The 576,716-nt window shown below is 38.7% G+C and overlaps 5 protein-coding genes and 1 long non-coding RNA gene across 8 annotated transcripts in view; 3 read left to right on the top strand and 3 right to left on the bottom strand.

The window, feature by feature from the left end:
* The window catches only part of fab1 (1-phosphatidylinositol 3-phosphate 5-kinase fab1), a 106,341-nt gene extending 67,790 nt beyond the window's left edge, over positions 1 to 38,551 (bottom strand). Inside the window, exons 1-8 of the mRNA XM_083113235.1 lie at positions 38,409 to 38,551; positions 27,507 to 27,666; positions 13,747 to 13,895; positions 7,897 to 8,031; positions 7,342 to 7,531; positions 4,810 to 5,047; positions 3,457 to 3,672; positions 31 to 275 (exon numbers count right to left, since the gene is read on the bottom strand). Coding sequence (XP_082969361.1) covers positions 31 to 275; positions 3,457 to 3,672; positions 4,810 to 5,047; positions 7,342 to 7,531; positions 7,897 to 8,031; positions 13,747 to 13,895; positions 27,507 to 27,621 — 1,288 coding nt within the window. The 5' untranslated portion in view covers positions 27,622 to 27,666; positions 38,409 to 38,551. The remainder of the gene's footprint in view (positions 1 to 30; positions 276 to 3,456; positions 3,673 to 4,809; positions 5,048 to 7,341; positions 7,532 to 7,896; positions 8,032 to 13,746; positions 13,896 to 27,506; positions 27,667 to 38,408) is intronic.
* An 18,535-nt stretch (positions 38,552 to 57,086) lies between these two features.
* Positions 57,087 to 113,511, top strand: Nsun2 (tRNA (cytosine(34)-C(5))-methyltransferase Nsun2). Of its 2 annotated transcripts, none has more exons than XM_083113499.1 (15): positions 57,087 to 57,330; positions 63,191 to 63,280; positions 66,681 to 66,883; positions 68,439 to 68,616; positions 73,266 to 73,347; positions 73,772 to 73,912; positions 74,381 to 74,510; positions 76,917 to 77,047; positions 79,578 to 79,779; positions 82,490 to 82,750; positions 84,506 to 84,641; positions 91,579 to 91,656; positions 98,311 to 98,452; positions 106,177 to 106,350; positions 112,921 to 113,511. In XM_083113499.1, the coding sequence occupies exons 1-15, from the start codon at positions 57,268 to 57,270 to the stop codon at positions 113,118 to 113,120; spliced, it is 2,211 nt and encodes a 736-aa protein (XP_082969625.1). In that variant the 5' UTR covers positions 57,087 to 57,267; the 3' UTR covers positions 113,121 to 113,511. The 2 variants fall into 2 exon arrangements, with proteins under 2 accessions (XP_082969625.1, XP_082969624.1); XM_083113498.1 differs by lacking the exon at positions 98,311 to 98,452 and adding an exon at positions 98,136 to 98,286.
* Positions 113,512 to 120,280: 6,769 nt separating this feature from the next.
* On the bottom strand, positions 120,281 to 395,202 carry LOC145980403 (centrosomal protein of 104 kDa). 2 transcript variants are annotated; one of them, XM_083113475.1, is made up of 18 exons: positions 394,853 to 395,202; positions 321,145 to 321,273; positions 258,992 to 259,156; positions 206,668 to 206,888; positions 200,238 to 200,454; positions 172,226 to 172,437; positions 170,678 to 170,937; positions 168,962 to 169,079; positions 162,827 to 163,065; positions 157,830 to 157,967; positions 154,184 to 154,222; positions 144,832 to 144,963; positions 138,641 to 138,854; positions 137,314 to 137,489; positions 136,382 to 136,527; positions 134,904 to 135,005; positions 132,136 to 132,273; positions 120,281 to 121,390 (listed from the first exon to the last, which is right to left on the bottom strand). In XM_083113475.1, exons 2-18 carry the CDS (start codon positions 321,182 to 321,184, stop codon positions 121,299 to 121,301), a joined length of 2,649 nt encoding a protein of 882 aa, XP_082969601.1. In that variant the 5' UTR covers positions 321,185 to 321,273; positions 394,853 to 395,202; the 3' UTR covers positions 120,281 to 121,298. The 2 variants fall into 2 exon arrangements, with proteins under 2 accessions (XP_082969601.1, XP_082969602.1); XM_083113476.1 differs by lacking the exon at positions 154,184 to 154,222.
* Positions 395,203 to 426,105: 30,903 nt separating this feature from the next.
* Positions 426,106 to 444,699, top strand: kappaB-Ras (NFKB inhibitor interacting Ras like 1). The gene is made up of 4 exons (XM_083113523.1): positions 426,106 to 426,246; positions 432,696 to 432,836; positions 434,741 to 434,980; positions 444,096 to 444,699. Exons 2-4 carry the CDS (start codon positions 432,738 to 432,740, stop codon positions 444,330 to 444,332), a joined length of 576 nt encoding a protein of 191 aa, XP_082969649.1. The 5' UTR covers positions 426,106 to 426,246; positions 432,696 to 432,737; the 3' UTR covers positions 444,333 to 444,699.
* Positions 444,700 to 463,880: 19,181 nt separating this feature from the next.
* LOC145980209 (uncharacterized) lies at positions 463,881 to 469,935 on the bottom strand. The gene is made up of 2 exons (XM_083113234.1): positions 468,811 to 469,935; positions 463,881 to 463,901 (listed from the first exon to the last, which is right to left on the bottom strand). The coding sequence occupies exons 1-2, from the start codon at positions 469,933 to 469,935 to the stop codon at positions 463,881 to 463,883; spliced, it is 1,146 nt and encodes a 381-aa protein (XP_082969360.1).
* Positions 469,936 to 524,380: 54,445 nt separating this feature from the next.
* LOC145980109 (uncharacterized) lies at positions 524,381 to 541,078 on the top strand. Its single transcript, XR_014440827.1, has 3 exons — positions 524,381 to 524,526; positions 525,650 to 525,719; positions 540,990 to 541,078. It is a non-coding gene; the product is annotated as an uncharacterized LOC145980109 (long non-coding RNA).
* Positions 541,079 to 576,716: the final 35,638 nt, after the last annotated feature.

Raw genomic sequence — 576,716 nt, 5'->3', positions numbered from 1 at the left:
ATCAAATTTCAACATAACACTGGCCCTCACCAGTTGCTGCAGAGTCCTGATGGCCAATCTGCTTCACCCACAAAGGTTCCTGGGTGTCCTGGCTACTGCTCCGTTTCATCAATTGAGGGGAATGTTCTGTGCTGGGAGGAGCACTTCCATCCAGCGGGGAGATCTGGCGAGGTCTGTAGAGAACGTATCCATCCTGGAAGAGCTGTTCTTGACTGGATATGCACTCTACGTACCCTCCTTCGATAAGTGCTTGGCCAATGGCTATTGCTTGTGACCTGAAATAAGTATGAACAATTAGACAAGTGATCACAAATTAGTAGAGGCACAAATTTTTGGTAAATAAAAAAGTAAAATTTCGGTACAGAAACAGTCAATTTCCGGTTCAAAAGCAGTAACTAAAATTAAATTTCGGTGTTATAGCGGTGAAAAATCGTATCAAAAGCAATATGTAAAAGTGAGATTTTGGTTTCAAAATTGTCAATATGATCCTAAATTTGATTTAAAAACTGCACTTGTTACACACAATAAACACATCTCTTCTAATAGTACATTTATGTAGTTATCAGAGTATTAAGTTTATTCTTGTATAAAGGGTCCATTTTTTCTTCTCAAATATTTATAGCAAAATTACTCAATTTTCCGTGAATTGCACAACTTGCAGGATAATCCAAACTTCAGAAAGTGTTGCGTCTGTAAATAAACACTAAATTTCATTTTTAAGAGAGTATTTTGCATTTTTCTGTTCATTTCGCATCATTTCGTGAGAAAACAGGGTAGGAAGCACTTAACACATTTCTAAAACATGAAAAATTAATTTCACAATGTGTTATTTCATATTTCGTGTTTTCGTCAAAAACTAAATATGCATGCCTCTACACTTTTGGCTAATCGTAAAGATGAGGATGAGTGATGATATGATGAAATTAATGAAGAGACACTCACAAAGAGCAGCAATATCCAGGTCAGGGGTTGAACCCAGGAGAGTTGGCATCATGACATGCTGTGCTAACCTATCTGCCACAGAGGGTGATCATTAACAGATCTAAAATCAGTACTATCACCAAATAGATTTACTATTACAAACACATAAAAGGCAGGAAAAAAAATCTCTAAAGAAGTACATTATATTTTTGTACAAACCGATTTGCCCACATAAGGATTATTTCTCTTGTAGTCTGTGGTTGTTAGTTACAAGCACAAAAACACAGTTTTTGTTGTGATGTTTCAGAACATACGCTTCCTTCGTCAGATATTCATTTTTAGTTTGATAGTTTATAGCAATTATGATGTCATAACTGTATGTTTAATCAACCTAAAATAAATGTCTGATGAAGGGAGCGTGTGCTCTCCTGAAACGTCACAACAAAAACTGTGTTTTTATGCTTGTAACAACTGTAAACTACAAGAGAAATAATTCTACAATGCAAGCAATGCATACATACAAGAAAGACAAAAATATATACATGGATGTTAAACTTTTATCAGTCAATTGAATATATAGAAAACATGAATTGATGTTAATAAACTGATAGTACAAGGTGATACCAAAAAGTAATTGATTAAATTTTTTTACAGCCAAACGGAAATGTATTCACAAATACTGAAATATACATTTTGAACGTTGAACATTACTCTACTTTTCCACATAACATCCATTCATATTTATAAGTCTCTCCCACGGTGACACCAATTTTTCGATGCCTATGCAGTAGAAATTGTTCGGCTGGATGCATAAACCAACGACGCATGGCTGTCACAACTTCCGTATCGCAGCTGAAGTGTTTGCCGGCAAGGTGTTCCTTCAGTCGGCCGAACAGGTGAAAATCTGACAGAGCCAGGTGTGGACTGTATGCTGGATGCTTGAGAATTTCCCAGTGCCAGGAACTGACTTTTTGAGTCACTGATGCAGCCACATGGGGACAAGCATTGTCATGGAGAATGATGATCTCCTCCAGAGACTTTGTTGGACGTTTACGGCAAAGAGCAGTTCGTAGATGATCCAGTGTGGCACAATATATAGCAGCATTTACAGTTGCTCCTTTTACCCCAAAATCAGCAAGAATAACACCCTGGGTGTCCCAGAAAACGGTAAGCAAAACCTTTCCTGCAGATAAGGTTGTCCTGAATTTTTTGGGTGGGGGCGAGTATATATGATTCCATACCATACTCTGTCACCTTTGTTCAGGGGTGTAATGAAAAACCCACAATTTGTCCCCAGTAAAAATGCACTATGCACACTATGGTACTGGAGCAAATGCTCAAGACTGAATCCCATATGGTCCTCCATATGCTGGAGTGTGAGGTGTCTGGGGACCCATCTCGCTGGCACATTGCGATAGCCAAGTTCTTCATGGATGATGGTGTATGCACTGCCATATGAAATGCCCACTGATTGTTGACCGCCAGTCCTCCTGAATCAATGCCTCCACAGCATCAACATTGCTGTGTGTGGGATGCGCGAGGCCGTCCAGAACGGGGTTCATCGAAGACATTTACATGCCCTGCATTGAACCAGTTACAGACATTTGTGAATGTCATGCACATGTCACCATACACTGCACACAACTCACGATAGATTTCAGGTGATTTCTGTCCCTTTGACCACAGAAACCGAATCACACTCCTCAGCTCAACGTGTGTCGAACGTCTCAGGCGTAGCTGCCATTTTTAAACAATTGTCTCTCAGTGTGCACGAGGTGCACACACCTGCCATCTTGTGGAAAGGTTGCGAAATACACATACTTCCAAATGTATATTTCACTTTTTGTGAATACATTTCCGTTTGGCTGTAAAAAATTTACTCAATTACTTCTTGATATCCCCTCATAAATTGAAGTATGTAATGGAAGTAAATCTTAGTGATGAACTCACGTTAAATTTTTGCCAATACAATAAACAACAGTGGTAACCAATATAAATGTGTATATCTGCAGTTTCTATTTCAAATGCAAAAAACCATTGCAGTAGGGATGGGCAGATTAATCGGTACTGGCCGATACAGGAATATCTATGTATTGGTAAAATTACTAATATTTTTACTCATCCAACATATCTACAAATATCTTATAATTTAGAGCATTATTAATAATAACCTGTGGTGCAACAGCTCTTGAGGGTCATGGCCTACCTACAGACTGCTGACTTCACTCCAACATGCTTCAGTAGAAGTGGGCCATCATCCAACTAGTTACAGGATGACATGTAGTCAGTACGACAAACCCCCAGTCATCATTGTAGGTTTTTATGATTGGGTTACCTTACTCATTCGTAGATTCTCAATTTCTTTATGATGATGGATTTCCACTGGTCCCATACACTGGTGAAATTCAGGAGAAAAGTTGTTGTGATTCCCTCCAGAAGACTCGAACCTAACATCGATATTGGCAGAAATTGCATTTTGTTCCATCCCAATGTAATTAGTGGAGTTTGACATGAGGCCACAATACAATAACTTACCTTGTTGCTGCTTTATTTTGTGACAAGAGCCAATCGACAAGTTCACTTCCAACGAAGCACCCAGGGAAACTTCTCAATCTATATCTGTGGGCCTGCAAGACAACACCTGTTGCAGGGTTGCAAACTTCATCGAACAATGTTCTCAACGAGGCTGACCCTTGAAGAGCTTTCCATTTCTCCTCTAAACTCAGATGGGAGTCCTCCGAACGCCCACCTCTATAATGTAAAGAAGAAAGTTCATGATAATTGAACTTCAATAATATGTGAATTTTAAAACAAATTATGATAAAGAGATCAGAAAATATAAAAGGGTTGCATTTGTTGAAACTAATAAGTTTAGGCCTAAGAGCTATGTGAAAATAAAACTGGATCTGTATCTTGCTATCACTTTTGTGCCTCTTTTATGTTCATGGCAATGATGAATGTGACTGATAAACAAAATAGACAAAAAATATAAACTAGGACTACTTTCAACCATACTGATGCCTGCATTCTTACCGATACTCACCAATACCGATGCATAGAGGCACATAATTTTGGTAAATAAAAAAGCAAAATTTCGGGTTCAAAACCGGTAAATAAAATAAAATTTTGTTGTTATAGTGGTGAAAAATCGGATCAAAAGCGGTATACAAAATGATATTTTGGTTTTAAAACTGTGACTATAATCCTAAATTTGATTTAAAAACCAAACTTATTACACAAAATAAACATATCCCTTCTAATAACACATTTATGCAGTTACCAGAGTAATAAGTTTTGTCCTGTATAAAAGGGTCCATTTTTGCTTCTCAAAGATTTACAGCAGAATTAATCAATTTACAGTGAATTGCATAACTCACAGGATAATTCAAACTTCAGATAGTGTCGCATCGGTAAATAAACTCTACATTTTGTGTTTAGGAGTCAATTTTGCAGTTCATTTCACATCATTTCATGAATAAACAGGGTAGGAAAATGCACCTCACAGTTTTCAGAAACATGAAAAATTAACATTACAATGTGTTATTTCACATTTCATGTTTTCGTCAAAAACAAAATTACCAATTGTTTTACCAATTAGATATTTCTATCCACACATAACTCATTGGGCCACCAAGACAATATCAAGAAATTGGTTTCAATTTCATCTCGAGCATAGCAGCTGATGCCATTCTGAAATATTAATCTCTTATAGAACATTCAAAAATCCACATTAATTATATTGACTGATTTAACAGAAAGATTGTATGCTAAAAACACACAACTCCATCTGATTGAAAAATATTACAATTATAGTTCATTCTTAATGATCATGCTCTGAAAGATTTTCAGATTTGATAAATCAATGCTGTACTTTAAAATAATATGTACCTTCCCAATGCAAATCTCTCTTCTTGATAACCAACAGACATTTTCCTTCGCACTGAACCTCTGCTAACAGAATTTTTAATTTCTGTGGTGCTGTTCCTAATCTCGGTTCCACTGCCAAATTTTGTCTGTAGATCTTCTTGGACAGCTCTCAAATCAGCCGAGAGATCTGCTCCCATATCTGCAGACTGTAGATATGACAATACCACTCGGCAACAATATGTACAAACCCGAAGATCACCTGAAAGAATTAAGACATGCATTATTATCAAATGTACATTCACATGTTCTTCAAGGCTGATCTAATACCAATACAAAACTAGTAACATTAGTTGCTACCAGTGGTAATAGTATGAGTTACTATGGAATGCATGAGTTAAAATGTAATGACTAATACTGGAAAAACACTAAGTTGCTGAAATATGGAAACAAGGCTTAATTATATTACTAATACTGGATTATATTGTTATGGAGTCTTTAATATCACATGCAGAACGTAAAATGCCAACAGACACTTTCATCGAGTATGATATCCTGGGAATTATGCACAATGCATAGCATTTATTAAAAGTGCACTAAAAGTATTTTCATAACTGAAACTACGAATTTCATTAAGTAATAACTGCAATAGATTGATATGGTATAGTTGCAATGCAGTATTTTTTTTATTTATTTGAGTATCCTGTGCACTTTATTATTTCTAAACATGTGTAGAAAATGAGTATGCACTGCTGAGGAATTTAAGCCATGCACCTTAATTTTCTATATACGAGGCGTGTCAGGACAGTAAAAATACAACATATATATCTTAGGGAAAATGTGTAGGGTATAAGTTGACAACACTGAGAGTAACCTTGATTCTTACTCCTTCCAGTAGCGTTCATTCACAGTGCTCCACTGATTCTTGTGTGAGTCACACGTACTGCAAATGGCTGCGGCGATAAAGAATCCCGCCAAATGCAAAGTGCAGGATGTGATACGGTTTCTCCAGGAAAAAGGTAAATAACCATTCACCATAACCAACCACTGCTTGTGAATGAACGCAACTGGAAAGAGTAAGGATCAAGGTTACTCTCAGTGTTGTCAACTTATGCCCTACACATTTTCCCTAAGATATATATCCGTTGTATCTTTACTTTCCTGACATACTTCGTATATGCTCTCTCTCTCTCTGTCTCTCATTCTCTTTGTCTCCTTCTTCCACTAAGAGAGAGAGAGAGGGGGATAGAAAGAGAGATAGGAGAGAGAGGAGGGGAGAAAGAGAGAGTTGTAGAACAAAGAGAAAAAGGGAGAGGGAGAAAGAAAGAGACAAAAAGATTAGTCAAAACTTTAAACAAAATGGTTCCAAATTTTACAGCCTTCTTCATTGCATTGTCAGACTGAAGGACGCTCATCAGGAGGTCAAATCCATTCTTTGGTAACTGGAAGGTTGCAACTTTCTATAAATATTTTGTTGCAATTTAGCTCATTCCTTCACCTTGTTTAATTCTTGTCACATTAGACTGTGTCTTTCATTAATGTTATTTCCCGAAGTTTCAAAATGTAGGTTCTATGACATGCATTTCAAGATATATACACATAACAGTTGGGCTGAAAAGTTCGTAGGCTAACATAGTAAAAAAATTTTTTTGACAAAATTCGATTTTATTATTCAATATAGTTGCCTTTGAGGGCGATACAACGATTATAGCGGTCATACAATTTTTCGATGCCATTTTTATAGTACGATTTCTCTTTAGCCTCAAAATAGGCCTCAGTTTCGGCGATTACCTCTTCATCAGTGCTAAATTTCTTTCCAGCGAGCATTCTTTTAAGGTCTGCAAACAGGAAAAAGTCACTGCGGGCCAGATCTGGAGAATATGGTGGATGGGGAAGCAATTCGTAGTCTAATTCATATAATTTTGCCATCGTTTTCATTGATTTGTGACACGGTGCATTGTCTTGATGAAACAGCACTTTTTTCTTCTTCAAATGGGGCCGTTTTTTCGTGATTTCATCCTTTAAACGCTCCAACAACGCTATGTAATAATCTCAGCTATCTCGATCAACTTCACTTTACAATCATTTAAAATTATTTTGTGGACTTTTTTTATGTTTTCGTCGGTAACAGCCTCTTTGGGGCGTCCACTGCGTGCATCGTGTTCGATGCTCATTTCGCCTCGTTTAAATTTAGCAAACCACTTCTCAACGGTTGATTTTCCTCGTGCAGAGTCGGAATAATGTTTATCAAGCCAAGCCTTGGCTTCAACAGTATTTTTTTTTCGCCAAAATTCAATGCTTTATTAACACACGAAATTCTTTTTTTATCCATTTTTTCACAATAACAAAAGCTGCTTCACTCACAATGCTATATCTCACGAACTAATTATCCGGCAGCTGTGAAATTTATACACGTATCTTTTGAAGGTTAGTACTAAGTAAAAATCACATGGATTTAATTCTAGTAACGCCATCTATGAGTCAGCCTACGAACTTTTCAGCCCAACTGTTAATATTCTTCTAATTATTTTAGAAGTTCTAATATTACCAGATTACCTGTACACCCCATAATTTTCCCTGGAATTTCTTGATTACAGCATCTCGAGCAAAATATTTGACCACATACACGGCAGTGGTGCCTTCTTCGGAATGTTGTGAACTTTTCTCCACACTCGTAGCATTCTTTGCTCACAGAATCAGGCATCCAATACTGTTTGAAATCAGTGTCCTTGTATGCCTGCAGACCCTACAAAGGACAATGAAAAGGAAATGTGATGCACTGCAGAAAAATGCAATTGATAAAAAATTGATATAATGCTCAATAATAATGTGCTAAACATCTTCACTATGAGCAGCAGTTGCCATAACTGCCATAGAAAAATATTCACATAGAAAAATCAAGTGGCTTAATAGTAGTCACAAGCACTTCTGTGTTGTAATGACAGAGGTATTGATTGTATGGCTCCTTGAATATTTTGGTTTAATCTTGGAACCACTTATCAGATCAAAAACATCACCATAAAATTCAAATTTAAAACAAAACAAACACATACAATATACCTGAAGTATGAATATACCAGTACTACTTGAGTCTGAAGCAATGAAACTTACCGAGCTCTTCATTGCAAGAAGGCTGCTTATTCTCTTCAACACATTGGGAAGACTTCGGCCATCACCTACTTCCCTGTAACCTGGAAACAGCACACTGTGATGCTGGCTACTTTGAGACTTGCCACTGCATTTATCCTGAAAAGGAAAATACACATAGGTTTAAAAGCTTCAAATTATTACTGCTTGTGCGGGTATTTTTCAATGTAAAAATTGTGAGTGAAAGGTTCACTTTTGCATGGAACGGTGTCCAGGATGCAAGGCCGAGAAGGGCGGGTAGATGAATGCACAACACATCCATAATCGAGCTTCGAATTAATAATAATAATAATCTTTATTCATCCATTGACCCATTTTGCATGGGTATGGATTTCGTCAGATACATGAAAATATAATATAAGCTATGGTTTACAAGATATTACAGTATAGGAACAAAAATTTTTACATGCTGCATATGTATGATAATGAAGTTTACATAAATTTTACATTAATTCACAATGTTAAAAACAATGATAAACATATATACTTGTAGAATATATATATATATATATATATATATATATATATACACACACACACACATAAATGAATGGTACAGGCGGAGTAGTGCCATCCGATCAGCACCACAAGATGTATGAGTTAAAACGAGTAGAAGGTTGAGAACTTGGAGACAAGAGAACTTTAGCTGGCGAAGTTCAGGTAGTCAGGTTAGTTTCTTATCGAAAATGGGGCTGAGAAATTGAACCTCATTCACAAAATGCAAGGGCAATCATCCAAGTATAGGTCAGGGTCAAGATGGAAGATACGTTGACGACAAAAATAAACACACACGGATTTCTCGGATGAAAAGATGAAACCAGTTTTGGAGGATCAGCTCCAACTGGAAAGTACATATACACTAGATAAAATGTACATGTGTCACGTGCCAGTTCCGACAACACAATGAGAAATGCAAAGAAGAAATGTTTCCCGAGAGTGACGATAGATGGCAGCGTGCCATATAAAGAAGAGCAGAGTTCATTGTAGAAACTAGGAGCAGAGAAGAGCGATGATATATATTATAGTAAATGCAAAATACATAAAGGAAGAGTATAAAAATTATAGAAGGAGTGAATACAATGTTGTAAATAGCCAATTAAGATAATTAAGAATATGCTCATATATGAAACAATTAGGAAAGTTAATAAGTGAGCAAATGAATTAAAAAATGTATCTCCTTTTTGATCCTAGTGATCAAAATTTGATTTAATACCTCTTACGAGGAGAAAATCTTCAGCTTTTGTGACTGTCCGTCCCTCGGTGGTGCTGTGTCCAAATTAGAAGCCCTGAAGCACTTACGGTTGCTCTCCTTATTAGATGCACTGGGCCATAGGCAGCGCTTGCTGTTAGCGATCCTGGGCTATTCCCCTTTTGGTCGTTACATAGGAGGTGGCGCTACTGTCAGGTTAGATGCCCCTAATCTTTCTATAAGTACAGCTTGTGTTGTTGTATAATGCCAAAGAAGCGGGGAAAGCGAGCACATACAGGGTGACAATTAATGAACTATATGAAATAAAACGGAAATTAGTGACAAACCACGTAGTACACAAACTGTATTGCACATGTAAACTGCACTACAGACATTCGGATTTAGGTTATGACATGTTCGATATGTCTGCCATCTCTGGCGATGACGTGGCGTAGACGAACAGCAAAATTCTGCATGACCCGCTAAAGTGTCGAAACATCGATGCTGTCGATGACCCCTGAATGGCAGTTTTCAGCTCGGCAATGGTTTTGGGGTTATTTCTGTACACCTTGTTCTTAACACAGCCCCACAATAATGAGTCACATGTGTTCAGATCCGGGGAATATGGCAGCCAAGCGAGTCCCCTTCCAGTGGCCTCTGGGTATCCCAGAGTCAGAATGTGGTCCCCAAAATACTCCTCCAGGACGTCAAACACTCTCATGGTCCGATGAGGTCGAGCTCTGTCTTGCATGAACCACATCTTGTCGAAATCAGGGTCACTTTGGATAATGGGTATGAAATCATTTTCCAAAACCGTCACGTATCTTGCAGTAGTCACCGTGCCGTCAAGGAATATCGCACCGATTATTCCATGACTGGACATTGCACACCACACCGTCACCCGTTGAGGGTGGAGAGACTTCTCGATTGCAAAATGCGGATTCTCAGTCCCCAAATGTGCCAATTTTGCTTGCAAATGGCCGACATCAACACGTTGCGTGCACATGCGCATACAAATTCCCATCATGCCCTGTGGCCAGCCACGCAGTTTGGACATCATCACGCGAACCGTTCAGAAATTATGACGGTTTTCTTTCATATAGTTCATTAATTGTCACCCTGTATATGTAATAAATAAGATTACACTTTAAAAAGGAAAGAAAATAAATTATAAGAAAGAAAAGAAGGAGAAGCCTTTTCACTAATCAACGATAGAAAGGAAGAAGAAGCCTTTTCCCATATCAAAGATAGGAAGGAAGAAGAAGCCTTCTCAAAAATCAAAGATAGGAAGGAAGAAGAAGCCTTTTCCCAACATAGAAGGAAGAAAAGAAGAAGAAGCCTTTTCCCGAATCAAAGAGAGGAAGGTAGAAGAAGCCTTTTCCCAAATCAAAGATAGGAAGGAAGAAGAAGCCTTTTCCCAAAATAGAAGGAAGAAAAGAAGCCTTTTCACAAATCAACGATAGGAAAGAAGAAGAAGCCTTTTCCCAAATCAAAGATAGAAAGGAGGAAGAAGCCTTTTCCCAAAATAGAAGGAAGAAAAGAAAAAGAAGCCTTTTCCCGAATCAAAGAGAGGAAGGTAGAAGAAGCCTTTTCCCAAATCAAGGATAGGAAAGAAGAAGAAGCCTTTTCCCAAATCAAAGATAGAAAGGAGGAAGAAAAGAAGAAGAAGTCTTTTCCCGAATCAAAGAGAGGAAGGTAGAAGAAGCCTTTTCACAAATCAACGATAGGAAAGAAGAAGAAGCCTTTTCCCAAATCAAAGATAGAAAGGAGGAAGAAGCCTTTTCCCAAAATAGAAGGAAGAAAAGAAGAAGAAGCCTTTTCCCGAATCAAAGATAGGAAGGAAGAAGAAGCCTTCTCCCAAATCAAAGATAGAAAGGAAGAAGAAGCCTTTTCCCAAAATAGAACGAAGAAAGAAGAAGAAGCCTTTTCCCGAATCAAAGAGAGGAAGGTAGAAGAAGCCTTTTCCCAAATCAAAGATAGGAAGGAAGAAGAAGCCTTTTCCCAAAATAGAAGGAAGAAAAGAAGCCTTTTCACAAATCAACGATAGGAAAGAAGAAGAAGCCTTTTCCCAAATCAAAGATAGAAAGGAGGAAGAAGATTTTTCCAAAATAGAAAGAGGAAAAGAAGAAGCCTTTTCACTAATCAACGATAGAAAAGAAGAAGAAGCCTTTTCCCAAATCAAAGAGAGGAAGGTAGAAGAAGCCTTTTCCCAAATCAAAGATAAGAAGGAAGAAGAAGCCTTTTCCCAAAAAAGAAGGAAGAAAAGAAGATAAGCCTTTTCCCAAATCAAAGATAGAAAAGAAGAAGAAGCCTTTTCCCAAATCAAAGAGAGGAAGGAAGAAGAAGCCTTTTCCCAAATAAAAGATAGGAAGGAAGAAGAAGCCTTTTCCCAAAATAGAAGGAAGAAAAGAAGAAGAAGCCTTTTCACAAATCAAAGATAGAAAAGAAGAAGAAACCTTTTCACAAATCAAAGAGAGGAAGGTAGAAGAAGCCTTTTTCCAAAATAGAAGGAAGAAAAGAAGAAGAAGCCTTTTCACAAATCAAAGAGAGGAAGGGAGAAGAAGCCTTTTCCCAAATCAAAGATAGGAAGGAAGAAGAAGCCTTTTCCCAAAATTAGGAGAAGAAAAGAAGAAGAAGTTTTTCTTATTGGGAAGGATAATCCATTTCTATTTGAAGAAGATGAAGAAGAAGATTTCCTTTCAATGATCCATATATATATATATATATATATATATATATATATATATATATATATATAAATAAGAATATAACCGATGTAATTTTTCAAATCAACATATATATTTCATTGTACATACAAGCTTCGCCATATATTTTTCTCTGTATTGTGTACAGTTTTCAGAATATAGATCCGCATTTAACTATATCCTCTTGGCTATAAAATGCTTTCTTATTTGGAATTCTCGAATAAAGAACCTATCCCCTGAGATTAAGATATTTCTATAGCCGTGGTAAATAATATTAAAGTACCATACCCTAAGGGGGGTATGACACATGTTTCAGTAAAAACCTGAATATAAGTGAAATATTAATTTGCAATAAATGTTATGTAGGCAAAGAGATGAAATCCAATATAACCAATTTTTAGGTGAGAAAACTCGTTCCTTAAAGGCATTCCCTTCCCCTCCCAACAGCAATTTCTGGTTCCACCCTTGAGCACAGAAGGTTTCATTTATTTCCCTTCTTCACTACTTCCTTTTGCATACGTTATTTGTTTTTCTATCATTTTCCATTGCCTTATTTCCCTTTCGGTTAATGAACGTGTTCCCTGCTACAGTTTACAACAGATGTGGTTGGTAGAATGTCATTTTTCGCAGAATATGTGTGTTCCTTGAAACACTGGCACATGTAGTTTCACAACAGGAAGAGATGTCATAGATGTGATGAAATGTTATGTTGGGTTGCTAGCATGCAGATGGGAAAATGGGCTCCTCTGAACATTCATAGTACCAAAAAGACGCACCAACAACACATCTGTTAATTAGAACCGATGTTTGTTTTTATCTCCTCTATACATTCAGGTGCCATTTTAATGACACCTTGTGCATAAAAAAAAAAAGAAATATTGTGACAACAGAGATAAATAATTTGTATAGGCATAACACATGCATTTTAATTGTACTCGTACTGAAATTTAAAGTAAAACAAGCCCTTTCTTAAATGAAGATTTGGAATGTCTTCTCAGCCTTTAAAGCTTTAAATGTAAATAAGATACAATTTATAGATCAAATAAAACCAATTACCATAAAACCTCATTAATCCAGACTAATGGGGGGATAAGTTGACCAGTTTAACGAAAGTCCGGATTAAGTGAAATAACCAAAAAGAACAACTCTGTTTATAGCAACAAAACACATTTATTATTGTGTATTTAAAGGGCATAGACATAAATACACTATACAGTACAATACAAAGTCTGCAGGAAACAGAATTTCATGAGTGGTTGACTGCCTTTTCTTTGGGAAATTCTCTTGTTGACATCTAGCCACATTTAAAACCTTGCATTCTGCTTCTTTTTTTTTTTTTTTTTTTTTGCAACTTTTGTCTGTCCGGATTAAGCAAAGTCCAGCTTATTGGGGTCCGAATTAATGAGGTTTTATTGTATATTGGAACAAACTCTTGATAATATTTTTAAAAAATGATCGCAGTAATATTTCTATCCATTAATTAATATTAAATTTCAATTAAGGTACTCACGTTTTCCGCGAAGCTGTTTTACATTATTTTCTATTAATTTCGGTAACCAATGCCACTGGAATTCCAAGGAGGATCGTGGCAGTGGCTACCGAAATTAATAGAAAATAATGTAAAACAACTTTGCGGAAAACGTGAGTACCTTAATTATCTATTACCGCGTCTCTCATGCCCATAGTATGAATTAAATTTCAAGATAGAACATTTGAAACACAAGCACAGTAAGTGTAATGTTAGTGTAATGACTGTTGCTACTTACCTTAAAAAATAACAATGAAAGAAACACAGAATTTTAATTAAAAGGATAGACACAGCTCATAGATTCTTTGAGCTCTATTCACAATTCTATCTCAACACAACACACACACATACTGTAGAAATCCTACAAGTCAATTCTAAAGTCGAAGGCTTACCATATCAGATATCTCATCTTGCTGCCAATCTGAGGACACATCTATGTTTCGTGGTTGTTCCAAAGGAGAAACATCCCTGCTCACAAATGGTGCACTTTGGACAGAGATGCTATCAGTGCTTGCCTGGGAAGGACTTAGATCCCTTGAACCTTCAAAATAAACAGCACAATCAACACGCTGTTTGCAGTTCAGATATGAACCACATTGACAAAACTGTTCTAGTAGGTAACTGGGCCATGGGCAAAAGCTTGCCAAAAGGAAACATCTGATCAAACAACAGTGTTCTGGTAATATATGAATGTAAATACTGCAGTCAAGCATTATTAAAACTTAAGAACAGTGTGTGCTTTAGAACTATTACACATGATACTTTTCATATTTGAGAATACTGCAATTAAATATACCATACACATTATCAACGTTAACATAATTAAATGGAAATGTTATTAACATTAACTGCATGAACATACATGAATTTCCAAATATCAAATTTCTTTTTTTTTTTAACTTGAAGGCTTTAAGTTGTATCATAAATTGTCATAAATAGAGTGACCATTCTGACCCCAAAAGGAGGTCAGTTTACCCCCTCCTGCCCAATTAAAAAAATATTCTTATCATTAACAAGGGGTGGGCAAAGTAGACAACCACCCTGGGCCTCGCGTTCCATGGGTTTGACACGAAAAATATAATAAATAGAAGTGATAAAAAAATATGGAAAAATCTGATTTTTGTGGGCAATAAAATTAGAACATTATGTTTTTATTTGGTTTTAAATTCTAGTTAGTTTATAATTTGAATATGTGAAATCAGAGGCGTAACATACAGACAGGCCTAAGGGGGGTCGAAAAAAGTAAAAATTATAGTTATATTTCTTATGTGAAACGTTTACGCAAAAATTCATGATAACTTGCTTGGATATTTTTACCCATTTATTTTTTCTTGAATTAAAAGCACTTTGTCTTGCATTTTGTTCCTTCTATTGACCTTGCACTCCAGATTTTTAATAAGTTATCAATAAAGCACTCCAACTGCCACAAAGCAAGTGTGAGACATTTAAATGTTTCAGCAGGCTAATACCCAGGATTTTCTTAAAATGATGGTGGGGGGATCCGACAAAGGAATGATCCGAAATGCTGTTGGATTGATTGAGTTAGGTCATTTTACGTCAATTTTGTGACACTTTTGGCTAATCGCGACAATGAGGATTAGCGAGGATATGGTTACGTTGATAAGGGAACACAAAGAATGCCCATGCCCAGCCCGGGATTCAAACCCAGGAGCCATGGCATCGTAACGCACTGTGCTAACCACTCAGTCACAGTGCTCTGCGAAATACTGCTGGAGTATTAGATGTGACCACCAACGTTATGGTGGTGGTGCACCTAGTGCTAAGTGTACACCCAACGGCAAAAGTAAAAAGTCCATTACCATTTTCGTCTGTTTTCTACAGTGTGATGATAAAGGGTTGAAATCAGTGGCGTGGCGAGACTTTTTCAAAAGTGTTACCAGCCATCAGACGTTATCATCTCCACCCTACCCCCCCCCCAAAAAAAAAAATATGCCTTCGATCTAGATTTTTGTTCATTTCGTTCTTTTCTTACAATCAGCTCAGTGATTTAGCCACAATCACTCCTAGAAAGAACTACCAATCATGAGAGAGTTACCGCAAAAATCCAGTGAATAGTGGTCGAGCCTTGTCAATTCTTCATCTCTGTTTCTTTGCAAAGAGGTGGAAAGGGGAAGAAGAACAACACATTTCTCAGGTCAGTTTGACGTTTCCGTGGTGAGCAGATGACAGAATTTCGATCCTCCAGCGGTTTGAAGGGAAGTCCAGCTGTATGTACTACTGTTGCAAACTTAGTTTTTTTGGAGCAAGGTTTGTCCAAATCACGAATCGCACCAAGTACAAGGGTGAATCAAATATAAACGGGAATTTATTTCTTACTTGCAGGGAAAGTGTGGTGGAGTCCTGGCCTTGAGGTGATGATAGTGGGTGTATCTGGAGTCTGTTCCTTCCCTGGAGTCCTTGTCAATTTTTAACATTAGTCAGTAGCACGATGAGTGAGCAGGAGGTACACCCGTCCATTGCGCAATGCATCATTATCAAATTTCTTACAAACGAAGGGGTAAAAACCAAGTGAAATTTTGACCAGACTTTGAGCACAGTATGGTTAGTCCACCCTTTCAAAGACCCGTGTGCATGAATGGCACAACATGTTTTTGGGAGGATGGGAAACTGTGGAAAATGAAAGACATCAACGGCGGCCAAGGAAAAGCATCACTCAAGAAAACATTCAGGCTGTTCAGGACTTGATTGAAGGTGACCGTCGGTTGGGCAGTCAGTGAAATTTCATCTGCAGTGGGCATAAGTTATGGTAGTGCTCACACCTTCATTCATGAGAACTTGGGCTACAGAAAAATCGCTTCGAGGTGGGTCCCACGCCTCCTCACTGAGGAGCAGAAAAAGGTTTGACTGGAAATCTCTCAAAGGCTCCTGGTTCGTTATGAGAGAGAAGGGGGTGAATTTTTGCACCGTCTTGTGACCTGTGATGAAAACTTGGGTCCACCACTACACACCAGAGTCAAAACAGGCCAGAAAGGAGTGGCGGAAAAAAGAAGAGGCTGGGCCAGTCAAGGCCAAAAGCCACGCATTAGCTGGGAAGATTCTTGCCACAGTTTTTTGGGATTTCAGAGGTGTCATTTTTATTGATTATCTTCATGAAAGAACAGTAAATGCTGCTTACTATTGTCAACTCCTGGAAAGTGTTAAGACTGCTTATCGGAACAAACGACATGGTACACCCATCAGAAGTGTTCTGCTGCTTCATGATAACGCCAGACCTCACACAGCTGGTGCAACACGTGACAAACTGGACGAAATTCATTGGACACCACTTGAACATCCTCCATAGAGTCCAGACTTATCCCCTTGTGATTATCGCTTGTTTGGACCCCTGAAAGAAGCACTCGGAGGTAAGCATTTTCAGGATGACGCAGAAGTGGAAGAGTTCGTGTGCAACTAGCTGCACACACGAACGAGAACTTTCTGGGACAAAGGGATTGCCAAACTCCCTATCCGCTGGCAAAAGTGCATTTCAGTTCAAGGGAGCTATGTAGAAAAGTAATTACTTTGTTTTGTATTTGTATTTTGTTTCAATAATATGAAACATAAATTCCTGTTTATATTTGATTCACCCTAGTACTTATATTTTCATTTATTACCTAACTGGTCTCAGTTGCAATCTACCCCTAGTTGCTTCACAGCAATGGTATCCCCGTTTTAGGCAGATTTAGCTCTTTTCTGTCAATCCAATGTGACAACACTGGCCTGTGTCCAGCAGGCCTGACCGGTAACTGGGCCCCAAAACAGGCATATGAATAACCCCATAGCACTTGCCCCAAAGTCTTTCTCTGCTCTTCCCTTGCATTGGTGCCCTTTCCTCTTGAGGGTAGCGGAACAGCCTCCCTCTTCGCTTTTGTCAGCTGCAGAAAAAATGTCCTCTGCAATATACACTCAACTGCAATGCTGTCGGTTAGCATATTTAATGAAGAACTTTAAAAAGATCTAAGATCAATTACTTACGTGTGTGAGTAAGATTTGTCAATCCAATCAACATTTCAGAGGTCAAGACTGCCTCCTACTTCAGGTTAATGTATATTCTTAGGCACCAAACATGGTGTCACGTTAAGAAAGTGTTAGTTGAGGATACAGGTTAAAGGTTATGGTAAAAAACACTTATTGAAGAACCCACATTATAGCTATAAAAACTGTCATTCTGTACACACACAAATCTAAAACTGCGCATATCACAATCTAAAACCTCATAAAAGAAACGTCCAAAGTGGCTGGTAGAAGCCACCGGGCCAGTGCTTTGGAGAAGCGAATGTGCAGCGTATGCTCAACATGGAGAAGGAAGCAAACTTCCCTTCCTTAGTTTTCCCCTCATGAAACCCATGCGTCACCAGTACAAGGAGAACTCAATTTCCGCCTCAGCGGCCCTCCTGACCTTGGACGTAACATGGAAACCCAACTTGGCGTCATTATTCACAGCTTTATCCCATTTTTTTAAAAATGCAATCCTTCCAAATTGCTGTCGTCTCTATAAAGTTTATTCCAATTATCCGTGCATATATAGTCTGTTTCATAAACATTCCTATCCAATTTGTTGTTCACTTTCCTGATAGCTTCCCTTGTTGCGATCTTATGCTTGCTACCTAATATGTGCTCTGATAGTACTGTTTTGGGTATCCCCTCCTTTATATCCTTGTCGTGTTCACCTCACCTGATGCAAATGCTCCTTCCCACGTATTCCTTCCCACATTCGCATATAATCCTATAAACTCCCTTTTGCCCTTCCAGGTTATCTTGCAGATTCCCCCCCCCCCCTGTTTATATCCGGTGAAATGGGGCCTCCCCCATGGTGCAGTGGTAGCGTCATTGCCTTGTAATCAAGGGGTCCCAGTTTCAATACCCGGTGGAGGCACAGCTTGGTAATTATTGTTTAAATTCTCAGAAGCACTCGAATAGTACTGTGTTCTGCAAACGCGAGTTGAAAGAAATAAAAGAGATATCATTAAAATTGAAACTTGGAACATACTTACGATGCTGAAACCAGGTAAAATGCAAGAAATTGCTGAAGAAATATTGAAATCTACACTCCAAATAGTAGCCATTCAAGAAATTAGATGGAAATGCTATGGACACATAAAGAAAAAAGACTATTCTTTATACTATAGCTGCAATAGCGAAAAAACAGTTCACCTAGGAACCGGATTTATGGTACGAAAGGAAATCAGGAAAAATGTATTAAGCTTCACCCCTCACAACGACAGGATATTTAAACTTAGAATGAAGGGCAAATTTCATAATCTTTCTTTAATATGTGTTCACGCCCCTACGGAAGACTCATCTGATGAAGATAAAAGTTAATTCTATGAAAATTTACAGTTGATACAAGATCAGATACCCAGACACGATATAACAATAATACTAGGAGATATGAACGCAAAAGTAGGATGTGAAAATGCATACTTGTCAATAACAGGCAACCACTCTCTACACAATGAATGTAATAAGAATGGTGAGTTATTATGTGAATATGCAGCTAGTAATAGCATGATGATAATGAGCACAAAATTTCAACATAAAAATATCCATAAAGGAACCTGGATCTCACCCGATACAAAGACTTTAAACCAGATAGATCATGTGTTTGTTAATTCAACTAAGAGTAGTACGTTCCAAGACGTTAAGACTAGACGTGGATTTAATTGTAATTCGAACCACTTTTTGGTCCAACTGGAAATAAAACAAAAACTAATAGCAATTAAACACCAACAGATTCAACTACAAAAATGGAACAAGAACAATCTAAGTGACTCTAAAATGCAAACCTATATAGACAGTGTTTGCAAAGAAAACTAAAAGGAAAGGATGAGTCATAGGATACTAACATAGAATGGCAAAACATTAAGGAATCAATACTTGAAGCAGCTAATGAAATATTCTAACCCCAGAAAAAGAGAACATTCAATGAATGGTGGGATGAAGAACGTAGATTATCTATAGACGAGAAGAATAAAGCAAGAATGAAATGCTTAAACAGAAGAACAAGAGCAAACCAAGAAGACTACATACAAAAAAGGAAAAATACCACAAAGATCTGTAAAAGAAAAAATAAAGAATGGATAAATAATAAAATTAAAGAAATCGAAGAACCAAGTAGGAAAAATGAAACTAGGAAATTCTATAAAGAAATGAAATTTTTTAACAAAGAAATAATTTCAACGATTCCACTATGTAAAGATAAACAAGGAAAATTAATTTCAGAAAAGAAACTTGTATTGGAAAGATGGAAACAATATTTCAGCGATATTTTAAACAATGAAGAAACACATGACAATACGTACCTAAGAAATGTAAATCAGATAAATTATGAAGAGATCGATGTCCCAACATATACTGAAATAAATACCATCATAAATAAGCTTAAGAATAACAAAACTACAGGCCCAGACAATATCTCAGCAGAATTAATTAAAATGAGTGGACGAACCTTAAAGAAAAATATTTACGACCTTATACTTAAAGTATGGAATAGTGAGCAGATCCCAGATGACTGGTTGGAAAGAATAATTTGCCCTGTATTTAAGAAAGGTGATCATAAAGACTAAGAATTATAGACCAATAACTTTGTTAAATGTAATCTATAAAACATATGCTATCTTATTGTACAACAGACTAAATGAGTTTGTAGAACATCAAATTGGTGAATACCAAATGGGCTTCAGATCTAACCGATCAACCATAGACAATATTTACATGATGCGACAGATATATGAAAAATGTCATGAATTTAATATTGAGCTACATAATGTGTTCATAGATTATACCCATGCCTTTGATTCTATTTAAAGATCATTAGTTCCTGAATGCCTATTACACTTTAATGTTCCAGTAAAACTAGTAAACCTGATCCAAATTACACTCCAGAATACTAGGGCCAAAGTGAAAATTAATAATGATCTTACTGATCAGTTTGAAGTAAAATCTGGAGTGAAACAAGGTGACCCTTTGTCAGCACTTCTATTCAGTATCATAATGGATGTGATAATATCCAAACTTGAAATAAGAGGTAATATCTCTACAAGATTAAAACAGCTATCTGCCTATGCTGATGATATATTAATAATGGCAACAACAAAGCAAGCCATGCTAGACACATTCATAATGTTGAAAAATGAGGCAATAAAATATGGTCTAATAGTAAATGAAAGTAAAACAAAATATATGAAATGTGGGAGGAAATCAAATAAAGAGAATAAACTAATAATAGACGCAATGAGTATTGATAATGTTGAATCTTTTAAATACTTAGGCTCAATTGTGAATACCAATAATTCAATAGAAGAAGAAATAAGAGAGAGGATTATAACAGAAAACAAAGCTTTTCATGCAAATAAAAAATTATTACAAAATAATCTATTCTCAAAAAAATCAAAACTTAACTTATATTGGACAATCATTAGACCAGTGACAACATATGCCTGTGAAACATGGGTCCTGAAAGATAGCTTAATACAAAAATTACTAATATTTGAAAGGAGAATATTAAGAAAAATTTTTGGCGCCTCCAAATTGAGCGATGGCTCTTGGAGAATAAAAAGAAATGACGAGTTAGACCAGTTGATTAAGCATAAGAATATAATTCGATTCATAAAAGCCCAAAGATTAAGCTAGTTAGGTCATATCGAATGATTGTCTAATGAGAGAACACTCAAAAAGATATATAAATGGAAACCATTTGTTAAGAGGCCAGTAGGTAGACATAGAGTTAGATGGGAAGATGATGTTAGAAATGATATTAGAATAATGAAGATCTCAAATTGGAAGAAGGATGCCCAGGATAGAATTAAATGGAAGAAAATTGTTGAGCAGGCTAAAACTCATAAAGAGTTGTAGCGCCAAATAATAAGAAGAAATATGATAAACTGCCGACATATCCCTGAAGACTTTGCATTTATTCACATTGGGATTTAGCCGGGCCCCGTGGCAAAGTGGTTAGCACATAGCGTTACGATGCCATAGCTCCTGGGTTCGAATCACAGGCTGGACATGGGTGTTCTTTGTGTTCCTTTATCAATTTAATCATATCATCACTCATCCTCATTGTCGCAATTAGCCAAAAGAGTCACAAAATCAACTTAAATAAAGCAAATCAATCACATCGAGATTTCAAATTTAAAGAACGGATGGGGGCCTCGCATTCTAATCTCGCCCAGGGCCTTGCGATATGTTGCTACGCCACTGAACATATTATTATTATTTATTAAAGTATGGAGCGCACAAATTATACATCATAAACAATAAGTGAAATATGATCTATCTCCCATTGTTAAAAGTAATTAATTATTATAATCTCGGTATGACTTACAGTGTTCTGGTCCCTTAACCTTTGACGTTAATCCTACAATCAAGCTGAGAAATGCCAGAAGTATTTATCAGAAGAACCAATCTTCTTGACAACAACTTTATTCTTCCTCAACCTTTGAGTTTCTGTGAAGATGCAGGAATTTAAATTCTTGTTACATGTCTATATTGAAATTATATGTATGCAATGCCTGTACTTTACAGAGTATGTGGATACCTGTTCGTGGCATTTTTTCTGCAGGACAAAAATCCCACAGATTTTGCATGAGATTCAAATCTGTGTAAATAGCAAGCCACTCAAGATGCAAGTGTGTTGCAGAATGTTGGTCATGCCACTAAGAGACAATGCAAGTTCACTGCACATGACAATTGTCATCCTGGAAGACAGGAGTATACATGTGGTGTACATTGCAGAAATCCTGGCTAAAAGCTTCCTCTTTCCCTGGGGATTCCACTCCAATTCAGCCATATTTTATTTTCCTGATCTCCTCCAGAGATAAGCATTTTATATTCTCTCTAGGCATGGGTCATTTTAATGTTTCTTAGGCATTTACAAGAGCTGATCAACAATGAGTGAGACTGATTTTTTTGCACAGCATCCTGTATCATTACATGTTTGTAATGTGCATATTGGACAAGAGTGGGGTTTCATACATAATACCCAGAGATGGCAGCACCATCAGACCCTTTGTTTTCCAGCAATGCTCTTTGTCCTATGCACTTCGTGCATTTCGCATAACACACAATGGAGGTGATGCAGAATGAGCAGTATGCAACAATCAACCTCTGCTGTCGTTTAAAGCTGTGATGGTGAAAAGGTGATGCTTTTCTGGAATCAGTTATCACCAGTGATGATGGGGAAAAAGCCAGCACAATATGGATATCTGCAGGGTATCCAACCCCGGAAAAGGCAAAAGTTGTTCCATCTGTAGGTCAGGTGATGGCAATCACTTTATTTGACTGTAAGGGAATGGTGTACCTGCATGAAGTTTCCCTGCACACTATCATTACAGCCCAATACTACATGTCAATGTTGGTGACACAGAGGAGGCACACTGCAAAGAAACTATCACAACCTCATCGGAATCAGTGATGACTTCATCATGACAATGCACGACCTCATGTGGCAAATCACCCCATGGCATATTTGGCAAAACTCAACATCACCTGTGTACCACATCCCCCTTACAGCTCCAACCTAGCCCTCTATGACTTTTTTTTATGTTCCCTGCACTCAAGTCAAAGCTACAGGGCTATAGTTTTGCAGACTCTTAAGCTATGCTGAAGAACTGTGAAGCGATTCTCAATGATCTCACAAAGAATGGCTTTGATCAGCCCTCGTATTAATGAGTGTTTCCAGCTGTTCCTGTGTTGCTTGATTTAGCAAGTTTGACTTCCATGCAGTAAAACCGATGTTACCTTACCATTCGAATATCCTTAGTTATTTCTTCCCAGCTACTGTGATGGCCACATAAAGGACTGAGTCTAACATTTCACATATTTCCAGTCTCGGTATTCCTTATTTTTATCTTCATATCAGTCAGTCTCTCCTTGGGTCATTCCATGCCAAATCATACAGCCACTTAACCATCTCAGATTTTCTTCAATTTTGCTACATTTGTTTGTCACATGATTCTTACAAAAAATGCAGGCGTTTAATATTCTGAAACATTTGATTTAGAAGATACACATATTTCCATCAGCTTTGCTCTCTTTACATCTTTCGCTATCTGTACTAATAACAATGTCCTACGGTGCTTAACTTTTGAATGGCCCTGTATATTTGTTTTAATTTTTTATTTCCTCCCCGATGACGCAATGCTAGCATTGCTGTCTTGTAAACAAGGGGTCCCAGGTTCGATACCTGGTGGAGGCACATAGTTTTTCGGATCCCACTTTAAACTGTCCAGTCCCAATTAGCCTTATTGTGCACAAAGTAGACCTAAACCACCAAATCAATCAATTTTGTCAACTAACATCATTCATTATAAACAAAACAAGTAAAATATTGCAACAAAAGTAAGTCAAACAAGAGTACAAACAAAAAATTTGGTGCCACATTAGAAGCTGAGTGTTCTTTTTTCACTTGCCATGGGGAAAGTGGAGTTAACAAAGTGTAGTCTTCTTTCTCCACTATGGATTTTGGCCTTGTTAATATACACATATTAAGCTATAACTGTAGCAATTATCATCCATTTTCATATTGGGGCTCGTGGTGAAAAAAAAAGCCTGAAATTTTTGAATATTTTGTCTCCAGCCCTAAAGAGAATTTCTGGGTGTTAAAAAATTCATAAAACTGTGTTTCCAAGCAAGTTTGATTATTTACTAGCTGATTTACTGGCATTGCCCAGGTATTTATTTATCCCAATCTTATATTAGACAGGAAAATAATGAATTCTAACTATAGTGTAAAATGTAACTAATTTTAAACGTGATCATGAATGTCACAAATTAGCTTAGCGACTCCAAAAACTATGGATTTCACACTAATCTAGGTCATTTGTGGCATTTTATTTTTCACCCCTTCTCACCCCCATGCACATAGGTGATGATCTTGGAGTTGAATCGCATTGGGAGTGTCATGAAAACTATGGATTCCATTCGCAACACAGCCTGAATGTTAGACAACCTGAGAAACACTATCGTTGTGCAGATTGCAGAGTCACGGATGTCTGTTTGTGCGGAATTTAATATCGGTGGTTCTCTATTATTTTTACATGTCATCCCTTCCCACCCCACCCCTAGGGGTGCCAGGGGTGTCTTACCCCCACAGTATTTATTTCTAGGTTGCAAGTGATACGTGTACCAGGTTTGGTTGAAATCGCTCCAGGCATTCGAGAGTTATTGCTGAACAAACATACATACATACATATATATAGAGAGATTAAGACAAATGGAAATTTTCGACATATTCTAACAACCAACTGAGCACCAATGAGGTTTTGAAATAATACAGGGTGGCGTATATTGTATCTAGCAACTTCAAATGACAACGGAAAGACGGTGAGTGCTTGTAGTAACTATGGTTATGAAATAAAAACACAGGCATTTAATACAGTGTACAATATGGACAATACAGACATCAGTGCACCTTGAAAATAACGTCCCCTAAAAGCCCTCCTCCTGCTTGGAAGCACTGTTCGAGGCGATGCGGGAAGGCTTTCATAATGTGCATTTCAACATGTGCTGTGGAATAGCATGTATTTCACGGCGACTGATGGTTCACAACGTTACCTGTAGCTCTCCACGGTCTAACTCACATCAGATTGCTGTGTCTTTCTGAAACAGGTGTGATCTTCATTGTTCCGCTGCAGTGCCTGGTGCCTGTTTGAATGAAGGCTTCCACAGCCACCATCCGCGTCTGCACCAGCCAATGCTCCATGCTTACTAATTGCCTGACTCAACTTTCCACAGGTGTAGGTATGCCACACATGCGCATGTGCATTCTGGCAGGGTTGGCAACTCAAACTGGTAGATACAATATGTGTCACCCTGCAAGTGCATGATTCCATTTTTTGTCAAATGAGTGTTTCCTTACACGTGTAAGTGCAAACCTTACACCCCTGAAAACCAAATGTCCAAGAATATTAAAAAATTGCATTTTGTGTAAGGACCACATGAAGAACAAATACAGCAAATTTAAGGGTATCCGAGATTGTGGGCTGCATTTTTAACTTTTCTGTATGATTAAATATGGAATGACCTCTGCCTTAAAACTATCCAGTGAAGATATTGAGTGGATTTTTTTTTAATTTTGCAAATTTGGGTCTTCCTGATTTTTGTCATTAATTCTCATTTACTTAATTCCATTTATCTTGTGGGTCTTGTGGCATTCTTCTTTTACTTCTATTGGATATCTGTTGCAAGACATCAGTGACATCTGTGTTTTCTTCTATGCCTATTTCACTGCGTGCCTTTATTCCGTCCTGTTGCTTTCCTCACAACTCTATCCAATACCATCAACTTTGCCTTACTTTTACTAATGTCGTCACTTTAAATGGTTTGGCAACACTGAAGCACCCATTCTTATGACTAAGCTTAGCAAGGCAAATAATGGCTGCTGGTTGTTTTCAGTTACCTGTCGAGCCTCCCAGAGGGCAAATCGGTAACATCATCGTATTGTAATAAAGGGGTCCTGGTTTGATACCTCACGGAGACACATAGTAGTTCATACCCCACTTTAAACTGTAGATCAAGTCATGATTAGCCAATCTGTGCATTAAGTTCACAATAGAGTGCTGCATGGAGGCTATTTTGCTCGATCGTCTCACAGTTTGCATGGATGATGCTGGATGGCTTACGGAATAGACTGTTTCTTCGCTCAAGCAAATAACACTCGAACAGGCAAACTATTGGTATACGCTCAAAGCGTATATATAAGAACTGCAGAGCTGCAGAACCACCATATTTTTTATCAAAATAATTTACTTAGGAAATTAGTTATTTTGTATTTCACGAAGCAAGAGATTTTCCTCCTTAGATATTCGATCATTGGTTGTACGCACCAGGCTACCTACCCAGCTGCCTCTCTTGCTTTGTTTTCGTCTTTGAGTGCTGGAAACGCCGGGTCGCTTTCCTCTCCGTGTATATGAGGGTTTCCCGCACTTTAGCCTGTTCCCATTGCTTTGCATAGAGTGGCGTTGAGCTGCATGGCTTGCAGAACGAAGAATGGTTGCCAACCACTGGGAAAGCAAAATTTATATTTTAGGTGCGAAATAAAATAATTTCTCCCACCTACTTTTACTATCCACATTCATCGTCGTGATCAACTCAATAGGTAGAAAAGCAAGGTAAATTTACGAAACTAGAAACTAGACGTACTGCCGATTTGTTTATTTTATTCGGTCATTGTTCAGGCGACGCAATACTAATTCCAGAAAGAACGATATTGTTCTGGGGTTGGCACTGCTGATTCGAAAGCCATGACAAACAACCCTCTGTCCGAGCCTCTCCCCTCCTGCTGAGTAGGTCATTCATTTGTGAAAAATGGAAACTTTTTTCGTTTACGAGAGCAGAGTATTCGAGTCCAAAGCCGAGGGTAGTGAGACGCGTTTATGAATTTTGTGTCTTTTCTGTGCGAATATTTGGATATAAATGCGTGTGCATGTATTGTTTGAATGTTTTGTGTATGTGGATTTGTAAATAGTGTGTGTTGTGATCCGTCGAATGGAGTTCATTTACAAACGATAAGGTATGTTTGTATGATACTTTTTTAAAAAAATTAATTTCTCTTAATCAAAATGGCTTCTTTCTTCCTCTGACTGCATGATCACGTACTTCTGATGTGCATATACCTTACAACCAAAATTCGTACTTTAAGTTGTTTTTTGTGCAGAACCACTAAATACTTTTCTCACGAGCCGCCACTGGCTCAAAGCCCAGTCGTTCACGTACATTCGTAATTTGTCTGTGGTAGTGAGCCTTCAAATATGCTTTGGTAAGTAAAAGACACAGTGAAATTGAAACTGAAATGAACACAGTAATCATCTCCATGTTAAAATATAGTTTAGTCTTTCTTACCACTACATAGCAATATATGAAAATGAATAGATGATTATGGGCTGAAACTACCAGCACGAACTTTACACATATTTGTACGATTATTGTCACATTGAAATGATATTTGATATTCTATATATTCGAGCGAATCAAGCTCGAGCGTGGGAGTTCGAGTTTGAACGAGCAAAAGTGGTCCAATGCAGTACTCTAGTTCAAAACTTCAAACTTCAGTTGCTTGTCAGTACTAGCAGTCGCTCGCTGAAACTCAATTGAGGTGATTTGAAAGAGGACAAAGAAATATTAAAGCTAAATTTTAAGTTAATTTACTCACCTTTTTTAATTTTAAAGAATCTAGAGAATATAAAGCCAACTCCAGGCTGTTTCACTTCTGGACTCAGTGGTGCAAACTCTGTTAGTTTGGTTGGAGATTCCAGATTTCTGCTCATCTTTTATTTTTTCCGCTTTCTGCAGTTTTTGACACATTAACCAAACTAAAAACAAGAAAAAATTGACAATCACCAGTTATTTTATTTGCAAAAGAAACTATATTTTTTTCAATGTTACAGTGGTAACAATGTAATTTTTGTCGAGCAACCCACAAAGGGTTAAGGAACATGCTCCATTCATGACCTGTCTCCGACAATATTTTTTTGTGCTCCAGTAAATTTTCAAAACTAGAATCGAATCATAAATGTTTAGGGATAAAATGAAACAAGAAAACAAAGAAGATGGCAGTAGACAATATAAAGCAGAAGTTGTCCAATAGTTTGACACAGCTTAATGGTAAAATTTCAGGTAATATTAATGATCAAATATTCATTAGTCTGGATCTTAATTCACAATACCTTCTCTTTTATTTTACTTACACCGTGTGCTATTTTAAATGAATTTCTAAATGTGAGGTTTCTTTCTAGACAGCCCATTAGCGTAATTTACTAAGCATACATTGGTTGCAGTGGTAGCTTAACAACCTTATCACATGGGATTATATAGCTGTTGCCAAAAAAAAAAAAAGTTTATTGCCAATTTTAGATGTTATCTCCAGAGCTGAAAAGAAATTCAATTTTAAACATCAATGGGGTGGATAGCTATTTACTATGTTAATTGGTGATTTGTTGTTAGACATTTGAGGGGGGGGGATTGGCAAATGTTTAGACCTCGACAGGCGATATCTCAATTTTTAGGTACCAAAGAGAGAAAGGAAGGGGGCTATTAGCTTTTACTCTTCATCAACAAAGATAACTTCTATTAACTATAGGAATAACGGTACTATTATCGTATGAGGGAAACACCTACGAATCATATATTTCGGACTTCTTTACATTGCTAACGTGTTATTTTCGAATGTGGAACATTTCCTAAATTGAAATAATGTATATCAATGTCTATTTCTTAGATTTATTCACCTTAAAATATCTACTTTCATGTCCAGATTTGAAATTATGCTAATACGTCGCAAACCATTGACGTTAGCCCCACAAACCATTGGCGTTAGCCCTACAAACCATTGATGTTAGCCCCAAAAACCATTCACGTTAGCCCCAAAAAACATTTTCCGTAAGGTTAGGTTAGGTTAGGTTAGGCAAGCATAGTTAAAAAAAAATTAAAAATACTCGATACGTCATGTTCTAGTGAAAACACGGCGAGGCTGAAACACTGGCTACGGGGTTGCATCATCTTAACACATGGAACATTGCACTCTCGTGCAGAAAGCAAATGGCGAGAGCAGAAACAGCATGTCGGACAGAGATTTTCGCAGACAACAACACACATTCACATTAAAATGGATCAAATCTACATTCAGGAACTTCCACAACGCTAAAGAAAATGATTTCCATAAGTACTTTCTCCTGTAAATTTGAAGGAATCCGTTTCCCTCATACGATAATGTTACCGGAATAACTTCTGGTTAATTGATTTTTTTTTGTTTGTTTGTTTGTTTAGCCGGCCTCCATGGTGGAGTGGTCCGTCTATCTCACTATGAAGCTTGGTCAGACATGTATGTATGATATTATGATGTGGATAATATTATGACATGGATGTATGATATAAAAATACCAACCTTGATGTATCATTGTGTTCATCGCATCACCAATATCATCCTCATTGTTGAAATTAACCGAAGAGGTAGAAAAGTGTCATAAAATTATCAAAATAGAAAGCAATAGATTTATTGTTAGTTGTATGAACATTTAGACAGGTGATCATTAGCAAAATATGCCACAAAAACTTAAAATAGGCACTAAATTTAGGCAAAAAAATTACAGCCATTACAAAAGCAATTCTTAATACTATCCAACTGACAACGAAGAAACACAAAGAAAACACAATGCATAAAGTTATCAATTCTTACTGGACTATTATGTCAAAAATAACAATAATTCATGTTCTAAAGTATTAACAATACCACTACCATTATTTTCTACGGATCAAGTTCCTTTTGTTTTATTGCGATTTCATCATGCTACAAATGAAATTTTTACATGGTTCAATTTTGATGTACGTTTGTTCACACATACTGCGGAGTTTTAGCGATTACTGAAGGTTTTGTTCAATATATGCTTTTGTGGTTAGGTTAGGCAGGTTAGGTTTGGTTCCCTTAGCATTAAAATAAAGTCCCTAAATGCATTCTACTAAAGTTCCGATTTACTTCTACATTCATTCCCATGCTTCTACAATATTTACTGTCGCTTGTCGATGGAGAATATCTTGTCCATGAGAAGTGCGTAAGGTAATTTTCAAGGTTTCTTTTTCAACATAAATGACTTTTTTCGAGTCCAAACAGTGCTCATTACTTTAAGGAAGGTTCAAATTTCATGTGACAATGATTTCCAAAATTCTACGATAATTAGTCTTTGTGCTAGGAGAAATCATAAAAGAATCGGAACCGTTACCGATGAACTAGTGAAATGGTGATGGACAAACAAAATGATCCATGAGGACTACGGTTTGTACCTAGAACCTCTTCTTTCATAACACATCACACTGCTTTCTCTGTCATGGATGCTGGCTTGGATTTTCATCAACTTAAATGTAACCTACACAAAATGTTACCCTCACAAATTAAAATATTTATGAATATACATGGATTTATCACAAGGTGGTGATTTATCTATTTTACCAAATTTTAAATTGTGCATGTTTATGATTAAACAAAATTGAAAATTAACAAAATTGAAACAAACGGCAAAAGTAAAAATAAAAATATCAGAGATTTATATAAAGGTGTAAATTAATTTAGAAAGGGGTGGCAACCTAAAGTAAACTTGATAAAAGATAAAGACGGTGATTTTCTAGCTGACCCAAGCGATATTCTAAATAGATGGAAGAACTACTTTAATGAACTTTTAAATGTCCATGTAGGAGATAAATCAGAAGTAAATGAAGTACACACAGCAGAACCTTTAGTTCCAGAACCTAACTTGACTGAAGTTAAAGATGCTATTAAAAGGCTAAAGAATAACAAAGCACCTGGCATTGATTTAATACCAGCTGAGTTAATTAAATATGGTGGAAATTGGTTAATATGTCAAATTCATAAATTAATTTGTTTAATATGGAATAAAGAAGAAATCCCTCAACAGTGGAAAGAATCCATAATTGTTCCTGTGTTTAAAAAAGGTGATAAAATGAACTGCAGTAATTACCGTGGAATTTCTCTACTCTCAATAACATACAAAATATTGTCTAACATTCTGTTAACAAGACTAACACCATATGCTAATGAAATTATAGTTGATTATCAATGTGGATTTCAACGTAACAGAGCAACTACAGATCAAATTTTTCACATCAGACAGACACTTGAAAAAAGTGGGAATATAATCAAAATGTCCATCAGCTATTCATTGATTTCAAAAAAGCTTATGATTCGGTCAAAAGTAGGGTGACCAGACACTCTTTTTAAGAATATTATACTATTTTAGAGGTACATATACTCTATATTCTTTTCAATTTGCAAAAATCCCCAAATATACTCTTTTCCTTGCTATTTAATTTCATTCATTATTTTACGCGTAAAAATGCCGTAAAATCCACAGAACGGAAAACGTCAAGATGTCAACAAACTGAAGTATTTACTCCTTGACTCAAGAATTTCCTATGAACATTTTCAAGTGTCATTTTCGTATTCCATCAATAAGCAAAACATATTTCAAATTCATTGGAATTTAATGATAATGATTAGGTCTGAGCCGATACCACTTTGAACCGACACCGATACTTGAAAATTGCAATAATTAAAATTTGTTCAAAATATTGATCAATATTGGTGTGTAAATATTCTCCTCCAATCATATGCATCAACATACCAAGAAATTTGCTTTAGAATATTCAAGAATTGCATCAGAATATTAGAATAGATATAATGTAGTCACAAAATATAGTTTTTTTGTGCAAAATTAGTGTAAAATAAAAAGGAAGTTTTAATTTTGCATAATTTCCAGGATAATTAGACTGTCAAGAAGTCGCGCGGGATTTTTGCGCACCTTCAACCTATAGACTATACTCTTTTTGGTCAACAGATATCTGGTCACCCTAGTCAAAAGAGATAAATTATATAATATATTAGTAGAGTTTCGAATACCTAAGAAGCTTGATAGTATGATAAAAGTAAGCACCAGTGAAACAGAAAGTAAAATTCGTATGGGTATTAATATGTCTGACAAATTTACAATTCATGATGGGTTAAAACAAGATGATGCATTATCTCCATTGCTATTTAATTTTGCCTTAGAATATGCTGTAAGGAAGGTAAAAGAAACTAAACAAGGACTAAAATTAAATGGTGTGACTCAGTTGTTAGCATATGCAGATGATGTAGACTTACTGGGGGATGATGTGAATACAATTAAGAATAATGCTAAAATATTTTTCAAAACTGCTAAAGAGATAGGTTTGGAAGTTAACAAAGAGAAAACTAAATATATGCTTACAGGCCAAAACCAAGAGTTAGGTAATAATCAAAATCTAATTATTGATAACAACTCGATTGAACCAGTTTCCGAATTCAAATACTTAGGAGTAATATTAACAAATGAAAATGATATTAAAGAGGAAATAAAAAGTAGGCTTAATTCAGGAAATGCATGTTACTTTTCTCTTCATAAACTTTTGTCTTCTCGTTTAATATCTAAGAAACTAAAAGTTAAAATATACAAAACAGTAATTTTGCCTGTAGTATTATATGGATGTGAAACTTGGTCCCTTACATTGAAAGAAGAACATAAATTGAGAGTATTTGAAAATAAGATAATTAGGAAAATATTTGGACCTAAAAGGGATGAGGAGACAGGTGAGTGGAAAAGGTTACATAATTTAGAACTACATAATTTATATTCATGTCCAGATATTATTAGAATAATTAAATCAAGAAGACTTAGGTGGGCAGACCATATGGCACGAATGGGCGAGGAAAGAGGAGTTTACAGGATTCTTGTTGGGAAACCTGATGGTAAGAAACCTGTAGGAAGGCCAAGACAAAGATGGAGGGACAACGTTGAGATGGACCTAAAGGAAATCGGTAGGGATGGAAAAGAGTATATAGATCTTGCTCAAGATAGGGACAGATGGAAGGCCTGTGTTGCTGCAGCCATGAACCTTCGGGTTTAAGAAGGCTAGAGAGTTAGTTAGTTTAGTTAGTATGTTTATGATCTACAAAGGTACCCTTGACCCTCTGTACCCCTTCAAGAAAGTGAAATATTTTGCATCGATTATGAAGATTTTGTAATGTTGTCAGTAATATTTAGGTCTCGGAAATATGTCATTGTGAAGTAAAGTACATCTGTTATCTTAGCATGTTACCTTACCATGAACAAAAACAGGCCGAAGGCTTTGCGCAAGTGAATGTAGCATCCAACATGACATTACACAACAGTTCATATAATTTTATATCATTAGGTATGGGAGTTCCTTCGAGTGTGCATGCAAACTGTTTTTACTAATAAAAAGGGGCGAAAGTAATGGCAGGTTTTTACTTATGTGGGCCATACTTTGGGATCAAATCTACATTATTTGTGTTTCTCGCATGCTGGAACCAATTTTATGTTATGTAAAACACCAAAATCTGTTGATTAAAAGAAAATCAACATAAATCTCGAGGGGGGTACAGTGGGTCAACAGCTCCTCTACAACCTGGCCTGACCTGCTACACCAATCTGTGCATTCTTTAGTTACGTCGGTGTGCATTTATTTTCGTGTAGGCGACAAATACTTTTTTCTGCACACTGTGGAGTTAGAAAAATATCGCAAAGTGCTGATGCTTGTAATATGTCACATGGCATAGGTGTGAAGGGGTGTTAAGTTTCTAAATGCTGTCATTGTTAGGTTAGGCCAGCTGGACACTGGATCCAACACGACACAATGCGGCAAGTCATTTTGTTGCAAACCGACTCGAAGAAGGTTTGACATGAGGCTGTTATGAGCAGCCGCACACTGGATGAAACATTTGACTCGAGTCATGTTGTGACAAAACACTGAATGTCTGGGGAATTTGGTATCGCAAGGAGCAGCTTGCGACAAAACTATCTGTGCACGTGCGAATCCATTCAATTCAGCCACCGACATCTAATTACAGGCCAAAATTTCCAAACTGGGGAACAGCATCATGGCGGCAATATTGTTATTTATTTGCAAATTAAACATGATTATATTCGGACACATGAGACCATGAAACAGAAAATCTGGATGACCAAAATGCAAAAGTCACATCTTTAACATCTTATTTACATCTAGCCACAGTAGAGAATATTCACTTCTTCATGCTATGTTCCGGTATACAAGAAGTATGTGCTTGATGATATACATTACGTGAAACAAATATAATGTACATCAATAGAATTTTACGACTTTGTTCACATCATGTAAAATGATACATTGGTAAAAATGTACTATCCTTCGGACACCTCTAATTTTTTCGTTTCGTCAATTTTTGACATTCGTACTTAAGTATCTGCTTCGCGGAACATTCCTGAAGGTGTATCAACGTTGTTTTGATTAAATTTGAACTGTTTCCTAACCTAACCACGCGGCAATGGTTCACGGGGCTAGCGCCAATGGTTTGCAATTATTTCCAATTTTTAGATCCTGATACTAACACGACACCAAATTTTAACTATGTTTCCTAACCTAACATAACTAACCTATCCACGAGCCAATGGTTCGTGGGGCTAGCTATTCTCCGTCGGAGAATTAATTTTCAACGAACAACATGAATTTCAGCTATGAAACATTCCCACATCACACAAAACACCTTCCCGATGTTAGAAAATGGTACAGGAACTTATTACGGTAAGTAGTTTCTTCTGTAAAAATAAATAAATGTGTCCAAAGGATAGTAAACAAGTACCAATACATTAATTCTACAAATAATCATACAGTGATGCATTGATTCTATGTATCGTTAACCTGCTTCCCAAATTATAAAAGACAGACCTAGACCTATTATATACATGGACGAAATCTGCCATCACATTTTAGCTAACACAATGATTCATGGTGTCGCTTTGTGAATCGTCATGTCACTTTATGACTCACGTGTCGCTTTGTGGTTTGTCGTGTCATGGCGGATCCAGTGTGCAGCTGGCCTTCGTATTAAAGTTACTTCTGTATATACTTCCCATCACCTAATCACATAATTTCTAGTTTTCAACACTTTCTGCAATTCTCACTACCTGGTGACAGTAGTAATTTAACTGGCAAGAATTTACAATACTGGACCTCTTCAGCAACATTGCCAATGAATATAATCAATTTTGATAAAATACAACATTATGGTACGATTTAGGTAATTGCTTTCGCTGATGTTATTCTCAGCACCTGGTGGAAATAGCCCTATATGCTATTATCACCATCTGGTGAAAATAGTCGCAGCCTAAATGTAATTACAAAACTCACAAACAACTGTTACTTTATATAAAGATACTGTCATATCTGAATGGGTAAGTGTCCACTGGGAATTTAACCTACATCCCTCGATTATAAAGTAATACCATTGGTCATTGAGCTTTAATGATTCTTGTATAATTTTTATTAATTAATTAATAAAGGGTTTATGAGTCGTAGTCTCAGTAATAATTGGTACAAATCTGTGATTTGAGCCACAAATTTCTGAACATTGTCCAAAAACTGAACCACTCTTATGCTAGGGAGTTTGTTTTGTTGCAGGCTTCTTTACCCTCTTCACCATCGCTTTTCAATTCCTGAAAATACTGCTAATCGTTTCATGTTAATTTACCGGTATCAGTTCATTATATCGGAGACACTTTAAAATCGGATATTTTGTGTTTCGTATGGTTCGTACTTAGCAATTGTGTATTGCGGAACATATTTGAAGGTGCCATTAAGGTTTTCATATGATTAGAAACATTTTTTGGTATAATTTAACAATACAGGGAATTTCTCCAATTTGTTTGAAATTTCGGATACTTACTAATTTGGGTCTCCTAATCACGAATCTGCACTTAAAATTTGGCGCTCCCGTATAGAAATTCCTGAATTATGGCTAGCCCCATGGACCATTGGTGCTAGCCCCACGAACCATTGGCGCGTGGTTAGGTTAGGTTAGGAAACATAGTTAAATTTTAGGGTCGTAGTAATATCAGGAATATACACTACCGACAAAAAGTTTAAGACCACCATGAAAAATGGCCAAAAAATCAGTATGGAGTGTTGTATGGAACCAACGGTTCCTGTCCAAGGAAGACTTGACGATGATACACATGGAAAATGCAATGTAGTCTAGTTTGAACCTCGCAAGATGCGAAGCCAATGTTTTGCCGAATGTGTAGCACGTGGTTGGCAAAATGGAAAGTGACAAAAACGTTGCTGAAGCTGACAACATTGCAGCTGTGTGCGTGAAACCGGTCAGTACGGTAGCCATCCTCATACGCATCCTTATCAGTGGCCCAGGGTCAGTTGCTGTTCATGCAGGCGACATTGCGAGCCCATTATTGTGTGTGAGGTGTGCAAGGTAAGTGGAGCTGTGTGAAATGGCCCGTCATCGTGGGGAACAGGCGATTTCGGTTGAAAAGCATGCTGTGATATGTGCACTGAAAAGTTAAGGTTATTCGGAACGCGAAATAGCAAGAAAACTGAATATTTCCAAGACTGGTGTTCATTGTGCATTGGACAGACACCGTAAAACCAACAGTAGTGGAAGAGCTCGTGTAACGTCTGCAGCTGACGATAGACATATTACAGTAACTAGCAAACGGAACAGGTGCCTAACAGCACCAGTCATTGCTGCTTTTCTGAATAACAGCAGAGTGACGCTTGTGTCTGTGTCAATGGTGAAGAATAGGTTGCGTGAAGAAGGGCTGCATGGCAGAGTAGCTGCTAGAGGTTAAGACATGTGAACAAGACGAAACGATTGGCCTTGGCTAAAATGCACCAAGGATGGACTGTGGATAACTGGAAACGGGTACTCTGGACCGACGAATCCAAATATGAATTATTTGGCAGCAATAGGCGAACCTTTGTGCGTCGAAAGTCGGCGAGAGAATGAAAGAAGAGTGTCTTGTTCCCACAGTGAAACATGGGGGTGGAAGTGTAATGGTGAGGATGTTTTGCCGGAAAAGAGATGTGGGACCTTCATGAAATTCAGGGAACATTGGTAAAAGAAGGGTATCATCAGATATTGGTGCACCATGCCATCCCCTCTGGTCGTCGTCTTGTTGCTAATGGGTTTATTTTTCAACAAGATAATGATCCCAAACATACATCCAAATTGTGTACGCAGTATTTGGAACACAAGGCAACAGAAGGGGCATTAGTTCTCATGACGTGGCCACCACAGTCTGCTGATCTTTCACCAATTGAACTGCTATGGGACCAAATCGATAGGGACATCTGGAAGAAGTTACCCAGCAACACTCAACAGCTACGGGAATTCATCAACGAAGCCTGGCGTAACATTCAACCATCCTATCTGGAAAAACTATTGGAGCGCATGCAACATGTTTCCACTGCTGTCATTAAGGCCCATGGCGGACATATTGATGAAAGCAAAATATGAGGTGACATTAGTATGTATAGTGGATGTACCTATGTTTGTACATTGCCAAGCAGATTCTTACATCTGTTTCTTGTACATTAATTACGAAATACATTCATTTCTACTGATTTTTGGCACTTTTTCCTGGTGGTCTTAAACTTTTTGTCGGTAGTGTATATATATTTCGTTCTTTAAGTATTCGAAACGGAAAATCGGGGTGTAAGGGGTGACCTTCCACGTAGGCGCCCAAAAGTCAACCTCACTTCCACGTAGTGCACCCTGGACTAAAGACTAACGAGGCTCTGGCGACTGGCACTATGGCCAGTATAATTTTGTGTGTGTTGTCCTGTTTGTTGTCCTTGTGTGTGCTGAGTGCCCGTTTACGGCCTCAGCTTTTAACAGAAGTCAGAACATTTTAACATTTTTAATTATGCAACGCTAGAGTTGTTATTTGTAACGATAAGGGGCTGGACCCCGTATAATGCGACGGGTGCAAAATAGCCTTAGTGCTGACGCACCCACAATTTTAAATTCTAATTCAAATTCAAATTCAAACGGAAAATCTTGCGATAAATAATGATCAATTGTGCATTGTCGGTTGCGATGGCTGAACCTCTTATTTTGCAAGTTTGACACGTGAGCGCCAAATTTTAACTTCTGATTCGTGATTAGGAGCCCTAATTTAGTGAGTATGCCGAATTTCAAACAAAATGGAGAGATATCCGGTATTGTAAAATCGCTCCCATTTTTTACACTAAAATAAGCAATTTACGGAACGCACGTCATGGTGCGAGCCCCACAAACCATTCACGGATAGCCCCAAAAACCATTTGGGATCGTATAACCATACACGAATAGCCCCATGGACCATTCACAGAAGGTTAGGTTAGGCAAACAGTTCAAAAACGGCGTGGTTACGTTTTCGCTAAAATTGAAGCAACGGGAATTGATTTCCGGCTGAAATAGATTGAAAGATGAAAGAAAATACCTCGAAGAACTTCGACAATGCTACAGAAACTGATTTGCGTAAGTAGTTTCTCCTGTAAATTTGAATAAAAGTGTCTCCGATATAACGAACTGTTACCAATTAACCTAACGTAAAAGGTTTACACTGCTTTTTACTTTAATTATTTGAACATAAAAATATGAACTGAAAATCTACAGCATACATTAAACAGGAGTGCATTGGCATGTAAATGCTGTCAGAAAGCAGGTGAAAAAATAATAGGCCTAAATTATTACCTTACATAAACAGGCTTCAAGATGCTTTTAAGCTTTCAGCTATTTTACAATCTAACTTTAAACAATTTGAAAATAATATATTTTCATTCTGGACAGCGAAGTTTTTATACATAACATATGAACGTCCTCCCACAGAGCACAGACCTGACCTGTGGCACAGACGATCTGCTCTGCTGCCGAAGTCACGTGACTCATCAGCTGTAAATACATAAACATTGTTCTTTTTCTTCTTTTCTGTATGGGATGATAATGTACTTTAATTTTATATTTAAACATTGCTATTAAAATTCCAACACAAAATAATCATGTTTCAGTGGATCATATTATTCTGATAAAATTACCATCTTATCATTCTCCAGTGGCGTACTCCAGGAGGGTTAGTGAGGGTCATTCATAACCCTTAACCCCGTTTGGACCAGTATTCATACAAAAAAAACATCAATGGCAGAGAAAGATGGCAAAATGAGAACTGGCTACTATAAAAGCCCATGTAGTCATCCTCTTTCGAAAATCCTGGGCACGCCACTGTACCCGGGGACGGCGCTACAGGGGGCTAAAAGAGCTGAATCCCTCATAATTGAGCTCAGCCCCTCTCTAGCCCTTCCCCAGATTTTTATAGTTTCGCAGAAACACTTGGACCGAAAGCAAGAAAAACTAGTAGTTTTCTTACGCAATATTTTCCAGCCTCCCCGATGGCTCAGCGCCCAGCGGTAGCGTCGTCCAGGCGCGTCGTCTGATAATGTTCGCATGAACATGTGAACACTCATGTATATGTATTAAATTACGTACATATTAAATACACACACATATATGTATTCGAACAAATACTTTGTTTGATGTACGAGTCTTTTCTAGATAGTTGGAAACACCGGTAACACTGACTCCCACAGTGTTCCACGGAGGGCGTTGAACACAATGGACATTTCCATTACTTTTTTTTAAAAATATTTTTGAAATCTACAAATAACCCCTGCAATTTCCCACGTTCATGTGGGTTCGTTTTTAGGTAAAAAATCGAGTTTCTAATTTTCGAGTCGAGCGTTGCGCGCAAAACACACCTGCGCCATGTTGTGACGTCGTCGTTCGGCTCGTTCTGTCGTCTGCACTTCACGTTGATGAATGATAAGCTACAAGAACAATGACATCAGTCTGTGAAAGCTATGTAAAAGTGCAAGTTCCTAAAAATACTGTTCTATTTGATTACATTGAAGTGCATTACCATGGGCGTAGCCAGAAATTTTTGTACGGATGTGGGGTTCAGGATCTGATAAAAGTTAAGACATTAAAATTATAATAATGGTTATGATTGTTATTGCACATCAATAACTATTATAAACTAATAAAATTAAAAGTTTTTATTTCTATAATAATTTTATTACATCCTTCCTTGGGCAGGCTGTTCTATTCGGTCCACCAGATGAGCGAATATGTAGCGCAACTATTTATTTATTTATTATTATTTTTTTACATGTCAAATACAGTTAGTGTACGGATTGCAAAGTACTGTATTTTGTTATTTACATTCACACGCCTTGTTCAAGAAAAAAATAAGTTAGGAGTAAATTTTGGTCATATAGTGCGACCTCTCACATAAGAAATCTCATTTTTGGAATTTTGAAAAGTTGAACCACCTATTCCTTGGATTAAATAATAAAAATATGGATCCTGCATTTTTCACTAAACTTTTCGATCTCGCGCATTTCTTTACTTTGATTATTCTGTTGGAATCATGGGCGTCGAAAGGAGGGGAGTCAGACCCCCCCCCCCCTTTGGAAATTGGCATCGTTCATTTCAAGTAGAAAAGAGAAGAAAGCTTGTTATTTTTATTGTTAATAGGAGAAATAAAGATCATTTAGTTAGTATTTGAATAGAATATAGCGACAGTAGAAAGTGTGTTAGATCAAAAAAATTAAAGGAAAATATAAGAGCAGGTTGTATCTCCATGTTCTACCATTTAATCCAAGAAATAAATAGTTCCACAGTTTTCAATATTCCAAAAAAATATAGTTTTATGGGAGAGGTCACGACATAAACCTTATGAGTAAAATTTTCTCATACCTTTTACAGCCTTTTCGCGATTGATGTATGCAAAAGTTAATAACAAATGCAATAACTGTGAATTTTAGTACACTGAGTGAAATGTGAACAAAAATGTATGAAATAACTTTGTAGTAGATACTTACTTATCTGTTTATTTTTATTAGTATATAATATTTATCACTGTAAAATAACAATTTTATTCTACATTCAAGTTTCATCATTTCCCGAGCTCCAGTCAAAAATTCTAGCAACGCCCATGGTTGGAATAATATCTAACTGAAATTTATTTCTGTTATTATTATTTACAATAAAAATAATATACCTTCTGTTTTTTGTAACTTGAAATGAACGATGCCAACTTCTAAGAGCTGGCCAACGCACCGGTTCGAACCCCCGCCCTTCCCAACGCTCATTTGCAATACATACATTCATTTTCAGCTATGCAACAAAAAAGAAAAAAGCCGCTGGTTTATACCGTCGTGCAAAAATACACTGACATTTTTCTTCAGATAAACTTATTGCACTGCAGTAATACCAGTACTACTAATAATAACTGAAAATTAGGAATGATTGCTACTGAGAAAAATCTTTCAACAGAATAATATTAAATGATCGTGAATAAGCTGTCGATGAAAGTAAACACCATGTCAAATTTCCCTCGCAAAACTTAACTCGCTGCTTTCGCTCCTCTTACCTCTGGTCCATCCAATATCAGTTGTGCAAAATATGAAACTACCGTGAATGCATCTGCACATGTTAGATTGCCGGAATTGGCTTTTGTAATTACATCTCTCGCATGTCATAGAGTGCACCACTCCACACATATCTTTGCCGTTGCGCACATAACAATTTTCGTTTCGTCTCCCTCTCTCTCTTAAGCCCGCATCACACGGAACTGGATTTCCAGTAGGTATGCCCTAGTTGGCGCAAGACTGGCTACCAATTTGCTAGTTTTTGCCTCACACGATACTTATCAGCGTACTTGTCGATAGACTTTTGTTCCCATACGAGGGAAGTTGTAATGGCGGCCGCGTGAGAAGTAAACAATTTATCACTACACATTTTTAAAAGCCGATAACTATTCAACCGAGAGGAATAACGTTTCGTATAAAACGTTATTAGGTAAAAAAAACAATGGGGCTGCTTAAATACATACTTTGCAACGTTTACTGTACACGTATGGAAGAATATTTTAATTGTTTCAAATGTAAACACCATGCACTCGGCATAGATGATGTAACTCAACGCGCCTTTCATGCTTTATACGTTATACATTGCTGAAGTAACACTCGGAAACCACAGACAAAAGCGCTCCTTTGCACACTAACAGATCAACTGGGGGAAGCAGACGGCTTTTCGGGTAACTGGGGCGACACTAGAACTGCCGTGGCAGGCGGACAAAACTCGAATTCCAGGATTTGCGAGAATCTCTGAATTTGCGTGAATATCGGGAATTATGAATTATGATGTACCTGTTCAGTGTGCCCTGTATTGGCAAAAAGGGAAATATGGCAACTCTTACCATGGTGTATGTGGAAGTATTTTTTCGTGTAGAATGTTTCTCGTGCTATTTGTTTTTGCCTTAAAATGTAGCTACTTTAGGAACTCATTGAAAACAAAATATTATTCTTATTACTTTTCACGACATTCTAATTAGTTAATAAAAATTAATTCATTAGTGCAAAATATAAAATATTGGCGTATTTCTTTGAACGAAACGAAAAAGGAAGCTCAAAGCAGACGAACGGTGGTTCCCAGATTGCTGTGCGTTGTCATGGTAACGGCATGACGAAAGCATGTGACGTCACGGTCCCGGCGCTACTAGCGCTGCAGCGACGGGCGGAAGAAGCACGCTAGCAGACGACAAATGATTTCCACGGGAGGTATAGGAACATTCCCATCTGTAAAACCTATATCTAATCTGTGAGCTAGTGTTCAGCTTCCGTGGTGCCGTGGGGATCGTTTATTTTCGCGCGTGGTCGGAAATACTCGGCTTCAGACAGTAGAGGGCATGATACTAAGAGACCATGGTAGAGCATGGGGTGGGAACCATGATGCGTTGGGGGTAGGTGACGTCAACAAACGTCCAGCCACGGTGAAAGAATTTCTTCAGTGTTACTTTTGGAAACGTTGATTTCGGGAGAAAGAAGTGTTCTTATTATGTTAATATAAATAACACTGATTAACAAAAAAAAAAAAATCGGCGGATATCTTGGTATCCAACATGCGTTCTAAGACAATTGAAACATGCTGATTCAAAATATGCAAACCATTTGTCTGTAACACCCACCATTCTTGAGATATACGACATCAACCATTTATATGTGTTTAACATTGTATCAAGGCAAACAACTCACAGACGTAGGTTTCACCAGAGCACTTATTGCTACATGGAGTACTAGTGAACATGGCATTAGCTAAGAAAATAGTGCAAATGCATCACACGACACATATTCTATATAGTAACATCTAGTTGTAGGTATAATACACATATAAAATACATAGATATAGAATATACTTCCTTAATTTGAGGTGTGTTTGGTTTGAATTTCTTGGCTGTAGAGTTGCGTTTATGCTGAGCATTTGGCATGTCGCGCTGAAGCATCCAACAGTAATCCGCCAACATTGCTGCACTCCATCGACCCTGATAGCGTGACTCCATCACCAAGATATCCTGATGAAAACGTTCACCATGTTTGTCGCTGACTGAACCTAGGTTCTCGGGGAAGAAGTCAAGATGTGTGTCAAGGAGATGTATTTTGAGGGACTTGTTGCAAGCCAGCTGTCTGTACGCACTAGTGCACTTCTGCACAACATTCACATAGTCAGCAGATTTATAATTTCCAAGGAAATTGGCTACGACTGACTTGAATGCCACCCATGCGTCTCTTTCAGTGCCACCCAGTAAGTCCTGGAAGTGACTGTCAGCAATGACCTTCCTTATTTGTGGACCTATGAAAACGCCTTCTTTCACTTTCGCATAACTCAACTCCGGAAACTTGTTGCACAGGTACCGAAAAGCATCTGAGTCGTTGTCTAGTGTCTTCATAAAATTCTTCATGAGCCCCAGCTTCAAATGAAGCGGTGGCATGATAACTTTTTCACGCTCAACCAACGGCACACGAAGGACGTTTTTACTTCATGACTGCATTCTATCTCTGATCAGCCAATTCTTGTTTATGTAGTGGTGCTTTCTATCTCTGCTATCCCACTCGCAGATGAAGCAGCATCACTTCTTCGCCTTCCTTATCCAACCGCGCAAGTTGCATGCACATAAAAAACAGATGAACTGTGGTGACCACGACTTACCACTATCCACCTTCAAATCAAAGTATACGAGTTTCATATGCTTTCTTCAGAAACGGTGTAAAAAAAACTTCCGATGGGATTTGTCTGTTAGATAGCCGCACACGTAGCAAAACAGATCTGGTGAATTTATGCAACCTCTGGACGCCATAATCCACTGTCACTCAAAATAAAAAAGAATCAAATGAAAGTATAGTAATGCGATCTTGTAAATATTTCGAAGTATTACATTAAGTATAACTGTTTTCACAAACGACGAAAAAAAGTTTCGGTGTTGCATGAAAAATAACGAAAAACGACGAAACATGTTTCGACGAACGGTATTCCATGAAAAATATATTTTTTTCGATATCTTCAAAACCTGACGTGATAGAGCAAAACGGTTTTTAGATTTGAAATCAGCATGAAAAACTGCATTAGAAAACATAAACATCATGTCAGATATCTACGGCTTGTTTATCAGTGTAATTTAAATAGCCCAAAAGCGCAGTAAGTAGGAGGGAACAGCCTGTTCCATGAAGGGAACGCCACTGAATTCCTCCCATTGTCACGCTAAACTGTCAGATACGAGAAGTAAAAATAATGCAATGTTCGAAAGAAAACGAGGCAACCCGGTGTGGCGAACGGTGCGCCAATGGCCGCCGCTATTGCATTACCCATTATTGCTACTCACATCTGTCGTTAGTATGAGAACTCTTATACACTCAGGGCTTGCTGGGTGAAAATATGGGAAACTCGATTATGAAACATTGCATAACTATTTATTTAAATAAAGGCTCGTTGAACATACTTTAGTCAAAACTTGCTTACTATTGTCATAATTTACAAAGTCCAATTTACAATAAAAGTTCCTTTGCATAAATCTACACTCGTTTACAATGGCATAATGAGAAATTTTGCATAAACCAAAATTAATACAATTCTTAAAGAATTTAGTATTATTAAAATTTGCCCTTTATTAATTCTAAAGTTTCCCTACTTTGGCGCTACTAACCTTTAATCAGGTGCCAATGACATTGATACTAACATTTACTTATCCTGATTATAGTCATGGCCCTCGTTAAACACTTTTTCTCTCTCAGAGCGAGGAGTAGGGGTGTATATATATATATAAACCAAAAGTGAAACGTTCTGGCACTTTTACACTCAGTATATACATACTGGTACGAACATACGTTCGGGTGCCTTCCCACGGTACGCGGGGATCGAACCAGTCGGTATGACAGAGTACCTCCTCACAGCACGAAGCCGGGATCGAAACTGGTTCGTTTACCTACCGCTGAGTTATAGACTTGGGGACGAGCCAACTGAGGCTGGGGTCGAACCAATTTTCGGATACCTCTCCTCAGTCTTAACCGGGTTCAGACCAGGCTGTTAGTGCTGGAGGTGGATCTCTCAACCTAAGCTGAGGAGCCAGCCCTCGATGTGCTCCAGTCAGTGTCCACAAACCAACTGATACTAGGACCACACTTTTTTTTTTTTTTTTTTGGATTTGACGTCAGGATTTGTGTATCCCATCATATTGTTTATTTAACATTAACTGGAATCGACAATAATTTACAATACTGTTACAATAATTACTTTTCTTTACATCAATATTTTACAAAAACTAACGCAACTGTCGCGTTTGTACAATTTACAATGTTCCCAGAAAATCCCCAAAATCTACTCACTACTACATATATATGGACATTCACAATCACAATCATTTCATTAACTTGATTGTCATTTCATTTATCTGGTTTATATAAACAGTCATGGACGGGGAAGTGAAACCCTCTCTACTCTGGGTTTTATTTGACCTATAGCTTGCACTAATGGGTTTGGATGCATCGTAATCCGCCTCCACAGGTTATCCCGGGCAATATGTAGTAAATCTTCAATCCTGGGCTGGTCCATGTCTTCGTGGAGTTGTTGTATACGTGTCGCTAACAGGTATTGTCCAATGTATCTGAGTGCTCTGTTTTGTACATATTGCAATTTCTGTAAATGTGTTTTAGCGGCCTGTAACCATGTAGGGCCGGCATATAATAATATAGGTCTAATCATCATTTGATACAGATGGAGTCTTGTTTCAATTGACAACGCTGGTAATCTTAGTAGAGGCATGAGGTATCCTGTTCTTTGTTTTGCCCTTCTTGCCACCTCATCTAGATGTGGGCCAAAAGTCAGTCTTGTATCAAGGCTTATTCCTAGGTACTTTATCTTATTGACCGTAGGGACTGGCGTCTGGAATATTTGGAGTTTGATTTACTCCCTAGCTCCACTCGATGCAAAAACTATGGTGTTGCTTTTTGTTGGATTTATTTTTATTTTCCATTTCAGAGTCCATTTTATTAATTCTGGCACATACTTGTTAATTCGTTTTTCGCAAGTGGACAGTAATTTTGCATGTACTAATAATGCAGTATCATCTGCATATGTTGCTAGTAATCCTTCTTTCGGATATGGAATATCTGCCGTATATAATGAGTATAACGTAGGGGAAAGGACAGAGCCTTGAGGCACCCCTGCTTCAATAGATCTGGAAGTAGATTTCTGCCCTTGCACTGTTACTATAAACTTTCTGTTTTGCAGATAATTCATCATAACTTTTAAGTAGCACTGAGGTAGCGGAAGTTGTTGTAATTTGAGCATTAGTCCACCGTGCCATACTCTATCAAATGCTTGCTGCACGTCCAGAAATAGACCAGCGACACGATGCGTTCTGTTGTTATGAACACCAATATAGTCAACGACTCTGACAAGTTGTTCGGTAGTACCGTGATTTTTCCGAAAGCCAAATTGGTGGTTTGGTATTAGCTGATGTTCGTCTATAATAACTGTGAGACGCTGGCACAACACCCTTTCGAAAAGCTTACTAACATGAGATAATAGACTTATAGGCCTATACTTTGTCTTCTCGTGCGGATTCTTTCCCATTTTTGGAAGAGCTATGATCTTTGCCATTTTCCATTGTGTTGGAAAATAGCCCAGTCGTATAATGTTAGTAAAAAGTTTGACAAGATACACAAACCCCTTTCTTGTGAGATTTTGAAGTGCCGCAGGTGGAATACCATCTAGACCAGGTGCTGCTTTCGGTTTTAGCTTTTTTGTCAGCCTTTGGACTTCACGAGGTGTTACATGTGGAGCATCAAGAATCGATGGAAGTTGTAGAAGTTGGTCGGATATATTTTGAACCTCTTGCTCTGTTTCTTGATCATTAAGTTCTGCATTAAGTGTGAAATGCGTTTGGAATTGGTCTGCAAGAGTTTCCGCTATTTCCTGAGGATTCACTATAGGTCCTTCTGGAGAATTTAAGGAATTCAACGTTGGCTTATCTCTTGCATTGAGAGTGCGCGCTAACTTCCAAAATTGCCTATCTTGTGGTTCCAGTTTTCGTAGACGTTCATCCCATTGGGAGGTCCGCTCTCTTACTAGGAAATTATGTAATTCTTTGGCAAGCAACCTCCATTCGTAAAGATGGTGGGGTGATTGAGTTCTATACCAGCGACGTCGGGCCCATCGTGTCAAACAAAGTAAAATTTCCAGTACTGGAGAAGTGTTTGGCGTAGGTAAAGTAGACATGGTAATCGTTGTTCGGCTCCAAGATGTTTTAATAACCTCTGTAAAGTTGTTTACTGCTTCATCGATCTCCTCAGCCGTATTCATTGATTGACGGAGGTTCAGTCTCATATGTGATTGCCGGCGAAAAGCATTCCAATCTGTTTTGGGTTCCTGTAGTGCCTGGAACCTATGATAGTAGATGCCCTGGGCAATAGCTGCGATAACAGGGAGATGATCAGAGGTAAGAGCGTCTTCAACATGTGGTGCAGTACTAATGCCTACTCCTTTGTTCAAAAGTACGTCTAAGACATCAGGTGTTCCTCTACCCCTAGGGTAGAATAGGACCACACCACACTCAGGCTTCTTTTATAGCATTGGGAGCCCTGATCGTAGCGCAAGCATGTGGCGATTCTAGGAACTACTTAGATTTACTATGGTTGCGCTGACCAGCTGCGCACAGTAATAACTACTACCGAGGCGCCTCTAGTGGCATACATATGAACTCGGTGCTTAAGGTATATTGAATACAGCCAAAGTTACCAACTTAGGGTATTAATTAACATACAGATCAGAAGTGCCATTACAAAATCAACTAATGAAAATACAACCTTAATAATTTATAAACTTACAAACCAGGCTGATAGCCGGGGACGTTACAAGAATAAACAAAGAAATAAAAACGCATTCTCTGCAGTGGTCTCATGTCCGATTCCTTTTTAAATTTTAACGCATCTTGTAGACTCGTACTGATCCAAATTTAAGCTGTAGGTCCAGTTCCGATTAGCCTATCATGAGCATCCAAAGGACTTCTCGAGCCTGTTAAACGTGGTGATAAAATTACAGAACTAATGAGATTATTAGGCATAATAATATATCCAAACCATGGCAGTTGGGGGGGACGATCGCCCCTATCGCCTTCCCCGTGGATCCGCGTATGAGGGGGACTCGAAAAGGTATGTGCTACATACAGTAACCTAACCTAACCTAACCTAACCTAACCGAGAATTTGGTAAACCTAGCGGAATTTAAGCAAATGAAAGCGCGTGTCTACTGTGTGTTCTTGAGCCACTTATTCGGGCAAATCAGCAAGTAGTCTTGTTCGCAATAGATACATTTAAAACTAAAAGTATATAAATATATGATCTAAAAGAGAATTGTTAAAGTTAATCTCGAGAGATTTGTTTCGTGCAATGTATAGATAAGATCAAGGATTGTAAGCATGTTCATGACGACGATGAATAGATGTTAGTTAGTATACGCTTTAAATCAGTGGTTCCCAAAGTGTGTGCCGCGGCGCACTGTGGCACCGTGGCTGGGTTACAGCGGGCGCCGCGAAATGTTCCAATATTTTCACTGAATTGTTAGTCAATGATATAAATGTTTCAAATATGTGCTTATTTAGTACTTTTTACATAAAAAATGTTTCTGAATTTGAAATATGAGTTTATGTATTAACTAAAGGTAAGAAACCTTACAAGTAACTGAGCGATGCACGTGTTAGATAGGCCTACATTCTGATTTGGGCGCCCCGGGAAAATCTTGAAACACGGGAACCCCTTCCTTGAAGGGTCAAAAATCAATCTCTCTGAACCATGACCAGTGATGTGCGTCTATGCGTAAACAACGATTGTGTACATTCTACGTTTAGACAATGTAGATGACGTAAACTATGTAATCTACCTCGATGACGTAATAAATGTAGACAACATGGCGCTAGGCGTTCTTCGTGCAAGGGAGGCGCATCGTTCTACGTAGAAGCAGTAACCAGCATCAGCATGTGGAAATAGAAAGCGTGGAGCATTCCACTGTTCAACAAATTCGAGGTTCATGTAAACGGAAGGCGTCAAGTGCATTACATGAACAACCCTCAAGCATTGTGTACGCGGCGCTGAACGAAGAAAGGCTTACAAGTATCAATCAGCTACATTTCACAGATAAGAAACTTTTGCGAGAGGCTGTGTATAGAACACGGCGAAATATGCTCCCTCCATTGCCGAAATCAGTGAGCGATGTTCATGAAGCAGTCGAAAACCAGACCATAAGGACTGTTCGTGGTGAGAATTTCGTACTAATTAATGACAGCGTAAAGAACATAATAGTATTCGATTGTGAATCAAATCTAAAATATCTTTGCGATGCTGATTGTCTTTATATGGATGGGACCTTCAGCTACTGTACAAAACATTTCACTCAGTTGTTCACGATTCATATTCTGGAAAAAGGCCATTATGTGCCCCTGTTATTCTGCGTATTAAAGGACAAATTAAAAAGTACGTATACTTCGTTGTTCAATGCTGTGAAATTAAAGTGTGAGCAAGTTTGCGGCAGTAGTCTTGAACCGAAAAGAATATGCGTTGACTTTGAACAAGGGATTCAAAGTGCCATTAATGAAGTATGGTGTGGGAGATGTGTTATAGTAGGATGTAGGTTTCACCTATGCCAAGCCTGGTGGCGAAAAATGAAAAACCTAGGTCTTTCGAAAATCTACAAGGAAAGAGGTCCCGAAGGTAAATGGCTCAATTATATTTTTGGTTTGTCTTACTTACCTCCCCATGATGTCTCTGATTGCTTCGCAATTGACATGTTCGAAGATAAACCATCAGATGAGAAATTTACAAAGTTCTGTGATTATTTGGTAGAAAACTATATTGCAGAAGATTCTACGTACCCTCCACACATATGGGCAGATTTTTCTGCCTCGGCCTATCGCACAACAAATGCATGTGAAGCTTTTCACAGTAAACTGAATGCCATGTTTTACACCAACCATCCTGATATTTTCAAATTTGTACATGCATTGATTAACCTCCAGACCGACACTTACCTTAAAATAAATGGCCTCGAAAAACCCGCTCGTAAGAGGAGCGTTTTAAGAGAAAAATAGCTCAAAATTGAATCTAACATTGATCAATATAATCGCAAAGCAATTTCACGCATGCATTACGTGAAATTGATCTCACATGCCACAAAGGTTCCATTGTAAGAGACTGCAGTTTGACAAGTGCAATTTTGTATACTTATGGTTGGTGGTGCATAATTTTTAACCACGCCATCTCGGTGACAGTCCGCAGCCTGTTTAAGTGGGACGGAAAATCATGCTTGCCAACCTAAGTCATTGAATTACGATTTTCTGTAGTGGCGCAAAACCATGTACGGAAAGATAAGGATCCGGTAATTATTGGCGCAAAACCAAACCATTTTGCAGAGTGATTGGCGCAAAGCCGTGCACCCCAGGTAGGGTCCTGGGAGTAAAGTTAGAAGTTCAGTAAGGGTGGATAAAGGGATGGTCTGCGAAAAGTGGTGGGGAGGAATATAAAGGGATAGGAGTGTGAATAAGTGTTGATGAAATTGAATGCGAACAGCAACAATTTCTACGTTATAATGTTGAAGCAAAGGAAGAGAAGGGGAGAGAGAAAGGAGAGAATGTGGAATATTTTCATGTACATAGATATCAACATCTCGTTGTGTGGGGGGGGGGAAAGGTGAACCGTAAGAGATAAAATGTGGTAATCGGTAGTTCTCATATCCTGTGCCTTTCACCTCTTGTAAACTAAGAATATGGGGTTTATAATCCGCCGTAAGTCGCTGTAATTCACATTTTCTGGCCGAAAAATTGCGGACGTTCCATTGAATAATGACAGGAAATAACATGGAGGAGGAGGAAAAAAATGGAAAAAACACACGAAGGCGGACTATACCGGGACAAGCTAGCGACCCGATATAATAGAAAGTAAATGTGACGTGAGATCTTGAATTTTGCGAAGTAAGTGTTCTTGTTCTTTGAAGTCGTGAATTTTAATAGCCAAATTCCAGAGGTGTGGGATAAGGTCCAGGAGAGAATAATAAAGAATTTGGTGATCGCTAGATAATGTCTGATGATCAGAACGGGTTGGATGGATGTCTTGGGACGGGAGACTTGTTTCTGGCATAGGGTTGTTAATAGGAAGCTGAGGGTTCCGAGGCCTTGGAGATACTGGGGGAACTGCCCCGTTTTCCTACGGGCAAAGAAGGACAAATTTCATCCTCCGAAGTGGGGCTACTGTATGATGATAAACAAGATTGATCACCCCGTGGTTGAGAATTTTTTGTTTTCTGTCGTCGATGAGAGATATGTTCCCGGCGTTCCGAGGTCGTTTGGGGAACAGGTATATGAGAATTGTTGTGTGGAGGACAGACCGGTTCCACAGGTCTTCGATTAGCACGATTTCCTGGAGCGGATTGCAAAGTTTCTAGCTGATTACAGGAACTTAATGGATGAAAGGGATTATCCCAGACACTATGAGAAACACCAAGCTGGTTTACCTGTATAGAATTACGATGAGTCAATGTGGGGAAGTCCCGTTTGTTGAAATGAGGATTGAGAATATCGTCCCTCGTGAAGGGAGGGGTATAGGTTCCAGCAATTTTATCTTTAGCCTCATGATAAGAAATATTCTCCTCCTTCATTCTAGTTTGGGTGTTTTGTTCTCTTTGCCAAATGGCACAGGTTCGGTCAAGTGCCCCATGTGGGCCCTTACAATTTATACATAAAGGAGTGTTAGAACAACCTTCCCCATGAAGTTCCTGCCCACAAGTTGGACACAGGGGTTTTGACCTGCATTGGACGTGCGAATGACTATAACGGAAACAAGATTTGCACTGAAGTACAGCCCGCACACGCGGTTTCACCGTGAATAGTTAACTATTAACAAGCACTTTGTCCGGTAAAAATTTGGCATGAAAGGTCAAACAAACCAGTTTAGTGTCGACTAAGGTGGAGGAACCATCTCCTTTCCAGATTTTTTTTTCAATCGTTTGGCACATATGACACGAAATGGAGAATCAATACCATCTAAAATATCCTGTTCGGAGACGTCAAATTCAATTCTATAGACCAAGCCCTCCCTTTCAATTTGACTTTGTAGGATTTTAGCTCTGACACCTAGTGAGTCTAAGAAGGTAGTATTTCGGATGAGATTATTTGCGTGGTCAGCTGTTTGTAACGTAACCCGTACCCGATTCCGTCCACATTGTTCTACTAAACTTATGGGAATTTCAGCCTTTCGAAACTTATTGCCAATGCTGCCTCCAGACAGTTTGCCAATGTTTTGGTTAATTGAGTCCAAAAGGACTACATAGGGTCCTGGTATCTCTGACGAATACCTTAAAGTTGGTTGGCGTCTTTCAGGTTGTGAGGGGCGGAACATTTTGTCTTGAACATTGTCCTCAGTACTCACCTCGTCCAGAGTCCTTTTACCTTTCCTTTTGTCTATATCAGCCATGGATATATCATCGTCTTGAAGTTGGGTATTTAACTCAGTTGTCGCTAAATTTACCTATCCTTCTGCCGCTGTTCGTTCCCGTTCTTCGAACATGTCGACGTTGTTGGAGTGGTCCGGCGTGCCGCCGGTGGCCACTGTGGTCGAATGGGGTTTGCTCCAAATGAACGATATCAGAAAAAAATAAAAATAAGTAAACGAAGCACTGCACACGAGTAGTAACGGTAGAGAAATTATGTGTAACAAGAAATAGTTAATCTTATCACTCGCGGCAAACTTCTCCTGAGGCTAGCACGATCACTGTCCCTGTTGATCCTATCGCCTGTAGAGCTCGATCGCGAATCACTGACCATGGCAAAATGATGATAGGAGAAAAAATACGAAACACGAGGGAAGAAGGAATATGAGCAATGTCACAATGACTGATATGATACTACAATCATAAGAATCGCAACCGAGTTATGTGGGCAGGGTGCATTCTGTATAATACCCTTAAAGTATAGAAGGTATAGAGAGAGCGTGTGTGACGTCAACTGAAGCATAAATAGCTTGTGGCGGGCACCATGTTGGGGTGTGCCACCCGGCTGTTACGTTCATTTGTTAACATTCAGCGAGAGGGACACCATCACATCACTAGTTAAGAGGACAAATGTCCGTAAAAACATGTGTGCCTGCTTTCGTAACGGAGGTGCCCACTTTGAGCAAGACTTTAATTGTATTGTTCATTGATTCCATTCACATGAAGATGAATAAAGTATTATTTCTTGTACACAAATGTGAATGTTAGCAACATTTGTACCTTGTTGGATAGCTGATGACACAAGCAAGTAATTTAAGTAATTTGTACGCTTCGTGTTATACCATTTTTGTTATTAATACGTTGCCAAGTAAACTGAGAGTGCATTTTTTTATCATCACTTGTAAGTTTAGACCCACCCGTTACTTACATGTGATTGTTATTTGGGACAAACCTTTTCCAACCAACCACTTATTTGTTAGTTATCAGAAAACGCTGAAATATGTGCCATAAATTGAGCTGTTTTTTCTCAATTCGTATTTTTATGTGGAAAATTGTGATTTAAAAAAAAACAAAAGAAATTCGATTATCTCGAAAACTACTAATTTTCGGACGGGATATCATATGGTCAAATTTATTGAAAATTACCTCTACTTTAACCCCTTTCAGGGAATACATCTAATTACAGGTCACCCTGTATAATGAACGTAAATGTGTTGTAAGTATGTTTATCTGGGGATCTCTCAATTCTATCTTTTTTTTAAAAAAATCATTACTTGCCACTTCTGTTGTTGCATCCGAATGCTGCCCACAGAGGCATAGTTTCTTATTTATTATCTACTCGCAGTATCGCTGAAATGTACAGATAGTATGCACTATAAACGAACATTCCACGCTCAAATCCCTACTCTGTGGCACAACCCAAGATGGCGGTTTTACCTCACCCCCTTCCCCTCACGGCTTCATTCCCCTCGCCAAGAAAACACACTTGCGCTCTCTCTATTCCTTCTATACTCTAAGATAATACCCAAACATCAGTAGAGGAAATATACGGTTTCACCCGGAAATAATTGCAACACAAATGTTTTTTGTGCCAGTTTGTGCGGAATGGTATAGTGAATAATAGATATATTAAAAATCCGCCATCCAAATGTTTGGAGAAAATCCGTCATCTTGAAAAATGGCGGCAAAAATTCAACTTAAAAATTTAAAAAAATTATATCTCGAAAACGGTGCATTGTACAGAAAACGTGAGGATAACCAAAATCAAAGAACAGAAAATTTGCTAAATTATAGTTTTTGTTTGATAGAGCTACCATAAATCTTAATTCAATTATAAAGATTCAAATATTTTCCTTAATTTTTAGAATTAAAGCCCCTATCACACGGAACTGGATTTCTAGTTGGAATGCTCTACTTGACGCTGGACTGGCTACCCATTTGCTAGTTTTCTCCTCACACGGTACTTGTTATACCGTACTTGTCGATAGTCTTTCGTTCCCATAATGGCGGCCGCGCGAGATGTAAACAACGTATCACTTCACACTTTTAAAATACGATAACTATCCAACCGAGAGGAATATCGCATCGCATTAAATGGTTTTACGTAGATAAGAACGGCGCTGATAAAATACATACTTTACAACGTTTACTATACACGTATGGAAGAATATTTTAGCTTTTTCAATTGTAAACATGCCTTTCGTGTTGTATGCACTCGGAAGCCACAAACAAAAAAAAGGCTACTTTCCAAACTCACAGAATATCTTCACATGGCCAAACTTTGCTCTGATTGGCTGTTCCACAGAATCTAGTGGAAGAAGTTAGTAGCAATTAGAACATGTCCTATTCCTCAAAACCAGTCAAGCAGTCAGCCAGGCGGCCATGATTACTACCCAGAAAGTCAGTTCATCGCCAACTAGGGCATTTCAACTAGAAATCCAGTTCCGTGTGATAGGGGCTTAAGCTGTTCCACAGAATCTAGTCGAAGAAGTTAGTAGCAATTAAGCCCGCATCACACGGAACTGGATTTCTAGTTGGAATGCCCTAGTTGGCGATGAACTGACTTTCTAGGTAGAAATTATGGCCGCCTGACTGACTGCTTGACTGGTTTGGAGAAAGCCCCTATCACACGGAACTGGCTTGACTGGTTTGGAGAAAGCCCCTATCACACGGAACTGGATTTCTAGAAGGAATGCCCTAGTTGGCGCTGAACTGACTTTCTAGGTAGCAATCATGGCCGCCTGGCTGACTGCTTGACTGGTTTGGAGGAATAGGACATGTTCTATTTGCTACTTGCTTTCCTCGACGAGATTCTGTGGAACAGCCAAGCAGAGCAAACTTTCGCCATGTGAAGATAATCTGTGAGTGTGCAAAGGAGCGCTTTCGTCTGTGCTTTCCGAGTGTTACTCCAGCAATGCATATCGTATACAGCATGAAAGGCGCGTTGAGTTACACCATCTATGCTGAGTGCACGGTGTTTACATTTGAAACAACTAAAATATTCTTCCATACGTGTACAGTAAACGTTGTAAAGTATGTATTTAAGCAGCGCCATTGTTATGTACCTAATAACGTTTTATACGAAACGTTATTACCCTCCGTTGAATAGTTATCGGCTCTTAAAAATGTGAAGTGATACATTGTTTACATCTCATGCGGCCGCTATTACAACTTCCCTCGTATGGGAACAAAAGTCTATCGACAAGTACGCTGATAAGTATCGTGTGAGGCAAAAACTAGCAAATTGGTAGCCAGTCCAGTGCCAACTAGGGCATACCTACTGGAAATCCAGTTCCGTCTGATGCGGGCTTAAGTGCTACTAACTTCTTCGACTAGATTCTGTGGAACAGCCAATCAGAGCAAAGTTTGGCCATGTGAAGATAATCTGTGAGTTTGCAAAGTAGCCTTTTTTGTCTATGGATTCCGAGTGCATACAGTAAACGTTGTAAAGTATGTATTTTATCAGCGCCGTTCTTCTCTACCTAAAACCATTTAATACGAATCGATATTCCTCTCGGTTGAATAGTTATCGTATTTTAAAAATGTAAAGTGATACGTTGTTTACATCTCGCGCGGCCTCCATTATGGTAACGAAAGACTATCGACAAGTACGGTATAACAAGTACCGTGTGAGGCGAAAACTAGCAAATGGGTAGCCAGTCCAGCGTCAACTAGAGCGTTCCTACTAGAAATCCAGTTCCGTGTGATAGGGGCTTTAGTGTAAAAGTTGATTTCTCACACAAAGAACAGCAAACATATAAGAATCTATGTAATTTATGTCCTAAAGTCACTGAACCAAATTCATAGATTATGATTTCCTCTAGAAATTGTTTTTTGTTTCATGCCTTTAGAGTCAGGGGTTGCGGAGATATTTAGTTTAATGCACAGTCATGTGTTTCCCTAAAGGTACGTGTTCCATTTCCTATGATATTGGTTGATTGATTGATTGATTTGCTTTGCTTTACTTCACTTCACTTTTGTGCCAGTTTTGGATAATTTGCGAAGATGGGAGTGAGTGACGATATGATGAAATTGATGAATGGACACTCACAAACATCCATGCTCAGGCCGGGAATCGAATCAGAAACCCCTGGCGTTCGGACCTCCGCCTCCGAAATCTCACCTTTACATTGATGTACGATACGCATCATAATTTTGTTTCATAACTGCTGTCGCAATAGGAAGAAAACACGTTCTCTCGTTGTGAAGACTCAGTTCAACTCGTCCGACGGTCGTCTGCATGTGACGTCACACTATTGAGGGCGATAAGTGTTCGAAAAAGGCATCGTGGGTGTCCAGAAACTTCACTTTGAAATTATTTTTAATTCAAGAAAATACGCCCATACAGTCTACTATATAGATTTTTTTTAAATACTTTGACAAGACGTAAGCTTACGTAAAAACCCAACACGTAGGATTCAAGAAAAATTAAAGGAATTTTAAAAGTAGTCATGGCTCGTGGACAATTTGCCAGGCAATGATTTTGAATTTCCATTGCATCCAATCCATATAGTGAATCCCATAATCTGTGGAAAATACCTGTCTGTCGTGCTTGCCTAGCGTTCTTGTTTTACACTTATTATTTCAACGATACCAACTTGCATGAAGTGAAAGATGAATGAAAATAAGTTGGTGCTTGTTTCTGGGAACTAAAGTGTCCCTGATCAATAGTGCAAAACTGTGAAGAGAAATGGGTAAGCGCAAGAGATACAGAAATAAAGACCACAATTTCGCCGAGAAAAGAAGAAACAAGGTATGTTATGTTGAAGTGATTAATTTTTAATGTACACGAAATACACTTGAATTTTTATAAAGATCATAGTTACATCCACGTTCTTACTGAGGATATCTTTGCAGTTTCCTAAACACAAAATTTACACTGCTTGTATATGCACGTGGCCCTACCAGTTCACGTTTAGTACGTATTACTTGATTTTCCCTACTATATTTTAAGGCAAACGCATGAACACAGGTACTGTGTTTCCCACAAACTATAGTTTGTACATAATTTGAGATATTAAGGCTAACTCGCTACTTTTTTGAGTTGGAGCATCTTAATTCCCGACCGGTTATTCTGGGGTTGTTAACCCACTGTACCTCCTCGAGAATTATGGCAATTTTATTTTTAATCCAAAGATTTCGATTTTTTATGTAATATAAAATTGGTTCTAGGTCGCGGTAAACTCAAATAATGGAGATATTTGATCCCAAAGTGTGACGCGCGTAAGTAAATAGTACCCTCTCGGAATACTTTCGCTGCTTTTTATTAGTAGAAACGGTGGTAATAGTTTACTATCCACAAACACATTTCTTCATTTTTACAGAAGAGTTAAATTTCTCCGGAAAACGGCTGAAAATTGCTAGTTTATTAAATTTCAATATTCGTACTAACGTATTCTGCATTGAGAAACATTGTGGAAGGTGGCATTTCGCTTATTTTACGGAAATAAGGGTAAATTTCTCGTAAGGGTCAGACGGATTTCTTCAAATTTACGGGAGAAATTACTTACCGAATGCAGTTTCTTTGTACTTGTGGAAGTTTGGGGAAGTGTTTGGTAAACTTCTCGTATCGGACAAACAGATTTCTTCAAATTTACAGGAGAAAGTACTTACCGAATGCAGTTTCTTTATACTTGTGGAAGTTCGGGGAAGTGTTTTCACGCATCGTTCATTGAATTTTGCCGGTTAATCATCTTTTTTCGATATAAATGTGTGACCGTTGCACGAGAGCTCTTGCATCGTTGCACGAGAGCTCTTGCATCCATTTACTTCCAGGTGGATGTAGCCTGTGCGTGATGACGTAATCCGGGCCAGTGTTTCCAAACATGCGTTTATGTAACTGGTCACACGTTTAAATTTGAACGTGATCAACGTGTTGAAAATGACGTGTGCAGGATGCGTGGTACAATTGAAAGGGGTTGAAGATGTTGTGGATTTTGTACTACAGCATGGTATTGTGAAAGGAGAAATGGACTGTCAGAAATGTGGTAGCACATGCAAGCTGCACATTTTACGTACAGGTAAATGGAAATTTATCTGTACGAAGCGAGTGGCAGGACGTGGCAGAATGACGCGGAAAAGAGTTCCCTGTGGTTTTACTTGTTCTGCAAGATTAGGAACTTTTGTAGGACAAACTAAACTAAGTGTTGAGAAAATCGTACAATTTTGTGTACTGTGGCTCCTTTTGCCAAACCCAAGGCTAGCTCTCGTTCAATTTGAACTTAAAATTTCTAATCAGGCGTTTGTGGACTGGTCAAACCACTGTAGGCAAGTTTGTGAAGACTGGGTGATCGAAAATTCAAGACCAATCGGAGGACATGGAACTATTGTCGAAATTGATGAAGCTAAGTTCGGCAAGACAAAGAAATGCGTTATAGGAGAGGACGTCCAATTGAAGGACAATGGGTCTTTGGAGGAATAGAAAGGGGTAACCATCAACGCTTCTTCATGGTTCCTGTAGAAAACCGAAACGAAGAAACTTTGCTAAATATAATACGACAATTCATACTTCCCGGAACAACTATCATGTCAGATTGTTGGAGAGCATACATAAACTTACAGGGAGCAGGCTACAGACATCTAAGAGTTAACCATAGCGTGGAATTTGTCGACACACCAGCAAGCGGACGTGTTCATCAAGAAAACTTGCAAAGAATGCAGGGTGATGAAGTTCCAGTACACTCTCAAAACATAGAACGCATATGGCGCAATGTCCGTCGGTCCATGTCAACTTTTGGACGAAGGAAATATTTGTTCTCCGGCTATTTATCGGAGTACATCTTCAAGACCAACTTCGGACTAGACAGTCGAGTGCACGAATTTTTTATGCAAGCAGGTGCTATCAATTACATATAGCTCAAAAGTTTTTATTCCCTTACTTATTGTTCATATCAAGTGTTTTCATATAAGACAGTTGATGTACATGTAGTTCAAAAGTGTTTTTTCCATTTTTAGTGTTAATATTAAGTGTTTCAACAGAAGAAAGTTGGAAATGGTAATTTGTATTTCACTAACCTGTTATCATATTAGCTAACAATTACATGTAGTTCAAAATAGAATATACGTTACGGTAACATGGATTACTTTTTTTCCTTTACATGGATTACTTTTTTCCCTTTATACGCGCTATTATGGAGTGCTAATGGAACCTAACCTAACAGGCCTAACCTAACCTAGTAGGCATACCTCGTCCCCGCGATGGTCCGTGGGACTATCGTGAATTTTTGGCCCAAATTCACGATAGTCCCACGGACCATCACGGGGACGAGGTATGCCTACTAGGTTAGGTTAGGCCTGTTAGGTTAGGTTCCGTTAGCACTTCTTTCGTTCAATTTAGCATATACAAAATAATGTATATTTCTTACATTAACATGGATTACTTTTTTCCTTTATACGCGCTATTATGGAGTGCTAATGGAACCTAACCTAACAGGCCTAACCTAACCTAGTACGCATACCTCGTCCCCGCGATGGTCCGTGGGACTATCGTGAATTTTTGGCCCAAAATTTCACGATAGCCCCACGGACCATCACGGGGACGAGGTATGCCTACTAGGTTAGGTTAGGCCTGTTAGGTTAGGTTCCATTAGCACTTCTTTCGTTCAATTTAGCATATACAAAATAATGTATATTTCTTACATTAACGAGTACTTACTGTTGATCCTTATTTCTCACAAACCATCCACGGATAGAACAAAAAACCATTGACGTTAGCCCAAAATTTCACGATAGCCCCACGGACCATCGCGGGGACGAGGTAAGCCTACTAGGTTAGGTTAGGCCTGTTAGGTTAGGTTCCATTAGCACTTCTTTCGTTCAATTTAGCATATACGGACAAGATTGGCTTCTAGCAGTAGCAATCGCGTGTATTGTGCTCCCGTGCAGGAAGCAAATGGCGCCAGCTGCAATAGCTCCTCGGAAATAGATTTTCGTAGAAAAAAACATGCATTCGCATTAAAATGGATCAAAACTTCATTCCCGAACACGTTTCCGACATTCGGACAACATCGGCTTCTAGCAGCAGCAATAGAGTGTATTGTGCTCTCCTGCAGAAAGCAAATGGCGGCAGCAGCAATAGCTCGTCGGAAATAGATTTTAGTAGAAAACAACATGCATTCGCATTAAAATGGATCAAAACTACATTCCCGAACACGTTTCCGACTTTCCTCCTCACCGGTAAATAATGAGCAATTGTGCCGATCTTGCACTTTCTACGCTAGGTGGGGTGGAAACATTGCATATGGACTATGGTGGTGAAACTGTGACGGCCATTTCCCGTGTTACGGAAGGGAAGAAGCAAGAAGGAGCAAGCAAGAAAAATTACTCTATATGTCGCAAATATAGCTATTTTCGGTGAAATAAGCGAAATGTCACCTTCAGCAATGTTCGTCAATGCAGAATACGTAAGTACGAATATCGAAATAAAGAAAATTAGGAAATTTCAGCTGTTTGTCCGATACGAGAAATTTACCAAGTGTTTTCTCGCATCGTTCATTGAATTTTGCTGGTAAATCATATATTTTTCGATATAAATGTGTGACCGATGCACGAAAACTCTTGCATCCATTTACTTCCAGGTGATGTAGCCTGTGTGTGATGACGTAATCCTGGTCAGTGTTTCCAAACACGTGTTTTTGTACCTGAAGAAGGTACGTTTCCGCAAATGGTTTGTGGGGCTGTGTCAATATTTCGTGGGGCTATGCGAGAATGGTGTGTAGGGCTACGCATATTTTTTTCAAAACCAATTCTTAACTATTGTAACCTATACGTGACCCTACCTAACCTAACCAGAAATGGTCCGTCTGGCTATACGTCAATGGTTTGTTGGGCTACGTAGGTATTTTTGGGTGCAGTTGAGTGGAAACACTGCATGCCAAGTACAGTAGTGAAACTGTGATCACCATTTTGTGTGTTACCGAAGGCAAATGAAACGAAGAAAACTTACTCGATATGTCGCAAATAGAGCTTATTTCCGTGAAATAAACAAAATGCCACCTTCAGCAATGTTTCTCAATGCAGAATATGTAAGTACAAATATTCAAATTAAATGAACTAGCAAATTTCAGCCGTCTGTCCCATACATGAAATTTACCGAAATGAGCTCTATTTGCGACATATCGAGTAAGTTTTCTTCGTTTCTTTTGGCTTTGGTAACATGCAAAATGGCGGTCAGTTTCACTACCATACTCGACATGCAGTGTTTCCACCCCACTCCACCCAAAAATACCTATGTAGCCCCACAAACCATTTGCGGAAACGTACCTTCTTCAGTTACAAAAACACGAGTTTGGAAACACTGACCGGCATTGACTGTGATTATGTCATCACATACAAGCAACATTCAGCTGGAAGGAAATGGATGTAACAGCTTTCGTGCATCGGTCACAAATTTATATCGAAAAATAGATGATTTACCAGCAAAATTCAATGAACGATGCGAGAAAACACTTCCCCGAACTTCCACAACTATAAAGAAACTGCATTCGGTAAGTAATTTCTCCTGTAAATTTGAAGAAATCCATTTTCCGGATATAAGAAATTTACCTATTATTTTTGTTGAAAATTAATTCTCCGACACACAATAGCCTTTCCTACGTACGTACACCTTCTTAGATCATGGCACGTTGTGATTGTGGTTTGTCTCTGGTCATTGGGTATGCAGTGTTTCCAACTTTCTGTTTTTGCAACCAAAAATACAAACATAGTTAAAATCCGTTGCACCATTCACAAAAGCCCCAAGAAACATTATGTAAGGTTAGGTTCAGTTAGGTTAGGCAAACATAAACAAATTTTAAATGTTTGCCTATCGTAACTAAACCTAACCTAACTAGTTACACTTATTTTAACTGTTTGCCTAACCTAACTAAACCTAACCTAACCTTACTTAATGTGTCTTGGGGCTATCGTCAATGGTTCAAAGCATTTTAACTATGTTTGTATTTTTTTGGTTAAGAAACGTTGGAAACACTGCATGCTCAATGAAAATCAACATGCTTCCATGATCGTAGAATGCCTTGCCTTTCGGGAGGAGACATTGTTGTATAAGGTATTTTTAAAGTATTTTTTTCAACACTAACAAATACTTTTCCTAAATCTAAACACTGGTAAATACTTTAGGAAAGGTTCAAATTTCGTGTGACAATGATTGCCAAAGTCCTACGATAGTTAGTGTTTGTGCTACGAGATTTTGAAAAAGGGCATAACACAATCGGAACCATTACCCTCCTAACCTAGGGACGTAAAATTATAACTGCTGTTATGGAATGTCGTGTTGTGTGATATATTCACTTCCCCAAATCCTTCAGGCTGTCATGCTTCACAAGTTAACAAACATACTTTATTTCACAATAAGAAATCTCTGTGGGCTAATAATAATGGAAAACATTCACAAACGATGCAAAGTATTTGACTTTCTCTAGGGGATACAGTGTGTCAAGGGTACCTTTTTCTTTATCTGGTAAGACTAAGATAATATGCTTTATTTTTCTCAGCTTGTCAGCATGCTTATCAATCGGCTACTAATTGCTATAAATAGATTAGTTTGTTTAGTCTGGTTTTATTATTTATATTTACAATGTGCTTGATACTGCTGAATTTTGCTTTCTTCATTCCAGAATAAACAGCAAGGAAAAAGGGCAGATGCACCTCGTGTCTCTTATGAAGACATAGTAAAAGAAAATGCAGACTTTGAGAAGTATTATAAGGTAAGTTGTATCGTCAACCACTATTTTGCCAATGTGCATTATGTGGAAGAACACACACACAGACATTGATAAGAACAAAATTAGATTCATTTGCCTTAGATGTAGGCAACTGCTCCAAATGATTTTCACATTTTTAAAAGGAGCATTAGAAACTCATGTAGAATATTGGAATTGATTGTGGATGTAAGTTTGAAATTTCAATGCAGTTAGGTTCCTGGTTTCAAGGTTAAATAATACATTAACTATTTCCATAGCTTTTTATAATAATAAAATTCTAATCTTTATGTTTCCATGTTATTCTTTATGGTTAGTGTGAGTGATTTAACTTACAAAATATTGGCAATGTGTGAAATATAAAAACATTAATTCCTAGTAAAATAAACTATTTATAGTAGCTCAACCTGCCAGTGTTGCCACCTAGTGACAGTAATTGGACTTTGCCCCACACATGCATGTATGTTAAGTGGGTCATGTTTTATATATTTATATATAATGTGATTCACCTAACCTAACTATGAAAGCCTGCATCTTTTCCATATATATCCAAAACCTGTAGCCTAAACATTTTTATGATGTAATAATAATCAACAGCACGCAACATCCTTAGGCCCTTGTCCTATCTCCCAACTTCCCAGTCTCCCTCCACAATCCTACCTAGATGTGTGGAGTTCTTCAGCCGGTAATGGGGTGACGTGGGGTCAGCACATCGAAACCCCAGCCGTTGTAGGAGATTTTCGAAACCGGATTACGCTACTCACTCGTAGCTCCCCAAATTCCTCACGATGGTGGGTTGCCACAGGCAGAAAATTCCCGTAGACTGAACCCGGGATTGAACCCATACCATCCCGCAGCTGCCATCCAAAGCAAGGTGCCTTGGACCGCACGGCCACGGAGGTGGTATTTATGATATAATATGGAAACTAAATAGCTCAAAATGCAGTTATGATATAATATGGAAACTAAATAGCTCAAAATGCAGTAACAGGTCATAAGCAGAAAACCCTTTTAAGGTCCATGAAGATAGCATCAGCAATCTGTATCCAAGATGACAGTGAACAAAAGGCTGCTCACAAAGTTGTTCCTATATTATAACAAATGAGAAAAAACAACACAATTCTCCGTAAAATATGCAGTAAGTAATCACTATGACAATACAGGCATGAATAGAGATCAAACTATGTTAAAACTGCATGTGTTCAATCATTGCTTCTGAATATTTTGTGGCCTAAGTTTCGATTGTTTAATTCCGAAGGGTGCACAGACATTTTTTTACATGGTTAAATTTCTAATTATGTCTCTTAGTGAGTGTTAGTCGGATTGATTAATTTGTTGTTTTAAGTCCAGTTTATGCACAGAAAAGCTAATCGGGACTGGACCTACAGTTTAAAGTGGAATCCGAACCACTACGTGCCTCCATCGGGTATCAAACCTGGGACCCCTTGATTACAAGGCAACAACACTACCACTGTGCCAATTAGGAGGCTGAGTGTTAGTCTGAGTCTTAGTGATTATTTACTTCACATTTTTTGGGGAATGATTTCTGCCTTCCCAGACCGAGTGGTTAGCACATCATGCTGTGACACCAGAGATCCCGGGTTTGAATCCTGTCATGGGTATGGATGTTCTTTGTAGTGTCCAGTCATAGAGGTCTGCACGGGCCTAAATTGTAAGGCCCGAGTCCGGCCCGGCCCGAGGAAATGAAACCCGAACCCGACCCGAGTCCGATAATAAGTAAACATGAGCCCGGCCCGAGCCCGAAAACATTCAACTTTCCAATTCAGCATTTGAAAAAAAAAATGGGCACTGTTGTACTTCGTGCTCCTATTCTCATTCTCGAAGTAAACCATAATTTCAATAATTAAAAATTATTTTTCGATGACAATATTCGCTAACAAAATAGCCACGAGGCCCGGGCCCGACCCGAGCCCGAGAAGTTCTGGTTATTTTTGGCCCGAGTCCAGCCCGCGGGCCGGGCCGGGCCTAGGCCCGAGGGCCTGGCCCGAGCCCGTGCAGACCTCTATCCAGTCATCAATTTCATTATATCATCACTTATCTTCATCTTCATGATTAGCCTAAAGTGGCAGAGAAGCGAAGTAAATTAAACCACGTCAGTCAACCAAACTTTGATATCCATTCATTTACTGTCATCGTGGACAAGGAAGGCTGCTTTCATTGGTAAGCTAGGAAGGTTTGGTTTATTGGCGGATTAGAAATTATTAATACTCAAGTTCGAACTTCAATTAAATATTAACCAGTAAACCTACATCAAAATTTAGCTCATTCAGTTCTATGTTAATCTCTGCTAACCAATTTTTTTTTCCAGTATGCCTTCTATTTTTTGTCGTGAGAACAAAAAAGTGCCGGTTTTTTCGCACTTTTGATGATGACAACTCTCTTTGAAATTCTATAAATAAAAAGCATGTGCTCAGATCGTCATAACATTTTAATATGGTGCAGGCAGAAAGGATTTAAGCCCAATTCTTAATTTTCAGGTTTTTAAAATTAGTCGAAAAACTGTTCTTATCAATTTTGTGAAAAAAACTTTTTCTCAGTATTGGGTAATCCTACATTTACAATATGGGACTTGTTTTGAAACTCTTTGCATCTGTTTAAATCCATCAATCAGGATGACTACTCACCGGGAATTCCAGAAATTATGCATGCATTCTGCGTGAATTTTTCTCAGTAGACATGTTGCAATTTTGTTAATCCAAATCCCATTGAATTTAAAGGTATTTCACAGTTTAGCTTTTATTTTTATCGAAGAAGGAAAACAAAGTTGAGTGGAATGTAAAACCGAATTCTCTCCTATTTATTTTTTGCAGAACAAATTTTGTTAGTGTCTTTTGCAGAACAAATTATCAGACCAACGGAAGATTATTGCAAGATATCTTGAAGTTGATTAAATAAATTTGAGTTTGAAATTCTTGTACAATTAACAATTTTTCGTACATTATTGTAGCCCGTAACATTTGTGGCCTGCATTGGTAGATGTGTTTCAAGTATGAGTGATAGCAAATGTAAGCTCTATGCCTTAAATTAATTTTAAATGTATATACCATTGAATTAAGAATATTTGGATACATTGGAATCTCACAGTCACAAATTATTGCTAATATATTTTTTGTGTGTATGTGTATGGGAGGTGGGGGGGGGGGGGGGGTAATACATAACGTTGAAATAGAGAAAACATCTGCTTCTACCCTTGAATTTTTGGAAAGTTCAACATGAATTATATACTTGAATTTTATTATGGTCCTAGAGTGGCCACCCAGTCATTCTCAATTCACATTCCGAAACCGATTTTATACAGATTTTTAATTAACGGAGTGAAAATGTTCGTGGAACGTGGCAAAACTGCAACTCTGTATTTGTAACATTTTCGTCATTTTATTTTTAGGCACAGAAGATCTGCCCAGAGGCAGAGTGGCCACAATTCATGGATTTCCTCAGGACAAGCCTTCCAACAGCCTTTCGGATAACATGTTACAAGTCTCAGGCCAAGACCATGTTGAAAATCGTAGAAGGACAGTATTTCAAGGAGATATTATCTGGGGATGGGGCAAGTGAAGATGAGAAGCTCAAACCAGTTTCTTTGCCTTGGTAAGTGAATTTTTAACTTTTCTTTTTCAGTCTAAGAGTTGATAAAAACTCTTGGTGTGAGGAGACAAAACAGTAACATGTCACTGTAATCAAGGGTTCATGTCTTCGACATTCAGTGGGGACACATTTCTGTGATTCTGATTCTACTCTGTTAATCCATACCCACTATTGACTTGCATGAATTAAGTGTAGTTAAACTTCATTGGTTTATTTACACCACATCAGAGTATATTCTCAATGCTATTCCTTTATAAAGGGTCATCGAGAATGATTGCCGGGATTTTAAACTGTTATTATAAAAGAAGTATTTAATGGATATACACGTGTGGCATCTTAAAATGTTCAGCAAAGTTTAAAGTTTTAGACTCACCTTAGTACACTTCAATACGGGCACCATTTGTAGCTCTGGTGATGTCTAGACGGTATTCAATCCTCTGCCACGTCTTCTGAATTGTGTCCAGAGTTAGTTGCAGTTGGTGCAGCAACCCTATCTTTAAGGTGCTCCCGTGCATGCACTGTTTTAAGCCTCAAGGTCACACTAAACTTTAAACTTTTCTGAACATTTTAAGACTTCACACGTGTATATCCATTAAATAGTTATTTTATAATAACAGTTTAAAATTCCGGCAATCATTCTCGATGACCCTGTACAACAACGAGAGCATGCATTTAACTTGGCATTGAAAGCTACAGCACAACTGAAATCTAGATTGAGTTGTTTAAGAGAAACATAAAAAGTTGTGCAGTAAGTACAAGAGACTAAGAATTAGCTGGATATAATTTTTGACAACTTTTTTTGGGGGGTAACTTTAAATTGGGTGGGGGCTAGAAAATTTCGGGTTCTTAGCAATAACAAACATTTCAATGTAAGGTGAAGAGTGACGGTTTCGCACCAGGTGTCCATTTCTTTCAATATCATCGGAATGGACATTGCTATTGGGAAGAAGAAAAAAAAGGTGAGAGAGAGTATGAGTATGTTGCAAGTGGAAGCATTTTTTAAAGTTGATTATTAATTTAGTTATAATGTTTGAAAAATATGATGAATAATAATTTTCAGAATCTCGTGTATTCCTTATTGAGAGGAAAAAAAAATACAACTTCAACTTCAAGTTACGGATAATCAATTGGAAGTCTTGACTTCTCCACCTGCCAATCAAATCCTTAACCAGTCCTCTTTCTGTTCATGTGTTTTTCTGTGTCATCTGAAGTTTGATACTCTCAAGAAAACAAGTAAAATAATACTCCAATAAGTGTACTGCTAAGTTTTCTTCTCCTACGACCTTCCAGCGCACTCTCCCTCTCCCCAGCTCACCACGGGAAAAGGTCTTTGGGAAAGGAACAGTTTAGGGTCCTCGCGTCTGGCTGGACATAACCTATTCCCCCTGCCTTTAAACTAGCATATCTTTTGCAAAATACAAAAAAATCATTTTGTTTTACAGTGAATTAAAATTTGCTAAAATTTGACATTTGCTAAGTAAATGTGTTTTCTTGTTAACACATCTTTGTAGCATTAATGATTGATATATTTTGCATCATTCGTTGAAATCCATTGCAGGTACCCTGATAAACTGGCATGGCAATTACAGCTAACTAGGAAGGATATTCGTCGATCGGAGGCCTATTTTAGGCTTCATAATTTCCTTGTGTCAGAGACTGAATGTGGAAATATAAGCCGCCAGGAGGCTGTAAGCATGATTCCTCCCTTGGTGCTGGATGTGAAGCCTCATCACAAGGTAATTATTAATTTTTTCTATTCATGTTTTTTTTTTGTGCTCTTACTTTATCAAATCATTATCACATGATGAAACTAAGCTATTCTACAGTCGTGAGAAAATTACGGTTGTCATAGTTATCAAAGTCACGCCGTACAGTCTAAGGTGTAATGCTTGGGACTCCAGCTACCGGACATGATGTGCAGGTTCGAGTCTCCTGGGGAAAGCGCAACAACTCCTAAGATTTCGGCCTGTGTATGGCACCAGTAGCCACCCATCATCATGAAGAAATTGGGAACTATGAATCAGTAGCATAACACGATCATGAAAATCTACGACGATGACTGGGGATTCATCATGCTGACCACACGTCACCCCGTAACTGGTTGAGTGATTCCCACCTCTGCTGAAACATGTGGGAGTGAGACCGTGAGTCTGTAGGCAGATAGGCAGGTCCTGGACCTCATGGGCTGTTGCACCATAGGTAGGGGCATGCATATTTTGTTTTTAATGAAAAAAAGAAATTTTAAAAAAAAAACATTGTAGTGTTAATTTTTCATGTTTTTGAAAGGTGTGAGATGCATTTTGTGACCATATTTTGTTACGAAATAATGTGAAATGAACTGCAAAAAGCGAAATTAACTCTTAAACACGAAATTCAGGGTTTATTCACCGACGCGACACCTTCTGAGAGTTATGCAATTCCCTCAAAATTGATTAATTCTGCTGTTAATATTGGAGAAGCAAAAATGGACTCCTTTACACAGAAATAAACTTAATACTCTCCTAACTACATAAATGTGCTATTAGAAGTGAAATGTTAATTCTGTGGAATAAGTGTAGTTTTTAAATCAAATTTAGGATTATATTCACAATTTTAAAACCAATATGTCTTTTTATTAGGGATGGGACCGATTAATCGGTACTCTATCGGTATTGGCCGATATAAGCATATTGGTTTATCGGTAAAATTACCGATTATTTTACCGATCCGATATATCGATAATATCTGATAGTTTAGTGCAAAATTCTGCCATTTTTGTTGTAATTTTTATGGATAATCTCCATGCCCTACTTTTTTAAAAAGTAAATGTCTAAATATGCAATTTCTCTTGCACTGCAGTCACTTTGAAACACACATTTTTAAGGAGGTCAATGAACCTTTCAGGTTCTTCCAGGACCATTTCTAATTTTATATCGGATCGGTAGAATATCGGTTATCGGTATCGGTAAATTTTATATCGGTACTTTATCGGTATCGGCCAAAATTTCATATCGTCCCATCTCTACTTTTTATATACCACTTTTCATTCATTTTTTCGCCACTATAACACCGATATTTTATTTTATGTACCGCTTTTGAACCTGAAATTGACTCAGATTTTGTACAGAAATGTTGCTTTTTTATTTACCAAAAATATGTGCCTCTAACCATAGGGTATTATTACCTATTATAATTATCAAAGCATGCTCTAATATTCCTGTAAATTTATATTTGTCAGAAAAGTCATAATGGTAAGAATGAAGACATAGTACATGATGCGAGTTGGTTTCTCATGGATTTAGGGGTTTCGGCATGTTAGTCCTTAACAGCTGCAATTGTCTTGTGACGGTACCACATGCTGTGGTATATATGTACTAGGTGTGGAGTGATTTGAAATTTCTGCTGTTTTTAATAAAGTGCTAATATAAGCAGGGGTAGAAAAATAAAGGGTGGGCACTAAACATTTCACTCGGTGTCTGAGTTTTCAAATTTATTTCTAAAAAAATATATATTTTTTAATATTTTGAAGTCTATTATGGTAATTTCCATTACCCTTTTTTTAAAAAAATAATGAGAACATTTTTTATGTTTGTGTGTTTTCTGCATCACGTGTATTATTAAATCAGAATAATAAACAGTAAAAATACCATTATAAAGAAATTATAATAATAAATATGCCATTATAAATTTTTGCACTGTCGTTAGCTAAATTTTAAAATCTGTGCCCATATGGTAGTCAACCATATATTTGAATGTATACATTGTTACTGGTAGATCCTTCTTTGGGAAGGCCAGTCCAGCGCAATAATTAATTACTTTTAATCAAATCTTGTATTAATTAATAAATTGAGTGTTTTAAGATCAGATTTCATAATGTGTAGCTTTATGGCTTTCTTAGACCATCTTTAAAAAAGAAGTGGCTCTTGAGAAAAAGGGAATTATTTTGTTTTTTCTAACCCTGAGTATAAGATTTGGCAATATCAACAACTGACATTTTATAATCCGGTATAGAAATTGCAGATGTGCTACAAGAAACTGCAATGGTTGTCTGTCACCTCCATAATTAATATATGCAAACAGATGATTGCAGTAAGGCCGGCCCAAGTAGCAGAGTGGTTAGCACATCATGCTGCGATGCCAGGGGTCCCGGGTTCGAATTCTGGGCATGGATGTTTGTGAATGTATAGCCATCAATTTCATCATATCATAATTTATCACCGTCTTCGCAAATTAGCCAAAAGTGGCACAAAAGGCGAAGTAAAATAAAGGAAATCAATCAATGAATTGCAGTAGGCTCTGCTTTAAAAATGAAACTGCTAAGTGGACATTTACTAATTCTAACAAAGATAAGTAAAGGAAAATATAGGAGATATGAGCTATGACAGATTGTAGCTTGAGTTTGATGATCTGTTTAATGCATCTGAAATGCAATGAAAACTTGATTTTTTGTTACCAGATATCTACATGTTTCCATATACATATACATATTCTTGCATGTTCTTTTGCCACAATGTTCTTTAGAATGTATAATCAAGTTTGCACTGTATTGCAGAAAGAAAAAAAAACAACAAAAAATGTGTGTAATTGTATACATATATGCTTGTATGTAGATTGATAGAGGCATGCATATTTCATTTTTGACGAAAACACTAAATGTGAAATATCACATTGTAATGTTAATTTTTCATGTTTCTGAAAGGTCACGCTTTGTCACGAATGATACGAAATGAACTGCTAAATGCGAAATAGACTCTTAAACATGAAATTTACCATTTATGTACCAACGCGACATTTTCTGAAGTCTGAAGTATCCTGTGAGTTATGCAATTCACGGAAAATTGATTAATTCTGTTGCAAATATTTGAGAAGCAAAAATGGACCCCTTTGTACAGGAATAAACGTAATATTCTGGTAATGATTTAATGTGCTATTAGAAGGGATATTTTTATTTTGTGTAATAGTGCAGTTTTTAAATCAAATTTGGGATTGTATTCACATTTTTTAAACCAAAATGTTATTGTATATGCTGCTTTTACACTGCTATAACAGCGATATTTCATTTTATTTACTGCTTTTGAACCCGAAATTGACTCTGTTTTTGTACCGAAATTTTGCTTTTTCATTTACCAAAAATATGTGCCTCTATAGATTGATATATATGATGGAGATATTATTGTTTGGCATTGGTATGCATAGGAGCATGCATATCTTGTTATGGAATATGTTGTAGAAAATGGCATGCATAAAGCAAGGTTAAAGACTAATAAACTGTATAAATGGATGATATTCAACTAGATGTTATCACACAGTGTACTCTGGGAAGAAATCGGGCAAACAGATTTGCTTGTGTTAAGGAAAGCATATGATAAGCCTTCTTACAGTGAGAAAATTTGTGTTTCATCACTTTACACACTTTTCATGTCTTCTGCAGGGCTTCGGAAAATAAATGTACACATTCCTTATATGATGATGATAACCATACCATGAATCACGATACGCACAATCCTTACCTGGCATATTTTCAATGCAGGATTTGATCTCTGCCTAAAATATGGCACAATGAATTGTAGGGAAGTTATTCACTGAATATCATCCATTCCCTTCCTTTCACATAGACAAAAGAAAGTGAAGATTATGAATATGCCTCTAAAGATGGAAATCTTTGTATAATAAGTGTATAGCATTCATATCTAGTTTGAGATATTATTCACCATAATAACACCAAAAGGTAATTTTACACTGCCCTCCAGAAATTAAGCAACAACAAGAAAATGTGAGGTAAAAGGGAAAACAGTTGGAGAAAAGAGAAGAAGACTGGTGGACACGCTGAAAGAAAGCAACGAATGCGTTAGGGATCATATCCCTTATTAGTGTCAGACAACTGTCACTTTCGTTACAAATAAAATATGTACACCCTCTGGCCTTGTGTTTGATTCTATTGGATGATCACCATTTGTTGCTTAATTTATGGAGAGCAGTGTATATTCTGAATTTCCAAAATACAGTGAGTTATCCTGTTTTTTTTGTTTTTTTTACTATCAATATGTGTGCCTAAGCATGGTTTCCTCTATTTTAAGTTATCTTTCAATCCTTTTGCTGTTCATCTACCTTTTTTTGGTGATGAAAATTGAGTGGCTTTGGAGTAAATGTGTTCAAAGCTTAGTTAATATTGGATGCAGTTGCTGCACAACAGTGAATGAAGTTCCTTCAGGCCAGTGATAGAAATACATGGAAACATCTGTGTAACCCATAAACTGTTGTGTTGGGCAACTTTTGAATTTCTTCAATTCCATGCTTTTGTGGATTATCAAGTTTTACCCCCAAGCTGCTCAAATATTATTGAGATTTACATTAAATAATTACATCAAAATGATGCTATGTTTTCTTACACTCACTTTTCTTGTAGATATTAGACATGTGTGCTGCTCCAGGCTCCAAAACTGCCCAGTTAATAGAGCTCCTACATGAAGAGGAAGGAAAACTACCTGGTAACTAAGACAAAACACATTGCAGTTATCTTGTTAAGTACAGTGGAACCTTGATTTTACATTTTTCAGAGAACAATGATCGTAAAATGTGGGGAAATGTAAAATCTAGGAAAACTTATAACATTTTTTGCTATGTTGGGGTCATTAAAGTTGAATGCGTAATCAAGAAAAATGTGATATCCAGGAATATACATTTGAGGTTCCATTGTAAACACTTTAAAGTATACATATTCTTCATGGAACATGTGTAATTTTTTTTATTGAATCTGTAGAATATTGGATATCAGCAAACTTTATATTGGTACTTTATCAGTGTTGTCCAAAATTTCATATCAGTCCATCTATATTATTTTTATTAATAGTAGAAGTAGATTCCTGGTCTTGCTTTAGTTTTGCTTTTATTATTATTTTATAACTATTTCAGAAGGATTTGTGGTTGCCAATGATATTGACAACAAGAGGTGCTACATGCTGGTTCATCAAGCGAAGAGACTGCAGAGTCCTTGCATTGTGATAACAAATCATGATTCATCGGTGATGCCAAATTTCACAGTCACAAAAGATGGTAGGTACATATTGATATTTTCTTGACGCGTTATCAAATTGTGGAATTATACATTGTGGTTGATGGGGAAGGGAAAGGTGTGTGTCAGGGTATAGGTAGGCGAACATTCAGATCAACAACATATTTGTTAAAGCACTGAAAAACACACATGCTGTTTGTGTGTTTTTTTAGTGTTTTTAACAGTTATATTTATTGTAATCAGTTAGTCATTAGTCCTTATAGTTTCTTAGATGTGTTCTGATTGGAACCCATTGTTTCCTGTACTGTAATTTGTTATTAATTTCACATATTGTACAATTCATGGAATTTGTGATTGATTCTGGTGGTTTCTGATAAGAGTTATCAGCTTAGTACTATTAATAATATGATCAAGCTTGCTGTTCTCATAATTTCTACTTAAATTTATCGTAGTCTTTTAATTCATGTCTCGATGTGTTACTTCAGTCTTTTATTTTTATTTCCTTTCAGATGGTAACAAAGGAGTGTTGAAATTTGATCGAATTTTGTGTGATGTGCCTTGCTCAGGGGACGGAACCTTGAGGAAGAATCCTGACGTGTGGCAAAAGTGGAATGCAGCAAATGGAAATAATCTACATGGGTATGTTTTCCATGTTTATGCATTTGTGTATGTAAGCTGTATGCTACATATTAAGACATGGATAAAAGTGAAATGTATTCTACCTGGATAAGGCTTTAGAATTGGTAGTTTGACAGAAAAGAATTGGAAGTGAAACAAGTTGATGCAGGTCGAGTCTGGTGCAAGGCACACCCAGCTTGCGACAAATTCCAAAACTTAATGCTCAAGAGTTCAAAACCTGGCTCTCCTTAACCTAACCACATATGCATTATTAGACCTAAGTGGAATTATAGCTGGGTGTGCCCCGCACCATACCCGATACAGGTCATCATCTAGAAATAGCAACATCTGTCCATATAGTGCAATGTTTTTTTCCCCCAAGTTTTGTGCTATACGAGGATGTACCCAAAAAACAACAACTGAATTTTGTCACCTTGTTTTATTTTGACCGTACATGTACATGTAGGTACATTCAGGTAAGCATGTCTACTCTAGTCATCTTCAAAGTATTGCCCATGTGCTTTAATGCAATTGTCCGAACGTTTTTCCCACTGTTGAATACAGTTTCGAAACTCCTCTGGCACAATACTCTTCAAAGTTTTGTCCGTAATGTCTTTGACCTCATTGACGTCATGGAATCACTTCCCTTTCACATTCCTCTTCATCCGCGGGAACAAAAAAAAGTCACAGGGTGCTAAATCGGGTGAGTACGGGGGATGGGGCACAAGCACCATGTTGTTCTTTGCCAAGAACTGTCTCACTGACATGGCCATGTGGGCTGGGGCGTTGTCATGGTGCAGTAACCACATTCCACTTCTCCACAGTTCTGGACGATTCTGTCGCACACTTTCACGCAATCTTCTCAAGACATTCAGGTAAAATTGCTGGTTCACAGTTTGTCCTTGGGGAAGAAATTCCCTGTGGACAATCCCATTCACATCAAAGAAACAAATCAACATTGTTTTCACATTGTATCGAACTTGACGTGCTTTCTAGGGACATGGTAAATTTGGAATCTTCCATTGGCTGGATGCTTGTTTTGATTCAGGATCGTACCCATAGCACCAAGACTCATCCCCAGTCACAATTCGTTTGAGAAAATTTGGGTCCTTGTGCAGTTCCGCCTTCAAATCACGACAAACATTCACTCGATTCTTTCTCTGCTCCTCTGACAGCAAGCGAGGCACAAATTTAGCAGACACCCATCTCATCTTCATATCGTCAGTTAAAATGCACTGGCAGGTACTCCAGGACAACTCCACTTCTTCAGAAATTTGCTCGATGATCTTTTGACAATCTTCATTAATGGCATTTCGAACTTTTCCAATGTTTTCTTCATTTCTGCCTGTCGAAGGACGGCCAGGCCGTGGCAAGTCTTCAGTTGACATGTCACCATCTTTGAACCGGGAAAACCACTAGTAGACTTGTGTGTTTCCCAAAGCAGCTTCATTAAAAGCTTGGCGAAGCATAACAACGGTCAGCAGCCGTTGTTCCCAACAAGAAACAAAATTTAACACAGGTCCTTTGCTCCTTGTGGTCTGCCATCTCAACAATCACTCAAAAATCGCCAGATTCTTGCCGCAACACCACAAACAATGCAACACTACGAACGAACAGCTCAGCACAGAATAATACCAACTTGCAGATTGATGCAAGATATCCCATACTAATGACACCTAGCGGCACAAGTTGTAACTACATCGGTAATCCGTGCAACATTATGATTCCAGTTTTTTTTTTTTGGGTACCTCTTCGTATATCAATATTAATCATTATTAGAGGTGCATATTTTTGGTAAATAAAAAATAAAAATTTCGGTACAAAAACAGAATCCGTTTCGGGTTCAAAAGCAATAAACAATATAAAATTTCGATGTTATAGCAGTGAAAGATCGGATCAAAAGTGGTATATAAAATGACGTTTTGTTTTTAAAATTATGAATATAATCCTAAATTTGATTTAAAAACTGCACTTATTAAACAAAATAAACATAACTCTTCTAATAGAACATTTATGAGGTTACCAGAGTATTCCTGCAAAAGGGGTCCATTTTTTCCTTCTCTAATATTTACAGCAGAATTTATCAATTTTCCATAAATTGCATAACTTGCAGGGTAATTCAAACTTTGGTCAGTAAATAAACTCTAAATTTCGTGTTTGAGTCTATTTCACATTTTGCAGTTCATTTCACATCATTTCGTGACAAAGCAGGTTAGGAAAATGCACCTAACACCTTTCAGAAACATGAAAAATTAACATTACAATGTGTTATTTCACAACTTCCCTTCCCATTTCTCGACTTAACTTCCTCTTCTGACCTAAGTTCTTTATCTTCTTTTATCTGCTGGGTTTTGGAGTTTTTAGTTTGTGATTTTGCATTGCATGATGTTAGATTTTTCATCATTTTTTTTTAACTTTGAATTTTAGGATCCAATTTCGTATAGCAAAACGTGGTGCAGAGCTCCTTGCAGTTGGAGGGCGTCTGGTGTACTCCACATGTTCCTTGAATCCATTAGAAGATGAAGCTGTAATGCATAGGCTTATGGTTGAAACAGAAGGTTGGTTGATATAACTATAAGTAATAACTTATGAAGAGTAAATACCAGTGTTAATACATATAACTGTTGGACTGTGGCCGCGGTGGCTCAGTCGGTAACGCGTCTGACTACCATGCTAAAGGTCCCGGGTTCGATCCCCGGCCTGTTCAAATCCGGGAACTTTTCTAACGATGGAAGCGGTCCCGGTGCCCACCCAGCGTCGAATAACATGGGTACCTGGGGGAAACCCTGGGGGGTAAAGGCGGTCAGGGGCGTGATTCTGATCACATCACCCCCACTCACGACCGGATCAAGAAAGTGTTGGGCGTTACCCCCACGCCCCCTATATGCTTTCATGGCGTGGTGCTATGCACAGGGGAGCCCTTTACCTTTTTTTTTGTTGCATAGTTATAAATTGTATCCTGAAAATTTTTGTTACTTTTGAGGATAAAGGAAAAAAAATAAGCTGAGACTTTGTGAACATCAACCAATTAATCAATTCCATTCAAAATCAAAAGCAAGTTCCATTTTCATGAAACAGACCTGGCATTATTTTCAGTAGTATCACGACTGGAATTTAATTAATGACACCAGCCAAAAATTTCACGAGTTAGTTTAGCGTTATCTACTGGAAATCCTCTTCAAGAATAATTGCCCCAAAAAGAATGGAAAATATTTAATTTTTCATTATTCTTTTTCGAAAATTGTGTGTCAGTAAATTTTGTGATTCTGTGCATTAAATACATTACACATGTACAGGGTGAGCGAGTAGAATTTGCATGGACAATGTATGAAGGAAAAACATCTCTTAAAAGTTCTAATTTAAAACATTTATTGAACATTCCAGAAACAAGATCAAAGTAATGCTTTATAGATCGAGCTTATTCAATGAAGCCACCTTCATGTTCAATCACGGCCTCCAGATGACCTCCGGAAGCAAGAACAGGTGCATTTTACAACCTCAGGAGACAAATCTTGAAATAGCAGGCAGATTCTTTTACTCAGCTCACCTTTATTGTTGGAGGCAGTCTTATTAGTGATTCTTTCAACTGCGCCCCACACATAATAGTCAAGAGGATTGCAGTCAGGTGAATTTGGAGGCCACATATCAGGGGTAACATGGTAAAATAAAAGTTATCCTCGAGCCACTTGTAAGTTTTTCCTGGCCGTGTGTGTTGGTGCAGAGTCTTGTTGGAACACGTATGATCTTCCTGGGGCAACTTCTTCAATCCAAGGATTGACTAGTCAACAGAATGGCCCAGATATCGAGAAATCTCACGGACTGAGATGGAGGGGTTGTTGTCAATGAGTTGCTGCACATTTGAAATGAAAATGTTACTTCTCACCCTCTGTTCAGCTCGAGTTTGTGTCTTTCTGGCAACCACATCCTCCACATCAAAGTCTGAATCTACCAACTGCTTCCTTATTCTCTGAATTGTCCTCAATGGCAACTGCAACTTGTCTACGATGTTGTCGTTGGTCATCCTGGTGCAGATACAGTAGATTATCACCTTCCTTCTCCACTCTTCAGGCCACTCATAATCATCCAATCTGTTTGAGGTCTGCATTCTTACTGATAACTGATAATCTTGAATGAAAAGCATGGATCAAGAAAAATCTTGTGTTATCTGTTTAAATTCGTGCATATTCTACTCGTGCTCCCTGTATAATGTGCACTTGTTTCAAAAAATTGTGTGTGGAACAATTCTGACCGTTACATGATACCAAGTGAAATGGCTGTTTCACATTATTTTTCACCTTCTATTATAACATTTTGCACCACCAAGTAAAGCTGTGGAATTCTGGTGAAGATCGAGTGTGCACCTGCCATTGCATGGAGCTCAGAACATCAATATTTGTTGTGCAAGAAAAAAATTGCGACACCAAGTAAAGTTGTACAGTTTTGGTGGTGATCGAATAAATATGGTTGGGGGAGGTTAGCATGTATACTCACAGCGATGTTGTACATAGCAACATCTTTACATCATTTCTGTAACTTAAATTATGCTGCATGTTTGATATAATTATTTGCCACTTTCTCCTATCAAAACCCAAGTGCATTTGATGCACGGTAATTTGGATTCCACTTTAAACTGTAGGTCCAACCCCAATTAGCCTTTCTGTGTATGAAGTGGACTAAACAAACCAAAATCAGGATGCACGTGTTCCATGTTTAGATACGGCATTTGTATCGTAACATGTAACTGTTTTGAACAAAATTAAATTGCTAAAAAATATTAAAACATCAGTATCATAATTGGTATTACTATCAATATCAGTTCAGAGTGTAAATCTGAATGCTGCTTGTGAAATTTTGTTCTTTGTATATTGTCCATTGCAGGAATAATAATATGAATTGAGGTTATCATCCCCTAATGTTATCAAAGGATTATAGTGGAGTAGGTATGTTCTATTCAGCATGTGGCGTTAAAAGTTAGTTCAGAAATGACAATGTGAAACTTGTTTTAGGACATCATAATAAACTTGAAAGTCTCCCCTTACATTACTCAATGGTGCCAGTGCTTCATAACTCCACTTAATATTTTTGCAGGTGCTGTTGAGCTGGTGGAGTGTGCCAACCTCTTACCAGGCTTGAAGTATGCCAAAGGCCTTAACAGTTGGATCCTGATGTCTCGTGATATGGTGGAGTACCCATCTTTTGACGATGTTCCCGAAAAGTGGCACACTCAGATACGACCAACAATGTTCCCACCTAGCACAGAGGATGCTTCGAAATTCAACCTCGATCGCTGGTAAGAATTTCAGTTGTTATCATATTTTAGTAAATGTTCACAGTTTTGTGCTTGGTCTACTTTGGTTATTAGTATTGCCGGGGTCAATGTAACATCAGAAAGTACTGGTTTGAATTTAATTGCAAATACCAGCCAATGCTTTTCCAGAATCCAAGAATCTTGTGGGACCCTGAAAAATGCAGTGCAACTTTTTTGCAGTCTAAATATCCTGTAAATTAGGAAAAATGCATAATTTTCATTCATTTGGCAACAGCACTATGGGGAGAATTGATCTTGAATATTTTAAAGCAAAAAATGTGTACATTGATGTGGTTGTTCCAATTAAAAACTTAATTACAGAGAAATTTAGTACTCTCATTTTCCTTTTTAGTTTGTTTAGTTTGCCACTGCAATTAATAGAACAAACTAAAAACAGTTTTGTGGAAAATATGGGTTCTACGTTTCTCTCTAATTATTTACTACAGTCTCTCATTTCCCAAAATATGAATAAAAGCTTAAAATTGGTAAATATTCTGAAGTACTGTAAATTATTTCAATGTCCAAGTATGGTCATCAGCATCAGTGGAAATTGGTATCCAGTCTGTGGTGTTGGCTCAACCCTACTAATGAATACCTTCTTATTTATAAAAGATGAGAACAATTAATTGGCACTCTATCCTTATTGGTATGCTAGTAAGGCCACATATTTGTGGTAAATAAAAGTTCAAGATTTTGGTACCAAAACTGGGCACATTTTGGAATCAAAAATAATGTCATTTCTGTGTTAAAATGGAGAATAGAATCCCAAATTTGATTTGAAAACTCGTCTTATTACACAAAATAAACCTTTCATTTATACTAGTTATTCCTATGTAACGGAGTCCATGTTTACTTCTTAAATTTTTACGGCAGAATTAATCAATTTTTCCATGTTAGCATGCTCTAAATTTCATGTCAGTTTATTTCTCAATTTGCATCATTTCGTGACAAAACGTGCCTTTCAAAGACATGAAAAATGAATGTTACTGCGTGGTATTTTAAATTTTGTATTTCTGGCAAAATAAAAATATGCATGCCTCTACATATTGGTTTATTCCTATAAAATTTCAGATAATTTTTACTAGGGATGGGCCGATATGAAATTTTGGCCGATACCGATAAAGTACCGATATAAAATTTACCGATAACGATAACCGATATTCTACCGATCCGATATAAAATTAGAAATGGTCCTTGAAGAACCTGAAATATTCAATGATCTCCTTAATAAATGTGTGTTTCGAGGTGATTTCAATGCAAAAGAAGTTGAATATTTAGACATTACTTTTTCAGAAAGTAGGGCATGGAGATTAACCATAAAAATTACAACAAAATTGAAGAATTTTGCACTAAATTATAAGATATTTATCGATATATCGGATAGGTAAAATAATCGGTAATTTTACCGATACACCGATATGCCTATATCGGCCGATACCGATAGAGTACCGATTAATCGGTCCCATCCCTAATTTTTACTAAGTAATTGTTTCTATAACAAAAACTGGGTGCCCTATTTTGTTATCTGTATAAATACTGCAGCTGTCAAGAGTCGGTACCATACGTTAGAGAGAGAATGGCAGCATCTGTTTTTATCAAATTGATGATAACTGACATGCAATGAAACCCACCCAGATTTTATATTTTCTCCCATTGTCATTTAATTTTCATGGTTCCAAAAGAGCATGTTATAAATTTTTCCAATATTTTACATTCATCTTAGTCCTTAGATCTTCCTCTTCCACTTAAATCTCTCTCCCTTCCAATTTTGTGAGGTAAACTTAGTCCTCAGTACAAAAGCTCTATATTTGCTGCACTATATATTCTTGCCTGAGGCATTTCCAAGTATCAGTTGCCCCTTGGCAGAGTGGTTAGCACATCACACTTCGACACCAGGTGTCCCGGGTTCGAATGCCAGCCCGGGCATGGATGTTTGTGAGTGTCCATTCATCAATTTCATCATGTCATCACTCATCCCCATCTTCGCAAATTAGCCAAAAGTGGCACAAAAGCGAAGCAAAATAAAGCAAATCAATCAATTAATCCAAGTATCAGTATTGGAAGGGAATCAGTTTTAATTTCTGCCTAATTCCAGAAGAAAAATAGATTTATTATCTCATTAAAGTAAAGATGGAACCTTAAATATAATAGAAATTTAAAGTTTTCATATCTAGTTTGATGATTCAATTGCCATAAGGACACTAAGATATACGCGTAATTTTATGTACTGTATTTAAACTTGAAATTAAGTTTTGTACCAAGTTCAAAAATAAAAAATATATTGACAACAAATGTGTTTCTACAGATTGGTCCACTGTGCTTTATTGGTATTTGTAAATTTCATCAGTTTTAGTAAAAAAAAAATTCCAAAGTTGTATTTCCATAAAGTTGCTCATTTCAAGTGTATTAATTGTAACTGAACAAGTGATATTATTTGGAGTAGGGATGAACTGATATAGAATTCACTGATGCTAGGAATCTAAATTCTACCACATTTACTGTCCGAAACCAGGACATAATAAATTATGCTATATTCATAGTAATAAAAACACTATAACAGACTTTTTTCATTAAAGCAGATCCTATTTATTGATATATTAGATTGGTAAAGTAATCAGTAATATTGCTGATTAAACTGTCCCATCCCCAATTTAATAACTGTATAGTGTGATTATTTTCTTTAATTTTTCAGTATAAGGATCCTACCTCATCAACAGGACACAGGCGGTTTCTTCGTAGCAGTGTTGCAAAAGGTGAAACCATTACCCTGGGAAACTAGTGTCCAGAAGCAAGAGAGTGAGTCAGAGAATAAAGGAATTGAGAATGGAAAGGAGGTGCCATCTACAAAGGATTCCATCAAGCCTCCAGCACGGAAAAAGCGGAAAATATATGGCTACAAGGAGGACCCTTTCTTCTTTTTCAATGAAGATGAACCTATCTGGCCATCAATTAGGTGTGTATTAATTTTTGCACTAGATCAGGGAACAGCAAACTGTCAGTCTTGACTTGACAGCTTGCAAGATATTGTTAATGGTTTGGAAATTTTCAGCTTACACACTAATTGTACTGGCAGCAATCTTGAGGGAAAACTTTTGTAATGCTACGTCCTCCATATGTTGCAGACTTAAAAGTTGGTATTTCAAGAAGCAATAATAACAAAATAATGGATTTTACATTTTCTACATTATACATTCAATCTGGAATCATCAATCACGAATATCTCCCTTCAGGCTGCCAAAGATGTGAAAATCACATGGAAAATAATATATAGTTATTTTAAGTGGTTTTTTGTTTTATTTTCCAAGCGACGTTTAGTCCTGACTTCCCAGAAATTTCTCAAGCCAAGATAATCACACACAACATACAACTTCACTGAGGGAACGTCATATAAAGTTGTGTGTGCTTATCTTGGCTTTCTGGTAGTGATAGTGGGAAACCAGGATGAAACATGACATGAAAAATAAAATTAAAAAAACTTAAAATAACGAATATATAAAAAATGGGTTATGCAAACCTTTAAGAAATCACATGGGGAAAGATCTGGATGTAGCGAGGATGTTGAAATGTTTCCCAGCCAAATCCCTGTAGTGTATCGCTCACCAGATTGGAGTTGTGGAGGTGGACGTTATCATGGAGAAGGATGATGCTGTTCGATACCATTCCATAGCGTTTCCACTCTATCGCATCTCAATTTGTACAAAGTGCCTTCAACGTTCACTGTACACAACAGACATGCGGCTACGAACTTCTCCTCCAGCATCCTCATCAGTCAAAAAAGTAACCACATCTCTTTGCACTTTACTCGCCTCAATTCTGCTATTGGACGAATATCAATAACGTCACTTCCTGCGTAATAAACAAACAATTTGTGTGTACATGTGAGGTGTTGCTGTGCTTTCCTCCTTCCCCACAGATGGCAGTATCGTTTGTAAACAGCAGTGTTACCAGCTTTTGCACAACTTAAGTTCTATGTGTGGTAATTTGTTTTCATTTGAAGTGGGCCTCATACATAGAGGCATGCATATTAATTTTTTGACGAAAACGTGAAATGTAAAATAACACCTTGTAATGTTAATTTTTCATGTTTCTGAAAGGTATGAGGTGCATTTTCCTCCTTGTTTATTCACGAAATGATGCAAAATGAACTGCAAAATGTGAAATAGACTCTTAAACGTGAAATTAGAGTTTATTTACCGACCTGGCATTTTCTGAAGTTTGAATTATCCTGAAAGTTATGCAATTCACAGAAAATTGATTAATCCTGCTGTAAATATTTGAGAAGCAAAAATGGACCCCTTTATACAGGAATAAACTTATTACTCTGGTAACTGCATAAATGTGATATTAGAGGGATTGTTTATTTTGTGTAAAAAGTGCGGTTTTTAAATCAAATTTAGGATTATTTTCACAATTTTAAGACCAAAATGTCATTTTATAAACCACTTTTGTTCCGATTTTGCACCGCTATAACACCAAAATTTTATTTTATTTACCGCTTTTGAACCTGAAATTGATTGTTTTTGTACCGAATTTTTGCTTTTTTTTACCAAAAATATGTGCCTCTACTCATAAGTTTCATTTGATGACTTTTTTAATTTTTTTTATTTAAGTGAATGCTTTAACAATGTTCCTCTACTATAATTCTGAACATTACAAACATGATAGTGAAATTGACTATTCTTATTTTTGTTTATTTTGTATATTTCAGGGACTTCTATAAAATAGACCCTGAACTGAAGCCTACACTTCTGTTGACGAGGTGTAAGGAAGGTAAAAAAAAGAATGTATACTTCACATCACCAGCTGTTCGAGATATAGTTCTAAATAATGAAGAGAAAATAAAGGTAATTCATGGAAATATCTCTTCTCTCTCTCTCTCTCTTTCTCTCTCTTTCTATCTCTCTATCTGTCTCCCTCTCTCCCTCCCCCTCCACACCTTGAACTTCCAGAAGTTAGGTTTTCGTGCTACAGAAGGGAGGGAAGAGGCATGGTTCCCCGGAGGTGGGGGGAGGAGGTGCACAACTTGCATTTCTCATACCTCCAGGGAGAAAGGTGCCTCGTCGAGAAAGTGTTGGTTGAGAATTTAGGTCAAAAGGTATAGGAAAGAACACTTACTAAAAAGATGATGTAAAATGTAAAATTTACATATTTGAAACCGCGCAATACTCTATTAAAAGAATGTTCGAAACTGCAGAAGGCAAACTGCCGATTGGTGCTCGGGGTAGGCGAAGTAGGCAATTCGCACATTGTTAGTATGTAAGGAAATATGATTGGATCTAGTTCAATTATTTTTAATCTGAAATTTTTCAACGGACGCTATATCATTTGGTTATCAGAATGAAGCTGAAAATGCACGAGCGATGGGCAGAAAGGGTGATATTTTACTCACTAGCGGAAACATATTCGTGCCAAATCAGTTGTGTGTGGGGGGGGGGGGTGAAGTTGGGATAAATTATTCTTCTACATGAGGCAGAGAATGTTTTCTCCATGCATATTGCATAACTCGTATGTTGTAAAGTGATGGGGCCAGGAAAAATGAGAATAAACGAGGGGTGCAGCAATATTTTCTGAGAGTAGCCAAATTTAGTACACATCTAAATGCTATTAAAATGCGTATTTGGGCTAACAAGCATGGTGCTGATCACATCACCTTCATTGGCAAAAATCAAAGAATATGTGTTGTAAATGCGGCCAGAGCATGGTGCTGATCACACCATCTGTCACATCCCCATATATATACATATACAGGGTGTCGCAAAACCCTTTCAACAACGCTTGGGTGCTGGTAGATATCATAAAAACAAGTAACTTTTCCCTATAAAGTTTACCTCGAAAGTGCTTAGTTTCTGCGCTATAAGCGCTTAAAATCTATCCTGTACGTCTGCCACCTTTGGCTAATCGCGAAGATGAGGATGATATGATGAAATAACAAATGACACCAATGTCTAGACCAGGATTTAAACCCGAGACACCTGGCACCGTAGCGAGTTGTGCTTACCAGGGAGTGTTTCGTGTATCATGCAAAATCAACAATTCCAAGGGACACATGAGATAGGGGAAATCCACGAATGAACAAATGTAAACATGTAAGCATGATGTGTTTGTTGCCTCGTTTCGACCACGCAGACTGTAATGTTATTACAATTTATTTATTAGAAAATTGTGAACTATCGCTATTGCGAATCGAATTAGTTATAAAAAGTAGGTTGAAAAGAAACAAGAATCTCCGGCAGATGAATATTCTTGAGCCACTTGAGCCACTCGTACTTACTATTTGCCTGAAAGTGCAGAAAAATAACGTACAATGAGAAGAATAGAAATTCACAAGAATTATCCCGGAAATTCACCTAGATGTCAAAATTCCGCTCGTTTGCTACAAAACATTGTTTCCAGGGTGAACTAAAAGTTGACATTTTGGTGCCTTCCAAGAATGTTACTCTTACATTTCAATGTTGATATCAAGTTGCTACAATGAATGTACAATTTATGACGTACTCAATGGTTTCCTTTTGTTCATTTTTTTTCACGTTCAATGATCAGAATGCTAAGCAAAGACACAAAATGAGAAATTTTTTCCCATACATGAAAAGAGTGTAAATTACAAGGATTTCTCTTGATGTACAAATATCAAACAATATCGTGAAGTGCGGAACAAACTAGTACAGACAGTAGGCACCGAACTCACTGTAATTCCTTTCAATAAAATATTAATTTCTTCCTACAAATTCTTTAATAGAGCATTCAAGATGAACCAGTTTGAGTGAAGAGAAAGAGAGAAAGAGGGAGAGAGGGTGTTTTTAATTCGCATGTTCCTAGTATTGCAAATAATCGTTGGAATTTTTTTGAAACCCACTTTTAAAACACACAATTTTTCTTACATGCATATCAGTTGTCGCTAAAATGTATATGTTGCCAATGTTTTCTAAAATAAGCCAGGGGTCTTGGGTTAGAATCCCCGCTTGGGCATGCATGTTTGTGAGTGTCCATTCATCAATTTCATCATATCATCCATCACTCATCCCATCTTCGCAAATTAGACAAAAGTGGCACAAAAAGCGAAGTAAAATAAAGCAAATCGATGAATGAATGAATCAATCATTAAATTAAATTAGCCTTGCAATTATTTCCTCATGAGACAAACACGATTAGTAATAACGCTAGCACACATAGCAATAATTTTCAAATGAATTGGAATAACATTACAGTCTGCGTGGTCGAAACGAGGCAGCAAACACATCATGTTTACATTTGTTCGTTTGTGGATTTCCCCTATCTCATGTGTCCCTTGCAATTGTTGATATTACATGATACAAGAAACACTCCGTGGTGATGTGGTTAGCACAACTCGCTACGGCGCCAGGTGTCTCGGGTTTAAATCCTGGCCTAGACATTGGTGTCATTTGTTATTTCATCATATCATCCTCATCTTCGCGATTAGCCAAAGGTGGCAGAAAAGCAAATTAAAATAAAGCCAATCAATCAATCAATTATAGAGATATTTTAGAATGAATAATCTTTAATTTCAGTCTGCCCATTATTTGTCTTGGTAAGTTTATAAATACTGTCAATGCTTCTTACAACATCGCAAGTATCATTAATGTTTTGGATTTTGCTCAGGCAAGACTCCCAAGTTGTTGTTTTCAAGCCGTCTCTCTTAACGAGGAACGCTAGTGGCAACCCTGCCACGCGCCCCTGGTAGTTATGTCAGAGCAAGCATTTGTTGGGTTGGGTTGCATACGTACAGGATAGATTTTAAGCGCTTATAGCGCAGAAACTAAGCACTTTCGAGGTAAACTTTATAGGGAAAAGTTACTTGTTTTTATGATATCTACCAGCACCCAAGCGTTGTTGAAAGAGTTTTGCGACACCCTGTATATGTCATGGCATGGTGCAAATTGCATGTGAAACTACCTTCACCTTTTTCTCATGCCCACTATGATATCATCACTAATTTTGTAATTACTGAAAAGTGCCAAGTATTTCTGCCCCAATTTTCATGCTCGTGTGCAAGTGAGAGCCCCTTACACAAGACATCTTAACCAATTAATGTAATGGGGATAATCGATTTCCCATCTCTCTCCCTCTGACGTCTCAAATTATGTTGTTGTTTCTGAACCTGAATATGCACATTCAACAAGCATAGCGTATGGCCACTAAAAAGAAAGAAAATAGCCCATCTTCCCCCACAGGAACTTATTAATCTGCCACTGCACAGCTATGCAGTAATTGAAAGATTCAACCTTTTTCTCTTTCTTGAATGCTGGTCATCTGATATCTTGCTTATATGTGGGAAGTATTGACATGACAGCATGGGAGAGCATCTAATCAGTGATCCTTCTCCCTCCTTTCTTTCTGTAACTTGGCCGGGAATGAGCACACTTCTGATAAGACTTGTTCAACTGCATTGTCGCCGATCCACCACCTGTTTGTCTCCCCCTTCCACCATTACAAATGGGTCAGAGGTGAGTCTGCGAAGCAGGCAGCTGGCAACAGGGTTTTGTCTCGAGGCTCCAGAGCTATGACTCATCCACTCTGAAGGAAAGATAAACTGCATTGTTTTGAATCTTGCCTCCCAACGTTATTTTGCATTGACGATAGGAAGCAGGAGCACCAGATACAAAGCGAGGAGTTAAAGAAAAGAAGACAACCTGTTTTTTTTTCTTGTTCTTCCATCTGATAAACACCTTGAACAAACAGAGCAGTGCAGGAAGGAAATGCACATGATGCTAATAATAATATAATTGCTGCTTCTCGGAAGGATTCAGGTGCTGAAAAAATGAGAAACTAATGGTGGAAGGGGTGTTTACCCTCTGCAAGACTTCTAAATCCAATAATAAATCGTGGATTAACATGGATTTAAATAACAATCAGTGGGGTGCCCAAATGGGGTTGATGGGGGTCCTAAGCCCACCCTCCCTCTGGCCAATATTTCTAAAAAAGGAGGTAAAGAACGTCAAAGGCAGGAAAAGATGACAAAGTGAGGACTGACTACTTTAAAAAGTATACGTAACCCCATCCCCACTTTCGAAAATCTGTGCGCGTCACTGATAATTTATTGCTACATCTAGACATGCGTAAGTTTGACAAAGCTTGTTTTGTTCACTTCATGCTGTTGGGCTGATTGGTACTGAATACATATGCAGCTCAAAGTGGAGTCTGAACCATTCTGCGTGTCTTCAGGACACTTTGATTACAGTATATAAAGATTCTTCTAAGAATAGCAACTAATTACCAGTTTACATAGTAAACGGAGATCTCACAATCAGATGCATAAACTGAACCTAATAGGTGGCAGTTAGAAGCAGTCATCCACCATCCCTACCCTCAAAAGTGGGTCCCGTTAATCCGACATTGACTTTCACAGCATGACTTGCTTTTTTTGTTAGAAATTCGTTATCATACTTCTTTCCCGTTGTTAAATAATTTTTGATACAATATACCTCCTAAAAAGTTGATTGTGTAGTCCTTTGTTAATGACACTTGAGTTTCACCCCTTCTTTATGTTTTTCCCGCATTTTACTTTTTTTTATTTACAGGCCCCTGAAAAATGGAAAATCGGGGTTTAACTACCTTTTTCGTGACTAACGTAACATTTATACACACACATTCAGGACCCTCAAACTAGCAGTTAGCAGCACAAGATTTCTTCCATTAAGGCATTTACACACTCCATATATATATATATATATATATATATATATCATATTATTTGGCCAGTAATACATTTTAATTATTATTTTCTCTTTCCTTATCTATTCTTTCATCCAAAGTACCATAAAAATCAGAACATTCCTTCATTTTGTGATGAACTTATTTCAACCACATTGCACATAAATGTCGCCATCTTGAATGGAATACTGTTGTCATATTCAGAAACTGCAGAATTTAAGCTTTACAACGATATATAATAGGGATGGGACCGATTAATCGGTACTCTATCGGTTTCGGCCGATATAGGCATATCGGTGTATCGGTTTATCGGTAAAATTACCGATTATTTTACCGATTCGATATATCGATAAATATCTTATAATTTAGTGCAAAATTCTAACATTTTGTTGTAATTTTTATGGATAATCTCCATGCCCTTCTTTCTAAAAAGGTAAATGTCAAATATTCAACTTCTTTTCACTGCAGTCACCTTGAAACACGCATTTATTAAGGAGATCAATGATCATTTCAGGTTCTTCAAGGACGATTTCTAATTTTATATCGGATCGGTAGAATATCGGTTATCGGTAAATTTTATATCGGTACTTTATCGGTATCGGCCAAAATTTCATATCGGCCCATCCCTAATATATAACATGATAGGGTTCCGTAAACGTGAGAAATCAATGCAAGTGTCTCAAAATCATGGAATGACCTTGACCGTGCTTAATACGCACCACAGTTTTTGGAGGCAAGAATTTTGGAAAAAAGTGTTCATTATACGCGAGTTAATACGGTAGTTTGGCTTCGTATGAGTATATTTTACATTTGTGTGTATTATTCCAGATCACAGGGTTATGTGATATAAGTTCACCCTGTCATGAACTGCAGTGTTATGAAAAAAAGATCCTTCAACAATTAAGTCAGATTTGGCATGTTTGACCAATTTTAAAAATCTAAGACAACTAATTACGTACGTGAAATTCTGTATTTCCATATTGCACAATTTAATGGTTAAATCCTATTAATTTCAAAGACTCCCTGTCTTCATTCAGTAAGGGTATGGCATCTGGAGTGGGGACTAAACAACGGGTACACCGAACACCAGCTATCCATGTGATGTGCAGAAGCCCAGCTCAGACACCCACGAGACAGATAACCCGAACCAAATTTCCAAACTCAAATGGATCGCTTTCCCATACCACGCCACCATATCAGGCAAATTCGCCAAGGCCCTCAAACACTTAAAAATCCAACAGGCACACAAACCTATATCCCAAATCGGAAGAGCACTACCTAATTTCAAGACATACTACCTACCCAAACTTGCATCCCCAGGTGTCTACAAGGCCACATGCCAATGCCACAACAGGTACATCGGCATCCGCACTGTCCAAGAATGGATTGACGAACACGTAAAAGATGCCAAAAAAGGACGCACCAAAATCAGGCCTTCCTCAACACCTCCACTCCACAAACCACACCATCTCCTTCCACATCCATACTTCACCCAACTGGCTTGGTCATAGAAAACACTGTCAAAGAAACCCATTCCATCATCCAACAGAAACCAGCACTGAACCTGGACAATTGACAGACACACCCGACCTGGCACCCTGTCCTCAATAAGATCCCAGACCAGGAAAAGAAAAGATGCAGTGTGCATACTCGACCCCCTTCCAGCTACATGGGGAGCAGGAATTACACCGCACCGAGCAGAACGGCCCAGCCCCCCAACCACCACTCGGCAGCGCCACCTGACAACAGGAAACAAAAAGCACAGCAGACGACAAACCAGGATTCACACACCAGCTCTACCAAACGGGAGAAATTGCAACTACCGCTGCCCGGTCACAAACGAAGCAGTGACGAGGTACCATCCCCGCTCCAGACGCTGTACCCTTAGTGAATGAAATTAATAGGATTTAACCATTAAATTGTGCAACTCGGAAGGAATTTCAAAATTTCACGTAAGTAATTTTAAACTGTGTTTACCACATCCATCATGATAAGACAACTAAGATTGATGTAGATATTTAATTTCTGTTTTGTAATTTTATTAACTTTCATAATGTTGCTGAGTTTTGTAGTAATTGAGCTTTGATTCGAAACTTTCCTTCTCTTTTACAGCTGATCAACACTGGCGTAAGATGTTTTGTACGTTGTGATAACAAGGGAGTGACATGTGATTTTCGCTTAGCTCAAGAGGTGAGTTCATTATATAATCATGGCACTATGAGGTCTGTAAATAAGAAAGTAATGAGATTATCAACATTGCACACCTACAACCTTGGTGACAATGAAGTTCGACCAGAAAGGAATACGTGATTAAATGCACAGAGGCATAGGCGGTGGAATGGGTGACCCGCAGAAGTGACGCATGTGTGTAAGAGGAGGCGTGTGAGCAGGCAAGAATCGTGATCCCAGCATGTTGCACCCAAGGTCACGTAAAGAACGAAAACGGGGAACTATACGTGTGACATTGAACTTCGACCAGGCACCAGACCCATACGGTAAATTCCAGATAGTGGCGCATTCGACGGAAGCATGACGTCACGGACACGATAAGGGAGTCCGCCGTATATAAGAGCGTGCTGTGCACCGAGGAACCGCAGTGCATCATCACCATGGCCAGGGGCAAACCTATTGACAACACCGTGAGGAGAAGAGTGGTGGAGTTGCAACGGGATGGACTCAGTGAACGGGAAATAGGGCGCCAACTGAACTTACCCAAGTCAACCGTCCACTGCATCATCAAACACCACCAAAATACGGGTACTACAGAGCCAGGTAAGGCCCCCAGTCGAAAACGCCTGCTGAGCGTGCGTGACCTACGGATATTTAGGCACTATATCCAGACCAACAATCATGTTTCTGTGGCCGAATTACGACTGTGGACACGAGAACACTTTCACATTGAGGTGTCAACCAGAACCATTCGCCGTTACCTACAGCGATGCGGTTACAGAGTGTACAAGGCGAAACGTAAACCCTTCCTTTCCATGTTGAACAAAGGCAATCGACTACGGTGGGCACTAATGTACCGGGGATGGACATTTCGGCAGTGGAAAAGGGTTTTGTGGACGGACGAATCCATTTTCAATGTTGTGTAAGGGAAAATATGGAAAACAGTCACTTGTCGGAAGGAGGAACAGAATGAAGCAAAATGTTATGCACGTCGGGTACAGAAACCTGCGTCAGTGATGGTATGGGGATGCATGACGGCATCTGGGGTTAGCCCACTACACGTCTGTGAGGGCATTGTGAATGCACATGCCTATACACGCATACTGCAGCGGCATCTTCCCACAGTGCGAAGGCACCTGTTCCACAGGCGGCGTCTCATCTTTCAATACGACAATGCCAGGCCTCATACAGCGCGGCTGACAAGAGAATGGTTGACTTGTCATCACGTGCGAACTCTGCCATGGCCACCATCGAGTCCCGACCTCTCGCCCATTGAGAATGTGTGGCGTGTTCTTAAGCAACGTGTGCAACAGAGGGAACCCATGACAGTGGCTGCTCTTATCGCCTGCCTGCAGGAGGAATGGCACCGCATCAATGTGGAATACCTTGAACGACTCGTCCGCAGCATGCCCCGATGCATTGCCACAGTTATTCGCCGACGGGGTGGCGTCACACCATGGTAAACAGGATCCCCTCGAACAGTGGTCGAACTTCAATGTCACGTGTAGATGGACGAAAATGTTTTATTTTGTGTGGACACCATACATTGCTGCGTTGCAGCGGAAATTTATGTTTTCCTTTGTTCCATGTAGCCTGCTGAATAAAATATGTTCAGCATATGCATGTGTTCTCCTTCTTTCACAACACACTCATATATTTGTGACTGGTCGAACTTCATTGTCACTAAGGTTGTACTTGAATGCTGCAGGCTTATTGGTCAGGGAAAAGGCTACATAAACATCTCATCGACTGTTAGTACAAATTGCAAGTTGCGGGCAGCAATAGTTATTGCGGCATTTCATGAATTGGTTTATTTGTTGTGTGTCACAAAAGATAGAAGAGCTCAATTTTGATCAATGATGTGCGATAAAAGTTTTGTGTGAAGATCGGAGAAAATGCCACACAAATGTTTAAAAAATGCAGTTTCAGACTTCCAGTGCTGCTATAAGGACCAGGAAATAAAAGTTGCTTTGAAATTTGAACGTGAATGCAGAAGTATTGCCGAAATAATGTCATTACTTTATTTACAAGTTTTGTTTTCCTTTACACAGACTTTCCTGATAAAGCAAAAGTAGGATAAAAGCATAGCAGTATCTTTTATTGTGCTCCATTTTATGAAACTTTTAACTTCATCGATTTTATTTTGTAGTGGCATTAGAACAAGTGTTATTTCTTAAGTTTTTGTTGAAAGTTCAGTTCAAAATAGCTTAATATAACCAGTAAAGTGTTAGTAGTGTTTTTTTCCCCACTTGTTTAATTTTCTTTTACTTGTGAATAATAATGTTCATAATTATGAGGGATTATTCAGAAAGTAAGTTGGGGTGGCCTGTTCGAAGTAGCGATGTACAGTAAAACCTCGTTAATCCTGACCCCGATGAGCCGGACTTAACTTAATTCGAACAGGCAAAAGAAAAAAAAAGTGAAGGAATAAATTCTAAACTGTCCCAACAGAATATAGACATGTACTATGTATGTACAATGCAGAGCCAGGTCTGTCAGGCACATCATCATAGTATGGGTGTCGCGTATGTACAGTATTGCTTTATATTTTACTGTACTGTATAGTGTATTTAGGCCTATGCCCTTTAAATACACCATAATAAACTTGTTTTGTTGCTATAAACTGAGTTTTAATGCACTTTCTACTGTTCTTTCAGGTTATTTCAGTAAATCTGGACTTTCGTTAAACTGGTGAACTAATCCCCCTATTAGTCCGGATTAACGAGGTTTTACTGTATTTGTATCAAATTTATCCTTACAGCATAAACTATTTAGTTGTTAATACACTTTTCAGACTGAGACAGATTTTAGTTGACCCTTGTTGTAGAAATCAGCTATTTACATGCAGAGCAACTTCCATACTTTACTTTTGATTCCATCAGTAAAAGTAAAACCATCTCATAACCATACCATCACTCAGTCGCACGGTCCTATCATTCAGAAATCAGATTTATGAATTTGATTCCCCACTCCCTTTCGAATGTCTTGAATGTGTGTGGCTCTTGGAGCAAACATACACATACTGCCAGCACACAATCGATCTGTGACTAGGCCATACGTTATCCATAACTGTGCATGCTCAATGAACAAACAACAAAATGTAGGGTACAAGGAAACTTGTATGCATGACAAAGACTCGGAAGGTACATTTCTTTGATGAGGGTCTGCAAAATCTTATTTTCCGATATGGCAAATGCCTTAACAGTGATTGACAGTATGGAGAAATAGTTCTTTTCGTAAGGGTTCTGACCATGATATATGTGTGTCCTTTTTCTAACAGGCTATTAATTTTAGAATTGAACCAAATATTTATGGTGAATAAAAGATCAAGAAGTTTGATTTAAAAACTACACTTACTACACAAAATATAATTTCCATTCTAATAGCACATTTATGAAGTTACCAGAGTATTAACTTTATTGCTGCCTAAAGGAGTTAGTTAATTTTTCCTTCTCAGATTTTTACAACAAAATTAATCAATTTTCTGTGAATTTGCATTATTTGCGGGGTAATTAAGGCTTCAGGAAGTGTTGTGTCAGAAAATAAACTCTAAATTTTGTGTTTAAGAGTTTATTTTGTGGTTCCATTTTGCATTATTTCATGACAAGACATGGTAGGAAAACATACCTTGAACATTTCAGAAACATGAAAATGAACATTACAGTGTGTTATTACAGATTTCACTTTTGTCAAAAAAAGAAATATTCATGTCTCTTGTTAATTTGTCAATGTATAAATGTAAGAGGTATATCAGTTTCAGAATCATAATTCAAGTGTCGTCATTTTATGATCATGAAACTGCAGGACTTTGAAAATTTCTCTTGGCAAATTTTCTATTTTATTAATGTAGCATTAGCTTGAACTAGGGATGAGCTGATACAAAATATTTTGCAAATACCAATGAAGTGTTGATATAAAATTAAGGATATTGAAACCTATAATCTACCAATCCAGCAAAAAATTACAAATTAATTAACCTCTTTAATTAATGTCTATAACTAGGTAACTGCCATAATTTTTACCTTTGAAACAGAAATTGCAGGTTCAGATTCTTAATTTACAAAACCTGACCTTATGAATTATAAATCTACGAGGGTTATTTTTTAAGTAATTCAGTTTTGCAATAAAAACTAAATTTATTTTCTGAATTTACATACAGTTCTCTATTTTTCTACATAATTTTCTTGCCGGTTTAAACATTTATCGTAACGAACTATGAGTTTTTGGATACCCTCCTTATAGAACTCTTGCCACCTGTGATGATAGCCAGTAGCTCATGGTCGTTTAGAACTCTGCCACCTGTGATGATAGCCAGTTGTTCACGGTCGATTTCACTTCTTCATAAGTGTGTAACATTTTTGACCCTCTACAATGAGGAAGGTGATGAGTTTTTGAGTCAAATCGTTACAGAAGATGAGACATGGGTGTCCCACGTGACTCCTGAGTCTAAACAACAATCGATGGAGTGGCGACACATCATTGCCATTCAAAGCGCAAGATCATGGCAGCTGTGTTTTTGGACAGGCAGGGTGTTTTGTTAGTGGACCTTTTGCCGCAAGGAACAACAATTAACTCAGCTTCCTACTGTGAGACCCTAAGCAATCTTCGTCGAGCAATCCAGAACAAACGGTGTGGAATGCTGTCAGCCGGTGTCGTACTGATTCATGACATTGCAAGATCACATGCTGCAACTCAAACTCAAGATCTGATCGAATCTTTTGGCTGGGAGGTATTCGATCATCTGCTATACAGTCCAGACCTTGCATCTAGCAACTACCACCTCTTCCGCCATCTGAAGACCTTCCTGGGCAGCAAGCGTCTAGACACTGATGAAGTGAAAACGACCATGAGTAACTGGCTACCATCACAGGCGGCAGAGTTCTATGAGGAGGGTATCCAAAAACTTGTAGTTAGTTATGATAAATGTTTAAACTGGCAAGGAAATTATGTAGAAAAATGGAGAAGTGTATGTAAATTACTTCGTTTTTATTGCAAAACTGACTTTACTTAAAAAAATAACCCTCGTATATTCATCAAGAGTAGTAACAAAATGGCAAGAGTTTTACGCTAAATTACAATTTATTTGTTTGCCATATCAGATTGGTATTTTTATCAATACAATATACATATATCAACTGATACCAAATCTGTTCCAGCCCTATACAGGGTGAGATTAAAGTCGCTTTCCCCCAAAATGTACATTGCTAATTTCTTTGTGGAAAGCTACTTTTATTTCATCCTGTATTAATGACTAAAGAAGAGCACAAACATAATTCAGACTCGCATGTTATGCTGACTACCATATCACTGAGCTATTCTCTCAATAACTAATAATGATAACTGTGTTCTGATTTGATTTTTCTATTGTTATTAGAGCTAAGGCAGCATGGGTGCTGTAATATTTGTAGCAACTGTAAATTTAAGAATAGTTATAATTTAAATATTCCATTTGAACTGTACCAAATCAATCGCCCAGAGTTTTCCTTAAAACAAAACCAAGATACTGTATTAATTATGTATAAGCATGCTGAGAGAGACCATGTAGCCAATGATTAGTGCTGTTGCCGTTGGTGTTAGCTGTTCGTTTCTGGTGGAGCTGCAATGTTTTGATGTTAGTAGTTACTTGAAAGCATTAGTTGTGGACTATGATCTCGATATCCAGAAAATGGAAGTGATGAGACCACCCAGTGAAAAGGTGGCCAAGCATGTCTTGCCCCTCAATGTAGAGTAGCTCTCTATTATGCATAACCCTTGGACTATTTCTGCTGCAAAATTGCCTGTTAGCGTTGTGCATATAGTGTTCTCATGAAAAATATGAGTCTATATCCTTGAATACAATCAATTACTTTCTGGTACTAGTCCAGGGTGTCTGCCAGTCAAGAATGTCAAGAAAAAGTCTAGAAATCGCCAGATAGATCAAGAAAGTAAAAAAAAAAAAAAGTCAAGGATTTTTGCTCTTTGTTACAGTATAGTGAACTTTCATTGTTATATGCCTGTACTGGGATTTAATAAAATTGAATGTTTGGAAATCTGAAATTGAATTGAGTTGTGGTTAACATTTGTTCACTTTGTTTGTATGCTTAAAGTTTTGTAAAAAATTATTAAATAATGTGTCCATTCCCAATCTAGGATGAAGTCTGAAGCAATTAATTTTTACATGCATTAATAATTAAAGCAAGTCTAAATCTCTTGTTATAGTACAGCTTCAGTTTTGTGGTACGGGTTTTTCATTGAATAAAAATATTTATTTTCTTAATTTTGCAAGTATACCTAAGTTAAATAAATGTTAAGAGAAAAGGGGAGGGGAAGGTCAAGAGGAATGATAGAGAAGTCAAGAAAAGGTGAATTTTGGATGTTTTTTGGTAGACCCCCTGTAGCATCACCTCATCACCCCTACATTAAAAAAACCTTCAATTTTAGCCATTTTAATAAGTATTTCAAGTAGAAATTGAATTAATTGATTGGTTGTATATATTATCTACTCATATGTGTATTCGTAGGGAATTGGTAGCGTGCTTCCATTCGTGAAGAATCGATTGATTTGTGTGACAAAGCAGGATATTGTCACACTGCTTACAAATGACGACGATTGCCAACCCCCTGAGATTAACATGTTGGATATCAAGACCCAGGAACATCTGCAGGAAATAGGTAATTCTTTTGTTTTGGTTCCAGGGTTTATCTTGCATCTCCTCATACATTGGCTCTAGGTGGTTGGAAATGACCCGGCAAGATGTTATAACAGTTTGCAGATATTCAGAGCCGTACTTCTATCGTCTGACTCCAGATATGAGGCGTCGGTTTAATTCTATAGAAGGTAAAAAAAAATATATCTACATTCTAGAATTCATGCCAAAATGTAATGCACACTGTGAGTATTAAATTGTTGAAATGAAAATTGCAGTTAATCCATATTCACTGCAATAATAAAAAATATTCATGTTTAGGGAGGGAATGAGGGTGCAGTAGCCAAAATGGTTTGATTAAATCAGATGATTTTTTTATCACTTTATAGAAATAATTTATAGAATAATGTACATAAGAAATTTTGTAGATATCAAAATCAATTTTCGTGAAAGTATTAGGTTGATGCATAAGTTCGTAGCATTTGTGTTTAGTATGACAACACTGTGGTGTTAGGAGTTTATCCTTTAATGTTCATCAATTGGAGTGGCATTGTTGTGCTTGTGATTAATGTTCATCAATTGGTGTGGCATTGTTGTGCTTGTGAATATGCATTAAATTTTACAGATTTGAAGAAAGACTGTGTTATACATGGGCTAGAGAACAATAAGTGTCCAGTGGGGGGAAAAATACATTTCCGATATATTCTTCTGTAAGTTAACATAGGGGCAAAGGCAGCAGAGGTGGCTCGAAACATTTGTCCCTTGTACGGGGAGAATGCCAATGGGGAAAGCAGGGGAAAATATTGGCTTTGCCAATGGGGAAAGCAGGGGAAAATATTGGTTTTGTCATTACAAAGAGGGCATTTTTGACTTAAGCGTTTCTCCACGTTCAGGAAGACCATCGGGCTTTAATGAAGACAGTTTAAACGCTTTAATCCACGAGGATCCATATCAGTCGAATCGAGAATTAGCAAATGTGAAGAACTGCAACCATTACATTTACATTCCATGGGTAAGGTTCAGGATACCGCACACTTTCGGTTGGGAAGTTATTCCACATCTTCCTTACTCCCCCGGTCTTGCACCCTCAGATTTCCACATTTCAGCTCTCAATCAATCAGTCTTCAAGTAAACTTCTTTGGTGACGAAAATGCTCTTCATACTTGACTTGACAACGCCTTTAACCCCCAATTCAGCTGATTTCTACAGGCGTTGAATTGGAAAACTGCCTCAGCATTGGTTGGCAGTCATAGACAATGAAGGGAAATGTATTACTGATTAATTTATGTGTTTTGTTCATATCAAATTAGTATCAAATAAAAATACTTTTGTCGCGCTGAAAAAAACACTACGAACTTATGCATCAACCCATGACATTAATCTTGTAATCATTCAATGGTGTTTATTAGCTCTAAGACATAACATTTTGAAAGGAAAAGAAATTGAACAAAATACATGTACTGTTGACATGAAGCTCATATGACATGAATTGTAATATGTAAACTGAAAACACACTTACATCTTGATTTAAAATTCAATAACTTTTATAGGCAAAAATAGCAAAAAAATTGTGTATAATAATAATCAAAATACTAATCATGTTAAACTGCAAGTACTGTCATTATTCAGGGTGGCGACAGACCTGGAAAACCTGGAAAACCGGGAAAAGTCAGGGAATTTGAGGTGTCAAAAAAAGTCAGGGAAATGTCAGGGAATTTCGTCTTTTTTTTTTTTTAATATCGAACTCTGCACGGGAACAGGAAATCTCGTTCGTAAGTTTCAGCCTCAACTTTTAGGCCCCTTTTATGCACACCACGGCGCCAGAAACCAGTGATGGCAGGAGGAGAGAGAGAGAGAGAGAGAGAGAGAGAGAGAGAGAGAGAGAGAGAGAGAGAGAGAGAGAGAGAGAGAGAGAGAGAGAGAGATAGATAGATAGATAGATATTCTTTCGGCGGGAATTTTAAATTCGAACACTCTTTAAGGAAAATTGTTATAACTCGGGCACTATGGGAGCAAACTTCTTCGGATAACTTTTGTTTTGCAGCTAAAACATCAGAGCATGCAACCATGTACAATTCAGAACGCCGAACCGAGGAATGGGGGTTTGGGGGGCGCGACCCCAGAATTTCAATGAAAAAAAAAACATAAAAGTCTGGAGTTTCCTCCTCTTCTCCCACTATTTTGGGGAGAAGGCGCGAACTTTAGTATTCTTTTCAAAGAATGGAAATTTCTCAAGAGAGTGAAACATGTTTCATGTTCTTGGGTGGCATACAACTTGAATAATAAGCCAAAATGTGATTATTTTTTTTTACGAAAAATAGGTAATTTGCATTTTTGGAGGAAAATTGTTATGGGAGCAATCTACTTCGGATAAGTTTTGTTTTGCAGCTAAAACATCATAGCATGCAACCGTGTACAATTCAGAACGCCGGACCGAGGAAGCGGGCTTGGGGGCACGACCCCCGAATTTCAATGGATAAAACATAAAACTTTGGAGTTTGCCCCTTCTTCGTCCGCTATTTTGGGGAGAGGGCGCAAACTTTAGTATTCTTTTCAAAGAATGGACATTTCTAAAGAGAACGTAACATGTTTCACGTTCTTGGGTGCCATAAAAGTTGAATAATAAGCCAAAATGTGATTTTTTTGAACGAAAAATAGGTAATTTGCATTTTTGGAGGTAAATTGTTATAACTCGGGCACTATGGGAGCAATCTACTTCGGGTAAGTTTTGTTTTGCAGCTAAAACATCAGAGCATGCAACAGTACAATTCAGAACGCCGAACCGAAGAAGGGGGTTTGGGGGCCCGACCCCCGAATTTCAATGGAAAAACTATAAAATGGAAACATTTCATGGTCCTGGGTGCCATAAAAGTTGAATAATAAGCCAAAAATGTGAAACTCTGTTCGGAAATGTGGCATGGATATGTTAAGTAATTACTTAAATTACTTCCTTGTGACATCTGCTATCCAACAAGGTACAAATGTTGCTAACATTCACATTTGTGTACAAGAAATAATACTTCATTCATCTTCATGTTGATGGAATCAATGAACAATACAATTAAAGAACATTACACGTCTTGCTCAAAGTGGGCACCTCCATTACGAATGCAGGCACACAGTTTTTACGGACATTTGGTCACTTAACTCGTGATGTGATGGTGTCTTTGATGTGTTGACCAGCTGTTAAGATCCTCTCCCTGAGCTCTTTTTGGGAGTTTACCGGTGTCTTGTCATGTGGCTCCAAGTGTAAAAGTCGCAAGGCGTGTGAAATCGGGGGATCGAGCCGGCCAGGGAATCGGGCCGCCTCGGCCAATCCATTTCTTTGGATAATTTTCATTCAGCCACTGTCGCACGCCCAAGCAGAAGAAGTATGGATGGGCGTAACCAACAATCATCATTTGATCGAGCCATTTTTCCTGCCCCAAATCTTAAATGGCATCACTTATGAACATTTTTTGAGGAACGGGATGGCAATGTTGTTGGAGGATGTGCCTCTAGCTACAAGACGTGACATGATTTATCAGCATGATGACTGCCCAGCTCGATCCCGCGATCGATTTGATGCTTTGCGACTTTTACATTTGGAGCCACGTGACAAGACACCGGTAAACTCGCAAGAAGAGCTCAGGGAGAGTCTATCAGAAAATGCTGAAATAAGTGGCATACAATGAGCAGTTTTTTCTCAATTCATCTTTTTATGTGGAAAATTGTCATTAAAAAAAAAACAATTGAAATTCGATTATCTCGAAAACTACTAATTTTCGAACGGGGTATCATATGGTCAAATTTATTGCAAATTGTCTCTACTTTAACCCCTTTCAGGGAATACATCTAATTACCAGTCACGCTGTATATTGAATACTATCACGAAAAAGTGAAACATAAATCTGCATTGGTGAACATTATAAAAATTGGCAAGTGCATGCTCCCAATCTCAAATTTACTGCAACACTAGTATTGCAATGAAATTAACGCCACTCTCTGTCCTGTCTGTTAGTAGGGACATTGATTTTTCGAAAACGCCAAAACCGTGAAAAATGGTAATTGCTGTGAAGTTATGTTTACGAATGTGCAGTGATGTCTGGACACATTTTTCGCCCGATAGAAATATCGAAATAATGCGTATTTGGTATAAAATGCGAATTGTTGGCGTTTTTAGCGAATTTTTTTAAAGAAATGTCCTAAAACAATGAAAAATTTTGTGAAATCCAACATGCTTGTCTTTTCTAGGCCATGTTTGTGTACATAGAACATGCACTTTTGCCAACATTTTATTCAAGAGTAAACTATAGAGTTATACGTACATGGAATAATTCCAAAAACCACATTAAATCATGTAAAAGTGGCAGGGTTCTAACAGGAGATCGAGTGCTTATCTACCTTCACACGGGAGCAGCATCTTCAGTATTTGTCGCACGAGATATTTTTGAATTACCAAGCTAAGTGTGCACCATCGGCATTTGTCGAGCGAGTAATAATGGAGCTCAGTCGTTAGGGCGTCTGACTACTATGCGAGAGACCCGGGGTAGATCCCCTGCGGGGGAGAACCGGGATGTTTTCCACCTATTCAAACTCCTCCGGCACCACCCAGCATCATATGAAGCTGGTACCTTGAGGAAACTTTGAGGGATAAAGGTAGCCAGGAGCGTGGTGCTGATCACATCACCCCCACCTTCAGCCGTGATCAAGAAAGTGTGGGCCCCTAACTCCAAACCCCTATACACCTTCATGGAAAAGTGCAGGCGAGCTATTTACTTTTACTTCCTCAAAAATCTGTTCCAACATATCAAACTGTCTCGAAAATACTTAGACCATGTGACCTACAATTTAAATAATAGTTTAAAAGCACAATGGAGTATTAAGTTTCGGTATATTTGGCAGACAAATGTTCTAAAACAAAAACGCGAATTTTGGGAAACGTAACACTAACAAGTCAAAAAAATACAATGCCAATTTTTGGTGCCATAATAGATCGGTATTGATCACATGAGATTGATTGATTTTAATTTTTTGGGTGCCTCGCCACTTACGGTCATTATGCACCCTTCAGTATATACTGGAAATTTCCATTATCTAAAATCCATACCTTAAAATTAAAAAAAGGGGTATGGAAAATAACTTTCCCAAAATAACTTTCAAGATATCAAACTCTCACGAAGAGGCGTAAGCCATGTGACTTACAATTTGAAACAGTAGTTTTAAAACACCATGAAGGTATAATTTCAGATATTTGCCAGAAAATGCTCTAAAATGAAAATGTGAATTTTGGAAAAAATAACACGTTATAGTAAAAAAAAATACACCAATTTGAAAAAAGTAACAAAATATCAAGGTCCCTACCGATTAGGTATAAATAAAACAAGAATATCAGTTATAAGTTATTGCATTAGTAACAGTGATTCCTAACCTAATTTTCGGCATAATCACCACCGATGTTCTGGCATTTGTTGTAGCATGGCACTAAATTTTGTTTGCCCATGGTATATGTGCCTGACAGCAAAGTCTGGAACTATGTCTACCGCAGTGTAGCTGTAAAATCCTTGCCCTGCCAGAGACCTCTTCAGTTAGACAAAGAGATGAAAGTCTGTACATTCAAGGCCAGGGCTGTACAGAAAGTGGTATAAAATCTCTCACCTGAAGTGATGGAACACCCGCGTGTACTCAGCTGTATGGGGTTGTGCACATTCGATTGGCCTTCGTGAATTGTCTGCACCATCGTCTGACCATACTATCATTCACGATATCTGGTCTGCACACATCACACGATTGCTGGTGGCTCTGTGCCAAATTCTGAGCCTGCAAACATCTTATTACTACACGTAGGCAACATCGCAGTCGGTGGAGACTGTATGAGAGCTGAAATCTTTAACCTAGAACTTTCCTAAAACGGCTGCATTGCAACTGTACCAGATTACAGCTACATGCCACTTCTTCCTGCCTGCATGTGTGCGTGTCGCTCTCCGACCACTGGTGCTGCGTATAGGGACCATTTTTCAGGATGCCCCTCGCATATGAACTTTCAGAAGCTTTTATTATTAGTGTTTCAGTTTTAATGTGTGGTTAGCTAAGTCAGGTACCTATACAATGAAATTCTATAAATTGCTTGCGTTAAATTTCTAATACCTACATACCCTTTTCGTCTGCATTAATGGTATAACTGCATGTTGTCAGTTTTACAGTACTTCACTTGGATATACTGTACTGAAGCAGAAATCCCATTGATAATGTAAGGAAATATGACACTTTATTTTGTTCGATTCAATTGTTTCACTTATATGCAAGAGTTAAGTTGTTTGCTTTACAGAGAAGAGAAAAGTAGCGTTATGCATTGAAAAATGAGTCTGCACTCAGGGCTCTTGCAAGCAGAGGGTTCCAAACCTCAGGGAAATATCAACATATAATAACGAAAATGTATAAGGAGACTGATAAATCACAAATTGTATTTCTTAATCAATCACTCTTCACTCTAATCTCATTTAGTCGTAACTTTAAAAATAATCAAGTATTTTATTTTAAACTTACTGCGTATGACAACATTCCGTAATCCTTCCCTAGCTTGTGAATTGTAATAATTTTCCAAATTCACTATTTTGCAGTTTGAATTCAAATCATAGAGAATAGAGAAATTAAGTCAATTTCATAGAAGATAATATTGGTACTTAACAAAACTATACATGGATCTGTATGAGTTTATTATTTCCATTTGCAAAAACATCAATTTAGTTTAGTTTGTAATTGTCAGGGAAAAATTTAAATTTTGTCCTGGAAAACCTGGAAAAGTCAGGGAATTTCATTTCTGCTTGTTTGTAGCCACCCTGTTATTATTAAGCTGTAAATAAACATGGCAGCTGATATTTTGCAAACTATGATTTAAAAAATGCCAAAATTCAGCTACAAAAACTATAGAAAATATTTTAAGTTATGATTATATAGTACATCCAGAATGTTTCATTTTCACTGAAATTATTATAGTTTTTCTGTAGTAGGATCATATATACAGTATCGGAAGCAGAAGAAATGTATATTTCCATATATATTTTTATTTGCTTTAATCAAACTGTTCAAATGTTTTACATGGCTGTTTACCAGAAAAAAACACGTTCTATAAAAAGAAGATATATCTATGTGTACAGTGGCGAAAAATGTGCAAGCAATTTTAGGCATGTTTTTTAAAAAATAAATTTATTTAAATAAAAAGAATGAAAAATGATTTTTTTAAATTAAAATCATGATTTTTATCCATGCTGCCAGTAGCAAATTAGTATACTGATATACTGAAATGAAGTTCTCACTGATCTGAGAAACTAATTGTATGAAGTTCTATTCATTTCATTGGCTACAGTGGGAACTGTCATAATTGCAAATATTTATCTGATTCCCAGATTATAATTTTTAATAAACAAAGAATCTAGTATAGTTTCACAGGTGCAATTGGTTAAAGGACTTAACAATGTAATCTAAAATGTTTTAACATTTTTCTTTATCGGGACCAGAAATCAAAAATTCATAATGTGGTAAAAATGCAAAATCTAATAATGTAAAAAATCTAGATTCTATTGTTTTTATGTTGTTTTGGGTAATGAATCAAATAATTCAGTTCAGTTCTTTATTGAAGAGCAAAGTTCAGTATTACGCACGTGTGTAATATTTTTAGTAGTTTATAATGCCAGTAGGCTCCACTGTTCTTAAATTTTTGGACTTTCTCTTGTCAGTTGTGTTCACGTGAATCAGTGAGTTGATATAAACATCTTCTCATGTTTTAACTTATTATAATTCTCCTGAAATTTATTTTTCTGTAAGTTTTTATTAATATACATGAAATAGTGTTGAAAACATGAGAACCATTTTAATTTCTGTTGTATGGTGAACTTTGTTTTCTTAATGCCAAGTTGTTTCCCAATCTCTCCTATAGAGTCTGGCAGCTGTATACTGTTTTACAGGGAGAAAAGGTTTGGAATTCCAGAAAGTGAATGCCTGAAAATTGAACTGGTTGGTTGGAGGGGAAAGACCTCTGTCCGAGCATATGTTCCTAAAAACGAGAGGATACATTACTTGCGTTTGTGCGGTGGAGATATTTCAAAGTTTGGTAAGAAGACTATAATACAATCTATAATGTGATTGATATGAATTTAATATCAACATTTTTTGATAACTTTGCTGTACACATTTTTACTTTTCTTATGGATCCTGCACTCCTGAACATAAATGTGTCTTCTAATTTAGAGATTACCTCTTGTTTTCAAATTGAGCTCTTATCTTTGTCTTCCACCATGCATCAGAAGCACAAATAGTGTGCTTTTTCATTTGTTAAAGCACTCCTTGACGTGTTATTTCACTGCAGATGTAACAAGTTATTTCTTATAGAAGATCAGTGGTTGTTAAAAATATTATTACAGTATCAGAAGTTGTCCAGGTTGTTCTTACAATTATAAGGCACACTGAAGCAATATATCACGACAGGTTACCTAAAACACACATAATTGTGCAACAATGCCGATGCACTGGCCAACTAAAAATATGGCATTGCCAGCCCTCACCATTGTTGACATAATAATAACACTGACCTCCAGGTGAGTAATTTTATTTTTCCCAGCCAAAAGTCAAGATACTTTTTGAATAAATTTATGGGGGAATAAATACAGATCCTCACCTGGTGGTCTAGAACCCCATTCCCCTTCAGCATAGTCTCCGTGGGACTGCACACACTTCTCCCAAGGATCCTGTCATTGTTAGAAGTATTTCTGGAAAATCAATTTGGGAACAGGGTCCATCTGAGCCCTTGTGTTATGCATAATGCCTTCTAGTGACTTAAATCGCATCCCTTTCAGCTTGGAGGTATGTTGGGAAAGTAGTGTGTGTGACAAACCAGAGGAATGTTCATGATGGATGCGGTAAATGCAGTTTAGAATTATGTGAAATTTTTAAATTTTGGATTCCCACGTTGCACAATTTAATGGTTATATCCTATTAATTTCGAAGACTCTGTCTTCATTCACTAAGGGTATAGGGTCTGGAGCGGGGAACAGGAATTGCATCCCACCGAGCAGCAAGACCCTGCCCCCCCCAACCACCACCCGGCAGCGCCACCTGACAACAGAAAGCAGAAAGCACAGCAGACGATGCAAACCAGGATACACATGCCAGCTCCACCGAACGAGAGAAATTGCAACTACCGCTGCCTGGGAACAAACAAAGCAGTGATGCGGTACCATCTCCATTCCAGATGCCGTACCCTTAGTGAATGAAGACAGAGTCTCTTTGAAATTAATAGGATATAACCATTAAATTGTGCAACGTGGAAATACAAAATTTCACATAAGTAATAGAGGAATGTTGTGTTTGCCAAGAATGCCTGAATTAGATGAGAATGTGCAGGTGCATTGTCATTGTTTTTGCTGCCCACAAGTCAAGTCATTTTCTCCATACAGCATCACAAAGGCAACAGAGGACCTTCAGTACTCTTTGGTATTGTTTTTGCCTCTTGATGCACCACCCAATGGGAGTCAAAATAAAACTATCAATTTGACTGACTTTGCACCTGGTGTCCTTTGTTGGCCTTGATCGTGATGAATGTTATGAGATGACAGCACCTTGGTTTCCAAGTCATACCCATAAAACCACGACTGACCAGTGATCATGGTGTTCACGAAGTTGGGGTCACCTTCTGCATATTTCAGTATGTCATGGAATACTTCCAAATGTAGTTGCTTCTGCTCCATTATTAGCAGCTTTGGTACACATTTCACGGACACTGTCCACAGTTCTCACTCAAAATTAAATGTACTGAACCAATGCTTATCCTCACCTCGTCTGCAAGTTCTTGGACAGTGACAATCACCATGCCATTTTGGCATGTTGAGGGTCTGGTGGAACATTGTTCACTCTCCACAGACATGCATTTAATTTTGAAGTTGTTGTACCACTCCTTAATTTGTGAAATACGAATTGCATCTTCTCCAAAAACCTGCTAAATTTTCCAAGTGGTTTACTCTTGGGTGTCACCAAGAGTTTGGCAAAATGTAATGCAGCAATGTCACTCTAGATATGTCATTTGGCAGCAAATTTAAATCTGATGGGCATTCACTAAACTCACGCATGGAGCAACTGACCTCCCATGCTTCATTTGTTTCTGTGGGGAAAAAATACGGTCGGATAGTATTTGGAGAGACAATGTGCGTGATTCGTGTACATGTTTTAGATTTCCATGAAGTTCTCTGGTAATATGGTTATCAGTATATACCGTATTTACGCGTGTATAATGCGCGTGCGTGTATAATACGCACCCTCGTTTTTGATGGGGAAAAGCAACAAAAATATATATCTCTTATATAATGCGCAGTACAATTCAGGTTCCAGAAATGGCTTTCTTAGCGTCGGACTAACATTTACGTATTTCATTTAAAATTGATCAGTAGATCATAAAAACGATATTTTCCTTGCTTTCGTAGCTGGCATTCACCACGCGACCTTGAACTTCCAGATGTTGGGCTTTTCATAGGAGAGGAGGGAGCAAAGTTATCAACCACCCGTTCAAGGTCGCAGTGCGTGATGCTTACAATAGATGGATGACATCAAGGCAGCATGAACTCGCATCAAGCGGGAGGGTGAAACCTATGGGTGAAACGTGGGTCGCTGCCGATTGTTTGTGAATGGGTTCGTGAGGCATGGAACTCCATCTCCGTTGAAATGATGATCAAAAGTTTTAAGGTAACGGGAATATCGAACAAGATGGATGGAAGTGAGGACATTTCAGACTGCTTGTATTAGTAACTGGGAGTGAATGACGAAATTAAGTGTAAACGTTATTTATTTATTTACGTGAGTCAAGCCGCAATAGCGCAGTAAATATACAGTAATTATTTCTATTTGTAAGTGTTGACGTAATTATTTTACCTTCATATTTGTTACAGTCAACTCTCGATACAACGACCTTTCATAGTTCCCAGGAAAAAGGTAGTTATTTCGAAGGGGTTGTTATTGGAATTTGCACCAAAAACGATTATTTGGAGATAATCGGGCAGAATGAATGTTGGATTTAATACGGGTCTACTAGAGCATTGTCTGTTACAAGATGAACTGGTAAGATACGATATCTCGGAAGATCTCACCTTTCTAGGCACAAAAAAAAAGGGGCTGTAAATTTCGTTTTGGTTAGGCTGTGTAAAATACGTCGTAAAAATGTCACGTTTTCCTTCCTTCGACCAACTTCTAATTCACCCCCTCCCCCATTCCAGGGAGCAGTCCTTCCTCTTCCTCGACTTGTATTGTAAGCCAGCGTGAAAAATGAAACGGGCAACTTGCAATCTATTTGCACCCAATGCGTATTCTAAGACACATTGAACAGTGTCGCACTCGATAATCACTTTGGTTTGGAATTAGATTTCACTAAAGTGAAACTGTATATTTAGTCCCGATTAGCCTAAAAGCATAAAATGAACTCAAAACAAGCTTTATGAAACCTGCGCATTTTCAGATATCAAAATGGAAGATCTTTATTTACTCTCACGTTAATCGACGATAATCGGTGTCAGCTTATACATTGAGCATTTTTTTAAAAATCGTTCGCAGCTTACACATTGAGGTTCTGAAGATAAAGGTGCAGAACACGAAGTTGTTTTAACTCTTCTTTTTCTTTCTGAAGATCGAATTTCGTTATCGTCAAATCAAAACAGCTTTGCGAGATACAAAACAATGACTTGCCTTCGCGCTGGATGAGTCATTGCTGTTATCCACAAGCGACAACTTCGCAGACGCTAGACAAAACACTGGCGCCAGTTGCAGCGTAAAAACAAGGCGACCGGCTGGAAGTTCGAGCAACAGGTGGTCAGGGAAAATCCTCCGTATTTCACACAAAGATAACGCAACTGTCGAAGGCTGAACTTTTTATCAGCTATGTGAAGAAGAAAGAATAAACCCTTTCTTTATATTTTACCTTGCAACAGACAATAATACGGGCAATATTTCAATACAATAGCATTAAAAAAAGAAAAAAATAGGACCTGAATTCTGCAATTATTACATTGCCGTGCAGACCAGTGGCGGAGAAAGCTGGGTAGGGGGGCATTTTTTTTATACTTGTCCTATGGTTTTTGTTCGTTTTCAAGAATGCATCCAGAACTGGTTGACCATTTTAGAAGTCAAAGGAAAGAAAGAGCGGTCCACTTCCACCCTTGCCTGTAATCAGCCTGTGTGCACACACGAGCAAGAAGACAATCGGCATTGCCCCCCCCCCCTTAAACGTTTGCTGAGAAGAAAAGAGGGAGAAGTCACTCTGCCAACGGAACACTTTTGGCAAATATTAGGACATCGGCACAGTCATGAAAATGTAGAAAGTGGTAAACGGGAGTTATGATGCAAGTAAGATCGAAGTGAACTTTTGTGGAAACCTGGATGAAAATGCATTAAGAGTGTTAACGATCTTTAGGTGGCCTATGTGGCTTTGATTATCTATAACAGTTTCACTTCTTTAGGAAGTGTTACAGGGAACAAAGAATACGTTTTGAATGAAAGCGATTACCGGAAGTTGTACGCTACAAAGTCTATTTAAAATAACATCGAAGCATATTCGATCTCTTCTCATGTATCCAAGAGCAAACAAAATCACAATGGCAAAACAAGCCTGGCATGTTGGGTAGCAGCCGTCGGCTGCGGATAACATTGGTACGCTTGGGGGAGGGGAGGGCAGAGGTCAAGTGCTATTGGAAATAACTGAAGCGTGATCTGGTGTTTATTTTTAGATCAGACCCACTTGCGAGCGGTAGAGTGCTTCTGAAGGGAATGAGTGCAAAAAACGTATTTTTCGCCCGATCTCTGTTCATGACCATGTCTAAGGCGAAAACAATTTTTGTGGAAGTTATTTCTCCCGCGAAAAATACCGCTTGATACGTCTCCCGTGTGACGGGAGGTGCGTGCTTGAATGCTGCCAGAACGGGTGCTGCTTTTCTCGATGTCGCAAAACTTTCCATTACTAAGTGACAACTCATGGAAAACGGCCATTTCACATTAAAAAGTTATTTTTTTAAAATTATTATTGCTAAAGAAAGGCAATCTGTAGATATATACGTTATACGCAGTGACATAGTGAAAAAAAATGCGTGATTTAATTTTAGCTGTCCGAATTATTCCGTGTATAATACGCACCACAGTTTTGAAGGGCAAAAATTTTGGAAAAAAGTGCGCATTATACACGCGTAAATACGGTATGTGTTTTTTTTCTGCAGTGATCATTTTGGAAACAATACCATTTTACGGTCATTTAGTGTTTTTAATGTTCGGCAACATTTTTGATTTAAAATATAAATCAGTGAGACGTATATTTTCTCACTGATGCACAGTGATCCAGAATGCCAAAAAATATAGAAATTTTGACTTTTCGAAACAACTAAATGGGGCATGAAACTGCCAGAGGAATTTCTCTCTAAATCAATTATTTGTTCTTGTTTTCAGACCTCAAATTGGCGGTTTGTGAAAATTGAATTTTAGGACTATATTATGTACTTATTTTTAAGACTTGTTGTAGGAATATTTTTTCCGCCGGACAATAACATTGTGGTAGGTAGACTCACAACTTCTTAGTAATACACAGAAAAGGAACACATATTTGAATTAAAGTAAAATATAGTGTTTTTATTTTTTAATAGAAATTTCAAGAGCTATCATGAGTTAACATAGCTATTTCCTGCAATGATTTCTGAATCAAAAGATACTTTAAAGTATTGTGAAAACGATACAGGAGAAAAGTTTTGCTACTTTTTGCTATTTTTGACAAATTTAGCTTATTTGTGAACATGTGCTCCGTTGTTAATGTGTCAGCTGGCAATCCTAAATCAAACGTGATCACGTGTGCGCATGCTAGGGGAATAGGTGGTCTCCGATTTTGCTTTCAGCTGATGCTTAATACATATAGAAGAAGTGCAGTGTAACAGTGCTTAATTCAAATGCCCCCAATAACCCCTAACACCCCCCCAAGACTTTTTATGAACATCCTCCGTAAAATTTTCCCCGAAGACTCGGCTGTTTAAATATTACCCAGAAGCAAAGTTACTTCATTAGTCCAAATTATAATTATATTAAAGCATTTGATTAACAATACCTTTATTGGTTAAACTAATTGTATTAATTTTGAACATCTTTATTGTATTTCACAACTGATCAAAATGAGAAAAGAAGAACATGTTTAAATACCAAACTGAAACACAGGAGATCACGTATGGTGAAATTTACGTAGGCAGTGTTTCTACGGCGAGGGGAACTATGGAAGACTCATAGCTGATTGAAGGTCGAGATAAGAAGGGTTCACTGGAAATGTACTGAGAAGGGTCACCATAGGCACACATTGCAATAGATGAAAAAAAATTACAATCCCATGGGTCAATTCTGTGGACCCAAAGTGTCAATTATTCCTTAGAAATGCAAATCTTACACATTTGTATTGATTTAGGAGTCAAATAGCGAGCTCCTGGTTTTTGCTGATTTTTTTGGCATTCTGGATCACTGTGTGATGTACTGAATACTTTTGGTATTGTCACTAAAGAAGATTTTTCACCATTCATCCATGACAAAGAAAGACTGGTTTTCAGAAAAGATAACATTGAAAAAAAAAATCAAGTCCCCTATCTATGAATAGTGCATTTATGCCTTCTTTGCTCTTTTGCAGAAGTAAACAAGTTCAAAGAGAAGGCTGAAGATGTGAAATCTGAGGAGAAAGGAGATGGAGACGAGAGTGGTGAAGTTCACGATAACCTCAGGCATGATCTAAAAGAGGAGCCATTAGATGCATCCGTTCAAAAGACTGAAGGTGAAAACGGTGCTGCTGCTGCTTGTGAGAAACCTGCAGAGAGTGTCAAAGTGGAGTAAACGTCCAGTCTCTCTTTGTTTTCTATGTAGATTGTGCAGTGCTGCAACATGTAAACTGATTTATGCAACTTAGCTCCTCACGATCTACACATGGAACAAATCAGAAGACTGAAAAAAAAAAAAAACAACTGGTTACTATCAACATAGTTCACAGTAATGCACGTAAGTTGACGGAATATCGAAACTGCATTTTGTTTTTATAATGTGAATATGCGTTTATTTAGAGCATCCACATAATATTTTTTATGCCGAGGATATACAGTGTAAAATTGCTGCTATTTTTATTTTAACTTTAAAAGGCAAGCAAGGAGAGGATTTAAAATGTCTTGTGATACTTTTGTGAAGAAAGTAGAACTTATTGTATTGTGAACTTGGACCAATAAACATGAAGTATAAATGTAAATGAATTGAAAGTAAATTTCAGGTACAAGGACAATCTAAAGTGAGTGTGAGGTATGGAATGTCCACTTCTCTGTATAAAGTAACAACATTTCGGTGATGTGAACACACACATAAATCAGCAAAGGTGAACTTCTGTTGGCTACAGCACACAGTGGCATCCCACAGGTAAAGTACCAGGTGTGCTGGTTAATAATTCTTAATTGATCCGAAAGAAAACTAAGTGTATCTGGGGAGAAAGGTAACAAATGCTTTACCATCAAACTGTGGATACCCTTCCAGAAAAATCGTTCACATTTTAAGGTGATTCAGTCGGCAAGCCATTGTTCGTAATTGTTGAATTGTTGCTGGAAAAGTGAGTGAGACATCGATAAAAACAAGTGGTAGTCCGAAAGATCTAAGTCTGGTGAGTATGGCAGGTGGGGCAAGAATTCCCAGCCAAATGCAGACATAGTGTCTGACGCCTTTCGCTGTCGTGCTGCAAAATCACTTTTCTGTATCTTGTCCCCCAATCTGGGCATTTTTCGATCAATGCATGGTTCAAATTGACGAGTTGTTGACGGTAGTGAACAGCATTCACTGTTTCACCTGGTTTCAGAATCTCATGGTACACCACACCCTTCTGATCCCATCAAACGCTGCACCAAATGCACAGCATTGTCTTCCTTCCGAAGTGATTCGGTTTTGCGGTCGATGTTGAAGGTTGTCCTGGTCAACCCATGACTTTTTGCATTTTGGGTTCTCGAAGTAGATCCATTTTTCGTCCCCAGTCACTATCCGATGCAAGATACACTTTCTTTCATGCCGAGAAAGCAACACTTCACACACCGTTTTTCGCTTTTCCATTTGTTTGTCATTCAGATGATGTGTTACCCATTTTCCTGCCTTCTGGATCTTTCCCATGGTATGAAGACGATCAGATATGGTTTGGCGACCAACATTTAACTTCTCTGCCAGTTGTTGTTGCGTTTGCGTATCGTCTTCATCCAATTCCAATTCTGCATGTTAGAATTTTTTCGGCTGGCCCGTGCGATGTTTGTCTTTCAAGTCGAAATCACCAATTTTGAATCATCGAAACCAACGCACACATGCATCTTGTATTAGGACACAGTATGTTTCCACAAGGATACGATGGCTTTCATTCATTTTTCTTTTGATTGAAGAAGAAAAGCAGGAGTTTTACCTGTATCAAATTACAGTTAGAGACTTATGAGGATTTTGGGAAGATACAGGGTACCATATCTCATATTGAAGACACTTTGACAACCATGAGAAATGAATAGACAAATGTACAGGAAACTCTGGAATTCAAGTTGCCAAGCATAACCGAATCTTTAAAAGATGCACATGCTCCTTATTTGTTTTGAAGGTCAACATGTTTCCCACACACCCAATATCACGATCACTCGCACTCACACTCGGTTGCACACCTACGGCATTTTGACAGGTACTGTCCTGGCAACACACTGGCGTAACAGTTGAGACTGTGCACCAACTCTTGCTTCCAGTGCCATCCAGCGATGAAATTAAGAATTATTAACCGGCACACCTGGTATGTGGGGGCTCTTACTAAAAAAAATAATCAAGTATATACAAGTATTTGCATTGTTATTTTTCTTGGCATTTCTGCCAGTTGTAGCTAATTGTGGGAATGAGGTTTAATGATTGTAGGATGAAATTGATGATTTCCATACTAGGACTCACTCCCTAGATCCTTCATCTACAAAACATAGTCAGTTACTCAATGCAGTTGGCCATAGAATCATCCAGAATACAGTGAAACCCCAATTTTATGTTCCCGGATGTTACATTTTCCTTCATTATACAGGGTCTGGCAACTACCTGACTGTTTTTAAGTTTTTAATTACAAATAGAAACAAAATTCTTTCATGCAACGAAGTCAATTTAAATTTAATACATGCTAATTCAGGTACTCAACGTTTTCCGTGAAGCTGTTTTAAGCAATTTTCTTTGTATTAATTTCGGTAGAGGATGGTGGCAGTGGCTACCGAAATTAATAGAAAGAAAATGACTTAAAACAGCTTCGTGGAAAACGTGAGTACCTGAATTATCTATTACGGCGTCTCTCATTCCCATAGTATGAATTAATACATGTTGTACTACATCTCAAAGCATTTTAGGAAAATAACACGAGTGACAGTTTCACGCAGTATGTTGATAAGGATGGTTCATTTTTTGAATGACTCCTCAAAACAGAGATCAGAACTCGGTCGATGTTCTCGGGATTTTGAACCTTACGATATCTACCAGGTGTACTTTTCATTGATGATGCTGTCTCCTTCAAGTTCCTTACCCAGAGTAAAATTGTATTCTGACTGGGAACATGCAGATTACGGTGAATGTCGTTACCTCGAGCAACTTCCATTCAGCGTTGATTTAAAAAACCATTAGATTCAGTTGCCCCTCGCCTCACAGGTGTGCTTTTAGAAAAATGAATTGTTCTTGTCAAGAAACTGCTCCTAAAATGCTGTAGTACAGCATGTTAAATTGACATTGTTGTATGGAAGGGTTTTGTTTTTATTTGTAATTAAAAACCATCAGGTTTAGTTACCGGACCCTGTACATTCAATGTTGATGGTCCCAATGTAACAAAATGTTATAAAAAGTTTCTCAATTTTACATTTTCCCACATTTTACGTTTTTTCAGCTTTGTCCCCTGAAAAATGTGTAATTGAGGTTCCACTGTATACAAGTACAGATGATTCCAGAGATGGATGAACGCCTCCATAGTCAGCCAACCTAACTCCCTCCCCTCCAAAAGACAAGGAAATAATTTTGTAATTGTAGAACTCGTATGTCAAATATGTATTGTTGATGTGGCCAACTTGCAGCAACTTCTCTTCCAATTTGCCTTCCTACTTAGGAAATTATGCAGCATAATTCAAGAAACTCTCCCTATATACAAGGGGCAATCAATATATAACCAGAATTTTGCAATAAAATCTCCTGTAATAGGTCCACAATCACAAAACTTCATACGCTTGTTCTAGGAAGTACCCTTGTATTAACTACGGAAGCCCCGTAGCACGTGATGCAAAATCCCTGCGTTAACGGAGGAAGCCTCGTAGATATAATCATGGTGCCAGTCACACAGTGTACGAAAGCGGAGATGAGAGAGATCAGTGATACGTTTTCTGCATTTTGAGGGTGTAAACCCGGCTGAAATTTATCGACGAATGACTATAATTTATGGTGATAGCGTTTGGCTAAATGCTAAGTGTACGAGTGGGTGAATAAGTTCAAAAGCAGTGTGACAAGCAGTCACGGTTTCGATTGAATGCGTGCAGAACGCCGTTGAAGCAGTTATTCGTGAAGATCACCGTAGCTGAGATAGCAAGAGCAATAGAGATTAGTATTGGATCATTACACAAGATCATGCACGACAGTCTGGGATTCAGTAAAGTCTCCGCAAGATGGGTCCCACGTCATGTGATGCAAGATTTGAAAAACAGACGTTTGGATGCCTGTCAACACCTGGAACACTATAGAGCTGAGGGGGATGACTTCATTGGTCGGATAGTTACTGGGGATGAGTCTTGGATCCATTTCTTTTGCCCTGAAACAAAGAGAGCCAGCATGGAATATCGCCATCCATCCTCTCCTAGGCCCAAGAAAGCAAGATCGCAGCCGTCTGCTGGAAAAGTTATGTTGACTGTTTTTTGGGACAGGAATGGTGTCATTCTTGAAGATTACCTTACCAAAGGTACGACCAACAGTGAATCATATAGGGCTTTACTGCGGGATCGTTGGAAGCCAGCAATAAGACGAAAATGTCCTGTACTTGTCTCGAAAGGAATTTGCTTGCAACACGACAACGCCCACCCACATACTGCTGCTGCGACAGTTCACACCAGCGATTATTGGCTCTTTGGACCTCTCAAGGAGGCTCTTTCCAGGAAACACTTTGCATCTGATCCAAGAAGTTCAAAGGGGGACACATTCCTGGTTGACAGGTCAACCAAAATAATTTTTTACAAGGGCATTAACTTGCTGGCAGCCCATTGGCAGAAGTGCATTGATAGTGAAGGGGACTTCTTCGAAAAATAACATGAATGTAGCAACTCTGTTGAACGGTGAGTGACGCTATTACAAAATTCTGGTTATATATTAAATGCACCTTGTAATTGAAAGATCAAAGTGGAGGAATCATATTTCTCTTCAAGGAAAAGCTATTAACATACTATTTTAGTGTTGGGTGTTGAACCGTAGTATGTTCTGCATGTTTTAATACTTAGTGACTACCTTGTTTGTTCCTGACAATTCCACCTTGAAAACTGGAATTACACTTCAATTTTACCTCACCCTTGCTCAATAACTATGATTCAAGTTATTCAAAAGCAGCTGCTGGTGTACTACATAGACAAATGGTTAGTACTCTTGGCTTTGGTTTGAGCATCTCTGGATTCAATCCCTGGTGGAAGTTTTTTAAAAAAATTAGTGTTGTCATTCTTGACAACAGTTTTGGAGTTATTTAAAGAAAGAAACATGTATCTTGAAGCTTTCCTGGCTTCAAATGATGATGTTTTCTCAGGATAGCAACCAGCTGATTTCTAACAAGAGTTTTCGAGATCTAACATTACTCTCATCTTCAGGTATTGAAGTGCAGAGATGTGTTAGGGTAAGTTTTTATGTTTTTAGTGTGGGAGGAGTCCGGTGTAGGTGGCTTACCAATCAGGTGTCGTCTCTCTGATGTCTGCACTCCCAGTCAACTATTGCTAACCAAGCTGGTTACAGTTTGATTTGTCCAGGTTAACAATGGTGCGGTGGATGGTATCATGTATTTGCTCATGTGGGCTTGGCTGGTGGTGTCTGTCCCTTTCCAGTTCCCGGACAGAAGAAGATATTTCAAGGTGACTGGAGTAGGCTTTTGTCTATCGATGCAAGTTCACATCTTGTGAAATGTATTCTTTCTCTTACCAATGTGAAGCTGGTGTGTCGCAGTATCCCGTCCGTTGCTGTATTGTTGATTGGATATTTAAGTGTGCCGAAGTTGGTTATTATGTTCTCTTATCTCTGTAAGAAAGACAATGCTGACAACAGCTTTGTGTGTAGATTCTCTGATCTGAGCATCCGCTGAAGCATTTCCTACCCGTAGAGTCATGTGAAATAATTCTTGAAGCTTTTCTGGCAGCAAATAATGAAAAAGTTTTTCTCGGAATATCAACCAGAGGATTTCCGATAGGCTTAACCACCTTATTTATTCTCTAATAGTAGAAAGCGAGATGAAAATTACGTTGTGGATTTGAGTGCTCAGGAAGTTATTTTCTATTATTTCTCGCCCAACAAATACCGCTGATACATATCTTATGTGACGGGAGGTGCATGCTCGAATTCCGCCAGAATGGCATGGCTTCTCTTGGTGTGTCAGAACATTACATTACAAAGTGAAAAATAGTTGGAAATGGCTAAAGGCCATTATACGTGGTTTTGATCATTTCCTCTACTTTTTCTAAAAAAAACTTCAAAATATATACTTTTTCATGATATAAGAGGCACATTCAGGACCCTCAAACTAGCATTTAGCAGCACCGTTAAATAATTTTCACACTTCATATAGATCATATTATTTGGCCAGTAATACATTGCAATTATTATTTTCTTTTCCTTATCTTTTCTTTCATCCAAAGTACCATAAAAATCAGAACGTACCTTCATTTTGTGATGAGCTTATTTCAACCGCGATGCATATTAGTGTCGCCATCTTGAATGGAATACTGTTCCCATATTCAGAAACTGCAGAATTTAAGCTTCACAACGATATATAACTTGATAGGGTTCCGTAAACATGAAAAATCAGTCACAAAATCATGGAATGACCCTGTACAGTTTCATGTTGGCTGTCCGAATTATTCTGTGCATAATACGCACCACAGTTTTCGGAGGCAAAAATTTTGGAAAAAAGTGTGCATTATACATGAGTAAACATTAATTTTTTGTTATTGAGAACATTCACATACACATCAGTGCTCGAAACTGAAAACTGCCATTTCACAGGGTATTGTGACACTTGAATGTAACCCATGAAGTGACTGGAATCACTCTTCTTGCCAGAGAAATTTGACAATGGTGCGGTTGATGGTATCCTGTATTTGCTGCTTTGCTTGGCAAGCATACTGGTCACATTTCCAGCTGGGGGCTGAGAAAGAACAAATCAACGATCGGTTGTATTCTGTTTGGCTGATGTAGAGTATTTTCTTGTCATAAATCACCGAAAGTTTCTGGCAGGATGAAACAAATGAGCATCATATACAGAGCATGTTGCCAAACGATAGTAAACTGAGAGAGAGAGAGAGAGAGAGAGAGAGTGAGAGTGAGTGAGTGTGAGAGTGAGTGATAGATAGATAGATAGATCTGCCTTATGCGAGGACAAGACCAGAAAAATTCCAACCCTAGATCACCCACCCCACTGTGCTAAAACATCATAAGGCAGTACTTGATGAAATGAAGCCAAACCTAGAATAAACTGCAACTCAACTCAATTCTAGAGCGACCGCAAGGAAAATAACCTTGGGCGAAAAGTCTCCGTGCACCTTTCCCTTTTTCCATTCAACTTGGGCCATAAGGAAGCATGCTCTACTCTGCCCCTCCCCTTCACGCGGGAGTACGGTGCACAGGAGTCGCAGGTCTGCACAGGTTTTTTTCTTGTGGTTCCACTATAGTGTCAATGTTAACTGCAGCGGAAATGAAATGAGGATGATTAATAACAGCTATTTTATATTTAAATTTATTAAGAAGCTTTTTATCTACATACACATCAATGTCTTTCATTTCTTTTGAAAAATAAGTAATTGTATCAATATGCTTGTTTTTAGGCATTTTGCCCTGTTTGTAAAACAACAACATTAATAAGTTGTTAAACTTTTCCATCAATGTAAACATGAAAAAACTCTCTTCAATCTGGAACTCACATTTTTACCTTTGCCTGTCTTGAAAAAACTTATAGAAGGAGCTTCGGAACAGTGATCTATAAAAGATTTGATTTTTGAGAAAAGTTTTTTTTTAATAGATATCTAATAGAGAATGTTGGAATGTAGCAAAAGTACAAAATTTGGAGTAGGTAGATTCTTTTTGAGTTTTTAGAGATCGCATATGGTAGGATGATATTGCAAATTGTGATGAAATTTTGGGGTTAAATTATATTAAAAGTTAAACTAAATCCTATAAGATATTCAGATCACATTTTTTCGACCATATGGTCAGCACACTTTACAGTCTTCAATACTTTTTTTTTATAGTTCTAGACAAGAAAATATATTTTTATAAATATGTAACTTAATGTACACTTTGCGTGGCTGACATGTTTTAAAACATTTATATACTTTTACAACAAATATATTTAAAACACTTAACACAAATAAAATCAGTAACAATACTTCTATAAGCTCTGCGTATCACTGGATGTATTGCTACAAGAAAGTTGCGAAGTCCCAAAATTCACTGCATATTATCTTATTGCATTTGTGTTACGAAATGTTCAACGTCCCATTGAGTAGTCATATGTACGATGGTAGAAAATATCATAAGAGAGATTCTCAGTGTTTTTTTGGAGCTTCCCAACTTGTACGAAGTAAACTTCTGTAGCCGCAACTGCTGAAGTGCATCATAAAGGAAGGAATTTCCTCTTTATGTACTATTTAAGATAATTAAAAACTCTTATTCACAGTAATTTGTAAGGTATATGTCTTTTTTCTTAATATGTTACACTTAGAACTAGATTTGTTTATGGTATTCGATGTTGTGTCATTATTTTAGTGTCATTTAGTAGGCAGCTTGTAGTGATGTAGAATTCATTCCCGCCGAAGACACTGGTTTTGGCACTACTTCACTGCTTTCTGATTGACCTTTTGAGCCTGAAATAAAAACATTAACTTTATCAGATATACAAAATTTTCAAGATTGAAGTTACCCTTATGTTCATCAGATTTGTACAGACATGGTTTTAAATATGTTTTCTAAAGTTTCATAAAACCGAAAGGTATTGATTCTGAGATGGGTTTAGTAAAAATTCATATTTTGGATCATACAGAAATGCAGTTTTCTTATGTGATATTGAAGTATAGCTCACATGTATGCTTTTCAAAATTAATTGAAAATTACATGCCAATTCTATGCCACTGAACTACCAAACCAACTTTTGGCTCCACAATTTGGAACACTCTGTAGAAGCTTCTATCTACTCTAGGTATACTGCAGCTTCCCATTGTCAGTGAACCCCCTGATTGGAGAATGGTAATGTTTCCGAGTGCTAGGCTTGATTCCTACTAGGGACACAGTGGGATTTGGGCCCTATCATAAACTGTAGGTCCAGTCCTTATTAGCATACAGGGCATGGACGAAAATATGGAAACGCCATAACATCAGAACGGGTGATATCGATGCAGTTTTTCACTTGAAATCGGACGCGGTGTGACATTCTTTTGCTTTGGGCCGTGAGATAGGACCCTGTCGGACTGGTAGGAGTCGACAGTTGCAATGTACATAGCGTGCAGTGCAGTTGATACTGAATCATGTCGGAGCTGACAGTGTTTCAAAGATGGCAAATTCTTGGTGTCCGCCTTGCAGGGGCCTCTGTTGCCAAAGTAGCCGTTATTTGGCGTATCGAGAGGGACTCTATCCAAGATCATGATGACATAATAGTGTGTCCGGAAAGACATCGTCAGATAAACACCTGCGTGGACGAAAATGTACACTGTGTGATAGAGACAGACGGACACTGAGAAGGATTGTGACCCTGTTTTGCACGAAGAATGGTGCAAGATCCCATTATCCACCATCCAGGACTTGTATTTGTCCATTCCTCAGAGACTGCAGGCAGTTTTGGAAGCTAAAGGCTGTCCTGCACCTTATTAGCTACAGCATTCTGGCTTTTCTTCACAGGTGTTTCCATATTTTTGTCCATCCCCTGTATATGTGTGTTTGAACTGAATGCTAAACAAATTAATCTGTATAAATTAGGGCCGAGCAGATACCCACACCAATACCCAATAGTCATAAAATTATCACCAATACTGATACTTGAAGACTGTAACAATTAGAAGTTGTGTTCAATTGTCTATTTATAAATATTAGTATTAGGGCGGAGGTGATAATGCTGGAACTGATACCGATTTCCATCGATACTGAGGGCCTCCCAAATGGTAGTGTTGTAATCAAGGGGTCCTGTGTTCGATTCCTGGTGGAGGCACATAGTGGTTCGGATCCCACTTTAAACTGTAGGTCCAGTCCCGATTAGCCATACTGTGCATAAAGTGGACTTAATCCAATCCAATCCATCGATACTAATGCTTGAAAATTGTAACAATTAAAATTTATTCAAAATATAGATTTATATTAGTGAATGAGCATTCTATTCCAATTATAAGCATCAATTTATGTAGTTATGCTTTAAAATATATAAAAAAAATTATACCTGTTATGTAATCGCAAAATACAGTATTTTCACATAATATTGGTACAAAATAAAGACAAATTTTGAAAATTGCATTCCTTCCAGGATAATTAAATTCCACAAAAGTGTCGCACGATCAAAATGTTTGGAAGTATAGGTAAATAATTAATATGCAAGTATCTGATTGAGCCAACCTCCATGGCAGAGTGGTTAGCACAGAATGCTATGACACCAGGGGCCCGGCATGGGTGTTTGTGATCATCCCTTGATCAGTTTCATCATACCTAGCTTCCATCCTCATCTTTGCGATTAGCCAAAAGTGGTAGAAAAGTGAAGTAAATGTTGCAGTATACCTGGAATGTGTGTGAATTTACACATAGATGTAAATTTTTGAAATTGTGCGAAGGCCAAAGGTTGACTTGGTAGCTTAGTGGTAAAGCCTTGGCACAGTATGCCATGGATCTAGGTTTGATCCCTGTTTGAGGCACAATTTTGTTTTCTTTTCAGTACTGTAGTATTTCTAAATTCATAAAAAAATAGGTAAAATCATACTTTTTTTTTGCAAGCTGCAAAAATCTTTAATGAAAGCTACAACTATAGCTATTAATGATATAGTGCCAGATTAGCTACAGCTAAAACATAGTTGCCCTAACTACTGTCAATCAGCTCCTGCTTAAACGGTTACACAATACGTTGGCTGCTGCTAAAAGTATGACATGCACCAACACTAGTTACTACAGGTAGTTTGCTACTCTATGTATTGAGAAGATTATAATGCCTAAGTAGCGAAGCGATGTTAGCAATTTAATATCATTTCTAAGTAATGCATAATGAAATGTAAACGTACGTTTCTAGATTCTAAGTTTGTAGCTACAAGCCTCTAAAAATTACGTAACTAAGGTTCCACTCTACAAAATATCACCATACACTACTGATAAATTTTCACAGAACATGGAGGACATCAAAGCAGATAAGTTTCTTAATGGCATTTTGGGTTTAAAATAACCTGTGGCGCGACAGCTTGTGATGGCCAGGGCCTACCCACCGACTGCTGGCCTCACTCCCACCTGAGGTGTGAGATAATCTAACCAGTTATGGGGTGACGTGTGGTCAGCACGAGGAACCCCCAGTCGTTACTGTAGGTTTCCATGACTGGGTTTTGCTACTCATTTGTAGCTTCCCAATTTCCTAATGATGATGGGTGGCCACCAGTCCCATACACAGGCCAAAATCTCTCAGGATAAAATTTATGCTTCCCCCAGGAGACTCGAACCTGCAAGCGTCCCATAGCCGAAGCCCAAAGCATGATGTCTTAGATTACGTGGCCACGATGCAATTTTACTTTTCGGCCTATTTTTGGTTCCATGTCATTATCCTATATTTATACAACCATGTGATACAGATTCATGGTTGCCACTAACATAAATTTTATCTGTTATGCTTAGACTGTGTAATTCAACAAGATGTGTGAATACATTTGGAGTGACCTTATGAAGTCTTTGTTGAATACAAAAACATCAACTATAATAAGCAACATTTGTGTGCATGAATCGAGTCAAAGAGTTAAACTCGGTTGATGGTATCCTGGCTACTATGAACCTTTTCCCATAACATACTATTGCTTTTAGTAAATTTTCCAGCAAAGGAAAATGTCAGTGGCAACCATGAATCCTTGCCAAGTAATTGTACATGTACAGGATAAAAATGCAATTTTTATGGAATCGTAGCTTCAACACGTGAGACATTCTGAGAAATTGCTCACCTAATGTGCTCTACCCACCGTGAAAGTTTATTAGTACTATGGAGCAACACTCTATATACCCATAAAACCCATTCTCCTTACATGCTCATCAGAAGATATTCAGAAAGATTTTGTTGACCACTAATTGTCACCTACTATATTGGTATAGCTCAGGAATGTCCAAACTTTAATTCTATGCAGGGCCAGCAACTACTTGAACATTTCATAGCAGGTCAAATTACATTATATTTACATCAAAGATGATCTCAATATAAAATTAGAGGTTTTATAAGTAATAAGGTGGGCCATATAAAAAGCTGTTGCAGGCTCCAGTTTGGACATCCTTGGTGTAGCTGGTATTAAGAATTCATTACCAATGCACATCATTAATATACACAGTGTTTGCAACCTTGAAGCAGAAAGATGCAATGGATTGGTAAATTTGTCTGGTGTGACAACTTTTGTTTTGGAAAACATTTCAATTTAAATCAATGTTCATGCATAGATTGATGAACATGAAATAATAATAATAAAACCCTCCCCTGTTTCTCATACTTTAACTGCTTTAAAATATAAAACTTCCCAACTGAGAATAATAATGGATTAGCTGTGAAAGAAATAAAGAGGGAAAGTTTGTTGCAATAGCATTACTTATTCCCATGCAATAAGAATATCTCTTCCTGCGCAAATTAGTTATTTCTACAGAAATGCATGTTTGGTTGTGAATTGTTTATAACATTCTGATTGATTCATTGATTGAATTGATGTGTTAAGACCACTTTATGCACAGTAAGGCTAATTGGGACTGGACCTACAGTTTGAAGTGGGATCCGAAGCACTATGTGCCTCCACTGGGTATCGAACCCGGGACCCCTTGATTACAAGGCGACAGGAGGCCCTATAACATTCTGAACATTATTTCAGTAACATGTTCCTCTCATTTTTTAAGCCAATCTTTTACAAATTGTTAAATAAAATTTCACTCGTATGCAGCAGTATATTTGAAGATATGCAAGGGTCAGCTGGTAAGTATCCAAATGAAGAATGTAAACCCCAAGTTCTTAAGTTGAAATGTAGTCTTCATTTAGCTTAAAACTTTTTGATCATATTTATTGAGCTCTTCGATGGGGTGTATTGACTGCATTTTGCAAGCTAACAAGGCTCTTACACCTGAACCCACAGCCAGGCTAAGCCTCCGTGATGCTCATCTTGTGTTGTCTCTATGTGTTTGTACCTTTGTGATATAAAAAATCAATCAATCGAGCTCTTAAAAATTGCTGTTGATGATTTCATTTTTATTACAATTTATTTTCACAGAACCGTTTATGTTTTAGAAATAACTTGAAATCACGCAATGCCATATCTGGCAATAAGTGGAGCTATCTGAAACCTGGCCATGTTAAAGTGTGACAGGCTTGACGTTTACAAATATTAGTGAGGATGTCTACTTTGGTGAGCTATTATGCAAACAATATCAGAAATAGTGAACCTATATTTGTCATATGTTCTTGTGAAGAATGACATTTGTCAACAGCAGTATTTTGATAAACCATGCAGGTGTTGTTTCAATACTTATTAATTGACCCATATGTTTACAAATTTGCAGTAATTACTTTGCTTTTAAGATAACAATTAGTAACACACTGACATGCAATTACAATGTGATAACCTACAGCACATCTCCAAGCAATATTTACATTTATTAGCCATTTACATATAATTTTATTATAAAGCCAAATATGGTTGTGCAATTTATGTGATAATTATTCATAATTTGTCTTGGAAGCTATAAAATATTGATTGCTATCGCATGTGATTGACATTTAAGCATTCATTTTGTTATATAATTAAACTTGTACCTGAGTTAAGAAAAATTTGAATACTTTTTCCTGCACCTGTAGGCTTCTTCAAGAGTAATATGAAAAAGAAAATGCTTACTAAAATTGAGCAGTTGTTTAAAAAAAGGCAAGTATAAAAACTCAGACAAAAGAACAAAGCCAATATTAAAAATATTTCTGAGCTCAGGAACATACTGCTAAATATCGCTACCTCTATACATGATTTGTCTGTTTTCCCCCTATTTCTTGCGGATCAATTTACTCCTTGCATTTCTTTCTCTGTACAATTGCAGAAGAACTGGTGTATCAAATCTGGTGTTTTTCTTTTTGAAAATGTCATGGTTTGTGATTTGATATGTCTTAAAATGAAATTAGAACTTTTGTTCTAAGTTAGTCCTCCATCTTGTCCCTTAGGAACAAGACGAAGGGCTGAGTACACTGGCAGTGTCATTCTTTAATGAATGACTACAAAAGCTCATGTCATGGTAGGATAAGTGCCTGAATTTGGCTGGTGTAATGAAGTAATGTTATAATGGTTGCATTTCCAGCTGGCGGCTACGAAACAGCGAATCAGCGATCAATTTAATTTTCTTCGACAGACATTGGACATCTTCAAGGCACCGAACACTGTTAGTGAGATGAAACAAATGAGCGTCGGATACACTGCGTGTTGCCAAACGTACTGTAAAGTGAGAGAGTTCTCTGACAATGATATTGTCAGCACTTAATAGCACAACTGCACACGTGGTCTTGCACAATGAAGTTTCCAGAACGACCATCCACAGATTGTTATGCAACTGGCAAAAACAGCTTCATCAGTTACTTTGCAACTGAGTTTGTTGACACACATCGAGTCACACCCCTGAAGAGGTTTGAGGGACAGAAAGCCAGGAATATCCATGAATGTCAGCCACCAGCTGGAAATGCAACCAGTATAGTATGTAGGAAACTTTTGTATATGATACATTTTTCTTTCTTTTTTATCAGCCAATTCGAAGTTGATTCATGAATGGCCCACACATTAACTAAAGAGAACATTCATATCAGTTCACATTAATGTACACCTTAGGTACAAACTACTTGCTCGAACTTTACAAATACAACACTGAACCATATTACTTTGCAAGAACACTACTGTATCACAACAATACAAATTTTTACAAGAACAACAAAATCCACTAACTACCATGCGTTGTCACAACGAAGTATAGGGATAAACTATGGTGTTGTGATCCAGTACACATTTCGTAATCCTCACCTTACTTTTACTTTGCTGAACAAGAGATTGTCCAATCTTTTAAGTTATCAGTGCAAGTAACAATAGTCAGGAGTGGGGATGGGGATCACTGAAAGTTCTTGTATGACCAATCCCTGTAGTCAGCAGCTAGTGGAGAGATGACAGTGTTTTATAACAAAATGTGTGTTTCACCAATGTATTGTTTCAATGTTTGTTAATGTTTTTCTCTTCATCTTTGTTTTTCAACACAAATTTCCATTTTAATATTTTTCCCTGGCCATTTTGTTCATTAAACTTCAGTTTGAATTCTTGTTTTCAAAATTAATTTGTGGAAACTGCAGATCAACATTTCTATGAGTAAATTTTGTGCAACTTCTGTCCTTTGATTTTAGGGAATTCAATTGTGAGATGCATGAACAGAAGTTGTCTGCTTCTTTGGTGTTTTCATTTTAATTCTTGAACTTCACATTGCAAAATGCCAGGTGAATTAACATGGTGATTGATAATTTGCCTACCATTATCCTTGCCATTGGTTGATATAGTGTGATGTATTTAGGGTTTCATTTCCAAGTTACCCTATCCATAAAAGATGGTTGTGCAGTGTGCAATTATCCCCGTAATCTCATCGTAGTTGTACCTGGCATTCTGAATATAAGTGCAGTGAATTATTATTAAATAAGAATTTCAATTTCTTAGTTTTAGGACCTGATTTATAGTAAACAAATAATAAATATAAGTAATGTATAATAATTATTCTTAGAGTTAGAATATATATATAGTGGATGACTAGAACCCCCAATTTTGCCACTGGAATAAATAATACTTATCACCTTTACACACACTTAGAAAAATAGGAATGAAAATTAAGTTGGACCAAATATTGCTATTTAAAGGAAAGATACTGGGTACTGCACTATGTTATGAAAGCACATTCTTAAAGTTACTAAATCTATTTTATATATAGAGCTAAGACTAGGCTCTCACTACTAGATTTTATTGCAAAAATAACATCTAATGCCCTTGTAAAAAATATAGCCACATTTGTTATAAATTAACATTTTGTTCTTGCAATGTTAACTTTCAAGCTCCAGTTTTAGGGACTGTTAAGGAAAAAGAAAATTTATTCATACAAACATATACACCATGGGTTACAGTTTTGGGCAAATATATATTTGCACTAACTTATGTAACTTATTTTCAAAATCTACTTACTTTGCCTTGCTCTTGATCTTAGAAAATTAGATCAAACTATTTCAAATATCTTTCACTTCATAGTATTATTTTAGTACAACTTGAATGAAAGGATTCCAACTATAGAACCCTCTTAGCATGTTGTACTTCTTTAGATGAAAGCTGAAAATTGACCCTTACAGAACAGTCCATATCAACTACTGTGATATCAGGAACTAGAATAGGCAGAAAATTGAAACTTTGTGAGTATTTTATTATTTTTTTTACACTATTTTTTTCATTTCTAGATCAATGCTGTGTGGAATTTCCACACGTAGCTCTAATGCTTCTCTGATAATGGTAATTGTATTTTTTATGTGTTCAGTACATTGTTTATGGCCATGTACGATTTAAGTGTTATTTCCTGCCTTGCATTTCTTACCAGCAAGATTTTTTTCATTACGGGTCTTGATTTTTCACTTTCTGAACTCCCTTGCTTGTAGCTGTAAATTCAAGTTGTAATTATACTTCCTGTTTATGTGTGGCAGTTTTCGAAATTTCAAGTGTTTGAATGACAAGATTTTCTTTTGGTTCAACAATGTTGGCCCCCAATAGGGTGGAACTATACTTGTAAATAAAGAGACAAAGGGGAGGTTTTGATGTTCATCTGGTATCATAGTGTATCCTCCCTGAAACCTTTTGACAAGTTATATTATACATTAACATGATAAGATTACATACCCACTATCTTTAGGGACAAGCAGAGATAATAATCTAGAACCCAGCAGATACAATTCAAGTTGTGGATGCTGAGGAGAGCTAATCTGCAGGAATCACTGATCCAGCAGATATAATCTGAAGTTGGTTAGATGAGGAGCAGAGCTAATCTGCAGGAATTGGTAATCCAGCATAGATAATCTGCAGGTGGTTAGATGAGGAGCAGAGCTAATCTGCAGGAATCACCAATCCAGCAGAGATAATCTGCAGGAATCACAGATCCAGAAGAAATAATCTGCAGGAATCACAGATCCAGAAGAAATAATCTGCAGGAATCACAGATCCAGAAGAAATAATCTGCAGGAATCACAGATCCAGCAGAGATAATCTGCAGGAATCACTGATCCAGCAGAGATAATCTGCAGATGGTTAGTTGGAAAGCGGAGTTAATCTGGAAGCATCACTGATCAAGTTGAGTTAATCTTCAGGTTTTTTGACGAGCAGAGCTAATCTGCAGGAATCAGTGATTCAGCAGAGATAGTTTGCAAGTGGTTAGATGAAGAGCAGAGCTACTCTGCAGGAATCAGTAATTCAATAGAGATAATCTGTAAGTGGTTCGAAGAAGAGCAGAACTAACATATTGTGCAATTAAGCATGAGATGGAACATCCATTTTGGCTACTTCTTTATGTTGAATGTAGGGAACAGGATGTCCAATGTTAATAGAGCACTCTTGAGATAGATATAGTGTGTAGTGTATGTTTTCTGCCAAATTGTTTCAGATATTGTATGTACATATGTATTGCTTAATTCCTGAAGCATGGAATTGAAATATAGAAAAGAGAGAGAACATGTTAGTTTGTATTTTTTATGATAGACATGAAGACAAGGATACGATAAATACAGTGTATTCAGCCTAAAAGTATACTGCCAATTAAATTGTAATTATTAGTTTCAAGTGGTGGTAATTTGTACCATGTTGTTAATGGGAAGTGTCACCAAGTGGCAGGAGTTATTTTTGGTGATGTGTGAACTGGTTTCAACCGATTATTGCTGCTACAATATTTAAGTGTGCAGTGACTGTCATAAACAAGTGTCACATTAATTTCTTAGTCACAATTATGATGCTTTTATAGAAAGAACACTTTTTTTTTTAGGAAAATTTTTTCATGACTGTCTTGTGTGACACTTCTGGGTCATAGTAACCCATTGACTATTCCTTATAACATGATTACAACACATATTTGCTTATCGAAACCCATCTACACCCCCCTCCCAAAAAAGTAGGGCAAGTGTGCTGTGTGTCTAGGTGCAGGTGAATTGGATAGCTGTTCTTTTGAAGGCACTCTAGATGCAAATTCCTAACAACAATAACTCGTCAATTTTTTTTTATCCCTAGTTGAAGAGAAATAATGTAAAGGCTAGGTATTTTTTCCATTTTGATTCTGAATAACAGAAATACAAATACAAAATACAAATAGATTGATTTAGTTTATTTTACTTCGCGTTTTGTGCCTCTTGGTTAATTTGCAAAGATGGGGATGAGTGATGAAATGATGAAATTGATGAATGGACATTCACAAACAACCAAGCCCGAGCGGGATTCGAACCCGGGACCCTTGGCGTCGCAGTGTGATGTGCTAATCACTCGGCCACAGAGTCTGGCAAAATACTAATAGATTGTGGCCTTCTAGGTCTCCAGACCTAATAAGTCCAGACTTCTTCTTGTGGAGTTATCTTAATAACACACTACAAAACTAACTCCCACAACATTCACCACTGCAGGCCAGAATATAACTGGTCAAATCCCTCACAATATTGCCAGAAATATGATGAGATGTAACCGAATATGTGCAGAACGGATTGAAGATCACTTCAGCACTTTCTGTACTTTATAACATGCAGTATTTACATCCCAGTATATTTTTATACTGAACACACTGAGAGCCATAGACAAACAGGTGATTTTCTTCTAAACATCATGGAGATTGGTTAACTTGCAATCTTGCCACTGAAGTTGAATTGAGTCCTGGCCTGTGCATGGGTATTCTTTGTGCACCTCTTCAATAATTTCATCTATTTATCAACCATCCTCATTGTTGTGATTAGCCAAAAGTGGCAGAAGAGCGATGCTAAAAAGAGAAATTTAAAAAATGCATGAACTATTAAGAAATCAAAAACACTAGTAAATTATCAGGACCAATACTGAGAAAAATGAATTTTAGTATGTATATGAATGTTTTGATAATATATGAAGCCTTATTTTGACACTTTCTATGTTCTATCATCTTACAACTAACTCCGAAAAATGTGTATGGTTTTTGGTTATCCCAAATCCTACAACAATGCATAAAACTAATTATTGTTTAATGTGTGTATAAATAGAGGGAATAATTATTATATTAATCCAAACTCATTTGCAGTTAATGCATTATATCTGAACATTTACACTATAACCTTAAAAAATAATACTCAAAAAATAAAGCTGGATAAAAGAACACTCACTGCTTTTTAGGTGTTTCTTCCGTGGGTGACTGGCGCATGGTCGAGGACCCATCAAATGCTTCCTCCAACCTTCTTCCCAGGGTGGTACATTCTGATGACACAGGGGGCAGTGGTTGGCAGTTGATGAAGTCTCGGCAGCTAAAAGATAAAGATAAATTTGGAAATAAAGAATATTTTTGTGAGTTACGAGAAATTTTTTCCGTCTGCCGAGCCGGAATATCATCCAACCAGTTATGGGGTGATGTGTGGTCAGCACGATGAACCCCCACTTTTTCTTGTAGGTTTCCATGGCCATGTTATGCTATTCATTCATAGCTCCCTAATGTCCTCAGGATGGTGAGTGGCCACCAGTCCCATACACAGGGACCCGATGGCACAGTGGTAGTTTCGTCCCCTTGTAATCAAGGGGTCCTGGGTTCAATACCCAGTGGAAGCACATAGTGGTTCGGATCCCACTTTAAACTGTAGGTTTAGTCCTGATTAGCCTTTCTGTGCATAAAGTGGACTTAACAAATAAATCAATCAATCAACCATACAGAGGGCAAAATCTCAGGGGAAAAATTGTTATGTTTTCCCCAGGAGACTCGAACCTGTGCGCATCCCATAACTGGAGCCCAAAGCACAATGCATTAGACCACTTGGTCATGATGGAGGACTCTTATCTAACATATAAACTCTATATATATATGTTGCAAAATTGCATTGTTTCTGAAGAACATTTCCCTGCTTGTTTCATATCAACAGTCGAACGGAGACAGCTCAGAAGCATTATGGTTTTTGCGGATTCCCCCAATAAAAATTGAGTGTTATTTCCCCATTCTTCCCAAGGCAGAGAGAGATATGGCAGTTATGTTCACTCAAGCACATGACAGACATTAGTTATAACTTGAAATTAAAATTACCGCCACAAATTGGGGGGAAAAAAAGAACACAGCCATGTTTTATTTATTTCTGTACGGAGTACTTCAATTGGAAAATCTTAGCTTGGGAACTTTTGGTCAAACCTTGGGGTTAACATGGTGACAATGAGACAGCTGTGGAGATTGTATGTAAGACAATGTGTAAAAAATCTTGCTCAAACCTTTAATAATGATGATGGTTAAAATAACCTGATAGATAGATAGTAATTCTAGGTAGAAGGGCAAGTCCCTTCTCACCCAATTGCTTGAAATTACTTTTCAGTTCTACATTCACATCTAAACTACACTTCAGAAAATCTCACTGAAGATTAAGTATCCTGGGTAAATTCTTTGAGGAGATAATAAATATATTTTTTAAAAAATAAAATTGTCAAGTTGACCAGTTCCGTAATTCAAGTTTGAAGTAATAGTGGAAAAAACTTTATTTTTTCACTCCATAAATCATTTGATTGTGTTAGTAATTATACACTGCCTTCCAAAACTTAAGCACGCAATGCAAATTTTCGAAAGCGTATTTGAATTTGAGTGGCTGAAAATTGCTGCGGATGTAGATGTCAGTTTTTATGTGTAGAAGACAAATAACAGATAGTGAGCGCTGGAATGCTGTCGGACAGTCAATCAAAGATGTCGCTATTTTTTATGGCGTTGATCATTCGGTAATTTCTCGATTATGGAAACAATTCCAAACAAGTCAAACAGTTATCTGGAGACCTGTGCCCAGTCGTCCAAGGGTTACCGCCCCCTCTGATGATCGGTATATTGCTATAGTAGCCAAGCGGAATCGACGAACGACCTCCACAACTGTTACATCCATGGTTGCAGCGTCACTTGATAAGACAATATCTACCAGTACTACGCGCCGAAGGCTCCACATGAAGGGATTATACGCCCGAGTACCACGTGTTTGTGTTGCACTAACCATCCAAGCCAGAGGGGCAAGATTAAAGTGGTGTCGCCAACATGTCGATTGGACTGTCTCAGATTGGTACAACGTCCTGTTCACGGACGAGTCCAGATTTGCCCTGGAATCAGATGATAAGCATGTAAGGGTCTGGAGAGAACAAGACACACGCAATTAGGCCAAGAACATCATCGAACATCACGCATTCAGAGGTGGCAGCATCATGGTGTGGGCTTGAATTTCAATGGGATATCGCACCGAGCTGCACATCTTGAAAGGCGGTTCTGTGACGGCTGCGCAGTATAGGGATGAAGTCCTAGACCCCATTGTTAGAGACTACGCTGCATCAGTTGGTCCTGATTTTCTCCTTATGGACAATAATGCCCATCCCCATCGAGCCAACTTTGTTGACGAGTGCCTGGAAAGTGAGGGCATTTCTCGTATGGAGTGGCCGGCATATTCCCTTGACCTTAATCTCATTGAAAACCTTTGGGATGCCCTCGGGCATGCTGTCTCTGCACGTTTACCTCATCCAGCCAGTCTCAGAGAGTCGGAAACTGCCCTAATGGAGGAATGGCCATTGCTCGCATCTGCTATGGAGGATCACCTCGTTGAAAGCATGGAAAATCGCTGTAAAATTCGTGTGAAGGTCCGGGGTGGTCATATACCATATTAATGTAAGTTTTGTTTGGTTTGTTTTAACATCATTATGTTAATGACCCAAATGTGACATCATCATATAACTTACGAAAAGTAAATGTTTTTTTTTTATCTTTGTACACAATTCTTGTTTTCTTTAATGCATATACACATTTGCTACCTTCATGTGCAATTTTGTGTTAATCAAAGCTTTACTTTTTCATTTTTCTTGATTTTACCATCGCGTGCTTAACTTTTGGAAGCGTGTTTAGCTTAAGTAATACTATATTTGTAAAATATATACTTACGAACACATGCAAGTGATTTTAAATGATCATTGTAGGAGTCCAGTGACACAGCTTCCATACATTTTGAGCATTTGGTGTATTGGGACCTAGCATCACATTCAGCTGCAGAGAAATATAATTTATTACTTAAAATTTTGGTTAATGTGTTACATTATGATATTGCTTTTCTTCAATTTTCATGCTGTTTTCCATATCCATTAAGATATCTTAAGTAGTTCAAGCATAGTTTAAAAAATATACAGTCACAAGCAAAAATATTATTGTTATGTTGATTCATTTTGTGTTAATATTGTATGTGTTTTCAAATAATGAAATTGAATTGATATTGGTGCAAAGAAAAAGCATGAAATATAACCAAGGATATTCAATGTGACATAAATGCAATATTGATCACAGTGTATGTAGTAAACACTGCATATGTACATTAGGTCTGACCCTTGATATGCCCAATGTAAGATCCCTTTTACATAGTTATAACGAGGAGAATTAAATGATGCAGATCTACTAAAGTGTCATCTGTGTTTTTCTTAATTGAAATATATATTGTTTTTAATAAAATAATGTTACTGGTATTTTCTGCATTGCATTCCTATTGGGCAAGTCTAATCAATATATGTACGTGGTTGAAAGAAACATATTTTGTACATAAATATTAGAAATACTGATACCAATTTATAATCTTCTGCCACTATATTTGTAATTCTGCCCTTAAAGCAGTGGGGCTAGTGTCATATCTTAAGTACCAATCACCATGGTGGAGTGGTTAGCACAGCCTGGGCATGGATGTTCTCTATGAGTGTTACTTTATCAATTTCATCATATCACTTATCCTCATTGCTGCGATTAGCCAAAAGTAGCAAAAAAGTTATGCTAAATAACACAAATCAATTTAAATATTAAGCTGGTGGGAAAAACTGTAGTTTGCATATTTCCGAGGACACAGATATCTTGGCGCTAGTATAACTCAGGACTGCCTAATGGCATTGCAGTAATACTAACACCCTTGCAATCTAAGGGTGCTGGGTTCAATCTTGGGTGCAGGCACATTGCACGGTGGTTCAGATCCCCACTTTATACTAACTAACTAACTCTCTAGCCTTCTTAAACCCGAAGGTTCATGGCTGCAGCAACACAGGCCTTCCATCTTTTCCTATCTTGAGCAAATTCTATATACTCTTTTCCATCCCTACCGATTTCCCTTAGGTCCATCTCAACGTTGTCCCTCCATCTTCGTCTTGGCCTTCCTACAGGTCTCTTACCATCAGGTTTCCCAACAAGAATCCTGTAAACTTGTCTTTCCTCTCCCATTCGTGCCACATGGCCTGCCCACCTAAGTCTTCTTGATTTAATTATACTGTAGGACTAATTCCAACTAGCCTATTGGGCCATAATGTGTACTTATAACTATCGACCAATTTATAACTATAGTTTTAGAATGTCATGAAGAATTCAATGAATCCAAACACTAATATCCTTACCAAGTAAATGGTGGGTCAAACTGGCGACTTCAACAACCTGTTTGCAGTGAGTACAACGAGTTAGCATTGGACAAGATTTCCAGTAATGAACGTTAAGTCCTTCTTCAGTAAATGAACTATCCTTTGTGAGACAGAAGATGCACATTCTGTTTGGAGTAGAGAGAAAATCAACTTCAGTTATTTCAGATCGGCAATATTGAAAAGCAGAGATACAAGGATAACATGTTTGGAGTGTTGAAATGTGAACAAATTATCAAGGAAGCCACAAAATATATGTTCTATTTAAAATGAAAGACAAAAATTTAACGAAAAAGAAAAAAAAATACCATGGAGACTTTGGTAAGTATGTGCGGGAGAAGAATGAAAGGTTTATAGCATTCTTAGTGGTTAAGGCTTGACTGGACCTTTGGCAGCCTTAAGGGTGAATTTTTTAAAACTTTCCTCTTCATTCAAAAAACCTCTTTGATATTCCAAAATATGAAAAATTTCATACCCTTAGAATTCCTTCTAGACATTGACGTGATTTTTCATGTGCTTTACTTGCACTGTTATCTAGATATTATCAGTAGTTTAATAGACTTACGTGATTGTAAAACTTTTGAGAATGTCTAGATAACAGCGAAAGCAAACTACACGAAAATTCACGTCAATGCTCTAGAAGGAATTCTAAGCATATGTAATTTTTCATATTGGTGAATATCACAGCGGATTTTCGAATAAAGAGGAAAAATTTTGAAAATTCACCCTTATGGCTGCCAAAGATCCAGTCAAGCCTTAAGAAGGTTAAGACAAAGGTGTAACAACAATGTTGAAATGAACCCAAAGGAAATTAACAAAAATGTTCAAGATTGGATTGTTCTTATCCAGGACAACTACAGAGACTTAAGTCAATCTTGTTTCTTTCTCTAACACAAAAAAGCAGAATAACGTACTTATCCTCCAATCCATCTTGATTAGAGTTATCCCCTTGGTCACTTGGAGACGTGAGCACGCTGGTGGACGTTGAACTGCTTGTGGTATGAGCAGGTGATGGGGTTCCTCCTCCAGATTTACAGCTCCCGTGCTTCCTGTTGGCCAGTTTGTTTTTCTCGAGAATTTCCTTTTTCCTCTGCAAAAGAAAATCCGATATAACACAAACTAACTTAAACTCATGGTTCTACACTACTTTGAGGAATGGGGCCTATCAAGCCAGATAGACTGCATCATCATTATGATTCTGAAATAGGGCTTGAAGTAGGAGGGAAGGAAGCAAGGAAAATTTTCATAAAGTATCCCCCTTCCCTATTTATTAAACCTCACAAGCATCCATCAACTTACCCCAAGGATCAAGCAAACATTCGCATATCAACATAAAAAATATAATGATTTACTTTTTTTTATCAACATAAGAATTTTTTGAAAAAAGTAGTTTCAGATAACTTTATTTATCATAAAAAGAATTTCATTACTATATGATATCACTGAAATGATATGATTGTTCCAAATATGTGCTTATTTAGTACTTTTTACACAAAAAATGTTTCTGAATTTGAAATATGTGTTTATTTTTAAACTTAAGGCAAGCAACCTTACCACACTAACTGAATGGAAGTGTTGAGCTACATTCTGACTTGGGTGCCGTGGAAAATTCTTGAAATTCGCCATGAAACGAAAAAGTTTGGAAACCCCTGTGTATAGTAAAGACCAAAATATTGATTGATTGTTTGATTGTTTTGCTTTATTTTGCTTCGCTTGTTGTACCACTTTTGGCTAATTTGCGAAGATGGTGATGAATGATGACATGATGAAATTGATGAATGGACACTCACAAACATCCATGCCCAGGCCAGGATTCGAACCCAGGATCCCTGGTGTCGTAGCACAATGTGCTAACCACTCTGCCACGGGGGTCAGCTAAAGACCAAAAGGACAATATTAATAAAGATGGAATTGGAGAAAGAACCAATGCAGAAACTATGTAGAAACTGTACATTGTGACAAAATGACATGTTGATGAAACACAGGTTTTGAAATTAACAATGAAGTTAATATAATATATCAGAAAATTACTGTACATAATTCTTCAACCCAAATATATGTATTTTACTAAATTTTGTAGTAAAATCCTGAAGTCAGTCTTATTTATAAGCAACTTAATTTGAATGTTTGAGTTTGCACACAGATGTGTAATTTTAGAAAATCACATTTGAAATTGTGATAGAAATTTATTACATTAAATTATTTAAGTAAACATGGAGTTCATAAAATTATTTTACTTACTTTTATATCAAGCCTGTCGAACTCTTGGAACAAATGCCTGTAGAGTAGATTTCTCCTAGTTATGTCATCATCAGGGGGTAACTGTTTCCGTACAAGTCTTGGGTTCACCTTGTAAACCTCTACAAGGATCCTTTCAGAAACTTTGCGTACTGGCTCGGAAGGATGATGCAATCCAGAGGAACCGAATTCACCCAAAACACGGCATGTCATACCACTGAAACAATTGAACATCAGTTATTTCTTGTCTTGCTTATGGCAACAAATGTTAATATATTATAGCAGTACTGCATTAATGGGAGACCCAGGATTGATTCCCGGTGTGGGTGATCTATGGTTGGCATAAAGCAGCAGCTCTGGGTCTCACCCAGCCTCAAATCATGGGTACCTGGAGGTTAAAGGCAGCTGGAGCATGATGCTGATCACATCACCTCCAAAATGACCCTAAAATGAATTTTATCTTACCTGCTATATACAGTAGTTAGTTTTTATAACTAACGGAGTGATTCAGGAGTAATACTTGATAGCCAACACTCCATTTGAAATGCTATGTACAGTAGGTAAAGCCGGGGTGGTCTAGTCAGTAGGGTGTGTGACTGCCATGCGGGAGACCTAGGTTCGATTTCCAGTGTGGGTGATTTAAGGTTGGAATTTTTCCAGTTTTGATTGATTTTTTGATTGAGGATTAATTGCAACGATCATAAAAAAATACAAATATCCATGCCTTACCAAGAAGTTAAATACATTAAGGCGAGGAGGGACAATTTCCCCTAGGTCTTTCTCGCTGGGACAGCTGTCGATCACTGTTGCCAACTTCGCTCTTTTGGAGCCAGATCTGGCTCTTTCGTGCACTCGTTACTGTGAACTGTGGCACCCGCCCTCTACCCCACCATGTTGCCACCACTGGCTCCGGCCCATAAGGACCAACTAACCTTTGCCATGAGTGTACATTTTGCACGTGACGTGATATTCATATATAGGCTGCATCACCCACATCCCTCTTTGTTCCCCAGGTTTTTTATATATAGAGCTGTGGCTTAAGGTGAAGATGTCAATATTATTATCCGGGAATCCTTTATTTTCGATTTCATAATGAACATCATAAAATTATTGAGATGGGTAATGCCGCCAAATCTAGGCGGTGAAAACTAAGAATACATTTCCATCACTTTAAAGATAATGGTAATAGCAGTGCCCCCACCCCTCTGACACCTAAATTACCCTAGGAGACACTTTATGCATCCTTCATTAATCTAGATCCTTGAAAGTCATCTTTAGCTCTTTGTGAAATGTAGCTCTTTTTTGCACATCAGGTTTGGCAACACTGCCATGATGGCTGTAGGAGGCAACAAGAAATACATTACGCTTATAGGAGAATAATTTTATTTGTTTTCTTGGAGATATCAAACTTCCAATGGTGGAAAAAAATATATTATCGGGTAAAGGATCCATTGAAGATGATATTTGCACTAGAAATAGTCAAAACTCCCATTTGTTTAGCCGTAACTTCAATTTGAAGTTGTCTCTCCAAAGGAATCCATGGGATTCTGTAATTTCATCACATTTTTCAAACATGTGCTTAATAATCAACTTTAAAAACAGCTTCTACTTGCAACATGGGGAGAAATTCATACTCTCAAATTATGCGTGGATTTTCTTTAGTAGCAGTGCCAATTCCAAAGATATTTAAATAAATGCATGCCTGGTGCGAAATTGTCCCTCCTCACTTCAATATGTAAAAATAAATAAAGTCCATGACATGACATTGGCTCTACATGATCCACAATAGTAAACAAAGTTCATTCAGTTGCCAGTAATTGGTAGCAACATATGGATCCATCTGGGTAACCCGTAAGTGGATTTACTTTGAACGGTGTTTTCCTTGGCTCCATACTTATGTGGGTTATGAAGTTTTACTCCCAAGCTGCTCAATTATTAGTTTTCTTCTGGATTTTAAGTAATTGATTTTTTTTTTGATTGAGGATTAATTGCAATTATAGGAATTGGCATTGAAAATTACAAATATCCATGCCTTACCAAGAAATTAAATGCATTAATGTAAAAATAAATAAAGTGCATGACATGACAGCCCTTCAGCTTTTTAATTGAGTGACTCTTGTTCAGTTCATCGAGTCTCATCGCCACTGTTTTCTGGTTTTTGAGACAGTAGCCTACAAATTCTTCTTTTCAAGTAGCTCCCCATGCTAGGTCAACACTAAAACTTGGGAGCTCCCACCTGGGATGGCTCGTACTAAAGGCAAGAGTTCTAACCACATAACTATGCAGAAATCTCTAGAAAAAAAAAATAATTATATACGAGGGCTGGGGCATAAGTCATGGCAACTATATTTTTCCTCAAGAATGCAGGACTGGCACAAAAATTCAAAATATACAATTGGAAGAGGACACCTTTTTGAATTGAACAATTCATGAAAAAGGCAGGTCATGTGTTCCAGGGGTTGTTAGGGAAGTGCCAAAAAAAATCATTAAAGAAGTATTGTTCCACTGACTTTGGGAAATTTTTCCAATTCAGGCCCGAAAAAACTCCAAGTGTTTGAACAACAATTGAAAGTGCTTAACTGTATAATGAGTGGACCATAGGAGTATAATGCCAGGCTGGAGTACCACCTGCCAGGAGAGGGAACCAATACCTGAGGACCTGAATCCAATGTATGGCTACCAACATGTGCCTTCCAAGGGAATGACTGCTACTGGCCAGTCAACAGGACTGACAGTCCTGCTGCTTGGATCCAGCAAGTTTCAACATGTAGACCTCAAAATACTCATCAGGCCAAGTAGCCTGCTCTTATGTCAGCCTCCGCAGTGAAATGGTTAGCACATCGCACCACAACATTAAGGGTCCCAGGTTCGAATCCCAGCCTGGAGATGAGTGTTCTTTGTGAGTGTCCTTTCATCAATTTCATGACATCATCACTCATTCCCATCTTCGCGATTAGCTAAAAGTGGCAGTAAAGCGAAGTAAAATAAACCAAATATATCAAAAGCCTGCTTTTATTTAGATTTCTTACACTGTGCAGACCAGGCCTGTAGCCAGGCAGGGGCCTGGGGTGGCTCAGCCCCCCCCCCCCCCCCCCCCGGCTTCATCCTTAGCACCCAGTCATTAGGTAAAATTATTGTATAATTTGTTTGTAGTGACAAGAGAAAATGAAAATGTAGACAGTGGATATTATGTGCTCATAACTTGATGAAAGGACAAATTCACAAAAACAAGATCAGCTATCACATTCCTTCATCTTGTTTCTGAACTGAAGTCTAAGTAGCGGAAAGTACAGGGTGTCTACAAATGATTGATAACGGTTTTATGATGTTACTGTACATGTATTATTGAACGTATCACGAAGTAACTTTGCAGTTTTGTAGAGAAACTCACAAGTTTTGTGACACGTTAAAAGTTATGGGAGTTTTCTGTTCGCTGTGGTGCCGTTGAGCATATTCGTGACTTTCCAGAACTCAATGCTTTTTGTGCAATCTCAAAATTTAGAGTTTACAGCCCCTTCTTCTTCAGCGAACAACCATTACCGAATACGGGTATCTTGACATGTTAGAAAATTTGCTCATGTCACAGTTGTAGACAGGCATAGAGAACTTTATCCACCAGTTGGATGGTGCTCCGCCCCAGTTATATTACGATGTCCACAAAATCTTAACCACCAGAGTATCAAATCGATGAGTCAGTCGTTGTGGAAATGATGATCAACAACTGCTGTCATTGCCTCACGGTTACTTTTTTGTGTGTGTGGTTATGTGAAGGATCTAGTGTTTGTGCCTCCATTACCAAGTGATCTGGCAGAACTGCAGGCTCGTACCAACAGTGCTTTTGATCGAATTGATAGGTGCATGCTTCATCACCTTCGGGAAGAACTTGATTATAAAGTTTATGTCTGCAGAATCACGAAGAGGGGCCATATCGAACACTGACAAAACTTGTTGAGTTTCTCTGCGAAACTGTAAAGATACTTCACAATATGTTCAATAATACACGTACAGTAACATCGTGAAACTGCTTCAATCATTTGTAGACACCCTGAATTTAGTAGGTTGTATAGAGTTTAGAAAGTTCTTGCATAGCAGGGTCGTAGCCAGGCTGAGCTCCCCCTCGACAGTAGGTAAAATATTTTGTATAATTTGTTTGCAGTGAAGAGTGAAAATGTAGACAGCAGACATTATTTTGCTCACAGCTTGGCGAAGGATAATTTCACAGAACATAAACTTCATCTTGTTTATGAGCTGAAGTCGAAGTAGCGGCAAGTATTTAGAAGATTCTCTAGACTATAGAATGACCTTTCACAGAGGAGCTTCTTTATCCTTACCTTTGGTGCCCCTGTTGCGGTCTCCCGTTTAGACAGAAATCTATGACTTTGATCATCCACATTCCTACCATATAAATTTTATATTAACTTATATAAATTTTATATTAACTTAATTACCCCCCCCACACACACAAAATAATTTACTTCATTTAACACTGTTAAACTTTCGAAAAATGTACTTGGTTTACAAAGCCCCCCTGATAACTCGTGAGCCCCCCTGGAGATAAATTCTAGCTACGGGTCTGGTGCAGACCCTCTGCAATTAACAAAATATGTCATATGATACCGAGTACTTTCAGGGCTGTCTCATCTGATTGATTTCAGAAGAGCTTATCTTTTGTCTGCACTGGATATGATCCTCTGTCCTTAAAAGACAGTCTCATTTTATGGGCAATGAATCAGAGGTAGAGCAACTAAAATTATGAGCTTTACAAAAAGTTCTGTATATTGATATTGGGTTAAATTATTCAAATAATAAAGGCAGGCTATTTAACTTGATGTGTCCCTTGATGCTCCTGCTTGAATCCACCTTTTTGAGTCTACAAGTGAAACCTCGTCCATCTCATTGACTAGGCTGCAGATGTTGTTGGATAGTGAACCCTGGGTTGAATCCCATGACTCTTAATAGACCCTGCATGGAATCAGTTCATGGTGCTCATTATTCTATCCTACTATAATCCTGGTGTATTGTTCACCCATTATATAGCAAGTTGCTCTCAAGTACTGACCAATCACTTCAATTTGTTCGGACCTGTTCTTAAGGCTGGTAATGATTTGTTTAATGATGTTATTAAGAAGCCACACACTCTCTCTGTGTTGGGAAGTTGTATATTTTATAAAACCAGAAACTAGCTGGCCCTAGGTTTGAACTCGGAGTGAGGCAAGGATAGCCTATATCATTGTGTTTGTTCCATCATTTAGTTTTCATCAACCTCTCATGATACAAAATTACTGAAATAGAAGAAAAGAATACTGAATTTCACACAGTGGTAAAAGTTTATTAGTTTACGAAAAAACTTGAACACTGGTAAACCAACTTAACTCACATATATTTTTATACATTTAGCTGTAATATATGGGAACTCGTTAATTTATATTATGCAAACTAATACAAGAAGTTTCTAAAACCGAATGTAAGTAAATTATTTAAATAACTTAAAGCTTGGTTTATTTGAATTTGAATTTTTGTTTTAAGTTCTGTCTACACAGATGGGCTAATTGGGACTGAATATGCACTTCTGCAGTTTAAAGTGGGGGTGAAATCACTATGTGCCTCCTCCAAATGTCGAATCTAGGATCCCTTGATTACAAGGCGACAACACTACCATCAGGGAGACCCTAAAGATTGGATTATGTACGCCACTGATCTCCATCGCACCCATCTGACGAACCGAGTACGCGGGGAGGGCGAAGGAAAAGTGGACGGGTGGCTATTGAAAACCACGTGGCCAGTTCCACCGCTGGAAACAGCGTTGGCAGTAGAAAACTGCTTTCTGTGCCGCGCTTGGCAGAGATAGTTTTGCTACATGAAGGGAAATCCAGGGAAATGTCCAAATTGCCTGTTTTTGTTTTACTTGAATGCCTGCATTTATGTTTTATTTATATTATATCTAATTAATCCAGAGGGAGTGTTTAATAAATACAATACAATAAATAAGAATTGTTCCGGTAAACCATGGCAAATTTTCAGAACACGCCACTGCACGTGTCTCTTTGTTTTACGTAACGAAGGCTTAAAAAAATTGAAACAAAACTCCAAACAAGCTGCTGACAACTTCTGCACCAGCGCACGTAAGAATCCGTACTTTAAAAACCCGTAGTGTGCAAGGAAAAAAACCCAGTGAACATAGTCGTGGTCAATACCTCGGTTTTTCTGTGGATATGCCTTGCTTCATTATGAGCTGCTCCACCATTTCAACACGACTCAATGCAAGTCTTGGATGTGTTGTGTTCGTTAAGGGCTTTGTGATGCTGGAAGGTATCACATGAAGGTCTCTGAAAAGGAAATAAAACATTATGAATCTAAGAAATAAACATCACAATTATACTAAGAACATAGCTCATGCACATCATTCCTACGACTCCTGTAGGGATTACTTCGAACAGGTTGAAAATCGTCTTACAGCGACTATATCTTGAAATTTGTACCCCCTAAGATAACACCCCTCATTTAGCTCCAGTGCACACGAACAGAATTTTGACGCAACGAGTTCGATTGCGAACCCCTGCTCGTTCGGCGGCGCAGATCGTATGCGCAGTTGTCCGTGAATGCATGACGTCACCTTCGAAACACTCGGCACGGAAAAGGCTGGTTCCTTATGCAAATATTGAGAAATTTGACAACGAATATCTTCTAAAATATAGTAGCAAGAGAAAAGTTACAACTTTTACTGTTAAGATTCATCCTTTCTAATCAATTTATCACAAAGTTGATTCAAATGTGTAAAATGGTTTTCAAGAAATCGTGTTACGAAGGAACCCCTGTTTTGTTCTCCTCAGGCTTCCAATGTAAGGGAGTTTTAACTTAAGCGCGTTGGATTTCTTTTTGCTCTATGTTTTGAAATAAGATTATTTTGTTCTTGTCAACTGAAATCATGCCTAAATGCTATGGAAAGCTGTGAAAACTATTATCAGAAAACTAACGGAAGAAAACTAAAATATCACAGCTTGATTGATATAAAAAATGCGAGATTGCCCATTTTTGTGAAAAAGGCATTGTGCGAGATCTAAAAGCAGAACTTTATAATATTGTATGTAAATGTAAGGGTGTAATAAACGTGACTGCTTCCCAGGCACGTATCCAGGGGGGGCTTAGGGGGCTCAAGCCCCCCCGAAAGTTTTCGGTTTACACTAGATAAAATGAGATTTTTTGTTTCTTGTGGTGTCAAAGAAAATAATGTGACGTTAATTTAAGGAGAGAAATAATTATCGAGGCAAGACGGAGAATATTCTATAACCCTGTTATTGGTAACAGCTCGTATCCAAGGTGGGAATCAGGGGGCTGAAGCCCCCCTTCAGAAAATTTTCAGTTTATGCTAGATAAAATTAGGGTTTTGGCTTCTTGAATAATATGATGATAATTTGAGAGAGATAATTATCTAGGCAAGACGGAGAATGTTCTATAAGCCTGTTATTGTTAATAACGCGTATCCAAGGTAGGGATCAGGTGGTTCGAGGCCCCCCCCCCGCTCCCCAAGGAAATTTTTCAGTTTACACTGATAAAATTAGGTTTTTGACTTCTTGAATAATGTGACGATAATTTAAGGAGAGGAATAATTATCGAGACAAGACGGAGAATGTTCTACGGACCCTGTTATTGTTTATAGCGCGTATCCAAGGTGGGGATCGTAACTCGTGGACTCCCCCCACCAGGAAAGTTTTCATTTTACACTAGATAAAATTAGGTTTTTGTCTTCTTGAATAATGTGACGATAATTTTAGGAGAGAAATACTTATCAAGGCAAGACGGAGAATGTTCTATAACCCTGCTGTTGATAATATTGCACGTAAACTTTTCTTATGCTTTCGGTGTTGTCGTAGCGAACTTGAACACTATGTAGAAGAGACTTGTCAGCATTTGGAAGCTGCACAACAAAGGTAGCGCCGCAGGTAGGGCGATTCGGATTCATTGTATTTTTTTAATCTCTGGAAAGCGAGAGAGGGAACGTTCTTGAAAAAGAGAAGGAGTCGAACTACTGGCAATATTTACGAATCTTTTTATCTGCGAAACGTTCTAGAATATAATGAGGATATTAATACGCGGCTTCAATTTCCCGGTTGATCTGTACAACAGAATAGGTGGAGACTTCAGAGGTAAGTGTGACAATTCATACAGTCGATTAGTGATCAGTCAGTGTCCATTGGTTGCTTTATAAGATCTAGTGATTCGAAAATGAAATGGACTAAATACCGTAAAGTAACGAAGTCTACCACTAGTTCCAGTTCGGTCCCAAAGCTAAAAACATAGACGACAGCGGAACATCGAGTAGTGCTACGAGTAGTTCGGGTGGAAAGACGAAGAGATCGAAGGCACTACTGGCCTTAAACATACAATTGTGATACCCCTTTAAAAAATGGTGTTCAGCCGCCGCCCCGAAAGGAATTCCTGGATACGTGCCTACTGCTTCCCGTAAAATATCACTGCACTCTCCACGTTCTTCTTCTTCTGTCTTTTCTTTGGCGCCGTCAAAAGCTTCAACACGTTGTTTTTTTTATATATGTCACATATTTGTTTTAATTAGTATTCTGCTCGTTCCGCCACCTGAACGTAGCAGCTAGGGCTCAAAGGGCAGTGCAGTTACACCGGAAGAAGGCTCGGAAATGGCAGGCTTCAGAAGTTAACTCATCCAAATTAAATGTGCTCTCTCTAAATTTAAATCATAGTTTACAAATAATTTGATTAAAAGTTTTAAAAGTATCTGTTTTATTTAATAGTATATTAATTGGTGCATTCTTCTCCAGCATAGCTATAGGCAGTGACCACACTACAGGGGGGGCAGGAACGCCCCCCTATTCTCGTTCGACAATTTCTCTCTCTTTCTCTCTTATCTGCCCCCAGTAAAACGACAAAAAATAAATAAATGAATGAATGCTCTTTTAGCCAAAATATGCATTTTTGTGTCGTATGTAACGGAATAATAAACATGATTGCCCCGGGAAAATATGATTTACCCCTCCATCTTTACTATTGCGCCGTCACTAGCTACAGCACATTTTGATTTCCATTGTTCCCACATATTTATTTTAATTATTTATTGTGAATCATATTCCACTGTGTTACCTCACGTAGCCACCCCCCCCCCCCCAAACACACACGTACGACTTCAGTTGTAAGTTTTAGACTAAGCTTGTCAAATATCCACTTATATCTTTGTATTCTTGAGCCATTTAAAAAAAATCATTTCGCCCCTTCTTCTGGACTATTTCATAGGAATGTTTTCCCACTGGAAACCCCTTTGCAGATCGAGATCCGGGGCTATAGCCTTCCCAAGCCACCGTCCCCTCCAAATACTCTCTTGGCCTCATGAAAGACAAATATATGTATTTCTACGAAATATTAATTTAACTTGGCAGTTTCTCTTTTCGAACAGGAATAAGTTTTAAATTTTATAAGCTTATAAATTTACACTATCAATTTTGAGTAAAGGTTTTGCGTAACCCTAAAAGTACATTTAGAGACTGCAAGGTCAACTCTCGATATTTCAGATATATTAATAATTTTCATCACAACGTCTTGTAATAATTATTTGTTACTTCAATAACCTCCTCGCAAATGTTTCTCGCATATTAAAACAGATGCCATTTTCTGTTTATTTCCTTGTAATGCTGACCTCCGTGGCGAAGTGGTTAACACAACGCTTTACGATGCCAAGGAGCCCCAGGTTCGAATCCCCGCCCGGGCATGGGTCTACTTTCCTTTCTTCAATTTCATCATATCATCACGCATCCTCATCTTTGCTATTAGCCATATGTGGCAGATAAGCGAAGTAAAATAAACTAAGTCTATTAATCAATAATTTTTTTAAACTCTTTAATTCTTCTTTAGCATGCCACGTATTTGTTAAAATTATACTACGATTTGTAAAATGATGAAATTCTAAAGGAGAACACGCAACATTCTTTGTAGCGCATCGGTCAGAAAGTTTCAGGAATATGGATTTTCAAAATACATTTTTTCACATGTACTTTGCCCCCTTTTAAAAGTAGCGCGTTTTCAATTATGTTACTAATCATTAAAAGGATGCCTCAATACCATCTTGGAGGATGACAATTATTATTTTCCCCCTCCTAAAAATAATAATATACTTTCGCTCTCTGAATCTCCCATATAAATGCTAGGGGCCGTCTGCTTCAGCCGAGCTCACTGCTTCTCCGGTGACGTCACGCGTTCGTGCAAGATCGGCAATCTTCGGATGGCTTTACCTAATCTCTATATTCCTTGGACTTCACTGGGTCACCGTTCGTGTGCACCGGAGCTTAAGGTTTTCCCCAGTCACTCCGCACTAATGTTGGGAAGTAACTTTACGGAAGGTTGCAGACGCTTCCCCACTTTCTTATTCCTTTCCTTCCTTCGTTTTACCTCCCCATTGTATTTCAACTAAGGGTACAAATAAGCAACCTTAAATAGTTCAGCCAACGAGCCACAACTGTTTAGTTCTTGTTGAATTAGTTTCATAATTATACAATTACTTCGGATTGTGCATTCGATGGTAGTCCAAGAACTTTTATCACAAATTTCCTATCTAGCGTACGTAATCTGTTCGCATGAGACGTTGACTAGAGCCATCTACCGAAATGTTCTAAACCAACACACTGTTTTTACATAAGCTTAGTGCAAAAATAGTTACCATCAGTGCTTTTTATCTGGCCGTACGCAACGGTACGCCGTACGGGCACCTTTTTATAGGAGAGGATAAAGCTAATAACATTTTATTGTAAGGAAAAAATATGTGTGTAACTACATTATAATAATAGATGCGGCCGCGGTGGCTCAGTCAGTAACGCGTCTGACTACCACGCTAAAGGTCTCGGGTTCGATTCGAGAACTTTTCTAACGTTGGAAGCGGCCCCGGCGCCCAGACAGCGTCGAATGACGAGTACCTGGGGGAAACCCTCGGGGGTAAAGGTGGTCAGGGTCGTGATGTTGATCACGTCACCCCCACTCACCACCGGATCAAGAAAGTGTGGGGCGTTACCCCTATACGCCTTCATGGCGTGGTGCTAAACTTAGGGGAGCACTTTACTTTTTACTACATAGATGCATGGTCATTTACGAACATAGTACAATAATCTTGGTAAATCTTATGATAATAATGATATTTATTTAAGTGATGAGCACGATTTTACAACCACTATGTCAAAATTGGTTATACAAAATTACAGAATTGATGAGCACAGTAATAATAATAAACCAACTTGAAGAGTATCGGAACCTTTCTTTCCATAATTTTTTTTTTAAAAAAATGGTTTACAATAAATTTATAATTTTATACAGAAACTGACCAGTTATCTTTAAAGTCATTGCTCTAATATTACTCGTTCTACGACTAACCCGCCATCTGACGGAGAGTTCAAGCTTAAAGTTTTCATTCCATCGTAATCCATGTACAGAGCATAGTAGTGTTTTCGACGGTCGCAATAAGTAAAATCGCGGAGGTGTAAAGCAACATTGAGCATGTACGTTAGAGTTTCAGTGGGAACGTTAAGTGCGTGTATGTTTTTAATAATGTGTCAGTATTGTGTGTGTGAGAATATTTAGATGTGTTAAAAGGTTCTTGTTCAGCTAAGTTTACCTATAGATGGGAGTTGTCTTATTTTGGCCATTTAAACAACCAGGCACAGGCATATTAGATTTGACAGTTTGGAACAATCCATCCATTACATCACGGTTTGGCACACGTAAACACGTAAGTCGTTGCTGTTGGACTGGTTGTTTATTCGTGTTTGTTGTTCGTGAAAATGTGAAGAAGTTATTAACAGTTATGAGTTTGTAAGGCGGAACTTCATAAAATTGTAAGGTAAGTGCCTATCTTCTACCAATAATATGCAAGTGATCGTGGTGTGTATGCAGTAAGAGTAAGGCTATAGGGGTACCATTTTTTTTTAAGGGTGTGGATGCGAAAAAATGAGTCCGTGTCGCTTGCACCGAGGCTTCTTATCGGTTCATTACCGCCGCGACATAGTATGTCAAGACCTTCCTTGGTGGGTTTTCCCACAATCCGGAGTGTCATTACCGCCGCACATACGTGTGTTTATGACGTTGCCCAGCTGCAGCTGTGTTTATCTTTGATTGAAAATGAAGGTGATTAATAAATGAATGTAAGATGAAAGTATATATGAGGGATGTACAAGGAAAAGGATAACCCTAAATGTCTAGGTGTGTTAATCGTCAAAAATGGAAGAATTGTGCGCATCCCGGAACATACATGTGTGCCAGACCATGCTGGGCTTGAAATTAAGAAGAAACTCACGAATTGCAAGAAGAGAGTTCGTGAAGAAGTGTTAAAGCCTGTTTGGCAAATATTCCGACTAGACCGAGGTTTGGATATTGTAAGTAACGTTCCTGTTTACGACAGACAGAAGTGTACCTGAACAGAAAAAGGAGATCCATTTTAGGTGTTCCAAAAGATGCAACAGATGCAGATCATCTCACTTTACTAGAATTTTTGAAGTATTTTAATGACGGTTCTCCATTTCTTCACCTTGACTACACGGAAAATGGAAAGCGGTTGTTAATTTTTGCTAGTGTCAGATCCAAAGATGTTTTGGCAGCCTCAGAAACCGTATTTTTAGATGGCACATTTCGCGTCTGCTCCAAATAGTTTTATCAGCTGTATACCCTTCATATCGAAATCGGTAGTACGAATACTGCTACTAACGTAGCACCAGTAGTTTATGCTTTACTTCCGGACAAAACCGAAATAACTTATCAAAGATTTTATGTTTTAAGTCCACTTTATGCACTATGCACCATGTGACCATAAACACACGTGCGCGCGGCGGTGATGACATTCTGGATTGTGGGAAAACCAGCCAAGGAAGGTCTTGACATATGTCACGGCGGAAATGAACCGATAAGAAGCCTCGGCGCAAACGACACGACACCCGAAAAAATATCATTTAACGGATGCACTTGAGATCAGATTGTTGTTCATCGGAACTAAACTTCGAAAATTTATAACACAAGAACAAAAATTGGTACAAAATATTATGAGTTAATTTTTAAATGCATTAATTTATCCAGAGTTTTAAGTCAGGGCGATGTAAAATAAATTTAGGGCCAAAATGGGCAAAAACAAGGCCATTCTGAAGAATTTCAGTAAAAGAGAACGGGATATACGAAAAGTATTTTCTTCTCAGGACAAACTTCAGTGATGGTTGCCACTTCCGTTTCCTTCAATCTGTTCGAAAAGATAAAATCTTTAGTAGTACGTGTAATCAAATAAGGCAAGCCTCTTATCAGTAGCATGAATACCAATAAACAAAACTCAGGAAATCTGTTTTTTAATACAATGTAATGGGAGTTGACGGTTAAGAGTTTATGCCTTTCAACTTCACCCTGACGGTATATCTGCTGTCGTTTAAAGCATTATAGTATTATACCAGCCCAGAAATACCTCTTCCGATATAGTCCGAATCCGCTGCAGGTGGGACTGGAGGGGGAAGAGGGAGGCGCGGCAAGTGAATGCTTAAATTGGTTGAGGTCCTATGCTCGGCAGCTATTAGCAACTTTCACATTGTAGAGGCAACGTGTATTTAACAGACGATCTAAAAGTAACTGCTCCTTGGACATTTTATCAGTAACAGTGTATTTAAAAAAAAAATGTAAAAGAAGAAATCGCACGCTACATTGTCGAATTTGGTAGTAAATAGGTGGAGACCATTATGATATTTGGCTGGTCTTCTGCTTCCGTATTCTGCATCTGCACAAGGGATGGCCATTTTCGAAAAACAATGTTTTTCGTTTTTCGCTATTTTCGAGGGAAAAAAAACGTTTTCAACTTCTTTTTTTGTTTATAGAAAAGTTTTTTCTTTTTCTGTCTTTCGATTTTTAATTTTAGAAAAAAAATTGTTTTTCGGAAAACGTTATATGGATCCATGAACTTGTTTTCAAATTCTTAGTGTTAAAAGGTAATTTCTTTTGACAAATCCATTACTTTCTTGTCTTTCCATGTACTTTTCTAGAAAGGGAATTACATTATTAGTATTAGAGCAAATTTAAATCTCTGATCATTTTGCTTAACTGGCATCCATCTTTACATTTCAGTTTGCTCAAACACACTTGCTTATTTAGGTACTGTTAACTAAAAATGCGATTCTTTGACACTTATGTAGAAAATATCAATAACAAAAATATCTAAAACCAAAAGAAAGAATTAAAGAATTTAATCAATTAAAAATGTTTCAATGTAGACAGTTAGTAAAGATGATAAATCAATGCTCCCCAAAGTTCAGGTTCGTCCCCCACCCTATAGGAAAGGGAGCATTCTGAAAGAAACACTGATTATTTGTATTATTGCGTTTTATTATCTAACAAACTGACATATTTTGCTCCTACCGCTCGATTTCTATGCCGGCGTGCTCCACAGACTCCTGGCACGAAGTATAGTATGTGATTCAGTAGAAAAATAAATGTGGTAGCAAATCTGAATTTGTGGTGCGTGGTTGCATACAGATAGAATAGAATGCTCCTACCTTCGGAACTAGACCTCAACGACTAAAACAAAGTTGGGATGCATGTGACATAATAATTAGCTTATAATAATAACCATTGTAATAATATTGTTAGTTTTACTTGCACTTATTCGTATTTTCAAAAATATAGGAGCTTCCAGTCAAGAAATTGGTTCATTCGCTTAATCCTTCTTACATTTTCACTTCAGTCTCCACCTCGTATATTCTCGTGTACCAATTCGTAACTGTTAAGAATACAAACATTTCTCACAATTATTCAACCAGTCAAGTCAGGTTTCAGGATTCCAATTATATGATGGTTATTTTGTTTACATAGTCTGAGCTTTCTTTCTACGAATAGCTATGTAGATGTACGCATGGCTATTAATAAACATTCACATTTATTATACTTTCAAGTCACGTAAAAATATTTAATTATCAAATGTTTAATGCCTGTTTAGAGGAGGTTGCTCACACCCTTGTCTTCGTCATTAATTTAGACATTGCAAAATAGTCCAGTTAAATTCTACCCCGGATAGCTGAGAAGTCGAAGAAAGCTTAATTTTTGCAGAGATGTTCAGAATGTTACTCAGTATAACATACTTTGATTGATTGATTGATTTATCGATTTGCTTTATTTTACTTCGCTCTTTTGTACCACTTTTGGCTAATTTGCGAAGATGGGGATGAGTGATGATATGATGAAATTTATGATGGACACTCACAAACATCGAACCCGGGACCCCTGGCGTCGTAGCTCGATGTACTAACCACTCCGCCACTGGGCCGGCAGTATAACATACTAAAAGTCCCCAAAGACCCGAGTTGGGGTTTCCCCTCCATATTGGAAAATGGCGGCCAATTTCAGGTTTTTAGTTAACATTTTATTAGGAATTAGTGATACAAGTAAAAAGCTTCAAACTAAAAACATTATACTCAATGAAATGAAGATTTTCACGTTAGGACTCATTTTACGTCATCAATTTTGCGAAAAATCAAATTATACTGAACGTAGAATATATTACTGTATTTACTCACTAACCTGCAGTGAAGCGTGCGGCTGTATACATTACAAAACAATCTGAAAAACAATTGTGGCAAGTGTCAGAAAGGAGAAAGTTACAAATACATTTAACTGTTCTATAAGTTAACTATATTATAGTTACTGAAAAGGGAGGTTTTTCTTAGTGGAAAAATAAAAATTGTACATACATATTTTTAGAGTACAGTTACATAGCTATTAATACCAACTCCTTAAGAACACTCTCTGGTGGTGAAAAATTCAAGTTATGTTTCAATTGAATTTGTTGCAATTCGAGAGATGACATTCATGTTTCCTTCAGTATCCTCTGTCATCCTCTTTTATTGCATAAGCGCTCTTCTAAACAGCTGCAATACATTTCTGTGACGTTTACATTGAAAATGTTCCAGGCGGAACGGAGGAACTTCTGGGAGATTAATGATGACGTCAACAGAGCCAAAACTGCCTCACCAATTAGGCGTAGAACTGTGACTCTCAACCTTCGTGAAAGAGTAGCCCATTAAATTCTGTACTGAAACGTCGATGTCCTGATTCCAACAATTTTTCTCGTATACAAATTTCTATTTTTTTCTTTTTGCATTACTTAATATGTACCGTTCAAGTTAAATATCTATAAATACTAAAGAGTAGTTCGATTTTGTCTAGGCCTAAATTAATATAGTAGGCTAAGTGTTAATTTCCGTTGGCATGTTGCATTTTGATCACCAAAATTTTGCAATCAGAATATTTCTACTGCAAAATATTTGTTATGAAAGCTGCTGCGCCAACTACAGTGAGACATTTCAGAACCTGTCGCGGCCCGGTGGTTGAGAAACACTGACGTAGAAGAATGAATGTACTTTTCAGTCTCTTCAGGCTACTAATAAATTAGGTTTTACAAATGATAGGATTTAAATGAAGCTACAGCGGACTCGTAAACAAACGAAAAATGTGTGACCTTTTTTTGTACTAAATTTTGTATTACTTTCCGATTATGTTAACGAATCTGTTCGCACAGTGTGAGCATTGTTTCTGATCTGTACTCGTATGGTATTACAAGAAGAAGCGCAGCAAATACACGAAAGGAAAAGTTATCTTTTAAAACGATTAAAACAATTGAGATATGTTTTTCTGTGCATGATATGCTCACTTGAATTTGTAGATTATTTGGACACGAATCGTACAACAGAGTTCAAGGAGTGTTGAACGTCCCATTCAGAATAAGTTGAGCTGGTGTAATCGACAATTGTTGTAAATATCACGATGCCGATGGAAGTAAAATTGTTGGATACTTCGGTACATATGGCCATTTTGCATCCTTCAATGTATACGGGGAAATATCTTCTTATCTAAAATCCTTACCTAAGAGTTTAAGAAAAGGGGTGTAAAATGCCCTTGAGAAAGGGCAAGGTTGTAAACACAACACATTGAAAAGGTACGAATACACTAAGAACTTCCTCACACACAGTGGAAGAGATCAGTTCTTCTCAAGAAAACCTAAATACATTTGATAAAACACTGTCGTCATCTTCCAATAGGGATGATAAACAGTTCGGTCTGAAGAAAGAAAAATCGCACATTAAGTAAGAATATGCCGAACACTTAAAATGACATTTCACAAAAGCCACATTGGCGGTTTTGCCCTTGCAGTAAGTGACCATAGGCGAGACATCTGTGGCCAATTCGCAGTCGAGAATAACTTCTTGACGGAAGGGACGGTACAAGGAACGTCATGCACCAATGGTGGGCGTGATAGCGCGAAGCTTGTTCTCCGTTACTGCATCCCAATCTTCCTGTCAAGAAGCGAACAGCGAAACACATTCTGCGGGTCCATGGCCGGTAGAAGTTGGGCCAGAACATCACCGTCTGCGGCAGAAGGCCAGAAGGTTTATGCGATACAGTTCCCGCCACTGAGTAACCTGTCGTCAGCGATCATGTGAGTGCTCCCATCATCTGCCAATAGCGCTGGAGACACCACGTGCTTTGTTCTCTCCCAATCAGAGCTCGCAGTTCCTTCTGCGCGGGAAATTTGGCAGAGGTGTTCACTATCCGGATGTGGACCTCGTGAGGGCAGATCTCACACTCCGGAAGACTTGTGAGGGTGAATGTTTGGACGAGTCCTAAGGGTATAACTGAGCATATTTAAAGGCCTGACAGGCAAGACATTTTTGTGTGGGGGTAAGGCCATTTATAAAACTTGAATAATAAAAGTAATAACAATAGTAATTATTATTATCATGCTTATACTTGTTATTATAAAATAATAACTATTACAATGCTATAAAAATGAAGTTTATACTTTTCTGTATGTGAGTATAAAATTGATGAAGGGACACTCACGGAGAACATCCATATCCAGGCCTGGATTCGAACCCAGGACCCCAAGCGTCGTAGCTGTGCTAAACCACTCCGCCACGGAGGTCGGCAGGAAAGTGAAGAAAAATAAGAAAACAGAGAAGACTAAACATGTAAGAGATGGTGGAAGAAACATGTTGAAATGATAGTCAAATGGGAAGAGATATAAAAAATAAAGTAAAGTAAAAGTGCTGCCCTGCATGGGCGTCGGAAGGCGGGGGGTCGAACCGATCGGTTGACCCCTCCTGGAAATTGACATCGTTCATTTAAAGATACAAGAAAGCCGATAGTTTGTTACTCCTATTGTTAAGAAAAGAAACAAAGCTCATTTTGTTAGTATTCAAAGAGAATAATGAAAATAAAAATTCATTGGATCGAAAACATTGAGTGTAAAAAAATACACGAACAAGGTTATACTGTATTCTACCATTTCATCCAAAGAACAAATGGTTCCACAGTTTTCAAAATTCTAAAAGTTACAGCTGTAGGTGAGAGGTCACACAACAAAATTTATGAAGAAAAAAATCCCCATATATTTAAAGCCTTTTCTTGAACGAGACGTGTAAAAGTTAATATCAAAATGCATTTCAGATACTAAGTGCATAAAATGCAAAAGAAATAATGAAAAAGAGTTGTGCTGGTATTCACTCGTTTGGTGCATCGAGTCTCCCCATTTACATAATAATAATAATTAAAAATAATAATTATTATTTCGAATAATTTATAATATTTATTTTATTATTATATAATAACATTTATAACCGTGGTAGTAATACTTATTATTTTTCTGCTATTAATTTTTTAAATTTGTCCGAAACCACCTGCAAAAATTTCTGGCGACGCCCATGCTCCCCTGTGCTTTCCAGCACACCATGTAGGGGGTGTGGAGATAGGACCCCACACTTTCTTGTTCACATCCGATAGATAAAAATAAATATAAATAAGAAAGAGGAGAAAGACTAAGAAAAGGAGAGAAAATCAGGAAGATGAAGAAATAGTAGAAACAGAGTGAGACAACACAAACACGAGACGGGCAAGAAAGAATGAAGAAGAGACTGACAAGTAAAAAACAAATATGTCGAGAGAGAAAGAGAGAAAGCGAGATACAAATGTGGATTTGAAAAAAGGTTAAACGAAGTTTTCACACGATCACCTCCAAAAAATTTGTTTCTCCTCAACAACCCAATCTTTCAACGCCAAGCGTCTCGCCTGAACTAGAAAAGCAAGGACAAAAAAAAAACCGATCTGATTCGCAGGCGAGGAAAACGATAGGAAACGTTTCGTGGCGAAATCGAATCAAGAGACGCCTTACCTGACTTCCTGGCACTCTGCCATGCTGAGGATGGTTTGGACGGCCATGTTGTGGACGCGTGGCGTGTTGTCGCCTGACTTGGCTAGGAGCTCAGGAAGGAGTCGGTCCACGCAGCGAGAGACCTCGGCTGAGGACACACTGAAACGAAATAGATTATTAGGTTTCCGCCATTTTTCTCTCCTGGTCCTCGTGACTCGGCGAACAAGTGAAAGAGGAGAGAAAAAAGTTTACATTTATCAAGGAACGTTAAGTTATGGCTCGGCGGCCTTTAGAAAGAAATTACAAGGGAAGACGGAAAGAAGAGAAATGCCTTGCTCTGGCAATGTTTGCTTCTAGTTTTGAACTTAATGGTTCTATAATTCTTTCCCCTTGTGCTTTATAATTGTTCGGAGTTCTTTATATTCTGCGGTGGTTTCCTGAATACGACTGCGGTTGAAACGTTCCCGAGTGATCACTAGGGAAAGGAACTTTAGGTAAATAAATGTTTTTTCTGCGATAAGATACAGACCCTCATTTTTGCCAAAATTCTGATCATAGCCTTATATGTCAACACAGCAAATTTTATTTTACATAAAAACACATATTTTCCAGTTTTCCGTATGTAAATACATATTTTGCGTATTTTCATTTTAAATACATAAAATCGCTCATTCACTTCATCTACCTCGAAATCTTCGAAGGAAAAATGTTTATACTCTGCACCTCTTTCATATTGAGAGTGCTAGGTTTGTTTTGTCTTTGAACACCTTCGCTGCCAGACTTCTGGCACCTCGCCTACGATCCTATTGGGAGAAAATAGCTGTAAGTAGCTGGGGCTGGCTACACGTAACGATAGCAAGGCTTTTTAATGAAGCAATGCAGCTATTGTGGCCGGAAGGCATAAAATTTGACAATCTTCTTCTCCTCGTGACAGATGCTGCAGCTTACATGAAAAAAGCTGCAGTAGGCCTTGCCGTTAGCTACCCCAAAATGGTGCACGTTAAATGTGTGGCTCATGCGTTGCATAGAATATGTGAAAAGATAAGAGCTCTTTATCCCAATGTCGATAAACTGGTTTCAAATGGGAAGAAAGTTTTTATGAAGTCGCCTAGAAGAATAGACATTTTTAAACAAAAATGTTCTGAGGTTCCCCTTCCCCCTACACCTGTAGTTACGCGATGGGGCACTTGGTTGAATGCAGATGTTATGCCCAGAACTTTGAAAAAATTGCATCTGTTGTAAATGATCTCGACAAAGAAGAATTCTGCAAGAACTGTTGATGGAGCCCTCCTTAAAAGTCGAATTGGCATACATCTCAACAAAACCTGTCCATTCTCTCTAATTCCATATGAAAGCTTGAATCGTCCGCGAACACTTTGGCAGCTTCCATTGGTAAAGTCCGTATAGTAGAAACGAAACTGCAAGAACTCACTGGATCTAAATGTCTAAATGTACAGAATTTTTTGGGAAAAACCAAGGTTTTCAAACTTTGTGCCAAATTGCATGTGTTTTGGAAAGTGAAGTAGAGGAAGACGAAGCTTTGGAAAACTTAAGCGTTAGTGACATTTCGTGATTCAAATATGCAAGAATTGTTTCTTGTGACGTGGAGCGTTCTTTCTCACAATATAAGATGCTTTTTAGAGATAATCGTCACAGATTTACAATGGAGAATTTGGTAAAAACTATGGTGATCCACTGTAACTCTTCCAAAAAATAGCTCGCTAAGAGGTAATCATTTAGAAACTAATTTCAGGTGTTTAAAATGCATGTTATAGTTTCTTTTTGTAACAAATGTTTTTATTTTTGTCACATATTTTCCTGTTTTTATCACATATTTTCAACATTTATGACACATAAAAAATAAATATTTCTGAGTTTTTTAGCACATAAAGTTCCGTTCCCTAGTGATCACCATCTCTTGGCAAACATATTTACCTTCTTCGATTAGATACAATGCCGCTACAGCAAATGTCTCCTTTTCATTTGGGCATACCTTAGAATGCTTAGGTACATGTGAAAACGTGCATAGACACAATAAAATACATTTTGTACGTAAAACACTAACGATCTTTAATAACTTCAACATGTGTACAGCATGGCGCCTGAGGAATCTAAACTAACTCTATCGTGATCAACACAGACTATTGTACACATTTGTTCTTCTTCCTCGTAGCTACATGATTATAGCCTACATAATAAAATGCCCAATCACAACAGCGGTACAGCCAACAGCAAGGATAATAGACGACACTATTTTCATTATTTTTTATTCTCTATCCTGCGTTATTTTAAGAAATGAAATTCTGATGATGTGAAGAAAGTGTGTCTTCTTATTGATGATTTTGATTTGATTTAATTGTTGTATTTAACGTCGCTTTTCTGCCACTTTTGGCTAATCGCGACGATGAGGATGGGCTATGATATGACCAAATTGATGAAGGGACATAAAAAAGAATACTCATACTCAGGGCAGGAATTGAACCCGGAACCCCTTGACGTTTTTATTTCAATACTTAATCATCACATAGTGGAAAACACCGAAAAATAGTGATGGGCAATTCGCATACTATTAGAGGAAAAGGTCTAAATATGGGCCCCCTTTTTTGTTGCCATTTTCGGAGGAAAAAAATAATATATCAAGCACCTGCCTTTAAAATGCATATCTATGAGATATATACTTAAATGTAATAGCATGCTAAAGTATAGAAGGTCTCAATTTAAGACATTATAAAATCCCACATTTGTTTTATGTACCGCTAATATCATAACCTATACAATGCAGATGAGAATTCAGAAAACGCTGAGTAAAAACATACCTGCAAAAAGTTTTCGGAGGTCGTAATTCCATAACAGGGTCCAAGGCCGAAACTAACCACCACTTTCTCTTACGAATTGGCGCCGCAACCTTTGTCCTTGACAGATAACCAGTTCCCATAGCCTCTGCCAGGCTGCAGCACCCGGGAGCGCTCATAACTCCAAAACCCATATTTAAACCTTTCCCCCATATTTAGACCTTCTCCTCTACTTTTGCTGTTGGGTGTACATCGACGTCGGCAGGATGTTTTCCAGGAAGGGCTAAGCAAGTAATTTTTTTTCCAAGGGAGGGGTGCAACCGAGGCCTATTTCTCCATCTAATAACACTCTTATAATATCTAACAATATTACTGTGACTGAAATGAGTTTATATATGTGAAAGGTACTTTTAGGTTCTCATTTATTTTCCAGGGGGCCAGTCTCCGCTTACCCCCTTTTAGTACGCCCCTGGTGTAAAAGTTACGGAAGTAGGAAATTTGGTCAAAATTATGGACGCTTGTATTTTGCTTTGTTAACACATTGAGGTCTCAAGCATTGCATAGTGTTTCTGATCATTTAACGTCGCGTTTCTGTTTAGAAGAGTCGCAACGACGAGTGGTGATTAGTTGAAACTAATGAAACTGCCACGCCGTGATGGGGACTCGAACCCTGAAGCAAAAATGACAGAACAACCACATAGGTATGCCTAACCAGAATTAGAACCCAGGTTATTTTGATTTGCAGCTTCGGAAAGGATGCACAAAATAAATAACAGGCTATGCATTTGTGCGAAGGGTTTATAGATATACACTAAATGACGGAATAGGGTATGGAGACTTTGCAAGAGTAATCTAACTCTATAGGAGAATTGAAGAACTTGATACAGTGAGAATTTAACCCTTAAACACTGGATGTGACATTAGTGTAACTTTTTGATGAGGCCGCATATATGTCACATGAACCTTTGCGACCTTTGGAGTGCATTGTGACTCTGGTAATATTCGGACATACATGTTTTGAGTGCTATATGAGCCGTGAGGTATCTTATTAGTAATTAGTAAAGTTTAATTTGATTCTGGCTATATTTTCGAGGGGGAATTTTGAATTTAATTTTAATTTGATTTTAAACAAGTAGAGCTTTTACATTAGAAAATATTTTTTCTTTTAAAATATCAGCAGAAAGTGCGCACGAGAATTGAACACATATCGAGCAATATGAAGGTACAGTTTTGAACCTTCACATCTCGGCGTTGCCTACGCGGGGGTCCGACAATTTAAGAAGCCGTAAAACAATTAACTTTTTAAAATTTATTTTTCATCTTCTACTTGATGAAGGAAACTTAGATTTTCTCGTCCACAGACTAATAGTCTGGTCTGTACTGAACAAAACGAGCTAAAATATAACTCGAGCGTTTGTAATTTTCCAAATATAAATATTGAATTAAAACATTGCGTACTTTTAAATTTGCCGCTGAAAAACCGGGCTGGCGAACCGTTGCTTTAAAACAGGCTAAGGGTTTATGGAAGCTCTCGTGCTCTAGAAAAAATCTACTTTGAAGATTGGATTGTAAAACCCTCATTGAAGTCGCTAACCATAGACTTTACGGAAGTAACGACACTCTAGTAAAAATCTACATTGGAGACAGGAACGTAAAACCCTCATTGAAGGCGCTAACTAGAGACTTTACGGAAGTAATGAGACACTAGAAAAAATCTACATTGGAGACAGGATCGTAAAACCCTCATTGAAGGCGCTAACCATAGACTTTACGGGAGTAACGACACTCTAGAAAAATCTACATTGGAGACAGGATCGTAAAACTCTCTTGAAGGCGCTAACCATAGCCTTTACGGAAGTAACGACACTCTAGATAAAATCTACATTGGAGACAGAATCGTAAAACCCTCATTGAAGGCGCTAACCATAGACTTTACGGAAGTAATGAGACACTAGAAAAATCTACATTGGAGACAGGATCGTAAAACTCTCATTGAAGGCGCTAACTAGAGACTTTACGGAAGTAATGACACTCTAGAAAAAATGTACATTGGAGACAGGATCGTAATGAAGTCGCTAACTAGGGACTTTACCGGAGTAATGACACTCTAAGAAAAAGAGACGATACGTTAAATTTGTTGTTGGATGATGAATACTGCTTGAAAGCAGATAAGGCAGAAGAATTAGGGGCTTTATGGGAGTAACAGCAATATAGCCTTGTACTTACCCTCTGCTAGGGACGAACTCTGCGAAGAAGGCCCGTATCACTTCGGCAGCCAGGCTGTAGACGGCGAAGACTTTGTCTTTGAGCGTTCTGTGGAGGAGAAAGACCGTGGCCCTGGCAACCTTGTTTCCAGAATGCCTCTGGTGCTCTGGCTCCACTGACGGCATATTCTTCAGCTCCTCCGTCAGCATCTTCAGGCCGTCTTCCTTGTCTGCGTACTGCTTGGAGTAGAATTTCTCCACCTGCGGAACAAGGGGTAAATTTCCCAAAGTGTACATAAGCATTGATGGGGAGGGTAATATGAGCAAAAGGGAGAAAAAAAAGGAACAGGTTTCCAGAAACCAACATAAAGAGCTCTAAAAATGAGAAATAAGACACAACGATGCAGCTAGGCTATGTGTTCGGGAGGAAGCAAATTTTGTATAATAATAATAATAATAATAATAAATAGTGGCGCAACAGCCCGTGAGGGCCAGGGCCTACCTACCGACTGCCGGCTCACTCCCACATGCCTAGGTGGGAGATCATCCAACTATGGCTGTGTCCGAAAGGTACAGTCGCGGACACTGCCGGCTTGTAACGATTCCATTGAAAGTCAATGTATTCATTACAAGCCGGCAGTGTCCGTGACTGTACAAAGTACAGACTTGAAGTATGGTCTTGACGGAAGTGACGTCACCTAGTACGGTTCCAAAACGCCAAGTACACAAACCACCGAGACCACTTCTCGGAGCACGGATCGTTGCAGACTTGGGCCGTGTCCGGATTGGCAAGCGCTCCGTCCCGTTCTCTCCCGTTGCTCTCGTGTGCCGTCGAAGTCACGTCCAAGTCATCCGAATCTACATGTCCCCTCGTAGTAGGTGTCAGCCCGAACTTCACTCACCGCGCTCTGGGGCGCAGGCGCACAGAACGGAAGCAGAAGGCAGACGCCAAACAAAAATCACAATGCTTTCCACCTATTTACTACTCATATTAAAAATGTAACATGCTATTTCATAATTTACAATTTTTCTACATTCAGTATTATCGATAAAATGTTAAAGTATCACTGATCTTTACATCGTATATTCAGTAAATGTTGTCTGTACAAAGTGAAAGCTGGAATATGGCTGCCAAGCGCAGGGCCACAGCTAGTTCAAGCGTGCATCTGTCGCGCCTACGACTCCACGTCTGCCGCGAATTCGGACAACGGAGGTTGGCTGAGTCCCCGGATGGAACGGTGCTCTAGGTGACATCTGCTGCCGATTCGGACGCGGCCTTGGTCACGTGATTTCTGAACTCGTTTTGCATTTGTTTGAAATCACGGAGGTAGAAAGCAAGCAACACAGGTTCAATATACGTTATGGGCCAGCACGTTGTTGGTTGAAGTTCTTCTAATATGTAGAAATGACGTGTAAGAACATTTGAAACCAAGTGTTTAAAACGCGGGGAAAACAAAGCATCCTCAGTTTTATCTACTGACCGCTGCAGTCGAAGTGCAATTCGAAAGATTTTCACTTCTAGTCCACCCACGATTGGCATGTTTAAAACAAAAGTGTTTTAAACAACTTGTTTTAAACGTTTAAAACACATGGATTTGTTTTTTACAAATGTTTAAATCGTTTAAAACAAAGTGTTTTAAACATTTTTTTCAGACTTGTTTAAAACACATTTTGATACTTGATGTTTGATAGTTTGTGGTTATTTGCATGTTTTAACTATGCATTGTCATTCAATGCGTGTCATTCTGTTTATTGTGCATAGAAATCTCTTCAGTGGTTGAAAATGTATATTGAATTAACAAAGAAAGAAACATATCATGATGAATACTCCTGGGTCACGTTTAAAACACCTGGCTATGCTTTTTTAAGTTTTTTTTTTGCAGGTGTTAAAATATTTTTATGGATGAAGCCGTTTTGTTCTCACTTAATACAATGCAAAATGTGCACATTGTTGTTAATGTCAATATTTAATTGCATTCACGATAAAATATCGTATTAAAAAAAACAGAGTAGCTACCACATGGATTCAGTGGGGCCTGGCAACTGTGGATTAGTTGAAGTGGTTGAAGCTTCTCGAACAGCATACATGCGAGATTTAAGACTAACATAAATGTGAATTTTAAGAAGTTAGTCAAGCGTTTACTTTATAGTATGCACACATCAATCCTTGGATGATTAACAGATTCCTTATTAATTATTATTCTTAGAAATAAAGTCTTCTTGATATTATCTTTTAAACATTTTATTTGTTTAAAACATGCTTTTTTCGGTTCTTGTTTAAAACACTGTTTAAAGCATTAAAACATGTTTAACCCTTAACTTCCCAGGTCATGTCTTTGTCACACTATGTCCCAGGTCCGGTCTCACAGATCTCTTATTTTAAAATAAACATAAAAAATACTTAACAACTGCTGAATGCTATAGGAATGCTTATGTTGTTAGGTTAGGTGTGTTAGGTTTGGTTATCTTAGCATAAATACACTTTAAATGTATTATTTATGCTAAGAGATCTAAATCTTACAAGCCGAACCTAACTCCTTAGGCATTTAATCCTTAACTTCCCACGTGCGGTCTCACAGACCGCTAGCGTTTATTGTTATTCTGTTGTTTATGCGTAGGGGTGAGGTCTGATCCTACATCACTTCATAAAGGTTCCTCAAACCATTTTAAAATAGTATCCTGAAAATCAGGGTCTGTAACACGCACAGTAGACGAAGTGCCGGGTAATGAATCCATAACGCACAGGCTTAGGTCCGTTCTCGGAGACCGCTAAGCACGAAAAAAAGCTATAAATATCAGTCAAGATCACGTTCAAGTGGCTACTAACGACGTAAACCAATGCAGAGTTCGGGAAGGGACAACCAGACAGCGCTGCAATGTCCTACCCCACCCCTAAGCATAAACAACAGAATAACAATAAACGCTAGCGGTCTATGAGACCGCACGTGGGAAGTTAAGGGTTAAAACAAAAAAAACTGTTTTTTAAAAAAAAAATTAAAAAATTGCCAACCCTGAGTCCACGACTTCAAGACCGCACTGCAAAACCATACTCGGAGGATGCTAGCCTAACCTAACCTAACCTAACCTAACCTAACCTCTTCAAGTACGGTCTTGCACATTTCGGACACGGCCTAAAGCCTGTTCGGCGAAAGAACAAGCTTCAACATTCTATTTTTGTCTTTCCCGTCGAAAGCTTGGGCGAGGGGAAATTCTCGTGGTATTCTGCTTTGCCAATTTTTTCGTTTCGAGCCGTTTTCGGAACTGATGGCACCCTCAACAAGGTCAAGCATGGCAAAACCTAATGGTTGCCGCCGCGTAGCAAACGAATGGGTCTCCGATTCTGCCTCTCCCTGAAATGCGAGCGAAGGGTGCATGTTGACAGCAAAAGGTGTCATGTAGCAAGACCGCTTTCCTCCACCTTGAAACTCCCACAACTGGAGGCGAAAAGTCTGGGTTTCCTACAGTTTATTCTTTGGCCGGTTGGACTTTAGTCACGGACATTTTTGTGCTTATTCTCGCTTTCATTGCTATTTTGGCTTCTTCTGCAGTGCATTGCAGAAGGTAATCTCTTGTTTTCTTAGTGTCTTTTCGTTAATATCTAAAAACCATTCATCATCATCGTCGCGATTAGCCGGAACAGAAAATCAATGTAGAGACAAGAAAAATACAATACGAGTAGAAAACAAAAAAATCAAATCAATAACTTGCAAGTAACTAAGAAAATGAAAAAGAATTCATGTTTATGGCTATTTTGGTGCCCTTTTTATGTTATGTCTTAATCAGTGTGTATTTGCCTGACTCTTTTAAAATATTTTATTGCCTGTGAATCTGCACCATAGTTATTACCAGGGAGCTGGTTTATACGTGCTAAAACTGTTAGATATGTAAATATACAGGGTGATCCGTTTGAGATATCAGACAGGAAACCGTTATATACAGGAGGTTAATGTAAGTACATATCTCTGAGCAGTTTGTTGCAATGTAAGTTTCGAATGAGAAGAGGTTTACATACTTCAGCCGTGTGGCTAGACAAAGATGGTGTCCTCGCCGCTACAGCACATACAGTGTGTCGTATGGTATGCGAAATTTTTGAGTGTTACATGCACACTAGCGCCGTCATGTGGCTGAAGTCTGTAAACCTCCATTCATTCGAAACTTACATCCTTTCTGCTTACACTACAGCAAACTGCTCAGAGATACGGACATTAACCTCTTGTACATACATAACGGTTTATTTTTGTGACATCTCAAACGGATCACCCTGTATATTTAGTTATTTAAATCAATATATGGAACTAATTATGGAAAGTGGAAAATTTCATTTAGCAATCGGTTTCAACTCACCTAGCTAAATAAAATGCATTAGGCTTACATAGCATTAATTGTAATGTTAATTCAAATACAAAACTGCTTTATTTTCTGTTACCAAAACAATGGTAACTTTTTAAAAAATGCTGAAACGTGAGTCTTTTCCTGTTATCCCTACAGATATATTTATATTGACTGAAACTGTGTGCCATATCTCATGAAGTAATAGGAGCATATTTTAAATATGCAATGGATTTTCACACAGAAAGCTTGAGCTTGCATTATCTATTGTTGACAAGAATAGCAGATGCATTGTCTATTGTCAAGTTTTAAAATAAACAGTGCAAGACGAGGAGAATAGGGATGAACGGGAAACCTTAGTTATTTAACACAAGAGGGGAAAATATATGCACTTTATCCCGAGAATCTGTGGAGCAACGCGGCGCATAGCGGTATAGGAGGGGAGAAAGCGAGTGGGCGGAACAAAGCCGTACACGCTGCTGCAAAGGCTGGTAACTGCATTCGCTTCCCCGCTCCACGAAATCCCGTTCCCTCGCACGCATTCATTGGTCGAGTTCTCTGCAGTCACTACTTGCGCAGAGACTTGCTTTCGTTCGCTCGCTCCAGACAATCCCGGACAGAGTATAGCACGAATATGGGATATATGTCGTAAAATGTTTGAAATATCGATATCATAATGTACTTTTACTTTATTCTTCATAATTTCTAATCTTATCGTATAATATCTAAGAAACTAAAAGTTAAAATATACAAAACAGTAATTTTGCCTGTAGTATTATATGGATGCGAAACTTGGTCCCTTACATTGAAAGAGGAACATAAATTGAGAGTATTTGAATATAAAATCCTTAGGAAAATATTTGGACCTAAAAGGGATGAGGAGACAGGTGAGTGGAGAAGGTTACCTAATTTAGAAATACATTTGTATTCATGTCCAGATATTATTAGAATGATTAATCAAGAAGACTTAGATGGGCATTCCATGTTGTACGATGAAAGATGAGTTTACAGAATTCTCGTTGGGAAACTTGATGGTAAGAGACCAGTAGGAAGACCAAGACGAGGATGGAGGGATAACATTGAGGACCTACAGGAAATCGGTAAGGATGGAGAGATGGAAGGCCTATGTTGCTGCAACCATAAACCTTCGGGTTTAAGAAGGATAGAGAGTTAGCTAGTTTGTTAGATATTATATGTAAAAATAACTAAAATATATGTTCAAAACTAACAGAGTAACCCCCGAGTTACGTAAGTAATGCGTTCCGTAAACGTTTATGTAACTTGAATTTTACGTTATGTCGAATTTTGTAAATTGCTTAAGTGTAACTTCATACGAAACTGCAATATTTATTATTATTATTACATGTATGTGTATATATATGTATATTATTTACACAGTATTATTATATAAATGAAACATCATGCAGCAGTACTCGGATATAAACTATAAAAGTATGAAAAATATATAAAAGAATATAAAAACAAACTGAAATCACACTTTTCAAATAAAACAATGTCTTGTGACAGCTACGTACAGTTATTACGTAAGTCACGTATTACTGTATATGTAAACACATGGAAAATAAGAACAGCATGTTTCGAGCTTACATAATACAAAATAATATTGATTTTTAACATCATATGAAGGTTATATTTACATATAAATCCTTGTTATTACATTAGTTGTACTATGAATGTGACAAGACGGGCAAAATGCATAGATTTAAGTTAGTATACGCTGCGAAAATTCTGGCTGGTCCACAGCCTTAATACGGAAAAAGCGTATAACTCACAGCGCCTGGAGGGTAGTGAAAATTTCAGTACTCACAATTGCAGTCCCGAAGACAGCGATCGGGAGCGTCGCCTGCTTTTTCTCTCTCTCGCTCAGCCTGGAGCCTCCATCCTCCGCATCCTGGAAGTCCCTCAGGAGCTCGTCAGCGCGTTGGCTAAAACGGGAAGAAAGGAAACGATGCATAGGAGACAGCGATTCCCATATATCACTCTACGGATGCGTCGGGTTTCGAATGGGGTAAAGTGGACGTTTATTGTTGACGGAATTTTCCCAAGTTTTTTGTGCCAAGACATCTCTCTTTCGTTCCCGAAATAGACGGGAGGGTAGTACAGTAAGGGAAATAAAGGGTGAATACAGATATGCGCATTGTGAGGTGATAAATCGCTCAAAAATGAAACTGTAATAATTCAATCTTTTTTCATTTTTCTTTTTTATTACTTTCTCTGAATCTCTCTTTTAAAAGAGGGAGAAGAGAGTTTTCCCAATTCTTTTTTCTTATGTTCATATCAACATTCTTATATTTCCCTTTCCTCTCTTCGTTCCTGTCTCTACCTTGGTCATTTTAAATTTCTTTCTCTGTTTTCCCTGTCAGGGAGAATACAAGGAAAAAGATAAGAGGGACATAAGAGAGGAAAGAAAAATGAGAGAGAGAGAGAGAGAGAGAGAGAGAGAGAGGGGGGGCTAAACATAAGGGAAGAAGAAGAGAGAGGCTAAAAGAGAGAAATAGTGAGTGAGACAGAGAGAGAGAGAGGGGAGTGGCTAAAAGAGAAGAGGAAAGAAAAACAGAGCGAGAAAGAGAGAGAGAGAAAGTTTAAAACACAAGGGGGCTAAAAGAAGAGGAAAGAAAAACAGAGCGAGCGAGAGAAGAGAGAGAGAGAGAGAGAGAGAGAGAGAGAGAGGTTAGACCACAAGGGGTGCTAAAACAGAAGGGAAGAGAAAAAATACAGGTTAAAAGAATAGGGAAGATAAAAAAGAGAGGGAGAAAATTGAGGGTGGAGATACAGAAAGAAAAATAAAAAGGGGAAAGCTGTTTTAGAAGTATAATTATCGGTACTATGTGGGTCATTTTTAACTTGCTGTTTGAGATAACTTGTTTTCAGTTCTTGAACAACATATTAAGAAGAATATAATTAAGAAGTGGCAATAAGATGAACAGAGACATGCATGAACAGTGAACCAATCCTATGAAATGATTCAATAAAATGCATAAAATTGCGATTCAAGTACACAGAAGCACTCTAGAATACTTAATTTTCTCTTGATGCATAGATAATGCATCGGTTAAAAAAAAAACGAACAACGAAACAAGAAGACGACAATTAGGATACACATATGGTTTTATCAACTGATGTATTTAATATCAATAAATTAAACTTGATACTTTTTCCCCCCTGCCTGCACTTTCAAACATTTTTTTAAGTGTAGGACATAATTCCAACGATCAGAAAGTGCAATATGATAAAAAAATACCAAGATTAAATTATTTTATTTTGGCCTTTAGCAATTATATTTACTTATTAAAATTGCCGATGGCAACTGCATGCATACAGCACATCTTGTATGCTGAACACATAATGCACCGACCTCCGTAGCGGTCCGGGCTGGAATCCCGGCCTTGTCACACTTTGTGAGTGCATCTTCCTCAATTTCATCATCATATCACTCATCCTAATCGTCGCGATTAGCCAAAAGTGGAAGAAAAGCGACGCAAATGAACAAAAATCAAAATTGAAATCACAATGCAATACTCACTGTCTGAGGGCAGGAAGCATCCTTTCGTCATAAGCCTCGTAGCTGCTTTTCCCTTTCCGCTTCTTGCTGTGGTTAGGCCTGATGCCGTTCTGCTGCTGCTGCTGCTGCTGTTGTCCAGGGCTGCTGAGCGGGGAGACGTTGCTCGTGGCTACGGGAGGGGGCTGGGGGGAAGGGGATCGAGGCTTGGCTTTTATCCGCGGCGGGGGAGGAAGCTCTTTACGTTTGTTCACGTCCACCGACTCGTCGTTCTTCATCAGGGGCTGCAAGAGACAAAAGGCTTCAGTGGCGGCAAGTTGTATGGGCCAACGGGGCTCTTGCACACCCAATAATTTGCTACATTATTATTATTGATGAGTCAGCACAGTTGTTTGCTCGTTATTTTTCCGCTACCTTCGTTATTAACGCTTTACTCTTTCAGTACTTGAGCTCATAGTGATTGTAACGGTACTTTGTTACTTCACTTACGAATTTTTATATATTCTTGTGCTGTATTAATATTTTCCCGTTTAGAACGCATATTCCCCTTGTTTTCACTGAGCAATACAGATATATTGCTGGGACAAATATTCACTAAAAATTCGATAACTTTTATCTAATTGTGACAGGCCCATTACCTTATTTCTATTTAATCGTTTATCAAGACTTCCTTGTGTACTTTGTTCTTCACGACTGCAAGATTTCGCAAAAAAATCTTGTTGATTCTGGTTAAAGTGACCCAAGGTCAGCAGTACATACAGTAATCCTAAATAATAGTACAGCATTGAAGGACACGCTACGACTACGAAAAATGTAATTATATCATACTGCATATTATATATTGTTTACATATTTCAGTGATATATTTATGTACATATTTCGTAAGTTTTGGTTACATAAAATTACGTGCCTTGGTAGTGGACTAGTTTTTTTATGTCGAAATCTACTCTCAAGTCAAACCTTTCAATATATATTGTATTTAGATTTGTGGAATCTAATTATAAAGTACGTAATATATTATAGGTTATACATTTCGATGCCTATATAAACGTTCAACATGTGCCCCCTGTTAAATCCGACAATGGCCTTATGTATGTGTAAGATGTCATGTAGTATGTTGTAAGCGGACTCCATACTGATGTTCACCACCCTAATTACTGTGGATGAATAAAGTGTCTCTGTGTCGTCATAAATTATCTCTGTGTAGGGTAGGATAAAATATCTCTGCGTCGTTGGTGGATAAAGTATTTTGCATTTTGAATGTACGATTATGTACGATCTCTGAGTTTGCCAATATTGTAAGGCAACACCCTGTGTATGTACTGGGTGTCCCAGTTAAAAGTAGCCCGGCTGAAAGACATTTGTCTATTAGGCAAATGATAGCTATATTGCACCAGTAAAATGGAATAGTCCATTGTAACGTGAACCGTGGTAGGTACTCAAGGTCATCCGTACACACTTCATTTCTTTTCATGATCGTTGGCATGTAACTGTTGATCGGAGACAGGCTACTTTTAACTGGGACACCCTGTATAACCACATGCATATATGCACATATATGCCTATACTTACGCCTTTCAATTCCATCAAATCGGTAACTTCCAGAAACTGATAAACCTGGACTCGATACTCATCCATCTGCGCTTTCTTGAGCTTCGCCTTGTCGTAATCCTCCATCTCTATCGCTTGCCTCTTCTCCAGCTCGTATTTCCCCAGCCTCTCTCCTGCTTTCCTCAGATCCTCCATGGCCAGCTTCAGTTTGCGAGCGTACTCGAACCGTTCGCCTGCAAAACAACATATACGAGGGTCGTTCAAAAACTCACAACCACGATTCTTACAATAGCACAGGACGGCAACAAGGAAAATAGGCAGTGAACTAGCGGGGTGCTACGGCTATATTTAATGTGACTGCCTAGAAATCGCCAACAACAACAACCAACATGATAACTGTTGGCTAATAATAATAGTTACCAAGCTTAAAAATGTTATTTACAACTTCAGAACCACAATTTATTACAACCTAAACAAATAGAGCACAGATATAAAATTTATCTACATTTCAATATAGCAAACGTTTAATTAATCACTTGCAAGTTCATCTGAAAGTTAGGAATGGCACCACATGGCCATAATGAGCTCTTTTTATAGAGAATAAATAAAATTGAAAATTCACAAACATACATTATGTGATACAGCGAATAAAAACTGATCCATATTCTTGTGAAGAAACAATGATATTTACTGATTCCAATTGTCTGTCAACTATTATCTGAATAATTCAAATGCTCTTCCTATAAATTAGTAAAAGTTTAGCGAAATCAAAGTCAACTTTATGTAGAGACAGACAAATCGGGACTGAACCTATAGTGTAAGATAGGGCCCGAACCACTATGTGCCTCTACCAAGAATCGAACCTGCACTTTGATTGTTTGCTTGATTTAGTTTAATTAACGTCGCATTTCTGTCACTTTTGTATAATCGCGATGATAGTGATGAATGGGAACAAGATGAAATGGATGAAGGGACAATTACAAACATATATGGACAACGTAACATAAGCCACACAGAGGATTATACTAGCTGTGAGCAGTGATGTTCGTCTACGTGTAATCTACATTCCACACGTAGCCTAACTTATACACGTAGATGGATAATAAACTTTTTATCCATTATCCATCTACGTGTATAAGTTAGTCTACGTGTAGAATGTAGATTACGCGTAGACGAACATCACTTATGCACGTAGATGACGTAATCTATGCAAACAATATGGCAAAAGTTGATGACTTAGCAAAGGGAGTAGTGTAATCATGTACGTTCAAAGTAGTACTTGGTACGAGGCCTATTATTTTTATTAATTTAAGCACAATGGTAAACCTATTTTGATGATGTTTTTGTCGATTTTATACTATTGCAACTCTGTGATTTTTCATCTCGTATTCGTACGAATGTCATAATTTCTTTCGAGTTAAAGTACGTAACATGCACACCCACCCACACCCACACCCACGCACACCTACACTTACACCCACGCACACCCACGTACCCACCCACACCCACGCACACCCACGCACACCCACACAAATTTACTTCCGGTCTACTTGACAGACACGTGTGGGTTTTTCTAGTTTTTTATAAGTACATATATTTTGGCGGTTCAAACTAACTTGGTACGAGGCCTATTGTTTTTATTAATTTAACCACAATGGCAAACCTATTTTGATGATGTTTTTGTTGATTTTATACTATTGCAAATCTGTGTTTTTTCACCTCATACTTGGTACGAGTGTCATAATTTCTTTCGAGTTAAATTACGCAACATTACACAACATTGCGATGGCTCGTAAGGTAAACTATTGTGCAATGTTTACGCAGCAAGTTATTACGCAGACCCGTATCTAGCGTGTTGTTGGTTATGACGTAATGGGTGTCTTCTGATTGACTTACTGTTTCGGATGTTTTCATCCGCGCTTAGGTTACTTAAAGGGTTTTCGCATTACAGATCAGTCAGTATCGTGAGAGTGTTTGAAGAGTACGGATGTGTTGTTGCAGTGTTAAAAGTTAAGTATTTAATTTATTTTAAAGCTACATACTATTTATTATTTTAAGTTTAAAAAAGTGTATCAAGTGATTTTTTTTTCATAGTAATTTCGATCAGATTGAGTTTTGATGTGATCAGATGTTGCTTGTTATCTCCTGAAATTCTGTATAAATAACATAGCTGAAAATTTTATCGTATTAGCTACAATTATTTTATTTTGAAGGTGGTTCAAGTCGTTTTTTCACACAGATTGAATTTGTATGAATTTGTATTTGTATTGAATTTTGTATTTTTTCCCGAGAAAATTTATATATAAATACCAGAGCTGAAAAAAGAAAATTAGTATAATTATTGTTTTTTTTAGTTACATTCTATCAATTATCGTTAGTTTAAAAGTGTTTTTTTTTAGTAAATAGAATCTTATTGAATTTTGAGTTGATTGTGCGTCTTATTGTTATTTACTTATCGTAAAAATTCGATTACTTTTTCATCATCAAAATAGGTTTACCATTGTGCTTAAATTAATAAAAATAATAGGCCTCGTACCAAGTACTACTTTGAACGTACATGATTACACTACTAAAGGGGGCTGTATAAGTAAAACAAAATCATACTGTGCACTAGTTGGTAATGTGTGGAAAGAACCTTTCACACTTTTCCTTGCAAATTCGAACAATTTCTCACCTAGGATAAAAAAACCGAATGTAGAAAATATTCTAGTGTTTTATGGGAAAAACACTACTTTTTCCTCACCACTGCCATCTGTTTTCTTTTGCGTACGATTTATCTTCTTTCATAGTTGATAATCGACGAGAAGAGAAATATTGCTGTAAATAGGATTCAGGAATCATTCCTGTCAGTTTGTTAGGAACTAATTTAGTTGAAAGAGTCACTTTCGTTTCATGAAAGTCTTGAAAGTTAATTTTAATGTACTTTAGATTGTATGTATACGTTGTCTATGTAAACTACAACCCAATGTAATCTACGCGTGGATTACGTGTAGACAACGCATGTAGACGTAAACTTACTGGCTGTGAGTCTAGACGCCAAAGCCTCGCTAGTATACAAATGCAGTCCAACATGTACTACGTGGAAGAGAGTTTAGAATATGGGTGTCTTCACAAAGAGTCACTCCTTACACCGCACCTGCACTTTTATTTTAAGCTGTTAATATTAACGACTATATTATCAGTGTGCCTCAGAATTGAACCAGGGTCAGACGTCCTACAAGTGAACATATCGATATGATTTCTTCCTATTTCGGCTATTTTACGTCCCTTTTCTACCTCTTTGGTTAATCGCGACGATGAGGATGAATGATGAACTGACCAATGGGCAGTGGTCGGAAGTAGCGCGGTACTTGTAGCGACTCTATTGTAGCTAGCTTTTTAGCAGTAGCTGTAGCGAAGCTACAACATTCCTGTAATTGTAGCGAAAGTTTCGCTACAGCTACATTTATTCTTGGTGTTTTGAGGTAAATTTTATGTGCGGCAGCAGTGTAAAGAAAATTCGTCAATAACATTTACTTGTGTAGGAGGTTTAAAAAGACCACGTCTATTACTAGATAATGGCAATACGGATAATATAGATGATAAATGTCCTGATATCGCAAATGGTAGATATCCACGTAATTTATTTCATTGATATATAAATAATTCTGATATCCAGATAACCAAATTACATTCATCAATATAACCGGCCAAATATTATTTACCTTCAAGACAAATATATTAATATAAAAACATAAATAAAAATATGTTTATTGAAAAATGTCAAATTTGAGTAACACCCTAATTGTAATACTCAGACATTAAATTTGTACTAATTTTCCACTTATATACGCACGCATCATTCTCAAACACTGTAGTAAAAATAGGTTACTGCGGCAACACTGCTATCAAAATGATAGAATGATGGGTATCATAATAGTACATAACGGAATCTACTTTTTGTACAACTGCTAGGGGCTTCTTTTGAATACCCATATTTTTTTTTAATGAAAAGGTAGCGCAAAAGTAACGAAGTAGCGAGTAGCGAACAGGAGTAGCGTAGCGAGCTACTTTTTGCTAAGTGTAGCTGTGTCTGTAGCGAAGCTACTTTTAAAATGTAGCGTTCTGATCACTACTAATGGGTGACGAGATCAACCACGGCCAGTTCCATTACAGGCCGGAATCCTGAAATGTGGCAACGCTGTCTCGCCGGCCTAAACATCAAGCTACATAACATGGGCGCGAATAGCAAATCTGTGTCAAATGTTTTTCTTTTCCAAATCTGGACAGCAGATTGACATTACTATTGAAGTGGAAAACATACATTAACAATAGGAATAGAAATTGGTCGTTAAATAACTGGAAATAAGCAGAAAACGCAAGGTCAACTGTGCATTTCATATGCAGCATGGAACTCTCCAATAATGTGTAGTTTGCCCTTATTTTATTTGCTACATTTCGGAATGACATTCGAACCTCTTTAACAACTAAATATTTAAATGACCTAACACACTAGTCTTAAAGTTCTAAAAGTAATACGTACAAAGTAGTTGTGGATGTGATAAACATATACAGGTAATGGACAAAATAATATGAACACCAATGCAATTGCAGAAAACTTGTATTAGAAGGGAGTTGGGCCCCCCCTTGCCTGAATGACAACTTGTATCCTACGTGGGATAGACAAATAAAGGTTCTGTACAATGTGAACTGGAATACGTAGCCACTCCTCGCACAAAACAGTCTCAAGTTCCGAAAGTGTCATTGGAGGTGGAAACCGATTACGCACTTTGGCCTCCAAAATACCCCACAAAGGCTCAATGATGTTAAGATCGGGGAACTGTGGACACCAGATGAGATGTTCTACCTCATCACTGTGCTCATCAAACCATGCATCAACGCACCTAGCAGTGTGAATAGGGGCGTTATCATCTTGGAAGATGGGGCATGCATCGGGAAACAAAGTCTGAACCATGGGATGGAGGTGGTCACCCAGGATGGTGCAGTACTTCTCTGCGTTGATTCTCAAACGCAGGACGACAAGTGGGCCAACACCATTCCAAGATATAGCCCCCCAAAACATCACAGAACCCCCACCATGTTTCACGGTAGGCACTAAGCAGTCAATATCAAATGCTTCAGCAGGAGTTCTCCACACATAAACACGTCCTATGGTCTGAAATAATGTGAAAGACGATTCGTCTGACCATATCACATGTTCCCATTGGTGCTGTGTCCAATTCTTGTGCTCTTGGCACCACCTTCTTCGTGTCACTGCATTACGTGGAGTCACCAACGGTTTGGGGATGGCAACTCTGCCATGAATGTTCACAGAATGCAGCTCCCTTTGAATGGTTTTTGTTGATACAGGGTCCTGGAGGTGATTGTTCATCTCTGCGGTTATCTGGGACAGTGTTGTCTTGTGCTTTCGAGTCACTATTCGCTTCAACACACGTCGATCCCTGTTGGATATCTTTGTTTTTCGCCCACTATTCTCTTTTGCAGACGTTGTCTTTCCATGTTGTCTGTAGGCTGTCAGAACAGTTGAAACTGTACTCCGTGCTACACCAACAAGTGTAGTTGTTTTTGTCACAGATGCTCCAGCCAGGCGGGCTCCTATGATCATGCCTCTTTTGAAGTCTGAAAGGTCGGACATACCTGCATTTGACGGATAGCTGACTGCTCGCATGCAACTCTCACACCAGCTTCTGATAGACTGATATGTTTGCTTTCATCGCCACTAGATGGTTGAAATCTCTGCTGAGTGTTGTTCCTTTTCCACGACGGCGTATATAGACCTTTGCAAACCAAGGTGTTCATATTATTTTGTCCATTACCTGTAGATACCCATGCATGTACAAGGCTCAAATAATGCCGAGTGCTGGTGACTATGTACTCCCTGCGAGAAAGTGGATAATTTTGTTAAATATCCAATATTAATGACATCAATATTGGATATTTATTATATTTGATGATTCACCACATGTGAAACGAACGGAATACTCCGTAAAATGCTGGTATGAGGCTAAAAAAATGTAATGTATATTTTTAACAACTTAATAACATACTGCTTTACTTAGGAAAAATAACGTTGAATACACTAGCGAATACAATTTGAGTGAATGAAGTGATTACGGGATGAATAGGCTACATACAATTATTACTTTTTTACGTCTGTAAGTTCATTCTCTAATGTTTCTTCAGAGTAACATCGGCCGGCTGACGTCACGGTTTACATGGTTGCCAAATTGAAGGCTGTAATCTGGCCGTGGACCAACACAATCCGTGCTACAGGGTGTCCCACGAACGGCGCAACTGGGAATTAAGAGTGGCGTTACTTTCTAACCGAAACCTGTACATACATAAGTCATACACCAAATGTTAGCCCTGTCCAAGTAGATATTTTTAAACATAGAAACAACAAACGGGGTGCAGTGTTGTTCATGCAGTGTTGCCAAATGTAAGTGAAAGTGTAAATTTATTTTTCCACAAAGCATGGAAAATTGCATGTCAAACATTCGTAAGGAAATTTGGACGTCAATTTCCACCTTGGGTAGGTGGACTATTTCGCCATCTATTGTTCAGAGAAGAAAACCGATCGTTTTCGCGTATAGCCAATCCTGAAATGCCTCGTAAAGGCGTACCGGTCCAAATGGGTGTTTTAAAAAAAAAATGAGGTACAGTGGCAACACTGTTGATGTTCGAAGGCAACAAAAGGTGTGTTTAGTGATGGTCTATGACATGGAAATACTGGAAACAGGAAAAAAAGAAAATGAAAATTATGGTGAAAAAAGTGTTACTTACCTACTCCTGGCAACCATGCAATGCGCGTAACAGGCAGTGTAGCTTTACAAAAGATGTTGAAAATGACAACCATTTTCCCTGAGGCATTCATCAACACGTTTTATCATGTTGGAAGCAACTTTATGCAAGGTTGATTGGTTTATATTGTTAATGGTTTTGCAAATGTTTATTTTTAGATCATCAAGTGTTCTTGGGTTATTAATGTAAACTGTTTGTTTCAAATAACCCCACAGAAAAAAATCTGGAGACGTCAGATCCGGGGAGCGACTGGGCCATAAGTTTTTGCTTATAATGTGATCGCCAAAAAACTCTGCCAACATGTCTAAAGTTTCATTAGACGTGTGACATGTTGCGGAGTCTTGTTGAAACCAACAATCACGTTCATCACGTTCCAACAGAGAAATAAACTGTGATAAGGTCACGATAAACTATTCCGTCAACTGTTGTGTTGAAAAAGAATTGACCGATTATTTTTCTCCGCGAAATCGTGCACCACACACCAATCTTTTGTGGATGAAGTGATTGTTCATGTAACAAATGGGGATGTTACTTGACCAGTGTCGAGAATTTTGACTGTTGACATATCCATTTAAGTGGAACCATGCTTCATCCGTGAAAAAAACCTTATCCAAAATATTCACACAATTGTCTCTAATAAAATTACTAAAACACTGGCAGTATCTTACACGTGCACCTTTGTCTGCTTCCTTCAGTTCTTGCACAGTCTGTACCTTGTATGCACGTAGGTGCAATTGTTTTAACGCTCGGTGAGTTGTTGTTTTTGATACACCTGACTGTGCAGCAAGTTTACGAACCGATTTCCTGGGAGATTGTGATATTCTCTGCTCCACATCCTGCAGCACACCTTGTGTCAAAACTGGTGGTTGTCTGTGGTTGGGTTTGTCATTAACTGATCCTGTTTCACGAAATCTGGAAACAAGTCGATATATCGTCGAATTTTCTGGAACACTGTTATTCGGATATTTCTTGCGAAACACAGTTTTTACACTAGCGTACGATTTTGAACAAAAATAATGTTCCACAATGAACATCCTCTCTTCCAAAGAGTACTTCATTTCACAGAACAATTCTAATCTTCCCCTACGAACAATGCGAAATGCACGGCTCAAACAGTTCTGAGTACACAACTAACGGATTCTTTTGTTCTCGTTCGGTGGGCGCTCTTATCGCATTGCATGGTTGCCAGGAGTAGATAAGTAACACTTTTTTCACCATAATTTTCATTTTCTTTTTTTCCTGTTTCCAGTATTTCCATGTCGACCATCACTAAACACACCTTTTGTTGCCTTCAAACATCAACAGTGTTGCCACTGTACCTCATTTTTTTTAAAACACCCATTTGGACCGGTACGCCTTTACGAGGCATTTCAGGATTGGCTATACGCGAAAACGATCGGTTTTCTTCTCTGAACTATAGATGGCGAAATAGTCCACCTACCCAAGGTGGAAATTGACGTCCAAATTTCCTTACGAATGTTTGACATGCAATTTTCCATGCTTTGTGGAAAAATAAATTTACACTTTCACTTACATTTGGCAACACTGCATGAACAACACTGCACCCCGTTTGTTGTTTCTATGTTTAAAAATATCTACTTGGACAGGGCTAACATTTGGTGTATGACTTATGTATGTACAGGTTTCGGTTAGAAAGTAACGCCACTCTTAATTCCCAGTTGCGCCGTTCGTGGGACACCCTGTATAACCAGGGCTCGAACTAGGGACCTCTGTCTTTGGCAATTTAATGAATGACTCCTATGTTAATATTGATGAGAGGTTTGGAATCCTCTAAAAAAAAATAATCAAAATAACGTTGACAAATGTAACTTCCTATTTATGAGTGAGTTTCCTTTTAGTGTAATAAAGCACCTGAACTCTGCCAAACTTCAACCTAGAGGATTAAGACAATTGCACTATTTTCATTTTGGCAAAGCAATTTATTTTGCCCTGACTCATAAACCGCAATCAACCGTTCCATTTTGATCCTAAAGGCTTTCATTTCGTAAAACCTGTGAGAACGGCTGCCCTAATGGTCGAAATCCACATACCACACGTATAATGCTACGTAATGGGAAAAGCCTCTTGAATAATGAAATTTTCAACTCGAACGGGCACAGGAAACAGAGAACAATTCAATTTCGGCGCATCGAGATGCAAAGGAAAACTGTTTATCCTGCTAAAAGTATTCCATTAGTTCTCGTTGTCCAGGTATTCGAGTCATTTGGTCTCGACTAAATCACTTCGTTGTGGGAGATGGGAATAAACGTTGTATCACTGGTCTAATTACGGACAGCGGCCTTCATAGTACATTTGCCATACCGAAATATACAGCTTTGGTGGTGTTTGAGAAGAATACGTTACATGGCGTTTATTTCGGGGCTCAAACATCGTCACGAGGGGGTTAGGGTGCACTGGTCCTCCGAAAGTCTCCCATATAGGTAAAGTTCCCCCGTGCACTTTGCACCAGGCTATGAGACATGTGAGGGTAGGGCCTCACACATTCTATCGGCCTCGGCCATATAGGAGGTGATATGATCAGCACCACGCTCCGGACGCCTTTACCCCTCCCCCAGATACTCATTGATTTGAGGCTAGGTGAGCCCCAGAGCCGCGGAGACAAGGTCGTAAAAATTCCGATCTTACATCACCCACTCGAGGAATCGAGCATGGATCTCCCGTGTGGCAATAAGACTAGCGCTGCTCCGAAATTCTCCCCCTCCATACGCCATTAATAATAATGATTCTTATTTAACAAGAAAAATGTAATTCTGTTGGTAATAATTTATCTAAGAAGAAACATTCTCGAATACGTGATACCAAGGCAGATATATGCCAAAATATTAGCTCATGTTGCATACAGGAACAAATGACGGCCATATTGCAAAATCCTCCATACTGGACGCACGTCACCTCGTAGAGTGGTAGACATTTCGCCACTGTTTGCTCTAAACATTTGGCTATTAGATATGGTTCAAAGAAATTTCTTTGCAATTACTTCTAGGTTCAACCCTAAAATGCCTAAATTAAAGCTAGAGATTATGCTCTGAGCTAATTTGAAAGCTAATGAAAAAGTCAAATGAATCGATCCCCCATCTCTCTAGCTTCAAATTCTTCCGTGGTATACCATTACTTAAAAAAGAAAGAAAAATAGAAATTTGTAAATTGTGTATAATGTCTTAATGCTGGAAGCTTTCAAATGTCACAACTTCAAATAGAATCTGAGATTTCGTGTTCTGATTGCATGCAACTATGATAATAAACGTTCTGATGAATCCTACAGTGACGTTTCGGAGGTAGACACACAATTTGTAAACATCTACAAAGTTTTTCTCATTATTTTAAGAAAATTGTAAACAAAAATTGAACGTGGTTTTAGCAGTTGGAAGTTTGTTTATTTTTTTCTGAAACGTGGATTCAAGTAATTAAAATATCGATCATAGACAGCAGCGGCTTCTGTGAACAATTCGAGCAACTAAACACTCGAAAACCTACTAACCCTTTACTGGGTGATCTGCTAGGCGTGCCTGGAATGTCAGTGTGTTTTTCCCACCACTCTTTAGGTCAAGTTTTAAGGAGAAAAAAGTAAAGAAAGGCTTAAAGCATGGAAGAGAAGGGACAAGGAAGTTCTAGAAGGAAAAAATGCGTTTAGAGGGAAAAAATAGTTGAACTTTTCTAATCAGTAGTTGCTAGAGGCGCCGAAGCCAGGCAATAAATTCCAATTCCCTGGAACCAACAGACCGTGAAAGTTTCCTCCACCTTCCCTCTTATTTTGGGCCACCTCATCCCCTTCACCCCCAGAGCCGACAAGATAGGGAGAGAAAGAATTTGCTTTCGTGCCAATCGCAAGATCAGTTCGTCTTGACTGGGACTTTTCCCATGGTTTTCCTCAGTCATTCCAGGCGATTACTTGGTGAATGCTTCTATTGAAAGGCTTCTTCTTTCCCCTTTGCTTCCATTCCGCATGTTGACGTGGATAGCGTAAGAGTGGGCAACTCGCCCTATTTGTGGAGGAGCGCTCTCGTATGCACCCGCGAAACTCGGAGCGAGCAGGGTTATAGGAGGCGAAAAGGAAGCAGCAGCGTTGCCCGACACTTACTGCCCTTGTCGTTGAAGCATCAACATACTCATTGGACAAAGCCCACACGATCCAAGAACAAACCCATTTTTTCCCCAGATGTGTGAGTTTCGAAGTCGGTTCGTCTTCCCGTGGTTTTCTATAGTCATTCCAGGTGAGTACTAGGAGAGTGCCTTTATTGACAGACATCTTCCCTCTTTTATATCCATTCCGAGTGTCGACCTGGATAGGGTAACGATGGAGTGGGGTTAGCGAACACGTATACCAAGAGTGGGCAGGTAACTCGCCCTATTTGTGGAGGAGCGCTCTGGTATGCACAAGTTGAAGTCGGAGCTAGCAGGGTAACAGGAGCGCTGTAAGACAGGCGGAAAAGGGCAGCAGCGTTGCCACAGACTTGCTGTCTTTGTCATTGAAGTGTCAACACTGTCATTAGTAAAAACCAATTAATCAAAGAACAAAGTATGACTTTCTGTCTCCAGATGTGGGAGTTTCGAAGTAGAAAAAGCGGTGTTGCCATATGCCTGATTTTTGCTCAGTTGTAAATGACACCTTCTGCTGTCAACATGCACCTTTCGCTCGCAGTTCAGGAAGAGAGTGAGAATCAGGGATCCATTCATTTACTACCCTGTGGGGAACAACAAGCTCAGTCGCTCCTTGGCCTTGGGGTGCCTTTCCAAACTTTTGCTATCAGGCATACATTTGGCAACCCAGAACACCATATGAATTTTCCAATGTCATGGCAACCGGATCAAGCCGATTGGTTCAAGGCAGTATCGGTGATTGGACACTAAAACTGGGAGAAGGGGGGGGGGGGCAAGGACAGTTTACTCTTGGTAGACTTAACTTAGCATTAAGAGGCCATAGTGCGGTTGCAAAATTGGCAGAAAAAAAAGAGTGTAAGATACAGGAACCAGCTTTTGTTTTCATATTCTACCATTTAATAAGGAAAAAATGGTTCTAATGTTTTCAAAATTCCAAGATTATTTTGCGAGAGATCACACAATATAAACTTAAGAACTAAATTTTACTCCTAAGTTTTAGAGCCTTTTCTTTAACGATATGCATAAAATTTAATAACAAAATAGAATAATCATTTCAGTAAACTTACTATACGAAATGTAAAAAAACAAAAAAAAACAAACATGCATAACAGTTGTGCTGTATATACATCTGGTGATCGGGTAGAAAAGTCTCTCCAAGGATAATAACTAGACCTCGAAATTTTAGGTTCTAAAAAGTGTGCTTTTAGGCTCCTAAAGTAGGCTCTAAAATCCTAAAATAGGTCCTAAAGGTCTTAAATTAGGCTCGAATAATCCTGAAGTAGGTTCAAAAGATCTTAAAATAGTTCAAAATTCGTGAATAATAGTGTGAGAATGGGATACATATATCATAAAATACGCACTATCTTGCATAACGTTATGTGTGTTGCCTAACCCTACGGCGATGGCAGAACTTACCATTGGAAATTTGCTATTAAAATCCACTCTTCGCCGCATAGTTAGGTAACAATCGTTTTTCATGTTATCCACAGTCAAACTCCGCAATTTTGTCTGGGAGGATCATTGTATATGCTTAAAATAATCTTTCAACAAAAGCATAGTCAGTGGTGCAAACTTCAATGCTGAAATGTTAGTTTGCAAGGTGTGAATGCTACAAAGCACCGAAGTAACGCGAAATCGAGCAAGACCACGCGGATCAGAAGTTTGTACTTTGGACTGTAGAGGTAACAGTGGCACCAGATATTTCGTTTTGTTTAGAGCTTTGAAAAATCACCATGGACTTGGAGGAAGGGAAATCGACAGAGAGTACGTTTCAAAAACATTCGTCATTCAATGTTTTCAGGACCAAACAAAGCAAATGTCCCTGTGTGACATAAAAATCCTGTAAAACCTTTAAAAATATATTAAAACCTAAAAAAAGGCTTGATTCAGGCTCATAAACCTGAAATAGGTTCTAACAAGCAAAATAGTTTTTTTTAGCGTAGCATGTAGCGTTTTAGGCACTTCACCAGTTGTTGCATTTTTTAACAAAACACTGACATAACTTATTATTTCTTACATAACTGTAATGGAAAAAATGGGTTAAAAACCTAAAATGCGACGTCTAATATGATAGCTGTTATTGTATAATAATAATGATAACCATGATTATTATTATTTCTACTGTGCTCCCCTCTCCCCACAGACAGGCATTTTTGGCGACGTTCATATATCATGCGTGTTTATATGCTGTAAACAGTAAATTTTCACCAATTAACATTTTTCATCGTAGACTTTCTCCATTGGTGGCTTAGCGGTGTTAACATTCATTATCTTTTGATCCTCCATACGTAGGATATCCAATTCCTGTGATCAGCCCAGTCAATCCCCCACCCCCTTTTACCCAGACATGATTACGCAATGTGAACCATAAACTATTTGATGGGCACACCAACTAGGAAAAGATCGAATCACCGAGCGTGAAAACGCGCCATTATCTCATTTCCAAACGGCAGGATTCAACGAACATTTAGGTTCTTTACTGCGCCATCAAAGCACAGGCTATAAGAAAAATGAACATATACTGCGAAGTGGTCACCAACCCTTTTGCGTACAACTCGTCGGCCATATTGAAACTTCTGAACTGGGCTATTCTCATTGTTACCATTACTCTCATCAAGGCTTATTTGGTGTTTTGTGCACAGGAGGAGTACTTACTTCTGGTACAGGATAATTCGCCAGTTTCTCGCTGTGGGTATGTTATGCATTTTTTTCCTGTTTCCAATAACCTGATTTACGCCCGGGCAACATGGCGACTAATAGTTTACGATTGGACCATTTTTATTGTCTCTTATCGTATGTAACATGTCAATGTTTTCATTTCACACACAAGAAAAAGTAAATGCATCAGTTAAAAAAATGCATGAAGTCTGTAGCTTAAACCAAATGCACTGCAGACTAGCGAGGCATTGGCGTTTGAACTCCCGGCCAGCATAATCCTCCTGGAGCTCTCATTTTGAGGTATCCTTGTAAGTTTGTGATTCTCCTTTCATCCATTTTGTCACCATTCATCCTCACGATTAGCCAAAAGTGGCAGAAAAGCGAAGTCTTAAAGTACACTAAAGTATGTGGAGGCGCATAGTGGTTCGGATTCCACTTTAAACTGTAGGTTCAGTCCCAATTAACCTTACTGTGCATAAAGTGGACTTAAAACACAAACTCAACTCTAGCAACTTTTTCTCGCGACCCAAGCAACTCGGGCAACTTGTAGCAGGCAACCGATCGTAAGCTCTTGCCACGAAAACAGCCCAGTATATGTCGGAGCTTCCCCTTGTCCCCTCCACACCCCTGGCCATCCAGGTTTGCCACACTTCTAAGCTGCTCAGTCGACACTTCGCGCGTTGTACGTATACGGTTGATTTCGTCGGTTGAAATTGTTGCTCATCGGCAACACTGTAGGTGGATGGCGTGACCTTGACTGGAGTGGTTTTGTGGCAAAAGCTTTAGTTGCTCCGAATTGCCTTGACGTAACCGAAAGTCAACCACACATCCACGTAGTATACCCCGATAACTGCAATTTTGTAGCCCAAGGAGGCCCTGGCTTCTGGACATACGACCAGTATAATTCTCCGTGTGGCTGTGTTGTCCTGTGTTTTGTCATTGATTGATTGATTTGGTGTTTTAAGTCAACTTTATGCACAGTGAGGCTAATTTGAACTGGACCTACAGTTTAAAGTGGCATCCGAACCACTATGCGCCTCCAGCGGGTATCGAACTTGAGACCCCTTGATTACAAGACCTCTGATTTTAGGTGTTTAACCTATTTTTCCCTTTACATGTATGTAATAAGTTATGTACAGCGTTTTGTTAAAAATTCTCAACAACTGATGAAGTTTTATAGTACCTAAGAAATCTATTTTGCTTGTTAGAACCTATTTTAGGTTTATGTGCCTAAATCAAGTCTATTTTTAGGTTGTTATATATTTTTAAAGGTTTTACAGGATGTTTATGTCACACAGAGGAATTTGCTTTGTTTGGTCCTGAAAACATTGAATGACGAACGTGTTTGAAACGTACTCTCTGTCGATTTCCCTTCCTCCAAGTGCACAGTGATTTTTCAAAGCTCTAAACAAAGTAAAATGTCTGAGACCACTGTTACCTGTACAATCCAAAGTGGTCTGATCTGTGTGGTCTTGCTAACTTTCTCGTCACTTGGGTGCTTTGTGGCATTCACCCCTTCGAAACTAACATTTCAGCATTGAAGTTTGCACCACTAACTGTTTTTGTTGAAAGATTATTTTCAGCATATAAGATGATCGTCACAGACAAAATTGCGGAGTTTGACTGTGGATAACATGAAAAAAGACTGTTGCCTAACAGAATTTCCAATGGTAAGTTCTGCCATCGCCGTAGGGTTAGGCAACACACATAACGTTATGCAACATAGTGCGTATTTCAGGATATAGGTGTCCCATTTTCATTGCCGGTGACTATACCGTATCAGTCCATAAGATTATATTTTATTTAAAGCCTCTCTGATGCTTCATGTTGACCAGGGCATTTACTTGTTGTGCTATGCAAACTTCCTGATCTATTCAGGATATATTAAGATCCATCAGCCTATGGAGTCAGCTGTTTGCAATAGAGGCAGTAAAAATCACGAGTCGGCATGGAGGAATGTCTCCATGGCCTGGGTGATATAGAGGTGAGACAGACTGAGAGGGGACTGACTTTTATTTGGGTTTGAGGAGAGAGAAGAGCTTAGCGAAAGAATTGGAGCAAAAGTGAGGCGACGCGCTGGTCAACCTGCAACGAAGCCTACAGAGGACTTAGTTTATTTTATTCTTCGAAATTATCATCACACTTCAAATAGACAGGTAATTATCCTAACCCAGCCATGATTCAGGATCAAAGGTTCATAAAACCCAATGAGTGACCATTGTCTTTTCTAATTGTTAAGCTGTTTAGTTTTAGTTGTGCCTTTCGCACTGCCAAGCGTTTATCTTGTCATGTTAATGACGAGTGCTCTCATCATTGAGGATGAAGGATGAATAAGTTACATCACCTATCAATTAATCGTGGGAGTGACTGGTTCTGATCCCCATCATTCTGTAGAATGATACGTAGATGGAGATGCTTAGGGCTTTCATTCATTTTTTCGGAAATGAGATGGAAAATTATTAACTAGTTTTAAATTAACCCCACCCCAAAATTTTTGCTAACTTGTCTATTTTTTTTATTATTAGTATGTCATTGCAACAATTATTTTGAGAATACATAAGGTTTAAAGGTTTTACTTTTTAACATTAATGGGTGGAGAAAAGTTTTATATATGCCATGATAGATGTCGACGTTTCACCTTGCTGATGAACTCGGTGAAACATTGGATCAGTTGTTAGACATAGCGCGAGGGGCTGCGAGTTTTAATTTAGATGTTAGCGGTCCAACTGTAAGTTCAACCCCCAAGTTTAAACGTAGCCCAATTTTAACTAGATGCCTTCAGCGACAATTATTAGACAAACAGGAACATTCAAAGCAATTAGAGGAAAGACAATTAGAGCAATAATTTCAGGATTTTAGAGATTTAGGCCCAACACAGTTTGCAGCTATGGCTCAGTCTCAGTTTGTTCCCCCAACTATTCTAGAGGGTATCCCATTTCAAGGGATAGCCGGAGAAGACGTGTCAAAATTTTTAGATAAGGTAGACAGCTTTGTCATTTTAAATGGCTGGAACAATACCAAAAAGCAGGAAATGTTCCCAGCCCTTTTTGCAGGGCCAGATCAGCCCAGATCAATGCCTAATCAGCATTTGTCAGGAATTTTGAACTACAGGGAGGTTATTTCAGTCGTTCACCGCCAGCGTGACGGCCGTTCCGCGGACTCTTCATGCAACAGGTCCCGGCAAATTGCGTTCAGGAAGTCCGTAACAGAAACCGCTTGTTTTGTAATGTTTCCACTTTTCACAATTACAGTTACAATTACAATTGAAATAAGCACGTACCTTGTCGCACGGATGCAGGAAAAGGTGTCCTCCCAAATACAAATATTTCTGGCACCTTATTTCTGACATCTAATCTTAGATTAGTCATCGCTCCTTTATTCTCAGTTGTCGCGACAGCGCCTGCAGCTTATCGGGGGTTGGGTGAGTTGTCAGCCGCAAGAGGGCGCTTCATACTGCACGTGTCGGCAGTGATGCCAACCGTAGGGACATGTCCCTACGCATAGGGACTTTTCACTAAATTTCGCCCGCGTAGGAACGTAGGGACAGATTTTGCCAAATGAGGGAAAACGTAGGTACTTTTTTCAATCTTGGTAAATTACATTTTATGAATTATGAATTATGAATTAGTTTATCTGGATACTTTAGCGAGGAGGAGAAAAAAGAACTAACTAACAGATCTCCATCAGAATTTTGGAACATGTTATCGGTTACCAAAAACTTTCAAGGCAAGTTCCTTTTTGAAAACATTTCCACTCTCGCGAAAATAGTGCTAACATTGCCGCATTCTAACGCGGAAACGGAAAGAATATTTTCAATGTTAAGTGATACAAAAACAAAAAAGGGAAATAAAATGGGACCAAAATTGTTAAAGAATGCAGGAAATACAGCATCACCAACCAACATCTATCTCTTCACAGCAGCAGCATGTATGACTTCAAATAACATAATCAACAGTAAACGACTCAACGTTATTCATTAGGGGTGTGCTGGATTCTTTACTTTAAAAAGTCGTTAATTCTCGACGTTTTCTGCCTTGTAAGTTTCTGGAACTTATCGAAAGTTGTAAGTTTTTATTCTAGAAATGCAAAAACAATCACTTAAAGTGAAAATGACTTGTAAAATTCGAGATTTCCAGTGCTTCGGGAAATTTCGAACATTTCCCGTCCAGAAAATTTTCCGACTTGGTCGGGAAATTGCAAATTTTTCAGTCCCGAATGTCGGGATTTAAAAAAATTACCGTCCCGATCCCGTCCCGACCCAAAAAATTCTGTCCAGCACACCCCTATTATTCATTAAGGCAAGAATTTACAATACCGGACCCTTCTGTAATTTCTATGCTACGTCTTATACTCACGAAATAATTATTCGTGATTATTTATCTCAAGTTAACATGTTGGGGTGAGGGGGAAAAAATGTTCATTAACGTGTAGAAGTTGTAAAATAAGCTTTTCAATTCTCGCAATGATTCTCCGTATACAAGTATGGTAGCCATATTTGTTGATATGAACAAATTAAAATTAGTTACGCTGTCTACAGCGTTGCCACACTGTTGATTTCATACTTGGAGAGCATGGATCGTGTAAGAATGGCGGAAGAGAACAGTAAAAAAGTTGTTAATGTTGTACAGATTGTTAGGTGGAGTGTGCAGGAGGATGGCTGTGGGCTAATTAATAAACTTATGGATTTCAGTATATTGCCCAAAGAACGTGCTTACATGTGACAGCGACAATCACGATGTAGAAGAACTGATTTGATTACAGGTAAATTTGGCAACAGTACATCAATCATAAAATTGCAGGATACGAAAATGGCGTCTTCGATGATGAACGTTTGCCGTTAAAGTGCTACGAAAATAATATTTTTTATCGGTTCGTAATCACAATTACCGCAAAACCATTCAGGAATAGCCCCACTGACCATTCTCGGTAAGTTTAGGTTAAGTTAGGTTAGGCAAACATAGTTAAAATTTGGGCTCGAAAAAAACATGCACGGGTAACCCAACAAACCATTGACGGATAGCCCCACGAACCATTCAGGTACGGTTAGGTTAGGTTAGGATAGGCAAACATAGTTAAAATTTGGGGTCGTAGTAATATCAGGAATGTATATTTCGTTTTTTAAGTATTGGAAACACAAAATCTTCCGGTAAATAATAAGCAATCGTGCCGATCGCGGACCACTCAATGTCACTTATTTTGCAATTTCTACACGTGACCCCCCAAATTTTAACTTCAAATTCGTGATTAGGAGGCCTCAATTAGTGAGTATGCGAAATATTACAAAAAATCGGGGAGAGGTCCTGTATTGTAAATTCGCTCCTTCATTAATTGTGGAAGCACCGAGCAGAAAGATTTGGTAAGTAAATGTGTATATTTTATCTTCTGTTTGCATGCTCATGAGGTGTTTTTTTTTTAGTCACTTTACTTGGCGTAGGGACATTTGGTCAGTTGTAGGGACATTTTGACTACGTCTGTAGGGACATTGCCGAAAAATGGTTAGCAACACTGTCGGCTACCAGACGTCAGTGTACGTTCATGTTCACTTCTGTTCATTTATCAGTACGCGTGTTGCTTATACTGTGTTATTGTAATGTGCTTACTCGTGGCCAGTGCTTTATTGTGTGTTAATTGTTATTCATTCATTACTTATGTCGTTAAACAAATATAGTCTTGAACATAGAGTTTTTATGTACGATAATTACGTGAAAACGAATTCTTGCAGAAAAGTGGTCAGGGATTACGATAGACAGGATCTCTTGAACCTAAGAAACGTGTTGTATTGCTGTTGAAGGAAGTCATTTTCAACATCTCTTATAACACAGGAGGTTAGTGATCATCATTATTATTACTTGTAAATATCATTTTACGCTTTCGGTTTGCTTTATGCGCCGGGATGCTGTCTTCCCTTTCTGTCAACTGAGGATAAAGTAGCGATGTCTAATCTAAGATTAGATGTCAGAAATAAGGTGCCGGAAATATTTGTATTTGGGAGGACACCTTTTCCTGCATCCGTGCGACAAGGTACGTGCTTATTTCAATTGTAATTGTAACTGTAATTGTGAAAAGTGGAAACATTACAAAACAAGCGGTTTCTGTTACGGACTTCCTGAACGCAATTTGCCGGGACCTGTTGCATGAAGAGTCCGCGGAACGGCCGTCACGCTGGCGGTGAACGACTGAAATAACCTCCCTGTATTTTAAGTTCAGGATTCTTCGAGCCTAACTTTAGATTTTAAATTTTTAGGACCTATTTTAGGATTTTGGAACCTATTTTAGGATTTTTAGAGCCTATTTTAGGATTTTTAGGACCTATTTTACGATTTTAAAGCCTATTTTAGGATTTTTAGAACCTATTTTAGGATTTTTAGAGCCTATTTTAGGATTTTTAGGACCTATTTTAGGATTTTAAAGCCTATTTTAGGATTTTTAGAACCTATTTTAGGATTTTTAGAGCCTATTTTAGGATTTTTAGGACCTATTTTAGGATTTTAAAGCCTATTTTAGGATTTTTAGAACCTATTTTAGGATTTTTAGAGTCTATTTTAGGAACCTAAAGCACACTTTTTAGAACCTAAAAATCCAAGGTCTCGTCATTATATATGCTGCTTGACTCTTTACATTCCTAGCTTTTAATAGGTAATGATATTTTAGTACTCAGAGACATGAGCTTATATTAGTTATGGTAAGGGGCTGGACCCTGTATAATGCGACGGTTGCAAAATAGCCTACGTGCTGATGCACCCAAAATTTTCATTTCAACTCAATCAATTTCCTTGGCGTAAATCTGGCTTTACGTATTGTAGCAATGTGAATATATAGAGTTGAACAATGAGATCATCCATAATGTGTTGCATGTAAATTATCTCACTGACTTTCGTATAAAGGCCCACACGGGCTGTTATTGGGGATCAATTCTCAGGCTATGTGAGAACCTGCTTGCGAGAGGTACATTTTAGGCACAATGGGACTTGCCCCTGTGAAATAAGAAAAACACTATAACATTCGTTATTAACACTTCGGTTGACTGGTCTGGCAGGGTCGTGAGAATAATAGAAGGGGGAAAAAGGAACGTTCGTTTACATCTGGTGTCTTGTAGAGTCGATGGTCTCGTTGATTCAGTAGACAAAGCAAGGTCCAAAAATAAACTTCTTTCGGTAGCGCAAACTCCCGTGGTAACTCCTTACGTAACAATTGTAAATCGAAAGAAACGACTGTTTACGCGATAAATTTCTGAATACAACTGGGGACGAGAAATGTTCTCTCGAACGATTTATGTGAGATTCGAATTTCCGATCGTTGAAGCCGTTGGCGAGACCGCGTCTGCGGTTAACGGTGTTTCTAGCATGAAGCTGAGCTTCATTATTTTTCTGAACGATTTTCGGTAGAATCCATGTCAGCGAATTTTTCAACATCTGCTGAAGATTGCCTGTGTTATGTGCTTTCAACGCTCCGGACGGACCCCTTTGGCGAAGTGATTAATCTATTGTGCTATGATGCCAGGGGTGTCGGTTCTAGTCACGCCATCGGCATGATACGTTTTGGACAGATATAACTAATGACGTACTTTTATATCTGAACTCAAACATCACGCCATAATCCAAGTTTGTGCAGCATTGCTTTACCGCCATGTGGCAGTAGGCTGACTTGCAAAATACGAATGGATAGATTAGCCGTTGTGAAACAACTGCATGGCCAGCAAAGTCTCCTGACCTTACACCGTGTGTTTGTCTTCAGGTGATGATTTGTGAAAGCCCTCTACGTTCCTCTCCTATCATGGAGCATTGAAGAATTGATAACCAGAATAAAAAAAGGTAAAGCGCTCTCCTGTGCATAGCACCACGCCATGAAGGCGTACAGGGGGGTGTGGGGGTAACGCCCCACACTTTCTTGATCCGGTCGTGAGTGGGGGTGATGTGATCAGCATCACGCCCCTGACCGCCTTTACCCCCAGGGTTTCCCCCAGGTACCCATGTTATTCGACGCTGGGTGGGCGCCGGAGCCGCTTCCATCGTTAGAAAAGTTCCCGGATTTGAACCGGCCGGGGATCGAACCCGGGACCTTTAGCATGGTAGTCAAACGCGTTACAGACTGAGCCACCGCGGCCATATTTGATAACCAGAATTGCAGATGCAATTATACAGGTCTTAGGGGCATGTTAGCCAAGACCTGGAGTAAAATTGGCTACAGGTGCAATGTGTTCCATGTTGTCTCCGGAAGTCACATAGCACCTGTAGTGTTTTCTCCATGAAACTTGGACAGGTATTGAAACAGTTATTACAAGTTACACATCCATTAATGTACATATGTTACATATACAATTCATTAAAAAGTTGTAAAATCTTATAATGAAGGTTGTAATTTGTAAAGACTGTATGAATTGTGGTGTTAGCTTAATATCAATAACGACCACGTCACAGAATCCATTATAATAAGCACTACTATATCAGTTACACCTGTGCTGTGCTGCCTGCATCATATTCGTTGAGACGGTACGCTGCTAATTCGAATCCAGCACCTGTGACGTCTTAGCGCTATACGCTAGCCCAGACGTGGTTAGCCTCCGGAGGGCGACCCTCACCGTGAGGGTCAGGGTGTGTGACGGTGAGGGCGAGGTCGAGCCGTGAGGGTGAGGGAGGTTGAACGAAAATGACCACCTCTGCACTAGCCATGCCGCTATAGATGCAGGTATATACCGGTTCAAAGTAAAGTACTACTACTGCAGGCCACAACTTGTGTCAGTGCTACCATTTGTCACATTGCACGAGGCTATCAGTTGCAAGTGGAATATGCATTACGGTAAAATGAAGTAACACACTGGAGAACGTGACCGGTTTTCCTACAGGTTGATATAGAACAAGCATGCTTAGGATTCAGCAGCTGTAACGAGCTGGTTTAAACTTTTATGAAAGCATACTTCCTCTGGCGGCCGGATGGCAAGTTTAAACATGCTTCCTGCTTCCGTTTTCCGCTGGCTTTGAGAATTTATCAAGTTGAAGGTCCTTTCCTGTTCCGACTCTGGAGCCATTGCTTCGTGAAGTCTCCGTGATCTCCGTCACTAGCGTACGTAATATGGAGCTGATGGGGCTACATCCCCCTAATTTTGAGAAAATATAGATGTAAAATAAAAGCGGTAAAGAGTTAAGAAAAATAAAGAGAGTGGTAAATGCCTCTTAAAATGATCATCCGATTATCGTTTTAATTAACAACAACAAAAACAAATTTAACACTCCTCAATTTTGATTTTCTTTCAAAATGTTGGCCTAAGAACTAAGATTCACATTGTCTCCTGTTTCTCATCATAATCTCTTGGTACTTTTCTATTACCATTTCTAATTAATCTTTATGAATCTGTGATAATGCTCTTTACCTAAATGCGCTTCTGGACCCTTCAACAGAGCGTTTATTATGTTCATCACCCTTCACCCGACCATTTTGCGTGAGACTGTATGCAGAAGCTATTGAATCTATATAACCTTGGCTAGTTCACGTGAGTAACGATTCTGCTCAACATAAAATTTCCTCTATAGAGCATTTAAAATTCACATTTGAAATTATTATTACATTTGACTGACGTCAACAGTCTTCGGTTGCAGGAAAACCAACATTTATTCTTATAATAATTGACTATATATCTTTCTGGATATAGCATTTGTAATGAGGCTGTCAAACGAAATTGCTGACTCGAATCACCACCCACTGTCTATTACGCCCATTGTTATGAACATATGACTGACATAGTATGGTGATATAAAATGCAATTTATCAAGATTCAGTTATGTGGGTTAATAGGCACTATAAGACGTCAATTACATGAATCATAAATCATTTTTTTACAATGAATAAAAAGGAAAATAGCTTTTTATGCAAATGTCCGTAAAATACATTGCCTGTGTTTATTTCTGAAAGAACGCGGCTTCTAGGAATTTTCTTCTTTGTCCTCCCATTATTCTAATATTGTCTACAATTTAATTTTTACGTTCATTTAGTGTTGTTATGATTATTACATGGGTCGAAATGCTTCTCATATCAAGTAGGGGGGGGGGGGGGCGCCTTTTGACCTTCCTCGATTTCTTTTATTGATTTATTAGAATCACTTTATTTTTCTCCGTTTCTTGTGCCACTTTTGGCTAATTTGTGAAGATGAGTGATGATATGATGAAACTGATGAATGGACACTCACAAACATCCATGCTCAGACCAGGATTCGAACCCGAGACGCGGTGTGCTAACCACTCCGCCACGGGGACCGGCACTAATCTGTGTTATGAGAGTTGTTCAAAGTAATGTCCACCTACATTCGCGTCACTTACAGAAAACACACACACACTGCAATTACACAAAGAAGTAGCACAGCAAGTAACCATAAACCACACTCTTTCACACAGTACGAAATTAACACGCTCTTGGTTCAAGGTCTGTTCCTGACTCCATTCGCAGCTCTGTCCAGGGTACCTGTAGTCACGAAGGAAAGAACAACTCAAGCTCGGAGCTTTCAGATTGCAAACAATGCTCAAGAAAACCATTGACTTTTAACGGTTTAGTCTGCAATGTAATCTTGATACAGTGTTGCGCATTCGAAACCTCCAAATGATTTCGAGGGAAGCAAAACGCTTTCGAGGGTAAACTTAAGCGGGACGTTACTGGTCGAAAATGTCGGCATCTCCGCTAGCGCCTTTTCCACACTTCTCCCGATCTCTCGGCCTCACAAGGGCAGTAGAATTTTAGCCTCCGCCTGATAGGAGGCCGTGTATATATTCCTCATGTTAAGTAAGCTCTTCTCTCTAGGCACCTCTCGCCCTTAAAGCTATGGCATTTTGCGTGTCAAATAACTAAAACACGGCTTGATAAGAAACTAAGAAACTTTGCTTCATTTTAATGAGTTTTTCAACCAGTTACGCAAGCAAATTGGCTTTTTTGAAACTTTAATGGAGCGTTCAAAAGAAAAACTTCGGTTAAATATAACGTTAAGGTGCATGCAATTTTCGCCAACAGCGGGACTCCCATCAGCCACCGCCCTGCGTTCCGCTACGGAGTTGATATTCCGTCCCCACTTCGGTGGAAGATAACTTTGGACTGCATTTTCGCCCACCACTTGGAAAATTCAAGAACTTCTTCCGCCGTCGTCGCCTGCATAGATAGTGGAAGGGAGTGGAGGATCACCGAGGCCATCTTCCAACGGTTGCCATAGCAACGGGAGCCACTATGTCTTCCACGCAACTTCGTGTTGATCTCTTAACCGGAAAGTCTGCAGGCTGTGACAGGGATCATAAGCATGGCGGAGATATATCCAAGGAGCTAAACGGCGAGAGGAACCGGTAAATGTTAGATAACGGGGTGAATAACGAGGGATTTGCATTCTTTTTTCGGAGTTTCTTCTCTAGGAGCCAGACTCTCTTGCCTTTTATCGCTGAACGACCTGCTGTTTTTCTCTTCACGTGAAGCAGACTTCTGCTAATCAAGAATGACATCCTTCCAGGTGCTATGAGGGGAGAGAGATAAGGGTTAAGGTTTAAGTCGTTGTAGCGATTCGGAATTCTAGCGAGCTGGAGCTAGATGGGTTTATGGTTGAGGAGAGGTTATGTTGAGTCTACGCTACGAAGCTAAGGATTCTACACTCGAGGACACGAAATAAGGCGTTTGATATTTTGCTCCGTTGCCGTATCTTCTCACGACTGGATTTGATCGTAGGATTATGACGATGCAAATATGACAACATTGTTTGTTGGAAAGATTAAGATAGACAACAGTTTCTTTCCCATTGGAGAAAGGGTTTGGCGCTTGGACTAGGCAACGTTGCCACATTGTGTGTGGGAACCAGCGATTCTTGGCCTCGTTCTTTTGCCTTGCGCTCACGTGGCACCAGTGCATTCTGGTTGCTGGTATTGATTGGAATTCTGCAGGAGTTGTGGAAGTGAACGTGAAGGAGTGTTAGAGGATCCGTATGAGGGGTGTCTGAGAAGGAGTATGAGGGGTGTCGGAGGAGCCGTATAAGGAGAGTCGTATGAGGTGCGCCGAGGATCCGCATGAGGAGAGTCGTAGGAGTTTCATGAGGTGTAACAAGGAGCCGTATGAGAAATGTCGGAGCAGCCGTGTGAGAATCGTAGGATCCGTACGAAGGGTGTCGGTCGTATGAGGAGAATCGGAGGAGTCGTATGAGGAGAGTCGGAGGAGCCCTATGAGGAGAGTCGGAGGAGCCGTATGAGGAGAGTCGGAGGAGCCGGATTAGGAGAGTCGGAGGAGCCGTATGAGGAGAATCGGAGGAGCCCTATGGGGAGAGTCGGAGGAGCCCTATGAGGAGAGTCGGAGAAGCCCTATGAGGAGAGTCGGAGGAGCCCTATGAGGAGAGTCGGAGGAGCCGTATGAGGAGAGTCGTATGAGGAGAGTCGTATGAGGAGAGTCGGAGGAGCCGTATGAGGAGAGTCGGAGGAGTCCTATGAGGAGAGTCGGAGGAGCCGTATGAGGAGAGTCGGAGGAGCCCTATGAGGAGAGTCGTATGAGGAGAGTCGGAGGAGCCCTATGAGGAGAGTCGGAGGAGCCCTATGAGGAGAGTGGGAGGAGCCGTATGAGGAGAGTCGGAGGAGCCCTATGAGGAGAGTCGGAGGAGCTGTATGAGGAGAGTCGGAGGAGCTGTATGAGGAGAGTCGGAGGAGCATTATGAGGAGAGTCGGATGAGCCCTATGAGGAGAGTCGGAGGAGCCCTATGAGGAGAGTCGGAGGAGCCGTATGAGGAGAGTCGGAGGAGCCCTATGAGGAGAGTCGGAGGAGCCCTATGAGGAGAGTCGGAGGAGCCATATGAGGAGAGTCGTATGAGGAGAGTCGGAGGAGCCGTGTGAGGAGAGTCGGAGGAGGCCTATGAGGAGAGTCGGAGGAGCCATATGAGGAGAGTCGGAGGAGGCCTATGAGGAGAGTCGGAGGAGCCATATGAGGAGAGTCGGAGGAGCTCTATGAGGAGAGTCGGAGGAGCCGTATGAGGAGAGTCGGAGGAGCCCTATGAGGAGAGTCGGAGGAGTCGTATGAGGAGAGTCGGAGGAGCCCTATGAGGAGAGTCGGAGGAGCCGTATGAGGAGAGTCGGAGGAGCCCTATGAGGAGAGTCGGAGGAGCCCTATGAGGAGAGTCGGAGGAGCCCTATGAGGAGAGTCGGAGGAGCCGTATGAGGAGAGTCGGAGGAGGCCTATGAGGAGAGTCGGAGGAGCCATATGAGGAGAGTCGGAGGAGGCCTATGAGGAGAGTCGGAGGAGCCATATGAGGAGAGTCGGAGGAGCTCTATGAGGAGAGTCGGAGGAGCCATATGAGGAGAGTCGGAGGAGGCCTATGAGGAGAGTCGGAGGAGCCATATGAGGAGAGTCGGAGGAGCCCTATGAGGAGAGTAGGAGGAGCCCTATGAGGAGAGTCGGAGGAGCCCTATGAGGAGAGTCGTATGAGGAGAGTCGGAGGAGGCCTATGAGGAGAGTCGGAGGAGCCATATGAGGAGAGTCGGAGGAGCTCTATGAGGAGAGTCGGAGGAGCCGTATGAGGAGAGTCGGAGGAGCCCTATGAGGAGAGTTGTATGAGGAGAGTCGGAGGAGCCCTATGAGGAGAGTCGGAGGAGCCCTATGAGGAGAGTGGGAGGAGCCGTATGAGGAGAGTCGGAGGAGCCCTATGAGGAGAGTCGGAGGAGCTGTATGAGGAGAGTCGGAGGAGCTGTATGAGGAGAGTCGGAGGAGCATTATGAGGAGAGTCGGATGAGCCCTATGAGGAGAGTCGGAGGAGCCCTATGAGGAGAGTCGGAGGAGCCGTATGAGGAGAGTCGGAGGAGCCCTATGAGGAGAGTCGGAGGAGCCCTATGAGGAGAGTCGTATGAGGAGAGTCGGAGGAGCCGTATGAGGAGAGTCGGAGGAGGCCTATGAGGAGAGTCGGAGGAGCCATATGAGGAGAGTCGGAGGAGGCCTATGAGGAGAGTCGGAGGAGCCATATGAGGAGAGTCGGAGGAGCTCTATGAGGAGAGTCGGAGGAGCCGTATGAGGAGAGTCGGAGGAGCCCTATGAGGAGAGTCGGAGGAGTCGTATGAGGAGAGTCGGAGGAGCCCTATGAGGAGAGTCGGAGGAGCCGTATGAGGAGAGTCGTAGGTGCCTTATTAGGTGTGTCCAGGAGGCGTATAAGGTATGTCGGGGAGCTGTATGTGGTGCGTCGAGGAGCCGTATGAGGTGTGACGAGGAGCCGTATGAGGAGTGTTAGAGGAGGCGTATGAAGGGTGTGGGAGGAGTACTATATCGTTAAAGCCATTATAGTGAGTTGGAGTAAATTTCGCATAGAGTATTAAGTTTCTAGAAGCTAACAAAATCTCAGTTACACGCTATAAGATGAATTCAGCAAATAGCAAAACTTTCAAATTACATAGAAAAATTATATTGGCATTAAAAATAAGGGATGATTATTTTCGCGCAAATTATCATGCATGGATTTTCCACTACTTACCAATCACAGCCTCCTGCTTCTTCACTTCCATCTTGCGGATGATTTGAGCCACTTCTGGGTCTACGTACATCTCGAACGCCAAATCATCGTAAGGGGACGTATACTGTGGATTGCTTACCAATAGGGCCAAGTTATTGGAAGTAGCATTATCGTCATGGTCCGTGTTGTTGTTGTCCTCAACTTCCTGGCCAAGCAGGTTCAAAGCCACCAAGCCAACCTACGAAGAAAAAGATGATGGCTTAAGTCTCGCTTCGACGCTACGAACCCTAAAAGAACGGAATTTTAACCTCGCTATATATTGAAACCCTTTGCCCACAAATTGAGCTTGTACTACTGGGTGACGTTGTGCCAAACACTGATTGGTTGGCATGGTCGGAGCCTTGGAGAGGAGAGGATCATGCCGAGCCTTGAGGTATCGTCACGGGGTGTAACACACACTGAAACAACGACCCTCTCAACAACGTGAATGATGACTATGTCTGTAGGATTTGGTTTCCTTTAGTTTGTCATAGGCTCATTTTAATAATTAATTTGTCATCATGTAATACTTATGTGATTATTCCAAATTTATTAGTTCTATTGATCTTTTTACTATTCACTCCCTGAATCTCACTTGAAACTGTAGGCCCAGTGCCGATTAGCTGTCCATAAAGTTGACTTAAAACACAAACTCAATCAATCAGCTGTTCACTCACGCGATTGCGTACTGGTCCATTTAAAGTTATGAAAAATTGATTAATGTGTACATAATTAATTTGTTATATTTTCGTATTACTCATACCTTGATTCTTGATACTTGATTTATACGTAGTTAATTGTAAATGAGAGGATAATAGTTCAATTTGTTAATTGATTGAAGTTCTTGTTAATTGATTATATTATTAATTGCTTAATAAATGTTAAAGCAACTTATTTTTAAGACTTTATATCTGTAATGTGTAAGCCCCTGTAATACCTGTAATACTGCACGTTTCCACATGCGCTTTGATTTGGTACATCCTGTTTCTGTATGTATGTACAGATTAATATTGAACGTGTAATTACTCTGAATATTGGCCTTTAATGCAGCAGAGTTACAATATGAAGCCATGCAGTACAGGATCTCAATTGTCACTAAGGACTGATTTTGTTTGATTTGCTTTGCTCTATTTTACATCACTCTTCTTCCACTGATAGCTAATCGCGATGATGAGGACGACTGATGAAATTGATGAAGAGGCACTCACAAAGAACGCCCAGGTTGGGATTCGAACCAGGGACCCCTGGCGTCGTAGCGCGCTGTGCTAACCACTCCTCCACGGAGGCCATGACTTCTCTATAAATGATCAGGTAGATATGCAGTGGGTAAGTCTGAAGAAGTTTAGGCAATATTTTCACAATAAAATACCAAAGTCTCGGAATGGGATCGAGAATCTCGGACATTAAGTCTCGATCTTGTCTCGATTTTATAGAGATTTGCCTTGTCTCGTCTCGGTACAATCATGAAGCCACGTAGTGTTTAGGATGAACTTTAAACTGTAGCCCCAGTCCCCATGACCCTAACTGTGCATCAAGTGAACGTAAAACAAATTTTCTGCAGGCTCTCATAAGTTACATCTAAAGGAGGGAACCAATGGTGCCCCTGCACACGGTTGTAGATAAGCCATGCCCATCGATACAAAAGCAAGACCTGAATATAACCACCTACAAGGGATCAAGATCTCACCAGGTCGTTGGATACGAAGATAATCTTCTTTCCTTACACGGACGCCGGCTTTGTTCCGCGAGCATCATCCCATTTGGGATTCCAGCCACGTACCGAGATCATTGATCCGCATTCTTCAAAACCGTAGCAAACTCCTTCTCCACACGGTACTGGAGTCATCCACCCGAACAACAGGCGTTTTCTTGCAAGTTAAAGACACCATCTCTCAAACATTTGCGTCATTTTGTCGTGCTAATACGCCATTTTTCTTCCACACGATCAGTGCTACCTTTGACGAGTCAAGTGAAAATTATTATATATTTCTTGTTCTACATTTGTTAATCTACACAAAATTTTCCAAACTTGCAGTAGCGTGCCCATGACTTCAACGTGAAAACTTTAACTCTAAGGTGTTCTTTTTTGTGTCTATTGAAGCAAAATCATCACACCCCCTCAACGGAATGGACTGCACCTGTGACCTTGAGACACAACCACCAAGTAGGCCTTTGGCTCGCTGTAGGGTGCGTGCATGTGCCACAAACATGAACTCGGTTGAACAGCACTTGTTTATTGTTCGTGAATATTGGTGAACGAGGTTATTTAAACAATGTCAAAGGCCAAGCTACAAAACACCCGCTTACCCTTCAGGTATTACGTATGTACGTATTTTCTGTATTATCTATTTTTCACATTATGTTGACAAAAATATTCAACACAAGCTGACCACTCACCTTAAAGATAGGGCAGCGCGGTTTTTTTTACTACATGTTCCATTTCAGTGTGAACTAAATTTTCTGACAGAGATATCGTCTTGCACAAGATTTTTACACAAATTCGGGTTTTCATTTTATGGCCATTCTTTTTTCTCTCATCTTTCGTATTTTATATTTTCCGTGTCTAGCCTAACGGTATAAAATTGACTGGGCATTCTAAATCAAACTCACATCAAATGGTTCTCGCGACTTGCTTTTTATTTTCTTATACTAAGCTGAGCAGATACAGTATGCGCCAAAATATACAGTACTGAAATGAAAAGATGAACAAAAGTATAAGACATGTTACAATATAGTGACTGGTCTATATGCAACCCAAATAACAATCGTGCCTTTTGGGTTGCATAACTGTCAGGAAACCTAAAGTTAGGTTAGGTTAGGGCATGTGGAGTGGACGATTGTCATTTGGGTTGCATATAGACCAGTCACCTTTTTCAAACTCGGTCCACCTTCACGACCGCTTCCGTATGAGCGGAAATAATGCTCAACTATGAATACTTTTTCCTCCGTCGAGAGACCCATTTCCAACAACAACTGCACAACACAACTTCCTTTTCACTACTGCGAGCACGTGCAGCTGGAGCTATGCCCCGTCGACAAACGCAACCACGTGTTCAAGATGCGCGAGTTTCAGTACTGTATATTTTGGCGCATACATTATATTGTTGGCGTTCTGAAGAGCAACGCATGTTATGAACTGAAAAGGACTGGCAACAATATTACTCCTCGACTCCACTTGCATATGAAATTGACGAATAAGTGTCGCATATGATATCTGATCTCTCTCTCTGCTTAACTGAAGAGAGTTTAAGTGCGGTTTAACTGTCAATTGCCAATATCTTCATTTGTTTAAATTTTAAAAATGGGAAGTAAATTCCACTTATGCACGTTAAACTGGCTTGTTTAATGCATACGGACCTTGAAGTGAGCGCAGGTGAAGATTCACGCCTATTTATTTGGTATGAGGCAGCTATCGCCGCAACCGAATTTCGCACACTTTAGATCCAGAATTGCGCACAAATCTCACTGACCTGCTTTACGGACAGATTTTGATCCAACGTTGTCACTGAAAAAAAAAAACAGTTTTTTTCTTTAGATAAGATGAGAGAGAGAAATTAGATTAGGTTAGGTTAGATTAGGTTAAACAGAACAGAAGTGAGAACGGCTTGAGAACATTGTACATCTGACAACATCGCCCCATTTTTTTTGTGCGCAATCCTGTACATTGTGACAGCTTGCCAACAGTTTATCAGATACCACTGATAAAACCGGAAAAGTGTGCGCTATCCCGCTGTAGCCCGCAGCTATGCTATACGAATGTACAGATATAACACTGTTCCAGTTTATGAGAGTTTATTTACATAATGTGCAAGCACCTCAAGACTACATAAATCTAGTTTGTTATATAAACTCGCTGAAAGAAAAACATTGTCTCTTCACTTGGTCAGTTTGATGGATATTCTTTCAACCGAACTAATAGGTCTCCTGACTTTTTAAAATTAACCAAACAAATAAGGATTCAGTGTTAAATCACTTCACCACGTAGTATGGAAAAGAAAGTTCATGAATTAACTATAATTATGTGAGAGTGCAAGTTCGGAACTTAAAAACATTATGGAATGTACTTAGCCTTCTCCTCCATATCGTGGTTGCTCGGACACCTTAACGACGTGTCTACCTGGAGGAAATACCACTTTCTCTCCCTGTGTCAGAATCCAAAATGCGCTGCCTGAATGGCTGCGAGGTTGCACAGAAGCTTCGTTATGAAGTCATTGCGTAACTGATTTTATTTATCTCTGGTGGCATTAATAAACATGATCCCATCAAACTGCAAGAAATGAAAGCGAGGTAAACAAAATGACGCCTCCGTGCGCACAACGGTTCATACACTATAGATGGATTTCATGTGATGTCAGGATTCGCACCGTCGCCATGTTTGCGGCAAAGCTCTTTGTAGGTCTCCCTTATTGCACAACACTAGATCAACCTTGCGTTTCGACTTAACCGGGAATGATTTTATTGTTAGGTTAGGCTAGCTAGGTTTAGTTCTCTTAGCATAAATAATAAAGTTTCAATGTGTTTATGCTAATAGAACCAAATCTAACAACGTAGACATTCCTCGTCTGACGTCAGAACGCAAGGTTGCTCTAGTGTTGTGCGATAAAGGAGACCCGCTGTTTGTCTTCTGCAAGGAAATACCCACCACACAGCGTTCGTTACACCTGCGCCAAATGCACGTTTGTTGTTAGTCCTGTGTAAAATGTCGGTAACATTGCATAAAAATGCAACGAAAAGGTCAACTCTAGTTCACCTGTGTTTATTACTTGAACCAGCTACATCGAATCAGTTTGTTTTCATATTTATTAGTGGTTTTCCCGCTCGGGGTGGGAGAAAGTGGTCATCGACGACCGTGAGTTCAGATTTACTGAAAATTCCAAGACTCAGCCATTATCTTCCGTGTTTCCTTTTAACGTTTGTTCAAGCGCAGTAATTTCAAATGTTGAGTTGTTCAAAAACAGTAATTTCACTTCTTGCTTTAACAATTTGGAATATGCAAACTTCAGTGACGGAGTGGTTAGCACAACGCACTACGATGCTAGGGGTTCCGGACTCGAATCTCGGCCTTGGCATGACTGACCTTAACGACTAGCCAAATATAGCAGAAAGAGGAAGTAAAATAAACCAAATAAATCAATCAATTTGAGATACTTTGATATATCATTAACATGTTTTAACCAAGCAGTGCTTTTTTTCTGACAGTAGGCAAAACCTACTACCGGCACCTTTTCTCACTAATAGGATAACAATTAATAACAGTTTGTGTAATGAATGAAATATAAATAATCAAGTACAAGCGTGCAATTATCAAGATGAATTAAACATTGAATGTTATCATTTTTATCGTCAAACTTATCAACACCCTTCTACCAAATAAAACGATAAGAAGGAAACGCTATTTGCAAGTATGATAAAAAAAAAAAACACCAGTTCAATCCATTTGTACTAAAAGTCACAGATAAATGCGATATATGATCTTACCTGAAAAGAAATGTTCGCCCCACCGCTCTGTACTGTTTGTTTTGTTCATTAATGTTGGCACGATTTATTCTCGCCATTACGGCGTATTCTAATCAACAATCGGAAAATTCTGTGCCGTGAATTGCACCTTCTGATCTTTCCCGGAAAATTGTAGGATAAACGTGTATGCCTAAACAACCTAATATTGCACAAAGTATAACATTGTAAACAAGGGTCAAATCTCCTCTTCGCCCGCTTGAATTCCGAATGTTTACAAGAACCCGCCACAATCATGGCTGCTCGATCCCACAATGCAACAGGTTGTGACGTAGGTGAAACACACCTATAGGCTAGAAGGTTTAACCTGACACAGTCGGCGCCAAACCGTAGATTTTCTTCTGCTAGCAGACTTTCCCGGGCGTCACGTGGGTCATTTGATGCATTGGCATAAGCCTTGGGGAGAGGGCACGTGCTTTGTTCCCAGCCTACCAGGGATCGCCGTTTCCTTCGCGTTTGGAATCTTGAGTCCTTTGTTGCCAAATTGTCATAGACGTGAATGTTCTGCTGATGTAGAGATCTGTGCTTGCACTCCCAAATGACTGCTCGCAGCACGGCCTGTCGCTACGTTGGCTCGATTTTGTCGAAACCAATGGCAACAAGACCTGCAGACGAAGGAGAAGGTTTTGGCGGGAGCCGTGCCAGGTTAAACCTTCTGCCCTATAGACAAGTGTTTATATTTGATATTTATGTAAAATTTTAATATTAACTATTATTAATTGCTACAGCGCGTCATTTCACCAGTCGTTAATCACGTCACTGTAGTAGTCAGAGACAAAAAAAAAAAAAAAAAAAAAAAAAAATGAAACGAAAGTAAGGCGTTTCGTTTCGTGAAAATTACCATTTCGAGCTTTGATTACAAAGAATTAAATTATTGCACTTAGAGAAGACGACGTACCTGGTTGTTTGTGTTGAGGGCATTGGAGTGATTCTTATGGAGGACCAGCTTGAGGAAGCTGCCTGTGCAGGACACGGTGACCGACTTCAGCTCTCGGGCTTTGAACCCTGTGCTCTCGTTGTCCGACAGCCTGATGAATCCCAGATAAGAGAATTGGGCGTTGTTGTGGGAGATGTCTTCCCCTGGAGGGACGTTCCCCACGAAGAACTCTATCTTCTCAGCTGTGGAAGAGAAAAACGATCAAAATCAGCGACCAGTGAATTTAGGGGGTAAGCCGGAGGGGAAATCCCCCACCCCACCCGAAAATTTTGGTAACCTGTCAGAACATTCGCACAATAGCTAAGAAATTTGGCAACCATGTTTATTTTGACTATTTTCATGCACTTTAATGTAACATAAAAAGTATTTATTTCTGTTTTTTTCGTACTTATAAGCACTGATTCAGTCAAAATAATAAACGCATTTAAAATAACACGATATGCTTCAAGCTTGCGTGAAGGTGTCAACTGCTGAGAGGAACGAGAAACCCACGGTAAGTTTCATTCTTAAAATTGATTGATTGCTTTGGTATTTAAATGCACTTGATGCACAGTAAGGCTAATCGGAACTGGACCCACAGTTTATAGTAGGATCCGAACCACTATGTGCCTCCACCAGAAATCGAAATCGGAACCTCTTGATTACAAGGCGACGACGCTAGCCAGCACTGCGTCATCGAGGAGGTCCATTCTTAAAATGATAGTTGATCAGTGGCTACAATTGGATTCCAAAACGTGGGGGGCAAGGTGCCACAACTGAGGGAGTAAAGCCAGTTTTCTTTCCCTTAGGCAATAATCTTACAACTGATATGTCAGATTTTTTTTATAAAAGAAAAGACATCTTGGAATTGTAAATTATACTTGAGCTCAGGCCCGTAGCCAGAATTTTATCTCTTTTTTTGGGTGGGCTCATCCTTTATTAGCAACCGCCAACTGAAGGCGAGAAAGATTAATTTCTCAGTATGTTACAACTTATTATACAAAATGTTTAATCCTGTTAAGGAAGTAACATTTATTGAGACTTTACTCTATTTAAAGTAAATATTTGTAGGAACCCCTCCCCTGGCTACGTGCCTGCTTGGACTTATAAAAATGTAGGCTATTTTTTAAAAATGAAAATAGTCTGTGGATTATATAGCCTATGTACTTTAATAGTAAACTTTGTTGTTATTGTTATTTTAATGACACAACTTGAATTCACATATATTACGTGGTATTTTAAGTATTTGAATACTTGTCATTTTCGTCAGTTTCTGCCTCTTTTTGCTAACCGCAGCGACGAGGATTAGTGATGATTAGATGAAATTACGAAGGGACACTGATAAAGAACACCTAGGTCCAGGTCAGGACTCGAACCTGATAAGTCTAGTGGCGAGTCCGAAACTCGACCACCTGACGCACTTGGCTATCCAGCAGACGTATTATATTTTAAAAACACGAAATGAGTAATTTTTGAAGTTACTGCACTCTACATGCTATTCAATTAGAACACTACTGTGTCGTTGTATAATGTAAAATTGCAATGTACAGTGGAAGCGGTGCATTGCAAACATTAGATCAACCCTCTGCATCGTAATCATAAACATCTTGATAGATTTGCGACATGTTTTCGACATAAAAGTCAAACCTCAACAAGGTATTGGAAATCACACTGAACGATTCCACATAAAAGCACATGTTATCCTTGTCGATTCGATGACCCGGCAAACCGCAGCACCCATAATGGCCATCGATGAACCAGATGTGTGCATGCGCTAATTACACTGCGGTACGTACGTTTCTCTTGTCAAATCGGATTGAATTCAATATAATGAGACCAGACATTTGTGGTAATGTGTTGCATTAACATGTTTTAAATTTGAAACAAATGTGTGTTACTGTCCATACAATGACTTTCTGTTGTTTCCGATATGCGGATTTATTGGATTTAGCTGTTTTACCAGCTCTAAACCAAGTGTCCTAAATAAATAAGGGTACTTTAGTAGTACGGACTACCTCCAAATCGTATTCCGCCAAATACGATTCCCACTTATGGAACCTAACCTAACCTAACCTAACCTAACCGAATGACTCATGTTTGCGAGGGGATATATAATTTAATGTAGACAAATGAGGTAGTCCGTATACTACTAAAGTACCAAAATAAGTCAAACATGTAACATGATATTGTTACATCAAATTACAAATTTTGAAAGTACATAGGTTTTATATGTTTTATAAATCTAAAAATGATAAATACATTTGTTATACCTGGTTCCGATATTAAAGACGATAAAGAGTAGGGAGTGGTGTTCCTTTTTTTATTAGATTCTTAAATAAGACCTCCTTCTGATTGGTATGAAGTGGACATTGAAATACATGATAACACCATTAAGCCTTGTTTCCATGATATGAAAAACTCAATATGCTGACCAAGGCAGAATTTCTTTTATTATAAAACATAAACTAAACGTAACGTTTCAACCTTCTAGCAAGGTCTTCTTCAGACTCTGCACCAAGTACAAATGTAACAAGGTACAAAACAGGATGATATATACACAGAAATACTCCCCTCCAGACTATTAGAAAGTTGTTCTGGAACATTCTAGCAGGTGGCTTTCCCTTGACAACTTTACTTTCACCTGAAAGTGAATGTGGTTGGACTCATTATCTCACGCTCTATTTCCTTCATTCTTCTTCCTTCTTCTCTCCTCTTTCTCTCTTGTCCTTTCCACTCTTTCTAACACCATCTTCCATTTTTTGTTTATCATCAGTCCCCCATTCCAGTTCATTGTGTCTTCTTCATCTTTCTTCTCTATTTCCTTGGCCTCTTTCCATTTTCTCACTAGCATTCTCTTCTCCCTTCCTATCTGCTTAGCCTCATCCCACTCTATGTCATGTCATATTTCTCTCGTGTGTTTAAATATCGCATTTATCTCTCTCTTAAGTCGTACATCATCCCTATGTTGTTTCAACCTGTCTTTCAGTCTGTGTTTCCTTTCTCCTATGTACACACTCTGACATTCTTTACATTTCAATTTGTAGATAATCCCTTCCTCTTCCTCTTCTCTGTTTTCCTTTTTCTTGTTTGCATTCTTCGATATTCTTAAGATACTTCTCTCTCCCTTCCTGTAAGTTTTAATGCCCGCTTTTCTAAGCACTTTGCATATCTTTTCGATGGTCTTCCCCATACTCCTTATTCCAAACTTCCTCTCTTTCTCTTCCTCTTCCAATTCTCCCCTGCCACTTTTCTTCCTTCTTCTGTTTATGTCCAGTCTATCCTCCTTCTCATAGCCATTATTTTCCAGCTGTTTCCATAGGCTATTTATTTTGCCTTCTTTTTCACATTCTTTCGTGCATATTTTCTTGATTCTGTCCTCCATATTCTTTTTAAAATTTCTTTTTGTCACCTCACTTATATCACTTCTTTTGTGGCAGAATACCCCTGATGCACACTTCTTCTGATGCCAAGCGGTTTTCTTGTCTCTCTTCCTTTTCATCATTATATCTAGGAAGCTTATCTTGTATTTTTTTAAGTACATGATGAGCATCCTCCTGGTCTAGTTTTCATTTCCACATAGATGAATTAACTAAATTAATTTCATATAAATGGTGGTTTAATCTGATGTGACCTGATCTCAGTCTTGGTAAAAAAGTTAAAAACTTTCTGAGTATATTAAATGTATAAATCCATGGAGTCTTGCTTCTTAAATTTAGTACATTTTTGTATGAATGACCCATATATGTAAATTTTTGTTTGAAGCCATATCTCCCAATCCTCTTGAATTTTGTTTTTAACGCTTGGTAACAAATCTGTATATGTTAGTAACATATTTGTTCTGTGATCCATTATTCTCCGTCGTCGCCTTCTAGTCAAGGGGGGATCCCTTCGATACCCGGTGGAGGCACATAGTGGTTCTGTAGTTCCAGTCCCAATTAGCCTTAGTGTGTATAAAGTGGACTTAAAACATCAACTCAATCAAAGAATCAATTCCTCCCCCCCGTCCGGTTTTGGAACTCAATCACCGCCACTGCTCATTCTTCCATTTTGAAGTAAATTCTAAGTACCTTTTCGCCGACCTCTGTTGCGGAGTGGTTAACACAGCACGCTACGACGCCAGAAGTCCCGGATTCGAATTCCGACCTGGACATGGGTGTTCTTTGTGAGTGGCCCTCTATCAATTTCATCTTTATCATCACTCATCCTCATATTCGGGATTAACCAAAAGTTTCAGAAAAGCGAAGTAAAATAAACCAAATCAATAATCAAGGAAGTACCTTTTCACAAATGCAAATAAAATGTATCCAATAAAAATTTCGAAATGGAAAACGTAATTTTTAAGGAAGGCGAGTTTATGTTATGGATCTCGGCGTTTATGACCAGTGGTGTGCGTGCACAGGATTTTCGAAAGGGGGGGGGGAGGAATTGTTACTTATATTCTTTAGTAGTCTGCTCTCATTTTGCCATCTTTTCCTGCTTTTAACGTTCTTTTTTGGGAATACTGAGCCAAATAGAAGGGTGGAGGCAGTGGCGGTGATTGGTACCAAAACTTACGGGGGGGCAAATACAGTATATCTCCCTTTGTAGATAAGGTTTAGCATAGTGCGGGGACAAAAGTGGCGAAAAGTGTAGGGGGGCGACTGCCCCCTAATCGCCGCGACTGGGGGGAGGTATGACCCCTACGAACTCCCCCTTGGGTACGCCACTATTTATGATGTCCTATTAACATCCAATGACGTCACACTGTAACATCTGAAAATTCCACAAGTAACTTAATAGAATTTAACATTTTTATTGAACGTTACCCGATTGCTGAAAGGAATGAGATAAATAGAAGAAAGAAATATAATTCCAACCCTAACTGAATGAAACTTCTGCACATATTCCAAAGAAACTGTAGGCCTGGTAGCTGTAACGTTACGGCCATGTAATCAGCGGGTCCTGGTTTCGATCCTGTGGAGACACATTACACAGTGATTCGGATAATACTTACAACTGTAGACTCAGTCCCGATTAGCCTATCTGAGCATAAAATGGACTCAAACTCTGACAAAAAACTTTTTGTACAGTGGGATCCATGAGTATTGACGTGCAAATTGTCCATTACTATTTTCATTAATTTTTCTCTTACATTCTATGTGTTTTTAAGCGATGAATTTTTATGTATGCTGGTGTGGAAGCTTTCAACAGCTTGTTTTGAGTTTTCCTTTGATACTTGAAGCTCTTATTGGATCAAATAAAGTACACGAACATGGTGATGGACAATTTGCACGGTAATACTCATGGATCCCACTGTACAAGGAAACTAGGGTGCCTCTTTAGTGGTAGCGTTGTCGCCTTGTAATAAAGGAGTCCCGGTTGAGGCACATTGTTAAGTGATGCGCATCCCACTTTAGCCTTTCTGAGTGGACTTAAACATTGGAGTAAAACAGCTCCAATTGCAGAGAACATCATATTTCTAAGTTGGTTATTCTACGTCACTTTTTCCCACCTCTATAGGTTATTCGCAACGATGAGGATGGTTCACGAACTGATGAAATAGATTTTGGGGCAAGCACACATCCTTAAATTATCAGGATTCTAGCGTAGAACCTTTGGCTTCGTAGCGACATAAGCTAACCATTCCGCAACAGAGGTTGGCCAAAGAACATACCGAACATGCACGAAAATCGATGGAGGATTATGGCTCGTGATGATGATTGATCAAAATGTCTTGTGCTTGTGTCAGCGGTAATATGGGGGATTTGAGACCATCACTCAAAGGGTTAACACAAGAGTAGAAGCTGAAAGAAACAGATACGAAATACACGAGCCAGTTTCTAACGTTTTTATAATACCACAACCATATTTCATGTTGGTACCGTATCGTACCAAAGGCGCTGGGTAAAACTGACAAGTTTGTTGTTATCCTTTACCTAACAGGAAGCAGACAAGGGAATGCTTAAATACGAAAACGTTGGGTGTTGAAGGTAGATGTGGACGTGATAGGCGAGAGTCGAGGAGTGTTGGTGGTGTGGAAAAAGTGGGAGCTGCAAGAGAGTTTTTGAGACAGTGATGAGAGTGCGGAGTGAAATCTGAGAGGGAAGTCAGATATGTGACAAACGCCATTATTGAAAAGACAACCTGTGGGAATAATCATCATCCGAACGGTAGGCAAGTAAGATCCTTTTCTTAACAATGTTCATATCGATTCAGTCGTGGAGAGTATGAAACTCATTTCTGGTTCAAGTCAATACTTTTGCCATTCCTTGTAACGAGATCTCTTTCACATCTCACTTTCAGGCCAAGCGAGTAGTGGGAAATATGATAGGATAAGGACCACTTACAAGTGTAGGAAAGGCGAGGCTATTTGATTGAACAATCAGATTTGCTTATACTTGAAACAAAGCCAGGAGGGGCCTATACCCCAATTTTTTAGGTGTGATATGCTCTGATTTTTAAGAAATTCAGAATTTCTAGTGTAGGAAAGGCGAGGGCCCACAATCTGATTTGCTTGCACTTGAAACAAAGCCAAAAGGGGCCTATACCCTAATTTTTCAGGTGTGGAGGTTTGGGTTTAAGTCCTCATAAAATGTGAAGCCTCCTCTGAAGGCAAAATGATAATATTTTTGCCTTGTAAACAAAAGGCTCTCGGTTCGAGTCCTGATAGATTGAAATACATGTGGCAAAAATAAAATCTCCACAAGTGAGATTTTGAGAATAATTACTGCTACTTGATAGCCCCCAGATCTGAAACCCTTCTTTCTCCTCTCCTCAGACAGATTCGGCCATGTGTGTAAAAGCTATATCTGTGTGATTGTTGTTTATAAACTTGTCAAAAATATGGCTTTTTTGTATGAAAACATGCAATCCTGAATACAATTCTGGTTTTGTCTTGTTCTGTTAATATAAACACAAGTGAGACTTACAGAATATTTATTGCACAGTTCAAAATCCAATTTTGAATTGTATTTAGTTGATATAGAGATGAGGTTTTAAACCTGGTGAAGTGTGTTTTACATCAGCAAAACTATCACCAAAACCTATTTACTGCTGTTGTTTAGGTATAAAAGCACCAGCTTAGCCACTAACTGCTAAACCCAACTGATATTTTTATTAAGTATAAAATTTTGAATTGAAGCCCAGAAAATCTTATATAATAAACAACAAGAAAAAATGCCAAAACAAAAATATTGCAATCAGTGTAATAAAAATATATCTAGTTCTCATTGGGCTAGGCATTGCCGTATTTGTAAGCCTAGGAAATGCAGAAAGGCCATGAAAATGTGTCCAAGATGCCATAAAATATTAAGCAAGGCATATTACAAATGGCACAAGTGTAATTCTTATGTACAGTCATCAGCATTGCCCTCACAACCATCTACATCTGGTCTGAAAAGAAAGCACGAAGCACCTCTTAATGCTGGACCGGCAAAGCAGCCACGCTATGAACCCATCCATAGCAGTTTTAATGGCCAATTAAGAGATTATCGGTTTGTATCAGAGCCAAGATGTGGTATTGAGAATTTTTTGAACAGTAAAAAACCTGATCTGCAGGCAATTCTAAATGCACAAAATGGCTCTTATAAGCTGTCCCTCAAATTGTTTACAGAATATAAGAAGCCAAACGGCACAAAATTTACACAGCCCCACATAACAGAAACTGTACCTGTATATTCAAATGCAAATTCAGACACAATAATAAGCAGGTTGATAGATCAATTGAATATTAAACACTCTGAATTTGAGGCAAGAGAGTCTGGATGGAGCCTATGCGGCTCTTTACACAAGTTATATGTTAATATTTCTGAATTCAGCCCATTACAAGGTTCTACATATTTGCCATTACCTGCTAATATTAAAAACATAAAAGCTGTGGTTAATATTAAAAATAATGATGAGAAATGCTTTTTGTGGTGTATATTAGCTGCTTTGTTTCCAGTTGTAAGGCATCCTGAGAGAATAACTTATTACAAACACCATGAACATGATTTTGACGATGCAATGGAGGGTTTAGAATATCCAATGTCTGTACAGAATATTGATAAATTTGAAAAAAGAGCCAGGGATATAAACGGCAAACAATTATCTATTAATGTTTTTATTTGCTCCACTGGCCGTGATAATTGCTCAATAGAACCTCTCAGAATCAGTGCATTTGATGATGAATCTGCTATTCCGATTGATTTGCTCTTAATTGAAGGGGGTGGCAAATATCATTACACTCTGATACATAATCTTGAAGCTTTAGTGAGAACACAACTAGACAAATCTAATAGAATATTCAAGTTGTGCAGAAGATGTTTACGTGTATTTGATGGTCAAAAAACAACAAAAAAAGTTCCTGAATGTAATACAGAAATTGCCAAAAACAAGTTAATTGAGCATCTGAAATATTGTGGCAATCATAAACCTGTTCATATGGTGATGCCCAATCCAAGTGAAAATTGCAAATTCAAAAAGTTTGAAGCCTTGTTGGAACACCCAGCATATATTGTCTGTGATTTTGAATCAAATCTCAAATCTCTTGCATTTTGTAGCCCAGATCCTGAAGAATCCTCAATTACACCATACCAGCTACATGAGCCTTCCAGCTTTTGTTATGTGGTTGTACAGGATGGGGTTGTTACCAAAATAGATTTATACATGGGACCAGATGCCATCAAAGAATTTGCACATAGAATAGAAAATGAGTGCCGTGACATAGCATCTAACATCTTATTAAAATCAAAACCTATGTTGCCTTTAACAGAGGATCAGATTGAAGATTTCAACAATGCAGAAAAATGCCCACTATGTGATTCTGAATTTTCAGATACAAATATCAAGGTACATCACCATTCTCATACAGATGGTCGATATAAACAGGCCCTGTGTAATAGCTGTAATATTCAGATCAAGAGACCAAGATTTGTCCCCATATTTTGCCATGGAGCATCCAATTATGATTTCCATCATCTGATCAGGTACGAGGGGTTTGAGAAGCAGAATTTAAATATTTTAGCTGAAAATGATGAGAAATATATATCTATTAGCAAAATAATTAAAGTTAATGGATTTTCTATTCAAATAAGATTTCTTGATTCTTACAGATTTTTACCTGCTAGCGTGGATACACTGGCCTCTCAATTACCTGATGATGGATTCAAAATCACACGTGCAGTGTTTCCAAATCTGGACCAGAAATTAATTAGGCGAAAGGGTGTATATCCTTATGATTATGTTACAGATTTTTCTAAATTTGATGAGTGTTCCCTGCCTCCACAACATGAGTTTTACAGCAAAATCAGAGGATCTGGAATCAGTGATGAAGATTATCACCGTGCCCAATTGGCGTGGAACAATTTAGAATGCCAGACATTTGGTGATTATCACATGGCATATTTGAAACTTGATGTGACCATCTCAGCAGATATAATGCAGACATTCAGAAAATCCTCCATGCAAAATTATGGATTGGACCCAGTGTATTTTTACAGTGCCCCGGGCCTAGCATGGTCTGCAATGTTTTTGAACACTAAAATGCAATTGGATCTTATCCAAGATCAAGATATGTATCTGTTTGTGGAGCAAGGTATAAGAGGAGGCATGGTGCAATGCTCTCAGAGATATGCCAGAGCAAATAACAAATATATGCCTGATTATAATCCAGCACGGCCATCAAATTATATATTGTATGTGGATGCAAACAGCCTCTATGGTCACGCAATGATGCAAAAACTGCCATATGCAGGGCTTGAATGGGTCGAAGATTTTAATATTGAGGATCTTCAGAACTATGATGACAGAGAACATGGCCTGTTCTTAGAGGTTGATCTGATAATTCCAGATTATTTGCACAACAAATTTTCTGATCTGCCCCCAATTCCCGAGGTTAAGTGCTCACCTGGCTCTAAACAGAAGAAGCTCATGATGACTCTGGAGCCAAAACAGGGCTATGTCATATATTACAAAAACCTCCAGTTCCTGATGAAACATGGTGTCCAAGTAAGCAAACTTGGCAAAGTTTTGAGGTTCAGGCACTCAAGATGGTTGAAACCATACATTAATACAAATACAGAGCTTCGAACATCTGCAAAGAGCGAATTTGATAAGACCTTGTTTAAATTGATGGTAAATTCTGTATATGGCAAAACAATTGAAAATGTCAGAAAACATACCGATGTTAAAATAATTACTGACCCCGGCCTGAGCAAAAAATTGGTTGCAAAGCCTAATTTCAATTACAGAAGAATTTATGATGAGCATATGGCACTTTTCAACATGAAAAAAACAAGAATTAAGTTTGATAAACCTATTTATGTAGGGGCTGCAATATTGGAATTGTCCAAATTACATATGTTAACATTGTATTATGATGTCTTGAAACCTTTTTATGGTGATAATATAAAATTGATGTACATGGACACGGATAGTTTTATTCTTGATATTCAAACAGAAGATGTTTATCAAGATATGTCACAGCCTGAATTGTTTAAATATTTTGATACCAGTGAACATACAAAGATTCAACCCCACAACAAAAAAGTGCCCGGCAAGTTAAAAGATGAGACACTTGGTGATGTTATTGTGGAATTTGCTGGGTTAAGTGCCAAGATGTACAGTTTTAAAACATGTAGTGCTGTTGTCAAAAAGGCCAAGGGCATTGGCAGAGTAACTGTGGAAAAAGAGCTCCAATTTGAGGATTACAAAAATTGCCTCAAATCATGTAGCACAAAAAGAACATCAGAATCCAGAATTCAGAGTGTGGATCACTTATTGACTAGCAATATTGTAAGAAAAGTGGCTCTGGACCCACATGATGATAAGAGATGCATTTTATCATGTGGCATACATACTTTACCATGGGGTCATTGTGATTTGAAAAGTGGGAATCAATGCCCAATTACAGAGCATGATTTGAAATAAATAAACATGCCTATGAACTTATTTGGGTTCAAAAAACGGACTGTTATGGACCTGCCAACCCCACAACCCTCTCCTGATATAATATCTAAACTGAGTGGCTTGTTAATTATTCATCTAAACAGCATACTTACAGATGTTGATGATGAAACAGGCAAAACATTGTACATATTTAACAATAATTTAAATCATTACCAATTACCTGTAGGTGGGCAATTGCAATTTATTACAACCCCTGAGGGTGATGTTAAAATTTCAGTAGGGAGAAATATTTACAGAATTAAGCACTCAAACATGATTTCTGGCACTGTTTATACTGTTTCTGCTGGTGACTGCTTATATATTGAGGTCCCTGGATCTTATGACAAGCTTATACCCTTTTTTATAGAATTAAGAATCAGATACTCTATAATAAATAACTACTAAACAAAATGCCTAATGATATTTTTGGCCATACAAGACATGAAGATCACAGTGATGAGATTCTGATGCTTGATGTCAGAGTCAAGAAATTAAGAAGTGATTTACAAGCTTTACAAACCACACTCAATGCCAGTCTTCAATTAGAAATTACAAATTTACAATCACAATGCATGGACCCTCTTCTTAAAATTGATTCTGAACTTAAACTGCTGCTTCAGAAATATACTGACCTGGCGACATTGGATAATTTTCAAAGTTTGGAAGAGGCTGTAGCAGCTCTTCAAGCCAAATTTAAGACCCAGGCTAACAACTCTGAACAATTGAAACAACAATTGGAAGAGCAAATAAATAATGTCCAAACACAGCTCCAAACAATTGTCAAAAGCATAAAATCACAAGAAGATTTTGATCTAGTGATTTCCACTCTAAAAGAACAGATTCAGTCACTCCAAATACCTAATCTGGATCCTCTGAACAATGCCATAGCCGAGGTTAAAGAAAAAATTGAGACACTTGAAAATTTTATGAACAACTTGCCATCTTCTGATGCTTTGAATGCAATAACTCGGAGTGTGGCAAATATTAAGCTGCAACTTGAAACATATGAAGATTTTGGAAAAATTCAAAGTTCCATAACCCATCTTGAAGGTACAATAGCAGCAGTGCAAAGTGATTTGGCAAATGTACTAGAATCCAGATTGCCTGGGATTGTAGATACCCTTGTCAGTGTCCAGCACCAAATCACAAAGCTTGAAAACCTCAACACTGAATCTGAACTGTCTCATTTTCATCACTTGATAGATGATATCCAAACAAAACTTGAAATTTTACAACAATCCACACCCTCTCAGGCAGATATAGCTCTGCTCCAAAATGCAATGCAAAATGTGGCCGATGCTTCTGAATTACACAATGTAAAATTGGCACTTGAATTTTTACAAAATACAGTGTCAAATTTGCCTACATCACAGGAACTTAAAAATATTAAGAGGGCAGTAAATAGGATATTGAAATCAGAAGATATCAAGAATATCCAAGCAGAGATCAAACAACTCACTCAGACAGTGGCCACTCTACCAACAAATCAACATATTAATGAACTGCATGCCCTGTTTGAGGATATCAGAAGACAAGTCCATGATCTTACTGCTCAAAATTCGAAATTGGCAGTTGTTGAAAATTTGCAACAAATTGTAGCTAATATCAAGCAACAGCTAGGGACCATGGAATCCAATCAAGCAAATGCTCTGTCTGTTTTTGCCACCCAGCTACAAGAAATTGTGCAACAATACAAAAAACTTGCTGTTGACATAAGAATCAAGCCTGGGCACGATGAGATTGTTAGAACCATCAATGAGCACCTTGAATCTGTAACAAGCAGATTGCTTACAGCAGAAAAGGAAATAACAGGCATAATCGAGAATCCAAAACATTCAGTAATTCTTGAATTGTACAGCATCCCCAACAAAGAATATGATTCTCCATTTACACCTGGTGGCAAAATATATATGCTGTCCCCTGCACAATTTTATTACCAGTTTTTTGTTGGGGGCACATTGAGACCAATCAAGATCAAATATTGGCTTCAGCCACAGGCACACCACTACCCCACCTTATCAATAACAAATGCTAACAACAAAGTAAAAATCACCAGTGTAGAATTGGAGGATTTTACAGACCCCAATACATTGGAAACAGCCTATACTGAAGATGATGGCACTCTGGAATTTAAAATACAGATAGGGGACAAATTATATTTAGAAAATCCTGCAGTCTCAGCTGCTGAACACCCTATAGTTGCAATATTCTTGTTTACATATTATGTCTAGAAAAATTATTGTTGATGAATTACACAGACAAGCCCGACATAATTTTAAGAGACTCCCAGTAGTCACAAAGGGCATAGATGATTTATGGCAAAGCGACTTGATTGAAATGGCAAGTGGGCAGTTGAAAAACTTAGACAAAATCAACAAGGGCTACAAGTATCTACTCACTGTCATAGATACATTTTCGAAATTTGCCTGGGCTTTGCCACTCAAATCCAAGACTGGAACATGTGTTACAGAAGCTTTTAGAACAATTATCAATCAGAGTGGAAGATCACCGCGCTATTTGCAAACAGATAATGGCAAAGAATTTTATAATTCAGTGTTTCAACAATTTATTAAAAGCCAGGCAATAAAACATTATTCGAGTTACAGTGATCTCAAAGCCTCAATTGTAGAGAGATTCAACAGAACCTTAAAAAATCTTATGTATAAACAATTTACACTGCAGGGTAATTATAAATGGATTAATATTCTTCCAGAACTTCTACATAAATATAACAATTCTGTCCATTCCACAATCAACATGAAACCCTCTGAAGTAATAAGCTCATCTGATGAGCAAAAATTGATCAGCACTGTTTATTATCCTAGATACCAGCCAACAACAAGAAAGGCCAAATACAGGGTAGGGGATCAAGTAAGAATCAGTAAATATAAGCACTTATTCAAGAGAGGCTTTACAAGAAACTGGAGTACTGAATTATTTACAGTGGTTCAAGTTAAACCCGGGACCCTTAACACATATATAATAAAGGATCACCGAGGAGAAATTCTCAAAGGCAGGTTCTATGAACAAGAGCTCAGCAAAACTAAACAGCCTGACACATATCTCATAGAAAAAATCATCCGCAGAAAAGGCAACAAGTTACTTGTCAAATGGCTGGGTCATCCGGAAAACAGCTGGATCGATGCAAACAAAATAATAATATGAACACCTGGGATGTTATAAAAAGGCTGCCAGAACCTGAACAGCAGAATAAGAGAAATGGAAAATTGCTGCCTGATAATATTAGGTGTCTTATTGTTGGGCCATCTGCTTGTGGTAAAACTACACTAATAGTTGATAATTTTTTATTGGCACCCAACTGGTTAGACTGGAAAAACAGGCACTTGTATATCTTCTCTAAGAGCTTGGAACAATTAAAATATCAGCAGCTGATGAAGCTATATGATGGATTGGATATTGCCACTTTTGAACCAGATGTTAAGCCACTTCATGAATGTCTCGATAATTCTGTTGTTGTGTTTGATGACATTATATTGGATAATCAAAACAAGGTTAGAAACTTCTTCACACAGGGCCGACACAAAAACATTGATTGTTTCTACCTGGCACAGACTTTTTCAAAAATACCGAAGCAACTGATCCGGGACAACAGCAATTTTATATGTGTGTTTCATCAAGACCATACCAACCTCAAACACATACATGATGAATATGTAGGTGGGGACCTGAGCTACAATGATTTTTCCAAGTTTTGCAGCAAGTGCTGGAACCAGGACAGTTATGGGTTTGTCACAATTGATATGACAAGAACACCCAACAGTGGCAAATACAGAAATAAAATCAACAATTTTCTAGACGTTGAAACATTTTCTAGACGTACAGACGTATATAAATAACCATGAAAAGGCCAATCATTGATGATCTTAAGTTAAGAGATTATCTTGTAAAAAGATTTAAGGGATGGAAATCAGAGAACCGTGGAATTTATGAAAAACACAAACAAACAGAACAGCCTGTAATTGATGCTATTAATAATTTAGGTAAAAATATCAAAACTGTTACAGAGCAAAATCAAAACTTGATCACAGAGCTTGTACCTGTAGCTGCTAGGAACATATTAGATTATCCACTCACCCCACTTTCAAGTATTCATACACCTAGTCCTGTTGCTCCTAGAAGAATTGAAGCTAGTCAAGATCCTATTGAATTGGGTCTTCTTGCTCAAAAATATTTAACAACACCTAAAGACAATAAAGATGAGGTGTTTGGCTTATATGCTGACACAGAGCTTGATGGCAGCATTATTCATAGAATTGGCAATTTCAGAGTAACATTTATGGGAGATGATATAATTGTATATTCAGAATCTCGACTCGGAGAAAAAGGTGCTTTTGTTAAGTACACCGGTACACCTGGATTGTGGGAACTGATGACTAGGAAAAGGCCTGGCAGCTATACAGATCAAGATTATGAGGATTACAAAGAAATATTAATAAAATCAGATGCTCTATACCAGAACAATGATCCCACACAAAAAAGAGTCAAGTCGAGCAGTGGGGCAAAATACAATAATTTAATCAAGCCCATATGGTCACAGATCAAGACTGGCAGTGGAATCAAACAATACAACACCCTGCCTAAAGAATTTGTGTGGGTTGATGATGTCAGGAAACTTGTAGATAGGCTATTGGTGATAGCTGGGGAGGAAAATGCTGGGAACAACAATTTTTACAATGAAAAGGTTGGAATTATGGACATGATAAGCACAAAATTGTCAAATTTTATAGTGAATGACCCTAAGGGGATTGGATATCTTATAAAAATTATTAATACTCTACCACCTAAATTTTGGAATATTTCTGAGGGTCGGGGCCTTGTTAATGACATTATAAACAAGCTGCCATTTGAACTACATATTCCAGGCTATCAGTATTGTGGTCCAGGCACAAAACTGGATCATAGATTAAACAGAGGGGATCCTGGTGTTAATCCCTTAGATGCTGCTTGTAGAGACCATGATATTGCATACAACACACATTCTGATCTTGACAAGAGACATGTTGCAGACAAGAAATTAGAAGAGGCTGCATTTGGCAGATTTGTAAGCAAAGATGCTTCTTTGAGTGAAAAAATAGCAGCATTGGGAACCACCATAGCTATGAGCACCAAACAAAAACTGGGGTGGGGGTTGTGAATATGTATATAATAAACCTACAATGAAGGCCAAGGGTGTTATGTATCAGATACCTTATGCAGGTCTTAAATCTCTTAAAACTATTGACAGTCTTTTGACCAAAAAGCAGCGCAAGAAAAAAAATTCTTGTATTGCAAAAGGGCATGGTATGAAATTGTTGCTTAGTACCCCCCAATTAAAAAAATTACAGCACTCAAGAAAAAAATCACATGTGGGGGGATTTATATTTACCATCCCTGCCATCTTAGCTGCTCTCGGGGCTGTTGGGAGCTTGGCTGGGGGTTCAGCTGCAATAGCAAAAACAGTAATAGATGCCAAGAAAAATAGGGCAGAATTAGATGAGCAGAAGCGCCATAACCTGGCAATGGAGAAAAAAGGCAAAGGTGTTAAAAGAGCCATGAATAAGTTTAAAAAAAACAAGAGCCGCTTACAAACCAAGATATTGAAGCTTTAATCAAGCCATTGGGCATCAAACATTTTAGAGGTGTGTACATGTCTGATTCTTTGCCGGAACAACCACTCAACAAAGAGTGTGGCATTGTTAATTTGGATGAGTTCAAAAATCAGGGCACTCACTGGATTTGTTATCTTAAATATGTAAAAAATAAGGCATTTGTGTTTGATTCATTTGGAGGTGTTCCACCTGAAAATTTAATAAAATATCTAAAATCAGCTAATCTTTATTACAATAATGCCCGTGTTCAAAACTTCAAAGATGTTAATTGTGGACATTTGTGTTTATCTGTTCTTAGATATATGTCTCAAATAAATAAACCATCAATTGAAGATTTTCAAAAAGCCTTGTGGTATCTGAAACATCATGGGGGTATTCCATCTCACCAGCCAAAATTCAATATTGAAACTTAAATTGCATGATGACATAGTATATCCCAAAACAATAGCTCTCAGGGCATTTTATGGCATGTACCTAATCCCTAATATTACACACCACAACAATACAATTGCAGTAGGGGATGAAAAAATTGTCATCACTCCAGGGCAATATAATCTGTCCACTCTAAATGCTCAATTACCCAGAGGTGTAGTGTTAAGTCAAAATTCTGTCACTCACAGAGTAGAAATTGTATCTGCCGCAGAAACAGTGAATCTGGCTACTATAGGAGAGCTGTTAGGATTTGAGAACAACACAAAACTTGAGGCAGGCATCAAACACACTGCTATGAATATACCTAAATTCTTAGCCATAGAGACTCTGAATATTCACTGTAATGTGGCTGAGGGTATGATCACCAAATCAAATGGCATAGGCTCTCACAAACAAACAGGCATTATTGCAACATTCAAACCTAATTCTGAATTTATGGAGCCCATCATCTACAATCCATCCCCAACATTATATTTTCCTGTGTGTCATAACAGAATAGATAATATTGAATTGATGGTCACTAATGAAAAAGAAGAATTAGTTGATTTTGCTGGAGCCACAACAACTGCAATCATAGAGATTAACATTTAAATAAAAATACATACAATGGAAAATATTGAGAGTTATGAGCTACAATCATTCCCTCCAAACAGGAGGACATTTGCAAATTTAAATCAACCCAACACAGAGATAGAGGTTGATCTTGATGTAGGGGATGGATTTATACACCCCCACAGAGCAGATCTATACATCAGATTTGATGTTGTAAAGCTCGATGGAACAGCTTATCCGGCAAACTCAAATATAAGACTTGTAGACAATTTTGTGCCGCATCTGTTCTCTGAAATTGAGATCAGAAAGCATGGTGTTGTTATAAACAGAGTAGATTATCCCGGCATTACCTCCACAGCTTTGGCCACACTAAAATTATCCAAAACCGAGGCTTCATACTACAAAATAGGAGGATTCGAAGCTGGTGATAAGATATTATCTAAGAACCACACAGTGCTGTTCCCCATGCGCCTGTTGCCAGGATTCTTCTCAGATTTCAAAGATATTATGTGGAAGGGTGGGTTAAGAATTACATTTAGAAGAGCTGCAAATGATAACAATGCCTTGATGAGGTACAGCACAATAAACTCTACAGGGGAAGCTCTGCCTAATACCCTACCAGATGCAGGCAAATGCATTATTCAGACTATGGAGTTAAGAATCCCTGTTGTTGAATACGAGGCCAGCTATGGTCTTAAATACAAAGCAGATATAATAAAAAATCCACAGATTCCTCTGCAATTTTATACTTATCAATGCGTACAGAAGCCCGCATCTGGTACATATTATGAGTTTGATGCTACAAATTCATTCTCCAGTATTCAATTTGACATGCCTGATTTTGTGGTAGTATTGTTTCAGACTGGAAGACACAATAATCAGGAAAAAAATTCAAGTAAATTTGATAACTGCAACATCAAGAACATATATCTTAAAAATGGCAGAAATGAGGTATTTCCTAGAGAAAATTATAATTTAGACATGTCCAAGGACGATTTCCTTAAATTATATGAAGCATTTACATCCTTCAAACGTGTCACTACAGGCAATACTGACATGTACTACACACCTGATGAATTCAAAGCACAGAGACCCATGTTTGTAATTAACACTTCAAAAAGAAAACAAGTTGTGGTGAGTGACAGAACAAACATTAAAATTATCTGTGAATTTCATGAGGCATTACCTGATGACACCATATGTAGTGTTATTCTCATAGGAGAAAAATCATATGTTTATGATGTAAGAAATGAGAGAGTCACAGAGCAGTTCTAGAAGATATTTGCTCTATTATCCTGTTGTACAATACACAAACCTCAACTGTATATCAGCTAGCAGTGAATATCTTATGTGTGGGCAGTTGTATGTATTTCAATCTTATACAGGACTCGAACCCAAAGCCCCTGATTACAATGCCACAATATTAACACGTCTCCAAATGGAATATGCCCACATTTTACTGGGTTCTGAAGACCTTGATACAGACAAAATTGGATTTTGTTTCTGTTATAATATTCTCCAAGTCTTGCCTAGGTACATATTATCGGAATAGAATTGCTTTCAACATGAAGAGGGCCAGTTCATTGCCTCTATGTCTGAAAATGTGTATCTTTGTCTCAATTTTTATTACATTTTCCTTGTTATATTTTCCCCTGTTGCACGGAAAGATTAATAACCCCTTCAGTGAATTGCACAGAATAATCCATTAATATTCCGTTCTAGCGTGTAGATTTTATCTCTTGCGTGCCGGCAGGACATGCAGGCAAAACATTAGTCTTTTGATAGATTAATATCAATTCATGCATTTTTCCGAGCTATAATTGCTTACCCCAAGCAATAGAATTGTAGAGCATAGAAATATGGCCAAAAACAATATTAAAAAAGCCATATTTTTGACAAGTTTATAAACAACAATCACACAGATATAGCTTTTACACACATGGCCGAATCTGTCTGAGGAGAGGAGAAAGAAGGGTTTCAGATCTGGGGGCTATCAAGTAGCAGTAATTATTCTCAAAATCTCACTTGTGGAGATTTTATTTTTGCCACATGTATTTCAATCTATCAGGACTCGAACCGAGAGCCTTTTGTTTACAAGGCAAAAATATTATCATTTTGCCTTCAGAGGAGGCTTCACATTTTATGAGGACTTAAACCCAAACCTCCACACCTGAAAAATTAGGGTATAGGCCCCTTTTGGCTTTGTTTCAAGTGCAAGCAAATCAGATTGTGGGCCCTCGCCTTTCCTACACTAGAAATTCTGAATTTCTTAAAAATCAGAGCATATCACACCTAAAAAATTGGGGTATAGGCCCCTCCTGGCTTTGTTTCAAGTATAAGCAAATCTGATTGTTCAATCAAATAGCCTCGCCTTTCCTACACTTGTAAGTGGTCCTTATCCTATCATATTTCCCACTACTCAAGCGAGTAGTAACTCTGGGTCTCTGATTCGATCCCAACGTAGTATTAACACTACGTTACGGTACATCGTGGAATAGACACATTTACAATTACATGCAAAAAACTTTTGAATGTAGGAAAAATAACGCAAGATGCCATTGTTAATACATACTCAACATCTTGCTTTCATTAGCTAGACCGAATATCATCAAAAGCTAATTGTTTTTACCACAGTCCGGTTCACATGTTTCACGCACTCGATGTTAGCCCACACACTGGTAATTCGACAATTGTATCCTCAAAAATTCTTATGTAACTCAAGAAGAAAGATGCATTTCTTTTGTGCAGCTCAACCCCTATTTCCGTTTCCGCTACGTAAAATTTTCAATTTCTCTCTACATGGAAGTAAATGGAAAGCAGCTTGAGAGATTGCTTTTGAAAAGACTTCAGAAGTCATCGATCTTTCCATTTGAAGCCCTCTAAAAGCATTACCTGATGAAGGATATTGTTGCTTCTTGAGAAACGTCTGAGCTTTCTCATTTGGTGCATTCTTGTGAGAGAGCCATCTTCGGCCAACAAACTTTTATTGCTCTTGAAAGGATTCATTAAGCTATGCAACTTGTCAGAGCTCCCCACCCTTTCTCTCTTTCTCTGTACAGCGTTCCTACTCATTGATATGTTGTGGTGCTCCTATGAGTATGGGTCCTTGGTTCGATTTCTGGGCAAAGAATTACTGTTTTTTTTTGTTTTTTTTTTCCCTTGTCCGTTTCATTAAATCATCAGTCGTCTTCAACGTCGCGATTAACATACAGAAGTAAAGAAGCGAAGTAAAACAGCTCACATTCAGTTACTTGATTTCCAGGAGGCATTACCTTCTCTGAAAAACTCATAGTCGGATTTAAGGTAAATCTCCTCTATATCAACGCAAATGTATTATTATCAATGTGTGTGTGTGTGTTGTGAGTTTTGTTGTCAAGTCAATTTTTATGCACATATAGGCTAATTGAAACTGGACCTGCACCGAGTATCGAATCCGAGACCTCTTTATTACAAGGCGAACACGTTACCATCACACCATCGGGAAGGTTCCGAAGGCTATTGCGAGTGTGTGCTTATGTGCTGATTTATGGAAATGTACAGGGTGTTCATAAAGTTCCGGTACCATTACAAAAACAACATAGCTCGGAAACTACATGCAATAGAACAATGGAGGAATTCCAGTCAACCATAATTTTTCAACAAGATGGGGCAGCCCCCTCATTGGTCCAAGGATGTTCGAGGATTTCTGGATAGGCATTTCCCTGGCAGGTGTATAGGCCACCGCGCTCTCCTGATATACACCCTTGGATTTCTTCTTTTGAGGGTATGTCAAAGATTGTGATTATCGCACTCCTGTTCCAGATGTTGCTACTCTTCGTAGAAGAATAACGGAGAGTATCCTAACTTAACTGTTACTGGTATGGGGAGAAGTGGATTACCGCCTTGATGTTCTGAGAGCAACTAGAGGGGCGCACATTGAGGTGTATGGCATATAAGCGTGGAGAGTTGTAGCTCAGTTTGCAATCAGCAGCATTGTTCTATTGCATGTAGTTCCCGAGCTATGCTTCTTTGTAATGGTACCGGGACTTTATGAACACCCTGTACATATATGCACAAACTCTCTCCCTCTCTCTCTCTCTCTCCCTACCCCCTCTCTCTCTCACACACATAAACCGACCACCGATTCGGAGTGGTACGCCAGAGGTCCAGGGTGCGAATCCAGACCTGTGCATGGGTGTCCTTTGTGAGTGTCCCTTCTTCAATTTCATGATGTCAACGATCATCCTCATCTTCGCGATTAGCCAAAAGGAAACAGTGATATAACACGAATTCCGTGTACACAGAAATGAAATATGTATGCAGAAAATGGGCACGCGGCTGGTATACGTGAGCGTGTGCGTTCACAAAACACATATGTGAGGACCTGCACAGGCTGAGAAGAATACCACAACCTATAACTGGTATCATATGTCCATAGACATTCCAAATGACAACTATGCAAGACCAGAAATTATTACCATTATCCTAGGATGAGCGCCGCGCTCACATCAATGGAGGCACGTCACGATATACAGGGTGTATCATAAGTAATAGCGCAAACTGACACAGTTGAAAGTACACTATAATAAAAGCAAAAAAGTCACAGTAAACATAAGCCGTTTTTGAGATAATTGCGAATGTGTGGCTACAAGCCGCCACTGACTTCATTGTTTTTAAACGTCGTCCTAGTTGGTAAAATGCTAATAATGTGTGCGAATGTTGTTAGAAGCCGTCACTGATTGCATTTTGTAAACACCGAGTGCTTTACTCCTTGCGCGTTCCGAATTTTGCTCTTTGTTTACAAAACAGAAGATTTCCGAGAGGTGGCGTTTTAATCAAACAGGATGGATACAATCAGTACACAGTTAATCGTACTGTGGGAGTCACGTCAGTTGTGCTGTAACTGCGTAATGAAAATGGAACCTTACAGCAACAAAGAGTACATTTTACCAACTAGGACGACGTTTACAAACAATGAAGTCAGTGGCGGCTTGTAACCACACATTGGCAATTATCTCGAAAACTGCTCGTTTGCAGACCCATACTTTTTGGCTTCTATTATCGTGTATTTTCAACTGTGTCAGTTTGCGCTATTACTTATGATACACCCTGTATGTATACGTATGTATACGAACAGTCTCCTTTCGTTCTTGCCATAACTGGAGGAAGCCTTCCATGTAATTATTCGAGGAACTCCTAAGATGCAATGGAAGTCAAGGGGCGTATGCAGGATATGATTTATCTCTTTCACGCCACATTAACTCAGGAGGCGGCAACGGAACGAGGTCTGGAGTCCTCGCCTTTGAGAACAGTAATCACTACTTCTAGAAATTTCCGAACCTGCATCTTAGGAACGATACGTATTAGATTTACGTGTTCTTGGGTTCGTTTAAATGAGACGGAAAATGCACTGTTGGTTTTTTTCATCTCGAGAATGAAATTTCGAACATTATCCTTATCGACTTACTCTTAACATTTTTTTTCCTTGCAGTTTATTCTGTGCCAGGTTTAGTTGGGCAATCATTGAAAAATATCATTCCAGTCTTTTCAGCAAAGCAAGTGATTACTAGTGAGCGGATTTTTAGGTAAAAATATATTTTTTGTTGCTTCGGAAGTTGACCGTACTCTGCCGACCAAACGAATGCAAGGGTCTCCCCGATAGCGCAGTGGTAGCGTAATCAAGGGGTCCCGGGTTTGATACCCGGGGGAGGAACATAGTGGTTCGGATCCCACTTTAAACTGTAGGTCCTTGTAAATAATATGTAATAGTGTTATCTTGACTTATTATTGTTAATATTTTTGTGTTATTTTTAATTGTCTTCTTTTCATTGTTGCAAATTCAGATTAAAATGACCATTTGTGCTGTATCTGAAAATTTCTAGAAGTTCCACCGGTTGAAGAAAGTTATTTCGTTGTAAATGTTGTTAATGAATATATATATATATATATATATAAAATATAGTGCTTCTAAATTTAATTGAAATTAGGGCTTATTCAAAATGCTTTGCATACAAGACTCCTCACTGCCTTACATACAAGTAGAAGAACTTTTTGATTAGATTGATATGAGTGAGACATAACACCCTATCACGAGGAAGGATACCGAAAAATGTTATTGAATTACCAGCGACATCTTTCGCCTTTCAGCCATCGTATCTACCGCTTACCAACCAGCTATTGAGGAAATTATTCTTGATCTGTCAAAAAATCGTTCACCGCTCATCCTTTCCAATAAAATAGATCCTCTGACGCCTAAAAGCTCTTCCATCTGTCACGAAGAATGGCCTGGGTTCGAAGAGAGAAGATAAACGCACTCTTGAAATCCATCTGACACTTCAACATGGAACCATTTTCACTTTTCTCCCGTTCTGAGAATTGAATTCCAATTTTCAGCTTTCCCTTCCCCAAAATTCTCATGCCAGAGGTACTTTCCTTCAATAATATTTCTCTTTCTAATTTAATGACGGTTTGAGGTTAGTTTCTTGACGGATATGGGCGTATCCAGCGGGGGAGCAAGGGGGGTCTTCCTTCCGTGGAAAATAAGTAGTGAAAAATTACATTCCATTCATTGTGCTTTTTAAGTGGGTCGTTAAATAAATAGCATAACCTTTTCAAATAATTTGTTCTGGGAAAGTGTCGTTTGCCCTCCTGGTAAAAGTATTACCTGCCCTCCTGATTAAAGTTTTGTTTGTCCCCCTGGAAAGAAACTCTGGGTACGACCAAACTGATGGACACCTACAATATCTAGAAAGGGTACAATTGTATGCACTATATTTCCAAAATATATCATAAAACACGCATGCACCATAAGAAATCCACAAATAAATTAACAAGTAAGTCGGAAAATAATGATATTTTCAACGCATTGTTATACTGCCTAAGATTACCAATAGTTGCAATACAGTGGTTAACAGCTGCCATATTAAAGTTTTACATAATTCATTTATGTGTTAGCAGGATAATATTATTTACTTGCGATCATAATAATGATCATTATCGGAATGATTTTATTTATGCATTATCAGGATAAGCTCATTGTTGGAATGACTATGTTCATTGTTGTAATGATTTACAGGACAGTGGTTCCCAAAGTGTGCCCAGGGCGCCGTGCTGGGTTACAGGGGCGCCGAGAAATGTTTCAGTATTTTCACTGAAATGACACCTATTACAAATATGTTCTTATTTAGTACTTTTACATGCAAACTATTTCTGAATTGAAATGTGTGTTTATTTTTTAACTTAAGGCAAGCAACCTAACCACACTAACTGAGCGTTATAAGTGTTAAATAGGCCTACATTCTGACTTGAGCGCCGCGGGAAAATCTAGAAACACTAAGGCGCCGTGAAACAAAAACGTTTTGGAACCCCCGTCATAGGAGAATAATTCGTAACGAACCATAAAGTTCGTGGGATCTTACGAGTACCTAGAATGTTAACCAATTAATCAATGGGTGATGTATGTTACTCATCATTCATATTCTGATGAGAGCACTCGTCATTGGCATGACGAGTTAACGCTTGGCAATGCGAAAGGTACAAAATAAAACTAAGGAACTAAACTGCAGAAAAGACAATGGTCACTCGTTGGGTTTTGTGAACCTTTGAACCTGAATCATGACTGGGTGTTAGGATAATTACCTGTCTATCTGATGAATTAGGCTGAATAGAATATACGAAGTCCTCTGTTGGCTTCTCAATTTGTCGACCAGAGCGTCGTCCCACTTCTGCCCTACTGTCCTCCTAACCACTTCTCCCTTCTCAACTCCCATCCAAAAGTCAGTCTCCTCTCAGCTTGTCTCACCTCTATATCACTAGGCCATCGACCTCTTCCTCCATGCCGAATCGTGTTTTTAATTGCCACTATGCAAACCGCCGACTCCATAGGCAGAAGAAACTACCTGTTTCCTGAATGCTCAGGAGGTTTGCATAGCACAACACAGTGCATTGTTTACATGCCTCAGAGGCTGAGACAACTGAGAAAAACAAGTGAATGCCCTGGTCAACGTGAAGCATTCAGAGAGACTTAATAAAATAAACATATAATCTTAGGGATTGATACGAATTCTCATTGTTGGAATTATTTATTTGTGTATTTGAACGGCTTTACTCATTATCGTGATATGGGGCATTGCTTATGTATCGGGTGAGGCAGTGAAACGGGAAGATTAAAAAAAATCACAAAAATAGAGAAAGCTAATATTAGTTAATTTTTGAACATGAGTTGAAATTGCTAGTGTACCTGAAAATGTTAATTCATTTTTAATATGGTGTCAGGAAGATGGCGTCCTTGGTTTTGCACGCATTGGCGGAGTCTCAGAGTAAATCCGCCCATGACGTTATGCTGGCATATTGGTAACCTTTTTCCGGCCTGCCCTCGATGACTATGTCCCAGATGAAGAAGCACTCTTCCAGCAAGATGGTGCAACTAGCCAGAGTGTCTATGGATGTGCTTAGACTCGCATTTCATGGTCGTCTCATCAGCAGATTCGGCGATATTCCGTGGCCTGTCCGTTCACCCGATTCGACGGCTCTTGACTTTTTCCTTTTGGGTTACCTCAAATCCAAAGTATTCAAGGACAACCCTCCCAAGAATCAGGGATAATTTGAAGGAGCGAATTCGGCAAGAGATCCACAACATTCCGTCGGAGATGCTACGAAGCTTCATGGGCGGATTTACTCTGAGACTCCGACAACACCTAGGACGCCATCTTACTGACACCATATTAAAAAATGAACATTTTTCAGATACACTAGTAATTTCCAGTCATGTACAGTACATTCATGTTCAAAAAATAAATAATATTTGCTCTCTCTACTTTTTGTGAATATTTTAAATCTTCCCGTTTGACTTCATCACCCTTTATTAGGGACAATATTCATTGTTTGTATGTTTTTTTTATGTTATAAACTGTAAATGATGATAATAAGTTTTGGAAATTAGGGGTATGCTGGGGATGGTATCCCCAAGTTCCAAAATTTTCTCAAAGCATCCCCAAGCTGTCTCACTGTTACCATATTAAACCAAAGGAACATCCCCAGGGCTAGACCAAACACCCCCAAACTCACAATTTCCACTTCAAGCGCTGATGATAATAGTCATGGTTTATATGATCGTGTAAGCAAGATTATGCTCATTGTTAGGTTTAAAACTTAATGGGAGTATTTCTATACGCGTACTATAAGAATTTTATTTCAATTGATGAGAAATTAGTGTCCCTAAGAGGGTGTGGAAGAGAGTTACTGAACGTCTATCACCATTGGTTGACTACGCTTTTTCACATCTCTTTCTCCGTCGTTTCTACTGATCTGTCGTAGCACATTAAAAATCAACTCCCATTGATTCAAATTTTAGTAAAATATAGTTGAACCTGATCATCTGAAATTATCGTGTTCCGTGCCCTACTCAAAGCACTCTGGAGCCCTTTCGAAGCAACGGATTTCGCTGAAACTTGGTATAGAGGCTATGGGGAAGCGATTGCTGGTGTATAAGTTATAGTTCAAACTTTCACCGTCAGGTGTAAATGTGGTGCTTAAAATTAAATTCCACCTACTCGGAGCCTTCTGGAGCCCGTCCGAAGCAGCGGATTGCGCTGAAACTTGGTATGGGGTTATTCCTGAGTAAACAAAAAATAATCGATTATAGATGGCGGGGAAAGAACTTCCGGGTTTGGCAATTTTCCAATGTAAACAAGTGGAATATAGATTGTCACGGAGCTTATTTTCTTATAAAAGATCGGAAACAAGATGGATTGAAATTTTTAAGTGATATAGAGAAACAAAGGTACCTAGAAAAGATTGGCAATTTCCCAGATCCTTTGGATGAAGATTTACGGAAAAATTATCGTCTTTTCCAAGACAATGTTGGTTTTACACCAGCAGTTTCATGTTACGACTTCTGCAGGTTGAAATAAAGCTTACATAAATTATAAACATTGAAATACTTCAATTTTACAACAGTAAAATATATAATTTTTGACATTGTGTAATCAAACACAGCCCCTTTAATTTTAGATAATTTTATCATATGGCTTAGAGAGAGCGTCGTCAGAAATTTTTGTAGGGGCAAAGGCCAGTAATAAAAGTAGAGTAGTAGAAATAATAATAATAATTACAACTGTTATAAATGTTATACAATAAATAATTACTAAACTAATGAAATAAACAAATTTTATTCGAAATTTATTATTATTATTTATTTATTAATGCTATTCGAGTGAATATCCAGCACAACAGTTATAATACTGAAATGCACAGGTATTGTATTTTATTATTAACTCTTGCAAGCGTCGTTCAAGAAAATACTTTATTTTACTAATAAAATTTACATTGATTACATTAAATTAACTTAAAATTACTATAATTTTTTGAATTCTGGATGATTATAAACAGTTACAATTTTTAAATATAGTCAACACATGTGCGTTAGACAATTATAATTTTCGAAACACGTAAAATATTTTAATTTGATTTATTCTGGCGATGTACTCTCGACTATAGAGCCTATTCACTCGTGTTTGTGTCGAGTCTTTTCGCTTTATTGCCTGACTTCACTGAGTTTTCCGTATCGGATCTGTCTGAAAACTATGTATAGATACCCGAGAAAAAATATTTGTTCCCAATCTTGTGTTGTAACCACAAGCCACACAATGATCGTCGCCTTTTCTTAAGACACTGCCTTTGCACCTTTGAACTCCATGTTTTTCTAATGAAAACCGGAGGTAAAGTTCCCGCCCGCGCCAAGGAAGCACAGAAATGTATACATCCGGTGAATAGCCCCCCCATAGAGGCTATGCGGAAGCGATTGCTGGTGGATAAATTATAGTTCAAATTTTCAGTACCAGGTGTAAATGTGGCGCTTAAAATTAAATTTTCCCTACTCAGAGTCGTCTGGACTTTTGGCGTGGAAGTTCTCTAACGCTTTGGTAGATTCGAGACCACGATGGAAAAAACTTAAAGTGCAAGAGGAAGTAGAAAGTGCCTACGTCAAGTTGCATGTCCCAAACGCGCTCGGGCCCTGTCCTTCAGGAGTCTAGGGAAATGGAAAAAGCCCTGGGAAATGCCACAGAAGTTTTACTAAGTTGAGGAACAGGCTTCGAATATCGTCAGACGCGGAAAAGTCTCAGATGACTACTTCAGTACAGACAGAATTTATAATTACTGACACAGAAATGTACTTCTGACCATGGACCACTGGCATACGCAGGGGGCCTGATGGCGCTATAGCCCCCACCGAAATATTGAGAGAAGCAACATTTCCAAATAAAAGCAGCGAGAACTAGGGGAAAAAGCAGAGTGGTAAATTCAATCCCACTTTAAAATGACCTTCGATTGCCATTTTTGATAGTGGAATTTTATCAACCTCAAAATTCCAGCCCCCCGAAATAAAATCCTGCGTACGCCAGTGGCATGAACCACAGGAATTTCTTTTCAATTTGTTCGTAATTAGTGAAAGCATAAATTTAGAGCTGATTAAATATGAAAACCCGAGATTCGACTCTACAAGGTGTCACCAGTGGCGGTGGTAAGTTCTACGTAAACTCTGCAGTGTGCGGGGAAGGGGGGAGGGCTAAAAGGACCCCTACAAACGGTTGACTTCATACTGGAGTCGATAACGTAGTGTACCTCACATTCCTGAGCTACCCTGGCCTTCGTAGAATCCAGGATACACATAGAATGCGTTTACGACAGCAGTATACATTTTCAGTATCATGAGTTGTAAAAAGGAAGTAGGGGGGAGAAAAAGAGGGGGCAGAGTGAAGGTAGGAGATCAGAGGTGAGAGGAGAGGACACTCGGTGTTTGGCTTAGGAGGAGGAACATTGAGATGACGGGGCTGATCCAGTAGCGGTTTCTGCCTATTCGCACATTCGCACGTGCACACTCAAATAAATCTGAAATGCAATTAATTTTTTTATACTTATTCACTGGACACTATCTCCTTCAAAACATCAAACGTTCCGAAGCCCAATCGTCCCATCGGGTTCGCATTGCCGTGCCTGCCGCTGAGATACGTTTGCTCGGAACACAAGTCGTCCTGTGCTCGTTTGCCGCTGTTTGCAGCACGCAAGAAAAGAGATTCCCTCTTCTAGATCGCGGTATTATGGGCTTCACGCACACTGCTAGTGTTGTGTTCACGATACAGCAGTGTTGCAATCCCGTTCCATTTGAGATCGTGTAGCGGAGTGGAGGCAACCCACACATCGTCGTAAATCGAGGGATTCTTTTTTGGAAAAGGGAATTTCTATGGTATCTTCGCCCACACTGTTCCGAGCATGAAAGGGGCAAGAAAGAAGGGAAGACGGAACGGGGGGGGGGAGCAACTGAAAGCGAAACGCGTGCTTTAAACAATGTCTTGCATTGTCTTTGCTTAGTGCAGCTTGGTTAAAATAAACTGCCCTTGTGGAGCTGTAGTCGAATTATCATATCAACCCGGGCAGGGGAACCGTGGATCAGCCAGCTGTGTATGCTCGTGCGTTACAAAATTGTTGCAATGTCAAAAGCTCGTTCCTGTTTCAGTGGAAAGTGTTTGCTTTCATAATGAAAGGAAAAACTGTACATAGCGAAATCAGAGACGTAATATTTAACGTTGTTGAATTTTTGGAGGGAAGTTAGCTAAAAGGCGTGTAGCGACTGCAGTATTAATACGGATACGGTGGAAGAGAAAGGAAAAGTTTGAACTACGAAGAGGACAGTGTGGAGTGGACTGAGTGAGTACTGTCATTTTCCTTAATATTTATTATTCTCTTGATTTCGCTTGCTTCTGCCGGTCATTAGAAGTAAACAACTGCTAGATAGATTACAACTGATTTTCTGCATGTGGTCGTTGGATCTGCTACCTTGTTTGAAGGAGTGGCTGGAGATAAAATTTTCACCCGGGCGAGGTGGAATTCTGGCGCCCCCTACCTTCCTCCAATATAAATCATAACCATGTTATATATTTACGGCTTTAATGGCGAAAAATAATAGCCTTATTTTAAAAAATACTTTAATACTGTTCAAGAACACGTTTATTGTAGGTATATGTTTATTTAATACCTACAGATCGGTATTTCTATGTTTATAGTGATTTTGTCAGGTTATCGAATATTGAATTATCTATACCCAATAATATCGCTCTTCTCGTGATCGACGGAAAATTCACCGTAGTATTTCCAATTTATGTATATTAATATTTTTGATATTTTTCATGAAATAAAACTCTTTCATAGCCTCATTTTCAGTAAAAGGTGGTCATAACTTGGGTTGCCAATACATTTAGCATCATTATGTACGCAAAAACGGGTGCGAGTATTTGAGAGGGATTAAATAACACTTCCTCTGGACACTAGTCTGAAGTGCACACCCATAAAGTCAGACCACGAGCCGCCACTGGACTGATCAACTATTTTAGGACGAGACAGGTAATTCCCTTTCTCTAATTATGCGCCTGCCGGTTGAGTCTTAAAGATCATAAAATCCAATTTGTCTGTGTCGCCATTCATTTCATGAGTATCGACAGTTTACTACATGTTCAGGTACCTCTCCAGAGAGAAGGGGGGAGCTTAAGCCCAGGCGAGTAGCGATGAGCTAACGCCACCCAGATTCGATCCCCGCACCGTAGGAACCATTGTTATACTTTCGGTAAAATTTAAAAATGGAAATCATAAGTTGGTCGGACTCCTCCTACAAGAATATATAAAAAATGTTCGAAGTAGGCCTCCTTAGATAAAGCATGGGGGCCTATGCTTTCGAAGAGACCTTATATAGGACGGCGTCACTTTTAGAATTTGGACCGATTTTGATCCAACTTCCATACACAAGGCCCGAATAAAATTCCAACGCGGCAACCAAAATAACCGCTTTACTAAACTCCGTACCAGCTATCTGTAGACAAGGCGAACGAGAACAAGTCTCTGCGCAAGTAGTGATGCGAGATGGCTCCACCAATGAACAGTGAGAGAAACGGGATTGCGTAATGCGCGACGGGAGTTACCCGATTTCCTCCTTCTCTCTGTAATCAGCGTTGCAAACTTTTGAAAATGATAATACCGAACGCACAATGCAAACGGACCGTGCTTTTGTCTCAAGATCCGTACGATAGGTTTAAGAATTTCTTAGGGAAATATTAGGGATAAAATTGCAAGGGCAAATTTTGACAAGCCGTGCATTTAGCGTACAGACTAAGGTTTGGACGGTACGAAAGTACATGCCATGAAATTTCCGTACATGTACGGTCAGGACCGTAGGTTGGCAACGCTGCGCTTTCACCACTCGATTTTCCTCCGCCTCTGCCGATATGCCAGGCCCTGCTCTACAGTTAGCTGGAACAGGGTATACTTGCGCAGATACTTGCTTTCGTTCTCCTGCTCCAAAGATATTTGGGACAAAGTGTAGGTGCAGGTTAAGCGGTTCTTTTGCGGACGCGCTTTTATTCCCTTAAAAAAAAAAGACTGTGCGCAAGCCGTTACTGAGCATAATGAGATTCCATGAGATTGCATTCTTGATGGTACTGCACAAAGCAGAAAGGTCGAAGCGACACTTAACAACACGAGAGTCCACAACAAGCTAAGCTCATCGAGCTAAAAGCTAACATGATTTTATCAAGGCGAGAAAGAGAGAGAGAGAAAGCTTCCATGGAGCATACAAGAGTGCTGCATAGCGACACGATGCAATGCAATGCTCTTGGCACAGGCCTTTGAGGCAATTCTTGCTTTTTTAAAATGAACATCTTTTTACCAGCACGCTGGTAAAAAACTTTTAGACATTTTAGTTCTAGTTTACTACACTTATTTTTCTAAAATGTTGTATGTCATTTTGAAGCGATTTGTGGGAAAACAAACAAAAACTATTTAAAAACCAAAATGCAGGGTGAGTCAGAAACCCCTTAACACCCGCTTTAAAATATAAAGAGTTATGCTGGGTAAAATTTATCATGATAGAAACAGCCCAGGGAAATTTATAGTTGTGTATGGCAAACTGAGGTCCTCCATATTGTTGGCTGCCATGTTGAATTCAACTCCACAATTTTAAATGTATTTCAAATCAGCTATAATTTCACGAGAAATGCAGTACTGAAGGTTTTTTTGACGTACAAAAAGGAATCAGGAAATAAGTGATGCATCGCAGTTGGAGAAGTCACTATAACGGGATATGGGCTGAAATGTGAAACTTCAGCGCGTACCGTCGTCCATAGGAATGACAAGTAAGTGCAACGTCACAGTGGCGTACGAGATTCAAATATGACTCTCGTATTGCTAGTCACATGACAATCCTGGCCCTGCGTTTGATTGATTTGCTTTAATTTACTTCGCTTTTTGTGTCAATTTTGGCTAATTTGCGAAGATGGGGATGATATGATAAATGGACACTAACAAACATCCATGCACAGGCCTGAATTCTAACCCGGGACCCCTGGCGTCGTAGCGCGATGTGCTAACCACTTGATATATCCTCAGGCGAAAAAAATCAGTGGATTCAGGTCGAGTGACCTCGCAGGCCAGAGAATAGGACCTCCCTGCCCAATCCAGCGAGCAGGAAAGGTAACATCCAGATGGTTGCGGACATCCACACTGAAGTTAGACGGTGTTCCGTTTCTCGACACGCTGGCTTCTCCGACCCTAGTTAGAGTTTCCCTATTTCAAATTGGTCATTGGGGTGTAAGGGGTGTAAGGGGTACCTTCCACATAGGCGCCCAAAAGTCAACCTCACTTCCACGTAGTGCACCCTGGACTAAAGACTAACGAGGCTCTGGCGACTGGCACTATGGCCAGTATAATTTTGTGTGTGATGTCCTGTTTTTTGTCCTTGTGTGTGCTGAGTGCCCGTTTACAGCCTCAGCTTTTAACAGAAGTCAGAACATTTTAAGATTTTTAGTTCCGCAACGTTAGAGTTGTTATTTGTAATGATAAGGGGCTGGCCCCCGTATAATGTGACGGGAGCAAAATAGCCTAAGTGCTGACGCTCCCAAAATTTTAAATTCAAATCAAATCAAATCAAATTGGTCATTGTTGAATCACCAATTTTCTATTTCTCTTGCACGCTTTCACTGAATCACCCTGTATATAAAGAGTACTGGAGATATAGAGTAAGAGAGAGAGAGAGAGAGAGAGAGAGAGAGAGAGAGAGAGAGAGAGAGAGAGAGAGAGAGAGAGAGAGAGAGAAACAAAGATTGCTCCCCTGCATGACAAAACGAAGAGGAGATAAAAAACGAAAGATACTTGCACTTTCTGAGACCTAGGTATTTAGGAAATCTAGATGTGCTTAATGTCAGTCATTTATCGAGCAAAGCGAGAGAATACGCAACGAACCTTTTCGTAAACGACCTTAGTACTTAGAGGTTAACGACTGAAATTGCAATGAAACGAACACTGTTCGCATGCAGCACCGTTAACCCATCCCCTGAGACCCTCAGCAGCCATTTGACGTAGTGGAATAAGAGCCAGATCTGAACATCGAAACGGTTGAACTTTTGTGAGTTGGCCAATCGCCGCAGCAGCACAGTCGTTCCCAGTTGACCTGCTTTTCCTATTTCTGCTTGAAGAGTTCTCATTTGCACTTGAAGGTGGCTTGGGATCCAGAGAGCGCGTTATGATTGTTATCTCGTTTTATTTAAAGGATTATTTTGTGCAAAGGCGCTCGCGCACGTAAAAAGCCTTCAAATGGTTCTCTGTTTGTTTCGTTGTAATTGATTGATTGAGTTTGTTTTATGTGTGTGTTTATGCACAAGTAGGGTAATCGGGACTGAATCCACAGTTTAAAGTGGAATCTGTGCAACAAGACCGCGCATAACGGTAGAGAAGAGGAGAAAGCGAGTGTGCGGAGTAAAGCAGTGCACATTGTTGCAAACGTTTTGTAGCTGCAACCAAGTTTTCCCCTCCATGCAATCACTTTCCCTTTCAAGCCCTCTCGAGCCACTGCTTGCGCAGACACTTATTTTCTTTGGCTTGCTCCAAAGGCAACGAAAATTTCAAATTGTCTGTGCTAGTTTCAAGCTAGAAAGCTTGTAAGTTCTGCATTACCACTTTTCTTAAATTGATAAATTATTAATTATTTGTGTGAACTGTGGAATCTGTTGCTATGCATGCTTCTGTAGTTTCCAAGATCGGACCTGGTTGAAGAACGTGACGTGATTTGTCCTTACGGACGTGTGATTCCTACACGTCACAAGAGCCGCACGGAACAACCAATCAGACGAGTATGTCCTTCAAATTTACCCGCGTGTTATACTATTGGTGGTAGGAAATAACACCGGCCGAAATATAGAAATCTATAGTCAGCAGTGGTAGCATGACCCGAAAAGGGGGGTGGGGTTGTCTTATCCACCTTTGAAAGACAAGAATGCAGGAAAAGATTAAAACAAACTTGTACTTTCTACCAAAAGATGAACGAATAACCTCCCATAGTAACAATTAACCCTCTTCTTAGTAAATACCTAGACATGCCAATTACCACCAAGGTTAACTATCGCATTATTCTTGAGTCACGAGGAGAAAAATAAACAAATACACATTATGCAGCTAAGAGTTAAATATTTGGAAGCATTTCTTTTTTTCTGAAAAGTTTTTCTTTAAGTCTAATTTTATGTATTTCATTCCAAGTTCACTCTTTTTATTACTTCGGATAGCATAGACTAATACTGAAGATAAGTTTAAAGTGAACGCCGAATCACCATGAATTGTTCTTCCACAAGAGATCGAACATGGGGCCCTTTGATTACAAGGTAACTCTGCTTTCGTTCTTTATATCTTCCCTTTTTATTTCTCTGCATCTTACGTTCTCGTTCTTTCTCAATCTCATGTTTTTCTTAAACTTTTTTCGTTCTCTATTTTCTTTTTCACTCTGACTCACCCTTTTTTTTATTTCTCTCTCTGTAATGGGACTTGCTTTGATTTAAGCAGCCACCGAGAGATGTCACCACTTGCAGATTTCGACCATTCCGAACACGCGCCACGTTTTACGCGGCCAGCAAACGTTCCTCAAAATTATGCATCTTGCAAATGCGTAGTCTGCTAATAGTCATTTGTTGAAACTAGGAAATAAACGGTCGCAGTTCGCGGGTCGTTCCATTTCTCTTATATTCCGAAGAGAGAATTTCTTCAGTTCTCTTTGAGTGAGATTAAATTCCCTCGCTTTCTAGACCGAAATATAATAGTTTCTCCCTCTTTTCACCAGATACTCTCTTCGTTACGGGTGCTTGAGACAGAGTCGTTCGTTTATATGGAGGTGCTTTAGCGTGTCAAGGAGAGATGGCGTTTCAAGAAACTGCGTTTTTGGTAAATAAACAGTGGCGTGCGTTTGATAAGGATAAATGGGACCGTGTGCCACATTCGTGGCTATTCGCTTCACGGACGCGCGGTGACCTCGGCAATGTGGTAGTAGTTATGTTTTCTAGACAATGATTTAAATGTGCCTGTGAATAAATTGACATAATTAAACTACAGTAAAACCTCGTTAATCCGGACTAATGTTGACCGGTTTAACGAAAGTCCGAATTAACTTAAATAACCTAATAGAACAGTAGAAAGTGCATTACAACTCCGTTTATAGCAACAAAACACGTTTATTATGGTGCATTTAAAGGGCATAGATCTAAATACACTATACAGTACAAAGTCTGCGGGAAACAGAATTTCATCAATGGTTGACTGCCTCTTCTTTGGGAAGTTCTCTTGTTGACTTCTAGCCACATTTAAAACCTTGCATTCTGCCTTATTTTTCCTTTTGCCTGTCCGGATTAAGCGAATCCGGATTAACGAGATTTTACTGTAGTTTGTTTTGAGTTTCTTTCAAAGTCCACTGGATCTACTTCCGTGGCGGAGTGATTCGCGCTACGACGACAGGAGTCCCGGGTTCGAATCCCGGCCTGGGCATGGGTATTCTTTGTGAGTGTCCTTCCATCAGTTTCATCATATCATCACTCATCCTCATGCGAAGTGAAATAAACCAAATCAATCAATCATTAAATCTTGAAGAGTACTGTTAAATGGTTACATAGTGCTATCTCCGATTTGCTAAAGAGATTTTTTTTAAAATTATGTTGAACAAGAATGCTCTTTATGAAATCTAATTTACACCCCTGATCTATATTGCGTTGTTTTGTTTTTACACTATTAAAACATGGACCCGTACCAAAACGTGGGCATGTGCAACTCTGTGTTCAATATCAGTGCAAAATGCTTTCTTATGAAACTTTAACGATTAGTCATAATTCAACAATATACAGAGTGTCCATAGGGTGTAGAACCAATGGACATATTTTCTGATTAAAGGCGAGCTATGCGACTAAGAGAATACGACCAGGTAGAGATAATTCTTCTTTGTGAACGAGAAGGAAGTTGTGAGTCCAATAGGACACATCAGTAAGCTATAGTGAGGTTGAAAAATTGCAAATTCGCGAAAGGGGATCGGTTCGTACGCAAGACTTTCTTCCGGAGAGCGTTGTAATTGTAAAAGTGGATTTAACATAGCTGCGTTCAAGGTAGAGGCGGGATACAATTTCGATATTTCGTATTTGCGATTTTCGATCTTCATTTTAAAAGCTGTTCAAAGACAAAAATGGTTATCGGGGATCATTTTAAAAAGGGTGTTTGCATTTACTACTTAATTTTCCCGAGTTCTTCACACCTTGAAGATTGAAAATTTTGATATTCTCAAAATTTCTGGAGGGGCTGTAGCCTCATCAGCCCCCCTGCATACGCCAGTGGTTCAAGGAAACATTTCGAAACGTTTGAGGAAGTTGAGACGTGGTAGACGTTTTGCATTAAGAAGTTCTGCAATTGGTTCAAATTTTTATGGTCACTCTGTACTGAAAATCAGGTCACTGGTTACATTAGCATTGCATTCATGCAGAATTCTTAGCTCGTGTAACGGACATCCCCTTTCCTGCTGCAGACGTGGAACGGAAGGTCGTTGGGTGAAGCCATTCGTTAAAGGGGAGGAATAACGACAGAGGTCGTTACGATATCCCTGCGCCAAAGGAACGCGTGTTGAGCAGCCACGCTACACGCAACGGAGCGAGCTTCATTTGTTTCTCGAGATTGATAACAGTGGAAGGAATTCCTTTCGGTTTGGAAATTCCATGCAAGCTGCTGCCGTAGAGATCTCGCTCAACTATGTCAAAGGGGGGATTTACTGCATGGTGCAAGCAGCGCTTTAAATTTGGTGGGAAGACGAAATATATAGTTCGCAAATATGGGTGTATGTCGCCATTTTGAAATAATGGGTATCATTTCTACTAGCATTGGAATTTTAATGGGAATTTATCTTCTGGAACTTTATATGATTACAAAGTAGCTAGTTCTTATTCAGAATTGAGTAAAAAATAAGAAAAATCTCATTCCAACGTTTATTTCCTTTGTTTTATGGAATGCCATGTTGAATTTATTTTGATATGCTTTTGCTATGTAGCGTCGCTTTGTTGCTACTTTTCATAAGGAGCAAAGGTTGAACAATTGAAATAAATTCAGGAATGAAATCAAGTACAAAAGTTTCAGCACAATTTAATTTCCTTAAAAATACACAGAACGTTTAAGTAAAATTAATGACAATAGTGATTGACAATTATGTTTACAATTTATCGATTGATTGATTGAGTTGGTCCACTTTATGCACAGTAAGGCTAATCGGGACTGGACATACAGTTCTAAAGTGGGATCCGAACCATCATGTGCCCCCACCGGGAATCGAACCCGGGAGATGTTTACAATTTACTATACAACTGTACCATAGTATGGTATATGTTTTTTTACCAGTGTTTATATTACATATTACATAAACATTCTGGTGATATATAATTTATAATATAAATTAGATAAAATTTATTGAATTTATTTCACGTTGCTTTTCTGGGGTATGCGTAACCTGACAAGGCACTCAAATGTCAAATTCCCATCCACGTGGGCAACTGCTTTCAAGGAGACTATCGAGGGTCTGGCGCCTGGACCGACAACCAGTATAATAACACTCTCTGGAAGTTGTACTGTTTGTCCTTGGAGTTGCATTTTATCACCATTCATTTTCATCTTCGCGATTATACAAAACTGGCAGAAAAGGAAGAAAAATAATACGAATTAAATAAAACTTTACTTTTTTTTGCATTTTGGCTAATCGCAACGATTAGAATGAATGATTGATTGATTGAGTTGGTGTTTAAGCAGTGGCGGCTTATGGTCTGACTCTATGGGTGTGCACCTCTAAGTTATGACGCACCTTTCCCTGATGAAGAGACGATAGTAGAGTTATATTTCATGAACATTTTTTAAAAAATAAGGTTTATTAAAAAATCGAAATACCCTAGTGATTTTTTAATCGATCACGAAAGAAGATGTGTTGTTTGGTATCTTTCGTGACCTGTAAAAAATTCAACGACCTGACGACCTGACAAAATCACTCGCAGCGTTATACCGATTAACTGCTATGGTTTGTAAAGGATAATAATATTGCCAGAATTTTGTGTAATTGCCTTGTTTTAATAATGTATATTATCTTTCTTCAATGTAAATATGTCCCACCAGAAACCCAAGTTTGGGGCCTCCCCCATGGCGCAGTGGTAGCGTCATTGTCTTGTAATCAAGGGGTTCCGGGTTCGATGCCCGGTGGAGGCACAAGTGGTTCGGATCCCACTTTAAACTGTAGGTCCAGTCCCGATTAGCCTTACTGCGCACAAAGTGGACTTAAAACATCAACTCAAACCAAAAGAAACCCAAGTTTAATGCCACATAAACATTTCATCGTACACTTAAAAGTTAATTACCCTTTTTAAGGTACTTATTCACTTTAGTCATAGTCATGAGGATCCTCGAAACCCTAATCAAATGCAACTAGTTCTTGCCAGCACCTCTACAAAAATTATCTCAAATCAGTGACAAAATAGTACAATTTACAGATTCTCGTATGCACTGAATAAAGAATTGGATTGACTGTTCTGTGACAAAAATACAAGATTAAACTCTGATTATTTGAAATTTTCGTTGAACTTCCAAATACAAGTCAGAGCGTCTAAATGCAACAATTCCTACAACATTGTGTATGTTTTTTTTTCAAACAGCTGACATTATATAAAACTATTTTTCCAGCACCTGTATCAACGTAATTCACTCATCGCTTCTGGCCTTGCATGGCTGAATAGTACGCTCGTCACTACACGCCACACCCTTTCCTCTTCCTTACCCACCCTCCCCTCATTCGGATTTCAATGCTTTGCTCAGAACCGCGTGAGGTGAGAGAGATCAAAATTTCCCTTGCTGAGAAAAAAATCCCTCAATTTGCAATGATGGTTGTTCTCGAGTCTCGCTCTCGACTCCGTCACACGGAAAGATTGCAACACTACATGACGAAGAGGGAACAGCGCATGTCCGTTGTTACTATGTCACAATTATTTGTGCGAAGCGAGTCCGAAAGTCCTTGATCCAAGCCATAAGAGCCTTTCTACTTTCTCTACTCACCGTCGAACACAGCGCCATTTCGTTGTGCAGCTATGTGCACTTCCCAATTGTGTTCATGCCGCCCATCTGATGCGAGTTACTCAGATAGAAAAGCTGACGTATGGAAGTAAATGGAAAGTAATGTGACTTGAGAACATTTGTTGTTTTGAAGAAATGGCTTTCAGTGAATAAATATAATAAAAATCAATTACATTGCACATTTATTTGGGTGTGCACGTGCGAGTGAGCGAATAGACAGCAGCCGATATTGGTTTTAAGTCCATGTTATGCACAGTAAGGTAATTCGGAACTGGACCTACACTGTTTAGTGGGATCTGAACCACTATGTGCCTCCACCAGGTATCGAACCCGGGATCCCTTGATTACAACGCGACGATGCTACCACTGCGCCATCGGGGAAGCCAAGAAGATGAAGAGAATGAATGATGATAAGAAGAAATGGACGAAGTGATAATCACAAACGCACGCAAGCCCTACAGATAATTATACTGGCTGTGGTTCCAAGCACCAGAGCCTCGTTAGGCTGCAAGAATGCGGTGTACTACGTGGAAGAGAAAGGTAGACATTTGGATCTCTTCAGAAACGGTAACACCCCACTTCGAATAAATGAGATATATGACCATCAGGAGCGTATATTCTAGGCTAGCTAAACTATCTGCGAAGCCAGAAGTCTAGAGAATAAAATACAGGAGAAAAATCGATCGGAAATTGTAAATAATATTATTCATATCAGTGAGATGATGATGCTGATTCTGAAGTTGGCAACCTGATTTCTTATGAGTTGGCAACCTGATTTCTTATGAGTTGGCAACCTGATTTCTTATGGGTTGGCAACCTGATTTCTTATGAGTTGGCAACCTGATTTCTTATGAGTTGACAACCTGATTTCTTAGGAGTTGGCAACCTGATTTCTTATGAGTTGGCAACCTGATTTCTTATGAGTTGGCAACCTGATTTCTTATGAGTTGGCAACCTGATTTCTTATGAGTTGGCAACCTGATTTCCTATGAGTTGGCAACCTGATTTCTTATGAGTTGGCAACCTGATTTCTTATGAGTTGGCAACCTGATTTCTTATGAGTTGGCAACCTGATTTCTTAGGAGTTGGTAAATGTATTTCTATTCATAGCCTACGACCACGTGACATTGTGAAATAGTCCAGATCTTGGTCTCAGTATACGACACTGATAACCATACATTATAAGTACTGAAATATTATTATAACTTGAATTCAAGAAATTGTTTTGTGTTTTAAACACAATTCGCATTTCTGGAGTGTTTTGTCGACAGTAGAGCGTAAACCTGCATAAAATGTTCGCTATGTTAAACAGCTTTTGGGAACATTATACACGGCAGTCCATCTGTTTCTTAGTTGATCCTGGGTGTTTGTTGTGGAGCAGGAGGAGGGGGTTAAAGGGGAAGTTTTGGCTTCGTGTAACCCGCGTACCTCCGTCACGCAAGACCACATTTCACTGCGGGAATTTATGATCTTAGCCGCAATGGCGTAGAAAACCTTTCATGATGTATTGAGACAGATTGCCCCTATCTGGTGCAGGCAGAAGGCGGTTTAGTTAGCAAGACCTTCACCCTGTGTCGTGGAACGAAAGCGAACCACAAAGAATGCCGGAGGTGTTGTTTGTCTTCGTCTATCGCACGCAACACTTCCAGTAATCATTGCAGGCTAACAAGGCAGTGGCGAGAAAAGGCGCTATTCTATTCTCAGTACTGTCGCAGTTCCTTCTGAATAGTTGTACAGTGAAGAGCAGAAATAAATGGAGTTACAGATATGAACGCCCAGAATAGGGGAAGGGGATTGTTACTTACTGTCGCATTTTCATCTGATTACTTGTACAGTCACGAGCAGAAGTAACTTGAGGCACAGATATGGACGTCCAGAATAGGGGAAGGGGAGTATTACATGCAGTCGCATTTTTTCTGATTATTTGTACAGTTACGAGCAGGAATAGGTTGATTTTTTGGGCCTCCCCGATGCGATGGCGTAGTTGTAACGTCGTCGCCTTGTAATCAAGGGGTCCCTGGTTCTATACCCGGTGGAGGCCATAGTGGTTCGGATCCCACATTAAACTGTACATCCAGTCCCAATTAGCTTTAGCTACTGTGCATAAAGTGGACTTAAAACACCAACTCAATCAATCAAACAAAACATCTGATTATTTGTAATGTCACGAGAAGGAATAGGTTGAGGTACAGATATGGACGTCCAGAAGAGAGGACGGGGAGTGTTACTTATTGTAATGAAACTTGAAAAACTGCAGGTCGTCGTAAAAACGATCGATTCTCACATTTTTGCAGTGATTTTAGAAGTAAAAAGTATTTCCTACTTCGCTATGGAAAAAAATCGTGGCAACTTGGATTTAAACTGACTCTCCTAAACGGCGTAGTGATAAAACTGTTACCATATAATCAGAAAGTCCCGGGCTTGATTCCTGGTGGAGGTACAGTCACCGGCAATAAAAATGTCACACCTATATCCTGAAATACTCGCTATCCTGGAAGGCGTTATGTGTGTTGCCTATCTCTACGGCGATAACTGGATATTCATAGTAAATTTACAATGACAACTTCTACCACTGCTGTACAGTTGTACAACACTCATAGCTCCTTGCAGGGAAGCGAGTATTTCAGGATCTAATTATCCATTTTTATTGCTGGTAACTGTACATTGTACAGTAGTTCGGATTAGATGCAGTTCCCATCAGCGAATCTCAGCATAAAGTCTATTTATTTCTATTCCTTGCCGTACACGCTGCCATCTTTCGATGAAATTGTCAAATATTTCTTTGTAATTTCAGATCTTTCAAGCTTTCCAATAAGAACGTTGTTCAACTAGTTTCAATTGTCGATTTTGTTGGGTCATGAATGTCCTGTTTCAATGACAATTGGATCGTATACAGCCAGCTTAAGGTTTTGCCGACTACTTTCACAGTGTGCAGAGCACATCAAGTCGAACAACATTTCTTAGCAACGGTTTGTTCGTTGAGGATTCGTTTCTATGCTCCCAGACAAGTGAAACATATTTTTTTCCATCCTGAATATATTCAATCTTAAGGATGGCTCCGTGGTTGCCACTGGAATTTATTTTTACTGTCGGATAAGATTTTAAAAGCTATAGTATGCTATGGAAGAAGCGTTCCTGTCACTAATGTTAGCCTTTTCTTTCAGACAGTGCATTTACCACCGCGTACATATATGTTGCTTATCGTATTTCATAAGTTTGCATAAAAGAAGGAAGTCGTAACAATCCAAATTTGTGTAAATATTGTAAACGGGAAACATTAAAATAATCTGTACGGGTCATTCCATGTCAAATCATCCAGAATTTTGTGAATGTGTCACCCACCATCCCCGATTTTGATGAAATTCAGTATACTTATAGAATTTTTATTGCTGATTACAAAAATGACAATTTTTTTTAGATGGGGCAAGGGGTTTAGAAGTTACGTGCTATTTACAATATCCGTGTCTTACTGTTTATTTGTTTGTTCCTGAAGGGCCAGGAGGTTCACAAAATATATTTAACTTGTAAATTCTAATTAATCTATAAATTTGAGAGGGGGTAAATGCTTCCCTTTGCCCCTGCCAGGTTACGCTGGTGTAAAATACATGAGCATTTTTAATAAGATTAACTTTTAATGTCATTTGATGCAAATGATTTTTTTATCACCCTGTCTCTGAACCGCCCATCCCAATTTTTCCATCAGGCATCAGTACACACTCTGAGCTACCTACATATAAAATTGGGGGAAAATTGAGGAGCGGCATTGCACGAAATTCACTCTTGAAGTTAGTCATTTATTTGTCAAAAAGAATACAAGAAAGTATACATAAAAATACATGGTTATTGATACATTCATCTGAAACCTTATTTAAATGAAAGCTTACAGTATTCTGAACAATGCAAAACAAACTTGAAGTTTCTACGGCAAACCTGAGGGAAGATACTATCATTTATAACCTATTACGTGCCTTTCAAAGTGGAGCCGGAAGTGGCGTACATGGAAATTTTAAATAGCGCATAACTTTGAACCCCTTGCTCAATCTATAAAAAATTGTCATTTTTGTAATCAGCGATAAAAGTTCTATAAGTATACCGAGTTTCATCAAAATCGGGGATGGTGGGTGACATAGCCTGGATGAATTGACATGGAATGACCCGTACTCTTTTTGTGGCCCCCTTAGAATTCCGGCCCACCGGGAATGTATTTTACGTACTTGGTCGTCCTTTAATCAAAGGGCTCCCGCGTAGATTACATTGGGTTGTAGTTTACATAGACTACGTAGACATCTAAAGTGCATTAAAATTAATTTTCAAGGCTTTCATGAAAGGAAAGCATTTTCAACTATATTGGTTCCTAACGAACTGAAAAGAATCCTATTTAAAACAAAATTTCTCTTCTATTCTATCATCAACTATTGAAGAAGATAAATAGTATGCAAAAAAGCAACAGATGGCAGTCGTGAGGCAAAATTAGTCTTTTTCCCATAAAACACTAGAATATTTCCTATGTTATGTTTTTTACCTAGGTGAGAAATTGTTCGAATTTGGAAGGGAGAGTATGAAAAGTTCTCCTCACACATCAGGAACTGATACGCAGTATAATTTTCTTTTAATTCCACAGTGCTCTTTGTTACGTTATCACCTTTCGCCATGTTGTTTACATAGATTACGTCATCTACGTGTGTTTATGTATCAATCTGCGCGAGAACTGAGCTCAGAATCTTCCGTGCCAGTCTTGCCTCAACCACCGAGCTGCTTACATCGCAGACACTGAGAGAATCCACAGTATTGCCAACCGCACAACACATCAAAACCCGCATGTATAACAAGCGGAATGTATTTTTGTTTCTTTCTTGTCTCCTGAAACATAACATTTTAGAAGTACTTTCGGCGCATAAATTATTTAAAAAATGTGTCATTACTTAATATAAATGCGAAATATCTTCGAATCTTGAGAGCATGTGCATGGACGTCCGCAGGATTTTTTCCATGGAGGGGCAAGGAAGCTATTTTTTTCCAGGGGGGGCAAACATGTCACATTTTCCCCCAAAAGAGTGTAGTTCCGTAAAAAAAATTGCTTAAATTTGAATTTATGGTGTTAATGCAATAATTAACACACATTATTGTGGCTAAAATGAAATTATATGTGTGAAATACATAATTTGTGGTTGACTTTCATTTTCCAGGGGGGCCACGGCCCCCCTTTCCCTCCTACCGGACGCCCATGAGCATGTGTGTATATTTCGAGCACGCAAAAATAAAAATAAACAAAGATATAAGTAAACAACGATAGGCCCTCTTGAATTTAATGACAAATTATTGTTTTTGGTTTATAAAAAAATAAATTTATGAAAAACTTGGTTACTGTAAGACACACGCACTTCAAGTTACACCAGCAAAAAGAAAGCATGATTTGATATTGGTGATATATACAATCAGGTGCATTGTCTGCTGCTATTACTCTGGTTTCAATTTATGAATCACTTCACTAAACCAGGATTCAAATCTTGGTCTGTCCATTTCTTGCTAATCATCCTTCCCTTTCTTTGGACGGAAAAGTAAATATGCGCCTTCAACAAAGACTTCATTGCCGCCAGTGGGTGAAACAGTAAGCCTCCCCCTTCCCTTCTCCCTTTCTCGTCGGTTTCTTCAGCCCTGGCGGTGGTTTTGCACGGTGGTGTCCTTCAATGTTTGATTCAATGTACGCCCCCCGCCACCTCCCCCCCCCCCGAGTTAAAGCACGTTTCGTCCAAATAATAAACATGTTTCTTCTCACTGGGATATCTTTTAATACCGCGGACATTATTTTGTCCTCAAACAACAAACAATCGTTTCCTCTTCCTAAACTCAAACCGCAAATCATTCAACACGCGGGATACATTTCGTGCGCACATTGACGGCAAATCACCTCACGCCCTGTTTTACTTTGCTCTTGTTTCCGTAAGGAGGATTATGCATTTTAAACAACTTGCTTGATTTGAAGAGCTTTTCCCTTCGGATGAAGCCCACAATAACACTCGCTGAACAGGAGACCTCGATTCAGCCATTCTCGCCGCTGTGTAGCACGATTATTAATCACAATAAACATAGGGTTAAACTAGCGGGATGTGCAACACTGGTATCACGGATTCCACGCGCTCTGCAACGTATTCAGTCTTGCTCGACTCGCACTTGGGGTTCAGCGTTTCCTCAACGCAATGCAAACTCCAGTTGACGAATCTGCGGATCCAAGTTCGTCTGCACAGTGATTGCAACCGATCAAGTCCAAACCTGCTAATGGATGAATTATTTTGTCTCTATTTCACAAATTAAATAGCTGTTTTCTTGCAAGTATGCAGTTGTGTCGGAATAGAACCCGTCTCAGTGGAACTATATTCTGCGCGCACGTTTGGATCTCGTACATATGCGAAAACCTGCTGCAAAGTTAACCTGACGCTTGGCTTAAAATAGTCTACGTGTAGAATGTAGACTATCGTTGTTTACGCGTAGATGCACATCACTGGTGTCGGGTGAGTGTAGAAGGGAAAGGTGTGGGAAAAGCCGAGATGAAAGTGAGACAGATGACGGAGTATGGGAGAGGAAAGGAGAGTGTGAGAGATGTAGACAACAAGATGAGATGGAGATCATTAGAGAAGCTAGCAACAAGATAGTGGGATAGGAAAGGCATGTGTGAGAAGAGACAGCAAGATAATGAGAAAGAGAAGAGAAAAGTAATGAAGAAGGAATATAATGAGATAACAAGATAATAAAGAAGGAGGAGAGAGAGAGAGAGAGAGAGAGAAAGTTAGTGAAAGAACAATAATTACTCTCTCGTCGCGAGTGCTGGCAACATTGTGTAAGTGACGTTGCGCTCAATGGTACGCAGATAAAAGAGTTATGCCGTACAAGGTATATAAAGGCCTCAATTTAAAATTTTCTCGAACGGCTTTAGTTTCCATGACAACCGGTTGCTATAGTAACGGATGGTGGATGCGGAGGTGCCACTCCCAAGTGTTTATGTGCAAGGGTTCTGCTTCGCAGAGAACATAGAAAGAGAATTGACACCAAAGAAAACATGTTCATGTAATGGGCTAATATTGAATATCTGTGACAACTGAGACCACAAAATTGCTTATTTTATATATCTTTATGGAATTATTATTATTATATAGAGGAATACAGACACGGAAGGTAGCATTGTTTCAATCATGTAGTACAAATACGTGTACGATCAATATGTTTCATTCAGATCCCTCACTTGATATTATCTTACCCATTTTAACTGGTCTCAGAAGATATATCCTTACTATGTATGCAATTCTCACTCCAATGTACAGCCGTGGAAAAAAGTACTTACCCCATAGAGCCTTATTATGGGGAAAGTATTTCTTTCCACGACTGTACGTGTCGCTGACTTGCACCAAGTTCGAAACAAATTAAGCTGAGAATGGTTGATTGATTAGGTTTATTTTACCTCGCTTTTCTTGCCACTTGTGGCTAATCGTGAAGATGGAGATGAGTGATGGTATGATGAGAGTGATGAAGGGACACTCACAAAGAATAGCCATGCCCAAGGTGGATTGACTTAAATCACTTTAAATAAATAATTTAAAGAATAATGTACATAAGGTTTTCGTAGATATCAGAATCACTTTTCGTGAAAGTACATTAATCTCGTAATCATTCAGTGGTGTTTATTAGGCTCTAAAAAGCAGGGAAAGAGAAAAAAATACTGAGAGGATGGAGCGGATACAAGAGGAAATGTAATACAGTAAAACCTCGTTAATCCGGACTAATGGGGGGATAAGTTGACCGCTTTAACGAAAGTCCGGATTAACTTAAATAACCTAAAATAAGAGTAGAAAGTGCACTAAAACTCCGTTTATAGCAACAAAACACGTTTATTATGGTGTATTTAAAGGGCATAGGCCTAAATACAGTACAGTACAAAGTCTGGGGAAAACAGAATTTCATCAGTGGTTGACTGCCTTTTCTTTGGGAAATTCTCTTGTTGACTTCTAGCCACATTTAAAACCTTGCATTTTTTCTTTTTCCTGTCCGGATTAAGCGAAGTCCGGCTTATTGGGGTCTGGATTAACAAGGTTTTACTGTATGTAAACTGTAAACACACTTAAGTTTCTCTTGATTTAAAATTGAATAATTTTATAGGCAAAAATAATAAACATTTTGTGTAGAATAATATACAAAATATTAAACATTTTGTGTAGAATAATATACAAAATATTAAACATTTTGTGTAGAATAATATTCAAAATATTAATCATGTTAAACTGTAAATAGTGTCATTATTATTAAACGTAAATAAAAATGGCAGCTGATATTTTGCAAGCTATCATTTAAAAAATGCCAAAATTCAGCACAAAGACTATAAAAAATATTTTAAGTTACAATTACATAGTACTTCCAGAATGTTTTTTTTTTCACTGGAATAAAAGTTACTGAAATTATTATAGTTTCATTAACACACTCAACAAACATTTCCATAGTAGGTTCATTACAGTATTAGAAACAGAAAATGTATATTGACATATAATTTATTTGCTTTAATGAAACTGTTCAAATAATTTTCGGGGCAGTTTACCAGAAAAAGCATTCCTATAAAAAGGTTTTGGTGCTAAAACCAATTTTAAGAGTGTTTTTTTAAAAAAGTAAAAAAATCGACTGATGATTTTTTATCCACCCTTCCCATGCCCAAGCCGGGATTCAAACCCGGGATCCCTGCCGTCGTAGAGGTATGTGCTAATCAGTCGGCCACGAAGCTGGGAAGGGAAAAAGCAGAAAAGCAACAACATATATATATTTTTTATTTTACTTCGCTTTTATGCCACTTTTGGGTAATCGCGAAGATGAGGATGGATGGTGACAAGATAATGAACAGGGCACAATACAAGGTCCACAGAGGTTTATATTGGCTGAGGGTACACAGGGCGGCTCAATATGTCCCTTAACACCCCCGGTACAAGGCCACTGCAGCGCGCAACGTGGAAATGGTGACCAATAGTTGCCAGGTAAAGGGGAACCACATTGACGCCACCCGCGTTGTCGGCGGCCATCTTGATGTCCGCCATCTTGAATCCAACGTGATAATTTTAAATGAGAAGGGGGGGGGTCGTGCGACACATCAATGTGGGCTAGAATTTCACCAGGAAACCAACTGTGACATTTGTTTGCACCTAACTGTAATTAGAGATAACAGTACCACAAAAGTTATAACACATGCTCAATATGGCGTCCCTGTTGCGCAAGACACACTTGTAAACGTCTCTCCCATGACCTTACCACATTCTGCAGACCCTCAGGAGAGATTGCAGCACAGGCATCCATTATGCGTAGATCATCGTTTCTCAACCACTGCTGTGTTCCGAGGGTGCATATGGTGGGTCGTGAAGTCGGACTCGATAATTTATTTAATGTGTCTTAAAAATATATTACATTTAAATTATCAAGATTGTTTTAACCATTTAAATTAAACCCGGGTTGTACGTAGTCTAAATCAAAATTTCTGTTATTCGCGCTCTAACATTGCACACTAGTCACATTAGTTCGGTGAGTAGAACAAAAATTGTTTTCAATTTCAGCATGTGTGTTTAATTAGATGTTAGACTAGAGTAAATTAGCCTTTTAAATTACATATTTATTTTTCTAGGCTGTGAAAGCCACTGTAGAATGAAGTACGTGTAATTTGCTTAAGCAAGCGTAAAAAGAGGGCTTCGATGTTAGCAAAAATAAACTGGGTGCACACCTCCACAAGTATTCTGCCGGCGCCCATGCTTATGGGTCCTATGTAGTATAATATCTTTCAAGGTGGCTCCCGGACTGAAAACGGTTGAGAACCACTGGTCTAGACGCCAGAGCCTCGTTAGTCTGCAACAATGCAGGGTGGAAGATATGTTTACGCTTTACTGTGTTTCGAAAAGTTCATCCCTTACACCCTGCAACAGGAATAACGCAAGAAAGACAAACAAGATTAGGAATAACCTTATAATGGAACAGAGTTATGGGTTCGAGGCGTGTGCAGGACAAGGGTCTTATTGGACTTATCCTTTCATCCGTTTCTTCAGTTCTCACTCATTCTCATCCTCACCATTAGAGGTAGCATGTAATCAGAACATTAAAAACATAGAGCTAAAGAAATGACCGCAAATAGAATAAACTTCAGCAGAAGAAGCAATAATCCACAGCTGAATTAAAGCATGAAACTAAAATACATACCGTACACGAATAAGCGCGGTTCATTTGACGAATATTGTTTCAAAGTAGCTAAAATATACCTACAGATGCGCTGAAAGGAACCAGACCTACAATTTAAAGCGGAATCCAACTCGAAACCATTTGATTATGAGGCCTCAGCACGAAAACGTCGAAAGGGAATATCTCTAAAATGGATTCAGAGCGAATGAAACAAAGAGTGTGAAAGTCTCAATCGTATTTCTCGATTGTTTCGATGTATCGGTTGCATTACGTTGCTTATACGTATGTACTTGTGATCTGTTTCGTTCCTGAAGTGCCGATGCCCCTGGTTCGAATCCACACCTGGGTTCCTAGTGAGTGTTCTTTCTCCAATTTCATCTTGTCATCACTCTCAGCATTGTTACGTTTAGCAAAACGTGACAAAATAGCAACGTACAATAACCTAATTCAGTCAATCAATCAATAATTGGTAAAGTATGGGCCTTTTTCTATACGCATGTCTCTATTGCTCTCTCTTTCTCTATCTGTTGTATCTTTCTATCTTGTTCTCTATCTCATCCCAGGAGTGTATATTCTAGACTTATTAGGCTATCTGCAAAGCCTGAAGCCTAGGGAGTAAAATACAGAAGAAAAATCGATTGGACTATTCTGCAGTTGGCAACCTAACATCTTAGGAGCTGGCAACCTGAATTGTTAGGAGTTGGCAACCTGAATTGTTAGGAGTTGGCAACCTGAATTGTTAGGAGTTGGCAACCTGAATTCTTAGGAGTTGGCAACCTAAATTCTTAGGAGTTGGCAACCTGAATTCTTAGGAGTTGGCAACCTGAATTCTTAAAAGTTGGCAACCTGAATTCTTAGGAGTTGGCAACCTGAATTCTTAGGAGTTGGCAACCTAACATCTTAGGAGTTGGCAACATGAATTCTTAGGAGTTGGCAACCTGAATTCTTAGGCGTTGGCAACCTGAATTCTTAAAAGTTGGCAACCTGAATTCTTAGGAGTTGGCAACCTGAATTCTTAGGAGTTGGCAACCTAACATCTTAGGAGTTGGCAACATGAATTCTTAGGAGTTGGCAACCTGAATTCTTAGGAGTTGGCAACCTGAATTCTTAGAAGTTGGCAACCTGAATTCTTAAAAGTTGGCAACCTGAATTCATAAAAGTTGGCAACCTGAGTTCTTAAAAATTGGCAACCTGAGTTCTTAAAAGTTGGCAACATAAATTCTTTGAAATTTGCAACATGCCTCTCGTTAGGATGGCAATATGACGTGAAGAGCGGCTTACGCGAGCCTAGTCTTTTCCCTTCCTCCATAGCCTAGGGCTACGTGTCATAGTGTTAGAGTCCAGGTCTTGGACTCAACATACGCCACTGTCTCATCCCTTATATAAATCTCTCTTGTCCTGTTTGTTCCTCTCTTCACTCTTTTTTCTCCTCTCTGCTTCTCTATCCACAATCCCTTTCATCTTTTGCCCATCTGTCTACCTATAGGGCTCTTTTTCTTTTTCTGGGTTTGTCCCTCTCTCTACTTGTCTTTTTATTTCCTTTTCCTGTTTCTCTTGCATTACCTCTCTCTCGCTTGTTACGTCTATCATCCATGATTTCTCTCTCTATCTCTCGATATTTATTTCTCTTTCTCTCTATCTTTTCTACACATCTCTCTCTTTCCTCCTTTCTTCATTTCGCACTGTTTTCCTTTGTATTCATTGCTTCTCTCTCTTGTTCTGTTTCGCTCCCAGTTTTACCCTCTCTCTTTTTCCGTCCTCTTTATCTCTTTTAGCCATTCTCTCTGTTACCCGGTTTTTCGTTCCTTTTCACTCTCCCCCCTCTCTCTTCTCTTTTCTTCTATTGTAGCACACTTATTAATTTATTTCGACCATTCATTTATATTACTGTCATTCATGCTATATGGGGAAAATTTCCTTTCGCGGTTTATCCAGTGTGTGGCCACATTTGCCGCCCATTGTTCTACCACCGACAATAAAAGCAAGATAACTAGGTCCTGAAAGATTCATTTCCTTGCGTGTTCCATGTGTGTTGCCTAACTGTACGGCGATAAGTGGATTTTAATAGCAATGGCAACACACAAGTCTTGCAGGGAAGCGAGTACTTCAGGATCTAGGTGTCCCATTTTAATGCCGGTGACTGTACATAAGACACGTGAAAATTAATATAAATAGAAACACAATAGAAACAGGATACTCACGAATGAGGAACTGGTGAGCAAGGATCTGTATTTTGTTGATGGTGGCCGTGTGGTGCAGCTGGAGGACGAGCGCTTGCGGGAAGGAGCAGTGGCGGGCGGACTGCCAGCCTTTGACGGTGGGTCCATGGGAGTTCAGTTCCTTGGCCCGGTAGTTCTCCTCCTCGCCTGAAAAGTAAAAGGTCGAAGAACACATTAATTTCACATGATGAATTCTTTGGCCTAGCTCTTTCTGCTATGGATACTGGCGTACGCAAGGGGGAACCGATGAGGCTACAGCCCCTCCAGAAATTTTGAGAAAAATCCAAAGTTTCAAAAGAAAGCAGAAACAACTCGAGGAGAAACCAAAATGCAAACTCACCTTAAAATGACCCCCGATTACCAGTCTTGTCTTTGAACAACTTTCAATACCCGGCCAAAACTGGGTAAGGGGGCCATGACCCCCTCCAGTCAGAGTAATTTATGTTAATTATTGTATGGGCGTTGCAGTATCATGAAAACTTCTAACTGGAGGATTGTTTTTTAAGGGGCAACACTATTTTGTGGTCCAAGGTTAAAAATGTTAATTACGAAAGAATGTGTATCTCGTCCAAAATGCAGTTATGTAATAACCACCTTTTCAATTTCAGCTCGCTCAGAAAACATATCACGTGTACGCTGGTGGCCGTGCACTGGTAAATTTAAACTTAATAATCAATTAAATCTATTGAAGACGACACACCGACTTGTAAATAAGATTAAATGAAAAATAATACCGACAGATGGAGCTACTTTGCCGCATTTGAAGCTGCACAGTCAGCTATAATTGGTGGAAAGATATTTTATGATAATTTATCGGTTCATTAAAATTTTAATACTTAATATAATTATTCTTTTTAATATACAGAAAGGGAAGGAAATACCAAAATTATGGATATCAATTTTTACGTCTTTACATTTAGTATTTTATGGGAATTCGACAACTGTGGTCTCTCACGGGTAGACAGATCGTTGGAGTTGATTAAGTATGCTTGAGCCATGATTTGATATGTCATTCAGTCCACCAAAACTGAATTTCGTAGCCCTGGGCACAGATAAACGTGGTAGTCGAAGAGATTCCAGTAGTTCACATAAATTGACACAACTTTCTCTTTAGTTTTTGATAACGAGTACCCCAAAATTCGTTACTAGAGTCATTGTCAAGATTTAGTTGAATGATTTCAGTGTATGGGAGAATTATTGGTGTTGTTGCTTCTCGAAATATTAATCGGATTCTCTTATGGGGAAGATGCAATGAGTATGAAGATATTTCTTTCAATAGATTTGGCAGCACATGTACCGTGTAGCCAACTACTCACGAGCTAGGGGTCCCGGGTTCGAATATCAGCCTGACATCTATTTCATCATGTCATTAATCATCCTCATCCTCGTGATTAGCCAAAAGTGGCAGAAAAGCGACGCTAATTTTTATTTAATTAATCAAATCACCAGCCACTGAAAATACCTCCGCGAGCTACCGGTAGCGATGGACGGTTTAGCGTTCGCCGAATTCATGTTTTTGCGAAATATACTTTTTGAGGATGTGAATAACTCACGGTGTAGTTCTTATGCTATTGTTTGATTTATTCTAGTTATTGGAAATATATGCATTTGTATTTTCTAACTGAATCCAGCAGCGGATGGCATCCACCCTTCCCCACAAACGCTGGATCTTGCAACAAGACACTCGACATTGAGTGAGATGGCGATTGAGTTCCAAAACTGAGGGCGAAAGGTGCCAGAACTGGGGGGGGGGGGGAGAACAGTTTATTTTCCCATGACAGATAAGGTTTATTATAGTGCGGGGGCAAAAGTAGCAAAAACTGTGGGGGCAACTACCCCCTACGCTCCCTTAATCGGCGCCATTGCTCCTCGTGACACTGCCTTGAAATCTAACCCACGTCTCCTCCACATCATAATTTGATCCTTGTGTAGAGACTTAATTGGCCCGAGAACTTTTCCAGTTCATCGCCTCCGACAAACTCCGCCTTCTGACACCTGGAACATGTCACGGTAAGTGACAGAGACTACACGAAGCAATGGCTCCCGAGTAGAACAGAAAATATCTTTCAACTCGATAAATCCTCAAAGCCAGCGGAAAAGGGAAGCAAGAATCATGTTTAGACTTGCCATCCGGCCGCTAGAGGAAGTATGCTTCCATAAAATGTTAAACCAGCTCGCTACAGCTGCTGAATCCTAAGCACATCAACCTGTAAGAAAACTGGCCACGTTATCCAGTGTGTTGCTCCATTTTCCCGTAATGTATATTTCACTTGCGATTGATAGCCTCGTGGAACGTGACAAATGGTAGTACTTACAGTAGTGTACTGCTTTACCTTGCACCGGTATATACCTGCATCTGTATCGGCGTCGTTAGTGTATAGCTCTAAGACTTTCACAGGTGCCGTGTTCGAATCAGGGGCGTGCTGGCTTATCTAGTGGGGCCCGGGCAGCACGGTATATGGGACTCCAATATAAATGCAGAATAAACTTCAAGGTGTTTACAAATTTGCTTGATTTTAAGAGTTTTTTCTTACCTTATAATGAATTGTTACAAAGATATTTTACTTCTAATACCTGTTTCAGGACGTGTCCAAGTTTCATGGAAAAATTACAGGCGCTTATGTGACGTTCGAACACGGCACACATCGCAACTGTCATCAATTTCAGCCCACATCTTGCTAACATGTCCCTAGTGACCTGCACAATTGCATCTACTATTCTGGTTATCGATTTTTCCACGCTCTGTGCTAGGGGAGTAACATACACATGAAAAAAATCACATGGTGTAAGATCCGGGGAACTTGCTGGTCATGCAATGGACCCTTTTCTCAAGAAAGTTTTGAATGTCATTATAGTTAATTGCATGGAATTATGTAGAAGGTATACCCTATGATTAGGTCTTGCTGACGTTAATGAATGCAATTTTGTTTTTAAAAAATTAGAAAATATTGTGACAATTACCAAGGCTGGCTGCGCATTAGCAAAAATACGAGTTCGTTATCTCTTAACGCAAGCAGAAATAACTTAAACTGCAAATACATGGTATTGAGATTTATTTTAAATAATACTACTTCTCCAGCAATAATGTGCAAAACAAAGCATGGAATATTTATTTTTATTATTTACATTTTCTGTTATACTCTAGATGTATACCTTTGATCACCGAGAGGAACTTCCTAAATCCATAAAACCAAACAATATCATCTTTACGGTTCCACCTATGTGTAAGTTTTTAATTTTTTTTTTGTTATGTCTCTTTTTACTTCGTTTCACTCTGAACTCTATTTAACTCTACTCGAATATTTCTTTGTGTATTTTTATCTGTTTTCCTCACATTCTCCTTTCTCTGCTTTGTCCTTCTCCTTACTCACCCTCTTTCCATTCTCACAGTTTTCTCGCTTCTTTCAGACTGCCTTCAGTTCTTGCTTGTTTTTCGTTTACTTCTCGCATTTTGTTCCTCGCCATTTCTTTCTCGTCACCTTGTTACCTCTTTTCCATACCACTCACCTTCATTTCCATATTATTGTCTTCTTTATTCTCAAAATTCCTTTTCCGTCCTCCTGTTATGTAATTCGTTTTCTCTCACTACTCTCTCCTTCTCATCTTGTCGTTCATTTTCCTCTACGCATTCTTGCTTCATTTTTCACATTCTTCCGTTATCAATTTGTCTCCTTTCGTATGCACCTTGCTTTCCATTATCTTGCCTCATTTTCTCTTTCACTCATATCCTTCAGCTTTCTTCTCTTATTCAAGTGTGAAAATAGCTTAACCAAGCTTCAAAATTATCTGAGTTTGTTTTCCTTGTGTGAGCTGTTTAATTGAAAGCTATTTCTGACCACTTTCCATGAATTTTATTAGGGAGTTGGAACATGTCAAGCCTCATTAATCCCTTTCGGACTTTGTAAGGTACTTGGCAAAATTCCAAGCGCCAGAATAATTTCCCTCCAATATTTACTTGTTTTCTGAAGGAAGTGAAACAATTTAAGTCACGTTAAATTTACGCTGACCTCTACACAGCAATTCATAGTAAATGAAAAATAGCCTTGCATTGTTCAAGCTACAATTTCACATGACAACACTCTGTTTCATCTTTAGTTTATGGTTGATACTCTTTTATCAATAAGTTGCAAGGGACAAGCGCAATTAATATATGAGGGTTGTCCTGAAAATAGAACACAGCCATAGTTACTGCAAGCTCCTGTGAAATCAATTAGGAAAGTATATTTCTGTTTGTTCTCTCGTCTATTTAATGAATTCGTCCAATGTCGCTATCCTGTTAACTTCATTTAATTTATTTCTGCACACACTAGTTCAAACGTCAAGTACAATTTGGATACAAGTATTACAATCAAAATACATGCTTACGTTCTGCAATTAAACAGCTTAATGATATGATTGAAGTTTGAACGCAATTTTAAAATTCATTTAATATTATATAGAATACTGAAAATTTGATGCAAAGAAGTATTATATAAAACATGTGTTAAGTAGTGATAAATAATATTTGCAGTGAAAGCATTTCATGGCACTTCGTCCAAAAACTTTTTAGTTAAGTAAGTTAAGTTCTTATAATAATGATTTGTGCATATATTTTGGATTTCTTTCTTACTTTGAACACCGAATTTCAAGGTATAAATGGTAAGATACCAGATCTGGCGAATAGGGAGAGTGATAAAGAAGCCCTCTGTAGGCTCTATGGACAAAGATCTGTCCTTTCGAACCGAGTGTAGATATCCAGCAATACTCGGACACAGTATCTTGTTTCGTTTTTTTCTATTTCATCATTTTCAAGATTTTCTGAAGGTCATTCTTTTTATTATACTGAATTGTGCTTACGTGCATTGTTTCTTCCCAATGTTATTTTTAAAGCATCCCAAGATGTAGCACAAAGGTGTCGCAGTCAATTTGTCATATTCCTCCCGTGTACCTTTCAGTGGATGCGCCGGGCTATTGTACATCGATTTCCCAGCTGCAGAGTCGGACTGCATAAATAATATGGTTTTGCAGTTGGCGTTGTCAAGATTTTTGTTCGGACGAATAAAAACTGATATTTCCAACACGCAAGCAATTGCATCATCTCCAGTGAGATAAAGTTGATACATTGACATAGTTAAAGCTCACTTGCGCGCAGCAATTACGAGAGTGATATAATCAATACTTCTAAACACGGATTTAAGAGGGTATGGGAGGCTAGTGTCCCATGTAGCTATTCTTCTACAAAGGGGGCCATACTGGAATGGATGTGAAAAGGGTCGCAAAGGATGAAATACTGGAATGTGACGAAAGGAAGAAGAAACAACTAATCGTGGCCAAATAATTATGACTAAAGCCGATTTTCTATTACTAGGGCCGGTTATCCATGATAAGAGCCCGTTTTCTTTAACTAGAGTCTATTTTCTATTAGTCCCTTTGCCTTTACAAGATCCTGTTTTCTAGGACTAAAATACCGTTTTCTGTAGGGTGAGGCAGTCAAACAAGAAGATTTACAAAATTCACAAAAAATAGAGAGAACAAATATTATTTATTTTTTGAACATGAATGTAGTGTACATGAGTTGAAATTACTAGTGTGCCTGAAAAATATTCATTTTTTTAATATGGTGTTAGTAAGATGGCGTCCTTGGTGTTGCACACATAGTCGGAGTCTCAGAGTAAATCGGCCCATGATGTTGCGTAGCATCTCCAACGGAATGTTGTGGATCTCTTGCCGAATTCGCTCCTCCAAATCATCTCTGGTTCTTGGAGTGTTGTCGTTGAATACTTTGGATTTGAGGTAACCCCAAAGGAAAAGTCAGGAGCCGGCAAGTCGGGTGAACGAGCAGGCCACGGAATATCGCCGAATCTGATGATGAGGCTACCAGGAAATGCGAGTCTGAGCACATCCATAGACACTCTGGCAGTATGGCTAGTTGCACCATCTTGCTGGAAGCAAGGAGCACGCGGGGGTAACTGAAACTCTCGACCGAAAGCTTGTTGGTACTTCTTTACAGCAATGCATGCAACACCAAGGACGCCATCTGACTGACACCATATTCAAAAAATGAACAATTTTCAGGTACACTAGTAATTTCAACTCATGTACAGTACATTCATGTTCCAAAAATAACTAATATTTGCTCTATCTATTTTTTGTGAATTTTTTAAATCTTCCCGTTTGACTGCCTCACCCTATATAACCAGAAAATGTTCTCTGTGAATAGAACCAGTTTTCTATGACTAGACCTCTTTTTACACACACTAACAAACTACACAAATAGGCAGAAATAGGCACCAAAATATTTGGAGCTGAATTTGCTACGATCTGCTAAACGGGCACCTAATCACCACATTGGCACGTCCAAATATTCATGTTCATTAAAATGTGCAAGTTAAGGGTTTGTACGTAAGGAGCAAGGTAATGAAGAACAACATTTCTGATTTTGTAAATATGACAGTGACTATGCAAAATAGTCCTGGACGATATTTTTATGTGATGGAAAACTCTTCGATTCTGCTTCCCTCCCCCGACTCCTAAGTTACACACATAGGTACGCACCCCGGATTGTTTTAGTGATAGATTATTAACGAACATCGTAAGGGATTTAGGTTGTTAGGACAGTAATTTGTCATGTTTGTTACATTAAATGTTACCAATGGCGCCCGCAGGATTCTTTCTCAGGGGGGGAAATAATAAATATTATTATTACTACTATTATTGTTTTTTATTTTTGTTATTATTATTACATTACTATTATTATTACTACTATTATTACTTATGTTTTACATACATTACATACATTTTACATACATTTGTAATTTCCATATTCTGTCCTATCTATATACAGTTTGAATAACTGTATACAGTCTGTAACAAAATAACTGCACAACAACACAATGGAACGCAAACTGTGTTTTAGGTGATATGTAGACAATTATACCGCTCATATTTTAATTTAGATTAATTCTGGGCCTTGTTTTATATGTCTGTTAAAGCCTGGATATTGACCTTTTGTCATTTGTTTTTTTCTTCAGTAAAACAATCATTACATGTTGATGTTGAACAAACTGACATTATTAATAAATCGCATTTCAACCACAATTTTTGCTACAAAAACTCAATGTATCTGCTCAAAATATGAACAGGGAATAACCCATTGAACATTAAGAGAAACATGAAAATTATTACAACGCAAATGGCACTCAGAACTTGGTATGCCCCTTACAGGCGGCAGCCATTTGCACACAGACGTCAGAGACACCTGTTGGCAGGGAGTGGGATGAAAGACAGCAGAGCAAAATAACAAAAAACAATCAAGATTGTAATGATGCGATCATTACTGGATCCTCTTTTATGTTATAAATTGTGTATGGCTATGTATTCCTGTACTTTTGGGTTCTTGGCCGTTGGGGAGCGGTAAGTTTCCAGTAACGGTTTAGGTCATTAGCGGGGCCTATAAATAGGAAGGGCAGGGGAGCAGTCGGCCTCAGATGTTTGGCGGAGTACAGCAATGTAAGAGGTATCTTTTTCTCTGAGGGGAGCGGCTGGGCGAGCTTTCTTTCCTTATCATGTGAACCGACGGCGGGGATGTTAACTTTCTTTCTTTTAATACACACACTTGATCTTTTCACATTATTCCAATAGTTTATTTCATGTGGGAAACCGGGTACACAACACACATACCTTCAGCCACCTTTTTTGGTACTGAGGGTTATATTTTTTTTTTACTCGTGGAGCCAGTGGCTACGCGAGTCTACACACTCTCTTCGGGAAGGGGGGACAGGGTACACCGGAATGTAAATTTGTGAATAACGGCCAAGAATTACCTTCTGTAAATTTAATATGAATAAACCTATATATATCTAAAAGGAAATGGGCGTTAAGTTGTAATTTGAAGAGGTACGTGTCTATTGCCTAAACTAGCATCCACAGAACTTCAGGTACTGCAAGTTTTGAACCTCGGGACAAGGATTCAAAAATGTATGGTTGTGTATATTGTGTATGTTGCTGAGAATCAGCTTAAAAGCACAAAATATACCGTTACAAGATGTACCAAGGAACAATCCCAGGAGCAATTTGTTATTGTTTTGCACATTATTACAATGGCAATTGAAACATATTTCAATATTCCCCTCATTTATAGAGGTGGTGCAGTTATTTTGTTACAGACTGTACTTAACATTAATTCATGTAGGACAAAAAGCTGTTTTTTATAGTTAGTAAACAGTGTAAAATAGACCGTAACCCTATTTCAAATTATAATAATAATAATAATATTAAAAGTTGCTGTAACTTACGGCCTGTAACAGAAAACAATAGTACTTTTTGTTATAAAATATCTACAATTTCACCATTCGAATTATATTAACTCTTTCCAGGAATCAGGGAGGGAAAGTGACCCCCGGTCCCCCTCTGCGTCTGCGGGCGCCCATGAATGTTACTATGACCAGCCGTGCACATAACAGACATTACATGGAAAGCATTTGTGTGTAATTTGAGTGGGATCATGGCATCCAATACTTATGTACACAGTATTCGTATATCGAGCATTAAAGTATGAGGTCAAAATTATGCTTGTTACATTGTAAAAGAGAAGCTTACACGCAACTACGCCATGTTGTAATTCGGATCATCATTTATAACTTTGAGGCCAGTTTAATTGGTTAGTTACATTATTTATACATTATTACATTTCGAATATGTCATTTTTAAACGTTTGTGGCACTTTTTCTTCAGTGGAGGCCCGGGAATGTAGGCACTCCACTAAATCCCGACGTGAACACATGAACTATACGAAGATTTGGGTCACTCAAATCACCGTTGAATAGTACATTTTTTTAACGTTAGATGGAGACATCACGCATAATCATGAAAATATTGAATTTTGAAGAATAATTTTAAGATAATGAATTGATTATTCAGATGAAGTTCAATGTTTATGCATTATCTAATTTTTCGTCGTCAATATTTACCTTTCAATCTTTATACATAACGTAACATACACAGTGCTTAATACATCAAGAATGAAATCAATACATAATGACCATAATATGAGTCCCTTTACGGTGGAAAACGAAAATATGCTTGAACTATTCAGTTCTTATTTTTTTAAGAGCGGTAAAAGTCACGCTCTCCTGTTTAAATAGCAATCAGCAGTGTAGCTGACAATTATCAAATTATATATGGAACATCTCCAGCTGACTACTCCAGCTAGCGAGCCTACCAGCAGTTCATAGCGTGAGCAAGAGGCTAGCGATAGGTGCTGGGTGGACATGACGTCAGCGGTTCACTTGTAATCATGACTCGCCTTCATGCTGCAAACGCATAACAGCCAGCGATGTTACGAAAATAATTTCACTCTTATTTTCATCTCTTCTTCACTGTCTGGTAGAATTTCTATGCATTTTATTAACACAACCAGCGGTTGTGAGTATTGATACATACACAAAAGCTCTTAATCAGCTCTGCATAAGGTTCTTTTTTTATTGACTAGGAAATACCGCAGCAGGAATTCAGTTGGTCAAAAGATCTTACCGGTCACCATCCTTCCTAGGATTTTTAAGCGACTTGCAGCTAAAAATGACTGTATTTTTCTGATTTCATAAATCATATTATGTATAAGCTTTTAACAAGTGTGCCAACTCGCCAAGAAAGTGTAAAAATGCTTAAATATTTCCTTCATATAGATATAAAGATAAACTGTAATTTAAATAGAGGGACTCTATCATACATTTGGGGGACAAGACTGACATAAACAAAAATGTAAACATACTTACTCTCTTTCCCTACTGTCTCGCTCAAACAAATATATACACACTTCTTACGGAATTTTAAGAGCACCAGTTCTTTGCCGTCTCTCCCCAAAGTCAACGTATATTGATTATAGTATTTGTAATAAGCGAACAGTGTATCAATTGAAGGGTCGGGTGTAAAACATGGTAAGGGACATTTTGGTAATTTCGAGTTCACTAAGAAAAAAGGTTATTAGAAGCTATACTGTAGATAAATTGTTTTCGTGTTCTGTTTACCAATTTCAGAAGGCTTCACAGAGCCCAATGCAAATTGTATGACATGACAATTTCACTTGAAAATTGAAGGATGGTACATTTTACTTTGTAACTGAAAAATGATGATAATATCACTTACCATGTTTTACACCGAGCCCTTCAATTAAATTCTTCTGATAAAAAGGTTGGAAATGTTTAGTTAACGAAGCGGTCATTTTCTCTTGAAATCATCCAATTCTCACAGAACATCAACCTAGACATGCTTTATTCATTAATATTTCAGTAACGGGTTGAACCCTCGATATCTCCATCGCTAAGCCAAACTCCATAGTGTAGTGGCTTGTGTAAGCTTTTGCGAAACACACGAGTTCTGGGTTCGATTCAGCAGATGTATTCTGTAGGTAAGTATTACAATGTAATTCGTCACTTCTGCGTATATTGTTATCGTGATGATTCAGTTCGACAGGTAGAAAAGCGAAGTAAAAATAAGAACAATGCAAAAATGCGAAACCGAAAATCGCAAGCTGAAATGAAGAATGGGGAACGCAAGTTGGAGAATCAAAAGAATTATTACATGTTGGAACATGATTTACAACGCGTCCGGAGGAAATAAAAGGTTTCGATCGTACGTTGAGAGAAAGACTGAAGACAAATAGTAGGAACCTGTCTGAAACTGAAATATGTCTGAAACAAAGGGCTTATATTTCTTAGCTGCATCCGACATATAGGATGAAATACAGTCTCGTGGCTCAAATATCAGCAATGCTGTACAGAGTATGTCCGCACAAGTTGAGTCAACTCTCAACAAAGATTCTGTCCAACTTAGGCTCAAATAGGCTACTCGATGCTGGTAAAATAAAGCCAAAACGTTCTTGTAACATAGATTATAGCGAGCAAGATTGGATACGGGCCAATAGAAAATGACAAAATAGTTGGTAACAGACTAGATTACATTAAAGTTACAGAAATCTTGCCTTTCTCAATGGAAGCATGAAGCAGTTACCTCGGTGACCAAGAGCGTAGAGTGTGCACAGAGCACGCTACGACGAATTCCGGCTTGAGCATGGGTGTTCATTGAGTTTCCCTTCATCAATTTCATCATATCATCACTCATCCTCATCTTCGCAATTAGTAAAACGTGTCAAAAAATTGAAGTATAATAAAGCAAATCAATCCATCAAGTGCGTAAGTAGTTGTATTTACAATATTATAAACCCGAGAAAGTATGAACCCCCCTCAGGCAGATTTGGCTACACTTAAAACTTGCTCAACATGCCCATATGAGTTTTTTGCTCAAGTGTGGAACTCTGTCTAATCCAAGATTTTTGTAAAAATGCCCTCAAAAATTTCCTGAGAAAGTATGACCCCCCTCAGATTGATTTGCCCACACTTACAAAAGTTGCATCAGCCAGATTTTTGTCCATAAACTTGTCAAAAATATGCCCTTCTTGATATTTTTTTTTGGATACACTTAAAACTAGGCCACCCTCACCCACATACACACCCACACCCACCAACACCCACCCACACACACACCCACACCCACCCATATTCATACATATTTATTTCCGGTGTATTTCCGGTCCATTTCCGGCCATTTCTGGCTATTTCTGCCCACTTCCGGTCCACTTCCGGTCTATTTTTGGCCATTTCTACCCATTTCTGCCCACTTCCGGTCCACTTCCGGTCTATTTTTGGCCTCTACCCATTTCTGCCCACTTCCGGTCCACTTCCGGTCTATTTTTGGCCATTTCTACCCATTTCGGTCCACTTCCGGTCCACTTCCGGTCTATTTTTGGCCTATTTCTGGTTTATTTTTATTGCATCATGTTTTGCAACAAATTATTATGCAATAAATTATTAGGCATGTGTTGTTTTCTGATTAATTGGTTATGACATAATGTGATGATGTGGTGTTTTCTGATTGGTTTAAATAAGCAGGGTTTCTATTGGCTCTATAAATCTATATAAGCCAGAGCACAGTGCAGATTCTTCACCATTGCTGGATCGGCAGTGGAACCCACTTCGCGGGGGATAGAACCTGAACAGGCTCCACCAAAGTATAGGAGACTTGAAGCATATAATTTGGCGGAATAACCCAAGTAAGGTCATAGAAACAATATACACTGATACAATAAAAGCCAATTTTTGGCAGGGGGGCCAAAGTGGTTCCTAAATACAAAATAATTAATATCTCAAGAACTAATTGACATAGAGCTATGCAGTTTTTTTGTCTGCACTGAACCCAACTGATATTTTTTATTAAGCATAGAATTTTGATTTGAATCCCAAGAAATTTTATATAATAAACCAACAACAAAAATACCAAGGCCAAAAATATTAACACACATACAGACACACATATACACACACAAATCACACTGCTGAACCCAACTGATATTTATTATTAAGCATAGAATTTTGATTTGAACCCCAAGAAATATATATAATAAACCAATAATTAAAATGCCAAATCAAAAATATTGTAATCAATGCAATAAGAATATATCCAGCCCCAATTGGGCTAAGCACCAAAAGATTTGTAATCCAGACAAATACAGAACTCCCACAAAAATATGCCCCAAATGCCATAGAAAATATAGCATGGAATATTTCACATATAAACATAAAGGTACTTGTTCTGCACAGTCATCAACATTGCCCCCACAACCATCTACATCTGGTCTGAAAAGAAAGCATGAAGCACCTGTTAATGCTGGACCTGCAAAGCAGCCATGCTATGAACCCATCCATAGCAGTTTTAATGGCCAATTAAGGGATTACCGGTTTGTATCAGAGCCAAGATGTGGTATTAAGAATTTTTTGAACAGTGTAAATCCTGATGTGCAGGCAATTCTAAATGCACAAAATGGCTCTTATAAGCTGTCCCTCAAATTGTTTACACAATATAAGAAACCAAATGGCACAAAATTTACACAGCCACACATAACAGAAACTGTACCTGTATATTCAAATGCAGCTTCAGACAAATTATATACTGTATGTAGATGCAAACAGCCTGTATGGTTATGCCATGATGGATAAACTGCCATATGCAGGGCTTGAATGGGTTGAAGATTTCAATATTGAAGATCTTAAGGATTTTGATGACAGTAACTATGGCCTCTTCTTAGAGGTTGATCTGACAATTCCTGATGATTTACACAACATATTTTCTGATCTGCCCCCAATTCCTGAGGTTAAGTGCTCACCTGGCTCTAAACAAAAGAAATTGATGATGACACTGGAGCCAAAACAGGGTTATGTCATATATTACAAAAACCTCCAGTTCCTGATGCATCATGGTGTTCAAGTGACCAAAATTGGAAAAGTTTTGAGGTTCAGGCACTTAAAATGGTTGAAGCCATATATTGATACAAACACAGAGCTTCGAACATCTGCAATGAGCCAATTTGATAAGGCCTTGTTTAAATTGATGGTCAATTCTGTGTATGGCAAAACTATTGAAAATGTCAGAAAACATACCGATGTTAAAATAATTACTGACCCCAGCCTGAGCAAAAAAATTGATTGCAAAGCCTAATTTCAATTATAGAAGAATTTATGATGAAAATATGGCACTTTTCAACATGAAAAAAACAAAGATTAAGTTTGATAAACCTATTTATGTAGGGGCTGTGATATTGGAATTGGCCAAATTACACATGTTAAAATTGTATTATAATGTGTTGAAACCTTTTTATGGTGATTGTGTAAAATTGATGTACATGGACACAGATAGTTTTGTTCTTGATATTCAAACAGAAGATGTTTATCAAGATATAGCACAGCCTGAATTGTTTAAATATTTTGATACCAGTGAACATACATGGATTCAACCCCACAACAAAAAGGTGCCTGGAAAGTTAAAAGATGAGACACTTGGTGATGTTATTGTGGCATTTGCTGGCTTAAGGGCCAAGATGTACAGCTTTGAAACATGTAGTGGTGCTGTTGCAAAAAAAGTCAAGGGCATTGGCAAAGTGACTGTGGAAAAAGACCTCCAATTTGAAGATTATAAAAATTGTCTCAAATCCCAGAGTTTAATCAGAACATCAGAATCCAGAATTCAGAGTGTGGATCACTTATTGACTACAAATGTTGTAAGAAAAGTGGCTCTGGACCCACATGATGATAAGAGATGCATTTTATCATGTGGCATACATACTCTACCATGGGGTCATTGTGATTTGAAAAATGGCAATCAATGCCCAATTACAGAGCATGATTTGAAATAAATAAACATGCCTATGAACTTATTTGGGTTCAAAAAACAAGGTATTATGGACCTGCCGATACCAGCACCCTCTCCTGATATAATATCTAAACTGAGTGCTTTGTTAATTATTCATCTGAACAGCATACTTACAGATGTTGATGATGAAACAGGTAAAATATTGTACATATTTAACAATAATTTAAATCATTACCAATTACCTGTAGGTGGTCAATTACAATTTATTACAACTCCTGAGGGTGATGTTAAAATTTCAGTAGGGAGAAATATTTATAGAATTAAGCACTCAAACATGATTTCTGGCACTGTTTATACTGTTTCTGCTGGTGACTGCTTATATATTGAGGTCCCGGGATCATATGACAAGCTTATACCCTTTTTTATAGAATTAAGAATCAGATATTCAATAATAAATAACCACTAAAACAAAAATGCCTAATGATATTTTTGGCCATACAAGGCATGAAGATCACAGTGATGAGATTCTGATGCTTGATGTCAGAGTCAAGAAATTAAGAAGTGATTTACAAGCTTTACAAACCACACTCAATGCCAGTCTTCAATTAGAAATTACAAATTTGCAATCACAATGCATGGACCCTCTTCTTAAAATTGATTCTGAACTCAAATTGCTGCTTCAGAAATATACTGACCAGGCCACATTGGATAATTTTCAAAGTTTAGAAGAAGCTGTAGCAGCTCTTCAAGCCAAATTTAAGACCCAGGCCACCAACTCTGAGCAATTGAAACAACAATTGGAAGAGCAAATAAATAATGTCCAGGCACAGCTCCAAACAATTGTCAAAAGCATAAAATCACAAGAAGATTTTGATCTAGTGATTTCCACTCTAAAAGAACAGATTCAATCACTCCAAATACCTAATCTGGATCCTCTGAACAATGCCATAGCCGAGGTTAAAGAAAAAATTGAGACACTTGAAAATTTTATGAACAACTTGCCATCTTCTGATGCTTTGAGTGCAATAACTCGCAGTGTAGCCAATATTAAGCTGCAACTTGAAACATATGAAGATTTTGGAAAAATTCAAAGTACCATAACCCATCTTGAAGGTACAATAGCAGCAGTGCAAAGTGATTTGACAAATGTACAAGAATCCCGCCTGCCTGGTATTGTAGATACCCTTGTCAGTGTCCAGCAACAAATCACAAAGCTTGAAAACCTCAACACTGAATCTGAGCTATCTCATTTTCATCACTTGATTGATGATATCCAAACAAAGCTTGAAATTTTACAACAATCCACACCCACTCAGGCAGATATAGCCCTGCTCCAAAATGCTATGCAAAATGTGGCTGATGCTTCTGAATTAAACAATGTAAAATTGGCACTTGAATCTTTGCAAAATACAGTATCAAATCTGCCTACATCACAGGAACTTAAAAATATTAAGAGAGCAGTGAATCGCATATTGAAATCAGAAGATATCAAGAATATCCAGGCAGAGATCAAACATCTCACTCAGACAGTGGCCACTCTTCCAACTAATCAACATATTAATGAATTGCATGCCCTGTTTGAGGATATCAGAAGACAGGTCCATGATCTTACTGCTCAAAATTCAAAATTGGCAGTTGTTGAAAATTTACAGCAAATTGTAGCTAATATCAAGCAACAGCTAGGGACCATGGAATCCAATCAAGCAAATGCTTTGTCTGTTTTTGCCACCCAGCTCCAAGAAATTGTGCAACAATACAAGAAACTTGTTGTGGACATAAAAATCAAGCCAGGCCATGATGATGTTGTTAGGACTATCAATGAGCACCTTGAATCTGTAACAAGTAGATTGCTCACAGCAGAAAAAGAAATAACAGGCATAATCGAGAATCCTAAACATACAGTAATTCTTGAATTGTACAGCATCCCCAACAAAGAATATGATTCACCATTTACACCAGGTGGCAAAATATATATGCTGTCCCCTGCACAATTTTATTACCAGTTTTTTGTTGGGGGCACATTGAGACCAATCAAGATCAAATATTGGCTTCAACCACAGGCACACCACTACCCCACCTTATCAATAACAAATGCTGATAACAAAGTAAAAATCACCAGTGTAGAATTGGAGGATTTTACAGATCCCAATACATTAGAAACAGCATATGTTGAAGATGATGGCTCTCTGGAATTTAAAATACAAATAGGGGACAAATTATATTTAGAAAATCCTGTAGTATCAGCTGCTGAACACCCCATAGTTGCAATATTCTTGTTTACATATTATGTCTAGACAAATTATTGTTGATGAATTACACAGACAAGCCAGACATAATTTTAAGAGACTCCCAGTAGTCACAAAGGGCATAGATGATTTATGGCAGAGCGACTTGATTGAAATGGCAAGTGGACAGCTGAAAAACTTAGACAAAATCAACAAGGGCTACAAGTATCTACTCACTGTTATAGATACATTTTCAAAATTTGCCTGGGCTGTGCCACTCAAATCCAAGACTGGAAAATGTGTTACAGAAGCCATCAGAACAATCATCAATTAGAGTGGAAGATCACCGCGCTATTTGCAAACAGATAATGGCAAAGAATTTTATAATTCAGTGTTTCAACAATTTATTAAAAGCCAGGCAATACAACATTATTCGAGTTACAGTGAGCTCAAGGCCTCAATTGTAGAGAGATTCAACAGAACCTTAAAAAATCATATGTATAAACAATTTACCCTCCAAGGTAATTATAAATGGATTAATATTCTTCCAGAACTTCTACATAAATATAACAACTCTGTCCATTCCACAATCAACATGAAACCCTCTGAAGTAACTTCATCTGATGAGCAAAAATTGATCAGCACTGTTTATCATCCTAAATATCAACCAACAACAAGAAAAGCCAAATACAAGGTGGGTGAACAAGTAAGAATCAGCAAATATAAGCACTTATTCAAAAGAGGCTTTACAAGAAACTGGAGCACTGAATTATTTACAGTGGTTCAAGTTAAACCTGGGACCCTTAACACATATATAATAAAGGATCACCGAGGAGAAATTCTCAAAGGCAGGTTCTATGAAGAAGAGCTCAGCAAAACTAAACAGCCTGACACATATCTCATAGAAAAAATCATCCGCAGAAAAGGCAACAAGTTACTTGTCAAATGGCTAGGACTTCCAGAACACAGCTGGATCGATGCAGACAAAGTGATAATATGAACACCTGGGATGTTATAAAGAGGCTGCCAGAACCTGAACAGCAGATTAAGAAAAATGGAAAATTGCTGCCTGAAAATATTAGGTGTCTTATTGTTGGGCCATCTGCTTGTGGTAAAACTACACTAATGGTTGATAATTTTTTATTGGCACCCAACTGGTTAGACTGGAAAAACAAGCACTTGTATATCTTCTCTAAGAGCTTGGAACAATTAAAATATCAGCAGCTGATGAAGCTATATGATGGATTGGATATAGCCACTTTTGAACCAGATGTTAAGCCACTCCATGAATGTCTCGATAATTCTGTTGTTGTGTTTGATGACATTATACTGGATAATCAAAACAAGGTTAGAAATTTCTTTACACAGGGCCGACACAAAAACATAGATTGTTTCTACCTGGCACAGACTTTTTCAAAAATACCCAAGCAACTGATCCGAGACAACAGCAATTTTATATGTGTGTTTCGTCAGGATCATACCAACCTCAAACACATACATGATGAATATGTAGGTGGGGACTTGAGCTACAATGATTTTTCCAAGGTTTGCAGTAAGTGCTGGAACCAGGACAGTTATGGGTTTGTCACAATTGATATGACAAGAACACCCAATAGTGGCAAATATAGAAATAAAATCAACAATTTTCTAGACATTGAAACATAAATAAATAACCATGAAAAGGCCAATCATTGATGATCTTAAATTAAGAGATTATCTTGTAAAAAGATTTAAGGGATGGAAATCAGAGAACCGGGGAATCTATGAAAAACACAAACAAACAGAACAGCCTATAATTGATGCTATTGGTGAATTAGGTAAAAATATCAAAACTGTTACAGAGCAAAATCAAAATTTGATCACAGAGCTTGTACCTGTAGCTGCAAGGAACATATTAGATTATCCATTCACCCCACTTTCCAGTATTCATACACCTAGTCCTGTTGCTCCTAGAAGAATTGAAGCTACTCAGGATCCTATTGAATTGGGTCTTCTTGCTCAAAAATATTTAAGCACATCTAAAGACAACAAAGATGAGGTTTTTGGCTTATATGCTGACACAGAGCGTGATGGTAGCATCATACATAGAATTGGCAATTTCAGAGTAACATTTATGGGAGATGATCTGATTGTATATTCAGAATCTCGTCTCGGAGAAAAAGGTGCTTTTGTTAAGTACACCGGCACACCTGGATTGTGGGAACTGATGACTAGGAAAAGGCCTGGCAGCTATACAGATCAAGATTATGAATATTACAAAGAAATATTAATAAAATCAGATGCTCTATACCAGAACAATGATCCCACACAAAAAAGAGTCAAGTTTAGCAGTGGAGCAAAATACAATAATTTAATCAAGCCCATATGGTCACAGATCAAGACTGGCAGTGGAATCAAACAATACAACACCCTGCCCAAAGAATTTGTGTGGGTTGATGATGTCAGGAAACTTGTAGATAGGTTATTGGTAATAGCTGGGGAGGAAAATGCTGGCAACCACAATTTTTACAATGAAAATGTTGGAATTATGGACATGATAAACACAAAATTGTCTAATTTTATAATGAATGACACTAAGGGGATTGGATATCTTATAAAAATTATTAATACTCTACCACCTAAATTTTGGAATATCTCTGAGGGTCGGGGATTGGTTAATGACATTATAAACAAGCTGCCATTTGAACTACACCTTCCAGGCTATCAGTATTGTGGTCCCGGTACAAAATTGGACCATAGATTAAACAGAGGTGATCCTGGTGTTAATCCCCTAGATGCTGCTTGTAGAGACCATGACATAGCATACAACACACATTCTGATCTTGACAAGAGACATGTTGCAGACAAGAAATTAGAAGAGGCTGCATTTGGTAGATTTGTAAGCAAAGATGCTTCTTTAAGTGAAAAAATAGCAGCATTGGGAACCACCATAGCTATGAACACCAAACAAAAACTGGGGTGGGGGTTGTGAATATGTATATAATAAACCTACAATGAAGGCCAAGGGTGTTATGTATCAAATACCTTATGCTGGTCTCAAATCTTTTAAAACTATTGATATCCTTTTAACCAAAAAGCAGCGCAAGAAAAAAAAATCTTGTATTGCCAAGGGCCATGGTATGAAATTGTTGCTTAGTACCCCCCAATTAAAAAAATTACAGCAATCAAGAAAAAAATAACATGTGGAGGGATTTATATTTACCATCCCTGCCATCTTAGCTGCTCTCGGGGCTGTTGGGAGCTTGGCTGGGGGATCAGCTGCTATAGCAAAAACAGTAATAGATGCCAAGAAGAATAGGGCAGAATTAGATGAATTGAAGCGCCATAACCTGGCCATTGAGAAACAAGGCAAAGGTGTTAAGAGAGCCATGAATAAGTTTAAAAAAAACAAGAGCCGCTTACAAACCAAGATATTGAAGCTTTAATCAAGCCACTGGGCATCAAAAATTTTAGAGGTGTGTACATGTCTGATTCTTTACCAGAACAGCCACTCAACAAAGAGTGTGGCATTGTTAATTTGGATAAGTACAAAAATCAGGGCACTCACTGGATCTGTTATCTTAAATATTTAAAAAATGAGGCATTTGTGTTTGATTCATTTGGAGGTGTTCCACCTGAAAATTTAATAAAATATCTAAATTCAGCTAATCTTTATTACAATAATGCCCGTGTTCAAAATTTCAAAGATGTTAATTGTGGACATTTGTGTTTATCTGTTCTTAGATATATGTCTCAAATAAATAAACCATCAATTGAAAATTTTCAAAAAGCCTTGTGGTATTTAAAACATCATGGGGGTATTCCATCTCACCAGCCAAAATTCAATATTGAAACTCAAATTACATGATGATATAGTGTATCACAAAAAAAATAGCTCTCAGAGCATTTTATGGCATGTACTTGATCCCTAATATTACACACCACAACAACACAATTGCAGTTGGGGATCAAAAAATTGTCATCACTCCAGGGCAATATAATCTATCCACTCTAAATGCTCAATTACCCAGAGGTGTAGTGTTAAGTCAAAATTCTGTCACTCAGAGAGTAGAGATTGTATCTGCTACAGAAACAGTGGATCTGGGTACTATAGGAGAGCTGTTAGGATTTGAGAACAACACAAAATTTGAACCAGGCATCAAACACACTGCTATGAATATACCCAAATTCTTAGCCATAGAGACTCTGAATATTCACTGTAATGTGGCTGAGGGTATGATCACCAAATCAAATGGCATAGGCACTCACAAACAAACTGGCATCATTGCAACATTCAAACCTAATTCTGAATTTATGGAGCCCATCATCTACAATCCATCCCCAACATTATATTTTCCTGTGTGCCATAATAGAATAGATTATATTGAATTGATGGTCACTAATGAAAAAGAAGAATTAGTTGATTTTGCTGGAGCCACAACAACTGCTATCATAGAGATTAATATTTAAATAAAAATACATACAAGAAAAAAATGGAAAATATTGAGAGTTATGAGCTACAATCATTTCCCCCAAACAGGAGGACATTTGCAAATTTAAATCAACCCAACACAAAGATTGAGGTTGATCTTGATGTAGGGGATGGCTTTATACACCCCCACAGAGCAGATCTATACATCAAATTTGATGTTGTAAAGCTCGATGGTACAGATTATCCGGCAAACTCAAATATAAGATTGGTTGATAATTTTGTGCCACATCTGTTCTCTGAAATTGAGATCAGAAAGCATGGTGTTGTTATAAACAGAGTGGATTATCCCGGCATTACCTCCACAGCTTTGGCCACACTAAAATTATCCAAAACCGAGGCTTCTTACTACAAAATAGGTGGATTTGAGGCTGGTGATAAGATATTATCTAAAAGCCACACAGTGCTGTTCCCCATGCGCCTGTTGCCAGGATTCTTCTCTGATTACAAAGATATTATGTGGAAGGGTGTTTTAAGAATCACATTTAGAAGAGCTGCCAATGATAATAATGCTTTGATGAGGTACAGTGCATTAAACTCTACAGGGGAAGCTCTGCCTAATACCCTACCAGATGCAGGCAAATGCATTATTCAGACTATGGAGCTAAGAATCCCTGTTGTTGAATATGAGGCCAGTTATGCTCTTAAATACAAAGCTGATATAATAAAAAATCCACAGATTCCTCTACAATTTTATACATATCAATGTGTACAGAAGCCCGCAACTGGTACTTATTATGAGTTTGATGCTACAAATTCATTCTCCAGTATACAATATGACATGCCTGATTTTGTGGTGGTACTGTTTCAGACTGGAAGACACAATAATCAGGAAAAAAATTCAAGTAAATTTGATAACTGCAACATCAAGAACATTTATCTTAAAAATGGCAGAAATGAGGTATTTCCTAGAGAAAATTATAATTTAGACATGTCCAAGGATGATTTCCTTAAATTATATGAAGCATTTACAGCATACAAAAGGGTCACTACAGGCAATACTGACATGTATTACACACCAGATGAATTCAAAGCACAGAGGCCCATGTTTGTCATCAACACTTCAAAAAGGAAACAAGTAGTAGTTGTATTGACTGTATTATAAGCACCACTTACAAGTGTAGAAAAGAAGAGGTTTTTGATTGAACAACCCGATTTGGCTACACTTAAAACAATGTCAAGAGGGGCATATGCCCCAATTCTTCAAGTGTGATATGCCATGATTTTTTAAGAATTTTGAATTCTAGTGTAGAATAGAAGAAGCCTCAACAGACAGATTTGCTTACACTTAAAATTATGTCAAGTACCGATATGATCTTATTGTTTATAGTGTGTTTTTCTGTCAAAATCCCAAGAATCCCCCCCTCAGACAGATTCGGCCATGTGTGTAAAAGCTATATCTGTGTGATTGTTGTTCATAAACTTGTCAAAAATATGGCTTTTTTGTTATTGTTTTTGGCCATATTTCTATGCTCTACAACTTACAGATCTAATTCAATACAAAATGCAAGCAAAAATTTGAGCTGTTGCCTGCTTTTTTTCTAATTTCTGATCAATTCCATTGCTCGGGGTAAGCAATTATTTAGCTCGGAAATGCATGAATTGATATTAATCTATCAAAAGACTAATGTTTTGCTTACATGCCTTGCCGGCACGCAAGAGATATAATCTACACAGCTAGAAGGGGCCATTAATAATATTTCTGTGTGATTCACTGAAGGGGCCATTAATCTTTCTGTGCGACAGGGGAAAGTGTAACAAAGATCATTGAGATAAAGATACAAATTTTCTGACACAGTGGCAATGAACTGCCTTTCATGCTGAAACCAATTCTTATTCTGATAATACGAGCATAGGCAAGGCTTAGAGAATATTATGACAGTTCAAAATCCAATTTTGTCTGTATTAGGGTCTCAGAACCCAGTAAAATGTTGATATATTCCATATGGAGAAGTGTTAATATTGCTAGGGGCTCTGGGTTTGAGTCCTGATAAAATGTGTAAGATTGAAATACATAAAACAAAATAATATGCCCACACATGAGATATTCACTGCTAGCTGATATACAGTTGAGGTTTCAAAGCTGGTAGAGTGTCTGGGCCTCTCTGACAGCAAAGTGTTGGTATTATTGCTTTGTAATCAAGGGGATTCTGTGTTTGAATCGGCCCTCTAGAATTGCTCCGTGACTCTCTCATTTCTTACATCATAAACATATGATTTTTCACCTATGAGAATAACACTACATATAGTGTCATCAGGTAATGCCTCATGGAATTCACAGATAATTTTAATGTTTGTCCTGTCATTCACCACAACTTGTTTCCTTTTTGAGGTGTTGATTACAAACATGGGTCTCTGTGCTTTGAATTCATCTGGTGTGTAATACATGTCAGTATTGCCAGTAGTGACTCTTTTGAATGCCGAAAATGCCTCATATAATTTGAGGAAATCATCCTTGGACATGTCTAAATTATAATTTTCTCTAGGAAAGACCTCATTTCTGCCATTTTTAAGATATATGTTCTTGATGTTGCAGTTATCAAATTTACTTGAATTTTTTTCCTGATTATTGTGTCTTCCAGTCTGAAACAGTACCACCACAAAATCCGGCATGTCATATTGTATACTGGAGAATGAATTTGTAGCATCAAACTCATAATAAGTACCAGTTGCGGGCTTCTGTACACATTGATATGTATAAAATTGTAAAGGAACCTGTGGATTTTTTATTATATCTGCTTTGTATTTAAGAGCATAACTGGCCTCATATTCAACAACAGGGATTCTTAGCTCCATAGTCTGAATAATGCATTTGCCTGCATCTGGTAGGGTATTAGGCAGAGCTTCCTCTGTAGAGTTTAATGTGCTGTACCTCATCAAAGCATTATTATCATTGGCAGCTCTTCTAAATGTGATTCTTAAACCACCCTTCCACATAATATCTTTGTAATCTGAGAAGAATCCTGGCAACAGGCGCATGGGGAACAGCACTGTGTGGCTTTTAGATAATATCTTATCACCAGCCTCAAATCCACCTATTTTGTAGTAAGAAGCCTCGGTCTTGGATAATTTTAGTGTGGCCAAAGCTGTGGAGGTAATGCCGGGATAATCTACTCTGTTTATAACAACACCATGCTTTCTGACCTCAATTTCAGAGAATAGATGTGGCACAAAATTGTCCACCAATCTTATATTTGAATTTGCCGGATAATCTGTACCATCGAGCTTTACAACATCAAATTTGATGTATAGATCTGCTCTGTGGGGGTGTATAAAGCCATCCCCTACATCAAGATCAACCTCAATCTCTGTGTTGGGTTGATTTAAATTTGCAAATGTCCTCCTGTTTGGGGGGAATGATTGTAGCTCATAACTCTCAATATTTTCCATTTTTTTCTTGTATGTATTTTTATTTAAATATTAATTTCTATGATTGCAGTTGTTGTGGCTCCAGCAAAATCAACTAATTCTTCTTTTTCATTAGTGACCATCAATTCAATATAATCTATTCTATTATGACACACAGGAAAATATAATGTTGGGGATGGATTGTAGATGATGGGCTCCATAAATTCAGAATTAGGTTTGAATGTTGCAATGATGCCAGTTTGTTTGTGAGTGCCTATGCCATTTGATTTGGTGATCATACCCTCAGCCACATTACAGTGAATATTCAGAGTCTCTATGGCTAAGAATTTAGGTATATTAATAGCAGTGTGTTTGATGCCTGCTTCAAGTTTTGTGTTGTTCTCAAATCCTAACAGCTCTCCTATAGTACCCAGATCCACTGTTTCTGTAGCAGATACAATCTCTACTCTGTGAGTGACAGAATTTTGACTTAACACTACACCTCTGGGTAATTGAGCATTTAGAGTAGATAGATTATATTGCCCTGGAGTGATGACAATTTTTTGATCCCCTACTGCAATTGTGTTGTTGTGGTGTGTAATATTAGGGATTAAGTACATGCCATAAAATGCTCTGAGAGCTATTGTTTTGGGATACACTATATCATCATGTAATTTGAGTTTCAATATTGAATTTTGGCTGGTGAGATGGAATACCCCATGATGTTTTAAATACCACAAGGCTTTTTGAAAATCTTCAATTGATGGTTTATTTATTTGAGACATATATCTAAGAACAGATAAACACAAATGTCCACAATTAACATCTTTGAAGTTTTGAACACGGGCATTATTGTAATAAAGATTAGCTGATTTTAGATATTTTATTAAATTTTCAGGTGGAACACCTCCAAATGAATCAAACACAAATGCCTCATCTTTTAAATATTTAAGATAACAGATCCAGTATGTGCCCTGATTTTTGTACTTATCCAAATTAACAATACCACACTCTTTGTTGAGTGGTTGTTCTGGCAAAGAATCAGACATGTACACACCTCTAAAATGTTTGATGCCCAGTGGCTTGATTAAAGCTTCAATATCTTGGTTTGTAAGCGGCTCTTGTTTTTTTTAAACTTATTCATGGCTCTCTTAACACCTTTGCCTTGTTTCTCAATGGCCTGGTTATGGCGCTTCTGCTCATCTAATTCTGCCTGATTCTTCTTGGCATCTATTACTGTTTTTTCTATGGCGGCTGATCCCCCGGCCAAGCTCCACACAGCCCCGAGAGCAGCTAAGATGGCAGGGATGGTAAATATAAATCCTCCCACATGTGATTTTTTTCTTGATTGCTGTAATTTTTTTAATTGGGGGGTACTAAGCAACAATTTCATACCATGTCCCTTTGCAAGACAAGAATTTTTTTTCTTGCGCTGCTTCTTGGTCAAAAGGCTATCAATAGTTTTAAGAGATTTGAGACCTGCATAAGGTATTTGATACATAACACCCTTGGCCTTCATTGTAGGTTTATTATATACATATTCACAACCCCCACCCCAGTTTTTGTTTGGTATTCATAGCTATGGTGGTCCCCAATGCTGCTATTCTTTCACTTAAAGAAGCATCTTTGCTTACAAATCTACCAAATGCAGCCTCTTCTAATTTCTTGTCTGCAACATGTCTCTTGTCAAGATCAGAATGTTTGTTGTATGCTATGTCATGGTCTCTACAAGCAGCATCTAGGGGATTAACACCAGGATCACCTCTGTTTAATCTATGGTCCAATTTTGTACCGGGACCACAATACTGATAGCCTGGAATGTGTAGTTCAAATGGCAGCTTGTTTATAATGTCATTAACCAAGCCCCGACCCTCAGAAATATTCCAAAATTTAGGTGGTAGAGTATTAATAATTTTTATAAGATATCCAATCCCCTTAGTGTCATTCACTATAAAATTAGACATATTTGTGCTTATCATGTCCATAATTCCAACCTTTTCATTGTAAAAATTGTGGTCCCCAGCATTTTCCTCCCCAGCTATCACCAATAACCTATCTACAAGTTTCCTGACATCATCAACCCACACAAATTCTTTAGGCAGGGTGTTGTATTGTTTGATTCCACTGCCAGTCTTGATCTGTGACCATATGGGCTTGATTAAATTATTGTATTTTGCTCCACTGCTAGACTTGACTCTTTTTTGTGTGGGATCATTGTTCTGGTATAGAGCATCTGATTTTATTAATATTTCTTTGTAATATTCATAATCTTGATCTGTATAGCTGCCAGGCCTTTTCCTAGTCATCAGTTCCCACAATCCAGGTGTGCCGGGGTACTTAACAAAAGCACCTTTTTCTCCGAGACGAGATTCTGAATATACAATCAGATCATCTCCCATAAATGTTACTCTGAAATTGCCAATTCTATGTATGATGCTACCATCACGCTCTGTGTCAGCATATAAGCCAAAAACCTCATCTTTGTTGTCTTTAGATGTGCTTAAATATTTTTGAGCAAGAAGACCCAATTCAATAGGATCCTGAGTAGCTTCAATTCTTCTAGGAGCAATAGGACTAGGTGTATGAATACTGGAAAGTGGGGTGAATGGATAATCTAATATGTTCCTTGCAGCTACAGGTACAAGCTCTGTGATCAAATTTTGATTTTGCTCTGTAACAGTTTTGATATTTTTACCTAATTCACCAATAGCATCAATTATAGGCTGTTCTGTTTGTTTGTGTTTTTCATAAATTCCCCGGTTCTCTGATTTCCATCCCTTAAATCTTTTTACAAGATAATCTCTTAATTTAAGATCATCAATGATTGGCCTTTTCATGGTTTTTTTTTATGTTTCAATGTCTAGAAAATTGTTGATTTTATTTCTATATTTGCCACTATTGGGTGTTCTTGTCATATCAATTGTGACAAACCCATAACTGTCCTGGTTCCAGCACTTACTGCAAAACTTGGAAAAATCATTGTAGCTCAAGTCCCCACCTACATATTCATCATGTATGTGTTTGAGGTTGGTATGATCCTGATGAAACACACATATAAAATTGCTGTTGTCTCGGATCAGCTGCTTGGGTATTTTTGAAAAAGTCTGTGCCAGGTAGAAACAATCAATGTTTTTGTGCCGGCCCTGTGTAAAAAAATTCCTAACCTTGTTTTGATTATCCAGTATAATGTCATCAAACACAACAACAGAATTATCGAGACATTCATGGAGTGGCTTAACATCTGGTTCAAAAGTGGCAATATCCAATCCATCATATAGCTTCATCAGCTGCTGATATTTTAATTGTTCCAAGCTCTTAGAGAAGATATACAAGTGCCTGTTTTTCCAGTCTAACCAGTTGGGTGCCAATAAAAAATTATCAACCATTAGTGTAGTTTTACCACAAGCAGATGGCCCAACAATAAGACACCTAATATTATCAGGCAGCAAGTTGCCATTTCTCTTATTCTGCTGTTCAGGTTCTGGCAGCCTCTTTATAACATCCCAGGTGTTCATATTATTATTTTGTCTGCATCGATCCAGCTGTGTTCTGGAAGTCCTAGCCATTTGACAAGTAACTTGTTGCCTTTTCTGCGGATGATTTTTTCTATGAGATATGTGTCAGGCTGTTTAGTTTTGCTGAGCTCTTCTTCATAGAACCTGCCTTTGAGAATTTCTCCTCGGTGATCCTTTATTATATATGTGTTAAGGGTCCCAGGTTTAACTTGAACCACTGTAAATAATTCAGTGCTCCAGTTTCTTGTAAAGCCTCTTTTGAATAAGTGCTTATATTTGCTGATTCTTACTTGTTCACCCACCCTGTATTTGGCTTTTCTTGTTGTTGGCTGATATTTAGGATAATAAACAGTGCTGATCAATTTTTGCTCATCAGATGAAGTTACTTCAGAGGGTTTTATGTTGATTGTGGAATGGACAGAGTTGTTATATTTATGTAGAAGTTCTGGAAGAATATTAATCCATTTATAATTACCTTGGAGGGTAAATTGTTTATACATATGATTTTTTAAGGTTCTGTTGAATCTCTCTACAATTGAGGCCTTGAGCTCACTGTAACTCGAATAATGTTGTATTGCCTGGCTTTTAATAAATTGTTGAAACACTGAATTATAAAATTCTTTGCCATTATCTGTTTGCAAATAGCGCGGTGATCTTCCACTCTGATTGATGATTGTTCTGATGGCTTCTGTAACACATTTTCCAGTCTTGGATTTGAGTGGCACAGCCCAGGCAAATTTTGAAAATGTATCTATAACAGTGAGTAGATACTTGTAGCCCTTGTTGATTTTGTCTAAGTTTTTCAGCTGTCCACTTGCCATTTCAATCAAGTCGCTCTGCCATAAATCATCTATGCCCTTTGTGACTACTGGGAGTCTCTTAAAATTATGTCTGGCTTGTCTGTGTAATTCATCAACAATAATTTGTCTAGACATAATATGTAAACAAGAATATTGCAACTATGGGGTGTTCAGCAGCTGATACTACAGGATTTTCTAAATATAATTTGTCCCCTATTTGTATTTTAAATTCCAGAGAGCCATCATCTTCAACATATGCTGTTTCTAATGTATTGGGATCTGTAAAATCCTCCAATTCTACACTGGTGATTTTTACTTTGTTATCAGCATTTGTTATTGATAAGGTGGGGTAGTGGTGTGCCTGTGGTTGAAGCCAATATTTGATCTTGATTGGTCTCAATGTGCCCCCAACAAAAAACTGGTAATAAAATTGTGCAGGGGACAGCATATATATTTTGCCACCTGGTGTAAATGGTGAATCATATTCTTTGTTGGGGATGCTGTACAATTCAAGAATTACTGTATGTTTAGGATTCTCGATTATGCCTGTTATTTCTTTTTCTGCTGTGAGCAATCTACTTGTTACAGATTCAAGGTGCTCATTGATAGTCCTAACAACATCATCATGGCCTGGCTTGATTTTTATGTCCACAACAAGTTTTTTGTATTGTTGTACAATCTCTTGAAGCTGGGTGGCAAAAACAGACAGAGCATTTGCTTGATTGGATTCCATGGTCCCTAGCTGTTGCTTGATATTAGCTACAATTTGTTGTAAATTTTCAACAACTGCCAATTTTGAATTTTGAGCAGTAAGATCATGGACCTGTCTTCTGATATCCTCAAACAGGGCATGCAGTTCATTAATATGTTGATTTGTTGGTAGAGTGGCCACTGTCTGAGTGAGATGATTGATCTCTGCCTGGATATTCTTGATATCTTCTGATTTCAATATGCGATTCACTGCTCTCTTAATATTTTTAAGTTCCTGTGATGTAGGCAGATTTGATACTGTATTTTGCAAAGATTCAAGTGCCAATTTCACATCATTTAATTCAGAAGCATCAACCACACCACGCATAGCATCTTGGAGCAGAGCTATATCTGCCTGAGAGGGTGTTGATTGTTGTAAAATTTCAAGCTTTGTTTGGATATCATCAATCAAGTGATGAAAATGAGATAGCTCAGATTCAGTGTTGAGGTTTTCAAGTTTTGTGATTTGTTGCTGGACACTGACAAAGGTATCTACAATCCCAGGCAGGCGGGATTCTAGTACATTTGCCAAATCACTTTGCACTGCTGCTATTGTACCTTCAAGATGGGTTATGGTACTTTGAATTTTTCCAAAATCTTCATATGTTTCAAGTTGCAGCTTAATATTGGCCATACTCCGAGTTATTGCACTCAAAGCATCAGAGGCATTGTTCAGAGGATCCAGATTAGGTATTTGGAGTGATTGAATCTGTTCTTTTAGAGTGGAAATCACTAGATCAAAATCTTCTTGTGATTTTATGCTTTTGACAATTGTTTGGAGCTGTGTCTGGACATTATTTATCTGTTCTTCTAATTGTTGTTTCAATTGCTCAGAGTTGTTAGCCTGGGTCTTAAATTTGGCTTGAAGAGCTGCTACAGCTTCTTCTAAACTTTGAAAATTATCCAATGTGGTCAAATCAGTATATTTCTGAAGCAGCAATTTGAGTTCAGAATCAATTTTAAGAAGAGGGTCCATGCATTGTGATTGCAAATTTGTAATTTCTAATTGAAGACTGGCATTGAGTGTGGTTTGTAAAGCTTGTAAATCACTTCTTAATTTCTTGACTCTGACATCAAGCATCAGAATCTCATCACTGTGATCTTCATGCCTTGTATGGCCAAAAATATCATTAGGCATTTTTGTTTTAGTGGTTATTTATTATTGAATATCTGATTCTTAATTCTATAAAAAAGGGTATAAGCTTGTCATATGATCCCGGGACCTCAATATATAAGCAGTCACCAGCAGAAACAGTATAAACAGTGCCAGAAATCATGTTTGAGTGCTTAATTCTATAAATATTTCTCCCTACTGAAATTTTAACATCACCCTCAGGAGTTGTAATAAATTGTAATTGCCCACCTACAGGTAATTGGTAATAATTTAAATTATTGTTAAATATGTACAATATTTTACCTGTTTTATCATCAATATCTGTAAGTATGCTGTTCAGATGAATAATTAATAAACCACTCAGTTTAGATATTATATCAGAAGAGGGTTGTGGTGTTGGCAGGTCCATAATATCCCGTTTTTTGAACCCAAATAAGTTCATAGGCATGTTTATTTATTTCAAATCATGCTCTGTGTTTGGGCATTGATTGCCATTTTTCAAATCACAATGACCCCATGGTAGAGTATGTATGCCACATGACAAAATAGATCTCTTATCATCATGTGGGTCCAGAGCCACTTTTCTTACATTATTGCTAGTCAATAAGTGATCCACACTCTGAATTCTGGATTCTGATGTTTTGATTGTGCTACATGATTTGAGGCAATTTTTATAATCTTCAAATTGGAGCTCTTTTTCCACAGTCACTCTGCCAATGCCCTTGGCTTTTTTGGCAACAACACCACTACATGTTTCAAAACTGTACATCTTGGCCCTTAAGCCAGCAAATGCCACAATAACATCACCAAGTGTCTCATCTTTTAACTTGCCAGGCACCTTTTTGTTGTGGGGTTGAATCCATGTATGTTCACTGGTATCAAAATATTCAAGCAATGCAGGCTGTGACATATCTTTATAAACATCTTCTGTTTTAATATCAAGAACAAAAGTATCAGTGTCCATGTACATCAATTTTACACAATCACCATAAAAAGGCTTCAACACATCATAATACAATTTTAACATGTGTAATTTGGCCAATTCCAATATCACAGCCCCTACATAAATAGGTTTATCAAACTTAATCTTTGTTTTTTTCATGTTGAAAAGTGCCATATTTTCATCATAAATTCTTCTATAATTGAAGTTGGGCTTTGCAACCAATTTTTTGCTCAGGCTGGGGTCAGTAATTATTTTAACATCGGTATGTTTTCTGACATTTTCAATAGTCTTGCCATACACAGAATTGACCATCAATTTAAACAAGGCCTTATCAAATTGGCTTTTTGCAGATGTTCGAAGCTCTGTGTTTGTATCAATATATGGCTTCAACCATTTTAAGTGCCTGAACCTCAAAACTTTGCCAAGTTTGGTCACTTGGACACCATGATGCATCAGGAACTGGAGGTTTTTGTAATATATGACATAACCCTGTTTTGGCTCCAGTGTCATCATCAATTTCTTCTGTTTAGAGCCAGGTGAGCACTTAACCTCAGGAATTGGGGGCAGATCAGAAAATGTGTTGTGTAAATCATCAGGAATTGTCAGATCAACCTCTAAGAAGAGGCCATAGTTACTGTGATCAAAATCCTTAAGATTCTCAATATTAAAATCTTCGACCCATTCAAGCCCTGCATATGGCAGCTTATCCATCATAGCATAACCATACAGGCTATTTGCATCCACATACAATATATAATTTGATGGCCGTGCAGGATCATAATCAGGAATATATTTGTTATTTGCTCTGGCATATCTCTGAGAACATTGCACCATGCCTCCTCTTATACATTGTTCCATAAACAGATACATGTCTTGATCTTGGATAAGATCCAATTGCATTTCAGTGTTTAAAAACATTGCAGACCATGCTAGGCCCGGAGCACTGTAAAAATACATTGGATCCAGTTTATAATTTTGCATGGAAGATTTTCTGAATGCCTGCAGTATATCAGCTAAGAGGGTCACATCAAGTTTTAAATATGCCATGTGATAATCACCAAATGTCTGGCATTTTAAATTGTTCCACATCAACTGGGCATGGTGATAATCATCATCAGTGATTCCAGATCCTCTGATTTTGCTGTAAAATGCTTGTTGTGGTGGCAGAGCACACTCATCAAATTTAGAAAAATCTGTAACATAGTCATATGGATATACACCCTTCCGCCTAATTAATTTCAGGTCCTGATTTGGAAACAAAGCACATGTGATTTTGAATTGATCATCAGATAATTGAGTGGCCAGTGTAGCCAGGCTAGCCGATAAAATTCTGTATGAATCAAGAAATCTTAAGTGAATAGGAACACCATTAACTTTAATTATTTTGCTAATAGATATATATTTCTCATCATTTTCAGCTAAAATATTTAAATTCTGTTTGTCAGACCCCTCGTACCTGATCAAATGATGAAAATCATAATTGGATGCTCCATGGCAAAATATAGGGATAAATTTTGGTCTCTGGATCTTAATATTACAGCTATTACACAGGGCCATTTTGAATTTACCATCTGTATGAGAATGGTGATGTACCTTGATATTTGTATCTGAAAATTCAGAATCACATACCGGGCATTTTTCTGTATTGTTGAAATCTTCAATCTGTTTCTCTGTTAAAGGCAACATAGGTTTTGATTTTAATAAGATATTAGATGCTATGTCATGGCACTCATTTTCTATTCTATGTGCAAATTTTTTGATGGCATCTGCTCCCATGTATGAATTTTTTTTACTAACAACACCATCCTGTACAACAACATAATAAAAACTAGAAGGTTGATGTAACTGGTATGGTGTAATTGAAGAATCATCAGGATCTGGGCTACAGAATGCAAGAGGTTTGAGGTTTGATTCAAAATCACAGACTATATATGCTGGGTGTTCCAACAAGGCTTCAAATTTTTTGAATTCTGCATTTTCACTTGGCATTGGCATCACCATATGAACAGGTTTATAGTTGCCACAGTATTTCAGATGCTCAATTAACTTGTTTTTAGCAATTTCTGCATTCTCTTCACGAATTTTTTTTACCATTTTTTGACCATAAAATACAGTTAAACATCTTCGGCACAACTTGAATATTGTATTGGATTTGTCTAGTTGTTTTCTGACTAAAGCTTCAAGATTATGTATCAGAGTGTAATGATATGTGCCATCCCCTTCAATTAAGAGCAGATCAATCGGAACAGCAGAATCATCATCAAATGTACTGATTCTGAGAGGTGCTATCAAGCAATTGCCACGGCCAGTAGAACAAATAAATATGTTAATAGATAATTGTTTACCATTAATATCCCGGGCCTTTTTTTCAAATTTATCAATATTCTGAACAGACATTGGATATTCTAAACCCTCCATTGCCTCATCAAAATTGTGTTCATATTGTTTATAATAACTTATTCTCTGAGGATTCCTTGAAACTGGAAACAAAGCAGCTAAAATACACCACAAAAAGCATTTCTCATCATTATTTTCTATATTAACCACGGCTCTTTTGTTTTTAATATTGGCAGGTAATGGCAAATATGTAGATCCTTGTAATGGGCTGAATTCAGAAATATTAACATATAACTTGTGTGGAGAACCGCATAGGCTCCATCCAGACTCTTTTCCAGCAAATTCAGAGTGTTTAATATTAAATTGATCTATCAAACTGCTTATTATTTTGTCTGAATTTGCATTTGAGTATACCGGTACAGTTTCTGTTATGTGGGGCTGTGTAAATTTTGTGCCGTTTGGTTTCTTATATTGTGTAAACAATTTGAGGGACAGCTTATAAGAGCCATTTTGTGTATTTAGAATTGCCTGCATATCAGAATTTATACTGTTCAAAAAATTGTTAATACCACATCTTGGCTCTGATACAAACCGATAATCCCTTAATTGGCCATTAAAACTGCTATGGATGGGTTCATAGCGTGGCTGCTTTGCGGGTCCAGCATTAACAGGTGCTTCATGCTTCCTTTTCAGACCAGATGTAGATGGTTGTGAGGGCAATATTGATGACTGTACATAAGAATTACACTTATGCCATTTGTAATATGCCTTGCTTAATATTTTATGGCATCTTGGACATATTTTTGTAGCCTTTCTGCATTTCTTACGATCACAATTATGCCGGTGCCTGGCCCAATTAGAACTAGATATATTTTTATTGCATTGATTGCAATATTTTTGGTTTGGCATTTTTGTTGTTGTTTATTATATAAAATTTCTTGGGGTTCAAATCAAAATTCTATACAAAATATCAGTTGGGTTCAGCAGTTAGTGGCTGAGCTGGTGCTTTTATACCCAAACAACAGCAGTAACTAGGTTTTGCTGATAGTTTTGCTCTATTATGCTGATGTACAACACACTTCACCAGGTTTAAAACCTCATCTCTATATCAACTAAATACAATTCAAAATTGGATTTTGAACTGTGCAATAAATATTCTGTAAGTCTCACTTGTGTTTATATTAACAGAACAAGGCAAAACCAGAATTGTATTCAGGATTGCATGTTTTCATACAAAAAAGCCATATTTTTGACAAGTTTATGAACAACAATCACACAGATATAGCTTTTACACACATGGCCGAATCTGTCTGAGGGGGGGGGGATTCTTGGGATTTTGACAGAAAAACACACTATAAACAATAAGATCATATCGGTACTTGACATAATTTTAAGTGTAAGCAAATCTGTCTGTTGAGGCTTCTTCTATTCTACACTAGAATTCAAAATTCTTAAAAAATCATGGCATATCACACTTGAAGAATTGGGGCATATGCCCCTCTTGACATTGTTTTAAGTGTAGCCAAATCGGGTTGTTCAATCAAAAACCTCTTCTTTTCTACACTTGTAAGTGGTGCTTATAATACAGTCAATACTACTACTACAAGTTGTGGTTAATGACAGGACAAACATTAAAATTATCTGTGAATTCCATGAGGCATTACCTGATGACACCATATGTAGTGTTATTCTCATAGGTGAAAAATCATATGTTTATGATGTAAGAAATGAGAGAGTCACAGAGCAATTCTAGAAGAATTACATTATCTTAATACTAAATATACAAGTTGAGCCTGGTGCCCAATTGAACTTAAACCGGAAGTAAATATGTGTGTGTGTGTGGGTGTGGGTGGGTGTGGGTGTGTATGTGGGTGTGGCTTTTTAACTTAGTTTTAAGTGTATCAAAAAAATATCAAGAGGGGCATATTTTTGACAGAATTATGGACAACAATCTCACAGAAGTGCCTTTTATAAGTCTAGGCAAATCAATCTGAGGGGGGTCATACTTTCTCAGGAAATTTTTGAGGGCATTTGTACAAAAATCTTGGATTAGACAGAGTTCCACACTTGAGCAAAAAACTCATATGGGCATGTTGAGCAAGTTTTAAGTGTAGCCAAATCTGCTTGAGGGGGGTTCATACTTTCTCGGGTTTATAATATTGTAAATACAACTACTTGCGTAGAGTCCTGGGCTTAAGATCAAGCCACGTAAGCTTCCACGTTCGAGTTCTGGTGGAAATTTAATCACCGTTCGAGTAGTTTATTTCATAATGCTCCAATCTTCATAATTCCACGTGTTGAGAAAACCAACAAAAGTCAACCTATTACGTCCAGTAAAGTTGTCAGATAATAAAACTATAAAACAATATAGAATCTAATGTTAATGACAATACTATGTTGTTATTACATCTAGAGGTAAGCAAAAATATTTACTTAAGTTCTTTGCAAACCTTCAGTTAAGCGTAAAATTAACTTCAAATTAAAATACAAATTATTACTTCAAATTCATTAAAAATAAAGGTGAAGATTCTTTCTCTAGTTGAAGGTCAAGGAGAACAGAAGAGATAAATTAAATTTCTTTCACAAGTAAAGTAGGTATGTCATTTCCTGCAATGTTGATGCTGTGCAGGACTTTACAACAGGATTTGTTTCGTTTCATATATTTGATACTCCCACTCATCAAAGCACATGCTTTTTGTACTTTATCGTTTACATGTTCAGTAAGGTTTTATAATTAAAAGTGTATTTTCCTGGAGTTTGATGAACATTGACTTACCTGTTTTTTCCTTTGCCCCTTCAATTAAAAATGTAGAGGGGGGACATTTCCCGCCCTCCCTCAAATTGGAGCAGTCTTACTGTGTTCTCTCTGCTCCACAGCAGAGAAGGTAGACAAAAGTACGTGTCCCCAGCTCTTCAGAAACCGAATTGTCCCCACGACGGAAAAGGTTCGAGAAACGATACGTGAGGAACATCTGACGTGACATGAACGAGATGAGAATTTTGTAGCAGGAAACGTCAAGGCCCATGAACCGAAAAAAGAAGACAGAATATAAAAATTTTCGCAGATTGGTCAAGAGAGCCTAATCGGCACTGGATCTACAGTTTAAAGTGCGATTCAAACTACTGTGCCTTGTGTCTTCTCCGGGTATCGAACCCGGGAGCCCTTGACTACAAAGTACCATCAACATCTTGAAACCATACAAGCATTCCCCCACCTAAGAACTTTGACTGGCGTAGTGGTACCGCCCCTATCTTGTACTCAAAGGGTCGTAGGTTTGATCCCTGGTGGAGACATTGGACAGTGATTAAACTGTAGGTCCAGTACCGAGTAGCCCATCTGAGCATAAATTGGACATTCACTTCAAGCTTCGGCAAACATCGTTAAAAAATAATTTTAAAAAATTCTGGAAATAATTTCCGTAAACATATTTGTAACGAATGCATCTTATTATGCCATTATGTGAAGTTCGAAAAGATAATAAAAGGTACTTATATATACATACACACACACAAGGATGTTCATAATGGGGTCAAGTGGATGTCAATCTATAGTTATATATCTCGTATTTGACATATATTATTTAATTTCAGTCCCAATAATTAATTATTAAAAGAGATAGATTGTGTTACAATATATTTTTATGTATTCAATTGTTTTCTTGATTCTCGTTGTCAAACATGGAGTTAGTCATGTTGTAATATTTGGAGTTGTGGGTTAAATTGTTATTTTATTGGTTGATGCATAAGGTCGTAGCGTTTTCTTCACCGTGGCAAAATTATTTTTATATGATACTAATTTGAGATGAACAAAATATATAAATTAATCAGTAATATATTTTCCTTCATTGTCTATGACAGTCTACCAACGCTGGGGTCGTTTTTCAATTCAACGCCTGAAGAAATCAGCTGATTCGGTGTCAAGAGCGTCGTCAAGCCAAGTTTGAAGAGCATTTTCGTCACCAAAGGAGCTTCCTTGAAGATTGATGGATTGAGAGCTGAAAAGGTAGCAGTCCGAGGGCGCAAGATCGGGGGGAGTACGGAGGATGTGAAATAACTACCAGTGGTCGAAAGTAGCGCGCTACTTCTAGCGGCGCTACTGTAGCTAGCTACAAAATTTGTAGCTGTACCTGTAACGGCGCTACATTTTGAATATTGTAGTTGTAGCTGTAGCGAAGCTACAAAATTCCTGTAGTTGTAGCGAAAATTTCGCTACAGCTACATTTCTTCTCAGCATTTTGAGGTAAATTTTGAATGTGGCAACAGCATTAAAAAAATCGACAATAACACTTACTTTTGCAGGAGGTTCATAAAGACAAAATCTATTACACGGAAATACGGATAATGTAGATTATAAATATCTTGATATCACAGTATAGGTATCCGCGTAATTTATTTCATTAGTATCTTAATAATTCTAATATCCAGATAACTAACTGACATATATGAATATATTCCTGCTAACAGCTACTTTTTTTGAGATTTTGGGAAAATGCCTCATTTGTGGCACCCCTGGAAAAAAATACCTCGTTTGCGCCACCTCGGAACATATATTGTGGATATCCCTAGTATAAGAGGCAGCAAAATGTCATTAATTACTGTGTGAAACACAACTTGCAGTGCAAAAAGGAGCTATCCATTTTCCACTAGAATGACAGCAATAGTGCCAGCACTCAATGGCTCAGTATGTTAACAGAACTCTCGGATTTACACTCGGATCAGTTTTCTCAATATATTTCCCTTTAGCTTTTCTGTTACTTTTGCTAATCATGACAATGAAGATCAATCTTTTATTTAGTAATTATCTTATCTACAGTCAAGGGGTCCCGGGTTCGATACCCGGTGGAGGCACATAGTGGTTCGGATTCCACTTTAAACTGTAGGTCCAGTCCCGATTAGCCTTACTGTGCATCAAGTGGACTTAAAACAAAAAGTCAATCAATCAATCTTATCTAGAGTCGCTTTCTGCCATTTTGGCTAATTGTGAGAATGAGGAAGAATGATGAAAGATGATGAGAATGGAGGAGCAGGAGGATTCTATCCTCGAGGCGTCTTTCCTAGTTTTTATTTGGAGTCCACTTTATGCACAGACAAGCAAATCGAGGCTGGTTTCGAACCACTATGTGACTTAACTCAATATTTATTATCAAGGAAAATATGTTGATATATACACTGCCCTCCAGAAATTAAGCAACAACAAGAAAATGTGAGGTAAAAGAGAAAACAGTTGGAGAAAAGAGAAGAAGAGTGGTGGGCACGCTGAAAGAAAGCAACGAATGCGTTAGGGAAAACAGGTGAGTCATAAAGTGCGATCATCGTGCCCTCGCACGGATTTCTGGCGTACCAGGTATTGGAGTCGAAGACGCGCGTGCACGGAAGAGGTGTGTGTCTCTATCTGGAGAGTGCAGAGGTGAGTCAAGTGCGCGGAAAGGGTCGAATATGGCAACCAGGCATCATTTGGCTGATGAATTACGGTGGCGTGCCATCGGTAGACTAGAAGCAGGGCAGCGTCAGGTAGAAGTGGCCAGGTGGCTCAATGTCGATCGTTCAGTTGTCAGCAGGTTATGGAACAAGTTCCAGAGAACGCAAAATGCATCGCGGAGTTTCAGTGGAGGTCGACCGCGTGTGACATCGGTCAGGGATGACCGATATATCCGTTTGACAAGTCGGCGTAACAGGTCCGCAACAGCTACCCAAGTGCGTGCAGCGGCTATTGCTGCCACAGGACGGCCTATGTCAACGAGTACAGTACGCAGACGGCTACACGAGGGTGGGTTGTTTGCCAGGAGACCAGGGTTGTGTATACCACTCACCCAGCGTCAGAAGACAGCCCGCTTACGTTGGGCACGAGAACATGTGAACTGGACACTGGACCAGTGACGGTCCGTTCTCTTCACTGATGAGTCCAGGTTCTCACTGGACAGTGATTGGCGACGCCGATTGGTCTGGAGAGAGGCAGGAACTCGTTACCATCCCTCCAATATTGTTGAAAGGGACAGATATGGTGGTGCAGGTGTGCTTGTATGGGGTGGCATTTCTATTGGTGGACGTACTGACCTCTATATCCTCCCACGTGGCACCATGACAGGTCAGCGCTATAGGGATGAGGTCCTTGCACGTTATGTGGAACCCTTCGCACGAGAGCGAGGTCCGGGCTTCATTCTGCAGGACGATAATGCCCGTCCCCATAGAGCAGGACTAGTCGATCGGTTCTTGGACGAACACCATATTCAACGGATGGTGTGGCCATCCCGTTCCCCGGACCTTAACCCCATTGAACACATGTGGGATGCTCTGGGGAGACGTCTCGCTGGCCTTGTGCCCCCTCCACAAACACTCCAAGACCTTCAACTGTCTCTCTCCCAACAATGGACCCTCATACCCAATGAGTTGGTGGACAACCTTATTGGCAGCATGCGGCGGCGTTGTGAGGCGTGCATTGCTGCGCGCGGTGATCATATCCCTTATTAGTGTCAGACAACGGTCACTTTCCGTCTCCAACGTTTACCACCTGTGATGCTCCATGTGTACATTTCATTTCTTTTGCCCACGAGTGTACCTTGTTTTGTGTTTCTTCTGTTCTGTAAGGCGTGGGACACTTGTTTCTATCGTTACAAATAAAATATGTACACCCTCCGGCCTTGTGTTTGATTCTATTGGATGATCACCATTTGTTGCTTAATTTATGGAGAGCAGTGTAAATGTAAATAATTCTACCAAATTTTATTTGTGTATAGTTGTAATCATTAATTTTGTGTCATCCTAATTGCAATACTCGTATATCAAAGTTGAATTGATCTGCCGCTTACATAGGTACGTTATTCTCAAACACTGCTTTCAAAATTACCGAATGACGGGAATCATGATAATAAATAGAGGACTAAAAGTGGTAAACGTTGTAAGTGCCAAAAGCGAAAGTGTTGGTAAATCACATCATTCCACACATCAGCCCGTAAGAACGTGCACACTCGTGACCTCCTTACACGCCCTTTGAACTACTTAGAGTGCTACCAGCCACATTTCACAGTTTAACGTGGAATACGGTGTTTGAATTATTTTGGCACTTATAGCCTTTACCAATTTTAGTCTTCAATAACAGAATCTATTTTCCAGTAAGTACAACTATCATACTAGGGTCTTCTTTGGAATATCCATGTGGTTGTTAATTTTTTTTATGCAAAAGTAGCGGAAAAGTAGTGAAGTAGCGAACAGGAGTTGCGTAGCGAGCCACGTTTTGGAAAATGTAGCGAAGCTACATTTCGGAAGAGTAGCTGTAGCTGTAGCGAAGCTACTTTTAAAATGTAGCGTTCTGATCACTGATAACTACCCAACCAAGTTCCTGTATAGTAGCTTTTGTTATGTAGCGGAGTGTGGGTGTGCATTATCGTGTCGCACCACTTGATGCTGTCTTCCTGGCCTACTCGCTGATTTGTGTTGTTTTCACATAAAGCGTGCGATATCCTGAACCTTACCCATGGAATGTAAATGTCGCACAATGGTTGAATGGTCACAGTTCATCATATTTGATAATTCTAGAGTCGACTGATGTGGATCCTCGTGGAATAAAGCGTTTAAACTGTCCTCATTAAAGCCCGATGGTCTTCCTGAACGTGGAGAAACGCTTAAGTCAAAAATGCCCTCTTTGTAATGACAAAACCATTATTTCCCCCTGCTTTCCCCGTTGGCATTCTCCCCGTACAAGGGGCAAATGTTTGGAGCCGCCTCCGCTGCCTTTGTCCCTATGTTAAACTCAGACAAGAATATGTCGGAAATGTATTTTATTTTCCCCACTGGACACTTATTGTTCTTTAGCCCATAACACAGTCTTTCTTGAAATCTGTAAAATTCAATGCGTATTCGCAAGCACAACAATGCCACTCCAATTGATAAACATTAAACGATAAATAAACTCAGTGTTGCCATCCCAAATACAAACGCTACGAACTTATGCATGAACCCAATATATGAAATCTAACCCGCATACCTTATTATATTACCGTGGTTAATAATAACAGCAAAGGGCATTGCAGGAATATGATAAGTTCAAACTTAATGGGTGTTTCTTAGAAAGGGAAACATTATTATGGTAGAAAATATGCCTTGTATGCCACGCCCGCCCTGAAAAATTACCTACTTGCCCCTCCCGGGAAAAGGTATGTATCCCTAACTATATTGTTGTCATTCGATTTTTGGTAATTCTTTCTTGGCTTTCTGAATTGCTTGTTGCTTGCCTTGCATAATAATCAACAGTCTCAGAAATGAATCGCATATTTTTCGGACATTTCACCGCAGATGTCATAAACCCGTTTTTATTAAAAGTATTTTTTTCAACCGTAACGACAGAATCATTCGGAAAACTTTCGAATCCGCAGCGCCTACTCTCATCTGTCGCACCTCGGTCTCAGCTTCAGGTCATTATCCTTGTTCTGGCCCTTGTCGCAAAGTCTCCGCTTGTTCTGCCAAATTCTCTCTCTCTCTCTCTAAAGCGTCGCGGCGATCCAGACAACCTTCTGGAAGTGGCGAAGGCAGAGGCCTCCAGCTGGGACAAACTCTCAGGTCAGATCCTCGATCAATAGACGTTCCCGCACAGACAAAAATCCCGAAATCTCTCCCTGATGTTACGCTGGATCCCCATCTGTGCTCCTGTTGGGATGGGAACGAGGGAAGGAGATCTGCTCGAGAAACAGACGATGTTACTCCAAGATTCAGAATACTCCTCTTATCTGTATTTTCTTCGGAATACAGATCCTCATTTGTATATGCATGCGTGCTTGTATTATTCAGCTATCTAAATCGAAAATTGTTACGATACTGTATTCATTGTATAGGGTTCAAATTGGAAACTAAAGTGATAGTTTGAATGAAGACAATTTGGTGTGTAAGGGGTGATGCTTCCACGCAGGACACAGAATTGTCAACCTCATTTCCACGTAGTACACCATGGACTGCGTTTTGCAGACTAACGAGGCTCTGGCGTCTGTGTTTTGTCAATATGTGTGCTGAGTGCCCCTTTACGGCCTCAGCTTTTAAACGAAGTCAGAATGTTTTTATGTTTTAATATATTAGTAAACGACATTACAGTTAATTTAGGTAAGGTAAGCGGGACCCCGTATAACATGACGGGTGCAAAATACCCTTTAAGTTCTGACGCACCCAAAAATTCAAATTCAAATTTCACTTACCGTTCAAAGTTTCTCGTGGAGGTTACGGGCACTCTTTTAAAGTCATACTCATAGGTGCACTACCGTACGTTGTGAAACTGGCGAGTACGATTTTTGGCACGCACTGTAGAATTATTTTTTTTCAATTCGCACTGGCTATTTTTGATTTGAGAATATTGTAATAACTTTAACCGACCTTCGTGGCGAAGTGGTTATCACAGGGCGACGGCAGAGGTCCCGGGTTCGAATCCCGGTCTAAGTATGGATGTTATTGGTGAGAGTCCCTCATCTTCATCGTCGCGATTAGCCAAAAGTGGCAGAAAATGGACGCAACATATAAAAAATGAAATTAATAATTGTCTCTCAGTTTCATTCCATGAAAATTAGTCTTCAGTGTGCAAATATATATTTTTTTATTTGGTCAAGATATGGTTGATTATACTCTATGTGATCAAAAATATCCGGACACTCACTGGAATTAGGGCGTGAAGTTCGAAGCATCCTCCATCGGATGCACTGGCAATCAATACCATGTGGGGCCACCCTTGACCTTGATGACAGCCTCCACTCTCGCAGGCATACTGGCAATCAGGTGGCGAAAGGTATCTTGGGGAATGATGGCCCATTCTTCGCAGAGTGCCGAGATGAGAAGAGCAGTGGATGTTGGTCGGCATGGTCTGGAACGAAGTCGGCGTTCCAAAACATCCCAGAGATGTTCAATGGGATTCAAATCGGGGCTTTGTGCAGGCCAGGCCATAAGTGGGACGTTGTTCTCTTGAAACCACTGTCCCACAATGCCCACAGGGTGGACGGGTGCATCGTCGTGTTGAAACACGCAATCATCATCCGCGAAATGTTCTTCGATGGTAGGCAGCGTGAACGTTTGTAAAATGTCAACGTAATGATGTGCCGAGACAGTACCATGCAAAGTAACAAAGGGACCAAGCCCCTTCCAGGAAAAACATGCCCACACTGTCCATCCACCTACACCGAATTTCACTGTTGGCACAACACAGGATGCTAAATGTTGTTCATGAGGCATTCGCCAAACTCACACAAGATCATCGGATCGCCACATGGTATAACATGATTCGTCACTCCACATCACGGATTTCCACTGTTCTAACGACCAGTTGCTGCTGTCCTTGCACCATGCGAGGCGGCACTTCGCATTTTGTTGTGTGATGTGGGGCTTATGGACAGCCGCTCGTCCATGGTAACCGAGTCGTCGTACCTCACGTCGCACAGTCATGCTGCTAGGATTACATCCTGCCCTGGTTTGGAATTCCTGTGTGATGGTGGCGATCGCTGATTGCCGGTTCTCTCGTACTACCCTATTCAACATTTGGTGGTCTCTGTCTGTCAACATGAGCGCTCGGCCAGAACGTCTTGCGATTGTACACGTCCCATTATTTTTCACTTTACTATCACATCGGCGACAGTGGATTTCGGGATGTTTAGGAGGGTGGATATCTCGCGCACTGACTTGTTACTCCTGTGGCACCCAATCACTTCACTACGTTCGAAGTTTGTAAGTTCGTTCAATGGACCCATTCTGCTGTCTCGTGCACTATGCTGCCTGTAGTGGTCCCTTGCTTGCCTCACCTCACTGTAGATGGCTCCACAGAGTGGCCTACTATGCACAACACACATTTTGACTGGTGTCCGGATATTTTTGATCACATAGAGTATGATCAAAATGTATCTGCCACATCCAAATATCCGTTCATATTCGTAAATAAGAATTTATGGCAAAAAGTGATGCAATACAGGCACTCTGATAGTTGAATATTGAAGGGATGGTATTGGAACTACACGGAAACAGATGTTCCAAATAGCACAGCAACACCAGAGAGCTTCCTCGCCAATCCAGACGTAGTGAAATATTTAAACAACACGAGAGAACAGAGGAAACGGATCATGAACAATGGAAACCCATTTACAACGCCGTCCGAGCTCGATTCTGGAACACAAAAAAGAATTCCATCAAATGATTCAAATCTGTTCATACAGGGGCGGCATAAGGGCCGGGCGACAGCCTAGGGCGCCAATCCAGCACGGACGGCGCTACAGGGGGGTTGGGGGGTGGGGTGAAGACAATTTATTTTCTCCATATAATTTTACGGAGCCTATACTGATCGCATTTACAACTGGCGGCTGGGAAATAACGAATCAGCGATCAGTTGAATTCTCTTCGACTGACATCGGGCATTTTCGAGTCACAAGCCACCGAAAGTTGTTGGAGGGACGAAACAAATGAACATTGGATACACAGCATGTTGCTAAACGTAGTGTATAACAGGCGGGTGGGAGAGAGATAGTTGATCAGCGCGGTTACTGGATAAAAGTTGTACCACAGTGTACAAAGCAGGTAAAATTAGTACATAAAATACCCAAACACATTACAAAGAAGCTAATTAAAACAACTAAAAAAAATCGACGTACGCTTGGTAACGTCGTTGTATCGGGAGAGCGATGTTACACCTACAGCTTTTACTTCGCAGCTGAGGTTGTTGAGACTCATGGAGGCACACGCCCCCAAAGACGATTGGTGAGCAGATTGAGCTCTGTAGATTAGTCGCCATTTTAGCCTGAGACCTGTGTAATCGGTAGGGTGTTTGACTGCCACACGAGAGATCCGGGTTCGCGTCTCGGGTGGATGAACTAAGTCGCAATTCTTCCGGCCTTGTCCCTGCATAAAGCAGCTCTGGGGTTCACCTACCAACAAATAAATGGGTACCTTGAGGCAATCCTAGAAGGTAGAGATGGCCAGAGAGTGGTGATTATCACATCACCTCCAAAATGATCTAGATTTAGAATGTGTGGGACCATACCCTCACATCCCCTGAATGTGCCTTTACGGCACGGTGCAACTGAAGCTGTGCATAGATATCTATCTCATCTTTTTAAATGCATTTATGCTTAGCCTTGTAATCAAGGGGTCTCAGATTCGATACACGGTGGAGGTACATAATGGTTCGGATCCCACTTTCAATTCATTTAAATACCATTCATTTATAATACAGGGTGAGTCAAAAGTCCCTTACCACCCCTTATATAATAAAAGGGAGTGTAGATTGCAGCAATTGTTCATGGTAGTAATATGTTAGCCCTAGGGCGAAACGTTTTGGCGCATGTCATGACAATGTCCGTCATCTTGGATCCAAGTTTTCATAAATCTGACTTCAACACTGAATTCCTGGTGAAATTCTAGCCCAAAACCATATCCCACATGCCCCCCTTCCCATTTAAAGAAATGAAGTTGGATTTCAGTCAAGATTTCAAGTGAGAACCACTTTTAGGTATCTGGTAACAGTGCTAGAAAGAGAATGGAGAGAAGCAGTCTACTGTGAGGAGTACAGAGTGACCTTGAACCGCCCATTTTGAAGTAACAGAGAATTGACATGTGAATGTGTAACGAAGATTCAAAACAATGCGATTGGTCAGGGCAGTCCTTTCAACCAGCATTCCAAGATGTACAGTCACCGGCAAAAGAATGGGACACCTACAACCTGAAGTATTCGCTTCCCTGTAAGGAGTTATGTTATGTGTGTTGCCTAAATGTACGGGTCTCGTAGAAGTTGCCATTGGAAATTTGCTATTAAAATCCACTTATTGCAGTAGAGTTATGCAGTACACATAACATGGTGCAGGAAAGCTAGTATTTCAGGATCTGGGTGTCCCATTTTTATTGTCAGTAACTGTACAAAAGGCTTCTTTCAGGTAAAAAAAGGACCGAGAGGCTCAATTGTAGCTCATTACGCTAAGTATATCAGAAACAGAAAACAAACTATGAACTACCATAAAAAAAACTTGTGAAGTCGCCACATTTCCAAGGTCTATAACCTCTGATATAATCTGAATAGGTCCAAACAACCTTTGACGATTTTAGATTATTTCTTTATTTCGTTTTTTAACATGGCGAAGTTAAGGCTGTGGAGCCTTTTCTTCCACTTGACCATGTTCACAAAAATTTTTGAATGTGGAATATTGAAATATTGAAAAAAGAAAGAAAGAAAAAATATAAAAATTACAGAGGAATAAAAAATGCATATAAGAATGGTAATCTAACCAATAGATACGGGCACACACACACACACACACACACACACACACACACACACACACACACATATTCTTGTTCTTACAAATGTACACATACGCACGTACAAGCAAAAACATAACATTACACTTACTTAAACACAGTCCAAAACGGTATACTTTGACGATAATTCACCCGCTACTTTATTTGGGAAGAAAAACATTTAATTTTCATTATACGTGGGTTAAGATATAGGCCATGGCAACTATTTTCTTCTCGCGAACAGGAGACAACACTAAAAATCTAAGATATACGTTTGAAAGTGTATTGAATGTACTTTCGAAAGAAGCCACCAGATGGTGTATGTGAACAAAGGTAGGGTAATAAGCATGCACCCAAGTTCAGTCGGTTAGTGACAGCGTTCGGAAATGGAGGTCATGAAGCAGGAGCAATGATCTTACGTTAAAATAGCAGTTCTCCGTGGTAAAAATGCACGGGAATACCTTACAGAGCTACGGGAAGCACTGGATGCGCAAGCCATGCCCTATCGAACAGTGGATAACTTGGGTGAATACTTTGAAGGTTGCTAAACAGTGTAGTCTTGTGTACTTGTTGTCCATGCCATCAGGGCCGTATCAAGGTTTGTGGAGGCTCCTGGGCAAAATGTTTTGTGTTTTCATCGTCACCAGTGAGCAAGCGATCAAATATGGGTGTGTTCAGGTGCCGAGTGAGCAAGGACAAACAGGCTGTCACTCGTTGTTAATTGTTGGCTGCCGACAATGTGTGGGGTACCCACTTGCTTAACTTGTATGACTTCCCTATCCCATGCAAGTGCAGTCTGACTGTTTCAGCGGAAACATGGAACCTTTCTGCAAGTTCATCACACGTTAGACCACTGTCCTCTTCGGTGGCTGCTTTCAGGGCCTCGTCATCCAACACATGTGGTCGTCCACTGCGAGGTTCATCCGAGAGGCTCACATCTCCCGGAATTTGTGGAACCAATGCCTGGCAGTGCGTTCGTTCACGGTATTCTCCCCAAATGCCTGGCAAATGCGGCGACTTGATGCGGCAGCTGACAGGCCCACTTTAAAGTCATACAACAAACCCACGCGAACAACCTGCTTCGATACCTCCATTTCACTTCGACACTGGACGAGCTATGACTGCTGTGTGTGCGCAACGTGCCTGTATTACTAACAGTCGATGGTCAGACTAACTCCCGATCGCTTGGCAGGCACGTGCGTCATTCATTTCGTTTCCTCTCTGTGAGCGCATGATTAATGGGACGTCAAAAACGGCAAGAACGTTTTTGGTTACCTTGTACTTTCCACCCATATTCGCAGCATTATCGTACGAGTGGCCACGACAGTCACGTATATCAATCTTATGATGGTCTAGAAACTCCAATAACGCATTAGCAATAGCAGACCCAGTGTGACCACAATTTGGTAAAAAGGTCAGAAACCTTTCTTTTGGAGATAACCCTTCCATATAGCGCCCAACTATAGTCAGCTGATCGATGTGTAACTCATCTCATTCTTTTTGGTGGAGGCCCTTCACATCTTCCTTTGGTGGGGGCCCCGGGGCAATTGCTCCAGTTGCCCATAGGTTAATCCGGCCCTGCATGCCATAATAAAACACGGTTGTCCAATGTTCTGTATTCTGCATCTTCCCTACGAGAGTCTCCTGCATCCAGACTTCATCTGGTGGCTTCATTCGAAGGATCATTCCATACACTTTCAAACGTATATCTTAGATTTTTCGTGTTGTCCCCTGTTCGTGAGTAAAAAAATAGTTGCCATGACTTATGACTTAACCATCGTATAATATGTATAATTTTTAACAGTTTTTCGAACGTCACAATTGGAATTTCAGGTGGCAACTTGTTTCAAATGCCTGCTGAGGTAACAGTAAAAGAATTTGCATAAAACGCGTCAGAAAGGAAATAAACCATAGCTATAATATACTGTAAGGGAAGTATATGTAGCCCAGAATACTGAAACTTCTGGAGATAATCCATTGAAGCTCACGGTCGTCACTTCCTCCAGTCTATTTGTTTACCATATCCGGAGAGAAATTATATCAGCTTGTTCAAAGAAAATGACAAAGGTTATGTGAAAAGGATGGGCGGTTGAAAGAGCCGTTATAAAGAATGGTTGTCAAGGAAACTACGTGGAAGGATACCTATATTTTACATCCTGAAACGCTGCTTGTCTTCTCTTCTTTCTCATTGGTGATTGATGGGGAGAAGACACGATCGACTTTGTTCGACGGTGGCGCCAACACAGACTGTTGACATACGTTATTCTAAAATTCTATCAACGCTACTAAGAAGAAACAAGAAGTTATAGACACTAGATTTCTATAGTTTAGCCATGTACGGAAGGGATCAATTAACATCATCGTAATAGAAAAAATAGGAGCTGCATACAAAAATGGCGGGAAAACGCATTCACACTGGCGGGAAGACATAGCCGTAACTTGGCGGGGCAAGAGGGGCACTTGCCATCCTAAAATGTGCAGGATTATTAAAATTTACAAGTTTACCTCCTCGGACCTGAGAAGTAAAGTAATGGGTAATTTTTATGATTTCGCAAAGTTAAGAGTTATTTAGAAAATTATTCAATTTTTATGTGATAGAAAACTTTTTGATTAAACTCAAAGTTCGATTCTGATCCCCCTTCCAAAGTTACGACCATGCATGGTAGGCAGTGGCGGCGATTGGTTTCCAAAACCGGGGGGGGGGGGCAAGGTCCAAAAACTGGGGGGAAAGACAGTATATTTGCCTTTGTAGATAAGGTTAAGCATAGTGCGGGGACAAAAGTGACGAAAAGTGATGGCATGTAACAAAAGGTATGTGAAATGCGAAGTGTGTGACAATTGTTAGGGCAACAGCAATGCAAAGGAATGGATTTAAGTATTGAGAAATTATCACGAACAATGTTAGCTACAAGTTTACGGTGGCAGAATAGACTATTCAAATAACTCCCTCGATAAGATATTCTGTCATTTATAGATGGTCTACTGTACGGTTCATACGCACTTACTGTTAAAAGTTTCTCGTGGGAGTTGCGGGCACTCTTTTAAAGTTATACTCATAGGCGCACTACGTCGTTAAACTAGCGAATACGATTCATGGCACACCCCGTATAAGATTTTTTTCAATTCGCACTGGCTATTCTTCATTTGAGAATATTGTAATAACTTGAGCCGACCTTCGTGGCGGAATGGTTATCATAGGGCGACGGCAGAGGTCTCGGGTTCGAATCCCGGCCTAAGTATGGATGTTATTGGTGAGTGTCACTCATCGTCATCGTCGCGATTAGCCAAAAGTGGCAGAAAATGAACGCAACATATAAAAAATGAAATTAATACAGTAAAACCTCGTTAATCCGGACTAATGGGGGGATAAGTTGACCGGTTTAACGAAAGTTCGGATTAACTTAAATAACCTAAAAGAACAGTATAAAGTGCATTAAAACTCCGTTTATAACAACAGAACACGTTTATTATGGTGTATTTAAAGGCATAGGCCTAAATACACTATACAGTACAGTACAAAGTCTGCAGGAAACAGAATTTCATCAGTGGTTGACTGCCTTTTTTCTGGGAAGTTCTCTTGTTGACTTCTAGCCACGTTTAAAACCTTGCATTCTGCTTTTTTTTGCCTTTTGCCTGTCCAGATTAAGCAAAGTCCGGCTTATTTGGGTCCGGATTAACGAGGTTGTACTGTAATTTTCTCTCACTTTCATTCCATGAAAATTAGTCTTCAATGTGCAAATATATTTTTTTATTTGGTCAAGATGTGGTTGATTTGTTCAAAATGTATCTGCCACATCCAAATATCCGTTCATATTCGTAAATAAGAATTTATGGCAAAAAATGACGCAATACAGATTCTCTGATAGTTGAATATTGAAGCGACGGTATTGGAACTACACGGAAACAGATGTTCCAAATAGCACAGCAACACCAGAGAGCTTCCTCCCCGATCCAGACGTAGTGAAATATTTAAACAAGAAGATAGAACAGATAGAACGGATCATAAAGAATGGAAACCCATTTACAACGCCGTCCGAGCTCGATTCTGAAACACAAGAAAGCAATTCTATGAAATGATTCAAATCTGTTCATACAGGGGCGGCTTAATGGCTGGGCGACAGCCCAGGGCCCCAAACCAGGGTGTCCTCCTTGAGTAGCGCCGTGTGACTATTTCTTTCAAAAATGAATTGTTACAAACCAGATATTTCAATTATACGAGATGGAAAGGAAGGAGTTTCTTAGAAGAAACCTAGATGGCAGCACAAGGTGAAAGAATGTGAATAAATTGTTTGAGGATAGTGTATGAAGTAGAAGTATGACAAAAAGATGTAGATAAGTTGAAAACGATATAGAAAAATAGATAATTGATGGAAAGAAGTGGTTTTCATCATTCAACAAGTTATAGCTTATAGTCAATTGTTAGGTACGCATAAATAAGTATTGAAGTAAAAAAGACTTATTGGGAAGTTTTGAGTTGAGTGGATAGTTGCCTTTGAGCTACATACAAGGGAGAATCAAATGAAAACCGCAAAAAGGCCATTAACAATCTATTTTTATTTCTAGGAGTTTAAAAATTTGCAGACACAGTCCTTGACATCTTTCCGATCTGGTAGTACAAAGCAGTGCCGGTAGGTGGGGTTGGATATGAGTAACAGCTGATTCAAGATGGCGGCACCACTACGCAGTTGCACCAAGCAGGAACAGCGTGGAGTTATTCGATTTTTATGGAGTGAAGGTGTGAATCCGGTTGATATTCATCGGAGAATGCAGACGAAGTATGGGGACGCCTGCCTGTCACAGCGGCAAGTCCATGATTGGTGCAAGAAATTCACAGAAGTATCGACTCTCTTGACTTATGCTCCCCGTTCGGGTCAGGCTCAGTGAGTTGTGACAGAGAAGTCCATAGCTGCAGCAGATCGGCTTATTCAGGAAAACCGGCGTGTCACCCTGGCTGAAATGGCTTCCTTGCCGAATATGAGCTTCGGTTGAGTACAACACATAGTGCATGACGAACTCCGCTACAGAAAAGTGTCCGCCAGGTGGGTCCCTCAACAGCTGACGCAGGAACTGAAAGTCCGTCAGGTTGACGCATGTCAAGAGCTGCTGAGGCATTATGAAGAGGAGGGTGAGGACTTTATAGCTCACATTGTCACCGGGGATGAAAGTTGGGTGCACCATTTTCAACCGGAGACGAAACGTGCAAGCAAAGAATGGCGACATTCGTCTTCGCTGAAACCAAAGAAATTTCGCAGCCAGCCCTCTGTAGGGAAAGTCATGTTGACTTTATTCTGGAACGCTACATGCCCCCACGTACGACAGTGACTAGTGTCACCTACACCGACCTTCTCAAGAACCATTTGAGGCCAGTGAGACGCACAAAGCGAAGGGGATTGCTGAGTGCAGGTGTTTTGCTTCAACATGATAACGCCAGTCCTCATTCTGCTTGTGCAACCATGAAAACCATCGATGACCTACGCTTCAAGTGCCTACCACATCTGCCATACTCACCAGATTTGGCACCATCTGATTTCCACATCTTTGGTCCATTAAAGGAGCACCTTGGAGGGCAGAGGTTCAAGTCTGATGAAGACGTCCAATTCGCGGTGCACGAGTGGCTACGCAGTCAACCGAAAGAATTTTTCTCACGCGGTATCAAAGCACTACCTATCCAATGGCGTAAGTGCATTGAATTGGGAGGGTACTATATAGAAAAATAATGTACAATCAAACATTATCCCTGCATTAAAATAGTGGAAAAAAGATTAATTGCGGTTTTCATTTGATTCTCCCTCGTACATAGAAAATTAGGGAGAAGTTAGTCATTTTTTCTTCTAAAACTATACATAAAAATACATGGTTAGAGTGCAATACACATATCTTTGCCGTTGCGCAGATACCAATTTTCATTTCGTCTCCCTCTCTCTTAGTATCACGTGTTCTACGCTGCTCGCCAACCTTCGCCATTGTTGCCATATTGTCATTCCGTTCCTGGACTCACTCGCGCAAACATCACACACTATTGCACCTCCGACGGCCTGCTCAAAAACACGTTTCCTGCTGATCTTACTTCAACATGGAGGGGAGAGATAGAGTGGAACTCCAGTCAGACATGAAAAGTGCTGTTTGAACTTTGAAATTATGCCAAACGATACTTAATTGTGCTAGGACATTATTATTATTTTATTACTATTACTACATTACTATTTTTAGAAAATCTGTTTCTATTTTAGTTATTTTACGTCGCTTTTGTGCCTCTACGGGTAAGTACGACAATATGGATGAATGAAAAACTGATGAAATGGATGAAGTGACACAAACACAGTGAAACGTCCTTGCCTTACTAGGTAGAAAGACTGACTTCGTAGCGTGGGCAAATTATTTTATACAGGTATGTGTGTGTATGTATATATATATATATATATACATACACACACACACAATGTATATATATTGAATGCAGCAACATAGAGGCAGCATAACTGGCAAATAAAGCATGTGAGTGCTAATAACAAGAAATTTGCTAGATAAACTTTTATCGACTTGAAAATACTTAATTTTCTATCCATAATATACTATTCTTAAATACTTAATTTTGTACAAAATTATATAGCGGCATGGCCTTCCAGAAGGAAGTGCAAGGATGGTCGCCACCCACTTTCCTTCTGGACAATGAATGTTGACATAAAGGTACCTATTATTTCAGATGTATGAGTTGATTTCAGTCACAGTAATTTACATCCATTATTATCATAGGGATGCCGGAACGTGATAATTTCAAACTCAAGTGGCGTTTCCTGAGAGGGCAACATTATTACGGGGTAATATGTTTCGTTTACCCACCTGATAAAAATACATTGTTTCCCCCCTCGCTGGAAAAAATCTGTGGACGTTAACTTGCCCCCCAGTGCACACGCCTATGCCCCCCCCCGTCCCCGAGAACGTCGTTCATCCGCTACTATTAGATCATCGGATTTTGTAACAGATCTTCTGGTTTCACAAGGAACACGATTTTTTCACGTCTGACCTGGCAACACTGACCCGAGCACCGGTAACGGCAGGGAAGATGCGCGAACGCTTTTCACGGAAGGTTTTTTTTTCCTTGTGGCCGAGCTGTATAGGAATAGGCAAGTTATAATTAAAAGAAATAGAAGTGCGAAAAGATGAAGCTGGTGCCCCATACATCAATATAGAAAGCAGAGCGTGGAGCAACTACAAATTCAGAACATTTTGTTCGTGTAAAATATCAGAAGATAGGGGAACATCTGTATTGATTGATTTGATTTATTTTACTTCTATTTTCTGCCTCTTCTCGCTAATCGCGACGATGAGGACGATTGATGATAAGATGAATGGATGAAAGGACAATCACTAACACACAAGGACAGCACACGACGGAAGATTATACTGGCCGTGAGTCGAGATGCCAGAGCCTCCCTAGTCTGCAAAATGCATTCCAGATAAGAAGGCAGAGAAGGAACTTAAATTATAAATATGCCACTTGAAATCAGGAGGGAAATTTGCCACTAGGTTATCCTAGCCTACAGCCTATGGGCCACAAGTCCTGTGGACAGCACAAAAATTAGACTGAACGGGCAGAGGTGACAATATTACAATTCTTTAATTTTGTGATAACAGCAAAATAAAATAACATATCAAGTCCTTTTCTTTCTTATTTCATGAAACAAGTAGAATGAAGAAGTTTCTAGAGTTTAAATAACTTATTACATAATAATCATATTTTCAGTACTGCATTTTAACCGGAGTGCAAGTCTGTATGGCAAACTGCAAAGAAAGTCCAGCGAGATCACGCAGAAGTGCTCGAATATAAACAATTGTTCCTCGAAGAGAGGAATGTAGGCATTTTGAATGTCAACAATTTAAAGTCAAGTGGAGGGATATTGTCGGTTGAAATCAACATCCTTGTTTCTCAGTTTGCGGCCAATGTGGCTGCCGTAATGTAGTGTCGGTTTCTTTTCCTTTGGTGCGTGTGCGGTATTAGTGTTGTGTGGCGAAATGCATAGTGCAAGTGGACCTTATAAACGAAAGCGAAGCTTTAATGAATATTTTTTAATCTATATTTTTAGGTTTGCAAGTGTTATTAACACAAAGCATGAAATTAATGGAAGTAACACCATGATAACAAAACTGTTAATAATAATAATAATAATAATAATAATAATAATAATAATAATAATAATAATAATAATAATAATAATAATAATGTCCGCAGGGCCCAAAACAAATAATAACACAAGGACCAAAATTTAATGAATCCCCTTCTGTGAATAGTAAAGTCAGGAGAGAGAGATGACAATGGCAATGGCATTGTACCTTCGGTCTTAAGACTGCGGAGAAGAAAAGAAGATCCCTGCTGGTTGAAGAACAATGAAACATCCGCATTGTTTTCGCGCCTCGGGAGTGATGTAAAGTCTCGGCCAGCAATGACTTCTTTCGGGAATTACAGATCCTCGCTCCGTCCGCTTGGCACGAAAGCAGGAAATGAAACTCTTCGTTGATTTTTTCCCCTTTCAACAGCTCCTGCTTTGATGCTCGCCCATTTTTCCCACCGTTTTCTGACATTTCGAAATTACTTCTCCCCCCGCCCTCTCCAGAATGTTGGAGCTCAAGCTACAAGGGCGTGGTCGATGAGGCAGAAATCAGGGTGTGACCCTTCTAACCTTACACTGGGCTCAAAATAACTTTTGTTTCGGTATTAGGATCTCGTTTCCTATTTCTTCTTTCTGCACAGGCGAGCAGCGAGGTGCCTATATTTCTTCATGACCACAAAGAACAGCCTCTGGCCTCTTGTTTTTAGTAGTCAATGGAAATAATGGTGTGTGCAATGAGTCAATGAAGCTGATTGGTAAAGGCTTGAAACTTGATTTATACCCGATTCAGGATTTCTCAACTCAGGAACTGTGGAAATTCCAATGAGAACAGTGCCATCTTAGGAACTATGGAAATTCCAATGAGAACAGTGCCATCTTAGGAACTTTGGAAATTCCAATGAGACCAATGACATCTTAGGAACTATGGAAATTCCAATGAAAACAGTGCCATCTCAGGAACTATGGAAATTCCAATTACACTAGTGCCAACTCAGGAACAATGGAAATTTCAATGAATACAGTGCCATCTCAGGAACTATGAAAATTCCAATGGGAACAGTGCCAACTCAGGAACAATGGAAATTCCAATGAAAACAGTGCCATCTCAGGAACTATGGAAATTCCAATGGGAACAGTGCCAACTCAGGAACAATGGAAATTTCAATGAATACAGTGCCATCTCAGGAACTATGGAAATTCCAATGAGAACAGTGGAAACTCAGGAACTATGGAAATTCCAATGAATACAGTGCCATCTTAGGAACTATGGAAATTCCAATGAGAACAGTGGAAACTGAGGAACTATGGAAATTCCAATGAGAACAGTGACATCTCAGGAACTGATCTTTCCCAGTTGGATATTTCAGTAAAATGTTCTCCCAACTCAGGAACTATGGAAATTGCAATGAGAACAGTAAATGAGACAAGTGGCAAAAATGGTTGAAAATACAGGGATATAAGTATTAGTAAAACAAACTCTCCGGCGACTGTGTTTATCTACGCACCGGATACACATGTAATAGTTTGCAACTGTGAACAGGGCAGTATAATCGCTACTGATTCATCATTAGATTGTTACTTGGTTGTACGTGTTTTAACCATAATGTAACAACGTGAACCTCGGATACTTCCGTTATCAGCACAAAGAAAAACACAAGGCATCTGGACACAAACCTGTAGATATCAACCTTGCAACAAGATTTGCAAATATAATTGACGTGTTGCTGGGCGTAAACAGCCACATGTAAGCCACATGTTTATTGTTGTTGTTGATATTTGACATGTAGGCTGAGACAAAATCCGATATTGACACTTCATTTTGAATACGTTTTTTACCATTTCTCATATCGTTGGTTCACTTTCCCCCCTTCCCCTGAGGCTATGATGTTCGGTCTACTGGACGCGTTTCTCGCTTCGTTTTACAGCTAATAATGTAGTGTGGTTGGTTCCACAAAATGTGTTTGTTCCTTGCAACACTGCCGTGCGCTGTTTCGCCGCAGGAAATGACGTCACGGATACGATCAACTGTTGTGTTGGGTTGCCAGCATCCAGGCAGCGAAACGATCTTTTTTGAACGGCTGTAGCGTCGAATCGACGCACCAACGAGAGAAATGTTACTGAGAAAAGTTGTTTGTTTTGATGTCCTCTATACGAATCTGTGGTCCGTGGGCGCCATTAAAATGACACCCTGTACAATATCAGCTGATTGTAATATCCTCAAGGCCGGACCCTGTAACCAAGTGGTTAGTACATCGCGCTGTGACACCAAGGGTCCCGGGCTCGAATCCCGCTCGGGCTTGGTTGTTTGTGAATGTCCATTCATCAATTTCATCACTCATCCCCATCTTCGCAAATTTCCCAAGAGGCACAAAACTAAATCAACTAAATCAATCAATCAATATCAATATCCCCAAGGTTTCCCTTCTCAATTTCCAGAAGCCTGTTAACAAGTAGGCCCCCTTGCTTGTTTTTCCTCAATGTGAACTTTTGAAAACCTCGTCGGCATTTGTGGTTCCTGAAACTTGCCAAGTTTTGTTTTGTTGAGAAACCGCCATGTTTGTGGTAGGGTTAGGGATTCCACGTTAGGAGGACGTTAAGCGGAAAAGAACTGAAGGGCGGAAACAAAAGAAGACTGGAATTTCGGAAGTTTTAGGAACTTCCTGTCGTCAAGGAAGAGGACAGAAAACAGCGGATGAAACGAAACCGAAAAAGAATAACATAGAAAGAAGAAGAGTGATTTATCTATTAGGGAGAGTTCAAGGTCGTGTAGGTTCTGTGATGTTGGATGCGGCGGAGATGTGTCTTTCCCTAGTGGGATCGAGTTTTAACGGAGGCATATTGGTCAACGCCGGTATATTGAAAAAAATATCGACCACGCGATATCAACTAGACGATATATCGTCACGATATTTTGGCGATATATATGTTGTGTCACGATATTTTAGCGATATATATCTTGTCGACGATATATGGTCACGATATTTTAGCGATATCGTGACGATATTTTGACGACATATATCATGACGATATTTTGGCGATATATATTGTGGATACGATATAATATCTCCGATATCACGATACGGAAAAAAATATCGTATCGCCTGTGATGATATTTTCTTGACGATATATCGCGATATCAAATTTCCATCCCTAGTCAGAACACATGGCATGGCTACACACGTAGAACAAACTCCTTTGTCCCAAAAGAGTTAGTTTCGGTACCTTTTTATTCATGAAAAGTAAAATGAACTGTAAAAAGAGAGATCCCTGCTTACTTCGATGGATGATTGAACAGTTAAAGGGATGGTAGAAATCTAAAATATATTACATAATTCTAAGAAAACACCTATTATAATAACTTTTAATTTAAGTTGATCTTATGACAAGACGGACGAAAGATGTGAAGGGATAGATTAAACTTTTAATTGTTTTTTTGTGTATTTGATGATTCCTTGCGAAATAGAAGCTCTCAACTTCAAGAGAACGTATTTCAAAAGTACTATGCAAAAGAAAATGCACCATCTAGCGGCCGTTTTTTTAGCAATTTTGCAAGTTTTTTCCCAATGGGATAGATAGATTGATTGATTGACTTAGTATGTTTTACTTCACGTTTTGTGCCTCTTGACTAATTTGCGAAGACGGGGGCAAGTGATGAAATTGATGAATGAACATTCACAAATAACAAAGCCCGAGCGGGATTCGGACCAAGGACCCTTTGCGTCGCAGCGCGATGTGCTAACCACTCGGCCGCAGGTTCCGGCCCAATGGGATAGAGACAGAGCTGTAGTCAAGGGTATACGACGGTATATGCCGTATACCCTCTGATTAACCTACCTTACTCGTTAACATATACCTTTTGCTACGATGTGCATATCTTCTATTTTCGTTTCGTTAATATTTATTTATGTAATTTGGCCATTACTACAATGCAGTGGCGACGCTTAGGGGGGCTAGGGGGCACTTGTATCCCCACTTTTTTCCACTTTTTCTCCCACACAATGCTAATCCTTATCTACCAAGGGAAAATAAACTGTCCTTGCCCCCCCTTTGGCACCTTGCCCCCAGTTTTAGAACCCAATCGCCGCCACTGCTCCAGTGAGATTATTAGGGTAAAATATCTATGCTGGCTTTTATGTGATGGGGAACAAAATGTTGACGGGGGAGAGGATACGAACACGCGATTCACAACATTTTAACGCCATCATTAGTGTGAATAATAATTGTGTAAAAATTATGTACAGTTAATTTTAACAAAATCTTTGCTATAGCTTCGTTGGTCTCTTTATGCAGATCTTGCTTGAGTAATATGAGATGTGAACATTCAACAATGTTCTTGTTTCCCTTTCTCGCAACAATTGGCGGCGGACAGTAAAGGTTCTTATCGTTATACGTGACAATTGAGGTCTCCATACAGAGGGAATGAAAAGAAGAGAATTGTTGTTAGTTTATTCTCTTTTTCATGTTTTTCATATTTATTGTAATTTGCTGTAGCATTGAGGTTATTAACAGTATCTAAACTGATAATTAAGAAAACCAATATCAACAAGAAAGAGATACAGTAACATGCTGAACTGTAGCCTATAAAATACCACTTTAGCCATTATGTTTAAATGCTATTACTAAAATACGCTTTTCATAGGGTGACCAGATATTTGTTGACCAAAAAGAGTATAGTCTATAGGTTGAAGGTGCGCATGCACAAAACATAAAAAGAAAACAAAAATAAGGGTGGCTATTTGTTATTGCTTCTATTATAGCCCCTATAAAATAGGCCTACACTCTAAAGATTCAAATTACTTATGGGTCTAATGTAATTATCTAATTACAAATACTTGCTCACCAATGGGTGCCATCATTCATACTTCTGGGACAATTTTGCTTTCTTGAGTATGTTTAAATCGTCCTTTATTGCCTGTCCAAATTGAATTTCACTTTCATTACTTGTTCGAGTTGACACCAGGAGTGTACTTTTATCCTCTCGCCAATAAGTTTTAATAACACTGAAGAGTCTTTCACAATCAACATTTGTACCAGGCAGAGTAAACAAGAATTTCATGAGAGGCACAATCATTTTTAAATTTGACCCAGACTGTACTAAATCTTTGTACACTGACTTCCACTTACACATCATTGTTTCTTTTCTTTCTGTGGATTTTTACGCGTAAAATAATGAATGAAATTAAATAGCAAGGATAAGAGTATATTTGGGGATTTTTGCAAATTGAAAAGAGTATAGACTATATGAACCTCTAAAAGAGTATAATACTCTTAAAAAGAGTACGTCTGGTCATCCTAGCTTTTCATATTTTTTATGTTAAAAATGACTTCTCTATTGTAATATGCATCTTTCATGTAATCATTATCTATTCTAACATGAATGACATTTTTTAAAGTTATTTCATTTCATTCATATTAATTAAAACATAATCCAAAGTTAATAGAAATATGGTCTCACTCAAAGTTTTACGAAACGTAGGGTATATCCTGAACAATTTTTTGGACTGCAGCAATGGATAGAAGTCACACTAGAGTAGCGGAAGTGATCTTTCGGCTGAAACAAATCGAATTCGAATATCTGCATCCCTATTTCATAGCGGCAAGTAGCTACTAATTACTTGCTGGAAAGAAACAGCGTAACGCAGCTAAGTTGGCAATTGCTTCTCTCATTGGACCACGCTGGTAGCTTTCTTGTCCACTAATAGAAATAGTTAGGCAAATTTTCTAATAAAATTTGCTTCAACAAGAGAGCCTCGACTTCTCGCTTTCCACCACTCTATCACTTTAATGTCATTGATATTTCTGAACGTTCTTCTTGTTTTTATGACGTCATGAAACGAAGACCGGAACTTGACGCGTGTAAAAAGTATGCCTTAAACTTTAGAGAACTATTTTTCTTGAAATTAGGCTCTCTGTAAGGGGTTTTCAGTTCAATAATCCAATTGTGTAAGTCAATTACCCAATCACATCATCGCCTCGTGGCATCTGTAATTTTAAACAGGCGCGAGAGAATTCTGAAAAAAAAGAAGCAATCCCCAATCAGACTGTCAAAACGGTGAAGAGAGCAAGCCTCGAATTGAAGAAAGGAAAATATCGGGTTTGATTGATCGAGAAAAGGACAAGAGAGGTTCGAACATTTCAGATGTGAAGAGACATCAATCACAAACTGGAAAAGGAATAATTTATCGTCTGAAGCAAATCCTTTTTTCTGCTCGTTTTCGTATTCTCAAATGCATATTTACCTCACCTCCAAGGGGGGGGAGGAGATGGAACCTTAATCCCTTGGAAACGAGTTTCTTCAGTTTCAAGCACATCGGAATGCAGTGACGTGTGCAGCATAAGTATCGGGTGTTCACAATAAAAGTTGCCCTACTCAGAGATTTCTGGAGCCCATTCGAAGCAACGGATTGCGCTGAAACTTGATATAGGGGTTATGGACACCATGAGGAAGCGAATGTTGAAGGAAGAAAAATAGTTCAAATTTTCATCAATTTTCGGAACTGCTTCAATTGCACCATTCGCACTGAAGAAACTATCGATAGAGTTATTTTCTTTGCCAGATGTAGTCGGTGCTTGTAACGTTGAAGCGATATCTTGGTGGGCAGAGTTTGGAGCCCAAGCATCGGAGGTAGATGGGACAGGAGCGAAAGGTGTTCCAGGGATAGCAACCCAAAACTTTTCAAAACAGGATGAATAGCTATGCGCTACTATTTTAACTTGGTCATTATTTCCCGCTCCCACCTCTTGCTTACAGCGTTATACAGGAGAGATATCATATTATTCCATATTACAAAAATATTCCATATTTATGTACTTTCCTCTATATATGGGGTGCAGGGGTGTATGTAAAGGTAGAGTAACCCCCTCAACATCACACCCCGCACGCCTTTAACTCCAGATACCTATTTGTTATAGACTGAGTGAACCACAGAGCCGCTGCATGCAGGCACATTGTGACAGACCCCTTACGCATCGGGACACCGCGTATTATACAGCATATAAACATACATGCAAACAGTTTGTCTTTAGTGTTTGGGATCAATTACAGTTTTTATTAACCAAAACATGCCAACATTACGTTCAGGTGCAAAAAGTGTAAGATCATCATACCTGAGACGTACTCGACAGAAAATCCAATCTTGTGCGGCATGATTCATCCACTTGTGGACTCCGTCTGTGGCTTCTGGAGCTTGCAGCAGTCTCCAGGGAGACAGAAGACGTGTCCCTCAGTCTGGAATCCTGGAACGAAGCCAAAAGGAAGGTTATGAAGCGTTGGGAAGAGAACAAACACACCAAAGCCAGCCCCAGTCAATATCTCCCATGTTATCCCAATAAACCTCAGTATTTGATATTCCACGGGTCCCTGGCTCTGTTCTGGTGGACGGCATATTGCGGTGGGGGAACAGACCGTTCTGCTTCCGTGATATTAACCGTTGTGTAACGTGGCTTTCGATCGTTAATGCAGTTTTCGGCTTGGCTGGTTAATTCATGCAATCGGTAGCCTCTGGCTGCACGGGGACAAAGGCTTTAATATCATCCCCATTCTCCATCTGCTCCCCTTCATCTCTTTCTCTCCTTCTATCCCCACCTTTTCCCTCTTTTTCTTCTCAACTCTTCTTTTTTCTATTTTTCTCTGCTTTTCTGCCTCTGTAGGCTAATCGCGATGATGAAGATGACTGGCTTTATTAATGTTTATACTCTGTCCCGGCTATCTCTGGAGCAAGGCCACGCATAGCGGCAGAGAAGGTGGGGAAATCGAGGACAGAGCGGAGCAGTACACTCTACTGCGAAAGCTGGAAACTGCAGCCGCTGTCCCCCCTGTTCCCGTTCCCTCTCAAGTGTTTTATGGTGGAGCCGTCTACTTGCGCAGAGACTTGTTTTCGTTCGTTTGCTCCAGAGATATATGGGACAGAGTATAGGAGTGCGCGAGGCTTGTCCCTGTTATACAGGGTGGTCACAAAGTGGGCGTACCCCCTTTTATTCGATACTATAGTTGTTGTTGTTGTTATAGCGATGTGAACTAGTACCTGGTAGTTCACTTGTCCAGGACATCGGTATCTAGGCCATCATGATCGTAGCACGGCTGAATTCTGCGCCATGTCCTGTCAGATGTTTTGCGCCACGTCCTATCAGCATCAGAGAGTTCATTAACGTGACAAGGACAATACGGTACGGCTTGCACTTTAAAATCAAGTTTCATGCGTATCATCATGGTTGAACGATTTCAAATCCACAACAATTAAACATACTTTCCGACGAAAACCCAGGGGTACGCCCACTTTGTGGCCACCCTGTATATGACGAAATCAAAATAATTTTTAAGTTTGTTTTAAATCCACTTTACGTTCAGATGGGTATGATTGATTGATTGATCGATTTGTTTTATTTCACTTCGCATTTTGTGCCACTTTTGGCTAATTTGCGAAGATGGGGATGAGTGATGATATGATGAAATCATGGACATTCACAAACATCCATGCCCAGGCAAGGATCCGAACCCGGTACCCCTGGCGACGTAGCGCGATGTGCTAACCACTCAACCACGGGGGCCGGCTCAGATGGGCATTAGGTGTAAGGCTTCCTTAACCTATACAAATTATTCTCGATGACAAGCGACGAATATTTGCTGTGGAAGTTTTCAAAAGTTTACCGTAGAGGTCCCAGGAAAATGACTTGAGCAACAATTTTCGAATATTTGCTGTGGAAGTTTTCAAAAGTTTACCGTAGAGGTCTCAGGAAAATGACTTGAGCAACAATTTTCAAACATTTGGAGACTTATTGTAACAACCCGCCATATGGACAACACAAAAAATATTGAAAACAAAATCTCAATAATTCCCATGAAATTCAGAACAATAACTACACATGTTAACTTAAAAAAACAATAACAACCTTAACACCAATACCGGTTCCGTGTTCAGAACCATGAAATGACCAAGAACATATTTTAACTACGAACTCTTAAACCCAAGTAACTTAGTGCTACCCATTCCACTCCCCTGTTCAGGCTCCGACAGTCAGCTTCTACATTGCTGCCATCTGTCGGATGCACTGCAAAACTAACACATGATAGCGTATGGTTACGTGCGCTAATCGAAACTAGATCTACCGTTTAAAGCAGAAGTGTTCGTTTTAAATCAACCTCATTCACCCTCATGACCCACCCTCACCGTCACTCTCACACATCCTCATTCTCATGACTCGCCCAAACCCTCACCCTCACAATACTTCTGGACTGGATCGTCCGGATCGTCAACATCAACACCACTGGTTTAAAGTGGGATCCAAACCACAGTACATTCTTAATCCAATGATTATACATCTGGAATTTAATCCGGAACACTTTTATTGCAAGGCAAAAACGTTAATTATAATGATATCGGAGAAGCCCATAACAATTCATTTCCAACGTTTTCAATTAAGCTATAGGAGGTAGAAAATTGATAAAATAGTCAAAATACTACACAGTACTATGTGTAATTACCATTTTTAATTAATTTTATTTTCTGAAAAAAATAATTTTATTTTCTGAATAAATTAATTTTTACTTTCTGAATAAAGTAATTATTAATTTCATAATGTATTCATTTTTACTTTCTGAATAACCACGATTGGTACCGAGACGAGGCTAGCACGAGACCTTTCGAAACATGTCAACACAGATGTCTGTAAAATCTAAACAAGACCGAGCCTTAACGTTCCAGACTCTTAAGTCTAGTTCCAGACACTAATATGATATTTGAAACATTTATCTAAAACAAATATTCTTTATTATGAGACTTTTTCAGACATACCAAACCTCATTGTTTATACTGTGTCATATATTTTATTTTGCAAAGTCAATCCGTTTTGTGGTAACTGTGAGCCTGTGCTACGCGTTTGCATATATTCAGGATGTAATTATTTTTCTAAACGAGATGTCAAATAGCAAAACGTAATTAATAAAAGTTGTTTACCTTCATCATCTTTATATGTTGCGAATTTTCGCGCGATGATGCTCTGAGTATATTCTTTATACTATGTATATTTCGAGTCTCGAGACGATGACTCGCCTCCTTGATGGCGTAGTGGTAACGTCGTCGCCTTGTATTCAAGGGCCCCTCGGTTTGATACCCAGTGGGATAACATAGTAGTTCGGATCCCACTTTAAACTGTAGGTCCAGTCCCGAATGACCTATATACAGTATGCACAAAGTTGACTTAAAATAAACTTGAATCTCGAGATGATAGCTAGACGGATAAATCGAAGCGAGATCGAGAACGAGACAATCATTTACAACTCGAATGAGATCGAGACAATCGTATACAACTCGAAACGAGATCGAGACAATCGTTCAGAACTCGAAACGAGATCGAGACAATCGTATACAACTCGAAACCGGATCAAGACAATCGTTCAAAACTCGAAACGAGACGAGACAATCGTGTACAACTCGAAACAAGATCGAGATAATCGTATACAACTCTAAATGAGATTGAGACAATCGTTCACAACTCGAAACGAGATCGAGACAATCGTTTACAACTAAATACGATATCGAGACAATCGCATACAACTTGAAACGACATCCAGATAATCGTTTACAACTCGAAACAAGATCGAGACAATCGTTTAGAACTTGAAACGACATCCAGATAATCGTTTACAACTCGAAACGAGATCGAGACAATCGTTTACAACTCGGTACGAGATAGAGAGAGACTACCAAGTCTCGTTTCGTTACCATGCCTGTTCGCCCAGCCAAAGCCGTTAAATGACATTGTTTACAACCCTACCAAATTCTTCGTGCGCTGGGACTCCGGCAGAATAATGCAACACCCCATAAATGTGTTCCATCTACGGCCTGTTATTAAGCTAACGACCTCTGTGGGAATTCGGGTAATTTATATTCAATGACCTTAGGATTAAATAGCGAAGATACACGTAAACCCTTTTTTTATTAGCGTGCCTGATGATTAAAACAAGTGAGATGTTAAGTTTAGCAACCAGGAGGAAATATACATATATTGTGTGTGTTAGCAGACTTCACTAAAAGTTTTTCCCCATCGTGAATGAAATCAGGAAATACTTCTGGAGGCCATTACCCAAACCAATGAGAATGTTTTCGTCTGTATTTCAGATCTGCAGGGCTGTGATTTATATATATATATATATATATATATATATATATATATATATATATATATAGATATATATATATATATAGATATATATGAGAGAGAGAGAAAAGGGGGGGTAAGCTATCACGAAACTTTATTTTAGTGTGTGTTTTAGTTTTATAAGCGAGTGATTAACTAATGTATTTACACACTTAGGCGTTAATATGTAGGTTTTATTTTGAATGCCATACTACAAATATATCATTACACATAGTGGAATTATTGTACCGGGTGATCCGTTTGAGATGTCAGAGCAGTAAACCTTTATATACTAGAGGTTAATGTACGTATCTGTGAGCAGTTTGTTGTAATATAAGCAGAAAGGATGTAAATTTCGATTCGCATACCATACGACATACTGTGTGCGCTGTTGTGACGTGACCACCACCTGACTTTTCTGACATCTCAAACGGATCACCTGGTATTATGGGTGTTATTCTCAATCAGTATACAGTAATTATTGGTGGTTTATTGATTGATTTATTCAATGTCGTTTATTTGTATATTTAGGTTAATAGTGGTGCGTGAGGGATATAAGGTCTTTGTGAAGGCACCAAAAAATTCAACCTCTCGTCCACGAAGTAGAACATGGACTACATTTTGCAAACTAACGAGGCTCCGGCGCCTGACTTAGCCAGTATAATCTGCTGTGGGGCTTGTATTGTGATGTGTCCATGTGTGTTTGTAATTGTTCCTTCACCCATCTAATCTTATCACCACTAATCTGCATCTACCGCGATTAACCAACAGTGGCAGAAAAGCGACGAGAAAAAACAAATGAATCAATTTCGTCTCTTAAGGGGGGAGGGTTGAAGGTTGACGACTATTACCATCTGGTGGACTCCTCTATCGTCCTAGCACTGAAGAAAAACTTCTATATATACTCTCTTAGTCCAAATGCGCAGGGGGGGCTGACGGGTCTATAGCCCCTCCCGAAATTTTGAGAAAATAAAAAAAATAAAAATTTAAAAACAGTAAGGAACTCGCGCAAAACCAAAGTGGTAAAACCACACTTCCTTAAAAAGAGCGCTTATTTTGCCTTTCAAGAACTTTAAAAACGAAAAAAAGGCAGGGATCCCCGAAGTAAGCCCTCCTCCATCCGCATACATAAAAGGGTTTGCGTTTAGTAGTATCCTGGCACCTTACATAAACGAGGACGTCTGATTCCTGAATTTAAACGGTTCCTCAACTTTTTAATTCTACTTCCTTTCGTCTTTATTTTCAATTTTCATACATGAGTACAAATACAATAAGAAAATAAATAGAAGGAGATTCTATACATACATTTTATGATTTTAAGTTTATATAATTTTATTGACCCGTTCTGGTGCAATAGTTCATTTATATACTAAGTATTAGGATTAGTCTAGGTAGGACTGTGGGAGGGAGACTCGCAGCCGGGAGACAGGCCAAGACCCTTTCGAGGGCTGTCGTGCCATGTGTTATTATTATTATTATTATTATTATTAGGATTAGTATTATATTTTAAACGAAAGTTAAAATTCTTAATTATGAAATATTTTGTAGTGTGTCCAACCCTTTTTAGACACCAATGTAATGAAAAACTCAATATGCTGACCAAGGCAGTAATTTATTTTATTATAAAGCATAAACTAAATGTAACGTTTCAACCTTCTAGCAAGATCTTCTTCAGACTCTTCACCAAGTACAAATGTAACAAGATACAAAGACAGGCCGATATATATACACACAAACATTACTCCCCTCCAGACTATTAGAAAGTTGTTCTGGAACATTCTAGCAGCTGGCTTTCCCTTGTCAACTGTACTTTCACATAAAATGCTAAACATATTTACTTCCATATGGAATGTGGTTGGACTCTCTATCTCACGCTCTTTTTCCTTCATTCTTCTTCCCTCTTCTCTCCTCTTTCTCTCTTGTCCTTTCCACTCTTTCTACGCCCCTTGATCCATTCTTTGTTTAACTTCAGTCCACCATTCAAGTTCATTGTGTCTTCTTCACCTTTCTTCTCTATTTCCTTGACCTCCTTCCATTTTCTCACTAGTAATCTCTTCTCCCTTTTTATCTGCTTAGCTTCATCCCACTCTATGTTATGTCCTGTTTCTCTCGAGTATTTAAATATCGCATTTCTCTCTCTCTTAAGTCGTACATCATCCCTATGTTGTTTCAACCTGTCTTTCAGTCTCTTTTTCGTTTCTCCTATGTACACACTCTGACATTCTTTACATTTCACTTCGTAGATAATCCCTTCCTCTTCTCTGTTTTCCTTTTTCTTGTTTGCATTCTTGGCTATTCTTAAGATGCTTCTCCCTCCCTTCCTGTAAGTTTTAATGCCCGCTTTTCTAAGAACTTTGCATATCTTTTCTGTGGTCTTCCCCATATCATAAATGAAAGTGCAGTTGACAAGGGAAAGCCACCTGCTAGAATGTTCCAGAACAATTTTCTAATAGTCTGGAGGGGAGTAATGTTTGTGTGTATATATATCGGCCTGTCTTTCTATCTTGTTACATTTGTATTTGGTGAAGAGTCTGAAGAAGACCTTGCTAGAAGTAACACCATTAAGCCTTGTTTCCATGATTATGAAAAACTAAATATGCTGACCAAGGCAGTAATTTATTTTATTAAAAACATAAACTAAACGTAACGTTTCAACCTTCTAGCAAGGTCTTCTTCAGACTCTGTATCAAGTACAAAGTAACAAGATACAAAAGCAGGGCATTATATATACACAAACATTACTCTCTCCAGACTATTTAGAAAGTTGTTAGGAACTTTCTAGCAGGTGACTTTCACTTGCCAACTTTACTTTCACCTAAAAGGCTAAACACAATTACTTCCATATAGAATGTGGTTGGACTTTTAATCTCACGCTCTTTTCCCTTCATTTTTCTTCCTTCTCCTCTCCTCTTTCTCTCTTATCCTTTCCACTCTTTCTAACATCTTCTTCCATTCTTGGTTTAACTTCAGTCCCACATTCCAGTTCATTGTGTCTTCTAAACCTTTCTTCTCTATTTCCTTGGCTTCCTTCCATTTTCTCACTAGCATTCTCTTCTCCCTTCCTATCTGCTTAGCCTTATCCCACTCTATGTCATGTCCTGTTTCTCTCGTTTGTTTAAATATTGCATTTCTCTCTCTCTTAAGACGTACATCATCCCTATGTTGTTTCAACCTGTCTTTCATCCTTTTTTCGTTTCTCCTATGTACATACTCTGACATTCTTTACATTTCACTTCGTAGATAATCCCTTCCTCTTCTCTGTTTTCCATTTTCTTGTTTGCATTCTTGGCTATTCTTAAGATACTTCTCCTTCCCTTCCTGTAAGTTTTAATGCCCGCTTTCCTAAGAACTTTGCATATCTTTTCTGTGGTCTTCCCCATATCATGAATGAAAGTACAGTTGACAAGGGAAAGCCACCTGCTAGAATGTTCCAGAACAACTTTCTAATAGTCTGGAAGGCAGTAATGTTTTTGTATATATATATCGGCCTGTTTTTGTATCTTGTTACACTTGTACTTGGTGAAGAGTCTGAAGAAGACCTTGCTAGAAGGTTGAAACGTTACGTTTAGTTTATGTTTTATAATAAAATAAATTACTGCTTTGGTCAGCATATTGAGTTTTTCATATCATGGAAAGAAGGCTTACTGGTGTTATAATCACCAATGTAATATCCATCTTTACCATTCCAGCTCTCTCCGAAAAAAAATCTGGGCACTGTAGTGGTTTTATGGATATATTGAATGTTAAATTAAAATATTTCTCTTCTTCTCCCTTATAATGATAAATCTTCAATGAGCATCCGGATTCCACGAGAGAGGCTTGTTAATCCGCCACTGAGTATTAGGCGCTTAGTACTCTAAAATACGAACGAGAAAATCCTTTCCTGCATATTGATTCTGCAAGCTGCAGCATTGGTTTTGCAAGCCTGGCCCCGCAGAAGCGACAAACTACAAATACATATATTTCGTTTGAGAAGTTGGCGAAGAGAGACTCTGAAGCTCTAACGGAAAAGCCTCCACCAGAAAGAAAAGGGGGGAGGTTCCTCCAAAGGACCACTTAGTTACTGCGATCTGAGACACGTCCCCCTCCAATCCGAACAAAAATCCCCCAATTTACGGCGCCTACGTTTCCAGGGTAATCGATGAAACTGGAAGGACAAATTGATGAGACCATCTCCTTTAAATGAGGCGCAAGATGGCCTCCGCTCGTGAGGGTTTCGGACACCCTCTCCCCCTTCCTTTATGGAGATGCCGCTCTGCTGGTGACCTGAGGATCACGCATGGGGCATAGGGAACGCGATGGGGAGTGGAGTGAAGCATTGCATGGTTACTTGCCGCAGTCATGTCGAGGTTTACAAAGAGATGTAAGATCTTGTTCAATGTTTTGGACCATTGGCCGCGATATTCGATGGGGGAGGAGGTGAGACTCTTTCTGCTCACCATGTATACATGTACACACACGCAAGCATGCACACAGATATTGGCATAGATTGTTATTCTGTAAACACTCCAATAACTCGTATTTTCACAGCAACTTTACAAATAATACCGCTACTGCACTGCCTGAAATCAAGCCCATCACTCCTTACACGCTCTCTCAAATCTCAACTAACTGCAATGAAGTCCACGAATTATTAAAATCTCTTTCATGTTCTAAAGCTAACGCTCCTAATGATATCCCTGGCATACTTCCAGCCTACATATACGAGGGTCACTATTTATATTTTGAGCCTAACAATGAAAAAAAACAACAGAAATTTGGCATTGAAAACTGCTTTATTGTTTTTCGAAGTATTCTCCTTTATGGTACACTTTTGCATTCGTTCGAACCATTTGTCAAAGCAGTTTTTCCAATCTTCTTGAGACACCTCCATAATATGGTTTTTGAACGCATCAACGGCGTCTTCCGCCGACGAAATTCGTTGTCCACGCAATTTATTCTTGACATTCGGGAACAAGAAGAAGTCATTGGGTGCCAAATCAGGACTGTACGGCGGATGACCCATCAATTCGGTTTTTTGACTGTTCATAAAGTCGGTTGTTAGACGAGATGTGTGACAGCTGGCATTGTCTTGATGAAGAATGATCCGACGGCGTTTGTTTGTTTTCCGTATTTGACCGAAGACCTCTGGCAAAACAAATTGTTGTGTACCATTCAGAGTTGACCGTTCTACGTTCCTCTAAAGGCACAGTTGCCACATGACCAGTTTTCCCGAAAAACGAGGCGACCATTTGTTTCGATGTGCTTCGAGCGCGAACAACTTTTGTTGGATTGGGTTCATCTTGAAACACCCATACAGTCGACTGCTGTTTACGTTCCGGCTCATATGCATATATCCATGATTCGTCAACTGTTACAATCTTATATACGTCTTTTGTAGCACCACGATTGTATTTATTGAGCATTTGTTTGCACCAATTGACGCGAGCGTCTTTTTGAGTATTTGTCAAATTGTGTGGGATCCAACGAGAACATACCTTTCTCACAGCTAAATGATCATGTAATATTTTATATATGCTGCTGGAACTAATGCCTATGGTTGCCTCAATCTCACAGTATGTCACATGACGATCTTGCAGTATTAGGTTTTGCACAGCATCAATGTTTTCTTGAACAACAACTGATTTTGGACGACCTTCGCGATTCTCGTCGGTGAGCGAATAGCGGCCACGATTAAATTCGTTATACCAGCGTTTCACAGTGGCAAAGGATGGGGCTTCATCGCCAAATGTGGAAGTAAGTTGATCGATGCACTCTTGTCTTGATAATCCACGTAGAAAATCGTAAAAAATCATCGCATGAAAATGTTCACGAGTTAATTCCATTTTATTGTTGTCCAAGGCAACATAAACAACACAAATGAAGCTATTGACAAAACATTTGAAGTACGTTATGGTCAATAATGCCAGACGATTCCGTGCAAACGTCAAATCGCGCCTAACTTCAATCAGTGTTGCCAAGGCTCAAAATATAAATAGTGACCCTCGTATTGAGTTTGTTTTTAGGTTTTCGATTTTAGTCAACTTTATTCACAGATAAGTTAAATCGGGCCCAGAACCACTATGTGCTTCCACCGAGCATGTACAACCAACGGCAAAAGAAATAGTAGGCAAATTGTCCATGATCATTTTCATTCAGTCCTTTTTCCCCATTGGGATGATCATGAATTTAAGTAAAAACATCAATAGGCAGAGGATAACATCTGCTTTGTATCAACAGAAATTCATTCTTTAAAACAACACAGAGTGTGGAATAAAGAGTAATGAAAATAGTGAGGGACAATTTGCCTACTATTACCTTTGCCGTTGACTGTACACATGTATGTACCGTATCTGTGTACACCCCCCCCAACACACACACACACACACACACACACATAGAAAATATAGTATGCATGACATATGTACATGTTCGTACATACGAATGTACAGTATATGTGTGTGAGTGTGTGAATATATATAAATAAGATTTATTTCTTTTCATTAAAGCATCCATTCGTGTAATATTCTGAATGAGGTTGCATTTCTAAAGTTATTAAGAAATTGATAGGAATAGAATACAATCCAGTCAGCCACGACATCCCCTTATGCTTTTAAATAACTTAGAATAGTTGTGTATTTTTGCATTTGTCAATTGGATAATAAACCTTTTCGAGCAAGGCCTCATCTCCAGGAAGCTATCAACTCGCGGCAAGCCACGGCACCTAGCGTCCTGTTGAGTGAGATGAGTCAAGGCAAAATGGATAATATACCTTTTCCTGCTCCCACAAAAATAGGCAATAATTAGGCTCGAGAGTTCAATGAACTAACCGATCTCTAACTATGCACTGTGTCAATTACTAACTTCCCGGTGATTTTAATTAACGCTTACCTAACTTATACTTGCGAACATCCAAAAAAATTACGGTAGAGTTACATAGTTTTAAGAAGGTACGAACTAATTTAAATACTAAACACGACGGATAAATGCACAGATCCGTCTTGAAAAATGAATGAAAGAAGAGTGAAAATAATTGACAATATTATTTATTTTACGTATTTCCTGACTACTACGCCATCTAGATACGCTTTGCTCTAGTCTGTATTCTAATTGGCTAATATAATAGTACGGTAAGTTAGTAGAGAGGCAGCACTTCGTTCCTACGCGTCAGCAAAAATTTGATGCGACTGGTGTTATGTTACATCCGGTCGTAGCGGGCCACGAGCGGTTTTATTGTTGAGTCAGCAGAACGTGTCTGATCACGTTGAAGACATCGGAAGCGGTGGGGGGAGGGGGTCAATGGATTTGTCACGTTGTTTCTTGATGTATGCTAACCTAACACGTGCATATGTTTGTGTGTGTGTGTGTGTGTGTGTGTGTGTGTGTGTGTGTGTGGAGGAAATGCGCGCGCAACCATTGCGTATGATGGAAAGACATGAAGAAATGATTTAAAGATGGCGCCGAAGGTGCTGTACCCCCCGAAAGCTTAGCGGCTAAGGTTATTGCTCTGTAAAACAAGAGGCGTCGAGGGTTCGATTCCTGGTAGAGTCAATATTGATTGATTGATAGATTGAGTTAGTTTTTTTTAAGTCCGTTTTATGCACGGCAAAACTAATCAGGATTGGAGCTACAGTTGAAAAGTGGTGATTCGGACCACTATGTGCCTCCACCGAGTATCGAACCTGGGACCCTTTGATTACAAGGAAACGATGTCAATATTGAATGGTCTCGATTAGCCTGTGTGTAAATAAAGGCAACAAAATGGTTGAGTTCGAAAATCGAGTTGGGTTAGTGGTTAATGTTGTCACCTGGCAATGAAGAGGTCGCGGGTTCGATTCTCTAGGTAGTTAAATTAGGCCAATTGTTTAGTCCCGCCATTATAGGTCCCCGATTAGTCCATCTGTGCATAAATAGTGTTTGAATAAAATCAATATGGCGGCCTTGGGTTAGTGGTTATTGTTGTCGCCTGGTAATGAAGAGGTCGCGGGTTCGATTTCCTAGGTAGTTAAATGAGGCCAATTGTTTTGTCCCGCCATTATAGGTCCCGATTACTCCATCTGTGCATAAATAGTATTTCAATAAAATCAAAATGGCGGCCGCGTTTTGTGTTTAGCGGCGGCGGCGGCGGCGGCGGCGACCGCGGCGCGGCGCGGCGCGGCGCGGGGGGTGTTTTTTATTCCGCGAGATGTTTTAACCAAGTGGTTGAGGGTTCGATTCTAAATGTTGGTGAAAATTGGATATTCAATTGTATTTGTTTAAAAGTTCCGATTAGCTTTTTGTGCACAAAGAGAAAATGAACTAATTGGAAATAGGATGTTTATGCTGTAATGAAAAGGTCCCCGGGTTCGATTCACAATGTCAAATTGGCTGATAATGATGTTGTTTTTTTTTTTAAAAAAAAAAAAGAAGTGTGAATAAATTAGAATCTGTTGTTTTGCCGTGTGGGGCCCCAGTAACGATTATCTTAAATGCATAAAGAGTAGGTAAAATAAGCAAGATGGCCGTCACTATTGTTTTGTGATCAAAGAGGAGTCACAGGTTCGATTCAATCAAAGGAGGCAACATTCTATGTTTCAATTCCATGTAAAAGTCTAAAGTTATGTTTCGATTAACCTCAATGCATAAAGAGGAATTAAACAAAAACAAGCAAAATGGCGACAGATGTGATAAAAGAAAAATTGAATTAGTTTTTTTATAGTGACAAGAAAAAATAGCGAATCACTGTTAGAAATAGAATGAAAATAAATATACTTGCCTTTGCGTGTCCAGCGCTGTGCAGAAAAGCTCTCATGCTTTATCTCCGACAAGTCCACAATACACAATTTTTTTTATTGTATAGTTAATTATTAATGTCGTTATTAACACAGATTCTTACCAGTGTGAAGAAAAGCTCTCTTGCTTTATCTCCGACAAGTCCACAATACACACTTTTTCATTATATAGTTAATTATTAATGTTGTTATTAACACCGATTTTTACCAGTGTGAAGAAAAGCTCTCATGCTTTATCTTCGACAAGTCCACAATACAAATTTTTCATTATATAGTTAATTATTAATGTTGTTATTAACGATTGTTACCAGTAAAAATATAAACCATGAGGATTTTTAAAGGGGTGATAAATGAAAAAAAGCCAAGACATATATTTTATCCATGTTTATTACCAATATTTACAAAATTCAAAAGAGCCGCACACACACACATACATATGTAAAATGTTTATATTGTGTCACCAGTTTATCAGCATGTTATTTAACAAGTTTTTATTCTTCAAGTTTGTTCACTCACCCACATAAGGAATTGTGTCACTATCATATCCATTTTCTGCTGCAACCACTGAATTAAAATGTTTCACTATTTTTTCCACAAGCATGTTCTCGCAAAAAAGAAACACTTCTTTGGAAAGTCTTTTTCCGTCGATGTTTTGTATAGACAAAGGCTCAGGTTTTGTACATCCATGTAGATGGGAAAGCACAAACTTCTCCTTATTACATGCATGGACAGGGGAAATATCTGTGCAACCGAAACATTGTTCGCGAAGGTCGAGAATGCAAGATTCCACACAGTTTCCAAAATATGATTTCAGATACGGCGACACTGTTTCACACATAACTTTCGCATGCTCGATGCACACAAATATCTTCATAAAGTTCCGCCACGAACTTTCTGCGATGAACACTATCTCCAGGGAACAGTAAGCTGGTTTTTTCCTTATAATGATCTGACGACGATTGTACAGTGTGGTTATCAGCAATTCATGTTGCTCACTTAGTGGGTAGGAAACACGAGGCTGCTCACCTGGAATAGCGATGTAATTGTCGATTACTGGAAACAATTCCTGAAGAGCGTGCCACTCCTGCAACTGTAGTTCAACACCGGCCGCCCCGCTTCTGTGTAGCCTGACCACAGGTTGGAAATCCAGATGAGAGGAAAGTCCGATTGAGATAACCTTTGTTTTCGAAGCATTCAAATAGTAGACGTGATCAAATAATATCGACTGGCGTATAAGACTAGTTACTTGTTTTTGTTCTTCAGGTAAATGCTGATCGCTCTCTTTCTGAAGAACCCCCTTGAAATTAGTGTACGGTTGAAATCTTTTTTTCAGCGGCATCGAAATAGAGGATTCCATGACTAAGAACTGCGAGATACTGCATGTCGCAGCGTGCAGATATACATTTGAAGAAATGCGTGGGTGTGTTTTTGAGACGCATGCGCGCGTAGCAAACCAAGCATGTGCTGGACAAAAAAGGTGGAGGGGGCGGGGCGTTACAAAGATCAATGGTGAGAGAAAAATCAGCAGAATATCATAAACGTCATATTGAGGAAATATTGGATAACAAATATTAATTAATTTAATTAAAGCATCAACCGCATTGTCGATCTGAAATTAGGTTTATAGACAGGGGGCAAAATGGAAAATATCGACGATGTTCTAGTATTGGATTGTTTCTGTATTTCCATCGGTATAATCCTTCACCACATTTGAAGCATACTGTTTTATCCTCTTTTTGAATGTAAAATAATCCTGCTTTGGACAGAGCTTCTACAAACGGGAATTCTTTTGATTGCCAGTTTCTGAAAGAGGACAATCTAGCATTGAAAGATCCCATCTCTGGATATTGCGTCATTGTTCTGTAAAGACACAAAACAAGATAAAGATTATAAGTAAGCTGTTGTAAACTGTAACGCTACACAATTATTAATATACTATTAGGACTATATGTAACTTGTATAAAATTTCAAACAGTATTTACTGTCAATATTTTCTAGTATACGTACCGAGTATTATAAATTTAATTTACGAGTCAGCAAATAAGTTGTTATAATATTGTCGTTTTTTATCGGTACTGGGAATAAAATTTGAAATTTATGCATGGGTTTACCAGAGGCTCTATTGAATAAATACAGAAAACAGTAATGCCCACAGTACACAGACCCGTAACTTTGTATCTGATGAGTGTTGTACGTATAGAATTTAGAGTTACTTTCCAAAAATCGCAAATGGTTATGCACATGTGGAGGTTTTCCGTAACTATCAAAAAATTCTCCCCGGGAGTTACTGTCTATGTAAATTGCTACCCAGTGCTTCCCGGGGCTATCTTTGGGGTCTGTATTTACAATCAACGCTGCTGGTAGTTCCACATGTACAGGTAATTCATTAGCTGCGAAAACCCCAACATGATGATTGTCAAAGGCTCTATTTGATATTAACCCGTGAAGCAAATTTAAAGTCGACAGCATTGCTGGACACTAAATAGTAATATTGTGCAACTCACCTTGTTATACAATTAATCCAGATGAATATCTCTTTGATTATTAATTTCCATGAGAGCGTCAAATTCAGAGTAGATAACACAAGTCACAGTAGATTCCAAAGCCGATTTGAAGTGGACTTCCAAGCTAACAGCCCCTTGCCGTTGAAGACTGCAGTGGGATATGGCACTTGCAGCTGCGTCTGGTGTTATATCGAAAACAAGTAATGCGTATCCCTGGGGGTATTCCTCACGCGATATATTGTTTCCTTCATCCATATAGTGTATCCCTGTTCCAGAGAATAATGTGTGATATGCTGTTATGTACTTGTTGTTTTCAAAGTCTGGTTGAAGTGGTTTGCCGGGAATTTGGACTCCATCAACATATAAAGTAAAGAAGTTGTAATTGAAATGTTGAAAATTGAATGGGTTTGTAGACAGAATGCCGTTGAATGCATCGTTGGTAACAAACCCCACAACTAATCGTTTCGGAAGACGTCCAAGTATCACATTGTCAATTGTTTTTGAAACAATATCTTTTGGAATAGTTACAGCTTTAAGTTGTACTCTTGTTAGAGGGTATTTTGCTGTATGTTTTTGCAATATGCGATTGTGACTAAGTTTGATGGATGAACTGACCGATACTTTTCTCACATATAGTGTAGCATCCAGAATTTCCACTTTGCCTTCACTGTCATCTACTCCCATCAAGCAGAAAGTGTTTTTCGAAGGAATCAGTTTTATTCGCATTTCCACTCCATTGATCAAAAATTTCTCTTGATTGAAAATATCAGAATGCAAGTAACCAAACATATCAAATGTTTTACTCTGTTTTGTTAGTTGGTTACGTTTTGTAAAGCCTTTGTTGTCTTCCGAAACGTTATCAAAAGCGCCTGCTGTATCCTTGTACCACAATGCACTTTGGAGATGAGATGATTTTGCAGATATGTCATAGTTCAGTGCTTTTTCAAAATAAGACCTATATGGGTGCATGTGAGATGGAAACGAGATGAGTTTGTTATTTAAGTAGATTTGTACTTCGCTGAACATTGCATTGAGAAAATCATTGACAGGCCCAATTGTTTTATCTGTGGGTAGCAATAACTGACCATTCGCTTTTACAATTCTGGCATCTATATTCAACATTGTGTGTGCTAAATCCATATAATCATCACCATGTCCAGGTATTACAAACTCGGTGGGAGCATTATCTGCCAGAGAACTAACAGGTTTGTATCCGATGGTGTGGTGTTCTAAGATGCTTGTCTGAGTAGGTTTTACCGAGAAAATATCCAATTCACTTTTAAAACACTCACATGATTTCTCCCTAATTAGCGCCATATCTAATCAAAAATATCTGATGTTATTTGAATTTTTTTACGGTTGCGTTTGGTTGTTTGCTTGGTGTTTGTATTGGCACTGGATCTCTTCTTTCTCTGAGCGGTCCTTCCAGTTCGCTGTCCCGAAGCAGAGTGATTCCTTTTGAAATGTTTATGCCCCTGATAACCTGAACCAATCATTTCCTTTAGCTTTGTTTCAGCTTTTCTTTTAAGATTTGATCTGGCATCCGAAATTCTGAATTGTAGTGACTGTTTTAGGGGTGTTTTGTCTACAACATCACCTAAGACATTTACCCCTGTTTTTAACATTTCTTTCCCTACAGCTTTCGCTCCTTTCTTGATAAGAGGCAAAGCTGACCGAAAAAGTCCTCCAAGAAAACTTCCAATGCCATGTCCTTTTTGATAGGCAGCACCGTAATATATGTTACCCACACCAGATCCAGCTTGTTGATGGTAGTATTGAAAATATGGGTCATTCATAATCACAGCTTTTCACCACAACATCTAAAATGAAGTTTCAAACACACTAGTCCGAAGGAGAATGGGATGTGTGCACCAGTGCTGTCCCTTAAGTCAATTTCTATTTGTTCGATATTATGTTTCTGTACTGGGATGTAATGTGGTGAATCGAAAATTTGCACACCATCACTTCCAAAAGTATGTTCCATAGGATTAATGTTTATAATACGTAATAGAGGGGCGATAGCATCCCCCACCATATGTGATTCCACAATATCTGTGTAAATATACATCTGGGAAGGAATCTCTCTCACAACATTTGGAGGCGAGCGTCCAATTTTTACTTCTGATAGATCATCGGTCGGTTTAAAACCTAATATCCGTGCCAGTTGAGGTGACAATTGTACATTTATGTTTCTCTGCTTGGTAGATATATCAACAGTCACATGTTTGTACGCAGGATGATTTCGGAGACTAAAATTTAATGTTTCAGAATATTTATTGATTTCTGCAACAATGCTGTTTATAGATGCGTAATAGCCTTCGGATATTCGAAGTTCATTCCATTTGACATCATCCATAGATTTATATTGAATATAGTTGTTAAATCTTGTAATGTTTAGTATTGAATAAGGATAATGCACTTCTACCAATGCCATCTCCCATTTGTTGGTGTCCAACTCCACACGGTTCTGAAGCTTTGTGGTGTAATTAGTTAGAGTATTACTTGGAAAATATTTCATGGAACTGTTACTAGACAAAGTTATGTAGAAAGCGTTTGCTTTTCTCATGATGTGTTATAAAGGTTATTTGTACCACTGATGAGAATATCTACAAAAATTTATGCCTCTCTCTCTCTTTTTTTGACTCCAAAAACGATGCGCTAATCCAACTGTCAAATAATCTGGAGTAACCTTTCCAATGAACTAACAACTTTTTACTGGCTCCTTTACCTTTGGTCGCAAGGATTTTATCAATTTCATGCATATCCGGTAAGCGGACCAGTTGCAACTCTTCCGTATAAAATGTTCCATCGATTTTATGTCCTTGTAGATCTTTTAATTCATACACTTGAGGATTTCTTTTCAAAATACGTTCCACCACAAATATTTCTCTTGTCCAATTTTCCATGTAACCTTTGTCAAAGCGTTTTTTGGTTTTTGTTATTCTCACTGTATCTCCTATTTTGAATGGCATCTTCAATGACAATAGTGGAGATGAATCAGATTTGAGTTTTTTGTCATACATATTGTGCCATACTTTCAAAACCTTCTCAGGAGTAACATCTGCTGGTGCCATTTTAATACTCGAGTGAATTTTATGAATATAAGCTTTCAAAAGCTTTGGGAGTACATTAACATAGCAGCTGGTTCTTTGCTTAGTAAAATACTTCCACATGCGTTCCTTTAAATTTCTGTTGAATATTTCAACAATACTAGCTTTAATATCAGGATTCTTTGTTGTAAAATAAATTACATTTTGTTTTTTGAGATATTCCTGCACAATACTGTTGGTAAACTCACGCCCTTTGTCAGTTTGTAATTTCAAAGGTTTTCTTTTGCTTTGTTTGAAAATTTGCTGGAAAGCCTTTTTTATACATACACCAGTTTTATTTTTTACAGAGACAGCCCAAGCATGCCTACTAAAAATATCGATAACTGTGAGTATATATCTGTACCCTTTGTTGTGATTCCGCAAACTCTGCATGTCATTCAAGTCAGCCTGCCATTGGTCATCAATATTATGCACAAAATAAAAGTTTCTCGGAAATCGACGCTTTACAGGTCTATGCAAAGTGTATGCAGTTTGCTTTGTCAACCAATGTTTGATTGTTGACAATGGTATGGATTTTTTTACAGCTTTCCAAAGTGTTGAAGCTGTAGAATAGGATGCTGGATGAGATGGATTGTACCAGTTATTCTCTAATATTTTTTCGCTCATGGTTTGTATCTTGACCAAACTGGAACAGTACGTTTACGTTTGTGCCCTGGAAATGATGATACAAAAGAAATTGGTTCTTTTTCTTCTTCTTCTTCTTCTTCTGCTTCTGTTAATTCTTGTGCCTCTTCTTGGTTATCTCCGGACAGCGGTATATGGCGTCCGGGGTTGCCAAAAACAATCTGTTGAATAAACTCCTGTCTCCGGGGGTTTCCAATATATTCTTGAGGAATATTAGATAACGCCAGAGCTCTATTGAACAGTTGCCACCCAACAGGATTTCTTGTTTTTCGTGGTCGAATTATATCCGATACTAGATCGACAATATTTGAGCCTTCAATTTTATTATTGTTAATAAAAACTGCCCCATATTTATCCCAATCAATATTACTATTATGTAAAAGACGTTCATACAACAGTTCGGCTTTTCTACGATACATGCTAGGTGTAGCAGCTAGAATTTCTTCTTTCATATCAGTCAACTTCTCAGTAGATTCTGTAATCGGTAGCGACACAGGTTCTCTTTGTTTTCGAGTAATAGACAGAAATTTTTTTAGCACAATGCTGTAACGATTTCATTTTTCATCATCCGAAAGACCTTTGAGATTCAAAATTACTTGCATATCCTGATCCAATTGCGATAAGGATGTAGACGGTGCAGACATAACAGGATGTCTTATGTTATCCATAAATTCTTGAGGTATTATAACCATTTTTTTGGCATGCTCCATGTTCAGATTTTTTTTTCACTTAAATAAACTTAATAACACCTCCTATTAAAGAGGCTAATAACGCAGCAGGTAGAAATCCTCCGTGTTGCACTAGTATCTGTTTCTTCTGCTTTGTAGAGTGTCCTTTGGCAGAGAGATTACGTATCACCTTCTTGTACCGGCTCAATCTTGTTTTCTGAGGTGTTGAAAGAGGAACATTCCCTTTTAGAACATTGTAACAACACTCACAGATTGAATTAACTAAGGAAGAATCAGCAGCTTGTAATATCGCTGTGCGAAGAGCTGGTTTAGCATCCGACAAAACTTGGAGCACTTTAGCGTGTTTCACTCTTGGAGCCATGATGACAGAATAAACGACTAGTGATTATGCTTGCTTTTTTTGTAGGAATATATACATAATTGATATCATCGTCGGGAGATATCCGCGACCGAAAACGTACTTCTTCCGGAGTGTTCTGCTTCAGATCAAACAGCAAATATCCATGGGGTTCAGCGGTGGCATTGTAATATGCATCTTTTATAAAATTTGGATTCTCCGGGTATACTTGTCTAGATAAATAATTAATTTGGGCTCTGTCTCTTGGATTTTTGAAGCATACAATATAATGACTATTTAAAGATATATCTCTATTCCCTTTTCCCTGATGGAATAGATTTTGAGTGATAAAGAAAAGACTAATATCACGATGATGACACCCTTTTGTGAATAAATCTGTGACTCTTTGATCGCATTCCCTCATCTGATCATCGATAATAATAAGATGAGGTCCAGAATTTGGCACAAATTGGTCAATATTAGGCATTCCTTCCCGAAATTGTACAAAACCAGGGAAATCATTGTATGCAGATTGCCATTCCCCGTAGCACACCAAAATATTGTTGAATTTTACATTTACCATTTGGGGTAAACACTGGAGAAAATGCTTCACAAAATATGTCTTTCCGCATCCTGATGGACCAGCCAATATTGCAGAGAACGGGTGTTTCCACAAGCACTCCATTTTTCAAACTGTGAAAAATGTTTTAAATTACATATAATATAAAAGTCGAATGTTATGAATATTTTTCTAGTTGTTAGATTTTACTGATATGTTGTATCTTCAAATTACATATATATATATTATATTGTATTGTATTTTATATATATATATATATATATATATATATACTTCATCAATAAATAAATATGTGTGTGTGTCTGTATATATATACACACACACACACACACACACACACACACATACAAACAATTTTCTTATAGTACAAAATTCACTTTACAACAGCACAACAAAATGCCAGGTAGCATTACCACTGTACGCATGCGCGTTTGTAAACCCCGCCTACATATTCCGAGCATCAGCGTTGTGTTAGTTAGCTCTCCATTGTTTCAACAACGATAAACAGCTTGGTGGTCCAGATCAAATTGGTTCTGGAATCTACTGTGACGTGTACCGTCTACTTTGAAGTATAAAAAGGTGAGTTGCACAATATTACTATTTAGTGTCCAGCAATGCTGTCGACTTTAAATTTGCTTCACGGGTTAATATCAAATAGAGCCTTTGACAATCATCATGTTGGGGTTTTCGCAGCTAATGAATTACCTGTACATGTGGAATTACCAGCAGCGTTGATTGTAAATACAGACCCCAAAGATAGCCCCGGGAAGCACTGGGTAGCAATTTACATAGACAGTAACTCCCGGGGGGAATTTTTTGATAGTTACGGAAAACCTCCACATGTGCATAACCATTTGCGATTTTTGGAAAGTAACTCTAAATTCTATACGTACAACACTCATCAGATACAAAGTTACGGGTCTGTGTACTGTGGGCATTACTGTTTTCTGTATTTATTCAATAGAGCCTCTGGTAAACCCATGCATAAATTTCAAATTTTATTCCCAGTACCGATAAAAAACGACAATATTATAACAACTTATTTGCTGACTCGTAAATTAAATTTATAATACTCGGTACGTATACTAGAAAATATTGACAGTAAATACTGTTTGAAATTTTATACAAGTTACATATAGTCCTAATAGTATATTAATAATTGTGTAGCGTTACAGTTTACAACAGCTTACTTATAATATTTATCTTGTTTTGTGTCTTTACAGAACAATGACGCAATATCCAGAGATGGGATCTTTCAATGCTAGATTGTCCTCTTTCAGAAACTGGCAATCAAAAGAATTCCCGTTTGTAGAAGCTCTGTCCAAAGCAGGATTATTTTACATTCAAAAAGAGGATAAAACAGTATGCTTCAAATGTGGTGAAGGATTATACCGATGGAAATACAGAAACAATCCAATACTAGAACATCGTCGATATTTTCCATTTTGCCCCCTGTCTATAAACCTAATTTCAGATCGACAATGCGGTTGATGCTTTAATTAAATTAATTAATATTTGTTATCCAATATTTCCTCAATATGACGTTTATGATATTCTGCTGATTTTTCTCTCACCATTGATCTTTGTAACGCCCCGCCCCCTCCACCTTTTTTGTCCAGCACATGCTTGGTTTGCTACGCACGCATGCGTCTCAAAAACACACCCACGCATTTCTTCAAATGTATATCTGCACGCTGCGACATGCAGTATCTCGCAGTTCTTAGTCATGGAATCCTCTATTTCGATGCCGCTGAAAAAAAGATTTCAACCGTACACTAATTTCAAGGGGGTTCTTCAGAAAGAGAGCGATCAGCATTTACCTGAAGAACAAAAACAAGTAACTAGTCTTATACGCCAGTCGATATTATTTGATCACGTCTACTATTTGAATGCTTCGAAAACAAAGGTTATCTCAATCGGACTTTCCTCTCATCTGGATTTCCAACCTGTGGTCAGGCTACACAGAAGCGGGGCGGCCGGTGTTGAACTACAGTTGCAGGAGTGGCACGCTCTTCAGGAATTGTTTCCAGTAATCGACAATTACATCGCTATTCCAGGTGAGCAGCCTCGTGTTTCCTACCCACTAAGTGAGCAACATGAATTGCTGATAACCACACTGTACAATCGTCGTCAGATCATTATAAGGAAAAAACCAGCTTACTGTTCCCTGGAGATAGTGTTCATCGCAGAAAGTTCGTGGCGGAACTTTATGAAGATATTTGTGTGCATCGAGCATGCGAAAGTTATGTGTGAAACAGTGTCGCCGTATCTGAAATCATATTTTGGAAACTGTGTGGAATCTTGCATTCTCGACCTTCGCGAACAATGTTTCGGTTGCACAGATATTTCCCCTGTCCATGCATGTAATAAGGAGAAGTTTGTGCTTTCCCATCTACATGGATGTACAAAACCTGAGCCTTTGTCTATACAAAACATCGACGGAAAAAGACTTTCCAAAGAAGTGTTTCTTTTTTGCGAGAACATGCTTGTGGAAAAAATAGTGAAACATTTTAATTCAGTGGTTGCAGCAGAAAATGGATATGATAGTGACACAATTCCTTATGTGGGTGAGTGAACAAACTTGAAGAATAAAGACTTGTTAAATAACATGCTGATAAACTGGTGACACAATATAAACATTTTACATATGTATGTGTGTGTGTGCGGCTCTTTTGAATTTTGTAAATATTGGTAATAAACATGGATAAAATATATGTCTTGGCTTTTTTTTTCATTTATCACCCCTTTAAAAATCCTCATGGTTTATATTTTTACTGGTAACAATCGTTAATAACAACATTAATAATTAACTATATAATGAAAAAATGTGTATTGTGGACTTGTCGAAGATAAAGCATGAGAGCTTTTCTTCACACTGGTAAAAATCGGTGTTAATAACAACATTAATAATTAACTATATAATGAAAAAGTGTGTATTGTGGACTTGTCGGAGATAAAGCATGAGAGCTTTTCTTCACACTGGTAAGAATCTGTGTTAATAACGACATTAATAATTAACTATACAATAAAAAAAATTGTGTATTGTGGACTTGTCGGAGATAAAGCATGAGAGCTTTTCTGCACAGCGCTGGACACGCAAAGGCAAGTATCTTTATTTTCATTCTATTTCTAACAGTGATTCGCTATTTTTTCTTGTCACTATAAAAAAACTAATTCAATTTTTCTTTTATCACATCTGTCGCCATTTTGCTTGTTTTTGTTTAATTCCTCTTTATGCATTGAGGTTAATCGAAACATAACTTTAGACTTTTACATGGAATTGAAACATAGAATGTTGCCTCCTTTGATTGAATCGAACCTGTGACTCCTCTTTGATCACAAAACAATAGTGACGGCCATCTTGCTTATTTTACCTACTCTTTATGCATTTAAGATAATCGTTACTGGGGCCCCACACGGCAAAACAACAGATTCTAATTTATTCACACTTCTTTTTTTTTTTTAAAAAAAAAAACAACATCATTATCAGCCAATTTGACATTGTGAATCGAACCCGGGGACCTTTTCATTACAGCATAAACATCCTATTTCCAATTAGTTCATTTTCTCTTTGTGCACAAAAAGCTAATCGGAACTTTTAAACAAATACAATTGAATATCCAATTTTCACCAACATTTAGAATCGAACCCTCAACCACTTGGTTAAAACATCTCGCGGAATAAAAAACATCCCCCGCGCCGCGCCGCGCCGCGCCGCGGTCGCCGCCGCCGCCGCCGCCGCCGCTAAACACAAAACGCGGCCGCCATTTTGATTTTATTGAAATACTATTTATGCACAGATGGAGTAATCGGGACCTATAATGGCGGGACAAAACAATTGGCCTCATTTAACTACCTAGGAAATCGAACCCGCGACCTCTTCATTACCAGGCGACAACAATAACCACTAACCCAAGGCCGCCATATTGATTTTATTCAAACACTATTTATGCACAGATGGACTAATCGGGGACCTATAATGGCGGGACTAAACAATTGGCCTAATTTAACTACCTAGAGAATCGAACCCGCGACCTCTTCATTGCCAGGTGACAACATTAACCACTAACCCAACTCGATTTTCGAACTCAACCATTTTGTTGCCTTTATTTACACACAGGCTAATCGAGACCATTCAATATTGACATCGTCGCCTTGTAATCAAAGGGTCCCAGGTTCGATACTCGGTGGAGGCACATAGTGGTCCGAATCACCACTTTTCAACTGTAGCTCCAATCCTGATTAGTTTTGCCGTGCATAAAACGGACTTAAAAAAAACTAACTCAATCTATCAATCAATCAATATTGACTCTACCAGGAATCGAACCCTCGACGCCTCTTGTTTTACAGAGCAATAACCTTAGCCGCTAAGCTTTCGGGGGGTACAGCACCTTCGGCGCCATCTTTAAATCATTTCTTCATGTCTTTCCATCATACGCAATGGTTGCGCGCGCATTTCCTCCACACACACACACACACACACACACACACACACACACACAAACATATGGACGTGTTAGGTTAGCATACATCAAGAAACAACGTGACAAATCCATTGACCCCCTCCCCCCACCGCTTCCGTTGTCTTCAACGTGATCAGACACGTTCTGCTGACTCAACAATAAAACCGCTCGTGGCCCGCTACGACCGGATGTAACATAACACCAGTCGCATCAAATTTTTGCTGACGCGTAGGAACGAAGTGCTGCCTCTCTACTTAAGTTAGTACCAAAACAGCCGGATTATTCGAAATGTTACCAGTGTGCGAATTAATCCCCGGTAAAAGAAAAATATTTTTATCCCCGTGGAGACACATAGTGGTTCGGATCCCACTTTAAACTCTAGGTCCAGTCCTGATTAGCCTTACAGTGCATAAAGTGGACTTAAAACACCACGTACATCTTGTTTTCTGTGTTTTGAAAGAAATATTAGACTCCCAGCCTACCAATTAAAGTTACTTATATGGTCATAGTTATAAATATCACAAACGTCTTAATAGACTAGACATTATAAGGAAAATTCCGTTATGTGTAATTTATAATAAATAAACAAGAGTTCAGAATATGCATGTATTGCATGTTTTATTTTGAGACATAGTTCCCGAAGTACGTTTTTAACGGGGATGATTAAGTTATTATCGAAGTTATATTGGATGTTGAACAAATATTGGCAACGTTGCCAATTAAATGCGTGCCTGGAAATGTTTATATAAGAAATAACTAGTTTATGTCATTTCTATGGTGTAGGTTTAAAGCAGAACACATGTTTGAAAAGTATGGCTGGGTAAATATGATCGTTCTTATTCATGTCATATAGATCGTTTTCCCTTTTTGCATAGAGCTTTTAGTTGTATGACGGCAACGTTAAATCGAGGTTTGACTGTATTTTCAAACAACGCACGTACAGACTCCATATGCTCATTCTGTGTGGTCAGCATGTCTGAGAGGAAGAGTGATACGTCACATTAGCATTAACCCATCCACTGAAACCAAATCCACCGCATAAATTAATTCCGTTTCCATTCCGTTCCATCTTATCGACCTCGCGGAACGCTCACAGCCAATGAAAGCTTCTGGATGGATCTGATTTGTTGAGAGCAACGCCCAGCGAACGTAATGTGTTTATTGGACGAGGCTTTCAGACGAAATACATCACTCAAGAAGAAAGATTAACGGACGAATCATCTTCAGAAGAAACGAGGAACATTCCTTGTCAGGGCTTTTCGTCCCACTCAGCTGAAAGAACACATTAAAAGGCAGCTATCGCTAGCTATGGCCTATTTGACGCACGGACTTGCCGAGATTAATGGTGATTTGATGCTGGCATCATGCTTGTTGGAGTTCCTAAAGACTTGCTGTGGAGGCTTGAGAAGATATAAACCTAATTCTTTCTCCAGATACAAGAAGAGAGAGGGAGAAAGGGTTTGGAGGTGTATCTTTCCCTTGGGACTCTGACTATGAAGCATAAAGAACTTCAGTGCCGGATGAAGGATAGGGCTTTTCCACCTCGGCTCAGCAGTGGCTGCATGTTTCCCTCGCAAGGGGAAGTCCCTTACAAGCGGAAAATTTCCTTTCGGAGGTTAAAAATTCCCTCTCGGGGGTAACAATTCCCTCTCGGAGGTTAAAACTTCTCTCTCGGAGTTAAAAAGTCCCCCTCAGAGGTTAAAAAATCCCTCTCGAAGGTAATACTTTTCTCTCAGGGGTAAAAATTCCTTCTCGTGGCTAACATTCCCTCTCGGAGATAAAGATTCCCTCCCGGAGGTTAAAAATTCCCTCATGAAATTAAAGGACCTTTTATCTTCAGATAGAAAAGCAATACTATACTGACTAAGAAAGGTTTATCACTGAATTACCAATTATATTGTGTACATCAAGTAAAAGTTATTTCATACATATGTAAATAATATCTGGCTTGGTTGGGATTTTTTTTTTGGGGGGGGGCATAAAGCGCCTTCTCCCTAAAGTCGATGCCAATGATATCGCGCTCAGGTGTTGATTTTGTATAATCTATTCGTAATTTTCCTAAACTAAGGGAAATTTTCCTGAAGTCAAGGAAATTTTTCCCACTTAACTAGGATGTGTTTATACTTCAAGGAGAAGTTTTCCCTAACTAGCATCCTTGGGAGATGATCACAGTAACACGTTAAGAAGCCAAAGACCCCTGGTTCGAACCCTGGTCGATTACGCATGTAGCATTGTGTTTGTTTGGTAAAGGTGCACACTTCGCCGTGCCGTGGAGGCGCACAGCGAGATGTGAAAGTAGGGCCCCACACATTCTCGATCTCAGCAATTGTTTGGAGGTGATGTGTTCAGCACCAAGTCCTGACCACCTTTACCCCCAGGTACCCATCATGAGGCCGGGTAAACCCCAGAGTAGCTTTATGAAGGGAGAAGACAGGAAATTTCCGAACTTGGACCACCCACACTGGGAAATCGAACACTGGTCTCCTCCGTAGCAGTCAGATTGCTGGCCACCGCGCTTCCCATTGTGTTTGTCCCATCATCCTCATCGTCACGATTAATGCAAGAGGTAGAAAAGCGACGTAAAATAACCGACATAAAAATAGAGAAATTATCCCAGGCTAAGGTTATTTTTTCTTGTATCGGGGGAAATTTTTGCCTTCAATTAGTAATTTTTTCCCAAGCTGACTCGAATTTTTCCCACGTTGTGAAATTTTGCCTTCGCTGAGGTAACTTTTCAGTACTCAGAGGAAATATTTTTGTGAAGACGGATTTTTTAATGCCAATAGAACTTTATTTCTCACACCATGAGAATTTTACCTGTGCCGAGGGAAATTTAACTTCCACGAAGGGAAATTTTTCCTCAACTACGATCAGTGCATCCGAACGGATCGTAAAAAGTAACGGAAACCGAGAGGCTCCACCAGTGGCCCCGAAACTCTTTAATTTTTAAGCATATCACTCGTCTTCTCGCAGGACCTGCGAACTTTGAAGAGGAAACGGCGTTTTCCACCCCAGCCATATAAGTAAGGAAACAAAATAGTGCTTGAGAACATGTTTCATCTCAAGTAACGTTCCACAGCATGGAATTTGCTACTAGTAATCTTACATAACTATACCTACAGTCCGGCCAAGGAAGACGAAACTACCTGGAAAGGACTATTCCAAACGCGAGAGGGGAAGCAGGGAGATGCACTTCCCAAAACTACCCTGTGGTATTTCGTTTAGATGTGTTCGCTTGTTGTGTTTATTACCGCTTGCTGTGCTTATTATTGTTTGCTGTGTTTATTATCGCATGCTGTGTTGTGTTTGTGATTTGTGATGGCTCTTGCAATTCGCAAGAAACCGTTTTGAAATGGCATGAAGAAAATCGGGACGTTTCGGCCCCCTGTTGCACATTCTACAAAACACCTTCGTTATACTAGAAAATATCACAAACCATTCAGTTACTACATTTATATTTATAATACTATATACAATAATACTATTATTAGTTAATACTATCCTGATTAATGCTGTGTACATTTGTGCTAATTAAAATATTTACTAAGGAGATCAATTTAATTGAATGATCTAAAATAAAGCTACTGGTTTACAAAGAAGTATATCTACTAATGTGACGTTTTGAATACTGTCCTGATATGTTCTGTTTGCTGATATAGTATATGCATGGCTTTAATTTCGTTCTGAACCCTTACATAATTCGTAAATATCTCTCTATGTATTTTGGCGGTGATGTTACTGCGCTGAGACTTTATTGTTGTTTCTACAGCAGACGATTTTCAAGGAACCCGCTTCCTGCCGAAAGTGCCGTCACCCCTATTTAGCCCCTGAACACGTCCGGTTGGCGCATGCGCACTTCCGTCCATGGTCTCGGCTAAGGCAGCCAGACAGTACACATGTTTCGAATAACAAAACACACTTTCGAATTAAGTATAAAAGTCACTAAGAGATGGCGTGAATGTTTTCTCATCAATCTATTTGCTACATGTAACTAAAGCTGCTGTACTAAACAAATTAACTAATATTAAGATACTCAGTTATATTATACTTAAACAGAAGACAAATTAAGTTAAGTCAGAAGCCTGTACAGACACTGCCTTTAATAATATTTTGAATACCTTTCGCATGTAATATTGATATTTCAAACAATATTTATTGTGTGGTATACAGAAAATTCGAAAGTGCGGCTCTTTTACCAAGACGTATTATAGTAATAAAATGTCACGAAGTAAAATAAGAAACTGAACATAGGAATAACATACAAGATGTTTGACAAGGACAAGAAAAAATATAAACATCTGAACGGTAACATAAATTAGTCCAATGTTAAAGATATATGTTAAAGAACAGAAAATCCAAACTCAACGTGTATATCGCACATTGTTATTCTTTGTGACATTATATTGAGTAATTTAAATAATAATAAATAAACCTTGGCGCAACAGCTCGTAAAGGCCAAGGCTCACCTAACAACTGACGGCCTCATTCGCACCAGAGGTGGGAGATCATTCGACCAATTACGGGATGACGTGTGGTCAGCAAGACGAACCCCTAGTTGTTGTTCTAGGTTTTCTATGGCAGGTTTACGCTATTCATTCGTAGTTCCCCAATTTCCTCACGGTGGTGAGTGGTCACCGGTCCCATACACAGGTCAAAATCTCAGGAGAAAAGTTGTTACGCTTCTCTCAGGAAACTCGAACCCGGAGCCCAAAGAATGACGCCTTAGACCAATCAAAATATTATCGACAAATTTGAATTCAACATTACTTCTCCTATCTGACAATGGCCTACGTTAAATCTACATAATATATTTTCATAGTCATAATACAGACGAAATAATTTAAATTTGAAATAAATAAAGTCTCAACTATGAGAATATTATTCCTATTTCTCAAGTGTAGTATATTCTCCTATGGATAGCGTTCTCAGGAAGCAAGGAGAAGGAAATATTTTAAATTATAACAGGTTGAAAATAATTACTCCCTTCCTTCCCCCACACTCACTCTGCAGAGTTTTGAAAACTATATATTTTCATTTATAAAGATCTCTTCTCACTTTATTGAAACGTTTTCTGAATTTCTTTTCGGAAAAAAAAGTGAGCCGCTGTTTCGCTTGGCATCGGATGTGGCAAGTCATTTATTTTGTGGGCTGTTTAACACGGTGAACAGTGTATGGTGTACTGACGGGTAGCAGCGATAGATCACGCATTTTTACAGTTTTTACAAATTGTATTTCACCGTATTTATTATCTCATCGAGGTCACAGTTCATATGAGACACTCATGGCCTCCGTGGCTGAGTGGTAAGCACAGGGGTCCCGGGTTCGAATCCTGGCATGGATATTCTTTGTTCATCAATTTCATGATATCATCACTCATCTTCATCTTCGCGTTTAGCCAAAAGTGGCAGAAAAGCTAAGTAAAATAAACCAAATTAATCAACTCAATTTGAGAAACTCTTTTTCAACCCTCGGTGCGACTACCCAGACTGACTGCAAAGAGCTTCCCTAGCTGCCTTTTCACCTCTCGACCTGTTGGGTGAATAGAGACAGCCGCCGAAAGGAAGATTTTTATTCTGCCTCTGCTTCTCTTTCTCTCTCTCTCTCTCCCTCCCCTTCTTCAATCCCCTCGCCCCCAGACCGACAACCCTTGCTAAGGTTGAAAGCACGTGGTTTCAGATAGTCCAATCTATCACGTACAGCGACTGGTACGGGAATGGTTTTCCTCAATGTTTTTTTTTTTATTTCGACCGAGAGAGATATCTACAGCCATCAGTGGCGTGCCCAAGGGGGGATTGGTGGGCCTAGTATTCATTAAAAATTAGAACGTTAAAGCGAGGAAATATAGGAAAATGAGGGCTGACTACTCAAAGGTAACCTCCCTTTCGAAATTCCTGGGTACGCCACTGACAACCATTGTATTACCTACAACACACATTTTGCAAATAATACAATAGAATTGTGTGGTTTGAAGTTTTATTATATATAAAATGATAAAACATTATGCATACGGACACAAAATATTTGGAAATATTAGATTTTCTGAATTTTTCTCAGTACAGAAAATATAATGATTAAACAACCAAAAATATCTAAATTACGTTTAAATGGTATTGTTTGTAAATATGCTAACATCTTGGCAGCAAATTAAATATTAGTGTACCAATTGCACAGAAAACAATCATTTTTCCTCTCATTGCTATATTGCATTTTTGTCATCACATAACACTTTTCTATTTTTCAAATCTTAATAGCGAAAATGAAAGTGGTAAATTAACTCATGGAAGGGATAACGGGGAGACAATTGTAAACTAAGCGTCGTTAGCTTTGGGGGAGGAAAGTTTCGTGTACGTAAGGATAAATAAATTCTGGATTTGCCAAGTTATCACTTCCACAGGGGTGTAAAATGGTCAGTAAAATCAGTAAAAGTAGTTTTTTTCCATCATGGTCAGTGACAATTCATAAATGCATATATATATATATATATATATATATATATATATATATATATATATACAGGGTGTTTCTGTGACCGTGTTACAGACTTGCAGGGATGATGGAAGGGAACAGACGCAACAAAATGAGATAGGGAACCCTGGTCCGGAAATGCCCCAATCAAAAGTTACAAGCCCAAACATTCGAAGGGCAGGCAACCACGCACAACGCGGAGGGGAACCATAAAAGAAAGGGGAAAGAGTCCACCGCGCATGCCCTAGAGAAGACATAACGTCGAACTCGACGTGTGTAGTCTAGAAGCACGAGTGTCGCGGCTGCAATCAATGCAATGGAGTATACGCTAGAGGAACTGGCTGATATGGTGTTTGTGTATGGACGAGCAGGGAAGCAGAAAGATTGGTGTCGGACCACGTATCCACGGCGCAGTTTCCCAGACTTTTCCAACGATTACAGAAAACGGGTCAAGTGCGTCCTCAATTCCACGAGCAAGGAGGACAAAGAACTACAAGGACACCTGACCTTGAAGAAGAAGTGTTGGATCGGGTGGAAGGACAACCATCCATTAGTACACGGGCTGTGGCACGTGGAAAGTTCTGAGGGAGCAGCAGCTGCACCCTTACCATCCACAGCGTGTCCATGCCTTGGGTCCAGCTGATTTCGCATCGTGTTGAGTGAATGGTTACTGCAGCGCTGTGTGGTCGACCCCCAGTTCCATGCCTGTATGCTTCTCACTGATGAGGCCTGTTGCACGAGAGACGGGATGCTGAATAGTGGCAATAGCCATGTATGGGTCGATGTAAATCCCTGTGCCACAATCGTGAAGGGCCATCAAGACAGATTTGCTGTAAACATGTGGGCGGGCATTGTCGGAAAACATTTAATAGGCCCGTCACTTTTACCACCACGATTAACTGCACCAGTGTACACTGTTTTCTGAGAGACTTCCTCCACGAGTTATTGCAACATGTCCCACTTCTCGTTCGTCAACGCATTTGGTTTCAGCATGATGGGGTCCCAGCCCACTTCGTACCTGGTGCGCTTGTTATTCTGAAGCAAACCTTCCCTCAGCGGTGGATAGGGAGAGGCGGACCGGTTGCTTGACCTGCCCGTTCACCTGATCTGACCGCACTGATATTCTTTTTGGGATCAAGCCAAAACTGTTGTATACGACACACCTTTGAGTAATGTAGAAGAACTGTTGGCAAGAATCCTTGCAACCTGTGATCTGGTCCGAACGACTCCTGGGATTTTAGAGCGGATGCGACAGAGTTTGTTGCGACGCTGTCATGCCTGTATCGAGGCACTTTGAACAACTGCTGTACTGATGACTGCAGTTACTACTCATTAAAGCCTACAGTGATTCTTCTTTGTTTGTTTTACACTTCCCCAGACATCTTTTATGGTTCCCCTCCGCGTTGTGCGTGGTTGCCTGCTCGAAGGTTCTAGCTTGTAACTTTTTACTGGGGCATTTTCGGACCAGGGTTCCCTATCTCATTTTGTTGCGTTTGTTCCATCATCCCTGCAAGTCTGTAACACGGTCACAGAAACACCCTGTATATATATACATACACACACGTGTATGACATTTAAAATGCGTATTGGGGCTAAAAGTTCATTTCATTGAACTACTATTTTTTTCTTGTCTGATGGGGAGCGAACTTTTCCATGAGAGATGTTCGTCCTTCTTCAACTTTACGTCGCCACTACATGGAAGACTGCACCCAATTCGTCGTTTGGCATTGCACACGTCGGCAAGTTCAATTTGATCACAGTAACAACAGGCAGAGTTCAGAACAACTTCATTCAAACGTCACAAATTGATTTCTGTTCTACTACGAAATCATAATTCACATCCCCATACACTCTGTTCTTAGTGTCGTCGTCAGATGCGTGTATGTACAAGAGTGATTGATTGGTTGATTTAGTTTATTTTACTTCGCCACTTTTGGCTAATATTGCAGAATTTTATTTGAATGAATCGAAAGAAATGTTTCCATATAGTAGGACTTAAATCATGCCGTAACAATTTATTTTAAAAAATGAACTTGTTATTCATTGTAATATATTTTCCCGAATATTATTTCTCACACCCGTAGGTACGTAAATATATATGTACGGCCAAATAGTCATAGGGACATTTCTGATCGTTTTCTATGTTTACGTTTCCTCATGTGTAAGTAATCATTTAGTTTGTAGTAATAGATATGGTGTCTATTGGGAAACGCAATTATTTAAAGAAAAACAATTTATTGCAAAATAATGAAATTTATTGTATTTATTTTGTCTTGGGATTTATCAAATACTAGATGATTACCCGGCATTGCCCGGAAATGTATTTATTCCAATCTTCTATTAGACAGGAAAATAATGAATTGTAACTATAATGTAAAATATAACTAATTTTATTTACCGGTATTTAAAAGTATAAGTACAGTATACAAATTATAAAGTAAAATCTTTTACAAATTCACTATAATATTAATTTAACTCAAAACTTGATTAACATTTTTAGTTTCACCTCCAGGAGCAAGAATAAATAAATTGAACGGCATTGGGAATGCCACTATTCATCTTAGCGACCTCGAAAGCTATGGATTCCACACCAATATCGGTCGTTTTCGATTATTTTTACATGTCACCCCCTTCCCACCCACACCAAAAGGGATGCCAGCGGTGTCTTACCCCCACAGTATTTCTTTCCAGATTGTAAATCGTATGTGTACCAAGTTTGATTGAAATTGCTCCAGGCGTTCGAGAGTTATGCCGGAACAAACATACATACATATATACACACATAGCTACATCCATTTTTATATATATAGATAACCGAATAACCACCGAGACAAATCTTGCTGTGATTGACAGCGTTGCAGCACTACTGTATAAATTGTTCTTAGCAATTATGATAGTTGGCAACAGTGATTCGAAGTGGTTCCAAATTAAGTAAACGTGAACTTTATTCATCCAATAAAACTTTGTTTTAATGTTTTTCACTCAAGAGAGCCGGGACTTTATAGACATCCTGTAGGGAATGATTCGTTCTAGAATTATAACTGGGAGACAACTTTTCTATTTTCTCCACAACTGAGTTATATTTTATACCTGCTACGAGTGCAAATAAAGACCACGGATTTACGCTTCGCGCAATAAAAAACTTATATTTTTGTGAACTTGAAACTTATATTTGGGAAAATAATTTCAGTCGCTGCTTCTAGCGCTATCTTGCGGCCGTTTCACAAGCTCTTTCCTAAATCACAGTCCGACGGAGGCTACAAACGATGTTCCAGGATGCAATGCGGTTGCTCTCATCTCTTGAGCTCTGTCTAATTCCATTTGACTTGCAAATGTGACGTCGTGGTGTTGGATTTTGGAACGGAAACGTACGCAGAAGCGAACAAATACTTCTCCACTATTAATGAAGTGTTTGCAGACGGTCTGTGGAATGTGCCCCTTGTGAAAATCCATCTTAGTAGTGCGGCAATACGGAGGCATGTAATATTGTTACAAATGGCGGTAACAGTATAGTGCGATGGAAAGTAAGTGCACTTATACACGATACTAATTTAAATATGATTTACTTACACGTGTTGGCACAATATCCACTTTTTATGAGTGAATTTCTACACGAGCGGATAGCGACAGCAACAATGCTAAAACTGACCTGCCTAACATACTTACGTATGCATCTAATAGCAGATGTAAACATGCGGATAGGTTAGGAAAGTTAGGTTTAGTGCTGTTAGCGATTTTGTCAGAGCAGGTAATAAACATGTGACGTCGTAACATCACTGTTGACAATTATTTTCCAAGTTGCTAATGCTGTCGCTAGCCGCTCCTCATTTCTACGAGGCAGATTCAAAAACCTACCGCAATGGCGCCACTGTACCGATCCATCGCCATGTTTGTACTTCTCGTCTAGGAACAGTAGCGCTATTGTGTATTGAGTGGCTTTTCCCCAACGTGGTGTCAGTTTACAGTGACAACGGATCGTGGCTTTTCCTTGACACGTCCTTTCCCATTGCACTAATATTTATTGTTATTAATTATCTTTTCTCTTGTACAAATGTTTTTTGTTCTTTAATCTTAATTTCTGTAATTTACCTATCACTGATAATGTCAGGATAGTGACTAACCTGTATATACTTATCTTGTAAGGGCTGTTACCATGGCAATTACGAGTGTGTTTTGTCAGGATTTTTTAAAGTTCGGGCTCTGTTTTTGAATAGAGTGATCAAGCTGAATTATAAGAAGTTTAATTTCTTTGAGTGACATGGATTATATGTTAGGCATACAAGTATTTAGTTTGCAAAGAAGTAAAATAGACTTCCCTCTTATTAGTGCAAACTTAACTTTCATTTTTATTTGACGAACTAACAGAGAGATATTACCCCATACCCTGAGAGGCATCACGCGAATGGTTTTGAGTCTTTCATGTGAACTAATTATTTGCTCTTTTAGTTAAATCATGTTCTTTTGACTAAAGAACGTGTCATCCTAGAGAGCAACGTTCGGCAAGCGCAGGAACAGCAACAGCTTAGGCCAAATCAAGAGGTCCCAGGTTCGATCCCCGGTGGAGCCACATTCCACTCAACGTCTGGCCCTGATTAGCCTATCTGAGATGAAAGTGGATTTAAACAAAATACAAATGTTCTGATTAGTTCACATGAAGCTTATCTCAGTTGTGCAGTGAACATAGCTCCAACATGTTTCCATTTTCTTGGAAAACCGTTTCCTGCACAACTTCTCATGCTGTCATTACGTAGCCAAGAATCTCTACCAAATCTAGAGAAGATACTCGCAAACTGATATCAAGGATAACTCAATAGAACCTGACGCACACTGAAACATTTAAGAGGGGGGGAAACCTCTGTAATTTATTAAAGTGATTGTCAGTCTACGTCCATAGTAAATTGAATAAGACAAAGACACTTTCTCAGCGAGAGACATTGCAACGAGGTTTTGGACTCTTGCCAGTCCAGCTCTGATGTAATAAAAGTGAAAAGTCGTTGGAGAATTCTCCACATCTATGCGCCTATATGCACAATATACAAGTTTCTTGGAAGATACAGAAGAAACAAAATACATTTGGTACATCATGTGCAATTTGAATGATTTCAACGATACAATCGTACGCTTAAATAATAGCTTCTTTGTTCGTCCTTGGTCGAAAATTCTGGATTCATGTGTCTTACAGCTTTAGGCACTGTGGAGTTTCCCCAATAGTGGGATTCAGGAAAATCGAAATTTGTTTCATATTCACTTGAAACATACCGTCAATGTGCATATTCTAATGTGCCCTGCAAAATCCGTGGCGAGTAACAACACGAAAATTAATACGAGAGCAACACTTTGTCCTTTATAAATGTACTGAAGGAATACCTAAGAAATTCCAAAATATTAGGGGGGTAAAATACGTCAGCATTTTCGTGACGAAGTTACCCCAGCACACGTGCAATATGCCTCACACGTGCAATATGCCTCACACGTGCAATATGCCTCACACGTGCAATATCAGAACTGTGCATCAAGAGAGGAAGTGTGTTGTGTGCAGGTGCATTGTGCTTTGGCGCTGTTTGCAGCATTTTCTCGGCATATATCCTCTTGTCATACTAGTGACATTTGTGTTTCTTTTTTTATAAATAGGGAGCGGAAGTTGATGAACTAAAAAAATTAGGTATATGACCTATAGAATGTCCTGAAAATGGGGGAAAATGACGTAAAAAAATGCAAAAAATGACCTTTAAATTTGTTACTTCCAGGTTAAACATTGAAATGAAAAGGAAATTAAACAAAATGCAATCTTGCTTTAAAAAAAGCACCAAATGCTACCACATGCACATTCAATTAACATATGCAACGAGGATTTCCAATAGAAACAACCGAATACTATTAAAACAATTTAATGAAAAAGTCGTATACACTGAATGAATTGGTGTGAAACGAATTAATTTCCCGCATCTTTGCCTGGTGATGTAGTGTGGTATGTTTCTGTAGCACTGTAAAGAAGAAGAAATTATGACGATCCACGTAAGACAATTTTTGTTTAGAAATTTAACACATTGTATAAAAAATAGGGAAACCAAAATCAGGGACGCATCCGGGAGAGGGTTCAGGGTTTCCCCCAGGAAAACGTACGCCGGAAAAGTAATTTTTAACATCAGAAATTGTTTGAAATATTTCACACTTTCTAAATATTTAACGATTTTTTCCACTTACCTTACCACCATTGTCGTTCGGAGGTTCTCAAACTAGAATCTTCGTCTGTTGTCAGCCAGACTCAAGAATATTACCAAAATGAAAGAAGTGACAAAATATGACAAAACAATACACCGAAAATTGCGAAAAATGACGGGAAAATGCCGAAAATCAGGGAAAATGGCCTAAAACCTGAAAATTGGCAAGAAATGCAAAAAAATTGCACTTTAAAATTACCTTTGTGGTTCTAGACTAAGTGTAATATTGTGCATATTGGATGGGCATCGTGTCCGAGATGTCAGAAAAAAGATGGCATTTCAACAAATTCCGCTCCCTATTTATAAACATTGAAATCTTACAAGTTCATCACATGTATCATAAAGAAACATCTAGCGGTCTCATGACGAAGTTACCCTCAAAAACGAAGTTACCCCATATGACGGTACACAGACTAATCAAGACTGGAACACACAGTGTAAAGGTGAAATTAGAAGCACTGTGTGCCCTCATTTGAAATCAAGCCTGTGTCCTCTTGAATACACAGCAACAGCGTTATCCGCTACAGTTCGTGTTTTTCTTTAACTTCACTTTCTGCACAGATTGGCTATTCTGGACTGTTTAAAGTGGAATCCGAACCACCATGTGGCTCCACAGGGTATCGAACCCGTAACCCTTACATTACAAGGCTACAAGGATACCACTACGCCATCCGGGACTCCCGCCGTGTCGAAGTTGTCACCGTAACAGACGCAAGAGCAGAGGTCCTAGGTTAGAACCTGTGTTTTACTCATTACCTACGTATTTCATCAGGTTGGATTTTTTGGATTCTAATAAGAAATGCTAAAAGTTTAAATGATATATGCTCTTTGTGTATGCTGTACAAATATTTAGTTAGAAGCAAATTAGAATATGCTTGTTCCGTATGGGCGCCAACCTGTGACTCCCAGAAAAATATGATTGAACGTATACAGAAGAAATTTCTCAGATTTTTATATTATAAGAAGTATCGAATATCGCCAATAATTCTTAAAATACCATACAATGATTTGTTAAATGAATTTGATTTTGTAAGCCTGTCAAATAGACGTGAAATTTCTCAACAAATGTTTCTGTATAAAATAATAAATAGACATATTGATAGTAGTTCTATACTAGAGAGAATCTGGTTTAATGTAAGACAGGGTCATTTACGTAATAGAAGTTTACTCTCATACAAAATCCCAATAACAGAAATGTATAACAGTTCCCCACTACAAAAAATTACCCTTGAATATATCAAGATCTCAAATAATTTGGAGGACTTGGATTTCGGTATGACACGAACCAAATTTATGAATATGTTAAAGAGGTATCTCTCTTAATAATGTATTTATTATGAGAATTGGATTTGTCATATTGAAGTTTGTTGTAATGATATATTGTACCAGTGTTTGTGATACTTGTTTTGTGTAATTCAGATGAAATTGTAAATATCTGAAAATTTCTGTTGTCACAGTTAAGCAGTAAACCTGTTCTGTCACCAAGATGTATCTGTCTATGTTTGTGAATATGTGTGTGTGTAAAGGAGGAAGGAGGGAGAATGTGCGTACATACAAGTTGTAAATGGAAATTTAATATTTTGATATTACCTTCTGTAATTGGAGACTTGTCTCTGTTGAAGGGAAATAAATAAATAAACAGGTTACTATTCATCCTCAACGTCGCGATTAACACGAGAGGTGAAATATCTGGGTAAAATAACCGAAAGGATATCCAATATATATATAGCCCCAATCCCACCACTCACTGACATAAATGTTCTCCATGAAGGAAGCCCCGGAGGCAAAAAATGCCCGATTACGACCCCCCATGAAATCGTCCCAAAAGGCCGAGAAAATTCAAAAATCTCTCAATCGGCCCTTCCTTAAGGGTGTAAATGCCCTTTTCTCACGTCCTTAGCAACCGTTGCCACGGGCATTTCTTTTGCACACATTGTTTCCTTCAATTCTTAATTGTCGAGATACATTATATTTCTCACAGATCAATAGCACACAGATGAATGAACTCCTGGCTTTGAAAAGGTGCCTGAAACAAGGGTGACATCTACATAATAAGGAGTTTCAGCCCAGATACAATTCCGTATATATTGTTATACTCAATGCGTAAATATCTACATTATGCATCCAAATTCATAAGTCAACTCGCGTACTTTCGACGTGGCCTTTGGCCACGTCTTGTACGCTCGAATGCGTGACCTTCGGCCACGTTGTGGGCGTAATCATGTTATAGATGGGGTAAAATGTCTGCATGTTTTATTGAATGAAGCCAAACAAGTGTATAAGTTCGCTAATTTGAAAACTTTAGAAAGTAACGTTATGTCTGTATGGGCTCTAATAAGGTACAAATATTCAAAATATTATTGTCTATTTTCCTAATAATAAACTGAGTAAGTAATAACCGTTTCAAGATAATTAGTTGGATGTTTTGCATAAACGAATTCAATAACGACACTAAATTGGAAATGCAACAGGTCGGCGATCCGCCGCTTCCTGTCAAAAACCTCTCTCCTCAACAAAATCGAGATGCAAGTTCAGACAAGTTTTGGCATGATTCTACACGCACCGCTGTGGTATGTTACGCAAGGAAGCGATGTTTTCTAAAGTTGTGTTTTTTATGTAGATGCCCACTCTACAGGGGGGTTAAATTATCATTCACCCCCAAGTCCCTGCATCAGAAACATATGGAAAAATAGATAATGCATTGACCACCTTAGATCCGAATGATTTTATACCGGATGCGTCACAAAAATATATACACACTTTGAACTGTCATTGAACATTTATTTTCCAACCTACAAGGTTAATTTTCTGGGAAAAGATATACTACAAACTAATACCTTCTTGAAAGATAATATATTTAATACTACAAACAATTAGCAAATATTTCAAGTAAACTATACTATTAAGAATCACGAATTATTTAGTGAATATATTGCGACTACCATGCTAAAGGTCCCGAGTTCGATCCCCGGCCGGTTGATATCCGCAAACTTTTCTAACGTTGGAAGCGGCCCTGGCGCTCACCCAGCGTCGAACGACATGGGTACCTGGGGGAAACCCTGGGGGGTAAAGGGGGTCAGGGGCGTGATGCTGATCACATCACTCCCACTAACGACCGGATAAAGAAAGTGTGGGGCGTTACCCCCACAACCCCTATACTCCTTCATGGCGTGGTGCTAAGCACAGGGGAGCACTTTGCCTTTACCTTTATTGTGTTTTATGAAGTAGCATTTGACTGTATATAATAGTGAAGAATGCTATAAAGTATATTTGCTGCATTTAAATAATTTTCTTAACGCAACATCCTTTATAGCCCCATCCATGTTGTAGTGGTAAGGCAAGAGGTCCCGATGGACCTTCCTTATGGGAGCACATAGTGATTCGGATCCTATTTTAAACTGTAGGTGCAGTAAACTTTGACAACATTTAGACATTTGTCCGCGTTAAGTAATGCCAAAAGACTGCTTTAGTCCACTTTATAACTAGCTTAAAGAACTCTGGATCTCTTGGTTTCAATGTGATAGCACTAGTGAATATATTTACGCTTCTAGTGTACGTGGAGTCACATCTTGGTATTCTTGTTACCAAAAAGGCTTTAGGAAGAGTGCTGCTCCGAGGGAAAATGGTTTCCCGGATTTAGCAAATGGATTCGAACAGTTTCTGTGGCATCTAATTGTAAAAGACTGCGCAAGGTCTCATCAGGAAATTAGGAAAGAAGGAAAGGCAATCTAATTAAATGCACCGTTCTCTCTCTCTCTCTCTCTCCACTCGCCAGCAAGGACTTACTTAACGTTATCTGACAGTTCAAGCCGCAAGAACGAAAATGTTCCAGACCCTCTCTTCTTGTAGAAGTTTCTGATTATTCCCTAGATGGTAAATATTACCCTTGTTTCAATGAGGAATGCTCTCGTTGCAATTTTACTCAGATTATTCGAATTTCCGACTCTACGGGGTGTTGTCGTGCAACGGCGACAAACTTATAAGTCGTGTAGTAGAATCGTTGCATGGGACAATTCTTGCTCGCTCGTAATCGCTCGAGTGTCCCACCCTTCACCGCGCTACGCTCGAGCGTACGGCACTCGTAGTGGGATGATTGTCAAATGTTATCGCCACACGTGAAGCAGGTCCGTATTAGATCCATTCCATGTGAAAGTGGACAAACAAGGTTAATTTTATTTCCAAATTATCACTTATTTACATGAAGTTAAAGGGAAAACTATCCAGACTTTGGAATTACAGTGAAACCTCGTTAATCCTGACTAATGGGGGATACGTTGCCCGGTTTAACGAAAGTCCGTATTAACTGAAATAACCTAAAAGAACAGTAGAAAGTGCATTAAAACTCCGTTTATAGCAACAAAACACGTTTATTATGGTGTATTTAAATGGCATAGGCCTGAATACACTATACAGTACAGTAAAAAGTCTGCGGGAAACAGAATTTCATCAGTGGTTGACTTCCTTTTATTCAGGTAGTTCTCTTGTTGACTTCTAGCCACATTTAAAACCTTGCATTCTGCTTTTTTTGGTCCTTTTGCCTGTCCGGATTAAGCGAAGTCCGGCTTATCGGGGTTCGGATTAACGAGGTTTTACTGTACAAACATTAGTTTCATGGCTTTTAAATAACATACTGTTTCAATCAAGCCTATTACTTTTTATAGTAGAAATGGGATTTTATGTTTGGTTTTTCCACTTAATTTAGTTTCATGATGATATAGTATCATACCACAAGAAAACTAAATTAATTCTAATTTCGTTTTAATGTCTCATTTATTGTTTCTAATCTTAACTTCTGAAGTATCGTACTTCGTTTCTGAAACAAACTCTATTTTGAAGAATCTATTCATAATACTTTTCATAGCCTTTGCATTGTTCCATAACCCTACAAGGTAAATAATGGGCATGCTGTCACACCCGTCACAGGCAAAATATGTTTATGAAAAAATAATGTAGTAATATTTTTTAGAAACTGAAAGCATCTAAATGTCGAATAAAGTTTGCTTTGTGAAAATAAAATAAAAATGTTTCAGTAAACCCATATATTTTACAAAGTTTTTTTGAAAGACTGAAAAGGTTCCTAAAGTCCAAGTCTCGGAAGTGTCACACCCGTCACAATTACAAAAAGTGTATCTGTAGCTGAAAATTGAAATGGGGGAGGAATATTCTGGAATTAAATTACTTTCATCAAGGAAATTACATGAATTGATAGAATTACATATTTGAAGGTGCTAAGAGAAGAATTAAAAAAAATGAATGTAAATTTGTCACAATGGAACTGCCCATTACAGGTCCTAATAAGCATCACTGTCAACCTAAACCCCATACATAGAAGGAAACTACTCTATGCAGTTACAATACTAAACAATGAGTCCATGCATTATTATGTAAGACCCACATACGATACATATGAGAGTCTGAAATACGCTGGTACGCTACATTTTCTTCCTCATTTAAATTCCAGTGACTAACTAAATCTCTAGCTTTCTTAAACTCGAAGGTTTATGGCTGCAACAACACAATCCCTCCATCTGTCCCTATCCTGGGCAAGATCAATCCATTCTTTTCCATCCTTACCGATTTCCTTTAGGTCCATCACAACATTATCCCTCCATCTTCGTCTTGGCCTTCCTACAGGTCTCTTACCATCAGCAGGGCTGGATTAAGACGAAATTGGGCCTGATGCTTGAAATCTTCGGTGAAAAATAAACACAACGACGTTATAGTTCCGTCACAGCGCAAAGAATAATAGTAAATGTAATAAGTAACGCTGTGTCTAGGCGTCTGAAATAGGGGCTCCAAATTCCATTCTAAGATTTATTTTCAGGTTAATATAGCAAAAGAAAACTGTTCAGCTTTCGGAAAATTCTCGTCTGTTTTCTTCATCTGGGCCTATTTCAGGAATGGGCCTAATGCTGCAGCATCAATAGCACCCACCTTAATCCGATCTTGACCATCAGGTTTCCCAACAAGAATCCTGTAAACTCCTCTCTCCTCTCCCATTCGTGCCACATGGCCTGCCCACCTAAGCCTTCTTGATTTAATTATTCTAACAATATCTGGACATGAATACAAATTATGCAGTTTTAAAATATGTAACCTTCTCCACTCACCTATCTCCTCATCTCTTTTAGGTCCAAATATTTTCCTAAGGATTTTATTTTCAAATACTCTTAATTCACTAATCATAGGGTCCCGGGTTCGATACCCGGTGGAGGCACATAGTGGTTCGGATCCCACTTTAAACTGTACGTCAAGTCCCGATTAGTCTTACTGTGCATAAAGTGGACTTAAACTCAAAATGAACGAAACAAAATCTTAATTCACTTTCTCGTACATATAGGCTAGTAGTGATATAAGGGACCAAGTTTGACATCCATATAATACTATACTACGAGCAAAATTACTGTTTTATGTATTCTAACTTTTAGTTTCTTAAATATTATAAGTAGTATAATCAACCCGGTTCACAGCCCGAAAATGGCGCTCGGTGGCGCTCGCAGTGTTGCCAACGCCTTACTCGAAAAAATCACCAAGGTTTTTATCTTGGTCTAACCTAATTTAAAGCAAGGAGCTGGCAATACTGCGAGTCTCACCGAGCGCCATTTTCTCGCAGTGTTGCCAACTTGTTCTTGACCTATTTTTTATTTTACGACGTTTTATGCACTAAACTAACCTACAATGAGAGTAGTACAGTGGCACGGGTTCACCAACCGAAAATGGCGCTCGGTGGCGCTCGCAGTGTTGCTAACTCCTCACTTGAAAAAATCACCAAGGTTTTTGTTTTTGGGTATAACCTAACCTCAAGCAAGCTGGCAACACTGCTTGAGGGCTTGTTCTGCAGTGTTGCCAACTTTTTACTCGAAAAAGTCACCAAGGTTTGTTTTTGGGTCTAATGTAACCTAAAGCAAGGAGCTGGCAACACTGCTTGAGGCTTGTTCTGCTCGGGCGAGGCGTAGCCTTTTACAGTGTATGTTAACCTCACCCGTTGCCAACTCGTCGTAGCTTTTCACGGTGTATAATTTTTTAGCTTTTTTTTGTGTGTGAGTGTACGTGTTCGGGCGAAGCGTAGCTTTTTACGGTGTATGTTAACCTCACCACTGTTTCCAACTCGTTGTTGTTTTTCACGGTGTATGTTAACCTCACCAGCGTTGCCAACTCGGGCGAGGCGTAGCCTTTTACAGTGTATGTTAACCTCACTACTGTTTCCAACTCGTCGTAGCCTTTCACGGTGTATGTTAACCTCACCAGCGTTGCCAACTCGGGCGAGGCGTAGCTTTTTACGGTGTATGTTAACCTCACCAGTGTTGCCAACTCACCCCACGAAAATTTCACCAACTGATATTTTGAAGCTTTTCACGGTGTATGTTAACCTCACCACTGTTTCCAACTCGTTGTAGCCTTTCACGGTGTATGTTAACCTCACCAGCGTTGCCAACCTCTTACTCGAAAAAATCACCAAGGTTTTTGGTCTAACTTAACCTAAAGCAAGAAGCTGACAACCTTGCTTGAGGCTTGCCTTGCAGCGTTGCCAACATCTTACTCGAAAAGTCACCAAGGTTTTTATTTGGTCTAACCTAACCTAAAGCAAGGAGCTGGCAACTTTGCTTGAGGCCTTATAGTGCATAAAGCAGTGTTGCTAACCTACTGGTATTTTTGCCATAGCTTTTTTTTACAAAAAAAAGAGAGAGGGAAGAGTTAAACAACCGACAGTGTTGCCAACGCCTACAGTTTTTTTTTCTTACTTGGCAAGGGCTACCTTGCTTGAGGCTTAGCCAATTTATATACTGACGTAACATACATATGCTGGGTAAGGAGAACCGGCAACAAATATATACTGCCGTAAAAGAGAGAGATGGATGGATGGATGGATGGCAACACAGTATGTGCGTGCGTGTGTGTGTATAATATGTAGCATTATTAACTAGAGTGTGTTGGCAACCCACCTGCAACTAAAAAAATAGAGATAGAGATGCCAATGTTGCTGTAAGATAAAAGGAGAGAGACCTATCGTGACTTTTGTAAACCTCTCTCGCGGAAACGATGTGCTGCACATGTATACGTGCGCGCGTGCTTATTTTTATTTTTGTATTGTGAGGCAAACAAACAAATAATAATTGTTGTTTTTTAGGATGCCTGGCCCCTACAACCTCGCCAGGGTGCGTGGTGCCCAACCAAAAAAGTAAAAGGTTTTCTAACGGCTGCGGTTCTAGATAGCCGCACCTCTGTAGAGTTTCACGTGTTTTTTTTTTTTCCCCCAAACTTCCATGAAACCCTACAGAGGACCTCCGTAATACATGCAACGTGTACTAACGACTCTAGTGTTATTTGATGTTGTAATATTTTGGATATAGAGTTTTATTGTGTGATAGATAAAAATAATTATGTTTATTATAATATTTTCTTGATGAAGATGGTGAATGTATGTGTGTGTTACAAATAAAGTTGCATGCTTATTTTTTTAGTGTGTTTGTATGTGTATGTGTTTTTTTTTGATGTTCGACAGCATCTGAAACAATAAAAAAAGAATTTTATTGTTAATTTTCCCATGTAAAAACAACAACAACAAAATTTTTGTGCAAAAATTTCTGATTGTCTTGTGTTATAGTGCAAAAACTGATGAGAAAAAAAAAGATATTGTAACTGATAAGTGATGAAATTGATATTGTAACTGATCTTGAACTAGTGAAATTTTTTGTATTGTGCTATTGAAACTGATTGTGCTAGTACAAAAATTTTTTATTGTGCAAGAAAAAATATTAAAAACTTGTTAAAATTGCTCTGTGACTCTCTCGTTCTTCACGTCGTGGACGAAGGACTTTTCGGCGACTAGGATCACACTGCATACGGTGTCCTCGGGCAGCGGACTGTTGAACTCGCAGACGACCTTGATGTTGGTGCGATCGTTGACCACCACCTGCTTCCTCTTCGTGGTATTGATGACGGACATGGGTCTGTGGGTTATGAATTCGCTGGGCGTGTAGTACATGTCCACGTTTCCCTCGGTCACGCGTTTGAAAGAGGTGTAAGCTTCGTAAAGTTTTAGGTAATCGTCTTTGGTCATGTCGAGGTTGTAATTCTCGCGCGGGAACACTTCGTTTCTTCCATTCTTCAGATAAACATTCTTGATTTTGCAGTTGTCGAATTTGCTGGAATTTTTTTCCTGATTTTTATCGCGCCCGGTCTGAAAGAGTACCACGACGAAATCTGGCATGTCGAACTGTATGTTGTTGAACTGCGTTGTCACGTCGAATTCCATGTGACTTCCCGACGCCACCTTCTGCACGCACTGGTAACCGTGAAAGCGAATCGGCACCTGCGGACTCTTCAAGATCTCCGCTTTGTACTTGAGGGCGTAGTTTGTTTCGTATTCTACGATCGGCATTCTCAACTCCATGCTCCGGATGACGCACTTGGCTGCTTCGGGTAATGTGTTGGCTATCGGCGTGCCGTCGGCGTTCAAGTTGGTGTATCGCATCAGCGCGTCGTTGTCGTTGGCTGCTCTTCGAAACGTGACGCGCAATCCCCCCTTCCACATGATCTCTTTGTAGTCGGAGAAGAATCCCGGTAGCAGACGCATGGGAAAGAGTACCGTGTGACTTTTTGTTGATATTTTCGTCCCTGCTTCGAATCCTCCCGCCTGGTAGTATGCCGCGTCTGTTTTGGATAATTTCAATGTTCCCACTGCCGTCGACGTGATGCCTGGATAGTCTATTCTGTCTATGACGGTGTTGTGTTTCCTCACCTCCACCTGCGAGAACAGATGAGGCACGAAGTTGTCCACGAGTATCAAATTTGCATTGGGCGAAAATGCGTCTCCGCTTTCCTTCTTCACCACGTCGAATTGAAGGTAGAGGTCCGCTCTGTGAGGATGAACGAACCCGTCGCCTACGTCCACGTCGTATTCGATCTCCCTGTTTGCTTCGTTGAGATTGGCGAACGTGCGACGGTTCGGAGGAAAAGATTGCAATTCGTAACTTTCGATTTGTTCCATTTTCACTATGTGTGTTATTTATTATACGTTGATCTCCACGATGGCCGTCGTAGTGGCACCTGCGAAATCCACCACCTCTCCTTTCTCGTTCGTCACCACCAACTCTATGTCGTCTATGCGGTTGCGACATACTGGAAAATAGATCGGCGAAGAGGGCGTGTAGATGATCGGTTCCATGAATTCGGAACTGGGTTTGAAAGTGGCTATGATTCCCGTCTGCTTGTGACTTCCTAACAATCCGTCCGAGGATTTCGTGATCATGCCTTCCGCCACGTTGCAGTGAACGTTTAGAGTCTCTATGGCTAGAAATTTAGGAATATTGACTGCTGTGTGCTTGATGCCAGCTTCGAGTTTTGTGTTGTTCTCGAAACCTAAAAGTTCACCCATGGTACCCAGGTCCACGGTCTCCGTCGCCGATAGGATTTCCACTCTGTGCGTGACCGAATTTTGAGAAAGGTACGTGCCTTTGGGTAATTGAGCTTGCAAAGTGGAAAGATTGTATTGGCCTGGCGTGACGACGATGTGTTCGCTTCCGACGCTAATTTTGTTGTTGTGCTGCGTGACGTTAGGTATGAGGTACATGCTGTAGAATGCACGCAGAGCTATGGATTTAGGATAGACGATGTCGTCGTGCAGCGTGAGTTTCAAGATCGAAGATTCGCTCGTGAGATGGAACACGCCCATCGTGTTTAAGATTCCACAATGCTTTCTGAAAATGTTCCACCGACGGGTTATTTATTTTAGACATGTATGCGAGAACGGAAAGGCATAGGTGGCCGCAGTTAACATCGGTGAAACCCTGGATGCGTTTGTCATTGTAGTAGAGGTTGGCAACACTGAGATACTTCACCAACCTGGCAGGTGGTGTGCCACCGAACGAATCGAAAACAAATGCATTGTTATCATCAATTTTGAGGTAGCAAATCCAATGTGTACCAGGATTTTTGTAACTGTCCAGGTTGACCACGCCATACTCTTTTTTCTTCACAGCAGAGGGTAGAGAATCGGACATGAAAACACCCCTGAAGTTATTTATTCCCAACAGTTCGATCAGAGATTCAATATCGAAGTTGGACAGGGCTTCTTCTTTTTTTTATATTTCTTCAAAACATCGAGGTTATTTTTTTGTTTTTTGGTTATACCTTTCCCCTTCTTCTCCATAGCCAGGTTGTGACGTTTCTGTTCTTCCAATTCCGCCTTGTTCTTCTTCGAGTCGATGACTGTTTTCGCGATGGCGGCACTTCCGCCAGCCAAACTTCCAACGGCCCCCAATGCTGCCAGGATGGCTGGGATGCTGAATATGAAACCTCCGATCTTTTGCTGTTTCCGCGAACGCTGCAAGCGTCTCAATTGAGGTGTGCTGAGAAGTAATTTCATTCCGTGTCCTTTCATCAAGCAAGAACGTTTCTTCTCGCGTTGTTTCTTGGTGAGTAACCCATCGAGGGCACCTAGATTTTTCAGATTGGAGTATGGTATCTGGTACACGACACCTTTGGGCTTCATGTTGATGCTCTATATGTTATCTTCACGGTATGTTATTTATATATATGTTCTAGGATTTTTTTTTGTGTAATTTTTTTTGGTATGTTATTTATATATAAATGTTCTGAGATTTTTTTGTTCTGTGTAATTTTTTTCAAGGATATACTTCGCGCAGAGTCGTTACACAAATTCTATTACGTGCTTTGTTTTCTTACCAAGAAGTTCCTTTGTACCCTTGTACACGATTTGAGTTTTGTTCTCGATTAAAATAGCTAGCTTCTCGTCGGATAACATGTTAGCGTATCGATCTGGTAAAAATAGACTGTATTGTGCGTTGAGGAACAGACGCGCCTTGGGACCATACTGGGTAGAAACAATTGAACCGGAAGTTATCGTGTAAGGTTTGTCCACTTCCAATTCCTGAATTTTTACATATTCGATTGATGAATTTAGCATTTGTTTTAATGCTTGGGCGTCTAGTGATTGTTTACTCATTTTATAAATGGCAAACACAACTGGAGTTTTTTTTTTACGTAGTGTTATTTATATGCCGAAGAAATTTTTTTCACGGTTCGAGAAATTTTTTTATTTCTACACACCCCATCCAAATTTTTGTTTCGTGTTCATGGCGATGGTGGTGCCCAGTGCTGCAATTCTTTCTCCCAGCGAAGCGTCTCTGCTGACGAATCTTTCGAAAGCTGCGTGCTCTAACTTTCTGTCTGCTTCGTGACGTGCATCCAGATCGGTGCGAGTGGTGTTGTAGGCGATGTCGTGATCTTTGCATGCGGCGTCCAACGGATTCACGCCCTTGTCTCCTCTCTCCAATCTTTTCTCGAGTTTGGTACCCGGTCCGCAGTACTGGTAGCCGGGTAAATGCATCTCGAAAGGTAACTTGTTGATGATGTCGTTCACGAGTCCCTTTCCTTCGGCCACGTTCCAGAATCTCGGAGGCAGCGTGTTGATAATTTTAATGAGGTAACCTATGCCCTTGTCGTCGTTCACGATGAAGTTGGAAAGTTTTGTGCTGATCATGTCCACAATTCCTATCTTCTCGTTGTAGAAATTACGATTGCCTGCATTCTCCTCTCCTGCAATAACCAACAAACGGTCTATGAGCTTGCGTACGTCGTCCACCCACACAAACTCTTTGGGCAGGGTGTTGTAGAGTTTGACGCCACTACCCGTTTTCACCTGGTTCCATATCGGTTTGATGAGATTTCTGTACTTCTCACCGCTGCTCGATTTCACCCTATTCTGCGAGGCGTCGTTGTTCTGGTACAAGGCATCCGTCATGATCAAAATTTCCTTGTAACTCTGGTAATCTTCGTCGGTGTAATCTTTCGGCTGCTTTTTGGCAACGAGTTCCCACAGTCCCACCGTACCCGGATACCTGTTCCAACTATCCTTCTCGCCTAAATTAACTTTAATGTCGTTGCCTTCGAAACTCACCTTCGATTTTCCAATCTTCCAAACCACACCGCCGCCTTCGTTGCTCTCCATGCTCGGATACAATCCGAACACTTCATCCTTGTCGAATTTTCCCGTGCTCAGGTAGTCTCGTGCCAAAGGCCCCAACTCGATTTTATCCAAAGACGACGGTGTGTTACCTATGGCTCGATGTCGTGCCGGTACGTCCTTCAATTCAAACGGCGTCGAAGGAATGCTCGAAATGGGCGTGGGTACGGTGTAACTTTTAGCTGCAAGTGGTACGAGTTCGTTGATCAAATTTTTATTTTGTTCCGTGACGCCTTTAATTTCTTTACCTAGATCGCTGATGGCGTCGATCACAGGTTGATCTTGACGTTTCTTCTCTTCGTAGAATCCGCGATTCTCGGATTTCCACCCTTTGAAGCGTTTCGCGAGGTAATCGCGAAGCTTGAGATTTTCGTCTTCGATTTTTCGTTTCGTCATAACGTTATTTATACACGTCGTTTCTCACAACGTTGCAACGTTTAGAAAGTCGTTGATTTTGTTTCTGTATTTTCCATCGTTGGGTTTCCTCGTCATGTCGATCGTCGCGAATCCGAAATCGTCACTGTTCCAACAGTGGGAGCAGCAGCGTTCCGAAAATTGATTGTAGTTCATGTCTCCGCCTACGTAGTCATCGTACGCGTGCTTGAGGTTGGTGTGATCTTGACGAAACAAACATATAAAATTAGCGTTGTCGCGTACTAACTGTTTTGGAATTTTGGAAAACGTTTGAGCTAGGAAGAAGCAATCTATTCCTTTGTGACGACCTTGCGTGAAAAAATTGCGAATTTCATTTTGATTTTCCAGGATAACATCGTCGAACACAACAACTGAATTTTCACGACAATCGTCGAGTGGTTTTATTTCCGAAGAGAACGTTGCAATGTCCAGACCATCGTACAGTTTCATCAGTTGCTGGTATTTCGCTTGCTCCAAACTTTTCGAGAACACGTAGAGGTGCCTGTTCTTCCAATCTAACCAATTCGGTGCGAGGAGAAAATTGTCCACGAGCAGTGTTGTTTTCCCACACCCCGAAGGACCTACGATCAGACAGCGGATGCTGTCGGGAAGCAACTCACCGTTCTTTTTTTTCGTTTGACTTTCCGAATCCGGTAGACGCTTCACCACGTTCCACGTACTCACAAGATTACTTCGTTCGCGTCGATCCAACTCTTTTCCGGAAGTCCCAGCCATTTGACAAACAGTTTGTCGCCTTTCCTACGCAATACTTTCTCGATGAGGTACGTGTCGGGATGTTTTGTTTTAGAGAGTTCCTCTTCGTAAAATCTTCCTTTCAAAATCACGTCGCTACTATCTTTTATTATATACGTGTGCCGGTTTCCGGGTAAAACTCGAACCACCGTAAAAAGTTCTGTGCTCCAGTTTCGTGTGAAACCCTTCTCGAAGGTGCGTTTGAATTTACTGATCCTCACCTGGTCTCCAATTTTGTATTTTGATTTCTTGGTAGTCGTGGGAGTGTACTTTGGACAGTAAACTGTAGAAATTAAACGCTGCTCGTCGGATTTCGTAACGTCAGCTGGCTTCATGCCTATCGTTCTGTGTACCCTATCATTATAGGTGTCGACGAGTTCCGGCAGTATGTCGACCCATTTGTAATTTCCTCGAAGCGTGAATCGTTTCCACATGTGTGTTTTCAAGGTTCGATTAAATCTTTCCACGATGCTGGCTTTGATGTGACTGAAGGTTGAATAATGTCGAATGTCGTGTTTCCGAATAAACTTTTGGAATACGGCGTTGTAAAATTCCTTCCCCTTGTCCGTTTGCAAAAACCGTGGCCGTCTGCCGCTTTCGCGAAAAATTGTCTTGAATGCTTCCGTGACGCACGTTCCCGTTTTGGCTTTCAAAGGTAGAGCCCATGCGAATTTCGAAAACGTGTCTATGACGGTGAGGAGATACTTGTTGCCCTTGTTCAATTTATGCAAATTTTTTAGATTGCCGCTACTCATCTCCACGAGGTCACTTTGCCAGAGGTCGTCGATTCCCTTGGTTACCACAGCTAAACGTTCGTAGTTGCGGCGTGCAGGTTTATGCAATTCTTCGACGATGGCTTGCCTAGACATTTTTTAGAGATTACGTTTGAAGAGAAGCACCAGCGTGATGGGATTCAAAGAGGGTGGCACTTCGCTCGTGTTTTGAATGATCAGCTTATCGCCGGCACTCACGTCAAAAACGGTGAGATCTTCGTCTTCGTGTATTTCATATATGTTGCGCGTTTCGTTCCAACGTGCCAGAGGAATGTTTCCTGCTTTCTGGACACCACGATTCGATATCAAGGTCATGGTGGGAACGCTAGCTTTTCTGCCGTGAGACCAGTACGAAAATTCATTTATCTGAATCGTGCCATCGAGGAGAAACTTGTAGTACGGATGATAAGGATGCAACATGTACAGTTTGTTACCTTCGACAAACGTGGAGATTCTCTGTTGATTGGGTACGCTGTTGATTTCGATGGCTTGCAGAGAATGCAGTTTAGCGAATTTAGTATCAACGCTAACGAGGTTGCTGTGAAGCTGTCCCAGTGTATTTTGTACGGGCAACAAATGTTCGACGATGGTATTTGTTACTGTAGAAAATGACGGTTTGATTTTCACTTCCACGTTCAACTGCTTGAAGTTTTCGTTGAGTTCTTGCAACTTGGCACCGAAAGAGGCCAGCGTCGATTCCTGCGTGGATTCCAGCACTCCAACTTGATCTCTGATGTTGACGACAATACTCTGAAGATTCTCGACTTGATTCAATTTCGAACTTTTCTCGGTAAGATCGTTCACGATGCTTCGCATCTCGGTAAACTGCATGTGAAGGTCGGCGACGCTCTGCGAAGTGGGCAGCATCGACACCAGCGAAGTAAGTTCGTCTCGAATCTGTTCCACGTTCGCCGTTTCCGTTTCCAGTCGTTTCAGCATACGTGATATGTTCCTTTTCAAAGCGTGTAATTCTTTTGAGGTGGGGAGATTGGCCACCCTACTCTCGAGATCGCTCAACGAACTTTTGATGTCGCTCGAATCGGATAGTGCCGTCACCGCCGTTTTCAATTTTTCCAAATCTTCGCTCGAAGGTACGCTCGTCCGTAACGATTCCAAGTCGGCCTGTATGTTGTCCAGTACGTGATGAAAATGAGCAAGATTCGTTTCGACGTTCAAATTTTCTAAATATTCGATCTTCTGCTGAACCGTGCTTAACGTGTCTTGTATGCTCGTCAACGCACTGGCTTCAGTGTGAATATTTTTAATTTCTTCGTTGATCAACTCCAGAGACGCCTGAAGCGTAGCGATGGTGGTTTGAATGTGTTCGAAATCTTGATAAGCCTCCAATTGAATTTTTATGTTCGCAACGCTTTTGCTGATGACTTGGAGTTCGTCTGACGATGGTAGGTTCGTCATGGTATCTTCCAAAGTCTGTAACTTGGATTTAATTTCTTCCAACGTGCCGGCGAATTCTTCTTGTAATTTGGAAACAACAACATGTAAGCGTTCTACATCAATATCCTTCACGACGGTTTGAAGTTCAGAGAAATTCTTTTCGATTGTCGAAGTTCGTTCTTCGATTTCGAGTTTCAATTTTTCCAAATCTTCATTTTTCGATTGAAATTGCTGCAATTTGGCCAAATCATTTTGAAGCTTATCCACGCTCAACTGTATATTTTGAACGTTGTCGTAAGAAGGTACGTCGACATAATTTTTTATGAGCGTTTTCAGTTCGGAATCGATTTTCAGAATGGGGTCGAGACATTGCGTTTGGAGCGTAGCGATTTCCGACTCTAAACTTTTGTTTAAGGTCTCCTGCAAAGCGATCAAATCGCTCCTCAACTTTTTAATTCGGACGTCCAACATGAGAATCTCTTCTGCGTGGTCTACACGCTTAGTGTTGCCGAAAATGTCGTTAGGCATTTTGGTTAACGGTTATTTATAATAGGATAGACGATTCGTAATTCAACGAAGAGAGGAATGAGTTTGTCGTAATCTCCTAGGAGTTCAACGTATAAACAATCTCCTGCAGAAACATCGTACGTAATGTTAGAAAGCATCTTGTCGTGCTTGATTCGAAAAATGTTCTTGCCGGTAGATATTTTGATTTCGCCTACGTTTTCCGGATTCACGGTGATTTGAAGTTTTCCATCGATCGGAATTTTGTAAAAATGTAAATTGTTGTTGAAGACGTAAAACATCTTGCCTACATCGTCATCCAATTTCGTCCAAATGCTATTAAGGTGAACAATCAGTAGACCGTTGAGTTTAGTTAACATGGAAGGTAGAAATTCATGATCTGTCGTCGCGCGGTGTACAGTCTCCATGTTGGTTTGTTTTCGGAAACCAAAGAGATTCATAGGTATGCTGGTTATTTAAAATACGGTCAAAGTTTTTTTGTAATGACAGTCAGTGTTTTTTTTTTTTTTGTAATAACAGTCAGTGTTGTTTTTTTTGTTTTCTTTTTTTTTGTTTTGTTTTTATGAATCTTCTGTTGAAGATGGGCATATGTTGCAGGTTTTGCTTTCTGCTAAGCGATAGTGCCCCCACGGCAGTGTGTGGATTCCACATTGGAGAACGCACCTCTTGTCGTCGTTGGGATCCAGGGCAATCTTCCTCACTTTGTTGGTGGTCAACACATGGTCGACGCTCTGGATGCGCTGTTCTGCTCTTAGAACCGACGACCTGGTCTTGAGGCAATCCACGAAGTCCTCGAATGTGAGATGCTGCCGAACCACCTGTCTGCCGACACCCTTGGCCTTCTTGGTAACGCTACCCTCGGCTTTGATGGTATAGGCCTTGGCGCGAAGACCTGCAAACTCAAGAATCACATCTCCGTCCTTCTCATCTTTGAGTTTGCCAGGCACCTTCTTGTTGCGGACCAGGATGTCGTACTGGTTCGGCTGGGGATAGCCCGAGGTGTCGAAGAGCTCTTCAAGAGCTGGAACTGTGGCTATATCCCCGTATGCGTCGGTTGTGTGAACGTGGTACATCAAACTATCTGTGTCCGTGTAGAGTAGGTTGATATTGTCGTTATAGTGCTGGCGTAGTATCCCATAATATATTTGAAACATGTGCAGTTTGCTCAGGTCTAATACTGAGGCACCAACATAAATTGGCTTGTTGAGCATCACCTTGTTCTTCCTCATATGCACCAGAGCAAGCTGCTCATTATAAATAGTCCTCGATTTGAATAACGGGTTTGCTACGAGCCTGCGACATTGTGCTTTGTTTGATATTAGCCTCACATCTACATGATTTCGCACATTCTCCATGGTCTTGCCAAACACCGCATTATTCATGAGCTTGAAGAAATCCTTATCAAGCTCGGACGTGGCTGCGGTGCGGTGTTTAGTGTTGACTTCGATATATGGACGCAACCATGAAGAATGCTCGAACTTGAGGATGTGGTGAACTGCGTGGACCGTGACCCCTCGCTGCATCAACCACCGGAGATTCTGGTAGTGCAGAACGTAATTCTTCTTGGGTTCGAAATCCATGACGAGCTTCTTCTGGTTGGAATCGGGTGGACACTTGAACTCGGGTGCAGGGGGAAGATCGCAGAACAAATCCTGCAGCTTCTCGGAGAACTCAAGGTCCACCTCGGCGAAGAACCCATGTTCCGAATCGTCGAAGCTTTCGATGTCGAATTTGGAAGGATCGGCCCACTCGAACCCTCTAAAGGGGAGTGGCTGCATCATGGAGTGTCCGTAGAGGTTATTAACGTCCGTGTGCATGATGTAGCTCGACGGTTGTGAGGGGTCGTAACCGATGGCCATGTGGTGATTGTTGGCGCGCGCGTGCCGTTGCGACACCTGGACCATTCCACCCCGCACGGCACGTTCCACAAACAGCATCATGTCCACGTCCGAAAGAAGCTCCAGCTCAATTTTCGTCACCAGAAACATGGCTGACCATGCCAGTCCGGGGAGACTATAGAAGTAGGCGGGATCCAGGTGGTAGATGGTCTTCGCAGTTGCACGAAACGCCTGGATCACGTCGGCGAGGAGCGTCACATCAAGTCTGAGGTAGGCGTCGTGGTAGTCTCCGAGATTTTGGCAATCCAGCTCGCGCCACATGGACTGAGCATGGTTATAGTCATCCTCAGAGATGCCCGAGCCTCGCAGTTTGCTATAGAAGTTTGCTCGAGGAGGAAGCGACGTCTCCGCAAACTTGGTAGAGTCGGTGACGTATTCGTAGGGGTAGACCCCCTTACGCCTGAAGAGACTGGCGTCCAAGTTCGGAAAATTCGCAGAGGTGATGAGCATTTTCTCGTCGCTAAGCTTCCCTGCAAGGGCATCGAGGCTGGCCGGGAGGAACCTCAGGGAGTCGAGGAAGCGAAGTTCGACGGTAGAGTCTGCTCCCGGGATCGACACTAGTTTGCTCACACTGATGTAACGCTCCTCGTTTTGTGCCAGGACGTTGATTCGCATGTCGTCGTACCCAAGATGCTTGATCAGGTGGTGAAAATCGTACCCCGAGCCGTTGTGAAAAAACACAGGGATGAAGCGCGGGTCCCGGGCCAAGCGGTTGCAATCGTTGCACCAAGGACCAACGTACCTACCGTTAAAGTGATCGTGGTGACGGACTTTATGGTTTTTGGTAGTGTATTCCTTGACGCAGACAGGGCAAGCGATGGCCTCGTCATGTCTATGTTGATCGTCGGTGGACAGCGGGAGCATAGACTTGGGGGCCAACAATACCTTCCCTATTTCGATGGCCTCGACAACCATCCTCTCGAGGAAGTGTTTGGCTGCGTCGGGACCACGGTACACATAAGGCTCGGGGGCGATGTACTGGTCTCGTCGCACCACAACGTATGCGAAACTGGATGCCTCGTGGAGTTGGTAAGGGGTAGTGGAAGAAACTTCGGGATCGGGATCGCAAGTAGACAGGGGTTTGAGGAAGGCCTCGAAATCCGCGATGATGATAGCAGGGTGCTCCACCATGGCACCGTGCATGTGGAAACGCTCCATGGTGCCAGGTTTGGGCAAGTCTGCCACCCCCGGTTCGTTAGCATTGCAGTAGAGCTTGTGGTTAGCGAGCTTCTCGGCAGCGATGTTGGGACCTCTGATGTGTTGGTAACTGCGTTGATCTTGTCCGTCGAACATTGACAAGCACCTGCGACACACCTCGACGTGGTGACTATCACTGCTCCGTTGGCTCGAAACAAGCCGAGAGAGCGAGCGAATGAGGGTGTAATGGTGGTGGGTCTCGTCCTTGATGAGCAGAAGATGAATTTCCTGCGCACCGTCGTCGTCCACGTCACTCACCCGGATAGGGTACACCACATTTTCGTCGGTGAGGCCATAAACGTTGATGGCCAACCGAGAGTTGTGTGTACGGGCCTCGAACTTTCGAATGTCCGAAAGCGCCACCGGGTAGTCGATCCCAGCCATCGCATCTTCCAGCTCCAACTCGTACTGCATGTAGTGGTTAACTCGGTATGGGTGGTTTTTCCAGTGGACAGGGTGTAACACTGCAAGCACACACCATAGGAAGCACTTGGCGTCACTGTTCTGAATATTCAGGACGGCCTTTTTATCCTTAATAGCAGATGGTAAACGGACGTAGCTGGAGGCGGAGAGAGGCATAAACTTGGAAAGTTTGACGCGCAGTTCGTGAGGCTTGCCACACAGCGAACCCCCCGAACCCTTAGCTTCATGCCCCTCTTGCTTTGCCAGCAGCTCCTCGACAAACTTGTTGTAGATGTCCTCGAGGTTTTCGACATCCGTCAGATGCAGCGTCTTCGCCTTGGTGTTGTGGCAGAAGCTGTAAATTTCATCAGACGGCTTTTTGTACTGACAACGTAGCGATGCGTAGAATTTGGCGGAGTGTGTTGCAAGCGCATCGCCGAGGACGGAAATAATTTGCGCTTGCACGTTCTCCAAAAAGCTACGCACGTCGCATGAGCCCTCCGAAATAAAAGGAAAGTCCTCTAACGAACGCTGGAAAGCAGACTGGTCTGCTTTTATCGCAGGCTTGACGCGTTTGGCGGGTGGTGCATTGATGGAGGCTGCTTCTGCCTTCCTCTTGGTTGAGCTGGTCGACGGTTGAGCCCCAGATGTACTTTTGCTTAAACAAGTAAGCTTATGTTTTTTGGCATACGCAATTGTGATGTGTTTATTGCATCCAGAACATAATTCGGTGGCAGCCAAATGCTTGCCTGGCGCGCAGGTGCGACAATGTCTTGCAAAATGTTCGCTTGATATAGTTTTTTCGCACACAGGGCAACTTTTCATGGAGCGCATTTTTTCGGGGTATGTTTATTTATATATGGGTGGTGTTGCTTTCCTCAAATATATGCTTTAATCAACTCTATAAAAAAAATTAAAAAAATATATAAGAAAAATATAATTGTAGATAGAAAAAAAAACACAATAAATATTGTATGCATGTGTAATTCTATTTAGTTTATTTTTGTTAGACACAAATTTTCTTCAGATTTTATTGCCTATTAGTATATTTTTCTACCAATCTAGTAGAGGTATGAAACTATGAAAATATACTTGTTTATATATATTCTATTATTTTGGCTGATATAATAGCAAATATATATAGCTATTTTGAAATTCTAAAACTTTCAGGTATACTTATTTTTACATGCAAACATACATCATAAAAAAATTACACAATCGTATTTTCCATACACACATTTTTTTTTATTTTCAGAAAACAAAATTATTTTCGATCTTTATTTTTTTAAATCAAGCAATAAACATTATTTGTGTTTATAGTATTTGTCGGGCAATAGCAGATAAAACAAGAATGGGTTTTCTACAACCCATAGTTTACGAGTTACAAAACAACTTAGAAATTACATCTTGAAATTTAAATTTAAAATAACTCAAAAACAGTAAGCACTAATCATTATGTTTCCAATAGGTTGTAGCACTCTGCCAAATAACCAAAATACTACAACAACAATTAACCCACCCACTATTGCCAGCACTACCACTACCATACAAGAAAAAAAACACGTGAAACTCTACAGAGGTGCGGCTATCTAGAACCGCAGCCGTTAGAAAACCTTTTACTTTTTTGGTTGGGCACCACGCACCCTGGCGAGGTTGTAGGGGCCAGGCATCCTAAAAAACAACAATTATTATTTGTTTGTTTGCCTCACAATACGAAAATAAAAATAAGCACGCGCGCACGTATACATGTGCAGCACATCGTTTCCGCGAGAGAGGTTTACAAAAGTCACGATAGGTCTCTCTCCTTTTATCTTACAGCAACATTGGCATCTCTATCTCTATTTTTTTAGTTGCAGGTGGGTTGCCAACACACTCTAGTTAATAATGCTACATATTATACACACACACGCACGCACATACTGTGTTGCCATCCATCCATCCATCCATCTCTCTCTTTTACGGCAGTATATATTTGTTGCCGGTTCTCCTTACCCAGCATATGTATGTTACGTCAGTATATAAATTGGCTAAGCCTCAAGCAAGGTAGCCCTTGCCAAGTAAGAAAAAAAAAAACTGTAGGCGTTGGCAACACTGTCGGTTGTTTAACTCTTCCCTCTCTCTTTTTTTTGTAAAAAAAGCTATGGCAAAAATACCAGTAGGTTAGCAACACTGCTTTATGCACTATAAGGCCTCAAGCAAAGTTGCCAGCTCCTTGCTTTAGGTTAGGTTAGACCAAATAAAAACCTTGGTGACTTTTCGAGTAAGATGTTGGCAACGCTGCAAGGCAAGCCTCAAGCAAGGTTGTCAGCTTCTTGCTTTAGGTTAAGTTAGACCAAAAACCTTGGTGATTTTTTCGAGTAAGAGGTTGGCAACGCTGGTGAGGTTAACATACACCGTGAAAGGCTACAACGAGTTGGAAACAGTGGTGAGGTTAACATACACCGTGAAAAGCTTCAAAATATCAGTTGGTGAAATTTTCGTGGGGTGAGTTGGCAACACTGGTGAGGTTAACATACACCGTAAAAAGCTACGCCTCGCCCGAGTTGGCAACGCTGGTGAGGTTAACATACACCGTGAAAGGCTACGACGAGTTGGAAACAGTAGTGAGGTTAACATACACTGTAAAAGGCTACGCCTCGCCCGAGTTGGCAACGCTGGTGAGGTTAACATACACCGTGAAAAACAACAACGAGTTGGAAACAGTGGTGAGGTTAACATACACCGTAAAAAGCTACGCTTCGCCCGAACACGTACACTCACACACAAAAAAAAGCTAAAAAATTATACACCGTGAAAAGCTACGACGAGTTGGCAACGGGTGAGGTTAACATACACTGTAAAAGGCTACGCCTCGCCCGAGCAGAACAAGCCTCAAGCAGTGTTGCCAGCTCCTTGCTTTAGGTTACATTAGACCCAAAAACAAACCTTGGTGACTTTTTCGAGTAAAAAGTTGGCAACACTGCAGAACAAGCCCTCAAGCAGTGTTGCCAGCTTGCTTGAGGTTAGGTTATACCCAAAAACAAAAACCTTGGTGATTTTTTCAAGTGAGGAGTTAGCAACACTGCGAGCGCCACCGAGCGCCATTTTCGGTTGGTGAACCCGTGCCACTGTACTACTCTCATTGTAGGTTAGTTTAGTGCATAAAACATCGTAAAATAAAAAATAGGTCAAGAACAAGTTGGCAACACTGTTTGAGGCTTGCTTTGCAGTGTTGCCAACTCTTTGCCTTAGGTTAGGTTAGACCCAAAAACCTTGGTGATTTTTTCGGGTGAGGAGTTGGTAACACTGCGAGCGCCACCGAGCGCCATTTTCGGGCTGTGAACCGGGTTGATTATACTACTATTATACGAGAAGATAAAAGTTTATGAAGAGGAAAAGTAGCACCCATTTCCTGAATTAAGTCCGTTTTTTTATAAATTCCAGTTCATTTAGTAATAAAATTAACCCACACAAGTTCATATTCAGATTTGCATATTCGTGGAATATTCGACTTGGAGATAAACAATCTCGACAGTCTTTAGTACAGAGCAAATACAGGGTGTCCTAGTTAAAAGTAGCCTGGCTTAAATACATTTGTCTATAAGGCAAATGACGGCTATATTGCACCAGTAAAATGAAATAGTCCATTGTAATGTGAACCGTGATAATTACTCAAGGTCATCAGTATACACACTTCATTTCTTTTCATGGTCCTTTGCATGTACCTGTTGATCGGAGCCGGGCTACTTTTAACTGGAACACCCTGTATTATGAAGTATTGACGTTCATTGCAGAAATTTCCGACCCAACAAGAATAAAAAAGCTGTCTCGTCACCCACGATTCATGGAAACCAGCTGGAAAATTTGCTTGCGTTAGGAGCCTCGTGTCTGTGTGCATAGCTCTTGCACTGGCCAAACGTCAGCCCTCATCCACCTCCAACGTTAACACTAGGGCAGAACATAAGGCCTTCTTCACACACGAACCGCTGGGTCTGAATGCCGGTAACCATGGCAACGCAGCTTCATTCTTTGATGTGAGAGGACTAACGAGCAATATATGAACATGGTCCTTGCACTACAGAGAGACCTCGGTTCAATTGCTGGAAGTGACTTTAATACACACGAATGCAAATTTGCATTATTCTTGTTTACTAAAACACTGAAAGTGCTGACTTTCACTGAAGTTGGTTCAGAGTCTGAAGAAAACCTTGCTATAAAGTTGAAACGTCACACTTTTGGTGTGTTTATTTGAAAATAAATTCTGCCTTGTTCAACATTTTGAGTATTTTAGTAAACATGGAAACAAGGCGTAATAGTGTTTTTCTTGTTTACGTAGGATTTTATGCCTCCTGTGGCTAACCGCGACGATGAGGATGAATACGTCTGAACCCGTTATTTTAGTTGGCGAGGGTCAAAGTAGTGTGCGTGTGTTGCAATAGCCGTGTGAGGTTTAGACTTGAATTATTCTTATATTGCATAGTAAATGAATTTAATGCTAGTCTGCCATTTGCTACCTGGAACAACTGATGCTCCAAAAATTAAATTATGGTTCTTATCTCTTTCTAGACATCTCACCGCGAGAAATGAATATATGGCCGTTGACCTTCCGTATCTTACAGATCTTCCAAACTTTGATCATCTCTTCTGGAGAAGAGTCTACAGCATGGGTGTAAAAGTGTAAATGCGCTAAGTAGGTTTTCAAGTGTGTAGGTGTAAAATACCCAGTTTATATAAATACGTGCAACCCCAGCGAGCTTTGAGGTAGAGTACGTTAGAATGTTATGCCTGCCCCACTGATTCATGCCAACACTAGTGAGTAAACATTTGCCACGCTCTCTGTTGTAGTGTGTAACGCGTTGTATGGAGTCCGAGAAGAGCATTGCAGTGTGCGTATTACGTTGTGTCGAAAATGAGCCCTTGAGAATATAAAAAAATAATTAGAACTAAATATTTTCATTGTAATGGTCTAACACCGCACACGAAATATTATTATTGATTTTAAAATACTTCTAGCCGAAGATCATTGGCGTTGGATAAGATCGATTGGTTGATTTGCTTTATTTTACTTCGCTTTTTGTGCTACTTTTGGCTAATTCGCGAAGATGGGGATGAGTGATGATAAGATAAAATTGATGAAAGAACACTCACCAAAATCCATGCCCAGGTCGGGATTCGAATTCGCGACCCCGGGCGTCATAGCGCGATGTGCTAACCACTCCGCCACGGGGGCCGGCACGCGTTGGATAAGAGTTTTCATAATTTTTACCCACACCTTTTATATAATATATATAAGTACGAAATGTGTGTTTCACTAAAATGTAATTTTCTTAGAATGAATTTTAGCCAAATCATATTGATTTGATATGTATGAAAATTAGATGAAATAGAATCAGTCGTGGTCCATTTATAAGTTGCCTCTGTCTGAAGAGCCAAGATTTACGTAAGCAGAGGATGTACTTCGTTAACAAGAAAGTAATATTCTTAAGTTAAACGTGAGAGGAAGCTAACTAACTAACTCTCTAGCCTTCTTAAACCGGAAGGTTCATGGCTGCAGCAACACAGGCCTTCCATCTTTCCCTATCTTGAGCAAGATCTATATACTCTTTTCCATCCCTACCGATTTCCCTTAGGTCCATCTCAACGTTGTCCCTCCATCTTCGTCTTGGCCTTCCTACAGGTGAGGAAGCTGGTGAATATTTCAACTATTGGTATGTGGTTTTACGTCCTTGAAGAATTTCTTATTAGTAATACTATTATTTCTTATTGACTTTTTTAAAACTACTGTATATCCAAGATACATTTCAAATCGTTTAGAGGGGCCTCCCGATGGCGCAGTGGTAGCGTCGTCGCCTTGTAATTAAGGGGTCCCGGGTTCGATACCCGGTGGAGGCACATAGTGGTTCGGATCCCACTTTAAACTGTAGGTCCAGGTCCAATTAGCCTTACTGTGCATAAAGTGGACTTAAAACACAATCACAATCAATCAATCAATCAATCAAATCGTTTAGAGAAGTTAGTTAAAGTTAATATGTATGTATTTATGTATCAAAACTTTCCTTGTGACGTCATAATCATCCGTGTGATACCTATTCATGACGCAACATTAAATCACTGTAGTTAGGTTTCGGAACATCCCATTAGAAATACAACAGCGCTCGAAAATCCAACAGTATTTACCACTAAAACATCTACAAGCAATGGAAGTCATTTGCTGATAACAGACATCTGTGTAAATTTAGCTGTAATAAAATCAATTGGTCCGTTTTTCCTGTTGTTGGTATTACCTAATTGGTGTAAACAACCAACTGCTGACATAACTATACTCACCCCAATCCCCTATATATTTTTTCGTATCCATTTTTGCAAATGGATGGAAGAGCAAAACGAAACGAAACTGGACGGAGTGATTACCTACGATATAGGCAACCCAACTGACATTTGTTTTGGGTTGGTTGCATAGTCACAAGGATACGTTATTTCTGTTACATTGAGATCCAAGTGGTACTCCATACCGAAGCAGGTATGGCCAAAACCAAAATCAGAGGAGCCTGATGAGAACGCGGACCATTCGTGACACTAAAACTCACCCTCCTACCCACAATACATTGCAGAAACGGGTCGTTGAACAGTAACATGAAATTTACAGCAAGGGAGGATATTACATATTTTTAAAAATAACTTCGTTGCTCCTGTCTGAGAAAAATCCTTATGTTGGCTCTGAGCGTACTTACATTGTTTGATTGATTCATTTGTTGTTTTAGTTTCACTTTATGTACAGAACGGCTAATCGGATCAGCACCTACACCTTAAATTGGGATCCGAACAATTGTGCAATATGCCTCCATAGATATCGAACCCGGGACCCCTTTGTACTTTCATTGGTTACTGAACACACATATATTACCAATGACAATACTACGTTTACAATACTTTCATGTATTACATATGTATTAGCAGATTGAACAGCTACAGAAGCTTCTTTACTACAGAATGGATGTTTAAGAGGTGATGAACTGATGATGATTCGAATTGAGAATGGGCAGTAAAAACGTAGTCGAAAGAAGGTGAAGTTGCAAAAAAAAGCCGTTAAGACCTAAAAAAGGCTAAAAACGGACCAATAAGCCAAAAAACGCCGAAAAAGGCAAAAAAGGACAAATAAAACCCACATTTTTCTGGCCTACAATGACCCAAAATTAACATATATTATGTTGGGCCTCGTCTTCAGACACTAGGAAAAAAGAGGATTTTTCCTCAACTTCCGAGCACTAGTCATGACTATCTACGGGGTGGCTAATTCATGATACTACTTACATTTATAACAGCACATGCCGGGTAAAATATTGTCTATGTAATAAAAATACCCGGTGAAGGTTCATTGTACAATGGTTCGGATCCCACTTTAAACTGTAGGTCCAGTTCCGATTAGCCGTTCTGTGCATAAAGTGGACGCAAAACAAACTCCAATCAATTAGACAAGAACACAAGAGCATCGCTCTACAACGTGTTGATTGGTTTTGATTAATTTATTGAATTTGAAATTGTTGGTGCGTCAGCATTTAGGCTTTTTTGCACCCGTCACATTATACGGGGTAAAATCGTGTCGTAAGATTAAAATAGTGTTATCTGGGTTAAAAACTGAGGCTGCAAAGGGGCACTCAGCACATATAAGAACAAAACACAGGACAACACACACACATTCCTAAAGAGGATTATACTGGCCCTAGGTTCAGACGCCAGAGCCTCGTTAGTCTGCTGCAAAAAGCAGTCCAGGGTGTACTGCGTGGAAGTGAGGTTGACATTTTGATGTACTACGAAGAAGGGTCGCCCTTACATCCCTGAAGTTGACTGGATAAGTCCGAAAAGCATGATTTGTGGTCTGTACGTGTCAAATATCTTATTTTTAAGGATTTCCACATACCGGGTGCGTCAAAAAAATGTATACACACTTTGAACTGTCATAGAAAATGTATTTTCTTACCTACAAGGTTAAATTTCTGGGGAAAAGTAATGTTATATTTCCTCAACAGGTGGCAGCAGAATCGTCGATCTAGCTGCTCAACCCAGTTAGTGGCAAGAGAGTAACATCAACATGGCGGACGTACGTTCAATTCAAACTTAATGGAACTGTCAATAGGCATAATAGTGTGTACTGGGCTGAAGAAAATCCCCACATTACTGTTCAAAAGGCTGTGAATTTGCCTGGGGTAAATGTGTGGTGTGGTTTGTCCTTTCCGTTTTTAAGGTATTGTAACTGGAAAAAAGTACCTAACAATGCTTGCCGGTTCCATATTCCCTGTCATTCGTGCAATGTACGGTTTTATTACGAACAAGATGGCACTCTGCCGCACTATCATAGGGATGTGCGAGCATACCTGGATCAAAATGTAGCTACCAGGCCAGTGGATAGGACGCAGGGGATCAATCGAGTTTCCTGCACGCTCTTCAGAACTTACGCCGCTCGATTTTTCTTATGGGGCACAGTAAAAGATGAGGTGTACCGTCGTAAACCACGTAACCTGGACACACTTTGGGATGAGATTCAAGCGGTGTGTGCAGAAATCCAATTGGACACTTTGGTGCGAAGTACGGAATCAGTCGTGACTCGTACTCAGAAATGTATCGAAGCTGAAGGCCAACATTTTGAACATTTACTTTAACCACCATTTGGAACATTCAGTTTGACCAGAAAGTACACTTATTTTTCAAGTTTGACTGTAGTATATCTTTTCCCAGAAAATTAACCTTGTAGGTTGGAAAATAAATGTTCAATGACAGTTCAAAGTGTGTATATATTTTTGTGACGCATCCGGTATAAAATCATTCGGATCTAAGGTGGTCAAAGCATTATCTATTTTTCCATATGTTTCTGATGCAGGGACTTGGGGGTGAATGATAATTTAACCCCCCTGTAGAGTGGGCATCTACATAAAAAACACAACTTTAGAAAACATCGCTTCCTTGCGTAACATACCACAGCGGTGCGTGTAGAATCATGCCAAAACTTGTCTGAACTTGCATCTCGATTTTGTTGAGGAGAGAGGTTTTTGACAGGAAGCGGCGGATCGCCGACCTGAAGGGGAAGGTGAGTGAGAGGAAAGAAAACTAGGAGATGAAAGGGGTCTTTTGTTGGTCATCGCTAAGAGGAGTAAGACTGCTGGAATAGAGGCTACTCGCACCGAACGGGGAAAAGTTATTCCTTATCCCTGCTATTCTAAGTCAGAAGGGTTGGGACAAAACATCTGTTATGTCTTTTAGTTACTTATTCAAGGATATTTACCTCACCTCTGTACCTTTTGGGGCCGTCGCACCAAGCGAGTGCCATTATGTGGAAAATGAGCTACTTCCCTAGGGTGACCAGACATACTCTTTTTAAGAGTATTATACTCTTTTAGAGGTTCATACACTCTATACTCTTTTCAATTTGCAAAAATCCCCAAATATACTCTTTTCCTTGCTATTTAATTTCATTGATTATTTTACGCGTAAAAATGAGTTAAAATTCACAGAAAGAAAACAACCAATGATGAGTAAGTGGATGTCAGTACAAGCTGAGTCAAATTTCAAAGTGATTGTGCCTCTTATAAAATTCTTGTTTACTCTGCCTGGTACAAATGTTGATTGTGAAAGACTCTTCAGTGTCATGAAAACTTATTGGAGAGAGGAAAAAATACACTCCTGGTGTCAACACTTGAACAAGTAATGCAAGTGAAATTCAATGTGGACATGACATGTAAAGAATTTGGACTGGCAATAAAGAATGACTTGAAAATACTCAAGGAAGCAAAATCATCCCAGAAGTATGAACGATGGTGCCTATTGGTGAGGAAGTATTTGTAATTAGCTAATTACATTAGACCCATAAGTAATTTGAATCTGTAGAGTGTAGGCCTATTTTATAGGGGCTATAATAGAAGCAATAACAAATAGCCACCCTTATTTTCGTTTTCTTTTTATGTTTTGTGCATGCTCACCTTCAACCTATAGACTATACTCTTTTTGGTCAACAAATATCTGGTCACCCTAACTTCCCCATTGGTTCGATCACCAGTTCTACAGGGTAGAACGCTATGCTTGTAACGTAAAAAAAAGTAAAGTGCTCCCCTGTGCTTAGCACCACGTCATGAAGAACGTACAATATTTAAACTAGATTGACTGAAAAATAGAGTCAAATCGTTTTGTTTATTTATTTATAGAGACCAACAGGGCAAGATAAATTATGGTGATGTAATTGTATACTATAATTACAAAAGATCCTCAGCAGTTTCAGTGTGAATTTACGAATTATGTAAGGGTTATGCAAGCCAGTCATATACTATATGAGCAAACAGAACATTAGTATATAAACTTGTTTGTAAACCAGTAGCTTTATTTTATTTCATTCAATTAAATTGATCTTCTTAGTAAATATTATAATTAGCACAAATGTACACAACATTAATCAGGATAGTATTCAATAATAATAATATTGTTGTATATAGTATTATAAATATAAATGTAGTAACTGAATGGCTTGTGACATTTTCCAGCATAACGAGGGTGTTTTGTAGAATCTGCAACAGGGGCCAAAAGGTCCCACTTCGAAACTGTTTGTTGCGAATTGTAAGAGCCATCACAAACACAACACAGAAAGCGGTAATAAACACAACAAGCGAACACATCTAAAGGAAATACCACAGGGTAGTTTGGCGAGTGCTTCTCCCTGCTTCCCCTCTCGCGTTTGGAATAGTCCTTTCCAGGTAGTTTCGTCTTCCTTGGCCGGACTGTACCATGAAACCATATATGAATGTGTTCAATCTTGCAGGTTACGTGGTCTAACTATTAACGTACTTTCGAATCCTAGGTAGAACACGGGTGTAGGAATTATCCATTCACCCATGTTTGTTTAAAGTTCAGTTTATGAACATACAGGCCAATCGGGACTGGGCCTTAGTTTATTTTGAATTCGATACCCAACAATTTCACCGACCTCCGTGGCTAAGTGGTTAGCACAACGCGCTACGACGCCAGGGTTCCCGAAATCGAATCCAGACCTGGCCATGGTTGTTCTTTGTAAGTGCGCCGTCATCAATTTCACAATTTCATTCATCCTCATCTTCGCGATTAGCCAAAAGTGACACAAACGAAGTAAAATAAACCAAATCAACCAGTCAATCAATATCCCACAAATTCGTCCACATATTATCATTGTAGCCAATGTAATATAGAGCTAATAATTGGTTTAATATCAACAAACAAAGAGGCATGTAGTTGAAGCTTGTACTTGCAAGGAAAAACAGTAAACAGGGGAAAAAAGGCGCAACTCACCAGAAAAACGAGATAATCTTGTGAATATAAACCAGAAGGTGGAGAGAAGGAGAGACAGAGAGAGAGAGAGAGAGAGAGAGATAGCAATGATAATAAATACCTTTCTTGGCCCCAAATTAGCTCCCGAGTGACTTGAGGAGAGGAAACATGTCCCTTGCGTCTCTTTACCTCCAAACGACTCTTGTTTTGATAGTGGAGTATAAACAACCGAGGACGAAACAGTCTGTTCAAAAACACTTCTACCAATACACTGAAAGCAACGTTGTACATACAATTAGTATTTTTATATACTTCTAAGCGAATATTTCGTAAGTCCCTACAGTAATCTTATGGTAAACTGAATGTTTCCATTGCTTAATTGCAAGAGGTGTTTCATATAAGTTTCTACAATTCATTCTTAAATGCTAAGATTTCGTTGAATCTTAGGACTGTCCAAGTAACATTTCTTGAAAATATCCTTTATTTATGAAAGTTGATTTATTGAATAAGATCATTTTACGTTACTTTTTGTCACTTTTGGCTAATGGCGAGGAGGATGACGGGTGATGTAATTGATGACGCAACGCTCACAAAGAACACATATGCTCAGGTCTGGATTGAAACCAGGGATCCATTCCATCTTTATCAAAACAACTCAGATATTACAAATGTGAAATATCACATCAATTTGTAATTCCTTCCTTAAAAATAAGCTTTTGTGTCATTTTCTCTCGCAGTTTGGCCTTCCCGATGGCAAAGTAACGTCGTCGCCTTACGTCCGGGTTCGATACCCGATGAGGCACATAGCGGTTCAGATCCTATTTTAAACTATAGGTCCAGTCCCGATTAGCCTATCTGTACATAAGGTGGACTCAACTCAGAACTCTCGCAGTTGTCTCATTGATGTTTTTTTTTTCATTGACCGGTTCCAATATCCAATTTCTTATCTTTAAAATCTTAATAAATGGGACTTATCGTTATTTTTAATACAGAAAAATCTTATATTGTTTTCCTGCAAGCATAATTCTAATAATCATAGGTTTTCATAACTATTTAAGAGATAAGATGAGATAGGATTAAAGTACGATATGTTTGAAAGCTGTTTTCACTAACACTTTATTTGTAAATTGTTTTCGAAAATACTACCGTGGCGGAGTGGTTAGCACATCGCGCTACGACGCCAGGGGTTCGGGGTTCGAATCCTGACCTGGGCATGGATGTTTGTGAGTGTCCAAACATCAATTTAATCATATCATCACTCATCCCCATCTTCACAAATTAGCCAAAAGTGACACAAAAGCGAAGTAAAATGAAGCGAATCAATCAATCGAATATAATACCACATTTAAACATGAATGGCAGAATCTAGCACGAGCCTCAACTCTGTCTACTATCCGTCAGGCACATTAAATGTAAATTTCAATACACATTTTCTCCCGCAGGTAAATGCGCCATGAGTAAATTTCCATAGGATGGAGTGGGCATTGAAGACTGAAATATACGAATATGAGTAAAATCGATAGAGATTGTCCTTTAATATTCAACTTTGAACATTGAACACATCGTACACTTGGTGAGAAAGTGTTCAATACTAATTTGACCAGATTATATGATGGAGGCACATACTAGTTAGGATTCTACTTTAAACTGTAGGTCTAGTCCGTATTAGCCTCTCGGTGCAGGCACGTAGCCAGGGAGAGGGCTAAGGGGGCTGAAGCCTCCCCCAGAAATCCTACACATATCTAATTTAAATGTTATTTTTATTGTTAATAACAGAAATAAAGTTTTAACCACAGAACACACTGCATTACATCCAAAAAAGGTTAGTGTATAATAGAGTAACCAGGTTATATTTTTATATTGTACAATTTAATCCAATGAATAAATAGATCTACAGCTTCCAAAATTATAGTTTTCTTTGTGGGAGGTCACAGAATATAAACTTTATGAGTAAAATTTACCACTAACTTTTAAAGCCTTATTTGAACGATTGTGCAACAGTTAATAACAAAATACAATAAATATGATTTTCAGTACACTAACTGTACAAAATATAAGAAAAAAATAGGACAACAGTTGTATTAGATATTCACTGATACATTGGATCGAGTAGCAAAGTTTCTTAATTTATGTAATAACAACAATAAATTTGGATTGAAATTGATTTTTGTAATAACTTATAATAGTTATTATTGAAAAATAACAATAAGTATCATTGTCATTATTATTTACATACTTATCAAGTTTTATCTATGGCCTGACTCCTCGACAATTTTTCTGGCGACGCCCGTGCTGAAAAGAGATGACCCCCCCAAATAAAATTCTGGCTACGGGCGTGTCTCTGTGTATAACATGGATATAAAAACAAAACTCAACAAACAGAAAATACGTTTTATTGACTCCTCTATTTCAAAATAAGACGAGTTTCACCTTCCTGGCTTGATATGTTCCCGAGATATTATGCATACGCGTATAGAGTGTTTCGTAAATAAGCCCTTTAGTTTAAAAAATCCCTTAAAATCGGACAAATTTGATTTTAACACAAGACTCTTGTACGGTGTTTCATAAAAATCTTATCCACACCTGTTTACACCAAAAATTGGTCAATATCCAAGAGACCAAGGTTCACTACCTGTCCGATGCTGCTCTGTGCCACTGTGATATCTCAGAGGAGATACATAACACTATTTTTGTAGCATAATCGGCAAAAGAAAATGTCTCCTCTGTGCATTGCACCAAACCATAAAGACTCATAAGGAGTGTGGAGGTCTGGCTATACACATTTCAGATCTCGGGCATATTGGAAGTGATGTGATCGGCACCAGTGTTTGGAATGGATCTTGACAGAGCCGTTTGGCTTCTAATGTATCAAATCTAGTCGCCAAAGTTGAAAACTTAGTCGCTAAATTATACCTCAATTGATAAAAGACCAAATATAATGTATGAGGGACATAAAACAACATTATTTTAAACTTTAGTATTGTTTAAAAATTATAAAAATTATGATTATTACTATATATATATATATATATATATATATATATATCTTATATATAGTCTAAAAACAAAATATCTCAAGGGATACCGTAACGTTCAACAACACTCATCTCATCTAGCCACACAATAGCAACTGGAAGTCAACAACACGTGCACTAGACACAGTTTATTTTGACCATAAGATCATCCATTGAATCAATGGTCTAGTTGCCAAAAGTGGCGATTTAAACATCTACATATGCAAAAAACCAAAATTCTAGTCTCATTTTACGACTAGCGATCTCTAATTTTGAACACTGATCAATACCACGCTCCCTACAACCTGCTACCCGTTGCTTAGAGGCTGCATCATCACCAGAGCTGCTTTGTACAGGGACAGTTACTGCAGCATGAGATCACCATCTCGGGAATAGAACCAAGGTCTCCTTCGTGAGTAGAACACCTCAAAGACTGAACCATTCATAATTCAAATGCCGGGATCGCATTATTTCTATTAAATATATTATATAGTACGTGGGAATCCGTTTTTAAAACTTCGGTTAGAAATCACTATTTGTTTTCCGCTGAGGATTTTTGATACGGGTTTTAAAAAATGTACGCGTATAATGGAGGCTTACAATTATGATCTCACCGCGCTAAGACGCCAGGGGTCCCGGGTTCGAATCCGAACCTCGGCGTGGATGTTTGCGAGTGTCCATTTATGAATTTCATCATGTCATCACTCATCCCCATCTTCGCAAATTAGTCAATAGTGGCAAAAAAGCCAAGTAAAATAAAGCAAATCAATCAATCAATTATGATCTCACAAGGATCTAGTGAGTTGTTGCGATGGACTATATTGAAATAATGCAAGAATGCATTAATGTCATGAATTTTATGTGAGTTGGTTTGGTTTGAGTTGGTGCTTTAAGTCCACTTTATGCACAGTAAGGCTAATCGGGACTGGACCTACAGTTTAAAGTGGGATCCGAACCACTATGTGCCTCCATTGGGGATCGAACCAGGGTTCCCTTCATTACTACCACTGCGCCATCGCGGAGGCCCTGAATTTTATGTGAAAATGCACATGCAAGGTACAGTGGGATGCATAAGTAATATCAAGCAAATTGCTCATCACCATATTCACTCGCTTTGTTTTACATAATGAGAGCATAATTCAAGCAAAACACCAAACAAGGTGCTGACAACCTCTGTGCATAAAATTGAAAAAAAAAAAACACGATGCAAGACAGAAAACAATGAAAATAGTCGTGGACAATTTGCCTAGCAATAGGTATGCATACCTCTGTACTATATGAGAGTAAATTGTAGTTTATCTTGCAAAACTCTTACCTTATTTGACGTACAATATTTCTGATGCGCGCATGAATCTTAAGTAACTCATGGGTCTTACGTTCCATGTAGAGATGAGGATATTTTGAGATCACAGCATCCTGATATAGGAACCAGGAGAGACAAATATGATCCGTCTAAACGACGCGGCAATGGAAGATAAATACTATTTTAAGATAGATCACTCGCATATTACGAATACCCGATTGCACACTTGATAAAGCAACCTTCGCGTTTCGCTTTCACGTGCACGCTCAAGGGAGATCCTACACCGTCGAAGTTCCACAGCGAGATTTCCCGTTTGGTCGACACTGTCGCTTCACCTTTGCACCTTCCCACCAATAAACCTCCCTGGCACGGACTGTCCCGAATACCGATTTCCACTCTCAGGTGGCACCACGAGCGTGTTTGCAGCAGCGCTACTGCACCCTGGCGGAAAGCTCCAGCTAAGGGAGGAGATGTTTATCGAGTGTTGCCAACTCGTTAATTTCTCACCAGGGTTAGTAAATTCCATTCTGTTGGTAGGAAAACATAGTCCTACCAGTTCGCGAGTAATTTACACACAATCATAAAGTGTTATGCGTCATCTCGGTAGCTGAGAGCGTTCAGTTATCGCCACACATGTTCCCAGGTTCGAGTCTTGATGTAGACGTGAGTGTTCTTTGTACGTGTCCCTTCCACCTTTACCAGCAAGTAACCCATTAGCCCTTAATGCTGTAGAATTAGATTATTTTTCGTCACTTTTCTGCTACTTTTGGCTAATCGCAACGATGAGGATGAGATATGACATGATGAAAGTGATGAAGGGACACTAACACTCACAATGAACACCCATGCCCAGGCCGAGATTCGAACCTGCAACCCCTGGCATCGTAGCGCACTGTGCTAACCACTGCATCAAGGAGGTCGGCTTTTAAAGCTTTTGAGCCTATTCTTCTGCAGACATTGATTTCACTAGGATAAACTGTAATTAAAGGCAGAAGTAAATAATATAGTTTTAGAGTAAATACTAAATAGTTGCATTTGATAAATTCTACAAACAATACTGTCTGTCTATTCTACGGGTAATACAAATGGTCATATTTTTGTTGATTTCTCAATACACAATACACAATATCCAAATACCCATGGTAAAATTATAATTATTTTTAAACAAAGTTCAAAACTTAAATCGAAATGTATTTGTGTAAAAATTATAGTGGATCCACAATACCAACATCAGCTTCATACATGATTCGTTCCTCTCATCTAAAAAAAATACATTTTTTGCCAAAAAAGAAATGTATGTGTGGGCATCATGGACTAGTTTCCATCATTGGAGATGGTGCATTAACCTACACCCAACGCGCGGTGGGTAGATGGAGCGTTTGGCACTGGATATGCGTGATTATTTCAGACCAATTTCCCAGTTGGGGAAATTTAAGATCTTGAGTTGGCTACGCGTATTTTCCTTACGATCCCAGCGCGGTGCAACTCTGGATCAATAGTAATGCATTATGAAAGGCAATCTGTTAGTCGCGAAATCGGCGTCGCTCTAATGGGTGCAACTTTTAATAAAAGACGACCCAGAGAAAAAACATTCATTATTAAGGAACTGAACTTAAAAGAAGCAAGGAAATCATGGTGCTTTGCTCCTGAAAACAACGATGCTGAACCTGCGTTGAACTGTTTGTGTAAATATTTCCTGAGGTAGGAGGCACCTTCTCACGAAAGGCTTGGAATGTTCATGAAAGTAATTTTATGGATGCTTCAGCATAGAGAGCATTTGCACCCCTCATTGCGTTTAGGTAATGATTACTGAATCATATCTGGATTGGGCTAATCTGAATCATCAGCTCCGATAACGTTATTATGGATGTTTTTGCCTTACAATGAAGAGGTACCAGGTTCGACTCCTAATGAGGGTACATTTCTGTTATTTGAAATCCCCTTTAAATCGTACGTCAACTCCGCATCACGAGTGTCAATCTGTGTGTAAAGCGGATTTACTCCGAACAACAAGCGATGCTTAGCATGCAGAGCGACGAACTGGAATCCAATTCCGTTCTGCTATTTCTGTTACGCTTACAAACAGAACACAACAGATCACTGTGTTCTTTTCCTAGATTACTTAATTTTAGTGTAATCATTAATTGACGCATACCTTGACTCGGAAACGTCAGATTTTTTTGACTGGAAAGTAAAATTAAATTAATTCAAAATATTCACACGAAAATGTAGAGGAATGGAGGGTTGAGAACGAATGTTAGTTTTTGATTGACTGATTGATTTGGTTTATTATACTTCGCTTTACTACCACTTTTGGTTAATCGCAAAGATGATGAAATTAACGAAGGGACACTCACAAAAAACGCTCATATCCAGGCCGGAATTCGAACCCGGGACTCCTGACGTGGTAGCGCGATGTGCTAACCTGCCACGGAGGTCGGCTAATGGGCACAGAGATTGCGAGAAGACCAAACGCCACGTTCTAAAATTGTAATGCCTCCCGAAGTTCCAAAAGTGCCACATTGTATGTATGTATGTGTGTGTGCGTATGTGCTCCTCCGAGAAGACGTCGTCGCCTTGTAATCAAGGGGTACCGGGTTCGATACTCGGTGGAGGCACATAGTGGTTAGGATCCCACTTGAAACTGTAAATCCAGTCCCGATTAGCCTTACAGTGCATAAAGTGGACTTATAGCACCAAGTCAACCAATCCTCCGAGAAGAATATTCTAGATCCGCCTAAGCTACCTGAGAATGTACTTCTTTGAATTACAAAGTTATGCATTTGAACATAGTTAATTAGTAACCCTATAGCTCTACAGCCCAATATTGGGCCCTGGCTTACCTACCGACTGCTGGCCTGCCTTCCACGCGGGCCACCAAGGGGGCGTGGAGATCAGATCTGCAGCCAGACTATGGGGACGGGTGGTGGGCCCGACAACCCCCAGCCGTCGTAGGACTTCGCGACCGGATTACGTTCACTATACGGTCGTATACACAAAAATGTCCGAAAATTCCAGGAGATTGAACCCGGGATCGAACCCATGCCGTCCCGCAGCCGCCGTCCAAAGCAAGGTGCCTTAGACCACACGGCCACGGAGGAGTTCATTGCCGTGCTGAAATTAAGTTCGTAGTTTACCGTGGAGGGGTATGAAAACGACGGTAAAGAAGCAAATGGAAATAATAAATTCCTTATACTGTACTGGCCAACGCCCCATCGCCCCACAAGAACCTGTGTAATTGCCAAACACAGGCAATACAGCCCCGAACTCTTCAAAATATTGCTTATATACGCAGGAGCGTATTTCCAATTCTCTCTACTCAAATTCCTCTAACAAAGTAGCCGCTCAAAAGGATAATGGTTTGAGGAAACAAAAGGAAATATGAAATCCGGATTCTCCGTTTTTTCCCCTCTGGGTTCAAGATAGTGAAAATATTTTGGGTGTTCCCTCCACCCTTTTTTAATTTTTTAATTATATTTTTATAGTGAAAAACAGGTGTGCCCACAGGGGGGATTATGGTGTAGGTTGCGCCATCGAGATTTTTTGGGGGTGATTTTCTACATTCAAAAAATAAAAAATTCAACATTTATAGATTTTTCTAAAATATGTAAAAATTTTACGCCTTAACTGCACCATATTTAATCCATTAGATGAAGAAAAGAAAGTGTTTAAGGGTATTATCGAAAGGGGGTGGGAAAATATCCAACTCTTACATATTAGACCTTAAGTGACACGTGTGTTCTGGGGGGGGGGTTCTGAATTAAACGTTGGGGGGGGGGACAGTCGCCAACTCTAGGTCTTTGATTATGGTGGATATTTTAGTTAGAGGTGGATTGAGCATTAAATTCAGGGGGTATCCAATTCTTGTGTATTATTATTGTCTTAGACTGTTGCGGAAATTCTGGTGTGGAGACTGAGAATTAATGTTTTGGAGGAGGCAATATCCACTCTTCAATATCAAGAGTAGGTCTAAAATTGGCATGGAAATTTTAGTGGTAGGATTGAGTATTAAATGTAAGGTGCGAGATTTGAAGCTCTTGATAAGATGTTAAATCTTAGATTGTCAAGGGATTTCTGTAGTGGAGAGAGAGTTCGAACATTACATTTTGGAGATTGTATTTAGGGATATGGTATCCACATGTTTTCAACCCTGAACGTGCCAAAAGAGACTAAATATTTCGGGATCGTAAGAAAGTATTGACACCCCATTAAATTAATATTCTTGAAAGCCTGCAAAGAAATGGATGTAAAAAAATTTTTGCTCGCTTCGCTCACAATCTTGGGTTGCGAGATTGCGTGCTTTGCGCTTTACTGAGGTTAATGTCAAGTTTTATACTATAACTGCAGTACAAGACATAAGCGATAGTGGAGAGAGAGTTCGAACATTACATTTTGGAGATTGTATTTAGGGATATGGTATCCACATGTTTTCAACCCTGAACGTGCCAAAAGAGACTAAATATTTCGGGATCGTAAGAAAGTATTGACACCCCATTAAATTAATATTCTTGAAAGCCTGCAAAGAAATGGATGTAAAAAAATTTTTGCTCGCTTCGCTCACAATCTTGGGTTGCGAGATTGCGTGCTTTGCGCTTTACTGAGGTTAATGTCAAGTTTTATACTATAACTGCAGTACAAGACATAAGCGATAGTGGAGAGAGAGTTCGAACATTACATTTTGGAGATTGTATTTAGGGATATGGTATCCACATGTTTTCAACCCTGAACGTGCCAAAAGAGACTAAATATTTCGGGATCGTAAGAAAGTATTGACACCCCATTAAATTAATATTCTTGAAAGCCTGCAAAGAAATGGATGTAAAAAAATTTTTGCTCGCTTCGCTCACAATCTTGGGTTGCGAGATTGCGTGCTTTGCGCTTTACTGAGGTTAATGTCAAGTTTTATACTATAACTGCAGTACAAGACATAAGCGATATTCTTGATATTCATCGCCGTCTTATATTGTCGTCCTGGGCTTAAGAATTTCTAGCTAGTGTTCTGTAATGACTCGTGAAACAATAATTGAATCGGTCATACGGATGGAGCATGGTATTTGGTTTGCCAAGGTTGAATTTTGTATCTTTATCTTAGGTTGTTTAACAATTTGTGTTAAAAGAAGGTAAAGTGCTCCCCTGTGTTTAGCAACACGCCATGAAGGCGTATAGGGGGTGTGGGGGTAACGCCCCACACTTTGTTGATCCGGTCGTGAGTGGGGGTGATGTGATCAGCATCACGCCCCTGACCGTTTTTAACCCCCCTCCCGCCCCCAGGGTTTCCCCCAGGTACCCATGTCATTCGACGCTGGGGCCGCTTCCAACGTTAGAAAAGTTCCCGGATTTGAACCGGCAGGGGATCGAACCCGGGACCTTTAACATGTTAGTCAGACGCGTTACCGACTGAAATACCAAATTGTGTGTTTTATAAACCCACTCACAAACACTGTTTATATGAATATTTACATAATAAAATTTACTACATTCAATCAATCAATGTGCTAGCTTTAAGTTTTTTTTTTCGAAAATCGAACAATTAAAAAATATGGACAGTTTAACATGGTATTTCATTCAAATAGACATCAATTATTACGTATTCATCCAAACTATTTTGGAGGGGATTGTGATTAATGATTTTAGGGGTGGTCTTGGTCATCGGTTCCCCTGTTTAGGGATGAGGAGCAGATCAAGTATATTGTTCAGTAAGGCTAAGAAAAAAGTTACTTTCGGTAGACACGCTGTCGTAATTAAATACATTGTGGTTATTACGATATGGTTGATTGATTGATTGAATTGCTTTATTTTACTTCGCTTCTTTTTGCCACTTTTGGCTAATTTGCGAAGATGAGGATGAGTGATGATATGATAAAATTTATGAATGGACACTCACAAACATCCATGCTCAGGCCAAGATTCGAACCCGGGACCCCTGGCGTCGTAGCGCGATGATCTAACCACTCTCCCACGGGGGGGCGGTGGATTACGATATGGTTTGAGGGCGCGAATGATATGATTTGGGGACGCATGATATGGTTGGGGGGACGCATGGCATGATTTTGGGGGGATGCGCCATTTACCTTGGGGGAGGAGATGGGCACCCCTGGTGAAAAATCCGGATTTGGCCATTACTATTAGAAATGCTTGCTATGTCTGAAAAAGTCGTACCCTAAAGAAGTACGAATTAACCTTTTTGTTTTCCAATCCATTGTTGGCACCTTTTAACAATGGATTTTCACAATTTATCCGAATTTATTTTCCTTCCAAATATCTACGTTCTGCATATTTTTAAGCACGTTTGCGCCAGTTTGGTTACTTCCCCCTCCCTATATTCCGCAACAATCGAACTTCCTCTTGCATTGTTGGAAACGTTCGAGTGAGGAATTTTGCACTTAATCGGAATTTATTTTCATCAAGTTATCGATTTATTCGACTGTTTTCAGCACTCAATAGCACATTTTCGTAGGCAGAGGGGGCTGATGGGGCTACAACCCCCTCCGAAATTTTGAGAAAACCAACATTTTCAAATAAAAGTATAACACCATTAAGCCTTGTTTCCATGATTATGAAAAACTAAATATGCTGACCAAGTCAGTAATTTATTTTATTAAAAACATAAACTAAAACGTAACGTTTCAACCTTCTAGCAAGGTCTTCATCAGACTCTGTATCAAGTACAAAAGTAACAAGATACACAAAAAGGGCATTATATATACACAAACATTACTCCCTCCAGACTATTAGAAAGTTGTTAGGAACTTTCTAGCAGGTGGCTTTCACTTTCCAACTGTACTTTCAACTAAAAGGCTAAACATAATTACTTTCATATAGAATGTGAAGAGATATTCATATAGAATATCTCACGCTCTTTTTCCTTCATTTTTCTCCCTTCTCCTCTCCTCTTTCTCTCTTGTCCTTTCCACTCTTTCTAACACCTTCTTCCATTCTTTGTTTAACTTCAGTCCCCCATTCCAGTTCATTATGTCTTCTTCACCTTTCTTCTCTATTTCCTTGGCTTCCTTCCATTTTCTCACTAGCATTCTCGTCTCCCTTCCTATCTGCTTAGCCTCATCCCACTCTATGTCATGTCCTGTTTCTCTTGTGTGTTTAAATATCGCATTTCCCTCTCTTAAGTTTTACATCATCCCTATGTTGTTTCAACCTGTCTTTCAGCCTTTTTTTCGTTTCTCCTATGTACACACTCTGACATTCTTTACATTTCACTTCGTAGATAATCCCTTCCTCTTCCTCTACTCTGTTCTCCTTTTTCTTGCTTGCATTCTTCGCTATTCCTAAGATGCTTCTCCCTCCCTTCCTGTAAGTTTTAATTCCCGCTTTCCTAAGCACTTTGCATATCTTTTCTGTGGTCTTCCCCATACTCTTTATTCCAAACCTTCTCTCCTCTTTTTCTTTCTCTTCCAATTCTCCCCTTCCCGTTTTCTTACTTCTTCTGTTTATGTCCAGTCTATCCTGCTTCTCATAGCCATTCTTTTCCAGCTGTTTCCATAGGCTATTTATTTTGCCTTCTTTTTCACATTCTTTCGTTAATATTTTCTTGATTCTGTCCTCCATATTCTTTATAAAATTTATTTTTGTCACCTCACTTACATCACTTCTTTTGTGGCAGAATACCCCTGCTGCACACTTCTTCTGATGCCAAGTGATTTCAATTTCTTGTCCTCTCTTCCTTTGCATCAATATATCTAGGTAGCTTAATTTGTCTTTTTCTTCTATTTCAAGTTCCAATAATATCCCTCCTTCTTCATCTTGTATTTCTTTGGCAAAAATGTCGAGCTGCCTCTTCGTTCCCTTCCATATGCCAAAACAATCGTCCACATACCTGGAAAACAGAATTATTTTGTCACCTCCTTTTTCTATCACTTTCTTTTCCCATTCATTCATAACCAATTCAGCCAATGCTGGGCTTAGGCTAGAACCTATATTTAGTCCTTCACTCATTAACATTATTTTATCTCCCATTATACTGTAACCGTTATTCCAAATGGTTTCCAGCGCCTTCACTACCCTTTCACTATCCCATTCTCCTATAATTTCTTGTCCCATTCTCTTTTTAATAATGTCCAAAACGTGTCCCCTCTTGATGCTCGGGAACATACTTTTCACGTCTAAACTAAACATTGTCGTCTTCATCTCATTTAACTTAAGTCCTTTTATGAGGTCTACTACTTGTTCACTGTTCTTAACTGCTCTGCTTTCTTGCTGTGTTACTAACACTTCAATAACTTTCTTTAATTTCTTTTCCAAGGGTTCCAAAATATTGTTTCTGCAGTTCATTACTGGTCTTAACTTGATCTCCTCTTTGTGTATCTTTGGAAAGCCTTTCAAACTAGGTAGTCTTCCTGTCTCCTTTATGCATTTCTTGAATCCTCTCCTCCTACACTGCAAAAAAAAAAGGTGTGTTTGGGGTGAGTTTCGCTCTTTGGAGGCTTCGAAGGTCAGAATACTCGGAATCCTCACCCTTTTGAGTGAGTTTCTCCTCCCTACCCTAGGGTGAGTGCAGATCTGTCGTGAAAACCTTCCCTATACACCCCTTTGGGTGAGTTTCGGCTGCACCGTGATGCCACATGTACAAACTTTCCCACTGAAAATCCACTCACAGGCCTTGTCATAGCGAAAGAATTTTGCCGACATGACAACGTTTGTCGTCCTGGACCCCCTGCCAGGCTCTCCGAGGTAATTTGTCTACCTGCTGAACCCTTTTCCCAACAAATTACCACCCTGTAGCAGTTCTCTAAATATTCAGCAGAGGCGCTGTACTGCAAGTGGCGCTGGTTCGAGTGACTAAATCGTGAAATACTTTCAAAATAGGTCGAAAACTAGCGGTCGACGGACCTTGGAATAAACCTATCAGTTTTGAGATCCCTGTGATGTTTTAATAACTAGAAAGTGTACGAAATAAATACCTGTATGTTACATGTAAATTTCAGGAATAATCTATTTGAATAGTCATTTCTTATTTTCAAGTACAATTTCACTGCTTTACGTCAGTAATTAACAAAATTTAAGCCGAAAGAAAAATATGATTTTCCCTCTCACATTTCATATTGAGGTTTAGATTTGCTGTTACATTTCTTACTGCACTTAAACAAAGGAAATACATGTTTATAGCCTGAAAGAACGTGTGACATATGCAATCGTGCAAGTGCATACAAATTAAGGCATAAAAAACTGTGTTTTTTAGTTTACAATATTTCTTCTTTCTTGTTGTTCGAACCTGTATGACTGTATCTTTGTAGTTATTTTATCATGAAAATAGAATGTGTCTTCATTATCAATGTTATCTTGGAGAAGTAAATTTTGTTACTTGGAGTCGGTATTTCTAGTGTTCATTCATAACGCTTATCTGTCGGGCTGCATTACACTTTTCCTATTCTTATTTCATTACTTTTTTCGGCTAGGAGGAAGCTCTTATGCAAAACACAGATTACAGATATAACACCATGAGTACACATCCTGAGTACTCAATGTAATTGGAATTATTTTTTAACGTTTAAATAATTTGTTTAACCTTACTATTTTACAGTAAGTTTAACGAGAGGCGTCAAGACAATTCTCTGTGCTGAGATGTAAAATAAACTTAATGTTTAAAATGTGACCCCACCACAATTAAAAATTTAATATTTCCGAAGTCACTGGGATTATCGTAAAGGAGTATGACCATAAGAGAAGGGCTATGCCTTCTTGTTATGAGGCACGTAGCCAGGGGGAGGGCTAAGGGGGCTGAAGCCCCGAAATCCTACAAATATCTAATTTAAATAGTGCATAGAGGTAATTAATTTTACTTACTTAGCAGGATTAAACATTAGATCGAAAAAAGTTTAGTGTATAATAGAGGAACCAGTTTATATTTTTATATTCTACCATTTAATCCAAAGAATAAATGGATCCACCACATCTCAAAATTTATAGTTTTCTTTGTGACAAGTCATACTAATTTATATAAACTTTATGAGTAAAATTTGGGCAAAACTTTTAAAGCCTTTTACTGACGGAATGTGTAAAGGATAATAACAAAATACAATAACTATGAATTTCAGTACACTAACTGTACAAAATGTAAAAACAATGGACAATGTGTTGGATATACACTCATACAGTGGATCGAGTAGCAGTCTCTCTCCATTTACACAATAATAATAACAATAACAAATAATTTGGATTAAAATTGGTTTATTTTCAATAACTTATAATAGTTGTTATTGTAAAATGATAATTATAACCGTGGTAAACTGGTAATAATTATTATTGTCATTATTCTTTCTACCAATCAATGGCCTGTCCCCTTCTGCAAATATTTCTGGCGACGCCTGTGGTGATAAGGATGAGTCCCCCCCGAAATAAACGGGCCTGTGTTATAGTCATGTTCCTAGAATTCCCATCCTTCCTGCATTTGAAATTATTTTTTTAAAGTTCTCTGCCAAACAACTTACGTACGCCACCAATATGACATGTGACGAATACTTCAATTTGCAATTTGACGAATGGCTTAATTGTAACGATGAGGATAACACTGATGAGACAAAGAAAAGGACATATTCAAACTTTACCCAAAATTTGAACCTAGAACCCTCTGCTTCGTAGTTTACTACACCAACGACTATCTTTTGCAATTATTCAAAAGGTATGCCTAAGTGCGGTAACGCAAACAACGAACAGTCTAGTAGAAAATGTTTCATCCCACTTTGCGTTTTATCCTTGCAAGGGACCGCAACTCCAGAAGACATTCAACTTTCATTACTTTTCCCCCACCCCTACATCACAGTCAATGTACAACCTAAAATGCTTATCCATATTTTTGAAATCTTTAGAGCAGCACAAACAAAAATCATAAAAGCTTCTAAATAGGTCCGCTTATCTAAGTATTCAAAAGAAATTTTGGTTAAGCTAATTCATTTCAATGAGCACGGAAACGCAGTTCCAATTTGTTATTCTTGTTTCATTTCCAAATATACGCTACATTTAATGAGGCAAGTTGGTTCCCTTTCTGAGCCACTGTCTTCAAATAGATGTGGCAACAAATAAATTTTGCAACGACGTGTTGAATACCATACGTGAATATCCTCCAAAGTTCCGTTTCTGGACTTTCTCTCCTCTTCCTTTGTAACGAGCAACCCCTTGCTGTGCGCGTCACGCGTCAATGCACCAAACCTGAAGTCTTCCCTGGGAATGACATTACAAGTCGAAGCAATGTTTTATTTCGGGTACACGATTATATTCCTCTGATAAACGCTGTGATTAAAATTTCTAACTAGCTTTGAAAGCTTTTTCTTGAACAAACTGTACAAAAGTTAATTGTCCTCGTCCGTGGCAGTGCGGTCTAAGGCGCTGTTCTTTGGGCTCCGACGGCATGGGTTCGAGTCCGCCTGGGTTCAGTCTCTGGGTTCTCGGCCTGTGCATAGGACCGGTGGCAACCCACCATCGTGAGGAAATTGGCGAGCTACGAGTGAGTAGTGTAACCCGGTCACGGATATTTCCTATAACGGCTAGGGGTTTAACGTGCTGACCCCACGTCACCCCATTACTGGTTGAAGATCTCCACACCTCTAGGTAGGATTGTGGGATGGAGCCTGGCAGCCGGGAGATAGGTCAAGGCCCTTCGAGGGCTGTAGAGCCACGGGTATTATTATTATAGAAGTTAATAACAAAATTTAATGACTATAAGCATCTCAGTTAAGTTACTGTTGCGCTGGAAATTCATTTATCAAGTGGATCGAGAAGAAAATTCTCTCCAAGGAGGATATAATAATAATAATAATAATAATAGTAGTAATGATAATACATTTGAAATAAAATTGGTTTATTTCAATTAGTTTATAACAATAATAATCATAAGCATGATAATTATTATTATTAATATTACTGTTTAAATTTTATTGTTGGCCTGACCACCCCTATAAAGAATTCTGCTTCCTTGTAATCCACGCTCACGTCACCTACTAAATCAAGATATTATTATTATTATTGGTTTGGATATATACGTGGACCTTTTCATAAGCCAACTAATTGACCATCAAGCATTCGGTAGCAAAATCCTTGAGTCTACTATTCAACGTGCTCGGTCACGGCTAACTTATTACATTTATTTCAGACAGTTTGCATTATACTGGCATGTAAGATTTCTCAAAATATGGTCAACTGAAGTGAATCAATGCCATTGAACATAGGATTACTTTTACAAAAATTAATAAAAGTGCAAAATGAATTTAGGTTACAAACTGAGACGAGAGTCGTGAATGAAGGAACCTTTCGTTCTTCGCCAGACGTCGCTGTAAGCAGACTCGTTCTCGTTGCTCTTTCTTTCCCGAAGGAAAAGCCTCGGTCTCGTTTAGATTATCTCAATAATAAATATATAAGAAATGTTTAAAGACATTTAGTAATAGGACTTAAAAACGAACATTTTAGAAAATTAAACATCTTTAAATAAAAAGTAAATCAATTTGCATATTAAAGACATTTTGATTTTAACGAATTCTAAAAATAATTTACACTACGATTTACCAAACCCTTGAACAATACAAGGCTTTCGGACAGTATGAGTCTCGATCATACAGACGGCTGTCACTCTCGGTCTTGTCTTCATTTTAAATTGTGCTGGGTTTCAGCCAAAGTGGCACAAAAGTAAAGTAGAATAAATCAAATCAATCAATCAAAATAATCACAATAATAATAAATTTTATACCAACGGCCGATCTTCCTTTAAAAATTTCTGGCGACGCCCATGCTTTAATTCTATTGTTCTAGTCAACAGTCGAAGACAATCGATATATGTAATACCTCGAATGACGTGTCTGCCTGCCAGTGAGAAAGAAAAAAACAGCATTATACCTGCTTACCACTATCTAAGATACAGTTTTATTAGTAGTGCAAGTCCTTGCATTCAACGTTACTTATTGTATTTTGGATGATACGTCCTTCATATCTTCACGTTAACGCTTGTTATTAACTATCTGGATTTTTTTTAAAAATGTTATTTTTCGTAAGTTCTCATGTACATTGGCAATATGTACAAATACAGGAAAATAATTTATCTTATGGAAATGGCTATTTCAACAGTCACTCACCCAGGCTCGAACCTGGACACCAAGTGACGAGAGCGTTGCACCACAGCTCTGCACCCTGTCCATGGGGGTCCCCTTATTGAGAAGAACTTATTGCTTACAAATCCCGCAGGAAGAGTACATTATCTTTGGTAACGACCACCATATAAGTTATATTTTCTGGAGTTCTTTGTTCCAATCAGTATATTAGGACACTACAGTAAATGCAAAGACAATATTTTCAACAATAAGACATTAAATACTCATTTATTATTATAAAATTTTCATTACAGATTATTGTAACGAACTGATTATTATACCAGCATAAACGCAGTTTGAAGTTTTCTTTATATAAAAGCGACAAAAAAAACATTCTCATGTTCAAATTAGTTTTTAAGGGGGTAGAAATCTAGATTTTTGGTCAACTAATCATGTGTATTAGAAAGTATCAATGTCAACTATTAACTAATAAGTTCTGGGGAAGTTTGAAGTTGTTTGTTGCGGAACGTGAATCAACTGCCCTTATCCTCCCACCTCCCTACTATAGGGCTGTTCCTGGATGAGAATTACAATATTATATTCTACATTAATATTATTATGAAGTACTTATCTCTGTGAAGGAAAGCCGGTCTCCATGGCGGAGTGGGTAGCGCAGCGAATCCAGGCCTGGGGATGTGTTTTCTTTGTGAGTGTCCCTTCATGAATTTAATCATATCATCAATTCATCCTCATCTTCGCGATTAGCCAAAAGTGACACAAAAGCGAAATAAAATAAACTAGCTTAATCAATTTGTGGAGGAGAGAAATTCTGTCCTTTATTTTCTTAGGACTTTGGTATCCACAGAGCGCTTTCAAATTGCCACAAACCAGTGGCGGATCCAGAAGTTACAGCTGGGAGGGGCGAATTTCATTCGAATGCCTCACCTCACCGAACCTCAATTGTAACATACACTTGCACTGCTATATATAAACAACATATTATACTGTAAACAGGAACGAAGCTGTTTTTTGTGTTCTAGAAGATAGAGAATTCCTTTGCAAAAATAGAGGTCGAGGACTGGAATAGGTGGTTATTATTGTATCATAATTCCTCTTGACCTCCTATTGCCACAATGTAAACTGAATGAGCAGATATGAGAAATATAGTGAATACGCAGAGAACACGAAAGCCTATTCCCTCAAGGGGTCTCAGTTCGATTTAATTTGAAGCATATTGCACAGTGATTCAATACAAATTTAAACTGTAGTGTCAGTTTCGATTAACTTATCTTGATCATAAAGTTGACTTATTTTATAAATATTATCGAGCCTTTTAAATTTGGGGATAAAAGGCGGAACATCTGAGTCTCAAAAATATCAGGTATAATATCATATCCAAGAACTGGCAGTTGGGAAGGGAGATCGCTCCCATCGCCCTCCCAGTGGATCCGCTTGCCACAAAAGTTGTCTAAACCACCCCCACCCCCAAAGATCGTTGCTTTGTTTAAAGGACATTCACTTCCAGTGTCTTTTGTTGCGAGTCACGATACAGCGCGCTTTTCGCGGGGACCAATCGAAGGACGCCATCCCAGAATAGACTTGCCGTTGACATTGTGTGAGGTCGTCTGTGCCGTGGGCCAGAATAGTTTGTCTGCTGAGTGGGTATTTGAAAGTGAAGATAAGAAAGCAGGATTCGAAGGTAAGTAAGTTCAATAACGTTTTCAATATTTTAACACTGTAAGTTTTCTTTATATATGCTCAGATTGTCCTATCCGAAATGCTTAGACCAAAATGTGTTTCACATTTCGAAATAATGACAGTACGCGGTGAGAGGGCACTGTTTAGCATGCAGTGTGAGTCCTTTCAATAGTTCTCGTCCGAAGATTGGCATTCGTCATGGTTTGATTTGATTTGATTGATTCGTTTTATTTTACTTCGCGGTTTGTGCCTCTTGGCTAATTTTGAGAAGATGGGGATGAGTGATGAAATTGATGAATGGACATTTACAAACAACCATGCCCAAGCGGGATTCGAACCCGGGACCCCTGGCGTCGCAGCTCGACGTGCTAAGACATTTAAATAACTAGCGAAATCACAAATATTACTCTTTATTACTTTGCTCCTCAGGTCGCCTAACTTGAAGATTTTAACAAATGTGAAAATTTTGGGGGTCCTTGTCCCCGATAATTTACGCCTATGGTTACGGAGACTGAGAAATCATGGTTTAAGTTCGTTTCCGTCCTTCCCACTCCCATTTTTGGAGAGAAATAACTGGAAAACTATAACGATAAAAAATAAAATTTCAAGTGCACAAACGAAATTCTATCCAAGAAGTTGCTTGATTTTTTCTTCCTCCATGATGGGGAGCTTTTAGTTGTTTAGTTTAGTTATTACAATGGTACAAACGTAATGATTTTGTCCTTCATTTTAAAATTGGGGGCGAGGGAACTTCAAATATTAATTCAATTTACTCTCAAATCGTTACGGTACAATCGAAAAAATGCGCTGGGATAAAACTGTACGGGCTACCTGAAGTCCCCCCCCCCCAAGTTCAATTTGTGAATACTCGAACTCTGTAATGTTGCAAACGAAAGTAAATGCGATACAATCCGGTACAAACGAAGGATAATCTTATGACATACTTTAAACAGAACGTGTGGATGTTTGGGGGAACAACGTCACAAAGGTTGACCGTACTACAATTATCACTGCTACTAGTATTCTCTATCATCTTTATTTCTTTCTCCGTTTTTCATAATTCATAAAGTAAAAAAAAGTAAAGTGCTCCCCTGTGCATAGCACCACGCCATGAAGGCGTATAGGGGGTGTGGGGGTAACGCCCCACACTTTCTTGATCCGGTCGTGAGTGGGGGTGATGTGATCAGCATCACGCCCTTTCATAATTCATAATCTTTCGTTATTGGCTGTCGGAACGTACCCCAGAGGGATTTGTAATTGATTTTTAAGTAAAGAGGCCAAAATAATGCAGTGGGATACTGTGGGACGTAAAGTTAATTTGCATGGGAAATATTATTTACAAAACAGGCTTCTGTAAGAGTTTATAAGATTTGTAAGCTGCTGCTTAAACTCCATTCATTCGTTGTAGTCGATTGCATGTAATTCACAATTTTTTAAAGGAAAAAAGACACATTGTAAACAAGGGCGTGAAAGTTAAATATACCTTGACATTAATTTTCGGGAGCAATGATCGCCTTCCCACATTTAGACGCTGATATTCGTGAGGTTTTCTGTAGTGTGCGTCCATAGTATCTTCAAATTTTCGGTCCTTGGGGGATTCTAAACATTAACAATTTAAGTTAAGAAAACTTACAATTTCAAGCAGCAGCTAGAATTTCTTTTAGAGTGTTGTCTTAGATTTCTTTTACACATAAATATGGTTGTGTAACATAAAATTTTAAGTATTATTTTAATTTTCAACCCCATTTCAGGAATGTGCCATGCATAGAGAGGAGTGAATACGGATAATACCCACAAACACACTTGCCTTAGTTCCAATCTACATTGAACATTACGCCACTCATCACTGATAGCAGTTTTTCAAGGATCCTGCATGGGTTGGGTTTACACAGATATGCAATGTAAGTAGAGTAGTTCAAATCTAATTTTGTTCTCTTTTCAAGGGAATTTATTATTCATTATTTTCATAAGTTTTAAGATGTAGGAACTTGAAATGACAGAGGTCTCTTAGGAAGTAAGCTTATATGTTGAGATGGGAGGGCCAGTGGCGACCACTATACGTACCTAGGTGTAGCGCACGCTAGAGGTGGTCAGCTAGTATTGAACATTTAGTCATCATAGTTAGTGTGAAAAGAAAATTAAAGTGTCAAAAGTACATGCATACTTAAATACATGTATCAAGGAGTCCGAGGTTCCATACTCGGTAGTGGTTCAGATTTCACTTTGAACTGGGAAGGACAGTACGAATAGTTATACACAGTGTAGGCTGGAGTGTAAAACTTTGTTGTGACTGTCTTCAGAAGTATTTTGAAATTGATATGGCATACTAATTACACAATGTGTACAGCGAGATGTTAAAATATTACCAGGCAAGTTGTTCATAATTTTCAATATTTTTTGACGTCCTATGTGTATTTAAGGAATTGAACTGCATTGAACTTTTCCTGGAAATATTTATGCATCTCACTCTTTAGATACCTTTCCTAATATCTTTGTTACACAATTAATTTCATGGAGGATCAGTGAAAAAAAATTTGGTTGACTAGACCACACAGTAAATATACTTCTGTGTCAGCATCTTTAAGTTCTGAGAATCGATTGCTGCTTGTGTACAATTTAGTGTTCTTGTGGATGTGGGATGAAGTAAGTGATTCCTACATTTTATTTGTTTTCCCTTTTCAACTTGCAGAGGGTCTGTGATGCTACATATATTGGCTATCAGTTACCCTGTAAAAGCCTACATACAAATTTTGTCTTTGGAAATACAAATTCATTTTGAGAAGTTATGTAGGAGAAAACACACAAATAAAGAAATTAATTCTTATTTGAAAAGTATCTAAACTTTAATCATTCTGGGTTTCTTTCACTCAATCTTCCACTGTATGTATAGACATTCCTTAGGAAAATTAAAATTTCTGGGGGGATCCAAATGATACTAACTTTGCATGATAATTAACTTTTATATGTTAAATCTTCATGAACGCCTCAAATAGTCTACCATCTATTAACAAATGTAGTTGTACAATAAACTGTTGTATTGAAGAAGTTAAATTTTTGCTACTTTCAAGATTAATCTAATTTAAATTTATTCCTTATTTCAGACATTGAATGCTGTTTAACTAAAATAAGCAACTCTGATGATCCTGATTTTGTAAATGGAAAGGTAAGTAAATAAATCAATTAACCTGTATGTAATCTGAAAATGTCAGAATCACATAAATAGAACTAGGAACGTAAAATATAATGCTGCGTGTGCCATACATACACACCTTTCATTTTGTAATTAATAATCTTTGGATATGCATTCCCAAAATGCACTTTAGCATGTTCTCTCTAATATACAAATTATAATCTTTATGTATTTCTTTCGTAGCCTACTAAACTTTCAACAGAACTTTATTTCTGCTACTTGAAAACAGAATCATATCCATGCTTTTATTTTTGGAGGGTTGTCTTGGAGCTATGTCTTGTTTCTATAGAAAATATTTCTAAAATTGTCAAGGGTATGTGTCTCTTGTCTGCTGGGTGAAGGGATGGAATGAGGCATCCACTCACTTCTCCCTCTGGCACTGACCCCGGAAATTTTTGGTGGGGGGGGGGGGTTTGAGGCCAAGATTGTTCGCACCCTGCAGAACTAACTGAAACACAAGAAAGCTAAAACTAAACACTCAGTTTCTGCAGATTCAGTTGGGCAATTACTAAAATTAATAATAATAATAATCCATTGCGCAACAGCCCATGAAGGGTCTAGGCATACCTACCGACTGCCGATCTCCTTCCCACGCTTTCCTTCGTCACCTCTAAGCGTGGAGATCTTCAACCAGTATTGGAATAGTCGGGGGGTCAGCCCGACGTATCCCCAGCCGTTATAGTAGGTCTCCGTGACCGGATTACGCTCACTCACTCGGAGCTCCCCAATTTCCTCACGATGGTGGGTTGCCACCGGCCCTATACGCAGGCCGAATAAATTCCGACCAGAGCCGGATTCGAACCTACGCCGTCCCGCAGCGAACGATCTCAAGACGAGTGAACGAATTAACCCGCTCGACTACGGAGGAGGACAATTACTAAAATTAGTAAAACAAATATTTTTCACACCAAGATTGAATGGTAGTGTTTGAGCTCTTCGGCGTCACCAGAAAGGTGTTTGTGTGTGTGTAGTGGGAGGCAACCCATTGACTTAACTTAATGGTAGAACAAATATTAACAATAAGAATCATGGTTATGATATTAATTTTACAGTAATAACTATTATAAACAAAAAATAAAATTATATTATTATTATTACTATTATTAAATCCTCTGGGAGGACACTTCTATTCGTTCTACTAGGTGAGTGAATATCAAGTACAACTTTTCCTTATTCTCTCTCTTTTTTTTTTTTTTACATTTTACACAGTTAGTGTACTGAAATGCACAGTTATTCTATTTTGTTTTTAAGTGTTAACTTTTCAATAAAAGCTTTGTAAACATTATTTATGTTATAACAACTTCTGCTTTTTGTGACTTGAAATGGCCGATGGCATTTCCAGGGGGTGGGGGGTCAACGGATCGGTTCCACCCCCCTCTCCCGACACCGATGTTTCAGCACAAAATATTATCCTAAAGTAATTTCTTACTTTTGAAGATAGTGTGCCATTTCCAGTTATATGCTGTGGCATGCCCAGTAGTCAGCCCTCATTTCGCTATTTTTTTCCTGCCTGTTTACAGCCCCATCATCACCCTGCTTTTATAGGCCCTTGCTTACGAAATAAAAGCATGCATGTTTATATTACCTTTGCAGAATAGGGTGACATAATCTTAGTCTCTCTACCTGTTCATTCAATCAGTGGCGTACGCAAGGGGGGTTACTGGGTTTAACCCCCCCCCCTGAGCTTTAAATATTATGGGAAATGCTGTGTAAAATAAATTGCCAATTTAGCGTTACTGCATTCAATGTAGAAACTGATCAGCTTGGGGGCCTCCCCGGTGGCGCAGTGGTAGCGTCGTTGCCTTGAAATCAAGGGGTCCCGGGTTCGATACCTTGTGGAGGCACGTAGTGGTTCGGATACCACTTTGAACCACAGGTCCAGTCTCGATTATCCATACTGTGCATAAAGTGGACTTAAAAAACCAACTCAATCTATCAATTGAACAGCTTGACTGATTGATTTTGTTTATTTTTCTTCGCATCTCTGTCACTTTTGGGCTAATTGAAAAGATGAGGATGAGTGTTGATATGATGGAATGGATGAATGGACAGTCACAAAGAACACCTGTGCTCAGGCTGGGATTCGAACTCATCACCCCTGGCCTTGTAGCATGCTTTCGTAACCACTCATCCACGAAGGCTGGCTACTCAAGCTTGAATCACTTTGTATGCACACATCACTAGTATACTCTTTGGGTATATATTAAGACTCATAAATGTTATAAGTACATTCTGAACTATCACACTCTGACCTAAATGCATTGTTGGTTATATTCTTATTTACTCTTACATTTTTTTCTCCTTTCAGATCATGGACGCCTTTCCATACAGACATTTTAAAGGAATACAGCATGCATATTTTTATCAATTAAGTAAAATTGGTACTGAATAATAATTCCTCTTTTTTTGGATAAAATTGTGAGAACTATGTTGAATTATTACAAGATGAAATGTACGTATATTGTAAATAAAGTTGAAATTTTTGCTAACTGGTGACTTTATTTCTTCAACCTAATCTTTGGGGTGAAAAAATTAAGCTCGGTATTTGAAATAGAGTGGTTAAAAATTATGCATATGAACATATTTATAACTTTTACTAAATTTGCTCTGCCTTCTTAAGAATGTACATTTTCCTTTATAATTAATTTATTAAAGTACTGAAATAGGTTCTAAAAGCACCAAAAATAACTCGCATTGTAATGATTGTGGCATTGAACTGAGTGTGCAGAACCAGCAGCAAAGGAAAGGTAAGGTTGAATTATTGCTTAATGTGTATGCATTTAGTGGTAAGGTAGTATTTGTCAGAGGTTATCCTCTTACCATGTATGTAAATACTTGCATCCCATGTATCGTACATAAAATTTATCTACGGATATACAAGTATACAGTATTTTGTTGTGTTAAGTATGTCATTTATATCCTAGCAATGTATGATTGTATGTGTGAGCATGAGTTGCTTTCCAAACAGTACAGAAAAAAGTTGATATTTTGTAATTAACGGGTGTAACTTCTGAAGATCAATCTCCTTCATGTTATATTGTACAGTCAAGGACACTTCTGGGTTGTAACAGCACCATTGAATTTCAATTAAATCATTACAACCCAGCAGTGTGTGTGACTGTACATATATCCAGTCCCAATTGGCTTCTAAGCATCAAGTGGAAGTCTCAAAAAAGACTTATTGGACAAAATGTATGTACATTAAAAGTTGCGACTTTTTTGTATGATTTAGAAATCGATACATAATATTACTTGCAAGCTACATGTAATTTATGGATGGCTTGTTCTTCTACATGAATACCTTGGTGAGCGTGCCGTATCTAGTTTCCTCTAAGATTTTTAAGCTTTGTCAAAATTTAATGCTAAATTGAATGATATTCTTTTTATAAAGAAGACAATTAATCACATTAAAATCTGAACACATTAAATGAAGAAACACTGTTTCCCTGTGATGTCGTATATTACACAATTCTCTACTTTGATAAATTTGCTATCTGGGAAGAAATTACAATGAAGTTATGATTGTTCTATCTCATTCTGCATTCATATTTTATAAGATAGAGAAGATCTGACTGATTCTTCAAGGTTAAAGGTAAGCATTATTATACTAGTTGAAGATCATTTACCTCTTCCTCACGAACCCCTCAAACTCACCCTATGGGAGGAAAGACACTCTCTATACTAGGGTGAGAAAACTCACCATGTGGGAGGAAAAACACACTATACTAGGGTGAAAAAGACTCACCCCATGGGAGGAAAAGCACTATATAAACACACTATAGTAGGGTGAGAAAACTCACCCTATGGGAGGAAAAACACTCTTTATACTCACTCTATGGGACGAAAAACACACTCTATACTAGGGTGAGAAAACTCACCCTATGGGACGATAAACACACTCTATACTAGGGTGAGAAAACTCACCCCATGGGAGGAAAAGCACACTCTATACTAGGGTGAGAAAACTCACCCTATGGGAGGAAAAACACACTCTATACTAGGGTGAGAAAACTCACCCCATGGGAGGAAAAACACACTCTATACTAGGGTGAGAAAACTCACCCTATGGGACGATAAACACACTCTATACTAGGGTGAGAAAACTCACCCCATGGGAGGAAAAGCACACTCTATACTAGGGTGAGAAAAACTCACCCCAATATGGGGTGTGGAAACTCACCTTTTGGGGACGTCTATTTGTGACAAGCCAAACTCACCCCAAAAGGTGAGTTTCCACACCTTTTTTTTTTTCAGTGTACAGTCTTTTATGACCCTTTCTTTTATAGTTTGTTCTTCTCCTGTTCCACAAATCTCCTCATATCCGTTTTCTTTTACGTCTTCAAACTTCCTCTCGTACCATTATCTTTCCATCACCACAATTGCTCCTCCTTTATCTGCCTGCTCTTTCACCACATCATTTCTTGTCTTGATTTTCTTCATCCCTTCCCTTTCTTTTTGACTCAAATTATCTACTTTTCCTTGTTTTAGTTTATGTTTTTAATAAAATAAATTACTGCCTTGGTCAGCTTATTTAGTTTTTCAAATAAAAGTAGTGAAGAACTCGGGAAAATCCTAAGTAGTAAATGCAAACGTCCATTAGAATATCCTCCGATTGCCATTTCTCAGAGCGTAAAGTTCTAAAAGTAAGAAAGACTTCATTTCAGAGGGTAGATTTTTGGGGGTATGCAAATTTGTATATGTTAACCTGTAAAATAAACTGGGGTGATAAAAACATCCCTGGCTGGGATAAAAATAATTTTCTTTTGCTGAGGATAACATTCTTTGTATGTGTGTTTGGCGTTTCCCCAGCATCCCCCCCCCCCCCCCGTTAATTCGCAGATTGCCGTAAAGGTAAAGTAAATTTGGTTTCCATTTTATAGAGATCTGTGTCGTTTTTGGCATGATACTAAGAGTAACTGGTAGGCTCATCCGGCGGACGACTTTCGTCCCTTCCTGCGCATTGCGTCATCTCATGAGCTAATGTCGCAGCCAGCGGGTAGGAAACACATAGCGGAGGTTCATTTTCTGTTGAATAAAGTATTTCGGGAAAGTTTTCAAAACATATTTACGGCTTAAGAGGACTGGTATTCCTTTAGCTACAAATACAGTAAAGGAAGGTGAATAGAAAAACATAGGTGAAAGCAGGGCCGGATTGAGATGAAATTGGGCCTGATGCTTGAAATCTTCGGTGAAAAATAAACACAACGACATTATAGTTACGTCACAGCGCAAAGAGTAATAGTAACTGCATAATAAGTAACGCTGTGTCTAGGCGTCCGAAATTGGGGCTCCAAATTTCATTGTAAGATTTATTTTCAGGTTAATATAGCAAAAGAAAACTGTTCAGCTTTCGGAAAATTCTCGTCTGTTTTCATCTTGGCCTATTTCAGGAAAAGGCCTAATGCTGCAGCATCAATAGCACCCATCTTAATCCGACCCTGGGTGAAAGATGTAGCTAATTTAGTAGTTCTTTCCCTGTGCCTCCAGTTAACACACAATGCTGCATCGTTCCTTGTAAATGCTTGAACATTGTTATATGTATATCTGTATTTTTCACAGGGACGACGACAGGGGTTGGTGCGGGTGGACATACGCCCACCCAAAAATTCCTGTGCCCACCCGATTGCCCACCCAATCAAATTCAATAAATATATACACTTCGAGAAATGTGAATGGTTGAATAAATAACTATATTAAGGTGAGCACTCCATGTATATTGTACTTGTGAATGTTATCTATATTATACGAACCTCGTAGAAAGGTTCACATTATTATCATTCCATAAAAATCTTTGCTGTCTTTGCCGAAACATTGATCTAGTGAATAAGTTTACGAAAGTCAGAGTAAGTAATATGTTGAATGGAATTAATTTAAGCTTTTTTTCAACTTCCTTAACTTTATCATTGGAAAGCGAAAGGAATTTCCGAAGCTCTTGAAACAAAATCTGTGATCTAATGCTCCCTTGTATGCTTAAGCAGCCAATAAATAGGCTTAGGAGGCTTTGGGAGGTGCAAAATTATGCAGAATATGATCAAGATTAGATCAGGATTATGGGCTTCAGGGCTGCAGCTCCTGGCCTTCACTGCGACGGTACATCAAATTTCTTTGAAAATTAAAGGAAATAGATACTTGGAATGTGGCAAAAATATAGAAATATAATTAACTGTCTGACATAACTTGACCGAGAAGTTATAACTGAAACTGGTTGTAGAAGGGGTGGGCTGGGGTTTCTTGATCTTGTCAACTCCGAGCCTCCACAAATCCCGGGTAATCTGTTAAACAGATAAAAACCTTTTCTTCGCGTTCTACCTCTGCTTCCTCCAGCAACACACAAAGTTGTTTCGACAATTTAATTAGTGTATACTGAAATACTAATTCATAGGTAATTTGATATGTCCCTTACATCGTCACGATTTGATATACCCGTCATCCTTAAATTTCGATATATATACAAAATAACAAAAAAAATAACAATTTTATATTCGATCTACTTATAAGAAGCAATCCCAAAAATAGATTTTGATTTAACAGCACTGTAGGTTTGAAAATTGTACAGAAAGAACTCATGCCAAACATGTCATTTTATCACAACAGAGCGATATTGCCTGAGAATTAAAATATAAACAGAAATAGATACGTAACTGAAACTTCCCTTAAGGCACCCCAAAAATAAATTAGTCTGCGCACACCTATGATTACAACATCGCAGGTTTAATTATTCTTTTGGATTTTGCCCAGATAAGACTCCCAAGTTGTTGTTTCCAATTCAAGTGGCAACCTTGCTACTTACCCCTGGAAGTTACGTCAGAGCGATCGTTTGGTATGTTGGGTTGCATACATACAGGTTAGAAACTAAGCAGTTTCGAGGTAATGTTTATGAGGAAAAGTTGCTTCAACCGTTGTTGAAGTTCTCTTAGGACATTCTGTGCATGTGTATAATCATGACAATATTTAAGGGGGGGTTTCAACCGGTCTAAACTACCCCCCCTTATGGTTCAATAAAATTACCAGATTACCTGTTCTATCCGCTTGTTCATAAAATTTTCTCCTAAATTCGAGACCTATAGGACGGGATGATGGGAAGAAAATTACGTCAGTTCACACACTAGATGGGACTGCAGACCAACTGTTTGCAATTTCCTGATAGTTTCGGAATTTCTGCGATAAGAAACTGCATTGGGACTGTCAACCAGTTATATTTTTTTTTCTTCGAGTTTTCTTAAAGGACTTTGGTTTTTAAAAACGCAGTGCAAGAAAACCAGGGAAACACCGTAACATTCTCAAGTTGTTTGACACAAGATGAACAGGAATTGTATTCACTAATTATAGAAACTACGGACCTTATAATTTTACTAGTACAAGAGAAATATTTCAGCAAGCTCTTCAGTTTCTTCACTGTGTAACCTGTGGGGAATTTGAAACATCTTCACTTGTTCTAACCAAAATGTTTCCATGCAGTGTTGGACACCTCAAAAGGGATACTGTGAACATGTCAGTTTCTAAACGAGATATTAAAAAAATGCTCCCCCCCCCACTAATCATGGACGTCCCCAGGTTTTTTCCACGGAGGGACAGGCAAGGTATTTTTCCATGGGGCATATTACCCCAATATAAACACCACTTGAATTTGAAATTATCACATTCCCGATCCCCATTATAATAATTAATGTAAATTACTGTAACTGAAATCAAATTATACGTGTGAAATATATATACTTTTAGATTGACAATAGTTTTCTAAGGGGGAAGTGTAGCCATCCTTGTCCCCTTCCAGATGTCCATTCCCCTGTAGTATACTTTCACCTAGAAATTTAGTGTAGAGGAATCTTATTGCCGTTATTAAACGATATTATATTTTCAAACTGATGAAAGTTCAAAACGGGGTAAGGGGGTGCAGTAGACGGAAATTCGGGGGGGGGGGACATTTAAGTAAAAGAAAGCAAGGATAGCCGAATCTAAGACTAGCAGGATTAAAGGACACTCGAGATGGTATTAGTCTTTCTTGCATTATTTCTTCCAGACGGCGAAGAGAACCTGCAGTGGGGAACAGAGGGGTATTTGCCCACTCAATTTAATTTTACCGGGAGTTGGCCCTCGGCGCCAAACAAACTAAATGGAAAAATGTAAAGAGAATGCCATGGCACCCCATATTAAATCAATATTATTTTTTGTTTGCAAAAAATTGGATCAGATTTTTTTTTGCTCGCTTCGCTCGCATTTTACTTATTTTTTGTACTGCATTGTAAATTACTAGAAACAGAGAGAGAGAGAGAGAGAGAGAAATAATAACAACTAAGAACTTCAGACTCTTGCTGCTAAACAGTTTTGTCTTAAATGCAGGAACAATTGTTCGGAGGCCGGCCCCCGTGGCGGAGTGGTTAGCACATCGCGCTACGACTCCAGGGATCCCGGGTTCGAATCCTGGCCTGTGCATGGATGTTTGTGAGTGTCCATTCATCAATTTCATCATATCATCACTCATTCCCATCTTCGCAAATTAGCCAAAAGTGGCACAAAAAGTGAAGTAAAAAAAAAACAAATCAATCAATCAATTGTTCTGAGGTAAAGGTGTGCGCACATTTCAGACACAATTTATATCATTTTTCTGTTGATTTGTTAAGGAGAGGATGAATTGATTATGTAATGTATTTAAATAATATGTATTTTATATATACAGGGTGGCTCAATAAGTCACTTAACACCCCCAGTACAAGGCCACTGCGGCATGGAACGTGAAAATGGCGATGACCAATCGTTATCAGGCCAAGGGGAAACCACATTGACGTCTCCCGCATGGTCGGCAGCCATCTTGATGTCCGCCATCTTGAATTCAACTTCAGAAATTTAAATGGGAAGGGGGTCGTGCGACATATCAAAATGGGCTAGAATTTCACCAGAAAAACAACTGTGACATTTGTTTTCACCTAACTTTAATTGTTGCAGAGTTAACATTACCACAAAGTTATGGCTCAATAAGTCACTTAACACCCCCAGTACAAGGCCACTGCGGCATGGAACGTGATTATGTGGTATTTATTGTTTAGACCAATGACTGACATGGGAATTACGATTGTGTTTTGTCTTTACATAAAAGTTTAAAAGAGTGATGATGTGAATTGATCGTGTCAAGAGTAGCACATTTCCTTTTTCACTGATCTGAACGAAAATGCCACTAACACATGAGGAACAGATTGCCGGATTGCCATCATATTGATGTCAGGGGAGAGAAGTACGCGTGACATTGCCGCAGACTTCAATAACCGCAATCCTGCAAGACAACTGGTGTCACATGTGGCCGTCAGCCAGTTGCTGGCAAAGTTTCAAGATACTGGATCTGTGGACGACAAGCCGCAACATGGACGTCCGAAAACAGCCACGGATGAGGGTACTGCTGTAGCGGTGTTGTCATTATTTGCAAAGTCGCCAACCCATAGCACACGGAGACTAGCGCTGGAAAGCGGTGTCAGCAGGGGTTCAATTCAAAGGATTGTACGTGACCACCACTGGCATCCGTATAAGATACAGTTGCAGCAGCACCTTAGTGAGGACGATTCAGACAGTCGTTTGCAGTTTTGTGAGTGGGCTATAGCACAACTGCAACGTGACCCTGATGTCGGTAGCAAGATTCTGTTCAGTGATGAGGCTAATTTTTATGTGTCGGGAGAGGTGAATAAGCAAAATCTGCGGTACTGGTCACCCGAAAATCCACATTGGACAGATCCCAGCAAGGTGACGGGAGGCGGGAAGCTAATGGTGTGGTGTGGTACTTGGGGTTCCCGACTTGTTGGTCCATTTTTCATTTAGGGCAACTTAAATGCAGAGGGCTACTTGCTTCTGCTACGGGAGCAGATCTTACCATCCTTACTGTCCGAGGATGGGAGCTATCCTGAATGGTTCCAGCAAGATGGTGCTCCACCGCACTATGGGATGATAGTCCGTCAGTACCTGGATCAACAATTCCCTCACCACTGGATTGGTCGCCGAGGGACTGTGGAATGGCCTGCACGATCACCTGACCTGACACCATTGGACTTTTACCTCTGGGGACACCTGAAAGCCATGGTGTATGCTACGAAAATCAGGAATCTGGCCCACTTGCGCACACGCATTGTGGATGCCTGTACTGCAATAACTCCTGAGGTTCTACAGAATGTGGTAAGGTCATGGAAGAGACGATTACACGTGTGTGTTGCGGAAGAGGGACGTCATATTGAGCATGTGTTATAACTTTGTGGTATTGTTAACTCTGCAACAATTAAAGTTAGGTGAAAACAAATGTAACAGTTGTTTTCCTGGTGAAATTCTAGCCCATTTTGATATGTCGCACGACCCCCTTTCCCATTTAAATTTCTGAAGTTGAATTCAAGATGGCTGCCGACCATGCGGGTGACGTCAATGTGGTTCCCCCTTGGCCTGATAACGATTGGTCATCGCCATTTTCACATTCCATGCCGCAGTGGCGTTGTACTGGGGGTGTTAAGTGACTTATTGAGCCACCCTGTATATGTATATGTATATATATATATATATATATATATATATATATATATATAAATACTATTATACACACATACACCCTCAATGCAATAAAACTAAAAGAGTGAGGTAAAATGAGGTTTTTCTTTCCAGACTGAACTTTCATCAAGACTCTTGTCCCCCTTAAACAGAAGGTCTGCCCACACCTATGTCAATGATATACTTCGAAATAGATTTCTGTTTCTTTTTAAGAAGTGTAAAGAATATGATAATGGATATGTATATACATACAACTTTGTCAGGTTCAGAACTTCCCCCGTCAGCAGTGTTCTGGATTTTCACTTATGAAATATAGCAACCTTAATCATACCAAAAGTTGAACCCGCCCCCTTACCTGAACTATATATACGGGGGCGTGTGTGCATGTAAAACTCATATAGTGCACTCCCTAATTTATCAATATACAGCTTCTGCCCACCCAGTGAAAAGTTTCTGGCGCCGCCCCTGATTTTTCACCATCGGTCGCTGTTGCTTTTTCTTATGTGTTTCTAAAATGCCAGAAAAAGACATGTTTTACACTGTATTCCATCCCAGATACCTACCCTTGTAACTCACTAGACACTATTTGCTGCTTATTAAATGATGCATTACCCAATGACAAGTAAATTTAAAATTATGTCTACGAATGTTTCTAAAATATAATATGTTAGCATGGATTACCGGAGAGAGGGCAAGGGAGGGCACGGTCCCTTCTGGAATCCAAATGTTAACCTAAAAGTATATACATATATTGCATATAATTCATTTCAGTTGTAGTAAATTATGTTAATTATTGTAATTGCGTTGTAGCGACATGATGCATGCTTTTGAAGGAGCAATGCTGTTATGGGGGAAATATGCCTAGTTTGCTCTCCTGCAAAAATACAAAAACTTTTTATGCCCCTCCCTGGAAAAAATCCTGCGGACTTCTTCCCTGCCACTGTCAGTGGCGGCAACTTACATGAACCCGCGGGGGCTTAGCCCACCCAATAATTTGTCGTGTTTTTATTATTATTGTATTTGTTATCGCGATTCGTGGTGAAGTTCTTGTTGAAATCAATAAATAACAGAGTTTTCATTTTTTAAAAAAAAATAAGGATTCATTGTTGGTGATCATTAATGGGAGGAAGGATTTATAAAATGTTTGTGCACTTCAAATAAATCAAGTGTTTGAGCCCACCCAATGTTATTGAACAGTTGGTGCCCATGGTCACTGCATTACATTTCGGTAGTACCAGTGATCGAAGTGAAGGGCAAGAGGATGCTATCTCTCAGTTAAGAGAATTTTCATAAATCACATCCTCTTCCCCCGACTAAAATAATTCCACATGCTGCATTGTCTCCATGTTGATGCATATCAGCGTCCCCTTTTATCCCTAAACAAGACCAAGTATCTTCCAGCTGGGAATTTCCACTTTTAGCACTGGATAGTACTAAAGATGGTACTGCATCACAGTGGCGTGCCCAAGGGGGTGTTGGTGGGAATTATAAGTCCACTTTGGCCAAGTATTCATAAAGAATGAACGTCAAAAGCAGGAAAAAAATGGCAAAATGAGGACTAACTACTAATGAGTGTATATATAACCCCACACTTACCCTACTCCTGCATCAGTTTTAGCAGGTGAATAATTCAATAACTGTAAAATTTTATAAAAACCAGGGAACTGATTTCTGTGCAATATCAAGGGGTCCCGGGTTCGATACCCGGTGGAGGCACAAGTGATTCGGATACCACTTCAAATTATAGGTCCAGTCCCGATTAGCCTTACTATGCATAAAGTGGACTTATAACAACAAATCAATCAATTCCTGTGCAATACATATCTTCATGATGTTAAAATCAGTGTTGTTCTGTATTACCTTTGTGAATTGTGGTATGTAGGCTCGAAAAATTTAATTACTTTCCACATTTTTACATTCAGTAGCATTTAGCACATATTTTAGTCTTTTTTATTTTTATTTTACATTTGGGGGGCTATTCACTGGATGTTTACATTTCTGTGATTCCTTGGCGCGGGCGGGAACTTCACTTCCGGTTTTCAATACAATAACATGGAGTTCAAGGGTGTAAAGGCGACAATCATTGTGTCATATGATAAAAATACAGGGTGTGTGTTTGAGTAGACAATGTTAAAAATTATAATTTTACTGTTGTAAAATTGAAGTATTTCAATGCTTATAATTTATGTTAGAAGTCTTAATACGAAACTGCTGGTGGCAGATCAACATTCTCTCGGAAATACTACTATTTTTCCATAAATCTTCATCCAAAGGATCCAGGAAATTGCCAATTATTTCTAGGTACGTTTGTTTCTCTATAACACTTAAAAATTTCAAGTAATCCATTTTATTTCCGATCTTTTATGAGAAAATATGCTCGGTGGCGATCTGTATTCCACTTGTTTACATTGAAGAATTGGCCAAACCGGAAGTTCTTTTCCCGCCATCGATAATCGAATTGTCTGATCGATTATTTTTTGTTTACTCAGAAATAACCCCCAAAATTTACAGTGCCGTAATCTATTTCTAACTTCTTTTTTTCAACGTTCATTTCCCTTCATGTGGAATTGCTCATTAATAATAAGAAGGTTCAATTTTTGCGTGCACAAATTTCTAAGCAAATTGCCCATCTTCATTTCCTTCTTTTCTTTCTGTTACACCCTACGGTCATTTTTAAGGAATTGAATTCTGCTGATGCTGGTAAAGAGATAATCAGTTATTATTTTGTATTTTCTTTTAAAATTTGAAACTTGTATTGAGTAAATTGAATATATATGATGATGGACAATTTGCTTAACAATATATGTACATCCCAATTTACAATGACAGCTGACAGTAGTATGTCTGTGCAGCTGACAACTTCAACTTTATGAATGGAGCAGTAATATAAGAGTTATTTTTTAGTAGAAACATGAAGTAGAACAGCTGAGAAGAGTTGAGTTGGTAGTGTACTAAGGAACTGTGAAATTCTGGTAGTAAGTATTAAATATATATATATATTATTAATACATATATTGAAAATAATAAACACAATTGACGTAATTACATGATAGTCAGTGTGTGTGTGGCAATTCTTTAGATTTGTCGTGTATTTGTTGATAATCCTCATTTCGGGGTAAATATGTAGTATCGCCCGAACGGAGTTCGGTACTATTATAGAATGGGGGTGACACCTATAAATCATATATTTAGCACTTTTTTACATTGATAACGTACTATTTTGGAATGCGGAACATTTCCTAAGGTGAAATAATGCATTTCTAACTAAGATAATGTATATTTCTTACATTTACGAGTACCATTTCTTGTTTGATCATTTAAGCTTTCTGACCCAGAATTCCTTTTTCTTTCCTGAGAAATATTTCCAACACGCAGAGGCGATTGATGCCATTTCTTTGATATTTGCCTGCGTTCGATGACGTAACCCCGTGTCAGTGTTTCCAAACACGCTTTTTTGTTTCTGAAATCGAAAACCATCTGTTCAACACGTAGTGGCTGTTTATGTCGTAAACCCTTCTTAATTTTTTTTTAAACTGTTTGCCTAACCTAACCTTACCTTATTGTGCATGGTTCGTGGAGGTAATCATGCAAGAATCATGGAAAGATGTAAGAAAAATCGTAATAGTATGTAATTTTCGGTCATTAAGTTTTGAAACACTGCTTGCTCGCTGCAAATCGACAAAACACAAGCACGATGCTCGATAATCCTTGACGAGTGCACGCCATATTGTCTGTTACACAAGTGAAACAAGGAGGGTACTATTATCGTATGAGGGAAACACCTATGAATCATATATTACAGACTTCTTTACATTGCTAACGTGCCCGACCCTGTGGCCGAGTGGTTAGCACATCGCGCTGCGACGCCAAGGGTCCCAGGTTCGAATCCCGGTCGGGCTTGGTTGTTTGTGAATCTCCATTCATCAATTTCATCATTTCATTACTCATCCCCATCTTCGCAAATTAGCCAAGAGGCACAAAACGCGAAGTAAAATAAAATAACTCAACATTGCTAACGTGTCATTTTCGAATGTGGAACATTTCCTAAAATGAAATAATGCATATCAATGTCTATTTCTTAGATTTACGAGTACTTACTGTTACTTGTTGTTTCGAATCTGTAAAACATTATGGCCGTGATAGCGTACTGGTTTAGGGGGCGTTCTGAGAGTGTTTTGTCGATTTATGCAGTGTTGCAACCTCATTCACCGGAAAATACCTACTTTCGTGCCCGGATTTGAAATTATGCTAATACGTCGCAAACCATTGACGTTAGCCTCACAAACCATTGACGTTAGCCCCAAAAACCATTCAAGTTAGCCCCAAAAACCATTCACGTTAGCCCCAAAAACCATTTTCCGTAAGGTTAGGTTAAGGTAGGTTAGGCAAGCATAGTTAAAAAAAAAAAAAAATACTCGACACGTCATGTTCTAGTGAAAACACGGCGAGGCTGAAACACTGGCTACGGGGTTGCATCATCTTAACACACGGAACATTGCACTCTCGTGTAGAAAGCAAATGGCGGGAGCCGAAACAGCATGTCGGACAGAGATTTTTGCAGAAAACAACACGCATTCACATTAAAATGGATCAAAACTACATTCAGGAACTTCCACAACGCTAAAGAAAATGATTTCCGTAAGTACTTTCTCCTGTAAATTTGAAGGATTCCGTTTCCCTCATACGATAATGTTACCACAAGGAGGACAAATAATGACTCGTAATATGAAAAGTTGACACTATTTTATGGAAAAAGGCATAACATCACCTTAAAGAATCTTCCGCAGTGCAGAATAGGTAAGTATCAATGCTAAAATTAATGAAATAAACCAGTGAGAGGTGTTCGGGCGACACTACATAATTAATCATTTTGGTACACTCTTGTGCTTACAACAACAAAGCACTGGTTACTGGCCTTGGATCCTTGAAAATTTCCCTTTTTTCTTTTTAAAGTGACATATTCCGATGCTTTACATAACATGCAATTTATTTCAAGATGCGGAAACCTCAAATAACCGAGATATTTTGGTACCTTTGTGAATGAAATCCCTCGTACACCAGGCGACCGGGATTTTTCAATCCCTGCATTATTCTAAAGCCCTAATTAACATTTCTATAAATATTGAAAAAAAAAATGGTTAAACATTCTGAGCCATTACCTTTACTTTCAAGCCCATTTCCAGTATCCTAAATGTGTTCTTCATCCTTGTTTACAATAAGTAAAAATCATTGCACAACTTGAACTTTACCCTGCCAAACTCCTAACAGTATGAAAACTTACAAAATAGATGTCAAATACTAACAGGATCTAACATAACAAATAACAAACCAACTCTATTTATGGCTGCAGGAATACAAGCTTTCCATTTGTCTCTATCCTGAGCAAGATCTATCCATTCTTTTCCATCCCTACCGATTTCCTTTAGGTCTATCTTAACTTTATCTCCCCATATTCGTCTTGGCTTTCCTACTAATCTCTTACTATCAGGTTTCCCAACAAGAATCCTGTAAACTTCTTTTCTCTCTCCTTCGTGCCATATAACCTGCCCACCTAAGCCTTGTTGATTTAATTATTCTAATAATATCTGAAGATAAATACAAATTATGTAACCTCCTCATCCCTTTTAGGGGCAAATATTTTCCTGAGGATTTTATTTTCAAATACTCTTAATTTATGTTCAACCCAATATGACTAGAGATCATCATAATACCTTTTGTCAAATCAAATAACAATGTTTACATAAATTGAATGTATTATGTCAATGTGGCATATATATTTCTCGAGCTTTCATGCCCAAGTAGTTTACATGATCATCAGTAGATGTTCTCAGCATACAGACTACTATCGTTGAGGGCTGAAAGTTTCGCGTAAACAGCACGAGATGTCTCCCGAGCGAATCAGTTGATGGAGCGAGAACAAAGAGATTAGTGGGAATTAGTTCAATAGATGCCTGATGTAGCATTGAAAGTGCAGATGCTAATTTTGCAGGTTTGCCGGAACTTTTGCATCGCCCGAAGAATAAATGATTATTCAGTCTGACGGGTATTTGAAGTATTAAGTATCGGCTACAAAGAATCGAGGAACCAGGTCTTCGTCACCAAGTTCTCAAGAGAAAAGGTGAACCTGGGATTCTGGTTGCCATGCAAAGTAACTGGCCAGGAAGGTAAGAGTTTTGCTTCTGAAATATCGGTGCCGAATTGCACCCTGAAGAAACGCAGTAAGTTGAAATTTCATTACCACTATTTGATACGGAATTTTGAGTGAACTTGGTGCAATCTAGTTGTTGCTTGCAGACATGGCAAGAAAGAATAATAGAAAAGAACAAAATGGGCGATGCCGCCATCTTTAATAAAAGGTGATTTTCGAGTGTTCTTATCAAAATAACAAGAACTGCCGTGTGTTACGAAGGTGCACATTGCTCAAAACGAGTTATAAGATACATATGGGTTGTTTTAGTGAAGAAATAATTTACATTTTTGAATAAAGGTTGCTTCTGCGCATTTGAATGTTTGTGTGACGCAGAGTCTTGTATGCTTTGATTTTGCAACCTAACGTAAACGAGTGAATTTGTTGCTTCACAATATCACTTGTGCAGATTGAAAATCTAACAGGTTTTCTTGGGGTTCATAAAGTAAATAGGACTGGATATGTAAATAACCCCTGGAGGCATTTATTAATGTATATTTGAACATAAAAGTGATCTGTGGTTTGCCTAAGCATTTGTGAATTGTTTGCATGCATCATCTCAATAGCATTGAGAGAGAAATTTTACACTAACTATTGCTTCACCATTTGCATAACCTACAAGGGGCAGTTTCACTAAATTTGTAAAAATTGCAGTTTTGGGAATTTCTCTGGATTACTTTTAAATATCCTAACTTTGGGAAGTGGGAGAAAAGTTCTCGCCCCATTCAATCGCATCTTTTTTTTTGGGATAAACAGGGTGTTCTCAAAATTGTGGGTCATCATTGAAATTATAAAGTCCACCTAAAATATCCGAGGGAGAATATAGTCTAATAGAAAGTTAGCATGTCCCTTTAGAACTGTAACCATCCAGCTTGTGCTCCTAGAGCTACTGAGGAAGACGTGCAAGAAACAAAGAAAGAGAGGAAACCTTGATGTTTGTTTGGTTTGGGAAGGAAGGAGTTTGGATTAGGGGTTTCTTGTAACTTTTGGGGTCTTTGAGGTTTATCTCACCTCCGGGGTGTAGTTCTACCAACGAATAACAGATCAATTCTAAAAACATAAACATCATAAAGAAATGTACATTCTTTTTGCTTCAAAAGCAAGGGCCAGTTGGTTATAAAATGTAACTGGCAACACAGGTTGGATTATGCTTGTTCAGAAGCTGCAAGTAGTCCAGTGGGGACATAGCAGCCATATATTCACCAGTCTGTTGCTGTTTACCATAGTATTAAACTGCTGGCTGCGAGAATAAACAGTCGTGACAGTTGTGAAGTATTATTCAACAGTAACAAGTGAAGAAAAAGTGGTACCAGTTTCATACATCGGAGACACATTAAAATCGGATATTTTGTGTTTCGCATGGTTCGTACTTACCAATTCTGTATTGCGGAACATAGTTCAAGGTGCCATTATGCTTTTTACATGAAAACAAACAAAATTTTTCACATAGAGAGTATTTTTTTATTCCTATTTTCACTTCCGTAACACACAACTTGACTACTGTGGTGGGTATGCAGTGTTTGCAACCTTCTTCACCAAAATGTACCTACTACCGTGTTCATCACGTGTGCAAATTGTACATTATGCATGGGTAGCTGACGGATAGCCCCACGAACCATTTCTGATAAGGTTATGTTTTGTTAGGTTAGGCTAGCATAGTTAAAAAAAAGAGGTTGGAAACACTGACAGGGGGTTACGTCATTAAACGTATGCAGCATCCGGTTCACGTAGCGAAAGCAATGGCACTTGTGTGTCAGTGAGATATTTCTCTTGAAAAATACATGATTTCCTGGTCAAATAGATTCCACAATGAAAGAAAATACCTCGATGAAAGTTGGAAACCTTAGAGAAACTCATTTCCGTAAGTAGTTTCTTCTGTAAAAATGAAGAAATGTATGTATATATATATATACGGAACTGTTACCGAAAAACGTGCAGCAATGATGTGAGTTTATGAAAGGCTGTCCAAATATTTTGATGAAAAGAGGGTGGGTAGGCTTAGTGTTCAGATTGATAAACTTTCTGAGCATGTGAATGCAAAAATGTGAGAAAATTGTTGCTTCACAATTAGTGCTCTTCCCATGGAATTCCCAGAAAAACTACGATCAATATTGTTCTGATTTGTTATGACATGTTCGGCTATTGCAAACTGTCTGCATGAAAATAACTGCTGACTGAACTCCCAGATGGCGGAATTTTATGCAGATATTACACACAAGCTTGTAACTACATAGAAAATGAAGTGAATATATGTGTCTTTGTAACACTTTTGTAATTTTTTATAACCAATTGGTCTTACTTTTGAAATGTACCTTGTAGTTGCTAGTGTGAAATGTATCAAGTGACAAATGAAATACATAACCAACACTATACTGAACGCAACTCCAACTGGAAGCTGATCTTGAAGGCTATTTCTGGCACTTTCTGTCCCCCAAACTTTTTTGGGGGCGTGTGGTCCGATGGGTGTCAACAAAATCGGTTGCGAAGTAAAAGCTGAAGGCATCACATTGCTCTCCCGAAGCAACGTTGCCAAGCGTACTTCTGTTTTTGCCAGTTGTCTTTGTATGACTGTGTCTGCCTGCATTCGTACCTGTGGGTGGTCCTTCCGAAAACTTAATCGTTCAGGACCATGTGTGCAGTTGTACCATTAACCACCACTGATTTCTGGTGATGACAATACTGTTGCCCGAGAAGACTCTTTCTCGCCTTACGGTACGTTTGGCAACACATGGTGTACCAGCGAAAATGCGCGATCAACTGATCGCTGAATTGCTGTTTCCCAGATGCCAGTTGTAGTTGCGTTTAGTATAAGCACGTACAAGGTGTTGCCTAAATTTGAAATCCACTTCTATATTTTTTTTATAATTCAAGTTCACTTATGAAAATTCTATTTCTTTTAAATAACAAGCACAGTATATGTTTTTTCATGTTTGTATCTTTTGTATCATGTGCATCATTAAATCAGAATAGGCTAGTAAACATGCCATTATACATTTTGGCACTGTTGCTAGCTGGATTTTAACACCTGCACCGAAATGGTAGACTCGGCCATGTGTTAGGAATTTTTGTGTGATAGATTCCATGTCATCACAAACTTAGAAAAGATAACAACTCTACAATCTTCATTTTATCATGATCTGAATTTAACTGTAGGTTGTAAGTGCACAAACATTGCATTTAGATTAATGTGTTTATGGCATTCTAAGGAATGATTCTAAAGGTTGTTTCTTTTTTCAGATGCCCACAAGTTCAAGATTTTGCTAATAAAGCTGTGTGAACATGGGGAAGACTGCGAAAGTGGTAGTGTGTGGCATGAGAGGTGTTGGGAAAACTTCTGTTCTGGAACAACTAATATATGGAGGAGTATCGCAGAGCACAGTGAGTATAAGTTGGCATTTTTGTTGAGAGGCCTCCCCGATGGCACAGTGGTAGCGTCGTTGCCTTGTAATCAAGATGATCCCAGGTCCCAAGTTCAATACCCGGTGGAGGCACATAGTGATTTCGATCCCACTTTAAACTGTAGGTCAAGTCCCGATTAGCCTTACTGTGCACAAAGTGGACTTAAAACACCAACTCAAACAAACAATCAATTTTTATTGAGTTGCTTTGAGTTCATTATTTTCACAAATACAATGGGTGTGTTAAAAATGTGGTATCTTGCAGATACCCAGTTTTGATATGGGCATATCCATGAATGAGCAATCATTTGTAGCATAAAAAGAAAAAGCTAAATCTATGGACCAAAGAAAATAATATTTATAACTATCTGTATCCTATATTTTTACCCTATGTTACAAAATAATATGAATCTGGACATATTTCCAATTTTTTTTATTTAGTTAAAATATTCATCTCAGTTTGTAATAAGTTTTAAAAATATTTATAGAGTAAAACCTTCCTTATCATGTTTTGTTGTCAGTTCGAACATTCTTTATTTCATTAGATCATCTGTTTCTTCATTTTTAGTTATTTTATATCACCTTTTTGCCTCTTGGGTTAATTGCGAAAACGAGGATGAATGATGGACTAATCAAATGGATGATTAGACAAACACAGTAATACATCCACGATGTTCACAAGGTTTGAACCTCCTATCTCTGACCACTCAATTCTGGAGGTCGAAAAATAACTCCGGGCGATAACAAGAATTCTTGGGTTACCAGTCAGCATAAGTAGGCACTTATCTCCAATATTTTGAGCAAATACATTGCTCTTATCATCAGGCATCGAAACATTGGATGCAGACTTAACCTGGATGGTAACGTGAGAACTCTTGTTTGGATTTGGATTACTTTGAAACCTTTTGGCTTAATTCCAAACGGCTTGGGTCGACTTCCGTGGTGAAGTGGTTAGCTGAGTGCATTGCAGTTCTAGGGTCCCAGCTTCAAATCTTGGCCTGGGCATGGATGTTCTATGCGAGTCTCTCTTCATCAATTTCATCATATAATCACTCGTCCTCATCTTTGCAATTAGCCAATAATGGGAGAAAAGCAAAGTAAAATAAACTACATCAATCAATCCAAATGGCTTGGTCATTTCAATTTTTATTTGCATATCAAGGAGACATTGTTTTCTACAAATAGGGAAGTCACATTTGATCTTTGATATATTGATTATTACCTGTAGGTAGAGTAGAGAATGTATATTAAGTACTTGAGGAAAAGAGGCCATTATTTTCAATTTACCATGAAGTAATATACTACAATAAATGGTAATTGTTATTTATCACTATCTTCTTTGCAATCAGTTGTGGGTTTTTGGTAGATTGTTATCTGGAGTAATATTTTACTAAATTTTGCCGTAATGTATTATTTACACTACAATTGTTGTGTATTTTTAGAAAAATAATTGTTGAACTTGTGAATGATGAAACAAACAAGCTAATAGTGACCTTCTTACACACACATATTTATGTACATTGATTGCCCTAACAGTCTGATCTGAAAAACCTGGAATTTTGTAATTTTGTTTTTACGGAATTATTGACACCCTTGACCCTTCCTGAAGCACGCAAGCATGTAGTCTACTTTCAATCTCAACACTGAATTCCCCAGGTTCAAATCCCAGGGTGGGCATGGGTATTCTTGAGAGCATTTCTTCATACATTTCATATCATTACTCATCCTGATGTCGCGATTAGCCAAAATTGGCAAACCGATGATAAATAACAAACATACACGTACAAAATTATTTTGAATGTAAGGAGTTTGATTAGAATTGGTAGCCTGTGTTGTACAATCTTTATTTTATAACTTGTATTTTTCTATCTTGTTTTCTTGTAGGAAATCCATCCCACAATTGAAGACATATATGTTGCTCATGTAGAAACTGAACGAGGAACAAGGGAGAAGGTGCGTTTTTATGATACTGCTGGTTTGGATCCTAACAATCCCGAACTTCCTCGCCACTATCTTGTTTTGGCAGATGGATATGTCCTAGTGTATGACACTGATTGCCCTGAATCTTTCAACTTTGTTATAACCTTAAAGAAGGATATAGATAAAAACAGGGACAAGAAAGAGGTAAGTGTAGTTGGTTTGGTGTAGAGTAGTGTGGTTCAAGCTTATTTATACTGCGTTCAATTTCTGGTTGTTTATGTCATACTTGTGGATCAAAACCTTTTCTCTCCTTATCTAGATCTTTTCAAGAGAGAGGTCACAGGTTCAGGTTGAAATCAACTTTTTGCCTCCATAAGAACTTTGTGAGCCACCCACTTTTTTTTATTTTTGCGATGGAAAATATTATTGTGATGTTTAATGAGAAAGCAGTACCAGCTTTAAACTAGAGCTGACCTGATACCACTTAAAATCTTAACAACCTAAAGTAGCTCAGTATATTTTAAACTTTAATATGTGAGTTTTACGTTGTAGTTATACCAGGGGCAGACAAAATTAAAAATTATTCAGGCCCTTTTTTCTCAGAAGGCAGCATTTTTTTTTCATTTTACGAGCTAAGGAAGCCATGAATCCAATTAAGATAAGGCTACACATTTTGAAATGTGATCTTAAAACATTTAATTTATTAATTAATGTAAGATTGGATTAAAAGTAATGGATTCTTGCACCAGAGTGGCCTTTTTGAAGAAGGCTCAACAGGCACGAGCATGAATAACTGTGCAATACATTCTAATATGTCGCCAACTCTACCATATCAATGCAAATCTTAAAATTCAGCTAGCAACAGTGAAAATTATAGTGGTATGTTTATTAATCTGATTTAATGATAACACAGAAGACACTTAAAAAAACCTCATATTATAGTCGTTTTTTTAAAAAAAGGTAATGGAAATTTCCATAAGCGATCTCAAAATATTAAAATATATATTTTCAGGCAGCTTGGTGACTGGGTTCCCTGTATTTTGCATAATTTGCAGGATATTTATACTCTGCTAAAGTGTCGTGTGGAATTTTTGTAAACTCCGGCAGACACCCAATCCCCAGAAAGTATCAGCCAATATCAATGACTAAATTCCGTCCAAGGTAATGGCCGAATCCCACTTTAAACATGAGATATCCAGCAAAATACATTACATGTCCTTATGGAGTCAACAGTATATCTGGAACTACTTCACTCTTTTCCTTGTATGCCATATCTTTTGAAATGTGACTACCAAACTCTAGTACCTTCAGATAGTTGTTGATTGAACAGAAGGTGCAAATATGCATCCTTTACACTGGTTTGAAAGACAGACATTAGAATCACCAGGATGCATGTGTTACTATATTGATATAAAGAGCATACCCCCTTTAGAGAAATGGATGTCTTTCATGTTTTTTGTACAGGTGTTGATAATGATCTGCATTGCGTTTCAACAATCATTCTGTCTCGCCTCACTTGGAATTTTTCTGCACCTTTGGTTGACTTTTCTCTAACTGCCCTCACATAAGCAGAAACACCAATGGTCGAATACCAGCAGTGGTTTTTTAGAGCTTCGATTGCAGTACTCAAATTTTAATGTTGTTTTTTTTTATGCGAATGGGTACAAAACACCCGAATCAGTTGGTTGTGCTTTCGTTGTTGATTCCCAAAGTTGGAGTTATTCTTTACATCCTTCTTGTTCCATCTTCCAGGCAAAACTCCTTGCAATATTATAGGTATTGGGCTTTGCTGACGTTCATACTTTGCAGAAAGTCCTTATTGTAACAGGTTCAGTTAGCATCCTCCAAAGTCTGGAATCTCTGTCTTTCAGCCATCCTGTAGTGCAGTGCATCCTTTGCTGGCTTGTGTCTGTGTTTGCTAGAGTTGAAGTTTGCTTCTGTTGGGTCCCTAGTCATGTGGGCATCCAGGTGAACGAAACGGCCAATTCTACCTCCAAGTTGCGCTCCCTTCTTGAAGAGTGGGACAAGGTAACAGAGTACAAGCTTCACAGTATCAAGCACACCATTGGTGCATGCCGTTCATCATATTCTCTCTCCCGTCGAGTGGAGGTAATTTTAACTCTACTTCGTATCGGACACATCGTCATTTGCTACAATGGCGGCACCTTCCACTGTGCGGTGCCTGTAATGCTGATTTAAGTATTTGGCACATGCTTCTTGAATGTGCCAATTTTATTTTCCTTAATATTACCACCTGCTGGTGAAAATTTGAACTATTTTTTCGTCTGCATTTGATTCCCCTTGGTCTCCGTAGCCTTTATACCAAGTTTTACTACAATCTGATGCTTTGAAAGGGCTACAGAGTGCTCTGAGTAGGGGAACTTTAATTATAACCACCTGGTATAATACAAGGGCTAGTCAAAGAAAAAGAAGACTGAGAACGATTTTTTTATATCACACAGTGAACATGCAGCGGTGAAACAAATTTGCACGAGAAGAATGTGTCTCGTAGAATCAGCACATGCATTTGGCAACACTGCACAAACAAAACACGATTGGTCAGAAGTTGCATACGGAAAATGGAGTTTGTTTGTTAGGAGCAGTACGCAGCTTTGAAATTGTACGTCCGTCTGCAGAAATCTGCCACGGAAGCATATGAAATGTCGCAGCAGGCATACAGCGAAGATGCCCTTCCACAATCAATTGCATTTCGGTGGTTCAAACAGTTTAAGGAGGGCCGTGTTTTGAAGACCCTGGCTGAACACATCTGTCGAAAATGCCCTGAGCTGCATCCATCTGGTTGGTGCCTACACCAGGATAATGCATGCTCTCACGTTTCCAATGTTGTTGCCCAATATCTGGCTTGACAAAGCATTGAATGTGTCCTGCACCCTCCATACATCCTGGATCTTGCTCCATGTGACTTCTTTTTTGTTCCTCGTCTGAAATCTGAGCTGTGGGTCAAGCGTTTCGACACATCAAAGGCCATTCTGAAGAAGGCGGAGGCGGTTCTGAAGACGATGTCAAAATATGGGTTCCAGCACGTCTTCCAGGACTGGCAGACACATTGGGTCAAGTGTATACAACTCGATGGGAACTACTTCGAAAAATACTATATCAACCTGTACCTAATGTATTTCGTAAGTAAAAAATTCGTTCTCATTCTTTTTTGACAAGCCCTCGTATATAAATTGCTAATTGGATTTATTCAATACTGTTACTTAAAAGTCTATTAGTTGTTGCTTCTTTATACATAATTAGATGTTTTCCAGTATCCATTGAGGAAGGTATCAGTGGTTACAATAACTCTATAACTAAAATTTCTCCCAAACTTTTAAAGCTTTTTCTTGAACAAAGTATGTAAAAGTTAATGATAAAATAGTATATGCATTTCAGTACACTAACTGTCCGAAATGTTAATAAAAAAAAAAATGGTGTTATAATAATAATGATAATTCAGAATTAATTTGGTTTATTTATATTACTTCACAATAGCTATTATTGTATAATAATTATCTTGTTATTTTTCTATACTATCAATTACCTGACCCCCTTACCCTGAACATAATTATATGGCTGTGTCATGGCAGGTGATGCTAATCCATCTATCTGTGTCAGCTATTAGTATTCCTGAAGATTGTGCAGAAACAAAGACAAAATTTAGTGAACTGATAGATTTATCAACTAATAGCTAAGTGCATCATATTAGGCACATCCAGAAAGTAAATTTCCCCTGGGGTCGTGACCAAAAAGGAAACATTATTTCTATTTCATTCAATGATTTATTGCCACAGATACAGCACTTGTCCAGTTGCTTGTCAACATAATTTCCGCCGGAATTCAGGCACTTGTCATAGCATGGGACCAACTTCTGTATACCTGCATCATAGAAGTCTGCCGCCTGGGCGCCGAACCACTGTGTGACAGCTGTCTGAACCTCTTCGTCGCTGTGAAAATGTTGACCGGACAGGAACTTTTTCAGGTGCAAGAACAGGTGGTAATCACTGGGAGCAAGATCCGGGCTGTACGATGGATGATCGAACACCTCCCAACTGAACCTGTCCAGATGGGCTGCAGTGCACCTAGCCATATGCATTTTCCTTTGTGTTTGGGCATCAGTTGTTTCGGCACCCACCGGGCACACAATTTCTGGAACAAGAGGCATTTGGTAACGATGTCGTGCAACAACAACCGAGAAATCTGCTTGGTTCAATACCCGCTGGAGGCACATAGTGGTTCGGATCCCACTTTAAACTGTAGGTCCAGTCCCAATTACCCTTACTGTGCATAAAGTGGACTTAAAACACCAATTCAACCAACCAACCGAGAAATCTGCGGGAAATGGCTGCTGAGTTCCGTGATCGTGACGCAATGATCCTCCAATGTGCACTGCCGCACCTGCTCCACAAGCTCGGCCAATGGCCGCCCACTCCGCTCGTCATCATGCACATTTAGCTGGCCTTCAGTAAATGTCCTGCACCAACGACGCACCATCTGCTTACTCATGACGTCTGGCCATACACCTGGCACAACTGACGATGAATTTCAATCGGCTGTATGTTTTGTGCATTCAAGAACTTGATCACCGAACGAACCTCGCACATGGCAGACATTCATTAGCCAGGGCATTTGCCTCTCACGCATGCGCAAAACCTGTTTCAATATGCCTGCCACCTGTGGGCGAGGTGGCTTACTTTCTGGATGCACCTAATAGATTATACTGATCGGACTATGTGTCTGGCGATGAGAAACATATGTACCCATTCTGGTAGTAAGTTTAATAAAATGTAAGCATAAAATTCACAAACTCAGGGTGTCTACCAGTCAAGAATGTCAAGAAAAAGTCAAGAAATCAACAGGTAGGTCAAGATAAAGTCAAGAAATTATGGTTGTGGTCCAGAATTTTTGCTGCTTTTTAGTGTGTAGTGAATTTACATCATTATATACCTGTACTGGGATTTTATAAAATTTAATATTTTGAAATCTAAAATTATATTGAATTGTGGTTAAGATTTGTTCACTTAGTTTCTTGAGAATTACGTTCTTGTGTGCATGAAAGTTTTATAAAAATATGAAAGTAATGTGGCCATTCCCCATCCAGGATGAAATTTGAAGCATTAATTTTTACATTCATTAATAATTAAAGCAAATCTAAATCTCTTGTTAAAGTACAGCTTCAGTTTTCATCTAAACCGGCCTTATGGTAGGATTTTTTAAAAATAAAATATATATATATTTCTTAATTTCCAACTATATCTAAGGATTAAATAAATGTTGAGAAAGAAGGAAAAAGTCAAGAAAAAGGATAAATTGCCAAGAAAAGGTCATGAAAAAGTCAAGAATTTTTTTATTTTGGTAGACACCCTGCAGACTTCGAGTTTCGGAACTTTTAGAATGCCCTATAGGAATATGGCCCACCGGAAAACCCACCTCTATTCCCTAGCAAATAAAATGCCTTCTGATTTCAGTAGTGCACTGACATACCATTGCTCAAGTCAACTTCATTCTCTCTCTTTTTATTAAGCGATTACCTTTTCTAAAGAATGCCATTTACACTTGAAATTCGTACTTACCAGATTGAGTCAAAAGTTTGTTCATTTTTTCACGTTGGAAACAGTGGAGCCAGAGAAAATGCCTGGAAAGCCAAGCAAACACCTCGCCGTGGGCACATGGCGTGCACGCCATCTTGTACGTACATTCATACAGGCACAACACATTTCAACAAGACAGAGTGCAATTGGGTCATTCCATGCCAAATCAACAAAGTCCACAACCCGACCATCTCAGAATTTTCTGAAACTTTATTATCTGGTAGTCTTCATGAAGATATGAAATCCTGAGAAATTGTATCTTCCTGTGTGGCTTAGTTATGGAGTTTTGGGGGCTCGAAAATACAAAAAAAATTCTATTTTTAGTCTGTGCCCGAGACTTTCATGGATAATTGCTCTAACCCTAATTAACGTAGAGAGCTGGTTGTAGTCTTGTTTGAAAGGACATGAAATAAGCTTTCCAACGATGTTTCACATCACTATATTTAGAATAAAATATTTTCAAGGTCATCCACTTTGACCTTTGGACCTTGAACTATTTAAGATGCATATCTGTGATTTCCTTGGAACTGAAATATATTGTTAACACAAGGTTACACTATAACATAACCGAATTTGAAGTTGGGATGATTATGGGATAATTAAAGAAAAACAATTTAATTAGTAAGTGTATTTTTTCAGCGGGTCATTTCTAGTGGTATTTTGCAACACTGTTGTTATTTACATTTAAGAATAATAGGAGTATCTACAGTAGTGAAAAATGGACAAGAATGTTTGTTTCCTGAGAAATAACTTACATGCACCATAGTTCACAGGTTGTTCTTCAGTATTCATTCATTCAGTCTTTGCATGCCAAGCTGGCTTTCGTCCGTTGTTGAAGTGTACGTTCTTCTTGAAGCAGTGGAAGGGTCCACTTTTGTTAGAATATTGCACGTTGGGACCCAACAAATGTCCAGTTGGACCAAATGGGGACATAAAAATGATCCTGATGGTCCATGAGGTTGAAGAAAGTTAATTTGTAAATCACCAATGTCTTCAGACACTTTCTGAACACACACTAGCCACCAGTTGTTATTATATACACAAGTAAAATATCCAGTAATATCTGTAAATTCTAAGGCATTTGAACATATTATGAAACAATGTTCTATAAATTCATCACATGCAGAATAACGTTTCATACATATGACATCTTTTGTAAAAGGAAGTACTGCATGAACCTTTTGGATTCCTGGAATGGAATTAACTTTAGCAAATCGGTCACACAACATAGAAAAATCATACTCATGGTAGGCAACATTGATGAAGTTTTTTGCGATTCTTGTAGTGTGCTGCTGCTCCATCAGAAAAGTAAAATAACTTGGCCAGGTTGTCAGAAAAAAAATTATCCTTAAAATAGATAAGAAGTACTTTCTGGAGTAAGTGAACTAATGCTTTATCATGCTATCTGATATGACAACCAAATTTTCAGTTATGACTGTCAAAGTATTGGGATTTCCATAATAAATAGTGAATGGATGTATTGTTGTTACTTGACCATTATTCCAGTGAAAACCTAGTGAGGCATCTTGCAACACACAGGAGTAATTTTCTGCAAAATCACAAAGTACAATGTAGTATCAAGAACTCTTCCTTTTAAATGCTTGAGAAATTAGCTTGTTGGCATGAAAGAATTTCCGATCAGGTGCACATTTTTTCGACTAGAATTTCTATGAATTCTGCAGGCTTCATTGATGTTTCAAGTGTTGATCTGTCTGTTTGTTCCTGCTTCGGTGTTAATTTCCAAGTGATACTTATTAATTTCAAAATATTGAGTGTCTAGGTTTCAACGGATCTCAAAATCTTAGGCTTTCTAATCTGGATGATGCCATGATTCTGGTGAGCAAGGTATCTTACTTAAAAAAAGCCAGCTCCAATTAAATAGTGTCACACTAAACACACTATCTATTCAACATTCTACCACACTTGTTTCAAACATGACTCCTGCACACATTCTTCACTTTCTAGTTGCAGAAGTATTGCACATTAGCAATAGTGCAGTGTTGCAAACTCCCACTAGAAATGACCGGCTGAAAAACTACACTTATACTAATTAAATTGTTATGCTTTAATTATCCCATAATCGTCCCAACTTCAAATTTGGTTATGTTATAGTGTAACCTTGTGTTAACAATATATTTCAGTTCCAAGGAAATCGCAGATATGCATCTTCAAAAGTTGGTCCAAAGGTCAAAGTGGATGACCTTGAAAATATTTTATTCTAGATATGGTGATGTGATACACCGTGGAAAGCTTATTTCATGTCCTTTCAAACAAGATTACAACCAGCTCTCTATGTCAATTATGGTAAGAGCAATTATCCATGAAAGTCTCGGGTTCAGACTAAAAATCGACATTTTTTTTGTATTTTCGAGCCCCAAAACTTCATAACTACGCCACATAGGAAGCTACAATTTCTCAGGATTTCATATCTTCATGAGGACTACCAAATAGTAGAGTTTCAGAAAATTCTGAGATGGTCGGGTCAGAAATGACACTTTTTTTTTTGTTGATTTGGCACGGAATGACCCAATTACGGCCATGGGTATCTTGTTATCTCTTGGAAAAAAGGGGTGAAAGTTGCAAGTGCTGCTAGGGAAATTTGTGTGGTGGAACGTGAGGGCACCGTGAACATTAGGACAGCACAGAAATGGTTAAAGCATTTCTCATCTGGGGGCATGGGTGTATAAGACAAGCCCCGATGTGGGAGACCGGGGGCCATAGATGCAGATGCCCTGCTACAGCACATGACAACCGATGCAAGCGTCAGTACATGGCAACTGGCACGACAAGTTGGATCGTCCCAAAGCACCATGCTTCGCTCTCTTCACCAAATGGATTTTGTCTCTCGATGGCCTCGAGTTGACACCACAACAGGCTGAATGACTAGTCTCCATCTATGAACAATTGCTTCAAAATCCACAGGACGACAGGTTTATGCATCGAATTGTCACAGGTGACGAAAAGTAGACCTTCCTATAATATTCTGCCAGTGGCAAGCAGTGGGTGTGGCCACGGCCAGAAGCAATGCCACTTGCTCAAAGGGAATGGTTTGAATATGGTGGAATATCGTTGGTCCAGTGTTCTGAAACTCGTATCAGATGGTCGTGCTGTCGACAAAAACCTTACGCTGTACAACTGCAGTGAGTTCATGATGGTATGCTTCAGAAGTACCCAACATTGATGCGTCGAAAGAGAGCCTTGTTGCAGATCGATAACGCCCCATGCCACCAGTCACAAATTTTTGCACAGAAACTGTAGGACTTGAAGGAAATTGAAGTATTGCCTCATTTCCCATACAGCCCTGATCTTGTGCCATCAGATGACCATTTGTTTCACTCTCTTGCACATTTCCTGCAAGGACGACAGTTTGACACATTGGATGCTATGGAAACAGGGGTGCGTAAGTTTTTGACCTCGAAACCAGCCGAATGGTATCAGTCTTGGGATCGTGGCTCTCACGGAACGTTGGCAGAAGACCATGCAAAAGAATGGCTTAGACTTCGCCAAATTAGTCCGATGTCACACTTTGTGTCTCCAGTCTCAATCACCATGTGCAAACATGAACGAACTTTTGACACCCTGGTAACTGTATTCTGTATCAGTAGTTTAGCTTAGCTCTGCTTTGCTTATGTTGGCCATGTTAATTTTGTTTTTGTTAAGAACTTTGATAAAAGAATGAACCCTTATGATAGCTATGAACTATGATACCTATGCACATTGTTTTGCAGGTGACAATAATTGTACTGGGCAATAAAATGTATGCCAGAGAAGAAAATAAAGTCGACAACACACAGGTCGCAAACTGGGCAGCTCGGGAGCGAGTGAAGCAATACGAAGTGAATGCAATGGACAGAATGACTCTTTACAAGCCGTTTGTGTATTTGGCAACAAAGCTTAACCCTGCTCCCAACAAGAGCTCGTTCCCCCAGCTTAGCATGGTCAGAAAAGCTAAGGATGCTGGGTAATTGATCCACCATTGTTGAATTACATGTGCGTAATAATACAATCACATTCCTAGGTAGCACGTGGATGAAAGGCTTTCTAATTTGTCTAGGTTACACCTGGTAATCTATGGATTGCGCTTAAAGCATCATGCATTTATTCTCAATATTTAATTTATATTTTAACATACCTAAGTTATGCATTTTTTTAGAATCTTTGACATGCTGGTGTTAAGTAAGAACTTATTTCCTCAAACATATCAGATGTTTGTCTAGATGCATTTGTAGTTTTACCATATGTAACTTTTATATATTTGTACCGTATTGGTTTGTGTTTTTTATATATTTTATCATACAATTTAAAGTTGAAAATAAATTGATAACAGTTTCATTTTTCTTTTTCTTAGGTGTTTACTAACACCACAAGTGCATTGCCTTAATGTTTGCAACTTTTCTTAGTGTGAGGTAAATAGGTACATAGTAACTTTCTAACGACATGTGCTTATGTGCTAATGTTAAATCAATATGCCATAAGCTTAATGTTCTTTTAACAGTAATACCAAATGATCACCAAGAGCACTGAACGCACACTTGATTGAAGAAAGGGTGTGCATTTTATAAAAAAAACATTCAAAATTTATTTTAATTTTGTTAAATACTGGTCTAAATCCAGATACAGAGATCACTTGTAGAATAGAAATAGCAGGAAATATGTAAAACACAAGTTCCACACCATGGTTATGCAGTCTAAAGCATCATGCTGTGGGCTCCAGCTATGGGACGCATATAAGTTCAAGTCTCCTGGGGGAAGCATAACAACTTCTCTCCTGAGATTTCAGCCTGTGTATGGTACTGGTGGACACCTACAATCATGTGGAAATTGGAGAGCTATGAATGAGTAGCATAACCTGTCATAGAAACCTACAACGACGACTTAGGTTTGTCGTGCTGACCACACATCACCCTGTAACTGGTTGTATGATCTCCCACTTTGACAGGTGACTGGCTGGGGTGTTGAGTAAGTGTGCTGCAATACACCATTTTGTCATATCAAAGGTGTGGTCCGCTACACACTTGACACCAGTGAATAACAGTGGCTACTCTTGCTCTGGAAACATAAAAACCTATGTAAATTCTTTGGCGAATGAAAATTCAGTACTCCACTGACGACCACTTCAGCAAATCTATGAATAGTGCAGATTGTTTGACAATGGGTCACTTTGTGGACATACGCACTTCGACTAGACAACACAAATCAGCTGGTGGCATCACCCTGTGAGCCTAAATATCAGTTATATTTATATTCTGAGAAATGAGAGATGCGGTAATAAATAATTACAGAGAAACTTGGTACTCATGGTTTCTGTGAAGCTATTTTTAATTTGTTCTATTAATTGCCACTATTCTCTGTGGAACTTGTTACGTTGTTGCTTGGTGCATTTTGGTTGTTTTTTGTTCCTCGATTGCTGCTAGGTGTGCTCTTGTCGCCTATCTGCCTGCATCCGTGTCATCTCATTCACTGGTGTTAGTTGCTGCAGTAGAGGAATCGTTTATAAATGATTCTTCCTCTCCCCCCTCGACAACCCAGCTGTCTATGATGCAGAGTGTGAGTACCAGGTTCATTACACATCCGTAGATTCATCAGATTCAACAGCCATAAAATGAAAAAAGTACATGCCCAAACACAAAGTGCATGTACTTGTAGACACTAAAATCGAGGAAATGCATACCATCGTGCACATCCAACCTGAACTAAACATCAATAGTGGAACAGCTTCGTGGAATACGTGAGTACTAAGTTTCTGTGTAATTTGGTTATAATTGATGGCATAGTTGTTATCGTCCACCACGTTATTGAAGATGCCCTCGGTTTCCTCAACACTAGAATGGTGGAAAGGGAAAAATGACCCCTTGCTTTATTATTTTTCTTCAATCAACTGATGTTTTTACTCACTCATATCTTCTGGAGCTAAAATGATTCCCTTCTTTACAATGTAAATAGCTTGAATTTATATGGCCATTTCATGAGTTAGCCTTTGATAATGTACTTATAGCAGATTCTATTATTTATCCATCATTTTGGGACTTAGTTTTCCTCCAATCAGTTTGATGCCACTTGCCACTGACAGAAATGTTGTAGTGATTTCTATCCTTGTCCTTGCTTATGGGACTTTCATATCCTCCTGTTTGATAATCTTTGAATGTCGACTCCATACAACTTTGCATGGTTGTCTCTTAAGAGAAGAAAAGACAGGATATTATGGGTCACACGCCTGGTCAGCACTTTTGAAGAACCCATCTTGGGAAATAATACCGGGTGTTTCATAAATAATTGAGGGGTTACAAAATTTAATTCCAAGTAAACTATTGAACTTACGTTAATGATACCAGTCCAGAACAATCGAGGAACGCAAACAGTTTGTGCGTGTATGTTTTGTTAAGCTGAGAGTTCACATCCCTGTCGCTAGGGGACACTCAAATCACCCACATCACTTATGTACATCAATCACAGCGTTTTGTGCAATATTTTGGCTCCCAAGATCACCGGACCTTACACAGTGTGACTGGGGTATTCGTCTCACCGATGCCACGTGATATTCTCCTAAGGGAGCGTATCATTGCAGTCCAATGATCGACAGGCCAAAGTTGATGCGAGTGTGGATGTGTATCATGTCGATGTGTATAGTGTCACCTGTGGTGCACACATTGAACATTTGTAGGTGTAAAAAGAATAACTGTTCGAGTTCCTCGTTCTGGACTGGTTTCATTAACGTAAGTTCAACACTTTACTTGCAATAAATTTTTGTAACCCCTCAATTATTTATGTTACACCCTGTATATATACTTACCAATTATATTAGAGGAGAAAGTATTGTATTATGAAATTATAGACAAATGTAAAAATATAACTGGTGCATAGCTCAATGGCTAAAACCAATTAAATAGTTTATTTTTAAAAAGTAATAATATTGCACTGATGCTGGAGGAATTGTGTTCTCAGCCTTGTTGGTGTTTGTGTTTCTGTTCTAAAACTTGGAATTGAAATGAAACAAACTGAAGGAGCATGGTGGGAGATCATTTTTCTTACTATATCAATGAAGAGTTGGCTGTTTGCAATTTTACAGATATTGATGAATGTTAATTTCTATTCTTGCTTGTTGATCTACCCTTCCGCGTGTGATCCGTAGCTTTGTATTAAATTAATACCTGCTCTTGTTTCATAGATATTAGATATTTCATCTCCCATGGACAATAAATGGTGTTTATAAGCATTAGAATATGTTAGACATAAAGTTCATCTTCACCGATATTCACCTTGCTTCACTTGATTTCGGGAAGGTGCGAGCTAAGAAAGCTCACTGAGGTAATTTGTCTTATGTGCTTCAGTTTGTAGTACGAGCTATCTACACTGCTTTGCATATCGCTGCATAAATTCCACTCGATACTTGCCAATGAATCATGGCCACAATGTGCACAAGCACAGTTTTCAGTTCTTGCGACATTTATTTTATTAACATTTCTCTGCAGTTATTTCAGTGAGTGCTTGGAGATACATTTCTGAGCAAAAATGCTCAGTTATTTTGGGAATCACTGATCTACCTTATGAGCTACAAAACAACACTTCCGTTTACTTTATTTCACTGCCTTTGAATAGCATTTTGTCAATAAAGCTGTTTTGTATAGTTGCAGAGAAGCTAATTTCATTGTAGTATTCTAACAGTAAGTGAGAAAATGTGTATACATTATGTGTTTTTTTACATTATTGTAGCAGAGCAACACCTTTGTTTTGCCACTGAGTTACTATCCTCCAAAATAAAAGTGATTTGTAAAAATAGTTTGGTTTATTGATTGATTGATTTAGTTTATTTTACTTCATGTTTTGTGCCTCTTGGCTAATTTGCGAAGATGGGGATGAGTGATGAAATTGATGACTGGACATTCAAAAACAACCAAGCCTGAGCGGGATTCGAACCCGAGATTCTTGGCATCGCAGCATGATGTGCTAACCACTCTGCCACAGGGTCCGGCAATAGTTTGGTTTAGTCTGCCACAATATACGAGGTTCACTATTTATATTTTGAGCCTTGGCAACACTGATTGAAGTTAGGCGCGATTTGACGTTTGCACGGAATCGTCTGGCATTATTGACCATAACGTACTTCAAATGTTTTGTCAATAGCTTCATTTGTGTTGTTTATGTTGCCTTGGAGATTGCATGACAACAATAAAATGGAATTAACTCGTAAACATTTTCGTGCGATGATTTTTTACGATTTTCGATGTGGATTATCAAGATAAGAATGCATCGATCAACTTACTTCCACATTTGGCGATGAAGCCCCATCCTTTGCCACTGTGAAACGCTGGTATAACGAATTTAATTGTGGCCGCCATTCGCTCACCGACGAGATTCGCGAAGCTCATCCAAAATCAGTTGTTGTTCAAGAAAACATTGATGCTGTGCAATACCTAATACTGCAAGATCGTCATGTGACATACTGTGAGATTGAGGCAACCATAGGCATTAGTTCCACCAGCATATATAAAATATTACATGATCGTTTAGCTGTGAGAAAGGTATGTTCTCGTTGGATCCCACACAATTTGACAAAAACTCAAAAAGACGCTCGCGTCAATTGGTGCAAACAAATGCTCAATAAATACAATCGTGGTGCTTCAAAAGACGTATATAAGATTGTAACAGGTGACGAATCATGGATATATGCATATGATCCGGAACGTAAACAGCAGTCGACTGTATGGGTGTTTCAAGATGAACCCAATCCAACAAAAGTTGTTCGCGGTCGAAGCACATTGAAACAAATGGTCGCCTGTTTTTTCGAGAAAACTGGTCATGTGGCAACTGTGCCTTTAGAGGAACGTAGAACGATCAACTCTGAATGGTACACAACAATTTGTTTGCCAGACGTCTTCGGTCAAATACGGAAAACAAACAAACAAATGCCGTCGGATCATTCTTCATCAAGACAATGCCAGCTGTCACACATCACGTCTAACAACCGACTTTATGAACAGTCAAAAAATCGAATTGATGGGTCATCCGCCGTACAGTCCTGATTTGGCACCCAATGACTTCTTCTTGTTCCCGAATGTCAAGAATAAATTGCGTGGACAACAATTTTCGTCGGCGGAAGACGCCATTGATGCGTTCACCATATTATGGAGGTGTCTCAAGAAGATTGGAAAAACTGCTTTGACAAATGGTTCGAACGAATGCAAAAGTGTATTGACCATAAAGGAGAATACTTCGAAAAACAATAAAGCAGTTTTCAATGCCAAATTCCTGTTTTTTCATTGTTAGGCTCAAAATATAAATAGTGACCCTCGTAGTTCAAATGGAGCCAAGAAGACATATACACAAGTTGTCGTGTCTTGATGAATGAGAATATGCAATGATTCTTGTAATGTAACTTCATATACACAATGAAGTACTCCATATGAATGTAGGGTATGTAGATGTGGCTTACACCAGTCATGAAATGTGTTTATTATATATAGGTTCACTTCTATATGTATTGCTTAATAACCTGGCCATGCATCATGGGGAAAAAATTTTCTAGTACCACGAGAAGTTATGTGTTACTTGAAGGCAGGGGATCAAAGTTGCTGAAACTTCAATTTAAACAAAACTACCATGATATTCTTGATTTTGATAAGACAGAGGCAGAAGTTCCACTGCCACCAAAGTACCAGAAACATGCTATTCCTAGAGACAACGCAGATAGAAGTCTGGCCAAAGAAAATTGCAGCACCAAAAACCAGAAGCGAAGAGTGCAGGTTACTTATGAAATACATAGGGTGAAAACTTAGGTATGGTGTACCTTGAGGAAAGTACTTACTTGGCATGGTACAGTCCGTCTGCATTAGTGGAGACCGTCAATGGTAGTGTGCATACGCCAACTGGATGAGTCCACTGGAAAAATAGGGATGGTTGCAGGTCCAAAGCGAGAATCATCTTGTTCCACTTCGAAATGGTTTGTTAAGAGTTGTCACAATCAATCAGAAATTAAAGAGAAAAACCGAGTGACAATAAACAACTGAATGAACACAAGTGAAATATCAAACTAAAACTAATGTTTCTGCTTCCCCTTTCGTGTTTGGACTCGTCCGCTAGAGTTAGGCATGACTTCCATGGTTGAATAGTAAGTTAAGTTTGTAAAAATTGTCAATGTGAATTTTGAGTTGTGAACATAAGCTGTAATTAATGGATATTAGAAATTACTCCATGAAATATTTTTACCAACGGTTTTATCATCCTTTAGGAGAGTTGATGAAATACGCAAGGTCTTAATTGATGGGAAATAAGGCTTGTTGTCAGACTTTGCGCAGCAGTGCTCAAAATAGGAGATCATTGGAGGATGCTATCCTCCAGTTAAGAAAATTCTCTTAAAGCATCCTCCACCAGGCTGATTTGCACAGGCATCCCCCCCACCCACTGCATTATTTCCCATGTTGATCCATCTTCCCAACTTTCCTCAAAGTGGGCAACTCCCCCCCCCCCCCCTGCTAGGAATTTCAACTTTGAAGACAGGGGGCAGAGTGAATTTCATATCTTGCTCTCCAGTCATAAAAACTCATGTTTTACCTTTTATTATTATTATTATTATTTCTTTGCAAATTATAAAATTGAAATTTAATTAAAAATACCTTGATTCTCAAGTTAAGACTAGAGTCCACTATCTAATGATGAAGGAATTGGGAGCATAAAAGTCGAAACATTAATTTGCCTCAAACATCGCTCTGAAGCTCGCAAGTTGAACGCTCATTCACCCCACATTCCACCGGATGCAGAGCCGAGCAACAAGAATTTTCCACTTGGCTCTGCACAGTCAGCAAGGCAACGGCTCTCGCAGCGGTGAGTGCACCTCCACTGTAAATTTCCATCTGCATCCAGGGATACCCCAGGTGCACAGTGGAGGTGCAAAGTCCACCAAAGTATGACTCAAATCAAATGTATAAAACCCCTGGCGTCGGTAAATCGATCTCTCACTTCGCTCCAATATCACCACCAAACTGATCGACGAGAAGAGGACGACGGCCTGCTGAGAGATCGTGACACTACGAGGCGGCAACAAGCGAGAAGTCCATAGCAGTCCGGATTAAGCCAACCGAAGAATCTGCAAGAATAAAACAAGTCGCCGAATTGCCTGCCGTCTCTTATCGTCATCTTCGATCTCTCCAGCGGACACCTGTCACCGTCGCCGACGCCATAAGCCGAGGGCCAGACCAACAGCAAGGGGTGAGTAGCGTTCAACAACACAGGCTCCCAACAATCCTTCATCAGCCTCCTTAAGGGTAGAGGTGGTTAGCCAAGTCAAACTTAAGACCTATTGTATTTATCTGAGCTACGTCCCAGCGTGACTCGATCCCGTACCTTACCCGACGTCACGCTACATGGTGGAGATAGCCGGCTCCACTCTGTGGAATTGCAGAAAATTTTAATTTTTTTTTACGTCACTCAAAACCCCATAATTTAAAATCCCCGCCGCACACAGCAGCAACCCTAGAAGTTCTTCTTTTTCGATAATACACTTCGTATTATAAACTCCCCACTCGTAAATTTTCTCTTCCGCTCACTATCTTTCATTTCTTGTGAATAAGTGCATAAAAAATTCCCCCTCCCTAAATTCGCATGAACGAATCCCAAATTATTCTTCACGAAGAGCTAGACCGTTCTCTTGACCAGATTCTCTCCTTAGCCTCCGCTATTAATTCCCCCGCTCCTTCCCCCCCCCAAATAACCAGATCCAAGGCTCAACATCCCGATTATCCACAGTTTCTAGGTGGTCTAGAAACTCCCAAACGAAAAAAGAAACACCCAGAACCCCAAACCAGTACACCTAAAACTAAGACCCCTACCACCATCAATCCTACCCCTACCATCAATCCATCCCCGTCAAGAATGTCCGTAAATATACCCCATGGCTTATACCCCGCCCCCTTCACAGGAAAAAACCCTCAAGAAGTTGAGCAGTTTTTTGAAAAGTTTGACAGCATTGCGGGCGCTTTGGCGTGGGAGGAAAATAAAAAATGCGAAATGTTGCCATTGTTCCTCGCAGACATAGCGCTCACATTTTTGAACGATCTCAAGAAGCAGCCAAACTTCAACACCCTCACCTTTCCGCAAATCAAAAAAGAATTAATTTCATTATTTAAAGGCAGTCACTTAGTCAGCATGCCTATCCAAATTTTATTAGAGACAAAGCAGGAAATTAACCAACCCATTCATGATTACGTAATTCGTAAGAAAAATCTCGTCCTTCAATTCTTCCCGCAAGCGACGAACCCTCAAATCCTTTCCTATGTTGTGTCGGGACTTCGATCTAAACACATCGCTGCGATAGGAGACAAAGAGTTCACCGACACAAGTTCTCTTATTGCACATCTGCAGAATCAAGAAAGGCAAGACATGCTGATTCAAGCTAGACGCAATGAGGAACAAAGTGAAGCGATGAAACTGATAGATGCCGCTAAGTACATGCACTCCATTTACGCAACAGCCTCCCCTCAGTTTCCCAGCTGTACGCAACCACAGGTCAGCAACACGCATCCTTTCCCCACACCTCAGCCTGCTTCGTCATTCGTGACGTATTCCCCCCCTACCCCCCTCCCGCAGATCTCTCAAGCTCCATACAACTTTCTTCCGCAGCAATCTTATCAAGCAACACCAGCTCTCCCGACCAACTCGTGGCAGGTCCAAACCACGCCCACAGCCCCTCCTTCCCTCCCCTCCAGTCAAGCTCCACACACGCAGTCCGCTAGTTCTACCAGCGCGGCCGTTTCCCAGTCTTGCAACGCAATTTTGCCAGCCTTTAAAAACAGCGAACCAACTAGATTCAGTCACAAATCAATTGCAAACCTTAACATTAGAAAATAAAGTTGAAGCGTTGTGTCACACTGTACAGAACCTGGCGGACCAAATACAATCAAATAACAGTAATCAATTTCAGACCCGGCCTACTTTTTACGGCCAGGGGAATGGCAATCACAGAGGTTCTACTCGCGGCATGAGACGTAATTTCAGATCTCGAGGTGGAAATAATAATTCAGTCGGGGGGCGACAAAATTCACAGTTTTCACAATGCCAGATTTGTTTCCGTTCAAATCACTCTACCAGGGACTGTTTTTATAATCCAAACAATGAAAACAAGGGCGATTTAAACTGAAAAACCGTGTGAATCGATGGGACGGATCCACACGCAAGACAAAATTTGACACAGTTCCTATCCTTGAAAAAAAAACAACCTATTCTTCATTCAAGCTCATGTAAATAATAACCCCCTAGAAATTATGATTGACAACGCAAGCCAGATTAGTATTTGTCCTCAGCATTTAATTCCACCCAATGCAAAGAAAATTCAAATGCACAGCATTATTAAAGGCGTCACTGGCAACAGACTTCCTATCTCTCTTTACGCTACTATTGGCCTAATCTAAAGAAATATGTGTACGCTGCAGTACGCAAATGCACTGAATGTCAAGTAGCAAAAAGAGCTCACGGAGCCGTACAACATACACTGCAAACGAGCCCACCCGCTAGTCATCCCTTTAGCCAAATACATATTGACGTGTGTGGACCACTGACTTCAACCTCTGACACAGGACACAAATATTTTCTATCCGTTGTTGACAATTGTATCAGATTTGCCATAACTACAACCCTCCCCAACCATGATGCCAACTCAATAGCTAACGCTCTCGTCTCGCATGTTTCTCTCATTTTTGTTCTTCCAGAGACGATTATGCTTGACAGGAGCTCCCCGAACTGTAGCAAATTAATACAGGAATTATCCAAAATTACTGGTGTCACATTAAAATTTATTGATACTGCTGCCCACTTCAGAAATGGTGTAGTCGAATCATCTTTTCACTACTTGAAATCCATCATGAAAACTTATGTGGTACAAAAACAAGGTAAATGGCATGAACTTTTGGCTAGCGCGACCCATGCCCACAATGTAAGTACACATCTTGGTATGAACAACTCCCCCTATTTTTTGTTATTTGGACAACACCCTAGATTAATTGCAGATGCTGTTCTCCCTACTAATCCCAACACCACTATCCACTCTAATGAACAGAGAATAGAACAACTCCAGGTCGCTCGAGAACTAGCACACAAACATTTAGCAAAGCGATTTGAGCAGCAAAAACAATGTGCCGACAAAAAGACACACAAACAACCTACTCCCCTGGACAATTAGTGTATATTTTGGACACTACCCCTCATCCCTACGTACCCAAGGCATTTTCCTCCTCCTACAAATTTCAAGGGAAAATAATTTCACAAAACGACGCCAATTCCTATTTGGTGGAATACACCGATGGTCGTGGCAAACTACATTAAATACACTAAATAGAAATGGATTTGACTTTCTTCCTTTCCATAAACTTGTATCGCTTTATTGATGATAAGTTCTTTCCTTGTCTTTTTGTACTTTTTCACAATGAAAAGAACCAATTCTGCTGTCTTTCATGGTTTCACTACAATTTCAACATTCAAGTTATATCTCAGTGGAAGGGTTGCAAGTGCCCCTTCTGCCACCCTTGACTGTCTTGCATGGTTCGTGGACACACTATCTTCAAAACACATTCTGTTGGTGATTTTTTTCTTTTTATTGTGTACACAAGTTCGGGAACACTGTTTGAGAATATCACAACTGGATGCATACATCTCTTGAGAGGAAGAAGTCTGAGGAGGCAGCAGGAGAGTGCCCTTTCTTTGCCATCTAGCACAGACAGTTCTTTGTCCAGCGTGCACAAACCTTCATCGATTTTGTGGAATGTAGAACACAAATATACAGGCTGGTGCATATTTTATCTACCTATTGGAATGTAGATGCACATGCGCAGAAGTCTCCCATGCTTAGGCAACACGGCTGTTCGTAAACTCCAGCCAGGTCAGCAGATGCCAGCTACATCTGTTCTTAAACTCAATCCAAGTACGGCTAGCTCCACCCACTTCTGGCTTCATGACGTCATGGTGACGTTTCTGGCTTACCTGGCTCGTAAGATTCAACAGCCATTCTCGATTCGGCTAAGTTGGATTGTAGCAGACGAAAAAATGGCGGCAAATGCGATGCAGGAGCTCTCTTTCAACGACAATGCCGGCAATCATTTATTTAATGCCGTTGTAAGTCAGAAGACAGCAGAAAGAATAAGCAGAGGTATGTAAAGTTATTTGCATTACGATAGAAGAATATATGTATCTGTATCTTTAAAAAAATGGTATTCAAAAAAAGAATAAAAAACAAAGCGTAAAACAATGGAAAGTAATTTTAACCCTAGAATACGAACATGATTTGCTAGGTGTTTATTACCAACAATACTCCAGATTTATGTAAAGGCACAGTTTTGTTCAAAATCGACAAGCAAAATTAAATATGTTGATAAACACGTTTATTCCACATGGTTGCTGAACAAAAGAAAACTACCAAAGAATATATTTTTTTGATAGTCCGCAGGTTATTTTTTAAAAAAAATATCATAATAGTATGTCGAGTGTTATTGCCTTTAGGACTCGGATTTTGCTATTTGCAGGTCTCAGAAAAGGGTAAGACTCTACTTTACATCCTTTTCCTAAGGAATACGTGTCATATATCGTTGGAAAGCTTATTGTATAAGGAATTCAACGACGTAAATCCCAAAGTGAGGAAAAATTACTTGGAGGATGAAATCGATATTGTCCGGATATGCGTAATTGAACGTACTGAGGAAATTTTTCGATGATGAAGCACATATTTAGGGGTGAAATGAGTGTTAATGGAACCTAACCTAACAGGCCTAACATAACCTCGTAGGCATACCTCGTCCCCATGAATGGTTCGTGGAGCTATCGTACATGGTTTTTGGAGCTAACGTGAATGGTTTGTGGGGCTACCCGTACATGGTTTTTGGGGCTAACGTGAATGGTTTGTGGGGCTACCCGTGAATGTTTAGTGGGGCTAAGTGTAAAAAGAAAAAGGTACTTGCCCGAAGAGATGCCAGCTGTCTGCAGCACGGTTTTTAACGATGCACTAAATTATTACTGGAGATAAACGTATTTTACACTGTCTAGAAGTTTTTGGAACCTGTTCTTTTTCATGTACCATACACATGCACAACGCACCGAGAACGCAAAGAAGCAATCACCACGCAGAACGCAAACGAGCGAAGCACATGCATTCACAACGTGAACATAAAAACAAGCCTGCAGTGTTGTTAACTCCCATCGGTTACCACGAAAAGGCAATAAGGACGTAAAGTAGAGTCTAGCTGCTGTGTGTTTGTTGTTATCTGTGCAAATTTCTAAATATATATATAACATAAATTTTGCACTATTTTCACCAGCTGGTTAATGTAGCTGAACTCTGTTGAAGTAATTCCATGATGGCTATCTTTAGAGCCGTGGTATATTTAGTCAGTATGGCATCTGATTGCCATGCAGGAGACTTAGGTTCGATTCCCAGGGTGAGTAAATAAAGTGCCCTGATCAAAGATCAAATCAGTCTGGGGGGAGGGGTAGAGGCAGCCAGAGCATGGTGCTGTTCACATCACCTCCAAAATGGCTGAGATCGAGAATGTGTGTGGCCGTACCTCCACATCTAAATGAGCCTTCATGGCACAGTGCTACACGCATAGGGAACTTTATCTACCTTACAACAGATTTCTGATTGGTCGTAGTTTTTCAATCATTAGATTAGCCATCTCAAGCTTGATGAGTGCAGTATCACACATGCACTGAGTGAAAACTGACATTTCTAGTATATTCTTCACCCAATAAAGGCAAAATTATAAAAAAAGTTATGGTTTTTGAGCCTAGCCTTTAGGTAATGTACAACCCTACACAGTTGCATTAGTTATATTTTTTTGTTCAACAGTAAGAGAAGATAGGTCCAAAAGCAAGTTGTCTATCATAGTTTGTTTTCCACAATGTGACTGTCACAAAATAAAAACATCCATAAGGTAGGGCAGTGCTTGACATCAGCAGATACCCATTCCTTAGAACAATAGAGGATTTGAAATTGATAAAGAATTAATATAGCAAGAATGGACAATTTGCCTGTTATATTTGTCATCAGTTGTTCACTGAAAAAAGAGGAATGGAAAGTTATACCATTATCATTTGTTTCTAGTACCTGTCTCTCTGTGTACATACAGTACTCCACCTATATTAACATAATTCATCATTGCAGTCTCGTCCCCCTTTTTATTTTTAGAGATGGTATTTGCCACAAAATACCTGACTCTCTTGCAGAGGAGGAGGAGTGATAATCCTTCCCAAGTAGATTGTGATGTCCATGAGGAATCATGGATTCTGCTAGAAATAGACAAAGAAGAATTTAGGAGGCAGAATTCGTCAGATAACGCAGTTATGAGTGAATCTGGAGATGGTAAGATTTGCATATGTATATAATTATAGAGAATGGGTGTTGTTATATTTTATGTTATGGGTATATTCAAAAACAATGTGCAGATAAAATATTTTTGTGATGTGGAACACTATACATGGCTGGACAGAAATGTACACAGGAAATGCACAAATTTACAAGGTGTTCAATTTTTGGACAGGAATAACTAAGAAATGTTGATATAATATAGAAAAAAACATTGTATCATTCATGTCTTAGCATTTGATCTAATGCCGTTGCATTTTGCAAAGAGCATATCAATGTTTTCCTTGTGTTAGCACACAAGGTGATGTGACTTGGCACACAAATTTATTATCTAATAAAGCATCAAGGCACAGAATGCTACATGTGTTATATTCAACTAAAAAGCAGTGTTCGGAATACTACTTGGTTCTAAAAGTAAGAGTTTAATTACTAATTTCAAAAAGTAACTTATTATAAGGGTTCAGAAGTTGATGAAAATCCTCTTTTTTTCAGAGCCTTTAAAACAATACTGAACCTGATATCAGTCCAATTCCCATAATTTACAACCAGAGAACATTGTTTTCATTTTGCATTATTTTATTTCATTTTATTTTTTTTATTATTTTCGTGTTTGAGGTTTGTTTCATAAATTTTAAATGCATGAACTAGCATAATTTATGTACGAGGCACATCCAGAAAGTAAGTTTCCCTATTTTTTTTCCGTGAAAGTAAACATAATGAGCCGTGTAAATTGCGCATGCGCAGCAGAGCTAAGACGTATCAATCATATGCCAGGCGGACAGATCCCGCCCGGCGCCAGTAGCGAGGCAGCAGTGGTCCGAAGTTGAAGCTCGTATTCCTTCTCCCGCCACATGCGAGGTTCGGTCGGTGATAAAGTTCCTGAATGCACAAAGCATTGCACCAATTGACATTCATCGTCAGCTCTGTGAGGTCTATGGGCCAAACATTATGAGTAAGCAGATGGTGCGTCGCTGGTGTCGGCAGTTTTCGGAAGGTCGTCAAAGTGTCCATGATGAAGAGCGCAGTGGGCGTCCATCCCTCATCACTGATGATCTGGTTGAGCTGGATCGGCAGCACATCGTAGAGAACCGTCGCTTCACGATTACGGAGTTGAGTAGCCTTTTTCTGCAGATATCGCGATCCGTGTTGCATGAGATTGTCATGCAGCGCCTGCTGTTCAAAAAATTGTGTGCCAGGTGGGTGCCGAAAAACCTGACACCCCGAACACAAAATGAAACGTTCAGGAGCAGCACTGACATTCCTGCAACGGTACCATGATGACGGCGATGATTTCCTCGACAGGATCGTCACGGGCGATGAGACATGGATTGCGCACTTCACCCCGGAAACCAAAGCAGCAGTCAATGCATTGGCGGCATAGTGGATCTCCGGTCAAGAAGAAATTCAAACAGACGCTGGGAGTTGTTTGATCATCCACCTTACAGTCCTGGTCTGGCTCCCAGCGATATTCACGTTTTCTTGCACCTCAAGACATTCCTGTCCTCCGGTGAGCGTTTTGGCAACGACGAAGAGCTGAAGACGTCTGTCACACGCTGGTTCCATTCACAGGCGGCAGAGTTCTACGACAGTGGGATCCAAAAGTTGATACCACAATACGACAAGTGTCTCAATTCTGGTGGTTGCTATGTTGAAAAATAGCTGAACCTTTGCTTTACCTGTTGCCAATAAATGGTTTCGTGAAACTGTGTTGTTGTTTTTTTTTAAAAAAATAGGGAAACTTACTTTCTGGATGCGCCTCGTATTTAAATTTCCTGATGTGGTCTTTTTGGTAAGTTCCCCATGCAACGATAATATTATACATTGCGGTCAATGGCAATGCACAATATTATTTTTAGCAATGGATTAAATAATTAATTGTGGTACGTTCATTTTTCCTCTAGCACTTAAAATACGTTCTGTGACGCCTACTTTGAGGTTCCTTTGCTGGCCACTATAATTGCTTGAATCTTGGGTTTAGTCCCAATATATGAAAAAAATTATAGCCTGATGTACATGAAACACAACTGTATTTTCAGATTATTATTGTTTTAAATTATATTAAGCTTTAGATGTTTGTGAATGCATATAATATACATGTATTACCAACAAAAATTACTAGTATCTGTAGCCTATATGTTCACAGGCAAATGAAGTCAAAATTTGCTACATTTTTAAAGTGTCACGAACGTAACACACTTTTGTTAATGCTTTTCATGCATTCAGCCTATGCCATCATTCTCAAGATTTTTTTGTTAGCAGACACCCAAAGTATGTCATAATTCGCAGTTGATTATGAGTATCTTAACCCAGTTTTATGCCTGGAACATTAAATTTTGCATGTAAAATGTCACACATAATGCTGGAATGCCCCTAATATGTCACTTTCCAAGTTTTATTGCAGGAAAAACCTGGATATCGCATGCTATCATGTGCCTTATCCACCTAAGACTGGAATCTGAACCAATATTTAATAATCCTCCTCCTACGAAGAAAAAAATTTGGGAGAGGATTGTTAAAAGTATGGAAGATAGGGGATATTTGTTTAGTGCAGCCTCCTGCAGCAAAAAATTCAATAATTTAATGCAGGTCTACAGAAGTATTAGAGACAACAATAATGCCTCAGGTCGGGCCAGGAAATCATGGGAATTTTTTGAAGTCTTGAATAGTCATTAAGGGACTAAGGTGGCAATATCCCCGTCAGATGCTCTCCTCGCCTCTACATGCATAAGGGAGGGGAATGCGGATCAGTGCCAGTTGGCAACATCAAGCTCGCCAATGGGTGGGGAAACCCCACAGAAGGGGAAACGTAAGTTGGAGGAAAAAAAGCACCAGAGTGGTTTATGGAATACCTAAAGAAGAGAGAAGAGGAAAGAAAGGAAGAGGCAGAGGCAGGAAGAGAGGGAAAATAGAAGATTGGAAGCGATCAACAAATTGACAGAGGCAGTTCTGGAGGTGGCAAGAAGTGGGAAATGATTTGTTTTTAAGTCATTTCTTGCACGCATAGGTTAATTGAGACTAGACCTGTAATTTAAAGGTGGGAGGGGGGGGGGGAGGTCAGAACCAATATGTGCCTACTCTGAAATGCAAATATGGGAATGGTGAATTATAATAAAGGATCATTCCATGTCAAATCAACAAATGCAAAAACCATGTTTGATCCTTTAGGATTCCCATTATTAAGATTTTTTTTGTATGTAGAATTATTTCTCTTGTGGTCTACAGTTGCTACAAGCATAAAAACAGCCTTTGTTGTGACATTCCAGGAGAACACATGCTCACTTCGTCAAACATTTATTCCTAGTTTGAATCAAGTTAGTTATAACAATGGTATGTTTTTATGCTTGTAACAACTGCAGACCACAAGAGAAGTAATTAAGATTTTTTGTTTGTTCATTCATTTAGATGTAAAAAAATTACAAAATTTCAGATTATTTGACAGTTTTGGATTTATGGACTTTCAAACCAGCAAAAAGAACAAAATTTGACATTTTGAGATCTTTAAACTACTGTAGATAAAAAAAGAAAAAATGATGTAGAGAGCTCAAATTAGTGTCATTCTCTTCTTTTGTAATTTCTGAAAAATTCCTTGTAATCAAGGGGTCATGGGTTCAATATCTGGTGCAGGCACATAGTGGTTCAGACCCCACTTTAAACTGTAGGTCAAGTCCTAATTACCCTATCTGTGCAACTTAAGAAACTCAACAGAATAATGAAACATGTGATACGTTGGGTATTCCATATGTAAGTCACAACTAGACCTCAGATTTTAGATTTCTAACCTATTTTTTCCTTTGCAGGTAAATAAGGAATAACAAGTTACATCAGCATTTCATTAATAAAAGTGACACCTGATAATGTTTTATATACCTAAAATAACCTATTTTGCTGCTTAAAACCTAATTTAGGTTTATGCACCTAAATCATACATTTTTTGGTAACGTGTATCTAAATATATCTCTTTGGCAGTTGCGCAGAGATAGGTAATTCAGTCTGATTAATTCACTATTCATTTTTCCATGCAAATTTTTCTTCGCGATCAATTTCACCACCCGTCTTGTGGCTCCGTCAGGCATGTACTGTCTTGCTGTGGGCAGCAATGTTCCTTCTTCAGCTTGTGGTGCTAGTTTATGCAGTCCTTGCACTTTCTGTTGTTCTTGTGCAGTCATAGTGCATTCATGTCCACCTGCAAATGAGAACGAACGCATTTCCACGGAAGCAGATGATGAGACCGAGAACAGACACATATAGCGCCAAGGTCCCGATGCATGGCAAAAGAAGGAAGCACCACACCCACACTGGAATTTTGGTAATTTTTTATTGTATATTTTTTTATTTTTTTTATATATATCACAAAGCCATTTGCTCTGTTTGGAGACTGAAAACTCAATGAATAACGTGTTTGAAATATACTCTCTGTCGATTTCTGTCCCTCCAAGTCCATGACGATTCCTCAAAGCTCTAAACTGAGCAAAATATTTTTTGCCATTGTTACCCCCACAGTCCAAAGTGCAAACTTCAGATCTGTGTTGTCTTGCTCACTTTCACCTCAGTTTGGTGCTTTGTGGCAACCATACCTTTCGAAGTAATGTTTCAGCATATTGAAATGTGCACCACTGTTTCTGTTGAAAGATCATTTTCAATATATATGACAGTCCTCACAAAGGGCAGAGTTTGACTGTGAATAACATGGAAAAATAGTTTTGTATTCAGGGTGTCCACTCTAGGACCATGATAACATTCAAGTGTAATTCCCAGGCAAACTTCCTGAAAATTAGGAGTACAAGCAGATGTTTTCTATATTTCAACCTTGCGTATTACCACCTCTCACCATGCACACAAATATATTAACAATATATGTGTGATTTCAATGTATCGAAAAATTCTAATTCAATTCTATTAAACTGTTTATATATATTTCAAATATATGTGTGATTTCAATGTATCGAAAAATTCTAATTCAATTCTATTAAACTGTTTATATATATTTCAAATATAAGGTGCAGAGCCTATATTATCCATTTTAGATACTCAGACTCAAAATACATGTATGTATTAGTCTGAAAAAAATGTTATTTGTATAAGAATTTGAAACAAAATTTTACTCTAAAGTTCAAGATATCTGATCTTGCAATAATCTTCCATCTGACAGATAGATTGTTCTCAAAAGGACACTATCAAAATATTTGGTGCGAGAGAGAGCTTTCTGCTCCTTACTCAATAAGAATAAAAGATGCATATATATGAATTTAATGGGATTTGGATTAATAAAAGTTGCAATTTTTCATGTCTAACCACATTCCCAGTTAGTAGCCACCCTGATATTGTACACCAAATTATCCATGCATTATTTGTTTTCATATCAACAAGTAACTTGGTAACAGCAAGAATTTGTGGATTATATTTAAGGAACCTGAAAATCTGAGGTCTAGTTATAAGAAAATATTTGTGTGTATGATGTAAATAAATTTTATTTGACGTGTGGAAAACTATATACTGTATGGAGCATTTAGGTATTAAAAGTCATAATTAGGAATTTTCATATTATTTGTAGTCCAAAAAAGTATAAAATATATGAACATGAGCAGGGATAGACAAAACTGAAAATAATTGAAGAGCCTGAATTCTTGCACCTGCTGGCCTTCCGAAAGAAGGCTCTACTGGTAAAGCCAATGTAGATTTTATATATCCATATATATATTACCATATTTCCCGGCATATAAGGTGCACTTTTTCCCTTTAAAAATAGGTCTGGTTTTGATTACCTCCACTTCTGGAAATTTTATCTGTTCTTATCTAGACAATTTCTTTACGGTGCATGGCAAAGATGATTTAAATGTATTCTTTCCTAGTTAGATTAGGTAATACGTAGGTCTACTGTATTACTTTATATTTGAAATACTATACATTAGATATAATATTAAGTGATAATGCTTTTTCCCCAAAAATGGGTCTAAAAAGGGATTCGTCTTATATACTGGCAAGTATGGTAATTAATTTTTTTAACATGATTTTAAAATGTAGGTGCCCTGTATTTTCCTGCCCCAGAATAGAGATTCCATCCTCAAATACACAGCTAATTTGGCACAAAGAAAGCTGTACACGATCAATTGAATCCTGAACAAGCCATTCATTTGAATGCTTAAAGTAGACAATTGAAAGCTGTTGAACAGCATTGCTATTGGAATTCTTGAATGGTCTGAAATTGCACATGTAAATTTAGATCAATACAAAATATTACTCCCTCTGTCCCATAATTATTGTCCGGTACACCTTTGTTTGTTGTCTCATAATAATTGCCCGATATTCAAACTGTAACATTGGTGTATACAGAAGAAGAACATGAAACACGGGAATGAGTCATACAACTTTATTACTCAAGGATCAGTACAAATTGTGCTTTCCATTTGCCGCTTCGCCTGTCCTTCCTGTACTACCATTTTGGCATACCGGACTATAATTATGGGACAGAGGGAGTATGTTTTATGGTTGTCAAATATATTTTATCACATTTCTCGCTGCTGTAGAAATATGCATCATTCTTTGTATAATTGCGATTAAATACATGCAGGCGAGAATGTTCCATGCTCATCCGTTATTTTCTCACAAGTAACAAACACTTGTTACACTTTCCATGTTGCTCTCTCTCCTTCGCCACAATAGAAATAAATAGCATTCTATACATCGATAATTCTTTTTAATCACCTATTTCAATAGCAAGTCCCGAAAGCCTTTCATGAGAACCATTCCTATGTAGATATTATTTATACAGTAGCCACGAATGGAAGAAACAGCATGACGTGTACTCTAACACGACTTCCTTAAAACATGGCATTCAACAACTTGTCCGTGAATGTGCACAAACAAACAGCTTAACGTTTTTTTATCCCCCCCCAAAAAAAATAGAGGTGCTTGAGACACTGGAAGAAATTTTTTTTTCTGACCCTTTGAAAGCCTACAAAATTCAAATGACAGTCATGTTGCATTTGAAATTAAATCTCTAACATGAGAATGCCACCAATTTAAGGTCTCAATGGGAAATGGTGTAAACACACCTGAAAATTTTGCTACTGAACAAAATCATTTCACTCAATCACGAGTTGCTCCATACAAAATTTGAAAATTAGGGTGTACAAAGACTGACACAATGCTGGTGTCAGTCACATTATCATGGCACTGCACATTCACACCATCAGCAACACAGATGATGGAGCACCTGTTTCTCTAAATGTATTGTAAATAAAACCTATACCCATTCTTTCCTACTTTTATCACCATTTGTGATATTAACTGGCAAGAGGGTATATAAAGGTTACGTAAGGAGGTGGAATCAAAATCCAATGTGCCACACTCCACTGGTATTTCTTGAACTTGCCATAAAGTATTTTTGTTCCACACTACAAAGTGCCCATGTTTGAATATTTGAAATTGGTTTTTAGATATAGAAATTTAGGAAATACACATGAAATAAATAACACAATGATTTTGAATGCAGGATTGTCATATTTACATTAATTACAGATCTTGATATAATAATATACATGTGAGCTTTTATATAATTATTACATGTAAAATATAGCTGTGGTTGTATAGGCAAAGGTATAAGAAAATAATAATACATGCTACATAAGAAATAGATCAATTTGTGTTTTGGATTTTGTAAAATAAAATAAAATCAGTAATATTGTTAGATTAAAAAAGCAACTGAGCAAGAGAAAATAACCAAATTGGAATCATTACAATATTTACAAGAAAGACAATAATCTGTGGAAATATATACAGAATTGATTTTCAATGAAAACATAGTACATTTTCAGCATCACACAAAACAGTATACATAGCCCCTCCTTTCCTTATAACACTTTGATTAAGTGCAGACCATCCTATGCCAAACATGTGGCATGCAAGTGTTATCATCAATGACAGCCACCTTGTTGATTCTGTTATTACTATTATAGGGCAACACAGCATAGTTGAACATATTTCAATAATTTGGCCAGTTGACTTTTTAATGACTAAGACTCAATGAACATCAACACACACAACTGAATGTAATACAACAAAATGCCAGCTCCAATTTCAAAAGAGCAGCAAGTGGCGGTACTCCAAAGTCAGCACCTATGTTTGAGAAAGATAATTTTCTCACATGATTTTTAGTTTTCCAAAAAGTTTTATTCCTTTGTTTCCTAAGAATTTTCTGCTGGTGTACATGAAACAAATGAATCCAGATTTACAAGTGAAGTAGCTCTTCAACATTGCCCATCTGGGGAAGGAAAGTTATATGGCTACAATTTTTGCCTCCACACTATGGATCTTCTAATGGGTTTTGCTTCATCTGATCATCTCTTTCATTTGCTGCGATCAGCCTTTTGAAAAGGTGTAGTAGACAAGTCACGATTAAAATATATATATATATACACACACACACAGGAATAGGGTTAGAAATGGTGCCAGAAGGGTGGATAAATACAAATAATGAAGGATACAGTAAACACTTACCACACGAATAGAAATAATTCAATATTTCGCGATTTGAGTCGCATTTTCAAGAAGGTAGATAAAAGATCGACGACACTTTGAGTAGAGGCACAGAATACTGACCGTAGCGTCTCTACGGTCAGTGTTGCCAGAAACAGTTGAAAGGAAACACGAAATACTTTAGCCAGTGTTTACTGTAAGGTGGGTGGGTAGTTTCGGGGAGGAGAGGAAAGAGTTACTGGTTGGTTAGGTTGAGTCCGGGGGGTATAGTGGCGTGCATGCCTGCTATATAGGCCCTTTCCCATCGCCTGTGGAAAGATGTGTCAGAGCGGGGGGGTAAAAGGTGGATGATGGCAACAGGGAAGCAGTTATTGAAGGTGGTGTTATGGCTGTTGGTGTGGATGGCAACTGTGAAATCGGAGTTTTGGGTGGAGGAACGGTGATTATTTATCCTTAGATTCAAGGGGGTGGAGGTTTCGCCTAGGTAGAAGTTGCCGCAGATTTGACAGATGAGGGTGTAAATCGCGAAATATTGAATTATTTCTATTCGTGTGGTAAGTGTTTACTGTCTCCTTCATTATTTGTATATATATATTTGGTCTAGGAATTAATTCGTGCTGTTGTTACGCACGCATTGAAGCTGTAGTTCAAACACAAAATACATAAATACCTTAAGAAAAATATTGTCCATCGCGAGCCACCACTTTCGCCCATCTGTCAGGCAAGTTACGGATTCCGTGGCGAAAGAAGTCCTCATCCTTTGAAGCGATCCAGTCAGACCCATTTTTCGATATCTTCTGAAGAAGTGAACCGCTGTCCAATTAAATCGTTATTCATGCAATCGAACAAGTAGTAGTCCGAAGGAGCAACGTCTGGTGAATACGGCGGGTGGGGTAAAACTTCCCATCCGACATTTTCTAAATAGGTTTTGACCGGTTTTGCGACATGTGGGCGAGCGTTATCATGTTGAAAAATAAGTTTATCATGTCTGTTCTCCCATTCTGGTCGTTTCCTGACTAGAGCTTGCTTCAAACGCATTAATTGTCGTCGATAACATTCTCCATTAATAGTTTCACCCGGTTGCAGCAGCTCATAGTACACCACACCTTTCATATCCCACCATATGCACAGCATAACCTTTGCACAGTGAATATCTCGTTTCGGTTGTGATGGACCTGGTTCACCTGGCTTCACCCAGGCCTTTTTTCGTTTCGGGTTCTCGTAATGGATCCACTTCTCATCGCCAGTAACAATGCGATGCAAAACTTACTTACTGGTTGGCGCTACAGTCCATGTAGGTCCTTGGCCTTCCTGACTACCTCTCTCCATTCGTCTCGATCCTCTGCTTTTCTTCTCCATCCTTTGACTCCTAATCTTCTTAAGTCCTCTTCCACGTCCTCTATCCATCTTTTCCTGGGCTTACCTCTTCTCCTTCTCCCTTCCGGTTTTCCATTGAATATTTTCTTGACAACCCGTGCTTCTTCCATCCTCTGAACATGCCCAGCCCATCGTATTCTACCCTGTTTGATCTTCACTACAATATCTGGCTGGTTAAATAATTCCTGTACTTCCATATTTGTTCTCATTCTCCATCCCTCTTTATCTCTTACCGCTCCAAATATCCTTCTAAGTATTTTCCTTTCCCACCTTAACAACCAATCTTCCTCTCTTACCGACATCACCCAACTTTCTGAACCATACATTACTATGGGTCTTAATATTGTTGTATATATTTTAATTTTTGTATTCCTACTAACATTCTTAGATTTAAACACATTTTGCAAAGAAAAGTAGCATCGATTTCCACATGTTATCCTTTCCTGTATTTCTGTAGCTGTCTTGTTATCTGCTGTTATTATTGAGCCCAAATATTTAAAGGCTTCCACCCTTTCATATTCTTTTCCATTTATTATTATGTAAGGTTCTCTTCTGCCTCTTTCTGGATTTCCCATCTTCATATATTTTGTTTTATTTGTGTTCACTTCCAGTCCTAGTTCTTGAGCTTTCTCTTCTAATACTTGATAACTCTCTTCCATAGCTTGCTTATTCCTTGCTATTAAAGCTACATCATCTGCATATGCTACTATTTGTGTTAGTCTATTTAATATTGTTCCTCCAGGGTTGATTGGTAGTTGTCGGATTACTTTTTCCAATGCTAAATTAAATAGTATTGTAGAAAGTAAATCTCCCTGTCTCAGTCCTTTCTCTACTTTAAACATGTTTGTCATTTCCTGTTCTACTCTGACTTTACATTCCGTTGTCTTCATTGTCATTTTTGTCAGTCTTATCAATTTCCTTGGGATCCCAAACTCTTTCATTATACTGTAGATCTTATTTCTTTCCAAGCTGTCATATGCTTGTTTAAAATCGACATATAGTTGGCGAAGTTCTTTTTTATACTCATAGAACTTCTCCAACACTTGACGCAGTAAAAATATCTGGTCCATCGTGGAGCGATTTTTTCTAAATCCTGCTTGGTAATCTCCCATGATTCTTTCCATCCAATCTTCCAATCGTGTTGCTAAAATTTTACCAAATACTTTATAAGTTCCATCCAGTAGTGTTATTCCGCGGTAGTTTTCACACTTAGCTTTATCACCTTTCTTATGTATCGGGCATATTATTCCTACTGTCCAGTCTCTGGGCATTTCTTCTTTTATCCAAACTTCTTCTATCACTTCATATATGGCCTTCTTCACTCCCTCTCCACCATATTTCAACAGCTCCGATTCTATGCCATCTTCTCCTGGCGCTTTATTATTCTTTAGAGACTTTATTGCATCTTTTACTTCCTTTAAACTTGGTATTATCTCTTCCATCTCTTCCTCACTTATTTCTTCCTCTTCATTACTTTTCCCCTCTTCTTTATTCTCCTCATTGGTTCCGTTAAGTAGTTCACAGAAATACTCCTGCCATCTTTCCATCATCTTTATTTTGTCTCCAATGAGGTTTCCTTCTTTATCCTTGTAGAAAACCGCTCTGGGTTGGTATCCTTTCTTCAGATCTCTTGTTCTCTCATAGAACTTTCGTATCTCATTTCTATCTTTCATTTCATCTAACTCTTCTATTTTATTTCTCTCAAACTGTCTTTTCTTAGCTCTACATGTCTTATCTGCTTCTCTCCTCTTTTCTCTATATTCTTCCACTACTTGTCTTGTTCTCCGTTGAAGCATCCTTTTTCTGGCATCGTTTCTCTCCTGTATTAATATTGAGCATTCTTCATCAAACCACTGTTCTCTCTTCTTGTTTTGTTTCTTTCCCAATGTATCCTCTGCTGCCTTACCTATTACTGTTTTTAGTATTTCCCACTTACATTCCAGTTCTCCTTTCTCCCATATATCCTTTTTGGTTTCTAGTGCCTCCATAAGTTTTTCTTGGTATTCCTCTCTTACTCTGGCATTCCTGAGTTCCTCTACATTATGTTTCATGTTCTTACTTTCCTTTTTTGACCTTTTCACATCAATTTTCTGTCTATACTTGATTCTCACTAGATGGGGGTCTGTGTCACCATCAGCACCTCTACGACTACTGATCTCCATAATATCTGTGGCATGTCTCCTGTCTATTATAACATGATCTATTTGGTTTTTTGTGCGGCCGTCTGGAGACACCCAGGTCTCCTTTTTTATATCTTTTCGTGGAAGCCAAGTACTTTTAATTACCATTTCCTTACTGCTTGCAAAGTCTATCAATCTCATTCCGTTATCATTGCTTACTTCATGCAGGCTTTCTTTGCCAATTATGCTTCTGTACATCTCTTCTCTTCCTATTTTGGCGTTTAAGTCCCCTAATATGATTTTTACATCGTGTCTTTGTACATGATTTATTTCTTCTTCTAATTTTGAGTAAAAAGCATCTTTCTCCTTCTCCTCTGCTTCTTCTGTGGGGGCATACACACAAAACATTGTGATATTGAAGAATTTTGCTCTAACTCTGACTGAGCACATCCTATCATTAATTGCTGTAAAGTTAATAATACTTGGTTTAATAGACTTTTGGATTAGGAAACCTGTACCATTATTACCAGTTTCTCCTCCACTATACATCAGTATATGTTTTCTGTCTTTGTCTTGTCTCTGTCTTTCAATTCATGTGGAACCCAATGTGACATCTTTTGAATCATTCCCATGGCTTTGAGGCGTTTGGAAACTGTTGTTTGATCAACGCCTAACGCTTCTGCAAGTTCTTCCTGCGTTTGACACGAATCCTGATCGATCAATGCTCTCAATTCTTCGTCTTCAAATTTTTTTGGCTGTCCAGGTCGCTCTTGGTCTTCCAGGCCGAAATCACCACTTCTAAAGAGAGCAAACCACTTCTGACACGTTCGCTAGTGCATGGTCACCATACACTTCCACCAAAATACGATGACTTTCGGTAGCACTTTTCTGCATGTTAAGTAATGAAGCAGAACACCCCGCAAAAACACTTTATCTGGCATGAACTGCGCCATGTTCAGTTGACTACAAAATGCTCTTGTTGACGCGTCAATCAACTGCCCTATACTACGAACGATGCGCGCTGACAGGAGTTTTCAACGCATGTGTGGATACACGGAACTGTGGGACAATACGCTCGTTACGCCATCTCTTTAAATTCAAATTTTCGTGATGGTATGTCACATCTTCAGGCGTAGAGAGACGTTGTAGAACTTAGTGACAAGAAGGAAGAGTAAGCATGACCTGCAGTGTTGCCAGGTCCCGAAAAGGAAAAAAAAGTGTTGACAGTACCACAAAAATATATATATATATAAAAATAAATCCCGGTATCATTACGGCAACCACTATACTCTGCAGGAGTGTGGCAACCACTGGAAATCTTTGAGTATACTCGTTTTTTAACGTGTATATTTATATATCATATCGTACTGAGAAGCCTGTTTAACTTTATTTGTAAAATTTGGATAAATCTCTAGTAAATTCACTCCGATATCATTGTGAAGGCCATTCGCACCACTATCATTGTAACACCCAATGTATATATTTGTTATTTTGCTATCATTGTGGAACCATTGCAGCAACACTGCTACCAACTGTTGAATATCATACTTTTTGTCCCCGGCTTTGGTTATCAGTTGACATCACGTCTGTTCGTAATGAAAGACAAAGCAGCTTGACAAATATATTGTAATGATGGTCACGAAGAAGGAGAAAAAGAAGAAGAAGAAGTTAGCTGAAAGATGCTCGTATGATTTAATGTGGTGTACTGTGGTGTCAATGAAACCTTTTGAGCATAGCTGGAGTGAGTTGAAGGATGATTTGCGAAATTATTTCCCTCGCACTCGAGCATTGGAATTTTACATAGCATTAAATCGGAACAGTTCCGCATTGTGTATTTCAGGCTTGTATAAATACTGAACTTGTGTTGCAATTTGCAGGAATAAGTACCAATCGTCATGAAATGGCATATCTTATGGTGTATGGTACCTCAACGAAATCAATATCAAACATATTCAATACTTAAAAGGTAATTGTGTGGTATGTAGAGACTGTAATGTTCCTACAAATTACTTATGTTTGCAACCCACGAAACTGAAAGAGTGCCATATATTTGCAGAAATAAATATTCCGAGTGAAAAATAAATATTCCGAGTGAAAAATAAAGTGAAGTGCACCATTTACATTTATTATAGAATTGAGAAGGTATGTAGTAATTTGCACAAGATAAGCATGTTAATTGCAAACAATTATGCGCATCAATTATAATTCTACTGTACAGTTTTCGTTATCATGGTTGATTCATTCTTGTGGTTTTCATGAACGGTATTTGTACTCGGTGTTATTGAAGATCTCTTGTTCATGAAGTTTTATTAAATTATGTGCTAGTTATTTCAGAAGAAAAGGAAAATTTGTAAACATCCAAACTAACTTTTTTAAAAAAATACATATGGAGGATACTCACTGCTAAAAATCTGTAGTTTCCAATCTGTAATTATATTTATCTTGAGACTTTATCTTCCTTAAAATCCTAAATAAACTTAGTGAATTTTTTCATCCACAGTTGCATTATTTTCTCTTGTAATTAGTTCTTCTTCATGCAAAAAGTATGACAATTATACACTAAAAAAGTGGAAGAAATCAACAGGCAAGACAAGGTATAGTTCTCGTAGCTAAAATATTAATTTTTCTTTGTATTTATGCTAATGGAACCTAACCTAACAGGCCTAACCTAACCTCGTAGGCATTCCTCGTCTTACGTCAGCAAGATTGTTGTGCATAAAGGAAGACCATTAACGAATTGCGAAAGAAAAATGGTTCCGAATTGCTGTGTAGGGACAATCAGCGTGGTAAATCACAAGGTTATTTTACAATTTCTAGACGTAAATGTACAATTTTAACAAGCGACCGCCAAGTATGAACTACAGTTACGTCATCAGGACACCGAAATTAGTAAGTAGGCGAAATTTTATAGAAATTGGAGAGTGGTCCGGTATTGTAAACTCATGCCCATTATATTTCATGTCATGTATGTAGCTGAACGTTTAAGGGAAACGTGCCCTTTCAAGGATGTTTTAATTTTGAAATCATGGTAAAATTCTGTCCCATAGGAGACGCCTAGAAATCATCGAATTTCGCGTATGTTACATTTGTACTTACTTATTATGCATTGCTAAACGTCGTCTGCGTGTTTTTTTTGCTGTTTTCACTTCAAAAACTTCGATTTCTGACAGTATTCTTCGATGCGTTTTCACTTACGTTACGCAGAACATAGCGACCAAATTTTGACGACTGTTGTCTGTGATGGACCACAAACCATTGGCGCTAGCTCCACACACAATTGGCACTAGCTTAGCCCCACACAGCATTGGCAACAGCCCCACATACCATTGGCATTAGCCCCACAAATCATCTACAGGTAGCCCCACGCACCATTCGCAGGAATGAGGTATGCCTATGAGGTTAGGTTAGGCCTGTTAGGTTAGGTTCTATTAGCATAAATACAAAACAAAAAAATTCCCGTAACCCCCCCCCAAAAAAAAACATTGGCACTAGCCCCACACACCATTGGCGTTAGCCCCCACACACTATTGACATTAGCCCCACAGACGATCCACGGGTAGCCCCACGCACCATTCACGGGATCGAGGTATGCCTACGAGGTTAGGTTAGGTTCCATTAGCATAAATACAAAACAAATTTACAGATTTTCGTGTTAATCAGAAAAAAAACACACAGACTATGTTCAGCAATGCATAATAAGTAAGTACAAATGTAACATACATGAAATCCGATGATTTCCAGGCGTCTCCTATGGAGCAGAATTTTACCGAAATCATTTGTGAAAAACTGGAAGATTTTTTTTTTAAATGGAATTAGATGGAATGAAGGTGTTTTGATATTTTATACCGTTGACCTGTTTTGTTGTGTGTTTATTTTAGAAGGGCACATGTCACAACACCCTTTTATTTTAAAATATTCCTTTGGTAAAGAATTTCAAAGTTTTACATTCTGTAAATACTAGAAGAATGCTCAACACTACTCAGCTGGCTTATGTAAATAGTATGTGTGAACACAAATGCCCAAAAAGATGAGATACATCCTTTTTACCAGTAACTGCACACTGGACCAGCATTGGAATTAACTTTTATCTGTATTAGCACTTTCAAGCAAGGCTTTGAACTCAATTTAGCCAACACTGGACTTATACCACTTTCCCTTCTCTTCTCTCCCCCAACATGATAATTTTTTTACCAATTCTCTTAGCAGGAAGACTAATTTTTGTAGAATTTTGGCAATCATTGTTACACAAAATTTGAACCTTCATCAAAGTAGTGAGCACTGTTTGGATTTCGAAAAATGGGTAAAATTATCGCAAAGTTAAAACACTTTTCAAAGACATTTCTGTACAGTTTTTAATGGTCATTGATATTTCTTCTTGTGAAAGAAACACATTCCCAGTTAATTACGATGTGTTTCTAACGCCAGAAACCATCTACGGATAGCCCCACACACCATTCACAGAGACGAGGTATGCCTACGAGGTTAGGTTAGGCCTGTTGGGTTAGGTTCCATCAGCATAAAAATACATTACGATGTGTTTCTAACGCCACAAACCATCCACGAATAGCCCCACGCACCATTTACGGAGACGAGGCATGCCTACGAGGTTAGGTTAGGTTCCATTAGCATTAAAATACATGATTTTCCTCTTAAATTAAGTTATTTTGCTTCTGAAAGTTTGCGTTCGAAAAGAATACACTTCCATAAACATAGGAGAGTCCACAGAAATGTGTTAAGGTAAGTAGTTTCTTGTGTAAAACGTAAGAAAACTGTTTTAACTCTGCGATAATTTTACCGAAAAATGTTATTGGTAAAATTCTTGATGACGGCGAACACTATTTCTACAGAAGAAATTACTTAGCAAGTTTCTGTACCATTTGTGATGTTTCTTGATGATATTCCTGTAGAGTGTATTGTGTTTAACATGAAAGTCGGTATATTTGCTTTCTATTTATGCTAATGAAACCTAACAGGCCTAACCTAACCTCGTAAGCATACCTCGTCTCCGTGAATGGTGCATGGGGCTACCCGTGGGTGGTTTGTGGGGCTACAAAATCGATTCTTGTTTCGCGATTAAACGTGATTCCCACGTTAAAGAATGTTTCGCAATGCATAATAGGCGAATTCCGATGGAAAAAAATAGAAAACTAACGTGGGAAACGTGCTCGCCATCATCAACAGTTTTAATATGTTATTTATGTTTTTTAAAAAAAAAACAACTTATAAATTACCGTATGCAAGTATGCACGCTTCCCATGGAAAATGTATTTTCCGTTGACAAGTGACTAAGTATCGTACACAAGTGGTAAATAATGTAGAAGTAAATTAAAACCTCAGTAGAATCCATTTACGGAATTTATATTGATGCTAAAGAGAATCAAACATGTCCTGCCTAACCTAACCAGGTGGTGAAGCTAGAATTTGAACTATTTTCACCAGATTTTAAAGTATGCACGTGCATGATCTACACTGTGGTCTGGCATGCTATATACATGTGTGTATTCTTCAGTTGTCAGTGTGCATTTATTTTCATGTTGGCAATATTTTTTTTCTGCATGCCATGGAGTTGGAAAAATACTTCAGGGTGTTCTGATAAATACTGGTGCTGCTAATATGTCACAAGGCATTAGTATAAAGGGGCATTACATTCTTAAATGTTTTCATTGTTAGATTAGGCCGGTCGGTCAGGTTTAGGGCTATTAGCATTAAAATTACTTCGTTAAATATTCCCAACACCATTGATGCAATTTCTAGTTTCAGTACTTTCTGCTACTGTCGCTACTTGGTGACTTGTTAGCAGTAAGTTCTACAACATTGCTAATGAATATAATGAAATAAGGTAAAATACAATGTACTGTTATGATTCAGGTAATTAATTTTGCTGGTGAAAATAGCCACATATGATTTTCTCAGCACTTGGCGAAAATATTCGAGGCCTTTGTTTATAACGTTATAACATTATATATATATATATATGCTTCTTTAGTAATTTTTACACATAAAATGTTTCTGAAATTGAAACGTGTGTTTATTTTTAACTTCAGGCAAGCAACCTAACCACACTAAATGAGCATTGTAAGTGTTAGATAGGGATGCATTCTGACTTGAGCGCTACGGAAAAATCTTGAAACACTAAGGGTGCCGTGAAACCATGCTCTACAGCTTGTTAGTCTATGCCTAACGATTTATTATGTGTATATTTTTTGTCAATATAATGTTCCACACTTTTGCGAGTATTGGTAAATGCATAATTATTAGATTTATCATCATATGCAAACAATTTTAGGCAAAAATGTTGCCCACCTGTAAAGTTAAAGTGTTATTTGATGCTACGTGCATGTTGTGCTGTACTTTACAAATGCTTTCTTTTGTTTCATTAAGTGGCACACATTTCCACTGCTGAACTATATAAAATGTGCGACATTATGTGAACAGGAGTGTACCAGACACATATGCTTTGAATTTGAGATTTAAGTCCACTTTTATGTTCAGTTAAACTAATTGGGACTTGACCAACAGTTTAAATTGGGAGTGGGATCTGAACCATTTAAGACTCAAACGGATATCAAGCCCTTGATTACAAAGTGACGGTGTTACCAGTATGCCACTGACGAAACCCTTACATATGCTTTGATCAATGAAAATGTTCAGTGAATGAAACAAAAGAAACCTAACCTAACCTTTTCATTTGTACATCCAGTACTGTTTTGCATTTAAAATATAATTTTCTATAGTTTGACGAGTGTTGACTTTTTCCCCTCTGCGACCTTTCAATTACTAATTTAGTCAGCAATACAGGGTTATTAGAACAATGGTTGCAAATTTGACTTCATGCTGCGACACCTTTAAGGGTCAGAGTATGGTGACACATGCATCAATTTCCATACAGGTTGGCATGTTTAAAACTACTTGTTCTAAACATTTAAAACACAAAACTTTGTTTTCTTTTAAAATACTTTAAACATTTCAAGCACACTGCTGTAATCATGTTTTTTCAACTTTGTCTTGTTTAAAACATATTTTGAAACTTGATATTTGAAATTTTGTTGTTTTACTTATCCTTAATCTCTGTTATTTAGTTTACTGTGCACAGACATTGGCCAAATATGTATCCATTTCACAAAGAAACATGCCATTATGACTACCTGTAGGTTACATTTAAAACATGTGAATAGTGTTGTTCCGCACTCATTGTTTATTGTTGTTAATGCGATTTGTTTGCATCCACAATAAAATGTGATATTTGGGAAAACAGTAAAACAACTACAGAGATTGATTTGCTTTATTTTAATTGCTTTCATGCCACTTCTGGCTAATTTGAGAAGATGAGGGTGAGTGACGATATGATGAAGGGACACTCACAAACATCCATGCCTAAGCTGGGATTCTAACCCGGGACCCCTGGTGTCGTAGCACGATGTGCTAATCACTTCAACACACGTGTCGGCCACTAGAGTTAGAGTGGGGACTGACAACCGTGGATTAACTAAACCTTGAGCCTACATGTAAGATTTAAAAGTAATGTAAATAGATATTTTAAGAAGTTCTTCAAATGTTTTCCGTGTAACTAGAAATGCAGTCCTTCCTTGCATGATAAACATATTACTTATCAGAAATGTATTCTTGGCACTCTGTTTAAAACACATCGCTATTTTTTTCTTTTACCAAAGTTTAAAACACATTTGTGGGACTGATACATGGATGAACAGTTTTGTTCTGCACTCAATGTACATTCACCTTCCTGTAAAATGACACAAACTTTGTAGGGTTGTACAGTTAATGAATGTGTCACTTTATCTGAACTGGAATGTACATTATTGTTAATGTTTTTTTTTTTTTGCATTCACAATAAAATGTGTGGTATTTCCGGCAACAGAGTGGCTAGTACAGGGGTAGAGTGGATCCTGGTAACTGTGGATTAGTTGAACATTCTCAACAGCAAACATGGAAGACTTAAAAGTATAACGTAAGTATTTTAAGAAGGTACTCGGGTGTTTACATTATAACTAGAAACACAGTCTTTCCTTGGATGATTAACCCTAAACAGCTAAAGTGGAAAATCAGTAACAGTAACGCTAAAGCTAAGGCATTCTCATCTTGACGACCTTATTCTTTGGCTTTATTGGCTACCAACATAATTTATTTCCGATAGTAACAAACAAAAAAGTTTTGACATGATTTAACGTTCATAGTTGCATTAAAAACAGCAATTTGTTTGGTATTTTCCACATATTGCTTTGGAACAAAGACTGCAATACATTTTTGTTGTACCCTCTTTTCCTTTGATGGTTATCACAGGTTATTTGGAAGTTTGATACATTGATGCTGTGGTGTGAGTTGTCTAAAGAAACAAAACACATATTTTTAGTTTTGTTCTGAAAAACAATTTTTTTTTTTACCTTGTTGAAACAAAAAATAGATATGGCAAATTTGGTTACATTAAAGCCAATGCTTCTTCACAATGACTACCCACATAAAATAATATCAAATAATTTGTCAACTAGACAGAAATTGAACCCAGACAGTATCACTCCCTCTTTCAGAGTTTAAGGTCAGTTGAAAGTATCGAGGGTGCCAAGTATATCATGTGGTAAGAAAAGGTGGAAGGGGGGATACCTTTTTGTATTTACTAGTCTTCATTTTGATAAAGCTTTATCTTTTTGGGTTAACAGATAATTATCTGAATATGTTTTCTTGGCATTATGTTTTAAACATTATTTTCTTCATGGTCAAACGGCCTCCCCGATGGCGCAGTGGTAGCGTCATTGCTTGTAATCAAGGGGTACCGGGTTCGATACCCATTGGAAGCACATAGTGGTTCAGATCCCACTTTAAACTGTAGGTCCAGTCCCGATTAGCCTTACTGTGCATAAAGTGGACTTAAAGCACCAAATCAACCAACCAACCAATCTTCGTGGTTTAAAATAATTTAAGAAAACCGAACCCTGCTTTTATAGCTGCAATTAACTGGTATTCTTGACTTAAAAATGACAATTTTTGTTAACTTTTCCACTTGGAGTTTTTAAGTCTAGTCTATGTATAGTACAGCTAATTGGGACTGGACCTACAGTCCAAAGTGGGATCCAAACCACTTGTGCCTCCGCCAGGTATCAAACAACTTTAGCACTTATTGAAAACATTGAGTTACATAAAAATATGTCACTCTGTCCTACCTGTAATTATTAAATTGCTGATGGGCATTTGTTACTTCTTGTGTATTTCACAAATAGTGATTATATCGCTAATATTTGAAAAAATCTTAACAGCTGTGCCTTGATTTAAAAACTACTTTCTCCTGCTAAGACAAATTTCATAAGAATGATGTAAATTATAAATGTACATTGTTTCAGAAAATTTCAGCCACAGCACATGCTGAAAACATAATATTTTGTTAATGAAAGTAGAAGCTATTCATAACTTGCAGTCACTCAACACTTCTTTGTCAGGCACCATGGATGAGAGATATTTCAGCATTGGGGATTCCTTATGGTTGTCTGTTAACCTGTATCAGAACAAGAACATTTTTGCAAGTATTCTTGTGAAAGTGATTCATTAACTATATACATAATAAACAACTATATGTACAGACTAAATTCCCTGCAATGTGTAAAACTTAGTAAACTCTACAAAGTGTGTTGTTCTACCACCTTGAGCTACCTTGAAAACAACGATACCGTATGAGTGAAAAAGTGTTGTGAACATTTTCATTTTACACAAATAATTTGTATTGAAGTTTATATTTTGACTCACAATAAAGTTTATGTATCACAACACAAACCTATCTATACCTAAGTTTACACTACGACACCACAACGTGAAAAAAACAAAACAAAAAAAAATGTTGGCCAAACCTTGGAAACAGCCAAAATTACCAGTGCTTTATGTTCGTATATTTGGTAAACCATTTTTAGTATGGTTGGTCGAATGTCGAGCCAACTACTTTTCGCTAGTTGGGATACCACAATATTTTGTGAATTTCTTATGATGAACACAAGAAGAAAACAACTTCAAAAGTTCCAGAACCTTTATTCCCAGAAACAAGTCGGATTAGAAGCAACCCCCTTTTTTAGCACAGCTAGCACAATTTCAGTGTAACATAAAATTGCATTTTATCCTTAAACAAACACTGCATCCGAAGCATAAAATTTGCAATGTTTAACGTTTTTTTGTAAGTATAATATTTTCTCTTAGATATATTAACGATTTTCAATAGGCCGTAATAATTTTCAGTTACATTATTGTTGTTGAAACATTGCTTACAGAGAAAATAAGGAACTGTTGTGTGTACATAAATTATCAATTCTTGACTTGAGAAATGTTGCGAGAATGCATATCCAGTGTTTGTTTCAGAACATTCTTAATTTTGTTACAAGTGGAAAACATCAATCATTATGCAAAATTAACAGAAAATATTTAAAATGGAACAGGTGACATTACAAGTGTCGACAACATACATAATGGCTTACACAGTAGAAATTTTAATCATAGTTTCTGCAAGAAAATCACATTCTTCAATACAATATGTACTATGAAAATGATATAATGCATATTTGCACAGATATTTTCTATAATTTGTCCCTTACTTGCTACAGTTCTAATTAGAACTGATCAACAAAATTTTTATTTCAATGATATTCCAGGATATCATGTTTACAACATTCCGTACAAAGAATTATATAAAGGGTAACTTACACCACATAACTGAATTCCAGTTTTGCCATGTACTTTTTTTACACAAGTTTTTACCAAACCACATGCCTTTTTCAGGGGTAAGACAAGAATGGTCAAATAATAAAACTTGGGAACGTAAGTACATTTAAAAGATTAAAGTTGATGGTGAAGAACAGCAGTGACAGGGCACTCTGCTAAGGCAATCTGCCATCTAATAACTTCAATGTTGACCTTTTAAACCAACGTGCCTTCCTATATTTTAAACTTTGGCTAATATCAATGAAGTCTTACATCTTTAGATAAGTGATAATTGAGTAATTTGTTAATCGAAGTGAGAGAGGCTATGTGCACTGTACATGATTATTTTGCTGGTATTGTAGTTTACTTTATAAGTGTTTGAAGTTTCTTGGATAACTTTTTAGTGTAACAGTTCTGTACAAACACTTTTATTTTAAGCCAATTTTTATTGTTCAGTATTTCAGGATTTGCTTCAATCAACATCTCACATTCGAGTCTCCTTGGTGGCTTCTTTTTGCAAATATGGTTTTTGAAAAACTTCAAAACCACCTTCTTTTGTTCATCGGTCCAAGGTACAACCTCTCGCTTTGTGCCTTCTACATATCCTGGAGCTCTTTCCTTCCGTTTGACTGAAATCAAAGTTCCCTCAGATTTTTCATAAGTTTTGAGTGTCCTAACATTCTCATCCATTTCTGTGGCTACTTGTTCATGATTGTCTTCATTTTCATCTCCTGAACTAGCAATCTCATTCTCACTCAAGTTGGTTTCTTTCGATGCTAACAAATTTTCTTCAATGTTGACATCTATTTCATCTAGACTTTTACCTCTAAACTTAGAAGCTGCACCACTTTCCATCATCAGAAGTAACTTACTAATTTTGGCTGTTTGAAAGATATGATCAGGTAGTCTGTATTCACTCCGGTGAATGCCACCTGTATGTCCCATAAATGTAGACAACTGTTCAATGTCTTGTTCTGACATCGCTAGCAACTGGCTGATTGTTGCAAGGTGTTTCCTTAATCTTCGTGTAGTTATAGCATCAGGATTTTGGAGTCCTGCTCGTTTGGCATGATTGGTTAATACCTTGTATCCAGCAAACGGATTGGTTGATTTGGTATTGCAAAAGATATAAGGATTATCTTCTCTAACGAATTTGCTCCTTAACTTGATCAGAAGGTCAATATGTTGCTGAACGTCCAAGCTGAACAAGACTGGCGTCGTTTTCCGTTTACCTTCTATCACAACTCGCTTAAACTTCTTAATCAATATCTTTTCGGTTTGTTTCACAGCATCTGAAAATTCTTCATACCCCTGACTGTTTCCAGTATTTTGATAAAGGTCAACTGTAAGCCTAGCAAGTTCCCCAGGTCTTTTTCGACATAGCAGCATGACTCTGCAATACACAGTTTCAAGCAAGTCTTTGTAAGCAGTCTCATCATCGTTGTTCATTTCCAAGTGGGAAAATGCAGTTCTCCCTTGATCTATTAGAAAGTCTCTAAATTTTTTCAGATCACTCGCCAAAGGAATTGTTGTAATTGTATTCATTTCTCTTGTGCGCAGGTTGTTTGCAGCCTGGTGCGACACTTCATATTTCCAGTTTGATTTTATGAGCAAAATCATTGTTCGAAGGTCAGCCTCGACTTCACTTCGCGTGTGTTGATCGAATTTGTTTTGTCGTTTGTAAATGTGAGAAATCGCTATCTCACAACATTCTTTTAAGGAAGTACTTATATTCATAGCATAAGTAGGGGCATTATATCTGTCTTCATCTCTGTCATATCCTGCTACAGATTTCACAGCTTCAACTATTAGATCAAAATGTTTTGGTTTTAGAGCCTGCAATAAGCTTTCTATTGTGGGATTTCTATTCTTGATTTCTATTAAAAGTTTACCCAGCTCTCTTCTTTTCCTTGACGTTACATTTATTTGATGTCTTTGCCGGTGTATTTTGAGGAAACGTGCACCAAAAGAGCATATTAATGCATCCTTTTTAGCAGCAAGTGAAACACTGTCTGCCCGCATTCTTGGGAAAACACTTTCTTTCAGCTGTAGGTCAACATGTGTACCCTTAATGAGGTAATCTTGTGCATCCAGTTGTGCAGATGTCTTTTTTGCATTGTCAGGTTTCTGTAGGCAGTGTTTTCGATGTTTCCATAGCTGTTTTCGAGAATAAAACCCAAGACAGTAAGAACATGGTAATACATTACTTGGAGAATCATTCAGTACTGATTTCCTTACTGGTTTGATATTTCCTAGGTTGCAGTTAAGGTAGTTGCCTTTTTTTCTTAAAACTGTGATTAGATGTTTCCGTTCTTTACTTTTTAATGGTTTTGACAAAATTCTTTGAACTTCAATTTCACATTTGTGATTTCTTGCAATGTGTCTGGCAAATTGTGTGACTAATGTTTCGCAAAAGAAGCAAAAATCTCTCTCTCTCTTTCGGGTTTTCTTTTCTACAAAGGTATTATGCATTTCAATTGAACCTGAATTTTCATGAACTGGAGTGATAGAATTTTCATGGATGTTGTTGTCCTCACTGCCTGTCTGAGGTGATGGAAGTGAACATGGTGATACTTCGTCTTGTAGTCCATGAAGATTTTTGTCCAAAGTTGGGTTCTCTGAGTCTGTGCTACTCTGAGGCACGTAGTCTGGATCTTTTACACTATCATGAACAGTTGAACAAGATGAAGATTCAAAATCATCATCAGTTTGAGTTTTCAAACAACCTAAACTCTGTGGTTGAAAATTTGTGAAATGATCCCCTGCGACATTATTTATGCATGAATCTGCTGTGTTACACACATCACCCAAATCATATTGCTGCACTGTCATCATGTTATCACTCAAATTAAGTCCTTTCACGTAGTCTGGATCTTTTACACTATCATGAACAGTTGAACAAGATGAAGATTCAAAATTATCATTAGTTTGAGTTTTCAAACAACCTGAACTCTGTGGTTGAAAATTTGTGAAATGATCCCCTGCGACATTATTTATGCATGAATCTGCTGTGTTACACACATCGCCCAAATCATATTGCTGCACTGTCATCATGTTATCACTCAAATTAAGTCCTTTCACACACATGAGGAAATTGCTTTGCATGGAATGGGAATCTGTGAATGGATCATGAAGCAAATATTGCTTGCATTCGTCACCACTGTACACTGTCGAGGAAGGTGAAGGTGGAACAACTTCTTCAATTTTCACTTTTGGATCACTGTGTAATAATAGTCCATAACCTCCAGCATCTTCTAAAACTTGGCATATTGTCTCTGAACATGTTACGTTACTATTTACACTCCATGACATGGGTTCGGAAACCGTATGAGGTTTATTTTCACAGGACCTTGTTTCACTGTTGCTCACATCCAGCATTTGGTAAACTAAAAATAAATACATGAGAAAAAAATAGTAAATACTATCTTAAATATCTTTAAGTGAACTACAGTGAATGACCATTACAGTTATCATAAAACTGTATTCATGAAATTTAAGCAGATTTATTAATAGGCACTATTTTGGGTGCATTCCGAAAGTCTTAACAAAACAAACGCATCCAATGAAAATAACTGGGCTTGTGAATCTGTTGAAACCTGTTATTTTACAGACTTATGGGACACACTAGGCAAAAGCGCAGGTACAGCGTTTTGTTTAGAAAAAGTTTCCACATGGCGTCTAGCGGAAGGAATATCCTTATTGCAAAAATAAACTCTACTGTGGGCACTGTTACTCACTTTACTCACATTCTAAGAACTGTTATAGTCATACTCATTTTGTGCATGTTGCTTCATATCGCTATCTGTTAAAATTATAATACATTTTCCGAACTAGTGCAATTTGAATCCAACAGCACGTACGTTGTCTGGAAGCAGCAACTATTCTCACCGAACAAACGAGCCTCCTGATCCATGCGTTTGGTGAATCTCATTCTTGCATGAAACACACGGAATGAGACTTTTGGAACAGCATAATGAAACTCACGGAAACACTTATGTGACAGCCAGTTACCATAACTCATTTAATGTGTTAAACTCGTGTGACTTTCGGAACAGACCCTTTGTTATTTTGTTTATGAATAAAAACATATAATTCATATCTCATGTTTTGTACATGTTTATATTCACTGTTTGTTTTTCAAAGGCAATCAGATTGCAATCACTTTGTCATATACATTAATTAACGATGTGAATGAACTATTCACATTTTGCTATGCATTAAGGAAAGAAATCTAAATTTCAGTTTGTGATGTACAAATTGCCATAAATAATAATAATTTTAAGTCCAGTGCATTTCAGGCAGGGCTGAAGCACAATAGCTTCCCTTAAATGAATAATTGGTGTGACATACATAATAGCTGATTTGGGGGGAGTTCATCTGTACTTAAAATATCTGATGGTAAAATCTTGTATTTTTTTTTTAACTCCAGAGAAATTGTACACATGCTTGAATACTTCTATTGCCATTATTATATGTATGTTTGAGAGCAAATGCATATAACCTACATCTCACAATGTTTGCAAGATGATGGTCGGGTGGAGCATTAACAACCAAGCAAAATACATTACAAAAAGTATTGCTAATGCAAGAGAGAAACATTGCTCAGTGGTTCTCACAATTTAGAATATTAATATTGTCGAACATTAGAAATTCCTCAGAATTAATGAAATGGTACAAATAATTTAACTGATATTGTGTCAATTTATAATATAAAGTTTTGGAGTCAGAAATAGTTTTGTTGCAATATCCAGAACTGTGGACGTACAGTATTTCGAAACCACATAATTCATTTTATTTTTTATTCAAATGTGTATCTTAATAAATATATTTTGACACTACTACGTAAGTACAGTGTTGGCAATAACTATTGAATTTGCATTATATTACGTACTGAGACATTGTACCATTATGAAGACCTAAAGACTCAATCCCATCCCTCCCTCCCTCCCAGTTGGCTTGTACAAGTGTAGTTAAAGTAGCAATCGAATAATACATAACAATTTGTTCGAGGTAGTACATATCATCTTATCTGGATTTTTTTTAAAGAGGACATTATAATATTTTTTCATAGCAACATTCGAATATTATCCACAAAATGTTGTTTTCGGCTCCTCACTCTCCTTTCCTCAAGGTTCTCATTTGAAAATAATAGTAATGGCAGCAGTAATGAAACTTCTGAGAGTGCCATGAAGATTTGTACTGGTGTTCTTTTTTTCAAAACACACAAATTACACATGAACTCACAATGAATTACAATTTCTAGGAACAACCATCTGATTTGTCTGCATTGATTACTTCATGAAATACCAAATGCAAGTATACAGAAAGAGAGCTGTTTTTTTTAAAAAAAATAAATAAATAAATGTTCATGTTTTGAACTACATCATAACGTTTTTTGTATGTACACACATTCAAGCGCCTGTTCACTAGGCAAGAATGCAATTCAACATCAACAGCATATTTTCGTGAGTAGTTTGGGTTTCATATATACAAGAAAATGAATTAGTCTGATCACTTAAATTTTAGTCTGCCATACAGAAGTAATTTTGGACTGAACCTACAGTTTAACACAGAATCCAAATCTCAGGACCATTTCGCACATAGGAGCAGCTTAGTTTAAGTTTCAGCCTGACAGGCAATGTGCTAACAATTATAGCAATGTGATCCTCAAAAGTGCATATCATATAGTAGCATGTAATCAAAATATTATGCAAATTCAAAATTTTCAGACTTGGTAAAAATTAACTTCTTTAGCCTTCTTGGACCTGGATAGCAAAGTAATACAGAGTCCTTATTGTGATTTCACAAATGTCAGTTATTTAGCAAATAATCGTGGACTCTATATTTATGGGATGGCATTTTTTTTTCGATTCTGGCCCCCAAAGTTAAGCTTAAAGTAAGATTCTGCCCCTTTAAAATTAGGCCCCAAGTTACGTCCATGTAAACAATCGTATAAACAAAGCCTACAGAAACAAAGAAACTTACAATTTTGCAAAACGCAGCTTCTTTCCTCTTCTGACAGTCCTTTTGTGCTTTCATAGTTTGGTTTCCATCCAGTTAGGGTGTCTTTTCCACCACCTCTACTCTTCCGAACCATTTGTAAGGTCTTTTTCGCTCTCGACGCCTGGAAATAATAATAAAGTTTTTAATGGTATGTTGTTAAAGGTGTGCATGCTTCTACTGTAACACGCTATTCAATAATTTATTAGGGATCCCTGGTTCGAATTCTGGCCTGGGCATGAGTGTTCTCTGTGAATGTCCCTTCATAAATGTCATCACTCCGTCACTCATTCTCATCGTCGCGATTAGTCAAAAGTTTTGAAATGGTACAAACTCATTTATATTGATTGGAAATATATTGTAACGGCATGGGAGAGATTCATATCGCAAATATAACATGTTACAAGATAATAAAAAATTGAATTAAAAACATTTATGACAAATTTAATGTAAATCATTGCCACTTCTATTTTTACAGTGCTTCGCCATCCTAATACTATGTATCTCAAACTCTGGTCTTAGAGATTACTTCGTACACAGATCATGAAATAAATTAATTTCATGAGCATTCAGGCTACTAATGGACGGCTCTTCTATTTCTTATTTTTTATGCAGAAATAAAGCTTTCCAGCCGCTGACAAAATAGGACAAGAAAAAGCAGCCCTAAAAATATGAGAACAAAGGCTTATCAAACAATGAGTGACAGATTTGTAGGAACAGAACATGTACCTTGGCTTTCTGATGAATTTGTTCGTTTCCGTTTTTTTTTTGTTTTTTTTTTAAAAAAAAACGATGTTTGCAATCTGCACATGAAATCATTGATTTGATTTAATTTTAAACGTGGAACATACAAAAGTCCGATCTCACTGCAGTAGATTTAAATTAAAATCTCCACAATCTTACGCTAATAATTTCGGCCTCCCCCTCCTCCCCACACACATACACACAAAGTAACACCGATTTTAGCTTGATAACCTCATATTTTGTCTGAATTGAGAATATTCTAGTTACTTACGTACGTGCAATAGTATGCTATTTAAATAAAGTTACTGAAACTTCAACTTACCATAGTTTTATTTGAGTTTGTACTTCTTCGTTTTTCTTTTGCAGCTAGCGCATGTCGGAACGCTGCAAGCAAGACAAAACATTCACATTAAATATCACTCCTGCTTCTTCGCGTTGGTGGACCGTGTGCTCGGTAGTCTGAAAGAAATTTATACGAATGCTCACGTGGTTTATCCAATGCTACCAACTTCGTTTTCGGTTGCCACTTTAATGAAACTATGAACAAAGTGTATAAAATCAACATATACAGCGACCGACTGTCGCGCTCCAAGCGGAGGAACCGTGAACTAAAAAAATATACAATCCAGACATTCTGCTACCAATGTGGCAACATGGTCGAATTTTCGAAGACAGTTTATTGTACTATTACTTCAAAATTTCACAATTTTGACATTCTACTATCATTGTGGCATCAATGACGTATTTCCAACGACAGTTCATTATACTCTCTCGAGTATCAGGAAAACGATAAGCAGGGTTGCCTTCATGGCAACCGTATACGGTCGTCCTAAACACCCGGTCGTCACTTTAAATGGAATTTTCAAATTGACGGTAGTCACATTGGTTGTCGGATATATATATATATATATATATATATATATATATATATATATATATATATATATATATATATATATATATATATATATATATATATATATAGATGGTTCTTTCGCCTGGCTTGTCGAAAACTGTGAGTGATGGGGGGGGGGGTTGGTTTGGGAAAGGTGGTGGTGAGGGTGAGGATAGAGGATGAGGGGCGTTACTGGGTGGCCTTGTTCAGGCCTGGGGGTGTGGTTGCATTCATGGTCAATATGTAGGCCCTCTCCCATCTTCTACGTATTGAGGTGTTGATGGATTGGGGCAAGGAGTGGACGATCACTACCTGGAAGCAGTCATTAAAAGGAATATTGTGGTGATTGGTGTGAATGGCAACAGCAAAGTCCAGGTTTTGGGTAGAGGAGCGGTGGTTGTTGATGCGGAGGTTCAGGGCTGTGGATGTTTTCCTGAGGTATAAGCTCCCACAGATGTTGCACGTGAGGATATAAATTAGGTTAGAGCTGTTGCAGGTTCCTTTGGGGTAGAGGGTGAATTTGCCGTAGGCAGTGTGGATCTGGAGGGTGCGGGAACTGACAAATATGGGGCAGGTTTTGCACCTTGGGCGGTTGCATTTGTGGGCAGGTGTGAGTTGATTGTGAGTAGGTGGATTGTGGTGGACCAGGATGTTTTGGAGATTGGAAGGGCATTTGAAAACAACTCTGGGCTTGTCGGGGAAGATATTTCTGGTGTCAGGATCACTGTGCAGGATGGGAAGGAGGGAACGTAGAGTGTGTCTGATTTTGTTGAGGTGGGGGTGATATTGGGTGACAAGTGCAGGGGGATTGGTGGCAGGTTTCTTGGTGGGAGTGTATGAAGCAGCTCGGGATATTTGTTTGGTGACCAGGGTGGAAGGATATCCATGGTTCGTCAAGGCTTGGTGTAAGCGGAGGTTATAGTTCTGTCGGGAGGTGGCTGAGGTGTTGAGGCGTTGACCTCTGAGGGCCAGGGAGAATGGGATGGCTTTCTTGGTGTGGAACAGATGGGAGCTGGAAAAGTGTAGGTATTGCATATGGTTGGTAGGTTTGATGTGGATGGAGGTTTCCAAATGTCCTTCCTTCATGTGCACATCCACATCCAGGAAGGTGATTTGGTTGGTGGAGTGAGTCCAGGTGAAATTGATGGAGCTGAAGTGGTTAAGTTTGTCTAGGAAGGTGGTCAGGGAAGGTTCTCCATGCATCCAAAGCATGAAGATGTCATCGATGAAACAGAGCCAGAGGAGAGGTTTGAGAGATTGGGTCTCCAGGAACTCTTTTTCAACTTTGCCCATGAACAGGTTGGCATAGGATGGGGCCATTCTGGTAACCATGGCTGTGCCCCGGATTTGGAGTGCTTCTCCTTGAAGGTGAAGTTGTTGCACATGAGGACAAGGTGAGCTAGATGCGTCAGGAAATTAGTGCTGGGGTTGTGGGGTTTTGGTCTGTTGTTGAGGAAGGATTCTATGGAGCAGAGGCCATGGGAGTGAGGTATGTTCGTGTAGAGAGAAGTAACATCGATGGTGGCAAGGATAGTGTTGGCAGGTAATGGTGGGAGAGTGTTAATTTTCTGAAGGAAGTGGCTGGTGTCCCCGGAGGTAGGATGTAGGAGTCTACAAAGGCTGAGATTCTTTCAGAAGGTGAATTGTAACTGGACACGATGGGTCTGCCAGGGTTGCCAGGTTTATGGATCTTGGGCAGCAGGTAAAAAGTGGGGGTGCGGGGGTTGTCTGGGATGAGCATGGATATGGTGGAGGCTGTCAGGCCCTCCGGGGGACCTCGGAAATTTCTTCCCTCATTTTTTTCTCAGATTTTTAAATGTACATACAGGGTGTTTCGTAAGTTCGTTTACAATGCTTGGGAGGTGATTGTACGAGTGAAAATAAGGTGGAAAGTTCATGAAACGAAATTCCGGAAACTGCTTTGTTGCCGAGTTATTGACGTTTGAAAATGTGGGAAAATGATTTTCCAAAGTGAATAATGGCAAAACGGGTGGAGAGAAGTCGTCGGTGTTGGGCAGTCCACTAAGAAAAAAAGAAAAAAAATCACGTCAAAAAATCACGCGGGAATGTTGTGCAATGTCGGCGCAAGTACCATGACGTAAAAACGAAAAAAAAATGTCATAGGTTGCATACCCTGAAGGGCAGATTGGTGTCCGTGTGATCTGACGTTAAGTACCACATTTCCCGCTAGCGCCGCCAACAGTGTAGCTTTCCTCATGAAGGACCGCACGTGTCTGTGCCATTCGTGCTTCAGGTGATGTGCCAACAGCAGGTTGTTAAACATTCACGGTTGAATGGAAAGACGTGAGGTTCTTGGACAGTAGTGTTGGGCAAACATTTGACCTAGCAGTATTACGTGTTAATACCACTAGGGAACAAATGAAATATTTTTTTTTGCCTCCTGAGCGAAATAAGTTGCCTCTTATGGAAACAAGTGTGCTGAATTCAAAAATAAAAAAAAATGCTCTAACACGCAAGATTTTATTTTTACAGGTAGATTTCAGTATACATGGAAATATGCGTAACAAATGTACAGAGCCATGAATTGCACAACATGTAAGTACATGTAAATAATATAAAGTATTATTTTATAAGGAAATTAGTAATCAACCACTAGTCAAAAGTAATTGGCTTGCTACAGATAAGGAAATTTGAACAATACAAAAGCATACGTGTACTTGAGAATAGGTAAAAAATTCAATACCTTTCAATGAACGTCTCTTATTCAGTGCTACTTTCTCGTTTCGTATTCCAACAGTAATCCCCTAACATGGCTGGTTCCCATCATCCTTGGTAACGACGTTCCATGTCAGAAATGTCCCGATGGAACCTTTCCCCCTGTTTATCACTTACATCACCTAAATTCTGTAGAAAATATTCAAGATATTCAAGATGAGAATGTAGAAGATGAATTTTTAGACATTCGGCAACCCATTTCTTGTTAACACCTCAGTAGCTCTGAAACTAGAAATTCATAGTTCTCTTCTTTTTTGTTTCCCAGGTATCCATTCACCACAGCTTTGAAGAAACGCCACGCGGCCAGCTCGACGTCTTGGAGCTTTGATTAAAAAAAATTGTCTTTCAGGAGTTATCTAATTTGTGGTCCCACAAAAATACTTTCCTTCAATTTTGCTTGTTGTCTAGTTCGAGAAAAGGTCTTGGAGGTAACGAAATCCACTGCCATCTTTATTCAAGGCTTTCACGAAGTTCTTCATCAATTCTAATTTAATATGTAGTGGTGGGAGAAGAATCTTCTTTGGATCAACAAGCACCACATATTTCACATTTTTTCTCCAATTTAGTATTCATCCCTCATTCCCCAATCTTTAACTACAAAATGACGACTTGTGTCGCAACTGTCCCACAGACACAAAAAGCAGCAATGTTTCGTAAAACCTCCCTGTAATCCTGTGAGCAAAGCAATAACAGTAGTATAATTGATGCTATTATAAACCCCACTTATAAGTGTAGAAAAGAAGAGGTTATTTGATTGAACAACCCGATTTGCCTACACTTAAAACAATGTCAAGAGGGGCATATGCCCCAATTCTTCAAGTGTGATATGCTCTTAATTTTAAGAATTCTGAATTCTAGTGTAGAAAAGAAGAAGCCTCAACAGACAGATTTGCCTACACTTAAAACTATGCCAAGTTCCCATATGATCTTATTGTTTACAGTGTGTTTTTCTGTCAAAATCCCAGGAATCTTGAATTCTAGTGTAGAAATAATGAGCCCCCCCTCAGATTGATTTCGCCATGTGTACATTGATATAAAGCTCATAGCTCCTGGGTTCTGAGACCCAGTAGAGTGTGGTGCATAGCCCCATGGTTTTTATTGCCTTGTAATCAAGAGGCTTCTGGGTTTGAGTCCTGATAAAATGTGAAGCCTCCCCTGATTGCAAAGTGTTAATATTGTTGCCTTGTAAACAAGAGGCTCGGGTTTGAGTCCTGATAAAATGTGTAAGATTGAAATACATGTGGCCAAATAATATCTCCACACGTGAGATTTTGAGAATAATTACTGCTAGTTGATGTACAACTGATAGCTCCCAGATCTGAAACCTGGTAAAGTGTGTTGTACAACAGCATAATAGAGCAAAATTATTTTATATTGGGGATTACCAGAGCCTAGTTACTGCTGTTGTCTGGGTATAAAAGCACCAGCTCAGCCACTAACTGCTGTTATAATTGTTGTGGCATAGTTCTGTTTTTTTGGACCAAGAAATTTTATATAAATAAACAATAAAAATGCCAAATCAAAAATATTGCAATCAGTGTAATAAAAATATATCTAGTTCTAATTGGTCTAAGCACCGGCATATTTGTGACTCTAAGAAATGCAGAAAGGCCACAAAAATGTGTCCAAGATGCCATAAAATATTAAGCAAGGCATATTACAAATGGCATAAGTGTACTTGTTATGTACAGTCATCAACATTGCCCCCACAACCATCTACATCTGGTCTGAAAAGGAAGCATGAAGCACCTGTTAATGCTAGAGCAGCAAAGCAGCCACGCTATGCACCACCTATCCATAGCAGTTTTAATGGCCAATTAAGGGATTACCGGTTTGTATCAGAGCAAAAATGTGGTATTAAGAATTTTTTGAACAGTATAAATCCTGATGTGCAGGCAATTCTAAATGCACAAAATGGCTCTGATAAGCTGTCCCTCAAATTGTTTACACAATATAAGAAGCCAAATGGCACAAAATTTACACAGCCCCACATAACAGAAACTGTACCGGTATATTCAAATACAAATTTAGACAAAATAATAAGCAGTTTGATAGATCAATTGAATATTAAACACACTGAATTTGCAGCAAAAGAGTCTGGATGGAGCCTATGCGGTTCTCCACACAAGTTATATGTTAATATTTCTGAATTCAGCCCATTACAAGGATCTACATATTTGCCATTACCTGCCAATATTAAAAACAAAAGAGCCGTGGTTAACATAGAAAATAATGATGAGAAATGCTTTTTGTGGTGTATTTTAGCTGCTTTGTATCCAGTTTTAAGGCATCCTGAGAGAATAAGTTATTATAAACAATATGAACACAATTTTGATGAAGCAATGGAGGGTTTAGAATATCCAATGCCTGTTCAGAATATTGATAAATTTGAAAAAAAGGCCCGGGATATTAATGGTAAACAATTATCTATTAATGTATTTATTTGTTCTACTGGCCGTGGCAATTGCTTGATAGCACCTCTCAGAATCAGTACACTTGATGATGATTCTGCTGTTCCGATTGATCTGCTCTTAATTGAAGGGGATGACACACACCATTACACCTTAATACATAATCTTGAAGCTTTAGTAAGAAAGCAAATAAACAAATTTAATAGAATATTCAAGTTGTGCCGAAGATGTTTAACTGTATTTGATGGTCAAAAAATGGTGAATGGGGTTCGTGAAAAAAATGCAGAAATTGCTAAAAACAAGTTAATTGAGCATCTGAAAAACTGTGGCAACCATAAACCTGTTCATATGGTGATGCCAATGCCAAGTGAAAATGCCAAATTCAAAAAGTTTGAAGCCTTGTTGGAACACCCAGCATATATAGTCTGTGATTTTGAATCAAATCTCAAACCTCTTGCATTCTGTAGCCCAGACCCTGAGGAATCTTCAATTACATCATATCAATTACATGAACCTTCTAGTTTTTATTATGTGATTGTACAGGATGGTGTTTTTAGTAAAGAATATTTACACATGGAACCAGATGCCATCAAAAAATTTGCACATAGAATAGAAAATGAGTGCCGTGACATAGCATCTAATGTCTTATTAAAATCAAAACCCATGTTGCCTTTAACAGAGGATCAGATTGAAGATTTCAACAATGCAGAAAAATGCCCGGTATGTGATTCTGAATTTTCAGATACAAATATCAAGGTGAAACACCATTCTCATACAGATGGTAAATTCTTAATGGCTCTGTGTAATAGTTGTCATATTAAGATCCAGAGACCAAAATTTGTCCCTATATTTTGCCATGGTGCATCTAATTATGATTTCCATCATTTGATCAGGTACGAGGGGTTTGACAAGGGAGGATTTAAATATTTTAGCAGAAAATGATGAGAAATATATTGCTATTAGCAAAATAATTAAAGTTAATGGTGTTCCTATTCACTTAAGATTTCTTGATTCATACAGAATTCTGTCTGCTAGCCTGGCTACACTGGCCACTCAATTATCTGATGATCAATTCAAAATCACATGTGCCATGTTTCCAAATCAGGACCTGAAATTAATTAGGCGGAAGGGTGTATATCCATATGATTATGTTACAGATTTTTCTAAATTTGATGAGTGTTCTCTGCCACCACAACAAGAGTTTTACAGCAAAATCAGAGCATCTGGAATCACTGATGAAGATTATCACCATGCCCAGTTGATGTGGAACAATTTAAAATGCCAGACATTTGGTGATTATCACAATGCATATTTACAACTTGATGTGACCCTCTTAGCTGATATACTTCAGGCATTCAGAAAATCTTCCATGCAAAATTATAAGCTGGATCCAATTTATTTTTATAGTGCCCCAGGTCTAGCATGGTCTGCAATGTTTTTAAACACTAAAATGCAATTGGATCTGATCCAAGATCAGGATATGTATCTGTTTATGGAGCAATGTATAAGAGGGGGCATGGTGCAATGCTCTCAGAGATATGCCAGAGCTAATAACAAATATATTCCTGATTATGATCCAGCACTGTCATCAAATTATATACTGTATATGGATGCCAATAGCCTCTACGGTTATGCTATGATGGATAAACTGCCATATGCAGGGCTTGAGTGGGTTGAAGATTTCAATATTGAAGATCTTAAGGATTTTGATGACAGTGACTATGGCCTCTTCTTAGAGGTTGATCTGACAATTCCAGATAATTTGCACAACACATTTTCTGATCTGCCCCCAATTCCTGAGGTTAAGTGCTCACCTGGCTCTAAACAGAAGAAATTGATGATGACTCTGGAGCCAAAACAGGGCTATGTCATATATTACAAAAACCTCCAGTTCCTGATGCATCATGGTGTTCAAGTGACCAAAATTGGCAAAGTTTTGAGGTTCAGGCACTCAAGATGGTTGAAGCCATATATTGATACAAACACAGAGCTTCGAACATCTGCAATGAGCCAATTTGATAAAACCTTGTTTAAATTGATGCTCAATTCTGTGTATGGCAAAACTATTGAAAATGTCAGAAAACATACTGATGTTAAAATAATTACTGACCCCAGCCTGAGCAAAAAATTGATTGCAAAGCCTAATTTCAATTATAGAAGAATTTATGATGAAAATATGGCACTTTTTAATATGAAAAAAACAAAGATTAAGTTTGATAAGCCTATTTATGTAGGGGCTGTGATATTGGAATTGGCCAAATTACACATGCTAAAATTGTATTATGATGTGTTGAAGCCTTTTTATAAGGATCGTGTAAAACTGATGTACATGGACACAGATAGTTTTGTTCTTGATATTCAGACAGAAGATGTTTATCAAGATATGTCACAGCCTGAATTGCTTGAATATTTTGATAGCAGTGAACATACAAGGATTCAACCCCACAACAAAAAGGTGCCTGGCAAGTTAAAAGATGAGACACTTGGTGATGTTATTGTGGCATTTGCTGGGTTAAGGGCCAAGATGTACAGTTTTGAAACATGTTGTGGTGTTGTTGCCAAAAAAGCCAAGGGCATTGGCAGAGTGACTGTAGACAAAGAGCTTGAATTTGAAGATTACAAAAATTGCCTCAAATCATGTAGCACAATCAGAACATCAGAAAATAGAATTCAGAGTGTGGATCACTTGTTGACTAGCAATATTGTAAGAAAAGTGGCTCTGGACCCACATGATGATAAGAGATGTATTTTGTCATGTGGCATACATACTTTACCATGGGGTCATTGTGATTTGAAAAGTGGGAATCAATGCCCAATTACAGAGCATGATTTGAAATAAATAAACATGCCTATGAACTTATTTGGGTTCAAAAAACAGGCTATTATGGACCTGCCAACACCAACACCCTCTTCTGATATAATATCTAAACTGAGTGCTTTGTTAATTATTCATCTGAACAGCATACTTACAGATGTTGATGATAAAACAGGTAAAACATTGTACATATTTAACAATAATTTAAATTATTACCAATTACCTGTAGGTGGTCAATTACAATTTATTACAACCCCTGAGGGTGATGTCAAGATTTCAGTAGGGAGAAATATTTATAGAATTAAGCACTCAAACATGATTTCTGGCACTGTTTATACTGTTTCTGCTGGTGACTGCTTATATATTGAGGTCCCTGGATCCTATGACAAGCTTATACCTTTTTTTATAGAATTAAGAATTAGATATTCAATAATAAATAACCACTAAAACAAAAATGCCTAATGATATATTTGGCCATACAAGACATGAAGATCACAGTGATGAGATTTTGATGCTTGATGTCAGAGTCAAGAAATTAAGAAGTGATTTACAAGCTTTACAAACCACACTGAATGCCAGTCTTCAACTAGAAATTACAAATTTGCAATCACAATGCATGGACCCTCTTCTTAAAATTGATTCTGAACTCAAATTGTTGCTTCAGAAATATACTGATTTGGCCACATTGGATAATTTTCAAAGTTTAGAAGAAGCTGTAGCAGCTCTTCAAGTCAAATTTAAGACTCAGGCCACCAACTCTGAGCAATTGAAACAACAATTGGAAGAGCAAATAAATAATGTCCAGGCACAGCTCCAAACAATTGTCAAAAGCATAAAATCACAAGAAGATTTTGATCTAGTGATTTCCACTCTAAAGGAACAGATTCAGTCACTCCAGATACCTAATCTGGACCCTCTGAACAATGCCATAGCCGAGGTTAAAGAAAAAATTGAGACACTTGAAAATTTTATGAACAACTTGCCATCTTCTGATGCTTTGAGTGCAATAACTCGGAGTGTTGCCAATATTAAGCTGCAACTTGAAACATATGAAGATTTTGGAAAAATTCAAAGTACCATAACCCATCGTGAGGGTACAATAGCAGCAGTGCAAAGTGATTTGACAAATGTACAAGAAACTCTAGAATCCCGCCTGCCCGGTATTGTAGATACCCTTGTTAGTGTCCAGCAACAGATCACAAAGCTTGAAAACCTCAACACTGAATCTGAGCTATCTCATTTTCATCACTTGATTGATGATATCCAAACAAAGCTTGAAATTTTACAACAATCAACACCCACTCAGGCAGATATAGCCCTGCTCCAAGATGCTATGCGTGGTGTGGTTGATGCTTCTGAATTAAATGATGTGAAATTGGCACTTGAATCTTTGCAAAATACTGTATCAAATCTGCCTACATCACAGGAACTTAAAAATATTAAGAGAGCTGTGAATCGCATATTGAAATCAGAAGATATCAAGAATATCCAAACAGAGATCAAACAACTCACTCAGACATTGGCCACTCTACCAACGAATCAACATATTAATGAACTGCATGCCCTGTTTGAGGATATCAGAAGACAGGTCCATGATCTTACTGCTCAAAATTCAAAATTGGCAGTTGTTGAAAATTTACAGCAAATTGTAGCTAATATCAAGCAACAGCTAGGGACCATGGAATCCAATCAAGCAAATGCTTTGTCTGTTTTTGCCACCCAGCTTCAAGAAATTGTGCAACAATACAAGAAACTTGTTGTGGACATAAAGATCAAGCCAGGCCATGATGATGTTGTTAGGACTATCAATGAGCACCTTGAATCTGTAACAAGTAGATTGCTTACAGCAGAAAAAGAAATAACAGGCATAATCGAGAATCCTAAACATACAGTAATTCTTGAATTGTACAGTATCCCCAACAAAGAATATGATTCACCATTTACACCAGGCGGCAAAATATATATGCTGTCCCCTGCACAATTTTATTACCAGTTTTTTGTTGGGGGCACACTTAGACCAATCAAGATCAAATATTGGCTACAACCACAGGCACACCACTACCCTACCTTATCAATAACAAATGCTGATAACAAAGTAAAAATCACCAGTGTAGAATTAGAGGATTTTACAGACCCCAATACATTAGAAACAGCCTATGCTGAAGATGATGGCTCTCTGGAATTTAAAATACAAATAGGGGACAAATTATATTTAGAAAATCCTGTAGTATCAGCTGCTGAACACCCTATAGTTGCAATATTCTTGTTTACATATTATGTCTAGACAAATTATTGTTGATGAATTACACAGACAAGCCAGACATAATTTTAAGAGACTGCCAGTAGTCACAAAGGGCATAGATGATTTATGGCAGAGCGACTTGATTGAGATGGCAAGTGGACAGCTGAAAAACTTAGACAAAATCAACAAGGGCTACAAGTATCTTCTTACTGTCATAGATACATTTTCAAAATTTGCCTGGGCTGTGCCACTCAAATCCAAGACTGGAGCATGTGTTACAGCAGCCTTCAGGACAATCATCAATCAGAGTGGAAGATCACCGCGCTATTTGCAAACAGATAATGGCAAAGAATTTTATAATTCTGTGTTCCAACAATTTATTAAAAGCCAGTCAATAAAACATTACTCGAGTTACAGTGATCTCAAGGCCTCAATTGTAGAGAGATTCAACAGAACCCTAAAAAATCATATGTATAAACAATTTACACTTCAAGGTAATTATAAATGGATTAATATTCTTCCAGAACTTCTACATAAATATAACAACTCTGTCCATTCCACAATCAACATGAAACCCTCTGAAGTAACTTCATCTGATGAGCAAAAATTGATCAGCACTGTTTATTATCCTAGATACCAGCCAACAACAAGAAAAGCCAAATACAAGATTGGTGATCAAGTAAGAATCAGTAAATATAAGCACTTATTCAAAGGAGGTTTTACAAGAAACTGGAGCACTGAATTATTTACAGTGGTTCAAGTTAAACCTGGGACCCTTAACACATATATAATAAAAGATCACCGAGGAGAAATTCTCAAAGGCAGGTTTTATGAAGAAGAGCTCAGCAAAACTAAACAGTCTGACACATATCTCATAGAAAAAATCATCCGCAGAAAAGGCAACAAGTTACTTGTCAAATGGCTAGAACTCCCAGAACACAGCTGGATCGATGCAGACAAAGTAATAATATGAGCACCTGGGATGTTATAAAGAGGCTGCCAGAACCTGAACAGCAGATTAAGAGAAATGGCAAGTTGTTGCCTGATAATATTAGATGTCTTATTGTTGGGCCATCGGCTTGTGGTAAAACTACACTAATGATTGATAATTTTTTATTGGCACCCAACTGGTTAGACTGGAAAAACAGGCACTTGTATGTGTTCTCTAAGAGCTTGGAACAATTAAAATATCAGCAGCTGATGAAGCTATATGATGGATTGGATATTGCCACTTTTGAATCAGATGTTAAGCCACTCCATGAATGTCTCGATAATTTTGTTGTTGTGTTTGATGATATTATACTGGATAATCAAAACAAGGTTAGAAACTTTTTTACACAGGGGCGGCACAAAAACATTGATTGCTTCTACCTGGCACAGACTTTTTCTAAAATTCCGAAGCAGCTGATCCGAGACAACAGCAATTTTATATGTGTGTTTCATCAAGATCATACCAACCTCAAACACATACATGAATATGTAGGTGGGGACCTGAGCTACAATGATTTTTCTAAGATTTGCAGTAGGTGCTGGAACCAGGACAGTTATGGGTTTGTCACAATTGATATGACAAGAAAACCCAATAGTGGCAAATACAGAAATAAAATCAACAATTTTCTAGACATTGAAACATAAATAAATAACCATGAAAAGGCCAATCATTGATGATCTTAAATTAAGAGATTATCTTGTAAAAAGATTTAAAGGATGGAAATCAGAGAACCGAGGTTTTTATGAGCAACACAAGCGCACAGAACAGCCTATTATTGATGCTATTAGTGAATTAGGTAAAAATATCAAAACTGTTACAGAGCAAAATCAAAATTTGATCACAGAGCTTGTACCTGTAGCTGCAAGGAACATATTAGATTATCCATTCACCCCACTTTCTAGTATTCATACACCTAGTCCTGTTGCTCCTCGAAGAATTGAAGCTACTCAGGATCCTATTGAATTGGGTCTTCTTGCTCAAAAATATTTAAGCACACCTAAAGACAACAAAGATGAGGTCTTTGGCTTATATGCTGACACAGAGCGTGATGGTAGCATCATACATAGAATTGGCAATTTCAGAGTAACATTTATGGGAGATGATCTAATTGTATATTCAGAATCTCATCTTAGAGAAAAAGGTGGTTTTGTTAAGTATCTCGGAACACCTGGATTGTGGGAACTGATGACTAGGAAGAGACCTGGCAGCTATACAGATCAAGATTATGAGCATTACAAAGAAATATTAATAAAATCAGATGCTCTATACCAGAACAATGATCCCACACAAAAAAGAGTCAAGTCTCGCAGTGGAGCAAAATACAACAATTTAATCAATTTATGGTCTCAGATCAAACCAGGTAGTGGAATCAAACAATACAACACCCTGCCTAAAGAATTTGTGTGGGTTGATGATGTCAGGAAACTTGTAGATAGGTTGCTGGTCATAGCTGGGGAGGAAAATGCTGGCAACCACAATTTTTACAATGAAAAGGTTGGAATTATGGACATGATAAGCACAAAATTGTCTAATTTTATAGTGAATGACACTAAGGGGATTGGATATCTTATAAAAATAATTAATACTCTACCACCTAAATTTTGGAATATTTCTGAGGGTCGGGGGCTGGTTAATGACATTATAAACAAGCTGCCATTTGAACTACACATTCCAGGCTATCAGTATTGTGGTCCCGGTACAAAACTCGACCATAGATTAAACAGAGGTGATCCTGGTGTTAATCCCCTAGATGCTGCTTGTAGAGACCATGACATAGCATACAACACACATTCTGATCTTGACAAGAGACATGTTGCAGACAAGAAATTAGAAGAGGCTGCATTTGGTAGATTTGTAAGCAAAGATGCTTCTTTAAGTGAAAAAATAGCAGCATTGGGGACCACCATAGCTATGAATACCAAACAAAAATTGGGGTGGGGGTTGTGAATATGTATATAATAAACCTAGAATGAAGGCCAAGGGTGTTGTGTATCAAATACCTTATGCAGGTCTTAAATCTCTTGGGCCTATTAATAATCTTCTAACCAAAAAGCAGCGCAAGAAGAAAATTCTTGTCTTGCCAAGGACCATGGTATGAAATTGTTACTTAGTACCCCCCAATTAAAAAAATTACAGCAATCAAGAAAAAAATCACATGTAGGGGGATTTATATTTACTATCCCTGCCATCTTAGCTGCTCTCGGGGCTGTTGGGAGCTTGGCCGGGGGATCAGCCGCCATAGCAAAAACAGTAATAGATGCCAAAAAGAATAAGGCAGAATTAGATGAGCAGAGGCGCCATAACCTGGCCATGGAAACAAAAGGCAAAGGTCTTAAGAGAGCCATGAATAAGTTTAAAAAAAACAAGAGCCGCTTACAAACCAAGATATTGAAGCTTTAATCAAGCCACTGGGCATCAAAAATTTTAGAGGTGTGTACATGTCTGATTCTTTACCAGAACAACCACTCAACAAAGAGTGTGGCATTGTTAATTTGGATAAGTACAAAAATCAGGGCACTCACTGGATTTGTTATCTTAAATATTTAAAAAATGAGGCACTTGTGTTTGATTCATTTGGAGGTGTTCCACCTGAAAATTTAGTAAAATATCTAAAATCAACTAATCTTTATTACAATAATGCCCGTGTTCAAAATTTCAAAGATGTTAATTGTGGACATTTGTGTTTATCTGTTCTTAGATATATGTCTCAAATAAATAAACCATCAATTGAAAATTTTCAAAAAGCCCTGTGGTATCTGAAACATCATGGGGGTATTCCATCTCACCAGCCAAAATTCAATATTGAAACTCAAATTACATGATGATATAGTGTATCCCAAAACAATAGCTCTCAGAGCATTTTATGGCATGTACTTGATCCCTAATATTACACACCACAACAACACAATTGCAGTAGGGGATCAAAAAATTGTCATCACTCCAGGGCAGTATAATCTGTCCACTCTAAATGCTCAATTACCCAGAGGTATAGTATTAACTCAAAATTCTGTCACTCACAGAGTAGAGATTGTATCTGCTACAGAAACAGTGGATCTGGGTACTATAGGAGAGCTGTTAGGCTTTGAGAACAACACAAAACTTGAACCAGCCATCAAACACACTGCTATTAATATACCTAAATTCTTAGCCATAGAGACTCTGAATATTCACTGTAATGTGGCCGAGGGTATGATCACCAAATCAAATGGCATAGGCACTCACAAACAAACTGGGATCATTGCAACATTCAAACCTAACTCTGAATTTATGGAGCCCATCATCTACAATCCATCCCCAACATTATATTTTCCTGTGTGTCATAATAGAATAGACTACATTGAATTGATGGTCACTAATGAAAAAGAAGAATTAGTTGATTTTGCTGGAGCCACAACAACTGCTATCATAGAGATTAATATTTAAATAAAAATACATACAAGAAAAAAATGGAAAATATTGAGAGTTATGAGCTACAATCATTCCCCCCAAACAGGAGGACATTTGAAAATTTAAATCAACCCAACACAGAGATTGAGGTTGATCTTGATGTAGGGGATGGCTTTATACACCCCCACAGAGCAGATCTATACATCAAATTTGATGTTGTAAAACTCGATGGTACAGATTATCCGGCAAATTCAAATATAAGATTGGTAGATAATTTTGTGCCACATCTGTTCTCTGAAATTGAGATCAGAAAACATGGTGTTGTTATAAATAGAGTGGATTATCCGGGTATTACCTCCACAGCTTTGGCCACATTAAAATTATCCAAAACCGAGGCTTCTTACTACAAAATAGGTGGATTTGAGGCTGGTGATAAAATTATATCTAAAAGCCACACAGTGCTGTTCCCCATGCGCCTGTTGCCAGGATTCTTCTCAGATTACAAAGATATTATGTGGAAGGGTGGTTTAAGAATCACATTTAGAAGAGCTGCCAATGATAATAATGCTTTGATGAGGTACAGTGCATTAAACTCTACAGGGGAAGCTCTGCCAAATACCCTACCTGATGAGGGCAAGTGCCTTATTCAGACTATGGAGCTAAGAATCCCTGTTGTTGAATATGAGGCCAGTTATGCTCTTAAATACAAAGCTGATATCCTAAAAAATCCACAGATTCCTTTACAATTTTATACATATCAATGTGTACAGAAGCCTGCATCTGGTACCTATTATGAGTTTGATGCTACAAATTCATTCTCCAGTATACAATATGACATGCCAGATTTTGTGGTGGTACTGTTTCAGACTGGAAGACACAATAATCAGGAAAAAAATTCAAGTAAATTTGATAACTGCAACATCAAGAATATTTATCTTAAAAATGGCAGAAATGATCTATTTCCTAGAGAAAATTATAATTTAGACATGTCCAAGAATGATTTCCTCAAATTATATGAAGCATTTTCAGCATACAAAAGGGTCACTACTTGCAATACTGACATGTATTACACACCAATTCAAAGCACAGAGGCCCATGTTTGTCATCAACACTTCAAAAAGAAAACAAGTTGTGGTTAATGACAGGACAAACATTAAAATTATCTGTGAATTCCACGATACACTCCCCGATGACACCATATGTAGTGTTATTCTCATAGGTGAAAAATCATATGTTTATGATGTAAGAAATGAGAGAGTCACAGAGCAATTCTAGAGGGCCGACTCAAACACAGAAGCCTCTTAATTACAAGGCAATAATACCAACACTTTGCCATCAGGGAGGCCCATATACTCTACCAGGTTTGAAACCTGGGGGGCTTCTTGATTATAAAACATATAAGCCATGGAACTATGTCTACAGCACTTCTGCTTTTTGCAGGAAAGCTCAAATACAGCACTTCTGCTTTTTGCAGGAAAGCTCAAACACAGCACTTCTGCTTTTTGCAGGAAAGCTGAAACACAGCACTTCTGCTTTTTGCAGGAAAGCTCAAATACAGCACTTCTGCTTTTTGCAGGAAAGCTCAAATACAATTCAAAGTCCCACTTTGAAATGTGCAATGAATATTCTTGTAAGTCTCTCTCGGGTATATATTATCAGAAGAAGGCAAAATCTGAATTGGCTCGGGCATGCAAGAGTGAAGTTCTGTGCTCTTCCAGTAAATTGGAGATTATATCTGCTGGCATGGCAATTTTCTCTGAAAGATGAAAGAGCACAGTGTAGATTATATCTCTTGCATGCCAGCAGATATAATCTCCCAGGCGTGCATGATTTATTGCTGGCCGGGACATGGGACTGATCAAAAGATTAGAAGAACATGAAACAGCCTGCCCTTGTCCTATTGTATTGATCGGGAAGTTTTGCTTGCATGAGAATATAAGTATTTTTCGCTTAATTTCAAGTGTAGCCAAAACAATATCAAGGGGGGCATATTTTTGACAAGCTTATAGACAACAAACTGAGAGATTCAGTCTTTGTACACATGGCGAAATCAATCTGAGGGGGGGCTCATTATTTCTACACTAGAATTCAAGATTCCTGGGATTTTGACAGAAAAACACACTGTAAACAATAAGATCATATGGGAACTTGGCATAGTTTTAAGTGTAGGCAAATCTGTCTGTTGAGGCTTCTTCTTTTCTACACTAGAATTCAGAATTCTTAAAATTAAGAGCATATCACACTTGAAGAATTGGGGCATATGCCCCTCTTGACATTGTTTTAAGTGTAGGCAAATCGGGTTGTTCAATCAAATAACCTCTTCTTTTCTACACTTATAAGTGGGGTTTATAATAGCATCAATTATACTACTAATAACCTTGATATCAGCACAGATTTCCCATTCATATTTATTATAATTTACATCTGCTAACAAAGCAGACAGTGCTTCGTATGTTTCCTTCGTATTTAGATCATGGAATAAAGGAATTGATGGTAAAACATTGCCATTATGCAGCAATACAGCTTTCATACTTAATTTTAAGGAGTCTATGAACAGTCTCCAATCGGGTACTGAATGTCGAACACCGAACTCATTCATTAAGGAAACGATATCTACACAGAAGCACATATTTTCTTTCATTGTGAAATACTTGGAAAACTGTTCGTGACGGTTTCGATAAATGGAAATTTTTGTGTCTTTCGCAAGGAGTTTCCACTGCTGAAGGCTTGAACCAAGAATCTCTACTTCTTTTTTTCCCAAATTTAAATCGCGAATAAGAACACTTAGCTCATCATGCATAATGAGGTGCGCATCATCATCTTGTTCGACAATGGTATCCTACGTCGATTGAAGTTGACGGCTCATCTGCTGTATCTTCATATGGTGCTTGCACAACCTATGTACGTGGGGGTTTTGGAACTGGTAGTTACTCGCTGTGGTGTACCGGTCTCTTATATATAAATTTACATAACAACTTTTCGAATCAAATAATTATTTCCCTTTCTTTTCCAGGTAAACGTCTAGCCTTATTTTCCAATGTTCATATACCTTATACCTTAAATTTTATTTTATTTTATTATGAAAAAATTTTACGTGTAGGAGAATTTTGAGAATTAGTTTCGCTTACTACACTACAAAACACATTAGAAGCAGTCATTACTTTCACGGGGGCAAAAATCATGTTCCCTAGTGTTCTTAGCCACAGGCCACCGTGTTCTGTGAAGTTTACTAGTGTTAACGGCCATAAACACTTGTAGCTCAGTGTAAGGGATGGCTGCATACACGTCCCAAGAGCTGGCGGACATGTATCTGATTTATGGGGAGGCTGGAGGTAATAGCCGTGCTGCAAGGCGTCTGTATGGGACAAGTTTTCCAAATAGGGTGTTACCATTGCACACCTTATTTCAAACTGTAGACACTCGACTTTGGCAAACAGGATCAGTGTTGCCACCTCGTCGAGAAGTTGGATGACCGCGAGTTGTGCGAACACGACGGTTTGTGGTAGATGTGCTAACTGCAGTGATGGATAATCCAGGCACTAGTACGCGTGCACTAGCCCACGAACAAAACACCTCCCATGTGAATGTGTGGCGAGTCCTGGCAGAAGAGGGGATGCACCCGTACAAATTGAAGAAAGTGCAAGACCTTTTACCTCGGGACTTTGGCCACATGAGGACTTTTGCCAATGGTTTGTTCATCAAATTGAAACTATCCCCAATTTTCAGAATACGGTACTATGGACTGATGAGGCTATCTTCACGAAAACTGGTGTGTTCAATAGTAAAAACAGTCATGTTTGGGAACATGAAAATCCACATGCACTGCTAGTGGCACATCATCAGCACAGATTTGCAGTGAATGTGTGGTGCGGGATACTGCATGACCATTTGATTGGACCGTACATTCTCCCTGTTCGCCTATGTGGACCCACTTATCAAGCATTTCTCAGTGAGGTTTTGCCTGAACTACTAGAGGACGTGCCCTTGGCACTGAGACAAAGACTGTGGTTTCAACATGACGGTGCACCTTCACATTTCGATCGGAATGTGCGCCATTTCCTCAATACTGTATTCCACAACCAGTGCATTGGCATGGGAGAACCTGTGCCATGGCCACCTCGATCGCCTGATATTACGCCCCTGGATTTCTTTCTCTGGTGAGAGATGAAACACCTCGTTTACGAAACACCTGTCGTGTCAGCCGAGGACCTGGTTGCCCGTATCAATGTAGCTGCAGCATCGATAGCAGAAACGCCGGGGTTGTTGGGTCGCACTAGACAATCCTTGATTCGCCGTTGTCGCCTCTGCTTGGAAGTACATGGTGGACACTTTGAAAACCGTCTGTAATGAGGTTCCCTTCACATCTCCATTAAGCATACTGTGTGCCCTTCAGGGTATGCAACCTATGACAGTTTTTTACGCCATGGTGCCCTTCGCTCAGGAAATTTTCTTTGCTTTTTGGTGCCATTCAACACATGCCAATTTTCGTCGATACCAGCTCACGCAGAACGCACACCCACCCCACTCCCGTGAACATCTTCGTTCGCGTCCTTTGGGGAATCCTTTGTGCCGACATTGCACAACATTGCCGCGTGATTTTTTGACAAGAGCGTACCCAATTTCTTAGTGGACCGCCCAACACCGACGACTTCTCTCCACCCGTTTTGCCATTATTCACTTCGGAAAAACATTTTCCCACGTTTTCAAACGTCAATAACTCGGCAACAAAGCCGTTTCCGGAATTTCGTTTCATGAACTTTCCACCTTATTTTCACTCGTACAATCACCTCCAAAGCGTTGTAAACGAACGTACGAAACACCCTGAATATCGTCAAAATATCGTGACGATATATCATCTAGTTGATATCGCCTGGACGATATTTATTCAACATCGCGATATATCGTTGTAATGGTCAGATTGACCATTACTGGTTTTGATGTATTGTATTAATTAATTGCTGGCCAGCTACAAGGTGTAGGGTTAAGTAATATGTTTCCATGAGTGTACTTTTATGTTATTACTGTATATAAGTGTATATGCTTATTGGATTGTGCTTTACTGGATATTAGATTCCCCTGTTCTTTATCACCCCAGTGGGGGAGATGTCTTTCAAAAGACCGTTGCAGTGGAATTTTTCCAACGCTACGGGGTCCACTTTCACGGACGTTTACCCCGACTATAAAAAAAGGCCAGTGGGCTTTAGGAAAAACAGTGTTTCCCCATCGATTCGACGAAGAGGAACGTCTCCTCAAGTTTAGTCAACTTTTGGTGGCTAGACTATTATAAGAATGTAGCATTTGGTGCAAGCCAACTCCTGTTTTCTTGATGCCCAAAATAAAGAGAAAGGCGTAAGGAAACGCATTGTAATGAACGGAATATCGTTTAAGCTGAGGGTAGGCCCGCAGAGATAGTTATGCTAACTCTGCGGTAAAGGAAGTGCCGATGGTGTAAGCCATGGGTGCGCAATTTTGTTGATTTAGAGTTTTGTTAATTTGGTCTATGCAAGACACACATGGAAACGCTATGTAAATATGTATAACAACGTATAATAAACCAATATAATCATACTAGAAATGTTATGATTTGCTGAATTAACTTTAAGAACTACAGTACTGTCCATTTGAAATCAAATATTTATTCACTTGCTGTACATGTGTAAACGAACCAAAGGCTAAAAATATAAATTGTTATGTGAACCCCCCCCCCCACCCTTTCGTAATTCCGGCGCAAATATAATCTGCTCGCTTGGCACCCAGGGTGAGGTGAAAGGAAAGATTTGAAGGATTAAAGCATGAAGTAATCCAGAGGGCCGGAGTTAAACCAAGGACAGGGGGGCCGAGCTTTCACATCGTCTAGACAAAATATCGCCCAACACTAATACCATCCCTGTGATTTAATGGCGTAAGCGATTTCTGTGTTTTGTAACTTCAGCTACTATGAGATGAGAGTAGTTACATTTAAACAACATAAACAAAGCTAATTTCGATTCTCAGAGAACCAGTTTAACCAAGTGCTTAAGATAACAGGGCAGATCATCCGCAGAGGGGAGCACAGAGGAGACACTTCCTCCCTGAGATATTCCAAGAAACTTCACATAATTCGATTGGTGAAATTCTAGAGTATAAACATGGATGAGGGGTGTCATGAAAGAACAGATTGAGTGTTCTCTGTGCAAGAAGTACAAAACAAAGAACTGTTCATCAACAGAGCGATAGATGTTTATGGAAAGGAAGAGGGTCGAATCCAGTTTCAATTTAAATAGTGACCTCTGATCTGAACATGAGAACAACGTCAAGGCATTTTAAATTCACTTTCAATTTTGTGATATTTTAATAAAATATAATAAATTTGGTGTGGGGGTGCTTTGCCCTCTTTTGGGAAGTTTGAAGGATCGATATGAAGAAAATACAGTGAGTGTGGAGATGCCTACGCAAATTATACTAGTGGTGGGATCATCTTTATCTTGATCCCCCCTCTCTTTCTCTCCAATATTTCTGTTTCTATCTTCCTTTTTCTCTTTCACTGTTTTTCCTAAGTCTTGTTTTTGTTTCTATCCCTCTTTCACTCCACTATATTTTGCTTCTCTTCTCCTTTCTCTTTCCCTAGTATTCCTTCGTCTTCTCTTTCTCTTTCACTGTACTACTTTCTTCTTCTTTCCTCTAATTTATGCGCTTTTTTTTGTCTACTTTCTGTATCTCTAATTCAATCCACTATTTTTCTTCTCTTTTACTCTTTCTCTTTCCCTAATATTCATTTGTTTTGTGTTTGTTTCTCACTCTTTTCTCTGCACTACTTTCTGTGTCTCTCCTTCTGTTTTCATTCTTTGCTCTTCCTTTCTCAAGTTTTTGTTTTTCTCTCTCTCTCTTTCACTCCATTACCATTTTTTGTGTATCTCGTTCTCTTTCTCTCTCTCTGCTTTTCCTTTGTCACCTTTTTGTTTCTCTCTCTCTGCTTTTCCTTTGTCCCTTTTTGTTTCTCCCTCTCTCTGTCTCTCTTTCACTCCACTACTTTTGCCTCCCTTCTTCTCTTTCACTCTCTCTGCTTTTCCTTTGTCTTCTCTTTGTTTCTGTCTATTATTTTCTGTGTGTCCCTCCTATTTCTTTCTTTGCTTTTCCCTTGTCAACTTTTTGTTTCTCTCTCTCTTTCAATCCACTACTTGCCTCCCTTCTTCTCTTTGTTTTCCCTACTATTCCTTCGTCTTCTCTTTGTTCCTCTACTATTTTCTGTCTTTTTTCTTATTTTTTCTTTTTCTGCGTTTAGTTTGTCTTAATTTTGTTTCTCTCCCATCTCTTCCATTTTTCTTCGCTTCTTCCTGCTTGTCACTCCTAGGATTCCCCCATTTCTCTTCCATTTCTTATTTCTTTCCCTATAATGCTGTTTCTCTCTGTTCTCTCTTCTTCTTCCTCTCGCTCTCTCGCTCTCCATACTTCTAAAATTTTTTTGTGTACATCAGTCATTCCACTTTCTTTATTTTGTAATTCACTAAAAATAAATGCAATATTTTTTTCGCCAACGTGAACCTTAATATGGTTTACGACAATGTAACAGTACAACAATGGTCACGTGATAATCGTTTCCGTAGATCATATCTTACAAATATGGATATACAAAAAAAAACTGTCTTTGAATAGCAGATTTAGAATTAATTGGCTCTTTACAATTTTCCAAAGCCTAAATTTGGCTAACAAGATCAAGAAGGTAAGTGTTGTTTATGTATGTAAAAATTAAATGTGAACTGTGCTCTCGTTCAAACTTTAACAATTGACGACCTTCAAGAAAAATGGGCCCAATTCAACATTTTTTCTGAAGTTGATTTTTTAGGCTTAAATTACTCTTTATTGAAAAAAACAATTTTAAAAATTTCCACTCCATCGAAAAATTTCCTTCCACAGAGGTGGTAGGTGTTGTTGACAGGGGCGATTCCTCCATGTAGGAAGTGAGGAACTTCCTACAGTTCATTTATACTCTACTTCTTAGGAGTTTAATAGTAATGCGCGTTATAAATTTATGAGCTCAATGTACGTACAATTGACCAGGTTAGCTACTGTCAAGAGTTAGAAGAAATAGAAGAAAGGGAAGTTAGACATAAAAAAAATTGTCTGCTGTTTTGCGGTGTAGTTACTGCTGTCGCTCGCTCCAGCTGCAGTCCAAAGACGATGGACACACAGGCTTTTCAGCCCTGACTGAGGAACCTCGTTGGTAGATGGGTGAGGAGTGGAAAATGGGTAGGGGGAAGGTAGACCCAGTCTCGATTAGCCTATATTTGCATAAAGTGGACTTAAAACTTCAAACAAGTGCAACTCAATGTTCGCATTGTGCATATTTGGTTTTTGAGCAATGAGAAAATATAAAGATAGTAATATTTGCATAAGCTTTAAATTTAAAAATAGACTAACTGTATTATATCTGTTAATCTTTTCAGTTTTCTATTGTGCACGAACTACACCGCACAACAACAGACAATTTTTTTATGTCTAACTTGTATTCCCTTTCTTCTATTTCTTCGTTTTCATCTTCCTTCTCTGTTACTCTATTTTCACTACAGCTAACATAATATCACATAATTGATTGTTATGTCCTCAACTTCCAGGCGTATTAATACGCCACCCGCACTCAAATCTAGTCAAAGGAAACGCAAGACGTATATATACGCTTTCCTTACTACAACTGTACGTACATTGCGGATGATTAATACAACCTTAGTGACAATGAAGTTCGACCAGTCACAAATATAGGAGTGCGTTGTGAAAGAAGGAGAACACATGCATATGCTGAACATATTTTATTCAGCAGGCTACATGGAACAAAGGAAAACATAAATTTCCGCTGCAACGCAGCAATGTATGGTGTCCACACAAAATGAAACATTTTTGTCCATCTACACGTGACATTGAAGTTCGACCACTGTTAGAGGGGATCCTGTTTACCATGGTGTGACGTCGCCCCGTCGGCGAATAACTGTGGCAATGCGTCGGAGCATGCTGCGGACGAGTCGTTCAAGGTATTCCACATCGATGCGGTGCCATTCCTCCTGCAGGCAGGCGATAAGAGCAGCCACTGTCGTGGGTCCCCTCTGTTGCACACGTCGCTTAAGAACACGCCACACATTCTCAATGGGCGAGAGGTCGGGACTCCATGGTGGCCATGGCAGAGTTCGCACGTGATGGCGAGTCAACCATTCTCTTGTCAGCCGCGCTGTATGAGGCCTGGCATTGTCGTGTTGAAAGATGAGACGCCGCCTGTGGAACAGGTGCCTTCGCACTGTGGGAAAATGCCGCTCCAGTATGCGTGTGTAATCGTGTGCATTCACAATGCCCTCACAGACGTGTAGTGGGCCAACCCTAGATGCCGTCATGCATGCCCATACCATCACTGACGCAGGTTTCCGTACCCGACGTGCATAACATTTTGCTTCATTCTGTTCCTCCTTCCGACAAATGACTGTTTTCCGTATTTTCCCGTACACAACATTAAAAATGGATTCTTCCGTCAACAAAACCCTGTTCCACTGCCGAAATGTCCATCCCCGGTACATTCGTGCCCACCGTAGTCGATTGCCTTTGTTCAACATGGAAAGGAAGGGTTTACGTTTCGCCTTGTACAGTGTCTCTCAAAAGTTTTAGGACAACGACATTTTAAACTAGGCAACCCAATTTACACAAGGTGTTGGTGGGTTGCGTGTAGAGTTAGGCTCAATTTCAGGGTTGCCACATGCACAATAAATATTTATAAAATACGCGAAAGAAATAAAAACAAGTATTAGTGTATAAAAAGTATTAAAATATCAATATTATATCGCAAGTGACAAAATTCTTTCTGAAAGAAAAATAATAGGTTTTCTAGCATTTCATCGCTGATGAGTCTACAGAAAGGAGAAGAGGTGAAAGAAAACGAGAGGTGACAAAGGACAGGAGAAAGAGAAAGCGAGAGGAGAAGAGGAAAAGTAGAGGAGAGAAGAAAGAGAGGATAGACGAGAAGAGGAGATGTAGTGAGGAGAATGGAAAAATATTCTAGGAGAGATGAGGAAAATGGAGCAAAGAAGAGAAAAGAGAAGGAAAACGAGATGAGAGAAGAGTGGAGAGTAGAGTAAAGGAGAGAAAAAGAGAAGAACGAAAAGAAGAGGAGAAAAGTGCGTGGAGTCGGAAATCTAAGACAGGAAAGGAGATACGAGGAGTAGAGATGAGTGGGATGGAGATAAGATGCGAGAAACGTAGGGAAGGCGATGAGATAAAAGCAGAGCAGAAGGAGGGGAGAGAAGAAGGAGATGGAGAAGAGAAGAACAGAAGGGACTGAAGAGAAAAGGTAGTTGCAGAAAATATAGTCTCAGCGTCAAGAATTGATGCATTGGTCAAATTATCGACATGAAACATTCAATAACATTTTGAAATGTATTGGAGAATGTATTAAAACGGTGCGAAATGCCTTTTGGCTTAGTTCAGAGCAAGGTAAAATCTTCCATGTAAGATCTTTGATTTTACCTGCGATTATACCACTAAAAACATGAATGTAATTTTAATATTTATAAGAATTATCCAATTTTTGTCCAATTCTCGGTTCGTTGAAATGGAGATTTTGTAATTTAATATTTCCCCTCCCCCATCGTTAATTACAAACTGAATCATTCCGTTTCACACGGGGTGAACAATGAACACAATGGGATAGGTCTTAAACTTACGAAAATGTTCTGCCACCGGAAGGGTTTGAACCTACGACCATCAGATTGACAGTCCTGAACGTTAAACACTACACTATAAGCTTTCGCTCCTGAATGTAAGTAGAAGGATCTGACCAATGTGAAATGTAGATGCATACGCAACTCTCCTCCTACATGTAATGTGCAAACAATACTTGTTTGTAACAAAGAAAACGAAGGTAGTACGACTCGGAGAAAACATTTAATGGAGAATTGCACATGATGAGAGCTTTTCATTCGATATTTGCGGAGGTATCCTTGCATTGAACTCGAGTGGGAAAAGGGGTAAAATTAGTATGTCCTGAATTGCCACAAATATAAATAGTTATTTCATTAATATTTGTCAATGTCTTTGAAGCAGTACACAATTATCGTTGAAGTATTATAATTCACGATCTTATACATGAAAATATCCCTTTGAACGTGTGTCAATTCATTTATTTGTTTATTTTTTTTATAAATTCCATTTGCACACACAGGGTATGCAACCTATGACAGTTCATTTTTTTCGTTTTTACGTCATGGTGCCCTTCGCTCAGGAAATTTTCTTTGTGTTTTGGTGCCATTCAACACATGCCTATTTTCGTCGATACCAGCTCACGCAGTACGCACACCCACCCCACTCCCGTCAACATCTTCGTTCGCGTCCTTTGGGGAATCCCTTGCGCCGACATTGCACAACATTGCCGCGTGATTTTTTGACAAGAGCGTACCCAATTTCTTAGTGGACCGCCCAACACCGACGACTTCTCTCCACCCGTTTTGCCATTATTCACTTCGGAAAAATCATTTTCCCACGTTTTCAAACGTCAATAACTCGGCAACAAAGCCGTTTCCGGAATTTCGTTTCATGAACTTTCCACCTTATTTTCACTCGTACAATCACCTCCCAAGCGTTGTAAACGAACTTACGAAGCACCCTGTATATCGCCAAAATATCGTCACGATATATCGTCTAGTTGATATCGCCTGGACAATATTTATTCAATATCGCGATATATCGTTGTAATGGTCGGATTGACCATTACTGGTTTTAGTATATTGTATTAATTAATTGCTGGCCAGCTACAAGGTGTAGGGTTAAGTAATATGTTTCCATGAGTGTACTCTTATGTTATTACTGTATATAAGTGTATATGCTTATTGGATTGTGCTTTACTGGATATTAGATTCCCCTGTTCTTTATCACCCCAGTGGGGGAGATGTCTTTCAAAAGACCGTTGCAGTGGAATTTTTCCAACGCTACGGGGTCCACTTTCACGGACGTTTACCCCGACTATAAAAAAAGGCCAGTGGGCTCTAGGAAAAGCAGTGTTTCCCCAACGATTCGACGAAGAGGAACGTCTCCTCAAGTTTAGTCAACTTTTGGTGGCTAGACTATTATAAGAATGTAGCATTTGGTGCAAGCCAACTCCTGTTTTCTTGATGCCCAAAATAAAGAGAAAGGCGTAAGGAAACGCATTGTAATGAACGGAATATCGTTTAAGCTGAGGGTAGGCCCGCAGAGATAGTTATGCTAACTCTGCGGTAAAGGAAGTGCCGATGGTGTAAGCCATGGGTGCGCAATTTTGTTGATTTAGAGTTTTGTTAATTTGGTCTATGCAAGACACACATGGAAACGCTATGTAAATATGTATAACAACGTATAATAAACCAATATAATCATACTAGAAATGTTATGATTTGCTGAATTAACTTTAAGAACTACAGTACTGTCCATTTGAAATCAAATATTTATTCACTTGCTGTACATGTGTAAACGAACCAAAGGCTAAAAATATAAATTGTTATGTGAACCCCCCCCCCCACCCTTTCGTAATTCCGGCGCAAATATAATCTGCTCGCTTGGCACCCAGGGTGAGGTGAAAGGAAAGATTTGAAGGATTAAAGCATGAAGTAATCCAGAGGGCCGGAGTTAAACCAAGGACAGGGGGGCCGAGCTTTCACATCGTCTAGACAAAATATCGCCCAACACTAATACCATCCCTGTGATTTAATGGCGTAAGCGATTTCTGTGTTTTGTAACTTCAGCTACTATGAGATGAGAGTAGTTACATTTAAACAACATAAACAAAGCTAATTTCGATTCTCAGAGAACCAGTTTAACCAAGTGCTTAAGATAACAGGGCAGATCAACCGCAGAGGGGAGCACAGAGGAGACACTTCCTCCCTGAGATATTCCAAGAAACTTCACATAATTCGATTGGTGAAATTCTAGAGTATAAACATGGATGAGGGGTGTCATGAAAGAACAGATTGAGTGTTCTCTGTGCAAGAAGTACAAAACAAAGAACTGTTCATCAACAGAGCGATAGATGTTTATGGAAAGGAAGAGGGTCGAATCCAGTTTCAATTTAAATAGTGACCTCTGATCTGAACATGAGAACAACGTCAAGGCATTTTAAATTCACTTTCAATTTTGTGATATTTTAATAAAATATAATAAATTTGGTGTGGGGGTGCTTTGCCCTCTTTTGGGAAGTTTGAAGGATCGACATGAAGAAAATACAGTAAGTGTGGAGATGCCTACGCAAATTATACTAGTGGTGGGATCATCTTTATCTTGATCCCCCCTCTCTTTCTCTCCAATATTTCTGTTTCTATCTTCCTTTTTCTTTTTCACTGTTTTTCCTATGTCTTCTTTTTGTTTCTATCCCTCTTTCACTCCACTATATTTTGCTTCTCTTCTCCTTTCTCTTTCCCTAGTATTCCTTCGTCTTCTCTTTCTCTTTCACTATACTACTTTCTGCTTCTTTCCTCTAATTTATGGGCCTCCCCCATGGCGCAGTGGTAGCGTCTTTGCCTTGTAATAAAGGGGTCCCGGGTTCGATACCCGGTGGAGGCACAAGTGGTTCGGATCCCACTTTAAACTGTAGGTCCAGTCCCGATTAGCCTTACTGTGCATAAAGTGGACTTAAAACAGCAACTCCTCTAATTTATGCGCTTTTTTGTCTACTTTCTGTATCTCTAATTCAATCCACTATTTTACTTCTCTTTTACTCTTTCTCTTTCCCTAATATTCATTTATTTTGTGTTTGTTTCTCACTCTTTTCTCTGCACTACTTTCTGTGTCTCTCCTTCTGTTTTCATTCTTTGCTTTTCACTTCTCAACTTTTTGTTTTTCTCTCTCTCTTTCACTCAACTACATTTGCCTCCCTTCTTCTCATTACCATTTTTTGTGTATCTCGTTCTCTTTCTCTCTCTCTGCTTTTCCTTTGTCACCTTTTTGTTTCTCTCTCTCTGCTTTTCCTTTGCCACTTTTTATTTCTCTCTCTCTCTTTCACTCCACTACTTTTGCCTCCCTTCTTCTCTTTCTCTCTCTTTCTGCTTTTCCTTTGTCTTCTCTTTGTTTCTGTCTATTATTTTCTGTCTCTCTCCATGGGCGTCCGGAAGGGGGGGCAAGGGGGGCCGTGGCCCCCCCTGGAAAATGAAAGTCAACCAAAAATTATGTATTTCACTCATAATTTCATTTTAGCCACAATAATATGTGTTAATTATTGCATTAACATCATAAATTCAAATTTAAGCAATGTTTTTTTAGGAAACTACACTATTTTTTGGGGGAAAATGTGACTTGTTTGCCCCCCCTGGAAAAAGTACCTTCCTTGCCTCTACCTGGAAAAAATCCTGCGGACGTCCATCTCTCTCTCTCTCTCACTCCACTACTTGCCTCCCTTCTTCCATTTGTTTTCCCTACTATTCCTTCGTCTTCTCTTTGTTCCTCTACTATTTTCTGTCTTTTTTCTTATTTTTTCCTTTCTCTGCGTTTAGTTTGTCTTATTTTTGTTTCTATCCCATCTCCATCCATTTTTCTTCGCCTCTCCCTGCTTGTCACTCCTAAAATTCCCCCATTTCTCTTCCATTTCTTCTTTCTTTCCCTATAATGCTGTTTCCCTCTGTTCTCTCTTCTTCTTCCTCTCGCTCTCCATACTTCTAAAATTATTTTTGTGTACATTAGTCATTCCACTTCTTTTTATTTTGTAATTCACTGAAAGTAAATGCTATATTATTTCTTTCGCCAACGCGAGCCTTAATATGGCTTACGACAATGTAACAGTACAACAATGGTCACGTGATAATCGTTTCCGTAGATCATATCTTACAAATATGGATATACAAAAAAAAACTGTCTTTGTATAGCAGATTTAGAATTAATTGGCTCTTTACAATTTTCCAAAGCCTAAATTTGGCTAACAAGATCAAGAAGGTAAGTATTGTTTAGGTATGCAAAAATTAAATGTGAACTGTGCTCTCGTTCAAACTTGAACAATTGAGGATCTCCAAGAAAAATGGGCCCAATTCCACTTTTTTCTGAAGTTAATTTTTTAGGGTTAAAGTACTCTTTATGTGCTGGTTCACATGATGAAATAAAGTTAAGTGCAAGAAACTCATTTTGTGATTGAAAAAACAATTTTAAAAATTTCCACTCCGTTGAAAAATTTACTTCCACAGAGGTGCTAGGTGTTGACAGGGGCGATTCCTCCATGTAGGAAGTGAGGAACTTCCTACAGTTCATTTATACTCTACTTCTTAGGAGTTTAATAGTAATGCGCGTTATAAATTTATGAGCTCAATGTAAGTACAATTGACTAGGTTAGCTACTGTCAAGAGTTGACTGCTGTCGCTTGCTCCAGCTGCAGCCCAAAGACGATGGACAGGCTTTTCTGCCCCGACTGAGGAACCTCGTTGGTAGATGGGTGAGGAGTGGAAAAGGGGTAGGGGGGAGGTATATCCAGTCTCAATTAGCCTATATGCGCATAAAGTGGACTTAAAACTTCAAACAAGTGCAACTCAATGTTCGCATTGTGCAAATTAGTTTTTTGAGCTATACAGGGTGATTCTAAAGGTATAGTACAAACGAAAACCACAGATACCTCCCATGAAATAGAGACGAAAGTTCCCCTTCCACTTTGCCGAGAGATGCCTCCGTGAGGAACTAGACAACGCCGAAAACGTGTGAAAATGAACTTCACACGTCTGTACAGCCAGTACCAGTGAAGATAGAAAGGCGGAACAAACGAAGTCAAAAGGAACACCAAAGTCGCCCATCCGAAAAACACTAGGCGGCAGCTGCGCAACGCATGCGCATTAGGTTCCACAAAGGAAATAGGAGTGTCCTGCAAGACAAGTGAAGGGAAAGGGTAGCGATCGACAACGGTAGGGAGAAAAGAAGCTATGAAGCATGAAGTAACAATTGCACAGCGGGAAACAAACACCATGACTGAAGCAGTGCAGTCGAGAAAAGTAGTGCGGGGTTGCAGAACCACGGGAGGACAACGTAGGATGTAAAAACACACCGAGAATGCAAGCAAAGTGGTCCGTGACACTCGACAGGCAACAGACGCGTACATGGTTCGGGGCAGAAATGGCGGCGCTGGCGGTGCAGTGCAAGGGGAGTCCCCAAAACACAGTGGGGAGACACCGCAGCAAGAACAATGCACGGTGCAACAAAAGAGAAAGAGGACCGGACGGGGAATGGTACCTGCGAAGGAGACAACAAATGCGGGACGAGGGATTCCCCGTAGCAGCACCGAGGGGATGTCACACAGAGGTCGTGCGCCAGCAGGACAAACACAACAACTACGGGCACAGGAGGTTATTGCTAATGAAAGGTGCACGTACAGATAGGACCACGTACCCCGTACTGACGTTGTAACAAACGTCGTGATGGGGCCCAATCAGCCTCTTAGAAATGAAGCCGGAGGCACATCGCTGGGTGGGAGCGGGCGAAAAGCTGCTTGAGTGTCGTACGGACCCCACCACTCCGTACGGTGGACGACACCAATGGACGAGGTCGGAAAGTGTCCAGCCCGATCACCAGGTCCACCGTTCCCAGACCTGACGCGGCTGCTTGCTTCCGAGCCCAACCCCAGCCGAACAACTCGAGTCCCTCCTCGGCCGCAGCCTTCCGCTCCGAAACCAAGCGTGGCCTCACACCACCGCAGCCGCACACTGCCGCGTGGGTGTGAGACCGGGCCGAGCAAGGCTGGACAGATAAACTGCGTGGGACAATCGTGTAATAAAGCTACGTGGGGGTATGCACGTCTGTTCAACTGCTGGGTTACCCCACATTGGTGTACGCAAACACCACACGATCGTACGTAGTGCTCCCCGTCGGCTCGAGCAAGACGGACGAAGTACGTGTTGTGGGTGAATGGGGCAAGAATGAAGGACGCTACATGTGTTCCACGATGACAAGGCCCCAGAGTACATGGCCCCACCTGACGGCAGTGGTCAGGTACCGAAGAGCACAGGCACGGGTGGCTCAGGAACGTCAGCTGATTGTACCACAGCGCAGTGCGGACGTGTGGGCTGATTGGAAGTGCAGCGTCAGGGAGCGTGTCAGTGAAAGAGCCGGTGCGGTGGTGGTGTGCTTGACGTACGACAATTGAGTACGTTGTTTCGAAGCCGTTGTGACCAGTGTGTGCGTGTGTGCCACCTGTGCACTGCAGTACAGTATTCCATAATTGGCACTATCCTCACCGTACCATGGAACGCTACACATTTGTAGAACTAAAGGAAATGCATTTTGTCTACGGCCTTGCAGATGGCAATGGCCGAGCAGCTGCACGCCTTTATCGCGGACGGTATCCGGAGAGGCGACAACCCGACAGCAGGTTGTTTTCGAACGTGCACCGTACCCTTGGTGAATCGGGTGTGTTACGTGCAGGCCATCATGTCGGTCACCCAAGACATGTGCGCACCGCGGCGGTCGAGGAGGACGTACTTGCTCGCGTGGACGACAGACCGTCCACTAGCACCCTTAGCATTGCACGTGCAGTGGGAGTATTACAGTCGACAGTCTGGCGTGTCCTTCATGATGATCTGCTGTATCCCTATCATCCACAGCGAGTCCACGCGTTGCAGGCTGGGGATTACCCACGACGTGTGGAATTCTGTCAACGACTGTTGCAGTTTTGTACCGACGATCCACGTTTTTTGCGCCATGTGCTTTTCACGGACGAGGCAACATTCACCCGTGAGGGCATCTTCAATTGCCGAAACAGCCATGTGTGGGATTATGAAAATCCACATGCAGCAGTCGAGGTGCACCATCAGACCCAGTTTGCAGTGAATATCTGGGCAGGTATCATCGATGAACAGATTATCGGTCCATACCTGATTCCACCACGTTTAAATGGCCGCCTCTATCGCACCTTTCTTGCATCAGTCCTTCCAGAGCTGCTAGAAGATGTACCCCTCAACGTGCGACATCGTATGTGGTTTCAATTGGATGGAGTGCCTGCACATTTTGATGGCACAGTGCGAACCCTTTTGCACCATACCTACCCACAGCGCTGGATCGGCAGAGAGAGCCCCGTCCCCTGGCCCGCCCGTTCGCCTGACCTCACACCAATGGATTTCTTCTTGTGGGGCCATGTGAAAACACTCGTCTACGACACCCCGGTGCCTGACAAGGAAACATTGGTAGCGCGGATACTTGCAGCATCGGCCGAGGTGTGTACCATGCCAGGGATTTTTGATAGGGTTCGCCAGAATTTCCTGCGACGCTGCAATGCCTGCATTGAATGTGGTGGTCGTCAATTTGAGCTACTTTTGTAACAACGTCAGTCCGGGCTACGACTACGTACTACGTACTATTCCTATCTGTAAGTGCACCTTTGCGTGGCAATAAACCTCCTGTGCCCGTAGTTGCTGTGTTTGTCCTGCTGGCGCACGACCTCTGTGTGACATCCCCTCGGGGCTGCTACGGGGAATCCCTCGTCCCGCATTTGTTGTCTCCTTGACAGGTACCATTCCCCGTCCGGTCCTCTTTCTCTTTTGTTGAACCGTGCTTTGTTCTTGCTGCGGTGTCTCCCCACTGTGTTTGGGGACTCCCCACGCGCTGCATGTGTTTGTTTCCCGCTGTGCAATTGTTACTTCATGCTTCATAGCTTCTTTTCTCCCTACCGTTGTCGATCGCTACCCTTTCCCTTCACTTGTCTTGCGGGACACTCCTATTTCCTTTGTGGAACCCCATGCGCATGCGTTGCGCAGCTGCCGCCTAGTGTTTTTCGGATGGGCGACTTTGGTGTTCCTTTTGACTTCGTTTGTTCCGCCTTTCTATCTTCACTGGTACTGGCTGTACAGACGTGTGAAGTTCATTTTCACACGTTTTCGGCGTTGTCTAGCTCCTCACGGAGGCATCTCTCGGCAAAGTGGAAGGGGAACTTTCGTCTCTATTTCATGGGAGGTATCTGTGGTTTTCGTTTGTACTATACCTTTAGAATCACCCTGTATTTCAGTTTCCTATTGTGCACGAACAACACCGCACAACAGCAGACAACTTTTCGTATGTTTAACTTGTATTCCCTTTCTTCTGTTTCTTCGTTTTCATCTTCCTTCTCTGTTACTCTATTTTCACTACAGCTAGCATAATATCACGTAACTGATTGTTATGTCCTCAACTTCTGGGCGTATTAATACGCCACCCGCACTCAAATCTAGTCAAAAGAAACGCAAGGCGTATATATACGCTTTCCTTACTACAACTGTACATTGCGGATGTCTGTCCACACTTAAGGAGTTAAAGTTGCAATTGTATAAGTCTTTGTCATGTAAAACATAGTGACTTAACTTTATTTCTTATTATACCAAACAGTTCTCACCTTAATATACAAGTACACTGTGTTGCAAATGTATTTCACCTATCTACACTTCCTATAAATTCGCGAAAAAATCCCTCTAAATCCAGATATTTGCCATTTTTGTGTATATTTAAAACAGCGTTGCGATTAATTATTTTCTGGGCCATTATTGAACAACTTAAAGGCCAAATTTTATTTAGCGGAAAAAGATGACTAGTCGAATAGGTCTCCGTAATATGACAGACACTAAAGAGAAGGCATGTGCTTCAGAAATTTCAAAATGCAATCTACCACGTTAACAAGTATAATAATACTACTACTACTAATAATAATAGGCAAATTATTGAGTGGACTCGAGCTCCACGTGCTCATGTTAAATTTGCTCCAGTAGTGAATTTAGCACACATGCAGTTTTACTGAATATTCCAGCATGCATTTTCTAACCTGATTTTAAACAATTTGGCAATATGCATTGTTGGAGCACAACAATGCTTGCCTCTTAACCATTTCCATAGAGGTTATCTTTAAAAGACATTGAAATAAGATAGTCTTTAACTCACAGCAAAATAATGTTTTCTTGCAACTACAACTCAAGTAAGTAAGCTTCATAGACGTGTGTTACACACGCAAAACGTTTTCCTGTTTTAAGACTGCATATACATTTTTCACGCATCCAATGCTGAAAATGGTAGCGTCGTTGCCTTGTAATCAAGGGGTCCCGGGTTCGATACCCGGTGGAGGCACATAGTGGTTCGGATCCCACTTTAAACTGTAGGTCCAGTCCCGATTAGCCTTACTGTGCATAAAGTGGACTTAAAACACCAAATCAAACCAAATCAAACCAAACCAATGCTGAAAATGTAAATTCCCAGCTAAGGGAACCTGTAGGCAATTTATCTTAGCTAGGAAATGCTTTACACAAAATTTTCTTCTCTGGAAAGGGGTGGGGGACTGGCTTTCCCCACGTTGGTTAAGACTATATAATCTTTAAAAACAATGGATTTATTCAATTTCCAGAAATTTTTAATTGTCAGGCTGAAAGTACTTTCATACCGAAGTCTGATAAGTTAAAATTAACAAATGCAGATAGAACAGTTCTTATGCTGTATTAAGTGCTTTCCTCACAGCCTTATCGATTCCAACTTATATTTTAAAATTTGTCAATGCAAACGAACTGTGTGTTACATTCCAATGTCTCTCAAATCCACACTTGTTATTATCTGTTAAAAAATTCTGAAAAACAGACTTATGAAATTCACATCATTCAAACATTGCACAATACGGCTCTCTTCCAATTTCCTCATGCCTTACCAATCTTCCTAAGCTATAATCAGATCTTGTTCATTTTTATCACCAACTTTCAAAATAAATTGTACATAAGTAATGATATTTTGAAACTGAGCTCTCTTTAATCTTGGTATTAATACTAGTCTACTATTATTTCTTTCCTGTACTGGAAATGTCATAAATAAAATAAATAAATACTTTCAAAACTCAACGCAGAATTAGTTTGAGTGCCAAATGGAAAAAACAAGGAAACTTTACACTGGAATAAGTTTGCAGTTTTATGAATGATTTTCAAAATGTAGACCATACAGATTTCGGATCTGCTTGAGCATTTTGAGATTTTCAAGAAGGCGTCCAACATGGCAGCCAAAATGCAAAGGATAAAATTATTAACACGCTACATGATGATGGTTTGTCTTAAATTTTTGAGATCATGGAATTCTAAACAATGGTGAATTAATTCGAAGATATGATATTTATCCTTCTGTTAATTATAAAATATTAGCTTTTCATTTAATTTAACGTTAACATCTTGAGGTTCATGCAAATTAGTAGATTTTGTACATTTGAATACATCTAAGGTGGAATTCAAATTCTCGTTGATTGAAGCAGCTTCAACAACTAACATTCATATTCACTAAACTTCTAGAATGTGATGTTATTGAGGGAATTAAATTAATTGATTTACTTTGTAGGGTGAATAAGAAGAGTTATTTACCATAAAACGATGATCGGAACTGATATTTTGTCTGTTTAAATACACCTAATGTAAACTCGTGAAAATTAACAAATTTTAAACTATATTTTTTATTATTTATAGAAGCTACGAGTCCTAAATTCCAGTGTTAGATACCCCCATTTCCTTGCACACAGGCTAAACAATGGAAAGGTAGATGAGATTATTGTGAGATCCCTTAATGTGGATCTACATTCCAATTCCGAAATCCTAATCAGGAAGTGTTCGCAGCTGTTTCTGTTGTAAGTCTACATAGATATAGCTGCTTAAGAAATGTGAGATTATTTTGTAAAATTACAAATCGCTTCAATTTAATTTTAAACTTGTTAAACATTTATATGTATCCTATAAATGTGGTAAAATAGTAAGAATATACATTGTTTTAGAGAAAGAGTTGTTGCATGGCCTGAAGAGTCCAAGCAAATAGGTTTCTCTTCTGGAAAGAAGTCTCAGCACTGCTTCCACAAGGCTGCCTAAGGAAACACAGAAGTTCCACAACTATACTGGACTTCACGGCGTCTCCTAAGAAGCCAATGAAACGGAAGAAGTGTGGTGTATATGGTCCTGATTAACATCGTTCAGAAGGAACTGCAGGCTACAGCACCTTGCAAGAGGAGTACTGTACAAGCAGTAGGTGAGAATTCCTTTTTATATTTAAGAAATCTTACTTGTTATTCAGTGTGCATTCAAACAGGGTAAGAAGACAATTAGCATAGTCTCCGTAAACTTCTGAGATCATGAGATTCGGGAGAGATCTGGACAACCTTCTGAAAATATTTTTCCATATCACTTCAAGACTCGAGAAGCGATCGAGATGATAACTGGGATATATGGAGGCGAGACAGGAATTTGTATTATCTGTAGCTTAAAATAGGGGCTTGAACACTGAAATGTTCCTCTAGCAAAAATCAACCAATTGTATGGAAAGAGACCTCTGGAAGCTGGTGTAGGGTGCGCCTAGGATTGGATCAAAGCAATTTATTTGAAGTGAACTCCAATGACGTGCTTTGTCATCGTTGAGAGTTGTTGACTTGCAATCAAAAATTGTATCATGATTAGGGTGTGAGAATTGGGAAAGGTGACTGGAGTGTATCATTTAAAATCTTCTTACGGATTATATCAACTTTTGCAGAGGCCTTAGTATTCCAAATTTGGTTTCCTGAGAAATGCCAAAATAGGTGCTTCTTTCCCAAGGATAGTGTAGTCACTGGGTCATTTTGTATTTCTTAATAGTGTTGCTTTATTCGTGACTATCAGTTTTAAAATAAAATAAAAATGTTGCCTTGTAAAGAAAGCAAGGTTTAGATGCAATTCTTACACTTGGCTGTTGTTCAAAATTAGTGAAATCTCTGGGTGTATTTGAAGCTATTGTTCTCAGCAGACCACTATCGATATAATCAAAACCCTCAGGGCATATAAGAGTTTAGAGACACAACGGGTATTCCATGTGTTAGGTGCTTCCAAATTCCGTAAATTGAATGTATTTGTCTGTAGCTTTGAGACAGCGTAGAGCACTAATTGGCATTTGTATTTGGGAGAAATGGGTTGATGTGTTTCAAACTTACAATAACAAAACTTTGGTACACTTTGGCGGTTGTTTTGTTTAACCAAAGAAAGTTACGCAAAGTTTCGTGAAGTATTATTCTGCGTTCTTAAAAGTCTGGGCAACAAGTGGAGCCTTCTCTTACATTTAACTTAAGTTGTTAATAAACAACATTACAGCGTGGATTATTTGTGTCTCATCTTGTACCTTTCAGAGGCAATGCAGTGATCCAGGAATAGAATCAAAAAGATGCACGTCCGAGAAGGAACAGTCGTAGACGATTGGTGAGTACCATTTCTTAAATTTCTCTATAATCGCTGAAACTTCACACCATAGTTCCTACTCAAAATTAAATATACCCTTAATGAATTTGGGTAACAATTTTTGGCTACCTACTTCTAAAATCTCATTTTGCTGTTTTTGCAGTAAAACGTACAGGAGCTAAACTTAATTAGCATCAAAATTGTAATTGCCTGGCAAAGTGCAACAGATTTAAAGGCGAATTGAGAACTTCAGCATAAAAAAATATTTCTTCTTTGTTGTTGGTTTTATTTTCAGGTCAATAGATTAGCTAGATTTAATGTTATTTTCCCAAATAACAGCATTTTAATAGAATAGCTTAATTCACTATTTTATATACTTGTCTCATATCACTGAAAACACGCTTGACGTCACAATTTTACATTTTATGATTTTCTTCAATAGTGGCACATACAGTGGTGTGCACAGGACCCTTGGTGGGGTTTTTATAGCCTTTTTTGTAATCGCATTTCATAAATCGACGTAAGATAGGTGATAGTAAAATATTCCCGTGTCGACTAACAAAAAAGGTGCATAGTGTCTCCACAATTTCTGGGACGCTTACTGACTGTTTCAGATGTAATTTTGGTACAGATGCGTTACGTATAATTGCACAAATACACGACATTAAATGTACACGTTACATGTAAGATCAGTGGCGGCGATTAGGAGGGTGTGGGGGGCATTTGCCCTTCACTTTTTGCCAGTTCTTGCTCCCCTACTATGGTCTCGTAATGCACAGCCTTGTCTACAGCCTGCTCCCGTAGTTTTGGCACCAAATCGCTGCTACTGTGTAAGACGTAAGGGAACTGTTATGAACAGGAAATGGTTCCAACGCAGCATATGTAACAAATTAAAATACAATTCATTTCCTTTTAAGTTTCGGTTTTAACTTTAGGATGGATGGATTAGCCTTAACTTCAACGAAGGGGGCGGGGGTTGCCAGGTCAACCACTTCTTGTTTTTGATTATTCAACTCTGAATATATTCATAAAAAATTAAAATAAATTACATTCTTTCTTAAGGTGTTCCCAATATTTCTGTATTACTTTTGTTGATAAAATTCATAAAGGTAACGTACATATTCTCGTGTGGACCTTTAAGCCCCTCCCCCTTTCCTTTGGAGTGTGTTCCGAACATGAATGCATGATTTACTTTTCTTCCCTTATCTGCCACTTTTGGCTAATTGCGAAGATGAGGATGATGGATTGGGGGACAATCAGAAACAGATATGGACACAAGTCCTATAGAGGATTATACTGCCCATGGGTACAGACGCCAGAGCCCTGTTAGTCTGCAAATTGCAGTCCAGGGTGTGCTACGTGGAAGTGATTTTGATATTTGGGTGTCTTGAGAAAGGGTGATCTCTTACACCCCTGCTCCGACATGACACCCATGCCTGTAATGATGGTAATTTTTGTGATCATATGATAATTACTACATAAAACTGTAAGTAAATAAACAATAAAAGCATTGATGCAAGAATAATATGTTTTATTTTAGGTTTAGTGAATTACAAAATATGTGTGTAACGCTCATTCTACAGTTGGTCCTTACTTTATAATTATTGATGATCATTTTTTGTAATTATTATGCAATAGCACCTTGTAAACAACAAAAAAGGCAGTGATTCAATAACAAAATTGTTTCCTGAATTTTAGAGATAAAATCATGTGTACCAACCACCTTTCCCCCATCTGAGGTAAGTTAGTTTCTTGTACAGCACGAGTAGATCATCTCTAACAACATGATTTTCTCTTTCAGATTCCGGATAAAAAATAAAATTAAAAAAACACAAATTTTGGGAAAATTTTAGATTACTGCTCTTAGATCAAATAATCTCCCCCTCGAATTAAAGCCTGTTTTAGGCCAGGAGAAAAACTGCAGTCCGTTCTCTAAGGGTTCCTTCAACTGTAGGGGAAAGGGTTTGGGCGGGGGGGGGAGAAACAGCACTGCAGAGGGGTGAATGGTCCTTGGGGGACAACCCAGGTCGGGAGGGACGTAGGCATCAGCTGGTTGCTGAAAAGGGAGTCGTTGGTGAAAACTCCATACTTCCACCCTTTGACGAGCCATGCGCTAACGGCTTCTCCGGAGCTGCTGGGTGTCATTGAGGTGGTAAACAGTTCTCCTCTGTTGGCGTTCGTGAGAGGCGGGGGAGGCCGCCCCTCTCCCTTTTTAGTTTCCTTAGGAAATAAGCTGTAAGGGAAGGGTTGCAGGGGATGTAGTGGTTGCGTGGAAACGCGCACGACTCTCTCGTCTACACTTCACACTGCTCGGTCCTCTGTCGCCTGGAAGCAGCTCCATCTCCCTTTTCGTTTCTCCAGTGACTCATGGTGCCACAATCAGAACAGCCATTTGGAACTAGTTGAAACTATCTGCCGCATTCTACGTACAGAGGATTTCTTTCAAAATTATAGCTCCAAGGGGACAGGAAAATGATTCGAATTAAGCGAAGCATGCATTTTTAAAGACAATCAATAAAATTAAACTAATGTACTGCAGTATAATCAACAATAATGAACATGCAGTGGACCTTACCGTAAAAATTGCCGTATTTTGTGCGTGGTCCTATAGTACAAGCAAAAGACAATTCCTCTCACAACAATAATTAAGCTACCAGCAAATTAAAAACATGTTTAAATGTATTAGAATACAAAATCAAATAGACGTGTAACAACAATAGATATCTCTAAAATTTGTGATTTTATTTGTTAGTTTCATTTATTGCGTGTGACTAGTCGTCACTATAACGTTCACTTGAGATTCAATGTGCCAAGGGTCGACATTGGGAACAATGTTCCCTGATTAATCACACGAATGGCAACGGAGGGCAGATGACAAGACTTTCACATATCATTGGCCAGTGGGGAGGCTGGTTGAAGGACGAACACAAAAGTGGGTGGACATTTCCATGTATTGAGGAGATGGTAGGGGCTGCATATCAGCAAACAGGAACATTGTCTTCCCTACAACCGCCTCTGCTTACGTGACTTCAAATTACCCATATAAAGGGTTTGAAAATCCGAATTACATATGAATTTTTAACATTGGTTTCAATAGGTATTTCAAGAGGAATAAACTTTTTCCTTTTTTTTACCTCTCTGGGTAAATCGGGATAAGGATGAATGATAAAGCAAGAGATGGGACAAATCCAATCACGAACTCAAGCCCTGAACTAGCATTGGAACCTGCCTGGCTCTGACCACTCTGTCACCGCAGTCACTGATGTAGACTGGATACTGTGCATTAATTCACTTGAGTATTTTCTAAGCCTAGGCTGAAAGGACTTTCTTAGGAAAGATACAGCACCAATTTTCCTTTTTGTTTTTGAGTGTGGTGGGATAAGGGAGGGGCAGGGGAGATGATACTGCTCATACAATAAATATGAGTGTATGGTATCGACTTTTATTTACTTGGGAAAAACATCTTATAAACCTCTATTCACACATTTCTATTCCTATAAACTTCTAAACTCACTTCGGCAATCATTATATTGAAGATGATAAACACAAATTCAGTTATTAACATTTCCTCTGTAAAAAATATTAGTGCAGTCACTTAAGCCGATAACAACATATCAAAAATCTCCAGCGATCACCCGTACGCTAAGTCCGCCATATTTGAAAATGGTGGACAATGAAAGTTTTGACGAAATAAGAGAACTATAATTCATAACAAGCTGAAATTTGGTGCGTAGCTTCTTTATAACAATAGTAATAACATATCAAAAGTCCCCACCGATCATTCTGCCGCTAAGTCCGCCATATTGAAAAAAGTTATTAATAGCCCTATGTATCTACGTAAGATATCAATGTGTTCCACCTTTCTTCTCAAGGACATTTTACACTGCTAGGTGAGGGCATATTATCATTTAAAGTAACATGCAGAGACAGTAGGGTATTCTGTACTCTGCTAGGAGTACTTACGATAGGGAAAATGGTGTACTGATTGATTGATTGATTGAATTATTGCGTTTAGTCTACTTTTACACACAGATAGGCTAATTGGACTGGACCTACCATTTTTTATGGTATCAAAAATACTTTGTGCTTCTTCCAGGTAACGAACTCGGAACCCCTTGATTACAAGTCGACAGCGTTGTCTACGTGAAACTTGTGAATAAACCCTCGCAACGAAACACCCCTGCCCATGATGGTATTCGAACCCGGTATCTCGCCGTAGGTCTCTCATTCAACACTTTCGGTCAACAGGGCAGGTTTTTCTTTTGTTCTTTTCGTGAGTTTTCTTTTAGTAATTTGACGTCGTTTTTACCTGCCTAGGTTAATCAAGAACGATGAGGATGAAATGAAAGTTAACGAAATCGATGGGGAACAAACTCAATGTTCATGCCTTTCGTAGGATTCAAACCTAAGACATAGATTCCCAAAAGCAACTGGCTACTGAATGTGAACCACCACGAGCCCTGTTCTTTCACACTTTCTCCAATTGCCTATTTCATAGAATAGTTCCTCATTGGGTAGATGAAAATGCACGTTGTTGTTATGCTGCATCTATTCAGTCATTCTCATCATTTTATTTCATTTTTCTGATTTTTTTCGTTGCTGTCGTACTATGCTAACAGCAACAATGAGATTGAGTGATGAATTTATTTGATTCTTGTTCTTTATCGTAGCTTTTCTACCACATTTGGCTAATGGCGACGGTGAGGATGAGCTATGATTGATTGCTTTGGTATACTTTACTTCGCTTTCCTGTCACTTTTGGCTAATCTAGACGATGAAGATGAATGATAACATGATGAAATTGATAAACAAAACACCCATGCCAAGGCACGGATTCGAACTCGGGACCCTTGGCGTCGTAGCCAAGTGTGATAATCACTAGGTCACGGACTTCGGCAAGATGATATTATGAAATTGTTGAATGGGCACACACAAATAACACCCATGCCCGTACCGATTTCAAACCCTGAGCCCCTGATTTTGTAGCGCACTGTGACAATTACAGACGGAGTGATGAAGTGAATGTTAATAGAACTCACAAAAGGAACATCCATGCTTACTCAGGATTCAATACGAGAACCCTTTGCTTCTTGGAGCAGATGCTAATAGCTCCGTGACATTACCATTGGACCAATCAATAGATTTCAGGATCCTGGGTTTCCTGATGTGCCCTCTAGGCGCATCAATATAAGGAGGGAATATTTAATTTGTTTGTTGTTTCACCTTCATACCATTTCTTTGTTGTTCCTTTGCTCATGATCTTCTTACTCTCATTTATCACCTGTTCGCATCCACTCTCTCTCTTCCATCCTATCACTTCGCTCGTCCGTTACATCATCATCTTGCATTTCAATTTCAATATCTTAAGTCTCTTTTACAGCTCTCTACATTAATCGCAACAATAAGGATGAATGGTAAACTGACTAAACGTCCATTCCATATCTAGGGACCTTGATTATTCGATGATAACTTTTCCTAAAAGTGGTATTTCTTTAGTTTTCGGTGTTATTTCTACCCAAAATTCGCCTTTAAATTTTAGCACACTTTTCTGAAAAATATTTGTGTTAGTATTTTTTTAAGTACACTTTATGCAGTATGTCTAATCGGGACTGGAGTAAAGTTTAAAGTGGGATCCGAATCTCTATGTGCCTCCACCGGGAATCGAACCCTGGACTACATGATTACTAGGCGACGACGCGTCATTACGAAGATGCCATCGGAGAAGTCCGTTTTGCAAAGATAGAGTTGTAGATTCCTTGTGATTTTTAAACCAGTATTTTAATTTGTAGGTCACGTGGTCTACGACTATACCTGACAGTTTCATACGTTGGGAAGGAATTTTGATGAAGTATTCTTTCGTTATTTCTCGTACGACAAATACCGGTGTTACGGATTTTGAGTAACGGTAGGTGCGCACTCGATCACCGCGGGAACGGAATCTCTTCGCTCGATGACGTAGAATATTTCTTGCTCGACAAATATAGATGTTATGGTGGTAGGAACTTTGAAGTTCCACCACTTTGCTCAGGGATGCACAACTTTCCCATGGAGAGCGAAAAGTAGTGTAAAACATCGATTTTCACGTGGCTTCACGTAGCTATCGGAATTATTCCATGCACTAAGGTCTAAATCACCATCCCTGAGACCTTCTGTAAACAAGCGGTCTCACCGATTCGATGTATCACTCCGCGTCAGCTGATCCATGACCGCAATCATCTGCTGTTACACTCATAGTTCGCAGCACCTATTCATTTTATATAAGAGCCTCTGAATGTGAGAACCCGCTCTCAAAACATCAGACGAATATGCAGCCGCATACATTGTTACTCTCCCGGTCATTCTCTCTTTCATAACCCTTAAAACTGCAGACACTGACACACCACTGCACTGGGATACCAACTTAACCACTTCATTTACTGGTTTCTCAGGATACTACTGACAGAACGTTACATAAATATTGAGTAGAATCTGTTTCTCACCTATTTTCAAAGGCTGTCCTTGCTGGTGTTTTGAAAACAAGCTCGGAGTAAACGGAGACTTTCCCTCACGCATAGAACTCGGCATGTTATTTTTCTAAGGCTAAGTCAGGCAATATTACTAAGTTGCACTACTTCCTTGCTGTTCACATGATTATTTTTAGAAAATAACCAATGTTATAAAATATCATTATGTACACAAATCTCTAAGCTCATTGAAAGTTATATTACTACAAAATGTTCACACTTATCTTGCCTTGCCATGTCACCAAGTTATTTTAAAATTTCCAACCGCAATAAATTTACGAACTTTTTGTCTTGTTTTGATCATCATCAATATATTTATTGGACTTACAGCAATGCATATGGCTGTTCATGCCCATTATATATTTTATTTACATAAGATACAATTTACATAAAATGTACAAACAAATTTCAAATACACTCTTATCTATATGAAACCTTAGAAATATACATTACCATGTTATATCTAACTAACTAACTAACTCTCTAGCCTTCTTAAACCCGAAGGTTCATGGCTGCAGCAACATAGGCCTTCAATCTGTCCCTATCTTGAGCAAGATCTATATACTCTTTCCCATCCCTACCGATTTCCTTTAGGTCCATCTCAACGTTGTCCCTCCATCTTCGTCTTGGCCTTCCTACAGGTCTCTTACCATCTGGTTTCCCAACAAGAATTCTGTAAACTCCTCTTTCCTCTCCCATTCGTGCCACATGGCCTGCCCACCTAAGTCTTCTTGATTTAATTATTCTAATAATATCTGGACATGAGTACAATTTATGTAGTTCTAAATTATGTAACCTTCTCCACTCACCTGTCTCCTCATCCCTTTTAGCTCCAAATATTTTCCTAAGGATCTTATTTTCAAATACTCTCAATTTATGTTCCTCTTTCAATGTAAGGGACCAAGTTTCACACCCATATAATACTACAGGCAAAATTACTGTTTTGTATATTTTAACTTTTAGATTCTTAGATATTAAACGAGAAGACAAAAGTTTATGAAGAGAGAAGTAACATGCATTTCCTGAATTAAGCCTACTTTTTATTTCCTCTTTAATATAATTTTCATTTGTTAATATTACTCCTAAGTATTTGAATTTGGAAACTGGTTCAAACGAGTTATTATCAATAATTAGATTTTGATTATTACCTAACACTTGGTTTCGGCCTGTAAGCATATATTTAGTTTTCTCTTTGTTAACTTCCAAACCTATCTCTTTAGCAGTTTTGAAAAATATTTTAGCATTATTCTTAATTGTATTCACATCATCCCCCAGTAAGTCTACATCATCTGCATATGCTAACAACTGAGTCACACCATTTAATTTTAGTCCTTCTTTAGTTTCTTTTACCTTCCTTACAGCATATTCTAAGGCAAAATTAAAGAGCAATGGAGATAATGCATCTCCTTGTTTTAACCCATCATGAATTGTAAATTTGTCAGACATATTATTACCCACACGAATTTTACTTTCTGTTTCACTGGTGCATATTTTTATCATACTAACAAGCTTCTTAGGTATTCCAAACTCTACTAATATATTATATAATTTATCTCTTTTGACCGAATCATATGCTTTTTTGAAATCAATGAATAGCTGATGGACATTTTGATTATATTCCCACTTTTTTTCAAGTGTCTGTCTGATGTGAAAAATTTGATCTGTAGTTGATCTGTTACGTTTAAATCCACATTGATAATCACCTATAATTTCATTAGCATATGGGGTTAGTCTTGTTAAAAGAATGTTAGACAATATTTTGTATGTTGTTGAGAGTAGAGAAATTCCACGGTAATTACTGCAGTTCATTTTATCACCTTTTTTAAACACAGGAACAATTATGGATTCTTTCCACTGTTGAGGGATTTCTTCTTTATTCCATATTAAGCAAATTAATTTATGAATTTGACATATTAATGAATTTCCACCATATTTAATTAACTCAGCTGGTATTAAATCAATGCCAGGTGCTTTGTTATTCTTTAGCCTTTTAATAGCATCTTTAACTTCAGTCAAGTTAGGTTCTGGAACTAAAGGTTCTGCTGTGTATACTTCATTTACTTCTGATTTATCTCCTACATGGACATTTAAAAGGTCATTAAAGTAGTTCTTCCATCTATTTAGAATATCGCTTGGGTCAGCTAGAAAATCACCGTCTTTATCTTTTATCAAGTTTACTTTAGGTTGCCACCCCTTTCTAAATTCATTTACACCTTTATATAAATCTCTGATATTTTTATTTTTGCTGTTTGTTTCAATTTCGTTAATTTTACTTTTCAAGTAATCTCTTTTTTTTACTTCTGAAGGTGCGGTTAACTTCTTGCTTTATTCTATTATAATTGTTTAGATTTGTATCATCCGAGTTATTTAACCACCTAAGTCTAGCCTGATTTCTTATTTCTATTAGATTATGACATTCATTATCAAACCATGGTTTACTTTTTCTTGGTTTATGGTATCCTATACTTTCTTTAGCTGCTGATTCTATTGCATTACGTATGTGCTCCCAATTCTTATTTACGTCTGTTTCATTTATATTTTCATCATCATTTAAATCCTGCAAAACATCAAATCTATTTGACAGTTTAATTTGGTAATCTTTCTTAATTCTTTCATCAGCAAACTTTCCTGTATCAAATTTTATAACTTTTAGATTTTGTTGCTTATGATTTATCACTGAGAGTCTTTGTCTTAATTTAGCAATTACTAAATAATGGTCACTGGCACAGTCAGCACCTCTATGTGTACGAACGTCAATTATACTAGTATGCCTTCTCTTATCAATGAGAATATGATCTATCTGATTATGAGTTTTACCATCTGGAGAAGACCAGGTATATTTATGGATATTTTTATGTTTAAAAGTGGTACTTTTCACAATTAAATTCTTTGAGGTTGCAAAAGTAATCAATCTTATACCATTATCATTACTTAATTCATGAAGACTTTCTTTACCGATCGTGGGTTTAAATGTCTCTTCTTTGCCAATCTGTGCATTACAGTCACCTAACAGAATTTTCATATCATACTGGGAAAATTTATCAAAGATCTGTTCTAACTCTGTATAAAAATCATCTTTAGTATTATCATCTTTATCTTCCGTTAGTGCATGTATGTTTATTAAAATAATTTTACACCACCTACCCTGTAAAACTGCATATGATATCCTATCATTAATAAATTCTACTGTTTTAAGAGCCGAGATAATTCTATTATTTATGAAAAAGCCTGTTCCAAAATTATGATTTTCAGTACCACCATAGAAAAAAGTCTAATTTTTAGTTTTACAATTCCCTTCTCCTGGCCACCTAACTTCCTGGACAGCTACTACATCTAATTTATACTTCACTATCTCATTAACTGTACACTGAAATGCCCCAGGCCGGTAAAGGCTCAGAACATTCCAGGTGCCTAATTTAATATCCTTATTCCTAACGTAGATTTTATCCTTAGTCCAGGGACCTCCCAAAGTAGTCCCCACCCGGAGATCCGAACGGGGGACTATTTTACCTCCGGAATATTTTACCTTGGGAACATCCATGGCCTTATATTTCTGTTTCTTGACATGTCTTTTTACAGTGCAGAGTTGTCAGCTCTACGCCTAACCCCCAATATGAATGGAGGAACTACTACACATGACAAACACAAACATATTAGACAGCACAATTACTACTCAAGACGAACACAAACACATTAAACAGCATAACTACTACACAAGACACACACAAACACATCACAACTATAACACAATATAAACACAAACACACCACAACTACTACACAATATAAACACCACACACACACACACACACACACACACACACACAAGACAAGAGAAAGTTAGAAGAAAACAAAAACAAGATGGGAAACAGAGGAAGAAAGGGACTGAGAGAAACGATGAAAGAAATAGAGAAACAAAGGAAGGAAGAACTTCAAACTATATATAGATGAAATCATCACTCATTCTCTGTGGTGGCGGTTAGTTTGCTAATGCCCCCAAACTTTTTGACACGTTTTATCCGCTCTATGGTCTCTTAATAAACCTTGTATACCAAGAGAAAATAAACTGTCCTTGTACTACCCCCCCCCCCCCTCGCCTAATTTTGGCACTAATCGCCGCTTCTGCAACATCCTCATCGCCGAGATTAGCCGAAAGTAGCAGAAAAGCTAAAGAACAAAAATATAAACATAATATGTAAATATACAAAATATCTGCCCCACTTGAGAAATTTTGCGACGCGTGCCTTGTTCTCCTCTGAAATAGGTGGTTTGTTCACTAGGTTAGAAGGAATAGAAATAAGACAACACAATCTCTCATCACATTCAAAATAACAAAATATATGGGTTTCTTAAATTCCAACACTACAGTGTGAAAGATGACCCATATCTTGAAATGAGCATACACCACTGAGCATTGAATACGTTTTCGACATAATTTGTATTTTTCTTGTTTTCCATCGCTTTCCTTCCTTTTTAGCTAATCGCGCCGATGATAGTGGCTACATGAAACTGGTGAAGGAACAGGTCTCAAGCTCTTGTTCACAGAAAGGGGGGGGGGGGCAGCCCCTGTCTAATATTATTTTATATATACGCACCATGACTGCACCACTAGCCCTACAAGCGACCAAGGGAGTGCATATGCGAATGAATATTTTATATGTTATATCATTTTGTCTAAAAAATGCAAATAAATATATTCAAAGAAAGAAGCCAAATTTATGGGAAATGATTACTGGTGCAAAGAGTTAACCATAAAGGTGAAGCAATAAGTAAAAAAAGAAAGAGCATTGGGTTTAAAGTGAGACGTCATTTGCGGCAGCGTATCCCATACTACAAATTTGCCATTGTTTTACCTTACGTAATGAATCCTGTAACAACGCTGGATTTCCGTGTGGATTATTTTACTTATATGAGTTTGCAATGCTTTCTGCATGCAGGTGGTTTTGTTTACAGAAGGTGTCAGGGTTTGTGATTTGAACTATAGTATTTTTGTGGAGGATAAAATTTTCGAAAACATGGACTTTATACATGCGAAGATATTGTAATTTTACGTTTCAAGCCTAAAACACAATATTATTGGATTTTTGCGGTATTTTTCCTTTTTTAAGCAAAAAATGTGTTGAAATTCGTGAAAAAGGCCATGATAATATTTTTATGCTAAATTCTCGTTATTTCAAAATTTCGAATGGAGGAAAAATTTATTCAGAGCGTGCCACTGCACATATAAAAACAATTTTTGCAACAATTAACATTTTTCGTTTTTATCGCGAAAAAGCAAGGTCCCTACTAATACTGGATCAGAACATGTGTGTCACTTTCTTTGTGGATCTACATTGTTCTGAGGCGCTTTTATACATCTCTACAATAATTAAAACGACAAGGGTCAATGAAGAAATGTCCATGCGTTTCACAGAATTCGAACCTAGGGACTACTTTCTTGGTATTCTACGTTACCACTCTGCCACTCTCTTCATAGTATCTTAGAAAAGAGGATCGGCTGTCTGTGTTCCTTCTTTGCCTCTTGTTGCCATGTTCACACCGTTCCTCTAGATTAAACACACTGTGGAATGTCCATGTTTCAAATCCAACACTTGTTGTGTTCACACTGCATCCATGTTTCATTATGTCACACCTTCCACAATATCCACCATTATTCAATATTTGAACTCTTTCACATACAATTGGTTAACATCTTCACTTACTTCAATCCAAATACCTCTAGATCAAAGTCAAACATTTAACTTTAAGGATTAGTGTAGATGTAAGGTGGTAGCAAAAGCGAAGGTTACTGTTGGAATATAATATGAAGATTACATCCTGATGTGCATTATATAAGGAGTGCAGTAAGCAGTTTTGTGAGCAGTAGGAAGAAACTTTCCGGTACTCATCAACTTGGTTTGGTGTGTTCACTTCGTATTGTGTTTATTGTAAGAACTGAAGCACGTTCGCAGGGAGGGTCAAGGAGTAAGGAAAGCTATCTACTCTTTTCTTCCTCACAGTTATTTGTAAGTCTTCTGTCTCTCTCTTTCCTTGCATTTTTCATGTAGCTTTCGATTTTTTCTCAGTTTTAGTGTATGATCAATCCTGTTACTTCCTCTCTTGTCGACCGTTTATACTATTTCCTCCTTTCAATTTTCTGTGCATTTTTTCTTTATTCTTTCTTTCTACTGTTATTTATGTGCCTTCTCTTTCTCTCTTTCTGACTTTCTTCTAAATTTATTTTCTCTCTTTCTCCCTCTCTGGCTTAATTAATTCTCTTTTGCTTCCTCTCATTCTCTACCGCTTCTTTCATTTTTATTTTCTCCACAATGAGATGTAAACTTTATAACAATTTACGTTCTTTAAGGATGCACCTTTTCCGAATTTGATAATTTCTTTGAAAATCTTCTGAGGGAGCTCATGTAAGAACTATTAAAAATGTCTCTGGATATTCATGAGTGACACAGCATACACAATTATTTTGTTACAATAGAAAGATTTAACTCATTAAAAGGTGCCTGTACAACATATCGTTGTTATATGCCAGGAAGAGAATACTGATAATATAATTGAGAATTTGGTAGCGAAATTTGTGATTAGAATGAAATGTACGTTATAAGTAAGAAAAAGAAGTACTGAAAAGGTTCTGAGGAAATGATAATAATATTGCAGATAGAATTAAGATACAATGGAGATAGATAGCCTATAGAATGAGGATATACGTATAATAATAGGAAAGTCCTAGGATTAGAGGGCAGGTAGGAGATAAGTATGAAAAAAGCAGTACCGAAGAGATTCTGAGGAAATGATGATAATATTTCAGGTAGAATTAAGAGACATTGGAGATATAGAATGAGGAAATATGTATAATACATACGAAAGTCCTAGGATTAGAGGGCAGGTACGAGATAAGTAAGAACAAAAGTACTGAAGAGGTTCTGAGAAAATGATAACAATCTTTTAGGGAGAATTTAGAGGCGTTGGATATAGATAGCCTATAGAATGAAGAATGAGAAAATACATATAATACATAGGAAAGTCCTAGCATTAGAGGGCAGATACGAGATAAGTAAGAGCATTGAAGTACTGAAGAGGTTCTGAGGAAATGATAATAATATTTCAGGTAGAAGTAAGAGACAATGGAGATAGATAGCCTATAAAATGAGGAAATACGTATAATACATAGGAAAGTCCTAGGATTAGAGAGCAGGTACGAGATAAGTAAGAAAAAAGAAGTACTGAAGAGGTTCTGATGAAATGATGATAATATTTCAGGTAGAATTAAGAGGAAAGGGTTAGTAAGGGTAGGTTTATATAAGTTGTAGGTTAGGTCACGTGAAAGTTTCGGTTAGAACAAAGATAGTTTGTTTAAGTATTCGTTGATATTTCGATTTGTTAACACGTACTCATCAACTATCATCAATGCAAGATTATCAATTTCAATTTCCTGCATTTTTCCTTCTTCCCTGTCATAAAAAGGTTCTGGCATAGGCGTCTACAGGGTTCTTGATTCTTTGGTTACTTGCGATAAGTGACTCGAAAGAAAGGAAGGTTTCCCCTTACTGTAGACGCCCATGCCATTCCCCGGCTTCTCTTCTTGGTGAGGGATGAGCACTGGCATCAAGAGACAAGTGGAATAGCGAAGAGGCTGGGTCTAAACATGCTGTTACACTAAAACTATCTCCACACACCATAGAGTTTCTGTGCTACCGCTATTTCTGAGGTAGAATATGGGTTTTTATGCTTACTTTAGTGTATAAGGGGGTCTCCGGCTGCTTAGAGGTGGCTGGAGACCCTATTAGTGTGTAAGGGTGGTCTCCGGCTGCCTAGAGGAGGCTGGAGACCTCGTATAGTGTAATAGTTGTTCTCGGCTGATTTTCGGTGGCCGAGCCCATAGTAGTTCACCCTCCAAGTCCCCTTTTAGTTCCTGGTAGCTCATAGTATATTCTTTACTTTTTGTTGTGGGTTTGAGAAAGAGTGTGTGTATGCATGCGAGAGTGTGTGCATGCGTGTGTGCGTGGGCCTCTCTTGTCCCTTTCGGCGCTCACTGCGGACTGTTGGGTACCGCGCGCGCCTCTCTTGCACGTCAGCCGGGAACTCGGGGAGACTCATTCCCACGTGGAGGGGGGATTAGGAAGGAAGGAGGGAAGGAGGGTGGAAGGCATGGAGGTACCCTACGTCCCCCTCCGACCTGGGCGCCCCATTGTCAAGGATCTCCTCTGCATGCTGGTTTTCCCCCTAGGGAAGATTGTGGGTTCAAAGGGGTCTCAAGGGCCCTCAAAGGGGGCAAGAGGAACCCTGAAAGGGTCTAGAGGGATTAAAGGGCCAACTTGGACCTTAAAGGGCACAGATGGCACCTTGATCTTGAGGAGGGAGGCTCAAGGAGCCAGGGAGGGAACATCGAAATCTCAGAAACCCATCAGAGGATAGAACTCCAGTTCCGTGGAAGCATAAGAAAAAATAGAGAAAAAACACGTTACAGTTATATTTTAGAGTAACACTATTCCTTAGTTTACACATATATTTTGTACTTGCATGAATTGAATCGCCGAAATTAAATTCTATTTCGCATTATTTGTCACCAAATTTCACGTTTCGAAATTTTGTAACCATCACCTAGCATACGATTCTATGTAAAGATCACTGAGCATTTAATAATTTGGCTAGAAATTACGAAATTTTGCTAGCAATTACAAATACAAGATCGTAGATAACTTTAAACCTATGTACGCGATTAGAGTGTATTTCTTTCAGTTTACATTGTTCAGTAAAATATGCGTTGAAAATAATTTAAAGTTTTTTTCTTTCAGAGTCGTGAGAGAAAAATCCTGCAAGAAGAAAACATCAAGGACAATTAAGACTGCCTCGTACAATCCCAGGTGCTATTGTAAACGTCAAGAAAAAAATAAATCTTTGTAAACAATGTATGTTTTACCTTCAATATTTATTGCTAGAGTATTTTTGTAACATAAGGAGAAAGATGCACGTCGATTTAAGTAGGATAGTCTGCGCTGCTGGCCTACACCATTACAGTTGTAAAAACCTCTTCATGAACCTTTAATTTTTCATTTTTCTTCCTATTAAACCAACAGAACAAAGCTGTGAATGGTGACCTTGAACCATCTACTAAGAAGACACTTTATGTGGAGCAAATGTTTCCTTAAATATGGGTACCAGGTCTAAGACGTCAGTTTTGCGAACAGCGTGATTGATTGGTTGATTTAGTTTATTTTACTCCAAATTACTGTCACTTTTGCCTAATGGACAAGATGAGGATGAGTGATGGCATAATGAAATTGGTGAAGGAACACCAAGAAAGACCAACCATGCCCAGGCAGGCACGTGAATAACACGATGAAGTGTCTACGTGCAGGCATTATTGTACCAGGTGGTTATAATTAAAGTGACGGTGTTCAGAGTGGTACAGCACGGGCTGTAATGAGAGTAGCAGTCTGAAACTTCGTAGATATGCTAATGAAGCAATGCGCTCGCGAATTATGCAAAAAAAAAGTTCCAATTCTTGCCACCAGGGTAAAAAATGGCGCTGTAAGCAGTCAAAACTTGGTATAGTTTAAGGAAAAACACTATAAATCGCAGAAAACAATACTCTTTGTAATAAAATATCGTTACAATTTCACTATTCGAATTACATGAACATTACTAAAGGAAAAAGCAACAAGCGTCACCAACCACAACCAGGGAGCTCACACAATGGTTAGGCAATGTCACCGACTTTGACGTCAGAGTTACGGAAAATTCCACGTTTTGACTGCTTACAGCGCCATTTTTTACCCTGGTGGCGAGAATTGGAACTATTTTTTTTTTTTTTTTTTTGCATAATTCGCGAGCGCATTGCTTCATTAGCATATCTATGAAGTTTCGGACTGCTACTCTCATTACAGCCCGTGCTGTACCACTCTGAACACCGTCACTTTAATTATAACCACCTGGTATTATGCCTATTGCCAACGTTGTTGAAAATCAAATAAACGAGATTTAAAGGTGGCATACATTGGGTTCAGAACCTGTGCTATCTCACATTGCCATAGTGTTAGAATGCACGAAACTATGCTGGGAGTCTTACTCGTTCACTGTTTTTGGATTTTGAAGTGAAGTGATTAAAAATGGCCTACATAATATGGAAATAATTACCAAATGAATAACAATCATTTAAAGATCAACAGTAGGATGAGGATTTCATGAATTTCATGCTTATTTTATCCTGAATTTTAAGTTGTGGAAGTTATGGTTGAGGCCTACCTGTATTCACGATTTGAAGCTCATCCTCATACGCAAACCGACGTAATGTGTCGTTGTCAATAGTTTATCATCAATAAATTTTACTGAACTTACAGCTTTACATTTAACTGTTTATTACGAGTATACATTTTGAATACGTATGGAAACACATTTGGTATAAATTTTTACACGTAAAGTTCAATATATTCTTAAATAACTTATTTGCATATAAATCCATTCACGCTTACGTTTAAATATTAAATTAAATATTATTAAATATTTAAATTACTCAAAAAAGCAAGTATATATATAAAATATTTATTGGTTGTGGACAAAATCCATGCACCAGTTAACAATTTATCAATTGGTAATATATACATGTATGCACATAATATTTACTCACAATTATTCCTTTCATAATAAATAGTTACCAAATTTCATTACACTTTTAAAGAATTATATTCGAATTATTAAGATATTTTGTAAGAATATAGATTACCGAGGATGAAGGTGAAGTCAGTAAACAAGGCAGTGTCAATGGCGCTTGATGTCCACTCCTGTACAATTCCTGTAAAAATGGTTCTCTGTAAGTTCCATAAAGTTTGCATTGAAAAATAATGTGGTTCGAAGTTGCAGTATATTCATTGCACAAACAAACTGGTGAAGTCACTAAATTCTTCTTGTAAAGGTGAGCTGCGGCGATAGTGTGATTAAACCTGCAGCGCATTATAGTTGTGAGGGAACTCCGGGAGAGTTCAATCTGTTTAAACCAACATTCCTTTGGAATTCTTTCTTGTATAGAATAGTACGCTTTACCGCATTGGGTGCTAGTATTTGTCCACAAGCTTTGCCAGTCAGTAAGTAGCATTTTTTTAGTGTTTGATTCCAAAACTACGGACAGAAACTTTATTGAAAGCGGCCGTTGGATTGTTTGATTCGCTGCATATTTTGCCAAAGTGCTATATTGTTCCCTTCTATTAAAGAATGTCCAGGTGTCCAAATAAAGTTGATATCATAGCCCAACCTCGTTAATTTCAGTGTGAGTATTCTTATGTTAACAATGTACCATTCCGTATGACATGACCATGATGCAAACTGTAAAGAATTTAGCACAGAGGCTGAATCGGTTGCAATTATAACTGAATTCAACTTCTTCTCTTGTACATAAAGCAATGCCTGTCGTGTTGCGAAAGCTTCTGCAGTGTAAATGGACAGATACGATGGCAAAGGAAAAATTTTGAATTATGCAGAATTATCACAGTAAAATGCTGCTCCTGTTTTTCCAGACGTTGATTTTGAAGCATCTGTATATACGTATGTGATATTCACATTGTACTTTTGACTGTATGTAGTCTTGATATATATTATTTGAAATTGTAGGGATTGTCTTCCTGAAATCTCTACTTGGGTAGGCAGGAAAATGAATCCTCATGGAAGATATAATATTAAAGTAGTCTGTCATGAAGCATGGTACATTAGGTAAACGAATAATATTAGCCTGAAATTTATTAATGTCCTTATAAGCATAATATAGTATAGGTAATCTGGATTTATATTTTGCTGTACGTCTGTTGAGCATCAAAGAGTTTAACAGTTGAAATTTTGGTATGATTGGAGATGTCGTGTTGGCAATTTTCTTAAGTAAAAATTTGCTCGCAAGATATTTAACTCTAAGTTTGTATGGTGGATCTCCCACTTGTACGAAAGTTGCTTGTTTTGGAGTTCCTTTCCAAAGGCCATAAATCCTGCATAAACTGCTATATTGGATAGAAGATAGCGTGTTAAAAGCCCAACTTAGATTATCATTGTACATAAAGGAACCATACTCTAGTCTTGAGTTTAGCATCTGTTTATGGATCTGATGTAATAATTTAGGATCAGAACCCCACTTTTTCTTCACTGCCAACATTTTTATTATGTTAAACACTTGAGATCCCTTACATTGTGCCAGTTCTACTTGTGACTTCCATTTAAGTTTTTCATCTAATATAAGTCCCAAAAATTTATGACTTCTTTGTTGACTAATAGTTTTTCCGTTTATATTTATTGATATGCATGAATGAGATCTCTTCTTATTAAAAACTACCACCGAAGACTTATCTGGATTTACTTCAATTCCATTGATATCACACCATGATGATAATTCATCCAGAGCTTTTTGAATTTTTTGAGCCCTTTCTTGAATATTTTTACTACTAGTGTATATAACAATGTGAACTGCATATTGTAATAGACGCGTGTGTTGAAGAATTTTTGAACCTAAATCTGCCGTGTACATATTAAATAGCATGGGACACAGCACTGCGCCTTGTGGTAGACCTTCATGTGTATAACGTGCGGTGGATAACTGTCCTCCATATCGAATGTACAATTTACGTGCCAATAACAATACAAGAATACTTTTTATAAAATTACGTGGAACGTTCATTTTCTCCAATTTTTGTAACAGTATATCTGGAAGGACCGAGTCATAGGCGCTACTTAGATCGAGAAAAACTACGATACAAAAAGCAAGTATATATATCCAATACTTACAACATCTGGTGTGTGCAATAATGATGTCAAATTTATTGGAAAAGGCACATTAACTTTTGATAATGTTTTGTACAAATTCTTTTCTTTCTCTGCATGCATAAAACCTTCCAAAATAATTTCATGAGCATCACCTCTTGAATTACCACAAACACAATTTATTTTAAACAGATGATGATAACTTTACCTGTGACCATTTTAGTCTATTAAAACGACTGCATTATAAATTATATAACCAAGGGTTTTCCTACTGTGTTCAGCATAAGGTTGATTGATATATTTTGCCAACATTTTCCAATGAACTCTTGGACCAAATTTGCCACTCTTCAAAAATGTTCTTCTTAACCCTCAGCAAAATATCTATGCAGTGCAATGGTAACTGGATTGTTTCATGCATGTAGCATGGAAAGAAAACCTATGTCCATTGATATCTTGGCAAGTTTTCTGCCTCAACGCGTAGCCTCTACGATATGACGTCACCCCGTTAGTTCAATCACGTGGTTCCACACACGAAACCTCCGTGCTGTGGTGTGACGAGTCAGTTTGTAAGCAAGAGTAGGGTTGTATAAACAGGGGCAGGAGGGGCGAGGTGATGAAGTTCCTTCAGTTTTCAAAGAACGTTTGTTTGCACTCGTGGTTAGCGACTGGTGAGTGCAGTGGTACAAAGTTGATATCTTCTTCGCTCACTGCATGTATACAATGCCTAAAACTACACAATTTTTCAAGGTATAAAGCAACATAAATAATTAATTATTTTAATACAAACTGATGTAATTGTCAAACTGCACTTTATGAAACATCACTTTATGAGAAGACAGCTTGATGCTGGGTTACTAACAATTCCAACATTAGCGTTTGCGTCTGTGTATGTTTAGATGCAAGATTTAATAGCATAGCTACATCAGTAAACCAATGATGCACTAAGCAAATTATACATAGTTCCATCAATTCCATGCAAACACTAGTTTTAAATAATACATTGTTTATTGTTTTTATTATTACATTACCTTATTTTACGGTTTCAATTTTATTAAAGTTGTTTTGTATTGAGCAGTTTGGAAACTATTTGCAATTTGTATTAAAAAAGTAAAAACATTTGGTATCAAATACGCAATTTATATTTCACAGACTGATATTAGTTGGCATTCTATCGTTTAAAAAAAGTATTGTAGAAGATAATCAAACCGGGAACCCTTCGTGTTACAAGCAGGTATCATAGTGACTGGACCACACCGTCCTCCTTGATATATTCCTGATATGCTCCTACCCATGTGTTGAAATCATATTACACTATTTTATCTGTTATTCGTATACAGTATTTCAAACAGTATATTACAATTAAATTGGTGTTTTTCGAAACTATGGAACATTATATTTTCATGTTAACTCTAAATATTGAAAACCAGGGAATTTAGAATTAGGTCACAGACAGGATAACCCATGTCGTGCATGATTCAACAGTCTTACCTACAGAAGACTGCGAGCTGAGCATGCGCAGTTCAACGACTGGCAAGCATCCCACTCTCTGCCTGAAACCACAATTCACACAATCAACGCGAATGTTCTCTCAGCAGTATGACGTCATCCTTGATTGATTTGCAGCAGAGTGCCCAGGAATTTGCAAACAAGGTATATGGGTTGTCACGGCTTCTTCTATTTTTTAAAACAATAAAAATCATATTTTACCTCACAGTTGGGGCACAATGGGTTCATAGTTTCAGCAATATATCTCTGTCCACCGTATTGCCTCCTGGGATGTAATTTAGTATTGGAGAAGCTACATGGAAAAACTCATCCTAAGTGCTGTCGATGAGTAATTAAATTTATCAGAAGAAGAGTTTTCATTTTATTTTCCCTCTTATAAATGTCCAAAAGCAATAATTCTACCAAATAAAGAAGTCGGTTCTACTAGAGAATTGAACCTGCGATCTTCAGAAAACTGGGCAAGGTCTTTACCTCTTTCCCACTTGAAATTTTGTCTTAAGAGTTGTCAGCAATCTTACAAACTTTGATTCTCACTAATTTAATTTTACAAGCTGGAATAGGCTTGACGTCTGCAACTCAGAACTAGACTCCTGTGGTAACTTATTCTCCCTCTTCCGTCTACTCTAATGTGAGAGCCTTCCCGATGGCGCAGTGGTAGCGTTGTTGCCTTGTAATCAAGGGGTCCCGGGTTCGATACCCGCTGGAGGCACAAGTGGTTCGGATCCCACTTTAAACTGTAGGTCCAGTCCCGATTAGCCTTACTGTGCATAAAGTGGACTTTAAAAAAATCAATATCAACTCTAATGTGACAAATTTCATGTATTGTAAATGCGAAGAGGCATTGTTACATGTTGCAAATAATTTCTCATAACAGCGTTAGTTTCAGATTTGGCCACAGCCACCGAGCATTTACTTTCTGGACATCTAGTACTTGGGAAAGGTGTTAAGGTGATTTTATATCCTTGCAGGAATTTTAGCATTCATATCAGCAAGCCTGTGTAAATTTTGGTCATGATTATTTCGAAAACCGGTCGACAGAAAATATTAAAATTTTACCTGAGAACTGATAAGGCATGTTTCTACAGAACCACTGTCTGATATTTTCATTTCCTGCATTAATTAATATTGCTCCTGAAATATCGTATTTTTTTGCACTTTCTTGACAAGCAACCCTGCAGAGAATCCAGTCAGCTCTCCACGGAATCTCGTTCAGGACTATACTCTGTCCCGAGTATCTCTGGACTGGAGCAAGCGAACGAAAACAAGTATCTACGCAAGTAGTGACGCGAGACAGCTCCACCAATGACACGCTAGAGGGAATGGTATTGCGTAAAGGGAGTGGAATTAAATCAGAATATTCATTTACATTCCAGTGAAGATGGAACTGGGTATTTTTGAAATTGTAGATGGAAAATGGTCTGAAAAAATTGGAAACTGATTATGACTTAATATCTCATTTTTTACCTGTCTCTCCCGTCTCGTTCGTCAACCTCCACGAGCACGAGTTCTTCTCTGCTACTGCTCTATGTCATTCAGTTTAGATTGGAGTTAGCTTCCAACGTTTCGAGCGCATACATTGCTCTCATCTTCAGGGAATATAGAAATGCTTTGCTTTGCTTTGCTTTGCTTTGCTTCGTCATCAGGGTGGGGTTTTTATCAGCACCATTTAACATACCTCTCCCATACTTTCCAGGACTGAGGATGGTCCGACCATGCTGTGAAATTGGAAAGAACGAAATTGCCTTTACCGAGGTGTCAGAGACAGCTACTTCATTCAGACAAACGAACCAAGAAATTGGAGAGTTATGCGAGATTTCACAGCAAGAAATTACAGAAAGGCACTGCACTTCCACCTGGTGAGTGGTCTTTATTTTCGACGTAGCATGAAATAATTTCTGCCATTCCATCTACGGATCGACTGAAGCAGCCGGCACCCAGTTCGGCACAGCCCGTCACGAAGGGAGCAGCCATGACGCGTAATCCGCCCTGCATTTCCATTTTCGGTCAGACGAACTCTCCAATAACAGAACGAATCTCAGCCATACTACCTGGTAATATAACTTTGACGTTCAATAGGCACTGCTGTAGGGTACAAACTAGAGACGACGATGGATTCACCACCATACAAGACTACTTGGACCGTAAGAAGATCGGATACGCATATGGCTCCTCAGCTGCCGAGAAACTCAAGGTCGTAGTTCGACAACTCCCAGTGGACTTATCCATGGAGAAGATTCGACAGCTGCTGACGGAGCAGTTCAAAATTCCGAAATACACCGTCGGACGCCTCACCAGTAAAGTTCGACACCAGCAGCAGGACGAGAAAATGGATCAGACGTCGACCGACACACCACCGACCAGAAGACCACTGCCTCTGGTATTGGTCACACTCCCCAGAGACCGAGATTCTCAACGGATGTTACATACCATGACTTTGGGACAGTACAACGTCGTAATAGATGTACCACTCCCAACTGATATTGCAACGCGTGCCAGAGGATTGGGCACGGCCAGCGGCACTGTCATGTTCGACCCTGGTGCGTTAAATGTGCCGGACAACATAGTTTCTCCGACTGTTCAAATAAGGACCCGTCAATACTTCCAACGTGCGTCAACTTCAGCCAACATCATGCCAGCTATAGAGGTTGTCCTCTATTCAAGTCTGTAAAAAATGAACGCCGTGCTCAACACACGACTCTACAAAGCCAACTTTCCAGGCCCATTCGACGAGTCACCGACTAAGCTTTACCCAACAAGGTACACGACAAGAAACTCCGTGCATCAACCAGCGACCGACGGCCCAATCATAAGCCAGCATTACCCTCGCCGCAGAAACCAAGTTTCCAGAAAGCTCGACAGGATACATGCACAACACCTCCAGACGAGTCCGCTGCGACCCAAAATTCTTTGCTCAGCTTGCTACAACAGTTATCGCAACCCGATGTTCTCACGACGTTGATCGTACTTCTACAAGGACTGCGGCAAATACGCAACACATCGGCCCCTGACCAGCGGCAGCAACTCATTGCGAACTTAGCCGCCAGCTTGTAATTGTGTTCTTCTATGTATTTGTGTTTGTGATTGTATAGGGAATAACACAGATCTTTCTTCCCTGGGACAGTTGCGGGAGGGATTATGCAAATTATGTAATGCCACACAAGGAAAACATGAAACATTTATGTAGATAATGAGTTTTCAGTAAAATAAAGTGTACGCTGATATAAACCCCGCCCTGACGACGAAGCAAAGCAAAGCATTTCTATATTTCCTGATGATAAGAGCAATGTTTGCGCTCGAAACGTAATAAATAAATAATTAAAATAAACTTAAAGACACAAATGAAATTTGAAATAATCTCTTTAAATAAAAGTATTCATGTATAAATACAAAAGAAGCGAACTTACAAGCAAGAAACCACAACGCCTTTACATGTTACAAAAAATTTCCCGCCGGTGGATGAATGGAAGTATTATTTATTTATTGAATATATTTCTTTGCAGATCGAGTTGTTCTTGTTCTAAGTCCACTTCATGCACAGGAAGGCTACTCCGGTTTTCGAGACCGGGACCCTTTGATTACAAGGCGACCACGCTACTACTGCGTCATCAGGGGGCTTTTGCAAATCGATTAATTCCATTTGGGTCGTCACTCGGGTCGACCGTATTTTTCTGGTCATGAACAGCTCGAGACTTGAGCCCGGGAACTTAGATGGTGAGATCGAAACGTTCTCGGCCAACAATCCGGCCATAAGAATAGTGAAATAGTCATCAACAATTAGCTATTGTTGAGAATGACGACTGTAGCTACGCAACAACAATCCAAATCCAAATGTATGTGCTATGATTTATTTGTTTCGGATTATCTTAAAGTGTTGGTGGTAACAGGAACGGCAAGTACATAACTGTAAGATTCAAACTACATATTAATGGTATCTGTTATTTCCGCATCATTGCTTTCTGTAGTTTAAGGAGTGAATTTAATAAGAATTTTCAGGAAACACTTGAGAAGAAAGAAATTAGATGTCGATATTTTCGTTTCTGGTGAATCAAATAAATTTGATGCATTTAATTTCCTGTATGTAGGATGTGCACCCCTGCAAGAAGTTTCTAGATGAACACTGGAAAACCGTAATACGAGTATTTTGTAATTTATTTAAGCGCCAAAATGCAACATCCATGTCCGAAGCTTTAGATTTTCTCCATAAAACATAGACAAAAACAAATAAATATAATTTCGTTACATCTGCATTCCTATTTTTTTTTTACAAAAAATTGCAATTTCTCTTTTGCGCATGCATTATTGTTTTTAATCTTTAAAGAAGGAATTCATAATTATATGTCCACCTATTGACGGTATAAAGTATTTTTTCGTTGAAAAGTGGGGTTTAAGTGAAATTGCACAAGAACAAGGTGGGTAGGCGATTACCACGCACTAATAGGCAGGAAATGCCGTTCATGCGATAGCAAACGATCCAGGTTGTTACGCACCCAAACTTAGCGCCGAGTCAGATAAAGTGGACAATAGATGGCAGCACGCGACGAAAATATTAGGATCGTGGGTTAAAGGAACAATGAGTGCGGGAACTAAATAAAAGTGATTGTAAATACTGAAACTAATTGTGTTCTTCTTAATCTATGAACTCAGAATAATGATGAAGTGAAATCAAAGAGAAAAGATCAAATGATCGCCACGTATAACATATATGATTATACGAAGAAATTAAAGAAGCTGAAATGTGATTACGATTTTGTGTTTTTGAGCTTCGACCTTTCATAGCTACAGTTCCAACAAGAATGAGATTTCTTGTTAGGCTTTGATTGTTTTCTCGGTGCGGCGCCAAGTCCTCGGCAGCCCCCCAAGCACTTCGTGTAGGCGCATTTATTGCAGCCCCGATCAAGATGAGCGCGGGACTGGCGGTGCCCTTTGATTACCCCTGTTTCTATTTGGTTAGTAGGCGGCGCAGCAAGTTAGGCGGCGACCCTAGGGAAGGCATACAGATATTTGGGGTTGTAATGCAAGAATAATACATGTATGCAGTTAGATGGTTGTAATCCAAGAAGAATATATGCATGCAGATAAATGGTTGTAATCCAAGAAGAACATATGTATGCAGATAAATTGTTGTAACCCAAGACCAAGAAGAATACACTGCCCTCCAGAAATTAAGCAACAACAAGAAAATGTGAGATAAAAGAGAAAACAGTTGGAGAAAAGAGAAGAAGAGTGGTGGGCACGCTGAAAGAAAGCAACGAATGCGTTAGGGAAAACAGGTGAGTCATAAAGTGCGATCATCGTGCCCTCGCACGGATTTCTGGCGTACCAGGTATTGGAGTCGAAGACGCGCGTGCACGGAAGAGGTGTGTGTGTCTCTATCTGGAGAGTGCAGAGGTGAGTCAAGTGTGCGGAAAGGGTCGAATACGGCAACCAGGCATCATTTGTCTGATGAATTACGGTGGTGTGCCATCGGTAGACTAGAAGCAGGGCAGCGTCAGGACGAAGTGGCCAGATGGCTCAATGTCGATCGTTCAGTTGTCAGTAGGTTATGGAACAAGTTCCAGAGAACACAAAATGCATCGCGGAGTTTCAGTGGAGGTCGACCGCGTGTGACATCGGTCAGGGATGACCGATATATCCGTTTGACAAGTCGGCGTAACAGGTCCGCAACAGCTACCCAAATGCGTGCAGCGGCTATTGCTGCCACAGGACGGCCTATGTCAACGAGTACAGTACGCAGACGGCTACGCGAGGGCGGGTTGTATGCCAGGAGACCAGTGTTGTGTATACCACTCACCCAGCGTCAGAAGACAGCCCGCTTACGTTGGGCACGAGAACATGTGAACTGGACACTGGACCAGTGGCAGTCCGTTCTCTTCACTGATGAGTCCAGATTCTCACTGGACAGTGATTCGCGACGCCGATTGGTCTGGAGAGAGGCAGGAACTCGTTTCCATCCCTCCAATATTGTTGAAAGGGACAGATATGGTGGTGGAGGTGTGCTTGTATGGGGTGGCATTTCTATTGGTGGATTTACTGACCTCTATATCCTCCCAAGTGGCACCATGACAGGTCAGCGCTATAGGGATGAGGTCCTTGCACGTTATGTGGAACTATTCGCACGAGAACGAGGTCCGGGCTTCGCTTCATTCTGCAGGACGATAATGCCCGTCCCCATAGGACAGGACTAGTCGATCGGTTCTTGGACGAACACCATATTCAACGCATGGTGTGGCCATCCCGTTCCCCGGACACTAACCCCATTGAACACATGTGGGATGCTCTGGGGAGACGTCTCGCTGGCCTTGTGCCCCCTCCACAAACACTCCAAGACCTTCAACTGTCTCTCTCCCAACAATGGACCCTCATACCCAATGAGTTGGTGGACAACCTTATTGGCAGCATGCGGCGGCGTTGTGAGGCGTGCATTGCTGCGCGCGGTGATCATATCCCTTATTAGTGTCAGATAATGGTCACTTTCCGTCTCCAACGTTTACCACCTGTGATGCTCCATGCGTACATTTCATTTCTTTTGCCCACGAGTGTACCTTGTTTTGTGTTTCTTCTGTTCTGTAAGGCGTGGGACACTTGTTTCTTTCGTTACAAATAAAATATGTACACCCTCCGGCCTTGTGTTTGATTCTATTGGATGATCAACATTTGTTGCTTAATTTATGGAGAGCAGTGTATATGTATGCAGATAGATGGTTGTAATCCAAGAGGAATATATGTATGCAGATAAATGGTTTCAATCCAAGAAGAATATATGTATGCAGATAAATGGTTGTGATCCAAGAAGAATGCACTTATGCATGTGTAAGCAGAAATCTTTAGAAGAAGAAGCCTTTGGAAGGAGAAGCTTCTAGAGGAAGAAGTCTTCAGAAAAAGAAGCCCAAAGTCTACAGAATAGTCACAACGAAGAAAAAAAATACCAAAATACATAATTATTAACCGAAATTGTAGAAAGAAAATTTTAAACTCAGTGTGGAAATTGTATTAATGTTTTTCAGAATATATTTCGGTTTATTCCTTCTGTAGTAGGTAAACCTTGTGTTTTCTTTGACCAACATACAACGTTTAGCTCCTAAAATCTTAGCCCTAGGTATCTATTGCTCTACCTAGTGCTAAGCTGCATCGGCGGCACGTGGCAAGGTTGAGTTCGTGTTCTGGACGCTGATGATACTTTTTCAGTGCGGGCACGGGGATATTTACTCTTAAAGTATATCATTTTAATTTTACCTGACACCTCTCGGCACCAAAAAGAAATAACGAATAGCGTTGTACCTGACACACCTGGTACACCTGGCAACAATTGGAATCTAACATATACAAAACAAAACACAGTACAGCTCCCCCTGAAGCACTCATCCATTCGCACACTCATTCATTCTCTGGGGCTTATCATAATAAAATTATACATGCAAGGCTTGTATTTAATCAATGTAACCTTTCCTTTTTTAACATGAACTCCTTGAATTAGGTCGTTAATCTCTGCCCCTGTGCTCCTTACAATTAATATGTGCCAGCCCTCTATAAGAACAATTGTGGGCGTCATTGAACCTTTCAGCAAGTATATATTAACCAATTTTCTTGGACGGGGATATTTACTACAAGCCCCTTCTCGTCCTTTCACAAAAAAAAATTAGAACTCAGGTGCGTGACGCAATACTCAAATAGACTCTAGCTGCAGGAATATCTCAATTAGCCTCGGCGCGAGCAAAAATTACATCACAACTCTATAAGAAAGAAAAACAACACTTCCCCGACCTGGGCAAATTTAACGCACAATACTCAACAAATAAAAGGCTAAACAGTCAACCTTTGATTAGTTACTAAAACGACTGGGCGGCGGATTACTTTACTATGGAGCACACTTTGACAAGTTACAATGGAATTTAACGCAATAAAGAAGCTTTATCTTTAAATGCTGACCATTAAAAAGTTGATTAAAAACAAACACAAAACAACCTATTTTATAACAATACTCCAAATACAAAACGCGAAAGTTAGGTTTGGGATTCCGAGTCACGTCGACGTTCGCGAGTCAATATGGTTTTAGTCTTTCGTGGTAGGGCCCATCTTTCCTAGGTGCGGGTAATCACATGTAGTTCCACTGCTACGAATAATGTTTCTTCGGTTAACAACCGTGACGATGGGCGTCGATGGTGACACTTCGCACTTTCACTCCCTCTCGGCGTCGTTTATCTCTTCTTTACTCCGACGGCTAGCGTTTCTGGGTCGTCGCTTTCACCTGGCGGGCGTCTTTCTGGTCCACCTTGGGCGTCTCTCTGGGTGGTCTCAGCGTTTCATCGTTCCGTGCTTCCTCTGGCAGGCGTCTCCCGAGCGTCGGCTTCGGGTCCTTCCTCTCAAGAGTCGGACATCTCTTCGTCGTTTCTGTTGGGCATTGGCTGGTTGAGCGGTCACCGCAGCGAATGGTTTTGGCGGCGTCGTTGGCTGGTTTTCATGGCATGGTACGTCGTTTCTGTTGGCGTCGGCTGGTTTGTCGGTCGCGCACGCCTGATGGTAGTGGCGGCGTCGTTAGGGATTTGGAAAACCGACGCCCCCTCTTCTCTTTATCCTCCTAGCCTGCCATGGTTTCTTCTTGTTCTCGTTTCACAAAACAATTAACTGCGTATGAGCGGCCCCGGCGCCCACCCAGCGTCGAATGACATGGGTACCTGGGGGGAACCCTGGGGGTAAAGGCGGTCAGGGGCGTGATGCTGATCACATCACCCTCACTCACGACCGGATCAAGAAAGTGTGGGGCGTTACCCCCACACCCCCTATACGCCTTCATGGCGTGGTGCTAAGCACAGGGGAGCAGTTTACCTTTTTTTATCTTTATGATATAACAGAATCACAGTCTCACTTCGACGTCCTCCAGCGATTGATGTAAAAACACCCGTATCACAACTCACTGGCAGCCACTTGCTGATGATTCATGAAAAATACCAAGTCCACGGTAGACAGAGCTTTAGTACAGAGGTGCTCTGACTACGAGAATCGCGGAAAACTGTGTCGGAACTTCGGGGTTCTGTAGTTTTATACCTGGTTTAAAATTTTGGTTAGAAGAGCGTTAAAACAATCGTCGCTTCCCCTTCCGGCAAGGTTTGTTCACCCTGGGTGCATTGTGTTCTCACGCGGGCAACGCGTGTCCTCAGTTAGGTACGGAGGAATTAAGTTTCCGTCTTTCCGGCGCCAGAATTGCAGATTCGTGCATGGTCCATGATTTGTAGAATTTACAACGAATGTAATCTTACGTCCTTGATATTCAGTTGATCTTCTTGAAATTACATTCAGGTATCTTTTATAACATACCGCTTCGGTTCTCCAAGTATCAGGTATATCTGTTGACTGGAAACGGAGACATTCCATAAGGCCTATTTTTGTACAGGTGAGTCCTAAAAAGTGAACCTTCGTGACAATCGTCGCCGTGACTCCGAACGTTGCCGCAACTTCCGTTGTCTCGCCAGAATTTCATTTTACCGACGGATATCTATGAACCTTTCAAACCTCAAAACTCAAATCAGTATATCAGTAATATATTGATTAATTATACATAATTAAAAAAATATATTAGACAGGGATTTACATGTACACTTAATACAGTGACACGATTAAGGGTGATGAAGTGAGACCGACAGTCAGTAGGTACCATAGGATATTATTTTCTACTCTGTGACAGCAATTGATTTACAAAATATAGTTATGGGTCTCCACCCACTGGAAGGACAAAGTTAATGCATACAAAACCACGTGATTTCTGATAGCTAATAGTTCCCTTTCTGTGTGTTAGTTCTGACATTATGTGTTAGTGTGTATTATTGTTATTATTTTTTAAACAATGATTCGTCATTTTGAGCCTACGAAGTAATATTTTAGCTTAAGTGATAAGTTAACAAGTATTTGTGTTTTTGGGTTCAAAATGAAGAATCTATCATTGGCTGTCACGTTTTCTTAGAGGCTGACACAATCGACGTGTAAGTTGTTTGATTGCAGTTGCCAGGACTGGCTGACAGTGGCGCCAACTAGCCGCTGCGGCGTTTTCTGGCAGTTGGTTCTCCGTCGCAAGGTTGTAAGGTACAAACGGCCTTGCATCCCTCTGCAACTGAAAGAAGATGACCTCACAGTGGTAGAGACGTTGACGTTGTTGTGGGGCTTTTGAACTAACAACTACCTGTACCATCACCTTTCAGTTCTCTTATTTGCAGATGGTCGCAGCTCTAAGCAAGGTTGAAGCAGGTCTTAACAAGGAACTGAATTCCAGAAGTCCTCCGTTCGGAGTATAAAAGGCAGTAGCTTATGCAAAGTAGAGGCTGGTAGCTGCAGCAGTTGTGTTGCTCCCTCCATACATTCACTTCCCCTCTCACCACTTGCGCAGAAGACTTGCTTTCGTTCGCTTGCTCCACAGACTCCTGGGAGAGAGTTAGATTTTGAATGGTCTGCAAAATAACCTGTATATTCAGTATTCTCTTCCAAAATCTCGTGGAAGAGTTTTGCTTCTTTGTTGAACAAAAGTCACTGTGACTACTCAACTCATACAAACACTCGCTGTAGCAGTGTTACCATCCTGTGACAGTGACAACCAATCCGCTAACTTTTCCTCTATTTTCCCTGTATCTCTCGTTGTTTGTGTTTTTTTTATCTCTTACTTAATATCTTTCTCTCTCTCTCTCTCTCTCTCTTCCTCTAAGAATCTCTCTCTCTCTTTCTTTCTTTCTTCCTTTCTTTGTCTCTCTCTATCTCCACTCTCCATCAATCAGCTGCACGTATCATCTCTAGTAAAGAAATAAAGATGCTTTTCAGAAACCATTAGTTTCCTTCGCTACATCCCTAATGGTGATAAATTCGGCCCAGTACTCCACTTCCATATGAGTGTATGAAGGTTAGCAATATACACATATAAGTAATATTATTTTGGTAGGCTGTGGCAACTCCGTCAATACTAATATTTTTTCCACTGCTTGTGCTCTACATCAGTGTACACTACAGTTCCGTTTAACCGAATCCCGATTAACCGAATTTCCGGGTTAACTGAATCGCTATATATATATAATATTAAAAAAAAAAAACGTTACTCGTGCGCGGCCGTGTTTTACGCGCGAGCACCGGCAGAGCACTTTTGTCTTCATTTTGGTCTAACTTAGTAGTGATCTCCTTACACCGGGGTTTTGCAGATTAACAAAGTTTGTCTGAAGTTTGAACTCGTGACCTCCTCCATACCGATGCAAGCTGGTTTTATTTTGTGATTGTTCCCCTCGATTACTAAAAGTGCCTCACTTTTGCATATTCAAATACGCAAAAGTGAATGGGGTTTATGTCACATAAGTGATTTTAAATTGTATTTTTGGGACCATGCACACACTTGTTGCGTTGTAGTTGATCAGTTGTGTGGGTACAACTGTGAAGTTGTTAATAAGACCCAACACAGACAAGTCCCCCAACATTGCTTTTCGACATAGTTTTTTTTTTACTAGAAAATTGTTATGATTACCGTACAAATATATCAGTATAGAATAACATGGTGCCCTTTTCTGTTTTTGTTGCCAACAAAGCAAATCTACAGGCCACAGGTTCGAGATACAAGACATTTTTAAAATTCTTCTGCGCATAACATGGACCACCTATAGCGATGATATAATATAGATCGATTTAACAAATATAATTCAAAGTTATGTAATGAGATTTGATTTAGTATTTAATCACAGCAGCAAAACAAACTCTCAATTTGCTTCACAACAGAAGTTAACTATATTTTGCATACATGCAGAAGTAGTAATTTACGCCCCGAGGTGTGTTCTTTACAAAAATAAAAAAAATACAAAAAAAAAATTGTACAAGTGAGCAGTGGAGTAAAATCCTTTATTTTATTTTAATGTGAACAAAAGTTTTAGTCCTTACATTGATTCTGGATGCCAGTAAATTTGCATCCCCTTGCCCAAAAATGAGAGAGTGGAGATGAACGTACAAAAGCAGAAATATTGCAACACTAATATGTACGTCTATTCAGAAAACCCAAAAGTTTTAACATCCATGGAGAATACCGTACTGCGACTGTTGAAAAGAGTCACGCCCCCATGTGTAAAGGGTCTTTTTTGCCTCGTTGGCTGAACACGAAGATGAGGATTGGAAGATGTTCGAGACTCCGCGTTTATTCGGGGTAGGGACATACGTATAACATCTTTCCTTTCCTCATGCTCCATTTCCTTTTCTGTAAGAGGGGCATTTTTTTTTTAGATACTAGGAGCACCTGCCTGATGTAACCGCTCTCACTGTCCCCTCTTTTCTTCCTACTTCGCCACTGGACCGTTAGAGTGGTCAACAAGCCAACTTGTATGCAATTCATAACCGTTGGGTAATATGTAAATATATTCAGCAATACTGAAAACTCACAGTCGTGATGATGATTCAAGCAAGCATGTAAAGACATCTTATAAATTCAAGCAGAGGAGATTGCTTTCAGCCTCGCATCACGATACAGGCATATGCATGTAAAACTATTTTCATCACACACGGGCATGGACGTCCGGAAGGGGGGGCAAGGAGGGGACCACGGCCCCTCCCTGGAAAATGAACGTGTACCTAAAAATTATATATTTCACACATAATTTCATTTCAATCACAGTAATTTATGGTTATTATTATAAATTCGTTTAAGAAACATGATAATTTCAGACTGAAATAGTGTTTTTTTGAGAGGGCATCACTATTTTGGAGGAAAATATGTCCTTTGCCCCCCCTGGAAAAAAAATACCTTCCTTGCCCCTCCCTGAAAAAAATCCTGTGGACGTCCATGCACACGGGCAAAGGGGTAAAAGGTAACATTTCTCTCCTTCCTTCGCTTTTAGCCATCTTCAAAAAATATCGTCCAGTGTCCTTCTAGATAGCAGGTGAATTGTGACTAGCGAAATCGAAATGTGCATTATCCCTCATGGACTCCCTCCCTTCTTCGCATGCACATTGCATATCACGCTCGCTGACATTGAAATAAGCGGAAACGCACCGCTATGCTCACAAAAAATATACATTCATTGTCAGATTGTACAACTGTATGGGTCAAGGTTATATACGTGGAAATAAGCTTCGTCCATCTTATACCACGGACTGCATATTTTGTTTAAATTTTATAGTGGCATCATATACCTTCACCAGATATAACTCGAGAGACTTTTTTAATTGCAAGACAACACAGGTTATAACTCATAACTAGGTCTGTTAAAAAAAATAATCGTCAGTCCATATGACAATGCATGTTCAGTGATATATGGGGAAAAATATCATCGTTACAATTGTTATTAAGAGTATCGAGGTGCACCAACATAATTCCGCGCTCCTGTGACAACTTTCTAGGGTCAAGCCTTTCCAATAGACTTCCTTGTTGGGTGACACGTGACCAGCGAATCGAGTCCCATCGCCGTTCTATTTCCTTCTGTAGATTCCAATTGACGTTGTGATGCTGAGACAACACGGACAATCCAACCTCAAGCATTGAAGTCACAAGATTGCTGTGGTATATTTGTTACTATTAGTATTAGTCGACGAATGTGGCTTTTTCTTTCAATATTTGACTTTCTACGCGAAGGGAAGGTTTTTGGTTCTGAATCGCTTCCCACATCGAAGCTCAAAAGAGTAGTCTGTAACATCTTTTAAATAATCCCCCAAAATTGTATTTTTTGAATGCATGCACGTGTAGGCTAATTGTTTTTCTTTAGGATTGTATGAAGCACAAAAATACAAAAGATCGTGCATTATATATTTTTCCGCATGAAGAATCCTCCCTTCCCCAAGAAAAAACCATGACTTCGCCACTGCGTGAAGCAAAATAAAATATTCCGAATGTCCTCATACAGTTATTTCGATCTGTATTTTAATTCTTGTGCAAGTTTGGGTGTGGGGTTTAAGTATTGTGCGTCCATTGTCGTATCTACTATCAACAATGATATGTACAATATGGGATTCTCGATAAATTTCTTCTTTTCTCTAAGGGGCTTCACAATATTTTACTTGCGCGGAATGGGGGGGGGGGGGGGGCGAGTGGGACACAGAAACTTACTATAAGTCACTGCAGCATAATTCATCCGATCGACGAGATGGCTAAATTATTCTCATCTGTCATGGGAAATTATTAACTGAAATTATCTGAGAACACAATTTCCTTTGAGTTAGACAGCAAATGATGCCTGTGAATGGAACCAACAACTATATATAAACCATGCTTGATTGATTTGTTGTTTTAAGTCAACTTTATGCAGAGTAAGGCTAATCGGGACTGGATCTAGAGTTTAAACTGGGATCCGAACCACTATGTGCGTCCACTATGTATCGAACCCGGAACCCATTGATTACAAGGTTACGATGCAACCACTGCACCATCGGGGAAACCCTGTGAAACCATAAAATAAGTTACACACCCTACATTCTAGTTAAACTCGAGTCCCCATTTGTCTTGTATTTTTTGTTATTTTATTTTAATTTTCTTTGCATTAGCCATCTGCTGTGATCTTAGCTCGCGTTAATTTGAAGAAAACCCTTAAAATTTTTCAACGCCATCTCTTGGTGGGGACTTGCGGACCTCCTGGAGAGAAACTGAAGCTAAGGCGCAGTGCGCTCTCCCTAACGAGGAGTATCAGAACTACCAAGAGTGCTCAGAAAACTACCGGTGCTCAGTCAAGCGTGGTGAAGGGTGATGGCCGTAAGCGGGATTGCTCTGAATACGTATAAAATTATGTACTCTGTGATAATACAAACAGCTGTGGAAGGTTCTCGACTCTTCGCGAAACAGGAAGTACACGTCAGAGTTATGCAGAAGATAGGGGGAGAGGGTGGGGACACGCAAAATACCGTAAGCGAACTTACAGTCAAAAACCACTATGTTCTGGCACCTAGAATCAAAAACCTGTGATTATTTTATTATAGGTTAGGCGATCTTTAAACAAACAGAGAAATAAGTTTTTGTTGGGAGAGGGATGGGAGTAAGTTTGTTTGTCGGTTAGTTTTTAATTTATTTTGTTCGGCAGGGGGTGAGTGAAATAGTAGATGCATATTAGCTTTTTAAACCCGGTATATGTGTGGAAAATGTATATAAACTATCTAACTCTCTCTGTCCGTCCGTCTTATTTCCATCAGATGCTCATAAAAATGTTGCTAATTGCTAGTTGGATGTTAATTTAACCTATGAAAAACCGTACAAGGTAATATCTATGGTAATATTTTTACATGAGGTAAGTTGGCATACTCTGCCAGGGTGTTTTGTGTGTATATGTTTCCAGCTTCTAGCTGTAGAGGATTAGCTTTAGCCTATAGAAAAAAATAGATTTGCAAAGAGCTACGTTTGGTAACACTGCTTGTCGAAAGCAGTTCAAGCAGTATTGCCAGTTGTAGGTTAATTTTCCCCGTCATAAAATATAAAATAAATTGCAAGAGGTGAGTTGCTTATACTCTATCTGGAAGCAGGGTTGGCATGTTTAAAACATAAGTGTTTTTTTTTTTTTACAAATGTTATAAACGTTTCAAACAATTTGTTTTAAACATGTTTTTCTAGAAATGTTTTAAACACATTTTAGTACTTCGTATTTTATAGTCTGTGTTATTTTTTTTGTTTGGCAACCCTGTCTTTTCATTGATTCTGTGTCAATTAATCCGTGCTTTACGGGTCTCGCGTATCGCACAACACTTCACCAACCTTATGTTCTGACGTTACGGGAGAAAGCTTTTTAATTTTGGCTAAATTCCTACGTTGTTAGGTTAGGCAGGCTAGCTATGTATGCACAAGGTAGCAAAAGTGTTGTGCGACAAGAAAGGCCCGTGCTTTACTGTAGAAATCGAAACTCCTCAGTTCTTTGTTTCGTACCGTTCTGTAAGTTTGAGACTGGTGGAAGCTGGGAACTAATATCTGAATACACAATTCGTGATTTTAATCATGACGTGAAATTTTCTTCTCTTGCGATATGATTCATTGGTTTGTGTAACTGAATGAAGCGCAGACGCTTACTTTTGGTAACACAATTTTGTACTTTGGATAGATAAATTGATCTGTAGAATCTATTATGACACTGCAGGTTGTTTTCTCCTATATAAACTGTTCAGGCAGCAGGAAATATTTCACCCTGATTTTTCCACGACGAAGATAGTAATTCTATAATATTTTGTTCCTTGAAATTTAGATGAATATGAATCTTAACCTACTTCAGCAGTGACGGAAAAAGGCGCTATTATATCCCCTACTTTTGTCCCTGCAGTAGAGGTGTGCGGGATCCTGAAAAGTCGGGACCGGGATCGGGAAAAAAAATTCCCGTCCTGATCCCGACTTCGGGAAATAACTTCCCGACTTTTTGAGGTCCCAAGCATTAGGGAAATACCGAATGGTCATTTTAAAAAGTCGTCAATTCTCGACATTTTCTTCATTGTAAATGTATGTCTCGAACGTATAGGAAATTGTTAGTTTTTGTACCAGAAGTGCAAAAACAAGCACTTAAGATGAAAATTATGTGTAGAATTCAAGATTTCAAGAGCTTCTGGAAATTTTGAACATATCCCGTCCCGAAAAAATTTCCGACTTTTTCTGGAAATTGAGAATTTTCCCCGTCCCGAATGTCGGAATTCAAAGAATTTCCCGTCCCGACTCAAAAAATTCTGTCCCGCACTCCCCTATTCCTACAGTATGGTAAACCTTATCTCCAAAGGTTTATAAACTGTCCTGGCAGCCACTGTACTTCAGTAATATACAGGGTGGGCCAAAAGTCCCTTACCACCCCTTGTAAAAATCGTTTTAGTGGAAATTGATGAATAACAACCATGTGTGACCACATTAGGCCTAGGGGGAAGTCATAAAGTGGGGTGCCCTTGGCAGCGGCCATCTAGAAAGCCGCCATCTTGGATACAAGTCCAGTTTTGTAAATGGGAAAGTAGGCATGCGATACATGATTTTAGGCTAGAATTTGATAAGGAAAACAATGGTGAAGTCGTATTGTTGAAATCTTCATTTGTTAAAAAGTTACAGGCATTCAAATGTTGGAATCACACCTTCATTTTTTATTTGTTGCAGGTGCCTAAATCATGCCACTAACCACAGAGGAGAGGAAAGAGTTAATAAGGGCATGGGGTGGAAGGAGTGCAAGGGTTGTAGCAGCTGAATTTAATGAACGGCACCCAGATCGACATCCTGTGTCTCATGTGAGTGTTGCCAACCTCTTCCAGAAATTCATGGATACTGGTTCAGTAGCGGACAAACCCAGGTCTGGAAGACCCACTACTGCAACAGACGAAGGCACAAAAATAGCAGTGTTGGCATCTGTTGCAACATCACCACACCGCAGTACTCGTCGCCTCTCAGCGGCATGTGGTGTCAGCCGTACAACCATCAGACGCATCCTAAAGAAAAACAATTGGCATCCGTACAAATTGCAACTTCAACATTATTTATCAGAAGACGACCCAGACCGACGCCTGGAATTCTGTGACTGAGCAGTTGCCCAACTTGAAGCAGATCCCACATTCGCCAGACATTTGGTCGGGACGGGAAATTTTTTAAATCCCGACATTCGGAACTGGAAATATTCGCCATTTCCCGACAATGATCGAAATTTCCCGAAGCTCTGAAAATCTCGAATTCTACACGTAATTTTCATCTTAAGTTCTTGTTTTTGCATTTCTGGTACAAAAACTATCTGCTCGGGATACCGAAAAGTCGGGAAATTCTTTTCCCGATCCCGGTCCCAACTCTTCGAGATCCCGCACACCCCTAATTTTTCTTTAACGACTTTAAGTATAATTTACTGGGAAAAGGTTGACTTTCTTTTGTTTAAAACATGTTTTTAACTCATGTTTAAAACAAAAAAAAACATGTTTTAAACAAAAAAAGACAGTTTGTTATGTTCTTTTTTAAAAAACACAAATTTTGCCAACCCTGTCTGGAAGGCTTGTTGTGTTTGTGTGTCCGTGGCTTATGTCGTAGATTAATTTAGTTTGCAATAGATCTTGTGTGTTGGCAACCGTCAGCCCTTACAAGTTAAATAGCAGCCGAGCATCACCGAGCCCCATTTTCGAAACAGCGTAAAAGGCTACAATAAGCTGGCAATACTGTTAAATATACATCGTAAAAAGCTATGAGTTGGCTACACTGTGAAATATACATCGTGAAAAGCTACGAGTTAGCAACACTGCGAGCCCAATGAGCCCCATTTTCTGTTTGTGAAACCGGGCACCTACACTACCCCCTTGGGTACGGGCTTGCTGTTAGTTGTCAAATAAGGGTTACATTTATTAATAGAAATAGTCTCGAATGATAGAAGTTGAAATTATATGACGGTCAACAATGTGCCGGACTTGCGCTTGACACACATAGCTAGGAATCTCCCTGTGTCTAACCTATTTCTTTCATGACCAGAATAACTCCTTTACATTTTGTAAAGGGTGTTAAGGGACTTTTGATTCGTCATAGTTCATGTAATGAGGCTTTTATTAGTTACATAGTTACACATATTATTTTGTATCTACTGATCCCATTGCAGTCCCAGAATGATTTTTTTATATGTTTTAGAGTATGGTATGAGGGACCAAATATATTTTTTCACGATTTTCGGTGATGACATGTTTTGAGATATTCAAGATCAAAGACCAAGGTCACGTGACAAAATTATACATTTATCCAAAGGTAGACTTGTTATATATCACTGGAAAGCATGTTCAATTCCCTGTACAATAAGCTTTATTTGAGCTTCCTAGTCAAAATAGTGGCGGAGTTACAGCAGATTTAGTATAGCTAAGCGGGCTCAAAAAGGGCAATTTCTGCAAACTTTGACCTTGAATAATTTAAGAATTACAAGACGCACGAGACTAAAAATTTTCATAGTTACTAAGTTCCATTCATAGTTTCAACTCCCCAAATTTCATGAAAATCGGAGATGGTCAGGTCGGAAATTGCACATATCTGTGTTGATTTGGCATGGAATGACTCTTATCTAGTAGTTTGATTTAGGTGTTGAAAGGGACCACGTGTCACATTTATGCAATTTTTCTGCACGGAGGAAGTTACACGACCCATACACAAAGTCTGTAATTTTACGAGTAAAATAAACATGTATATTGGATATATCGAAATGGAAAATACACCATACTTTACCCATAACTTCTTAGCAACCATAAGCACTTGGCTCATCGAAAACTCGTCGTGTACCGAACATCGAACGGCGTGCTGATCATCGTACAGCGAGCGTGCTGCTACTACAGCGCCTTGAATAACGTAGTGTGGAAAACGACCCAAGAAACTGGTTCCCGAAACGATGAAAATATAGATGGCAGTGCGATCGGAACAGGTGCTAATTTTGTTATGAAAGTAACGCGGCTTAGTTAGTTTTTGGAATATATTGTGTAGATTTGTTTGTCTAGAAAGGCGGTAAGTGAATTGATGGAAACAGTTATATTTGTGGAGTGATTTGCAGTCACGAAATTACATTAATTTGGAAAGAAAAGTAAAATAAAATTAATAAATAAATAGCATGCGTAACACAAGAAGAAACATCGCAAAGTGATTCCGGACGTCAGGTGTTGGATTGTGTACTAGAGTTTTATTTTTCTATGTTATTAGAAAATAAATAGTATCCTGAGAGATATTTCATACCGAGGCGACAAACCACAAGTGTCGCTTGGAAGCGAACAGTCCGTAATCAATGCAGCCTTTCGAACCGTAGGGACACAAGCTCTGACTGCACCGTTTCCTCAAGAGATTTTACACCAAAGCGACACGCGACAAACGATACGAGGATTTCACACCAAAGCGACACGGGTCATTCGGTCCAAGGCAACTTTCATACCGAAGCGACACATGTTGCTTGGAAACGAGCCAATCAAGAGCAACATTTCACATCGTAGCGGCATGACGGGCAGCACAGGCCAGTGTTCGGTTGGTGAAATCCTCAAGCGATAAGTGTCGCGTGCCCCTTGTCGCTTTGGTGCGCAATCTCCCTAAAGCAAGACACTCATTGCATCGCGTATGCGCGAACAACAAACCACGGCAACATGTTGCAAGCTATTGAGGAAATGGCCCAGTTTCAGCGACGCACAAGCGACACGTGTGGCTTATCGTGTTGCCTAGATCTGTTGTCGTACTGTGCGGTTTATCGTGTCGCCTATCTGTTGTTCGCACAATTAGCAGCGAACGCTTGCTAATAGACTGAAGGCACCATGTCGCTTGTCACTTAGTTGGGAACTCCCCCGTAGCGCGTCGCTTCGGTCTCAGCACCCTTCCTTTAAGGAGCTTTCCGACCGAAGTAACAAGTAGCACGCGAATACGCCATATGAACGTGTCGTTTGCTGTTTGGACCCTCATGTGTAATGATGCTATTTTACAGTCTGGAAGTGTGTGTCACTAGCGTGACAGCGAGAACATCCCGTGTCGCTTGTCCCGTTGGTTTGAAAGTTTCCTTACACTCATGTCGATGGCACTAAGAAAGTTTTGTGGGGTTCCCCTTGTCGTTTCATGCAATCATCATTATCATCATCGCCGCGATTAGTTGACAGTAAATATCAAATATACAAATGCTTCAGCGTGTATATCTTTAAAAGAAATTATGATGATGATAATAATAATAATAATGAACCTAATTCATACAGAAAAATTTAGTTGCCAAGAGCATTCCACGCGTATTTTTTATCCCGTATTATTAACGAATGTATGACGATAACAGGACGTGGTCGGCTGTCTAGAATGTTCGTTAATATCTTCGCGACCACTGTACCAAATATCATAGGAATTATCATATTCATAGAAATGCTTCATGTACAAGAATCAGACGTTGCAGCGAAAACTCCATTTACTTGTACTTCGAAAGTATTTCATTTTGTGTACTTTTTAATGAGAATTATGGAGCAATGGTGGCTTGTTCAGCATATGGCTGTACCAACAGAACCAACAGGAAAACTGAAGGAATAACATTTCACAAGTAAGTAAAGCTAACTATAGTTTATCTTCGTAATATTTCGAATTCACACATAGTTACGCGCGCACGAACGTTTGCAGTTGCAGCCCACCTCCAGTCTCGCTTGGTAGAAGGAGAGCCTATATGCGATGTTCTTCTGTCAGATGAAGTAGATGCGGCCATCTTGGGCAGTCAATAAGCTCCGCCCACTGGCTTCAAAACGAAAGCAAGGAGTGATACGGGACTGCAGGCACCTGATCAAAACATCTTTGTACCAGGTAACCAGAGGTGTTTTACGAAGATGTTACACATGCATGGGATGGACAATCCACTCGACAACGCGAGATTCAAACTGTAGGCTGCGAACTGGAGGCAATTGTTCATATTCAGCCCTAAGTGTTCAAAATTGTTTGTCACACTTTCCGCAGTCTTTTGTCATATATCAATAGGGGTGTGCCGGACAGAACTGTTTTGGTCGGGACGGGAAATATTCGAAATTTCCAGAAGCTCTGAATTCTACACGTCATTTTCAACTTACATTTCTGGAATAAAAACAAACAATTTCCGATAAGTTCCAGACACTTGCAATGCAGAAAACGTTGAGAATTAACAACTTTTTAAAATGACCATTCTGTATTTCTAGTGTTGCCCACGAGACGAGACTTTGGCCTGTCTCGTCTCGTGGAAATGCTGTGAAATGCTGTCTCGTCTCGAAAATATTAATTTATCTCGGGACACATGATCAATCTCGTCTCGTCTCGAATTTTTAAAAGCCTGTCCCGTCTCGTCCCGTGGGCAACACTATGTATTTCCCAACTGCGCGGGATCCCGAAAAGTCCGGAAGTCATTTCCCGAAGTCGGGATCGAGACGGACATTTTTTTATCGATCCCGATCCCGGTCCCGATTATTCGGGATCCCGCACACCCCTATATATAGGCATCAAACAAAGGAAGTCTTCTAGAATACAGCTGGATCGCGAAACAATTAAGGCCGAGTCTGTTGCCACTCGCGTGTCAGCAGTAAGAATGAGCGTCAGATTTGCTCCTGCCACGTAATTCGTCTGCTAAGAGGATGTTACAAATCTTAAGAACAGATGAAGACGAGAAAAATGCAAGTTTATGATTAGTGGGATTGAATGTATAGGGAATTTAGAACCTTTATTTTTAGAAAGCATTTAGCGATATTATTTTAATGTTAACAGAACCTAACCTAACTACGAGAGCATTTAGGTTTATTATTAGAAGAATGGTAAGGGACCTAATCTTAAAACATTTTTGTGTAAGTAATCGCTAACACTTCACAGTATGTGTTACAGGCGTAATTGCATACATAGCATGATGAAATCACGATAAAACAAAGACCGAATCTGCTGCCACGCGCATGTCTCTTTTGGGTTACAGCAGAAAAAGAACATGGCAACAGACACTACCAACAATTAATGCACAATGAAAACCCTTCCGTTCCCAACACATCTAATATTTCTTCTCCCAATAGGATAGAATGCTTACTCATTTATCTCCAGTGACGTGCCCAAGGGAGGGTTGTTGGGGTCATAACCCCATTTGACACAGTATTCCTTAAAAAAGAACGTCAAAGACAGGAAAAGATGGCAAAATGAGGACTGACCACCAAAAATAGTATGCGCAATCCCTCTCCCTTCCGAAAATCCTGGACACGACACACTTTATATCGGACTTTTTTAAATCAACTCACCAGAAGTTTCTATCATTTCGTATTGAAGACTGAAGTAAAGCGCCTTGTACACGATCAAATATGTCATGAACAAGACCTTGAATTGAACGCTTAAAAAGAAATGATGTCAGAGACAAAGCCATTTTTCTCATTGGATCCAAGGTTCGGTCAAAGAATTTCTATTTAGGAATGGTTCTAATTAACGCATATTTATATCCTCATTATATTCTAGAACGTTGCGTAGATAAACGATTTATAAATATTGCCAGTAGATCGACTCCTCTTATTCAAGAACATTCTCTCACGCGCCTCCCAGAGATTAAAAATTACAACGAATCGCCCTACGTGTGGTGATACCTTTGCAGCTTCCCAATGCTGACAAGTCTCTGCGTAGTGTTCAAGTTTGCTGCGACAACACTGAAAGCTCAAGAAAAGTTTACGTGAAATATTATCAACAACAGGGTTATAGAACATTATCCGTCTTGCTTTGATAAGTATTTCTCTTCTTAAATGATCGTCACATTATTCAAGAAGACAAAAAACTAATTTTATCTAGGGTAAATTTAAAAATTTTCAGGAGGTGCTCGAGCCACCTGATCCCCACCTTGGATACGCGCTAGTAACAATAGCAGGGTTATAGAACATTCTCAGTCTTTTTTCGATAATTATTTTTCTCAATTTATCATCACATTATTCAAGAAGCCTAAATCCTAATTTTATCTAGTGTAAACAGAAAAATTTTCTGAAAGGGGGTCGGGGGGAACTCAAGCCTCTTCGCTATTAACAATAACACGGTTTCTCCGTATTGCCTCGAAAATTACACTAGGGAACAAATGAAATATTTTTTTGCCTCCAGAACGAAATAAGTTGCCTCTTATGGAAACAAGTGTGCTGAATTCAAAAATAACAAAAAAAATGCTCTAACACGCAAGATTTTATTTTTACAGATAGATTTCAGTATACATGGAAATATGCGTAACAAATGTACAGAGCCATGAATTGCACATCATTTAAGTACATGTAAATAATATAAAGTATTATTTTATAAGGAAATTAGTAATCAACCACTAGTCAAAAGTAATTAGCTTGCTACAGATAAGGAAATTTGAACAATACAAAGGCATACGTTTACTTGAGAATAGGTAAAAAATGTCTACCTTTCAATGAACGTCTCTTATATTCAGTGCTACTTTCTCGTTTCGTATTCCAACAGTAATCCCCTAACATGGCTGCCTCCCATCATCCTTGGTAACGACGTTCCATGTCAGAAATGTCCTGTTGGAACCGTTCCCCCTGTTCATCACTTACATCACCTAAATTCTGTGGAAAATATTCAAGATATTCAAGATGAGAATGCAGAAGATGAATGTTTAAAGACATTCGCCAACCCATTTCTTTATAACACCTCAGTAGCTCTGAAACTAGAAATTCATAGTTCTCTTCTTTTTTGTTTCCCAGGAAACCATTCACCACAGCTTTGAAGAAACGCCACGCTGCCAGCTCGACGTCTTGGAGCTTTGATTTAAAAAAAATGTCTTTCAGGAATTTTCTAATTTGTGGTCCCACAAAAACACTTTCCTTCAATTTTGCTTGTTGTCTAGTTCGAGAAAATGTCTTGGAGGTAACGAAATCCACTGCCTTCTTTATTCAAGGCTTTCACGAAGTTATTCATCAATCCTAATTTAACATGTAGTGGTGGGAGAAGAATCTTCTTTGGATCAACAAGCGCCACATATTTCACATTTTTTCTCCAATTTGGTATTCATCCCTCATTTACCAATCTTTAACTACAAAATGACGACTTGTATAGCGACTGTCCTACAGGCACAAAAAGCAGCAATGTTTCGTGAAACCTCCCTGTAATCCTGTGAGCAAGGCAGTAACCTTGAGATCAGTACAGATTTCCCATTCATATTTATTATAATTTACAGCTGCTAACAAAGCAGACATTGTTTCGTATGTTTCCTTCGTATTTAGAGCATGGAATAAAGGAATTGATGGTAAAACATTGCCATTATGCATAAATACAGCTTTCATACTTAATTTTGAGGAGTCTATGAACAGTCTTCAATCGGGTACTGAATGTCGAACACCGAACTCATTCATTAAGGAAACGATATCTACACAGAAGCACATATTTTCTTTCATTGTGAAATACTTGGAAAACTGTTCGTGACGGTTTCGATAAATGGAAATTTTTGTGTCTTTCGCAAGGAGTTTCCACTGCTGAAGCCTTGAACCAAGAATCTCTGCTTGTTTTTTTCCCAAATTTAAATCGCCTATAAGATCACTTAGCTCATCATGCATAATGAGGTGCACACCATCATCTTGTTCGTCACACTGGTATTCTACGTCGATTGATGTTGACGGCTCGTCTGTGGTATCTTCATGTGGTGCTTGCACAACCCATGTGCGTGGGAGGTTTTGGAACTGGTAGTTCCTCGCTGTGGTGTACTGGTCTCTTATATATAAATTTACATAACTTTTCGAATGAAGTAATTCTTTCCCTTTCTTTTCGAGGTAAACATCCAGCCTTATTTTCCAATGTTCGTATACCTTGTACCTTAAATTTTATTTTATTAAAAATTGAAATTATGAAAAATTTTTACGTGTAGGAGAATTTTGAAGATTAGTTTCGCTTACTACACTACAAAACACATTAGAAACAGTCATTACTTTCACGGGGGCAAAAATCATGTTCCCTAGTGTTATTTAGCTCCTTAAATTATCGTCACATTATCTTATTTCACATCACAAGAAACCAACAACCTCATTTTATCTAGTGTAAACCGAAAACTTTCGGGGGGGGGCTCGAGCCCCCTAAGCCCTACTCTTGGATACGTGCATGAGTGGTGCCAAGTCCATTTCCAACAAATTCCTTCTTAGATAGAGAAAATTTCACTTCATCTGAGGGAAAATTCCCTTAAGGAAATGAAATTTCCCTCGATTGGTCAGAACAGTTTCAAGGAGCGAAGATTCATCAGAAGTGTAATGAGTTATGAAAGTAAAGAGCATTGATATTCCAACAGCAGCATCTAGATACAATTTGCTACAAATATAAAACATTAGACACCCACTGAATAAGTTAAATGTCTACAAACCAATCTCGAGTAGAATGAATATACGAGAATCATAAACTACCAAATTTTGTTTAATGAATCAACGATTATACATTGAATGAAAATCAACGCCATATGGTAAGTTTAAGTTCCCAGCGCCATGAAGGCACAATTAGGAGATGTGGGGGTAGGGTCTCCCACATTCTCGATCTTGGCCATTTTGGAGGTTATGGGATCATCATCACGCCCAGTTCGCCTTTACCTTCCACCCCTCCTTCCCCGGGGTACCCATTGATTTGAGGCTGGATAAGTCTGATGGGAATATCACGAATAAAATCAGCTTTCAGCTCAAGACACTAGGAAAAAGAATACTGATCACTGACAGAAAGAATCTATGCTACTCTCTAATGGTCAGATAGGTTAATCAAAAAATGACTTACAACTTCATTTGAACCGTTGTACAAAGTACTTTCACCGTTAAGTGAACCAGGAACCCCTTGTTTGAAAGGCGACGTTGTTTGTTACTACGCGTATGGTATCAGGAGGCCCTTTAGTGTACGTGGAAAAGCCAAGAGATCTGGATGACATCGAAGCAAAGATATCTGCAGTCACCGAGGTCATTTCGGGTTCAGGACGAGATTGCATGAATGCATCAAAACGCGCTTTCCAGCATCCGGTGAAATACGGAACGCCCAAGCGTGCATCAGCGGTGCACTAGCCAGCCCGTCCACCGGTGGAATCTGGAAAGCGCGGCAGGTTAAACCATGACGTCATCATTGTACACCGGCCTCAGGAGCTGGTGCTGCTGGTGAATCAAAATGGCGTTGTCTCAGTGATCAGAACGCTACATTTTAAAAGTAGCTTCGCTACAGCTACAGCTACTCTTCCAAAATGTAGCGTCGCTACAGCTTCAGCTACATTTACCAAAAAGTAGCTCGCTACGCTACTCCTGTTCGTTTCTCGCTACTTCGCTTCTTTTTTCGCTACTTCTGCATAAAAAAAATGAAAACAACCATATGGGCATTAAAAAAATCCCTACTATTGGTAAATAGATTCTGTTATTTATTATCATGATTCCAGTCATTCGATAATTTTGATAGCAGTGTTACTTCAGTTACTTATTTTTACTAGAGTTTTTGAGAATACCATACCTATGCAAGTGGCATATCAATTCAAATTTGATGTATGAATATTGCAATTAGGGTGTTACCCAAATTAATTCTTACAACTATACACAAATAAAATTTGGTAGGATTACGTATTTATGTTCACATCAACATATTTTTCTTGAGAATAAATATTTCATTTTTTATAGACTGATATGAAGTCAGCATTTTGAATGAAAAGTACATGGAGCCCCTTGACTACAAAAGGGTCCCAGGTTCGATACCCAGCAGAGGCACATAGTGGTTAGGATCCAGTCTCGATCAGCTTATCTATGCATAAAATGGACTCAAAACAAAAACTAGGAAAGACGCCAAGTTGGGAGGATGAGATCCTCCTGCTCCTCCATTCCTCACACTGCTCATCATTCATCATTCATCTCACAATTAGCCGAAAGTGGCAGAAAGCGACTATAGATAATAGAATAATTAAATAAACCATTCATTCTCATTGTTATGTTTGAGAGAAGTGGAAGAATAGATGAGGAGGTAAACAGAAGAGGACAAATGGGTGGTGGACTATATCAAAGCGTTCGAAGATTAATATGGAACAGGGATGTACCTATGAAATGCAAGAAGGTAATATTTAACACATACTATGTGCCAATAATTACGTATGGAGCAGAGACTTGGACAATGGCATAGAGACAAAGAAAATATGCAGGCATTGGAGATTAAATTTTTAAGGAGTCTTTTGAGGTAGACTAGAAGGGATAGAATAAGAAATGAGGCAATCCGACAGACAGTGGGTGTAGTGAAGCTTCAGGACAGAATAGATCAGGCACAGATGAGATGGTTTGGACACATGAAGAGGATGAGGATGGGTGCAGAAAGACTACCAGTAAGAGCTTACCATGCACAAGGAGTGGGATAAGGCCAAGGGGGACGCCAAGATGTCGGTGGAAAGAGCAGATAGTGGAGAGTGTTAGGAGAAGAGGACAAGATTGGAACACCATGGAAAGAGAGCAGTGGTGAAAGACCAGGAAAAAATGTAGAGGCTTGACTTCTATGCCGACCCAGCCAGAGGCAGGAAACAGCGAAAGAAGATGATGATGATGATGATGTCATGATTAGCAAAAGTTACAGAAAAGTGACGCAAAAGTAGGAAAAATACATAAATTTGAAAACTATGTATATTAACTAAAGAAAATTGTAGTTTCTGCAGGAAAGTCAATAACTCGTACATACTTTTGCCATATGATAAAATTATTGAGGAAACTGTCGTGTAAACCTAAGTGTTCTAAACGTATTGTAATTTTAAAATTTGTGAACAAATACTATCCCGAAAATAATTGTAATTCCAGAAACTATCATTCTTGTAACAATAATTTCTTGCTGGTGAGATCCTATATACTGACGACGATCAATGCTGTTAACGTACTGAGCCATTTTTATTGCTGGCACTATTCCCTTGTCAGCGCAGTGGAAAATCCATCGCTCATTTTTGCACTGCAAGTTGTGTCTTACACAGCAACTAATGACATTTTGGTGTCTCTTACACTATGAATATCCACAGGATTTGTCCCGGGGGTGACGCAAAGGAGGCAATTTTTTCCAGTGGTGCAGCAAACGAGGCAAAATAGCGATGCAGCTAAAAAACGTAGCTGTTAGCAGGAATATATTCTTATATGTCAGTTAGTTATCTGGATATCTGAATTATTCAGATACTAATTAAATAAATTACGCAGATATCTATAATCTACAATCTAGATAATCTGTATATCCATGTAATAGAAGGTCTTTATGAACCTCCTGCAAAATTAAGGGTTATTGTCGATTTTTTCTGACGCTGTTGCCACATTCAAAATTCACCTCAAAATGCTGAGAAAAAATGTAGCTGTAGCGAAATTTTCGCTAAAACTACAGGAATTTTGTAGCTTCGCTACCGCTACAACTACAATTTTCAAAATGTAGCGTCGCTACAGCTACAGCTACAAATTTTGTAGCTAGCTACAGTAGCGACGCTACAAGTAGCTCGCTACTTCTGAACACTGCGTTGTCTGCACTGAAACTTGCTCTGATTCATGATATGCGTTCTGTAGGCAATAGTATTGAATGTCACGCCGATTTTGTTGCACGGAGGGCGAATAGACTGGTTGCAGGCATAAAATGTCGACATTTTAAATACTGCTTCTTCATTTGCACGCAAAGTGAAATAAAGTATGCACCGAAACATGCGTCCATCTTCTGCTGCAACATGCAGGAAAGAACCCATTTGCAATATTCGATATTTTTACAAAAGAATACCATTTAAATTCGTAGGGCACATGAAAAATAAGATGTCCTTAAGTGAAAATATATAATATTCATTAAATATCATCTGTGATGATGGTGATTTTTCCTAATAAACGTGGATATGCGTGCGCATCCCGATCTAACTTCCATTCGTTTCAGTATGAAGCTTTCCGAATTTCACCGAATTTGACGCCATTTTTGGTGCCCTCTGGACTCCATTAGTGGTGACGTCACAAGCAGACGATGAGCTGGAACTGAGTCTAAACAACGGACAAACGTGTTTTCTTCCTCTTCAAATCAATAGGATTTTCCATCGGAAGCGGTGTGACAGCAGTTATGAAACAAAATTATGATGCGTATCGTACATCGATGTAAAGATGAGATTTCGGAGAATACGACTATATATCTCACATACCTTACAGAGGATAAGGTAAAGAATAACCGGAGTAAGAAAATCATATATTTTCAAAACATTCCACTTCCGAGTACAGCCGAAGCCAGGCTGAACCTCTCCTGATCTCAAGTCGGTCACACTGCCGCTATGGATGATGGGAAACCAGCAGCCTCAGGCGATTAAACCGGCAGCGCCCATTGGCTGCGATTCCGGATCGGATTCCTTTCTGACATTCTCGTCTGTAAGGTAGACGTATTCTCCGAAATCTCATTTTTACATTGATGTACAATGGACATCAAATATTTGTCTCGTAACTGCTGTCACGATTCTTAAAGTTACCCTTTGCAATGGGAAACTCAATGTATTTGAATAGGAAAAAAAAGCACGTTTATATTTGTTTAGACTCAGCCCCAGCTCTTCGTCTGTTGTGATGTCACACTAACGGAGTCCGTTGGAAAGCCGATTGGATCGACAAGTATACAGTGTTGCCAGGTAAACTTTTAAAGACTGCTGTGAAGTAGGAACTTTATTTTACTGAAATATCTCTGTTCGATTCAAAGTTATAGTAAATTTAAATGTGGAAAGTACTTTTGGAAACCCTATACTTGGTGAATCTTCGTTTACTCTTCTTCGTTCTTCAAGCAAACAATGTATTATTTTCTGACCCATCATCAAATTTTCCAAAACGAAGTGTTGAAGTCTTAAAATGATAGTTAATTATACCTAATTACACTCAATTTAATTGAATTACATATCAGAGGCAAGGGGCATAAAATATCAAAATTGTTTTATTGGTAATATAATGTGATGCCTCTGACACTCCCCCTT

This window comes from Lepisma saccharinum, chromosome 27 (assembly GCF_977018435.1).
Source record: "Lepisma saccharinum chromosome 27, izLepSacc3.1, whole genome shotgun sequence".
In the NCBI taxonomy this organism is placed as follows: domain Eukaryota; kingdom Metazoa; phylum Arthropoda; class Insecta; order Zygentoma; family Lepismatidae; genus Lepisma; species Lepisma saccharinum.
Note: the sequence above shows the minus strand (reverse complement) of the source record. Positions and strands in the feature narration are given on the sequence as shown.

Coding starts and splice junctions, on each gene's coding strand:
- LOC145980209 (XM_083113234.1), bottom strand. CDS start 469,935: ATGTACAGAAGCATAATTGGCAAAGAAAGCCTGCATGAAGTAAGCAAT. Junction 463,902..468,810: donor AAATGCCCAGAGACTGGACA/GTAGGAATAATA, acceptor GTGCAATTTCAG/ACCATTCAAGAATTCCAATA.
- Nsun2 (XM_083113498.1), top strand. CDS start 57,268: ATGGGTAAGCGCAAGAGATACAGAAATAAAGACCACAATTTCGCCGAG. Junction 84,642..91,578: donor ATAATGAAGAGAAAATAAAG/GTAATTCATGGA, acceptor TCTCTTTTACAG/CTGATCAACACTGGCGTAAG. Junction 106,351..112,920: donor TGGAGATATTTCAAAGTTTG/GTAAGAAGACTA, acceptor GCTCTTTTGCAG/AAGTAAACAAGTTCAAAGAG.
- LOC145980403 (XM_083113475.1), bottom strand. CDS start 321,184: ATGCCGCACAAGATTGGATTTTCTGTCGAGTACGTCTCAG. Junction 137,490..138,640: donor TCGACAGGCTTGATATAAAA/GTAAGTAAAATA, acceptor TTTCTTTTGCAG/AGGAAAAAGGAAATTCTCGA. Junction 132,274..134,903: donor AAAATCACTTGCATGTGTTC/GTAAGTATATAT, acceptor TTTATCTTTTAG/CTGCCGAGACTTCATCAACT.
- kappaB-Ras (XM_083113523.1), top strand. CDS start 432,738: ATGGGGAAGACTGCGAAAGTGGTAGTGTGTGGCATGAGAGGTGTTGGG. Junction 432,837..434,740: donor GAGGAGTATCGCAGAGCACA/GTGAGTATAAGT, acceptor GTTTTCTTGTAG/GAAATCCATCCCACAATTGA. Junction 434,981..444,095: donor AAAACAGGGACAAGAAAGAG/GTAAGTGTAGTT, acceptor ATTGTTTTGCAG/GTGACAATAATTGTACTGGG.